Source organism: Colletes latitarsis, unplaced genomic scaffold (assembly GCF_051014445.1).
Source record: "Colletes latitarsis isolate SP2378_abdomen unplaced genomic scaffold, iyColLati1 scaffold0021, whole genome shotgun sequence".
Classification (NCBI taxonomy): domain Eukaryota; kingdom Metazoa; phylum Arthropoda; class Insecta; order Hymenoptera; family Colletidae; genus Colletes; species Colletes latitarsis.
In genome coordinates this window covers 10,631,564-11,208,279 of record NW_027488371.1, presented here as the reverse complement: position 1 = coordinate 11,208,279, position 576,716 = coordinate 10,631,564, and positions in this window count along the sequence as shown.

Here is a 576,716-nt window from a genome sequence, read left to right as displayed (position 1 = left end):
CCAAACCTAACCGGTGTTACCCACTAATATATAGATCGAATCCAGGATTAATTCACTGTTTCAGTGTGGCATCACACTACTACGTGATCCAACCACGAAAACGCCCAGGATATGGCCAAAAACTATGCGAAAATTGCGAAACTATGTGCCATATGATGGAAAATACCACACCTAACCCTGAGGTAACCTGTGTTATCCTCTATAATATAGATTGAATCCTGGTTTAACCCACTGTTTCAGTGTGGTACCACCTTACAACGTGATCCAACCCAGAAAACGCCCAGGATCTGGGCAAAAAGTATGCGAAAAATGCGAAAGTATGAGCCAGATGATGGCAAATACCAGACCTAACCCAGACCTAGCCGGTGTTATCCTCTAAAATATAGATTCAATCCAGGTTTAACTCACTGTTGCAGTGTGGTGCCCCATTAGTACGTGATCCAAACCAGAAAACGTCCAGGATCTGGCCAACAAGTATGCGAAAAATGCGAAACTATGAGCCAGATGATGGCAAATACCAGACCTAACCCTGACATAGTCGGTGTTATCCTCTAAAATATAGATTTAATCCAGGTTTAACTCACTGTTGCAGTGTGGTGCCCCATTAGTACGTGATCCAAACCAGAAAACGCCCTGGATCTGGCCAGCAAGTATGCGAAAAATGCGTAAGTATGAGGCAGACGATGGCAAGTACCAGTCCTAACCATGACCTTACCGGAGTTATCCTCTAAAATATAGATTGAATCCAGGATTAACACACTGTTTGAGTGTGGTGCCACATGCCTACGTGATCCAACCCAGAAAACGCCCAGGATCTGGCCAACAAGTAGGTGAAAAATGCGAAAGTACGAGACAGATAATGGCAAATACCAGACCTAACCCTGACCTAACCGGTGTTAACCTCTAAAATATAGATTGAATCCAGGATTAACTCACTGTTTCAGTGTGGTACCACATTACCTACGTGATCCAAACCAGAAAACGCCCAGGATCTGGCCAACAAGTATGCGAAAAATGCGAAAGTATGAGGCAGACGATGGGAAACACCAGACCTAACCCTGACCTAACCGGTGTTATCCTCTAAAATATAGATTGAATCCAGGTTTAACTCACAGTTTCAGAGTGGTTCTACATTAGTACGTGATCCAAACCAGAAAATGCCCAGGAACTGGCCAACAAGTATGCGAGAGATGCGAAAGTATGAGCCAGATGATGGAAAATACCAGGCCTAACCCTGACCTAACAGGTGTTATCCTCCAAAATATAGATTTAATCCAGGTTTAACTCACTGTTGCAGTGTGGTGCCCCATTAGTACGTGATCCAAACCAGAAAACGCCGTGAATCTGGCCAACAAGTATGCGAAAAATGCGTAAGTATGAGGCAGACTATGGCAAGTACCAGTCCTAACCGTGACCTAACCGGAGTTATCCTCTAAAATATAGATTGAATCCAGGTTTAACACACTGTTCGAGTGTGGTGCCACATCCCTACGTGATCCAACCCAGAAAACGTCCAGGATCTGGCCAACAAGTATGCGAAAAATGCGAAAGTATGAGGCAGATGATGGCAAACACCAGACCTAACCCTGACCTAACCGGTGTTATCCTCTAAAATATAGATTGAATCCAGGTTTATCTCACAGTTTCAGAGTGGTTCTACATTAGTACGTGATCCAAACCAGAAAATGCCCAGGATCTGGCCAACAAGTATGCGAAAAATGCGAAAGTATGAGCCAGATGATGCCAAATACCAGACCTAACCCAAACCTAACCAGTGTTACCTTGTAATACATAGATCGAATCCAGGATTAACTCACTGTTTCAGTGTGGTACCACATTACTACGTGATCCAAACCAGAAAACGTCCAGGTTCTGGCCAACAAGTATGCGAAAAATGCGAAAGTATGAGCCAGATGATGGCAAATACCAGACCTAACCAAACCTAACCGGTGTTACACTTTAAAATACTCATCGGACCCAGGTTTAACTCACTGTTTCAGTGTGGTACCACATTACTACATGATCTGAACCAGAAAACGCCCAGGATCTGGAAAACAAGTAGGCGAGAAATGCGAAAGTATGAGCCAGATGATGACAAATCCCAGAACTCACACCGACCTAACCGGTGTTATCCTCTAAAATATAGATCGGGCCCAGGTATAACTCACTGTTTCAGTGTGGTACCACATTACTACGTGGTCCAAACCAGAAAACGACCAGGATCTGGCCAACAAGTAGGCGAAAAATGCGAAAGCATGAGCCAGATGATGGCAAATACCAAACCTAACCCTGACCTAACCAGTGTTATCCTCTACAATATAGATTGTATCCAGGTTTAACTCACTGATGAAGTGTGGTACCACATTACTACGTGATCCAAGCCAGAAAATCCCCAGGATCTGACCAACAAGTATGCGAAAAATGCGAAAGTATGAGCCAGATGATGGCAAATACCAGACCTAATCCCGGCCTAACCGGTGTTATCCTTTAAAATATCGATCGGACCCAGGTTTAGCTCGCTGTTCCAGTGTGGTACCACATTACTACGTGATCGAAACCAGAAAACGCCCAGGATCTGGCCAATATTTATACGAAATATGCGAAAGTATTGGCGAGATACTATCAAATACCAGACCTAACCCAAACCTAACCGGTGTTACCCACTAATATATAGATCGAATCCAGGATTAATTCACTGTTTCAGTGTGGCATCACACTACTACGTGATCCAACCACGAAAACGCCCAGGATATGGCCAAAAACTATGCGAAAATTGCGAAAGTGTGTGCAATATGATGGAAAATACCACACCTAACCCTGACGTAACCTGTGTTATCCTCTATAATATAGATTGAATCCTGGTTTAACCCACTGTTTCAGTGTGGTACCACCTTACTACGTGATCCAACCCAGAAAACGCCCAGGATCTGGGCAAAAAGTATGCGAAAAATGCGAAAGTATGAGCCAGATGATGGCAAATACCAGACCTAACCCAGACCTAGCCGGTGTTATCCTCTAAAATATAGTTTTAATCCAGGTTTAACTCACTGTTGCAGTGTGGTGCCCCACTAGAACGAGATCCAAACCAGAAAACGCCCTGGATCTGGCCAACAAGTATGCGAAAAATGCGTAAGTATGAGGCAGACGATGGCAAGTACCAATCCTAACCGTGTCCTAACCGGAGTTGTCCTCTAAAATATAGATTGAATCCAGGTTTAACACACTGTTTGAGTGTGGTGCCACATCACTACATGATCCAACCCAGAAAACGCCCAGGATCTGGCCAACAAGTAGGTGAAAAATGCGAAAGTATGAGCCAGATGATGTAAAATTACCAAACATAACCCAGATCTAACCGGTGTAATCCTCTAAAATATCTATCGGATCGAGGTTTAATCCACTGATTCAGTGTGTTACCACATTACAACGTGATCCAAACTAGAAAAAGCCCGGGATCAAGCCAACAAGTATTGCGAGAAATGCGGCTGTATGAGCCAGATGATGGCAAATACCAGACCTAACCCTGACCTACCCGCTGCTATCCTCCAAAATATAGATCGAATCCAGGATTAACTCACTGTTTCAGTGTGGGACTTCATTGCTGCGTGATCCAAACCAGAAAACGCCTAGGATCTGGCCAACAAGTATGCGAAAAATGCGAAATTATGAGCCAGATGCTGGCAAATACCAGACCTAACCCTGACCTAAGCAGTTTTATCCTCGAAAATATCGATCGGATCGAGGTTCAATTCACTGTTTCAGTGTGGTATCACAATACAACGTGATCCAACCCAGAAAACGCCCAGGATCTGGCCAACAAGTAGGTGAATAATGCGAAAGTATGAGCCAGATGATGGCTAATACCAGACCTAACCTTGACCTAACCGGTGTTATCCACTAAAATATAGATCGGACCCAGGTTTAACTCACTGTTTCAGTGTGGTACCACTTTACAACGTGATCCAAACCAGAAAACGCCCTGGATCTGGCCAACAAGTGGCCGAAAAATGCGATAGTATGATCCTGATGATGGCAAATACCAGTCCTAACCCATACCAATCCGGGGATACGCTCTAATATATAGATCGAATCCAGGATTAATTCACTGTTTCGGTGCGGTACCGCACTACTACGTGATCCAACCCAGAAAAAGCCCAGGATCAAGCCAACAATTATTGGGAGAAATTCGAAAGTATGAGCCAGAGGATGGCAAATACCAGACCTAACCCTGTCCTACCCGCTGCTATCCTCCAAAATATAGATCGAATCCAGGATTAACTCACTGTTTCAGTGTGGTACCACATTACTGCGTGATCCAAACTAGAAAAAGCCCAGGATCAAGCCAACAAGTATTGGGAGAAATTCGAAAGTATGAGCCAGAGGATGGCAAATACCATACCTAACCGTGACCTACCCGCTGCTATCCTCCAAAATATAGATCGAATCCAGGATTAACTCACTGTTTCAGTGTGGTACTTCATTGCTGCGTGATCCAAACCAGAAAACGCCTAGGATCTGGCCAACAAGTATGCGAAAAATGCGAAATTATGAGCCAGATGCCGGCAAATACCAGACCTAACCCTGACCTAAGCAGTTTTATCCTCTAAAATATCGATCGGATCGAGGTTCAATTCACTGTTTCAGTGTGGTATCACAATACAACGTGATCCAACCCAGAAAACGCCCAGGATCTGGCCAACAAGTAGGTGAATAATACGAAAGTATGAGCCAGATGATGGCTAATACCAGTCCTAACCCAGGCCTAACCGGTGATATCCTCTAAAATATTGATCGGACCCAGGTTTAACTCACTGTTTCAATGTGGCACCACATTACTACGTGATCCAAACCAGAAAACGCCCAGGATCTGGACAACAAGTATGCGAATAATGCGAAAGTATGAGCTAGATGATGGCAAATACCAGACCTAACCCTGACCTAACCGGTGTCATCCCTTAAAATAAAGATTTAATCCAGGTTTAACTGACTGTTGCAGTGTGGTGCCCCATTAGTACGTGATCCAAACCAGAAAACGCCCAGGATCTGGCCTACAAGTAGGCGAAAAATGCGAAAGTATGAGCCAAATGATGGCAAATACCAGACCTAACCCCGGCCTAACCGGTGTTATCCTTTAAAATATCGATCGGACCCAGGTTTAACTCGCTGTTTCAATGTGGCACCACATTACTACGTGATCCAAACCAGAAAACGCCCAGGATCTGGCCAATATTTATACGAAATATGCGAAAGTATGGGCGAGATACTATCAAATACCAGACCTAACCCAAACCTAACCGGTGTTACCCACTAATATATAGATCGAATCCAGGATTAATTCACTGTTTCAGTGTGGCATCACACTACTAGGTGATCCAACCCCGAAAACGACCAGGATATGGCCAAAAACTATGCGAAAAATGCGAAAGTATGAGACAGATGATGGCAAATACCAGACCTAACCCTGACCTAGCCGGTGTTATCCTCTAAAATATTGATTGAATCCAGGTATAACTCACTGTTTCAGAGTGGTTCTACATTACTACGTGATCCAAACAAGAAAACGCCCAGGATCTGGCCAACAAGTAGGTGAAAAATGCGAAAGTATGAGACACATGATGGCAAATACCAGACCTAACCCTGACCTAACCGCTGTTATGTTCTAAAATATAGATTGAATCCAGGTTTAACTCACTGTTTGAGTGTGGTGCCACATTACTAGGTGATACAACCCAGAAAACGCCCAGGATCTGGCCAACAAGTATGCGAAAAATGCGAGAGTATGACTCAGACGATGGCAAATACCAGACCTAACCCTGTCCTACCCGCTGCTATCCTCCAAAATATAGATCGAATCCAGGATTAACTCACTGTTTCAGTGTGGTACCACATTACTGCGTGATCCAAACTAGAAAAAGCCCAGGATCAAGCCAACAATTATTGGGAGAAATTCGAAAGTATGAGCCAGAGGATGGCAAATACCATACCTAACCCTGACCTAACCGGTGTTATCCTCTAAAATTTAGATTGAATCCAGGTTTAACTCACTATTTTAGAGTGGTTCTACATTTCTACGTGATCCAAACCAGAAAACGCCGAGGATCTGGCTAACAAGTATGCGAAAAATGCGAAAGTATGAGCCACATGATGGCAAATACCAGACCCAACCCTGACCTAACCGGTGTTATCCTCGAAAATATAGATTGAATCCAGGTTTATCTCACTGTTTCAGTGTGGTACTACATTACTGCGTGATCCAACCCAGAAAACGCCCAGGATCTGGCCAACAAGTAGGTGAATAATGCGAAAGTATGAGCCAGATGATGGCTAATACCAGTCCTAACCCAGGCCTAACCGGTGATATCCTCTAAAATATTGATCGGACCCAGGTTTAACTCACTGTTTCAATGTGGCACCACATTACTACGTGATCCAACCCAGAAAACGCCCAGGATCTGGCCAACAAGTATGCGAAAAATGCGAGAGTATGACTCAGACGATGGCAAATACCAGACCTAACCCTGTCCTACCCGCTGCTATCCTCCAAAATATCGATCGGACCCAGGTTTAACTCGCTGTTTCAGTGTGGTACCACATTACTACGTGATCAAAACCAGAAAACGCCCAGGATCTGGCCAATATTTATACGAAATATGCGAAAGTATGGGCGAGATACTATCAAATACCAGACCTAACCCAAACCTAACCGGTGTTACCCACTAATATATAGATCGAATCCAGGATTAATTCACTGTTTCAGTGTGGCATCACACTACTAGGTGATCCAACCCCGAAAACGACCAGGATATGGCCAAAAACTATGCGAAAAATGCGAAAGTATGAGACAGATGATGGCAAATACCAGACCTAACCCTGACCTAAGCAGTTTTATCCTCTAAAATATCGATCGGATCGAGGTTCAATTCACTGTTTCAGTGTGGTATCACAATACAACGTGATCCAACCCAGAAAACGCCCAGGATCTGGCCAACAAGTAGGTGAATAATGCGAAAGTATGAGCCAGATGATGGCTAATACCAGACCTAACCTTGACCTAACCGGTGTTATCCACTAAAATATAGATCGGACCCAGGTTTAACTCACTGTTTCAGTGTGGTACCACTTTACAACGTGATCCAAACCAGAAAACGCCCTGGATCTGGCCAACAAGTGGCCGAAAAATGCGATAGTATGATCCTGATGATGGCAAATACCAGTCCTAACCCATACCAATCCGGGGATACGCTCTAATATATAGATCGAATCCAGGATTAATTCACTGTTTCGGTGCGGTACCGCACTACTACGTGATCCAACCCAGAAAAAGCCCAGGATCAAGCCAACAATTATTGGGAGAAATTCGAAAGTATGAGCCAGAGGATGGCAAATACCAGACCTAACCCTGTCCTACCCGCTGCTATCCTCCAAAATATAGATCGAATCCAGGATTAACTCACTGTTTCAGTGTGGTACCACATTACTGCGTGATCCAAACTAGAAAAAGCCCAGGATCAAGCCAACAAGTATTGGGAGAAATTCGAAAGTATGAGCCAGAGGATGGCAAATACCATACCTAACCGTGACCTACCCGCTGCTATCCTCCAAAATATAGATCGAATCCAGGATTAACTCACTGTTTCAGTGTGGTACTTCATTGCTGCGTGATCCAAACCAGAAAACGCCTAGGATCTGGCCAACAAGTATGCGAAAAATGCGAAATTATGAGCCAGATGCCGGCAAATACCAGACCTAACCCTGACCTAAGCAGTTTTATCCTCTAAAATACCGATCGGATCGAGGTTCAATTCACTGTTTCAGTGTGGTATCACAATACAACGTGATCCAACCCAGAAAACGCCCAGGATCTGGCCAACAAGTAGGTGAATAATACGAAAGTATGAGCCAGATGATGGCTAATACCAGTCCTAACCCAGGCCTAACCGGTGATATCCTCTAAAATATTGATCGGACCCAGGTTTAACTCACTGTTTCAATGTGGCACCACATTACTACGTGATCCAAACCAGAAAACGCCCAGGATCTGGACAACAAGTATGCGAATAATGCGAAAGTATGAGCTAGATGATGGCAAATACCAGACCTAACCCTGACCTAACCGGTGTCATCCCTTAAAATAAAGATTTAATCCAGGTTTAACTGACTGTTGCAGTGTGGTGCCCCATTAGTACGTGATCCAAACCAGAAAACGCCCAGGATCTGGCCTACAAGTAGGCGAAAAATGCGAAAGTATGAGCCAAATGATGGCAAATACCAGACCTAACCCCGGCCTAACCGGTGTTATCCTTTAAAATATCGATCGGACCCAGGTTTAACTCGCTGTTTCAATGTGGCACCACATTACTACGTGATCCAAACCAGAAAACGCCCAGGATCTGGCCAATATTTATACGAAATATGCGAAAGTATGGGCGAGATACTATCAAATACCAGACCTAACCCAAACCTAACCGGTGTTACCCACTAATATATAGATCGAATCCAGGATTAATTCACTGTTTCAGTGTGGCATCACACTACTAGGTGATCCAACCCCGAAAACGACCAGGATATGGCCAAAAACTATGCGAAAAATGCGAAAGTATGAGACAGATGATGGCAAATACCAGACCTAACCCTGACCTAGCCGGTGTTATCCTCTAAAATATTGATTGAATCCAGGTATAACTCACTGTTTCAGAGTGGTTCTACATTACTACGTGATCCAAACAAGAAAACGCCCAGGATCTGGCCAACAAGTAGGTGAAAAATGCGAAAGTATGAGACACATGATGGCAAATACCAGACCTAACCCTGACCTAACCGCTGTTATGTTCTAAAATATAGATTGAATCCAGGTTTAACTCACTGTTTGAGTGTGGTGCCACATTACTAGGTGATACAACCCAGAAAACGCCCAGGATCTGGCCAACAAGTATGCGAAAAATGCGAGAGTATGACTCAGACGATGGCAAATACCAGACCTAACCCTGTCCTACCCGCTGCTATCCTCCAAAATATAGATCGAATCCAGGATTAACTCACTGTTTCAGTGTGGTACCACATTACTGCGTGATCCAAACTAGAAAAAGCCCAGGATCAAGCCAACAATTATTGGGAGAAATTCGAAAGTATGAGCCAGAGGATGGCAAATACCATACCTAACCCTGACCTAACCGGTGTTATCCTCTAAAATTTAGATTGAATCCAGGTTTAACTCACTATTTTAGAGTGGTTCTACATTTCTACGTGATCCAAACCAGAAAACGCCGAGGATCTGGCTAACAAGTATGCGAAAAATGCGAAAGTATGAGCCACATGATGGCAAATACCAGACCCAACCCTGACCTAACCGGTGTTATCCTCGAAAATATAGATTGAATCCAGGTTTATCTCACTGTTTCAGTGTGGTACTACATTACTGCGTGATCAAACCCAGAAAACGCCCAGGATCTGGCCAACAAGTAGGTGAATAATGCGAAAGTATGAGCCAGATGATGGCTAATACCAGTCCTAACCCAGGCCTAACCGGTGATATCCTCTAAAATATTGATCGGACCCAGGTTTAACTCACTGTTTCAATGTGGCACCACATTACTACGTGATCCAACCCAGAAAACGCCCAGGATCTGGCCAACAAGTATGCGAAAAATGCGAGAGTATGACTCAGACGATGGCAAATACCAGACCTAACCCTGTCCTACCCGCTGCTATCCTCCAAAATATCGATCGGACCCAGGTTTAACTCGCTGTTTCAGTGTGGTACCACATTACTACGTGATCAAAACCAGAAAACGCCCAGGATCTGGCCAATATTTATACGAAATATGCGAAAGTATGGGCGAGATACTATCAAATACCAGACCTAACCCAAACCTAACCGGTGTTACCCACTAATATATAGATCGAATCCAGGATTAATTCACTGTTTCAGTGTGGCATCACACTACTAGGTGATCCAACCCCGAAAACGACCAGGATATGGCCAAAAACTATGCGAAAAATGCGAAAGTATGAGACAGATGATGGCAAATACCAGACCTAACCCTGACCTAACTGCTGTTATGTTCTAAAATATAGATTGAATCCAGGTATAACTCACTGTTTCAGAGTGGTTCTATACTACTACGTGATCCAAACAAGAAAACGCCCAGGATCTGGCCAACAAGTAGGTGAAAAATGCGAAAGTATGAGACAGATGATGGCAAATACCAGACCTAACCCTGACCTTACCGGTGTTATCCTCTAAAATATAGATTGAATCCTGGTTTAACTCACTGTTTCAGAGTGGTTCTACATTACTACGTGATCCAAACCAGAAAAGGCCCAGGATCTGGCCAACAAGTATGCGAAAAATGCGAAAGTATGAGCCAGATGATGGCAAATACCAGACCTAACCCTGACCTAACCGGTGTTATCCTCTAATATATAGATTCTATCCAGGTTTAACTCACTGTTTCAGTGTGGAACCACATTACTACGTGATCCAAACCAGAAAACGCCCGGGATATGGCCAACAAGTATGCGAAAAAATGCGAAAGTATGAGCCAGATGATGGCAAATACCAGACCTAACCCTGACCTAACCGCTGTTATCCTCTAAAATATAGATTGAATCCAGGTTTAACTCACTGTTTGAGTGTGGTGCCACATTACTAGGTGATACAACCCAGAAAGCGCCCAGTATCTGGCCAACAAGTAGGTGAAAAATGCGAAAGTATGAGACACATGATGGCAAATACCAGACCTAACCCTGACCTAACCGCTGTTATGTTCTAAAATATAGATTGAATCCAGGATTAACTCACTGTTGCGGTGTGGAACCACATTACTACGTGATCCAAACCAGAAAACGCCCTGGGTCTGGCCAACAGGTATGCGAAAAATTCGAAAGTATCAGCAAGATGATGGCAAATACCAGACCTAACCCTGACCTAACCGGTGTTATCCTCTAAAATATAGATTGAATCCAGGTTTAACTGTCTGTTTGAGTGTGGTGCCACATTACTAGGTGATACAACCCAGAAAACGCCCAGGATCTGGCCAACAAGTATGCGAAAAATGCGAGAGTATGACTCAGACGATGGCAAATACCAGACCTAACCCTGTCCTACCCGCTGCTATCCTCCAAAATATAGATCGAATCCAGGATTAACTCACTGTTTCAGTGTGGTACCACATTACTGCGTGATCCAAACTAGAAAAAGCCCAGGATCAAGCCAACAATTATTGGGAGAAATTCGAAAGTATGAGCCAGAGGATGGCAAATACCATACCTAACCCTGACCTAACCGGTGTTATCCTCTAAAATTTAGATTGAATCCAGGTTTAACTCACTGTTTTAGAGTGGTTCTACATTTCTACGTGATCCAAACCAGAAAACGCCGAGGATCTGGCTAACAAGTATGCGAAAAATGCGAAAGTATGAGCCACATGATGGCAAATACCAGACCCAACCCTGACCTAACCGGTGTTATCCTCGAAAATATAGATTGAATCCAGGTTTATCTCACTTTTTCAGTGTGGTACTACATTACTGCGTGATCCAACCCAGAAAACGCCCAGGATCTGGCCAACAAGTAGGTGAATAATGCGAAAGTTTGAGCCAGATGATGGCTAATACCAGTCCTAACCCAGGCCTAACCGGTGATATCCTCTAAAATATTGATCGGACCCAGGTTTAACTCTCTGTTTCAATGTGGCACCACATTACTACGTGATCCAAACCAGAAAACGCCCAGGATCTGGACAACAAGTATGCGAAAAATGCGAAAGTATGAGCTAGATGATGGCAAATACCAGACCTAACCCTGACCTAACCGGTGTTATCCCCTAAAATAAAGATTTAATCCAGGTTTAACTCACTGTTGCAGTGTGGTGCCCCATTAGTACGTGATCCAAACCAGAAAACGCCCAGGATCTGGCCTACAAGTAGGCGAAAAATGCGAAACTATGAGCCAGATGATGGCAAATACCAGACCTAACCGTGACCTAACCAGTGTTATCCTCTAAAATATAGATTGTATCCAGGTTTAACTCTCTGATGAAGTGTGGAACCACATTACTACGTGATCCAAACCAGAAAACGCCCAGTATCTGGCCAATAGGTATGCGAAAAATGCGAAACTATGAGCCAGATGATGGCAAAACCCAGGCCTCACGCCGACATAACCGGTGTTATCCTTTAAAATATAGATCGGACCCAGGTTTAACTCACTGTTGCAGTGTGGTACCACACTACTACGTGATCCAAACCTGAAAACGCCCAGGATCTGACCAACAAGTATGCGAAAAATGCGAAAGTATGAGCCAAATGATGGCAAATACCAGACCTAACCCCGGCCTAACCGGTGTTATCCTTTAAAATATCGATCGGACCCAGGTTTAACTCGCTGTTTCAGTGTCGTACCACATGACTACGTGATCAAAACCAGAAAACGCCCAGGATCTGGCCAATATTTATACGAAATATGCGAAAGTATGGGCGAGATACTATCAAATACCAGACCTAACCCAAACCTAACCGGTGTTACCCACTAATATATAGATCGAATCCAGGATTAATTCACTGTTTCAGTGTGGCATCACACTACTAGGTGATCCAACCCCGAAAACGACCAGGATATGGCCAAAAACTATGCGAAAAATGCGAAAGTATGAGACAGATGATGGCAAATACCAGACCTAACCCTGACCTAGCCGGTGTTATCCTCTAAAATATTGATTGAATCCAGGTATAACTCACTGTTGCGGCGTGGAACCACATTACTACGTGATCCAAACCAGAAAACGCCCTGGATCTGGCCAACAGGTATGCGAAAAATTCGAAAGTATCAGCCAGATGATGGCAAATACCAGACCTAACCCTGACCTAACCGGTGTTATCCTCTAAAATTTAGATTGAATCCAGGTTTAACTCACTGTTTTAGAGTGGTTCTACATTTCTACCTGATCCAAACCAGAAAACGCCGAGGATCTGGCTAACAAGTATGCGAAAAATGCGAAAGTATGAGCCACATGATGGCAAATACCAGACCCAACCCTGACCTAACCGGTGTTATCCTCGAAAATATAGATTGAATCCAGGTTTATCTCACTGTTTCAGTGTGGTACTACATTACTGCGTGATCCAAACCAGAAAACGCCTAGGATCTGGCCAACAAGTATGCGAAAAATGCGAAAGTGTAAGCCAGATCATGGCAAATACGAGTCCTAACCCAGGCCTAACCGGTGATATCCTCTAAAATATTGATCGGACCCAGGTTTAACTCACTGTTTCAGTGTGGTACCATATTCCTACGTGACGCAAACCAGAAAACACCCAGGATCTGACCAATAAGTATGCGAAAAATGCGAAAGTATGAGCCAGCTGATGGCAAATACCAGACCTAACCCTGACCTTACGGGTGTTATACTCTAAAATATAGATTGAATCCAGGTTTAACTCACTGTTTCAGAGTGGTTCTACATTACTACGTGATCCAAACCAGAAAACGCCCATGATCTGGCCAACAGGTATGCGAAAAATTCGATAGTATGAGCCAGATGATGGCAAATACCAGACCTAACCCTGACCTTACCGGTGTTATACTCTAAAATATAGATTGAATCCAGGTTTAACTCACTGTTTCAGAGTGGTTCTACATTACTACGTGATCCAAACCAGAAAACGCCCATGATCTGGCCAACAGGTATGCGAAAAATTCGATAGTATGAGCCAGATCATGGCAAATACCAGACCTAACCCTGACCTAACCGCTGTTATGCTCTAAAATATAGATTGAATCCAGGATTAACTCACTGTTGCGGTGTGGAACCACATTACTACGTGATCCAAACCAGAAAACGCACAGGATCTGGCCAACAGGGATGCGAAGAATTCGAAAGTATCAGCCACATGATGGCAAATACCAGACCTAACCCTGACCTAACCGCTGTTATCCTCTAAAATATAGATTGAATCCAGGTTTAACTCACTGTTTCAGAGAGGTTCTACATTACTACGTGATCCAAACCAGAAAAGGCCCAGGATCTGGCTAACAAGTATGCGAAAAATGCGAAAGTATGAGCCATATGATGGCAAATACCAGACCTAACCCTGACCTAACTGCTGTTATGTTCTAAAATATAGATTGAATCCAGGATTAACTCACTGTTGCGGCGTGGAACCACATTACTACGTGATCCAAACCAAAAAACGCCCAGGATCTGGCCAACAGGTATGCGAAAAATTCGAAAGTATCAGCCAGATGATGGCAAATACCAGACCTAACCCTGACCTAACCGCTGTTATGCTCTAAAATATAGATTGAATCCAGGATTAACTCACTGTTGCAGTGTGGAACCACATTACTACGTGATCCAAACCAGAAAACGCCCAGGATCTGGCCAACAGGTATGCGAAAAATTCGATAGTATGAGCCAGATGATGGCAAATACCAGACCTAACCCTGACCTAACCGGTGTTATCCTCTAATCTATAGATTGTATCCAGGTTAAACTCACTGTTGCAGTGTGGAACCACATTACTACGTGATCCAAATCAGAAAAAGCCCTGGATCGGGCCAGCAAGTATGCGAGAAATGCGAAAGTATGAGGCAGACTATGGCAAATTCCAGACCTAACCCTGACCTAACCGGTGTTATCCTCTAAAATATAGATTGAATCCAGGTTTATCTCACAGTTTCAGAGTGGTTCTACATTAGTACGTGATCCAAACCAGAAAACGCCCTGGATCTGGCCAACAAGTATGCGAAAAATGCGAAAGTATGAGCCAGATGATGGCTAATACCAGACCTAACCCTGACCTAACCCGTGTTATCCTCTAAAATATAGATTGTATCCAGGTTTAACTCTCTGTTGCAGTGTGGAACCACATTACTACGTGATCCAACCCAGAAAACGCCCAGGATCTTGCCAACAAGTATGCGAACAATTCGAAAGTATGAGCCAGATGATGGCAAATACCAGACCTAACCCTGACCTAACCGGTGTTATCCTCTAAAATATAGATTGAATCCAGGTTTAACTCACTGTTTCAGGCTGGTTCTACATACCTACGTGATCCAAACCAGAAAACGCCCAGGATCTGGCCAACAAGTATGCGAAAATTGCGAAAGTATGAGCCAGATGATGGCAAATACCAGACCTAACCCTGACCTAACCGATGTTATCCTCTAAAATATAGATTGAATCCATGATTAACTCACTGTTACAGTGTGGTACCATATTACTACGTGATCCAAACCAGAAAACGCCCAGGATCTGGCCAACGAGTATGCGAAAATTGCCAAAGCATGAGCCAGATGATGGCAAATACCAGACCTAACCCAAACCTAACCGGTGTTACCGTCTAATATATAGATCGAATCCAGGATTACTTCAGTGTTTCACTGCGGTACCACACAACTACCGGATCCGACCCAGAAAACGCTCAGGATCTGGCCAACAAGTATGCGAAAAATGCGAAAATATGAGCCAGATTATGGCAAATACCAGACCTATCCCTGACCTAACCGGTGTTACCCTCTAATATATAGATCGAATCCAGGATTAACTCACGGTTTCAGTGTGGTACCACATTACTACGTGATCCAAACCAGAAAACGCCCTGAATCTGGCCAACAAGTATGCGAAAAATGCGAAAGTATGAGCCAGATGATGGCAAATACCAGACCTAACCCTGACCTAACCGGTGTTATCCTCTAAAATATAGATTGAATCCAGGTTTAACTCACTGTTGCAGTGTGGAACCACATTACCACGTGATCCAAACCAGAAAACGCCCAGGATCTAGCCTATAAGTATGCGAAAAATGCGAAAATATGAGACAGATGATGGCAAATACCAGAACTAACGCTGACCTAGCCGGTGTTATCCTCTAAAATACAGATTGTATCCAAGTTTAGCTCACTGTTGCAGTGTGGAACCACATTACCACGTGATCCGACCCAGAATACGCCCAGGATCTGGCGAACAAGTGTGCGAAAAAAGCGAAAGTATGAGCCAGATGATGGCAAATACCAGACCTAACCCTGACCTAACCGGTGTTATCCTCTAAAATATAGATTGTATCCAGGTTTAACACACTGTTGCAGTGTGGAACCACATTACCACGTGATCCAAACCAGGAAACGCCCAGGATCTCACCAATAAGTATGCGAAAAATGCGAAACTATGAGCAAGATGAAGGCAAATACAAGACCTAACCCTGACCTAGCCGGTGTTATCCTCCAAAATATAGATTGAATCCAGGTTTAACTCACTGTTGCAGTGTGGAACCACATTACTACGTGATCCAAACCAGGAAACACCCAGGATCTGGCCAACAAGTATGCGAAAAATGCGAAAGCATGAGCCAGATGATGGCAAATACCAGACCTAACCCTGACCTAACCGGTGTTATCCTCTAAAATATAGATTGAGTCCAGGTTTAACTCACTGTTTCAGAGTGGTTTCTACATTACTACCTGATCCAAACCAGAAAACGCCCAGGATCTGGCTAACAAGTATGCGAAAAATGCGTAAGTATGAGCCAGATGATGGCAAATACCAGACCTAACCCTGACCTAACCGGTTTTATCCTCTAAAATATAGATTGAATCCAGGTTTATCTCACTGTTTGAGTGTGGTGCCACATTACTACGTGATCCAACCCAGAAAGCGCCCAGTATCTGGCCAGCAAGTAGGTGAAAAATGCGAAAGTATGAGACAGATGATGGCAAATACCAGAGCTAACCGTGACCTGACCGGTGTTATCCTCCAAAATATAGATTGAATCCAGGATTAACTCACTGTTGCAGTCTGGAACCAAATTACTACGTGATCCAAACCAGAAAACGCCCAGTATCTGGCCAACAGGTATGCGAAGAATACGAAAGTATGAGCCAGATGATGGCAAATACCAGACCTATCCCTGACCTAACCGGTGTTATCCTCTAAAATGTAGATTGAATCCAAGTTTAGCACAATGTTGCAGTGTGGAACCACATTACTACGTGATCCAAACCAGGAAACGCCCAGGATCTCGCCAATAAGTATGCGAAAAATGCGAAACTATGAGCCAGATGAAGGCAAATACCAGACCTAACCCTGACCTAGCCAGTGTTATCCTCTAAAATATAGATTGAATCCAGGTTTAACTCACAGTTTGAGTGTGGTGCCACATTACTACGTGATCCAAACAAGAAAACGCCCAGGATCTGGCCAACAGGTATGCGAAAAATGCGAAACTGTGAGCCAGATGATGGCAAATACCAGACCTAACCCAGACCTAGCCGGTGTTATCCTCTAAAATATAGATTGAATCCAGGTTTAACTCACAGTTTGAGTGTGGTGCCACATTACTACGTGATCCAAACCAGAAAACGCCCAAGATCTTGCCAACAAGTATGCGAACAATTCGAAAGTATGAGCCAGATGATGGCAAATACCAGACCTAACCCTGACCTAACCGGTGTTATCCTCTAAAATATAGATTGAATCCAGGTTTAACTCACTGTTTCAGACTGGTTCTACATACCTACGTGATCCAAACCAGAAAACGCCCAGGGTCTGGCCAATAAGTATGCGAAAAATGCGAGGCTATGAGCCAGATGATGGCAAATACCAGACCTAACCCTGACCTAACCGGTGTTACCCTCTAATATATAGATCGAATCCAGGATTAACTCACGGTTTCAGTGTGGTACCACATTACTACGTGATCCAAACCAGAAAACGCCCAGGATCTGGCCAACAAGTATTTGAAAAATGCGAAAGTATGAGCCAGATGATGGCAAATACCAGACCTAACCCTGACCTAACCGGCGTTACCTTCTAATATATAGATCGAATCCAGGATTAACTCACAGTTTCAGTGTGGTACCACATTACTACGTGATCCAAACCAGAAAACGCCGAGGATCTGGCCAACAAGTTTGCGAAAAATGCGAAAATATGAGCCAGATTATGGCAAATACCAGACCTATCCCTGCCCTAACCGGTGTTACCCTCTAATATATAGATCGAATCCAGGATTAACTCACGGTTTCAGTGTGGTACAACATTACTACGTGATCCAAACCAGAAAACGCCCTGAATCTGGCCAACAAGTATGCGAAAAATGCGAAAATATGAGGCAGACGATGGCAAATACCAGAGCTAACCCTGACCTAACCGGTGTTATCCTCTAAAATATAGATTGAATCCAGGCTCAACTCACTGTTTGAGTGTGGAACCACATTACTACGTGATCCAAACCAGAAAACGCCCAGGATCAGGCCAACAAGTATGCGAAAAATTCTAAAGTATGAGCCAGATGATAGCAAATACCAGACCTAACCCTGACCTAACCGGTGTTATCCTCTAAAATATAGATTGAATCCAGGTTTAACTCACTGTTGCAGTGTGGAACCACACTACCACGTGATCCAAACCAGAAAACGCCCGGGATCTAGCCTATAAGTGTGTGAAAAATGCGAAAATATGAGACAGATGATGGCAAATACCAGACCTAACCCTGACCTAGCCGGTGTTATCCTCTAAAATATAGATTGAATCCAGGTTTAACTCACTGTTGCAGTGTGGAACCACATTACCACGTGATCCAAACCAGAAAACGCCCGGGATCTAGCCTATAAGTGTGCGAAAAATGCGAAAATATGAGACAGATGATGGCAAATACCAGACCTAACCCTGACCTAGCCGGTGTTAGCCTCTAAAATATAGATTGAATCCAGGTTTAACTCACTGTTTCAGACAGGTTCTACATTCCTACCTAATCCGAACCAGAAAACGCCCAGGATCTGGCCAACAAGTATGCGTAAAATGCGAAAGTATGAGGCAGACGGTGGCAAATACCAGAGCTAACCCTGACCTAACCGGTGTTATCCTCTAAAATATAGATTGAATCCAGGTTCAACTCACTGTTTGAGTGTGGTGCCACATTACTACGTGATCCAAACCAGAAATCGCCCACGATCTGGCCAACAAGTATGCGTAAAATGCGAAAGTATGAGGCAGACGATGGCAAATACCAGAGCTAACCCTGACCTAACCGGTGTTAGCCTCTAAAATATAGATTGAATCCAGGTTTAACTCACTGTTTCAGACTGGTTCTACATTCCTACCTAATCCGAACCAGAGAACGCCCAGGATCTGGCCAACTAGTATGCGTAAAATGCGAAAGTATGAGGCAGACGGTGGCAAATACCAGAGCTAACCCTGACCTAACCGGTGTTATCCTCTAAAATATAGATTGAATCCAGGTCCAACTCACTGTTTGAGTGTGGTGCCACATTACTACGTGATCCAAACCAGAAAACGCCCAGGATCTAGCCAATAAGTATGCGAAAAATGCGAAACTATGAGCCAGATGATGGCAAATACCAGACCAAACCCTGACCTAGCCGGTGTTAGCCTCTAAAATATAGATTGAATCCAGGTTTAACTCACTGTTTCAGACTGGTTCTACATTCCTACCTAATCCGAACCAGAAAACGCCCAGGATCTGGCCAACAAGTATGCGTAAAATGCGAAAGTATGAGGCAGACGGTGGCAAATACCAGAGCTAACCCTGACCTAACCGGTGTTATCCTCTAAAATATAGATTGAATCCAGGTTCAACTCACTGTTTGAGTGTGGTGCCACATTACTACGTGATCCAAACCAGAAATCGCCCACGATCTGGCCAACAAGTATGCGTAAAATGCGAAAGTATGAGGCAGACGATGGCAAATACCAGAGTTAACCCTGACCTAACCGGTGTTATCCTCTAAAATATAGATTGAATCCAGGTTCAACTCACTGTTTGAGTGTGGTGCCACATTACTACGTGATCCAAACCAGAAATCGCCCACGATTTGGCCAACAAGTATGCGTAAAATGCGAAAGTATGAGGCAGACGATGGCAAATGCCAGAGCTAACTCTGACCTAACCGGTGTTATCCTCTAAAATATAGATTGAATCCAGGTTCAACTCACTGTTTGAGTGTGGTGCCACATTACTACGTGATCCAAACCAGAAATCGCCCACGATCTGGCCAACAAGTATGCGTAAAATGCGAAAGTATCAGGCAGACGATGGCAAATACCAGAGTTAACCCTGACCTAACCGTTGTTATCCTCTAAAATATAGTTTGTATCCAGGTTTAACACACTGTTGCAGTGTGGAACCACATTACTACGTGATCCAAACCAGGAAACGCCCAGGATCTCGCCAATAAGTATGCGAAAAATGCGAAACTATGAGCAAGATGAAGGCAAATACCAGACCTAACCCTGACCTAGCCGGTGTTATCCTCTAAAATATAGATTGAATCCAGGTTCAACTCACTGTTTAAGTGTGGTGCCACATTACTACGTGATCCAAACCAGAAATCGCCCAGGACCTGCCAACAAGTATGCGTAAAATGCGAAAGTATGAGGCAGACGATGGCAAATACCAGACCTAACCCTGACCTAACAGGTGTTATCCTCTAAAATATAGATTGAATCCAGGTTTAACTCACTGTTTGAGTGCGGTGCCACATTACTACGTGATCCAACCCAGAAAGCGCCCAGCATCTGGCCAACAAGTAGGTGAAAAATGCGAAAGTATCTGACAGATGACGGCAAATACCAGACCTAACCCTGACCTAACCGCTGTTATGCTCTAAAATATAGATTGAATCCAGGATTAACTCACTGTTGCAGTGTGGAACAACATTACTACGTGATCCAAACCAGGAAACGCCCAGGATCTGGCCAATAGGTATGCGAAAAATGCGAAACTGTGAGCCAGATGATGGCAAATACCAGACCTAACCCAGACCTAGCCGGTGTTGTCCTCTAAAATATAGATTGAATCCAGGTCTAACTCACTGTTTGAGTGTGGTGCCACATTACTACGTGATCCAAACCAGAAAACGCCCAAGATCTTGCCAACAAGTATGCGAACAATTCGTAAGTTTGAGCCAGATGATGGCAAATACCAGACCTAACCTTGACCTAACCGGTGTTATCCTCTAAAATATAGATTGAATCCAGGTTTAACTCATGTGGCAGTGTGGTACCACATTACTACGAGATCCAAACCAGAAAACGCCCTGGATCTGGCCAACAAGTATGCGAAAAATGCGAGGCTATGAGCCAGATGATGGCAAATACCAGACCTAACCCTGACCTAACCGGCGTTACCCTCTAGTATATAGATCGTATCCAGGATTAACTCACTGTTTCAGTGTGGTACCACATTACTACGTGATCCAAACCAGAAAACGCCCTGAATCTGGCCAGCAAGTATGCGAAAAATGCGAAAGTATGAGCCAAATGATGCCAAATACCAGACCTAACCCTGGCCTAACCGCTGTTATCCACAAAAATATAGATTGAATCCAGGATTAACTCACTGTTGCAGTGTGGAACCACATTACTACGTGATCCAAACCAGAAAACGCCCAGGATCTGGCCAACAGGTATGCGAAAAATGCGAAAGTATGAGACAGATGATGGCAAATACCAGACCTAACCCTGGCCTAACCGCTGTTATCCACCAAAATATAGATTGAATCCAGGATTAACTCACTGTTGCAGTGTGGAACCACATTACTACGTGATCCAAACCAGAAAACGCCCAGGATCTGGCCACAAGGTATGCGAAAAATACGAAAGTATGAGCCAGATGATGGCAAATACCAGACCTATCCCTGACCTAACCGGTGTTATCCTCTAAAACATAGATTGAATCCAGGGTTAACTTATGTGGCAGTGTGGTACCACATTACTACGTGATCCAAACCAGAAAACGCCCTGGATCTGGCCAACAAGTATGCGAAAAATGCGAAAGTATGAGCCAGATGATGGCAAATACCAGACCTAACCCTGACCTAACCGGTGTTATCCTCTAAAATATAGATTGAATCCAGGTTTAACTCACAGTTGCAGTGTGGAACCACATTACCACGTGATCCAAACCAGAAAACACCCGGGATCTAGCCTATAAGTATGCGAAAAATGCGAAAATATGAGACAGATGATGGCAAATACCAGACCTAACCCTGACCTGACCGGTGTTATCCGCTAAAATATAGATTGAATCCAGGTTTAACTCACTGTTTCAGACCGGTTCTACATTCCAACGTGATCCAAACCAGAAAACGCCCAGGATCTGGCCAACAAGTATTTGAAAAATGCGAAAATATGAGCCAGATTATGGCAAATACCAGACCTATCCCTGACCTAACCGGTGTTACCCTCTAATATATAGATCGAATCCAGGATTAACTCACGGTTTCAGTGTGGTACCACATTACTACGTGATCCAAACCAGAAAACGCCCTGGATCTGGCCAACAATTATGCGAAAAATGCGAATGTATGAGGCAGACGATGGCAAGTACCAGAGCTAACCCTGACCTAACCGGTGTTATCCTCTAAAATATAGATCGAATCCAGGTTCAACTCACTGTTTGGGTGTGGTGCCACATTACTACGTGATCCAACCCAGAAAACGCCCAGTATCTGGCCAACAAGTAGGTGAAAAATGCAATAGTATGAGACAGATGATGGCAAATACCAGACCTTACCCTGACCTAACCGATGTTATCCTCTAAAATATAGATTGAATCCAGGATTAACTCACTGTTTCAGTGTGGTACCATATTACTACGTGATCCAGACCAGAAAACGCCCAGGATCTGGCCAACTAGCATGCTAAAATTGCGAAAGTATGAGCCACATTATGGCAAATACCAGACCTAACCCAAACCTAACCGGTGTTACCTTCTAATATATAGATCGAATCCAGGATTACTTCACTGTTTCAGTGCAGCTCCACACTACTACCTGATCCAACCCAGAAAACGCCCAGGATCTGGCCAACAAGTATGCGAAAAATGCGAAAATATGAGCCAGATGATGGCAAATACCAGACCAAACCCTGACCTAGCCGATGTTAGCCTCTAAAATATAGATTGAATCCAGGTATAACTCACTGTTTCAGACTGGTTCTACATTCCTACGTGATCCAAACCAGAAAACGCCCAGGATCTGGCCAACAAATATGCGTAAAATGCGAAAGTATGAGGCAGAATATGGCAAATACCGGAGCTAAATCTGACCTAACCGGTGTTATCCTCTAAAATATAGATTGTATCCAGGTTTAACACACTGTTGCAGTGTGGAACCACATTACTACGTGATCCAAACCAGGAAACGCCCAGGATCTCGCCAATAAGTATGCGAAAAATGCGAAACTATGAGCCAGATGAAGGCAAATACCAGACCTAACCCTGACCTAGCCGGTGTTATCCTCTAAAATATAGATTGAATCCAGGTTCAACTCACTGTTTGAGTGTGGTGCCACATTACTACGTGATCCAAACCAGAAATCGCCCAGGATCTGGCCAACAAGTATGCGTAAAATGCGAAGGTATGAGGCAGACGATGGCAAATACCAGAGCTAACCCTGACCTAACCGGTGTTATCCTTTAAAATATAGATTGTATCCAGGTTTAACTCACAGTTTCAGTGTGGTACCACATTACTACGTGATCCAAACCAGAAAACGCCCAGGATCTGGCCAATAAGTATGCGTAAAATGCGAAAGTATGAGGCAGACGATGGCAAATACCGGAGCTAACTCTGACCTAACCGGTGTTATCCTCTAAAATATAGATTGAATCCAGGTTCAACTCACTGTTTGAGTGTGGTGCCACGTTACTACGTGATCCAAACCAGAAATCGCCCAGGATCTGGCCAACAAGTATGCGTAAAATGCGAAGGTATGAGGCAGACGATGGCAAATACCAGAGCTAACCCTGACCTAACCGGTGTTATCCTTTAAAATATAGATTGTATCCAGGTTTAACACACTGTTGCAGTGTTGAACCACATTACTACGTGATCCAAACCAGGAAACGCCCAGGATCTCGCCAATAAGTATGCGAAAAATGCGAAGCTATGAGCCAGATGATGGCAAATACCAGACCTAACCCTGACCTAGCCGGTGTTATCCTCTAAAATATAGATTGAATCCAGGTTTAACACACTGTTGCAGTGTGGAACCACATTACTACGTGATACAAACCAGAAAACGCCCTGGATCTGGCCAACAATTATGCGAAAAATGCGAATGTATGAGGCAGACGATGGCAAATACCAGAGCTAACCCTGACCTAACCGGTGTTATCCTCTAAAATATACATCGAATCCAGGTTCAACTCACTGTTTGGGTGTGGTGCCATATTACTACGTGATCCAACCAAGAAAACGCCCAGTATCTGGCCAACAAGTAGGTGAAAAATGCAATAGTATGAGACAGATGATGGCAAATACCAGACCTTACCCTGACCTAACCGATGTTATCCTCTAAAATATAGATTGAATCCAGGATTGACTCACTGTTTCAGTGTGGTACCATATTACTACGTGATCCAAACCAGAAAACGCCCAGGATCTGGCCAACTAGCATGCTAAAATTGCGAAAGTATGAGCCACATTATGGCAAATACCAGACCTAACCCTGACCCAACCAGAGTTATCCTCTAAAATATAGATTGTATCCAGTTTTAACTCACTGTTGCAGTGTGAAACCACATTACTACGAGATCCAAACCAGAAAACGCCCAGGGTCTGGCCAATAAGTATGCGAAAAATGCGAGGCTATGAGCCAGATGATGGCAAATACCAGACCTAACCCTGACCTAACCGGTGTTACCCTCTAATATATAGGTCGAATCCAGGATTAACTCACTGTTTCAGTGAGGTACCACATTACTACGTCATCCGAACCAGAAAAAGCCCAGGATCTGGCCATCAAGTATGCTAAAATTGCGAAAGTATGAGCCACATTATGGCAAATACCAGACCTAACCCAAACCTAACCGGTGTTACCTTCTAATATATAGATCGAATCCAGGATTACTTCACTGTTTCAGTGCAGCTCCACACTACTACCTGATCCAACCCAGAAAACGCCCAGGATCTGGCCAACAAGTATGCGAAAAATGCGAAAGTATGAGCCAGATGATGCAAATACCAGACCTAACCCTGACCTAACCGGTGTTACCTTCTAATATATAGTTCGAATCCAGGATTAACTCACAGTTTCAGTGTGGTACCACATTACTACGTGATCCAAACCAGAAAACGCCCAGGATCTGGCCAACAAGTATGCGTAAAATGCGAAAGTATGAGGCAGACGATGGCAAATACCGGAGCTAAATCTGACCTAACCGGTGTTATCCTCTAAAATATAGATTGAATCCAGGTTCAACTCACTGTTTGAGTGTGGTGCCACATTACTACGTGATCCAAACCAGAAATCGCCCAGGATCTGGCCAACAAGTAGGTGAAAAATGCGAAAGTATGAGCCAGATGATGGCAAATACCAGACCTAACCCTGACCTAACCGGTGTTATCCTCTAAAATATAGATTGAATCCAGGTTTAACTCATGTGGCAGTGTGGTACCACATTACTACGTGAACCAAACCAGAATACGCCCTGGATCTGGCCAACAAGTATGCGAAAAATGCGAAAGTATGTGCCAGATGATGGCAAATACCAGACCTAACCCTGACCCAACCGGAGTTATCCTCTAAAATATAGATTGTATCCAGTTTTAACTCACTGTTGCAGTGTGAAACCACATTACTACGAGATCCAAACCAGAAAACGCCCAGGGTCTGGCCAATAAGTATGCGAAAAATGCGAGGCTATGAGCCAGATGATGGCAAATACCAGACCTAACCCTGACCTAACCGGTGTTACCCTCTAGTATATAGATCGTATCCAGGATTAACTCAATGTTTCAGTGTGGTACCACATTACTACGTGATCCAAACCAGAAAACGCCCTGGATCTGGCCAACAAGTATGCGAAAAATGCGAAAGTATGAGCCAAATGATGCCAAATACCAGACCTAACCCTGACCTGACCGGTGTTATCCTCGAAAATATAGATTGAATCCAGGGTTAACTCATGTGGCAGTGAGGCACCACATTACTACGTAATCCAAACCAGAAAAAGCCCAGGATCTGGCCATCAAGTATGCGAAAAATGCGAAAGCATGAGCCAGATGATGGCAAATACCAGTCATAACCCAAACCTAACCGGTGTTACCCTCTAATATATAGGTCGAATCCAGGATTAACTCACGGTTTCAGTGTGGTACCACATTACTACGTGATCCAAACCAGAAAACGCCCAGGATCTGGCCAACAAGTATTTGAAAAATGCGAATGTATGAGCCAGATGATGGCAAATACCAGACCTAACCCTGACCTAACCGGCGTTACCTTCTAATATATCGATCGAATCCAGGATTAACTCACAGTTTCAGTGTGGTACCACATTACTACGTGATCCAAACCAGAAAACGCCGAGGATCTGGCCAACAAGTATGCGAAAAATGCGAAAATATGAGCCAGATGATGGCAAATACCAGACCTAACCCTGACCCAACCGGTGTTATCCTCTAAAATATAGATTGTATCCAGTTTTAACTCACTGTTGCAGTGTGAAACCGCATTACTACGAGATCCAAACCAGAAAACGCCCAGGGTCTGGCCAATAAGTATGCGAAAAATGCGAGGCTATGAGCCAGATGATGGCAAATACCAGACCTAACCCTGACCTAACCGGTGTTATCCTCTAAAATATAGATTGAATCCAGGTTTAACTCATGTGGCAGTGTGGTACCACATTACTACGTGATCCAAACCAGAAAACGCCCTGGATCTGGCCAACAAGTATGCGAAAAATGCGAAAGTATGAGCCAAATGATGCCAAATACCAGACCTAACCCTGACCTAACCGGTGTTATCCTCTAAAATATAGATTGAATCCAGGGTTAACTCATGTTGCAGTGAGGCACCACATTACAACGTAATCCAAACCAGAAAAAGCACAGTATCTGGCCATCAAGTATGCGAAAAATGCGAAAGCATGAGCCAGATGATGGCAAATACCAGACCTAACCCAAACCTAACCGGTGTTACCCTCTAATATATAGGTCGAATCCAGGACTAACTCACTGTTTCAGTGAGGTACCACATTACTACGTCATCCGAACCAGAAAGCGCCCAGTATCTGGCCAACAAGTAGGTGAAAAATGCGAAAGTATGAGACCGATGATGGCAAATACAAGACCTAACCCTGGCCTAACCGCTGTTATCCTCCAAAATATAGACTGAATCCAGGATTAACTCACTGTTGCAGTGTGGAACCACATTACTACGTGATCCAAACCAGAAAACGCCCAGGATCTGGCCAACAAGTATTTGAAAAATGCGAAAGTATGAGCCAGATGATGGCAAATACCAGACCTAACCCTGACCTAACCGGCGTTACCTTCTAATATATAGATCGAATCCAGGATTAACTCACAGTTTCAGTGTGGTACCACATTACTACGTGATCCAAACCAGAAAACGCCGAGGATCTGGCCAACAAGTATGCGAAAAATGCGAATGTATGAGCCAGATGATGGCTAATACCAGACCTAACCCTGACCTAACCCGTGTTATCCTCTAAAATATAGATTGTATCCAGGTTTAACTCTCTGTTGCAGTGTGGAACCACATTACTACGTGATCCAAACCAGAAAACGCCCAGGATCTTGCCAACAAGTATGCGAACAATTCGAAAGTATGAGCCAGATGATGGCAAATACCAGACCTAACCCTGACCTAACCGGTGTTACCCTCTAATATATCGATTGAATCCAGGATTAACTCACGGTTTCAGTGTGGTACCACATTACTACGTGATCCAAACCAGAAAACGCCCAGGATCTGGCCAACAAGTATTTGAAAAATGCGAAAGTATGAGCCAGACGATGGCAAATACCAGAGCTAACCCTGACCTAACCGGTGTTATCCTCTAAAATATAGATTGAATCCATGATTAACTCACTGTTTCAGTGTGGTACCATATTACTACGTGATCCAAAACAGAAAACGCCCAGGATCTGGCCAACGAGTATGCGAAAATTGCGAAAGCATGAGCCAGATGATGGCAAATACCAGACCTAACCCAAACCTAACCGGTGTTACCGTCTAATATATAGATCGAATCCAGGATTACTTCACTGTTTCAGTGCGGTACCACACTACTACCAGATCCAACCCAGAAAACGCCCAGGATCTAGCCTATAAGTATGCGAAAAATGCGAAAATATGAGAAAGATGATGGCAAATACCAGACCTAACCCTGACCTAGCCGGTGTTATCCTCTAAAATATAGATTGTACCCAAGTTTAGCTCACTGTTGCAGTGTGGAACCACATTACCACGTGATCCAAACCAGAAAACGCCCAGGATCTTGCCAACAAGTATGCGAACAATTCGAAAGTATGAGCCAGATGATGGCAAATACCAGACCTAACCCTGACCTAACCGGTGTTACCCTCTAATATATAGATTGAATCCAGGATTAACTCACGGTTTCAGTGTGGTACCACATTACTACGTGATCCAAACCAGAAAACGCCCAGGATCTGGCCAACAAGTATTTGAAAAATGCGAAAGTATGAGCCAGACGATGGCAAATACCAGAGCTAACCCTGACCTAACCGGTGTTATCCTCTAAAATATAGATTGAATCCATGATTAACTCACTGTTGCAGTGTGGAACCACATTACCACGTGATCCAAACCAGAAAACACCCAGGATCTGGCCAACAAGTATGCGTAAAATGCGAAAGTATGAGGCAGACGATGGCAAATACCAGAGCTAACCCTGACCTAACCGGTGTTATCCTCTAAAATATAGATTGAATCCAGGTTCAACTCACTGTTTGAGTGTGGTGCCACATTACTACGTCATCCGAACCAGAAAGCGCCCACGATCTGGCCAACTAGCATGCTAAAATTACGAAAGTATGAGCCACATTATGGCAAATACCAGACCTAACCCAAACCTAACCGATGTTACCTTCTAATATATAGATCGAATCCAGGATTACTTCACTGTTTCAGTGCAGCTCCACACTACTACCTGATCCAACCCAGAAAACGCCCAGGATCTGGCCAACAAGTATGCGAAAAATGCGAAAGTATGAGCCAGATGATGCAAATACCAGACCTAACCCTGACCTAACCGGTGTTACCTTCTAATATATAGTTCGAATCCAGGATTAACTCACAGTTTCAGTGTGGTCCCACATTACTACGTGATCCAAACCAGAAAACGCCCAGGATCTGGCCAACAAGTATGCGTAAAATGCGAAAGTATGAGGCAGACGATGGCAAATACCGGAGCTAAATCTGACCTAACCGGTGTTATCCTCCAAAATATAGATTGCATCCAGGTTTAACACACTGTTGCAGTGTGGAACCACATTACTACGTGATCCAAACCAGGAAACGCCCAGGATCTCGCCAATAAGTATGCGAAAAATGCGAAACTATGAGCCAGATGAAGGCAAATACCAGACCTAACCCTGACCTAGCCGGTGTTATCCTCTAGAATATAGATTGTATCCAGGTTTAACTCACAGTTTCAGTGTGGTACCACATTACTACGTGATCCAAACCAGAAAACGCCCTGGATCTGGTCAACAATTATGCGAAAAATGCGAATGTATGAGGCAGACGATGGCAAATACCAGAGCTAACCCTGACCTAACCGCTGTTATCCTCTAAAATATAGATCGAATCCAGGTTGAACTCACTGTTTGGGTGTGGTGCCACATTACTACGTGATCCAACCCAGAAAACGCCCAGTATCTGGCCAACAAGTAGGTGAAAAATGCGAAAGTATGAGCCAGATGATGGCAAATACCAGACCTAACCCTGACCTAACCGGTGTTATCCTCTAAAATATAGATTGAATCCAGGTTTAACTCATGTGGCAGTGTGGTACCACATTACTACGTGATCCAAACCAGAAAACGCCCTGGATCTGGCCAACAAGTATGCGAAAAATGCGAAAGTATGTGCCAGATGATGGCAAATACCAGACCTAACCCTGACCCAACCGGAGTTATCCTCTAAAATATAGATTGTATCCAGTTTTAACTCACTGTTGCAGTGTGAAACCACATTACTACGAGATCCAAACCAGAAAACGCCCAGGGTCTGGCCAATAAGTATGCGAAAAATACGAAACTATGAGCCAGATGATGGCAAATACCAGACCAAACCCTGACCTAGCCGGTGTTAGCCTTTAAAATATAGATTGAATCCAGGTTTAACTCACTGTTGCAGTGTGGAACCACATTACCACGTGATCCAAACCAGAAAACGCCCAGGATCTGGCCAACAAGTATGCGTAAAATGCGAAAGTATGAGGCAGACGATGGCAAATACCAGAGCTAACCCTGACCTAACCGGTGTTATCCTCTAAAATATAGATTGAATCCAGGTTCAACTCACTGTTTGAGTGTGGTGCCACATTACTACGTGATCCAAACCAGAAATCGCCCACGATCTGGCCAACAAGTATGCGTAAAATGCGAAAGTATGAGGCAGACGATGGCAAATGCCAGAGCTAACCCTGACCTAACCGGTGTTATCCTCTAAAATATAGATTGAATCCAGGTTCAACTCACTGTTTGAGTGTGGTGCCACATTACTGCGTGATCCAAACCAGAAATCGCCCACGATCTGGCCAACAAGTATGCGTAAAATGCGAAAGTATGAGGCAGACGATGGCAAATACCAGAGCTAACCCTGACCTAACCGGTGTTATCCTCTAAAATATAGTTTGTATCCAGGTTTAACACACTGTTGCAGTGTGGAACCACATTACTACGTGATCCAAACCAGGAAACGCCCAGGATCTCGCCAATAAGTATGCGAAAAATGCGAAACTATGAGCAAGATGAAGGCAAATACCAGACCTAACCCTGACCTAGCCGGTGTTATCCTCTAAAATATAGATTGAATCCAGGTTTAACTCACTGTTTGAGTGTGGTGCCACATTACTGCGTGATCCAAACCAGAAATCGCCCACGATCTGGCCAACAAGTATGCGTAAAATGCGAAAGTATGAGGCAGACGATGGCAAATACCAGAGCTAACCCTGACCTAACCGGTGTTATCCTCTAAAATATAGTTTGTATCCAGGTTTAACACACTGTTGCAGTGTGGAACCACATTACTACGTGATCCAAACCAGGAAACGCCCAGGATCTCGCCAATAAGTATGCGAAAAATGCGAAACTATGAGCAAGATGAAGGCAAATACCAGACCTAACCCTGACCTAGCCGGTGTTATCCTCTAAAATATAGATTGAATCCAGGTTCAACTCACTGTTTGAGTGTGGTGCCACATTACTGCGTGATCCAAACCAGAAATCGCCCACGATCTGGCCAACAAGTATGCGTAAAATGCGAAAGTATGAGGCAGACGATGGCAAATACCAGAGCTAACCCTGACCTAACCGGTGTTATCCTCTAAAATATAGTTTGTATCCAGGTTTAACACACTGTTGCAGTGTGGAACCACATTACTACGTGATCCAAACCAGGAAACGCCCAGGATCTCGCCAATGAGTATGCGAAAAATGCGAAACTGTGAGCCAGATGATGGCAAATACCAGACCTAACACTGACCCAGCCGGTGTTATCCTCTAAAATATAGATTGAATCCAGGTTTAACTCACTGTTTGAGTGCGGTGCCACATTACTACGTGATCCAACCCAGAAAGCGCCCAGTATCTGGCCAACAAGTAGGTGAAAAATGCGAAAGTATCTGACAAATGACGGCAAATACCAGAACTAACCCTGACCTAACCGCTGTTATGCTCTAAAATATAGATTGAATCCAGGTTTAACTCACTGTTTCAGACTGGTTCTACATACCTACGTGATCCAAACCAGAAAACGCCCAGGATCTGGCCAACAAGTATGCGAAAAATGCGAAAGTATGAGCCAGATGATGGCAAATACCAGACCTAACCCTGACCTAACCGGTGTTATCCTCTAAAATATAGATTGAATCCAGGATTAACTCACTGTTGCAGTGTGGAACGACATTACTACGTGATCCAAACCAGGAAACGCTCAGGATCTGGCCAATAGGTATGCGAAAAATGCGAAACTGTGAGCCAGATGATGGCAAATACCAGACCTAACCCAGACCTAGCCGGTGTTATCCTCTAAAATATAGATTGAATCCAGGTTTAACTCACTGTTTGAGTGTGGTGCCACATTACTACGTGATCCAAACCAGAAAACGTCCAAGATCTTGCCAACAAGTATGCGAACAATTCGAAAGTATGAGCCAGATGATGGCAAATACCAGACCTAACCTTGACCTAACCGGTGTTATCCTCTAAAATATAGATTGAATCCAGGTTTAACTCACTGTTTCAGACTGGTTCTACATACCTACGTGATCCAAACCAGAAAACGCCCAGGATCTGGCCAACAGGTATGCGAAAAATGCGAAAGTATGAGCCAGATGATGGCAAATACCAGACCTAACCCTGACCTAACCGGTGTTATCCTCTAAAATATAGATTGAATCCAGGTTTAACTCATGCGGCAGTGTGGTACCACATTACTACGTGATCCAAACCAGAAAACGCCCTGGATCTGGCCAACAAGTATGCGAAAAATGCGAAAGTATGAGCCAAATGATGCCAAATACCAGACCTAGCCCTGACCTAACCGGTGTTATCCTCTAAAATATAGATTGAATCCAGGGTTAACTCATGTGGCAGTGAGGCACCACATTACTACGTAATCCAAACCAGAAAAAGCCCAGGATCTGGCCATCAAGTATGCGAAAAATGCGAAAGCATGAGCCAGATGATGGCAAATACCAGACCTAACCCAAACCTAACCGGTGTGACCCTCTAATATATAGGTCGAATCCAGGATTAGCTCACTGTTTCAGTGAGGTACCACATTACTACGTCATCCGAATCAGAAAGCGCCCAGGATCTGGCCAACAGTTATGCGAAAAATTCGATAGTATGAGCCAGATGATGGCAAATACCAGACCTAACCCTGGCCTAACCGCTGTTATCCTCCAAAATATAGATTGAATCCAGGATTAACTCACTGTTGCAGTGTGGAACCACATTACTACGTGATCCAAACCAGAAAACGCCCAGGATCTGGCCAACAGGTATGCGAAAAATGCGAAAGTATGAGACAGATGATGTCAAATATCAGACCTAACCCTGACCTAACCGGTGTTATACTCTAAAATATAGATTGAATCCAGGCTTAACTCTCTGTTGTAGTGTGGAACCACATTACTACGTGATCCAAACCAGGAAACGCCCAGGATCTCGCCAATAAGTATGCGTAAAATGCGAAAGTATGAGGCAGACGATGGCAAATACCAGAGCTAACCCTGACCTAACCGGTGTGACCCTCTAATATATAGGTCGAATCCAGGATTAACTCACTGTTTCAGTGAGGTACCACATTACTACGTCATCCGAATCAGAAAGCGCCCTGGATCTGGCCAACAAGTATGCGAAAAATGCGAAAGTATGAGCCAGATGATGGCTAATACCAGACCTAACCCTGACCTAACCCGTGTTATCCTCTAAAACATAGATTGAATCCAGGTTTAACTCACTGTTTCAGACCGGTTCTACATTCCTACGTGATTCAAACCAGAAAACGCCCAGGATCTGGCCATCAAGTATTTGAAAAATGCGAAAATATGAGCCAGATTATGGCAAATACCAGACCTATCCCTGACCTAGCCGGTGTTACCCTCCAATATATAGATCGTATCCAGGATTAACTCACTGTTTCAGCGTGGTACCACATTACTACGTGATCCAAACCAGAAAACGCCCAGGATCTGGCCAATAGGTATGCGAAAAATGCGAAACTGTGAGCCAGATGATGGCAAATACCAGAACTAACCCAGACCTAGCCGGTGTTATCCTCTAAAATATAGATTGAATCCAGGTTTAACTCACTCTTTGAGTGTGGTGCCACATTACTACGTGATCCAAACCAGGAAACGCCCAAGATCTTGCCAACAAGTATGCGAACAATTCGAAAGTATGAGCCAGATGATGGCAAATACCAGACCTAACCCTGGCCTAACCGCTGTTATCCTCCAAAATATAGATTGAATCCAGGATTAACTCACTGTTGCAGTGTGGAACCACATTACTACGTGATCCAAACCAGAAAACGCCCTGGATCTGGCCAACAAGTATGCGAAAAATGCGAAAGTATGAGCCAGATGATGGCAAATACCAGACCTAACCCTGACCTAACCGGTGTTACCCTCTAGTATATAGATCGTATCCAGGATTAACTCGCTGTTTCAGTGTGGTACCACATTACTACGTGATCCAAACCAGAAAACGTCCTGGATCTGGCCAACAAGTATGCGAAAAATGCGAAAGTATGAGCCAGATGATGGCAAATACCAGACCTAACCCTGACCTAACCGGTGTTATCCTCTAAAATATAGATTGAATCCAGGTTTAACTCACTGTTTCAGACCGGTTCTACATTCCTACGTGATCCAAACCAGAAATCGCCCTGAATCTGGCCAACAAGTATGCGAAAAATGCGAAAATATGAGGCAGACGATGGCAAATACCAGAGTTAACCCTGACCTAACCGGTGTTATCCTCTAAAATATAGATTGAATCCAGGCTTAACTTATGTGGCAGTGTGGTACCACATTACTACGTGATCCAAACCAGAAAACGCCCTGGATCTGGCCAACAAGTTTGCGAAAAATGCGAAAGTATGATCCAGATGATGGCTAACACCAGACCTAACCCTGACCTAACCCGTGTTATCCTCTAAAATATAGATTGAATCCAGGTTCAACTCACTGTTTGAGTGTGGAACCACATTACTACGTGATCCAAACCAGAAAACGCCCAGGACCTGGCCAAAAAGTATGCGAAAAATTCTAAAGTATGAGCTAGATGATGGCAAATACCAGACCTAACCCTGACCTAACCGGTGTTATCCTCTAAAATCTAGATTGAATCCAGGTTTAACTCACTGTTGCAGTGTGGAACCACATTACCACGTGATCCAAACCAGAAAACGCCCGGGATCTAGCCTATAAGTACGCGAAAAATGCGAAAATATGAGACAGATGATGGCAAATACCAGACCTAACCCTGACCTAGCCGGTGTTATCCTCTAAAATATAGACTGTATCCAAGGTGAGCTCACTGTTGCAGTGCGGAACCACATTACCACGTGATCCAAACCAGAAAACGCCCAGGATCTAGCCAATAAGTATGCGAAAAATGCGAAACTATGAGCCAGATGATGGCAAATACCAGACCAAACCCTGACCTAGCCGATGTTAGCCTCTAAAATATAGATTGAATCCAGGTTTAACTCACTGTTTCAGACTGGTTCTACATTCCTACGTGATCCAAACCAGAAAACGCCCAGGATCTGGCCAACAAATATTCGTAAAATGCGAAAGTATGAGGCAGACTATGGCAAATACCGGAGCTAAATCTGACCTAACCGGTGTTATCCTCTAAAATATAGATTGAATCCAGGTTCAACTCACTGTTTGAGTGTGGTGCCACATTACTACGTGATCCAAACCAGAAATCGCCCAGGATCTGGCCAACAAGTATGCGTAAAATGCGAAAGTACGAGGCAGACGATGGCAAATACCAGAGCTAACCCTGACCTAACCGGTGTTATCCTCTAAAATATAGATTGTATCCAGGTATAACACACTGTTGCAGTGTGGAACCACATTACTACGTGATCCAAACCAGGAAACGCCCAGGATCTCGCCAATAAGTATGCGAAAAATGTGAAACTATGAGCCAGATGAAGGCAAATACCAGACCTAACCCTGACCTAGCCGGTGTTATCCTCTAAAATATAGATTGAATCCAGTTTCAACTCACTGTTTGAGTGTGGTGCCACATTACTACGTGATCCAAACCAGAAACCGCCCAGCATCTGGCCAACTAGTATGCGTAAAATGCGAAAGTATGAGCCAGATGATGCAAATACCAGACCTAACCCTGACCTAACCGGTGTTACCTTCTAATATATAGATCGAATCCAGGATTAACTCACAGTTTCAGTGTGGTACCACATTACTACGAGATCCAAACCAGAAAACGCCCAGGATCTGGCCAACAAGTATGCGTAAAATGCGAAAGAATGAGGCAGACGATGGCAAATACCGGAGCTAACTCTGACCTAACCGGTGTTATCCTCTAAAATATAGATTGAATCCAGGTTCAACTCACTGTTTGAGTGTGGTGCCACATTACTACGTGATCCAAACCAGAAATCGCCCAGGATCTGGCCAACAAGTATGCGTAAAATGCGAAGGTATGAGCCAGACGATGGCAAATACCAAAGCTAACCCTGACCTAACCGGTGTTATCCTCTAAAATATAGATTGTATCCAGGTTTAACACACTGTTGCAGTGTTGAACCACATTACTACGTGATCCATACCAGGAAACGCCCAGGATCTCGCCAATAAGTATGCGAAAAATGCGAAACTATGAGCCAGATGATGGCAAATACCAGACCTAACCCTGACCTAGCCGGTGTTATCCTCTAAAATATAGATTGAATCGAGGTTCAACTCACTGTTTGAGTGTGGTGCCACATTACTACGTGATCCAAACCAGAAAACGCCCAGGATCTGGCCAACAAGTATGCGTAAAATGCGAAAGTATGAGGCAGACGATGGCAAATACCAGAGCTAACCCTGACCTAACCGGTGTTATCCTCTAAAATATAGATTGAATCCAGGTTCAACTCACTGTTTGAGTGTGGTGCCACATTACTACGTGATCCAATCCAGAAAACGCCCAGTATTTGGCCAACAAGTATGCGAAATTGCGAAAGCAAGAGGCAGACGATGGCAAATACCAGAGCTAACCCTGACCTAACCGGTGTTATCCTCTAAAATATAGATTGTATCCAGGTTTAACACACAGTTTCAGTGTGGTACCACATTACTACGTGATCCAAACCAGAAAACGCCCTGGATCTGGCCAACAATTATGCGAAAAATGCGAATGTATGAGGCAGGCGATGGCAAATACCAGAGCTAACCCTGACCTAACCGGTGTTATACTCTAAAATATAGATTGTATCCAGGTTTAACACACTGTTGCAGTGTGGAACAACATTACTACGTGATCCAAACCAGGAAACACCCAGGATCTCGCGAATAAGTATGCGAAAAATGCGAAACTATGAGCCAGATGAAGGCAAATACCAGACCTAACCCTGACCTAGCCGGTGTTATCCTCTAAAATATAGATTGAATCCAGGTTCAACTCACTGTTTGAGTGTGGTGCCACATTACTACGTGATCCAAACCAGAAATCGCCCAGGATCTGGCCAACAAGTATGCGTAAAATGCGAAAGTATGAGGCAGACGATGGCAAATACCAGAGCTAACACTGACCTAACCGGTGTTATCCTCTAAACTATAGATTGTATCCAGGTTTAACTCACAGTTTCAGTGTGGTACCACATTACTACGTGATCCAATCCAGAAAACGCCCAGGATCTGGCCAACAAGTATGCGTAAAATGCGAAAGTATGAGGCAGACGATGGCAAATACCAGAGCTAACACTGACCTAACCGGTGTTATCCTCTAAACTATAGATTGTATCCAGGTTTAACTCACAGTTTCAGTGTGGTACCCCATTACTACGTGATCCAAACCAGAAAACGCCCTGGATCTGGCCAACAATTATGCGAAAAATGCGAATGTATGAGGCAGACGATGGCAAATACCAGAGCTAACCATGACCTAACCGGTGTTATCCTCTAAAACATAGATCGAATCCAGGATCAACTCACTGTTTGAGTGTGGTGCCACATTACTACGTCATCCGAACCAGAAAGCGCCCACGATCTGGCCAACTAGCATGCTAAAATTGCGAAAGCATGAGCCACATTATGGCAAATACCAGACCTAACCCAAACCTACCGGTGTTACCTTCTAATATATAGATCGAATCCAGGATTACTTCACTGTTTCAGTGCAGCTCCACACTACTACCTGATCCAACCCAGAAAACGCCCAGGATCTGGCCAACAAGTATGCGAAAAATGCGAAAGTATGAGCCAGATGATGCAAATACCAGACCTAACCCTGACCTAACCGGTGTTACCTTCTAATATATAGTTCGAATCCAGGATTAACTCACAGTTTCAGTGTGGTCCCACATTACTACGTGATCCAAACCAGAAAACGCCCAGGATCTGGCCAACAAGTATGCGTAAAATGCGAAAGTATGAGGCAGACGATGGCAAATACCGGAGCTAAATCTGACCTAACCGGTGTTATCCTCTAAAATATAGATTGAATCCAGGTTCAACTCACTGTTTGAGTGTGGTGCCACATTACTACGTGATCCAAACCAGAAATCGCCCAGGATCTGGCCAACAAGTATGCGTAAAATGCGAAAGTATGAGGCAGACGATGGCAAATACCAGAGCTAACCCTGACCTAGCCGGTGTTATCCTCTAGAATATAGATTGTATCCAGGTTTAACTCACAGTTTCAGTGTGGTACCACATTACTACGTGATCCAAACCAGGAAACGCCCTGGATCTGGTCAACAATTATGCGAAAAATGCGAATGTATGAGGCAGACGATGGCAAATACCAGAGCTAACCCTGACCTAACCGCTGTTATCCTCTAAAATATAGATCGAATCCAGGTTGAACTCACTGTTTGGGTGTGGTGCCACATTACTACGTGATCCAACCCAGAAAACGCCCAGTATCTGGCCAATAAGTAGGTGAAAAATGCGAAAGTATGAGCCAGATGATGGCAAATACCAGACCTAACCCTGACCTAACCGGTGTTATCCTCTAAAATATAGATTGAATCCAGGTTTAACTCATGTGGCAGTGTGGTACCACATTACTACGTGATCCAAACCAGAAAACGCCCTGGATCTGGCCAACAAGTATGCGAAAAATGCGAAAGTATGAGGCAGACGATGGCAAATGCCAGAGCCAACCCTGACCTAACCGGTGTTATCCTCTAAAATATAGATTGAATCCAGGTTCAACTCACTGTTTGAGTGTGGTGCCACATTACTACATGATCCAAACCAGAAATCGCACACGATCTGGCCAACAAGTATGCGTAAAATGCGAAAGTATGAGGCAGACGATGGCAAATACCAGAGCTAACCCTGACCTAACCGGTGTTATCCTCTAAAATATAGTTTGTATCCAGGTTTAACACACTGTTGCAGTGTGGAACCACATTACTACGTGATCCAAACCAGGAAACGCCCAGGATCTCGCCAATAAGTATGCGAAAAATGCGAAACTATGAGCAAGATGAAGGCAAATACCAGACCTAACCCTGACCTAGCCGGTGTTATCCTCTAAAATATAGATTGAATCCAGGTTTAACTCACTGTTGCAGTGTGGAACCACATTACTACGTGATCCAAACCAGAAAACGCCCTGGATCTGGCCAACAAGTATGCGAAAAATACGAAAGTATGAGGCAGACTATGGCAAATACCAGACCTAACCCTGACCTAACCGGTGTTATCCTCTAAAATATAGTTTGTATCCAGGTTTAACACACTGTTGCAGTGTGGAACCACATTACTACGTGATCCAAACCAGGAAACGCCCAGGATCTCGCCAATAAGTATGCGAAAAATGCGAAACTATGAGCAAGATGAAGGCAAATACCAGACCTAACCCTGACCTAGCCGGTGTTATCCTCTAAAACATAGATCGAATCCAGGATCAACTCACTGTTTGAGTGTGGTGCCACATTACTACGTCATCCGAACCAGAAAGCGCCCACGATCTGGCCAACTAGCATGCTAAAATTGCGAAAGCATGAGCCACATTATGGCAAATACCAGACCTAACCCAAACCTACCGGTGTTACCTTCTAATATATAGATCGAATCCAGGATTACTTCACTGTTTCAGTGCAGCTCCACACTACTACCTGATCCAACCCAGAAAACGCCCAGGATCTGGCCAACAAGTATGCGAAAAATGCGAAAGTATGAGCCAGATGATGCAAATACCAGACCTAACCCTGACCTAACCGGTGTTACCTTCTAATATATAGTTCGAATCCAGGATTAACTCACAGTTTCAGTGTGGTCCCACATTACTACGTGATCCAAACCAGAAAACGCCCAGGATCTGGCCAACAAGTATGCGTAAAATGCGAAAGTATGAGGCAGACGATGGCAAATACCGGAGCTAAATCTGACCTAACCGGTGTTATCCTCTAAAATATAGATTGAATCCAGGTTCAACTCACTGTTTGAGTGTGGTGCCACATTACTACGTGATCCAAACCAGAAATCGCCCAGGATCTGGCCAACAAGTATGCGTAAAATGCGAAAGTATGAGGCAGACGATGGCAAATACCAGAGCTAACCCTGACCTAGCCGGTGTTATCCTCTAGAATATAGATTGTATCCAGGTTTAACTCACAGTTTCAGTGTGGTACCACATTACTACGTGATCCAAACCAGGAAACGCCCTGGATCTGGTCAACAATTATGCGAAAAATGCGAATGTATGAGGCAGACGATGGCAAATACCAGAGCTAACCCTGACCTAACCGCTGTTATCCTCTAAAATATAGATCGAATCCAGGTTGAACTCACTGTTTGGGTGTGGTGCCACATTACTACGTGATCCAACCCAGAAAACGCCCAGTATCTGGCCAATAAGTAGGTGAAAAATGCGAAAGTATGAGCCAGATGATGGCAAATACCAGACCTAACCCTGACCTAACCGGTGTTATCCTCTAAAATATAGATTGAATCCAGGTTTAACTCATGTGGCAGTGTGGTACCACATTACTACGTGATCCAAACCAGAAAACGCCCTGGATCTGGCCAACAAGTATGCGAAAAATGCGAAAGTATGAGGCAGACGATGGCAAATGCCAGAGCCAACCCTGACCTAACCGGTGTTATCCTCTAAAATATAGATTGAATCCAGGTTCAACTCACTGTTTGAGTGTGGTGCCACATTACTACATGATCCAAACCAGAAATCGCACACGATCTGGCCAACAAGTATGCGTAAAATGCGAAAGTATGAGGCAGACGATGGCAAATACCAGAGCTAACCCTGACCTAACCGGTGTTATCCTCTAAAATATAGTTTGTATCCAGGTTTAACACACTGTTGCAGTGTGGAACCACATTACTACGTGATCCAAACCAGGAAACGCCCAGGATCTCGCCAATAAGTATGCGAAAAATGCGAAACTATGAGCAAGATGAAGGCAAATACCAGACCTAACCCTGACCTAGCCGGTGTTATCCTCTAAAATATAGATTGAATCCAGGTTTAACTCACTGTTGCAGTGTGGAACCACATTACTACGTGATCCAAACCAGAAAACGCCCTGGATCTGGCCAACAAGTATGCGAAAAATACGAAAGTATGAGGCAGACTATGGCAAATACCAGACCTAACCCTGACCTAACCGGTGTTATCCTCTAAAATATAGATTGTATCCAGGTTTAACACACTGTTGCAGTGTGGAACCACATTACTACGTGATCCAAACCAGGAAACGCCCAGGATCTCGCCAATGAGTATGCGAAAAATGCGAAACTGTGAGCCAGATGATGGCAAATACCAGACCTAACCCTGACCCAGCCGGTGTTATCCTCTAAAATATAGATTGAATCCAGGTTTAACTCACTGTTTGAGTGCGGTGCCACATTACTACGCGATCCAACCCAGAAAGCGCCCAGTATCTGGCCAACAAGTAGGTGAAAAATGCGAAAGTATCTGACAAATGACGGCAAATACCAGAACTAACCCTGACCTAACCGCTGTTATGCTCTAAAATATAGATTGAATCCAGGATTAACTCACTGTTGCAGTGTGGAACGACATTACTACGTGATCCAAACCAGGAAACGCTCAGGATCTGGCCAATAGGTATGCGAAAAATGCGAAACTGTGAGCCAGATGATGGCAAATACCAGACCTAACCCAGACCTAGCCGGTGTTATCCTCTAAAATATAGATTGAATCCAGGTTTAACTCACTGTTTGAGTGTGGTGCCACATTACTACGTGATCCAAACCAGAAAACGCCCAAGATCTTGCCTACATGTATGCGAACAATTCGAAAGTATGAGCCAGATGATGGCAAATACCAGACCTAACCTTGACCTAACCGGTGTTATCCTCTAAAATATAGATTGAATCCAGGTTTAACTCACTGTTTCAGACTGGTTCTACATACCTACGTGTTCCAAACCAGAAAACGCCCAGGATCTGGCCAACAAGTATGCGAAAAATGCGAAAGTATGAGCCAGATGATGGCAAATACCAGACCTAACCCTGACCTAACCGGTGTTATCCTCTAAAATATAGATTGAATCCAGGTTTAACTCATGTGGCAGTGTGGTACCACATTACTACGAGATCCAAACCAGAAAACGCCCAGGATCTCGCCAACAAGTATGCGAAAAATGCGAAAGTATGTGCCAGATGATGGCAAATACCAGACCTAACCCTGACCCAACCGGAGATATCCTCTAAAATATAGATTGTATCCAGTTTTAACTCACTGTTGCAGTGTGAAACCACATTACTACGAGATCCAAACCAGAAAACGCCCAGGGTCTGGCCAATAAGTATGCGAAAAATGCGAAACTATGAGCCAGATGATGGCAAATACCAGACCAAACCCTGACCTAGCCGGTGTTAGCCTTTAAAATATAGATTGAATCCAGGTTTAACTCACTGTTGCAGTGTGGAACCACATTACCACGTGATCCAAACCAGAGAACGCCCAGGATCTGGCCAACAAGTATGCGTAAAAAGCGAAAGTATGAGGCAGACGATGGCAAATACCAGAGCTAACCCTGACCTAACCGGTGTTATCCTCTAAAATATAGATTGAATCCAGGTTCAACTCACTGTCTGAGTGTGGTGCCACATTACTACGTGATCCAAACCAGAAATCGCCCACGATCTGGCCAACAAGTATGCGTAAAATGCGAAAGTATGAGGCAGACGATGGCAAATGCCAGAGCCAACCCTGACCTAACCGGTGTTATCCTCTAAAATATAGATTGAATCCAGGTTCAACTCACTGTTTGAGTGTGGTGCCACATTACTACGTGATCCAAACCAGAAATCGCCCACGATCTGGCCAACAAGTATGCGTAAAATGCGAAAGTATGAGGCAGACGATGGCAAATACCAGAGCTAACCCTGACCTAACCGGTGTTATCCTCTAAAATATAGTTTGTATCCAGGTTTAACACACTGTTGCAGTGTGGAACCACATTACTACGTGATCCAAACCAGGAATCGCCCAGGATCTCGCCAATAAGTATGCGAAAAATGCGAAACTATGAGCAAGATGAAGGCAAATACCAGACCTAACCCTGACCTAGCCGGTGTTATCCTCTAAAATATAGATTGAATCCAGGTTTAACTCACTGTTGCAGTGCGGAACCACATTACTACGTGATCCAAACCAGAAAACGCCCTGGATCTGGCCAACAAGTATGCGAAAAATACGAAAGTATGAGGCAGACTATGGCAAATACCAGACCTAACCCTGACCTAACCGGTGTTATCCTCTAAAATATAGATTGTATCCAGGTTTAACACACTGTTGCAGTGTGGAACCACATTACTACGTGATCCAAACCAGGAAACGCCCAGGATCTCGCCAATGAGTATGCGAAAAATGCGAAACTGTGAGCCAGATGATGGCAAATACCAGACCTAACCCTGACCCAGCCGGTGTTATCCTCTAAAATATAGATTGAATCCAGGTTTAACTCACTGTTTGAGTACGGTGCCACATTACTACGTGATCCAACCCAGAAAGCGCCCAGTATCTGGCCAACAAGTAGGTGAAAAATGCGAAAGTATCTGACAAATGACGGCAAATACCAGAACTAACCCTGACCTAACCGCTGTTATGCTCCAAAATATAGATTGAATCCAGGATTAACTCACTGTTGCAGTGTGGAACGACATTACTACGTGATCCAAACCAGGAAACGCTCAGGATCTGGCCAATAGGTATGCGAAAAATGCGAAACTGTGAGCCAGATGATGGCAAATACCAGACCTAACCCAGACCTAGCCGGTGTTATCCTCTAAAATATAGATTGAATCCAGGTTTAACTCACTGTTTGAGTGTGGTGCCACATTACTACGTGATCCAAACCAGAAAACGCCCAAGATCTTGCCTACATGTATGCGAACAATTCGAAAGTATGAGCCAGATGATGGCAAATACCAGACCTAACCTTGACCTAACCGGTGTTATCCTCTAAAATATAGATTGAATCCAGGTTTAACTCACTGTTTCAGACTGGTTCTACATACCTACGTGATCCAAACCAGAAAACGCCCAGGATCTGGCCAACAAGTATGCGAAAAATGCGAAAGTATGAGCCAGATGATGGCAAATACCAGACCTAACCCTGACCTAACCGGTGTTATCCTCTAAAATATAGATTGAATCCAGGTTTAACTCATGTGGCAGTGTGGTACCACATTACTACGAGATCCAAACCAGAAAACGCCCTGGATCTGGCCAACAAGTATGCGAAAAATGCGAAAGTATGAGCCAGATGATGGCAAATACCAGACCTAACCCTGACCTAACCGGTGTTATCCTCTAAAATACAGATTGTATCCAGGTTTAACTCACTGTTGCAGTGTGAAACCACATTACTACGTGATCCAAACCAGAAAACGCCCAGGATCTGGCCAATAAGTATGCGAAAAATGCGAGGCTATGAGCCAGATGATGGCAAATACCAGACCTAACCCTGACCTAACCGGTGTTACCCTCTAGTATATAGATCGTATCCAGGATTAACTCACTGTTTCAGTGTGGTACCACATTACTACGTGATCCAAACCAGAAAACGCCCTGGATCTGGCCAACAAGTATGCGAAAAATGCGAAAGTATGAGCCAAATGATGCCAAATACCAGACCCAGCCCTGACCTAACCGGTGTTATCCTCTAAAATATAGATTGAATCCAGGGTTAACTCATGTGGCAGTGAGGCACCACATTACTACGTAATCCAAACCAGAAAAAGCCCAGGATCTGGCCATCAAGTATGCGAAAAATGCGAAAGCATGAGCCAGATGATGGCAAATACCAGACCTAACCCAAACCTAACCGGTGTGACCCTCTAATATATAGGTCGAATCCAGGATTAACTCACTGTTTCAGTGAGGTACCACATTACTACGTCATCCGAATCAGAAAGCGCCCAGGATCTGGCCAACAGGTATGCGAAAAATGCGAAAGTATGAGACAGATGATGGCAAATACCAGACCTAACCCTGACCTAACCGGTGTTACCCTCCAATATATAGATCGTATCCAGGATTAACTCACTGTTTCAGTGTGGTACCACATTACTACGTGATCCAAACCAGAAAACGCCCAGGATCTGGCCAATAGGTATGCGAAAAATGCGAAAGTATGAGGCAGACGATGGCAAATACCAGAGCTAACCCTGACCTAACCGGTGTTATCCTCTAAAATATAGATTGAATCCAGGCTTAACTTATGTGACAGTGTGGTACCACATTACTACGTGATCCAAACCAGAAAACGCCCTGGATCTGGCCAACAAGTATGCGAAAAATGCGAAAGTATGAGCCAGATGATGGCTAATACCAGACCTAACCCTGACCTAACCCGTGTTATCCTCTAAAACATAGATTGAATCCAGGGTTAACTCATGTGGCAGTGAGGCACCACATTACTACGTAATCCAAACCAGAAAAAGCCCAGGATCTGGCCATCAAGTATGCGAAAAATGCGAAAGCATGAGCCAGATGATGGCAAATACCAGACCTAACCCAAACCTAACCGGTGTGACCCTCTAATATATAGATCGTATCCAGGATTAACTCACTGTTTCAGTGTGGTACCACATTACTACGTGATCCAAACCAGAAAACGCCCAGGATCTGGCCAATAGGTATGCGAAAAATGCGAAAGTATGAGGCAGACGATGGCAAATACCAGAGCTAACCCTGACCTAACCGGTGTTATCCTCTAAAATATAGATTGAATCCAGGCTTAACTTATGTGACAGTGTGGTACCACATTACTACGTGATCCAAACCAGAAAACGCCCTGGATCTGGCCAACAAGTATGCGAAAAATGCGAAAGTATGAGCCAGATGATGGCTAATACCAGACCTAACCCTGACCTAACCCGTGTTATCCTCTAAAACATAGATTGAATCCAGGGTTAACTCACTCTTTCAGAGAGGTTCTACATTACTAAGTGATCCAAACCAGAAATCGCCCAGGATCTGGCTAACAAGTATGCGAAAAATGCGAAAGTATGAGCCAGATGATGGCAAATACCAGACCTAACCCTGACCTAACCGGTGTTATCCTGTAAAATATAGATTGAATCCAGGTTTAACTCACTGTTTCAGACCGGTTCTACATTCCTACGTGATTCAACCAGAAAACGCCCAGGATCTGGCCAACAAGTATTTGAAAAATGCGAAAATATGAGCCAGATTATGGCAAATACCAGACCTATCCCTGACCTAACCGGTGTTACCCTCCAATATATAGATCGTATCCAGGATTAACTCACTGTTTCAGTGTGGTACCACATTACTACGTGATCCAAACCAGAAAACGCCCAGGATCTGGCCAATAGGTATGCGAAAAATGCGAAACTGTGAGCCAGATGATGGCAAATACCAGAACTAACCCAGACCTAGCCGGTGTTATCCTCTAAAATATAGATTGAATCCAGGTTTAACTCACTCTTTGAGTGTGGTGCCACATTACTACGTGATCCAAACCAGAAAACGCCCAAGATCTTGCCAACAAGTATGCGAACAATTCGAAAGTATGAGCCAGATGATGGCAAATACCAGACCTAACCCTGGCCTAACCGCTGTTATCCTCCAAAATATAGATTGAATCCAGGATTAACTCACTGTTGCAGTGTGGAACCACATTACTACGTGATCCAAACCAGAAAACGCCCTGGATCTGGCCAACAAGTATGCGAAAAATGCGAAAGTATGACCCAGATGATGGCAAATACCAGACCTAACCCTGACCTAACCGGTGTTACCCTCTAGTATATAGATCGTATCCAGGATTAACTCGCTGTTTCAGTGTGGTACCACATTACTACGTGATCCAAACCAGAAAACGCCCTGGATCTGGCCAACAAGTATGCGAAAAATGCGAAAGTATGAGCCAGATGATGGCAAATACCAGACCTAACCCTGACCTAACCGGTGTTATCCTCTAAAATATAGATTGAATCCAGGTTTAACTCACTGTTTCAGACCGGTTCTACATTCCTACGTGATCCAAACCAGAAATCGCCCTGAATCTGGCCAACAAGTATGCGAAAAATGCGAAAATATGAGGCAGACGATGGCAAATACCAGAGTTAACCCTGACCTAACCGGTGTTATCCTCTAAAATATAGATTGAATCCAGGCTTAACTTATGTGGCAGTGTGGTACCACATTACTACGTGATCCAAACCAGAAAACGCCCTGGATCTGGCCAACAAGTATGCGAAAAATGCGAAAGTATGAGCCAGATGATGGCTAATACCAGACCTAACCCTGACCTAACCCGTGTTATCCTCTAAAATATAGATTGAATCCAGGTTCAACTCACTGTTTGAGTGTGGAACCACATTACTACGTGATCCAAACCAGAAAACGCCCAGGACCTGGCCAAAAAGTATGCGAAAAATTCTAAAGTATGAGCTAGATGATGGCAAATACCAGACCTAACCCTGACCTAACCGGTGTTATCCTCTAAAATCTAGATTGAATCCAGGTTTAACTCACTGTTGCAGTGTGGAACCACATTACCACGTGATCCAAACCAGAAAACGCCCGGGATCTAGCCTATAAGTACGCGAAAAATGCGAAAATATGAGACAGATGATGGCAAATACCAGACCTAACCCTGACCTAGCCGGTGTTATCCTCTAAAATATAGACTGTATCCAAGGTTAGCTCACTGTTGCAGTGCGGAACCACATTACCACGTGATCCAAACCAGAAAACGCCCAGGATCTAGCCAATAAGTATGCGAAAAATTGCGAAAATATGAGCCAGATGATGGCAAATACCAGACCAAACCCTGACCTAGCCGATGTTAGCCTCTAAAATATAGATTGAATCCAGGTTTAACTCACTGTTTCAGACTGGTTCTACATTCCTACGTGATCCAAACCAGAAAACGCCCAGGATCTGGCCAACAAATATGCGTAAAATGCGAAAGTATGAGGCAGACTATGGCAAATACCGGAGCTAAATCTGACCTAACCGGTGTTATCCTCTAAAATATAGATTGAATCCAGGTTCAACTCACTGTTTGAGTGTGGTGCCACATTACTACGTGATCCAAACCAGAAATCGCCCAGGATCTGGCCAACAAGTATGCGTAAAATGCGAAAGTATGAGGCAGACGATGGCAAATACCAGAGCTAACCCTGACCTAACCGGTGTTATCCTCTAAAATATAGATTGTATCCAGGTATAACACACTGTTGCAGTGTGGAACCACATTACTACGTGATCCAAACCAGGAAACGCCCAGGATCTCGCCAATAAGTATGCGAAAAATGTGAAACTATGAGCCAGATGAAGGCAAATACCAGACCTAACCCTGACCTAGCCGGTGTTATCCTCTAAAATATAGATTGAATCCAGGTTCAACTCACAGTTTGAGTGTGGTGCCACATTACTACGTGATCCAAACCAGAAACCGCCCAGCATCTGGCCAACTAGTATGCGTAAAATGCGAAAGTATGAGCCAGATGATGCAAATACCAGACCTAACCCTGACCTAACCGGTGTTACCTTCTAATATATAGATCGAATCCAGGATTAACTCACAGTTTCAGTGTGGTACCACATTACTACGTGATCCAAACCAGAAAACGCCCAGGATGTGGCCAACAAGTATGCGTAAAATGCGAAAGTATGAGGCAGACGATGGCAAATACCGGAGCTAACTCTGACCTAACCGGTGTTATCCTCTAAAATATAGATTGAATCCAGGTTCAACTCACTGTTTGAGTGTGGTGCCACATTACTACGTGATCCAAACCAGAAATCGCCCAGGATCTGGCCAACAAGTATGCGTAAAATGCGAAGGTATGAGGCAGACGATGGCAAATACCAAAGCTAACCCTGACCTAACCGGTGTTATCCTCTAAAATATAGATTGTATCCAGGTTAACACACTGTTGCAGTGTTGAACCACATTACTACGTGATCCATACCAGGAAACGCCCAGGATCTCGCCAATAAGTATGCGAAAAATGCGAAACTATGAGCCAGATGATGGCAAATACCAGACCTAACCCTGACCTAACCGGTGTTATCCTCTAAAATATAGATTGAATCCAGGTTCAACTCACTGTTTGAGTGTGGTGCCACATTACTACGTGATCCAATCCAGAGAACGCCCAGTATTTGGCCAACGAGTATGCGAAATTGCGAAAGCAAGAGGCAGACGATGGCAAATACCAGAGCTAACCCTGACCTAACCGGTGTTATCCTCTAAAATATAGATTGTATCCAGGCTTAACACACTGTTGCAGTGTGGAACCACATTACTGCGTGATCCAAACCAGAAAACGCCCTGGATCTGGCCAACAATTATGCGAAAAATGCGAATGTATGAGGCAGACGATGGCAAATACCAGAGCTAGCCCTGACCTAACCGGTGTTATCCTCTAAAATATAGATCGAATCCAGGTTCAACTCACTGTTTGGGTGTGGTGCCACATTACTACTTGATCCAACCCAGAAAACGCCCAGTATCTGGCCAACAAGTAGGTGAAAAATGCAATAGTATGAGACAGATGATGGCAAATACCAGACCTTACCCTGACCTAACCGATGTTATCCTCTAAAATATAGATTGAATCCAGGATTAACTCACTGTTTGAGTGTGGTGCCACATTACTACGTGATCCAAACCAGAAATCGCCCAGGATCTGGCCAACAAGTATGCGTAAAATGCGAAAGTATGAGGCAGACGATGGCAAATACCAGAGCTAACCCTGACCTAACCGGTGTTATCCTCTAAAATATAGATTGTATCCAGGTTCAACTCACTGTTTGAGTGTGGTGCTACATTACTACGTGATCCAACCCAGAAAACGCCCAGGATCTGGCCAACAATCATGCGAAAAATGCGAATGTATGAGGCAGACGATGGCAAATACCAGAGCTAACCCTGACCTAACCGGTGCTATCCTCTAAAATATAGATCGAATCCAGGTTCAACTCACTGTTTGGGTGTGGTGCCACATTACTGCGTGATCCAGCCCAGAAAACGCCCAGTATCTGGCCAACAAGTAGGTGAAAAATGCAATAGTATGAGACAGATGATGGCAAATACCAGACCTTACCCTGACCTAACCGATGTTATCCTCTAAAATATAGATTGAATCCAGGATTAACTCACTGTTCCAGTGTGGTACCATATTACTACGTGATCCAAACCAGAAAACGCCCAGGATCTGGCCAACGAGCATGCGAAAATTGCGAAAGTATGAGCCACATTATGGCAAATACCAGACCTAACCCAAACCTAACCGGTGTTACTTTCTAATATATAGATCGAATCCAGGATTACTTCACTGTTTCAGTGCAGCTCCACACTACTACCAGATCCAACCCAGAAAACGCCCAGGATCTGGCCAACAAGTATGCGAAAAATGCGAAACTATGAGCCAGATGAAGGCAAATACCAGACCTAACCCTGACCTAGCCGGTGTTATCCTCTAAAATATAGATTGAATCCAGGTTCAACTCACTGTTTGAGTGTGGTGCCACATTACTACGTGATCCAAACCAGAAATCGCCCAGGATCTGGCCAACGAGTATGCGAAATTGCGAAAGCAAGAGGCAGACGATGGCAAATACCAGAGCTAACCCTGACCTAACCGGTGTTATCCACTACAATATAGATCGAATCCAGGTTCAACTTACTGTTTGGGTGTGGTGCCACATTACTACTTGATCCAACCCAGAAAACGCCCAGTATCTGGCCAACAAGTAGGTGAAAAATGCAATAGTATGAGACAGATGATGGCAAATACCAGACCTTACCCTGACCTAACCGATGTTATCCTCTAAAATATAGATTGAATCCAGGTTCAACTCACTGTTTGAGTGTGGTGCCACATTAGTACGTGATCCAATCCAGAAAACGCCCAGGATCTGGCCAACAAGTATGCGTAAAATGCGAAAGTATGAGGCAGACGATGGCAAATACCAGAGCTAACCCTGACCTAACCGGTGTTATCCTCTAAAATATAGATTGAATCCAGGTTCAACTCACTGTTTGAGTGTGGTGCCACATTACTACGTGATCCAATCCAGAAAACGCCCAGTATTTGGCCAACGAGTATGCGAAATTGCGAAAGCAAGAGGCAGACGATGGCAAATACCAGAGCTAAACCTGACCTAACCGGTGTTATCCACTAAAGTATAGATCGAATCCAGGTTCAACTCACTGTTTGGGTGTGGTGCCACATTACTACTTGATCCAACCCAGAAAACGCCCAGTATCTGGCCAACAAGTAGGTGAAAAATGCAATAGTATGAGACAGATGATGGCAAATACCAGACCTTACCCTGACCTAACAGATGTTATCCTCTAAAATATAGATTGAATCCAGGATTAACTCACTGTTTGAGTGTGGTGCCACATTACTACGTGATCCAAACCAGAAAACGCCCTGGATCTGGCCAACAATTATGCGAAAAATGCGAATGTATGAGGCAGACGATGGCAAATACCAGAGCTAACCCTGACCTAACCGGTGTTATCCTCTAAAACATAGATCGAATCCAGGATCAACTCACTGTTTGGGTGTGGTGCCACATTACTGCGTGATCCAACCCAGAAAACGCCCAGGATCTGGCCAACAAGTAGGTGAAAAATGCAATACTATGAGACAGATGATGACAAATACCAGACCTTACCCTGACCTAACCGATGTTATCCTCTAAAATATAGATTGTATCCAGGTTTAACACACTGTTGCAGTGTGGAACCACATTACTACGTGATCCAAACCAGAAAACGCCCTGGATCTGGCCAACAATTATGCGAAAAATGCGAATGTATGAGGCAGACGATGGCAAATACCAGAGCTAACCCTGACCTAACCGGTGTTATCCTCTAAAATATAGATCGAATCCAGGTTCAACTCACTGTTGGGTGTGGTGCCACATTACTACTTGATCCAACCCAGAAAACGCCCAGTATCTGGCCAACAAGTAGGTGAAAAATGCAATAGTATGAGACAGATGATGGCAAATACCAGACCTTACCCTGACCTAACCGATGTTATCCTCTAAAATATAGATTGAATCCAGGATTAACTCACTGTTTGAGTGTGGTGCCACATTACTACGTGATCCAAACCAGAAATCGCCCAGGATCTGGCCAACAAGTATGCGTAAAATGCGAAAGTATGAGGCAGACGATGGCAAATACCAGAGCTAACCCTGACCTAACCGGTGTTATCCTCTAAAATATAGATTGTATCCAGGTTCAACTCACTGTTTGAGTGTGGTGCTACATTACTACGTGATCCAACCCAGAAAACGCCCAGGATCTGGCCAACAAGTATGCGTAAATTGCGAAAGTATGAGGCAGACGATGGCAAATACCAGAGCTAACCTTGACCTAACCGGTGTTATCCTCTAAAATATAGATTGTATTCAGGTTTAACTCACAGTTTCAGTGTGGAACCACATTACTACGTGATCCAAACCAGAAAACGCCCTGGATCTGGCCAACAATTATGCGAAAAATGCGAATGTATGAGGCAGACGATGGCAAATACCAGAGCTAACCCTGACCTAACCGGTGCTATCCTCTAAAATATAGATCGAATCCAGGTTCAACTCACTGTTTGGGTGTGGTTCCACATTACTACGTGATCCAACCCAGAAAACGCCGTGTATCTGGCCAACAAGTAGGTGAAAAATGCAATAGTATGAGACAGATGATGGCAAATACCAGACCTTACCCTGACCTAACCGATGTTATCCTCTAAAATATAGATTGTATTCAGGTTTAACTCACAGTTTCAGTGTGGTACCACATTACTACGTGATCCAAACCAGAAAACGCCCTGGATCTGGCCAACAATTATGCGAAAAATGCGAATGTATGAGGCAGGCGATGGCAAATACCAGAGCTAACCCTGACCTAACCGGTGTTATCCTCTAAAATATAGATTGTATCCAGGTTTAACACACTGTTGCAGTGTGGAACAACATTGCTACGTGATCCAAACCAGGAAACACCCAGGATCTCGCGAATAAGTATGCGAAAAATGCGAAACTATGAGCCAGATGAAGGCAAATACCAGACCTAACCCTGACCTAGCCGGTGTTATCCTCTAAAATATAGATTGAATCCAGGTTCAACTCACTGTTTGAGTGTGGTGCCACATTACTACGTGATCCAAACCAGAAATCGCCCAGGATCTGGCCAACAAGTATGCGTAAAATGCGAAAGTATGAGGCAGACGATGGCAAATACCAGAGCTAACACTGAACTAACCGGTGTTATCCTCTAAACTATAGATTGTATCCAGGTTTAACTCACAGTTTCAGTGTGGTACCACATTACTACGTGATCCAAACCAGAAAACGCCCTGGATCTGGGCAACAATTATGCGAAAAATGCGAATGTATGAGGCAGACGATGGCAAATACCAGAGCTAACCATGACCTAACCGGTGTTATCCTCTAAAACATAGATCGAATCCAGGATCAGCTCACTGATTGGGTGTGGTGCCACATTACTGCGTGATCCAACCCAGAAAACGCCCAGGATCTGGCCAACAAGTAGGTGAAAAATGCAATAGTATGAGACAGATGATGACAAATACCAGACCTTACCCTGACCTAACCGATGTTATCCTCTAAAATATAGATTGTATCCAGGTTTAACACACTGTTGCAGTGTGGAACCACATTACTACGTGATCCAAACCAGAAAACGCCCTGGATCTGGCCAACAATTATGCGAAAAATGCGAATGTATGAGGCAGACGATGGCAAATACCAGAGCTAACCCTGACCTAACCGGTGTTATCCTCTAAAATATAGATCGAATCCAGGTTCAACTCACTGTTTGGGTGTGGTGCCACATTACTACTTGATCCAACCCAGAAAACGCCCAGTATCTGGCCAACAAGTAGGTGAAAAATGCAATAGTATGAGACAGATGATGGCAAATACCAGACCTTACCCTGACCTAACCGATGTTATCCTCTAAAATATAGATTGAATCCAGGATTAACTCACTGTTTGAGTGTGGTGCCACATTACTACTTGATCCAACCCAGAAAACGCCCAGTATCTGGCCAACAAGTAGGTGAAAAATGCAATAGTATGAGACAGATGATGGCAAATACCAGACCTTACCCTGACCTAACCGATGTTATCCTCTAAAATATAGATTGAATCCAGGATTAACTCACTGTTTGAGTGTGGTGCCACATTACTACGTGATCCAATCCAGAAAACGCCCAGGATCTGGCCAACGAGTATGCGAAAATTGCGAAAGAATGAGGCAGACGATGGCAAATACCAGAGCTAACCCTGACCTAACCGGTGTTATCCTCTAAAATATAGATTGTATCCAGGTTTAACACACTGTTGCAGTGTGGAGCCACATTACTACGTGATCCAACCCAGAAAACGCCCAGTATCTGGCCAACAAGTAGGTGAAAAATGCAATAGTATGAGACAGATGATGGCAAATACCAGACCATACCCTGACCTAACCGACGTTATCCTCTAAAATATAGATTGAATCCAGGATTAACTCACTGTTTCAGTGTGGTACCATATTACTACGTGATCCAAACCAGAAAACGCCCAGGATCTGGCCAACGAGCATGCGAAAATTGCGAAAGTATGAGCCACATTATGGCAAATACCAGACCTAACCCAAACCTAACCGGTGTTACCTTCTAATATATAGATCGAATCCAGGATTACTTCACTGTTTCAGTGCAGCTCCACACTACTACCAGATCCAACCCAGAAAACGCCCAGGATCTGGCCAACAAGTATGCGAAAAATGCGAAAGTATGAGCCAGATGAAGGCAAATACCAGACCTAACCCTGACCTAGCCGGTGGTATCCTCTAAAATATAGATTGAATCCAGGTTCAACTCACTGTTTGAGTGTGGTGCCACATTACTACGTGATCCAACCCAGAAAACGCCCAGGATCTGGCCAACAAGTATGCGTAAATTGCGAAAGTATGAGGCAGACGATGGCAAATACCAGAGCTAACCTTGACCTAACCGGTGTTATCCTCTAAAATACAGATTGTATTCAGGTTTAACTCACAGTTTCAGTGTGGTACCACATTACTACGTGATCCAAACCAGAAAACGCCCTGGATCTGGCCAACAATTATGCGAAAAATGCGAATGTATGAGGCAGGCGATGGCAAATACCAGAGCTAACCCTGACCTAACCGGTGTTATCCTCTAAAATATAGATTGTATCCAGGTTTAACACACTGTTGCAGTGTGCAACCACATTACTACGTGATCCAAACCAGGAAACGCCCAGGATCTCGCCAATAAGTATGCGAAAAATGCGAAACTATGACCCAGATGATGGCAAATACCAGACCTAACCCTGACCTAGCCGGTGTTATCCTCTAAAATATAGATTGAATCCAGGTTCAACTCACTGTTTGAGTGTGGTGCCACATTACTACGTGATCCAAACCAGAAAACGCCCAGGATCTGGCCAACAAGTATGCGTAATCTGCGAAAGTATGAGGCAGACGATGCCAAATACCAGAGCTAACCCTGACCTAACCGGTGTTATCCTCTAAAATATAGATTGAATCCAGGTTCAACTCACTGTTAGAGTGTGGTGCCACATTACTACGTGATCCAATCCAGAAAACGCCCAGTATTTGGCCAACGAGTATGCGAAATTGCGAAAACAAGAGGCAGACGATGGCAAATACCAGAGCTAACCCTGACCTAACCGGTGCTATCCTCTAAAATATAGATTGTATCCAGGTTTAACACACTGTTGCAGTGTGGAACCACATTACTACGTGATCCAAACCAGAAAACGCCCTGGATCTGGCCAACAATTATGCGAAAAATGCGAATGTATGAGGCAGACGATGGCAAATACCAGAGCTAACCCTGACCTAACCGGTGCTATCCTCTAAAATATAGATCGAATCCAGGTTCAACTCACAGTTTGGGTGTGGTGCCACATTACTACGTGATCCAACCCAGAAAACGCCCAGTATCTGGCCAACAAGTAGGTGAAAAATGCAATAGTATGAGACAGATGATGGCAAATACCAGACCTAACCCTGACCTAGCCGGTGTTATCCTCTAAAATATAGATTGAATCCAGGTTCAACTCACTGTTTGAGTGTGGTGCCACATTACTACGTGATCCAACCCAGAAAACGCCCAGTATCTGGCCAACAAGTAGGTGAAAAATGCAATAGTATGAGACAGATGATGGCAAATACCAGACCTTACCCTGACCTAACCGATGTTATCCTCTAAAATATAGATTGAATCCAGGGTTAACTCACTGTTTCAGTGTGGTACCATATTACTACGTGATCCAAACCAGAAAACGCCCAGGATCTGGCCAACGAGCATGCGAAAATTGCGAAAGTATGAGCCACATTATGGCAAATACCAGACCTAACCCTGACCTAACCGGTGTTACCTTCTAATATATAGATCGAATCCAGGATTACTTCACTGTTTCAGTGCAGCTCCACACTACTACCAGATCCAACCCTGAAAACGCCCAGGATCTGGCCAACAAGTATGCGAAAAATGCGAAAGTATGAGCCAGATGAAGGAAAATACCAGACCTAACCCTGACCTAGCCGGTGTTATACTCTAAAATATAGATTGAATCCAGGTTCAACTCACTGTTTGAGTGTGGTGCCACATAACTACGTGATCCAAACCAGAAATCGCACAGGATCTGGCCAACAAGTATGCGTAAAATGCGAAGGTATGAGGCAGACGATGGCAAATACCAGAGCTAACCCTGACCTAACCGGTGTTATCCTCTAAAATATAGATTGTATCCAGTTTCAACTCACTGTTTGAGTGTGGTGCCACATTACTACGTGATCCAACCCAGAAAACGCCCAGGATCTGGCCAACAAGTATGCGTAAAATGCGAATGTATGAGGCAGACGATGGCAAATACCGGAGCTAACCCTGAACTAACCGGTGTTATCCTCTAAAGTATAGATCGAATCCAGGTTCAACTCACTGTTTGGGTGTGGTGCCACATTACTACGTGATCCAACCCAGAAATCGCCCAGTATCTGGCCAACAAGTATGTGAAAAATGCGAAAGTATGAGACAGATGATGGCAAATACCAGACCTTACCCTGACCTAACCGGTGTTACCCTCTGATTTATGGATCGAATCCAGGATTACTTCACTGTTTCAGTGCGGTACACACTACTACCTGATCCAACCCAGAAAACGCCCAGGATCTGGCCAACAAGTATGCGAAAAATGCGAAAGTATGAGCCAGATGATGGCAAATACCAGACCTAACCCTGACCCAACCGGTGTTACCTTCTAATATATAGATCGAATCCAGGATTAACTCACAGTTACAGTGTGGTACCACATTACTACGTGATCCAAACCAGAAAACGCCCAGGATCTGGCCAACAAGTATGCGAAACATGCGAAAGTATGAGACAGATGATGGCAAATACCAGACCTTACCCTGACCTAACCGATGTTATCCTCTAAAATATAGATTGAATCCAGGACTAACTCACTGTTTCAGTGTGGTACCATATTGCTACGTGATCCAAACCAGAAGACGTCCAGGATCTGGCCAACGAGTATGCGAAAATTGCGAAAGTATGAGCCAGATGATGGCAAATACCAGACCTAACCCAAACCTAACCGGTGTTACCTTCTAATATATAGATGGAATCCAGGATTAACTCACAGTTTCAGTGTGGTACCACATAACTACGTGATCCAAACCATAAATCGCCCAGGATCTGGCCAACAAGTATGCGTAAAATGCGAAGGTATGAGGCAGACGATGGCAAATACCAGAGCTAACCCTGACCTAACCGGTGTTATCCTCTAAAATATAGATTGAATCCAGGTTCAACTCACTGTTTGAGTGTGGTGCCACATTACTACGTGATCCAATCCAGAAAACGCCCAGTATTTGGCCAACGAGTATGCGAAATTGCGAAAGTAAGAGGCAGACGATGGCAAATACCAGAGCTAACCCTGACCTAACCGGTGTCATCCTCTAAAATGTAGATTGTATCCAGGTTTAACACACTGTTGCAGTGTGGAACCACATTACTACGTGATCCAAACCAGGAGACGCCCAGGATCTCGCCAATAAGTATGCGAAAAATGCGAAACTATGAGCCAGATGAAGGCAAATACCAGACCTAACCCTGACCTAGCCGGTGTTATCCTCTAAAATATAGATTGAATCCAGGTTCAACTCACTGTTTGAGTGTGGTACCACATTACTACGTGATCCAAACCAGATATCGCCCAGGATCTGGCCAACAAGTATGCGTAAAATGCGAAAGTATGTGGCAGACGATGGCAAATACCAGAGCTAACACTGACCTAACCGGTGTTATCCTCTAATATATAGATTGTATCCAGGTTTAACTCACAGTTTCAGTGTGGTACCACATTACTACGTGATCCAAACCAGAAGACGCCCTGGATCTGGCCAACAATTATGCGAAAAATGCGAATGTATGAGGCAGACGATGGCAAATACCAGAGCTAACCCTGACCTAACCGGTGTTATCCTCTAAAATATAGATCGAATCCAGGTTCAACTCACTGTTTGGGTGTGGTGCCACATTACTACGTGATCCAACCCAGAAAACGCCCAGTATCTGGCCAACAAGTAGGTGAAAAATGCAATAGTATGAGACAGATGATGGCAAATACCAGACCTTACTCTGACCTAACCGGTGTTACCTTCTAATATATAGTTCGAATCCAGGATTAACTCACAGTTTCAGTGTGGTACCACATTACTACGTGATCCAAACCAGAAAACGCCCAGGATCTGGCCAACAAGTATGCGTAAAATGCGAAAGTATGAGGCAGACGATGGCAAATACCAGAGCTAACCCTGACCTAACCGGTGTTATCCTCTAAAATATACATTGAATCCAGGTTCAACTCACTGTTTGAGTGTGGTGCCACATTACTACGTGATCCAATCCAGAAAACGCCCAGTATTTGGCCAACGAGTATGCGAAATTGCGAAAGGAAGAGGCAGACGATGGCAAATACCAGAGCTAACACTGACCTAACCGGTGTTATCCTCTAAAATATAGATTGTATCCTGGTTTAACTCACAGTTTCAGTGTGGTACCACATTACTACGTGATCCAAACCAGAAAACGCCCTGGATCTGGCCAACAATTATGCGAAAAATGCGAATGTATGAGGCAATGGCAAATACCAGAGCTAACCCTGACCTAACCGGTGTTATCCTCTAAAATATAGATCGAATCCAGGTTGAACTCACTGTTTGGGTGTGGTGCCACATTACTACGTGATCCAACCCAGAAAACGCCCAGGATCTGGCCAACGAGCATGCGAAAATTGCGAAAGTATGAGCCAGATTATGGCAAATACCAGACCTAACCCAAACCTAACCGGTGTTACCTTCTAATATATAGATCGAATCCAGGATTACTTCACTGTTTCAGTGCAGCTCCACACTACTACCTGATCCAACCCAGAAAACGCCCAGGATCTGGCCAACAAGTATGCGAAAAATGCGAAAGTATGAGCCAGAGGATGCAAATACCAGACCTAACCCTGACCTAACCGGTGTTACCTTCTAATATATAGTTCGAATCCAGGATTAACTCACAGTTTCAGTGTGGTACCACATTACTACGTGATCCAAACCAGAAAACGCCCAGGATCTGGCCAACAAGTATGCGTAAAATGGGAAAGTATGAGGCAGACGATGGCATATACCGGAGCTAACTCTGACCTAACCGGTGTTATCCTCTAAAATATAGATTGAATCCAGGTTTAACTCACTGTTTGAGTGTGGTGCCACATTACTACGTGATCCAAACCAGAAATTGCCCAGGATCTGGCCAACAAGTATGCGTAAATGCGAAAGTATGAGGCAGACGATGGCAAATACCAGAGCTAACACTGACCTAACCGGTGTTATCCTCTAAAATATACATTGAATCCAGGTTCAACTCACTGTTTGAGTGTGGTGCCACATTACTACGTGATCCAATCCAGAAAACGCCCAGTATTTGGCCAACGAGTATGCGAAATTGCGAAAGTAAGAGGCAGACGATGGCAAATACCGGAGCTAACCCTGACCTAACCGGTGTTATCCTCTAAAATATAGATTGTATCCAGGTTTAACACACTGTTGCAGTCTGGAACCACATTACTACGTGATCCAAACCAGGAAACGCCCAGGATCTGGCCAACAAGTATGCGTAAAATGCGAAAGTATGAGGCAGACGATGGCAAATACGAGAGCTAACACTGACCTAACCGGTGTTATCCTCTAAAATATAGATTGTATCCAGGTTTAACTCACAGTTTCAGTGTGGTACCACATTACTACGTGATCCAAACCAGAAAACGCCCTGGATCTGGCCAACAATTATGCGAAAAATGCGAATGTATGAGGCAGACGATGGCAAATACCAGAGCTAACCCTGACCTAACCGGTGTTATCCTCTAAAATATAGATCGAATCCAGGTTCAACTCACTGTTTGGGTGTGGTGCCACATTACTACGTGATCCAACCCAGAAAACGCCCAGTATCTGGCCAACAAGTAGGTGAAAAATGCAATAGTATGAGACAGATGATGGCAAATACCAGACCTTACCCTGACCTAACCGATGTTATCCTCTAAAATATAGATTGAATCCAGGATTAACTCACTGTTTCAGTGTGGTACCATATTACTACGTGATCCAAACCAGAAGACGCCCAGGATCTGGCCAACGAGTATGCGAAAATTGCGAAAGTATGAGCCAGATGATGGCAAATACCAGACCTAACCCAAACCTAACCGGTGTTACCTTCTAATATATAGATCGAATCCAGGATTAACACACAGTTTCAGTGTGGTACCACATTACTACGTGATCCAAACCAGAAATCGCCCAGGATCTGGCCAACAAGTATGCGTACAATGCGAAGGTATGAGGCAGACGATGGCAAATACCGCAGCTATCCCTGACCTAACCGGTGTTATCCTCTAAAATATAGATTGAATCCAGGTTCAACTCACTGTTTGAGTGTGGTGCCACATTACTACGTGATCCATTCCAGAAAACGCCCAGTATCTGGCCAAGGAGTATGCCAAAAATGCGAAAATACGAGACAGATTATGGCAAATTCCAGACCTAACTCTGACCTAACCGGTGTTATCCTTTAAAATATAGATTGAATCCAGGTTTAACACACTGTTGCAGTGTGGAACCACATTACTACGTGATCCAAACCAGGAAACGCCCAGGATCTCGCCAATAAGTATGCGAAAAATGCGAAACTATGAGCCAGATGAAGGCAAATACCAGACCTAACCCTGACCTAGCCGGTGTTATCCTCTAAAATATAGATTGTATCCAGTTTCAACTCACTGTTTGAGTGTGGTGCCACATTACTACGTGATCCAACCCAGAAAACGCCCAGGATCTGGCCAACAAGTATGCGTAAAATGCGAATGTATGAGGCAGACGATGGCAAATACCGGAGCTAACCCTGAACTAACCAGTGTTATCCTCTAAAATATAGATCGAATCCAGGTTCAACTCACTGTTTGGGTGTGGTGCCACATTACTACGTGATCCAAACCAGAAATCGCCCAGGATCTGGCCAACAAGGATGCGTAAAATGCGAAAGTATGAGGCAGACGATGGCAAATACCAGAGCTAACCCTGACCTAACCGGTGTTATCCTCTAAAATATAGATTGTATCCAGTTTCAACTCACTGTTTGAGTGTGGTGCCACATTACTACGTGATCCAACCCAGAAAACGCCCAGGATCTGGCCAACAAGTATGCGTAAAATGCGAATGTATGAGGCAGACGATGGCAAATACCGGAGCTAACCCTGAACTAACCGGTGTTATCCTCTAAAATATAGATCGAATCCAGGTTCAACTCACTGTTTGGGTGTGGTGCCACATTACTACGTGATCCAACCCAGAAATCGCCCCGTATCTGGCCAACAAGTATGTGAAAAATGCGAAAGTATGAGACAGATGATGGCAAATACCAGACCTTACCCTGACCTAACCGGTGTTACCCTCTGATTTATGGATCGAATCCAGGATTACTTCACTGTTTCAGTGCGGTACACACTACTACCTGATCCAACCCAGAAAACGCCCAGGATCTGGCCAACAAGTATGCGAAAAATGCGAAAGTATGAGGCAGATGATGGCAAATACCAGACCTAACCCTGACCTAGCCGGTGTTATCCTCTAAAATATAGATTGAATCCAGGTTCAACTCACTGTTTGAGTGTGGTGCCACATTACTACGTGATCCAAACCAGATATCGCCCAGGATCTGGCCAACAAGTATGCGTAAAATGCGAAAGTATGAGGCAGACGATGGCAAATACGAGAGCTAACACTGACCTAACCGGTGTTATCCTCTAAAATATAGATTGTATCCAGGTTTAACTCACAGTTTCAGTGTGGTACCACATTACTACGTGATCCAAACCAGAAAACGCCCTGGATCTGGCCAAAAATTATGCGAAAAATGCGAATGTATGAGGCAGACGATGGCAAATACCAGAGCTAACCCTGACCTAACCGGTGTTATCCTCTAAAATATAGATCGAATCCAGGTTCAACTCACTGTTTGGGTGTGGTGCCACATTACTACGTGATCCAACCCAGAAAACGCCCAGTATCTGGCCAACAAGTAGGTGAAAAATGCAATAGTATGAGACAGATGATGGCAAATACCAGACCTTACTCTGACCTAACCGGTGTTACCTTCTAATATATAGTTCGAATCCAGGATTAACTCACAGTTTCAGTGTGGTACCACATTACTACGTGATCCAAACCAGAAAACGCCCAGGATCTGGCCAACAAGTATGCGTAAAATGCGAAAGTATGAGGCAGACGATGGCAAATACCAGAGCTAACCCTGACCTAACCGGTGTTATCCTCTAAAATATAGATTGAATCCAGGTTCAACTCACTGTTTGAGTGTGGTGCCACATTACTACGTGATCCAATCCAGAAAACGCCCAGTATTTGGCCAACGAGTATGCGAAATTGCGAAAGCAAGAGGCATACGATGGCAAATACCAGAGCTAACACTGACCTAACCGGTGTTATCCTCTAAAATATAGATTTAATCCAGGATTAACTCACTGTTTCAGTGTGGTACCATATTACTACGTGATCCAAACCAGAAAACGCCCAGGATCTGGCCAACGAGCATGCGAAAATTGCGAAAGTATGAGCCAGATTATGGCAAATACCAGACCTAACCCAAACCTAACCGGTGTTACCTTCTAATATATAGATCGAATCCAGGATTACTTCACTGTTTCAGTGCAGCTCCACACTACTACCTGATCCAACAAAGAAAACGCCCAGGATCTGGCCAACAAGTATGCGAAAAATGCGAAAGTATGAGCCAGAGGATGCAAATACCAGACCTAACCCTGACCTAACCGGTGATACCTTCTAATATATAGTTCGAATCCAGGATTAACTCACAGTTTCAGTGTGGTACCACATTACTACGTGATCCAAACCAGAAAACGCCCAGGATCTGGCCAACAAGTATGCGTAAAATGGGAAAGTATGAGGCAGACGATGGCATATACCGGAGCTAACTCTGACCTAACCGGTGTTATCCTCTAAAATATAGATGGAATCCAGGTTTAACTCACTGTTTGAGTGTGGTGCCACATTACTACGTGATCCAAACCAGAAATTGCCCAGGATCTGGCCAACAAGTATGCGTAAAATGCGAAAGTATGAGGCAGACGATGGCATATACCAGAGCTAACACTGACCTAACCGGTGTTATCCTCTAAAATATAGATTGAATCCAGGTTCAACTCACTGTTTGAGTGTGGTGCCACATTACTACGTGATCCAATGCAGAAAACGCCCAGTATTTGGCCAACGAGTATGCGAAATTGCGAAAGTAAGAGGCAGACGATGGCAAATACCGGAGCTAACCCTGACCTAACCGGTGTTATCCTCTAAAATATAGATTGTATCCAGGTTTAACACACTGTTGCAGTGTGGAACCACATTACTACGTGATCCAAACCAGGAAACGCCCAGGATCTGGCCAACAAGTATGCGTAAAATGCGAAAGTATGAGGCAGACGATGGCAAATACCGGAGCTAACTCTGACCTAACCGGTGTTATCCTCTAAAATATAGATTGAATCCAGGTTTAACTCACTGTTTGTGTGTGGTGCCACATTACTACGTGATCCAAACCAGAAATCGCCCAGGATCTGGCCAACAAGTATGCGTAAAATGCGAAAGCATGAGGCAGACGATGGCAAATACGAGAGCTAACACTGACCTAACCGGTGTTATCCTCTAAAATATAGATCGAATCCAGGTTCAGGTCACTGTTTGGGTGTGGTGCCACATTACTACGTGATCCAACCCAGAAAACGCCCAGTATCTGGCCAACAAGTAGGTGAAAAATGCAATAGTATGAGACAGATGATGGCAAATACCAGACCTTACTCCGACCTAACGGATGTTATCCTCTAAAATATAGATTGAGTCCAGGATTAACTCACTGTTTCAGTGTGGTACCATATTACTACGTGATCCAAACCAGAAAACGCCCAGGATCTGGCCAACGAGTATGCGAAAAATGCGAAAGTATGAGGCAGACGATGGCAAATACCGGAGCCAAATCTGACCTAACCGGTGTTATCCTCTAAAATATAGATTGAATCCAGGTTCAACGCACTGTTTGAGTGTGGTGCCACAATTACTACGTGATCCAAACCAGAAATCGCCCAGGATCTGGCCAACAAGTATGCGTAAAATGCGAAAGTATGAGACAGATGATGGCAAATACCAGACCTAACCCTGGCCTAACCGCTGTTATCCTCCAAAATATAGATGAATCCAGGATTAACTCACTATTGCAGTGTGGAACCACATTACTACGTGATCCAAACCAGAAATCGCCCAGGATCTGTCCAACAAGTACGCGTAAAATGCGAAAGTATGAGGCAGACGATGGCAAATACCAGAGCTAACCCTGACCTAACCGGTGTTATCCTCTAAAATATAGATTGTATCCAGGTTTAACACACTGTTGCAGTGTGGAACCACATTACTACGCGATCCAAACCAGGAAACGCCCAGAATCTCGCGAATAAGTATGCGAAAAATGCGAAACTATGAGCCAGATGAAGGCAAATACCAGACCTAACCCTGACCTAGCCGGTGTTATCCTCTAAAATATAGATTGAATCCAGGTTCAACTCACTGTTTGAGTGTGGTACCACATTACTACGTGATCCAAACCAGAAAACGCCCTGGATCTGGCCAACAATTATGCGAAAAATGCGAATGTATGAGGCAGACGATGGCAAATACCAGAGCTAACCCTGACCTAACCGGTGTTATCCTCTAAAATATAGATCGAATCCAGGTTCAACTCACTGTTTGGGTGTGGTGCCACATTACTACGTGATCCAACCCAGAAAACGCCCAGTATCTGGCCAACAAGTAGGTGAAAAATGCAATAGTATGAGACAGATGATGGCAAATACCAGACCTTACCCTGACCTAACCGATGTTATCCTCTAAAATATAGATTGAATCCAGGATTAACTCACTGTTTCAGTGTGGTACCATATTACTACGTGATCCAAACCAGAAGACGCCCAGGATCTGGCCAACGAGTATGCGAAAATTGCGAAAGTATGAGCCAGATGATGGCAAATACCAGACCTAACCCAAACCTAACCGGTGTTACCTTCTAATATATAGATCGAATCCAGGATTAACTCACAGTTTCAGTGTGGTACCACAACACTACGTGATCCAAACCAGAAATCGCCCAGGATCTGGCCAACAAGTATGCGTAAAATGCGAAGGTATGAGGCAGACGATGGCAAATACCAGATCTAACCCTGACCTAACCGGTGCTATCCTCTAAAATATAGATTGAATCCAGGTTCAACTCACTGTTTGAGTGTGGTGCCACATTACTACGTGATCCAATCCAGAAAACGCCCAGGATCTGGCCAACAAGTATGCGTAAAATGCGAAAGTATGAGGCAGACGATGGCAAATACCGGAGCTAACTCTGACCTAACCGGTGTTATCCTCTAAAATATAGATTGAATCCAGGTTCAACTCACTGTTTGAGTGTGGTGCCACATTACTACGTGATCCAAACCGGAAATCGCCCAGGATCTGGCCAACAAGTATGCGTAAAATGCGAAAGTATGAGGCAGACGATGGCAAATACCAGACCTAACCCAAACCTAACCGGTGTTACCTTCTAATATATAGATCGAATCCAGGATTAACACACAGTTTCAGTGTGGTACCACATTACTACGTGATCCAAACCAGAAATCGCCCAGGATCTGGCCAACAAGTATGCGTAAAATGCGAAGGTATGAGGCAGACGATGGCAAATACCAGAGCTAACCCTGACCTAACCGGTGTTATCCTCTAAAATATAGATTGAATCCAGGTTCAACTCACTGTTTGAGTGTGGTGCCACATTACTACGTGATCCAATCCAGAAAACGCCCAGTATCTGGCCAACGAGTATGCGAAATTGCGAAAGTAAGAGCCAGATGATGGCAAATACCAGACCTAACCCTAACCTAACCGGTGTTACCCTCTAATATATAGATCGCATCCAGGATTACTTCACTGTTTCAGTGCGGTACCACACTACTACCTGATCGAACCCAGAAAACGCCCAGGATCTGGCCAAGAAGTATGCCAAAAATGCGAAAATATGAGCCAGATTATGGCAAATTCCAGACCTAACCCTGACCTAACCGGTGTTACCCTCTAATATATAGATCGAATCCAGGATTAACTCACAGTTTCAGTGTGGTACCACATTACTACGTGATCCAAACCAGAAAACGCCCAGGATCTGGCCAACAAGTATGCTTAAAATGCGAAAGTATGAGGCAGACGATGGCAAATACCAGAGCTAACCCTGACCTAACCGGTGTTATCCTCTAAAATATAGATTGTATCCAGGTTTAACATACTGTTGCAGTGTGGAACCACATTACTACGTGATCCAAACCAGAAATCGCCCAGGATCTGGCCAACAAGTATGCGTAAAATGCGAAGGTATGAGGCAGACGATGGCAAATACCAGATCTAACCCTGACCTAACCGGTACTATCCTATAAAATATAGATTGAATCCAGGTTCAACTCACTGTTTGAGTGTGGTGCCACATTACTACGTGATCCAATCCAGAAAACGCCCAGGATCTGGCCAACAAGTATGCGTAAAATGCGAAAGTATGAGGCAGACGATGGCAAATACCGGAGCTAACTCTGACCTAACCGGTGTTATCCTCTAAAATATAGATTGAATCCAGGTTCAACTCACTGTTTGAGTGTGGTGCCACATTACTACGTGATCCAAACCAGAAAACGCCCAGGATCTGGCCAACAAGTATGCGTAAAATGGGAAAGTATGAGGCAGACGATGGCATATACCGGAGCTAACTCTGACCTAACCGGTGTTATCCTCTAAAATATAGATTGAATCCAGGTTTAACTCACTGTTTGAGTGTGGTGCCACATTACTACGTGATCCAATCCAGAAAACGCCCAGTATTTGGCCAACGAGTATGCGAAATTGCGAAAGTAAGAGGCAGACGATGGCAAATACCGGAGCTAACCCTGACCTAACCGGTGTTATCCTCTAAAATATAGATTGTATCCAGGTTTAACACACTGTTGCAGTCTGGAACCACATTACTACGTGATCCAAACCAGGAAACGCCCAGGATCTGGCCAACAAGTATGCGTAAAATGCGAAAGTATGAGGCAGACGATGGCAAATACCAGAGCTAACCCTGACCTAACCGGTGTTATCCTCTAAAATATAGATTGTATCCAGGTTTAACATACTGTTGCAGTGTGGAACCACATTACTACGTGATCCAAACCAGAAATCGCCCAGGATCTGGCCAACAAGTATGCGTAAAATGCGAAGGTATGAGGCAGACGATGGCAAATACCAGATCTAACCCTGACCTAACCGGTACTATCCTATAAAATATAGATTGAATCCAGGTTCAACTCACTGTTTGAGTGTGGTGCCACATTACTACGTGATCCAATCCAGAAAACGCCCAGGATCTGGCCAACAAGTATGCGTAAAATGCGAAAGTATGAGGCAGACGATGGCAAATACCGGAGCTAACTCTGACCTAACCGGTGTTATCCTCTAAAATATAGATTGAATCCAGGTTCAACTCACTGTTTGAGTGTGGTGCCACATTACTACGTGATCCAAACCAGAAAACGCCCAGGATCTGGCCAACAAGTATGCGTAAAATGGGAAAGTATGAGGCAGACGATGGCATATACCGGAGCTAACTCTGACCTAACCGGTGTTATCCTCTAAAATATAGATTGAATCCAGGTTTAACTCACTGTTTGAGTGTGGTGCCACATTACTACGTGATCCAATCCAGAAAACGCCCAGTATTTGGCCAACGAGTATGCGAAATTGCGAAAGTAAGAGGCAGACGATGGCAAATACCGGAGCTAACCCTGACCTAACCGGTGTTATCCTCTAAAATATAGATTGTATCCAGGTTTAACACACTGTTGCAGTCTGGAACCACATTACTACGTGATCCAAACCAGGAAACGCCCAGGATCTGGCCAACAAGTATGCGTAAAATGCGAAAGTATGAGGCAGACGATGGCAAATACGAGAGCTAACACTGACCTAACCGGTGTTATCCTCTAAAATATAGATTGTATCCAGGTTTAACTCACAGTTTCAGTGTGGTACCACATTACTACGTGATCCAAACCAGAAAACGCCCTGGATCTGGCCAACAATTATGCGAAAAATGCGAATGTATGAGGCAGACGATGGCAAATACCAGAGCTAACCCTGACCTAACCGGTGTTATCCTCTAAAATATAGATCGAATCCAGGTTCAACTCACTGTTTGGGTGTGGTGCCACATTACTACGTGATCCAACCCAGAAAACGCCCAGTATCTGGCCAACAAGTAGGTGAAAAATGCAATAGTATGAGACAGATGATGGCAAATACCAGACCTTACCCTGACCTAACCGATGTTATCCTCTAAAATATAGATTGAATCCAGGATTAACTCACTGTTTCAGTGTGGTACCATATTACTACGTGATCCAAACCAGAAGACGCCCAGGATCTGGCCAACGAGTATGCGAAAATTGCGAAAGTATGAGCCAGATGATGGCAAATACCAGACCTAACCCAAACCTAACCGGTGTTACCTTCTAATATATAGATCGAATCCAGGATTAACACACAGTTTCAGTGTGGTACCACATTACTACGTGATCCAAACCAGAAATCGCCCAGGATCTGGCCAACAAGTATGCGTACAATGCGAAGGTATGAGGCAGACGATGGCAAATACCGCAGCTATCCCTGACCTAACCGGTGTTATCCTCTAAAATATAGATTGAATCCAGGTTCAACTCACTGTTTGAGTGTGGTGCCACATTACTACGTGATCCATTCCAGAAAACGCCCAGTATCTGGCCAAGGAGTATGCCAAAAATGCGAAAATACGAGACAGATTATGGCAAATTCCAGACCTAACTCTGACCTAACCGGTGTTATCCTTTAAAATATAGATTGAATCCAGGTTTAACACACTGTTGCAGTGTGGAACCACATTACTACGTGATCCAAACCAGGAAACGCCCAGGATCTCGCCAATAAGTATGCGAAAAATGCGAAACTATGAGCCAGATGAAGGCAAATACCAGACCTAACCCTGACCTAGCCGGTGTTATCCTCTAAAATATAGATTGTATCCAGTTTCAACTCACTGTTTGAGTGTGGTGCCACATTACTACGTGATCCAACCCAGAAAACGCCCAGGATCTGGCCAACAAGTATGCGTAAAATGCGAATGTATGAGGCAGACGATGGCAAATACCGGAGCTAACCCTGAACTAACCGGTGTTATCCTCTAAAATATAGATCGAATCCAGGTTCAACTCACTGTTTGGGTGTGGTGCCACATTACTACGTGATCCAAACCAGAAATCGCCCAGGATCTGGCCAACAAGGATGCGTAAAATGCGAAAGTATGAGGCAGACGATGGCAAATACCAGAGCTAACCCTGACCTAACCGGTGTTATCCTCTAAAATATAGATTGTATCCAGTTTCAACTCACTGTTTGAGTGTGGTGCCACATTACTACGTGATCCAACCCAGAAAACGCCCAGGATCTGGCCAACAAGTATGCGTAAAATGCGAATGTATGAGGCAGACGATGGCAAATACCGGAGCTAACCCTGAACTAACCGGTGTTATCCTCTAAAATATAGATCGAATCCAGGTTCAACTCACTGTTTGGGTGTGGTGCCACATTACTACGTGATCCAACCCAGAAATCGCCCCGTATCTGGCCAACAAGTATGTGAAAAATGCGAAAGTATGAGACAGATGATGGCAAATACCAGACCTTACCCTGACCTAACCGGTGTTACCCTCTGATTTATGGATCGAATCCAGGATTACTTCACTGTTTCAGTGCGGTACACACTACTACCTGATCCAACCCAGAAAACGCCCAGGATCTGGCCAACAAGTATGCGAAAAATGCGAAAGTATGAGGCAGATGATGGCAAATACCAGACCTAACCCTGACCCAACCGGTGTTACCTTCTAATATATAGATCGAATCCAGGATTAACTCACAGTTACAGTGTGGTACCACATTACTACGTGATCCAAACCAGAAAACGCCCAGGATCTGGCCAACAAGTATGCGAAACATGCGAAAGTATGAGACAGATGATGGCAAATACCAGACCTTACCCTGACCGAACCGATGTTATCCTCTAAAATATAGATTGAATCCAGGTTCAACTCACTGTTTGAGTGTGGTGCCACATTACTACGTGATCCAATCCAGAAAACGCCCAGTATTTGGCCAACGAGTATGCGAAATTGCGAAAGTAAGAGGCAGACGATGGCAAATACCAGAGCTAACCCTGACCTAACCGGTGTTATCCTCTAAAATATAGATTGTATCCAGGTTTAACACACTGCTGCAGTGTGGAACCACATTACTACGAGATCCAAACCAGGAGACGCCCAGGATCTCGCCAATAAGTATGCGAAAAATGCGAAACTATGAGCCAGATGAAGGCAAATACCAGACCTAACCCTGACCTAGCCGGTGTTATCCTCTAAAATATAGATTGAATCCAGGTTCAACTCACTGTTTGAGTGTGGTGCCACATTACTACGTGATCCAAACCAGATATCGCCCAGGATCTGGCCAACAAGTATGCGTAAAATGCGAAAGTATGAGGCAGACGATGGCAAATACGAGAGCTAACACTGACCTAACCGGTGTTATCCTCTAAAATATAGATTGTATCCAGGTTTAACTCACAGTTTCAGTGTGGTACCACATTACTACGTGATCCAAACCAGAAAACGCCCTGGATCTGGCCAAAAATTATGCGAAAAATGCGAATGTATGAGGCAGACGATGGCAAATACCAGAGCTAACCCTGACCTAACCGGTGTTATCCTCTAAAATATAGATCGAATCCAGGTTCAACTCACTGTTTGGGTGTGGTGCCACATTACTACGTGATCCAAACCAGAAAACGCCCAGGATCTGGCCAACAAGTATGCGTAAAATGCGAAAGTATGAGGCAGACGATGGCAAATACCAGAGCTAACCCTGACCTAACCGGTGTTATCCTCTAAAATATAGATTGAATCCAGGTTCAACTCACTGTTTGAGTGTGGTGCCACATTACTACGTGATCCAATCCAGAAAACGCCCAGTATTTGGCCAACGAGTATGCGAAATTGCGAAAGCAAGAGGCATACGATGGCAAATACCAGAGCTAACACTGACCTAACCGGTGTTATCCTCTAAAATATAGATTGAATCCAGGATTAACTCACTGTTTCAGTGTGGTACCATATTACTACGTGATCCAAACCAGAAAACGCCCAGGATCTGGCCAACGAGCATGCGAAAATTGCGAAAGTATGAGCCAGATTATGGCAAATACCAGACCTAACCCAAACCTAACCGGTGTTACCTTCTAATATATAGATCGAATCCAGGATTACTCCACTGTTTCAGTGCAGCTCCACACTACTACCTGATCCAACAAAGAAAACGCCCAGGATCTGGCCAACAAGTATGCGAAAAATGCGAAAGTATGAGCCAGAGGATGCAAATACCAGACCTAACCCTGACCTAACCGGTGATACCTTCTAATATATAGTTCGAATCCAGGATTAACTCACAGTTTCAGTGTGGTACCACATTACTACGTGATCCAAACCAGAAAACGCCCAGGATCTGGCCAACAAGTATGCGTAAAATGGGAAAGTATGAGGCAGACGATGGCATATACCGGAGCTAACTCTGACCTAACCGGTGTTATCCTCTAAAATATAGATGGAATCCAGGTTTAACTCACTGTTTGAGTGTGGTGCCACATTACTACGTGATCCAAACCAGAAATTGCCCAGGATCTGGCCAACAAGTATGCGTAAAATGCGAAAGTATGAGGCAGACGATGGCAAATACCAGAGCTAACACTGACCTAACCGGTGTTATCCTCTAAAATATAGATTGAATCCAGGTTCAACTCACTGTTTGAGTGTGGTGCCACATTACTACGTGATCCAATGCAGAAAACGCCCAGTATTTGGCCAACGAGTATGCGAAATTGCGAAAGTAAGAGGCAGACGATGGCAAATACCGGAGCTAACCCTGACCTAACCGGTGTTATCCTCTAAAATATAGATTGTATCCAGGTTTAACACACTGTTGCAGTGTGGAACCACATTACTACGTGATCCAAACCAGGAAACGCCCAGGATCTGGCCAACAAGTATGCGTAAAATGCGAAAGTATGAGGCAGACGATGGCAAATACCGGAGCTAACTCTGACCTAACCGGTGTTATCCTCTAAAATATAGATTGAATCCAGGTTTAACTCACTGTTTGTGTGTGGTGCCACATTACTACGTGATCCAAACCAGAAATCGCCCAGGATCTGGCCAACAAGTATGCGTAAAATGCGAAAGCATGAGGCAGACGATGGCAAATACGAGAGCTAACACTGACCTAACCGGTGTTATCCTCTAAAATATAGATCGAATCCAGGTTCAGGTCACTGTTTGGGTGTGGTGCCACATTACTACGTGATCCAACCCAGAAAACGCCCAGTATCTGGCCAACAAGTAGGTGAAAAATGCAATAGTATGAGACAGATGATGGCAAATACCAGACCTTACTCCGACCTAACGGATGTTATCCTCTAAAATATAGATTGTGTCCAGGATTAACTCACTGTTTCAGTGTGGTACCATATTACTACGTGATCCAAACCAGAAAACGCCCAGGATCTGGCCAACGAGTATGCGAAAAATGCGAAAGTATGAGGCAGACGATGGCAAATACCGGAGCCAAATCTGACCTAACCGGTGTTATCCTCTAAAATATAGATTGAATCCAGGTTCAACGCACTGTTTGAGTGTGGTGCCACAATTACTACGTGATCCAAACCAGAAATCGCCCAGGATCTGGCCAACAAGTATGCGTAAAATGCGAAAGTATGAGACAGATGATGGCAAATACCAGACCTAACCCTGGCCTAACCGCTGTTATCCTCCAAAATATAGATTGAATCCAGGATTAACTCACTATTGCAGTGTGGAACCACATTACTACGTGATCCAAACCAGAAATCGCCCAGGATCTGTCCAACAAGTACGCGTAAAATGCGAAAGTATGAGGCAGACGATGGCAAATACCAGAGCTAACCCTGACCTAACCGGTGTTATCCTCTAAAATATAGATTGTATCCAGGTTTAACACACTGTTGCAGTGTGGAACCACATTACTACGCGATCCAAACCAGGAAACGCCCAGAATCTCGCGAATAAGTATGCGAAAAATGCGAAACTATGAGCCAGATGAAGGCAAATACCAGACCTAACCCTGACCTAGCCGGTGTTATCCTCTAAAATATAGATTGAATCCAGGTTCAACTCACTGTTTGAGTGTGGTACCACATTACTACGTGATCCAAACCAGAAAACGCCCTGGATCTGGCCAACAATTATGCGAAAAATGCGAATGTATGAGGCAGACGATGGCAAATACCAGAGCTAACCCTGACCTAACCGGTGTTATCCTCTAAAATATAGATCGAATCCAGGTTCAACTCACTGTTTGGGTGTGGTGCCACATTACTACGTGATCCAACCCAGAAAACGCCCAGTATCTGGCCAACAAGTAGGTGAAAAATGCAATAGTATGAGACAGATGATGGCAAATACCAGACCTTACCCTGACCTAACCGATGTTATCCTCTAAAATATAGATTGAATCCAGGATTAACTCACTGTTTCAGTGTGGTACCATATTACTACGTGATCCAAACCAGAAGACGCCCAGGATCTGGCCAACGAGTATGCGAAAATTGCGAAAGTATGAGCCAGATGATGGCAAATACCAGACCTAACCCAAACCTAACCGGTGTTACCTTCTAATATATAGATCGAATCCAGGATTAACTCACAGTTTCAGTGTGGTACCACATTACTACGTGATCCAAACCAGAAATCGCCCAGGATCTGGCCAACAAGTATGCGTAAAATGCGAAGGTATGAGGCAGACGATGGCAAATACCAGATCTAACCCTGACCTAACCGGTGCTATCCTCTAAAATATAGATTGAATCCAGGTTCAACTCACTGTTTGAGTGTGGTGCCACATTACTACGTGATCCAATCCAGAAAACGCCCAGGATCTGGCCAACAAGTATGCGTAAAATGCGAAAGTATGAGGCAGACGATGGCAAATACCGGAGCTAACTCTGACCTAACCGGTGTTATCCTCTAAAATATAGATTGAATCCAGGTTCAACTCACTGTTTGAGTGTGGTGCCACATTACTACGTGATCCAAACCGGAAATCGCCCAGGATCTGGCCAACAAGTATGCGTAAAATGCGAAAGTATGAGGCAGACGATGGCAAATACCAGACCTAACCCAAACCTAACCGGTGTTACCTTCTAATATATAGATCGAATCCAGGATTAACACACAGTTTCGGTGTGGTACCACATTACTACGTGATCCAAACCAGAAATCGCCCAGGATCTGGCCAACAAGTATGCGTAAAATGCGAAGGTATGAGGCAGACGATGGCAAATACCAGAGCTAACCCTGACCTAACCGGTGTTATCCTCTAAAATATAGATTGAATCCAGGTTCAACTCACTGTTTGAGTGTGGTGCCACATTACTACGTGATCCAATCCAGAAAACGCCCAGTATCTGGCCAACGAGTATGCGAAATTGCGAAAGTAAGAGCCAGATGATGGCAAATACCAGACCTAACCCTAACCTAACCGGTGTTACCCTCTAATATATAGATCGCATCCAGGATTACTTCACTGTTTCAGTGCGGTACCACACTACTACCTGATCGAACCCAGAAAACGCCCAGGATCTGGCCAAGAAGTATGCCAAAAATGCGAAAATATGAGCCAGATTATGGCAAATTCCAGACCTAACCCTGACCTAACCGGTGTTACCCTCTAATATATAGATCGAATCCAGGATTAACTCACAGTTTCAGTGTGGTACCACATTACTACGTGATCCAAACCAGAAAACGCCCAGGATCTGGCCAACAAGTATGCGTAAAATGCGAAAGTATGAGGCAGACAATGGCAAATACCGGAGCTAAATGTGACCTAACCGGTGTTATCCTCTAAAATATAGATTGTATCCAGGTTTAACACACTGTTGCAGTGTGGAACAACATTACTACGTGATCCAAACCAGGAAACGCCCAGGATCTCGCCAATAAGTATGCGAAAAATGCGAAGCTATGGGCCAGATGAAGGCAAATACCAGACCTAACCCTGACCTAGCCGGTGTTATCCTCTAAAATATAGATTGAATCCAGGTTCAACTCACTGTTTGAGTGTGGTGCCACATTACTACGTGTTCCAAACCAGAAATCGCCCAGGATCTGGCCAACAAGTATGCGTAAAATGCGAAAGTATGAGGCAGACGATGGCAAATACCGGAGCTAACTCTGACCTAACCGGTGTTATCCTCTAAAATATAGATTGAATCCAGGTTCAACTCACTGTTTGAGTGTGGTGCCACATTACTACGTGATCCAAACCGGAAATCGCCCAGGATCTGGCCAACAAGTATGCTTAAAATGCGAAAGTATGAGGCAGACGATGGCAAATACCAGAGCTAACCCTGACCTAACCGGTGTTATCCTCTAAAATATAGATTGTATCCAGGTTTAACACACTGTTGCAGTGTGGAACCACATTACTACGTGATCCAAACCAGAAATCGCCCAGGATCTGGCCAACAAGTATGCGTAAAATGCGAAGGTATGAGGCAGACGATGGCAAATACCAGATCTAACCCTGACCTAACCGGTACTATCCTATAAAATATAGATTGAATCCAGGTTCAACTCACTGTTTGAGTGTGGTGCCACATTACTACGTGATCCAATCCAGAAAACGCCCAGGATCTGGCCAACAAGTATGCGTAAAATGCGAAAGTATGAGGCAGACGATGGCAAATACCGGAGCTAACTCTGACCTAACCGGTGTTATCCTCTAAAATATAGATTGAATCCAGGTTCAACTCACTGTTTGAGTGTGGTGCCACATTACTACGTGATCCAAACCGGGAATCGCCCAGGATCTGGCCAACAAGTATGCTTAAAATGCGAAAGTATGAGGCAGACGATGGCAAATACCAGAGCTAACCCTGACCTAACCGATGTTATCCTCTGAAATATAGATTGAATCCAGGATTAACTCACTGTGTCAGTGTGGTACCATATTACTACGTGATCCAAACCCGAAGACGCCCAGGATCTGGCCAACGAGTATGCGAAAATTGCGAAAGTATGAGCCAGATGATGGCAAATACCAGACCTAACCCAAACCTAACCGGTGTTACCTTCTAATATATAGATCGAATCCAGGATTAACTAACAGTTTCAGTGTGGTACCACATTACTACGTGATCCAAACCAGAAATCGCCCAGGATCTCGCCAACAAGTATGCGTAAAATGCGAAAGTAAGAGGCAGACGATGGCAAATACCAGAGCTAACCCTGACCTAGCCGGTGTTATCCTCTAAAATATAGATTGAATCCAGGTTCAACTCACTGTTTGAGTGTGGTGCCACATTACTACGTGATCCAAACCAGAAATCGCCCAGGATCTGGCCAACAAGTATGCGTAAAATGCGAAAGTATGAGGCAGACGATGGCAAATACCAGAGCTAACCCTGACCTAACCGGTGTTATCCTTTAAAATATAGATTGTATCCAGGTTTAACTCACAGTTTCAGTGTGGTACCACATTACTACGTGATCCAAACCAGAAAACGTCCTGGATCTGGCCAACAATTATGCGAAAAATGCGAATGTATGAGGCAGACGATGGCAAATACCAGAGCTAACCCTGACCTAACCGGTGTTATCCTCTAAAATATAGATCGAATCCAGGTTCAACTCACTGTTTGGGTGTGGTGCCACATTACTACGTGATCCAACCCAGAAAACGCCCAGTATCTGGCCAACAAGTATGCGTAAAATGCGAAAGTATGAGACAGATGATGGCAAATACCAGACCTAACCCTGACCTAACCGATGTTATCCTCTAAAATATAGTATGAATCCAGGATTAACTCACTGTTTCAGTGTGGTACCATATTACTACGTGCTCCAAACCAGAAAACGCCCAGGATCTGGCCAACGAGTATGCGAAAATTGCGAAAGTATGAGCCAGATGATGGCAAATGCCAGACCTAACCCAAACCTAACCGGCGTTATCCTCTAAAATATAGTATGAATCCAGGATTAACTCACTGTTTCAGTGTGGTACCATATTACTACGTGATCCAAACCAGAAAACGCCCAGGATCTGGCCAACGAGTATGCGAAAATTGCGAAAGTATGAGCCAGATGATGGCAAATACCAGACCTATCCCAAACCTAACCGGTGTTACCCTCTAATATATAGATCGCATCCAGGATTACTTCACTGTTTCAGTGCGGTACCACACTACTACCTGATCCAACCCAGAAAACGCCCAGGATCTGGCCAAGAAGTATGCCAAAAATGCGAAAATATGAGCCAGATTATGGCAAATGCCAGATCTAACCCTGACCTAACCGGTGTTACCCTCTAATATTTAGATCGAATCCAGGATTAACTCACTGTTTGAGTGTGGTGCCACATTACTACGTGATCCAATCCAGAAAACGCCCAGGATCTGGCCAACAAGTATGCGTAAAATGCGAAAGTATGAGGCAGACGATGGCAAATACCGGAGCTAACTCTGACCTAACCGGTGTTATCCTCTAAAATATAGATTGAATCCAGGTTCAACTCACTGTTGCAGTGTGGAACCACATTACTACGTGATCCAAACCAGGAAACGCCCAGAATCTCGCGAATAAGTATGCGAAAAATGCGAAACTATGAGCCAGATGAAGGCAAATACCAGACCTAACCCTGACCTAGACGGTGTTATCCTCTAAAATATAGATTGAATCCAGGTTCAACTCACTGTTTGAGTGTGGTACCACATTACTACGTGATCCAAACCAGAAAACGCCCTGGATCTGGCCAACAATTATGCGAAAAATGCGAAAGTATGAGGCAGACGATGGCAAATACCAGAGCTAACCCTGACCTAACCGGTGTTATCCTCTAAAATATAGATTGTATCCAGGTTTAACACACTGTTGCAGTGTGGAACCACATTACTACGTGATCCAAACCAGGAAACGCCCAGGAGCTCGCCAATAAGTATGCGAAAAATGCGAAAGCATGAGTCGGATGATGACAAATACCAGACCTAACCCTAACCTAACCGGTGTTACCCTCTAATATATAGATCGAATCCAGGATTCACTCACATTTTCAGTGTGGTACCACATTACTACGTGATCCAAACCAGAAATCGCCCAGGATCTGGCCAACAAGTATGCGTAAAATGCCAAGGTGTGAGGCAGACGATGGCAAATACCAAATCTAACCCTGACCTAACCGGTGCTGTCCTCTAAAATATAGATTGAATCCAGGTTCAACTCACTGTTTGAGTGTGGTGCCACATTACTACGTGATCCAAACCAGAAATCGCCCAGGATCTGGCCAACAAGTATGCGTAAAATGCGAAAGTATGAGGCAAACGATGGCAAATACCAGAGCTAACCCTGACCTAACCGGTGTTATCCTCTAAAATATAGATTGTATCCAGGTTTAACACACTGTTGCAGTGTGGAACCACATTACTACGTGATCCAAACCAGGAAACGCCCAGGATCTCGCCAATAAGTATGCGAAAAATGCGAAAGCATGAGGCGGATGATGACAAATACCAGACCTAACCCTAACCTAACCGGTGTTACCCTCTAATATATAGATCGCATCCAGGATTACTTCACTGTTTCAGTGCGGTACCACACTACTACCTGATCCAACCCAGAAAACGCCCAGGATCTGGCCAACAAGTATGCGGAAAATGCGAAAATTTGAGCCAGATTATGGCAAATACCAGACCTAACCCTGACCCAACCGGTGTTACCTTCTAATATATAGATCGAATCCAGGATTAACTCACGGTTTCTGTGAAGTACCACATTACTACATGATCCAAACCAGAAAACGCCCTGGATCTGGCCAACAAGTATGCGAAAAATGCGAAAGTATGAGGCAGACGATGGCAAATACCAGAGCTAACCCTGACCTAACCGGTGTTATCCTCTAATATATAGATCGAATCCAGGATTACTTCACTGTTTCTGTTGCGGTACCACACTACTCCTTGATCCAACCCAGAAAACGCCCAGGATCTGGCCAACAAGTATGCGGAAAATGCGAAAATATGAGCCAGATTATGGCAAATACCAGACCTAACCCTGACCCAACCGGTGTTACCTTCTAATATATAGATCGAATCCAGGATTAACTCACGGTTTCTGTGAAGTACCACATTACAACGTGATCCAAACCAGAAAACGCCCAGGATCTGGCCAATAAGTATGCGAAAAATGCGAAACTATGAGCCAGATGAAGGCAAATACCAGCCCTAACCCTGACCTAGCCGGTGTTATCATCTAAAATATAGATTGAATCCAGGTTTAACTCACCGTTTCAGTGTGGTACCATATTACTTCGTGCTCCAAACCAGAAAACGCCCTGGATCTGGCCAACGAGTATGCGAAAATTGCGAAAGTATGAGCCAGATTATGGCAAATACCAGACCTAACACAAACCTAACGGGTGTTACCCTCTAATATATAGATCGCATCCAGGATTACTTTACTGTTTCAGTGCGGTACCACACTACTACCTGATCCAACCCAGAAAACGCCCAGGATCTGGCAAAGAAGTATGCCAAAAATACGAAAATATGAGCCAGATTATGGCAAATTCCAGACCTAACCCCGACCTAACCGGTGTTACTCTCTAATATATAGTTCGAATACAGGATTATCTCACGGTTTCAGTGTGGTTCCACATTACTACGTGATCCAAACCAGAAAACGCCATGGATCTGGCCAACAAGTAGGCGAAAAATGCAATAGTATGAGACAGATGATGGCAAATACCAGACCTAACCCTGACCTAACCGATGTTATCCTCTAAAATATAGATTGAATCCAGAATTAACTCACAGTTTCAGTGTGGTACCACATTACTACGTGATCCAAACCAGAAAACGTCCTGGATCTGGCCAACAATTATGCGAAAAATGCGAATGTATGAGGCAGACGATGGCAAATACCAGAGCTAACCCTGACCTAACCGGTGTTATCCTCTAAAATATAGATCGAATCCAGGTTCAACTCACTGTTTGGGTGTGGTGCCACATTACTACGTGATCCAACCCAGAAAACGCCCAGTATCTGGCCAACAAGTATGCGTAAAATGCGAAAGTATGAGACAGATGATGGCAAATACCAGACCTAACCCTGACCTAACCGATGTTATCCTCTAAAATATAGTATGAATCCAGGATTAACTCACTGTTTCAGTGTGGTACCATATTACTACGTGCTCCAAACCAGAAAACGCCCAGGATCTGGCCAACGAGTATGCGAAAATTGCGAAAGTATGAGCCAGATGATGGCAAATGCCAGACCTAACCCAAACCTAACCGGCGTTATCCTCTAAAATATAGTATGAATCCAGGATTAACTCACTGTTTCAGTGTGGTACCATATTACTACGTGATCGAAACCAGAAAACGCCCAGGATCTGGCCAACGAGTATGCGAATATTGCGAAAGTATGAGCCAGATGATGGCAAATACCAGACCTATCCCAAACCTAACCGGTGTTACCCTCTAATATATAGATCGCATCCGGGATTACTTCACTGTTTCAGTGCGGTACCACACTACTACCTGATCCAACCCAGAAAACGCCCAGGATCTGGCCAAGAAGTATGCCAAAAATGCGAAAATATGAGCCAGATTATGGCAAATGCCAGATCTAACCCTGACCTAACCGGTGTTACCCTCTAATATTTAGATCGAATCCAGGATTAACTCACTGTTTGAGTGTGGTGCCACATTACTACGTGATCCAATCCAGAAAACGCCCAGGATCTGGCCAACAAGTATGCGTAAAATGCGAAAGTATGAGGCAGACGATGGCAAATACCGGAGCTAACTCTGACCTAACCGGTGTTATCCTCTAAAATATAGATTGAATCCAGGTTCAACTCACTGTTGCAGTGTGGAACCACATTACTACGTGATCCAAACCAGGAAACGCCCAGAATCTCGCGAATAAGTATGCGAAAAATGCGAAACTATGAGCCAGATGAAGGCAAATACCAGACCTAACCCTGACCTAGACGGTGTTATCCTCTAAAATATAGATTGAATCCAGGTTCAACTCACTGTTTGAGTGTGGTACCACATTACTACGTGATCCAAACCAGAAAACGCCCTGGATCTGGCCAACAATTATGCGAAAAATGCGAAAGTATGAGGCAGACGATGGCAAATACCAGAGCTAACCCTGACCTAACCGGTGTTATCCTCTAAAATATAGATTGTATCCTGGTTTAACACACTGTTGCAGTGTGGAACCACATTACTACGTGATCCAAACCAGGAAACGCCCAGGAGCTCGCCAATAAGTATGCGAAAAATGCGAAAGCATGAGTCGGATGATGACAAATACCAGACCTAACCCTAACCTAACCGGTGTTACCCTCTAATATATAGATCGAATCCAGGATTCACTCACATTTTCAGTGTGGTACCACATTACTACGTGATCCAAACCAGAAATCGCCCAGGATCTGGCCAACAAGTATGCGTAAAATGCCAAGGTGTGAGGCAGACGATGGCAAATACCAAATCTAACCCTGACCTAACCGGTGCTGTCCTCTAAAATATAGATTGAATTCAGGTTCAACTCACTGTTTGAGTGTGGTGCCACATTACTACGTGATCCAAACCAGAAATCGCCCAGGATCTGGCCAACAAGTATGCGTAAAATGCGAAAGTATGAGGCAAACGATGGCAAATACCAGAGCTAACCCTGACCTAACCGGTGTTATCCTCTAAAATATAGATTGTATCCAGGTTTAACACACTGTTGCAGTGTGGAACCACATTACTACGTGATCCAAACCAGGAAACGCCCAGGATCTCGCCAATAAGTATGCGAAAAATGCGAAAGCATGAGGCGGATGATGACAAATACCAGACCTAACCCTAACCTAACCGGTGTTACCCTCTAATATATAGATCGCATCCAGGATTACTTCACTGTTTCAGTGCGGTACCACACTACTACCTGATCCAACCCAGAAAACGCCCAGGATCTGGCCAACAAGTATGCGGAAAATGCGAAAATATGAGCCAGATTATGGCAAATACCAGACCTAACCCTGACCCAACCGGTGTTACCTTCTAATATATAGATCGAATCCAGGATTAACTCACGGTTTCTGTGAAGTACCACATTACTACGTGATCCAAACCAGAAATCGCCCAGGATCTGGCCAACAAGTATGCGTAAAATGCGAAGGTATGAGGCAGACGATGGCAAATACCAGAGCTAACCCTGACCTAACCGGTGTTATCCTCTAAAATATAGATTGAATCCAGGTTCAACTCACTGTTTGAGTGTGGTGCCACATTACTACGTGATCCAATCCAGAAAACGCCCAGTATCTGGCCAACGAGTATCCGAAATTGCGAAAGTAAGAGCCAGATGATGGCAAATACCAGACCTAACCCTAACCTAACCGGTGTTACCCTCTAATATATAGATCGCATCCAGGATTACTTCACTGTTTCAGTGCGGTACCACACTACTACCTGATCGAACCCAGAAAACGCCCAGGATCTGGCCAAGAAGTATGCCAAAAATGCGAAAATATGAGCCAGATTATGGCAAATTCCAGACCTAACCCTGACCTAACCGGTGTTACCCTCTAATATATAGATCGAATCCAGGATTAACTCACAGTTTCAGTGTGGTACCACATTACTACGTGATCCAAACCAGAAAACGCCCAGGATCTGGCCAACAAGTATGCGTAAAATGCGAAAGTATGAGGCAGACAATGGCAAATACCGGAGCTAAATGTGACCTAACCGGTGTTATCCTCTAAAATATAGATTGTATCCAGGTTTAACACACTGTTGCAGTGTGGAACAACATTACTACGTGATCCAAACCAGGAAACGCCCAGGATCTCGCCAATAAGTATGCGAAAAATGCGAAGCTATGGGCCAGATGAAGGCAAATACCAGACCTAACCCTGACCTAGCCGGTGTTATCCTCTAAAATATAGATTGAATCCAGGTTCAACTCACTGTTTGAGTGTGGTGCCACATTACTACGTGTTCCAAACCAGAAATCGCCCAGGATCTGGCCAACAAGTATGCGTAAAATGCGAAAGTATGAGGCAGACGATGGCAAATACCGGAGCTAACTCTGACCTAACCGGTGTTATCCTCTAAAATATAGATTGAATCCAGGTTCAACTCACTGTTTGAGTGTGGTGCCACATTACTACGTGATCCAAACCAGAAGACGCCCAGGATCTGGTCAACGAGTATGTGAAAATTGCGAAAGTATGAGACAGATGATGGCAAATACCAGACCTAACCCTGACCTAACCGATGTTATCCTCTAAAATATAGTATGAGTCCAGGATTAACTCACTGTTTCAGTGTGGTACCATATTACTACGTGATCCAAACCAGAAAACGCCCAGGATCTGGCCAACGAGTATGCGAAAATTGCGAAAGTATGAGCCAGATGATGGCAAATACCAGACCTATCCCAAACCTAACCGGTGTTACCCTCTAATATATAGACCGCATCCAGGATTACTTCACTGTTTCAGTGCGGTACCACACTACTACCTGATCCAACCCAGAAAACGCCCAGGATCTGGCCAAGAAGTATGCCAAAAATGCGAAAATATGAGCCAGATTATGGCAAATGCCAGATCTAACCCTGACCTAACCGGTGTTACCCTCTAATATTTAGATCGAATCCAGGATTAACTCACTGTTTGAGTGTGGTGCCACATTACTACGTGATCCAATCCAGAAAACGCCCAGGATCTGGCCAACAAGTATGCGTAAAATGCGAAAGTATGAGGCAGACGATGGCAAATACCGGAGCTAACTCTGACCTAACCGGTGTTATCCTCTAAAATATAGATTGAATCCAGGTTCAACTCACTGTTGCAGTGTGGAACCACATTACTACGTGATCCAAACCAGGAAACGCCCAGAATCTCGCGAATAAGTATGCGAAAAATGCGAAACTATGAGCCAGATGAAGGCAAATACCAGACCTAACCCTGACCTAGACGGTGTTATCCTCTAAAATATAGATTGAATCCAGGTTCAACTCACTGTTTGAGTGTGGTACCACATTACTACGTGATCCAAACCAGAAAACGCCCTGGATCTGGCCAACAATTATGCGAAAAATGCGAAAGTATGAGGCAGACGATGGCAAATACCAGAGCTAACCCTGACCTAACCGGTGTTATCCTCTAAAATATAGATTGTATCCAGGTTTAACACACTGTTGCAGTGTGGAACCACATTACTACGTGATCCAAACCAGGAAACGCCCAGGAGCTCGCCAATAAGTATGCGAAAAATGCGAAAGCATGAGTCGGATGATGACAAATACCAGACCTAACCCTAACCTAACCGGTGTTACCCTCTAATATATAGATCGAATCCAGGATTCACTCACATTTTCAGTGTGGTACCACATTACTACGTGATCCAAACCAGAAATCGCCCAGGATCTGGCCAACAAGTATGCGTAAAATGCCAAGGTGTGAGGCAGACGATGGCAAATACCAAATCTAACCCTGACCTAACCGGTGCTGTCCTCTAAAATATAGATTGAATCCAGGTTCAACTCACTGTTTGAGTGTGGTGCCACATTACTACGTGATCCAAACCAGAAATCGCCCAGGATCTGGCCAACAAGTATGCGTAAAATGCGAAAGTATGAGGCAGACGATGGCAAATACCAGAGCTAACCCTGACCTAACCGGTGTTATCCTCTAAAATATAGATTGTATCCAGGTTTAACACACTGTTGCAGTGTGGAACCACATTACTACGTGATCCAAACCAGGAAACGCCCAGGATCTCGCCAATAAGAATGCGAAAAATGCGAAAGCATGAGGCGGATGATGACAAATACCAGACCTAACCCTAACCTAACCGGTGTTACCCTCTAATATATAGATCGCATCCAGGATTACTTCACTGTTTCAGTGCGGTACCACACTACTACCTGATCCAACCCAGAAAACGCCCAGGATCTGGCCAACAAGTATGCGGAAAATGCGAAAATATGAGCCAGATTATGGCAAATACCAGACCTGACCCTGACCCAACCGGTGTTACCTTCTAATATATAGATCGAATCCAGGATTAACTCACGGTTTCTGTGAAGTACCACATTACTACATGATCCAAACCAGAAAACGCCCTGGATCTGGCCAACAAGTATGCGAAAAATGCGAAAGTATGAGGCAGACGATGGCAAATACCAGAGCTAACCCTGACCTAACCGGTGTTATCCTCTAATATATAGATCGAATCCAGGATTACTTCACTGTTTCAGTTGCGGTACCACACTACTCCTTGATCCAACCCAGAAAACGCCCAGGATCTGGCCAACAAGTATGCGGAAAATGCGAAAATATGAGCCAGATTATGGCAAATACCAGACCTAACCCTGACCCAACCGGTGTTACCTTCTAATATATAGATCGAATCCAGGATTAACTCACGGTTTCTGTGAAGTACCACATTACAACGTGATCCAAACCAGAAAACGCCCAGGATCTGGCCAATAAGTATGCGAAAAATGCGAAACTATGAGCCAGATGAAGGCAAATACCAGCCCTAACCCTGACCTAGCCGGTGTTATCATCTAAAATATAGATTGAATCCAGGTTTAACTCACCGTTTCAGTGTGGTACCATATTACTTCGTGCTCCAAACCAGAAAACGCCCTGGATCTGGCCAACGAGTATGCGAAAATTGCGAAAGTATGAGCCAGATTATGGCAAATACCAGACCTAACACAAACCTAACGGGTGTTACCCTCTAATATATAGATCGCATCCAGGATTACTTTACTGTTTCAGTGCGGTACCACACTACTACCTGATCCAACCCAGAAAACGCCCAGGATCTGGCAAAGAAGTATGCCAAAAATGCGAAAATATGAGCCAGATTATGGCAAATTCCAGACCTAACCCCGACCTAACCGGTGTTAGCCTCTAATATATAGATCGAATACAGGATTATCTCACGGTTTCAGTGTGGTTCCACATTACTACGTGATCCAAACCAGAAAACGCCATGGATCTGGCCAACAAGTATGCGAAAAATGCCAAAGTATGAGGCAGACGATGGCAAATACCAGAGCTAACCGTGACCTAACCGGTGTTATCCTCTAAAATATAGATTGAATCCAGGTTCAACTCACTGCTTGAGTGTGGCGCCACATTACTACGTGATCCAACCCAGAAAACGCCCAGTATCTGGCCAACAAGTAGGTGAAAAATGCAATAGTATGAGACAGATGATGGCAAATACCAGACCTAACCCTGACCTAACCGATGTTATCCTCTAAAATATAGATTGAATCCAGAATTAACTCACTGTTTCAGTGTGGTACCATATTACTACGTGACCCAAACCAGAAGACGCCCAGGATCTGGTCAACGAGTATGTGAAAATTGCGAAAGTATGAGACAGATGATGGCAAATACCAGACCTAACCCTGACCTAACCGATGTTATCCTCTAAAATATAGTATGAGTCCAGGATTAACTCACTGTTTCAGTGTGGTACCATATTACTACGTGATCCAAACCAGAAAACGCCCAGGATCTGGCCAACGAGTATGCGAAAATTGCGAAAGTATGAGCCAGATGATGGCAAATACCAGACCTAACCCAAACCTAACCGGTGTTACCCTCTAATATATAGATCGCATCCAGGATTACTTCACTGTTTCAGTGCGGTACCACACTACTACCTGATCCAACCCAGAAAACGCCCAGGATCTGGCCAAGAAGTATGCCAAAAATGCGAAAATATGAGCCAGATTATGGCAAATGCCAGATCTAACCCTGACCTAACCGGTGTTACCCTCTAATATTTAGATCGAATCCAGGATTAACTCACGGTTTCAGTGTGGTACCACATTACTACGTGATCCAAACCAGAAAACGCCCTGGATCTGGCCAACAAGTATGCGAAAAATGCGAAAGTATGAGACAGTCGATGGCAAATACCAGACCTAACGCTGACCTAACCGGTGTTATCCTCTAAAATATAGATTGAATCCAGGTTTAACTCATGCGGCAGTGTGGTACCACATTACTACGTGATCCAAACCAGAAAACGCCCAGGACCTGGCCAACAAGTATGTGAACAATTCGAAAGTATGAGCCAGATGATGGCACATACCAGACCTAACCCTGACCTAACCGGTGTTATCCTCTAAAATATAGATTGAATCCAGGTTTAACTCACTGTTTCAGACTGGTTCTACATTCCTACCTGATCCAACCCAGAAAACGTCCAGGATCTGGCCAACAAGTATGCGAACAATTCGAATATATGAGCCAGATGATGGCAAATACCAGACCTAACCCTGACCTAACCGGTGTTATCCTCTAAAATATAGATTGAATCCTGGTTTAACCCAGTGTTTCAGTGTGGTACCACATCACTACGTGATACAACCCAGAAAACGCCCAGGATCAGGCCAACAATTAGGTGAAAAAGGCGAAAGTATGAGCCAGATAAAGGCAAATACCAGACCTAACCCTGACCTAACCGGTGTTATCCTCCAAAATATAGATTGAATCCAGGTTTAACTCAATGTTTGAGAGTGGCTCCACATTACTACGTGACCCAAACCAGAAAACGCCCAGGATCTGGCCAACAAGGGTGCGAAAAATGCGAAAGTATGAGCTGGATGATGGCAAATACCAGACCTAACCCTGATCTAACCGGTGTTATCCTCTGAAATATAGATTGCATCCAGGTTTAACTCACTGTTTGAGTGTGGTGCCACATTACTACGTGATCCAACCCAGAAAACGCCCAGTATCTGGCCAACAAGTATGCGAAAAATGCGAAAGTATGAGCCGGATGATGGCAAATACCAGACCTAACCCTGACCTAACCGGTGTTACCCTCTAATATATAGATCGAATCCAGGATGATCTCACTGTTTCAGTGTGGTGCCACATTACTACGTGATCCAAACCAGAAAAAGCCAGCATTTGGCCAACAACTATGCGAAAAATGCGAAAGTATGAACGAGATGATGGCGAATCCCAGACCTGACCCAGACCTAACAGGTATTATCCTCTAAAGAATTGATCGGATCCCGGTTTAACCCGCTGCTTCATTGTGGTACCACATTACTACGTGATACATACCAGAAAAAGCCCAGGATCTGGACAACATTTATTCGAAATATGCGAAAGTATGGGCCAGGTAATATCAAATACCAGACCTAACCTAATCCTAACCGGTGTTATCCTCTAACATATAGATCGAATCCAGGATTATCTCGCTGTTCCAGTGCGGTACCACATTACTACGTGATCCAAACCAGAAGAAGCCAGCATTTGGCCAACAATTATGCGAGAAAGGTGAAAGTTTGAGCGAGATGATGTCGAATCCCAGACCTGACCCAGGCCTAACCGGTGTTATCCTCTAAAGAATTGTTCGGACCCCGGTTTAACCCGCTGTTTCATTGTGGTACCACATTACCACGTGATCCATACCAGAAAAAGCCAAGGATCTGACCAACATTTATACGAAATATGCGAAATTACGGGCAAGGTAATATCAAATAGCAGACCTAACCCAAACCTAACCGGTGTTACCCTCTAATATATAGATCGAATCCAGCATTAATTCACTGTTTCAGTGTGGCATCACACTACTACGTGATCCAACCCAGAAAACGCCCAGGATCTGGCCAAAAAGTATGCGTAAAATGCGAAAGTATGAGCCAGATGATGGAAAATACCGGCCCTAACCCTGACCTAACCGGTGTTATCCTCTAAAATATAGATTGAATCCAGGTTTAACTCACAGTTGCAGTGTGGTGCCACATTACTACGTGATCCAAACCAGAAAACGCCCAAGATCTGGCCAACAAGTATGCGAAAAATGCGAAAGTATGAGCTGGATGATGGCAAATACCAGACCTAACCCAAACCTAACCGGTGTTACCCTCTAATTTATAGATCGAATCCACGATTAATTCACTGTTTCAGTGTGGCACCACACTACTACGTGATCCAACCCAGAAAACGTCCAGGATCTGGCCAACAAGTATGCGAAAAATGCGAAAGTATGAGACAGATGATGGCAAATGCCAGACCTAACCCTGACCTAACCGGTGTTATCCTCTAAAATATAGATTGAATCCAGGTTTAGCTCACTGTTTCAGAGTGGTTCTACATTACTACCTGATCCAACCAAGAAAAGGCCCAGGATCTGTCCAACAAGTATGCGAAAGATGCGAAAGTATGAGACAGATGATGGCAAATACCAGACCTAACCCTGACCTAACCGCTGTTATCCTCTAAAATATAGATTGAATCCAGGATTAACTCACTGTTTCAGGGTGGTACCATATTACTACTTGATCCAAACCAGAAAACGCTCAGGAGCTGGCCAACAACTATGCGAAAAATGCGAAAGTATGTGCCAGATGATGGCAAATACCAGACCTAACCCTGACCTAACCAGTGTTACCCTCCAATATATAGATCGAACTACAGGATTACTTCACTGTTTCAGTTCGGTACCACACTACTACCTGATGCATCCCAGAAAACGCTCAGGATCTGGCCAACAAGTATGTGAAAAATGCAAAAGTATGAGCCGGATGATGGCAAATACCAGACCTAACCCTGACCTAACAGGTGTTATCCTCTAAAATATAGATTGAATCCAGGTTTAACTCAATGTTTGAGTGTGGCACCATATTACTACGTGACCCAAACCAGAAAACGCTCATGATCTGGCCGACAAGTATGCGAAAAATGCGAAAGTATCAGCCAGATGATGGCAAATACCAGACCTAACCCTGACCTAACCGGTGTTACCCTCCAATATATAGATCGAATTACAGGATTACTTCACTGTTTCAGTTCGGTACCACACTACTACCTGATGCAACCCAGAAAACGCCCAGGATCTGGACAACAAGTATGCGAAAAATGCGAGAGTATGAACCAGATGATGGCAAATACCAGACCTAACCCAAACCTAACCGGTGTTAACCTCTAATATATAGATCGAATCCAGGATTATCTCGCTGTTTCAGTGCGGTACCACATTACTACGTGATCCAAACCAGAAAAAGCCAGCATTTGGCCAACAATTATGCGAAAAAGGTGAAAGTATGAGCGAGATGATGGCGAATCCCAGACCTGACCCAGACCTAATTGGTATTATCCTCTAAAGAATTGATCGGATCCCGGTTTAACCCGCTGTTTCATTGTGGTACCACATTATTACGTGATCCATACCAGAAAAAGCCCAGGATCTGGCCAACAAGTATGCGAAAAATGCGAAAGTATGAGCCGGATGATGGCAAATACCAGACCTAACCCAAACCTAACTGGTGTTATCCTCTAAAATATAGATTGAATCCTGGTTTAACCCACTGTTTCATTGTGGTACCACATTACTACGTGATCCAACCCAGAAAACGCCCAGGATCAGGCCAACAAGTATGCGAAAAATGCGAAAGTATGAGCCGGATGATGGCAAATACCAGACCTAACCCAAACCTAACCGGTGTTATCCTCTAAAATATAGATTGAATCCTGGTTTAACCCACTGTTTCATTGTGGTACCACATTACTACGTGATCCAACCCAGAAAACGCCCAGGATCAGGCCAACAAGTAGGTGAAAAAGGCGAAAGTATGAGCCAGATAAAGGCAAATACCAGACCTAACCCTGACCTAACCGGTGTTATCCTCCAAAATATAGATTGAATCCAGGTTTAACTCAATGTTTGAGAGTGGCTCCACATTACTACCTGACCCAAACCAGAAAACGCCCAGGATCTGGCCAACAAGGGTGCGAAAAATGCGAAAGTATGAGCTGGATGATGACAAATACCAGACCTAACCCTGACCTAACCGGTGTTACCCTCTAATATATACATCGAATCCAGGATTAATTCACTGTTTCAGTGTGGCATCACACTACTACGTGATCCAACCCAGAAAACGCCCAGGATCTGGCCAAAAAAGTATGCGATAAATGCGCAAGTATGAGACAGATGATGGAAAATACCAGACCTAACCCTGACCTAACCGGTGTTATCCTCTAAAATATAGATTGAATCCAGGATTACTACACTGCTTCAGTGCCGTACCACACTACTACCTGATCCAACCCAGAAAACGCCCTGGATCTGGCCAACAAATATGCGAAAAATGCGAAAGTATGAGCCACGTGATGGCAAATTCCAGACCTAACCCAAAGCTAACCGGTGTTACCCTCTAATATATAGATCGATTCCAGGATTACTTCACTCTTTCAGTGCGGTACCACACTACTACCTGATCCAACCCAGAAAACGCCCAGGATCTGGCCAACAAGTATGCGAAAAATGCGAAAGTATGAGCCGGATGATGGTAAATACCAGACCTAACCCTGACCTAACCGGTGTTATCCTCTAATATATAGATCGAATCCAGGTTCAACTCACTGTTTGAGTGTGGTGCCACATTACTACGTGTTCCAAACCAGAAATCGCCCAGGATCTGGCCAACAAGTATGCGTAAAATGCGAAAGTATGAGGCAGACGATGGCAAATACCGGAGCTAACTCTGACCTAACCGGTGTTATCCTCTAAAATATAGATTGAATCCAGGTTCAACTCACTGTTTGAGTGTGGTGCCACATTACTACGTGATCCAAACCAGAAGACGCCCAGGATCTGGTCAACGAGTATGTGAAAATTGCGAAAGTATGAGACAGATGATGGCAAATACCAGACCTAACCCTGACCTAACCGATGTTATCCTCTAAAATATAGTATGAGTCCAGGATTAACTCACTGTTTCAGTGTGGTACCATATTACTACGTGATCCAAACCAGAAAACGCCCAGGATCTGGCCAACGAGTATGCGAAAATTGCGAAAGTATGAGCCAGATGATGGCAAATACCAGACCTATCCCAAACCTAACCGGTGTTACCCTCTAATATATAGACCGCATCCAGGATTACTTCACTGTTTCAGTGCGGTACCACACTACTACCTGATCCAACCCAGAAAACGCCCAGGATCTGGCCAAGAAGTATGCCAAAAATGCGAAAATATGAGCCAGATTATGGCAAATGCCAGATCTAACCCTGACCTAACCGGTGTTACCCTCTAATATTTAGATCGAATCCAGGATTAACTCACTGTTTGAGTGTGGTGCCACATTACTACGTGATCCAATCCAGAAAACGCCCAGGATCTGGCCAACAAGTATGCGTAAAATGCGAAAGTATGAGGCAGACGATGGCAAATACCGGAGCTAACTCTGACCTAACCGGTGTTATCCTCTAAAATATAGATTGAATCCAGGTTCAACTCACTGTTGCAGTGTGGAACCACATTACTACGTGATCCAAACCAGGAAACGCCCAGAATCTCGCGAATAAGTATGCGAAAAATGCGAAACTATGAGCCAGATGAAGGCAAATACCAGACCTAACCCTGACCTAGACGGTGTTATCCTCTAAAATATAGATTGAATCCAGGTTCAACTCACTGTTTGAGTGTGGTACCACATTACTACGTGATCCAAACCAGAAAACGCCCTGGATCTGGCCAACAATTATGCGAAAAATGCGAAAGTATGAGGCAGACGATGGCAAATACCAGAGCTAACCCTGACCTAACCGGTGTTATCCTCTAAAATATAGATTGTATCCAGGTTTAACACACTGTTGCAGTGTGGAACCACATTACTACGTGATCCAAACCAGGAAACGCCCAGGAGCTCGCCAATAAGTATGCGAAAAATGCGAAAGCATGAGTCGGATGATGACAAATACCAGACCTAACCCTAACCTAACCGGTGTTACCCTCTAATATATAGATCGAATCCAGGATTCACTCACATTTTCAGTGTGGTACCACATTACTACGTGATCCAAACCAGAAATCGCCCAGGATCTGGCCAACAAGTATGCGTAAAATGCCAAGGTGTGAGGCAGACGATGGCAAATACCAAATCTAACCCTGACCTAACCGGTGCTGTCCTCTAAAATATAGATTGAATCCAGGTTCAACTCACTGTTTGAGTGTGGTGCCACATTACTACGTGATCCAAACCAGAAATCGCCCAGGATCTGGCCAACAAGTATGCGTAAAATGCGAAAGTATGAGGCAGACGATGGCAAATACCAGAGCTAACCCTGACCTAACCGGTGTTATCCTCTAAAATATAGATTGTATCCAGGTTTAACACACTGTTGCAGTGTGGAACCACATTACTACGTGATCCAAACCAGGAAACGCCCAGGATCTCGCCAATAAGAATGCGAAAAATGCGAAAGCATGAGGCGGATGATGACAAATACCAGACCTAACCCTAACCTAACCGGTGTTACCCTCTAATATATAGATCGCATCCAGGATTACTTCACTGTTTCAGTGCGGTACCACACTACTACCTGATCCAACCCAGAAAACGCCCAGGATCTGGCCAACAAGTATGCGGAAAATGCGAAAATATGAGCCAGATTATGGCAAATACCAGACCTGACCCTGACCCAACCGGTGTTACCTTCTAATATATAGATCGAATCCAGGATTAACTCACGGTTTCTGTGAAGTACCACATTACTACATGATCCAAACCAGAAAACGCCCTGGATCTGGCCAACAAGTATGCGAAAAATGCGAAAGTATGAGGCAGACGATGGCAAATACCAGAGCTAACCCTGACCTAACCGGTGTTATCCTCTAATATATAGATCGAATCCAGGATTACTTCACTGTTTCAGTTGCGGTACCACACTACTCCTTGATCCAACCCAGAAAACGCCCAGGATCTGGCCAACAAGTATGCGGAAAATGCGAAAATATGAGCCAGATTATGGCAAATACCAGACCTAACCCTGACCCAACCGGTGTTACCTTCTAATATATAGATCGAATCCAGGATTAACTCACGGTTTCTGTGAAGTACCACATTACAACGTGATCCAAACCAGAAAACGCCCAGGATCTGGCCAATAAGTATGCGAAAAATGCGAAACTATGAGCCAGATGAAGGCAAATACCAGCCCTAACCCTGACCTAGCCGGTGTTATCATCTAAAATATAGATTGAATCCAGGTTTAACTCACCGTTTCAGAGTGGTACCATATTACTTCGTGCTCCAAACCAGAAAACGCCCTGGATCTGGCCAACGAGTATGCGAAAATTGCGAAAGTATGAGCCAGATTATGGCAAATACCAGACCTAACACAAACCTAACGGGTGTTACCCTCTAATATATAGATCGCATCCAGGATTACTTTACTGTTTCAGTGCGGTACCACACTACTACCTGATCCAACCCAGAAAACGCCCAGGATCTGGCAAAGAAGTATGCCAAAAATGCGAAAATATGAGCCAGATTATGGCAAATTCCAGACCTAACCCCGACCTAACCGGTGTTAGCCTCTAATATATAGATCGAATACAGGATTATCTCACGGTTTCAGTGTGGTTCCACATTACTACGTGATCCAAACCAGAAAACGCCATGGATCTGGCCAACAAGTATGCGAAAAATGCCAAAGTATGAGGCAGACGATGGCAAATACCAGAGCTAACCGTGACCTAACCGGTGTTATCCTCTAAAATATAGATTGAATCCAGGTTCAACTCACTGCTTGAGTGTGGCGCCACATTACTACGTGATCCAACCCAGAAAACGCCCAGTATCTGGCCAACAAGTAGGTGAAAAATGCAATAGTATGAGACAGATGATGGCAAATACCAGACCTAACCCTGACCTAACCGATGTTATCCTCTAAAATATAGATTGAATCCAGAATTAACTCACTGTTTCAGTGTGGTACCATATTACTACGTGACCCAAACCAGAAGACGCCCAGGATCTGGTCAACGAGTATGTGAAAATTGCGAAAGTATGAGACAGATGATGGCAAATACCAGACCTAACCCTGACCTAACCGATGTTATCCTCTAAAATATAGTATGAGTCCAGGATTAACTCACTGTTTCAGTGTGGTACCATATTACTACGTGATCCAAACCAGAAAACGCCCAGGATCTGGCCAACGAGTATGCGAAAATTGCGAAAGTATGAGCCAGATGATGGCAAATACCAGACCTAACCCAAACCTAACCGGTGTTACCCTCTAATATATAGATCGCATCCAGGATTACTTCACTGTTTCAGTGCGGTACCACACTACTACCTGATCCAACCCAGAAAACGCCCAGGATCTGGCCAAGAAGTATGCCAAAAATGCGAAAATATGAGCCAGATTATGGCAAATGCCAGATCTAACCCTGACCTAACCGGTGTTACCCTCTAATATTTAGATCGAATCCAGGATTAACTCACGGTTTCAGTGTGGTACCACATTACTACGTGATCCAAACCAGAAAACGCCCTGGATCTGGCCAACAAGTATGCGAAAAATGCGAAAGTATGAGACAGTCGATGGCAAATACCAGACCTAACGCTGACCTAACCGGTGTTATCCTCTAAAATATAGATTGAATCCAGGTTTAACTCATGCGGCAGTGTGGTACCACATTACTACGTGATCCAAACCAGAAAACGCCCAGGACCTGGCCAACAAGTATGTGAACAATTCGAAAGTATGAGCCAGATGATGGCACATACCAGACCTAACCCTGACCTAACCGGTGTTATCCTCTAAAATATAGATTGAATCCAGGTTTAACTCACTGTTTCAGACTGGTTCTACATTCCTACCTGATCCAACCCAGAAAACGTCCAGGATCTGGCCAACAAGTATGCGAACAATTCGAATATATGAGCCAGATGATGGCAAATACCAGACCTAACCCTGACCTAACCGGTGTTATCCTCTAAAATATAGATTGAATCCTGGTTTAACCCAGTGTTTCAGTGTGGTACCACATCACTACGTGATACAACCCAGAAAACGCCCAGGATCAGGCCAACAATTAGGTGAAAAAGGCGAAAGTATGAGCCAGATAAAGGCAAATACCAGACCTAACCCTGACCTAACCGGTGTTATCCTCCAAAATATAGATTGAATCCAGGTTTAACTCAATGTTTGAGAGTGGCTCCACATTACTACGTGACCCAAACCAGAAAACGCCCAGGATCTGGCCAACAAGGGTGCGAAAAATGCGAAAGTATGAGCTGGATGATGGCAAATACCAGACCTAACCCTGATCTAACCGGTGTTATCCTCTGAAATATAGATTGCATCCAGGTTTAACTCACTGTTTGAGTGTGGTGCCACATTACTACGTGATCCAACCCAGAAAACGCCCAGTATCTGGCCAACAAGTATGCGAAAAATGCGAAAGTATGAGCCGGATGATGGCAAATACCAGACCTAACCCTGACCTAACCGGTGTTACCCTCTAATATATAGATCGAATCCAGGATGATCTCACTGTTTCAGTGTGGTGCCACATTACTACGTGATCCAAACCAGAAAAAGCCAGCATTTGGCCAACAACTATGCGAAAAATGCGAAAGTATGAACGAGATGATGGCGAATCCCAGACCTGACCCAGACCTAACAGGTATTATCCTCTAAAGAATTGATCGGATCCCGGTTTAACCCGCTGCTTCATTGTGGTACCACATTACTACGTGATACATACCAGAAAAAGCCCAGGATCTGGACAACATTTATTCGAAATATGCGAAAGTATGGGCCAGGTAATATCAAATACCAGACCTAACCTAATCCTAACCGGTGTTATCCTCTAACATATAGATCGAATCCAGGATTATCTCGCTGTTCCAGTGCGGTACCACATTACTACGTGATCCAAACCAGAAGAAGCCAGCATTTGGCCAACAATTATGCGAGAAAGGTGAAAGTTTGAGCGAGATGATGTCGAATCCCAGACCTGACCCAGGCCTAACCGGTGTTATCCTCTAAAGAATTGTTCGGACCCCGGTTTAACCCGCTGTTTCATTGTGGTACCACATTACCACGTGATCCATACCAGAAAAAGCCAAGGATCTGACCAACATTTATACGAAATATGCGAAATTACGGGCAAGGTAATATCAAATAGCAGACCTAACCCAAACCTAACCGGTGTTACCCTCTAATATATAGATCGAATCCAGCATTAATTCACTGTTTCAGTGTGGCATCACACTACTACGTGATCCAACCCAGAAAACGCCCAGGATCTGGCCAAAAAGTATGCGTAAAATGCAAAAGTATGAGCCAGATGATGGAAAATACCGGCCCTAACCCTGACCTAACCGGTGTTATCCTCTAAAATATAGATTGAATCCAGGTTTAACTCACAGTTGCAGTGTGGTGCCACATTACTACGTGATCCAAACCAGAAAACGCCCAAGATCTGGCCAACAAGTATGCGAAAAATGCGAAAGTATGAGCTGGATGATGGCAAATACCAGACCTAACCCAAACCTAACCGGTGTTACCCTCTAATTTATAGATCGAATCCACGATTAATTCACTGTTTCAGTGTGGCACCACACTACTACGTGATCCAACCCAGAAAACGTCCAGGATCTGGCCAACAAGTATGCGAAAAATGCGAAAGTATGAGACAGATGATGGCAAATGCCAGACCTAACCCTGACCTAACCGGTGTTATCCTCTAAAATATAGATTGAATCCAGGTTTAGCTCACTGTTTCAGAGTGGTTCTACATTACTACCTGATCCAACCAAGAAAAGGCCCAGGATCTGTCCAACAAGTATGCGAAAGATGCGAAAGTATGAGACAGATGATGGCAAATACCAGACCTAACCCTGACCTAACCGCTGTTATCCTCTAAAATATAGATTGAATCCAGGATTAACTCACTGTTTCAGGGTGGTACCATATTACTACTTGATCCAAACCAGAAAACGCTCAGGAGCTGGCCAACAACTATGCGAAAAATGCGAAAGTATGTGCCAGATGATGGCAAATACCAGACCTAACCCTGACCTAACCAGTGTTACCCTCCAATATATAGATCGAACTACAGGATTACTTCACTGTTTCAGTTCGGTACCACACTACTACCTGATGCATCCCAGAAAACGCTCAGGATCTGGCCAACAAGTATGTGAAAAATGCAAAAGTATGAGCCGGATGATGGCAAATACCAGACCTAACCCTGACCTAACAGGTGTTATCCTCTAAAATATAGATTGAATCCAGGTTTAACTCAATGTTTGAGTGTGGCACCATATTACTACGTGACCCAAACCAGAAAACGCTCATGATCTGGCCGACAAGTATGCGAAAAATGCGAAAGTATCAGCCAGATGATGGCAAATACCAGACCTAACCCTGACCTAACCGGTGTTACCCTCCAATATATAGATCGAATTACAGGATTACTTCACTGTTTCAGTTCGGTACCACACTACTACCTGATGCAACCCAGAAAACGCCCAGGATCTGGACAACAAGTATGCGAAAAATGCGAGAGTATGAACCAGATGATGGCAAATACCAGACCTAACCCAAACCTAACCGGTGTTAACCTCTAATATATAGATCGAATCCAGGATTATCTCGCTGTTTCAGTGCGGTACCACATTACTACGTGATCCAAACCAGAAAAAGCCAGCATTTGGCCAACAATTATGCGAAAAAGGTGAAAGTATGAGCGAGATGATGGCGAATCCCAGACCTGACCCAGACCTAATTGGTATTATCCTCTAAAGAATTGATCGGATCCCGGTTTAACCCGCTGTTTCATTGTGGTACCACATTATTACGTGATCCATACCAGAAAAAGCCCAGGATCTGGCCAACAAGTATGCGAAAAATGCGAAAGTATGAGCCGGATGATGGCAAATACCAGACCTAACCCAAACCTAACTGGTGTTATCCTCTAAAATATAGATTGAATCCTGGTTTAACCCACTGTTTCATTGTGGTACCACATTACTACGTGATCCAACCCAGAAAACGCCCAGGATCAGGCCAACAAGTATGCGAAAAATGCGAAAGTATGAGCCGGATGATGGCAAATACCAGACCTAACCCAAACCTAACCGGTGTTATCCTCTAAAATATAGATTGAATCCTGGTTTAACCCACTGTTTCATTGTGGTACCACATTACTACGTGATCCAACCCAGAAAACGCCCAGGATCAGGCCAACAAGTAGGTGAAAAAGGCGAAAGTATGAGCCAGATAAAGGCAAATACCAGACCTAACCCTGACCTAACCGGTGTTATCCTCCAAAATATAGATTGAATCCAGGTTTAACTCAATGTTTGAGAGTGGCTCCACATTACTACCTGACCCAAACCAGAAAACGCCCAGGATCTGGCCAACAAGGGTGCGAAAAATGCGAAAGTATGAGCTGGATGATGACAAATACCAGACCTAACCCTGACCTAACCGGTGTTACCCTCTAATATATACATCGAATCCAGGATTAATTCACTGTTTCAGTGTGGCATCACACTACTACGTGATCCAACCCAGAAAACGCCCAGGATCTGGCCAAAAAAGTATGCGATAAATGCGCAAGTATGAGACAGATGATGGAAAATACCAGACCTAACCCTGACCTAACCGGTGTTATCCTCTAAAATATAGATTGAATCCAGGATTACTACACTGCTTCAGTGCCGTACCACACTACTACCTGATCCAACCCAGAAAACGCCCTGGATCTGGCCAACAAATATGCGAAAAATGCGAAAGTATGAGCCACGTGATGGCAAATTCCAGACCTAACCCAAAGCTAACCGGTGTTACCCTCTAATATATAGATCGATTCCAGGATTACTTCACTCTTTCAGTGCGGTACCACACTACTACCTGATCCAACCCAGAAAACGCCCAGGATCTGGCCAACAAGTATGCGAAAAATGCGAAAGTATGAGCCGGATGATGGTAAATACCAGACCTAACCCTGACCTAACCGGTGTTATCCTCTAATATATAGATCGAATCCAGGATTACTTCACTCTTTCAGTGCGGTACCACACTACTACCTGATCCAACCCAGAAAACGCCCAGGATCTGGCCAACAAGTATGCGAACAATTCGAATATATGAGCCAGATGATGGCAAATACCAGACCTAACCCAGACCTAACCGGTGTTATCCTCTAAAATATAGATTGTATCCAGGTTTAGCTCACTGTTGCAGTGTGGAACCACATTACCACGTGATCCAAACCAGAAAACGCCCAGGATCTGGCCAACAAGTATGCGAAAAATGCGAAAGTATGAGCCGGATGATGGCAAATACCAGACCTAACCCGGACCTAGCCGGTGTTATCCTCTAAAATATAGATTGAATCCTGGTTTAACCCACTGTTTCAGTGTGGTACCACATTAGTACGTGATACAACCCAGAAAACGTCCAGGATCAGGCCAACAAGTAGGTGAAAAATACGAAAGTATGAGACAGATGATAGCAAATACCAGACCTAACCCTGACCTAACCGGTGTTATCCTCCAAAATATAGATTGCATCCAGGTTTAACTCACCGTTTGAGTGTGGTGCCACACTACTACGTGATCCAACCCAGAAAACGCCCTGGATCTGGCCAACAAGTATGCGAAAAATGCGAAAGTATGAGGCAGATGATGGCAAATACCAGACCTAACCCGGACCTAGCCGGTGTTATCCTCTAAAATATAGATTGAATCCAGGTTTAACTCACTGTTTGAGTGTGGTGCCACATTACCACGTGATCCAAACCAGAAAACGCCCAGGATCTGGCCAACAAGTATGCGAACAATTCGAATATATGAGCCAGATGATGGCAAATACCAGACCTAACCCAGACCTAACCGGTGTTATCCTCTAAAATATAGATTGAATCCAGGTTTAACTCACTGTTTCAGACTGGTTCTACATTCCTACGTGATCCAAACCAGAAAACGCCCAGGATCTGGCTAACAAGTATGCGAAAAATGCGAAAGTATGAGCCACATGATGGCAAATACCAGACCTAACCCTGACCTAACCGGTGTTATCCTCTAAAATATAGATTGTATCCAGGTTTAGCTCACTGTTGCAGTGTGGAACCACATTACCACGTGATCCAAACCAGAAAACGCCCAGGATCTGGCCAATAAGTTTGCGAAAAATGCGAAACTATGAGCCAGATGATGGCAAATACCAGACCTAACCCGGACCTAGCCGGTGTTATCCTCTAAAATATAGATTGAATCCAGGTTTAACTCACTGTTTGAGTGTGGTGCCACATTACTACGTGATCCGACCCAGAATACGCCCAGGATCTGGCCAACAAGTATGCGAACAATTCGAATATATGAGCCAGATGATGGCAAATACCAGACCTAACCCAGACCTAACCGGTGTTATCCTCTAAAATATAGATTGAATCCAGGTTTAACTCACTGTTTCAGACTGGTTCTACATTCCTACGTGATCCAAACCAGAAAACGCCCAGGATCTGGCCAACAAGTATGCGAAAACTGCGAAAGTATGAGACAGATGATGGCAAATGCCAGACCTAACCCTGACCTAACCGGTGTTATCCTCTAAAATATAGATTGAGTCCAGGTTTAGCTCACTGTTTCAGACTGGTTCTACATTCCTACGTGATCCAAACCAGAAAACGCCCAGGATCTGGCCAACAAGTATGCGAAAACTGCGAAAGTATGAGACAGATGATGGCAAATGCCAGACCTAACCCTGACCTAACCGGTGTTATCCTCTAATATATAGATCGGTTCCAGGATTACTTCACTCTTTCAGTGCGGTACCACACTACTACCTGATCCAACCCAGAAAACGCCCAGGATCTGGCCAACAAGTATGCGAAAAATGCGAAAGTATGAGCCGGATGATGGCAAATACCAGACCTAACCCTGACCTAACCGGTGTTATCCTGTAATATATAGATCGAATCCAGGATTACTTCACTCTTTCAGTGCGGTACCACACTACTACCTGATCCAACCCAGAAAACGCCCAGGATCTGGCCAACAAGTATGCGAAAAATACGCAAGTTTGAGTCGGATGATGGCAAATACCAGACCTAACCCAAACCTAACCGGTGTTATCCTCTAAAATATAGATTGAATCCTGGTTTTACCCACTGTTTCAGTGTGGTACCACATTACTACGTGACCCAAACCAGAAAACGCCCAGGATCTGGCCAACAAGGGTGCGAAAAATGCGGAAGTATGAGCTGGATGATGGCAAATACCAGACCTAACCCTGACCTAACCGGTGTTATCCTCTGAAATATAGATTGCATCCAGGTTTAAGTCACTGTTTAAGTGTGGTGCCACATTACTACGTGATCCAACCCAGAAAACGCCCAGTATCTGGCCAACAAGTATGCGAAAAATGCGGAAGTATGAGCTGGATGATGGCAAATACCAGACCTAACCCTGATCTAACCGGTGTTTTCCTCTGAAATATTGATTGCATCCAGGTTTAACTCACTGTTTGAGTGTGGTGCCACATTACTACGTGATCCAACCCAGAAAACGCCCAGTATCTGGCCAACAAGTAGGTGAAAAATGCGAAAGTATGAGACAGATGATGGCAAATACCAGACCTAACCCTGACCTAACCGGTGTTATTCTCTAAAATATAGATTGAATCCAGGATTACTTCACTGCTTCAGTGCGGTACCACACTACTACCTGATACAACCCAGAAAACGCCCAGTATCTGGCCAACAAGTAGGTGAAAAATGCAATAGTGTGAGACAGACGATGGCAAATACCAGACCCAACCCTGACCTAACCGGTGCTATCCTCTAAAATATACGTTGAATCCAGGATGAACTCACTGTTTCAGTGCGGTACCGCACTACTACCTGATCCAACCCAGAAAACGCCCAGGATCTGGTCAAGAAGTATGCCAAAAATGCGAAAATATGAGCCAGATTATGGCAAATTACAGACCTAACCCTGACCTAACCGGTGTTATCCTCTAATATATAGATCGAATCCAGGATTACTTCACTCTTTCAGTGCGGTACCACACTACTACCTGATCCAACCCAGAAAACGCCCAGGATCTGGCCAACAAGTATGCGAAAAATGCGAAAGTATGAGCCGGATGATGGCAAATACCAGACCTAACCCTGACCTAACCGGTGTTATCCTCTAATATATAGATCGAATCCAGGATTACTTCATTCTTTCAGTGCGGTACCACACTACTACCTGATCCAACCCAGAAAACGCCCAGGATCTGGCCAACAAGTATGCGAAAAATGCGAAAGTATGAGCCGGATGATGGCAAATACCAGACCTAACCCTGACCTAACCGGTGTTATCCTCTAATATATAGATCGAATCCAGGATTACTTCACTCTTTCAGTGCGGTACCACACTACTACCTGATCCAACCCAGGAAACGCCCAGGATCTGGCCAACAAGTATGCGAAAAATATGAAAGTATGAGCCGGATGATGGCAAATACCAGACCTAACCCAAACCTAACCGGTGTTATCCTCTAAAATATAGATTGAATCCTGGTTTTACCCACTGTTTCAGTGTGGTACCACATTACTACGTGACCCAAACCAGAAAACGCCCAGGATCTGGCCAACAAGGGTGCGAAAAATGCGGAAGTATGAGCTGGATGATGGCAAATACCAGACCTAACCCTGACCTAACCGGTGTTATCCTCTGAAATATAGATTGCATCCAGGTTTAAGTCACTGTTTAAGTGTGGTGCCACATTACTACGTGATCCAACCCAGAAAACGCCCAGTATCTGGCCAACAAGTATGCGAAAAATGCGGAAGTATGAGCTGGATGATGGCAAATACCAGACCTAACCCTGATCTAACCGGTGTTTTCCTCTGAAATATAGATTGCATCCAGGTTTAACTCACTGTTTGAGTGTGGTGCCACATTACTACGTGATCCAACCCAGAAAACGCCCAGTATCTGGCCAACAAGTATGCGAAAAATGCGAAAGTATGAGCAGGATGATGGCAAATACCAGACCTAACCCAAACCTAACCGGTGTTATCCTCTAAAATATAGATTGAATCCTGGTTTAACCCACTGTTTCATTGTGGTACCACATTACTACGTGATCCAACCCAGAAAACGCACAGGATCAGGCCAACAAGTAGGTGAAAAAGGCGAAAGTATGAGCCAGATAAAGGCAAATACCAGACCTAACCCTGACCTAACCGGTGTTATCCTCCAAAATATAGATTGAATCCAGGTTTAACTCAATGTTTGAGAGTGGCTCCACATTACTACCTACCCAAACCAGAAAACGCCCAGGATCTGGCCAACAAGTATACGAAAAATGCGAAAGTATGAGCTGGATGATGGCAAATACCAGACCTAACCCTGACCTAACCGGTGTTATCCTCTGAAATATAGATTGCATCCAGGTTTAACTCACTGTTTGAGTGTGGTGCCACACTACTACGTGATCCAACCCAGAAAACGCCCTGGATCTGGCCAACAAGTATGCGAAAAATGCGAAAGTATGAGCCGGATGATGGCAAATACCAGACCTAACCCAAACCTAACCGGTGTTATCCTCTAAAATATAGATTAAATCCTGGTTTAACCCACTGTTTCATTGTGGTACCACATTACTACGTGATCCAACCCAGAAAACGCCCAGGATCAGGCCAACAAGTATGCGAAAAATGCGAAAGTATGAGCCGGATGATGGCAAATACCAGACCTAACCCAAACCTAACCGGTGTTATCCTCTAAAATATAGATTGAATCCTGGTTTAACCCACTGTTTCATTGTGGTACCACATTACTACGTGATCCAACCCAGAAAACGCCCAGGATCAGGCCAACAAGTAGGTGAAAAAGGCGAAAGTATGAGCCAGATAAAGGCAAATACCAGACCTAACCCTGACCTAACCGGTGTTATCCTCCAAAATATAGATTGAATCCAGGTTTAACTCAATGTTTGAGAGTGGCTCCACATTACTACCTGACCCAAACCAGAAAACGCCCAGGATCTGGCCAACAAGGGTGCGAAAAATGCGAAAGTATGAGCTGGATGATGACAAATACCAGACCTAACCCTGACCTAACCGGTGTTACCCTCTAATATATACATCGAATCCAGGATTAATTCACTGTTTCAGTGTGGCATCACACTACTACGTGATCCAACCCAGAAAACGCCCAGGATCTGGCCAAAAAAGTATGCGATAAATGCGCAAGTATGAGACAGATGATGGAAAATACCAGACCTAACCCTGACCTAACCGGTGTTATCCTCTAAAATATAGATTGAATCCAGGATTACTACACTGCTTCAGTGCCGTACCACACTACTACCTGATCCAACCGAGAAAACGCCCTGGATCTGGCCAACATATATGCGAAAAATGCGAAAGTATGAGCCACGTGATGGCAAATTCCAGACCTAACCCAAAGCTAACCGGTGTTACCCTCTAATATATAGATCGATTCCAGGATTAGTTCACTCTTTCAGTGCGGTACCACACTACTACCTGATCCAACCCAGAAAACGCCCAGGATCTGGCCAACAAGTATGCGAAAAATGCGAAAGTATGAGCCGGATGATGGTAAATACCAGACCTAACCCTGACCTAACCGGTGTTATCCTCTAATATATAGATCGAATCCAGGATTACTTCACTCTTTCAGTGCGGTACCTCACTACTACCTGATCCAACCCAGAAAACGCCCAGGATCTGGCCAACAAGTATGCGAAAAATGCGAAAGTATGAGACGGATGATGGCAAATACCAGACCTAAACCCGGACCTAGCCGGTGTTATCCTCTAAAATATAGATTGAATCCAGGTTTAGCTCACTGTTTCAGAGTGGTTCTACATTACTACGTGATCCAAACCAGAAAACGCCCAGGATCTGGCCAACAAGTATGCGAAAAATGCGAAAGAATGAGGTCGACGATGGCAATCACCAGAGCAAACCCTGACCTAACCGGTGTTATCCTCTGAAATATAGATTGAATCCAGGTTCAACTCACTGTTTGAGTGTGGTGCCACATTACTACGTGATCCAACCCAGAAAACTCCCAGTATCTGGCCAACAAGTCGGTGAAAAATGCAATAGTGTGAGACAGACGATGGCAAATACCAGACCCAACCCTGACCTAACCGGTGTTATCCTCTAAAATATACGTTGAATCCAGGATTAACTCACTGTTTCAGTGCGGTACCGCACTACTACCTGATCCAACCCAGAAAACGCCCAGGATCTGGTCAAGAAGTATGCCAAAAATGCGAAAATATGAGCCAGATTATGGCAAATTACAGACCTAACCCTGACCTAACCGGTGTTATCCTCTAATATATAGATCGAATCCAGGATTACTTCACTCTTTCAGTGCGGTACCACACTACTACCTGATCCAACCCAGAAAACGCCCAGGATCTGGCCAACAAGTATGCGAAAAATGCGAAAGTATGAGCCGGATGATGGCAAATACCAGACCTAACCCTGACCTAACCGGTGTTATCCTCTAATATATAGATCGAATCCAGGATTACTTCACTCTTTCAGTGCGGTACCACACTACTACCTGATCCAACCCAGAAAACGCCCAGGATCTGGCCAACAAGTATGCGAAAAATGCGAAAGTATGAGCCGGATGATGGCAAATACCAGACCTAACCCTGACCTAACCGGTGTTATCCTCTAATATATAGATCGAATCCAGGATTACTTCACTCTTTCAGTGCGGTACCACACTACTACCTGATCCAACCCAGGAAACGCCCAGGATCTGGCCAACAAGTATGCGAAAAATATGAAAGTATGAGCCGGATGATGGCAAATACCAGACCTAACCCAAACCTAACCGGTGTTATCCTCTAAAATATAGATTGAATCCTGGTTTTACCCACTGTTTCAGTGTGGTACCACATTACTACGTGACCCAAACCAGAAAACGCCCAGGATCTGGCCAACAAGTGTGCGAAAAATGCGGAAGTATGAGCTGGATGATGGCAAATACCAGACCTAACCCTGACCTAACCGGTGTTATCCTCTGAAATATAGATTGCATCCAGGTTTAAGTCACTGTTTAAGTGTGGTGCCACATTACTACGTGATCCAACCCAGAAAACGCCCAGTATCTGGCCAACAAGTATGCGAAAAATGCGGAAGTATGAGCTGGATGATGGCAAATACCAGACCTAACCCTGATCTAACCGGTGTTTTCCTCTGAAATATAGATTGCATCCAGGTTTAACTCACTGTTTGAGTGTGGTGCCACATTACTACGTGATCCAACCCAGAAAACGCCCAGTATCTGGCCAACAAGTATGCGAAAAATGCAAAAGTATGAGCCGGATGATGGCAAATACCACACCTAACCCAAACCTAACCGGTGTTATCCTCTAAAATATAGATTGAATCCTGGTTTAACCCACTGTTTCATTGTGGTACCACATTACTACGTGATCCAACCCAGAAAGCGCACAGGATCAGGCCAACAAGTAGGTGAAAAAGGCGAAAGTATGAGCCAGATAAAGGCAAATACCAGACCTAACCCTGACCTAACCGGTGTTATCCTCCAAAATATAGATTGAATCCAGGTTTAACTCAATGTTTGAGAGTGGCTCCACATTACTACCTGACCCAAACCAGAAAACGCCCAGGATCTGGCCAACAAGTATACGAAAAATGCGAAAGTATGAGCTGGATGATGGCAAATACCAGACCTAACCCTGACCTAACCGGTGTTATCCTTTGAAATATAGATTGCATCCAGGTTTAACTCACTGTTTGAGTGTGGTGCCACACTACTACGTGATCCAACCCAGAAAACGCCCTGGATCTGGCCAACAAGTATGCGAAAAATGCGAAAGTATGAGCCGGATGATGGCAAATACCAGACCTAACCCAAACCTAACCGGTGTTATCCTCTAAAATATAGATTGAATCCTGGTTTAACCCACTGTTTCATTGTGGTACCACATTACTACGTGATCCAACCCAGAAAACGCCCAGGATCAGGCCAACAAGTATGCGAAAAATGCGAAAGTATGAGCCGGATGATGGCAAATACCAGACCTAACCCAAACCTAACCGGTGTTATCCTCTAAAATATAGATTGAATCCTGGTTTAACCCACTGTTTCATTGTGGTACCACATTACTACGTGATCCATCCCAGAAAACGCCCAGGATCAGGCCAACAAGTAGGTGAAAAAGGCGAAAGTATGAGCCAGATAAAGGCAAATACCAGACCTAACCCTGACCTAACCGGTGTTATCCTCCAAAATATAGATTGAATCCAGGTTTAACTCAACGTTTGAGAGTGGCTCCACATTACTACCTGACCCAAACCAGAAAACGCCCAGGATCTGGCCAACAAGGGTGCGAAAAATGCGAAAGTATGAGCTGGATGATGACAAATACCAGACCTAACCCTGACCTAACCGGTGTTACCCTCTAATATATACATCGAATCCAGGATTAATTCACTGTTTCAGTGTGGCATCACACTACTACGTGATCCAACCCAGAAAACGCCCAGGATCTGGCCAAAAAAGTATGCGATAAATGCGCAAGTATGAGACAGATGATGGAAAATACCAGACCTAACCCTGACCTAACCGGTGTTATCCTCTAAAATATAGATTGAATCCAGGATTACTACACTGCTTCAGTGCCGTACCACACTACTACCTGATCCAACCCAGAAAACGCCCTGGATCTGGCCAACAAATATGCGAAAAATGCGAAAGTATGAGCCACGTGATGGCAAATTCCAGACAAAACCCAAAGCTATCCGGTGTTACCCTCTAATATATAGATCGATTCCAGGATTACTTCACTCTTTCAGTGCGGTACCACACTACTACCTGATCCAACCCAGAAAACGCCCAGGATCTGGCCAACAAGTATGCGAAAAATGCGAAAGTATGAGCCGGATGATGGTAAATACCAGACCTAACCCTGACCTAACCGGTGTTATCCTCTAATATATAGATCGAATCCAGGATTACTTCACTCTTTCAGTACGGTACCACACTACTACCTGATCCAACCCAGAAAACGCCCAGGATCTGGCCAACAAGTATGCGAAAAATGCGAAAGTATGAGCCGGATGATGGCAAATACCAGACCTAACCCGGACCTAGCCGGTGTTATCCTCTAAAATATAGATTGAATCCAGGTTTAACTCACTGTTTGAGTGTGGTGCCACATTACTACGTGATCCGACCCAGAATACGCCCAGGATCTGGCCAACAAGTATGCGAACAATTCGAATATATGAGCCAGATGATGGCAAATACCAGACCTAACCCAGACCTAACCGGTGTTATCCTCTAAAATATAGATTGTATCCAGGTTTAGCTCACTGTTGCAGTGTGGAACCACATTACCACGTGATCCAAACCAGAAAACGCCCAGGATCTGGCCAACAAGTATGCGAAAAATGCGAAAGTATGAGCCGGATGATGGCAAATACCAGACCTAACCCGGACCTAGCCGGTGTTATCCTCTAAAATATAGATTGAATCCTGGTTTAACCCACTGTTTCAGTGTGGTACCACATTAGTACGTGATACAACCCAGAAAACGTCCAGGATCAGGCCAACAAGTAGGTGAAAAAGGCGAAAGTATGAGCCAGATAAAGGCAAATACCAGACCTAACCCTGACCTAACCGGTGTTATCCTCCAAAATATAGATTGCATCCAGGTTTAACTCACCGTTTGAGTGTGGTGACACACTACTACGTGATCCAACCCAGAAAACGCCCTGGATCTGGCCAACAAGTATGCGAAAAATGCGAAAGTATGAGGCAGATGATGGCAAATACCAGACCTAACCCGGACCTAGCCGGTGTTATCCTCTAAAATATAGATTGAATCCAGGTTTAACTCACTGTTTGAGTGTGGTGCCACATTACTACGTGATCCGGCCCAGAATACGACCAGGATCTGGCCAACAAGTATGCGAACAATTCGAATGTATGAGCCAGATGATGGCAAATACCAGACCTAACCCTGACCTAACCGGTGTTATCCTCTAAAATATAGATTGTATCCAGGTTTAACTCACTGTTTCAGACTGGTTCTACATTCCTACGTGATCCAAACCAGAAAACGCCCAGGATCTGGCTAACAAGTATGCGAAAAATGCGAAAGTATGAGTCACATGATGGCAAATACCAGACCTAACCCTGACCTAACCGGTGTTATCCTCCAAAATATAGATTGTATCCAGGTTTAGCTCACTGTTGCAGTGTGGAACCACATTACCACGTGATCCAAACCAGAAAACGCCCAGGATCTGGCCAATAAGTATGCGAAAAATGCGAAACTATGAGCCAGATGATGGCAAATACCAGACCTAACCCGGACCTAGCCGGTGTTATCCTCTAAAATATAGATTGAATCCAGCTTTAACTCACTGTTTGAGTGTGGTGCCACATTACTACGTGATCCGACCCAGAATACGCCCAGGATCTAGCCAACAAGTATGCGAACAATTCGAATATATGAGCCAGATGATGGCAAATACCAGACCTAACCCAGACCTAACCGGTGTTATCCTCTAAAATATAGATTGAATCCAGGTTTAACTCACTGTTTCAGACTGGTTCTACATTCCTACGTGATCCAAACCAGAAAACGCCCAGGATCTGGCCAACAAGTATGCGAAAACTGCGAAAGTATGAGACAGATGATGGCAAATGCCAGACCTAACCCTGACCTAACCGGTGTTATCCTCTAAAATATAGATTGAATCCAGGTTTAGCTCACTGTTTCAGAGTGGTTCTACATTACTACGTGATCCAAACCAGAAAACGCACAGGATCTGGCCAACAAGTATGCGAAAAATGCGAAAGAATGAGGTAGACGATGGCAATCACCAGAGCAAACCCTGACCTAACCGGTGTTATCCTCTGAAATATAGATTGAATCCAGGTTCATCTCACTGTTTGAGTGTGGTGCCACATTACTACGTGATCCAACCCAGAAAACGCCCAGTATCTGGCCAACAAGTAGGTGAAAAATGCAATAGTGTGAGACAGATGATGGCAAATACCAGACCCAACCCTGACCTAACCGGTGTTATCCTCTAAAATATACGTTGAATCCAGGATTAACTCACTGTTTCAGTGCGGTACCGCACTACTACCTGATCCAACCCAGAAAACGCCCAGGATCTGGTCAAGAAGTATGCCAAAAATGCGAAAATATGAGCCAGATTATGGCAAATTCCAGACCTAACCCTGACCTAACCGGTGTTATCCTCTAATATATAGATCGAATCCAGGATTACTTCACTCTTTCAGTGCGGTACCACACTACTACCTGATCCAAACCAGAAAACGCCCAGGATCTGGCCAACAAGTATGCGAAAAATGCGAAAGTATGAGACGGATGATGGCAAATACCAGACCTAACCCTGACCTAACCGGTGTTATCCTCTAATATATAGATCGAATCCAGGATTACTTCACTCTTTCAGTGCGGTACCACACTACTACCTGATCCAACCCAGAAAACACCCAGGATCTGGCCAACAAGTATGCGAAAAATGCGAAAGTATGAGCCGGATGATGGCAAATACAAGACCTAACCCTGACCTAACCGGTGTTATCCTCTAATATATAGATCGAATCCAGGATTACTTCACTCTTTCAGTGCGGTACCACACTACTACCTGATCCAACCCAGAAAACGCCCAGGATCTGGCCAACAAGTATGCGAAAAATACGAAAGTATGAGCCGGATGATGGCAAATACCAGACCTAACCCAAACCTAACCGGTGTTATCCTCTAAAATATAGATTGAATCCTGGTTTTACCCACTGTTTCAGTGTGGTACCACATTACTACGTGACCCAAACCAGAAAACGCCCAGGATCTGGCCATCAAGGGTGCGAAAAATGCGGAAGTATGAGCTGGATGATGGCAAATACCAGACCTAACCCTGACCTAACCGGTGTTATCCTCTGAAATATAGATTGCATCCAGGTTTAAGTCACTGTTTAAGTGTGGTGCCACATTACTACGTGATCCAACCCAGAAAACGCCCAGTATCTGGCCAACAAGTATGCGAAAAATGCGGAAGTATGAGCTGGATGATGGCAAATACCAGACCTAACCCTGATCTAACCGGTGTTTTCCTCTGAAATATAGATTGCATCCAGGTTTAACTCACTGTTTGAGTGTGGTGCCACATTACTACGTGATCCAACCCAGAAAACGCCCAGTATCTGGCCAACAAGTAGGTGAAAAATGCGAAAGTATGAGACAGATGATGGCAAATACCAGACCTAACCCTGACCTAACCGGTGTTATCCTCTAAAATATAGATTGAATCCAGGATTACTTCACTGCTTCAGTGCGGTACCACACTACTACCTGATACAACCCAGAAAACGCCCAGGATCTGGCTAACAAGTATGCGAAAAATGCGAAAGTATGAGCCGGATGATGGCAAATACCAGACCTAACCCAAACCTAACCGGTGTTATCCTCTAAAATATAGATTGAATCCTGGTTTAACCCACTGTTTCATTGTGGTACCACATTACTACGTGATCCAACCCAGAAAACGCACAGGATCAGGCCAACAAGTAGGTGAAAAAGGCGAAAGTATGAGCCAGATAAAGGCAAATACCAGACCTAACCCTGACCTAACCGGTGTTATCCTCCAAAATATAGATTGAATCCAGGTTTAACTCAATGTTTGAGAGTGGCTCCACATTACTACCTGACCCAAACCAGAAAACGCCCAGGATCTGGCCAACAAGTATACGAAAAATGCGAAAGTATGAGCTGGATGATGGCAAATACCAGACCTAACCCTGACCTAACCGGTGTTATCCTCTGAAATATAGATTGCATCCAGGTTTAACTCACTGTTTGAGTGTGGTGCCACACTACTACGTGATCCAACCCAGAAAACGCCCTGGATCTGGCCAACAAGTATGCGAAAAATGCGAAAGTATGAGCCGGATGATGGCAAATACCAGACCTAACCCAAACCTAACCGGTGTTATCCTCTAAAATATAGATCGAATCCTGGTTTAACCCACTGTTTCATTGTGGTACCACATTACTACGTGATCCAACCCAGAAAACGCCCAGGATCAGGCCAACAAGTATGCGAAAAATGCGAAAGTATGAGCCGGATGATGGCAAATACCAGACCTAACCCAAACCTAACCGGTGTTATCCTCTAAAATATAGATTGAATCCTGGTTTAACCCACTGTTTCATTGTGGTACCACATTACTACGTGATCCAACCCAGAAAACGCCCAGGATCAGGCCAACAAGTAGGTGAAAAAGGCGAAAGTATGAGCCAGATAAAGGCAAATACCAGACCCAACCCTGACCTAACCGGTGTTATCCTCCAAAATATAGATTGAATCCAGGTTTAACTCAATGTTTGAGAGTGGCTCCACATTACTACCTGAGCCAAACCAGAAAACGCCCAGGATCTGGCCAACAAGGGTGCGAAAAATGCGAAAGTATGAGCTGGATGATGACAAATACCAGACCTAACCCTGACCTAACCGGTGTTACCCTCTAATATATACATCGAATCCAGGATTAATTCACTGTTTCAGTGTGGCATCACACTACTACGTGATCCAACCCAGAAAACGCCCAGGATCTGGCCAAAAAAGTATGCGATAAATGCGCAAGTATGAGACAGATGATGGAAAATACCTGACCTAACCCTGACCTAACCGGTGTTATCCTCTAAAATATAGATTGAATCCAGGATTACTACACTGCTTCAGTGCCGTACCACACTACTACCTGATCCAACCCAGAAAACGCCCTGGATCTGGCCAACAAATATGCGAAAAATGCGAAAGTATGAGCCACGTGATGGCAAATTCCAGACCTAACCCAAAGCTAACCGGTGTTACCCTCTAATATATAGATCGATTCCAGGATTACTTCACTCTTTCAGTGCGGTACCACACTACTACCTGATCCAACCCAGAAAACGCCCAGGATCTGGCCAACAAGTATGCGAAAAATGCGAAAGTATGAGCCGGATGATGGTAAATACCAGACCTAACCCTGACCTAACCGGTGTTATCCTCTAATATATAGATCGAATCCAGGATTACTTCACTCTTTCAGTGCGGTACCACACTACTACCTGATCCAACCCAGAAAACGCCCAGGATCTGGCCAACAAGTATGCGAAAAATGCGAAAGTATGAGCCGGGTGATGGCAAATACCAGACCTAACCCGGACCTAGCCGGTGTTATCCTCTAATATATAGATTGAATCCAGGTTTAGCTCACTGTTTCAGAGTGGTTCTACATTACTACGTGATCCAAACCAGAAAACGCCCAGGATCTGGCCAACAAGTATGCGAAAAATGCGAAAGAATGAGGTAGACGATGGCAATCACCAGAGCAAACCCTGACCTAACCGGTGTTATCCTCTGAAATATAGATTGAATCCAGGTTCAACTCACTGTTTGAGTGTGGTGCCACATTACTACGTGATCCAACCCAGAAAACGCCCAGTATCTGGCCAACAAGTAGGTGAAAAATGGAATAGTGTGAGACAGATGATGGCAAATACCAGACCCAAGCCTGACCTAACCGGTGTTATCCTCTAAAATATACGTTGAATCCAGGATTAACTCACTGTTTCAGTGCGGTACCGCACTACTACCTGATCCAACCCAGAAAACGCCCAGGATCTGGTCAAGAAGTATGCCAAAAATGCGAAAATATGAGCCAGATTATGGCAAATTCCAGACCTAACCCTGACCTAACCGGTGTTATCCTCTAATATATAGATCGAATCCAGGATTACTTCACTCTTTCAGTGCGGTACCACACTACTACCTGATCCAACCCAGAAAACGCCCAGGATCTGGCCAACAAGTATGCGAAAAATGCGAAAGTATGAGCCGGATGATGGCAAATACCAGACCTAAACCTGACCTAACCGGTGTTATCCTCTAATATATAGATCGAATCCAGGATTACTTCACTCTTTCAGTGCGGTACCACAATACTACCTGATCCAACCCAGAAAACGCCCAGGATCTGGCCAACAAGTATGCGAAAAATGCGAAAGTATGAGCCGGATGATGGCAAATACCAAGCCTAACCCTGACCTAACCGGTGTTATCCTCTAATATATAGATCGAATCCAGGATTACTTCACTCTTTCAGTGCGGTACCACACTACTACCTGATCCAACCCAGAAAACGCCCAGGATCTGGCCAACAAGTATGCGAAAAATACGAAAGTATGAGCCGGATGATGGCAAATACCAGACCTAACACAAACCTGACCGGTGTTATCCTCTAAAATATAGATTGAATCCTGGTTTTACCCACTGTTTCAGTGTGGTACCACATTACTACGTGACGCAAACCAGAAAACGCCCAGGATCTGGCCAACAAAGTTGCGAAAAATGCGGAAGTATGAGCTGGATGATGGCAAATACCAGACCTAACCCTGACCTAACCGGTGTTATCCTCTGAAATATAGATTGCATCCAGGTTTAAGTCACTGTTTAAGTGTGGTGCCACATTACTACGTGATCCAACCCAGAAAACGCCCAGTATCTGGCCAACAAGTATGCGAAAAATGCGGAAGTATGAGCTGGATGATGGCAAATACCAGACCTAACCCTGATCTAACCGGTGTTTTCCTCTGAAATATAGATTGCATCCAGGTTTAACTCACTGATTGAGTGTGGTGCCACATTACTACGTGATCCAACCCAGAAAACGCCCAGTATCTGGCCAACAAGTAGGTGAAAAATGCGAAAGTATGAGACAGATGATGGCAAATACCAGACGTAACCCTGACCTAACCGGTGTTATCCTCTAAAATATAGATTGAATCCAGGATTACTTCACTGCTTCAGTGCGGTACCACACTACTACCTGATACAACCCAGAAAACGCCCAGGATCTGGCCAACAAGTATGCGAAAAATGCGAAAGTATGAGCCGGATGATGGCAAATACCAGACCTAACCAAAACCTAACCGGTGTTATCCTCTAAAATATAGATTGAATCCTGGTTTAACCCACTGTTTCATTGTGGTACCACATTACTACGTGATCCAACCCAGAAAACGCACAGGATCAGGCCAACAAGTAGGTGAAAAAGGCGGAAGTACCAGCCAGATAAAGGCAAATACCAGACCTAACCCTGACCTAACCGGTGTTATCCTCCAAAATATAGATTGAATCCAGGTTTAACTCAATGTTTGAGAGTGGCTCCACATTACTACCTGACCCAAACCAGAAAACGCCCAGGATCTGGCCAACAAGTATACGAAAAATGCGAAAGTATGAGCTGGATGATGGCAAATACCAGACCTAACCCTGACCTAACCGGTGTTATCCTCTGAAATATAGATTGCATCCAGGTTTAACTCACTGTTTGAGTGTGGTGCCACACTACTACGTGATCCAACCCAGAAAACGCCCTGGATCTGGCCAACAAGTATGCGAAAAATGCGAAAGTATGAGCCGGATGATGGCAAATACCAGACCTAACCCAAACCTAACCGGTGTTATCCTCTAAAATATAGATTGAATCCTGGTTTAACCCACTGTTTCATTGTGGTACCACATTACTACGTGATCCAACCCAGAAAACGCCCAGGATCAGGCCAACAAGTATGCGAAAAATGCGAAAGTATGAGCCGGATGATGGCAAATACCAGACCTAACCCAAACCTAACCGGTGTTATCCTCTAAAATATAGATTGAATCCTGGTTTAACCCACTGTTTCATTGTGGTACCACATTACTACGTGATCCAACCCAGAAAACGCCCAGGATCAGGCCAACAAGTAGGTGAAAAAGGCGAAAGTATGAGCCAGATAAAGGCAAATACCAGACCTAACCCTGACCTAACCGGTGTTATCCTCCAAAATATAGATTGAATCCAGGTTTAACTCAATGTTTGAGAGTGGCTCCACATTACTACCTGACCCAAACCAGAAAACGCCCAGGATCTGGCCAACAAGGGTGCGAAAAATGCGAAAGTATGAGCTGGATGATGACAAATACCAGACCTAACCCTGACCTAACCGGTGTTACCCTCTAATATATACGTCGAATCCAGGATTAATTCACTGTTTCAGTGTGGCATCACACTACTACGTGATCCAACCCAGAAAACGCCCAGGATCTGGCCAAAAAAGTATGCGATAAATGCGCAAGTATGAGACAGATGATGGAAAATACCAGACCTAACCCTGACCTAACCGGTGTTATCCTCTAAAATATAGATTGAATCCAGGATTACTACACTGCTTCAGTGCCGTACCACACTACTACCTGATCCAACCCAGAAAACCAGTAAACGCCCAGGATCTGGCCAATAAGTATGCGAAAAATGCGAAACTATGAGCCAGATGATGGCAAATACCAGACCTAACCCGGACCTAGCCGGTGTTATCCTCTAAAATATAGATTGAATCCAGGTTTAACTCACTGTTTGAGTGTGGTGCCACATTACTACGTGATCCGACCCAGAATACGCCCAGGATCTGGCCAACAAGTATGCGAACAATTCGAATATATGAGCCAGATGATGGCAAATACCAGACCTAACCCAGACCTAACCGGTGTTATCCTCCAAAATATAGATTGAATCCAGGTTTAACTCACTGTTTCAGACTGGTTCTACATTCCTACGTGATCCAAACCAGAAAACGCCCAGGATCTGGCCAACAAGTATGCGAAAACTGCGAAAGTATGAGACAGATAATGGCAAATGCCAGACCTAACCCTGACCTAACCGGTGTTATCCTCTAAAATATAGATTGAATCCAGGTTTAGCTCACTGTTTCAGAGTGGTTCTACATTACTACGTGATCCAAACCAGAAAACGCCCAGGATCTGGCCAACAAGTATGCGAAAAATGCGAAAGGATGAGGTAGACGATGGCAATCACCAGAGCAAACCCTGACCTAACCGGTGTTATCCTCTGAAATATCGATTGAATCCAGGTTCAACTCACTGTTTGAGTGTGGTGCCACATTACTACGTGATCCAACCCAGAAAACGCCCAGTATCTGGCCAACAAGTAGGTTAAAAATGCAATAGTGTGAGACAGATGATGGCAAATACCAGACCCAACCCTGACCTATCCGGTGTTATCCTCTAAAATATACGTTGAATCCAGGATTAACTCACTGTTTCAGTGCGGTACCGCACTACTACCTGATCCAACCCAGAAAACGCCCAGGATCTGGTCAAGAAGTATGCCAAAAATGCGAAAATATGAGGCAGATTATGGCAAGTTCCAGACCTAACCCTGACCTAACCGGTGTTATCCTCTAATATATAGATCGAATCCAGGATTACTTCACTCTTTCAGTGCGGTACCACACTACTACCTGATGCAACCCAGAAAACGCCCAGGATCTGGCAAACAAGTATGCGAAAAATGCGAAAGTATGAGCCGGATGATGGCAAATACCAGACCTAACCCTGACCTAACCGGTGTTATCCTCTAATATATAGATCGAATCCAGGATTACTTCACTCTTTCAGTGCGGTACCACACTACTACCTGATCCAACCCAGAAAACGCCCAGGATCTGGCCAACAAGTATGCGAAAAATGCGAAAGTACGAGCCGGATGATGGCAAATACCAGACCTAACCCTGACCTAACCGGTGTTATCCTCTAATATATAGATCGAATCCAGGATTACTTCACTCTTTCAGTGCGGAACCACACTACTACCTGATCCAACCCAGAAAACGCCCAGGATCTGGCCAACAAGTATGCGAAAAATACGAAAGTATGAGCCGGATGATGGCAAATACCAGACCTAACCCAAACCTAACCGGTGTTATCCTCTAAAATATAGATTGAATCCTGGTTTTACCCACTGTTTCAGTGTGGTACCACATTACTACGTGACCCAAACCAGAAAACGCCCAGGATCTGGCCAACGAGGGTGCCAAAAATTCGGAAGTATGAGCTGGATGATGGCAAATACCAGACCTAACCCTGACCTAACCGGTGTTATCCTCTGAAATATAGATTGCATCCAGGTTTAAGTCACTGTTTAAGTGTGGTGCCACATTACTACGTGATCCAACCCAGAAAACGCCCAGTATCTGGCCAACAAGTATGCGAAAAATGCGGAAGTATGAGCTGGATGATGGCAAATACCAGACCTAACCCTGATCTAACCGGTGTTATCCTCTGAAATATAGATTGCATCCAGGTTTAACTCACTGTTTGAGTGTGGTGCCACATTACTACGTGATCCAACCCAGAAAACGCCCAGTATCTGGCCAACAAGTAGGTGAAAAATGCGAAAGTATGAGACAGATGATGGCAAATACCAGACCTAACCCTGACCTAACCGGTGTTATCCTCTAAAATATAGATTGAATCCAGGATTACTTCACTGCTTCAGTGCGGTACCACACTACTACCTGATACAACCCAGAAAACGCCCAGGATCTGGCCAACAAGTATGCGAAAAATGCGGAAGTATGAGCCGGATCATGGCAAATACCAGACCTAACCCAAACCTAACCGGTGTTATCCTCTAAAATATAGATTGAATCCTGGTTTAACCCACTGTTTCATTGTGGTACCACATTACTACGTGATCCAACCCAGAAAACGCACAGGATCAGGCCAACAAGTAGGTGAAAAAGGCGAAACTATGAGCCAGATGATGGCAAATACCAGACCCAACCCTGACCTAACCGGTGTTATCCTCTAAAATATAGATTGTATCCAGGTTTAGCTCACTGTTGCAGTGTGGAACCACATTACCACCTGATCCAAACCAGAAAACGCCCAGGATCTGGCCAATAAGTATGCGAAAAATGCGAAACTATGAGCCAGATGATGGCAAATACCAGACCTAACCCGGACCTAGCCGGTGTTATCCTCGAAAATATAGATTGAATCCAGGTTTAACTCACTGTTTGAGTGTGGTGCCACATTACTACGTGATCCGACCCAGAATACGCCCAGGATCTGGCCAACAAGTATGCGAACAATTCGAATATATGAGCCAGATGATGGCAAATACCAGACCTAACCCAGACCTAACCGGTGTTATCCTCTAAAATATAGATTGAATCCAGGTTTAACTCACTGTTTCAGACTGGTTCTACATTCCTACGTGATCCAAACCAGAAAACGCCCAGGATCTGGCCAACATGTATGCGAAAACTGCGAAAGTATGAGACAGATGATGGCAAATGCCAGACCTAACCCTGACCTAACCGGTGTTATCCTCTAAAATATAGATTGAATCCAGGTTTAGCTCACTGTTTCAGAGTGGTTCTACATTACTACGTGATCCAAACCAGAAAACGCCCAGGATCTGGCCAACAAGTATGCGAAAAATGCGAAAGAATGAGGTAGACGATGGCAATCACCAGAGCTAACCCTGACCTAACCGGTGTTATCCTCTAAAATATAGATTGAATCCTGGTTTAACCCACTGTTTCAGTGTGGTACCACATTAGTACGTGATACAACCCAGAAAACGCACAGGATCAGGCCAACAAGTAGGTGAAAAAGGCGAAAGTATGAGACAGATGATGACAAATACCAGACCCAACCCTGACCTAACCGGTGTTATCCTCTAAAATATACGTTGAATCCAGGATTAACTCACTGTTTCAGTGCGGCACCACACTACTACCTGATCCAAACCAGAAAACGCCCAGGATCTGGCCAAGAAGTATGCCGAAAATGCGAAAATATGAGCCAGATTATGGCAAATTCCAGACCTAACCCTGACCTAACCGGTGTTATCCTCTAATATATAGATCGAATCCAGGATTACTTCACTCTTTCAGTGCGGTACCACACTACTACCTGATCCAACCCAGAAAACGCCCAGGATCTGGCCAACAAGTATGCGAAAAATGCGAAAGTATGAGCCGGATGATGGCAAATACCAGACCTAACCCTGACCTAACCGGTGTTATCCTCTAATATATAGATCGAATCCAGGATTACTTCACTCTTTCAGTGCGGTACCACACTACTACCTGATCCATCCCAGAAAACGCCCAGGATCTGGCCAACAAGTATGCGAAAAATGCGAAAGTATGAGCCGGATGATGGCAAATACCAGACCTAACCCTGACCTAACCGGTGTTATCCTCTAATATATAGATCGAATCCAGGATTACTTCACTCTTTCAGTGCGGTACCACACTACTACCTGATCCAACCCAGAAAACGCCCAGGATCTGGCCAACAAGTATGCGAAAAATGCGAAAGTATGAGCCGGATGATGGCAAATACCAGACCTAACCCAAACCTAACCGGTGCTATCCTCTAAAATATAGATTGAATCCTGGTTTAACCCACTGTTTCAGTGTGGTACAACATTACTACGAGACCCAAACCAGAAAACGCCCTGGATCTGGCCAACAAGGGTGCGAAAAATGCGGAAGTATGAGCTGGATGATGGCAAATACCAGACCTAACCCTGACCTAACCGGTGTTATCCTGTGAAATATAGATTGCATCCAGGTTTAAGTCACTGTTTGAGTGTGGTGCCACATTACTACGTGATCCAACCCAGAAAACGCCCAGTATCTGGCCAACAAGTATGCGAAAAATGCGAAAGTATGAGCCGGATGATGGCAAATACCAGACCTAACCCTGACCTAACCGGTGTAATCCTCCAAAATATAGATTGAATCCAGATTTAACTCAATGTTTGAGAGTGGCTCCACATTACTACGTGAACCAAACCAGAAAACGCCCAGGATCTGGCCAACAAGGTTGCGAAGAATGCGAAAGTATGAGCTGGATGATGGCAAATACCAGACCTAACCCTGACCTAACCGGTGTTATCCTCTGAAATATAGATTGCATCCAGGTTTAAGTCACGGTTTGAGTGTGGTGCCACATTACTACGTGATCCAACCCAGAAAACGCCCAGTATCTGGCCAACAAGTATGCGAAAAATGCGAAAGTATGAGCCAGATGATGGCAAATACCAGACCTAACCCTGACCTAACCGGTGTTGTCCTCTAAAATATAGATTGTATCCGGGTTTAACTCACTGTTGCAGTGTGGAACCACATTACCACGTGATCCAAACCAGAAAACGCCCAGGATCTGGCCAATAAGTATGCGAAAAATGCGAAACTATGAGCCAGATGATGGCAAATACCAGACCTAACCCGGACCTAGCCGGTGTTATCCTCTAAAATATAGATTGAATCCAGGTTTAACTCACTGTTTGAGTGTGGTGCCACATTACTACGTGATCGGACCCAGAATACGCCCAGGATCTGGCCAACAAGTATGCGAACAATTCGAATATATGAGCCAGATGATGGCAAATGCCAGACCTAACCCTGACCTAACCGGTGTTATCCTCTAAAATATAGATTGAATCCAGGTTTAACTCACAGTTTCAGACTGGTTCTACATTCCTACGTGATCCAAACCAGAAAACGCCCACGATCTGGCCAACAAGTATGCGAAAACTGCGAAAGTATGAGCCAGATTATGGCAAATTCCAGACCTAACCCTGACCGAACCGGTGTTACCCTCTAATATATAGATTGAATCCAGGATTAACTCACTGTTTGAGTGTGGTGCCACATTACTACGTGATCCAAACCAGAAAACGCCCAGTATCTGGCCAACAAGTAGGTGAAAAATGCTATAGTATGAGACAGATGATGGAAAATACCAGACCTAACCCTGACCTAACCGGTGTTATCCTCTAAAATATAGATTGAATCCAGGATTACTTCACTGCTTCAGTGCCGTACCACACTACTACCTGAACCAACCCAGAAAACGCCCTGGATCTGGCCAACAAATATGCGAAAAATGCGAAAGTATGAGCCACGTGACGGCAAATTCCAGACCTAACCCAAAGCTAACCGGTGTTACCCTCTAATATATAGATCGATTCCAGGATTACTTCACTCTTTCAGTGCGGTACCACACTACTACCTGATCCAACCCAGAAAACGCCCAGGATCTGGCCAACAAGTATGCGAAAAATGCGAAAGTATGAGCCGGATGATGGCAAATACCAGACCTAACCCTGACCTAACCGGTGTTATCCTCTAATATATAGATCGAATCCAGGATTACTTCAATCTTTCAGTGCGGTACCACACTACTACCTGATCCAACCCAGAAAACGCCCAGGATCTGGCCAACAAGTATGCGAAAAATGCGAAAGTATGAGCCGGATGATGGCAAATACCAGACCTAACCCAAACCTGACCGGTGTTATCCTCTAAAATATAGATTGAATCCTGGTTTAACCCACTGTTTCAGTGTGGTACCACATTACTACGAGATACAACCCAGAAAACGCCCAGGATCAGGCCAACAAGTAGGTGAAAAAGGCGAAAGTATGAGCCAGATAAAGGCAACTACCAGACCTAACCCTGACCTAACCGGTGTAATCCTCCAAAATAAAGATTGAATCCAGATTTAACTCAATGTTTGAGAGTGGCTCCACATTACTACGTGACCCAAGCCAGAAAACGCCCAGGATCTGGCCAACAAGGGTGCGAAGAATGCGAAAGTATGAGCTGGATGATGGCAAATACCAGACCTAACCCTGACCTAACCGGTGTTATCCTCCAAAATATAGATTGAATCCAGGTTTAACTCAATGTTTGAGAGTGGCTCCACATTACTACGTGACCCAAACCAGAAAACGCCCAGGATCTGGCCAACAAGGGTGCGAAAAATGCGAAAGTATGAGCTGGATGATGGCAAATACCAGACCTAACCCTGATCTAACCGGTGTTATCCTCTGAAATATAGATTGCATCCAGGATTACTTCACTGCTTCAGTGCGGTACCACACTACTACCTGATACAACCCAGAAAACGCCCAGGATCTGGCCAACAAGTATGCGAAAAATGCGAAAGTATGAGCCGCATGATGGCAAATACCAGACCTAACCCTGACCTAACCGGTGTTACCCTCTAATATATAGATCGAATCCAGGATGATCTCACTGTTTCAGTGTGGTACCACATTACTACGTGCTCCAAACCAGAAAACGCCCAGGATCTGGCCACCAAGTATGCGAAAAATGCGAAAGTATGAGCCGGATGATGGCAAATACCAGACCTAACCCAAACCTAACCGGTGTTATCCTCTAAAATATAGATTGAATCCTGGTTTAACCCACTGTTTCAGTGTGGTACCACATTAGTACGTGATACAACCCAGAAAACGCACAGGATCAGGCCAACAAGTAGGTGAAAAAGGCGAAAGTATGAGCCAGATAAAGGCAAATACCAGACCTAACCCTGACCTTACCGGTGTTATCCTCCAAAATATAGATTGCATCCAGGTTTAACTCACTGTTTGAGTGTGGTGCCACACTACTACGTGATCCAACCCAGAAAACGCCCTGGATCTGGCCAACAAGTATGCGAAAAATGCGAAAGTATGTGCCAGATGATGGCAAATACCAGACCTAACCCGGACCTAGCCGGTGTTATCCTCTAAAATATAGATTGAATCCAGGTTTAACTGAATGTTTGGGAGTGGCTCCACATTACTACGTGACGCAAACCAGAAAACGCCCAGGATCTGGCCAACAAGTATGCGAAAACTGCGAGAGTATGAGACAGATGATGGCAAATACCAGACCTAACCCTGACCTAACCGGTGTTATCCTCTAAAATATAGATTGTATCCAGGTTTAACTCGCTGTTTCAGACTGGTTCTACATTCCTACGTGATCCAAACCAGAAAACGCCCAGGATCTGGCCAACAAGTATGCGATCAATTCGAATATATGAGCCAGATGATGGCAAATACCAGACCTAACCCAGACCTAACCGGTGTTATCCTCTAAAATATAGATTGAATCCAGGTTTAACTCACTGTTGCAGTGTGGAACCACATTACCACCTGATCCAAACCAGAAAACGCCCAGGATCTGGCCAATAAGTATGCGAAAAATGCGAAACTATGAGCCAGATGATGGCAAATACCAGACCTAACCCGGACCTAGCCGGTGTTATCCTCTAAAATATAGATTGAATCCAGGTTTAACTGAATGTTTGAGAGTGGCTCCACATTACTACGTGACCCAAACCAGAAAACGCCCAGGATCTGGCCAATAAGTATGCGAAAAATGCGAAACTATGAGCCAGATGATGGCAAATACCAGACCTAACCCGGACCTAGCCGGTGTTATCCTCTAAAATATAGATTGAATCCAGGTTTAACTCACTGTTTGAGTGTGGTGCCACATTACTACGTGATCCGACCCAGAATACGCCCAGGATCTGGCCAACAAGTATGCGAACAATTCGAATATATGAGCCAGATGATGGCAAATACCAGACCTAACCCAGACCTAACCGGTGTTATCCTCTAAAATATAGATTGAATCCAGGTTTAACTCACTGTTTCAGACTGGTTCTACATTCCTACGTGATCCAAACCAGAAAACGCCCAGGATCTGGCCAACAAGGGTGCGAAAACTGCGAAAGTATGAGGTAGACGATGGCAGTCACCAGAGCTAACCCTGACCTAACCGGTGTTATCCTCTGAAATATAGATTGAATCCAGGTTCAACTCACTGTTTGAGTGTGGTGCCACATTACTACGTGATCCAACCCAGAAAACGCCCAGTATCTGGCCAACAAGTAGGTGAAAAATGCAATAGTGTGAGACAGATGATGGCAAATACCAGACCCAACCCTGACCTAACCGGTGTTATCCTCTAAAATATACGTTGAATCCAGGATTAACTCACTGTTTCAGTGCGGCACGACACTACTACCTGATCCAACCCAGAAAACGCCCAGGATCTGGCCAAGAAGTATGCCAAAAATGCGAAAATATGAGCCAGATTATGGCAAATTCCAGACCTAACCCTGACCTAACCGGTGTTATCCTCTAATATATAGATCGAATCCAGGATTACTTCACCCTTTCAGTGCGGTACCACACTACTACCTGATCCAACCCAGAAAACGCCCAGGATCTGGCCAACAAGTATGCGAAAAATGCGAAAGTATGAGCCGGATGATGGCAAATACCAGACCTAACCCTGACCTAACCGGTGTTATCCTCTAATATATAGATCGAATCCAGGATTACTTCACTCTTTCAGTGCGGTACCACACTACTACCTGATCCAACCCAGAAAACGCCCAGGATCTGGCCAACAAGTATGCGAAAAATGCGAAAGTATGAGCCGGATGATGGCAAATACCAGACCTAACCCTGACCTAACCGGTGTTATCCCCTAATATATAGATCGAATCCAGGATTACTTCACACTTTCAGTGCGGTACCACACTACTACCTGATCCAACCCAGAAAACGCCCAGGATCTGGTCAACAAGTATGCGAAAAATGCGAAAGTATGAGCCGGATGATGGCAAATACCAGACCTAACCCAAACCTAACCGGTGTTATCCTCTAAAATATAGATTGAATCCTGGTTTAACCCACTGTTTCAGTGTGGTACCACATTACTACGTGACCCAAACCAGAAAACGCCCAGGATCTGGCCAACAAGGGTGCGAAAAATGCGGAAGTATGAGCTGGATGATGGCAAATACCAGACCTAACCCTGACCTAACCGGTGTTATCCTCTGAAATATAGATTGCATCCAGGTTTAAGTCACTGTTTGAGTGTGGTGCCACATTACTACGTGATCCAACCCAGAAAACGCCCAGTATCTGGCCAACAAGTATGCGAAAAATGCGAAAGTATGAGCCGGATGATGGCAAATACCAGACCTAACCCTGACCTAACCGGTGTAATCCTCCAAAATATAGATTGAATCCAGATTTAACTCAATGTTTGAGAGTGGCTCCACATTACTACGTGACCCAAACCAGAAAACGCCCAGGATCTGGCCAACAAGGGTGCGAAGAATGCGAAGGTATGAGCTGGATGATGGCAAATACCAGACCTAACCCTGACCTAACCGGTGTTATCCTCTGAAATATAGATTGAATCCTGGTTTAACCCACTGTTTCAGTGTGGTACCACATTAGTACGTGATACAACCCAGAAAACGCACAGGATCAGGCCAACAAGTAGGTGAAAAAGGCGAAAGTATGAGCCAGATAAAGGCAAATACCAGACCTAACCCTGACCTAACCGGTGTTATCCTCTAAAATATAGATTGTATCCAGGTTTAGCTCACTGTTGCAGTGTGGAACCACATTACCACCTGATCCAAACCAGAAAACGCCCAGGATCTGGCCAATAAGTATGCGAAAAATGCGAAACTATGAGCCAGATGATGGCAAATACCAGACCTAACCCGGACCTAGCCGGTGTTATCCTCTAAAATATAGATTGAATCCTGGTTTAACTCACTGTTTGAGTGTGGTGCCACATTACTACGTGATCCGACCCAGAATACGCCCAGGATCTGGCCAACAAGTATGCGAACAATTCGAATATATGAGCCAGATGATGGCAAATACCAGACCTAACCCAGACCTAACCGGTGTTATCCTCTAAAATATAGATTGAATCCAGGTTTAACTCACTGTTTCAGACTGGTTCTACATTCCTACGTGATCCAAACCAGAAAACGCCCAGGATCTGGCCAACAAGGGTGCGAAGAATGCGAAAGTATGAGCTGGAAGATGGCAAATACCAGAACTAACCCTGACCTAACCGGTGTTATCCTCTGAAATATAGATTGCATCCAGGTTTAAGTCACTGTTTGAGTGTGGTGCCACATTACTACGTGATCCAACCCAGAAAACGCCCAGTATCTGGCCAACAAGTATGCGAAAAATGCGAAAGTATGAGCCGGATGATGGCAAATACCAGACCTAACCCTGACCTAACCGGTGTTATCCTCTGAAATATAGATTGCATCCAGGTTTAAGTCACTGTTTGAGTGTGGTGCCACATTACTACGTGATCCAACCCAGAAAACGCCCAGGATCTGGCCAACAAGGGTGCGAAAAATGCGAAAGTATGAGCTGGATGATGGCAAATACCAGACCTAACCCTGATCTAACCGGTGTTATCCTCTGAAATATAGATTGCATCCAGGATTACTTCACTGCTTCAGTGCGGTACCACACTACTACCTGATACAACCCAGAAAACGCCCAGGATCTGGCCAACAAGTATGCGAAAAATGCGAAAGTATGAGCCGCATGATGGCAAATACCAGACCTAACCCTGACCTAACCGGTGTTACCCTCTAATACATAGATCGAATCCAGGATGATCTCACTGTTTCAGTGTGGTACCACATTACTACGTGCTCCAAACCAGAAAACGCCCAGGATCTGGCCACCAAGTATGCGAAAAATGCGAAAGTATGAGCCGGATGATGGCAAATACCAGACCTAACCCAAACCTAACCGGTGTTATCCTCTAAAATATAGATTGAATCCTGGTTTAACCCACTGTTTCAGTGTGGTACCACATTAGTACGTGATACAACCCAGAAAACGCCCAGGATCAGGCCAACAAGTAGGTGAAAAAGGCGAAAGTATGAGCCAGATAAAGGCAAATACCAGACCTAACCCTGACCTTACCGGTGTTATCCTCCAAAATATAGATTGCATCCAGGTTTAACTCACTGTTTGAGTGTGGTGCCACACTACTACGTGATCCAACCCAGAAAACGCCCTGGATCTGGCCAACAAGTATGCGAAAAATGCGAAAGTATGAGCCAGATGATGGCAAATACCAGACCTAACCCGGACCTAGCCGGTGTTATCCTCTAAAATATAGATTGAATCCAGGTTTAACTGAATGTTTGAGAGTGGCTCCACATTACTACGTGACCCAAACCAGAAAACGTCCAGGATCTGGCCAACAAGTATGCGAAAAGTGCGAGAGTATGAGACAGATGATGGCAAATACCAGACCTAACCCTGACCTAACCGGTGTTATCCTCTAAAATATAGATTGTATCCAGGTTTAACTCGCTGTTTCAGACTGGTTCTACATTCCTACGTGATCCAAACCAGAAAACGCCCAGGATCTGGCTAACAAGTATGCGAAAAATGCGAAAGTATGAGCCACATGATGGCAAATACCAGACCTAAGCCTGACCTAACCGGTGTTATCCTCTAAAATATAGATTGTATCCAGGTTTAGCTCACTGTTGCAGTGTGGAACCACATTACCACCTGATCCAAACCAGAAAACGCCCAGGATCTGGCCAATAAGTATGCGAAAAATGCGAAACTATGAGCCAGATGATGGCAAATACCAGACCTAACCCGGACCTAGCCGGTGTTATCCTCTAAAATATAGATTGAATCCAGGTTTACCTCACTGTTTCAGACTGGTTCTACATTCCTACGTGACCCAAACCAGAAAACGCCCAGGATCTGGCCAATAAGTATGCGAAAAATGCGAAACTATGAGCCAGATGATGGCAAATACCAGACCTAACCCGGACCTAGCCGGTGTTATCCTCTAAAATATAGATTGAATCCAGGTTTAACGCACTGTTTCAGACTGGTTCTACATTCCTACGTGATCCAAACCAGAAAACGCCCAGGATCTGGCCAACAAGTATGCGAAAACTGCGAAAGTATGAGGTAGACGATGGCAATCACCAGAGCTAACCCTGACCTAACCGGTGTTATCCTCTGAAATATAGATTGAATCCAGGTTCAACTCACTGTTTGAGTGTGGTGCCACATTACTACGTGATCCAACCCAGAAAACGCCCAGTATCTGGCCAACAAGTAGGTGAAAAATGCAATAGTGTGAGCCAGATTATGGCAAATTCCAGACCTAACCCTGACCTAACCGGTGTTATCCTCTAATATATAGATCGAATCCAGGATTACTTCACTCTTTCAGTGCAGTACCACACTACTACCTGATCCAACCCAGAAAACGCCCAGGATCTGGCCAACAAGTATGCGAAAAATGCGAAAGTATGAGCCGGATGATGGCAAATACCAGACCTAACCCTGACCTAACCGGTGTTATCCTCTAATATATAGATCGAATCCAGGATTACTTCACTCTTTCAGTGCGGTACCACACTACTACCTGATCCAACCCAGAAGACGCCCAGGATCTGGCCAACAAGTATGCGAAAAATGCGAAAGTATGAGCCGGATGATGGCAAATACCAGACCTAACCCTGACCTAACCGGTGTTATCCCCTAATATATAGATCGAATCCAGGATTACTTCACTCTTTCAGTGCGGTACCACACTACTACCTGATCCAACCCAGAAAACGCCCAGGATCTGGTCAACAAGTATGCGAAAAATGCGAAAGTATGAGCCGGATGATGGCAAATACCAGACCTAACCCAAACCTAACCGGTGTTATCCTCTAAAATATAGATTGAATCCTGGTTTAACCCACTGTTTCAGTGTGGTACCACATTACTACGTGACCCAAACCAGAAAACGCCCAGGATCTGGCCAACAAGGGTGCGAAAAATGCGGAAGTATGAGCTGGATGATGGCAAATACCAGACCTAACCCTGACCTAACCGGTGTTATCCTCTGAAATATAGATTGCATCCAGGTTTAAGTCACTGTTTGAGTGTGGTGCCACATTACTACGTGATCCAACCCAGAAAACGCCCAGTATCTGGCCAACAAGTATGCGAAAAATGCGAAAGTATGAGCCGGATGATGGCAAATACCAGACCTAACCCTGACCTAACCGGTGTAATCCTCCAAAATATAGATTGAATCCAGATTTAACTCAATGTTTGAGAGTGGCTCCACATTACTACGTGACCCAAACCAGAAAACGCCCAGGATCTGGCCAACAAGGGTGCGAAGAATGCGAAAGTATGAGCTGGATGATGGCAAATACCAGACCTAACCCTGACCTAACCGGTGTTATCCTCTGAAATATAGATTGCATCCAGGTTTAAGTCACTGTTTGAGTGTGGTGCCACATTACTACGTGATCCAACCCAGAAAACGCCCAGTATCTGGCCAACAAGTATGCGAAAAATGCGAAAGTATGAGCCGGATGATGGCAAATACCAGACCTAACCCTGACCTAACCGGTGTTATCCTCTAATATATAGATCGAATCCAGGATTACTTCACTCTTTCAGTGCGGTACCACACTACTACCTGATCCAACCCAGAAAACGCCCAGGATCTGGCCAACAAGTATGCGAAAAATGCGAAAGTATGAGCCGGATGATGGTAAATACCTGACCTAACCCAAACCTAACCGGTGTTATCCTCTAAAATATAGATTGAATCCTGGTTTAACCCACCGTTTCAGTGTGGTACCACATTACTACGTGATACAACCCAGAAAACGCCCAGGATCAGGCCAACAGGTAGGTGAAAAAGGCGAAAGTATGAGCCAGATAAAGGCAAATACCAGACCTAACCCAAACCTAACCGGTGTTATCCTCTAAAATATAGATTGAATCCTGGTTTAACCCACTGTTTCAGTGTGGTACCACATTACTACGTGACCCAAACCAGAAAACGCCCAGGATCTGGCCAACAAGGGTGCGAAGAATGCGAAAGTATGAGCTGGATGATGGCAAATACCAGACCTAACCCTGACCTAACCGGTGTTATCCTCTAAAATATAGATTGAATCCTGGTTTAAACCACCGTTTCAGTGTGGTACCACATTACTACGTGATACAACCCAGAAAACGCCCAGGATCAGGCCAACAAGTAGGTGAAAAAGGCGAAAGTATGAGCCAGATAAAGGCAAATACCAGACCTAACCCTGACCTAACCGGTGTTATCCTCCAAAATATAGATTGAATCCAGGTTTAACACAATGTTTGAGAGTGGCTCCACATTACTACGTGACCCAAACCAGAAAACGCCCAGGATCTGGCCAACAAGGGTGCGAAAAATGCGGAAGTATGAGCTGGATGATGGCAAATACCAGACCTAACCCTGATCTAACCGGTGTTATCCTCTGAAATATAGATTGCATCCAGGTTTAACTCACTGTTTGAGTGTGGTGCCACATTTCTACGTGATCCAACCCAGAAAACGCCCAGTATCTGGCCAACAAGTAGGTGAAAAATGCGAAAGTATGAGACAGATGATGGCAAATACCAGACCTAACCCTGACCTAACCGGGGTTATCCTCTAAAATATGGATTGAATCCAGGATTACTTCACTGCTTCAGTGCGGTACCACACTACTACCTGATACAACCCAGAAAACGCCCAGGATCTGGCCAACAAGTATGCGAAAAATGCGAAAGTATGAGCCGGATGATGGCAAATACCAGACCTAACCCAAACCTAACTGGTGTTATCCTCTATAATATAGATTGAATCCTGGTTTAACCCACTGTTTCATTGTGGTACCACATTACTACGTGATCCAAACCAGAAAACGCCCAGAATCAGGCCAACAGGTAGGTGAAAAAGGCGAAAGTATGAGCCAGATAAAGGCAAATACCAGACCTAACCCTGACCTAACCGGTGTTATCCTCCAAAATATAGATTGAATCCAGGTTTAACTCAATGTTTGAGAGTGGCTCCACATTACTACCTGACCCAAACCAGAAAACGCCCAGGATCTGGCCAACAAGTATACGAAAAATGCGAAAGTATGAGCTGGATGATGGCAAATACCAGACCTAACCCTGACCTAACCGGTGTTATCCTCTGAAATATAGATTGCATCCAGGTTTAACTCACTGTTTGAGTGTGGTGCCACACTACTACGTGATCCAACCCAGAAAACGCCCTGGATCTGGCCAACAAGTATGCGAAAAATGCGAAAGTATGAGCCAGATGATGGCAAATACCAGACCTAACCCGGACCTAGCCGGTGTTATCCTCTAAAATATAGATTGAATCCAGGTTTAACTCACTGTTTGAGTGTGGTGCCACATTACTGCGTGATCCGGCCCAGAATACGCCCAGGATCTGGCCAACAAGTATGCGAACAATTCGAATGTATGAGCCAGATGATGGCAAATACCAGACCTAACCCTGACCTAACCGGTGTTATCCTCTAAAATATAGATTGTATCCAGGTTTAACTCACTGTTTCAGACTGGTTCTACATTCCTACGTGATCCAAACCAGAAAACGCCCAGGATCTGGCTAACAAGTATGCGAAAAATGCGAAAGTATGAGCCACATGATGGCAAATACCAGACCTAACCCGGACCTAGCCGGTGTTATCCTCTAAAATATAGATTGAATCCAGGTTTAACTCACTGTTTGAGTGTGGTGCCACATTACTACGTGATCCGACCCAGAATACGCCCAGGATCTGGCCAACAAGTATGCGAACAATTCGAATATATGAGCCAGATGATGGCAAATACCAGACCTAACCCAAACCTAACCGGTGTTATCCTCTAAAATATAGATTGAATCCTGGTTTAACCCACTGTTTCAGTGTGGTACCACATTACTACGAGATACAACCCAGAAAACGCCCAGGATCAGGCCAACAAGTAGGTGAAAAAGGCGAAAGTATGAGCCAGATGATGGCAAATACCAGACCTAACCCGGACCTAGCCGGTGTTATCCTCTAAAATATAGATTGAATCCAGGTTTAACTCACTGTTTGAGTGTGGTGCCACATTACTACGTGATTCGACCCAGAATACGCCCAGGATCTGGCCAACAAGTATGCGAACAATTCGAATATTTGAGCCAGATGATGGCAAATACCAGACCTAACCCAAACCTAACCGGTGTTATCCTCTAAAATATAGATTGTATCCAGGTTTAGCTCACTGTTGCAGTGTGGAACCACATTACCACGTGATCCGACCCAGAATACGCCCAGGATCTGGCCAACAAGTATGCGAACAATTCGAATATATGAGCCAGATGATGGCAAATACCAGACCTAACCCTGACCTAACCGGTGTTATCCTCTAAAATATAGATTGAATCCAGGTTTAACTCACAGTTTCAGACTGGTTCTACATTCCTACGTGATCCAAACCAGAAAACGCCCAGGATCTGGCCAACAAGTATGCGAAAACTGCGAAAGTATGAGCCAGATTATGGCAAATTCCAGACCTAACCCTGACCTAACCGGTGTTACCCTCTAATATATAGATTTAATCCAGGATTAACTCACTGTTTGAGTGTGGTGCCACATTACTACGTGATCCAAACCAGAAAACGCCCAGGATCTGGCCAATAGGTATGCGAAAAATGCGAAACTATGAGCCAGATGATGGCAAATACCAGACCTAACCCGGACCTAGCCGGTGTTATCCTCTAAAATATAGATTGAATCCAGGTTTAACTCACTGTTTGAGTGTGGTGCCACATTACTACGTGATCCGACCCAGAATACGCCCAGGATCTGGCCAACAAGTATGCGAACAATTCGAATATATGAGCCAGATGTTGGCAAATACCAGACCTAACCCAGACCTAACCCAGACCTAACCCAAAGCTAACCGGTGTTACCCTCTAATATATAGATCGATTCCAGGATTACTTCACTCTTTCAGTGCGGTACCACACTACTACCTGATCCAACCCAGAAAACGCCCAGGATCTGGCCAATAAGTATGCGAAAAATGCGAAAGTATGAGCCGGATGATGGCAAATACCAGACCTAACCCTGACCTAGCCGGTGTTATCCTCTAATATATAGATCGAATACAGGATTACTTCACTCTTTGAGTGCGGTACCACACTACTACCTGATCCAACCCAGAAAACGCCCAGGATCTGGCCAACAAGTATGCGAAAAATGCGAAAGTATGAGCCGGATGATGGCAAATACCAGACCTAACCCAAACCTAACCGGTGTTATCCTCTAAAATATAGATTGAATCCTGGTTTAGCCCACTGTTTCAGTGTGGTACCACATTACTACGAGATACAACCCAGAAAACGCCCAGGATCAGGCCAACAAGTAGGTGAAAAAGGCGAAAGTATGAGCCAGATAAAGGCAAATACCAGACCTAACCCTGACCTAACCGGTGTAATCCTCCAAAATATAGATGGCATCCAGGATTACTTCACTGCTTCAGTGCGGTACCACACTACTACCTCATACAACCCGGAAAACGCCCAGGATCTGGCAAACAAGTATGCGAAAAATGCGAAAGTATGAGCCGCATGATGGCAAATGCCAGACCTAACCCTGACCTAACCGGTGTTACCCTCTAATATATAGATCGAATCCAGGATGATCTCACTGTTTCAGTGTGGTACCACATTACTACGTGCTCCAAACCAGAAAACGCCCAGGATCTGGCCAACAAGTATGCGAAAAATGCGAAAGTATGAGCCGGATGATGGCAAATACCAGACCTAACCCAAACCTAACCGGTGTTATCCTCTAAAATATAGATTGAATCCTGGTTTAACCCACTGTTTCAGTGTGGTACCACATTAGTACGTGATACAACCCAGAAAACGCCCAGGATCAGGCCAACAAGTAGGTGAAAAAGGCGAAAGTATGAGCCAGATAAAGGCAAATACCAGACCTAACCCTGACCTAACCGGTGTTATCCTCCAAAATATAGATTGCATCCAGGTTTAACTCACTGTTTGAGTGTGGTGCCACACTACTACGTGATCCAACCCAGAAAACGCCCTGGATCTGGCCAACAAGTATGCGAAAAATGCGAAAGTATGAGCCAGATGATGGCAAATACCAGACCTAACCCGGACCTAGCCGGTGTTATCCTCTAAAATATAGATTGAATCCAGGTTTAACTCACTGTTTGAGTGTGGTGCCACATTACTACGTGATCCGACCCAGAATACGCCCAGGATCTGGCCAACAAGTATGCGAACAATTCGAATATATGAGCCAGATGATGGCAAATACCAGACCTAACCCAAACCTAACCGGTGTTATCCTCTAAAATATAGATTGAATCCTGGTTTAACCCACTGTTTCAGTGTGGTACCACATTACTACGAGATACAACCCAGAAAACGCCCAGGATCAGGCCAACAAGTAGGTGAAAAAGGTGAAAGTATGAGCCAGATGATGGCAAATACCAGACCTAACCCGGACCTAGCCGGTGTTATCCTCTAAAATATAGATTGAATCCAGGTTTAACTCACTGTTTGAGTGTGGTGCCACATTACTACGTGATCCGACCCAGAATACGCCCAGGATCTGGCCAACAAGTATGCGAACAATTCGAATATATGAGCCAGATGATGGCAAATACCAGACCTAACCCAAACCTAACCGGTGTTATCCTCTAAAATATAGATTGTATCCAGGTTTAGCTCACTGTTGCAGTGTGGAACCACATTACCACGTGATCCGACCCAGAATACGCCCAGGATCTGGCCAACAAGTATGCGAACAATTCGAATATATGAGCCAGATGATGGCAAATACCAGACCTAACCCTGACCTAACCGGTGTTATCCTCTAAAATATAGATTGAATCCAGGTTTAACTCACAGTTTCAGACTGGTTCTACATTCCTACGTGATCCAAACCAGAAAACGCCCAGGATCTGGCCAACAAGTATGCGAAAACTGCGAAAGTATGAGCCAGATTATGGCAAATTCCAGACCTAACCCTGACCTAGCCGGTGTTATCCTCTGAAATATAGATTGCATCCAGGTTTAAGTCACTGTTTGAGTGTGGTGCCACATTACTACCTGATCCAACCCAGAAAACGCCCAGGATCTGGCCAACAAGTATGCGAAAAATGCGAAAGTATGAGCCGGATGATGGCAAATACCAGACCTAACCCAAACCTGACCGGTGTTATCCTCTAAAATATAGATTGAATCCTGGTTTAACCCACTGTTTCAGTGTGGTACCACATTACTACGAGATACAACCCAGAAAACGCCCAGGATCAGGCCAACAAGTAGGTGAAAAAGGCGAAAGTATGAGCCAGATAAAGGCAACTACCAGACCTAACCCTGACCTAACCGGTGTAATCCTCCAAAATAAAGATTGAATCCAGATTTAACTCAATGTTTGAGAGTGGCTCCACATTACTACGTGACCCAAGCCAGAAAACGCCCAGGATCTGGCCAACAAGGGTGCGAAGAATGCGAAAGTATGAGCTGGATGATGGCAAATACCAGACCTAACCCTGACCTAACCGGTGTTATCCTCCAAAATATAGATTGAATCCAGGTTTAACTCAATGTTTGAGAGTGGCTCCACATTACTACGTGACCCAAACCAGAAAACGCCCAGGATCTGGCCAACAAGGGTGCGAAAAATGCGAAAGTATGAGCTGGATGATGGCAAATACCAGACCTAACCCTGATCTAACCGGTGTTATCCTCTGAAATATAGATTGCATCCAGGATTACTTCACTGCTTCAGTGCGGTACCACACTACTACCTGATACAACCCAGAAAACGCCCAGGATCTGGCCAACAAGTATGCGAAAAATGCGAAAGTATGAGCCGCATGATGGCAAATACCAGACCTAACCCTGACCTAACCGGTGTTACCCTCTAATATATAGATCGAATCCAGGATGATCTCACTGTTTCAGTGTGGTACCACATTACTACGTGCTCCAAACCAGAAAACGCCCAGGATCTGGCCACCAAGTATGCGAAAAATGCGAAAGTATGAGCCGGATGATGGCAAATACCAGACCTAACCCAAACCTAACCGGTGTTATCCTCTAAAATATAGATTGAATCCTGGTTTAACCCACTGTTTCAGTGTGGTACCACATTAGTACGTGATACAACCCAGAAAACGCACAGGATCAGGCCAACAAGTAGGTGAAAAAGGCGAAAGTATGAGCCAGATAAAGGCAAATACCAGACCTAACCCTGACCTTACCGGTGTTATCCTCCAAAATATAGATTGCATCCAGGTTTAACTCACTGTTTGAGTGTGGTGCCACACTACTACGTGATCCAACCCAGAAAACGCCCTGGATCTGGCCAACAAGTATGCGAAAAATGCGAAAGTATGTGCCAGATGATGGCAAATACCAGACCTAACCCGGACCTAGCCGGTGTTATCCTCTAAAATATAGATTGAATCCAGGTTTAACTGAATGTTTGGGAGTGGCTCCACATTACTACGTGACGCAAACCAGAAAACGCCCAGGATCTGGCCAACAAGTATGCGAAAACTGCGAGAGTATGAGACAGATGATGGCAAATACCAGACCTAACCCTGACCTAACCGGTGTTATCCTCTAAAATATAGATTGTATCCAGGTTTAACTCGCTGTTTCAGACTGGTTCTACATTCCTACGTGATCCAAACCAGAAAACGCCCAGGATCTGGCCAACAAGTATGCGATCAATTCGAATATATGAGCCAGATGATGGCAAATACCAGACCTAACCCAGACCTAACCGGTGTTATCCTCTAAAATATAGATTGAATCCAGGTTTAACTCACTGTTGCAGTGTGGAACCACATTACCACCTGATCCAAACCAGAAAACGCCCAGGATCTGGCCAATAAGTATGCGAAAAATGCGAAACTATGAGCCAGATGATGGCAAATACCAGACCTAACCCGGACCTAGCCGGTGTTATCCTCTAAAATATAGATTGAATCCAGGTTTAACTGAATGTTTGAGAGTGGCTCCACATTACTACGTGACCCAAACCAGAAAACGCCCAGGATCTGGCCAATAAGTATGCGAAAAATGCGAAACTATGAGCCAGATGATGGCAAATACCAGACCTAACCCGGACCTAGCCGGTGTTATCCTCTAAAATATAGATTGAATCCAGGTTTAACTCACTGTTTGAGTGTGGTGCCACATTACTACGTGATCCGACCCAGAATACGCCCAGGATCTGGCCAACAAGTATGCGAACAATTCGAATATATGAGCCAGATGATGGCAAATACCAGACCTAACCCAGACCTAACCGGTGTTATCCTCTAAAATATAGATTGAATCCAGGTTTAACTCACTGTTTCAGACTGGTTCTACATTCCTACGTGATCCAAACCAGAAAACGCCCAGGATCTGGCCAACAAGGGTGCGAAAACTGCGAAAGTATGAGGTAGACGATGGCAATCACCAGAGCTAACCCTGACCTAACCGGTGTTATCCTCTGAAATATAGATTGAATCCAGGTTCAACTCACTGTTTGAGTGTGGTGCCACATTACTACGTGATCCAACCCAGAAAACGCCCAGTATCTGGCCAACAAGTAGGTGAAAAATGCAATAGTGTGAGACAGATGATGGCAAATACCAGACCCAACCCTGACCTAACCGGTGTTATCCTCTAAAATATACGTTGAATCCAGGATTAACTCACTGTTTCAGTGCGGCACGACACTACTACCTGATCCAACCCAGAAAACGCCCAGGATCTGGCCAAGAAGTATGCCAAAAATGCGAAAATATGAGCCAGATTATGGCAAATTCCAGACCTAACCCTGACCTAACCGGTGTTATCCTCTAATATATAGATCGAATCCAGGATTACTTCACCCTTTCAGTGCGGTACCACACTACTACCTGATCCAACCCAGAAAACGCCCAGGATCTGGCCAACAAGTATGCGAAAAATGCGAAAGTATGAGCCGGATGATGGCAAATACCAGACCTAACCCTGACCTAACCGGTGTTATCCTCTAATATATAGATCGAATCCAGGATTACTTCACTCTTTCAGTGCGGTACCACACTACTACCTGATCCAACCCAGAAAACGCCCAGGATCTGGCCAACAAGTATGCGAAAAATGCGAAAGTATGAGCCGGATGATGGCAAATACCAGACCTAACCCTGACCTAACCGGTGTTATCCCCTAATATATAGATCGAATCCAGGATTACTTCACACTTTCAGTGCGGTACCACACTACTACCTGATCCAACCCAGAAAACGCCCAGGATCTGGTCAACAAGTATGCGAAAAATGCGAAAGTATGAGCCGGATGATGGCAAATACCAGACCTAACCCAAACCTAACCGGTGTTATCCTCTAAAATATAGATTGAATCCTGGTTTAACCCACTGTTTCAGTGTGGTACCACATTACTACGTGACCCAAACCAGAAAACGCCCAGGATCTGGCCAACAAGGGTGCGAAAAATGCGGAAGTATGAGCTGGATGATGGCAAATACCAGACCTAACCCTGACCTAACCGGTGTTATCCTCTGAAATATAGATTGCATCCAGGTTTAAGTCACTGTTTGAGTGTGGTGCCACATTACTACGTGATCCAACCCAGAAAACGCCCAGTATCTGGCCAACAAGTATGCGAAAAATGCGAAAGTATGAGCCGGATGATGGCAAATACCAGACCTAACCCTGACCTAACCGGTGTAATCCTCCAAAATATAGATTGAATCCAGATTTAACTCAATGTTTGAGAGTGGCTCCACATTACTACGTGACCCAAACCAGAAAACGCCCAGGATCTGGCCAACAAGGGTGCGAAGAATGCGAAGGTATGAGCTGGATGATGGCAAATACCAGACCTAACCCTGACCTAACCGGTGTTATCCTCTGAAATATAGATTGAATCCTGGTTTAACCCACTGTTTCAGTGTGGTACCACATTAGTACGTGATACAACCCAGAAAACGCACAGGATCAGGCCAACAAGTAGGTGAAAAAGGCGAAAGTATGAGCCAGATAAAGGCAAATACCAGACCTAACCCTGACCTAACCGGTGTTATCCTCTAAAATATAGATTGTATCCAGGTTTAGCTCACTGTTGCAGTGTGGAACCACATTACCACCTGATCCAAACCAGAAAACGCCCAGGATCTGGCCAATAAGTATGCGAAAAATGCGAAACTATGAGCCAGATGATGGCAAATACCAGACCTAACCCGGACCTAGCCGGTGTTATCCTCTAAAATATAGATTGAATCCTGGTTTAACTCACTGTTTGAGTGTGGTGCCACATTACTACGTGATCCGACCCAGAATACGCCCAGGATCTGGCCAACAAGTATGCGAACAATTCGAATATATGAGCCAGATGATGGCAAATACCAGACCTAACCCAGACCTAACCGGTGTTATCCTCTAAAATATAGATTGAATCCAGGTTTAACTCACTGTTTCAGACTGGTTCTACATTCCTACGTGATCCAAACCAGAAAACGCCCAGGATCTGGCCAACAAGGGTGCGAAGAATGCGAAAGTATGAGCTGGAAGATGGCAAATACCAGAACTAACCCTGACCTAACCGGTGTTATCCTCTGAAATATAGATTGCATCCAGGTTTAAGTCACTGTTTGAGTGTGGTGCCACATTACTACGTGATCCAACCCAGAAAACGCCCAGTATCTGGCCAACAAGTATGCGAAAAATGCGAAAGTATGAGCCGGATGATGGCAAATACCAGACCTAACCCTGACCTAACCGGTGTTATCCTCTGAAATATAGATTGCATCCAGGTTTAAGTCACTGTTTGAGTGTGGTGCCACATTACTACGTGATCCAACCCAGAAAACGCCCAGGATCTGGCCAACAAGGGTGCGAAAAATGCGAAAGTATGAGCTGGATGATGGCAAATACCAGACCTAACCCTGATCTAACCGGTGTTATCCTCTGAAATATAGATTGCATCCAGGATTACTTCACTGCTTCAGTGCGGTACCACACTACTACCTGATACAACCCAGAAAACGCCCAGGATCTGGCCAACAAGTATGCGAAAAATGCGAAAGTATGAGCCGCATGATGGCAAATACCAGACCTAACCCTGACCTAACCGGTGTTACCCTCTAATACATAGATCGAATCCAGGATGATCTCACTGTTTCAGTGTGGTACCACATTACTACGTGCTCCAAACCAGAAAACGCCCAGGATCTGGCCACCAAGTATGCGAAAAATGCGAAAGTATGAGCCGGATGATGGCAAATACCAGACCTAACCCAAACCTAACCGGTGTTATCCTCTAAAATATAGATTGAATCCTGGTTTAACCCACTGTTTCAGTGTGGTACCACATTAGTACGTGATACAACCCAGAAAACGCCCAGGATCAGGCCAACAAGTAGGTGAAAAAGGCGAAAGTATGAGCCAGATAAAGGCAAATACCAGACCTAACCCTGACCTTACCGGTGTTATCCTCCAAAATATAGATTGCATCCAGGTTTAACTCACTGTTTGAGTGTGGTGCCACACTACTACGTGATCCAACCCAGAAAACGCCCTGGATCTGGCCAACAAGTATGCGAAAAATGCGAAAGTATGAGCCAGATGATGGCAAATACCAGACCTAACCCGGACCTAGCCGGTGTTATCCTCTAAAATATAGATTGAATCCAGGTTTAACTGAATGTTTGAGAGTGGCTCCACATTACTACGTGACCCAAACCAGAAAACGTCCAGGATCTGGCCAACAAGTATGCGAAAAGTGCGAGAGTATGAGACAGATGATGGCAAATACCAGACCTAACCCTGACCTAACCGGTGTTATCCTCTAAAATATAGATTGTATCCAGGTTTAACTCGCTGTTTCAGACTGGTTCTACATTCCTACGTGATCCAAACCAGAAAACGCCCAGGATCTGGCTAACAAGTATGCGAAAAATGCGAAAGTATGAGCCACATGATGGCAAATACCAGACCTAAGCCTGACCTAACCGGTGTTATCCTCTAAAATATAGATTGTATCCAGGTTTAGCTCACTGTTGCAGTGTGGAACCACATTACCACCTGATCCAAACCAGAAAACGCCCAGGATCTGGCCAATAAGTATGCGAAAAATGCGAAACTATGAGCCAGATGATGGCAAATACCAGACCTAACCCGGACCTAGCCGGTGTTATCCTCTAAAATATAGATTGAATCCAGGTTTACCTCACTGTTTCAGACTGGTTCTACATTCCTACGTGACCCAAACCAGAAAACGCCCAGGATCTGGCCAATAAGTATGCGAAAAATGCGAAACTATGAGCCAGATGATGGCAAATACCAGACCTAACCCGGACCTAGCCGGTGTTATCCTCTAAAATATAGATTGAATCCAGGTTTAACGCACTGTTTCAGACTGGTTCTACATTCCTACGTGATCCAAACCAGAAAACGCCCAGGATCTGGCCAACAAGTATGCGAAAACTGCGAAAGTATGAGGTAGACGATGGCAATCACCAGAGCTAACCCTGACCTAACCGGTGTTATCCTCTGAAATATAGATTGAATCCAGGTTCAACTCACTGTTTGAGTGTGGTGCCACATTACTACGTGATCCAACCCAGAAAACGCCCAGTATCTGGCCAACAAGTAGGTGAAAAATGCAATAGTGTGAGCCAGATTATGGCAAATTCCAGACCTAACCCTGACCTAACCGGTGTTATCCTCTAATATATAGATCGAATCCAGGATTACTTCACTCTTTCAGTGCAGTACCACACTACTACCTGATCCAACCCAGAAAACGCCCAGGATCTGGCCAACAAGTATGCGAAAAATGCGAAAGTATGAGCCGGATGATGGCAAATACCAGACCTAACCCTGACCTAACCGGTGTTATCCTCTAATATATAGATCGAATCCAGGATTACTTCACTCTTTCAGTGCGGTACCACACTACTACCTGATCCAACCCAGAAGACGCCCAGGATCTGGCCAACAAGTATGCGAAAAATGCGAAAGTATGAGCCGGATGATGGCAAATACCAGACCTAACCCTGACCTAACCGGTGTTATCCCCTAATATATAGATCGAATCCAGGATTACTTCACTCTTTCAGTGCGGTACCACACTACTACCTGATCCAACCCAGAAAACGCCCAGGATCTGGTCAACAAGTATGCGAAAAATGCGAAAGTATGAGCCGGATGATGGCAAATACCAGACCTAACCCAAACCTAACCGGTGTTATCCTCTAAAATATAGATTGAATCCTGGTTTAACCCACTGTTTCAGTGTGGTACCACATTACTACGTGACCCAAACCAGAAAACGCCCAGGATCTGGCCAACAAGGGTGCGAAAAATGCGGAAGTATGAGCTGGATGATGGCAAATACCAGACCTAACCCTGACCTAACCGGTGTTATCCTCTGAAATATAGATTGCATCCAGGTTTAAGTCACTGTTTGAGTGTGGTGCCACATTACTACGTGATCCAACCCAGAAAACGCCCAGTATCTGGCCAACAAGTATGCGAAAAATGCGAAAGTATGAGCCGGATGATGGCAAATACCAGACCTAACCCTGACCTAACCGGTGTAATCCTCCAAAATATAGATTGAATCCAGATTTAACTCAATGTTTGAGAGTGGCTCCACATTACTACGTGACCCAAACCAGAAAACGCCCAGGATCTGGCCAACAAGGGTGCGAAGAATGCGAAAGTATGAGCTGGATGATGGCAAATACCAGACCTAACCCTGACCTAACCGGTGTTATCCTCTGAAATATAGATTGCATCCAGGTTTAAGTCACTGTTTGAGTGTGGTGCCACATTACTACGTGATCCAACCCAGAAAACGCCCAGTATCTGGCCAACAAGTATGCGAAAAATGCGAAAGTATGAGCCGGATGATGGCAAATACCAGACCTAACCCTGACCTAACCGGTGTTATCCTCTAATATATAGATCGAATCCAGGATTACTTCACTCTTTCAGTGCGGTACCACACTACTACCTGATCCAACCCAGAAAACGCCCAGGATCTGGCCAACAAGTATGCGAAAAATGCGAAAGTATGAGCCGGATGATGGTAAATACCTGACCTAACCCAAACCTAACTGGTGTTATCCTCTATAATATAGATTGAATCCTGGTTTAACCCACTGTTTCATTGTGGTACCACATTACTACGTGATCCAAACCAGAAAACGCCCAGAATCAGGCCAACAGGTAGGTGAAAAAGGCGAAAGTATGAGCCAGATAAAGGCAAATACCAGACCTAACCCTGACCTAACCGGTGTTATCCTCTAAAATATAGATTGAATCCTGGTTTAACCCACCGTTTCAGTGTGGTACCACATTACTACGTGATACAACCCAGAAAACGCCCAGGATCAGGCCAACAGGTAGGTGAAAAAGGCGAAAGTATGAGCCAGATAAAGGCAAATACCAGACCTAACCCAAACCTAACCGGTGTTATCCTCTAAAATATAGATTGAATCCTGGTTTAACCCACTGTTTCAGTGTGGTACCACATTACTACGTGACCCAAACCAGAAAACGCCCAGGATCTGGCCAACAAGGGTGCGAAGAATGCGAAAGTATGAGCTGGATGATGGCAAATACCAGACCTAACCCTGACCTAACCGGTGTTATCCTCTAAAATATAGATTGAATCCTGGTTTAAACCACCGTTTCAGTGTGGTACCACATTACTACGTGATACAACCCAGAAAACGCCCAGGATCAGGCCAACAAGTAGGTGAAAAAGGCGAAAGTATGAGCCAGATAAAGGCAAATACCAGACCTAACCCTGACCTAACCGGTGTTATCCTCCAAAATATAGATTGAATCCAGGTTTAACACAATGTTTGAGAGTGGCTCCACATTACTACGTGACCCAAACCAGAAAACGCCCAGGATCTGGCCAACAAGGGTGCGAAAAATGCGGAAGTATGAGCTGGATGATGGCAAATACCAGACCTAACCCTGATCTAACCGGTGTTATCCTCTGAAATATAGATTGCATCCAGGTTTAACTCACTGTTTGAGTGTGGTGCCACATTTCTACGTGATCCAACCCAGAAAACGCCCAGTATCTGGCCAACAAGTAGGTGAAAAATGCGAAAGTATGAGACAGATGATGGCAAATACCAGACCTAACCCTGACCTAACCGGGGTTATCCTCTAAAATATGGATTGAATCCAGGATTACTTCACTGCTTCAGTGCGGTACCACACTACTACCTGATACAACCCAGAAAACGCCCAGGATCTGGCCAACAAGTATGCGAAAAATGCGAAAGTATGAGCCGGATGATGGCAAATACCAGACCTAACCCAAACCTAACTGGTGTTATCCTCTATAATATAGATTGAATCCTGGTTTAACCCACTGTTTCATTGTGGTACCACATTACTACGTGATCCAAACCAGAAAACGCCCAGAATCAGGCCAACAGGTAGGTGAAAAAGGCGAAAGTATGAGCCAGATAAAGGCAAATACCAGACCTAACCCTGACCTAACCGGTGTTATCCTCCAAAATATAGATTGAATCCAGGTTTAACTCAATGTTTGAGAGTGGCTCCACATTACTACCTGACCCAAACCAGAAAACGCCCAGGATCTGGCCAACAAGTATACGAAAAATGCGAAAGTATGAGCTGGATGATGGCAAATACCAGACCTAACCCTGACCTAACCGGTGTTATCCTCTGAAATATAGATTGCATCCAGGTTTAACTCACTGTTTGAGTGTGGTGCCACACTACTACGTGATCCAACCCAGAAAACGCCCTGGATCTGGCCAACAAGTATGCGAAAAATGCGAAAGTATGAGCCAGATGATGGCAAATACCAGACCTAACCCGGACCTAGCCGGTGTTATCCTCTAAAATATAGATTGAATCCAGGTTTAACTCACTGTTTGAGTGTGGTGCCACATTACTGCGTGATCCGGCCCAGAATACGCCCAGGATCTGGCCAACAAGTATGCGAACAATTCGAATGTATGAGCCAGATGATGGCAAATACCAGACCTAACCCTGACCTAACCGGTGTTATCCTCTAAAATATAGATTGTATCCAGGTTTAACTCACTGTTTCAGACTGGTTCTACATTCCTACGTGATCCAAACCAGAAAACGCCCAGGATCTGGCTAACAAGTATGCGAAAAATGCGAAAGTATGAGCCACATGATGGCAAATACCAGACCTAACCCGGACCTAGCCGGTGTTATCCTCTAAAATATAGATTGAATCCAGGTTTAACTCACTGTTTGAGTGTGGTGCCACATTACTACGTGATCCGACCCAGAATACGCCCAGGATCTGGCCAACAAGTATGCGAACAATTCGAATATATGAGCCAGATGATGGCAAATACCAGACCTAACCCAAACCTAACCGGTGTTATCCTCTAAAATATAGATTGAATCCTGGTTTAACCCACTGTTTCAGTGTGGTACCACATTACTACGAGATACAACCCAGAAAACGCCCAGGATCAGGCCAACAAGTAGGTGAAAAAGGCGAAAGTATGAGCCAGATGATGGCAAATACCAGACCTAACCCGGACCTAGCCGGTGTTATCCTCTAAAATATAGATTGAATCCAGGTTTAACTCACTGTTTGAGTGTGGTGCCACATTACTACGTGATTCGACCCAGAATACGCCCAGGATCTGGCCAACAAGTATGCGAACAATTCGAATATTTGAGCCAGATGATGGCAAATACCAGACCTAACCCAAACCTAACCGGTGTTATCCTCTAAAATATAGATTGTATCCAGGTTTAGCTCACTGTTGCAGTGTGGAACCACATTACCACGTGATCCGACCCAGAATACGCCCAGGATCTGGCCAACAAGTATGCGAACAATTCGAATATATGAGCCAGATGATGGCAAATACCAGACCTAACCCTGACCTAACCGGTGTTATCCTCTAAAATATAGATTGAATCCAGGTTTAACTCACAGTTTCAGACTGGTTCTACATTCCTACGTGATCCAAACCAGAAAACGCCCAGGATCTGGCCAACAAGTATGCGAAAACTGCGAAAGTATGAGCCAGATTATGGCAAATTCCAGACCTAACCCTGACCTAACCGGTGTTACCCTCTAATATATAGATTTAATCCAGGATTAACTCACTGTTTGAGTGTGGTGCCACATTACTACGTGATCCAAACCAGAAAACGCCCAGGATCTGGCCAATAGGTATGCGAAAAATGCGAAACTATGAGCCAGATGATGGCAAATACCAGACCTAACCCGGACCTAGCCGGTGTTATCCTCTAAAATATAGATTGAATCCAGGTTTAACTCACTGTTTGAGTGTGGTGCCACATTACTACGTGATCCGACCCAGAATACGCCCAGGATCTGGCCAACAAGTATGCGAACAATTCGAATATATGAGCCAGATGTTGGCAAATACCAGACCTAACCCAGACCTAACCCAGACCTAACCCAAAGCTAACCGGTGTTACCCTCTAATATATAGATCGATTCCAGGATTACTTCACTCTTTCAGTGCGGTACCACACTACTACCTGATCCAACCCAGAAAACGCCCAGGATCTGGCCAATAAGTATGCGAAAAATGCGAAAGTATGAGCCGGATGATGGCAAATACCAGACCTAACCCTGACCTAGCCGGTGTTATCCTCTAATATATAGATCGAATACAGGATTACTTCACTCTTTGAGTGCGGTACCACACTACTACCTGATCCAACCCAGAAAACGCCCAGGATCTGGCCAACAAGTATGCGAAAAATGCGAAAGTATGAGCCGGATGATGGCAAATACCAGACCTAACCCAAACCTAACCGGTGTTATCCTCTAAAATATAGATTGAATCCTGGTTTAGCCCACTGTTTCAGTGTGGTACCACATTACTACGAGATACAACCCAGAAAACGCCCAGGATCAGGCCAACAAGTAGGTGAAAAAGGCGAAAGTATGAGCCAGATAAAGGCAAATACCAGACCTAACCCTGACCTAACCGGTGTAATCCTCCAAAATATAGATGGCATCCAGGATTACTTCACTGCTTCAGTGCGGTACCACACTACTACCTCATACAACCCGGAAAACGCCCAGGATCTGGCAAACAAGTATGCGAAAAATGCGAAAGTATGAGCCGCATGATGGCAAATGCCAGACCTAACCCTGACCTAACCGGTGTTACCCTCTAATATATAGATCGAATCCAGGATGATCTCACTGTTTCAGTGTGGTACCACATTACTACGTGCTCCAAACCAGAAAACGCCCAGGATCTGGCCAACAAGTATGCGAAAAATGCGAAAGTATGAGCCGGATGATGGCAAATACCAGACCTAACCCAAACCTAACCGGTGTTATCCTCTAAAATATAGATTGAATCCTGGTTTAACCCACTGTTTCAGTGTGGTACCACATTAGTACGTGATACAACCCAGAAAACGCCCAGGATCAGGCCAACAAGTAGGTGAAAAAGGCGAAAGTATGAGCCAGATAAAGGCAAATACCAGACCTAACCCTGACCTAACCGGTGTTATCCTCCAAAATATAGATTGCATCCAGGTTTAACTCACTGTTTGAGTGTGGTGCCACACTACTACGTGATCCAACCCAGAAAACGCCCTGGATCTGGCCAACAAGTATGCGAAAAATGCGAAAGTATGAGCCAGATGATGGCAAATACCAGACCTAACCCGGACCTAGCCGGTGTTATCCTCTAAAATATAGATTGAATCCAGGTTTAACTCACTGTTTGAGTGTGGTGCCACATTACTACGTGATCCGACCCAGAATACGCCCAGGATCTGGCCAACAAGTATGCGAACAATTCGAATATATGAGCCAGATGATGGCAAATACCAGACCTAACCCAAACCTAACCGGTGTTATCCTCTAAAATATAGATTGAATCCTGGTTTAACCCACTGTTTCAGTGTGGTACCACATTACTACGAGATACAACCCAGAAAACGCCCAGGATCAGGCCAACAAGTAGGTGAAAAAGGTGAAAGTATGAGCCAGATGATGGCAAATACCAGACCTAACCCGGACCTAGCCGGTGTTATCCTCTAAAATATAGATTGAATCCAGGTTTAACTCACTGTTTGAGTGTGGTGCCACATTACTACGTGATCCGACCCAGAATACGCCCAGGATCTGGCCAACAAGTATGCGAACAATTCGAATATATGAGCCAGATGATGGCAAATACCAGACCTAACCCAAACCTAACCGGTGTTATCCTCTAAAATATAGATTGTATCCAGGTTTAGCTCACTGTTGCAGTGTGGAACCACATTACCACGTGATCCGACCCAGAATACGCCCAGGATCTGGCCAACAAGTATGCGAACAATTCGAATATATGAGCCAGATGATGGCAAATACCAGACCTAACCCTGACCTAACCGGTGTTATCCTCTAAAATATAGATTGAATCCAGGTTTAACTCACAGTTTCAGACTGGTTCTACATTCCTACGTGATCCAAACCAGAAAACGCCCAGGATCTGGCCAACAAGTATGCGAAAACTGCGAAAGTATGAGCCAGATTATGGCAAATTCCAGACCTAACCCTGACCTAGCCGGTGTTACCCTCTAATATATAGATTGAATCCAGGATTAACTCACTGTTTGAGTGTGGTGCCACATTACTACGTGATCCAAACCAGAAATCGTCCAGGATCTGGCCAATAAGTATGCGAAAAATGCGAAACTATGAGCCAGATGATGGCAAATACCAGACCTAACCCGGACCTAGCCGGTGTTATCCTCTAAAATATAGATTGAATCCAGGTTTAACTCACTGTTTGAGTGTGGTGCCACATTACTACGTGATCCGACCCAGAATACGCCCAGGATCTGGCCAACAAGTATGCGAACAATTCGAATATATGAGCCAGATGATGGCAAATACCAGACCTAACCCAGACCTAACCCAGACCTAACCCAGACCTAACCCAAAGCTAACCGGTGTTACCCTCTAATATATAGATCGATTCCAGGATTACTTCACTCTTTCAGTGCGGTACCACACTACTACCTGATCCAACCCAGAAAACGCCCAGGATCTGGCCAACAAGTATGCGAAAAATGCGAAAGTATGAGCCGGATGATGGCAAATACCAGACCTAACCCTGACCTAGCCGGTGTTATCCTCTAATATATAGATCGAATACAGGATTACTTCACTCTTTGAGTGCGGTACCACACTACTACCTGATCCAACCCAGAAAACGCCCAGGATCTGGCCAACAAGTATGCGAAAAATGCGAAAGTATGAGCTGGATGATGGCAAATACCAGACCTAACCCAAACCTAACCGGTGTTATCCTCTAAAATATAGATTGAATCCTGGTTTAACCCACTGTTTCAGTGTGGTACCACATTAGTACGTGATACAACCCAGAAAACGCCCAGGATCAGGCCAACAAGTAGGTGAAAAAGGCGAAAGTATGAGCCAGATATAGGCAAATACCAGACCTAACCCTGACCTAACCGGTGTTATCCTCCAAAATATAGATTGCATCCAGGTTTAACTCACTGTTTGAGTGTGGTGCCACACTACTACGTGATCCAACCCAGAAAACGCCCTGGATCTGGCCAACAAGTATGCGAAAAATGCGAAAGTATGAGCCAGATGATGGCAAATACCAGACCTAACCCGGACCTAGCCGGGGTTATCCTCTAAAATATAGATTGAATCCAGGTTTAACTGAATGTTTGAGAGTGGCTCCACATTACTACGTGACCCAAACCAGAAAACGCCCAGGATCTGGCCAACAAGTATGCGAAAACTGCGAAAGTATGAGCGACATGATGGCAAATACCAGACCTAACCCTGACCTAACCGGTGTTATCCTCTAAAATGTAGATTGTATCCAGGTTTAGCTCACTGTTGCAGTGTGGAACCACATTACCACGTGATCCAAACCAGAAAACGCCCAGGATCTGGCCAATAAGTATGCGAAAAATGCGAAAGTATGAGCCAGATGATGGCAAATACCAGACCTAACCCGGACCTAGCCGGTGTTATCCTCTAAAATATAGATTGAATCCAGGTTTAACTCACTGTTTGAGTGTGGTGCCACATTACTACGTGATCCGACCCAGAATACGCCCAGGATCTGGCCAACAAGTATGCGAACAATTCGAATATATGAGCCAGATGATGGCAAATACCAGACCTAACCCAGACCTAACCGGTGTTATCCTCTAAAATATAGATTGAATCCAGGTTTAACTCACTGTTTCAGACTGGTTCTACATTCCTACGTGATCCAAACCAGAAAACGCCCACGATCTGGCCAACAAGTAGGTGAAAAATGCGAAAGTATGAGCCGGATGATGGCAAATACCTGACCTAACCCAAACCTAACCGGTGTTATCCTCTAAAATATAGATTGAATCCTGGTTTAACCCACTGTTTCAGTGTGGTACCACATTACTACGTGATACAACCCAGAAAACGCCCAGGATCACGCCAACAAGTAGGTGAAAAAGGCGAAAGTATGAGCCAGATAAAGGCAAATACCAGAACTAACCCTGACCTAACCGGTGTTATCCTCCAAAATATAGATTGAATCCAGGTTTAACTCAATGTTTGAGAGTGGCTCCACATTACTACGTGACCCAAACCAGAAAACGCCCAGGATCTGGCCAACAAGGGTGCGAAAAATGCGAAAGTATGAGGTAGACGATGGCAATCACCAGAGCTAACCCTGACCTAACCGGTGTTATCCTCTGAAATATAGATTGAATCCAGGTTCAACTCACGGTTTGAGTGTGGTGCCACATTACTACGTGATCCAACCCAGAAAACGCCCAGTATCTGGCCAACAAGTAGGTGAAAAATGCAATAGTGTGAGACAGATGATGGCAAATACCAGACCCAACCCTGACCTAACCGGTGTTATCCTCTAAAATATACGTTGAATCCAGGATTAACTCACTGTTTCAGTGCGGCACCACACTACTACCTGATCCAACCCAGAAAACGCCCAGGATCTGGCCAAGAAGTATGCCAAAAATGCGAAAATATGAGCCAGATTATGGCAAATTCCAGACCTAACCCTGACCTAACCGGTGTTATCCTCTAATATATAGATCGAATCCAGGATTACATCACTCTTTCAGTGCGGTACCACACTACTACCTGATCCAACCCAGAAAACGTCCAGGATCTGGCCAACAAGTATGCGAAAAATGCGAAAGTATGAGCCGGATGATGGCAAATACCAGACCTAACCCTGACCTAACCGGTGTTATCCTCTAATATATAGATCGAATCCAGGATTACTTCACTCTTTCAGTGCGGTACCACACTACTACCTGATCCAACCCAGAAAACGCCCAGGATCTGGCCAACAAGTATGCGAAAAATGCGAAAGTATGAGCCGGATGATGGCAAATACCAGACCTAACCCTGACCTAACCGGTGTTATCCTCTAATATATAGATCGAATCCAGGATTACTTCACTCTTTCAGTGCGGTACCACACTACTACCTGATCCAACCCAGAAAACGTCCAGGATCTGGCCAACAAGTATGCGAAAAATGCGAAAGTATGAGCCGGATGATGGCAAATACCAGACCTAACCCAAACCTAACCGGTGTTATCCTCTAAAATATAGATTGAATCCTGGTTTAACCCACTGTTTCAGAGTGGTACCACATTACTACGTGACCCAAACCAGAAAACGCCCAGGATCTGGCCAACAAGGGTGCGAAAAATACGGAAGTATGAGCTGGATGATGGCAAATACCAGACCTAACCCTGACCTAACCGGTGTTATCCTCTGAAATATAGATTGCATCCAGGTTTAAGTCACTGTTTGAGTGTGGTGCCACATTACTACGTGATCCAACCCAGAAAACGCCCAGTATCTGGCCAACAAGTATGCGAAAAATGCGAAAGTATGAGCCGGATGATGGCAAATACCAGACCTAACCCAAACCTAACCGGTGTTATCCTCCAAAATATAGATTGAATCCTGGTTTAACCCACTGTTTCAGTGTGGTACCACATTACTACGTGACCCAAACCAGAAAACGCCCAGGATCTGGCCAACAAGTATGCGAAAACTGCGAAAGTATGAGCCACATGATGGCAAATACCAGACCTAACCCTGACCTAACCGGTGTTATCCTCTAATATATAGATCGAATCCAGGATTACTTCACTCTTTCAGTGCGGTACCACACTACTACCTGATCCAACCCAGAAAACGCCCAGGATCTGGCCAACAAGTATGCGAAAAATGCGAAAGTATGAGCCGGATGATGGCAAATACCAGACCTAACCCTGACCTAACCGGTGTTATCCTCCAAAATATAGATTGCATCCAGGTTTAACTCACTGTTTGAGTGTGGTGCCACACTACTACGTGATCCAACCCAGAAAACGCCCTGGATCTGGCCAACAAGTATGCGAAAAATGCGAAAGTATGAGCCAGATGATGGCAAATACCAGACCTAACCCGGACCTAGCCGGTGTTATCCTCTAAAATATAGATTGAATCCTGGTTTAACTGAATGTTTGAGAGTGGCTCCACATTACTGTGTGACCCAAACCAGAAAACGCCCAGGATCTGGCCAACAAGTATGCGAAAACTGCGAAAGTATGAGCCACATGATGGCAAATACCAGACCTAACCCGGACCTAGCCGGTGTTATCCTCTAAAATATAGATTGAATCCAGGTTTAACTCACTGTTTGAGTGTGGTGCCACATTACTACGTGATCCGACCCAGAATACGCCCAGGATCTGGCCAACAAGTATGCGAACAATTCGAATATATGAGCCAGATGATGGCAAATACCAGACCTAACCCAGACCTAACCCAAAGCTAACCGGTGTTACCCTCTAATATATAGATGGATTCCAGGATTACTTCACTCTTTCAGTGCGGTACCACACTACTACCTGATCCAACCCAGAAAACGCCCAGGATCTGGCCAACAAGTATGCGAAAAATGCGAAAGTATGAGCCGGATGATGGCAAATACCAGACCTAACCCTGACCTAGCCAGTGTTATCCTCTAATATATAGATCGAATACAGGATTACTTCACTCTTTGAGTGCGGTACCACACTACTACCTGATCCAACCCAGAAAACGCCCAGGATCTGGCCAACAAGTATGCGAAAAATGCGAAAGTATGAGCCGGATGATGGCAAATACCAGACCTAACCCAAACCTAACCGGTGTTATCCTCTAAAATATAGATTGAATCCTGGTTTAACCCACTGTTTCAGTGTGGTACCACATTACTAGGAGATACAACCCAGAAAACGCCCAGGATCAGGCCAACAAGTAGGTGAAAAAGGCGAAAGTATGAGCCAGATAAAGGCAAATACCAGACCTAACCCTGACCTAACCGGTGTAATCCTCCAAAATATAGATTGAATCCAGATTTAACTCAATGTTTGAGAGTGGCTCCACATTACTACGGGACCCAAACCAGAAAACGCCCAGGATCTGGCCAACAAGGGTGCGAAGAATGCGAAAATATGAGCTGGATGATGGCAAATACCAGACCTAACCCTGACCTAACCGGTGTTATCCTCCAAAATATAGATTGAATCCAGGTTTAACTCAATGTTTGAGAGTGGCTCCACATTACTACGTGACCCAAACCAGAAAACGCCCAGGATCTGGCCAACAAGGGTGCGAAAAATGCGAAAGTATGAGCTGGATGATGGCAAATACCAGACCTAACACTGATCTAACCGGTGTTATCCTCTGAAATATAGATGGCATCCAGGATTACTTCACTGCTTCAGTGCGGTACCACACTACTACCTGATACAACCCAGAAAACGCCCAGGATCTGGCCAACAAGTATGCGAAAAATGCGAAAGTATGAGCCGCATGATGGCAAATACCAAACCTAACCCTGACCTAACCGGTGTTACCCTCTAATATATAGATCGAATCCAGGATGATCTCACTGTTTCAGTGTGGTACCACATTACTACGTGCTCCAAACCAGAAAACGCCCAGGATCTGGCCAACAAGTATGCGAAAAATGCGAAAGTATGAGCCGGATGATGGCAAATACCAGACCTAACCCAAACCTAACCGGTGTTATCCTCTAAAATATAGATTGAATCCTGGTTTAACCCACTGTTTCAGTGTGGTACCACATTAGTACGTGATACAACCCAGAAAACGCCCAGGATCAGGCCAACAAGTAGGTGAAAAAGGCGAAAGTATGAGCCAGATAAAGGCAAAAACCAGACCTAACCCTGACCTAACCGGTGTTATCCTCCAAAATATAGATTGCATCCAGGTTTAACTCACTGTTTGAGTGTGGTGCCACACTACTACGTGATCCAACCCAGAAAACGCCCTGGATCTGGCCAACAAGTATGCGAAAAATGCGAAAGTATGAGCCAGATGATGGCAAATACCAGACCTAACCCGGACCTAGCCGGTGTTATCCTCTAAAATATAGATTGAATCCAGGTTTAACTGAATGTTTGAGAGTGGCTCCACATTACTACGTGACCCAAACCAGAAAACGCCCAGGATCTGGCCAACAAGTATGCGAAAACTGCGAAAGTATGAGCCACATGATGGCAAATACCAGACCTAACCCTGACCTAACCGGTGTTATCCTCTAAAATATAGATTGTATCCAGGTTTAGCTCACTGTTGCAGTGTGGAACCACATTACCACGTGATCCAAACCAGAAAACGCCCAGGATCTGGCCAATAAGTATGCGAAAAATGCGAAAGTATGAGCCAGATGATGGCAAATACCAGACCTAACCCGGACCTAGCCGGTGTTATCCTCTAAAATATAGATTGAATCCAGGTTTAACTCACTGTTTGAGTGTGGTGCCACATTACTACGTGATCCGACCCAGAATACGCCCAGGATCTGGCCAACAAGTATGCGAACAATTCGAATATATGAGCCAGATGATGGCAAATACCAGACCTAACCCAGACCTAACCGGTGTTATCCTCTAAAATATAGATTGAATCCAGGTTTAACTCACTGTTTCAGACTGGTTCTACATTCCTACGTGATCCAAACCAGAAAACGCCCACGATCTGGCCAACAAGTAGGTGAAAAATGCGAAAGTATGAGCCGGATGATGGCAAATACCAGTCCTAACCCTGACCTAACCGGTGTTATCCTCTAAAATATAGATTGAATCCTGGTTTAACCCACTGTTTCAGTGTGGTACCACATTACTACGTGACCCAAACCAGAAAACGCCCAGGATCTGGCCAACAAGTATGCGAAAAATGCGAAAGTATGAGCCGGATGATGGCAAATACCAGACCTAACCCTGACCTAACCGGTGTTATCCTCTAAAATATACGTTGAATCCAGGATTAACTCACTGTTTCAGTGCGGCACCACACTACTACCTGATCCAACCCAGAAAACGCCCAGGATCAGGCCAAGAAGTATGCCAAAAATGCGAAAATATGAGCCAGATTATGGCAAATTCCAGACCTAACCCTGACCTAACCGGTGTTATCCTCTAATATATAGATCGAATCCAGGATTACATCACTCTTTCAGTGCGGTACCACACTACTACCTGATCCAACCCAGAAAACGTCCAGGATCTGGCCAACAAGTATGCGAAAAATGCGAAAGTATGAGCCGGATGATGGCAAATACCAGACCTAACCCTGACCTAACCGGTGTTATCCTCTAATATATAGATCGAATCCAGGATTACTTCACTCTTTCAGTGCGGTACCACACTACTACCTGATCCAACCCAGAAAACGCCCAGGATCTGGCCAACAAGTATGCGAAAAATGCGAAAGTATGAGCCGGATGATGGCAAATACCAGACCTAACCCTGACCTAACCGGTGTTATCCTCTAATATATAGATCGAATCCAGGATTACTTCACTCTTTCAGTGCGGTACCACACTACTACCTGATCCAACCCAGAAAACGTCCAGGATCTGGCCAACAAGTATGCGAAAAATGCGAAAGTATGAGCCGGATGATGGCAAATACCAGACCTAACCCTGACCTAGCCGGTGTAATCCTCCAAAATATAGATTGAATCCAGATTTCGCTCAATGTTTGAGAGTGGCTCCACATTACTACGTGACCCAAACCAGAAAACGCCCAGGATCTGGCCAACAAGGGTGCGAAGAATGCGAAAGTATGAGCTGGATGATGGCAAATACCAGACCTAACCCTGACCTAACCGGTGTTATCCTCTGAAATATAGATTGCATCCAGGTTTAAGTCACTGTTTGAGTGTGGTGCCTCATTACTACGTGATCCAACCCAGAAAACGCCCAGTATCTGGCAATCAAGTATGCGAAAAATGCGAAAGTATGAGCCGGATGATGGCAAATACCAGACCTAACCCTGACCTAACCGGTGTTATCCTCTAATATATAGATCGAATCCAGGATTACTTCACTCTTTCAGTGCGGTACCACACTACTACCTGATCCAACCCAGAAAACGCCCAGGATCTGGCCAACAAGTATGCGAAAAATGCGAAAGTATGAGCCGGATGATGGCAAATACCTGACCTAACCCAAACCTAACCGGTGTTATCCTCTAAAATATAGATTGAATCCTGGTTTAACCCACTGTTTCAGTGTGGTACCACATTACTACGTGATACAACCCAGAAAACGCCCAGGATCACGCCAACAAGTAGGTGAAAAAGGCGAAAGTATGAGCCAGATAAAGGCAAATACCAGAACTAACCCTGACCTAACCGGTGTTATCCTCCAGAATATAGATTGAATCCAGGTTTAACTCAATGTTTGAGAGTGGCTCCACATTACTACGTGACCCAAACCAGAAAACGCCCAGGATCTGGCCAACAAGGGTGCGAAAAATGCGGAAGTATGAGCTGGATGATGGCAAATACCAGACCTAACCCTGACCTAACCGGTGTTTTCCTCTGAAATATAGATTGCATCCAGGTTTAACTCACTGTTTGAGTGTGGTGCCACATTACTACGTGATCCAACCCAGAAAACGCCCAGTATCTGGCCAACAAGTAGGTGAAAAATGCGAAAGTATGAGACAGATGATTGCAAATACCAGACCTAACCCTGACCTAACCGGTGTTATCCTCTAAAATATAGATTGAATCCAGGATTACTTCACTGCTTCAGTGCGGTACCACACTACTACCTGATACAACCCAGAAAACGCCCAGGATCTGGCCAACAAGTATGCGAAAAATGCGAAAGTATGAGCCGGATGATGGCACATACCAGACCTAACCCAAACCTAACCGGTGTTATCCTCCAAAATATAGATTGAATCCAGGTTTAACTGAATGTTTGAGAGTGGCTCCACATTACTACCTGACCCAAACCAGAAAACGCCCAGGATCAGGCCAACAAGTATACGAAAAATGCGAAAGTATGAGCTGGATGATGGCAAATACCAGACCTAACCCAGACCTAACCCAGACCCAACCCAAAGCTAACCGGTGTTACCCTCTAATAGATAGATCGATTCCAGGATTACTTCACTCTTTCAGTGCGGTACCACACTACTACCTGATCCAACCCAGAAAACGCCCAGGATCTGGCCAACAAGTATGCGAAAAATGCGAAAGTATGAGCCGGATGATGGCAAATACCAGACCTAACCCAAACCTAACCGGTGTTATCCTCTAAAATATAGATTGAATCCTGGTTTAACCCACTGTTTCAGTGTGGTACCACATTACTACGAGATACAACCCAGAAAACGCCCAGGATCAGGCCAACAAGTAGGTGAAAAAGGCGAAAGTATGAGCCAGATAAAGGCAAATACCAGACCTAACCCTGACCTAACCGGTGTAATCCTCCAAAATATAGATTGAATCCAGATTTAACTCAATGTTTGAGAGTGGCTCCACATTACTACGTGACCCAAACCAGAAAACGCCCAGGATCTGGCCAACAAGGGTGCGAAGAATGCGAAAGTATGAGCTGGATGATGACAAATACCAGACCTAACCATGACCTAACCGGTGTTATCCTCCAAAATATAGATTAAATCCAGGTTTAACTCAATGTTTGAGAGTGGCTCCACATTACTACGTGACCCAAACCAGAAAACGCCCAGGATCTGGCCAACAAGGGTGCGAAAAATGCGAAAGTATGAGCTGGATGATGGCAAATACCAGACCTAACCCAAACCTAACCGGTGTTATCCTCTAAAATATAGATTGAATCCTGGTTTAACCCACTGTTTCAGTGTGGTACCACATTAGTACGTGATACAACCCAGAAAACGCCCAGGATCAGGCCAACAAGTAGGTGAAAAAGGCGAAAGTATGAGCCAGATAAAGGCAAATACCAGACCTAACCCTGACCTAACCGGTGTTATCCTCCAAAATATAGATTGCATCCAGGTTTAACTCACTGTTTGAGTGTGGTGCCACACTACTACGTGATCCAACCCAGAAAATGCCCTGGATCTGGCCAACAAGTATGCGAAAAATGCGAAAGTATGAGCCAGATGATGGCAAATACCAGACCTAACCCGGACCTAGCCGGTGTTATCCTCTAAAATATAGATTGAATCCAGGTTTAACTGAATGTTTGAGAGTGGCTCCACATTACTACGTGACCCAAACCAGAAAACGCCGAGGATCTGGCCAACAAGTATGCGAAAACTGCGAAAGTATGAGCCACGTGATGGCAAATACCAGACCTAACCGGTGTTATCCTCTAAAATATAGATTGTATCCAGGTTTTGCTCACTGTTGCAGTGTGGAACCACATTACCACGTGATCCAAACCAGAAAACGCCCAGGATCTGGCCAATAAATATGCGAAAAATGCGAAACTATGAGCCAGATGATGGCAAATACCAGACCTAACCCGGACCTAGCCGGTGTTATCCTCTAAAATATAGATTGAATCCAGGTTTAACTCACTGTTTGAGTGTGGTGCCACATTACTACGTGATCCGACCCAGAATACGCCCAGGATCTGGCCAACAAGTATGCGAACAATTCGAATATATGAGCCAGATGATGGCAAATACCAGACCTAACCCAGACCTAACCGGTGTTATCCTCTAAAATATAGATTGAATCCAGGTTTAACTCACTGTTTCAGACTGGTTCTACATTCCTACGTGATCCAAACCAGAAAACGCCCAGGATCTGGCCAACAAGTATGCGAAAACTGCGAAAGTATGAGACAGATGATGGCAAATGCCAGACCTAACCCTGACCTAACCGGTGTTATCCTCTAAAATATAGATTGAATCCAGGTTTAGCTCACTGTTTCAGAGTGGTTCTACATTACTACGTGATCCAAACCAGAAAACGCCCAGGATCTGGCCAACAAGTATGCGAAAAATGCGAAAGAATGAGGTAGACGATGGCAATCACCAGAGCTAACCCTGACCTAACCGGTGTTATCCTCTGAAATATAGATTGAATCCAGGTTCAACTCACTGTTTGAGTGTGGTGCCACATTACTACGTGATCCAACCCAGAAAACGCCCAGTATCTGGCTAACAAGTAGGTGAAAAATGCAATAGTGTGAGACAGATGATGGCAAATACCAGACCCATCCCTGACCTAACCGGTGTTATCCTCTAAAATATACGTTGAATCCAGGATTAACTCACAGTTTCAGTGCGGTACCACACTACTACCTGATCCAACCCAGAAAACGCCCAGGATCTGGCCAAGAAGTATGCCAAAAATGCGAAAATATGAGCCAGATTATGGCAAATTCCAGACCTAACCCTGACCTAGCCGGTGTTATCCTCTAATATATAGATCGAATCCAGGATTACTTCACTCTTTCAGTGCGGTACCACACTACTACCTGATCCAACCCAGAAAACGCCCAGGATCTGGCTAACAAGTAGGTGAAAAATGCAATAGTGTGATACAGATGATGGCAAATACCAGACCCATCCCTGACCTAACCGGTGTTATCCTCTAAAATATACGTTGAATCCAGGATTAACTCACTGTTTCAGTGCGGTACCACACTACTACCTGATCCAACCCAGAAAACGCCCAGGATCTGGCCAAGAAGTATGTCAAAAATGCGAAAATATGAGCCAGATTATGGCAAATTCCAGACCTAACCCTGACCTAGCCGGTGTTATCCTCTAATATATAGATCGAATCCAGGATTACTTCACTCTTTCAGTGCGGTACCACACTACTACCTGATCCAACCCAGAAAACGCCCAGGATCAGGCCAACAAGTATGCCAAAAATGCGGAAGTATGAGCCGGATGATGGCAAATACCAGACCTAACCCTGACCTAACCGGTGTTATCCTCTAATATATAGATCGAATCCAGGATTACTTCACTCTTTCAGTGCGGTACCACACTACTACCTGATCCAACCCAGAAAACGCCCAGGATCTGGCCAACAAGTATGCGAAAAATGCGAAAGTATGAGCCGGATGATGGCAAATACCAGACCTAACCCTGACCTAGCCGGTGTTATCCTCTAATATATAGATCGAATCCAGGATTACTTCACTCTTTCAGTGCGGTACCACACTACTACCTGATCCAACCCAGAAAACGCCCAGGATCTGGCCAACAAGTATGCGAAAAATGCGAAAGTATGAGCCGGATGATGGCAAATACCAGACCTAACCCAAACCTAACCGGTGTTATCCTCTAAAATATAGATTGAATCCTGTTTAACCCACTGTTTCAGTGTGGTACCACATTACTACGTGATCCAACCCAGAAAACGCCCAGTATCTGGCCAACAAGTATGCGAAAAATGCGAAAGTATGAGCCGGATGATGGCAAATACCAGACCTAACCCTGACCTAACCGGTCTAATCCTCCAAAATATAGATTGAATCCAGATTTAACTCAATGTTTGAGAGTGGCTCCACATTACTACGTGACCCAAACCAGAAAACGCCCAGGATCTGGCCAACAAGGGTGCGAAGAATGCGAAAGTATGAGCTGGATGATGGCGAATACCAGACCTAACCCTGACCTAACCGGTGTTATCCTCTGAAATATAGATTGCATCCAGGTTTAAGTCACTGTTTGAGTGCGGTACCACACTACTACCTGATCCAACCAAGAAAACGCCCAGGATCTGGCCAACAAGTATGCGAAAAATGCGAAAGTATGAGCCGGATGATGGCAAATACCTGACCTAACCCTGACCTAACCGGTGTTTTCCTCTGAAATATAGATTGCATCCAGGTTTAACTCACTGTTTGAGTGTGGTGCCACACTACTACGTGATCCAACCCAGAAAACGCCCTGGATCAGGCCAACAAGTAGGTGTAAAAGGCGAAAGTATGAGCCAGATAAAGGCAAATACCAGACCTAACCCTGACCTAACCGGTGATATCCTCCAAAATATAGATTGAATCCAGGTTTAACTCAATGTTTGAGAGTGGCTCCACATTACTACCTGACCCAAACCAGAAAACGCCCAGGATCTGGCCAACAAGTATACGAAAAATGCGAAAGTATGAGCTGGATGGTGGCAAATACCAGACCTAACCCTGACCTAACCGGTGTTTTCCTCTGAAATATAGATTGCATCCAGGTTTAACTCACTGTTTGAGTGTGGTGCCACACTACTACGTGATCCAACCCAGAAAACGCCCTGGATCTGGCCTACAAGTATGCTAAAAATGCGAAAGTATGAGCCAGATGATGGCAAATACCAGACCTAACCCGGACCTAGCCGGTGTTATCCTCTAAAATATAGATTGAATCCAGGTTTAACTCACTGTTTGAGTGTGGTGCCACATTACTACGTGATCCGGCCCAGAATACGCCCAGGATCTGGCCAACAAGTATGCGAACAATTCGAATGTTTGAGCCAGATGATGGCAAATACCAGACCTAACACTGACCTAACCGGTGTTATCCTCTAAAATATAGATTGTATCCAGGTTTAACTCACTGTTTCAGACTGGTTCTACATTCCTACGTGATCCAAACCAGAAAACGCCCAGGATCTGGCTAACAAGTATGCGAAAAATGCGAAAGTATGAGCCACATGATGGCAAATACCAGACCTAACCCTGACCTAACCGGTGTTATCCTCTAAAATATAGATTGAATCCAGGTTTAACTCACTGTTTGAGTGTGGTGCCACATTACTACGTGATCCGACCCAGAATACGCCCAGGATCTGGCCAACAAGTATGCGAACAATTCGAATATATGAGCCAGATGATGGCAAATACCAGACCTAACCCTGACCTAACCGGTGTTATCCTCTAAAATATAGATTGAATCCAGGTTTAACTCACAGTTTCAGACTGGTTCTACATTCCTACGTGATCCAAACCAGAAAACGCCCAGGATCTGGCCAACAAGTATGCGAAAACTGCGAAAGTATGAGCCAGATTATGGCAAATTCCAGACCTAACCCTGACCTAACCGGTGTTACCCTCTAACATATAGATTGAATCCAGGATTAACTCACTGTTTGAGTGTGGTGCCACATTACTACGTGATCCAAACCAGAAAACGCCCAGGATCTGGCCAATAAGTATGCGAAAAATGCGAAACTATGAGCCAGATGATGGCAAATACCAGACCTAACCCGGACCTAGCCGGTGTTATCCTCTAAAATATAGATTGAATCCTGGTTTAGCTCACTGTTTCAGAGTGGTTCTACATTACTACGCGATCCAAACCAGAAAACGCCCAGGATCTGGCCAACAAGTATGCGAAAAATGCGAAAGAATGAGGTAGACGATGGCAATCACCAGAGCTAACCCTGACCTAACCGGTGTTATCCTCTGAAATATAGATTGAATCCAGGTTCAACTCACTGTTTGAGTGTGGTGCCACATTACTAGGTGATCCAACCCAGAAAACGCCCAGTATCTGGCCAACAAGTAGGTGAAAAATGCAATAGTGTGAGACAGATGATGGCAAATACCAGACCCAACCCTGACGTAACCGGTGTTATCCTCTAAAATATACGTTGAATCCAGGATTAACTCACTGTTTCAGTGCGGTACCACACTACTACCTGATCCAACCCAGAAAACGCCCAGGATCTGGCCAACAAGTATGCGAAAAATGCGAAAGTATGAGCCGGATGATGGCAAATACCAGACCTAACCCTGACCTAACCGGTGTTATCCTCTAATATATAGATCGAATCCAGGATTACTTCACTCTTTCAGTGCGGTACCACACTACTACCTGATCCAACCCAGAAAACGCCCAGGATCTGGCCAACAAGTATGCGAACAATTCGATTATATGAGCCAGATGATGGCAAATACCAGACCTAACCCTGACCTAACCGGTGTTATCCTCTAAAATATAGATTGAATCCAGGTTTAACTCACAGTTTCAGACTGGTTCTACATACCTACGTGATCCAAACCAGAAAACGCCCAGGATCTGGCCAACAAGTATGCGAAAACTGCGAAAGTATGAGCCAGATTATGGCAAATTCCAGACCTAACCCTGACCTAACCGGTGTTACCCTCTAATATATAGATTGAATCCAGGATTAACTCACTGTTTGAGTGTGGTGCCACATTACTACGTGATCCAAACCAGAAAACGCCCAGGATCTGGCCAATACGTATGCGAAAAATGCGAAACTATGAGCCAGATGATGGCAAATACCAGACCTAACCCGGACCTAGCCGGTGTTATCCTCTAAGATATAGATTGAATCCAGGTTTAACTCACTGTTTGAGTGTGGTGCCACATTACTACGTGATCCGACCCAGAATACGCCCAGGATCTGGCCAACAAGTATGCGAACAATTCGATTATATGAGCCAGATGATGGCAAATACCAGACCTAACCCTGACCTAACCGGTGTTATCCTCTAAAATATAGATTGAATCCAGGTTTAACTCACAGTTTCAGACTGGTTCTACATTCCTACGTGATCCAAACCAGAAAACGCCCAGGATCTGGCCAACAAGTATGCGAAAACTGCGAAAGTATGAGCCAGATTATGGCAAATTCCAGACCTAACCCTGACCTAGCCGGTGTTATCCTCTGAAATATAGATTGCATCCGGGTTTAACTCACTGTTTGAGTGTGGTTCTACATTCCTACGTGATCCAAACCAGAAAACGCCCAGGATCTGGCTAAGAAGTATGCGAAAAATGCGAAAGTATGAGCCACATGATGGCAAATACCAGACCTAACCCTGACTTAACCGGTGTTATCCTCTAAAATATAGATTGTATCCAGGTTTAGCTCACTGTTGCAGTGTGGAACCACATTACCACGTGATCCAAACCAGAAAACGCCCAGGATCTGGCCAATAAGTATGCGAAAAATGCGAAACTATGAGCCAGATGATGGCAAAAACCAGACCTAACCCGGACCTAGCCGGTGTTATCCTCTAAAATATAGATTGAATCCAGGTTTAACTCACTGTTTGAGTGTGGTGCCACATTACTACGTGATCCAACCCAGAATACGCCCAGGATCTGGCCAACAAGTATGCGAACAATTCGAATATATGAGCCAGATGATGGCAAATACCAGACCTAACCCAGACCTAACCGGCGTTATCCTCTAAAATATAGATTGAATCCAGGTTTAACTCACTGTTTCAGACTGGTTCTACATTCCTACGTGATCCAAACCAGAAAACGCCCAGGATCTGGCCAACAAGTATGCGAAAACTGCGAAAGTATAAGACAGATGATGGCAAATGCCAGACCTAACCCTGACCTAACCGGTGTTATCCTCTAAAATATAGATTGAATCCAGGTTTAGCTCACTGTTTCAGAGTGGTTCTACATTACTACGTGATCCAAACCAGAAAACGCCCAGGATCTGGCCAACAAGTATGCGAAAAATGCGAAAGAATGAGGTAGACGATGGCAATCACCAGAGCTAACCCTGACCTAACCGGTGTTATCCTCTGAAATATAGATTGAATCCAGGTTCAACTCACTGTTTGAGTGTGGTGCCACATTACTACGTGATCCAACCCAGAAAACGCCCAGTATCTGGCCAACAAGTAGGTGAAAAATGCAATAGTGTGAGACAGATGATGGCAAATACCAGACCCAACCCTGACGTAACCGGTGTTATCCTCTAAAATATACGTTGAATCCAGGATTAACTCACTGTTTCAGTGCGGTACCACACTACTACCTGATCCAACCCAGAAAACGCCCAGGATCTGGCCAAGAACTATGCCAAAAATGCGAAAATATGAGCCAGATTATGGCAAATTCCAGACCTAACCCTGACCTAACCGGTGTTATCCTCTAATATATAGATCGAATCCAGGATTACTTCACTCTTTCAGTGCGGTACCACACTACTACCTGATCCAACCCAGAAAACGCCCAGGATCTGGCCAACAAGTATGCGAAAAATGCGAAAGTATGAGCCGGATGATGGCAAATACCAGACCTAACCCTGACCTAACCGGTGTTATCCTCTAATATATAGATCGAATCCAGGATTACTTCACACTTTCACTGCGGTACCACACTACTACCTGATCCAACCCAGAAAACGCCCAGGATCTGGCCAACAAGTATGCGAAAAATGCGAAAGTATGAGCCGGATGATGGCAAATACCAGACCTAACCCTGACCTAACCGGTGTTATCCTCTAATATATAGATCGAATCCAGGATTACTTCACTCTTTCAGTGCGGTACCACACTACTACCTGATCCAACCCAGAAAACGCCCAGGATCTGGCCAACTAGTATGCGAAAAATGCGAAAGTATGAGCCGGATGATGGCAAATACCAGACCTAACCCAAACCTAACCGGTGTTATCCTCTAAAATATAGATTGAATCCTGGTTTAACCCACTGTTTCAGTGTGGTACCACATTACTACGTGACCCAAACCAGAAAACGCCCAGGATCTGGCCAACAAGGGTGCGAAAAATGCGGAAGTATGAGCTGGATGATGGCAAATACCAGACCTAACCCTGACCTAACAGGCGTTATCCTCTGAAATATAGATTGCATCCAGGTTTAAGTCACTGTTTGATTGTGGTGCCACATTACTACGTGATCCAACCCAGAAAACGCCCAGTATCTGGCCAACAAGTATGCGAAAAATGCGAAAGTATGAGCCGGATGATGGCAAATACCAGACCTAACCCTGACCTAACCGGTGTAATCCTCCAAAATATAGATTGAATCCAGATTTAACTCAATGTTTGAGAGTGGCTCCACATTACTACGTGACCCAAACCAGAAAACGCCCAGGATCTGGCCAACAAGGGTGCGAAAAATGCGAAAGTATGAGCCGGATGATGGCAAATACCAGACCTAACCCTGACCTAACCGGTGTTATCCTCTAATATATAGATCGAATCCAGGATTACTTCACTCTTTCAGTGCGGTACCACACTACTACCTGATCCAACCCAGAAAACGCCCAGGATCTGGCCAACAAGTATGCGAAAAATGCGAAAGTATGAGCCGGATGATGGCAAATACCAGACCTAACCCTGACCTAACCAGTGTTATCCTCTAATATATAGATCGAATCCAGGATTACTTCACTCTTTCAGTGCGGTACCACACTACTACCTGATCCAACCCAGAAAACGCCCAGGATCTGGCCAACAAGTATGCGAAAAATGCGAAAGTATGAGCCGGATGATGGCAAATACCAGACCTAACCCAAACCTAACCGGTGTTATCCTCTAAAATATAGATTGAATCCTGGTTTAACCCACTGTTTCAGTGTGGTACCACATTACTACCTGACCCAAACCAGAAAACGCCCACGATCTGGCCAACAAGGGTGCGAAAAATGCGGAAGTATGAGCTGGATGATGGCAAATACCAGACCTAACCCTTACCTAACCGGTGTTATCATCTGAAATATAGATTGCATCCAGGTTTAAGTCACTGTTTGAGTGTGGTGCCACATTACTACGTGATCCAACCCAGAAAACGCTCAGTATCTGGCCAACAAGTATGCGAAAAATGCGAAAGTATGAGCCAGATGATGGCAAATACCAGACCTAACCCGGACCTAGCCGGTGTTATCCTCTAAAATATAGATTGAATCCAGGTTTAACTGAATGTTTGAGAGTGGCTCCACATTACTACGTGACCCAAACCAGAAAACGCCCAGGATCTGGCCAACAAGTATGCGAAAACTGCGAAAGTATGAGCCACATGATGGCAAATACCAGACCTAACCGGTGTTATCCTCTAAAATATAGATTGTATCCAGGTTTTGCTCACTGTTGCAGTGTGGAACCACATTACCACGTGATCCAAACCTGAAAACGCCCAGGATCTGGCCAATAAATATGCGAAAAATGCGAAACTATGAGCCAGATGATGGCAAATACCAGACCTAACCCGGACCTAGCCGGTGTTATCCTCTAAAATATAGATTGAATCCAGGTTTAACTCACTGTTTCAGACTGGTTCTACATTCCTACGTGATCCAAACCAGAAAACGCCCAGGATCTGGCCAACAAGTATGCGAAAACTGCGAAAGTATGAGACAGATGATGGCAAATGCCAGAGCTAACCCTGACCTAACCGGTGTTATCCTCTAATATATAGATCGAATCCAGGATTACTTCACACTTTCACTGCGGTACCACACTACTACCTGATCCAACCCAGAAAACGCCCAGGATCTGGCCAACAAGTATGCGAAAAATGCGAAAGTATGAGCCGGATGATGGCAAATACCAGACCTAACCCTGACCTAACCGGTGTTATCCTCTAATATATAGATCGAATCCAGGATTACTTCACTCTTTCAGTGCGGTACCACACTACTACCTGATCCAACCCAGAAAACGCCCAGGATCTGGCCAACTAGTATGCGAAAAATGCGAAAGTATGAGCCGGATGATGGCAAATACCAGACCTAACCCAAACCTAACCGGTGTTATCCTCTAAAATATAGATTGAATCCTGGTTTAACCCACTGTTTCAGTGTGGTACCACATTACTACGTGACCCAAACCAGAAAACGCCCAGGATCTGGCCAACAAGGGTGCGAAAAATGCGGAAGTATGAGCTGGATGATGGCAAATACCAGACCTAACCCTGACCTAACCGGCGTTATCCTCTGAAATATAGATTGCATCCAGGTTTAAGTCACTGTTTGATTGTGGTGCCACATTACTACGTGATCCAACCCAGAAAACGCCCAGTATCTGGCCAACAAGTATGCGAAAAATGCGAAAGTATGAGCCGGATGATGGCAAACACCAGACCTAACCCTGACCTAACCGGTGTAATCCTCCAAAATATAGATTGAATCCAGATTTAACTCAATGTTTGAGAGTGGCTCCACATTACTACGTGACCCAAACCAGAAAACGCCCAGGATCTGGCCAACAAAGGTGCGAAAAATGCGAAAGTATGAGCCGGATGATGGCAAATACCAGACCTAACCCTGACCTAACCGGTGTTATCCTCTAATATATAGATCGAATCCAGGATTACTTCACTCTTTCAGTGCGGTACCACATTACTACCTGATCCAACCCAGAAAACGCCCAGAATCTGGCCAACAAGTATGCGAAAAATGCGAAAGTATGAGCCGGATGATGGCAAATACCAGACCTAACCCTGACCTAACCGGTGTTATCCTCTAATATATAGATCGAATCCAGGATTACTTCACTCTTTCAGTGCGGTACCACACTACTACCTGATCCAAACCAGAAAACGCCCAGGATCTGGCCAACAAGTATGCGAAAAATGCGAAAGTATGAGCCGGATGATGGCAAATACCAGACCTAACCCAAACCTAACCGGTGTTATCCTCTAAAATATAGATTGAATCCTGGTTTAACCCACTGTTTCAGTGTGGTACCACATTACTACCTGACCCAAACCAGAAAACGCCCAGGATCTGGCCAACAAGGGTGCGAAAAATGCGGAAGTATGAGCTGGATGATGGCAAATACCAGACCTAACCCTGACCTAACCGGTGTTATCATCTGAAATATAGATTGCATCCAGGTTTAAGTCACTGTTTGAGTGTGGTGCCACATTACTACGTGATCCAACCCAGAAAACGCCCAGTATCTGGCCAACAAGTATGCGAAAAATGCGAAAGTATGAGCCAGATGATGGCAAATACCAGACCTAACCCGGACCTAGCCGGTGTTATCCTCTAAAATATAGATTGAATCCAGGTTTAACTGAATGTTTGAGAGTGGCTCCACATTACTACGTGACCCAAACCAGAAAACGCCCAGGATCTGGCCAACAAGTATGCGAAAACTGCGAAAGTATGAGCCACATGATGGCAAATACCAGACCTAACCGGTGTTATCCTCTAAAATATAGATTGTATCCAGGTTTTGCTCACTGTTGCAGTGTGGAACCACATTACCACGTGATCCAAACCAGAAAACGCCCAGGATCTGGCCAATAAATATGCGAAAAATGCGAAACTATGAGCCAGATGATGGCAAATACCAGACCTAACCCGGACCTAGCCGGTGTTATCCTCTAAAATATAGATTGAATCCAGGTTTAACTCACTGTTTGAGTGTGGTGCCACATTACTACGTGATCCGACCCAGAATACGCCCAGGATCTGGCCAACAAGTATGCGAACAATTCGAATATATGAGCCAGATGATGGCAAATACCAGACCTAACCCAGACCTAACCGGTGTTATCCTCTAAAATATAGATTGAATCCAGGTTTAACTCACTGTTTCAGACTGGTTCTACATTCCTACGTGATCCAAACCAGAAAACGCCCAGGATCTGGCCAACAAGTATGCGAAAACTGCGAAAGTATGAGACAGATGATGGCAAATGCCAGACCTAACCCTGACCTAACCGGTGTTATCCTCTAAAATATAGATTGAATCCAGGTTTAGCTCACTGTTTCAGAGTGGTTCTACATTACTACGTGATCCAAACCAGAAAACGCCCAGGATCTGGCCAACAAGTATGCGAAAAATGCGAAAGAATGAGGTAGACGATGGCAATCACCAGAGCTAACCCTGACCTAACCGGTGTTATCCTCTGAAATATAGATTGAATCCAGGTTCAACTCACTGTTTGAGTGTGGTGCCACATTACTACGTGATCCAACCCAGAAAACGCCCAGTATCTGGCTAACAAGTAGGTGAAAAATGCAATAGTGTGAGACAGGTGATGGCAAATACCAGACCCATCCCTGACCTAACCGGTGTTATCCTCTAAAATATACGTTGAATCCAGGATTAACTCACTGTTTCAGTGCGGTACCACACTACTACCTGATCCAACCCAGAAAACGCCCAGGATCTGGCCAAGAAGTATGCCAAAAATGCGAAAATATGAGCCAGATTATGGCAAATTCCAGACCTAACCCTGACCTAGCCGGTGTTATCCTCTAATATATAGATCGAATCCAGGATTACTTCACTCTTTCAGTGCGGTACCACACTACTACCTGATCCAACCCAGAAAACGCCCAGGATCAGGCCAACAAGTATGCCAAAAATGCGGAAGTATGAGCCGGATGATGGCAAATACCAGACCTAACCCTGACCTAACCGGTGTTATCCTCTAATATATAGATCGAATCCAGGATTACTTCACTCTTTCAGTGCGGTACCACACTACTACCTGATCCAACCCAGAAAACGCCCAGGATCTGGCCAACAAGTATGCGAAAAATGCGAAAGTATGAGCCGGATGATGGCAAATACCAGACCTAACCCTGACCTAACCGGTGTTATCCTCTAATATATAGATCGAATCCAGGATTACTTCACTCTTTCAGTGCGGTACCACACTACTACCTGATCCAACCCAGAAAACGCCCAGGATCTGGCCAACAAGTATGCGAAAAATGCGAAAGTATGAGCCGGATGATGGCAAATACCAGACCTAACCCAAACCTAACCGGTGTTATCCTCTAAAATATAGATTGAATCCTGTTTAACCCACTGTTTCAGTGTGGTACCACATTACTACGTGATCCAACCCAGAAAACGCCCAGTATCTGGCCAACAAGTATGCGAAAAATGCGAAAGTATGAGCCTGATGATGGCAAATACCAGACCTAACCCTGACTTAACCGGTCTAATCCTCCAAAATATAGATTGAATCCAGATTTAACTCAATGTTTGAGAGTGGCTCCACATTACTACGTGACCCAAACCAGAAAACGCCCAGGATCTGGCCAACAAGGGTGCGAAGAATGCGAAAGTATGAGCTGGATGATGGCGAATACCAGACCTAACCCTGACCTAACCGGTGTTATCCTCTCAAATATAGATTGCATCCAGGTTTAAGTCACTGTTTGAGTGCGGTACCACACTACTACCTGATCCAACCAAGAAAACGCCCAGGATCTGGCCAACAAGTATGCGAAAAATGCGAAAGTATGAGCCGGATGATGGCAAATACCTGACCTAACCCTGACCTAACCGGTGTTTTCCTCTGAAATATAGATTGCATCCAGGTTTAACTCACTGTTTGAGTGTGGTGCCACACTACTACGTGATCCAACCCAGAAAACGCCCTGGATCAGGCCAACAAGTAGGTGAAAAAGGCGAAAGTATGAGCCAGATAAAGGCAAATACCAGACCTAACCCTGACCTAACCGGTGATATCCTCCAAAATATAGATTGAATCCAGGTTTAACTCAATGTTTGAGAGTGGCTCCACATTACTACCTGACCCAAACCAGAAAACGCCCAGGATCTGGCCAACAAGTATACGAAAAATGCGAAAGTATGAGCTGGATGGTGGCAAATACCAGACCTAACCCTGACCTAACCGGTGTTTTCCTCTGAAATATAGATTGCATCCAGGTTTAACTCACTGTATGAGTGTGGTGCCACACTACTACGTGATCCAACCCAGAAAACGCCCTGGATCTGGCCTACAAGTATGCTAAAAATGCGAAAGTATGAGCCAGATGATGGCAAATACCAGACCTAACCCGGACCTAGCCGGTGTTATCCTCTAAAATATAGATTGAATCCAGGTTTAACTCACTGTTTGAGTGTGGTGCCACATTACTACGTGATCCGACCCAGAATACGCCCAGGATCTGGCCAACAAGTATGCGAAAAATGCGAAACTATGAGCCAGATGATGGCAAATACCAGACCTAACCCGGACCTAGCCGGTGTTATCCTCTAAAATATAGATTGAATCCTGGTTTAGCTCACTGTTTCAGAGTGGTTCTACACTACTACGCGATCCAAACCAGAAAACGCCCAGGATCTGGCCAACAAGTATGCGAAAAATGCGAAAGAATGAGGTAGACGATGGCAATCACCAGAGCTAACCCTGACCTAACCGGTGTTATCCTCTGAAATATAGATTGAATCCAGGTTCAACTCACTGTTTGAGTGTGGTGCCACATTACTAGGTGATCCAACCCAGAAAACGCCCAGTATCTGGCCAACAAGTAGGTGAAAAATGCAATAGTGTGAGACAGATGATGGCAAATACCAGACCCAACCCTGACGTAACCGGTGTTATCCTCTAAAATATACGTTGAATCCAGGATTAACTCACTGTTTCAGTGCGGTACCACACTACTACCTGATCCAACCCAGAAAACGCCCAGGATCTGGCCAAGAACTATGCCAAAAATGCGAAAATATGAGCCTGATTATGGCAAATTCCAGACCTAACCCTGACCTAACCGGTGTTATCCTCTAATATATAGATCGAATCCAGGATTACTTCACTCTTTCAGTGCGGTACCACACTACTACCTGGTCCAACCCAGAAAACGCCCAGGATCTGGCCAACAAGTATGCGAAAAATGCGAAAGTATGAGCCGGATGATGGCAAATACCAGACCTAACCCTGACCTAACCGGTGTTATCCTCTAATATATAGATCGAATCCAGGATTACTTCACTCTTTCAGTGCGGTACCACACTACTACCTGATCCAACCCAGAAAACGCCCAGGATCTGGCCAACAAGTATGCGAAAAATGCGAAAGTATGAGCCGGATGATGGCAAATACTAGACCTAACCCTGACCTAACCGGTGTTATCCTCTAAAATATAGATTGTATCCAGGTTTAGCTCACTGTTGCAGTGTGGAACCACATTACCACGTGATCCAAACCAGAAAACGCCCAGGATCTGGCCAACAAGTATGCGAAAAATGCGAAACTATGAGCCAGATGATGGCAAATACCAGACCTAACCCGGACCTAGCCGGTGTTATCCTCTAAGATATAGATTGAATCCAGGTTTAACTCACTGTTTGAGTGTGGTGCCACATTACTACGTGATCCGACCCAGAATACGCCCAGGATCTGGCCAACAAGTATGCGAACAATTCGAATATATGAGCCAGATGATGGCAAATACCAGACCTAACCCTGACCTAACCGGTGTTATCCTCTAAAATATAGATTGAATCCAGGTTTAACTCACAGTTTCAGACTGGTTCTACATTCCTACGTGATCCAAACCAGAAAACGCCCAGGATCTGGCCAACAAGTATGCGAAAACTGCGAAAGTATGAGCCAGATTATGGCAAATTCCAGACCTAACCCTGACCTAACCGGTGTTACCCTCTAATATATAGATTGAATCCAGGATTAACTCACTGTTTGAGTGTGGTGCCACATTACTACGTGATCCAAACCAGAAAACGCCCAGGATCTGGCCAATAGGTATGCGAAAAATGCGAAACTATGAGCCAGATGATGGCAAATACCAGACCTAACCCGGACCTAGCCGGTGTTATCCTCTAAGATATAGATTGAATCCAGGTTTAACTCACTGTTTGAGTGTGGTGCCACATTACTACGTGATCCGACCCAGAATACGCCCAGGATCTGGCCAACAAGTATGCGAACAATTCGATTATATGAGCCAGATGATGGCAAATACCAGACCTAACCCTGACCTAACCGGTGTTATCCTCTAAAATATAGATTGAATCCAGGTTTAACTCACAGTTTCAGACTGGTTCTACATTCCTACGTGATCCAAACCAGAAAACGCCCAGGATCTGGCCAACAGGTATGCGAAAGCTGCGAAAGTATGAGCCAGATTATGGCAAATTCCAGACCTAACCCTGACCTAACCGGTGTTATCCTCTGAAATATAGATTGCATCCGGGTTTAACTCACTGTTTGAGTGTGGTTCTACATTCCTACGTGATCCAAACCAGAAAACGCCCAGGATCTGGCTAAGAAGTATGCGAAAAATGCGAAAGTATGAGCCACATGATGGCAAATACCAGACCTAACCCTGACTTAACCGGTGTTATCCTCTAAAATATAGATTGTATCCAGGTTTAGCTCACTGTTGCAGTGTGGAACCACATTACCACGTGATCCAAACCAGAAAACGCCCAGGATCTGGCCAATAAGTATGCGAAAAATGCGAAACTATGAGCCAGATGATGGCAAAAACCAGACCTAACCCGGACCTAGCCGGTGTTATCCTCTAAAATATAGATTGAATCCAGGTTTAACTCACTGTTTGAGTGTGGTGCCACATTACTACGTGATCCAACCCAGAATACGCCCAGGATCTGGCCAACAAGTATGCGAACAATTCGAATATATGAGCCAGATGATGGCAAATACCAGACCTAACCCAGACCTAACCGGCGTTATCCTCTAAAATATAGATTGAATCCAGGTTTAACTCACTGTTTCAGACTGGTTCTACATTCCTACGTGATCCAAACCAGAAAACGCCCAGGATCTGGCCAACAAGTATGCGAAAACTGCGAAAGTATAAGACAGATGATGGCAAATGCCAGACCTAACCCTGACCTAACCGGTGTTATCCTCTAAAATATAGATTGAATCCAGGTTTAGCTCACTGTTTCAGAGTGGTTCTACATTACTACGTGATCCAAACCAGAAAACGCCCAGGATCTGGCCAACAAGTATGCGAAAAATGCGAAAGAATGAGGTAGACGATGGCAATCACCAGAGCTAACCCTGACCTAACCGGTGTTATCCTCTGAAATATAGATTGAATCCAGGTTCAACTCACTGTTTGAGTGTGGTGCCACATTACTACGTGATCCAACCCAGCAAACGCCCAGTATCTGGCCAACAAGTAGGTGAAAAATGCAATAGTGTGAGACAGATGATGGCAAATACCAGACCCAACCCTGACGTAACCGGTGTTATCCTCTAAAATATACGTTGAATCCAGGATTAACTCACTGTTTCAGTGCGGTACCACACTACTACCTGATCCAACCCAGAAAACGCCCAGGATCTGGCCAAGAACTATGCCAAAAATGCGAAAATATGAGCCAGATTATGGCAAATTCCAGACCTAACCCTGACCTAACCGGTGTTATCCTCTAATATATAGATCGAATCCAGGATTACTTCACTCTTTCAGTGCGGTACCACACTACTACCTGATCCAACCCAGAAAACGCCCAGGATCTGGCCAACAAGTATGCGAAAAATGCGAAAGTATGAGCCGGATGATGGCAAATACCAGACCTAACCCTGACCTAACCGGTGTTATCCTCTAATATATAGATCGAATCCAGGATTACTTCACACTTTCACTGCGGTACCACACTACTACCTGATCCAACCCAGAAAACGCCCAGGATCTGGCCAACAAGTATGCGAAAAATGCGAAAGTATGAGCCGGATGATGGCAAATACCAGACCTAACCCTGACCTAACCGGTGTCATCCTCTAATATATAGATCGAATCCAGGATTACTTCACTCTTTCAGTGCGGTACCACACTACTACCTGATCCAACCCAGAAAACGCCCAGGATCTGGCCAACAAGTATGCGAAAAATGCGAAAGTATGAGCCGGATGATGGCAAATACCAGACCTAACCCAAACCTAACCGGTGTTATCCTCTAAAATATAGATTGAATCCTGGTTTAACCCACTGTTTCAGTGTGGTACCACATTACTACGTGACCCAAACCAGAAAACGCCCAGGATCTGGCCAACAAGGGTGCGAAAAATGCGGAAGTATGAGCTGGATGATGGCAAATACCAGACCTAACCCTGACCTAACCGGCGTTATCCTCTGAAATATAGATTGCATCCAGGTTTAAGTCACTGTTTGATTGTGGTGCCACATTACTACGTGATCCAACCCAGAAAACGCCCAGTATCTGGCCAACAAGTATGCGAAAAATGCGAAAGTATGAGCCGGATGATGGCAAATACCAGACCTAACCCTGACCTAACCGGTGTAATCCTCCAAAATATAGATTGAATCCAGATTTAACTCAATGTTTGAGAGTGGCTCCACATTACTACGTGACCCAAACCAGAAAACGCCCAGGATCTGGCCAACAAGGGTGCGAAAAATGCGAAAGTATGAGCCGGATGATGGCAAATACCAGACCTAACCCTGACCTAACCGGTGTTATCCTCTAATATATAGATCGAATCCAGGATTACTTCACTCTTTCAGTGCGGTACCACATTACTACCTGATCCAACCCAGAAAACGCCCAGGATCTGGCCAACAAGTATGCGAAAAATGCGAAAGTATGAGCCGGATGATGGCAAATACCAGACCTAACCCTGACCTAACCGGTGTTATCCTCTAATATATAGATCGAATCCAGGATTACTTCACTCTTTCAGTGCGGTACCACACTACTACCTGATCCAACCCAGAAAACGCCCAGGATCTGGCCAACAAGTATGCGAAAAATGCGAAAGTATGAGCCGGATGATGGCAAATACCAGACCTAACCCAAACCTAACCGGTGTTATCCTCTAAAATATAGATTGAATCCTGGTTTAACCCACTGTTTCAGTGTGGTACCACATTACTACCTGACCCAAACCAGAAAACGCCCAGGATCTGGCCAACAAGGGTGCGAAAAATGCGGAAGTATGAGCTGGATGATGGCAAATACCAGACCTAACCCTGACCTAACCGGTGTTATCCTCTGAAATATAGATTGCATCCAGGTTTAAGTCACTGTTTGAGTGTGGTGCCACATTACTACGTGATCCAACCCAGAAAACGCCCAGTATCTGGCCAACAAGTATGCGAAAAATGCGAAAGTATGAGCCGGATGATGGCAAATACCAGACCTAACCCTGACCTAACCGGTGTTACCCTCTAATATATAGATTGAATCCAGGATTAACTCACTGTTTGAGTGTGGTGCCACATTACTACGTGATCCAAACCAGAAAACGCCCAGGATCTGGCCAATAAGTATGCGAAGAATGCGAAACTACGAGCCAGATGATGGCAAATACCAGACCTAACCCGGACCTAGCCGGTGTTATCCTCTAAAATACAGATTGAATCCAGGTTTAACTCACTGTTTGAGTGTGGTGCCACATTACTACGTGATCCGACCCAGAATACGCCCAGGATCTGGCCAAGAAGTATGCGAACAATTCGATTATATGAGCCAGATGATGGCAAATACCAGACCTAACCCTGACCTAACCGGTGTTATCCTCTAAAATATAGATTGAATCCAGGTTTAACTCACAGTTTCAGACTGGTTCTACATTCCTACGTGATCCAAACCAGAAAACGCCCAGGATCTGGCTAACAAGTATGCGAAAAATGCGAAAGTATGAGCCGGATGATGGCAAATACCAGACCTAACCCAAACCTAACCGGTGTTATCCTCTAAAATATAGATTGAATCCTGGTTTAACCCACTGTTTCAGTGTGGTACCACATTACTACGTGATACAACCCAGAAAACGCCCAGGATCAGGCCAACAAGTATGCGAACAATTCGATTATATGAGCCAGATGATGGCAAATACCAGACCTAACCCTGACCTAACCGGTGTTATCCTCTAAAATATAGATTGAATCCAGGTTTAACTCACAGTTTCAGACTGGTTCTACATTCCTACGTGATCCAAACCAGAAAACGCCCAGGATCTGGCCAACAAGTATGCGAAAACTGCGAAAGTATGAGCCAGATTATGGCAAATTCCAGACCTAACCCTGACCTAACCGCTGTTACCCTCTAATATATAGATTGAATCCAGGATTAACTCACTGTTTGAGTGTGGTGCCACATTACTACGTGATCCAAACCAGAAAACGCACAGGATCTGGCCAATAAGTATGCGAAAAATGCGAAACTATGAGCCAGATGATGGCAAATACCAGACCTAACCCGGACCTAGCCGGTGTTATCCTCTAAAATATAGATTGAATCCAGGTTTAACTCACTGTTTGAGTGTGGTGCCACATTACTACGTGATCCGACCCAGAATACGCCCAGGATCTGGCCAACAAGTATGCGAACAATTCGAATATATGAGCCAGATGATGGCAAATACCAGACCTAACCCTGACCTAACCGGTGTTATCCTCTAAAATATAGATTGTATCCAGGTTTAGCTCACTGTTGCAGTGTGGAACCACATTACCACGTGATCCAAACCAGAAAACGCCCAGGATCAGGCCAACAAGTATGCGAACAATTCGAATATATGAGCCAGATGATGGCAAATACCAGACCTAACCCAGACCTAACCGGTGTTATCCTCTAAAATATAGATTGAATCCAGGTTTAACTCACTGTTTCAGACTGGTTCTACATTCCTACGTGATCCAAACCAGAAAACGCCCAGGATCTGGCCAACAAGTATGCGAAAACTGCGAAAGTATGAGACAGATGATGGCAAATGCCAGACCTAACCCTGACCTAACCGGTGTTATCCTCTAAAGTATAGATTGAATCCAGGTTTAGCTTACTGTTTCAGAGTGGTTCTACATTACTACGTGACCCAAACCAGAAAACGCCCAGGATCTGGCCAACAAGTATGCGAAAAATGCGAAAGAATGAGGTAGACGATGGCAATCACCAGAGCTAACCCTGACCTAACCGGTGTTATCCTCTGAAATATAGATTGAATCCAGGTTCAACTCACTGTTTGAGTGTGGTGCCACATTATTACGTGATCCAACCCAGAAAACGCCCAGTAACTGGCCAACAAGTAGGTGAAAAATGCAATAGTGTGAGACAGATGATGGCAAATACCAGACCCAACCCTGACGTAACCGGTGTTATCCTCTAAAATATACGTTGAATCCAGGATTAACTCACTGTTTCAGTGCGGTACCACACTACTACCTGATCCAACCCAGAAAACGCCCAGGATCTGGCCAAGAACTATGCCAAAAATGCGAAAATATGAGCCAGATTATGGCAAATTCCAGACCTAACCCTGACCTAACCGGTGTTATCCTCTAATATATAGATCGAATCCAGGATTACTTCACTCTTTCAGTGCGGTACCACACTACTACCTGACCCAACCCAGAAAACGCCCAGGATCTGGCCAACAAGTATGCGAAAAATGCGATAGTATGAGCCGGATGATGGCAAATACCAGACCTAACCCTGACCTAACCGGTGTTATCCTCTAATATATAGATCGAATCCAGGATTACTTCACTCTTTCAGTGCGGTACCACACTACTACCTGATCCAACCCAGAAAACGCCCAGGATCTGGCCAACAAGTATGCGAAAAATGCGAAAGTATGAGCCGGATGATGGCAAATACCAGACCTAACCCTGACCCAACCGGTGTTATCCTCTAAAATATAGATTGAATCCAGGATTACTTCACTCTTTCAGTGCGGTACCACACTACTACCTGATCCAACCCAGAAAACGCCCAGGATCTGGCCAACAAGTATGCGAAAAATGCGAAAGTATGAGCCGGATGATGGCAAATACCAGACCTAACCCTGACCTAACCGGTGTTATCCTCTAAAATATAGATTGTATCCAGGTTTAGCTCACTGTTGCAATGAACCACATTACCACGTGATCCAAACCAGAAAACGCCCAGGATCTGGCCAATAAGTATGCGAAAAATGCGAAACTATGAGCCAGATGATGGCAAATACCAGACCTAACCCGGACCTAGCCGGTGTTATCCTCTAAAATATAGATTGAATCCAGGTTTAACTCACTGTTTGAGTGTGATGCCACATTACTACGTGATCCGACCCAGAATACGCCCAGGATCTGGCCCACAAGTATGCGAACAATTCGAATATATGAGCCAGATGATGGCAAATACCAGACCTAACCCTGACCTAACCGGTGTTATCCTCTAAAATATAGATTGAATCGAGGTTTAACTCACAGTTTCAGACTGGTTCTACATTCCTACGTGATCCAAACCAGAAAACGCCCAGGATCTGGCCAACAAGTATGCGAAAACTGCGAAAGTATGAGCCAGATTATGGCAAATTCCAGACCTAACCCTGACCTAACCGGTGTTACCCTCTAATATATAGATTGAATCCAGGATTAACTCACTGTTTGAGTGTGGTGCCACAATACTACGTGATCCAAACCAGAAAACGCCCAGGATCTGGCCAATAAGTATGCGAAGAATGCGAAACTACGAGCCAGATGATGGCAAATACCAGACCTAACCCGGACCTAGCCGGTGTTATCCTCTAAAATATAGATTGAATCCAGGTTTAACTCACTGTTTGAGTGTGGTGCCACATTACTACGTGATCCGACCCAGAATACGCCCAGGATCTGGCCAAGAAGTATGCGAACAATTCGATTATATGAGCCAGATGATGGCAAATACCAGACCTAACCCTGACCTAACCGGTGTTATCCTCTAAAATATAGATTGAATCCAGGTTTAACTCACAGTTTCAGACTGGTTCTACATTCCTACGTGATCCAAACCAGAAAACGCCCAGGATCTGGCTAACAAGTATGCGAAAAATGCGAAAGTATGAGCCGGATGATGGCAAATACCTGACCTAACCCAAACCTAACCGGTGTTATCCTCTAAAATATAGATTGAATCCTGGTTTAACCCACTGTTTCAGTGTGGTACCACATTACTACGTGATACAACCCAGAAAACGCCCAGGATCAGGCCAACAAGTATGCGAACAATTCGATTATATGAGCCAGATGATGGCAAATACCAGACCTAACCCTGACCTAATCGGTGTTATCCTCTAAAATATAGATTGAATCCAGGTTTAACTCACAGTTTCAGACTGGTTCTACATTCCTACGTGATCCAAACCAGAAAACGCCCAGGATCTGGCCAGCAAGTATGCGAAAACTGCGAAAGTATGAGCCAGATTATGGCAAATTCCAGACCTAACCCTGACCTAACCGCTGTTACCCTCTAATATATAGATTGAATCCAGGATTAACTCACTGTTTGAGTGTGGTGCCACATTACTACGTGATGCGACCCAGAATACGCCCAGGATCTGGCCCACAAGTATGCGAACAATTCGAATATATGAGCCAGATGATGGCAAATACCAGACCTAACCCGGACCTAGCCGGTGTTATCCTCTAAAATATAGATTGAAGCCAGGTTTAACTCACTGTTTGAGTGTGGTGCCACATTACTACGTGATCCGACCCAGAATACGCCCAGGATCTGGCCAACAAGTATGCGAACAATTCGAATATATGAGCCAGATGATGGCAAATACCAGACCTAACCCTGACCTAACCGGTGTTATCCTCTAAAATATAGATTGTATCCAGGTTTAGCTCACTGTTGCAGTGTGGAACCACATTACCACGTGATCCAAACCAGAAAACGCCCAGGATCTGGCCAACAAGTATGCGAAAAATGCGAAAGTATGAGCCGGATGATGGCAAATACCAGACCTAACCCAAACCTAACCGGTGTTATCCTCTAAAATATAGATTGAATCCTGGTTTAACCCACTGTTTCAGTGTGGTACCACATTACTACGAGATACAACCCAGAAAACGCCCAGGATCAGGCCAACAAGTAGGTGAAAAAGGCGAAAGTATGAGCCAGATAAAGGCAAATACCAGACCTAACCCGGACCTAGCCGGTGTTATCCTCTAAAATATAGATTGAATCCAGGTTTAACTCACTGTTTGAGTGTGGTGCCACATTACTACGTGATCCGACCCAGAATACGCCCAGGATCTGGCCAACAAGTATGCGAACAATTCGAATATATGAGCCAGATGATGGCAAATACCAGACCTAACCCTGACCTAACCGGTGTTATCCTCTAAAATATAGATTGTATCCAGGTTTAGCTCACTGTTGCAGTGTGGAACCACATTACCACGTGATCCAAACCAGAAAACTCCCAGGATCTGGCCAACAAGTATGCGAAAAATGCGAAAGTATGAGCCAGATTATGGCAAATTCCAGACCTAACCCTGACCTAACCGGTGTTACCCTCTAATATATAGATTGAATCCAGGATTAACTCACTGTTTGAGTGTGGTGCCACATTACTACGTGATCCAAACCAGAAAACGCCCAGTATCTGGCCAACAAGTAGGTGAAAAATGCAATAGTATGAGACAGATGATGGAAAATACCAGACCTAACCCTGACCTAACCGGTGTTATCCTCTAAAATATAGATTGAATCCAGGATTACTTCACTCTTTCAGTGCGGTACCACACTACTACCTGATCCAACCCAGAAAACGCCATGGATCTGGCCAACAAATATGCGAAAAATGCGAAAGTATGAGCCACTTGACGGCAAATTCCAGACCTAACCCAAAGCTAACCGGTGTTACCCTCTAATATATAGATCGATTCCAGGATTACTTCACTCTTTCAGTGCGGTACCACACTACTACCTGTTCCAACCCAGAAAACGCCCAGGATCTGGCCAACAAGTATGCGAAAAATGCGAAAGTATGAGCCGGATGATGGCAAATACCAGACCTAACCCTGACCTAACCGGTGTTATCCTCTAATATATAGATCGAATCCAGGATTACTTCACTCTTTCAGTGCGGTACCACACTACTACCTGATCCAACCCAGAAAACGCCCAGGATCTGGCCAACAAGTATGCGAAAAATGCGAAAGTATGAGCCGGATGATGGCAAATACCAGACCTAACCCAAACCTAACCGGTGTTATCCTCTAAAATATAGATTGAATCCTGGTTTAACCCACTGTTTCAGTGTGGTACCACATTACTACGAGATACAACCCAGAAAACGCCCAGGATCAGGCCAACAAGTAGGTGAAAAAGGCGAAAGTATGAGCCAGATAAAGGCAAATACCAGACCTAACCCTGACCTAACCGGTGTAATCCTCCAAAATATAGATTGAATCCAGATTTAACTCACTGTTTGAGTGTGATGCCACATTACTACGTGATCCGACCCAGAATACGCCCAGGATCTGGCCCACAAGTATGCGAACAATTCGAATATATGAGCCAGATGATGGCAAATACCAGACCTAACCCTGACCTAACCGGTGTTATCCTCTAAAATATAGATTGAATCGAGGTTTAACTCACAGTTTCAGACTGGTTCTACATTCCTACGTGATCCAAACCAGAAAACGCCCAGGATCTGGCCAACAAGTATGCGAAAACTGCGAAAGTATGAGCCAGATTATGGCAAATTCCAGACCTAACCCTGACCTAACCGGTGTTACCCTCTAATATATAGATTGAATCCAGGATTAACTCACTGTTTGAGTGTGGTGCCACATTACTACGTGATCCAAACCAGAAAACGCCCAGGATCTGGCCAATAAGTATGCGAAGAAAGCGAAACTACGAGCCAGATGATGGCAAATACCAGACCTAACCCGGACCTAGCCGGTGTTATCCTCTAAAATATAGATTGAATCCAGGTTTAACTCACTGTTTGAGTGTGGTGCCACATTACTACGTGATCCGACCCAGAATACGCCCAGGATCTGGCCAAGAAGTATGCGAACAATTCGATTATATGAGCCAGATGATGGCAAATACCAGACCAAACCCTGACCTAACCGGTGTTATCCTCTAAAATATAGATTGAATCCAGGTTTAACTCACAGTTTCAGACTGGTTCTACATTCCTACGTGATCCAAACCAGAAAACGCCCAGGATCTGGCTAACAAGTATGCGAAAAATGCGAAAGTATGAGCCGGATGATGGCAAATACCTGACCTAACCCAAACCTAACCGGTGTTATCCTCTAAAATATAGATTGAATCCTGGTTTAACCCACTGTTTCAGTGTGGTACCACATTACTACGTGATACAACCCAGAAAACGCCCAGGATCAGGCCAACAAGTATGCGAACAATTCGATTATATGAGCCAGATGATGGCAAATACCAGACCTAACCCTGACCTAATCGGTGTTATCCTCTAAAACATAGATTGAATCCAGGTTTAACTCACAGTTTCAGACTGGTTCTACATTCCTACGTGATCCAAACCAGAAAACGCCCAGGATCTGGCCAACAAGTATGCGAAAACTGCGAAAGTATGAGCCAGATTATGGCAAATTCCAGACCTAACCCTGACCTAACCGCTGTTACCCTCTAATATATAGTTTGAATCCAGGATTAACTCACTGTTTGAGTGTGGTGCCACATTACTACGTGATCCGACCCAGAATACGCCCAGGATCTGGCCCACAAGTATGCGAACAATTCGAATATATGAGCCAGATGATGGCAAATACCAGACCTAACCCGGACCTAGCCGGTGTTATCCTCTAAAATATAGATTGAATCCAGGTTTAACTCACTGTTTGAGTGTGGTGCCACATTACTACGTGATCCGACCCAGAATACGCCCAGGATCTGGCCAACAAGTATGCGAACAATTCGAATATATGAGCCAGATGATGGCAAATACCAGACCTAACCCTGACCTAACCGGTGTTATCCTCTAAAATATAGATTGTATCCAGGTTTAGCTCACTGTTGCAGTGTGGAACCACATTACCACGTGATCCAAACCAGAAAACGCCCAGGATCTGGCCAATAAGTATGCGAAAAATGCGAAACTATGAGCTAGATGATGGCAAATACCAGACCTAACCCGGACCTAGCCGGTGTTATCCTCTAAAATATAGATTGAATCCAGGTTTAACTCACTGTTTGAGTGTGGTGCCACATTACTACGTGATCCGACCCAGAATACGCCCAGGATCTGGCCAACAAGTATGCGAACAATTCGAATATATGAGCCAGATGATGGCAAATACCAGACCTAACCCTGACCTAACCGGTGTTATCCTCTAAAATATAGATTGTATCCAGGTTTAGCTCACTGTTGCAGTGTGGAACCACATTACCACGTGATCCAAACCAGAAAACGCCCAGGATCTGGCCAACAAGTATGCGAAAAATGCGAAAGTATGAGCCAGATTATGGCAAATTCCAGACCTAACCCTGACCTAACCGGTGTTACCCTCTAATATATAGATTGAATCCAGGATTAACTCACTGTTTGAGTGTGGTGCCACATTACTACGTGATCCAAACCAGAAAACGCCCAGTATCTGGCCAACAAGTAGGTGAAAAATGCAATAGTATGAGACAGATGATGGAAAATACCAGACCTAACCCTGACCTAACCGGTGTTATCCTCTAAAATATAGATTGAATCCAGGATTACTTCACTCTTTCAGTGCGGTACCACACTACTACCTGATCCAACCCAGAAAACGCCATGGATCTGGCCAACAAATATGCGAAAAATGCGAAAGTATGAGCCACTTGACGGCAAATTCCAGACCTAACCCAAAGCTAACCGGTGTTACCCTCTAATATATAGATCGATTCCAGGATTACTTCACTCTTTCAGTGCGGTACCACACTACTACCTGTTCCAACCCAGAAAACGCCCAGGATCTGGCCAACAAGTATGCGAAAAATGCGAAAGTATGAGCCGGATGATGGCAAATACCAGACCTAACCCTGACTTAACCGGTGTTATCCTCTAATATATAGATCGAATCCAGGATTACTTCACTCTTTCAGTGCGGTACCACACTACTACCTGATCCAACCCAGAAAACGCCCAGGATCTGGCCAACAAGTATGCGAAAAATGCGAAAGTATGAGCCGGATGATGGCAAATACCAGACCTAACCCAAACCTAACCGGTGTTATCCTCTAAAATATAGATTGAATCCTGGTTTAACCCACTGTTTCAGTGTGGTACCACATTACTACGAGATACAACCCAGAAAACGCCCAGGATCAGGCCAACAAGTAGGTGAAAAAGGCGAAAGTATGAGCCAGATAAAGGCAAATACCAGACCTAACCCTGACCTAACCGGTGTAATCCTCCAAAATATAGATTGAATCCAGATTTAACTCAATGTTTGAGAGTGGCTCCACATTACTACGTGACCCAAACCAGAAAACGCCCAGGATCTGGCCAACAAGGGTGCGAAGAATGCGAAAGTATGAGCTGGATGATGGCAAATACCAGACCTAACCCTGACCTAACCGGTGTTATCCTCCAAAATATAGATTGAATCCAGGTTTAACTCAATGTTTGAGAGTGGCTCCACATTACTACGTGACCCAAACCAGATAACGCCCAGTATCTGGCCAACAAGTAGGTGAAAAATGCGAAAGTATGAGACAGGTGATGGCAAATACCAGACCTAACCCTGACCTAACCGGTGTTATCCTCTGAAATATAGATTGCATCCAGGATTACTTCACTGCTTCAGTGCGGTACCACACTACTACCTGATACAACCCAGAAAACGCCCAGGCTCTGGCCAACAAGTATGCGAAAAATGCGAAAGTATGAGCCGCATGATGGCAAATACCAGACCTAACACTGACCTAACCGGTGTTACCCTCTAATAAATAGATCGAATCCAGGATGATCTCACTGTTTCAGTGTGGTACCACATTACTACGTGCTCCAAACCAGAAAAAGCCACCATTTGGCCAACAATTACGCGAAAAAGGTGAAAGTATGAGCGAGATGATGGCGAATCCCAGACCTGACACAGACCTAATCGGTATTATCCTCTAAAGAATTGATCGGATCCCGGTTTAACCCGCTGTTTCATTGTGGTACCACATTATTACGTGATCCATACCAGAAAAAGCCCAGGATCTGCCCAACATTTATACGAAATATGCGAAAGTATGGGCCAGGTAATATCAAATACCAGACCTAACCCTGACCTAACCGGTGTTACCCTCTAATATATAGATCGAATCCAGGATTAATTCACTGTTTCAGTGTGGCATCACACTACTACGTGATCCAACCCAGAAAACGCCCAGGATCTGGCCAAAAAAGTATGCGAAAAATGCGTAAGTATGAGACAGATGATGGAAAATACCAGACCTAACCCTGACCTAACCGGTGTTATCCTCTAAAATATAGATTGAATCCAGGATTACTACACTGCTTCAGTGCCGTACCACACTACTACCTGATCCAACCCAGAAAACGCCCTGGATCTGGCCAACAAATATGCGAAAAATGCGAAAGTATGAGCCACGTGCGCGCCGTCGTCAACGTACAGGCGACGGCGTGGCGCGAGCGAGGGCAGCTGATGACCTGTATGGAGCATACCGCGTGGCGCGGGTTGCTCTGCAGGTCGCCATCAAACGGGCCAAGACCCAGGCATGGAAGGAGCTCCTCCAGACCCTTGATGACGATCCATGGGGGCGCCCATATAAGGTGGTGCTGAATAAGCTCCGCCCGTGGGCGCCCCCCGTCACCGAGGGTCTTGACCCCCGGCTGCTGGAGGACGTGGTCAATACACTCTTCCCAATTGGGGAGAGGGGACCGCGTCCTCCGGCGGCGGCGGCTGTCCCAGTGGAGTGGACGGCCGTGCTGGGGGTCACGCAGGAGGAGCTGGCAGCGGCCATCAGACGGCTCGGGGTTCGTAACACGGCCCCGGGTCCGGATGGTGTGCCCGGCCGGGTTTGGGTCTTGACCCAGGGCGTCCTTGGGGCCGACCTCAGGCGGTTGTTCGACCGCTGCCTGAGGGACGGGCGATTCCCCCCCAGTTGGAAGGTGGCGAGGATGGTCCTCCTCCGGAAGGAGGGTCGGCCCGCGGAGTCTCCCTCCGCATACCGGCCCATTTGTCTCCTCGACGAGGTGGGCAAGCTCTTCGAGCGTGTGATTGCTGCCCGCCTCGTCGAGCACCTGTCGCGGGGTGATCCCGGTCTGGCCGACTGCCAGTTCGGTTTCCGGGGGGGCCGATCGACTATCGACGCGATAGGTCGTGTGAGGGCCCTCTCGGAGGCGGCCGTCTCCCGGGGAGGGGTGGCATTGGCAGTATCTTTGGATATTGCCAATGCCTTTAACACCCTCCCCTGGGAAGGGATAAGGAGGGGACTCGAATATCATCGAGTCCCCCCTTGTCTCAGGGCGGTCGTCGGGGATTATCTCCGCGGCAGGTGGATCGAGTATCCGGGCCGGGATGGTGATATGCGGAGGGAGGTGTACTGCGGTGTTCCGCAGGGGTCGGTCCTCGGGCCACTCCTGTGGAACATCGCGTACGACTCGGTGTTGCGGGCCGGCCTCCCCGACGGCGTCAGTACGGTGTGTTATGCGGATGACACACTGGTGCTGGCCGTCGGGGCGCACTGGGGGAGCGCCATGCGTCGCGCGGAGGAGGGGTCGCAACGCGTCGTCGACCGGATCAGGGGGATGGGGATGACGGTGGCGGTCCATAAGACCGAGGTGATTGCGTTTCATTCACCTCGGCAGGATCCGCCACCCCCTCTGATTCGGGTGGGTGGGGCTGACATCGAGATGAAGGCCCAGATCAGGTATCTAGGGCTGATCCTCGATAGCCACTGGCGTTTCGAGAAGCATTTCCGCTGCCTGGTCCCCCGGTTGGAAAGGATGGTTGCGGCTCTGGGCCGGATCCTGCCCAACCTGGGGGGCCCGGCGGGCCGAGTTCGTCGCCTCTATGTGGCAATGGTCCAGTCGGTGGCCCTATACGGGGCCCCCGTCTGGGCGAACGACCTGGCTGCCTCCCGGCGCAGCATGACTATGCTGCGTCGGGTGCAGAGGCGCATGGCGCTCAGGGTCGTCCGCGGGTATCGGACCATGTCACATGAGGCGGCGACGGTTCTAGCGGGGATGCCGCCCATGGACCTGCTCGCGCGGTCGCACGCGGTGATGTACCGGCACCGCGTCGACCGTCGCGCGGGGGTGGGGGCGGTCCCGGGCGGGCAGGAACCTGCTTGGGGCGATTTGAAGCGCCAGGCCCGGCAGTCCGTGTTGCTCGCGTGGCAGGAGCGGCTGGCTCTGCCAACCGCGGGGCACCGGACTGTCGGGGCCGTTCGGCCACTCCTGAAGGAGTGGCTGGACAGAGGCCATGGCAGCCTCACCTACCGGATGGCACAGGTATTTTCCGGGCATGGCAGCTTCGGAAGATACCTGTGCCGGATAGGGAAGGAGCCGACGGCGCGTTGCTGCCACTGCGACGCTGAGCAGGACACGGCGGATCATACCCTGGAGGTATGCCCCGCGTGGGAGGGGGAGCGCCGTGTCCTGGTCGGCGTCGTCGGGCGGGATGTCTCGCTGCCGGGCGTGGTGCGTGCCATGCTCGGCAGCGAGGAGAAGTGGAGGGCCGTGGCCTCCTCCTGCGAGAACGTAATGTTGCAGAAGGAGGCCGCGGGGAGGGAGCTCGCGCTCGTGCGGTGGCCCGAGGTCGTCGCCCGGTCGCGAGGCGTCGCGGGCGGCCGCCTCGGCGTGGCGGATGACCTAGGCTGGGAGGGGGGTCCTGAGGGGACCCTCCTCCCGCCAGGCGGCGCCGGGTCGGACCGGTTGGGGGTAGGAGTGCCTCCCCCTACCGGTCCGACGCAAGGGGAGGCACCCTCGGCGGTCTGGTGCGGCCATGAACGCCCGGCCGCCGAGGGGTGGAAACGGGGTCGCGGGCGGTTGCGAGTTGGGGCTCGCAGCCGCCATTAAACGCGGCCCCGGGACGGATAGCGGCGGGATGGAGTGGCCCCGTCCCGCCGCTATGAGGCAGTGTGTCTACTGGGGGGACCGATTGTCCCCCCGGGTGATGGGCGCGAAAGCGCGGGCACGGGGAGGATACCGGAAGAATGCTTCGAGCGATTCCCGGTATCCTCCCAAAGCGTGCCGAATGGTCACCGTGGGGTTTTTAGTGGGTAGGTCCCGCGCCTGTCGTTGTACGGGCGCGGGGAATCCCACACACCCCTCCCACCTCTCCCCAAGGAGGTGGGAGGGAGTCTTTCGAAGATTTTCCCCACGACAAAAAAAAAAAAAAAAAAAAGTATGAGCCACGTGATGGCAAATTCCAGACCTAACCCAAAGCTAACCGGTGTTACCCTCTAATATATAGATCGATTCCAGGATTACTTCACTCTTTCAGTGCGGTACTACACTACTACCTGATCCAACCCAGAAAACGCCCAGGATCTGGCCAACAAGTATGCGAAAAATGCGAAAGTATGAGCCGGATGATGGCAAATACCAGACCTAACCCTGACCTAACCGGTGTTATCCTCTAATATAAAGATCGAATCCAGGATTACTTCACTCTTTCAGTGCGGTACCCACTACTACCTGATCCAACCCAGAAAACGCCCAGGATCTGGCCAACAAGTATGCGAAAAATGCGAAAGTATGAGCCGGATGATGGCAAATACCAGACCTATCCCAAACCTAACCGGTGTTATCCTCTAAAATATAGATTGAATCCTGATTTAACCCACTGTTTCAGTGTGGTACCACATTAGTACGTGATACATCCCAGAAAACGCCCAGGATCTGGCCAACAAGGGTGCGAAAAATGCGAAAGTATGAGCTGGATGATGGCAAATACCAGACATAACCCTGATCTAACCGGTGTTATCCTCTGAAATATAGATTGCATCCAGGTTTAACTCACTGTTTGAGTGTGGTGCCACATTACAACGTGATCCAACCCAGAAAACGCCCAGTATCTGGCCAACAAGTAGGTGAAAAATGCGAAGGTATGAGACAGGTGATGGCAAATACCAGACCTAACCCTGACCTAACCGGTGTTATCCTCTAAAATATAGATTGAATCCAGGATTACTTCACTGCTTCAGTGCGGTACCACACTACTACCTGATACAACCCAGAAAACGCCCAGGATCTGGCCAACAAGTATGCGAAAAATGCGAAAGTATGAGCCGGATGATGGCAAATACCAGACCTAACCCTGACCTAACCGGTGTTACCTTCTAATATATAGATCGAATCCAGGATGATCTCACTGTTTCAGTGTGGTACCACATTACTACGTGATCCAAACCAGAAAAAGCCAGCATTTGGCCAACAATTACGCGAAAAAGGTGAAAGTATGAGCGAGATGATGGCGAATCCCAGACCTGACCCAGACCTAACAGGTATTATCCTCTAAAGAATTGATCGGATCCCGGTTTAACCCGCTGTTTCATTGTGGTACCACATTACTACCTGATCCAACCCAGAAAACGCCCAGTATCTGGCCAACAAGTATGCGAAAAATGCGAAAGTATGAGCCGGATATGGCAAATACCAGACCTAACCGTGACCTAACAGGTGTTACCCTCTAATATATAGATTGAAACCAGCATTAATTCACTGTTTCAGTGTGGCATCACACTACTACGTGATCTAACCCAGAAAACGCCCAGGATCTGGCCAAAAAGTATGCGAAAAATGCGAAAGTATGAGCCAGATGATGGAAAATACCAGACCTAACCCTGACCTAACCGGTGTTATCCTCTACAATATAGATTGAATCCAGGTTTAACTCACGGTTGCAGTGTGGTGCCACATTACTACGTGATCCAAACCAGAAAACGCCCAAGATCTGGCCAACAAGAATGCGAAAAATGCGAAAGTATGGGCAAGGTAATATCAAATACCAGACCTAACCCAAACCTAACCGGTGTTACCCTCTAATATATAGATCGAATCCAGCATTAATTCACTGTTTCAGTGTGGCATCACACTACTACGTGATCCATACCAGAAAAAGCCAGCATTTGGCCAACAATTATGCGAAAAAGGTGAAAGTATGAGCGAGATGATGGCGAATCCCAGACCTGACCCAGGCCTAACCGGTGTTATCCTCTAAAGAATTGATCGGACCCCGGTTTAACCCGCGGTTCAATGTGGTACCACATTACTACGTGATCCATACCAGAAAAAGCCAAGGATCTGACCAACATTTATACGAAATACGCGAAAGTACGGGCAAGGTAATATCAAATAGCAGACCTAACCCAAACCTAACCGGTGTTACCCTCTAATATATAGACCTAATCCAGCATTAATTCACTGTTTCAGTGTGGCATCACACTACTACGTGATACAACCCAGAAAACGCCCAGGATCTGGCCAAAAAGTATGCGAAAAATGCGAAAGTATGAGCCAGATGATGGAAAATACCAGACCTAACCCTGACCTAACCGGTGTTATCCTCTAAAATATAGATTGAATCCAGGTTTAACTCACGGTTGCAGTGTGGTGCCACATTACTACGTGATCCAAACCAGAAAACGCCCAAGATCTGGCCAACAAGAATGCGAAAAATGCGAAAGTATGAGCCAGATGATGGCAAATACCAGACCTAACCCAAACCTAACCGGTGTTTCCCTCTAATATATAGATCGAATCCAGGATTAACTCACTGTTTCAGTGTGGTACCACATTACTACGTGATCCAAACCAGAAAACGCCCAGGATCTGGCCAAGAATTTTGCGAAATATGCGACAGCATGAGCCAGATGGTGGCAAATACCAGACCTAACCCCAACCTAACCGGTGGTACCCTCTAATATATAGATCGAATCCAGGATTAACACACTGTTTCAGTGTGGTACCACATTACTACGTGATCCAAACCAGAAAAAGCCAGGATATGGCCAACAATTATGCGAAAAAGGTGAAAGTATGAGCGGGATGATGACGAATCCCAGACCTGACTCAGACCTAACCGGTGTTATCCTCTAAAGAATTGATCGGACCCCGGTTTAACCCGCTCTTTCATTGTGGTACCACATTACTACGTGATGCATACCAGAAAAAGCCCAGGATCTGGCCAACATTTATACGAAATATGCGAAAGTATGGGCCAGGTAATATCAAATACCAGACCTAACCCAAACCTAACCGGTGTTGCCCCCTAATATATAGATCGAATCCAGGATTAATTCACTGTTTCAGTGTGGTACCACATTACTACGTGATCCAAACCAGAAAAAGCCCTGGATCTGGCCAACAAGTATGCGAAAAATGCGAAAGTATGAGACAGATGATGGCAAATACCAGACCTAACCCAGACCTAACCGGTGTTATCCTCTATAATATAGATTGAATCCAGGTTTAGCTCACTGTTTCAGAGTGGTTCTACATTACTACCTGATCCAACCAAGAAAAGGCCCAGGATCTGGCCAACAAGTATGCGAAAGATGCGAAAGTATGAGACAGATGATGGCAAATACCAGACCTAACCCTGACCTAACCGCTGTTATCCTCTAAAATATAGATTGAATCCAGGATTAACTCACTGTTTCAGGGTGGTTCCATATTACTACGTGATCCAAACCAGTAAACGCTCAGGATCTGGCCAACAACTATGCGAAAAATGCGAAAGTATGTGCCAGATGATGGCAAATACCAGACCTAACCCTGACCTAACCAGTGTTACCCTCCAATATATAGATCGAATTACAGGATTACTTCACTGTTTCAGTTCGGTACCATACTACTACCTGATGCAACCCAGAAAACGCCCAGGATCTGGCCAACAAGTATGTGAAAAATGCGAAAGTATTAGCCGGATGATGGCAATACCAGACCTAACCCTGACCTAACAGGTGTTATCCTCTAAAATATAGATTGTATCCAGGTTTAACTCAATGTTTGAGTGTGGCACCATATTACTACGTAACCCAAACCAGAAAACGCTCAGGATCTGGCCAACAAGTATGCGAAAAATGCGAAAGTATGAGCCAGATAATGGCAAATACCAGACCTAACCCTGACCTAACCGGTGTTACCCTCTAATATATAGATCGAATCCATGATTATCTCACTGTTTCAGTGTGGTACCACATTACTAAGAGATCCAAACCAGAAAAAGCCAGCATTTCGCCAACAATTATGCGAAAAAGGTGAAAGTATGAGCGAGATGATAGCGAATCCCAGTCCTGACCCAGGCCTAACCGGCGTTATCCTCTAAAGAATTGATCGGACACCGGTTTAACCCGCTGTTTCATTGTGGTACCACATTACTACGTGATCCATACCAGAAAAAGCCCAGGATCTGGCCAACATTTATACGAAATATGCGAAAGTATGGGACAGGTAATATCAAATACCAGATCTAACCCAAACCCAACCGGTGTTACCCTCTAATATATAGATCGAATCCAGGATTAATTCACTGTTTCAGTGTGGTACCACATTACTACGTGATCCAAACCAGAAAAAGCCCTGGATCTGGCCAACAAGTATGCGAAAAATGCGAGAGTATGAGCCGGATGATGGCAAATACCAGACCTAACCCTGACCTAACCAGTGTTACCCTCCAATATATAGATCGAATTACAGGATTACTTCACTGTTTCAGTTCGGTACCATACTACTACCTGATGCAACCCAGAAAACGCCCAGGATCTGGCCAACAAGTATGTGAAAAATGCGAAAGTATGAGCCGGATGATGGCAAATACCAGACATAACCCTGACCTAACCGGTGTTACCCTCTAATATATAGATCGAATCCAGGATTATCTCGCTGTTTCAGTGCGGTACCACATTACTACGTGATCCAAACCAGAAAAAGCCAGCATTTGGCCAACAATTATGCGAAAAAGGTGAAAGTATGAGCGAGATGATGGCGAATCCCAGACCTGACCCAGACCTAATCGGTATTATCCTCTAAAGAATTGATCGGATCCCGGTTTAACCCGCTGTTTCATTGTGGTACCACATTATTACGTGATCCATACCAGAAAAAGCCCAGGATCTGGCCAACATTTATACGAAATATGCGAAAGTATGGGCCAGGTAATATCAAATACCAGACCTAACCCAAACCTAACCGGTGTTACCCTCTAATATATAGATCGAATCCAGGATTAATTCACTGTTTCAGTGTGGCATCACACTACTACGTGATCCAACCCAGAAAACGCCCAGGATCTGGCCAACAAGTATGCGAAAAATGCGAAAGTATGAGCCGGATGATGGCAAATACCAGACCTAACCCAAACCTAACCGGTGTTATCCTCTAAAATATAGATTGAATCCTGGTTTAACCCACTGTTTCATTGTGGTACCACATTACTACGTGATCCAACCCAGAAAACGCCCAGGATCAGGCCAACAAGTAGGTGAAAAAGGCGAAAGTATGAGCCAGATAAAGGCAAATACCAGACCTAACCCTGACCTAACCGGTGTTACCCTCTAATATATAGATCGAATCCAGGATGATCTCACTGTTTCAGTGTGGTACCACATTACTACGTGATCCAACCCAGAAAACGCCCAGGATCTGGCCAACAAGTATGCGAAAAATGCGAAAGTATGAGCCAGATGATGGCAAATTCCAGACCTAACCCAAACCTAACCGGTGTTACCCTCTAATATATAGATCGAATCCAGGATTACTTCACTCTTTCAGTGCGGTACCACACTACTACCTGATCCAACCCAGAAAACGCCCAGGATCTGGCCAACAAGTATGCGAAAAATGCGAATGTATGAGCCTGATGATGGCAAATACCAGACCTAACCCTGACCTAACCGGTGTTATCCTCTAATATATAGATTGAATCCAGGTTTAACTCACAGTTGCAGTTTGGTACTACATTACTACGTGACCCAAACCAGAAAACGCCGTGGAGCTGGCCAACAAGTATGCGAAAAATGCAAAAGTATGAGGCAGACGATGGGAAATACTAGACCTAACCCTGACCTAACCGGTGTTATCCTCTAAAATATAGATTGAATCCAGGTTTAACTCACGGCTGCAGTGTGGTGCGACATTACTACGTGATCCAACCCAGAAAACGCCAAGTATCTGGCCAACAAGTAGGTGAAAAATGCGAAAGTATGAGACAGATGATGGCAAATACCAGACCTAACCCTGACCAAACCGGTGTAATCCTCTAAAATATAGATTGAATCCAGGTTTAACTCACTGTTTCAGTGTGGTACCACATTACCACCTGATCCAACCCAGAAAACGCCCAGGATCTGGCCAACAAGTATGCGAAAAATGCGAAAGTATGAGCCGGATGTTGGCAAATTCCAGACCTAACCCTGACCTAACCGGTGTTATCCTCTAAAATATAGATTGAATCCTGGTTTAACTCACGGCTGCAGTGTGGTGCCACATTACTACGTGATCCAAACCAGAAAACGCCGAGGATCTGGCCAACAAGTATGCGAAAAATGCGAAAGTATTAGCCGGATGATGGCAAATAGAAGACCTACCTCTGACCTAACCGGTGTTATCCACTAAAATATGGATTGAATCCAGGTTTAACTCATGTGGCGGTGTGGTACCACATTACTACGTGATCCAGCTCAGAAAACGTCCAGGATCAGGCCAACAAGTAGGTGAAGAAGGCGAAAGTATGAGCCAGATAATGGCAAATACCAGACCTAACCCTGACCTAACCGGTGTTATCCTCTAAAATATAGATTGAATCCAGGTTTAACTCACTGTTTCAGTTTGATACCACATTACTACCTGATCCAACCCAGAAAACGCCCAAGATCTGGCCAACAAGTATGCGAAAAATGCGAAAGTATTAGCCGGATGATGGCAAATGGCAGACCTAACTCTGACCTAACCGGTGTTATCCATTAAAATATAGATTGAATCCAGGTTTAACTCATGTGGCGGTGTGGTACCACATTACTACGTGATCCAACCCGGAAAACGCTCAGGATCAGGCCAACAAGTAGGTGAAAAAGGCGAAAGTATGAGCCGGATATTGGCAAATACCAGACCTAACCCTGACCTAACCGGTGTTATCCTCTAAAATATAGATTGAATCCAGGTTTAACTCACTGTTTGAGTGTGCTACCACATTACTACGTGATTCAACCCAGAAAACGCCCAGGATCTGGCCAAAAAGTATGCGAAAAATGCGAAAGTATGAGCCAGATGATAGCAAATTCCAGACCTAACCCAAACCTAACCGGTGTTACCCTCTAATATATAGATCGAATCCAGGATTACTTCACTCTTTCAGTGCGGTACCACACTACTACCTGATCCAACCCAGAAAACGCCCAGGATCAGGCCAACAAGTAGGTAAAGAAGGCGAAAGTATGAGCCAGATAATGGCAAATACCAGACCTAACCCTGACCTAACCGGTGTTATCCTCTAAAATACAGATTGAATCCAGGTTTAACTCACTGTTGCAGTGTGGCGCCACATTACTACGTGACCCAAACGAGAAAACGCCCAGGATCTGGCCAACAAGAATGCGAAAAATGCTAAAGTATGGGCCAGATGATGGCAAATACCAGACCCAACCCTGACCTAACCGCTGTTATCCTCTAAAATATAGATTGAATCCAGGATTAACTCACTGTTTCAGTGTGGTACCACATTACTACGTGACCCAAACCAGAAAACGCCCAGGATCTGGCCAACAAGTATGCGAAAAATGCGAAAGTATGAGCCACGTGATGGCAAATTCCAGATCTAACCCAAACCTAACCGGGGTTACCCACTAATATATAGATCGAATCCAGGATTACTTCACTCTTTCAGTGCGGTACCACACTACTACCTGATCCAACCCAGAAAACGCCCAGGATCTGGCCAACAAGTATGCGAAAAATGCGAAAGTATGAGCCGGATGATGGCAAATACCAGACCTAACCCTGACCTAACCGCTGTTATCCTCTAAAATATAGATTGAATCCTGGTTTAACCCACTGTTTCCGTGTGGTACCACATTACTGCGTGATCCAACCCGGAAAACGCCGAGGATCAGGCCAACAAGTATGCGAAAAATGCGAATGTATGAGCCTGATGATGGCAAATACCAGACCTAACCCTGACCTAACCGGTGATATCCTCTAAAATATAGATTGAATGCAGGTTTAACTCAATGTTTGAGGGTGGCTCCACACTACTACCTGACCCAAACCAGAAAACGCCCAGGATCTGGCCAACAAGTATACGAAAAATGCGAAAGTATGAGCTGGATGATGGCAAATACCAGACCTAACCCTGACCTAACCGGTGTTATCCTCTGAAATATAGATTGCATCCAGGTTTAACTCACTGTTTGAGTGTGGTGCCACACTACTACGTGATCCAACCCAGAAAAGGCCCAGTATCTGGCCAACAAGTAGGTGAAAAATGCGAAAGTATGTGACAGATGATGGCAAATACCAGATCTTATCCTGACCTAACCGGTGTTACCCTCTAATATATAGATCGAATCCAGGATGATCTCACTGTTTCAGTGTGGTACCACATTACTACGTGATCCAACCCAGAAAACGCCCAGGATCTGGCCAACAAGTATGCGAAAAATGCGAAAGTATGAGCCACGTGATGGCAAATTCCAGACCTAACCCAAACCTAACCGGTGTTACCCTCTAATATATAGATCGAATCCAGGATTACTTCACTCTTTCAGTGCGGTACCACACTACTACCTGATCCAACCCAGAAAACGCCCAGGATCTGGCCAACAAGTATGCGAAAAATGCGAAAGTATGAGCCGGATGATGGCAAATACCAGACCTAACCCTGACCTAACCGGTGTTATCCTCTAATATATAGATCGAATCCAGGATTACTTCACTCTTTCAGTGCGGTACCACAATACTACCTGATCCAACCCAGAAAACGCCCAGGATCTGGCCAACTAGTATGCGAAAAATGCGTAAGTATGAGCCAGATGAAGGCAAATACCAGACCTAACCCTGACCTAACCGGTGTTACCCTCCAAAATATAGATTGAATCCAGGTTTAACTCAATGTTTGAGAGTGGCTCCACATTACTACGTGACACAAACCAGAAAACGCTCAGGATCTGGCCAACAAGTGTGCGAAAAATGCGAAAGTATGAGCTGGATGATGGCAAATACCAGACCTAACCCTGACCTAACCGGTGTTATCCTCTGAAATATAGATTGCATCCAGGTTTAACTCACTGTTTGAGTGTGGTGCCACACTACTACGTGACCCAAACCAGAAAACGCCCAGGATCTGGCCAACAAGTATACGAAAAATGCGAAAGTATGAGCTGGATGACGGCAAATACCAGACCTAACCCTGACCTAACCGGTGTTATCCTCTGAAATATAGATTGCATCCAGGTTTAACTCACTGTTTGAGTGTGGTACCACACTACTACCTGATCCAACCCAGAAAACGCCCAGGATCTGGCCAACAAGTATGCGAAAAATGCGAATGTATGAGCCTGATGATGGCAAATACCAGACCTAACCCAAACCTAACCGGTGTTACCCTCTAATATATAGATCGAATCCAGGATTACTTCACTCTTTCAGTGCGGTACCACACTACTACGTGATCCAACCCAGGAAACGCCCAGTATCTGGCCAACAAGTAGGTGAAAAATGCGAAAGTATGTGACAGATGATGGCAAATACCAGATCTAATCCTGACCTAACCGGTGTTACCCTCTAATATATAGATCGAATCCAGGATGATCTCGCTGTTTCAGTGTGGTACCACATTACTACGTGATCCAACCCAGAAAACGCCCAGGATCTGGCCAACAAGTATGCGAAAAATGCGAAAGTATGAGCCAGATGATGGCAAATTCCAGACCTAACCCAAACCTAACCGGTGTTACCCTCTAATATATAGATCGAATCCAGGATTACTTCACTCTTTCAGTGCGGTACCACACTACTACCTGATCCAACCCAGAAAACGCCCAGGATCTGGCCAACAATTATGCGAAAAATGCGAATGTATGAGCCTGATGGTGGCAAATACCAGACCTAACCCTGACCTAACCGGTGTTATCCTCTAAAGTATAGATTGAATCCAGGTTTAACTCACAGTTGCAGTTTGGTACTACATTACTACGTGACCCAAACCAGAAAACGCCCTGGAGCTGGCCAACAAGTATGCGAAAAATGCGAAAGTATGAGGCAGACGATGGCAAATACTAGACCTAACCCTGACCTAACCGGTGTTATCCTCTAAAATATAGATTGAATCCAGGTTTAACTCATGGCTGCAGTGTGGTGCCACATTACTACGTGATCCAACCCAGAAAACGCCCAGTATCTGGCCAACAAGTAGGTGAAAAATGCGAAAGTATGAGACAGATGATGGCAAATACCAGACCTAACCCTGACCTAACCGGTGTTATCCTCTAAAATATAGATTGAATCCTGGTTTAACTCACGGCTGCAGTGTGGTGCCACATTACTACGTGATCCAAACCAGAAAACGCCGAGGATCTGGCCAACAATTATGCGAAAAATGCGAAAGTATTAGCCGGATGATGGCAAATAGGAGACCTAACTCTGACCTAACCGGTGTTATCCACTAAAATATGGATTGAATCCAGGTTTAACTCATGTGGCGGTGTGGTACCACATTACTACGTGATCCAACCCAGAAAACGCCCAGGATCAGGCCAACAAGTAGGTGAAGAAGGCGAAAGTATGAGCCAGATAATGGGCAAATACCAGACCTAACCCTGACCTAACCGGTGTTATCCTCTAAAATACAGATTGAATCCAGGTTTAACTCACTGTTGCAGTGTGGCACCACATTACTACGTGACCCAAACGAGAAAACGCCCAGGATCTGGCCAACAAGTATGCGAAAAATGCGAAAGTATGAGACAGATGAAGGCAAATACCAGACCTAACCCTGACCTAACCGGTGTTATCCTCTAAAATATAGATCGAATCCAGGTTTAACTCACTGTTTCAGTTTGATACCACTTTACTACCTGATCCAACCCAGAAAACGCCCAAGATGTGGCCAACAAGTATGCGAAAAATGCGAAAGTATTAGCCGGATGATGGCAAATGGCAGACCTAACTCTGACCTAACCGGTGTTATCCACTAAAATATAGATTGAATCCAGGTTTAACTCATGTGGCGGTGTGGTACCACATTACTACGTGATCCAACCCGGAAAACGTCCAGGATCAGGCCAACAAGTAGGTGAAAAAGGCGAAAGTATGAGCCGGATATTGGCAAATACCAGACCTAACCCTGACCTAACCGGTGTTATCTTCTAAAATACAGATTGAATCCAGGTTTAACTCACTGTTGCAGTGTGGTACCACATTACTACGTGACCCAAACCAGAAAACGCCCAGGATCTGGCCAACAAGTATGCGAAAAATGCTAAAGTATGGGCCAGATGATGGCAAATACCAGACCTAACCCTGACCTAACCGCTGTTATCCTCTAAAATATAGATTGAATCCAGGATTAACTCACTGTTTCAGTGTGGTACCACATTACTACGTGACCCAAACCAGAAAACGCCCAGGATCTGGCCAACAAGTATGCGAAAAATGCGAAAGTATGAGCCACGTGATGGCAAATTCCAGATCTAAGCCAAACCTAACCGGTGTTACCCTCTAATATATAGATCGAATCCAGGATTACTTCACTCTTTCAGTGCGGTACCACACTACTACCTGATCCAACCCAGAAAACGCCCAGGATCTGGCCAACAAGTATGCGAAAAATGCGAAAGTATGAGCCGGATGATGGCAAATACCAGACCTAACCCTGACCTAACCGGTGTTATCCTCTAATATATAGATCGAATCCAGGATTACTTCACTCTTTCAGTGCGGTACCACAATACTACGTGATCCAACCCAGAAAACGCCCAGGATCTGGCCAACTAGTATGCGAAAAATGCGTAAGTATGAGCCGGATGATGGCAAATACCAGACCTAACCCAAACCTAACCGCTGTTATCCTCTAAAATATAGATTGAATCCTGGTTTAACCCACTGTTTCAGTGTGGTACCACATTACTGCGTGATCCAACCCAGAAAACGCCGAGGATCAGGCCAACAAGTAGGTGAAAAATGCGAATGTATGAGCCAGATGAAGGCAAATACCAGACCTAACCCTGACCTAACCGGTGTTATCCTCCAAAATATAGATTGAATCCAGGTTTAACTCAATGTTTGAGAGTGGCTCCACATTACTACGTGAGCCAAACCAGTTAACGCCCAGGATCTGGCCAACAAGTATGCGAAAAATGCGAATGTATGAGCCTGATGATGGCAAATACCAGACCTAACCCTGACCTAACCGGTGTTATCGTCTAAAATATAGATTGCATCCAGGTTTAACTCACTGTTTGAGTGTGGTGCCACACTACGTGATCCAACCCAGAAAACGCCCAGGATCTGGCCAACAATTATGCGAAAAATGCGAAAGTATGAGCCAGATGATGGCAAATTCCAGACCTAACCCAAACCTAACCGGTGTTACCCTCTAACATATAGATCGAATCCAGGATTACTTCACTCTTTCAGTGCAGTACCACACTACTACCTGATCCAACCCAGAAAACGCCCAGGATCTGGCCAACAAGTATGCGAAAAATGCGAATGTATGAGCCTGATGATGGCAAATACCAGACCTAACCCTGACCTAACCGGTGTTATCCTCTAAAATATAGATTGAATCCAGGTTTAACTCACAGTTGCAGTTTGGTACTACATTACTACGAGACCCAAACCAGAAAACGCCCTGGAGCTGGCCAACAAGTGTGCGAAAAATGCGAAAGTATGAGGCAGACGATGGCAAATACTAGACCTAACCCTGACCTAACCGGTGTTATCCTCTAAAATATAGATTGAATCCAGGTTTAACTCACGGCTGCAGTGTGGTGCCACATTACTACGTGATCCAACCCAGAAAACGCCCAGTATCTGGCCAACAAGTAGGTGAAAAATGCGAAAGTATGAGACAGATGATGGCAAATACCAGACCTAACCCTGACCAAACCGGTGTAATCCTCTAAAATATAGATTGAATCCAGGTTTAACTCACTGTTTCAGTGTGGTACCACATTACTACCTGATCCAACCCAGAAAACGCCCAGGATCTGGCCAACAAGTATGCGAAAAATGCGAAAGTATGAGCCGGATGTTGGCAAGTTCCAGACCTAACCCTGACCTAACCGATGTTATCCTCTAAAATATAGATTGAATCCTGGTTTAACTCACGGCTGCAGTGTGGTGTCACATTACTACGTGATCCAAACCAGAAATCGCCGAGGATCTGGCCAACTAGTATGCGAAAAATGCGAAAGTATTAGCCGGATGATGGCAAATAGGAGACCTAACTCAGACCTAACCGGTGTTATCCACTAAAATATAGATTGAATCCAGGTTTAACTCATGTGGCGGTGTGGTACCACATTACTACGTGATCCAACCCGGAAAACGCCCAGGATCAGGCCAACAAGTAGGTGAAAAAGGCGAAAGTATGAGCCGGATATTGGCAAATACCAGACCTAACCCTGACCTAACCGGTGTTATCTTCTAAAATACAGATTGAATCCAGGTTTAACTCACTGTTGCAGTGTGGTACCACATTACTACGTGACCCAAACCAGAAAACGCCCAGGATCTGGCCAACAAGTATGCGAAAAATGCGAAAGTATGGGCCAGATGATGGCAAATACCAGACCTAACCCTGACCTAACCGCTGTTATCCTCTAAAATACAGATTGTATCCAGGATTAACTCACTGTTTGAGAGTGGCACCACATTACTACGTGACCCAAACCAGAAAACACCCAGGATCTGGCCAACAAGTATGCGAAAAATGCGAATGTATGAGCCTGATGATGGCAAATACCAGACCTAACCCTGACCTAACCGGTGTTATCCTCTAAAATATAGATTGAATCCAGGTTTAACTCACAGTTGCAGTTTGGTACCACATTACTACGTGACCCAAACCAGAAAACGCCCTGGAGCTGGCCAACAAGTATGCGAAAAATCCGAATGTATGAGGCAGACGATGGCAAATACTAGACCTAACCCTGACCTAACCGGAGTTATCCTCTAAAATATAGATTGAATCCAGGTTTAACTCACTGTTTGAGTGTGCTACCACATTACTACGTGATTCAACCCAGAAAACGCCCAGGATCTGGCCAAAAAGTATGCGAAAAATGCGAAAGTATGAGCCAGATGATAGCAAATTCCAGACCTAACCCAAACCTAACCGGTGTTACCCTCTAATATATAGATCGAATCCAGGATTACTTAACTCTTTCAGTGCGGTACCACACTACTACCTGATCGAACCCAGGAAACGCCCAGGATCTGGCCAACAAATATGCGAAATTGCGAAAGTATGAGCCGGATGATGGCAAATACCAGACCTAACCCTGACCTAACCGGTGTTATCCTCTAAAATACAGATTGAATCCAGGTTTTACTCACTGTTGCAGTGTGGTACCACATTACTACGTGATCCAACCCAGAAAACGCCCAGGATCAGGCCAACAAGTAGGTAAAGAAGGCGAAAGTATGAGCCAGATAATGGCAAATACCAGACCTAACCCTGACCTAACCTGTGTTATCCTCTAAAATACAGATTGAATCCAGGTTTAACTCACTGTTGCAGTGTGGCACCACATTACTACGTGACCCAAACGAGAAAACGCCCAGGATCTGGCCAACAAGTATGCGAAAAATGCTAAAGTATGGGCCAGATGATGGCAAATACCAGACCTAACCCTGACCTAACCGCTGTTATCCTCTAAAATATAGATTGAATCCAGGATTAACTCACTGTTTCAGTGTGGTACCACATTACTACGTGACCCAAACCAGAAAACGCCCAGGATCTGGCCAACAAGTATGCGAAAAATGCGAAAGTATGGGCCAGATGATGGCAAATACCAGACCTAACCCTGACCTAACCGGGGTTATCCTCTAAAATACAGATTGAATCCAGGATTACTTCACTCTTTCAGTGCGGTACCACACTACTACCTGATCCAACCCAGAAAACGCCCAGGATCTGGCCAACTAGTATGCGAAAAATGCGTAAGTATGAGCCGGATGATGGCAAATACCAGACCTAACCCAAACCTAACCGGTGTTATCCTCTAAAATATAGATTGAATCCAGGTTTAACTCACTGTTTCAGTTTGGTACCACATTACTACCTGATCCAACCCAGAAAACGCCCAGGATCTGGCCAACAAGTATGCGAATAATGCGAAAGTATGAGCCGGATGTTGGCAAATTCCAGACCTAACCCTGACCTAACCGGTGTTATCCTCTAAAATATAGATTGAATCCAGGTTTAACTCACGGCTGGAGTGTGGTGCCACATTACTACGTGACCCAAACCAGAAAACACCCAGGATCTGGCCAACAAGTATGCGAAAAATGCGAATGTATGAGCCTGATGATGGCAAATACCAGACCTAACCCAAACCTAACCGGGGTTACCCTCTAATTTATAGATCGAATCCAGGATTAACTCACTGTTTCAGTGTGGTGCCACATTACTACCTGACCCAGGCCAGAAAACGCCCAGGATCTGGCCAACAAGTATGCGAAAAATGCGAAAGTATGAGCCTAATGATGGAAAATACCAGACCTAACCCTGACCTAACCGGTGTTATCCGCTACAATATAGATTGAATCCAGGTTTAACCCACTGTTTCAGTGTGGTACCACATTACTACGTGGTCCAACCCAGAAAACGCCCAGGATCAGGCCAACAAGTAGGTAAAAAAGACGACAGTAGGAGCCAGATAATGGCAAATACCAGACCTGACCCTGACCTAAACGGTGTTATCCTCTAAAATATAGATTGAATCCAGGTTTAACTCACTGATGCAGTGTGCCACCACATTACTACGTGACCCAAACCAGAAAACGCCCAGGATCTGGCCAACAAGTATGCGAAAAATGCGAAAGTATGGGCCAGATGATGGCAAATACCAGACCTAACCCTGACCTAACCGCTGGTATCCTCTAAAATATAGATTGAATCCTGGATTAATTGACTGTTTCAGTGTGGCATCACACTACTACGTCATCCAACCCAGAAAACGCCCAGGATCTGGCCAAAAAGTATGCGAAAAATGCGAAAGTATGAGCCAGATGATGGAAAATACCAGACCTAACCCTGACCTAACCGGTGTTGTCCTCTAAAATATAGATTGAATCCAGGTTTAACTCACAGTTGCAGTGTGGTACCACATTACTACGTGACCCAAACCAGAAAACGCCCAGGATATGGCCAACAAGTATGCGAAAAATGCGAAAGTATGAGCCAGATGATCGCAAATACCAGACCTAACCCTGACCTAACCGGTGTTATCTACTGAAATATAGATTGAATCCAGGTTTAGCTCACTGTTTCAGAGTGGTTCTACATTACTACGTGATCCAATCCAGAAAACGCCCAGGATCTCGCCAACAAGTATGCGAAAAATGCGAAACTATGAGCCAGATGATGGCAAATACCAGACCTAACCCTGACCTAACCGGTGTTATCCTCTAAAATATAGATTGAATACAGGTTTAACTCATGTGGCAGTGTGGTACCACATTACTACGTGATACAAACCAGAAAACGCCCAGGATTTGGCCAATAAGTATGCGAAAAATGCGAAACTATGAGCCAGATGATGGCAAATACCAGACCTAACCATGGCCTAGCCGGTGTTATCCTCTAAAATATAGATTGAATCCAGGTTTAACTCACGGCTGCAATGTGGTGCCACATTACTACGTGATCCAAACCAGAAAACGCCCAGGAGCTGGCCAACAAGTATGCGAAATATGCGAAAGTATGAGCCGGATGATGGCAAATACCAGACCTTTTTTTTTTTTTTTTTTTGTACGTGGGGAAATCCTCATGGACACCCCGAGGCCCATAAGTAGGGGAGGGCCTCAGAGTAGTGCCGGACTCCTACCGGCTAAAACCCCACGGTGACCGTCCTCGGGCGCTGCGGCGTGGGACCGGGAACTCTAGTGAGACATCACAGAGTCCCCCGCCGCGCCTTGCCTATCGAGGCTCATCCCGGGGGGATTGACAACGTGTCCCTCCCCCCCTGATTTCTGCGCCGCAGACGCCAGGTCACCCGACGCCCGCGGCACCGGAGCTGCCTTCGGTGCTCGGGTCCCTATCGCCGAGCACCTGCAGCCCACACCGGCGGCCCGTCCATCCCCCGGCCATCGACGTGGTGGCCGGAGTTGAAATTTGACTGGCCACCTACCCCTTCAGGAGCTATTGGAGTGGGCTAGGAGGCGAAGGTCGCCTCGCCCTGGCTCCTCTGGGAGCCCTCCCTCTTCGAGCGCGATGCGCGGCCTGCTCGCGCGCCCTCTCGGCGGCCTCCTTCTGTGACATAACTACCTCGCAGGAGGAGGCCACCACTTGCCATGTCCTCTCGCTGGCCACCATCTTGCCAACTACTGTGGCCAGCGAGAGGTTCCTCCCAACTTCCTGCAGCAGGACACGGCGCTCATCTGCCCACGCTGGGCAGGCTGCCAGCGTGTGCTGCGCCGTGTCCTGAGGATCCCCACAGTGGTGGCACACCGCCGTCGCCTCCTTCCCGATTCGACACAGGTACTCACCAAAGCAACCATGCCCGGTGAGCACCTGTGTCATCCTGTAGGACAGCCTACCCGGTTTGTCTTGCCACTCTTGCCAATGTGGCAGGACTGCACCAACGGACCGTTGTGTGGCTCCACCTGCCTGAATTAGTTGGTGGAACCACATAAACAAAACGGTCCGTTGGGCATGGCGCCTCGTTCCTTCGACCGCTTGCCTCCTCTCCTCTGGCGGCCTCCCAGCCTCCTGAAGCTCCCTGGAATGCCGGAAAACCAATTGGTTTCTCCAGGCTAGGAGCTCCAGGGGCGGGAGACACGCCAGGGTAGTCGCCGCCTCGTGGGAGATGGTGCGATACCCTCTTACTACCCGGATTGCCAGCCGACGGTTGACGCGGCGCAGCATCTCCGTGCTGCGCCGGCTGGCATCCAGTTGCGGGGCCCAAATAGGGGCCCCGTAGAGGGCAATTGAACGCACCACCTCCACATAGAGGCGGCGGACTCCAACATCAGGCCCCCCGATATTCGGAAGAAGGCGGCCTAACGCGGCAGCCGCCTTCTCCACGCGGGGGGCCAAGCGGTCGAAATGCTCTACGAAGCGCCACCGGCTGTCGAGGATCAGGCCCAGGTATTTCATATGGGCCTTCACCTCGACGTAAGCTGTCCCAACTCGGATCCGCAGGCCGGTCGGTGGCACCCCTCGGGGGCCAAGTCTCTGAAAGAACATGACCTCCGATTTCTGGGGCGCCACCTCTAGACCCAGCCTGCGAATTTCGGCCACGACGGTGGCCACCGCCACCTCCGCGGCGCGCGCAGTCGCTCTCCAGTCTGACCCGCTGACGAGCACCAGCGTGTCATCGGCATAACACGCCAGCGCTACGTCAGCGGGCAGCGGAACCCGCAGTACCGAGTCATAGCCGATGTTCCATAGCAGGGGTCCTAGAACCGACCCCTGCGGAACACCGCGTACGACTCCCCTCCGCTTGCATACTCCATCCCGGCCGGTGCAACTGATCCACCTGTCGCTTAGGTAGGACCCGACTATCCTCCTCAGGTATGGGGGCACACGATGAAAATCTAGCGCCCCCATAATCGCCTCCCAGGGCAGGGTGTTAAATGCATTGACGATATCTATTGATATCGCCAGAACCACTCTACCCTGGGAGGTGGCCCCCTGAGAGAGGGAGCGGACCAGCTCTATGGCATCGAGCGTGGACCGTCCCTCTCTAAAGCCGAATTGGCAGGGGGCCAAGTCGGGTCCTACTGTGGACAGGTGGTTGGAGAGGCGGGCAGCCACTATGCGTTCAAAGAGCTTGCCCGCCTCATCCAACAAACACACCGGCCGGTACGCGGAGGGCGTACCTGCGGGCCGTCCCGCCTTCTGGAGAAGGACCAGCCGCGCCGCCTTCCAGGGGGAGGGGAATACCCCTCGGCGGAGGCAACCGCTCAGCAGCCTCCCGAACCGCGGGCTCAAGACGCCAAGGGCACAGGCCAACACCTGGCCGGGCACGCCGTCGGGACCCGGAGCAACTCTCCGAGACCTCATCCGACGAACTGCCCGGCCCATCTCCTCGGGGGTGACCTCCAGTTCCTGGGACCAGATGGTAGGGTCCCAGGGTTCTCGAGAAGGTGGTACCCCGTCCCGGTTAGACCCCGGGAGCAGGGTTGATACCACCTCCTCTAAAAACTGGAGGTCGAGAGTCTCTGTCAGCGGGGGCGCCCATGGACGAAGCTTGTCCATTACTAACTTATACGGGCGCCCCCACGGATCTCTGTTCAGCTCCCCGAGGAGGCACTTCCATGCCTGTGCCTTGGCATCTCGGATGGCGCGCTGGAGGGTTCGCCGCTCCCTGGCGAACTCCTCGTATATGAGCGCCATCTGCTCCGCGGCCGGGCGTCGACGACGTGACCGTCGGGCGCGGGTGTATCTACGGCGGGCGCGCGCACACCGAGCGTTGCACTGCTCGATGTGCGGCGACCACCAATACGCCGCGCCCTGTCCTCTGGGAGGCCTGGTCCGGGGCATGGAGGCATCGCACACCTCCTTGAACGCGCCCCGGAACCACTCGGCCTCTCGCTCGACGTCCTCGACGGGTCCATCCTCTGGATGGGACCAGGCTGCCACCGTTGCGGCTGCCTCTGCCATCTCCCAACTCACCCTCTTGAGGGACCATCGCGGTTGGGCCCCGGCATCCGCCGCACGCCTCCGTCTCAGGGGCTCCCTTCGTGCCGGGGTGGCCCTCACCGACATGGTGATGTAGAGGTAGTCACTAAGTGTGGCCACCTCTACGGCCACTCGCCACCCCGACACGAGTCGCAGGGCCGCAGGGGTTGCCCACGTCAAATCGATGACGGACGTTCCCTGCGGCCCTACGAAAGTGGCTTCGGAGCCCTGGTTCACCAGCCGGAGGTCGTGCTCAGCCGCCCACCCCAACAGCGCTTCGCCACGGCGGTTGGTCCTGGGGTTGCCCCATGCAGCTGCATGAGCATTGAAATCCCCCAGGACCAGTACCGGGCGGGGTAGGCATCTCCTGATACAACCGCCCACCCCGTCCAGGTATGCCGCATATGTGGCGAGGTCGCAGTTGGGCGACACGTAGCAGCCCACTACCGCGATTGTCCCCCATTGGACCGCCAGAAACCCCCTCCCCCGATGCAGGATGGTAACGGGAGGGGAGTCTGGCGGCCACGCCCAGACCATCGCTACCAGTCCGCACAGGCTCCCAACCCAATTGGGCTGGTCGGGAACCATGTACGGCTCGGCGGCGATGGCCAGGCCTACCCTTTGGGCCCGCAGGGCGTGGACAAACATGTCCTGTGCCCTGCGAGCCCTCGCCAAATTGGCCTGAAGGAGCAGCGTGAATTTCAGGACTTCACGGCCTCCTCCAGGCCTTTACTCTTAGTTGGGGAGGGGTGCTCACACATCCCCTTCGACTCTGATGTCAGGAGGGGCCCATCCCCCCCGTCGACTTGATCTACCTCCATCGATGGAGAGGCCATAGCCCCCTGTTCTGCCTCCTTGCTCGTCGTAGTGGAAGAGGCATTACTGACCTTTCCCAACGGGAGAGCGTGAACGGCTGCCTACGGTCCCTTTACTACCTCCTTGGCCCGTGCTCGGCGGCCCTGCCTAGGAGGGGGGGCACAACCCGGCCCCCCCAACCGGTGCCTTGTGGGTCTCCCCGGTATGTCCACACATAATGGACACACCGGAGACGCCGCGCCACACTGTCTGGCGCGGTGGCCGGAGGAACCGCACTTGTAGCAGCGGTCACTCCGATCCACAGAAGCTGTGCACCGCTGCCTGACATGGCCTGTCTCGAGACAGCGGTAGCACTGCATAGGGCGCGGCGGAAGGACGTCCACTTTCGCGGAGGTCCAACTCACCTTGACTTTTCTAGCCGCCGCAATTTTAATGGCGGCTGTTAAGGGGCACCTAACCCACACGGTACCCAGGGTCCTGAGGGTCCTACGAATATCGCCCACTTGGACCCCCTCCTCTGGGCACTCTCCCAGGGCCGCTATGGCAAAGCGGACCTCTGCTGGAGTGGCGGCGTCGTCCAAGCCACTCACCCTCAGCTCGGCCCGCTTGGTTGGGCGGGCCACCCTAACGGCCATCCCGGTTAGGGTCTCCTTCAGCTTGGCGGCCAAGGCGTCTGCCTTGGCCTCCCCCTCGGGCCCGGGAATCTCGAGCAAGAGTCCCCCCGTAATAGCCCGCTTCGTCTTGACCTCAGCGATGCCGAGGTCCGCGAGCTTGATGTTCGCCCGCGCCCTCGACATTGCCTCGGCCAAGACGGCAGCCGAGCCCTCCACCGCATCGATGGCCACCGCCGCCGTTTTTGGCGGACGGCTGGCCATCGCGGTCGATCTAGTTGCCCCCCTAGTTTGGGGATGGGGGCCTTTTCCGCCCAACTGCACTAAAGAGGAGGAGGCCTGGGTGTTCGTTGGGCGGACCTGAGCGGCAGTTACGGCGGCCTGGACGGGATGATGCTTGGCCCGTCCACGCCTCACCGTGTCAGCCCACGTATGTCCAACCGCCCTCTTTCCCGGAACCATGGGTGTGGATGGTGGTAGTGACGAAGGATTGGTAGTTGGTTGGGTGAGGCGTCGATGATGGGGGCGGGTTTGCAGACCTTTACAGGTGCTCGTAGCCGCTCCAGATTCCGGGGGTTTGGACGAGGAAGAGGTAGGACAGAGGGCGGCCAGTCTTAGTCTCTGCCTGGCCCTCTGCTCCCTCCTCTTCCTCGTCCTCCTGTTGGCAGCGGTTCCACCCCTCGTTATCATCTGGGGCGACGTCGGCGCCCGATACTCGAGTCGGGGCATAGCTGCCGATCTAGTGTCCCGTGGCCGCGCCCTAGGAGCTGAAGAAGGGACGGCCGGGCGTGCAAGGGAGAGAATAATCTCCTCCCGCAGCGCCCGAAATCGCCCCTCTATCACCGCTTCCACGCCCCTCACCAGGGCTTCCACGTCTGCCGAGGAGGCAGACACAACAGACAAGGTAGGGGCTGCAATCTCCCCTCGCTTCTCCGCCAGCACTCCCACAACCTCGCCTGCATCGCCTGCTATGGGCGGGGAGGTTTCGGGATAAGGATCCGAATCCGGAATTGGGGGGTCTTCCGCGATGCCATCCGTTAAAACGGGCGCGGCCGATGTTCTCTGCATTTCCAAGGGTGGCGGGGGTTCATCTCCACCCTGACCCTTCAGAGCCGCCAGTTCCCGTCGCGCCTCCTGCAGCTCCACTTCCAGCTTCAGCTCTTGTGACTTTTGGGTGGAGACGACCGAAAGACGCGTCTGTAGCTCGGTCGCTGCCACCCGGATAAATTCTGCCGCGAACTTCAAGTCCCTCACCGCGGTTCCTTTAGGATTAGCAGACTTCTCGGCCACCTCGAGGACCTTCTCCGTCTCGTCGAGGATCTCCGTATGGAGCGCCTCCTCCTCCTTTCTCTTCATCTGGGCGCGGAGCTTCTCCCCAAAGACGTCCCTCCACTTCTTTTTTCGCTTCCCGGCCACCGCGTGCCACTCCTCTGACGATTCGGCCGAGTAGCAGGGTGAGACAATACCCGCCTCTACCGGGTCAGCCTGGCGCTTCCTCCTCGTCGAAGCCGCTACATGAGACTTCACACCACTCTCCTCACGCTGTGAGGCAGCAGCGGCCGCGATTCGCGATCCCGCGCTACCTCCCTTTTTCCTCCCACCTTCATTCCCCATACCCCCCATTTTGGTTTTATTGTTTGGATCCATTAGTCATCCCACGAGTAGGGTCGGAAAGAAGGTCACCCCAGGCAGAGCCGCCATACCTGGGGAAGCCTAATACTCCGGGGGTTCGGCAGGTGCCCCCGGAGGTGGTCGCTAGGGATTGGGCCTCCTCTCCCAACCATGCATCCCATCGCCACGCACCATAACTTAGGATTAGAGGGCGATTTTATAGAGTCACCATACTCGCGGCCCAGGCAGTTAAGCCAAGGCCCCCGGTCCTCCTGCCGTCACGTACCATTCACAAAACCAAAAATGGAGTTGCGAATGGGTCGTTGCGACGACCAACAGGAGGCTTACGGTGTGATTAGCATCAGGTACCTCGGGGTCGCTACGCCCCGTACTGCGCCGGACACCTGGCCGGACACAGCCCCTGAGGGAGGCAAATACCAGACCTAACCCTGACCTAACCGGTGTTATCCTCTAAAACATAGATTGAATCCAGGTTTAACTCATGTGGCAGTGTGGTACCACATAACTACGTGATCCAAACCAGATAACGCCCAGGATCTGGCCAACAAGTATGCGAAAAATGCGAAAGCATGAGGCAGGCGATGGCAAATACCAGACCTAACCCTGACCTAACCGGTGTTATCCTGTAAAATATAGATCGAATCCAGGATTAACTCACTGTTTCAGTGTGGTACCATATTACTACGTGATCCAAACCAGAAGACGCCCAGGATCTGGCCAACAAGTATGCGAAAAATGCGAAAGCATGAAGCAGATGATGGCAAATACCAGACCTAACCCAAACCTAACCGGTGTTACCCCCTAATATATAGATCGAATTCAGGATTACTTCACTGTTTCAGTGCGGTACCACACTACTACCTGATCCAACCCAGAAAACGCCCAGGATCTGGCCAACAAGTATTCGAAAATTGCGAAAGTATGAGCCAGATGATGGCAAATACCAGACCTAACCCAAACCTAACCGGTGTAACCCCCTAATATATAGATCGAATCCAGGTTTAACTCGCAGCTTCAGAATGGTTCTACATTACTACGTGATACAAACAAGAAAACGCCCAGGATCTGGCCAACAAGTATGCGAAATATGCGAAAGTATGAGCCAGATGATGGCAAATATCAGGCCCAACCCAAACCTAACCTGTGTTACCCTCTAATATATAGATCGAATCCAGGATTACTTCACTGTTTCAGTGCGGTACCACATTACCACGTGATCCAACCCAGAAAATGCCCAGTATCTGGCCAACAAGTAGGTGAAAAATGCGAAAGTATGAGCCAGATGATGGCAAATACCAGACCTAACCCTAACCTAACCGGTGTTATCCTCTAAAATATAGATTGAATCCAGGTTTAACTCATGTGGCTGTGTGGTACCACATTACTACGTTATCCAAACCAGAAAAGGCCCTGGATCTGGCCAACAAGTATGCGAAAAATGCGAAAGTATGAGCCAGATGATGGCAAATACCAGACCTAACCCAAACCTAACCGGTGTTACCCTCTGATATATAGATCGAATCCAGGATTACTTCACTGTTTCAGTGCGGTACCACACTACTACCTGATCCAACCCAGAAAACGCCCAGGATCTGGCCAACAAGTATTCGAAAATTGCGAAAGTATGAGCCAGATGATGGCAAATACCAGACCTTACCCAAACCTAACCGGTGTTACTCCCTAATATATAGATCGAATCCAGGATTAACTCACTGTTTCAGTGTGGTACCATATTACTACGTGATCCAAACCAGAAGATGCCCAGGATCTGGCCAACAAGTATGCGAAAAATGCGAAAGTATGGGCCAGATGATGGCAAATACCAGACCTAACCCTGACCTAACCGCTGTTATCCTCTAAAATATAGATTGAATCCAGGATTAATTGACTGTTTCAGTGTGGCATCACACTACTGCGTCGTCCAACCCAGAAAACGCCCAGGATCTGGCCAACAATTATGCGAAAAATGCGAAAGTATGAGCCAGATGATGGCAAATACCAGACCTAACCCTGACCTAACCGCTGTTATCCTCTAAAATATAGATTGAATCCAGGATTAATTGACTGTTTCAGTGTGGCATCACACTACTGCGTCGTCCAACCCAGAAAACGCCCAGGATCTGGCCAAAAAGTATGCGAAAAATGCAAAAGTATGAGCCGGATGATGGCAAATACCAGACCTAACTCAAACATAACCGGTGTTACCCTCTAATATATAGATCGAATCCAGGATTATCACACTGTTTCAGTGTGGTACCACATTACTACGTGATCCAAGCCTGAAAAAGCCAGCATTTGGTCAACAATTATGCGAAAAAGGTGAAAGTATGAGCGAGATGATGCCGAATCCCAGACCTGACCCAGACCTAACCGGTGTTATGCTCTAAAGAATTGATCGGACCCCGGTTTAACCCGCTGTTTCATTGTGGTACCACATTACTACGTGATCCATACCAGAAAAAGCCGAGGATCTGGCCAACATTTTTACGAAATATGCGAAAGTATGGGCCAGGTAATAGCAGATACCAGACCTAACCCAAACCTAACCGGTGTTACCCTTTAATATATTGATCGAATCCAGGATTAATTCACCGTTTCAGTGTGGCATCACACTACTACGTGATCCAACCCAGAAAACGCCCAGGATCTGGCCAAGAAGTATCCGAAAAATACGAAAGTATGAGCCATCTGATGGAAAATACCAGACCTAACCCTGACCTAACCGGTGTTATCCTCTAAAATATAGATTGAATCCTGATTTAACCCACTGTTTCAGTGTGGTACCACATTACTACGTGATCCAACCCAGAAAACGCCCAGGATCAGGCCAACAATTATGTGAAAAATGCGAATGTATGAGCCAGATGATGGCAAATACCAGACCAAACACAAGCCTAACCGGTGTTTTCCTCTAAAATATAGATTGAATCCAGGTTTAACTCACAGTTGCAGTGTGGTACCACATTACTACGTGATCCAATCCAAAAAACGCCCAGGATCTCGCCAACAAGTATGCGAAAAAGGTGAAAGTATGAGCGAGATGATGGCAAATACCAGACCTAACCCTGACCTAATCGGTGTTATCCTCTAAAATATAGATTGAATCCAGGTTTAACTCATGTGGCAGTGTGGTACCACATTACTACGTGATCCAAACCAGAAAACGCCCTGGATCTGGCCAACAAGTATGCGAAAAATGCGAAAGTATGAGCCAGATGATGGCAAATACCAGACCTAACCCAAACCTAACCGGTGTTACCCTCTAATATATAGATCGAATCCAGGATTAACTCACTGTTTCCGTGTGGTACCACATTACTGCGTGATCCAAACCAGAAAAAGCCAGCATTTGGCCAACAATTATGCGAAAAAGGTGAAAGTATGAGCGAGATGATGGCGAATACCAGACCTGACCCAGACCTAACCGGGGTTATCCTCTAAAGGATTGATCGGACCCCGGTTTAACCCATTGTTTCAGTGTGGTACCACATTACTACGTGATCCAACCCAGAAAACACCCAGGATCAGGCCAACAAGTAGGTGAAAAAGGCGAAAGTATGAGACAGACGATGGGAAATACCAGACCAAACCCTGACCTAAGCGGTGTTTTCCTCTAAAATATAGATTGAATCCAGGTTTAACTCACGGTTGCAGTGTGGTGCCACATTACTACGTGATGCAAACCAGAAAAAGCCAGCATTTGGCCAACAATTATGCAAAAAAGGTGAAAGTATGAGCGAGATGATGGCGAATCCCAGACCTGACCCTGACCTAACCGGTGTTATCCCCTAATATATAGATCGAATCCAGGATTACTTCACTGTTTCAGTGCGGTACCACACTACTAGCTGATCCAACCCAGAAAACGCCCAGGATCTGGACAACAAGTATGCGAAAAATGCGAAAGTATGAGCCACGTGATGGCAAATACCAGACCTAACCCTGACCTAACCGGTGTTACCCTCTAAAATATAGATTGAATCCAGGTTTAACTCATGTGGCAGTGTTGTACCACATTACTACGTGACCCAAACCAGAAGACGCCCAGGATCTGGCAAACAAGTATGCGAAAAATGCGAAAGTATGAGCCACGTGATGGCAAATACCAGACCTAACCCTGACCTAACCGGTGTTACCCTCTAAAATATAGATTGAATCCAGGTTGAACTCATGTGGCAGTGTGGTACCACATTACTACGTGATCCAAACCAGAAAACGCCCTGGATCTGGCCAACAAGTATGCGAAAAATGCGAAAGTATGAGCCAGATGATGGCAAATACCAGACCTAACCCAAACCTAACCGGTGTTACCCTCTAATATATAGATCGAATCCACGTTTAACTCACTGTTTCAGAGTGGCTCTACATTACTACGTGATCCAAACCAGAAAACGCCCAGGATCCGCCCAACAAGTATGCGAAAAATGCGAAAGTATGAGCCACGTGACGGCAAATACCAGACCTAACCCTGACCTAACCGGTGTTATCCTCTAAAATTTAGATTGAATCCAGGTTTAGCTCATTGTCTCAGTGCGGTACCATATTACAACGTGATCCAAACCAGAAAACGCCCAGGATCTGGCAAACAAGTATGCGAAAAATGCGAAAGTATGGGCCAGATGATGGCAAATACCAGACCTAACCCTGACCTAACCGGTGTTATCCTCTAAAATTTAGATTGAATCCAGGTTTAGCTCATTGTCTCAGTGTGGTACCATATTACAACGTGATCCAAACCAGAAAACGCCCAGGATCTGGCAAACAAGTATGCGAAAAATGCGAAAGTATGAGCCAGATGATGGCAAATACCAGACCTAACCCAAGCCTAACCGGTGTTACCCTCTAATATATAGATCGAATCCAGGATTAACTCACTGTTTCAGTGTGGTATCACATTACTACGGATCCAAACCAGAAAAAGCCAGCATTTGGGCAGCAATTATGCGAAAAAGGTGAAAGTATGAGTCAGATGATGGCAAATACCACACCTAACCCTGACCTAACCGGTGTTATCCTCTAAAATATAGATTGTATCCAGGTTTAACTCACTGTTTCAGTGTGGAATCACATTACTACGTGATCTAAGCCAGAAAACGCCCAGGATCTGGCCAATAAGTATGCGAAAAATGCGAAACTATGAGCCAGATGATGGCAAATACCAGACCTAACCCTGACCTAGCCGGTGTTATCCTCTAAAATATAGATTGTATCCAGGTTTAACTCATGTGGCAGTGTGGAATCACATTACTACGTGATCTAAACCAGAAAACGCCCAGGATCTGGCCAATAAGTATGCGAAAAATGCGAAACTATCAGCCAGATGATGGCAAATACCAGACGTAACCCTGACATAACCGGTGTTATCCTCTAAAATATAGATTGAATCCAGGTTTAACTCACTGTTTCAGAGTGGTTCTACATTACTACGTGATCCAAACCAGAAAACGCCCAGGATCTGACAAACAAGTATACGAAAATTGCGAAAGTATGGGCCAGATGATGGCAAATACCAGACCTAACCCAAGCCTAACCGGTGTTACCCTCTAATATATACATCGAATCCAGGATTACTTTACTTTTTCATTGCGGTGCCACACTACTACCTGATCCAACCCAGAAAACGCCCAGGATCTGGCCAACAAGTATGCGAAAAATGCGAAAGTATGAGCCAGATGATGGAAAATACCAGACCTGACCCTGACCTAACCGGTGTTATCATCTAAAATATAGATTGAATCCAGGTTTAGCTCACTGTTGCAGTGTGGCACCACATTACTACGTGACCCAAACCAGAAGACGCCCAGGATCTGGCCAACAAGTATGCGAAAAATGCGAAAGTATGGGCCAGATGATGGCAAATACCAGACCTAACCCAAGCCTAACCGGTGTTACCCTCTAATATATACATTGAATCCAGGATTACTTTACTTTTTCAGTGCGGTGCCACACTACTACCTGATTCAACCCAGAAAACGCCCAGGATCTGGCCAACAAGTATGCGAAAAATGCTAAAGTATGAGCCAGATGATGGAAAATACCAGACCTGACCCTGACCTAGCCGGTGTTATCATCTAAGATATAGATTGAATCCAGGTTTAGCTCACTGTTGCAGTGTGGCACCACATTACTACGTGACCCAAACCAGAAAACGCCCAGGATCTGGCCAACAAGTATGCGAAAAATGCGAAAGTATGGGCCAGATGATGACAAATGCCAGACCTAACCCTGACCTAACCGCTGTCATCCTTTAAAATACAGATTGAATCCAGGATTAACTCACTGTTTCAGTGTGGTACCATATTACTACGTGATCCAAACCAGAAAACGCCCAGGATCTGTCCAACAAGTATGCGAAAAATGCGAAAGTATGAGCCACGTGATGGCAAATACCAGACCTAACCCTGACCTAACCGGTGCTACCCTCTAAAATATAGATTGAATCCAGGTTTAACTCATGTGGCAGTGTGGTACTACATTACTACGTGATCCATACCAGAAAATGCCCTGGATCTGGCCAACAAGTATGCGAAAAATGCGATAGGATGAGCCTGATGATGGCAAATAGCAGACCTAGCCCTGACATAACCGGTGTTATCCTTTAAAATACAGATTGAGTCCAGAATTAACTCAGTGTTTCAGTGTGGTACCATATTACTACGTGATCCAAACCAGAAAACGCCCAGGATCTGGCTAACAAGTATGCGAAAAATGCTAAAGTATGAGCCACGTGACGGCAAATACCAGACCTAACCCTGACCTAACCGGTGTTATCCTCTAAAATTTAGATTGAATCCAGGTTTAGCTCATTGTTTCAGTGTGGTACCATATTACTACGTGATCCAAACCAGAAAACGCCCAGGATCTTGCCAACAAGTATGCGAAAAATGCGAAAGTATGGGCCAGATGATGGCAAATACCAGACCTAACCCTGACCTAACCGCTGTTATCCTCTGAAATATAGATTGTATCCAGGTTTAACTCACTGTTTCAGTGTGGTACCATATTACTACGTGATCCAAACCAGAAAACGCCCTGGATCTGGCCAACAAGTATGCGAAAAATGCGAAAGTATGAGCCCGATGATGGCAAATACCTGACCTAACCCAAGCCTAACCGGTGTTACCCTCAAATATATCGATCGAATCCAGGATTAACTCACTGTTTCAGTGTGGTATCACATTACTACGGATCCAAACCAGAAAAAGCCAGCATTTGGCCAGCAATTATGCGAAAAAGGTGAAAGTATGAGTCAGATGATGGCAAATACCACACCTAACCCTGACCTAACCGGTGTTATCCTCTAAAATATAGATTGTATCCAGGTTTAACTCACTGTTTCAGTGTGGAATCACATTACTACGTGATCTAAACCAGAAAACGCCCGGGATCTGGCCAATAAGTATGCGAAAAATGCGAAACTATGAGCCAGATGATGGCAAATACCAGACCTAACCCTGACCTAACCGGTGATACCCTCTAAAATATAGATTGAATCCAGGTTTAACTCATGTGGCAGTGTGGTACCACATTACTACGTGATCCATACCAGAAAACGCCCAGGATCTGGCCAACAAGTATGCGAAAAATGCGAAAGTATGAGCCGGATGATGGCAAATACCAGACCTGACCCTGACCTAACCGCTGTTATCCTCTATAATATAGATTGAATCCAGGTTTAGCTCATTGTTTCAGTGTGGTACCATATTACTACGTGACCCAAACCTGAAAACGCCCACGATCTGGCCAACAAGTATGCGAAAAATGCGAAAGTATGGGCCAGATGATGGCAAATACCAGACCTAACCCTGACCTAACCGCTGTCATCCTTTAAAATACAGATTGAATCCAGGATTGACTCACTGTTTCAGTGTGGTACCATATTACTACGTGATCCAAACCAGAAAACGCCCAGGATCTGGCCAACAAGTATGCGAAAAATGCGAAAGTATGAGCCACGTGATGGCAAATACCAGACCTAACCCTGACCTAACCGGTGATACCCTCTAAAATATAGATTGAATCCAGGTTTAACTCATGTGGCAGTGTGGTACCACATTACTACGTGGTCCATACCAGAAAACGCCCTGGATCTGGCCAACAAGTATGCGAAAAATGCGATAGGATGAGCCTGATGATGGCAAATAGCAGACCTAACCCTGACATAACCGGTGTTATCCTCTAAAATATAGATTGAATCCACGTTTAACTCACTGTTTCAGAGTGGCTCTACATTACTACGTGATCCAAACCAGAAAACGCCCAGGATCCGCCCAACAAGTATGCGAAAAATGCGAAAGTATGAGCCACGTGACGGCAAATACCAGACCTAACCCTGACCTAACCGGTGCTATCCTCTAAAATTTAGATTGAATCCAGGTTTAGCTCATCGTTTCAGTGTGGTACCATATTACTACGTGATCCAAACCAGAAAACGCCCAGGATCTGGCCAACAAGTATGCGAAAAATGCGAAAGTATGAGCCACGTGATGGCAAATACCAGACCTAACCCTGATCTAACCGGTGTTACCCTCTAAAATATAGATTGAATCCAGGTTTAGCTCATTGTTTCAGTGTGGTACCATATTACTACGTGATCCAAACCAGAAAACGCTCAGGATCTGGCCAACAAGTATGCGAAAAATGCGATAGGATGAGCCTGATGATGGCAAATAGCAGACCTAACCCTGACATAACCGGTGTTATCCTCTAAAATATAGATTGAATCCACGTTTAACTCACTGTTTCAGAGCGGCTCTACATCACTACGTGATCCAAACCAGAAAACGCCCAGGATCTGCCCAACAAGTGAGCGAAAAATGCGAAAGTATGAGCCACGTGACGGCAAATACCAGACCCAACCCTGACCTAACCGGTGTTATCCTCTAAAATTTAGATTGAATCCAGGTTTAGCTCATTGTTTCAGTGTGGTACCATATTACTACGTGATCCAAACCAGAAAACGCCCTGGATCTGGCCAACAAGTATGCGAAAAATGCGAAAGTATGAGCCCGATGATGGCAAATACCTGACCTAACCCAAGCCTAACCGGTGTTACCCTCAAATATATCGATCGAATCCAGGATTAACTCACTGTTTCAGTGTGGTATCACATTACTACGGATCCAAACCAGAAAAAGCCAGCATTTGGCCAGCAATTATGCGAAAAAGGTGAAAGTATGAGTCAGATGATGGCAAATACCACACCTAACCCTGACCTAACCGGTGTTATCCTCTAAAATATAGATTGTATCCAGGTTTAACTCACTGTTTCAGTGTGGAATCACATTACTACGTGATCTAAACCAGAAAACGCCCAGGATCTGGCCAATAAGTATGCGAAAAATGCGAAACTATGAGCCAGATGGTGGCAAATACCAGACCTAACCCTGACCTAGCCGGTGTTATCCTCTAAAATATAGATTGTATCCAGGTTTAACTCACTGTTTCAGTGTGGAATCACATTACTACGTGATCTAAACCAGAAAACGCCCAGGATCTGGCAAATAAGTATGCGAAAAATGCGAAACTATGAGCCAGATGATGGCAAATACCAGACGTAACCCTGACATAACCGGTGTTATCCTCTAAATTTTAGATTGAATCCAGGTTTAACTCATGTGGCAGTGTGGTACCAGATTATTACGTGATCCATACCAGAAAACGCCCAGGATCTGGCCAACAAGTATGCGAAAAATGCGAAAGTATGAGCCGGATGATGGCAAATACCAGACCTAACCCTGACCTAACCGCTGTTATCCTCTATAATATAGATTGAATCCAGGTTTAGCTCATTGTTTCAGTGTGGTACCATATTACTACGTGATACAAACCAGAAAACGCCCAGGATCCGGCCAACAAGTATGCGAAAAATGCGTTAGTGTGCACCAGATAATGGCAAATACCAGACCTAACCCTGACCTAACCGCTGTTATCCTCTAAAATATAGATTGAATCCAGGATTAACTCACTGTTTCAGTGTGGTACCATATTACTACGTGATCCAAACCAGAAAACGCCGTGGATCTAGCCAACAAGTATGCGAAAAATGCGAAAGTATAAGCCAGATGATGGCAAATACCAGACCTAACCCAAGCCTAACCGGTGTTACCCTCTAATATATACATCGAATCCAGGATTACTTTACTTTTTCATTGCGGTGCCACACTACTACCTGATCCAACCCAGAAAACGCCCAGGATCTGGCCAACAAGTATGCGAGAAATGCGAAAGTATGAGCCAGATGATGGAAAATACCAGACCTGACCCTGACCTAACCGGTGTTATCATCTAAAATATAGATTGAATCCAGGTTTAGCTCACTGTTGCAGTGTGGCACCACATTACTACGTGACCCAAACCAGAAAACGCCCACGATCTGGCCAACAAGTATGCGAAAAATGCGAAAGTATGGGCCAGATGATGGCAAATACCAGACCTAACCCTGACCTAACCGCTGTCATCCTTTAAAATACAGATTGAATCCAGGATTGACTCACTGTTTCAGTGTGGTACCATATTACTACGTGATCCAAACCAGAAAACGCCCAGGATCTGGCCAACAAGTATGCGAAAAATGCGAAAGTATGAGCCACGTGATGGCAAATACCAGACCTAACCCGGACCTAACCGGTGATACCCTCTAAAATATAGATTGAATCCAGGTTTAACTCATGTGGCAGTGTGGTACCACATTACTACGTGATCCATACCAGAAAACGCCCTGGATCTGGCCAACAAGTATGCGAAAAATGCGATAGGATGAGCCTGATGATGGCAAATAGCAGACCTAACCCTGACATAACCGGTGTTATCCTCTAAAATATAGATTGAATCCACGTTTAACTCACTGTTTCAGAGTGGCTCTACATTACTACGTGATCCAAACCAGAAAACGCCCAGGATCCGCCCAACAAGTATGCGAAAAATGCGAAAGTGTGAGCCACGTGACGGCAAATACCAGACCTAACCCTGACCTAACAGGTGTTATCCTCTAAAATATAGATTGAATCCACGTTTAACTCACTGTTTCAGAGTGGCTCTACATCACAACGTGATCCAAACCAGAAAACGCCCAGGATCTGCCCAACAAGTGAGCGAAAAATGCGAAAGTATGAGCCACGTGACGGCAAATACCAGACCCAACCCTGAACTAACCAGTGTTATCCTCTAAAATTTAGATTGAATCCAGGTTTAGCTCATTGTTTCAGTGTGGTACCATATTACTACGTGATCCAAACCAGAAAACGCCCAGGATCTGGCCAACAAGTATGCGAAAAATGCGAAAGGATGGGCCAGATGATGGCAAATACCAGACCTAACCCTGACCTAACCGCTGTTATCCTCTAAAATATAGATTGAATCCAGGACTAACTCACTGTTTCAGTGTGGTACCATATTACTACGTGATCCAAACCAGAAAACGCCCTGGATCTGGCCAACAAGTATGCGAAAAATGCGAAAGTATGAGCCAGATGATGGCAAATACCAGACCTAACCCAAGCCTAACCGGTGTTACCCTCTAATATATAGATCGAATCCAGGATTAACTCACTGTTTCAGTGTGTTATCACATTACTACGGATCCAAACCAGAAAAAGCCAGCATTTGGCCAGCTATTATGCGAAAAAGGTGAAAGTATGATTCAGATGATGGCAAATACCACACCTAACCCTGACCTAACCGGTGTTATCCTCTAAAATATAGATTGTATCCAGGTCTAACTCACTGTTTCAGTGTGGAATCACATTACTACGTGATCTAAACCAGAAAACGCCCGGGATCTGGCCAATAAGTATGCGAAAAATGAGAAACTATGAGCCAGATGATGGCAAATACCAGACCTAACCCTGACCTAGCCGGTGTTATCCTCTAAAATATAGATTGTATCCAGGTTTAACTCACTGTTTCAGTGTGGAATCACATTACTACGTGATCTAAACCAGAAAACGCCCAGGATCTGGCCAATAAGTATGCGAAAAATGCGAAACTATGAGCCAGATGATGGCAAATACCAGACGTAACCCTGACATAACCGGTGTTATCCTCTAAAATATAGATTGAATCCAGGTTTAACTCATGTGGCAGTGTGGTACCACATTACTACGTGGTCCATACCAGAAAACGCCCTGGATCTGGCCAACAAGTATGCGAAAAATGCGAAAGTATGAGCCGGATGATGGCAAATACCAGACCTAATCCTGACCTAACCGCTGTTATCCTCTAAAATATTGATTGAATCCAGGTTTAGCTCATTGTTTCAGTGTGGTACCATATTACTACGTGATCCAAACCAGAAAACGCCCACGATCTGGTCAACAAGTATGCGAAAAATGCGAAAGTGTGAGCCAGATAATGGCAAATACCAGACCTAACCCTGACATAACCGGTGTTATCCTCTAAAATATAGATTGAATCCAGGTTTAACTCACTGTTTCAGAGTGGTTCTACATCACTACGTGATCCAAACCAGAAAACGCCCACGATCTGGCCAACAAGTATGCGAAAAATGCGAAAGTATGGGCCAGATGATGGCAAATACCAGACCTAACCCTGACCTAGCCGGTGTTATCCTCTAAAATATAGATTGAATCCAGGTTTAACTCACTGTTTCAGAGTGGTTCTACATTACTACGTGATCCAAACCAGAAAACGCCCAGGATCTGGCCAACAAGTATGCGAAAAATGCGAAAGTATGGGCCAGATGATGGCAAATACCAGGCCTAACCCTGACCTAACCGCTGTTATCCTCTAAAATATAGATTGAATCCAGGATTAACTCACTGTTTCAGTGTGGTACCATATTACTACGAGATCCAAACCAGAGAACGCCCAGGATCTGGCCAACAAGTATGCGAAAAATGCGAAAGTATGAGCCGGATGATGGCAAATACCAGACCTAATCCTGACCTAACCGCTGTTATCCTCTAAAATATTGATTGAATCCAGGTTTAGCTCATTGTTTCAGTGTGGTACCATATTACTACGTGATCCAAACCAGAAAACGCCCAGGATCTGGCCAACAAGTATGCGAAAAATGCGAAAGTATGAGCCACGTGATGGCAAATACCAGACCTAACCCTGACCTTACCGGTGTTATCCTCTAAAATATAGATTGTATCCAGGTTTAACTCACTGTTTCAGTGTGGCACCACATTACTACGTGACCCAAACCAGAAAACGCCCATGATCTGGCCAACAAGTATTCGAAAAATGCGAAAGTATGGGCCAGATGATGGCAAATACCAGACCTAACCCTGACCTAACCGCTGTTATCCTCTAAAATATAGATTGAATCCAGGATTAACTCACTGTTTCAGTGTGGTACCATATTACTACGTGATCCAAACCAGAAAACGCCGTGGATCTGGCCAACAAGTATGCGAAAAATGCGAAAGTATGAGCCAGATGATGGCAAATACCAGACCTAACACAAGCCTAACCGGTGTTACCCTCCAATATATAGATCGAATCCAGGATTAGCTCACTGTTTCAGTGTGGTATCACATTACTACGTGATCCAAACCAGAAAAAGCCAGCATTAGGCCTACAATTTTGCGCAAAAGGTGAATGTATGAGTGAGATGATGGCGAATCCCAGGCCTGACCCCTACCTAACCGGTGTTATCCTCTAAAGTATTGATCGGACCCCGGTTTAACCCGCTGTTTCATTGTGGTACGACATTACTACGTGATCCATACAAGAAAAAGCCCAGGATCTGGCCAACATTTATACGAAATATGCGGAAGTATGGGCCAGGTACTATCAAATACCAGACCTAACCCTGACCTAACCGGTGTTATCCTCTAAAATATAGATTGAATCCAGGTTTAACTCACTGTTTCAGAGTGGTTCTACATTACTACGTGATCCAAACCAGAAAACGCCCAGGATCTGGCCAACAAGTATGCGAAAAATGCGAAAGTATGGGCCAGATGATGGCAAATACCAGACCTAACCCTGACTTAACCGCTGTTATCCTCTAAAGTATAGATTGAATCCAGGATTAACTCACTGCTTCAGTGTGGTACCATATTACTACGTGATCCAAACCAGAAAACGCCCAGGATCTGGCCAACAAGTATGCGAAAAATGCGAAAGTATGGGCCAGATGATGGCAAATACCAGACCTAACCCTGACGTAACCGCTGTTATCCTCTAAAGTATAGATTGAATCCAGGATTAACTCACTGTTTCAGTGTGGTACCATAATACTACGTGATCCAAACCAGAAAACGCCCAGGATCTGGCCAACAAGTATGCGAAAAATGCGAAAGTATGAGCCAGATGATGGCAAATACCAGACCTAACCCAAGCCTAACCGGTGTTACCCTCTAATATATAGATCGAATCCAGGATTAACTCACTGTTTCAGTGTGGTATCACATTACTACGGGTCCAAACCAGAAAAAGCCAGCATTTGGCCAACAATTATGCGAAAAAGTTGAAAGTATGTGTCAGATGATGGCAAATACCACACCTACCCCTGACCTAACCGCTGTTATCCTCTAAAATATAGATTGAATCCAGGATTAACTCACTGTTTCAGTGTGGTACCATATTACTACGTGATCCAAACCAGAAAACGCCCAGGATCTGGCCAACAAGTATGCGAAAAATGCGAAAGTATGAGCCAGATGATGGCAAATACCAGACCTAAAACAAGCCTAACCGTTGTTACCCTCTAATATATAGATCGAATCCAGGATTAGCTCACTGTTTCAGTGTGGTATCACATTACTACGTGATCCAAACCAGAAAAAGCCAGCATTAGGCCAACAATTTTGCGAAAAAGGTGAAGGTATGAGCGAGATGATGGCGAATCCCAGACCTGACCCCGACCTAACCGGTGTTATCCTCTAACGTATTGATCGGACCCCGGTTTAACCCGCTGTTTCATTGTGGTACGACATTACTACGTGATCCATACAAGAAAAAGCCCAGGATCTGGCCAACATTTATACGAAATATGCGAAAGTATGGGCCAGGTACTATCAAATACCAGACCTAACCCTGACCTAACCGGTGTTATCCTCTAAAATATAGATTGTATCCAGGTTTAACTCACTGTTGCAGTGCGGAACCCCATTACTACGTGATCAAAACCAGAAAACGCCCAGGATCTGGCCAATAAGTATGCGAAAAATGCGAAACTATGAGCCAGATGATGGCAAATACCAGACCTAACCCTGACCTAGCCGGTGTTATCCTCTAAAATATAGATTGTATCCAGGATTAACTCACTGTTTCAGTGTGGTACCATATTACTACGAGATCCAAACCAGAGAACGCCCAGGATCTGGCCAACAAGTATGCGAAAAATGCGAAAGTATGGGCCAGATGATGGCAAATACCAGACCTAACCCTGACCTAACCGCTGTTATCCTCTAAAGTATAGACTGAATCCAGGATTAACTCACTGTTTCAGTGTGGTACCATATTACTACGTGATCCAAACCAGAAAACGCCCAGGATCTGGCAAACAAGTATGCGAAAAATGCGAAAGTATGAGCCAGATGATGGCAAATACCACACGTAACCCTGACATAACCGGTGTTATCCTCTAAAATATAGATTCAATCCAGGTTTAACTCATGTGGCAGTGTGGTACCACATTACTACGTGATCCATACCAGAGAACTCCCTGGATCTGGCCAACAAGTATGCGAAAAATGCGAAAGTATGGGCCGGATGATGGCAAATACCAGACCTAACCCTGACCTAACCGCTGTTATCCTCTAAAATATAGATTGAATCCAGGTTTAGCTCATTGTTTCAGTGTGGTACCATATTACTACGTGATCCAAACCAGAAAACGCCCACGATCTGGTCAACAAGTATGCGAAAAATGCGAAAGTATGGGCCAGATGATGGCAAATACCAGACCTAACCCTGACCTAACCGGTGTTATCCTCTAAAATATACATTGAATCCAGGTTTAACTCACTGTTTCAGAGTGGTTCTACATTACTACGTGATCCAAACCAGAAAACGCCCAGGTTCTGGCCAACAAGTATGCGAAAAATGCGAAAGTATGGGCCAGATGATGGCAAATACCAGGCCTAACCCTGACCTAACCGCTGTTATCCTCTAAAATATACATTGAATCCAGGATTAACTCACTGTTTCAGTGTGGTACCAAATTACTACGTGATCCAAACCTGAAAACGCCCTGGATCTGGCCAACAAGTATGCGAAAAATGCGAAAGGATGAGCCAGATGATGGCAAATACCAGACCTAACCCAAGCCTAACAGGTGTTACCCTCTAATATATAGATCGAACCCAGGATTAACTCACTGTTTCAGTGTGGTATCACATTACTACGGGTCCACACCAGAAAAAGCCAGCATTTGGCCAACAATTATGGGAAAAAGGTGAAAGTATGAGTCAGATGATGGCAAATACAACACCTAACCCTGACTTCACCGCTGTTATCCTCTAAAATATAGATTGAATCCAGGATTAACTCACTGTTTCAGTGTGGTACCATATTACTACGTGATCCAAACCAGAAAACGCCCAGGATCTGGCCAACAAGTATGCGAAAAATGCGAAAGTATGGGCCAGATGATGGCAAATACCAGATCTAACCCTGACCTAGCCGCTGTTATCCTCTAAAGTATAGATTGAATCCAGGATTAACTCACTGTTTTAGTGTGGTACCATATTACTACGTGATCCAAACCAGAAAACGCCCAGGATCTGGCCAACAAGTTTGCGAAAAATGCGAAAGTATGAGCCAGATGATGGCAAATACCAGACGTAACCCTGACATAACCGGTGTTATCCTCTAAAATATAGATTGAATCCAGGTTTAACTCATGTGGCGGTGTGGTAACACATAACTACGTGATCCATACCAGAAAACGCCCTGGATCTGGCCAACAAGTATGCGAAAAATGCGAAAGTATGAGCCGGATGATGGCAAATACCAGACCTAACCCTGACCTAACCGCTGTTATCCTCTAAAATATAGATTGAATCCAGGTTTAGCTCATTGTTTCAGTGTGGTACCATATTACTACGTGATCCAAACCAGAAAACTCCCAGGATCTGGCCAACAAGTATGCGAAAAATGCGAAAGTATGAGCCAGATAATGGCAAATACCAGACCTAACCCTGACCTAACCGGTGTTATCCTCTAAAATATAGATTGTATCCAGGTTTAACTCACTGTTTCAGTGTGGTACCATATTACTACGTGATCCAAACCAGAAAACGCCCAGGATCTGGCCAACAAGTATGCGAAAAATGCGAAAGTATGAGCCAGATGATGGCAAATACCAGACCTAAACCTGACCTAACCGGTGTTATCCTCTAAAATATAGATTGAATCCAGGTTTAACACATGTGGCAGTGTGGTACCACATTACTACGTGATCCATACCAGAAAACGCCCTGGATCTGGCCAACAAGTATGCGAAAAATGCGAATGTATGAGCCGGATGATGGCAAATACCAGACCTAACCCTGACCTAACCGGTGTTATCCTCTAAAATATAGATTGAATCCAGGTTTAACTCATGTGGCAGTGTGGTACCACATTACTACGTGATCCAAACCAGAAAACGCCCTGGATCTGGCCAACAAGTATGCGAAAAATGCGAAAGTATGAGACAGATGATGGCAGATACCAGACCTAACCCAAACCTAGCCGGTGTTACCCTCTAATATATAGATCGAATCCAGGATTACTACACTGTTTCAGTGCGGTACCACGCTACTACCTGATCCAACCCAGAAGACGCACAGGATCTGGCCAACAAGAATGCGAATAATGCGAAGGTATGACCCGGATGATGACAAATACCAGAGCTAACCCTGACCTAGCCGGTTTTATCCACTAAAATATAGATTGAATCCAGGTTTAACTCACTGTTTCAGTGTAGTATCACATTACTACGTGATCCAACCCAGAAAAAGCCCAGGATCAGGCCAAAATGTATGCGAAAAATGTGAAAGTATGAGCCAGATGATGGCAAATACCAGTCCTAACCCTGACCTAAACGCTGTTATCCTCTAAAATATAGATTGGATCCAGGATTAACTCACTGTTTCAGTGTGGTACAATATTACTACGTGATCCAAACCAGAAAACGCCCAGGATCTGGCCAACAAGTATGCGAAAAATGCGAATGTATGAGCCGGATGATGGCAAATACCAGACCTAACCCTGACCTAACCGGTGTTATCCTGTAAAATGTAGATTGTATCCAGGTTTAACTCACTGTTGCAGTGTGGCACCACATTACTGCGTTATCCAAACCAGAAAAAGCCAGCATTTGGCCAACAATTATGCAAAAAAGGTGAAAGTATGAGCGAGATGATGGCGAATCCCAGACATGACCCAGTCCTAACCGGTGTTACCCTCTAATATATAGATCGCTTCCAGGACTAATTCACTGTTTCAGTGTGGCATCACACCACTACGTGATCCAACCCAGAGAACGCCCAGGATCTGGCCAAAAAGTATGCGAAAAATGCGAAAGTATGAGCCAGGTAATGGAAAATACCAGACCTAACACTGACCTAACCGGTGTTATCCTCTAAAATATAGATTGAATCCAGGTTTAACTCATGTGGCAGTGTGGTACCACATTACTACGTGACCCAAACCAGAAAAAGCCAGCATTTGGCCAACAATTATGCAAAAAAGGTGAAAGTATGAGCCACGTGATGGCAAATACAAGACCTAACCCAAACCTAACCGGTGTTACCCTCTAATGTATAGATCGAATCCAGGATTACTTCACTGTTTCAGTGCGTTACCACACTACTACCTGATCCAAACCAGAAAACACCCAGGATCTGGCCAACAAGTATGCGGAAAATGCGAAAGTATGAGCCAGGTTATGGCAAATACCAGACCTAACCCTGACCTAACCGGTGTTATTCTCTAAAATATAGATTGTATCCAGGTTTAACTCACTGTTGCAGTGCGGAACCGCATTACTACGTGATCGAAACCAGAAAACGCCAGCATTTGGCCAGCTATTATGCGAAAAAGGTGAAAGTATGATTCAGATGATGGCAAATACCACACCTAACCCTGACCTAACCGGTGTTATCCTCTAAAATATAGATTGTATCCAGGTCTAACTCACTGTTTCAGTGTGGAATCACATTACTACGTGATCTAAACCAGAAAACGCCCAGGATCTGGCCAATAAGTATGCGAAAAATGAGAAACTATGAGCCAGATGATGGCAAATACCAGACCTAACCCTGACCTAGCCGGTGTTATCCTCTAAAATATAGATTGTATCCAGGTTTAACTCACTGTTTCAGTGTGGAATCACATTACTACGTGATCTAAACCAGAAAACTCCCAGGATCTGGCCAATAAGTATGCGAAAAATGCGAAACTATGAGCCAGATGATGGCAAATACCAGACGTAACCCTGACATAACCGGTGTTATCCTCTAAAATATAGATTGAATCCAGGTTTAACTCATGTGGCAGTGTGGTACCACATTACTACGTGATCCATACCAGAAAACGCCCTGGATCTGGCCAACAAGTATGCGAAAAATGCGAAAGTATGAGCCGGATGATGGCAAATACCAGACCTAATCCTGACCTAACCGCTGTTATCCTCTAAAATATTGATTGAATCCAGGTTTAGCTCATTGTTTCAGTGTGGTACCATATTACTACGTGATCCAAACCAGAAAACGCCCAGGATCTGGCCAACAAGTATGCGAAAAATGCGAAAGTATGAGCCACGTGATGGCAAATACCAGACCTAACCCTGACCTTACCGGTGTTATCCTCTAAAATATAGATTGTATCCAGGTTTAACTCACTGTTTCAGTGTGGCACCACATTACTACGTGACCCAAACCAGAAAACGCCCATGATCTGGCCAACAAGTATTCGAAAAATGCGAAAGTATGGGCCAGATGATGGCAAATACCAGACCTAACCCTGACCTAACCGCTGTTATCCTCTAAAATATAGATTGAATCCAGGATTAACTCACTGTTTCAGTGTGGTACCATATTACTACGTGATCCAAACCAGAAAACGCCGTGGATCTGGCCAACAAGTATGCGAAAAATGCGAAAGTATGAGCCAGATGATGGCAAATACCAGACCTAACACAAGCCTAACCGGTGTTACCCTCTAATATATAGATCGAATCCAGGATTAGCTCACTGTTTCAGTGTGGTATCACATTACTACGTGATCCAAACCAGAAAAAGCCAGCATTAGGCCAACAATTTTGCGAAAAAGGTGAAAGTATGAGTGAGATGATGGCGAATCCCAGGCCTGACCCCGACCTAACCGGTGTTATCCTCTAAAGTATTGATCGGACCCCGGTTTAACCCGCTGTTTCATTGTGGTACGACATTACTACGTGATCCATACAAGAAAAAGCCCAGGATCTGGCCAACATTTATACGAAATATGCGGAAGTATGTGCCAGGTACTATCAAATACCAGACCTAACCCTGACCTAACCGGTGTTATCCTCTAAAATATAGATTGAATCCAGGTTTAACTCACTGTTTCAGAGTGGTTCTACATTACTACGTGATCCAAACCAGAAAACGCCCAGGATCTGGCCAACAAGTATGCGAAAAATGCGAAAGTATGGGCCAGATGATGGCAAATACCAGACCTAACCCTGACTTAACCGCTGTTATCCTCTAAGGTATAGATTGAATCCAGGATTAACTCACTGCTTCAGTGTGGTACCATATTACTACGTGATCCAAACCAGAAAACGCCCAGGATCTGGCCAACAAGTATGCGAAAAATGCGAAAGTATGGGCCAGATGATGGCAAATACCAGACCTAACCCTGACCTAACCGCTGTTATCCTCTAAAGTATAGATTGAATCCAGGATTAACTCACTGTTTCAGTGTGGTACCATAATACTACGTGATCCAAACCAGAAAACGCCCAGGATCTGGCCAACAAGTATGCGAAAAATGCGAAAGTATGAGCCAGATGATGGCAAATACCACACGTAACCCTGACATAACCGGTGTTATCCTCTAAAATATAGATTGAATCCAGGTTTAACTCATGTGTCAGTGTGGTACCACATTACTACGTGATCCATACCAGAAAACGCCCTGGATCTGGCCAACAAGTATGCGAAAAATGCGAAAGTATGAGCCGGATGATGGCAAATACCAGACCTAACCCTGACCTAACCGCTGTTATCCTCTAAAATATAGATTGAATCCAGGTTTAGCTCATTGTTTCAGTGTGGTACCATATTACTACGTGATCCAAACCAGAAAACGCCCACGATCTGGTCAACAAGTATGCGAAAAATGCGAAAGTGTGAGCCAGATAATGGCAAATACCAGACCTAACCCTGACATAACCGGTGTTATCCTCTAAAATATAGATTGAATCCAGGTTTAACTCACTGTTTCAGAGTGGTTCTACATCACTACGTGATCCAAACCGGAAAACGCCCACGATCTGGCCAACAAGTATGCGAAAAATGCGAAAGTATGGGCCAGATGATGGCAAATACCAGACCTAACCCTGACCTAGCCGGTGTTATCCTCTAAAATATAGATTGAATCCAGGTTTAACTCACTGTTTCAGAGTGGTTCTACATTACTACGTGATCCAAACCAGAAAACGCCCAGGATCTGGCCAACAAGTATGCGAAAAATGCGAAAGTATGGGCCAGATGATGGCAAATACCAGGCCTAACCCTGACCTAACCGCTGTTATCCTCTAAAATATAGATTGAATCCAGGATTAACTCACTGTTTCAGTGTGGTACCATATTACTACGAGATCCAAACCAGAGAACGCCCAGGATCTGGCCAACAAGTATGCGAAAAATGCGAAAGTATGAGCCGGATGATGGCAAATACCAGACCTAATCCTGACCTAACCGCTGTTATCCTCTAAAATATAGATTGAATCCAGGTTTAACTTATGTGGCAGTGTGGTACCACATTACTACGTGATGCATACCAGAAAACGCCCTGGATCTGGCCAACAAGTATGCGAAAAATGCGAAAGTATGAGCCGGATGATGTCAAATACCAGACCTAACCCTGACATAACCGGTGTTATCCTCTAAAATATAGATTGAATCCAGGTTTAACTCACTGTTTCAGAGTGGTTCTACATTACTACGTGATCCAAACCAGAAAACGACCATGATCTGGCCAACAAGTATTCGAAAAATGCGAAAGTATGGGCCAGATGATGGCAAATACCAGACCTAACCCTGACCTAACCGCTGTTATCCTCTAAAATATAGATTGAATCCAGGATTAACTCACTGTTTCAGTGTGGTACCATATTACTACGTGATCCAAACCAGAAAACGCCGTGGATCTGGCCAACAAGTATGCGAAAAATACGAAAGTATGAGCCAGATGATGGCAAATACCAGACCTAACACAAGCCTAACCGGTGTTACCCTCCAACATATAGATCGAATCCAGGATTAGCTCACTGTTTCAGTGTGGTATCACATTACTACGTGATCCAAACCAGAAAAAGCCAGCATTAGGCCTACAATTTTGCGCAAAAGGTGAAAGTATGAGTGAGATGATGGCGAATCCCAGGCCTGACCCCGACCTAACCGGTGTTATCCTCTAAAGTATTGATCGGACCCCGGTTTAACCCGCTGTTTCATTGTGGTACGACATTACTACGTGATCCATACAAGAAAAAGCCCAGGATCTGGCCAACATTTATACGAAATATGCGAAAGTATGGGCCAGGTACTATCAAATACCAGACCTAACCCTGACCTAACCGGTGTTATCCTCTAAAATATAGATTGTATCCAGGTTTAACTCACTGTTGCAGTGCGGAACCCCATTACTACGTGATCAAAACCAGAAAACGCCCAGGATCTGGCCAATAAGTATGCGAAAAATGCGAAACTATGAGCCAGATGATGGCAAATACCAGACCTAACCCTGACCTAGCCGGTGTTATCCTCTAAAATATAGATTGTATCCAGGATTAACTCACTGTTTCAGTGTGGTACCATATTACTACGAGATCCAAACCAGAGAACGCCCAGGATCTGGCCAACAAGTATGCGAAAAATGCGAAAGTATGGGCCAGATGATGGCAAATACCAGACCTAACCCTGACCTAACCGCTGTTATCCTCTAAAGTATAGACTGAATCCAGGATTAACTCACTGTTTCAGTGTGGTACCATATTACTACGTGATCCAAACCAGAAAACGCCCAGGATCTGGCAAACAAGTATGCGAAAAATGCGAAAGTATGAGCCAGATGATGGCAAATACCACACGTAACCCTGACATAACCGGTGTTATCCTCTAAAATATAGATTCAATCCAGGTTTAACTCATGTGGCAGTGTGGTACCACATTACTACGTGATCCATACCAGAGAACTCCCTGGATCTGGCCAACAAGTATGCGAAAAATGCGAAAGTATGGGCCGGATGATGGCAAATACCAGACCTAACCCTGACCTAACCGCTGTTATCCTCTAAAATATAGATTGAATCCAGGTTTAGCTCATTGTTTCAGTGTGGTACCATATTACTACGTGATCCAAACCAGAAAACGCCCACGATCTGGTCAACAAGTATGCGAAAAATGCGAAAGTATGGGCCAGATCATGGCAAATACCAGACCTAACCCTGACCTAACCGGTGTTATCCTCTAAAATATACATTGAATCCAGGTTTAACTCACTGTTTCAGAGTGGTTCTACATTACTACGTGATCCAAACTAGAAAACGCCCAGGATCTGGCCAACAAGTATGCGAAAAATGCGAAAGTATGGGCCAGATGATGGCAAATACCAGGCCTAACCCTGACCTAACCGCTGTTATCCTCTAAAATATACATTGAATCCAGGATTAACTCACTGTTTCAGTGTGGTATCAAATTACTACGTGATCCAAACCTGAAAACGCCCTGGATCTGGCCAACAAGTATGCGAAAAATGCGAAAGGATGAGCCAGATGATGGCAAATACCAGACCTAACCCAAGCCTAACCGGTGTTACCCTCTAATATATAGATCGAACCCAGGATTAACTCACTGTTTCAGTGTGGTATCACATTACTACGGGTCCACACCAGAAAAAGCCAGCATTTGGCCAACAATTATGCGAAAAAGGTGAAAGTATGAGTCAGATGATGGCAAATACCACACCTAACCCTGACCTCACCGCTGTTATCCTCTAAAATATAGATTGAATCCAGGATTAACTCACTGTTTCAGTGTGGTACCATATTACTACGTGATCCAAACCAGAAAACGCCCAGGATCTGGCCAACAAGTATGCGAAAAATGCGAAAGTATGGGCCAGATGATGGCAAATACCAGACCTAACCCTGACCTAGCCGCTGTTATCCTCTAAAGTATAGATTGAATCCAGGATTAACTCACTGTTTTAGTGTGGTACCATATTACTACGTGATCCAAACCAGAAAACGCCCAGGATCTGGCCAACAAGTTTGCGAAAAATGCGAAAGTATGAGCCAGATGATGGCAAATACCAGACGTAACCCTGACATAACCGGTGTTATCCTCTAAAATATAGATTGAATCCAGGTTTAACTCATGTGGCGGTGTGGTAACACATAACTACGTGATCCATACCAGAAAACGCCCTGGATCTGGCCAACAAGTATGCGAAAAATGCGAAAGTATGAGCCGGATGATGGCAAATACCAGACCTAACCCTGACCTAACCGCTGTTATCCTCTAAAATATAGATTGAATCCAGGTTTAGCTCATTGTTTCAGTGTGGTACCATATTACTACGTGATCCAAACCAGAAAACTCCCAGGATCTGGCCAACAAGTATGCGAAAAATGCGAAAGTATGAGCCAGATAATGGCAAATACCAGACCTAACCCTGACCTAACCGGTGTTATCCTCTAAAATATAGATTGTATCCAGGTTTAACTCACTGTTTCAGTGTGGTACCATATTACTACGTGATCCAAACCAGAAAACGCCCAGGATCTGGCCAACAAGCATGCGAAAAATGCGAAAGTATGAGCCAGATGATGGCAAATACCAGACCTAAACCTGACCTAACCGGTGTTATCCTCTAAAATATAGATTGAATCCAGGTTTAACTCATGTGGCAGTGTGGTACCACATTACTACGTGATCCATACCAGAAAACGCCCTGGATCTGGCCAACAAGTATGCGAAAAATGCGAATGTATGAGCCGGATGATGGCAAATACCAGACCTAACCCTGACCTAACCGGTGTTATCCTCTAAAATATAGATTGAATCCAGGTTTAACTCATGTGGCAGTGTGGTACCACATTACTACGTGATCCAAACCAGAAAACGCCCTGGATCTGGCCAACAAGTATGCGAAAAATGCGAAAGTATGAGACAGATGATGGCAGATACCAGACCTAACCCAAACCTAGCCGGTGTTACCCTCTAATATATAGATCGAATCCAGGATTACTACACTGTTTCAGTGCGGTACCACGCTACTACCTGATCCAACCCAGAAGACGCACAGGATCTGGCCAACAAGAATGCGAATAATGCGAAGGTATGACCCGGATGATGACAAATACCAGAGCTAACCCTGACCTAGCCGGTTTTATCCACTAAAATATAGATTGAATCCAGGTTTAACTCACTGTTTCAGTGTAGTATCACATTACTACGTGATCCAACTCAGAAAAAGCCCAGGATCAGGCCAAAATGTATGCGAAAAATGTGAAAGTATGAGCCAGATGATGGCAAATACCAGTCCTAACCCTGACCTAAACGCTGTTATCCTCTAAAATATAGATTGGATCCAGGATTAACTCACTGTTTCAGTGTGGTACAATATTACTACGTGATCCAAACCAGAAAACGCCCAGGATCTGGCCAACAAGTATGCGAAAAATGCGAATGTATGAGCCGGATGATGGCAAATACCAGACCTAACCCTGACCTAACCGGTGTTATCCTGTAAAATGTAGATTGTATCCAGGTTTAACTCACTGTTGCAGTGTGGCACCACATTACTGCGTTATCCAAACCAGAAAAAGCCAGCATTTGGCCAACAATTATGCAAAAAAGGTGAAAGTATGAGCGAGATGATGGCGAATCCCAGACATGACCCAGTCCTAACCGGTGTTACCCTCTAATATATAGATCGAATTCAGGACTAATTCACTGTTTCAGTGTGGCATCACACCACTACGTGATCCAACCCAGAGAACGCCCAGGATCTGGCCAAAAAGTATGCGAAAAATGCGAAAGTATGAGCCAGGTAATGGAAAATACCAGACCTAACCCTGACCTAACCGGTGTTATCCTCTAAAATATAGATTGAATCCAGGTTTAACTCATGTGGCAGTGTGGTACCACATTACTACGTGACCCAAACCAGAAGACGCCCTGGATCTGGCCAACAAGTATGCGAAAAATGCGACGGTATGAGCCAGATGATGGCAAATACCAGACCTAACCCTGACCTAACCGGTGATATCCTCTAAAATATAGATTGAATCCAGGTTTAACTTATGTGGCAGTGTGGTACCACATTACTACGTGATCCATACCAGAAAACGCCCTGGATCTGGCCAACAAGTATGCGAAAAATGCGAAAGTATGAGCCGGATGATGGCAAATACCAGACCTAACCCTGACATAACCGGTGTTATCCTCTAAAATATAGATTGAATCCAGGTTTAACTCACTGTTTCAGAGTGGTTCTACATTACTACGTGATCCAAACCAGAAAACGACCAGGATCTGGCCAACAAGTATGCGAAAAATGCGAAAGTTTGAGCCACGTGATGGCAAACACCAGACCTAACCCTGACCTAACCGGTGTTATCCTCTAAAATATAGATTGAATCCAGGTTTAACTAATGTGGCAGTGTGGCACCACATTACTACGTTATCCAAACCAGAAAAAGCCAGCATTTGGCCAACAATTATGCAAAAAAGGTGAAAGTATGAGCCACGTGATGGCAAATACAAGACCTAACCCAAACCTAACCGGTGTTACCCTCTAATGTATAGATCGAATCCAGGATTACTTCACTGTTTCAGTGCGTTACCACACTACTACCTGATCCAAACCAGAAAACACCCAGGATCTGGCCAACAAGTATGCGGAAAATGCGAAAGTATGAGCCAGGTTATGGCAAATACCAGACCTAACCCTGACCTAACCGGTGTTATTCTCTAAAATATAGATTGTATCCAGGTTTAACTCACTGTTGCAGTGCGGAACCGCATTACTACGTGATCGAAACCAGAAAACGCCCAGGATCTGGCCAATAAGTATGCGAGAAATGCGAAACTATGAGCCAGATGATGGCAAATACCAGACCTAACCCTGACCTAACCGGTGTTATCCTCTAAAATATAGATTGTATCCACGTTTAACTCACTGTTGCTGTGCGGAACCACATTACTACGTGATCGAAACCAGAAAACGCCCAGGATCTGGCCAATAAGTATGCGAAAAATGCGAAACTATGAGTCAGATGATGGCAAATACCACACCTAACCCTGACCTAACCGGTGTTATCCTCTAAAATATAGATTGTATGCAGGTTTAACTCACTGTTTCAGTGTGGAATCACATTACTACGTGATCTAAACCAGAAAACGCCCAGGATCTGGCCTATAAGTATGCGAAAAATGCGAAACTATGAGCCAGATGATGGCAAATACCAGACCTAACCCTGACCTAGCCGGTGTCATCCTCTAAAATATGGTTTGAATCCAGGTTTAACTCACGGTTGCTGTGTGGTGCCACATTACTACGTGATCCAAACCAGACAACGCCCAGGATCTGGCCAACAAGTATGCGAAAAATGCGAAACTATGAGTCAGATGATGGCAAATACCAGACCTAACCCTGACCTAACCGGTGTTACCCTCTAAAATATAGATTGTATCCAGGTTTAACTCACTGTTTCAGTGTGGTACCACATTACTACGTGACCCAAACCAGAAAACGCCCAGGATCTGGCCAATAAGTATGCGAAAAATGCGTAACTATGAGCCAGATGATGGCAAATACCAGACCTAACCCTGACCTAGCCGGTGTTATCCTCTAAAATATAGATTGAATCCAGGATTAACTCACACTTTCAGTGTGGTTCTACATCACTTCGTGATCCAAACCAGAATACGCCCACGATCTGGCCAAGAAGTATGCGAAAAATGCGAAAGTATGAGCCACGTGATGGCAAATACCAGACCTAACCCTGACCTAACCGGAGTTATCCTCTAAAATATAGATTGAATCCAGGTTTAACTCATGTGGCAGTGTGGTACCACATTACTACGTGATCGATACCAGAAAACGCCCTGGATCTGGCCAAGAAGTATGCGAAAAATGCGAAAGTATGAGCCGGATGATGGCAAATACCAGACCTAACCCTGACCTAACCGCTGTTATCCTCTAAAATATAGATTGAATCCAGGTTTAGCTCACTGTTTCAGCGTGGTACCATATTACTACGTGATCCAAACCAGAAAACGCTCAGGATCTGGCCAACAAGTATGCGAAAAATGCGAATGTATGAGCCAGATGATGGCAAATACCAGTCCTAACCTTGACCTAACCGCTGTTATCCTCTAAAATATAGATTGAATCCACGTTTAACTCACTGTTTCAGAGTGGTTCTACATTACTACGTGATCCAAACCAGAAAACGCCCAGGATCTGGCCAACAAGTATGCGAAAAATGCGAAAGTATGAGCCAGATGATGGCAAATACCAGTCCTAACCTTGACCTAACCGCTGTTATCCTCTAAAATATAGATTGAATCCAGGATTAACCCACTGTTTCAGTGTAGTACCATATTACTACGTGATCCAAACCAGAAAACGCCCAGGATCTGGCCAACAAGTATGCGAAAAATGCGAAAGTATGAGACAGATGATGGCAAATACAAGACCTAACCCAAACCTAGCCATTGTTACCCTGTAATATATAGATCGAATCCAGGATTACTTCACTGTTTCAGTGCGGTACCACGCTACTACCTGATCCAACCCAGAAGACGCACAGGATCTGGCCAACAAGTATGCGAAAAATGCGAATGTATGAGCCAGATGATGGCAAATACCAGTCCTAACCTTGACCTAACCGCTGTTATCCTCTAAAATATAGATTGAATCCAGGATTAACTCACTGTTTCAGTGTAGTACCATATTACTACGTGATCCAAACCAGAAAACGCCCAGGATCTGGCCAACAAGTATGCGAAAAATGCGAAAGTATGAGCCAGATGATGGCAAATACCAGACCTAACCCTGACCTAACCGGTGTTATCCTCTAAAATATAGATTGAATCCAGGTTTAACTCATGCGGCAGTGTGATACCACATTACTACGTGATCCAAACCAGAAAACGCCCTGGATCTGGCAAACAAGTATGCGAAAAATGCGATAGGATGAGCCTGATGATGGCAAATACCAGACCCAACCCTGATATAACCGGTATTATCCTCTAAAATATAGATTGAATCCAGGTTTAACTCACTGTTTCAGAGTGGTTCTACATCACTTCGTGATCCAAACCAGAAAACGCCCACGATCTGGCCAACAAGTATGCGAAAAATGCGAATGTATGAGCCAGATGATGGCAAATACCAGTCCTAACCTTGACCTAACCGCTGTTATCCTCTAAAATATAGATCGAATCCAGGATTACTTCACTGTTTCAGTGCGGTACCACGCTACTACCTGATCCAACCCAGAAGACGCACAGGATCTGGCCAACAAGTATGCGAAAAATGCGAATGTATGAGCCAGATGATGGCAAATACCAGTCCTAACCTTGACCTAACCGCTGTTATCCTCTAAAATATAGATTGAATCCAGGTTTAACTCATGTGGCAGTGTGGTACCACATTACTACGTGATCCATACCAGAAAACGCCCTGGATCTCGCCAACAAGTATGCGAAAAATGCGAATGTATGAGCCGGATGATGGCAAATACCAGACCTAACCCTGACCTAACCGGTGTTATCCACTAAACTATAGATTGAATCGAGGTTTAACTCATGCGGCAGTGTGATACCACATTACTACGTGATCCAAACCAGAAAACGCCCTGGATCTGGCCAACAAGTATGCGAAAAATGCGATAGGATGAGCCTGATGATGGCAAATACCAGACCCAACCCTGATATAACCGGTATTATCCTCTAAAATATAGATTGAATCCAGGTTTAACTCACTGTTTCAGAGTGGTTCTACATTACTACGTGATCCAAACCAGAAAACGCCCAGGATCTGGCCAATAAGTATGCGAAAAAGGTGAAAGTATGAGCGAGTTAATGGCAAATCCCAGACATGACCCAGACCTATCCGGTGTTATCCTCTAAAGAATTGATCGGAGCCCGGTTTAACACGCTGTTGCAGTTTGGTACCACAATACTACGTGATCCAAACCAGAAAACGCCCAGGATCTGGCCAACAAGTATGCGAAAAATGCGAAAGTATGGGCCTGGTACTATCAAATACCAGACCTAACCCAAACCTAACCGGTGTTACCCTCTAGTATATAGCTCGAATCCAGGATTAATTCACTGTTTCAGTGTGGCATCACACTACTACGTGATCCAACCCAGAAAACGCCCAGGATCTGGCCAAAAAGTATGCGAAAAATGCGAAAGTATGAGCCAGATTATGCCAAATACCAGACCTAACCCTGACCTAACCGGTATTATCCTCTAAAATATAGATTGTATCCAGGTTTAACTCACTGTTGCAGTGCGGAACCGCATTACTACGTGATCGAAACCAGAAAACGCCCAGGATCCGGCCAATAAGTATGCGAAAAATGCGAAACTATGAGCCAGATGATGGCAAATACCAGACCTAACACTGACCTAACTGGTGTTATCCTCTAAAGAATTGATCGGAGCCCGGTTTAACACGCTGTTGCAGTTTGGTACCACAATACTACGTGATCCAAACCAGAAAACGCCCAGGATCTGGCCAACAAGTATGCGAAAAATGCGAAAGTATGAGACAGATGATGGCAAATACCAGACCTAACCCAAACCTAACCGGTGTTACCCTCTAATATATAGATCGAATCCAGGATTACTTCACTGTTTCAGTGCGGTACCACACTACTACCTGATCCAAACCAGAAAACACCCAGGATCTGGCCAACAAGTATGCGAAAAATGCGAAAGTATGAGCCAGATTATGCCAAATACCAGACCTAACCCTGACCTAACCGGTGTTATCCTCTAAAATATAGATTGAATCCTGGTTTAACCCATAGTTTCAGTGTGGTACCACATTACTACGTGATCCAACCCAGAAAACGACCAGGATCAGGCCATCAAGTATGCGAAAAATGCGAAAGTATGAGCCGGATGATGGCAAATACCAGACCTAACCGGTGTTATCCTCTAAAATATAGATTGAATCCAGGTTTAACTCACTGTTTCAGTGTAGTATCACATTACTACGTGATCAAACCAGAAAAAGCCCAGGATCTGGCCAAAAAGTAAGCGAAAAATGTGAAAGTATGAGCCAGATGATGCTAAATACCAGACCTAACCCTGACCTAACCGCTGTTATCCTCTAAAATATAGATTGAATCCAGGATTAACTCACTGTTTCAGTGTGGCATCACACTACTACGTGATCCAACCCAGAAAACGCCCTGGATCTGGCCAACAAGTATGCGAAAAATGCGAAAGTATGAGACAGATGATGGCAAATACCAGACCTAACCCAAACCTAACCGGTGTTACCCTCTAATATATAGATCGAATCCAGGATTACTTCACTGTTTCAGTGCGGTACCACGCTACTACCTGATCCAACCCAGAAAACGCCCAGGATCTGGCCAACAAGTATGCGAAAAATGGGAAAGTATGAGCCAGATTATGGCAAATACCAGACCTAACCCTGACCTAACCGGTGTTATCCTCTAAAATATAGATTGAATCCTGGTTTAACCCATAGTTTCAGTGTGGTACCACATTACTACGTGATCCAACCCAGAAAACGACCAGGATCAGGCCATCAAGTATGCGAAAAATGCGAAAGTATGAGCCGGATGATGGCAAATACCAAACCTAACCGGTGTTATCCTCTAAAATATAGATTGAATCCAGGTTTAACTCATGTGGCAGTGTGGTACCACATTACTACGTGATCCAAACCAGAAAACGCACAGGATCTGGCCGACAAGTATGCGAAAAATGCGAAAGTATGAGCCAGATGATGGCAAATACCAGAACTAACCCTGACATAACCGGTGTTATCCTCTAAAATATAGATTGAATCCAGGTTTAACTCACTGTTTCAGAGTGGTTCTACATTACTACGTGATTCAAACCAGAAAACGACCAGGATCTGGCCAACAAGTATGCGAAAAATGCGAAAGTAGGAGCCACGTGATGGCAAATACCAGACCTAACCCTGACCTAACCGGTGTTATCCTCTAAAATATAGATTGAATCCAGGTTTAACTCACTGTTTCAGTGTAGTATCACATTACTACGTGATCCAAACCAGAAAAAGCCCAGGATCTGGCCAAAAAGTAAGCGAAAAATGTGAAAGTATGAGCCAGATGATGGCAAATACCAGACCTAACCCTGACCTAACCGCTGTTATCCTCTAAAATATAGATTGAATCCAGGATTAACTCACTGTTTCAGAGTGGCATCACACTACTACGTGATCCAACCCAGAAAACGCCCTGGATCTGGCCAACAAGTATGCGAAAAATGCGAAAGTATGAGACAGATGATGGCAAATACCAGACCTAACCCAAACCTAGCCGGTGTTACCCTCTAATATATAGATCGAATCCAGGATTACTACACTGTTTCAGTGCGGTACCACCCTACTACCTGATCCAACCCAGAAGACGCACAGGATCTGGCCAACAAGTATGCGAATAATGCGAAGGTATGACCCGGATGATGACAAATACCAGAGCTAACCCTGACCTAGCCGGTTTTATCCACTAAAATATAGATTGAATCCAGGTTTAACTCACTGTTTCAGTGTAGTATCACATTACTACGTGATCCAACCCAGAAAAAGCCCAGGATCAGGCCAAAATGTATGCGAAAAATGTGAAAGTATGAGCCAGATGATGGCAAATACCAGTCCTAACCCTGACCTAAACGCTGTTATCCTCTAAAATATAGATTGGATCCAGGATTAACTCACTGTTTCAGTGTGGTACAATATTACTACGTGATCCAAACCAGAAAACGCCCAGGATCTGGCCAACAAGTATGCGAAAAATGCGAATGTATGAGCCGGATGATGGCAAATACCAGACCTAACCCTGACCTAACCGGTGTTATCCTGTAAAATGTAGATTGTATCCAGGTTTAACTCACTGTTGCAGTGTGGCACCACATTACTGCGTTATCCAAACCAGAAAAAGCCAGCATTTGGCCAACAATTATGCAAAAATGGTGAAAGTATGAGCGAGATGATGGCGAATCCCAGACATGACCCAGTCCTAACCGGTGTTACCCTCTAATATATAGATCGAATCCAGGACTAATTCACTGTTTCAGTGTGGCATCACACCACTACGTGATCCAACCCAGAGAACGCCCAGGATCTGGCCAAAAAGTATGCGAAAAATGCGAAAGTATGAGCCAGGTAATGGAAAATACCAGACCTAACCCTGACCTAACCGGTGTTATCCTCTAAAATATAGATTGAATCCAGGTTTAACTCATGTGGCAGTGTGGTACCACATTACTACGTGACCCAAACCAGAAGACGCCCTGGATCTGGCCAACAAGTATGCGAAAAATGCGAAGGTATGAGCCAGATGATGGCAAATACCAGACCTAACCCTGACCTAACCGGTGATATCCTCTAAAATATAGATTGAATCCACGTTTAACTTATGTGGCAGTGTGGTACCACATTACTACGTGATCCATACCAGAAAACGCCCTGGATCTGGCCAACAAGTATGCGAAAAATGCGAAACTATGAGCCAGATGATGGCAAATACCAGACCTAACCCTGACCTAGCCGGTGTCATCCTCTAAAATATGGTTTGAATCCAGGTTTAACTAACGGTTGCTGTGTGGTGCCACATTACTACGTGATCCAAACCAGACAACGCCCAGGATCTGGCCAACAAGTATGCGAAAAATGCGAAACTATGAGTCAGATGATGGCAAATACCAGACCTAACCCTGACCTAACCGGTGTTATCCTCTAAAATATAGATTGAATCCAGGTTTAACTCATGTGGCAGTGTGGTACCACATTACTACGTGATCCATACCAGAAAACGCCCTGGATCTGGCCAACAAGTATGCGAAAAATGCGAAAGTATGAGCCGGATGATGGCAAATACCAGACCTAACCCTGACCTAACCGCTGTTATCCTCTAAAATATAGATTGAATCCAGGTTTAACTCATGTGGCAGTGTGGTACCACATTACTACGTGACCCAAACCAGAAAACGCCCAGGATCTGGCCAATAAGTATGCGAAAAATGCGTAACTATGAGCCAGATGATGGCAAATACCAGACCTAACCCTGACCTAGCCGGTGTTATCCTCTAAAATATAGATTGAATCCAGGATTAACTCACACTTTCAGTGTGGTTCTACATCACTTCGTGATCCAAACCAGAATACGCCCACGATCTGGCCAACAAGTATGCGAAAAATGCGAAAGTATGAGCCACGTGATGGCAAATACCAGACCTAACCCTGACCTAACCGGTGTTATCCTCTAAAATATAGATTGAATCCAGGTTTAACTCATGTGGCAGTGTGGTACCACATTACTACGTGATCCATACCAGAAAACGCCCTGGATCTGGCCAACAAGTATGCGAAAAATGCGAAAGTATGAGCCGGATGATGGCAAATACCAGACCTAACCCTGACCTAACCGCTGTTATCCTCTAAAATATAGATTGAATCCAGGTTTATCTCACTGTTTCAGCGTGGTACCATATTACTACGTGATCCAAACCAGAAAACGCTCAGGATCTGGCCAACAAGTATGCGAAAAATGCGAATGTATGAGCCAGATGATGGCAAATACCAGTCCTAACCTTGACCTAACCGCTGTTATCCTCTAAAATATAGATTGAATCCACGTTTAACTCACTGTTTCAGAGTGGTTCTACATTACTACGTGATCCAAACCAGAAAACGCCCAGGATCTGGCCAACAAGTATGCGAAAAATGCGAAAGTATGAGCCAGATGATGGCAAATACCAGTCCTAACCTTGACCTAACCGCTGTTATCCTCTAAAATATAGATTGAATCCAGGATTAACTCACTGTTTCAGTGTAGTACCATATTACTACGTGATCCAAACCAGAAAACGCCCAGGATCTGGCCAACAAGTATGCGAAAAATGCGAAAGTATGAGACAGATGATGGCAAATACAAGACCTAACCCAAACCTAGCCATTGTTACCCTGTAATATATAGATCGAATCCAGGATTACTTCACTGTTTCAGTGCGGTACTACGCTACTACCTGATCCAACCCAGAAGACGCACAGGATCTGGCCAACAAGTATGCGAAAAATGCGAATGTATGAGCCAGATGATGGCAAATACCAGTCCTAACCTTGACCTAACCGCTGTTATCCTCTAAAATATAGATTGAATCCAGGATTAACTCACTGTTTCAGTGTAGTACCATATTACTACGTGATCCAAACCAGAAAACGCCCAGGATCTGGCCAACAAGTATGCGAAAAATGCGAAAGTATGAGCCAGATGATGGCAAATACCAGACCTAACCCTGACCTAACCGGTGTTATCCTCTAAAATATAGATTGAATCCAGGTTTAACTCATGCGGTAGTGTGATACCACATTACTACGTGATCCAAACCAGAAAACGCCCTGGATCTGGCAAACAAGTATGCGAAAAATGCGATAGGATGAGCCTGATGATGGCAAATACCAGACCCAACCCTGATATAACCGGTATTATCCTCTAAAATATAGATTGAATCCAGGTTTAACTCACTGTTTCAGAGTGGTTCTACATCACTTCGTGATCCAAACCAGAAAACGCCCACGATCTGGCCAACAAGTATGCGAAAAATGCGAATGTTTGAGCCAGATGATGGCAAATACCAGTCCTAACCTTGACCTAACCGCTGTTATCCTCTAAAATATAGATCGAATCCAGGATTACTTCACTGTTTCAGTGCGGTACCACGCTACTACCTGATCCAACCCAGAAGACGCACAGGATCTGGCCAACAAGTATGCGAAAAATGCGAATGTATGAGCCAGATGATGGCAAATACCAGTCCTAACCTTGACCTTACCGCTGTTATCCTCTAAAATATAGATTGAATCCAGGTTTAGCTCATGTGGCAGTGTGGTACCACATTACTACGTGATCCATACCAGAAAACGCCCTGGAACTCGCCAACAAGTATGCGAAAAATGCGAATGTATGAGCCGGATGATGGCAAATACCAGACCTAACCCTGACCTAACCGGTGTTATCCACTAAACTATAGATTGAATCGAGGTTTAACTCATGCGGCAGTGTGATACCACATTACTACGTGATCCAAACCAGAAAACGCCCTGGATCTGGCCAACAAGTATGCGAAAAATGCGATAGGATGAGCCTGACGATGGCAAATACCAGACCCAACCCTGATATAACCGGTATTATCCTCTAAAATATAGATTGAATCCAGGTTTAACTCACTGTTTCAGAGTGGTTCTACATTACTACGTGATCCAAACCAGAAAACGCCCAGGATCTGGCCAATAAGTATGCGAAAAATGCGAAAGTATGGACCTGGTACTATCAAATACCAGACCTAACCCAAACCTAACCGGTGTTACCCTCTAGTATATAGCTCGAATCCAGGATTAATTCACTGTTTCAGTGTGGCATCACACTACTACGTGATCCAACCCAGAAAACGCCCAGGATCTGGCCAAAAAGTATGCGAAAAATGCGAAAGTATGAGCCAGATTATGCCAAATACCAGACCTAACCCTGACCTAACCGGTATTATCCTCTAAAATATAGATTGTATCCAGGTTTAACTCACTGTTGCAGTGCGGAACCGCATTACTACGTGATCGAAACCAGAAAACGCCCAGGATCCGGCCAATAAGTATGCGAAAAATGCGAAACTATGAGCCAGATGATGGCAAATACCAGACCTAACACTGACCTAACTGGTGTTATCCTCTAAAGAATTGATCGGAGCCCGGTTTAACACGCTGTTGCAGTTTGGTACCACAATACTACGTGATCCAAACCAGAAAACGCCCAGGATCTGGCCAACAAGTATGCGAAAAATGCGAAAGTATGAGACAGATGATGGCAAATACCAGACCTAACCCAAACCTAACCGGTGTTACCCTCTAATATATAGATCGAATCCAGGATTACTTCACTGTTTCAGTGCGGTACCACACTACTACCTGATCCAAACCAGAAAACACCCAGGATCTGGCCAACAAGTATGCGAAAAATGCGAAAGTATGAGCCAGATTATGCCAAATACCAGACCTAACCCTGACCTAACCGGTGTTATCCTCTAAAATATAGATTGAATCCTGGTTTAACCCACAGTTTCAGTGTGGTACCACATTACTACGTGATCCAACCCAGAAAACGACCAGGATCAGGCCATCAAGTATGCGAAAAATGCGAAAGTATGAGCCGGATGATGGCAAATACCAGACCTAACCGGTGTTATCCTCTAAAATATAGATTGAATCCAGGTTTAACTCACTGTTTCAGTGTAGTATCACATTACTACGTGATCCAAACCAGAAAAAGCCCAGGATCTGGCCAAAAAGTAAGCGAAAAATGTGAAAGTATGAGCCAGATGATGGCAAATACCAGACCTAACCCTGACCTAACCGCTGTTATCCTCTAAAATATAGATTGAATCCAGGATTAACTCACTGTTTCAGTGTGGCATCACACTACTACGTGATCCAACCCAGAAAACGCCCTGGATCTGGCCAACAAGTATGCGAAAAATGCGAAAGTATGAGACAGATGATGGCAAATACCAAACCTAACCCAAACCTAACCGGTGTTACCCTCTAATATATGGATCGAATCCAGGATTACTTCACTGTTTCAGTGCGGTACCACGCTACTACCTGATCCAACCCAGAAAACGCCCAGGATCTGGCCAACAAGTATGCGAAAAATGGGAAAGTATGAGCCAGATTATGGCAAATACCAGACCTAACCCTGACCTAACCGGTGTTATCCTCTAAAATATAGATTGAATCCTGGTTTAACCCATAGTTTCAGTGTGGTACCACATTACTACGTGATCCAACCCAGAAAACGACCAGGATCAGGCCATCAAGTATGCGAAAAATGCGAAAGTATGAGCCGGATGATGGCAAATACCAGACCTAACCGGTGTTATCCTCTAAAATATAGATTGAATCCAGGTTTAACTCATGTGGCAGTGTGGTACCACATTACTACGTGATCCAAACCAGAAAACGCACAGGATCTGGCCGACAAGTATGCGAAAAATGCGAAAGTATGAGCCAGATGATGGCAAATACCAGAACTAACCCTGACATAACCGGTGTTATCCTCTAAAATATAGATTGAATCCAGGTTTAACTCACTGTTTCAGAGTGGTTCTACATTACTACGTGATTCAAACCAGAAAACGACCAGGATCTGGCCAACAAGTATGCGAAAAATGCGAAAGTAGGAGCCACGTGATGGCAAATACCAGACCTAACCCTGACCTAACCGGTGTTATCCTCTAAAATATAGATTGAATCCAGGTTTAACTCACTGTTTCAGTGTAGTATCACATTACTACGTGATCCAAACCAGAAAAAGCCCAGGATCTGGCCAAAAAGTAAGCGAAAAATGTGAAAGTATGAGCCAGATGATGGCAAATACCAGACCTAACCCTGACCTAACCGCTGTTATCCTCTACAATATAGATTGAATCCAGGATTAACTCACTGTTTCAGTGTGGCATCACACTACTACGTGATCCAACCCAGAAAACGCCCTGGATCTGGCCAACAAGTATGCGAAAAATGCGAAAGTATGGGACAGATGATGGCAAATACCAGACCTAAACCAAACCTAACCGGTGTTACCCTCTAATATATAGATCGAATCCAGGATTACTTCACTGTTTCAGTGCGGTACCACGCTACTACCTGATCCAACCCAGAAAACGCCCAGGATCTGGCCAACAAGTATGCGAAAAATGGGAAAGTATGAGCCAGATTATGGCAAATACCAGACCTAACCCTGACCTAACCGGTGTTATCCTCTAAAATATAGATTGTATCCAGGTTTAACTCACTGTTGCAGTGTGGCACTACATTACTACGTGATCCAAACCAGAAAACGCCCAGGATCTGGCCAATAAGTATGCGAAAAATGCGAAACTAAGAGCCAGATGATGGCAAATACCATACCTAACCCTGACCTAACCGGTGTTATCCTCTAAAACATAGATTGTATCCAGGTTTAACTCACTGTTGCAGTGTGGCACCACATTACTACGCGATCCAAACCAGAAAACGCCCAGGATCTGGCCAATAAGTATGCGAAAAATGCGAAAGTATGAGCCGGATGATGGCAAATACCAGACCTAACCCTGACCTAACCGCTGTTATCCTCTAAAATATAGATTGAATCCAGGTTTAGCTCATTGTTTCAGTGTGGTACCATATTACTACGTGATCCAAACCAGAAAACTCCCAGGATCTGGCCAACAAGTATGCGAAAAATGCGAAAGTATGAGCCAGATAATGGCAAATACCAGACCTAACCCTGACCTAACCGGTGTTATCCTCTAAAATATAGATTGTATCCAGGTTTAACTCACTGTTTCAGTGTGGTACCATATTACTACGTGATCCAAACCAGAAAACGCCCAGGATCTGGCCAACAAGTATGCGAAAAATGCGAAAGTATGAGCCAGATGATGGCAAATACCAGACGTAACCCTGACATAACCGGTGTTATCCTCTAAAATATAGATTGAATCCAGGTTTAACTCACTGTTTCAGAGTGGTTCTACATCACTACGTGATCCAAACCAGAAAACGCCCAGGATCTGGCCAACAAGTATGCGAAAAATGCGAAAGTATGAGACAGATGATGGCAAATACCAGACCTAACACTGACCTAACTGGTGTTATCCTCTAAAGAATTGATCGGAGCCCGGTTTAACACGCTGTTGCAGTTTGGTACCACAATACTACGTGATCCAAACCAGAAAACGCCCAGGATCTGGCCAACAAGTATGCGAAAAATGCGAAAGTATGAGACAGATGATGGCAAATACCAGACCTAACCCAAACCTAACCGGTGTTACCCTCTAATATATAGATCGAATCCAGGATTACTTCACTGTTTCAGTGCGGTACCACACTACTACCTGATCCAAACCAGAAAACACCCAGGATCTGGCCAACAAGTATGCGAAAAATGCGAAAGTATGAGCCAGATTATGCCAAATACCAGACCTAACCCTGACCTAACCGGTGTTATCCTCTAAAATATAGATTGAATCGTGGTTTAACCCATAGTTTCAGTGTGGTACCACATTACTACGTGATCCAACCCAGAAAACGACCAGGATCAGGCCATCAAGTATGCGAAAAATGCGAAAGTATGAGCCGGATGATGGCAAATACCAGACCTAACCGGTGTTATCCTCTAAAATATAGATTGAATCCAGGTTTAACTCACTGTTTCAGTGTAGTATCACATTACTACGTGATCCAAACCAGAAAAAGCCCAGGATCTGGCCAAAAAGTAAGCGAAAAATGTGAAAGTATGAGCCAGATGATGGCAAATACCAGACCTAACCCTGACCTAACCGCTGTTATCCTCTAAAATATAGATTGAATCCAGGATTAACTCACTGTTTCAGTGTGGCATCACACTACTACGTGATCCAACCCAGAAAACGCCCTGGATCTGGCCAACAAGTATGCGAAAAATGCGAAAGTATGAGACAGATGATGGCAAATACCAGACCTAACCCAAACCTAACCGGTGTTACCCTCTAATATATAGATCGAATCCAGGATTACTTCACTGTTTCAGTGCGGTACCACGCTACTACCTGATCCAACCCAGAAAACGCCCAGGATCTGGCCAACAAGTATGCGAAAAATGGGAAAGTATGAGCCAGATTATGGCAAATACCAGACCTAACCCTGACCTAACCGGTGTTATCCTCTAAAATATAGATTGAATCCTGGTTTAACCCATAGTTTCAGTGTGGTACCACATTACTACGTGATCCAACCCAGAAAACGACCAGGATCAGGCCATCAAGTATGCGAAAAATGCGAAAGTATGAGCCGGATGATGGCAAATACCAGACCTAACCGGTGTTATCCTCTAAAATATAGATTGAATCCAGGTTTAACTCATGTGGCAGTGTGGTACCACATTACTACGTGATCCAAACCAGAAAACGCACAGGATCTGGCCGACAAGTATGCGAAAAATGCGAAAGTATGAGCCAGATGATGGCAAATACCAGAACTAACCCTGACATAACCGGTGTTATCCTCTAAAATATAGATTGAATCCAGGTTTAACTCACTGTTTCAGAGTGGTTCTACATTACTACGTGATTCAAACCAGAAAACGACCAGGATCTGGCCAACAAGTATGCGAAAAATGCGAAAGTAGGAGCCACGTGATGGCAAATACCAGACCTAACCCTGACCTAACCGGTGTTATCCTCTAAAATATAGATTGAATCCAGGTTTAACTCACTGTTTCAGTGTAGTATCACATTACTACGTGATCCAAACCAGAAAAAGCCCAGGATCTGGCCAAAAAGTAAGCGAAAAATGTGAAAGTATGAGCCAGATGATGGCAAATACCAGACCTAACCCTGACCTAACCGCTGTTATCCTCTAAAATATAGATTGAATCCAGGATTAACTCACTGTTTCAGTGTGGCATCACACTACTACGTGATCCAACCCAGAAAACGCCCTGGATCTGGCCAACAAGTATGCGAAAAATGCGAAAGTATGGGACAGATGATGGCAAATACCAGACCTAAACCAAACCTAACCGGTGTTACCCTCTAATATATAGATCGAATCCAGGATTACTTCACTGTTTCAGTGCGGTACCACGCTACTACCTGATCCAACCCAGAAAACGCCCAGGATCTGGCCAACAAGTATGCGAAAAATGGGAAAGTATGAGCCAGATTATGGCAAATACCAGACCTAACCCTGACCTAACCGGTGTTATCCTCTAAAATATAGATTGTATCCAGGTTTAACTCACTGTTGCAGTGTGGCACTACAATACTACGTGATCCAAACCAGAAAACGCCCAGGATCTGGCCAATAAGTATGCGAAAAATGCGAAACTAAGAGCCAGATGATGGCAAATACCATACCTAACCCTGACCTAACCGGTGTTATCCTCTAAAACATAGATTGTATCCAGGTTTAACTCACTGTTGCAGTGTGGCACCACATTACTACGCGATCCAAACCAGAAAACGCCCAGGATCTGGCCAATAAGTATGCGAAAAATGCGAAAGTATGAGCCGGATGATGGCAAATACCAGACCTAACCCTGACCTAACCGCTGTTATCCTCTAAAATATAGATTGAATCCAGGTTTAGCTCATTGTTTCAGTGTGGTACCATATTACTACGTGATCCAAACCAGAAAACTCCCAGGATCTGGCCAACAAGTATGCGAAAAATGCGAAAGTATGAGCCAGATAATGGCAAATACCAGACCTAACCCTGACCTAACCGGTGTTATCCTCTAAAATATAGATTGTATCCAGGTTTAACTCACTGTTTCAGTGTGGTACCATATTACTACGTGATCCAAACCAGAAAACGCCCAGGATCTGGCCAACAAGTATGCGAAAAATGCGAAAGTATGAGCCAGATGATGGCAAATACCAGACGTAACCCTGACATAACCGGTGTTATCCTCTAAAATATAGATTGAATCCAGGTTTAACTCACTGTTTCAGAGTGGTTCTACATCACTACGTGATCCAAACCAGAAAACGCCCAGGATCTGGCCAACAAGTATGCGAAAAATGCGAAAGTATGAGACAGATGATGGCAAATACCAGACCTAACACTGACCTAACTGGTGTTATCCTCTAAAGAATTGATCGGAGCCCGGTTTAACACGCTGTTGCAGTTTGGTACCACAATACTACGTGATCCAAACCAGAAAACGCCCAGGATCTGGCCAACAAGTATGCGAAAAATGCGAAAGTATGAGACAGATGATGGCAAATACCAGACCTAACCCAAACCTAACCGGTGTTACCCTCTAATATATAGATCGAATCCAGGATTACTTCACTGTCTCAGTGCGGTACCACACTACTACCTGATCCAAACCAGAAAACACCCAGGATCTGGCCAACAAGTATGCGAAAAATGCGAAAGTATGAGCCAGATTATGCCAAATACCAGACCTAACCCTGACCTAACCGGTGTTATCCTCTAAAATATAGATTGAATCCTGGTTTAACCCATAGTTTCAGTGTGGTACCACATTACTACGTGATCCAACCCAGAAAACGACCAGGATCAGGCCATCAAGTATGCGAAAAATGCGAAAGTATGAGCCGGATGATGGCAAATACCAGACCTAACCGGTGTTATCCTCTAAAATATAGATTGAATCCAGGTTTAACTCACTGTTTCAGTGTAGTATCACATTACTACGTGATCCAAACCAGAAAAAGCCCAGGATCTGGCCAAAAAGTAAGCGAAAAATGTGTAAGTATGAGCCAGATGATGGCAAATACCAGACCTAACCCTGACCTAACCGGTGTTATCCTCTAAAATATAGATTGAATCCAGGATTACTTCACTGTTTCAGTGCGGTACCACACTACTACCTGATCCAAACCAGAAAACACCCAGGATCAGGCCATCAAGTATGCGAAAAATGCGAAAGTATGAGCCGGATGATGGCAAATACCAGACCTAACCGGTGTTATCCTCTAAAATATAGATTGAATCCAGGTTTAACTCACTGTTTCAGTGTAGTATCACATTACTACGTGATCCAAACCAGAAAAAGCCCAGGATCTGGCCAAAAAGTAAGCGAAAAATGCGAAAGTATGAGCCAGATTATGGCAAATACCAGACCTAACCCTGACCTAACCGGTGTTATCCTCTAAAATATAGATTGAATCCTGGTTTAACCCATAGTTTCAGTGTGGTACCACATTACTACGTGATCCAACCCAGAAAACGACCAGGATCAGGCCATCAAGTATGCGAAAAATGCGAAAGTATGAGCCGGATGATGGCAAATACCAGACCTAACCGGTGTTATCCTCTAAAATATAGATTGAATCCAGGTTTAACTCATGTGGCAGTGTGGTACCACATTACTACGTGATCCAAACCAGAAAACGCACAGGATCTGGCCGACAAGTATGCGAAAAATGCGAAAGTATGAGCCAGATGATGGCAAATACCAGAACTAACCCTGACATAACCGGTGTTATCCTCTAAAATATAGATTGAATCCAGGTTTAACTCACTGTTTCAGAGTGGTTCTACATTACTACGTGATTCAAACCAGAAAACGACCAGGATCTGGCCAACAAGTATGCGAAAAATGCGAAAGTAGGAGCCACGTGATGGCAAATACCAGACCTAACCCTGACCTAACCGGTGTTATCCTCTAAAATATAGATTGAATCCAGGTTTAACTCACTGTTTCAGTGTAGTATCACATTACTACGTGATCCAAACCAGAAAAAGCCCAGGATCTGGCCAAAAAGTAAGCGAAAAATGTGAAAGTATGAGCCAGATGATGGCAAATACCAGACCTAACCCTGACCTAACCGCTGTTATCCTCTAAAATATAGATTGAATCCAGGATTAACTCACTGTTTCAGTGTGGCATCACACTACTACGTGATCCAACCCAGAAAACGCCCTGGATCTGGCCAACAAGTATGCGAAAAATGCGAAAGTATGGGACAGATTATGGCAAATACCAGACCTAACCCAAACCTAACCGGTGTTACCCTCTAATATATAGATCGAATCCAGGATTACTTCACTGTTTCAGTGCGGTACCACGCTACTACCTGATCCAACCCAGAAAACGCCCAGGATCTGGCCAACAAGTATGCGAAAAATGGGAAAGTATGAGCCAGATTATGGCAAATACCAGACCTAACCCTGACCTAACCGGTGTTATCCTCTAAAATATAGATTGTATCCAGGTTTAACTCACTGTTGCAGTGTGGCACTACATTACTACGTGATCCAAACCAGAAAACGCCCAGGATCTGGCCAATAAGTATGCGAAAAATGCGAAACTAAGAGCCAGATGATGGCAAATACCATACCTAACCCTGACCTAACCGTTGTTATCCTCTAAAACATAGATTGTATCCAGGTTTAACTCACTGTTGCAGTGTGGCACCACATTACTACGCGATCCAAACCAGAAAACGCCCAGGATCTGGCCAATAAGTATGCGAAAAATGCGAAAGTATGAGCCGGATGATGGCAAATACCAGACCTAACCCTGACCTAACCGCTGTTATCCTCTAAAATATAGATTGAATCCAGGTTTAGCTCATTGTTTCAGTGTGGTACCATATTACTACGTGATCCAAACCAGAAAACTCCCAGGATCTGGCCAACAAGTATGCGAAAAATGCGAAAGTATGAGCCAGATAATGGCAAATACCAGACCTAACCCTGACCTAACCGGTGTTATCCTCTAAAATATAGATTGTATCCAGGTTTAACTCACTGTTTCAGTGTGGTACCATATTACTACGTGATCCAAACCAGAAAACGCCCAGGATCTGGCCAACAAGTATGCGAAAAATGCGAAAGTATGAGCCAGATGATGGCAAATACCAGACGTAACCCTGACATAACCGGTGTTATCCTCTAAAATATAGATTGAATCCAGGTTTAACTCACTGTTTCAGAGTGGTTCTACATCACTACGTGATCCAAACCAGAAAACGCCCAGGATCTGGCCAACAAGTATGCGAAAAATGCGAAAGTATGAGACAGATGATGACAAATACCAGACCTAACCCAAACCTAGCCGGTGTTACCCTCTAATATATAGATCGAATCCAGGACTACTTCACTGTTTCAGTGCGGTACCACGCTACTACCTGATCCAACCCAGAAGACGCACAGGATCTGGGCAACAAGTATGCGAAAAATGCGATAGGATGAGCCGGATTATGGCAAATACCAGACCTAACCCCGACCTAACCGGTGTTATCCTCTAAAATATAGATTGGATCCAGGATTAACTCACTGTTTCAGTGTGGTGCAATATTACTACGTGATCCAAACCAGAAAACGCCCAGGATCTGGCCAACAAGTATGCGAAAAATGCGAAAGTATGAGCTAGATGATGGCAAATACCAGACCTAAACCTGACCTAACCGGTGTTATCCTCTAAAATATAGATTGAATCCAGGTTTAACTCATGTGGCAGTGTGGTACCACATTACTACGTGATCCATACCAGAAAACGCCCTGGATCTGGCCAACAAGTATGCGAAAAATGCGAATGTATGAGCCGGATGATAGCAAATACCAGACCTAACCCTGACCTAACCGGTGTTATCCTCTAAAATATAGATTGAATCCAGGTTTAACTCATGTGGCAGTGTGGTACCACATTACTACGTGATCCAAACCAGAAAACGCCCTGGATCTGGCCAACAAGTATGCGAAAAATGCGAAAGTATGAGACAGATGATGGCAAATACCAGACCTAACCCAAACCTAGCCGGTGTTACCCTCTAATATATAGATCGAATCCAGGATTACTACACTGTTTCAGTGCGGTACCACGCTACTACCTGATCCAACCCAGAAGACGCACAGGATCTGGCCAACAAGTATGCGAATAATGCGAAGGTATGACCCGGATGATGACAAATACCAGAGCTAACCCTGACCTAGCCGGTTTTATCCACTAAAATATAGATTGAATCCAGGTTTAACTCACTGTTTCAGTGTAGTATCACATTACTACGTGATCCAACCCAGAAAAAGCCCAGGATCAGGCCAAAATGTATGCGAAAAATGTGAAAGTATGAGCCAGATGATGGCAAATACCAGTCCTAACCCTGACCTAAACGCTGTTATCCTCTAAAATATAGATTGGATCCAGGATTAACTCACTGTTTCAGTGTGGTACAATATTACTACGTGATCCAAACCAGGACACGCCCAGGATCTGGCCAACAAGTATGCGAAAAATGCGAATGTATGAGCCGGATGATGGCAAATACCAGACCTAACCCTGACCTAACCGGTGTTATCCTGTAAAATGTAGATTGTATCCAGGTTTAACTCACTGTTGCAGTGTGGCACCACATTACTGCGTTATCCAAACCAGAAAAAGCCAGCATTTGGCCAACAATTATGCAAAAAAGGTGAAAGTATGAGCGAGATGATGGCGAATCCCAGACATGACCCAGTCCTAACCGGTGTTACCCTCTAATATATAGATCGAATCCAGGACTAATTCACTGTTTCAGTGTGGCATCACACCACTACGTGATCCAACCCAGAGAACGCCCAGGATCTGGCCAAAAAGTATGCGAAAAATGCGAAAGTATGAGCCAGGTAATGGAAAATACCAGACCTAACCCTGACCTAACCGGTGTTATCCTCTAAAATATAGATTGAATCCAGGTTTAACTCATGTGGCAGTGTGGTACCACATTACTACGTGACCCAAACCAGAAGACGCCCTGGATCTGGCCAACAAGTATGCGAAAAATGCGAAGGTATGAGCCAGATGATGGCAAATACCAGACCTAACCCTGACCTAACCGGTGATATCCTCTAAAATATAGATTGAATCCAGGTTTAACTTATGTGGCAGTGTGGTACCACATTACTACGTGATCCATACCAGAAAACGCCCTGGATCTGGCCAACAAGTATGCGAAAAATGCGAAAGTATGAGCCGGATGATGGCAAATACCAGACCTAACCCTGACCTAACCGGTGTTATCCTCTAAAATATAGATTGAATCCAGGTTTAACTAATGTGGCAGTGTGGCACCACATTACTACGTTATCCAAACCAGAAAAAGCCAGCATTTGGCCAACAATTATGCAAAAAAGGTGAAAGTATGAGCCACGTGATGGCAAATACAAGACCTAACCCAAACCAAACCGGTGTTACCCTCTAATGTATAGATCGAATCCAGGATTACTTCACTGTTTCAGTGCGGTACCACACTACTACCTGATCCAAACCAGAAAACACCCAGGATCTGGCCAACAAGTATGCGGAAAATGCGAAAGTATGAGCCAGGTTATGGCAAATACCAGACCTAACCCTGACCTAACCGGTGTTATTCTCTAAAATATAGATTGTATCCAGGTTTAACTCACTGTTGCAGTGCGGAACCGCATTACTACGTGATCGAACCAGAAAACGCCCAGGATCTGGCCAATAAGTATGCGAGAAATGCGAAACTATGAGCCAGATGATGGCAAATACCAGACCTAACCCTGACCTAACCGGTGTTATCCTCTAAAATATAGATTGTATCCACGTTTAACTCACTGTTGCTGTGCGGAACCACATTACTACGTGATCGAAACCAGAAAACGCCCAGGATCTGGCCAATAAGTATGCGAAAAATGCGAAACTATGAGTCAGATGATGGCAAATACCACACCTAACCCTGACCTAACCGGTGTCATCCTCTAAAATATGGTTTGAATCCAGGTTTAACTCACGGTTGCTGTGTGGTGCCACATTACTACGTGATCCAAACCAGACAACGCCCAGGATCTGGCCAACAAGTATGCGAAAAATGCGAAACTATGAGTCAGATGATGGCAAATACAAGACCTAACCCTGACCTAACCGGTGTTACCCTCTAAAATATAGATTGTATCCAGGTTTAACTCACTGTTTCAGTGTGGTACCACATTACTACGTGACCCAAACCAGAAAACGCCCAGGATCTGGCCAATAAGTATGCGAAAAATGCGTAACTATGAGCCAGATGATGGCAAATACCAGACCTAACCCTGACCTAGCCGGTGTTATCCTCTAAAATATAGATTGAATCCAGGATTAACTCACACTTTCAGTGTGGTTCTACATCACTTCGTGATCCAAACCAGAATACGCCCACGATCTGGCCAAGATGTATGCGAAAAATGCGAAAGTATGAGCCACGTGATGGCAAATACCAGACCTAACCCTGACCTAACCGGTGTTATCCTCTAAAATATAGATTGAATCCAGGTTTAACTCATGTGGCAGTGTGGTACCACATTACTACGTGATCCATACCAGAAAACGCCCTGGATCTGGCCAACAAGTATGCGAAAAATGCGAAAGTATGAGCCGGATGATGGCAAATACCAGACCTAACCCTGACCTAACCGCTGTTATCCTCTAAAATATAGATTGAATCCAGGTTTAGCTCACTGTTTCAGCGTGGTACCATATTACTACGTGATCCAAACCAGAAAACGCTCAGGATCTGGCCAACAAGTATGCGAAAAATGCGAATGTATGAGCCAGATGATGGCAAATACCAGTCCTAACCTTGACCTAACCGCTGTTATCCTCTAAAATATAGATTGAATCCACGTTTAACTCACTGTTTCAGAGTGGTTCTACATTACTACGTGCTCCAAACCAGAAAACGCCCAGGATCTGGCCAACAAGTATGCGAAAAATGCGAAAGTATGAGCCAGATGATGGCAAATACCAGTCCTAACCTTGACCTAACCGCTGTTATCCTCTAAAATATAGATTGAATCCAGGATTAACTCACTGTTTCAGTGTAGTACCATATTACTACGTGATCCAAACCAGAAAACGCCCAGGATCTGGCCAACAAGTATGCGAAAAATGCGAAAGTATGAGACAGATGATGGCAAATACAAGACCTAACCCAAACCTAGCCATTGTTACCCTGTAATATATAGATCGAATCCAGGATTACTTCACTGTTTCAGTGCGGTACCACGCTACTACCTGATCCAACCCAGAAGACGCACAGGATCTGGCCAACAAGTATGCGAAAAATGCGAATGTATGAGCCAGATGATGGCAAATACCAGTCCTAACCTTGACCTAACCGCTGTTATCCTCTAAAATATAGATTGAATCCAGGATTAACTCACTGTTTCAGTGTAGTACCATATTACTACGTGATCCAAACCAGAAAACGCCCAGTATCTGGCCAACAAGTATGCGAAAAATGCGAAAGTATGAGCCAGATGATGGCAAATACCAGACCTAACCCTGACCTAACCGGTGTTATCCTCTAAAATATAGATTGAATCCAGGTTTAACTCATGCGGCAGTGTGATACCACATTACTACGTGATCCAAACCAGAAAACGCCCTGGATCTGGCAAACAAGTATGCGAAAAATGCGATAGGATGAGCCTGATGATGGCAAATACCAGACCCAACCCTGATATAACCGTTATTATCCTCTAAAATATAGATTGAATCCAGGTTTAACTCACTGTTTCAGAGTGGTTCTACATCACTTCGTGATCCAAACCAGAAAACGCCCACGATCTGGCCAACAAGTATGCGAAAAATGCGAATGTATGAGCCAGATGATGGCAAATACCAGTCCTAACCTTGACCTAACCGCTGTTATCCTCTAAAATATAGATCGAATCCAGGATTACTTCACTGTTTCAGTGCGGTACCACGCTACTACCTGATCCAACCCAGAAGACGCACAGGATCTGGCCAACAAGTATGCGAAAAATGCGAATGTATGAGCCAGATGATGGCAAATACCAGTCCTAACCTTGACCTAACCGCTGTTATCCTCTAAAATATAGATTGAATCCAGGTTTAACTCATGTGGCAGTGTGGTACCACATTACTACGTGATCCATACCAGAAAACGCCCTGGATCTGGCCAACAAGTATGCGAAAAATGCGATAGGATGAGCCTGATGATGGCAAATACCAGACCCAACCCTGATATAACCGGTATTATCCTCTAAAATATAGATTGAATCCAGGTTTAACTCACTGTTTCAGAGTGGTTCTACATTACTACGTGATCCAAACCAGAAAACGCCCAGGATCTGGCCAACAAGTATGCGAAAAATGCGATAGGATGAGCCTGATGATGGCAAATACCAGACCCAACCCTGATATAACCGGTATTATCCTCTAAAATATAGATTGAATCCAGGTTTAACTCACTGTTTCAGAGTGGTTCTACATTACTACGTGATCCAAACCAGAAAACGCCCAGGATCTGGCCAATAAGTATGCGCAAAAGGTGAAAGTATGAGCGAGTTAATGGCAAATCCCAGACATGACCCAGACCTATCCGGTGTTATCCTCTAAAGAATTGATCGGAGCCCGGTTTAACACGCTGTTGCAGTTTGGTACCACAATACTACGTGGTCCAAACCAGAAAACGCCCAGGATCTGGCCAACAAGTATGCGAAAAATGCGAAAGTATGGACCTGGTACTATCAAATACCAGACCTAACCCAAACCTAACCGGTGTTACCCTCTAGTATATAGCTCGAATCCAGGATTAATTCACTGTTTCAGTGTGGCATCACACTACTACGTGATCCAACCCAGAAAACGCCCAGGATCTGGCCAAAAAGTATGCGAAAAATGCGAAAGTATGAGCCAGATTATGCCAAATACCAGACCTAACCCTGACCTAACCGGTATTATCCTCTAAAATATAGATTGTATCCAGGTTTAACTCACTGTTGCAGTGCGGAACCGCATTACTACGTGATCGAAACCAGAAAACGCCCAGGATCCGGCCAATAAGTATGCGAAAAATGCGAAACTATGAGCCAGATGATGGCAAATACCAGACCTAACCGGTGTTATCCTCTAAAATATAGATTGAATCCAGGTTTAACTCATGTGGCAGTGTGGTACCACATTACTACGTGATCCAAACCAGAAAACGACCAGGATCAGGCCATCAAGTATGCGAAAAATGCGAAAGTACGAGCCGGATGATGGCAAATACCAGACCTAACCGGTGTTATCCTCTAAAATATAGATTGAATCCAGGTTTAACTCACTGTTTCAGTGTAGTATCACATTACTACGTGATCCAAACCAGAAAAAGCCCAGGATCTGGCCAAAAAGTAAGCGAAAAATGTGAAAGTATGAGCCAGATGATGGCAAATACCAGACCTAACCCTGACCTAACCGCTGTTATCCTCTAAAATATAGATTGAATCCAGGATTAACTCACTGTTTCAGTGTGGCATCACACTACTACGTGATCCAACCCAGAAAACGCCCTGGATCTGGGCAACAAGTATGCGAAAAATGCGAAAGTATGAGCCAGATTATGCCAAATACCAGACCTAACCCTGACCTAACCGGTGTTATCCTCTAAAATATAGATTGAATCCTGGTTTAACCCATAGTTTCAGTGTGGTACCACATTACTACGTGATCCAACCCAGAAAACGACCAGGATCAGGCCATCAAGTATGCGAAAAATGCGAAAGTATGAGCCAGATTATGCCAAATACCAGACCTAACCCTGACCTAACCGGTGTTATCCTCTAAAATATAGATTGAATCCTGGTTTAACCCATAGTTTCAGTGTGGTACCACATTACTACGTGATCCAACCCAGAAAACGACCAGGATCAGGCCATCAAGTATGCGAAAAATGCGAAAGTATGAGACAGATGATGGCAAATACCAGACCTAACCCAAACCTAACCGGTGTTACCCTCTAATATATAGATCGAATCCAGGATTACTTCACTGTTTCAGTGCGGTACCACACTACTACCTGATCCAAACCAGAAAACACCCAGGATCTGGCCAACAAGTATGCGAAAAATGCGAAAGTATGAGCCAGATTATGCCAAATACCAGACCTAACCCTGACCTAACCGGTGTTATCCTCTAAAATATAGATTGAATCCTGGTTTAACCCATAGTTTCAGTGTGGTACCACATTACTACGTGATCCAACCCAGAAAACGACCAGGATCAGGCCATCAAGTATGCGAAAAATGCGAAAGTATGAGCCGGATGATGGCAAATACCAGACCTAACCGGTGTTATCCTCTAAAATATAGATTGAATCCAGGTTTAACTCACTGTTTCAGTGTAGTATCACATTACTACGTGATCCAAACCAGAAAAAGCCCAGGATCTGGCCAAAAAGTAAGCGAAAAATGTGAAAGTATGAGCCAGATGATGGCAAATACCAGACCTAACCCTGACCTAACCGCTGTTATCCTCTAAAATATAGATTGAATCCAGGATTAACTCACTGTTTCAGTGTGGCATCACACTACTACGTGATCCAACCCAGAAAACGCCCTGGATCTGGCCAACAAGTATGCGAAAAATGCGAAAGTATGAGACAGATGATGGCAAATACCAGACCTAACCCAAACCTAACCGGTGTTACCCTCTAATATATAGATCGAATCCAGGATTACTTCACTGTTTCAGTGCGGTACCACGCTACTACCTGATCCAACCCAGAAAACGCCCAGGATCTGGCCAACAAGTATGCGAAAAATGGGAAAGTATGAGCCAGATTATGGCAAATACCAGACCTAACCCTGACCTAACCTGTGTTATCCTCTAAAATATAGATTGAATCCTGGTTTAACCCATAGTTTCAGTGTGGTACCACATTACTACGTGATCCAACCCAGAAAACGACCAGGATCAGGCCATCAAGTATGCGAAAAATGCGAAAGTATGAGCCGGATGATGTGCAAATACCAGACCTAACCGGTGTTATCCTCTAAAATATAGATTGAATCCAGGTTTAACTCATGTGGCAGTGTGGTACCACATTACTACGTGATCCAAACCAGAAAACGCACAGGATCTGGCCGACAAGTATGCGAAAAATGCGAAAGTATGAGCCAGATGATGGCAAATACCAGACCTAACCCTGACCTAACCGGTGTTACCCTCTAATATATAGATCGAATCCAGGATTACTTCACTGTTTCAGTGCGGTACCACGCTACTACCTGATCCAACCCAGAAAACGCCCAGGATCTGGCCAACAAGTATGCGAAAAATGGGAAAGTATGAGCCAGATTATGGCAAATACCAGACGTAACCCTGACATAACCGCTGTTATCCTCTAAAATATAGATTGAATCCAGGTTTAACTCATGTGGCAGTGTGGTACCACATTACTACGTGATCCAAACCAGAAAACGCACAGGATCTGGCCGACAAGTATGCGAAAAATGCGAAAGTAGGAGCCACGTGATGGCAAATACCAGACCTAACCCTGACCTAACCGGTGTTATCCTCTAAAATATAGATTGAATCCAGGTTTAACTCACTGTTTCAGTGTAGTATCACATTACTACGTGATCCAAACCAGAAAAAGCCCAGGATCTGGCCAAAAAGTAAGCGAAAAATGTGAAAGTATGAGCCAGATGATGGCAAATACCAGACCTAACCCTGACCTAACCGCTGTTATCCTCTAAAATATAGATTGAATCCAGGATTAACTCACTGTTTCAGTGTGGCATCACACTACTACGTGATCCAACCCAGAAAACGCCCTGGATCTGGCCAACAAGTATGCGAAAAATGCGAAAGTATTGGACAGATGATGGCAAATACCAGACCTATCCCAAACCTAACCGGTGTTACCCTCTAATATATAGATCGAATCCAGGATTACTTCACTGTTTCAGTGCGGTACCACGCTACTACCTGATCCAACCCAGAAAACGCCCAGGATCTGGCCAACAAGTATGCGAAAAATGGGAAAGTATGAGCCAGATTATGGCAAATACCAGACCTAACCCTGACCTAACCGGTGTTATCCTCTAAAATATAGATTGTATCCAGGTTTAACTCACTGTTTCAGTGTGGTACCATATTACTACGTGATCCAAACCAGAAAACGCCCAGGATCTGGCCAACAAGTATGCGAAAAATGCGAAAGTATGAGCCAGATGATGGCAAATACCAGACCTAACCCTGACCTAACCGGTGTTATCCTCTAAAATATAGATTGTATCCAGGTTTAACTCACTGTTTCAGTGTGGTACCATATTACTACGTGATCCAAACCAGAAAACGCCCAGGATCTGGCCAACAAGTATGCGAAAAATGCGAAAGTATGAGCCAGATGATGGCAAATACCAGACGTAACCCTGACATAACCGGTGTTATCCTCTAAAATATAGATTGAATCCAGGTTTAACTCACTGTTTCAGAGTGGTTCTACATCACTACGTGATCCAAACCAGAAAACGCCCAGGATCTGGCCAACAAGTATGCGAAAAATGCGAAAGTATGAGACAGATGATGGCAAATACCAGACCTAACCCAAACCTAGCCGGTGTTACCCTCTAATATATAGATCGAATCCAGGACTACTTCACTGTTTCAGTGCGGTACCACGCTACTACCTGATCCAACCCAGAAGACGCACAGGATCTGGCCAACAAGTATGCGAAAAATGCGATAGGATGAGCCGGATTATGGCAAATACCAGACCTAACCCCGACCTAACCGGTGTTATCCTCTAAAATATAGATTGGATCCAGGATTAACTCACTGTTTCAGTGTGGTGCAATATTACTACGTGATCCAAACCAGAAAACGCCCAGGATCTGGCCAACAAGTATGCGAAAAATGCGAAAGTATGAGCCAGATGATGGCAAATACCAGACCTAAACCTGACCTAACCGGTGTTATCCTCTAAAATATAGATTGAATCCAGGTTTAACTCATGTGGCAGTGTGGTACCACATTACTACGTGATCCATACCAGAAAACGCCCTGGATCTGGCCAACAAGTATGCGAAAAATGCGAATGTATGAGCCGGATGATGGCAAATACCAGACCTAACCCTGACCTAACCGGTGTTATCCTCTAAAATATAGATTGAATCCAGGTTTAACTCATGTGGCAGTGTGGTACCACATTACTACGTGATCCAAACCAGAAAACGCCCTGGATCTGGCCAACAAGTATGCGAAAAATGCGAAAGTATGAGACAGATGATGGCAAATACCAGACCTAACCCAAACCTAGCCGGTGTTACCCTCTAATATATAGATCGAATCCAGGATTACTACACTGTTTCAGTGCGGTACCACGCTACTACCTGATCCAACCCAGAAGACGCACAGGATCTGGCCAACAAGTATGCGAATAATGCGAAGGTATGACCCGGATGATGACAAATACCAGAGCTAACCCTGACCTAGCCGGTTTTATCCACTAAAATATTGATTGAATCCAGGTTTAACTCACTGTTTCAGTGTAGTATCACATTACTACGTGATCCAACCCAGAAAAAGCCCAGGATCAGGCCAAAATGTATGCGAAAAATGTGAAAGTATGAGCCAGATGATGGCAAATACCAGTCCTAACCCTGACCTAAACGCTGTTATCCTCTAAAATATAGATTGGATCCAGGATTAACTCACTGTTTCAGTGTGGTACAATATTACTACGTGATCCAAACCAGGACACGCCTAGGATCTGGCCAACAAGTATGCGAAAAATGCGAATGTATGAGCCGGATGATGGCAAATACCAGACCTAACCCTGACCTAACCGGTGTTATCCTGTAAAATGTAGATTGTATCCAGGTTTAACTCACTGTTGCAGTGTGGCACCACATTACTGCGTTATCCAAACCAGAAAAAGCCAGCATTTGGCCAACAGTTATGCAAAAAAGGTGAAAGTATGAGCGAGATGATGGCGAATCCCAGACATGACCCAGTCCTAACCGGTGTTACCCTCTAATATATAGATCGAATCCAGGACTAATTCACTGTTTCAGTGTGGCATCACACCACTACGTGATCCAACCCAGAGAACGCCCAGGATCTGGCCAAAAAGTATGCGAAAAATGCGAAAGTATGAGCCAGGTAATGGAAAATACCAGACCTAACCCTGACCTAACCGGTGTTATCCTCTAAAATATAGATTGAATCCAGGTTTAACTCATGTGTCAGTGTGGTACCACATTACTACGTGACCGAAACCAGAAGACGCCCTGGATCTGGCCAACAAGTATGCGAAAAATGCGAAGGTATGAGCCAGATGATGGCAAATACCAGACCTAACCCTGACCTAACCGGTGATATCCTCTAAAATATAGATTGAATCCAGGTTTAACTTATGTGGCAGTGTGGTACCACATTACTACGTGATCCATACCAGAAAACGCCCTGGATCTGGCCAACAAGTATGCGAAAAATGCGAAAGTATGAGCCGGATGATGGCAAATACCAGACCTAACCCTGACATAACCGGTGTTATCCTCTAAAATATAGATTGAATCCAGGTTTAACTCACTGTTTCAGAGTGGTTCTACATTACTACGTGATCCAAACCAGAAAACGACCAGGATCTGGCCAACAAGTATGCGAAAAATGCGAAAGTTTGAGCCACGTGATGGCAAATACCAGACCTAACCCTGACCTAACCGGTGTTATCCTCTAAAATATAGATTGAATCCAGGTTTAACTAATGTGGCAGTGTGGCACCACATTACTACGTTATCCAAACCAGAAAAAGCCAGCATTTGGCCAACAATTATGCAAAAAAGGTGAAAGTATGAGCCACGTGATGGCAAATACAAGACCTAACCCAAACCAAACCGGTGTTACCCTCTAATGTATAGATCGAATCCAGGATTACTTCACTGTTTCAGTGCGGTACCACACTACTACCTGATCCAAACCAGAAAACACCCAGGATCTGGCCAACAAGTATGCGGAAAATGCGAAAGTATGAGCCAGGTTATGGCAAATACCAGACCTAACCCTGACCTAACCGGTGTTATTCTCTAAAATATAGATTGTATCCAGGTTTAACTCACTGTTGCAGTGCGGAACCGCATTACTACGTGATCGAAACCAGAAAACGCCCAGGATCTGGCCAATAAGTATGCGAGAAATGCGAAACTATGAGCCAGATGATGGCAAATACCAGACCTAACCCTGACCTAACCGGTGTTATCCTCTAAAATATAGATTGTATCCACGTTTAACTCACTGTTGCTGTGCGGAACCACATTACTACGTGATCGAAACCAGAAAACGCCCAGGATCTGGCCAATAAGTATGCGAAAAATGCGAAACTATGAGTCAGATGATGGCAAATACCACACCTAACCCTGACCTAACCGGTGTTATCCTCTAAAATATAGATTGTATGCAGGTTTAACTCACTGTTTCAGTGTGGAATCACATTACTACGTGATCTAAACCAGAAAACGCCCAGGATCTGGCCTATAAGTATGCGAAAAATGCGAAAGTATGAGCCAGATGATGGCAAATACCAGACCTAACCCTGACCTAGCCGGTGTCATCCTCTAAAATATGGTTTGAATCCAGGTTTAACTCACGGTTGCTGTGTGGTGCCACATTACTACGTGATCCAAACCAGACAACGCCCAGGATCTGGCCAACAAGTATGCGAAAAATGCCAAACTATGAGTCAGATGATGGCAAATACCAGACCTAACCCTGACCTAACCGGTGTTACCCTCTAAAATATAGATTGTATCCAGGTTTAACTCACTGTTTCAGTGTGGTACCACATTACTACGTGACCCAAACCAGAAAACGCCCAGGATCTGGCCAATAAGTATGCGAAAAATGCGTAACTATGAGCCAGATGATGGCAAATACCAGACCTGACCCTGACCTAGCCGGTGTTATCCTCTAAAATATAGATTGAATCCAGGATTAACTCACACTTTCAGTGTGGTTCTACATCACTTCGTGATCCAAACCAGAATACGCCCACGATCTGGCCAAGATGTATGCGAAAAATGCGAAAGTATGAGCCACGTGATGGCAAATACCAGACCTAACCCTGACCTAACCGGTGTTATCCTCTAAAATATAGATTGAATCCAGGTTTAACTCATGTGGCAGTGTGGTACCACATTACTACGTGATCCATACCAGAAAACGCCCTGGATCTGGCCAACAAGTATGCGAAAAATGCGAAAGTGTGAGCCGGATGATGGCAAATACCAGACCTAACCCTGACCTAACCGCTGTTATCCTCTAAAATATAGATTGAATCCAGGTTTAGCTCACTGTTTCAGCGTGGTACCATATTACTACGTGATCCAAACCAGAAAACGCTCAGGATCTGGCCAACAAGTATGCGAAAAATGCGAATGTATGAGCCAGATGATGGCAAATACCAGTCCTAACCTTGACCTAACCGCTGTTATCCTCTAAAATATAGATTGAATCCAGGATTAACTCACTGTTTCAGTGTAGTACCATATTACTACGTGATCCAAACCAGAAAACGCCCAGGATCTGGCCAACAAGTATGCGAAAAATGCGAAAGTATGAGACAGATGATGGCAAATACAAGACCTAACCCAAACCTAGCCATTGTTACCCTGTAATATATAGATCGAATCCAGGATTACTTCACTGTTTCAGTGCGGTACCACGCTACTACCTGATCCAACCCAGAAGACGCACAGGATCTGGCCAACAAGTATGCGAAAAATGCGAATGTATGAGCCAGATGATGGCAAATACCAGTCCTAACCTTGACCTAACCGCTGTTATCCTCTAAAATATAGATTGAATCCAGGATTAACTCACTGTTTCAGTGTAGTACCATATTACTACGTGATCCAAACCAGAAAACGCCCAGGATCTGGCCAACAAGTATGCGAAAAATGCGAAAGTATGAGCCAGATGATGGCAAATACCAGACCTAACCCTGACCTAACCGGTGTTATCCTCTAAAATATAGATTGAATCCAGGTTTAACTCATGCGGCAGTGCGATACCACATTACTACGTGATCCAAACCAGAAAACGCCCTGGATCTGGCAAACAAGTATGCGAAAAATGCGATAGGATGAGCCTGATGATGGCAAATACCAGACCCAACCCTGATATAACCGTTATTATCCTCTAAAATATAGATTGAATCCAGGTTTAACTCACTGTTTCAGAGTGGTTCTACATCACTTCGTGATCCAAACCAGAAAACGCCCACGATCTGGCCAACAAGTATGCGAAAAATGCGAATGTATGAGCCAGATGATGGCAAATACCAGTCCTAACCTTGACCTAACCGCTGTTATCCTCTAAAATATAGATCGAATCCAGGATTACTTCACTGTTTCAGTGCGGTACCACGCTACTACCTGATCCAACCCAGAAGACGCACAGGATCTGGCCAACAAGTATGCGAAAAATGCGAATGTATGAGCCAGATGATGGCAAATACCAGTCCTAACCTTGACCTAACCGCTGTTATTCTCTAAAATATAGATTGAATCCAGGTTTAACTCATGTGGCAGTGTGGTACCACATTACTACGTGATCCATACCAGAAAACGCCCTGGATCTGGCCAACAAGTATGCGAAAAATGCGATAGGATGAGCCTGATGATGGCAAATACCAGACCCAACCCTGATATAACCGGTATTATCCTCTAAAATATAGATTGAATCCAGGTTTAACTCACTGTTTCAGAGTGGTTCTACATTACTACGTGATCCAAACCAGAAAACGCCCAGGATCTGGCCAACAAGTATGCGAAAAATGCGATAGGATGAGCCTGATGATGGCAAATACCAGACCCAACCCAGATATAACCGGTATTATCCTCTAAAATATAGATTGAATCCAGGTTTAACTCACTGTTTCAGAGTGGTTCTACATTACTACGTGATCCAAACCAGAAAACGCCCAGGATCTGGCCAATAAGTATGCGAAAAAGGTGAAAGTATGAGCGAGTTAATGGCAAATCCCAGACATGACCCAGACCTATCCGGTGTTATCCTCTAAAGAATTGATCGGAGCCCGGTTTAACACGCTGTTGCAGTTTGGTACCACAATACTACGTGGTCCAAACCAGAAAACGCCCAGGATCTGGCCAACAAGTATGCGAAAAATGCGAAAGTATGGACCTGGTACTATCAAATACCAGACATAACCCAAACCTAACCGGTGTTACCCTCTAGTATATAGCTCGAATCCAGGATTAATTCACTGTTTCAGTGTGGCATCACACTACTACGTGATCCAACCCAGAAAACGCCCAGGATCTGGCCAAAAAGTATGCGAAAAATGCGAAAGTATGAGCCAGATTATGCCAAATACCAGACCTAACCCTGACCTAACCGGTATTATCCTCTAAAATATAGATTGTATCCAGGTTTAACTCACTGTTGCAGTGCGGAACCGCATTACTACGTGATCGAAACCAGAAAACGCCCAGGATCCGGCCAATAAGTATGCGAAAAATGCGAAACTATGAGCCAGATGATGGCAAATACCAGACCTAACACTGACCTAACTGGTGTTATCCTCTAAAGAATTGATCGGAGCCCGGTTTAACACGCTGTTGCAGTTTGGTACCACAATACTACGTGATCCAAACCATAAAACGCCCAGGATCTGGCCAACAAGTATGCGAAAAATGCGAAAGTATGAGACAGATGATGGCAAATACCAGACCTAACCCAAACCTAACCGGTGTTACCCTCTAATATATAGATCGAATCCAGGATTACTTCACTGTTTCAGTGCGGTACCACACTACTACCTGATCCAAACCAGAAAACACCCAGGATCTGGCCAACAAGTATGCGAAAAATGCGAAAGTATGAGCCAGATTATGCCAAATACCAGACCTAACCCTGACCTAACCGGTGTTATCCTCTAAAATATAGATTGAATCCTGGTTTAACCCATAGTTTCAGTGTGGTACCACATTACTACGTGATCCAACCCAGAAAACGACCAGGATCAGGCCATCAAGTATGCGAAAAATGCGAAAGTATGAGCCGGATGATGGCAAATACCAGACCTAACCGGTGTTATCCTCTAAAATATAGATTGAATCCAGGTTTAACTCACTGTTTCAGTGTAGTATCACATTACTACGTGATCCAAACCAGAAAAAGCCCAGGATCTGGCCAAAAAGTAAGCGAAAAATGTGAAAGTATGAGCCAGATGATGGCAAATACCAGACCTAACCCTGACCTAACCGCTGTTATCCTCTAAAATATAGATTGAATCCAGGATTAACTCACTGTTTCAGTGTGGCATCACACTACTACGTGATCCAACCCAGAAAACGCCCTGGATCTGGCCAACAAGTATGCGAAAAATGCGAAAGTATGAGACAGATGATGGCAAATACCAGACCTAACCCAAACCTAACCGGTGTTACCCTCTAATATATAGATCGAATCCAGGATTACTTCACTGTTTCAGTGCGGTACCACGCTACTACCTGATCCAACACAGAAAACGCCCAGGATCTGGCCAACAAGTATGCGAAAAATGGGAAAGTATGAGCCAGATTATGGCAAATACCAGACCTAACCCTGACCTAACCGGTGTTATCCTCTAAAATATAGATTGAATCCTGGTTTAACCCATAGTTTCAGTGTGGTACCACATTACTACGTGATCCAACCCAGAAAACGACCAGGATCAGGCCATCAAGTATGCGAAAAATGCGAAAGTATGAGCCGGATGATGGCAAATACCAGACCTAACCGGTGTTATCCTCTAAAATATAGATTGAATCCAGGTTTAACTCATGTGGCAGTGCGGTACCACATTACTACGTGATCCAAACCAGAAAACGCACAGGATCTGGCCGACAAGTATGCGAAAAATGCGAAAGTATGAGCCAGATGATGGCAAATACCAGAACTAACCCTGACATAACCGGTGTTATCCTCTAAAATATAGATTGAATCCAGGTTTAACTCACTGTTTCAGAGTGGTTCTACATTACTACGTGATTCAAACCAGAAAACGACCAGGATCTGACCAACAAGTATGCGAAAAATGCGAAAGTAGGAGGCACGTGATGGCAAATACCAGACCTAACCCTGACCTAACCGGTGTTATCCTCTAAAATATAGATTGAATCCAGGTTTAACTCACTGTTTCAGTGTAGTATCACATTACTACGTGATCCAAACCAGAAAAAGCCCAGGATCTGGCCAAAAAGTAAGCGAAAAATGTGAAAGTATGAGCCAGATGATGGCAAATACCAGACCTAACCCTGACCTAACCGCTGTTATCCTCTAAAATATAGATTGAATCCAGGATTAACTCACTGTTTCAGTGTGGCATCACACTACTACGTGATCCAACCCAGAAAACGCCCTGGATCTGGCCAACAAGTATGCAAAAAATGCGAAAGTATGGGACAGATGATGGCAAATACCAGACCTAACCCAAACCTAACCGGTGTTACCCTCTAATATATAGATCGAATCCAGGATTACTTCACTGTTTCAGTGCGGTACCACGCTACTACCTGATCCAACCCAGAAAACGCCCAGGATCTGGCCAACAAGTATGCGAAAAATGGGAAAGTATGAGCCAGATTATGGCAAATACCAGACCTAACTCTGACCTAACCGGTGTTATCCTCTAAAATATAGATTGTATCCAGGTTTAACTCACTGTTGCAGTGTGGCACTACATTACTACGTGATCCAAACCAGAAAACGCCCAGGATCTGGCCAATAAGTATGCGAAAAATGCGAAACTAAGAGCCAGATGATGGCAAATACCATACCTAACCCTGACCTAACCGGTGTTATCCTCTAAAACATAGATTGTATCCAGGTTTAACTCACTGTTGCAGTGTGGCACCACATTACTACGCGATCCAAACCAGAAAACGCCCTGGATCTGGCCAATAAGTATGCGAAAAATGCGAAACTATGAGCCAGATGATGGCAAATACCAGACCTAACCCTGACCTAACCGGTGTTATCCTCTAAAATATAGATTGAATCCTGGTTTAACCCACTGTTTCAGTGTGGTACCACATTACTACGTGATCCAACCCAGACAACGCCCAGGATCAGGCCAACAAGTATGCGAAAAATGCGAACGTATGAGCCGGATGATGGCAAATACCAGACCTAACCCTGACCTCACCGGTGTTATCCTCTAAAATATAGATTGAATCCAGGTTTACCTCATGTGGCAGTGTGGTACCACATTACTACGTGATCCAAACCAGAAAACGCCCTGGATCTGGCCAACAAGTATGCGAAAAATGCGAATGTATGAGCCGGATGATGGCAAATACCAGACCTAACCCTGACCTAACCGGTGTTATCCACTAAACTATAGATTGAATCCAGGTTTAACTCATGCGGCAGTGTGATACCACATTACTACGTGATACAAACCAGAAAACGCCCAGGATCTGGCCAACAAGTATGCGAAAAATGCGAAAGTATGAGGCAGACGATGGGAAATACAAGACCTAACCCAAACCTAACCGGTGTTACCCTCTAATATATAGATCGAATCCAGGATTACTTCACTGTTTCAGTGCGGTACCGCACTACTACCTGATCCAAACCAGAAAACACCCAGGATCTGGCCAATAAGTATACGAAAAATGCGAAAGTATGAGCCAAATGATGGCAAATACCAGACCTAACCCTGACCTAACCGGCGTTATCCTCTAAAATATAGATTGAATCCAGGTTTAACTCACTGTTTCAGAGTGGTTCTACATTACTACGGGATCCAAACCAGAAAACGCCCAGGATCTGGCCAACAAGTATGCGAAAAATGCGAAACTATGAGCCAGATGATGGCAAATACCAGACCTAACACTGACCTAACCGGTGTTATCCTCTAAAATATAGATTGTATCCAGGTTTAACTCACTGTTGCAGTGCGGAACCGCACTACTTCGTGATCGAAACCAGAAAACGCCCAGGATCTGGCCAACAAGTATGCGAAAAATGCGAAAGTATGAGACAGATGATGGCAAATACCAGACCTAACCCTGACCTAACCGGTGTTATCCTCTAAAATACAGATTGAATCCAGGTTTAACTCACTGCTTCAGAGTGGTTCTACATTACTACGTGATTCAAACCAGAAAACGACCAGGATCTGGCCAACAAGTATGCGAAAAATGCGAACGTATGAGCCACGTGATGGCAAATACCAGACCTAACCCTGACCTAACCGGTGTTATCCTCTAAAATATAGATTGAATCCAGGTTTAACTCATGTGGCAGTGTGGTACCACATTACTACGTGATCCAAACCAGAAGACGCCCTGGATCTGGCCAACAAGTATGCGAAAAATGCGAAAGTATGAGCCAGATGATGGCAAATACCAGACCTAACCCTGACCTAATCGGTGATATCCTCTAAAATATAGCTTGAATCCAGGTTTAACTCATGTGGCAGTGTGGTACCACATTACTACGTGATCCAACCCAGAAAACGCACAGGATCTGGCCAACAAGTATGCGAAAAATGCGAAACTATGAGCCAGATGATGGCAAATACCAGACCTAACACTGACCTAACCGGTGTTATCCTCTAAAATATAGATTGTATCCAGGTTTAACTCACTGTTGCAGTGCGGAACCGCATTACTTCGTGATCGAAACCAGAAAACGCCCAGGATCTGGCCAATAAGTATGCGAAAAATGCGAAACTATGAGCCAGATGATGGCAAATACCAGACCTAACCCTGACCTAACCGGTGTTATCCTCTAAAACATAGATTGTAACCAGGTTTAACTAACTGTTGTATTGTGGCACCACATTGCTACGTTATCTTAACCAGAAAAAGCCAGCATTTGGCCAACAATTATGCAAAAAAGGTGAAAGTATGAGCGAGATGATGGCGAATCCCAGACATGACCCAGACCTAACCGGTGTTATCCTCTAAAGAATTGATCGGACCCTGGTTTAACCTGCTGTTTCATTGTGGTACCACATTACTACGTGATCCATACCAGAAAAAGCCCATGATCTGGCCAACATTTATACGAAATATGCGAAAGTATGGGCCTAGTACTATCAAATACCAGACCTAACCCAAACCTAACCGGCGATACCCTCTAATATATAGCTCGAATCCAGGATTAATTCACTGTTTCAGTGTGGCATCACACTACTACGTGATCCAACCCAGAAAACGCCCAGGATCTGGCCAAAAAGTATGCGAAAAATGCGAAAGTATGAGCCAGATGATGGAAAATACCAGACCTAACCCTGACCTAACCGGTGTTATCCTCTAAAATATAGATTGAATCCTGGTTTAACCCACTGTTTCAGTGTGGTACCACATTACTACGTGATCCCACACAGAAAACGCCCAGGATCAGGCCATCAAGTATGCGAAAAATGCGAAAGTATGAGCCGGATGATGGCAAATACCAGACCTAACCGGTGTTATCCTCTAAAATATAGATTGAATCCAGGTTTAACTCATGTGGCAGTGTGGTACCACATTACTACGTGATCCAAACCACAAAACGCCCTGGATCTGGCCAACAAGTATGCGAAAAATGCGAAAGTATGAGCCAGATAATGGCAAATGCCAGAACTAACCCTGACCTAACCGGTGTTATCCTCTAAAATATAGATTGTATCCAGGTTTATCTCACTGTTGCAGTGTGGCACTACATTACTACGTGATCCAAACCAGAAAACGCCCAGGATCTGGCCAATAAGTATGCGAAAAATGCGAAACTATGAGCCAGACGATGGCAAATACCAGACCTATCCCAAACCTATCCGGTGTTACCCTCTAATATATAGATCGAATCCAGGATTACTTCACTGTTTCAGTGCGGTACCACACTACTACCTGATCCAACCCAGAAAACGCCCAGGATCTGGCCAACAAGTATGCGAAAAATGGGAAAGTATGTGCCAGATGATGGCAAATACAAGACCTAACCCAAACCTAACCGGTGTTACCCTCTAATATATAGATCGAATCCAGGATTACTTCACTGTTTCAGTGCGGTACCACACTACTACCTGATCCAAACCAGAAAACACACAGGATCTGGCCAACAAGTATGCGGAAAATGCGAAAGTATGAGCCAGATTATGGCAAATACCAGACCTAACCCTGACCTAACCGGTGTTATCCTCTAAAATATAGATTGTATCCAGGTTTAACTCGCTGTTGCAGTGCGGAACCGCATTACTACGTGATCGAAACCAGAAAACGCCCAGGATCTGGCCAATAAGTATGCGAAAAATGCGAAACTATGAGCCAGATGATGGCAAATACCAGACCTAACCCTGACCTAACCGGTGTTATCCTCTAAAATATAGATTGTATCCAGGTTTATCTCACTGTTGCAGTGTGGCACTACATTACTACGTGATCCAAACCTGAAAACGCCCAGGATCTGGCCAATAAGTATGCGAAAAATGCGAAACTATGAGCCAGATGATGGCAAATACCAGACCTAACCCTGACATAACCGGTGTTATCCTCTAAAATATAGATTGTATCCAGGTTTAACTGACTGTTGCAGTGCGGAACCGCATTACTACGTGATCGAAACCAGAAAACGCCCAGGATCTGGCCAATAAGTATGCGAAAAATGCGAAACTATGAGCCAGATGATGGCAAATGCCAGACCTAACCCTGACCTAACCGGTGTTATCCTCTAAAATATAGATTGTATCCAGGTTTAACTCACTGTTTCATTGCGGTACCACACTACTACCTGATCCAAACCAGAAAACACCCAGCATCTGGCCAATAAGTATGCGAAAAATGCGAAACTATGAGCCAGATGATGGCAAATACCAGACCTAACACTGACCTAACCGGTGTTATCCTCTAAAATATAGATTGTATCCAGGTTTAACTCACTGTTGCAGTGCGGAACTGCATTACTTCGTGGTCGAAACCAGAAAACGCCCAGGATCTGGCCAATAAGTATGCGAAAAATGCGAAACTATGAGCCAGATGATGGCAAATACCAGACCTAACCCTGACCTAACCGGTGTTATCCTCTAAAACATAGATTGTTTCCAGGTTTAACTCACTGTTGCAGTGTGGCACCACATTACTACGTTATCCAAACCAGAAAAAGCCAGCATTTGGCCAACTATTATGCAATAAAGGTGAAAGTATGAGCGAGATGATGGCGAATCCCAGACATGACCCAGACCTAACCGGTGTTATACTCTAATGAATTGATCGGACCCCGGTTTAACCCGCTGTTTCATTGTGGCATCACACTACTACGTGATCCAACCCAGAAAACGCCCAGGATCTGGCCAAAGAGTATGCGAAAAATGCGAATGTATGAGCCAGATGATGGAAAATACCAGACCTAACCCTGACCTAACCGGTGTTATCCACTAAACTATAGATTGAATCCAGGTTTATCTCATGTGGCAGTGTGGTACCACATTACTACGTGATCCAAACCAGAAAACGCCCTAGATCTGGCCAACAAGTATGCGAAACATGCGAAAGTATGAGACAGATGATAGCAAATACCAGACCTAACCCAAACCTAACCGGTGTTACCCCCTAATATATAGATTGTATCCAGGTTTAACTCACTGTTGCAGTGCGGAACCGCATTACTACGTGATCGAAACCAGAAAACGCCCAGGATCTGGCAAATAAGTATGCGAAAAATGCGAAACTATGAGCCAGATGATGGCAAATGCCAGACCTAACCCTGACCTAACCGGTGTTATCCTCTAAAATATAGATTGTATCCAGGTTTAACTCACTGTTTCATTGCGGTACCACACTACTACCTGATCCAAACCAGAAAACACCCAGGATCTGGCCAATAAGTATGCGAAAAATGCGAAACTATGAGCCAGATGATGGCAAATGCCAGACCTAACCCTGACCTAACCGGTGTTATCCTCTAAAATATAGATTGTATGCAGGTTTATCTCACTGTTGCAGTGTGGCACTACATTACTACGTGATCCAAACCAGAAAACGCCCAGAATCTGGCCAATAAGTATGCGAAAAATGCGAAACTATGAGCCAGATGATGGCAAATACCAGACCTAACCCTGACCTAACCGGTGTTATCCTCTAAAATATAGATTGTATCCAGGTTTAACTCACTGTTGCAGTGCGGAACCGCATTACTACGTGATCGAAACCAGAAAACGCCCAGGATCTGGCAAATAAGTATGCGAAAAATGCGAAACTATGAGCCAGATGATGGCAAATGCCAGACCTAACCCTGACCTAACCGGTGTTATCCTCTAAAATATAGATTGTATCCAGGTTTAACTCACTGTTTCATTGCGGTACCACACTACTACCTGATCCAAACCAGAAAACACCCAGGATCTGGCCAATAAGTATGCGAAAAATGCGAAACTATGAGCCAGATGATGGCAAATACCAGACCTAACACTGACCTAACCGGTGTTATCCTCTAAAATATAGATTGTATCCAGGTTTAACTCACTGTTGCAGTGCGGAACCGCATTACTTCGTGATCGAAACCAGAAAACGCCCAGGATCTGGCCAATAAGTATGCGAAAAATGCGAAACTATGAGCCAGATGATGGCAAATACCAGACCTAACCCTGACCTAACCGGTGTTATCCTCTAAAACATAGATTGTAACCAGGTTTAACTAACTGTTGTATTGTGGCACCACATTGCTACGTTATCTTAACCAGAAAAAGCCAGCATTTGGCCAACAATTATGCAAAAAAGGTGAAAGTATGAGCGAGATGATGGCGAATCCCAGACATGACCCAGACATAACCGGTGTTATCCTCTAAAGAATTGATCGGACCCTGGTTTAACCTGCTGTTTCATTGTGGTACCACATTACTACGTGATCCATACCAGAAAAAGCCCATGATCTGGCCAACATTTATACGAAATATGCGAAAGTATGGGCCTAGTACTATCAAATACCAGACCTAACCCAAACCTAACCGGCGATACCCTCTAATATATAGCTCGAATCCAGGATTAATTCACTGTTTCAGTGTGGCATCACACTACTACGTGATCCAACCCAGAAAACGCCCAGGATCTGGCCAAAAAGTATGCGAAAAATGCGAAAGTATGAGCCAGATGATGGAAAATACCAGACCTAACCCTGACCTAACCGGTGTTATCCTCTAAAATATAGATTGAATCCTGGTTTAACCCACTGTTTCAGTGTGGTACCACATTACTACGTGATCCCACACAGAAAACGCCCAGGATCAGGCCATCAAGTATGCGAAAAATGCGAAAGTATGAGCCGGATGATGGCAAATACCAGACCTAACCGGTGTTATCCTCTAAAATATAGATTGAATCCAGGTTTAACTCATGTGGCAGTGTGGTACCACATTACTACGTGATCCAAACCACAAAACGCCCTGGATCTGGCCAACAAGTATGCGAAAAATGCGAAAGTATGAGCCAGATAATGGCAAATGCCAGAACTAACCCTGACCTAACCGGTGTTATCCTCTAAAATATAGATTGTATCCAGGTTTATCTCACTGTTGCAGTGTGGCACTACATTACTACGTGATCCAAACCAGAAAACGCCCAGGATCTGGCCAATAAGTATGCGAAAAATGCGAAACTATGAGCCAGACGATGGCAAATACCAGACCTATCCCAAACCTATCCGGTGTTACCCTCTAATATATAGATCGAATCCAGGATTACTTCACTGTTTCAGTGCGGTACCACACTACTACCTGATCCAACCCAGAAAACGCCCAGGATCTGGCCAACAAGTATGCGAAAAATGGGAAAGTATGTGCCAGATGATGGCAAATACAAGACCTAACCCAAACCTAACCGGTGTTACCCTCTAATATATAGATCGAATCCAGGATTACTTCACTGTTTCAGTGCGGTACCACACTACTACCTGATCCAAACCAGAAAACACACAGGATCTGGCCAACAAGTATGCGGAAAATGCGAAAGTATGAGCCAGATTATGGCAAATACCAGACCTAACCCTGACCTAACCGGTGTTATCCTCTAAAATATAGATTGTATCCAGGTTTAACTCGCTGTTGCAGTGCGGAACCGCATTACTACGTGATCGAAACCAGAAAACGCCCAGGATCTGGCCAATAAGTATGCGAAAAATGCGAAACTATGAGCCAGATGATGGCAAATACCAGACCTAACCCTGACCTAACCGGTGTTATCCTCTAAAATATAGATTGTATCCAGGTTTATCTCACTGTTGCAGTGTGGCACTACATTACTACGTGATCCAAACCTGAAAACGCCCAGGATCTGGCCAATAAGTATGCGAAAAATGCGAAACTATGAGCCAGATGATGGCAAATACCAGACCTAACCCTGACATAACCGGTGTTATCCTCTAAAATATAGATTGTATCCAGGTTTAACTGACTGTTGCAGTGCGGAACCGCATTACTACGTGATCGAAACCAGAAAACGCCCAGGATCTGGCCAATAAGTATGCGAAAAATGCGAAACTATGAGCCAGATGATGGCAAATGCCAGACCTAACCCTGACCTAACCGGTGTTATCCTCTAAAATATAGATTGTATCCAGGTTTAACTCACTGTTTCATTGCGGTACCACACTACTACCTGATCCAAACCAGAAAACACCCAGCATCTGGCCAATAAGTATGCGAAAAATGCGAAACTATGAGCCAGATGATGGCAAATACCAGACCTAACACTGACCTAACCGGTGTTATCCTCTAAAATATAGATTGTATCCAGGTTTAACTCACTGTTGCAGTGCGGAACTGCATTACTTCGTGGTCGAAACCAGAAAACGCCCAGGATCTGGCCAATAAGTATGCGAAAAATGCGAAACTATGAGCCAGATGATGGCAAATACCAGACCTAACCCTGACCTAACCGGTGTTATCCTCTAAAACATAGATTGTTTCCAGGTTTAACTCACTGTTGCAGTGTGGCACCACATTACTACGTTATCCAAACCAGAAAAAGCCAGCATTTGGCCAACTATTATGCAATAAAGGTGAAAGTATGAGCGAGATGATGGCGAATCCCAGACATGACCCAGACCTAACCGGTGTTATACTCTAATGAATTGATCGGACCCCGGTTTAACCCGCTGTTTCATTGTGGCATCACACTACTACGTGATCCAACCCAGAAAACGCCCAGGATCTGGCCAAAGAGTATGCGAAAAATGCGAATGTATGAGCCAGATGATGGAAAATACCAGACCTAACCCTGACCTAACCGGTGTTATCCACTAAACTATAGATTGAATCCAGGTTTATCTCATGTGGCAGTGTGGTACCACATTACTACGTGATCCAAACCAGAAAACGCCCTAGATCTGGCCAACAAGTATGCGAAACATGCGAAAGTATGAGACAGATGATAGCAAATACCAGACCTAACCCAAACCTAACCGGTGTTACCCCCTAATATATAGATTGTATCCAGGTTTAACTCACTGTTGCAGTGCGGAACCGCATTACTACGTGATCGAAACCAGAAAACGCCCAGGATCTGGCAAATAAGTATGCGAAAAATGCGAAACTATGAGCCAGATGATGGCAAATGCCAGACCTAACCCTGACCTAACCGGTGTTATCCTCTAAAATATAGATTGTATCCAGGTTTAACTCACTGTTTCATTGCGGTACCACACTACTACCTGATCCAAACCAGAAAACACCCAGGATCTGGCCAATAAGTATGCGAAAAATGCGAAACTATGAGCCAGATGATGGCAAATGCCAGACCTAACCCTGACCTAACCGGTGTTATCCTCTAAAATATAGATTGTATGCAGGTTTATCTCACTGTTGCAGTGTGGCACTACATTACTACGTGATCCAAACCAGAAAACGCCCAGAATCTGGCCAATAAGTATGCGAAAAATGCGAAACTATGAGCCAGATGATGGCAAATACCAGACCTAACCCTGACCTAACCGGTGTTATCCTCTAAAATATAGATTGTATCCAGGTTTAACTCACTGTTGCAGTGCGGAACCGCATTACTACGTGATCGAAACCAGAAAACGCCCAGGATCTGGCAAATAAGTATGCGAAAAATGCGAAACTATGAGCCAGATGATGGCAAATGCCAGACCTAACCCTGACCTAACCGGTGTTATCCTCTAAAATATAGATTGTATCCAGGTTTAACTCACTGTTTCATTGCGGTACCACACTACTACCTGATCCAAACCAGAAAACACCCAGGATCTGGCCAATAAGTATGCGAAAAATGCGAAACTATGAGCCAGATGATGGCAAATACCAGACCTAACACTGACCTAACCGGTGTTATCCTCTAAAATATAGATTGTATCCAGGTTTAACTCACTGTTGCAGTGCGGAACCGCATTACTTCGTGATCGAAACCAGAAAACGCCCAGGATCTGGCCAATAAGTATGCGAAAAATGCGAAACTATGAGCCAGATGATGGCAAATACCAGACCTAACCCTGACCTAACCGGTGTTATCCTCTAAAACATAGATTGTAACCAGGTTTAACTAACTGTTGTATTGTGGCACCACATTACTACGTTATCTTAACCAGAAAAAGCCAGCATTTGGCCAACAATTATGCAAAAAAGGTGAAAGTATGAGCGAGATGATGGCGAATCCCAGACATGACCCAGACCTAACCGGTGTTATCCTCTAAAGAATTGATCGGACCCTGGCTTAACCTGCTGTTTCATTGTGGTACCACATTACTACGTGATCCATACCAGAAAAAGCCCATGATCTGGCCAACATTTATACGAAATATGCTAAAGTATGGGCCTGGTACTATCAAATACCAGACCTAACCCAAACCTAACCGGCGATACCCTCTAATATATAGCTCGAATCCAGGATTAATTCACTGTTATAGTGTGGCATCACACTACTACGTGATCCAACCCAGAAAACGCCCAGGATCTGGCCAAAAAGTATGCGAAAAATGCGAAAGTATGAGCCAGATGATGGAAAATACCAGACCTAACCCTGACCTAACCGGTGTTATCCTCTAAAATATAGATTGAATCCTGGTTTAACCCACTGTTTCAGTGTGGTACCACATTACTACGTGATCCCACACAGAAAACGCCCAGGATCAGGCCATCAAGTATGCGAAAAATGCGAAAGTATGAGCCGGATGATGGCAAATACCAGACCTAACCGGTGTTATCCTCTAAAATATAGATTGAATCCAGGTTTAACTCATGTGGCAGTGTGGTACCACATTACTACGTGATCCAAACCAGAAAACGCCCTGGATCTGGCCAACAAGTATGCGAAAAATGCGAAAGTATGAGACAGATGATAGCAAATACCAGACCTAACCCAAACCTAACCGGTGTTACCCCCTAATATATAGATCGAATCCAGGATTACTTCACTGTTTCAGTGGGGTACCACACTACTACCTGATCCAAACCAGAAAACACCTAGGATCTGGCCAACAAGTATGCGGAAAATGCGAAAGTATGAGCCAGATTATGGCAAATACCAGACCTAACCCTGACCTAACCGGTGTTATCCTCTAAAATATAGATTGTATCCAGGTTTAACTCACTGTTGCACTGCGGAACCGCATTACTACGTGATCGAAACCAGAAAACGCCCAGGATCTAGCCAATAAGTATGCGAGAAATGCGAAACTATGAGCCCGATGATGGCAAATACCAGACCTAACCCTGACCTAACCGGTGTTACCCTCTAAAATATAGATTGTATCCAGGTTTAACTCACTGTTGCAGTGTGGCACCACATTACTACGTGATCCAAGCCAGAAACCGCCCAGGATCTGGCCAATAAGTATGCGAAAAATGCGAAACTATGAGCCAGATGATGGCAAATACCAGACCTAACCCTGACCTAACCGGTGTTATCCTCTAAAATATAGATTGTATCCAGGTTTAACTCACTGTTGCAGTGTGGCACCACATTACTACGTGATCCAAACCAGAAAACGCCCAGGATCTGGCCAATAAGTATGCGAAAAATGCGAAACTATGAGCCAGATGTTGGCAAATACCAGACCTATCCCTGACCTAACCGGTGTTATCCTCTAAAATATAGATTGTAACCAGGTTTAACTAACTGTTGTATTGTGGCACCACATTACTACGTTATCTTAACCAGAAAAAGCCAGCATTTGGCCAACAATTATGCAAAAAAGGTGAAAGTATGAGCGAGATGATGGCGAATCCCAGACATGACCCAGACCTAACCGGTGTTATCCTCTAAAGAATTGATCGGACCCTGGTTTAACCTGCTGTTTCATTGTGGTACCACATTACTACGTGATCCATACCAGAAAAAGCCCATGATCTGGCCAACATTTATACGAAATATGCGAAAGTATGGGCCTGGTACTATCAAATACCAGACCTAACCCAAACCTAACCGGCGATACCCTCTAATATATAGCTCGAATCCAGGATTAATTCACTGTTTCAGTGTGGCATCACACTACTACGTGATCCAACCCAGAAAACGCCCAGGATCTGGCCAAAAAGTATGCGAAAAATGCGAAAGTATGAGCCAGATGATGGAAAATACCAGACCTAACCCTGACCTAACCGGTGTTATCCTCTAAAATATAGATTGAATCCAGGTTTAACTCATGTGGCAGTGTGGTACCACATTACTACGTGATCCAAACCAGAAAACGCCCTGGATCTGGCCAACAAGTATGCGAAAAATGCGAAAGTATGAGCCAGATGGTGGCAAATACCAGACCTAACCATGACCTAACCGGTGTTATCCACTAAACTATAGATTGAATCCAGGTTTAACTCATGTGGCAGTGTGGTACCACATTACTACGCGAACCAAACCAGAAAACGCCCTGGATCTGGCCTACAAGTATGCGAAAAATGCGAAAGTATGAGACAGATGATAGCAAATACCAGACCTAACCCAAACCTAACCGGTGTTACCCTCTAATTTATAGATCGAATCCAGGACTAATTCACTGTTTCAGTGTGGCATCACACTACTACGTGATCCAACCCAGAAAACGCCCAGGATCTGGCCAACAAGTATGCGAAAAATGCGAAAGTATGAGGCAGACGATGGCAAATACCAGACCTATCCCAAACCTAACCGGTGTTACCCTCTAATATATAGATCGAATCCAGGATTACTTCACTGTTTCAGTGCGGTACCACACTACTACCTGATCCAACCCAGAAAACGCCCTGTATCTGGCCAACAAGTATGCGAAAAATGGGAAAGTATGTGCCAGATGATGGCAAATACAAGACCTAACCCAAACCTAACCGGTGTTACCCTCTAATATATAGATCGAATCCAGGATTACTTCACTGTTTCAGTGCGGTACCACACTACTACCTGATCCAAACCAGAAAACACACAGGATCTGGCCAACAAGTATGCGGAAAATGCGAAAGTATGAGCCAGATTATGGCAAATACCAGACCTAACCCTGACCTAACCGGTGTTATCCTCTAAAATATAGATTGAATCCAGGATTAACTCATTGTTTCAGTGTGGTACCATATTCCTACGTGATCCAAACCAGAAAACGCCCAGGATCTGGCCAACAAGTAGGCGAAAAATGCGATTGGATGAGCCTGATGATGCCAAATACCAGACCTAACCCTGACCTAACCGGTGTTACCCTCTACTATATATATCGAATCCAAGATAAACTCACTGTTTCCGTGTGGTACCACATTACTGCGTGATCCAACCCAGAAAAAGCCAGCATTTGGCCAACAATTATGCGAAAAAGGTGAAAGTATGAGCGTGATGATGGCGAATACCAGACCTGACCCAGACCTAACCGGTGTTATCCTCTAATGAATTGATCGGACCCCGGTTTAACCCGCTGTTTCATTGTGGCATCACACTACTACGTGATCCAACCCAGAAAACGCCCAGGATCTGGCCAAAGAGTATGCGAAAAATGCGAATGTATGAGCCAGATGATGGAAAATACCAGACCTAACCCTGACCTAACCGGTGTTATCCACTAAACTATAGATTGAATCCAGGTTTAACTCATGTGGCAGTGTGGTACCACATTACTACGTGATCCAAACCAGAAAACGCCCTGGATCTGGCCAACAAGTATGCGAAAAATGCGAAAGTATGAGACAGATGATAGCAAATACCAGACCTAACCCAAACCTAACCGGTGTTACCCTCTAATATATAGATCGAATCCAGGATTACTTCACTGTTTCAGTGCGGTACCACACTACTACCTGATCCAAACCAGAAAACACCTAGGATCTGGCCAACAAGTATGCGAAAAATGCGAAGCTATGAGCCAGATGATGGCAAATACCAGACCTAAGCCTGACCTAACCGGTGTTATCCTCTAAAATATAGATTGTATCCAGGTTTAACTCACTGTTGCAGTGCGGAACCGCATTACTGCGTGATCGAAACCAGAAAACGCCCAGGATCTGGCCAATAAGTATGCGAAAAATGCGAAACTATGAGCCACCCCTCAGGGGCTGCCAGCCTTTCAGCTGCAGTACGGGCTTAACGTACCCGGGGTACCCGAGTCATACACACACCGTAAGCCTCCTGTTGGTCGTCACAACGACCCATTCACAATTCCCTATTGGTTTTGTGAATGGTACGTGACGGCAGGAGGAACGGGGGTCTTGGCTTAATCGCCTGGGCCACGAGTATGGCGACTCTATAAAATCGCCCTCCAATCCTAAGCTATGGTGCGCGGCGATGGGATGCATGGTTGGGGGAGAAGGCCCAATCCCAAGCGACCACCTCCGGGGAACCTGCCGAACCCCCGGAGTATATAGGCTTACCCGGGTAAGGCGGCTCTGCCCGGGCGGACCTTTTCTTCCGACCTGCTCGTGGGAATATTATGGAGTTCAATATTAAAACGGGGATGGGACGGGGTAAGTCAGAGGGGGAGGACGAAGGCGGTGTTGGGACTGGAGTGACGGCGCTCGCGCCGCCTCCAGTGCCTGGCCCGGCTTCGTGGAAGGTGGAGGAGGACGACGAGACTGCGTCAGTCTCGTCCTTCTCCTCCACAGGAGCCTCATAGGCTCTAAGAGGAAGAGGGCGGGGCAGGCCGTCGTCGAGGTGAGCGGGGCGATGAGCCCGTCGGTGAGGCTGAGTTGCCTCAGGGACGAGGTGACCGAGGAGATATCGGAGAGGATCTCCTCGTCCCTGAGGCGGGTGGAGAAAGTCGCCGCTGCCTGCGCCTTTAAGGGGCAGAAAAGCGGTGGCGCGGAGGCCCTGAAGGCCGCGGTGGAGGAAATGAGGGAGGCGGCGCGGGAGCTCAGAGGGCGGAACGCCCGTCTGCAGCTCCTGTTGGAGGAGGAGCGACAGGGCAGGAGGAGGGCAGAGGCACTGTGGAACAGCGCGGCCCTCCCTCCCATCCTCCCTCCTCATCCACCGCCGCGTCCCTCGGCGGAGGTAAATAAGCGGAGTGCGGCGGCAGTGGTGCGGGGCACCGCGGGCCCCTCCACCCGCACTCCGCCCGTGAAGAAGTCCCCGTCCTCCTCAGAAGACGATCTTCTGAGGAGGATTGGGGACATGATTGATGGCATGCTGGCCGCCTTCCGGGAGGAGCTCCTCGCCGGAAGAGCGGTCAGCAGGAAGGCGGTGCCTCCCCGACCTGTTCCGGTACAGTCGGGGAAGGCAAAGAAGGGCGGAGTGAAGGCTCCGCCCAGCGTTGCGGCACCAGGGCCCCGGGTCGCGACCCCCAAGGGGGGTGGTGTACCCGTGGTCGCGGTGGTCGCGTCCTCCACAGCACCTTCCCAAGGGGGGGTGGCGTGGAGTGAGGTGGTGGGGCGGAAGGCAAAGCGGGCGGCGAGGAAGGCCTCGCAACCGCAGCCTCCGCCTCCGCCGCCGGCGGCCAAGGTAAAGGCCGCGAAGGTCGGGAAGGCACGACCAGGTCGTCCCCCAAAAACGGCAGCGGTGACGCTGACCGTTGCGCAGGGGGCGACCTGACCCTCGCGGAGGCGATGCGGCTCGCCAGGGAGAATATCTCCCTGGAAGAGCTGGGCATCGCCTCCGTGAGGGCGAAGAGGGCCGTGACCGGGGGTCTCTTGCTGGAGATCCCCGGTGCAGAAGGCGGCGCGAAGGCGGATCGTCTCGCCCAGAGGCTCCGGGAGCAGCTGGACGAGCGAGGTGTCCGGGTCGCTCGGCCCACGAAGCGCACGGAGATGCGCGTTTGTGGGCTGGACGACTCGGTCAGCGCACAGGATGTGTCCCGTGCCCTTGCGAGGGCGGGGGACTGTCCTGTGGAGGACCTGCGGATCGGAGAGATCCGCAGGTCGCCCTCCGGCCTCGTGTCGGTGTGGGCCCGGTGCCCCCTCTCCGCCGCCCGTAAGGTGGCGGAATCCGGGAGGGTGTTGGTGGGGTGGGTTTCGGCGCGAGTGGAAATCCTCGCGCCGCGCCCGCTCCAGTGTCACCGCTGCCTCGAATTGGGGCACGTGAGGCAGTGGTGCACCTCGCCGGTGGACCGCAGCGGTCAGTGTTACCGCTGCGGTGCCAAAGAGCACCGTGCGAGCCAGTGCTCGGCGGCCCCCCACTGCCCGCTGTGTGCGGACATGGGGAGGCCAGCCGATCACAGGGTGGGGAGCAAGAAGTGCTCCCCCCCCTCCCGGAAGGAGAGGAAGAGGCGGGCTGCACCGGCTCCGGTGCCGAGGGCGGTGGCATCGTCCTCCATGGAGGTGGACGGTGCTACGGGGACGGACGGCCGGGAGGAGGCTGGCGCGGCCATTAATTAATGCCGCCCCGCCTCCTCCTCCAGGCCAACCTCAACCACTGCCGCGCGGCACAGGACTTGATGTCCCAAGTCCTCGCGGAGTGGGGGGTTGGCCTGGCGGTCGCCGCCGAGCCGTACCGCGTCCCTGATCACCCTCATTGGGTGGGCGACGCGGACGGCTTGGTGGCGACGGTATGGGGAGGGGGCGACGGGTCCCAACCGTTCTCCTTGTTGGAGCGCGGTCGGGGATTCGTCGCCGTGGACTGGGGGGGGGGGGTCGCTGTGGTGGGGTGCTACATTTCGCCCCGTAGCGGTCACGCTGCGTTCGAGCTGTACTTGGCCGAGGTCGCGGCATGCGTGCAGCGCTACGCGGCCCGGCCGGTGCTGGTCCTGGGGGATTTCAATGCCAAGTCGGTGGCTTGGGGATCCCCCAGGACCTCCGTTCGCGGCGGGATCCTGGGCGATTGGGCGGCGGGGCTCGACCTCCGGGTATTGAACCGGGGGTCTGAGCACACATGCGTGCGGCGATATGGGTGGTCCATCGTGGGTGTTGGATTCGCGACCCCCAACGCCGTGCGCATGGTGTCGGGTTGGCACGTGGTCGCGGGGGCAGAGACACTCTCCGATCACCGGTACATCCGGATGGAGGTCTCTGCCGCCGCGAGTGCATCCCGACACGGCCGCCTGCGTGGCACCCCACCACGCCGCTGGGCACTTCGGCGCCTGGACAAGGACGCCCTGATGGCAGCTGCCCTCGCTGCAACTTGGCCGCAGGGAGCGGCCGAGTTGCCGAGCATAGAGGAGGAGGTCGCCCGGCTCGGAGCATTGGTAGCGGGTATTTGCGACGCGGCGATGCCTCGGGTCGGGCGGGCTTCTCCTCGCCGGGCGGTGTACTGGTGGTCGGACGCGATCGCGGAGTTGCGAGTCGCGACTGTCCGCGCCCGACGCCAGTACACCCGCGCGCGCCGTCGTCAACGTACAGGCGACGGCGTGGCGCGAGCGAGGGCAGCTGATGACCTGTATGGAGCATACCGCGTGGCGCGGGTTGCTCTGCAGGTCGCCATCAAACGGGCCAAGACCCGGGCATGGAAGGAGCTCCTCCAGACCCTTGATGACGATCCATGGGGGCGCCCATATAAGGTGGTGCTGAATAAGCTCCGCCCGTGGGCGCCCCCCGTCACCGAGGGTCTTGACCCCCGGCTGCTGGAGGACGTGGTCAATACACTCTTCCCAATTGGGGAGAGGGGACCGCGTCCTCCGGCGGCGGCGGCTGTCCCAGTGGAGTGGACGGCCGAGCTGGGGGTCACGCAGGAGGAGCTGGCAGCGGCCATCAGACGGCTCGGGGTTCGTAACACGGCCCCGGGTCCGGATGGTGTGCCCGGCCGGGTTTGGGTCTTGACCCAGGGCGTTCTTGGGGCCGACCTCAGGCGGTTGTTCGACCGCTGCCTGAGGGACGGGCGATTCCCCCCCAGTTGGAAGGTGGCGAGGATGGTCCTCCTCCGGAAGAAGGGTCGGCCCGCGGAGTCTCCCTCCGCATACCGGCCCATTTGTCTCCTCGACGAGGTGGGCAAGCTCTTCGAGCGTGTGATTGCTGCCCGCCTCGTCGAGCACCTGTCGCGGGGTGATCCCGGTCTGGCCGACTGCCAGTTCGGTTTCCGGGGGGGCCGATCGACTATCGACGCGATAGGTCGTGTGAGGGCCCTCTCGGAGGCGGCCGTCTCCCGGGGAGGGGTGGCATTGGCAATATCCTTGGATATTGCCAATGCCTTTAACACCCTCCCCTGGGAAGAGATAAGGAGGGGACTCGAATATCATCGAGTCCCCCCTTGTCTCAGGGCGGTCGTCGGGGATTATCTCCGCGGCAGGTGGATCGAGTATCCGGGCCGGGATGGTGATATGCGGAGGGAGGTGTACTGCGGTGTTCCGCAGGGGTCGGTCCTCGGGCCACTCCTGTGGAACATCGCGTACGACTCGGTGTTGCGGGCCGGCCTCCCCGACGGCGTCAGCACGGTGTGTTATGCGGATGACACACTGGTGCTGGCCGTCGGGGCGCACTGGGGGAGGGCCATGCGTCGCGCGGAGGAGGGGTCGCAACGCGTCGTCGACCGGATCAGGGGGATGGGGATGACGGTGGCGGTCCATAAGACCGAGGTGATTGCGTTTCATTCACCTCGGCAGGATCCGCCACCCCCTCTGATCCGGGTGGGTGGGGCTGACATCGAGGTGAAGCCCCAGATCAGGTATCTAGGGCTGATCCTCGATAGCCACTGGCGTTTCGAGGAGCATTTCCGCTGCCTGGTCCCCCGGTTGGAAAGGATGGTTGCGGCTCTGGGCCGGATCCTGCCCAACCTGGGGGGCCCGGCGGGCCGAGTTCGTCGCCTCTATGTGGCAATGGTCCAGTCGGTGGCCCTATACGGGGCCCCCGTCTGGGCGGACGACCTGGCTGCCTCCCGGCGCAGCATGACTATGCTGCGTCGGGTGCAGAGGCGCATGGCGCTCAGGGTCGTCCGCGGGTATCGGACCATGTCACATGAGGCGGCGACGGTACTAGCGGGGATGCCGCCCATGGACCTGCTCGCGCGGTCGCACGCGGTGATGTACCGGCACCGCGTCGACCGTCGCGCGGGGGTGGGGGCGGTCCCGGGCGGGCAGGAACCTGCTTGGGGCGATTTGAAGCGCCAGGCCCGGCAGTCCGTGTTGCTCGCGTGGCAGGAGCGGCTGGCTCTGCCAACCGCGGGGCACCGGGCTGTCGGGGCGGTTCGGCCACTCCTGAAGGAGTGGCTGAACAGAGGCCATGGCAGCCTCACCTACCGGATGGCACAGGTATTTTCCGGGCATGGCAGCTTCGGAAGATACCTGTGCCGGATAGGGAAGGAGCCGACGGCGCGTTGCTGCCACTGCGACGCTGAGCAGGACACAGCGGATCATACCCTGGAGGTATGCCCCGCGTGGGAGGGGGAGCGCCGTGTCCTGGTCGGCGTCGTCGGGCGGGATGTCTCGCTGCCGGGCGTGGTGCACGCCATGCTCGGCAGCGAGGAGAAGTGGAGGGCCGTGGCCTCCTTCTGCGAGAACGTAATGTTGCAGAAGGAGGCCGCGGGGAGGGAGCGCGAGCTTCAGCGGCGCGCTGAAGCTCGCGCTCGTGCGGTGGCCCGAGGTCGTCGCCCGGTCGCGAGGCGTCGCGGGCGGCCGCCTCGGCGTGGCGGATGACCTAGGCTGGGAGGGGGGTCCTGAGGGGACCCTCCTCCCGCCAGGCGGCGCCGGGTCGGACCGGTTGGGGGTAGGAGTGCCTCCCCCTACCGGTCCGACGCAAGGGGTGGCACCCTCGGCGGTCTGGTGCGGCCATGAACGCCCGGCCGCCGAGGGGTGGAAACGGGGTCGCGGGCGGTTGCGAGTTGGGGCTCGCAGCCGCCACTAAACGCGGCCCCGGGACGGATAGCGGCAGGATGGAGTGGCCCCGTCTCGCCGCTATGAGGCAGTGTGTCTACTGGGGGGACCGATTGTCCCCCCGGGGGATGGGCGCGAAGGCGCGGGCACGGGGAGGATACCGGAAGAACGCTTCGAGCGATTCCCGGTATCCTCCCAAAGCGTGCCGAAGGGTCACCGTGGGGTTTTTAGTGGGTAGGTCCCGCGCCTGTCGTTGTACGGGCGCGGGGAATCCCACACACCCCTCCTACCTCTCCCCAAGGAGGTGGGACGGAGTCTTTCGAAGATTTTCCCCACGACAAAAAAAAAAAAAAAAAAAAAAAAAAAAAAAAACTATGAGCCAGATGATGGCAAATGCCAGACCTAACCCTGACCTAACCGGTGTTATCCTCTAAAATATAGATTGTATCCTGGTTTAACTCACTGTTTCAGTGTGGTACCACATTACTACGTGATCCAACCCAGAAAACGCCCAGGATCAGGCCAGCAAATATGCGAAAAATGCGAAAGTATGAGCTGGATGATGGCATATACCAGACCTAACCCTGACCTCACCGGTGTTATCCTCTAAAATATAGATTGAATCCAGGTTTACCTCATGTGGCAGTGTGGTACCACATTACTACGTGATCCAAACCAGAAAACGCCCTGGATCTGGCCAACAAGTATGCGAAAAATGCGAAAGTACGAGCCAGATGGTGGCAAATACCAGACCTAACCCTGACCTAACCGGTGTTATCCACTAAACTATAGATTGAATCCAGGTTTAACTCATGCGGCAGTGTGGTACCACATTACTACGTGATACAAACCAGAAAACGCCCAGGATCTGGCCAACAAGTATGCGGAAAATGCGAAAGTATGAGCCAGATTATGCCAAATACTAGACCTAACCCCGACCTAACCGGTGTTATCCTCTAAAATATAGATTGTATCCAGGTTTAACTCACTGTTGCAGTGCGGAACCGCATTACTACGTGATCGAAACCAGGAAACGCCCAGGATCTGGCCAATAAGTATGCGAAAAATGCGAAACTATGAGCCAGATGATGGCAAATACCAGACCAAACCCTGACCTAACCGGTGTTAACCTCTAAAATATAGATTGTATCCAGGTTTAACTCACTGTTGCAGTGTGGCACCACATTACTACGTGATCCAAACCAGAAAACGCCCAGGATCTGGCCAATAAGTATGCGAAAAATGCGAAACTATGAGCCAGATGATGGCAAATACCAGACCTAACCCTGACCTAACCGGTGTTATCTTCTAAAATATAGATTGTATCCAGGTTTAACTCACTGTTGCAGTGTGGCACCACATTACTAAGTTATCCAAACCAGAAAAAGCCAGCATTTGGCCAACAATTATGCAAAAAAGCTGAAAGTATGAGCGAGATGATGGCGAATCCCAGACATGACCCAGACCTAACCGGTGTTATCCTCTAAAGAATTGATCGGAGCCCGGTTTAACCCGCAGTTGCAGTTTGGTACCACATTACTACGTGATCCAAACCAGAAAACGCCCAGGATCTGGCCAACAAGTATGCGAAAAATGCGAAAGTATGAGCCAGATGATGGCAAATACCAGACCTAACCCTGACCTAACCGGCGTTATCCTCTAAAATATAGATTGAATCCAGGTTTAACTCACTGTTTCAGAGTGGTTCTACATTACTACGTGATCCAAACCAGAAAACGCCGAGGATCTGGCCAACAAGTATGCGAAAAATGCGAAAGTATGAGCCACGTGATGGCAAATACAAGACCTAACCCAAACCTAACCGGTGTTACCCTCTAATATATAGATCGAATCCAGGATTACTTCACTGTTTCAGTGCGGTACCACACTACTACCTGATCGAAACCAGAAAACACCCAGGATCTGGCCAACAAGTATGCGGAAAATGCGAAACTATGAGCCAGATGATGGCAAATAACAGACCTAACCCTGACCTAACCGGTGTTATCCTCTAAAATATAGATTGTATCCAGGTTTAACTCACCGTTGCAGTGCGGAACCGCATTACTACGTGATCGAAACCAGAAAAGCCAGCATTTGGCCAACAATTATGCAAAAAAGGTGAAAGTATGAGCGAGATGATGGCGAATCCCAGAAATGACCCAGACCTAACCGGTGTTATCCTCTAAAGAATTGATCGGAGCCCGGTTTAACCCGCTGTTGCAGTTTGGTACCTCATTACTACGTGATCCAAACCAGAAAACGCCCAGGATCTGGCCAACAAGTATGCGAAAAATGCGAAAGTATAAGCCAGATGATGGCAAATACCAGAACTAACCCTGACCTAACCGGTGTTATCCTCTAAAACATAGATTGTATCCAGGTTTAACTCACTGTTGCAGTGTGGTTCTACATTACTACGTGATCCAAACCAGAAAACGACCAGCATCTGGCCAACAAGTATGCGAAAAATGCGAAAGTATGAGACACGTGATGGCAAATACCAGACCTAACCCTGACCTAACCGGTGTTATCCTCTAAAATATAGATTGAATCCAGGTTTAACTCACTGTTGCAGTGTGGCACCACATTACTACTTGATCGAAACCAGAAAACGCCCAGGATCTGGCCAATAAGTATGCGAAAAATGCGAAACTATGAGCCAGATGATGGCTAATACCAGACCTAACCCTGACCTAACCGGTGTTATCCTCTAAAACATAGATTGTATCCAGGGTTAACTCACTGTTGCAGTGTGGCACCACATTACTACGTTATCCAAACCAGAAAAAGCCAGCATTTGGCCAACAATTATGCAAAAATGGTGAAAGTATGAGCGAGATGATGGCGAATCCCAGACATGACCCAGACCTATCCGGTGTTATACTCTAAAGAATTGATCGGACCCCGGTTTAACCCGCTGTTTCATTGTGGCATCACACTACTACGTGATCCAACCCATAAAACGCCCAGGATCTGGCCAAAAAGTATGCGAAAAATGCGAATGTATGAGCCAGATGATGGAAAAAACCAGACCTAACCCTGACCTAACCGGTGTTATCCTCTAAAATATAGATTGAATCCTGGTTTAACCCACTGTTTCAGTGTGGTACCACATTACTACGTGAACCAACCCAGAAAACGCCCAGGATCAGGCCAACAAGTATGCGAAAAATGCGAAAGTATGAGCTGGATGATGGCAAATACCAGACCTAACCCTGACCTAACCGGTGTTATCCTCTAAAATATAGATTGAATCCAGGTTTACCTCATGTGGCAGTGTGGTACCACATTACTACGTGATCCAAACCAGAAAACGGCCTGGATCTGGCCAACAAGTATGCGAAAAATGAGAAAGTATGAGCGAGATGATGGCGAATCCCAGACATGACCCAGACCTAACCGGTGTTATCCTCTAATATATTGATCGAATCCAGGATTACTTCACTGTTTCAGTGCGGTACCACGCTACTACCTGATCCAAACCAGAAAACACCCAGGATCTGGCCAACAAGAATGCGGAAAATGCGAAAGTATGAGCCAGATGATGGCAACTACCAGAACTAACCCTGACATAACCGGTGTTATCCTCTAAAATATAGATTGAATCCAGGTTTAACTCACTGTTTCAAAGTGGTTCTACATTACTACGTGATCCAAACCAGAAAACGACCAGGATCTGGCCAACAAGTATGCGAAAAATGCGAAAGTATGAGCCACGTGATGGCAAATACCAGACCTAACCCTGACCTAACCGGTGTTATCCTCTAAAATATAGATTGAATCCAGGTTTAACTCATGTGGCAGTGTGGTACCACATTACTACGTGACCCAAACCAGAAGACGCCCTGGATCTGGCCAACAAGTATGCGAAAAATGCGAAAGTATGAGCCAGATGATGGCAAATACCAGACCTAACCCTGACCTAACCGGTGATATCCTCTAAAATATAGATTCAATCAAGGTTTAACTCATGTGGCAGTGTGGTACCACATTACTAGGTGATCCATACCAGAAAACGCCCAGGATCTGGCCAACAAGTATGCGAAAAATGCGAAAGTATGAGCCGGATGATGGCAAATACCAGACCTAACCCTGACCTAACCGGTGTTATCCACTAAACTATAGATTGAATCCAGGTTTAACTCATGCGGCAGTGTGGTACCACATTACTACGTGATCCAAACCAGAAAACGCCCTGGATCTGGCCAACAAGTATGCGAAAAATGCGAAAGTATGAGACAGATGATGGCAAATACCAGACCTAACCCAAACCTGACCGGTGTTACCCTCTAATATATAGATCGAATCTAGGATTACTTCACTGTTTCAGTGCGGTACCACACTACTACCTGATCCAAGCCAGAAAACACCCAGGATCTGGCCAACAAGTATGCGAAAAATGCGAAAGTATGAGCCAGATTATGGCAAATACCAGACCTAACCCTGACCTAACCGGTATTATCCTCTAAAATATAGATTGTATCCAGGTTTAACTGACTGTTGCAGTGCGGAACCGCATTACTACGTGATCGAAACCAGAAAACGCCCAGGATCTGGCCAATAAGTATGCGAAGAATGCGAAAGTATGAGCCGGATGATGGCAAATACCAGACCTAACACTAACCTAACCGCTGTTATCCTCTAAAATATAGATTGAATCCAGGTCTAACTCTCTGTTTCAGAGTGGTACCACATTACTACGTGATCCAACCCAGAAAACGCCCAGGATCGGGACAACATTTATACGAAATATGCGAAAGTATGGGCAAGGTAATATCAAATACCAGACCTAACCCAAACGTAACCGGTGTTACCCTCTAATATATAGATTGAAACCAGCATTAATTCACTGTTTCAGTGTGGCATCACACTACTACGTGATCCAACCCAGAAAACGCCCAGGATCTGGCCAACAAGTATGCGAAAAATGCGAAAGTATTAGCCGGATGATGGCAAATACCAGACCTAACCCTGACCTAACCGGAGTTATCCTCTAAAATATAGATTGAATCCAGGTTTAACTCAATGTTTGAGTGTGGCACCATATTACTACGTGATCCAAACCAGAAAATGCTTAGGATCTGGCCAACAAGTATGCGAAAAATGCGAAAGTATGAGCCAGATGATGGCAAATACCAGACCTAACCCTGACCTAACCGGTGTTACCCTCCAATATATAGATCGAATTACAGGATTACTTCACTGTTTCAGTTCGGTGCCACACTACTACCTGATGCAACCCAGAAAACGCCCAGGATCTGGAAAACAAGTATGCGAAAAATGCGAAAGTATGAACCAGATGATGGCAAATACCAGACCTAACCCAAACCTAACCGGTGTTACCCTCTAATATATAGATCGAATCCAGGATTATCTCACTGTTTCAGTGTGGTACCACATTACTAAGAGATCCAAACCAGAAAAAGCCAACATTTCGCCAACAATTATGCGAAAAAGGTGAAAGTATGAGCGAGATCATGGCGAATCCAAGACCTGACCCAGGCCTAACCGGTGTTATCCTCTAAAGAATTGATCGGACACCGGTTTAACCCGCTTTTTCAGTGTGGTACCACATTACTACGTGATCCAAACCAGAAAAGGCCCTGGATCTGGCCAACAAGTATGCGAAAAATGCGAAAGTATGAGCTGGATGATGGCAAATACCTGACCTAACCCTGACCTAACCGATGTTATCCTCTAATATATAGATCGAATCCAGGATTACTTCACTCTTTCAGTGCGGTATCACACTACTACCTGATCCAACACAGAAAACGCCCGGGATCTGGCCAACAAGTATGCGAAAAATGCGAAAGTATGAGCCGGATGATGGCAAATACCAGACCTAACCCTGATCTAACCGGTGTTATCCTCTAAAATACAGATTGAATCCAGGTTTAACTCATGTGGCAGTGTGGGGCCACATTACTACGTGATCCAAACCAGAAAACGCGCTGGATCTGGCCAACAAGTATGCGAAAAATGCGAAAGTATGAGCCAGATGATGAGAAATGCCAGACCTAACCCTGACCTAACCGGTGTTACCCTCTAACATATAGATCGAATCTAGGATGATCTCACTGTTTCAGTGTGGTACCACATTACTACGTGATCCAAACCAGAAAAAGCCAGCATTTGGCCAACAATTATGCGAAAAAGGTGAAAGTATGAGCGAGATGATGACGAATCCCAGACCTGACACAGACCTAACCGGTGTTATCCTCTAAAGAATTGATCGGACCCCGGTTTAACCCGCTCTTTCAGTGTGGTACCACATTACTACGTGATCCATACCAGAAAAAGCCCAGGATCTGGCCAACATTTATACGAAATATGCGAAAGTATGGGCAGGTAATATCAAATACCAGACCTAACCCAAACCTAACCGGTGTTACCCTCTAATTTATAGATCGAATCCACGATTAATTAACTATTTCAGTGTGGCATCACACTACTACGTGATCCAACCCAGAAGACGTCCAGGATCTGGCCAACAAGTATGCGAAAAATGCGAAAGTATGAGACAGATGATGGCAAATACCAGACCTAACCCTGGCCTAACCGGTGTTATCCTCTAAAATATAGATTGAATCCAGGTTTAACTCACTGTTTCAGAGTGGTTCTACATTACTAACTGATCCAACCAAGAAAACGCCCAGGATCTGGCCAACAAGTATGCGAAAGATGCGAAAGTATGAGACAGATGATGGCAAATACCAGACCTAACCCTGACCTAACCGCTGTTATCCTCTAAAATATAGATTGAATCCAGGATTAACTCACTGTTTCAGTGTGGTACCATATTACTACGTGATCCAAACCAGAAAACGCTCAGGAGCTGGCCAACAACTATGCGAAAAATGCGAAAGTATGTGCCAGATGATGGCAAATACCAGACCAAACCCTGACCTAACCAGTGTTACCCTCCAATATATAGATCGAATTACAGGATTACTTAACTGTTTCAGTTCGGTACCATACCACTACCTGATGCAACACAGAAAACGCCCAGGATCTGGCCAACAAGTATGTGAAAAATGCGAAAGTATGAGCCGTATGATGGCAAATACCAGACCTAACCCTGACCTAACAGGTGTTATCCTCTAAAATATAGATTGAATCCAGGTTTAACTCAATGTTGGAGTGTGGCACCATATTACTACGTGACCCTAACCAGAAAACGCTCAGGATCTGACCAACAAGTATGCGAAAAATGCGAAAGTATGAGCCAGATGATGGCAAATACCAGACCTAACCCTGACCTAACCGGTGTTACCCTCCAATATATAGATCGAATTACAGGATTACTTCACTGTTTCAATTCGGTTCCACACTACTACCTGAACAACCCCGAAAACGCCCAGGATCTGGACAACAAGTATGCGAAAAATGGGCAGGTATGAGCCGGATGATGGCAAATACCAGACCTAACCCTGACCTAACCGGTGTTACCATCTAATATATAGATCGAATCCAGGATTATCTCGCTGTTTCAGTGTGGTACCACATTACTACGTGATCCAAACCAGAAAAAGCCAGCATTTGGCCAACAATTATGCGAAAAAGGTGAAAGTATGAGCTGGATGATGGCAATTACCAGACCTAACCCTGACCTAACCGGTGTTATCCTCTGAAATATAGATTGCATCCAGGTTTAACTCACTGTTTGAGTGTGGTGCCACATTACTACGTGATCCAACCCAGAAAACGCCCAGTATCTGGCCAACAAGTAGGTGAAAAATGCGAAAGTATGAGACAGATGATGGCAAATACCAGACCTAACCCTGACCTAACCGGTGTTATCCTCTAAAATATAGATTGAATCCAGGATTACTTCACTGCTTCAGTGCGGTACCACACTACTACCTGATCCAACCCAGAAAACGCCCAGGATCTGGCCAACAAGTATGCGAAAAATGCGAAAGTATGAGCCAGATGATGGAAAATACCAGACCTAACCCTGACCTAACCGGTGTCATCCACTAAAATATAGATTGAATCCAGGTTTAACTCACTGTTTCAGTGTGGTACCACATTACTACCTGATCCAACCCAGAAAACGCCCAGGATCTGGCCAACAAGTATGCGAAAAATGCGAAAGTATTAGCCGGATGATGGCAAATAGCAGACCTAACTCTGACCTAACCGGTGTTATCCACTAAAATATAGATTGACTCCAGGTTTATCTCATGTGGCGGTGTGGCACCACATTACTACGTGACCCAAACGAGAAAACACCCATGATCTGGCCAACAAGTATGCGAAAAATGCGAAAGTATGAGCCGGATGATGGCAAACACTAGACCTAACCGTGACCTAACAGGTGTTACCCTCTAATATATAGATTGAAACCAGCATTAATTCACTGTTTCAGTGTGGCATCACACTACTACGTGATCCAACCCAGAAAACGCCCAGGATCTGGCCAAAAAGTATGCAAAAAATGCGAAAGTATGAGCCAGATGATGGAAAATTCCAGACCTAACCCTGACCTAACCGGTGTTATCCTCTAAAGAATTGATCGGACCCCCGGTATAACCCGCTGTTTCATTGTGGTACCACATTACTACGTGATCCATACCAGAAAAAGCGAAGGATCTGACCAACATTTATACGAAATATGCGAAAGTATGGGCAAGGTAATATCAAATAGCAGGCCTAACCCAAACCTACCCGGTGTTACCCTCTAATATATAGATCGAATCCAGCATTAATTCACTGTTTCAGTGTGGCATCACACTGCTACGTGATCCAACCCAGAAAACGCCCAGGATCTGGCGAAAAAGTATGCGAAAAATGCGAAAGTATGAGCCAGATGATGGAAAATACCAGACCTAACCCTGACCTAACCGGTGTTATCTTCTAAAATATAGATTGAATCCAGGATTACTTCACTGCTTCAGTGCCGTACCACACTACTACCTGATCCAACCCAGAAAACGCCCAGGATCTGGCCAACAAGTATGCGAAAAATGCGAAAGTATGAGCCGGATGATGGCAAATACCAGACCTAACCCAAACCTAACCGGTGTTATCCTCTAAAATATAGATTGAATCCTGGTTTAACCCACTGTTTCATTGTGGTACCACATTACTACGTGATCCAACCCAGAAAACGCCCAGTATCTGGCCAACAAGTAGGTGAAAAATGCGAAAGTATGAGACAGATGATGGCAAATACCAGATCTAACCCTGATCTAACCGGTGTTATCCTCTGAAATATAGATTGCATCCAGGTTTAACTCACTGTTTGAGTGTGGTGCCACATTACTACGTGATCCAACCCAGAAAACGCCCAGTATCTGGCCAACAAGTAGGTGAAAAATGCGAAGGTATGAGACAGATGATGGCAAATACCAGACCTAACCCTGACCTAACCGGTGTTATCCTCTAAAATATAGATTGGATCCATGTTTAACTCACTGTTTCAGTGTGGTACCACATTACTGCCTGATCCAACCCAGAAAACGCCCAGGATCTGGCCAACAAGTATGCGAAAAATGCGAAAGTATGAGCCGGATGTTGGCAAATTCCAGACCTAACCCTGACCTAACCGGTGTTATCCCCTAAAATATAGATTGAATCCAGGTTTAACTCACTGTTGGAGTGTGGTGCCACATTACTACGTGATCCAAACCAGAAAACGCCCTGGATCTGGCCAACCAGTATGCGAAAAATGCGAAAGTATGAGCCGGATGTTGGCAAATTCCAGACCTAACCCTGACCTAACCGGTGTTATCCCCTAAAATATAGATTGAATCCAGGTTTAACTCACTGTTGGAGTGTGGTGCCACATTACTACGTGATCCAAACCAGAAAACGCCCTGGATCTGGCCAACCAGTATGCGAAAAATGCGAAAGTATGAGACAGATGATGGCAAATACCAGACCTAACCCTGACCTAACCGGTGTTATCCACTAAAATATAGATTGAATCCAGGTTTAACTCACTGTTTCAGTGTGGTACCACATTACTACCTGATCCAACCCAGAAAACGCCCAGGATCTGGCCAACAAGTATGCGAAAAATGCGAAAGTATTAGCCGGATGATGGCAAATAGCAGACCTAACTCTGACCTAACCGGTGTTATCCACTAAAATATAGATTGAATCCAGGTTTATCTCATGTGGCGGTGTGGCACCACATTACTACGTGACCCAAACGAGAAAACGCCCAGGATCTGGCCAACAAGTATGCGAAAAATGCTAAAGTATGGGCCAGATGATGGCAAATACCAGACCTAACCTTGACCTAACCGCTGTTATCCTCTAAAATATAGATGGTATCCAGGATTAACTCACTGTTTGAGAGTGGCACCACATTACTACGTGACCCAAACCAGAAAACACCCAGGATCTGGCCAACAATTATGCGAAAAATGCGAATATATGAGCCTGATGATGGCAAATACCAGACCTAACCCTGACCTAACCGGTGTTATACTCTAAAATATAGATTGAATCCAGGTTTAACTCACAGTTGCAGTTTGGTACCACATTACTACGTGATCCAACCCAGAAAACGCCCACGATCAGGCCAACAAGTAGGTGAAAAAGGCGAAAGTATGAGCCAGATGATGGCAAATACCAGACCTAACCCTGACCTAACCGCCGTTATCCTCTAAAATATAGATTGTATCCAGGATTAACTCACTGTTTGAGAGTGGCACCACATTACTACGTGGCCCAAACCAGAAAACACCCAGGATCTGGCCAACAAGTATGCGAAAAATGCGAAAGTATGAGCCTAATGATGGCAAATACCAGACCTAACCCTGACATAACCGGTGTTCTCCTCTAAAATATAGATTGAATCTAGGTTTAACTCACAGTTGCAGTTAGGTACCACATTACTACGTGATCCAAACCAGAAAGCGCCCTGGATCTGGCCAACAAGTATAAGAAAAATGCGAAAGTATGAGCCAGATGATGGCAAATACCAGACCTAACCCAAACCTAACCGATGTTACCCTCTAAAATATAGATTGAATCCAGGTTTAACTCACTGTTGCAGTGTGGCATCACACTACTACGTCATCCAACCCAGAAAACACCCAGGATCTGGCCAAAAAGTATGCGAAAAATGCGGAAGTATGTGCCAGATGATGGAAAATACCAGACCTAACCCTGACCTAACCGGTATTATCCTCTAAAATATAGATTGTATCCAGGTTTAACTGACTGTTGCAGTGCGGAACCGCATTGCTACGTGATCGAAACCAGAAAACGCCCAGGATCTGGCCAATAAGTATGCGAAGAATGCGAAAGTATGAGCCGGATGATGGCAAATACCAGACCTAACACTAACCTAACCGCTGTTATCCTCTAAAATATAGATTGAATCCAGGTTTAACTCTCTGTTTCAGAGTGGTACCACATTACTACGTGATCCAACCCAGAAAACGCCCAGGATCAGGACCACATTTATACGAAATATGCGAAAGTATGGGCAAGGTAATATCAAATACCAGACCTAACCCAAACCTAACCGGTGTTACCCTCTAATATATAGATTGAAACCAGCATTAATTCACTGTTTCAGTGTGGCATCACACTACTACGTGATCCAACCCAGAAAACGCCCAGGATCTGGCCAAAAAGTATGCGAAAAATGCGAAAGTATGAGCCAGATGATGGAAAATACCAGACCTAACCCTGACCTAACCGGTGTTATCCTCTAAAATATAGATTGAATCCAGGTTTAACTCACGGTTGCAGTGTGGTGCCACATTACTACGTGATCAACACCAGAAAACGCCCAGGATCTGGCCAACGAGTATGCGAAAAATGCGAAAGTATTAGCCGGATGATGGCAAATTCCAGTCCTAACCCTGACTTAACCGGAGTTATCCTCTAAAATATAGATTGAATCCAGGTTTAACTCAATGTTTGAGTGTGGCACCATATTACTACGTGATCCAAACCAGAAAACGCTTAGGATCTGGCCAACAAGTATGCGAAAAATGCGAAAGTATGAGCCAGATGATGGCAAATACCAGACCTAATCCTGACCTAACCGGTGTTACCCTCCAATATATAGATCGAATTACAGGATTACTTCACTGTTTCAGTTCGGTACCACACTACTACCTGATGCAACTCAGAAAACGCCCAGGATCTGGAAAACAAGTATGCGAAAAATGCGAAAGTATGAACCAGATGATGGCAAATACCAGACCTAACCCAAACCTAACCGGTGTTACCTTCTAATATATAGATCGAATCCAGGATTATCTCACTGTTTCAGTGTGGTACCACATTACTAAGAGATCCAAACCAGAAAAAGCCAACATTTCGCCAACAATTATGCGAAAAAGGTGAAAGTATGAGCGAGATGATGGCGAATCCAAGACCTGACCCAGGCCTAACCGGTGTTATCCTCTAAAGAATTGATCGGATCCCGGTTTAACCCGCTGTTTCATTGTGGTACCACATTACTACGTGATACATACCAGAAAAAGCCCAGGATCTGGACAACATTTATACGAAATATGCGAAAGTATGGGCCAGGTAATATCAAATACCAGACCTAACCCAAACCTAACCGGTGTTATCCTCCAAAATATAGATTGAATCCAGGTTTAACTCAATGTTTGAGAGTGGCCCCACATTACTACGTGACCCAAACCAGAAAACGCCCAGGATCTGGCCAACAAGGGTGCGAAAAATGCGAAAGTATGAGCAGGATGATGGCAATTACCAGACCTAACCCTGACCTAACCGGTGTTATCCTCTGAAATATAGATTGCATCCAGGTTTAACTCACTGTTTGAGTGTGGTGCCACATTACTACGTGATCCTAACAAGAAAAAGCCAGCATTTGGCCAACAATTATGCGAGAAAGGTGAAAGTATGAGCGAGATGATGGCGAATCCCAGACCTGACCCAGACCTAACAGGTATTATCCTCTAAAGAATTGGTCGGATCCCGGTTTAACCCGCTGTTTCATTGTGGTACCACATTACTACGTGATACATACCAGAAAAAGCCCAGGATCTGGACAACATTTATACGAAATATGCGAAAGTATGGGCCAGGTAATATCAAATACCAGAACTAACCCTGACCTAACCGGTGTTATCCTCTGAAATATAGATTGCATCCAGGTTTAACTCACTGTTTGAGTGTGGTGCCACATTACTACGTGATCCAACCCAGAAAACGCCCAGTATCTGGCCAACAAGTAGGTGAAAAATGCGAAAGTATGATACAGATGATGCCAAATACCAGACCTAACCCTGACCTAACCGGTGTTATCCTCTAAAATATAGATTGAAACCAGCATTAATTCACTGTTTCAGTGTGGCATCACACTACGACGTGATCCAACCCAGAAAACGCCCAGGATCTGGCCAAAAAGTATGCGAAAAATGCGAAAGTATGAGCCCGATGATGGAAAATACCAGATCTAACCCTGACCTAACCAGTGTTATCCTCTAAAATACAGATTGCATCCAGGTTTAACTCACTGTTTGAGTGTGGTGCCACATTACTACGTGATCCAACCCAGAAAACGCCCAGTATCTGGCCAACAAGTAGGTGAAAAATGCGAAAGTATGAGACGGATGATGGCAAATACCAGACCTGACCCTGACCTAACCGGTGTTATCCTCTAAAATATAGATTGCATCCAGGTTTAACTCACTGTTTGAGTGTGGTGTCACATTACTACGTGATCCAACCCAGAAAACGCCCAGTATCTGGCCAACAAGTATGCGAAAAATGCGAAAGTATGAGCCGGATGATGGCAAACACTAGACCTAACCGTGACCTAACAGGTGTTACCCTCTAATATATAGATTGAAACCAGCATTAATTCACTGTTTCAGTGTGGCATCACACTACTACGTGATCCAACCCAGAAAACGCCCAGGATCTGGCCAAAAAGTATGCAAAAAATGCGAAAGTATGAGCCAGATGATGGAAAATTCCAGACCTAACCCTGACCTAACCGGTGTTATCCTCTAAAGAATTGATCGGACACCGGTATAACCCGCTGTTTCATTGTGGTACCACATTACTACGTGATCCATACCAGAAAAAGCGAAGGATCTGACCAACACTTATACGAAATATGCGAAAGTATGGGCAAGGTAATATCAAATAGCAGGCCTAACCCAAACCTACCCGGTGTTACCCTCTAATATATAGATCGAATGCAGCATTAATTCACTGTTTCAGTGTGGCATCACACTACTACGTGATCCAACCCAGAAAACGCCCAGGATCTGGCGAAAAAGTATGCGAAAAATGCGAAAGTATGAGCCAGATGATGGAAAATACCAGACCTAACCCTGACCTAACCGGTGTTATCCTCTAAAATATAGATTGAATCCAGGTTTAACTCACGGTTGCAGTGTGGTGCCACATTACTACGTGATCCAAACCAGAAAACGCCCAAGATCTGGCCAACAAGTATGCGAAAAATGCGAAAGTATGAGCCAGATGATGGCCAATACCAGACCTAACCCAAACCTAACCGGCGTTTCCCTCTCATATATAGAACGAATCCAGGATTAACTCACTGTTTCAGTGTGGTACCACATTACTACGTGATCCAAACCAGAAAACGCCCAGGATCTGCCCAAGAATTTTGCGAAATATGCGCAAGTCTGAGACAGATGATGGAAAATACCAGACCTAACCCTGACCTAACCGGTGTTATCTTCTAAAATATAGATTGAATCCAGGATTACTTCACTGCTTCAGTGCCGTACCACACTACTACCTGATCCAACCCAGAAAACGCCCAGGATCTGGCCAACAAGTATGCGAAAAATGCGAAAGTATGAGCCGGATGATGGCAAATACCAGACCTAACCCAAACCTAACCGGTGTTATCCTCTAAAATATAGATTGAATCCTGGTTTAACCCACTGTTTCATTGTGGTACCACATTACTACGTGATCCAACCCAGAAAACGCCCAGTATCTGGCCAACAAGTAGGTGAAAAATGCGAAAGTATGAGACAGATGATGGCAAATACCAGACCTAACCCTGACCTAACCGGTGTTATCCTCTGAAATATAGATTGCATCCAGGTTTAACTCACTGTTTGAGTGTGGTGCCACATTACTACGTGATCCAACCCAGAAAACGCCCAGTATCTGGCCAACAAGTAGGTGAAAAATGCGAAAGTATGAGACAGATGATGGCAAATACCAGACCTAACCCTGACCTAACTGGTGTTATCCTCTAAAATATAGATTGGATCCATGTTTAACTCACTGTTTCAGTGTGGTACCACATTACTGCCTGATCCAACCCAGAAAACGCCCAGGATCTGGCCAACAAGTATGCGAAAAATGCGAAAGTATGAGCCGGATGTTGGCAAATTCCAGACCTAACCCTGACCTAACCGGTGTTATCCTCTAAAATATAGATTGAGTCCAGGTTTAACTCACTGTTGGAGTGTGGTGCCACATTACTACGTGATCCAAACCAGAAAACGCCCTGGATCTGGCCAACCAGTATGCGAAAAATGCGAAAGTATGAGCCGGATGATGGCAAATACCAGACCTAACCCTGACCTAACCGGTGTTATCCTTTATAATATAGATTGAATCCAGGTTTAACTCGTGTGGCAGTGTGGTACCACATTACTACGTGATCCAAACCAGAAAACGCCCAGGATCAGGCCAACAAGTAGGTGAAAAAGGCGAAAGTATGAGCCAGATGAAGGCAAATACCAGACCTATCCCTGACCTAACCGGTGTTATCCTCCAAAATATAGATTGAATCCAGGTTTAACTCAATGTTTGAGAGTGGCTCCACATTACTACGTGATCCATCCCAGAAAGCGCCCAGTATCTGGCCATCAAGTAGGTGAAAAATGCGAAAGTATGAGACAGATGAAGGCAAATACCAGATCTAACCCTGACCTAACCGGTGTTATCCACTAAAATATAGATTGAATCCAGGTTTAACTCACTGTTTCAGTGTGGTACCACATTACTACCTGATCCAACCCAGAAAACGCCCAGGATCTGGCCAACAAGTATGCGAAAAATGCGAAAGTATGGGCCAGATGATGGCAAATACCAGACCTAACCCAAACCTAACCTGTGTTACCCTCTAATATATAGATCGAATCCAGGATTACTTCACTGTTTCAGTGCGGTACCACACTACTACCTGACCCAACCCAGAAAACGCCCAGGATCTGGCCAACAAGTATGCGAAAAATGCGAAAGTATGAGCCAGATGATGGCAAATACCAGACCTAACCCAAACCTAACCGATGTTACCCTCTAATATATAGATCGAATCCAGGATTAATTCACTGTTTCAGTGTGGCATCACACTACTACGTCATCCAACCCAGAAAACGCCCAGGATCTGGCCAAAAAGTATGCGAAAAATGCGGAAGTATGTGCCAGATGATGGAAAATACCAGACCTAACCCTGACCTAACCGGTGTTATCCTCTAAAATATAGATTGAATCCAGATTTAACTCACAGTTGCAGTGTGGTACCACATTACTACGTGACCCAAACCAGAAAGCGCCCAGGATATGGCCAACAAGTATGCGAAAAATGCGAAAGTATGAGCCAGATGATCGCAAATACCAGACCTAACCCTGACCTAACCGGTGTTATCCACTGAAATATAGATTGAATCCAGGTTTAGCTCACTGTTTCAGAGTGGTTCTACATTACTACGTGATCCAATCCAGAAAACGCCCAGGATATCGCCAACAAGTATGCGAGAAATGCGAAACTATGAGCCAGATGATGGCAAATACCAGACCTAACCCTGACCTAACCGGTGTTATCCTCTAAAATATAGATTGAATCCAGGTTTAACTCGTGTGGCAGTGTGGTACCACATTACTACGTGATCCAAACCAGAAAACGCCCAGGATCAGGCCAACAAGTACGTGAAAAAGGCGAAAGTATGAGCCAGATGAAGGCAAATACCAGACCTATCCCTGACCTAACCGGTGTTATCCTCCAAAATATAGATTGAATCCAGATTTAACTCAATATTTGAGAGTGGCTCCACATTACTACGTGATCCATCCCAGAAAACGCCCAGTATCTGGCCAACAAGTAGGTGAAAAATGCGAAAGTATGAGCCGGATGATGGCAAATACCAGACCTAACCCAAACCTAACCGGTGTTATCCTCTAAAATATAGATTGAATCCTGGTTTAACCCACTGTTTCATTGTGGTACCACATTACTACGTGATCCAACCCAGAAAACGCCCAGTATCTGGCCAACAAGTAGGTGAAAAATGCGAAAGTATGAGACAGATGATGGCAAATACCAGACCTAACCCTGACCTAACCGGTGTTATCCTCTGAAATATAGATTGCATCCAGGTTTAACTCACTGTTTGAGTGTGGTGCCACATTACTACGTGATCCAACCCAGAAAACGCCCAGTATCTGGCCAACAAGTAGGTGAAAAATGCGAAAGTATGAGACAGATGATGGCAAATACCAGACCTAACCCTGACCTAACCGGTGTTATCCTCTAAAATATAGATTGGATCCATGTTTAACTCACTGTTTCAGTGTGGTACCACATTACTGCCTGATCGAACCCAGAAAACGCCCAGGATCTGGCCAACAAGTATGCGAAAAATGCGAAAGTATGAGCCGGATGTTGGCAAATTCCAGACCTAACCCTGACCTAACCGGTGTTATCCTCTAAAATATAGATTGAATCCAGGTTTAGCTCACTGTTTCAGAGTGGTTCTACATTACTACGTGATCCAATCCAGAAAACGCCCAGGATATCGCCAACAAGTATGCGAGAAATGCGAAACTATGAGCCAGATGATGGCAAATACCAGACCTAACCCTGACCTAACCGGTGTTATCCTCTAAAATATAGATTGAATCCAGGTTTAACTCGTGTGGCAGTGTGGTACCACATTACTACGTGATCCAAACCAGAAAACGCCCAGGATCAGGCCAACAAGTACGTGAAAAAGGCGAAAGTATGAGCCAGATGAAGGCAAATACCAGACCTATCCCTGACCTAACCGGTGTTATCCTCCAAAATATAGATTGAATCCAGATTTAACTCAATATTTGAGAGTGGCTCCACATTACTACGTGATCCATCCCAGAAAACGCCCAGTATCTGGCCAACAAGTAGGTGAAAAATGCGAAAGTATGAGCCGGATGATGGCAAATACCAGACCTAACCCAAACCTAACCGGTGTTATCCTCTAAAATATAGATTGAATCCTGGTTTAACCCACTGTTTCATTGTGGTACCACATTACTACGTGATCCAACCCAGAAAACGCCCAGTATCTGGCCAACAAGTAGGTGAAAAATGCGAAAGTATGAGACAGATGATGGCAAATACCAGACCTAACCCTGACCTAACCGGTGTTATCCTCTGAAATATAGATTGCATCCAGGTTTAACTCACTGTTTGAGTGTGGTGCCACATTACTACGTGATCCAACCCAGAAAACGCCCAGTATCTGGCCAACAAGTAGGTGAAAAATGCGAAAGTATGAGACAGATGATGGCAAATACCAGACCTAACCCTGACCTAACCGGTGTTATCCTCTAAAATATAGATTGGATCCATGTTTAACTCACTGTTTCAGTGTGGTACCACATTACTGCCTGATCGAACCCAGAAAACGCCCAGGATCTGGCCAACAAGTATGCGAAAAATGCGAAAGTATGAGCCGGATGTTGGCAAATTCCAGACCTAACCCTGACCTAACCGGTGTTATCCTCTAAAATATAGATTGAATCCAGGTTTAACTCACTGTTGGAGTGTGGTGCCACATTACTACGTGATCCAAACCAGAAAACGCCCTGGATCTGACCAACCAGTATGCGAAAAATGCGAAAGTATGAGCCGGATTCGGACCGGTTGGGGGTAGAAGTGCCTCCCCCTACCGGTCCGACGCAAGGGGAGGCACCCTCGGCGGTCTGGTGCGGCCATGAACGCCCGGCCGCCGAGGGGTGGAAACGGGGTCGCGGGCGGTTGCGAGTTGGGGCTCGCAGCCGCCACTAAACGCGGCCCCGGGACGGATAGCGGCAGGATGGAGTGGCCCCGTCTCGCCGCTATGAGGCAGTGTGTCTACTGGGGGGACCGATTGTCCCCCCGGGGGATGGGCGCGAAGGCGCGGGCACGGGGAGGATACCGGAAGAACGCTTCGAGCGATTCCCGGTATCCTCCCAAAGCGTGCCGAAGGGTCACCGTGGGGTTTTTAGTGGGTAGGTCCCGCGCCTGTCGTTGTACGGGCGCGGGGAATCCCACACACCCCTCCCACCTCTCCCCAAGGAGGTGGGACGGAGTCTTTCGAAGATTTTCCCCACGACAAAAAAAAAAAAAAAAAAGTATGAGCCGGATGATGGCAAATACCAGACCTAACCCTGACCTAACCGGTGTTATCCTCTATAATATAGATTGAATCCAGGTTTAACTCGTGTGGCAGTGTGGTACCACATTACTACGTGATCCAAACCAGAAAACGCCCAGGATCAGGCCAACAAGTAGGTGAAAAAGGCGAAAGTATGAGCCAGATGAAGGCACATACCAGACCTATCCCTGACCTAACCGGTGTTATCCTCCAAAATATAGATTGAATCCAGGTTTAACTCAATGTTTGAGAGTGGCTCCACGTTACTACGTGATCCATCCCAGAAAACGCCCAGTATCTGGCCAACAAGTAGGTGAAAAATGCGAAAGTATGAGACAGATGATGGCAAATACCAGACCTAACCCTGACCTAACCGGTGTTATCCACTAAAATATAGATTGAATCCAGGTTTAACTCACTGTTTCAGTGTGGTACCACATTACTACCTGATCCAACCCAGAAAACGCCCAGGATCTGGCCAACAAGTATGCGAAAAATGCGAAAGTATTAGCCGGATGATGGCAAATAGCAGACCTAACTCTGACCTAACCGGTGTTATCCACTAAAATATAGATTGAATCCAGGTTTATCTCATGTGGCGGTGTGGCACCACATTACTACGTGACCCAAACGAGAAAACGCCCAGGATCTGGCCAACAAGTATGCGAAAAATGCTAAAGTATGGGCCAGATGATGGCAAATACCAGACCTAACCTTGACCTAACCGCTGTTATCCTCTAAAATATAGATTGTATCCAGGATTAACTCACTGTTTGAGAGTGGCACCACATTACTACGTGACCCAAACCAGAAAACACCCAGGATCTGGCCAACAAGTATGCGAAAAATGCGAATATATGAGCCTGATGATGGCAAATACCAGACCTAACCCTGACCTAACCGGTGTTATACTCTAAAATATAGATTGAATCCAGGTTTAACTCACAGTTGCAGTTTGGTACCACATTACTACGTGATCCAACCCAGAAAACGCCCACGATCAGGCCAACAAGTAGGTGAAAAAGGCGAAAGTATGAGCCAGATGATGGCAAATACCAGACCTAACCCTGACCTAACCGCCGTTATCCTCTAAAATATAAATTGTATCCAGGATTAACTCACTGTTTGAGAGTGGCACCACATTACTACGTGACCCAAACCAGAAAACACCCAGGATCTGGCCAACAAGTATGCGAAAACTGCGAAAGTATGAGCCTAATGATGGCAAATACCAGACCTAACCCTGTCCTAACCGGTGTTCTCCTCTAAAATATAGATTGAATCCAGGATTAACTCACGGTTTCAGTGTGGTACCACATTACTACGTGACCCAAACCAGAAACCGCCCAGGATCATGCCAACAAGTATGCGAAAAATGCGAAAGTATGAGCCAGATGATCGCAAATACCAGACCTAACCCTGACCTAGCCGGTGTTATCCACTGAAATATAGATTGAATCCAGGTTTAGCTCACTGTTTCAGAGTGGTTCTACATTACTACTTGATCCAAACCAGAAAAAGCCAGCATTTGGCCAACAAGTATGCGAAAAATGCGAAAGTATGTGCCACATGATGGCAAATACCAGACCTAACCCAAACCTAACCTGTGTTACCCTCTAATATATAGATCGAATCCAGGATTACTTCACTGTTTCAGTGCGGTACCACACTACTACCTGACCCAACCCAGAAAACGCCCAGGATCTGGCCAACAAGTATGCGAAAAATGCGAAAGTATGTGCCAGATGATGGAAAATACCAGACCTAACCCTGACCTAACCGGTGTTATCCACTGAAATATAGATTGAATCCAGGTTTAACTCACGGCTGCAGTGTGGTGCCACATTACTACGTGATCCAAACCAGAAAACGCCCAGGATCAGGCCAAAAAGTATGCGAAAAATGCGGAAGTATGTGCCAGATGATGGAAAATACCAGACTTAACCCTGACCTAACCGGTGTTATCCTCTAAAATATAGATTGAATCCAGATTTAACTCACAGTTGCAGTGTGGTACCGCATTACTACGTGACCCAAACCAGAAAACGCCCAGGATATGGCCAACAAGTATGCGAAAAATGCGATAGTATGAGCCAGATGATCGCAAATACCAGACCTAACCCTGACCTAACCGGTGTTATCCACTGAAATATAGATTGAATCCAGGTTTAACTCACGGCTGCAGTGTGGTGCCACATTACTACGTGATCCAAACCAGAAAACGCCCTGGATCTGGCCAACAAGTATGCGAAAAATGCGAAAGTATGAGCCAGATGATCGCAAATACCAGACCTAACCCAAACCTAACCGATGTTACCCTCTAATATATAGATCGAATCCAGGATTACTTCACTGTTTCAGTGCGGTACCACACTACTACCTGACCCAACCCAGAAAACGCTCAGGATCTGGCCAACAAGTATGCGAACAATGCGGAAGTATGTGCCAGATGATGGAAAATACCAGACCTAACCCTGACCTAACCGGTGTTATCCTCTAAAATATAGATTGAATCCAGATTTAACTCACAGTTGCAGTGTGGTACCGCATTACTACGTGACCCAAACCAGAAAACGCCCAGGATATGGCCAACAAGTATGCGAAAAATGCGAAAGTATGAGCCAGATGATCGCAAATACCAGACCTAACCCAAACCTAACCGATGTTACCCTCTAATATATAGATCGAATCCAGGATTACTTCACTGTTTCAGTGCGGTACCACACTACTACCTGACCCAACCCAGAAAACGCCCAGGATCTGGCCAACAAGTATGCGAAAAATGCGAAAGTATGAGCCAGATGATGGCAAATACCAGACCTAACCCAAACCTAACCGATGTTACCCTCTAATATATAGATCGAATCCAGGTTTAGCTCACTGTTTCAGAGTGGTTCTACATTACTACGTGATCCAATCCAGAAAACGCCCAGGATCTCGCCAACAAGTATGCGAAAAATGCGAAACTATGAGCCAGATGATGGCAAATACCAGACCTAACCCTGACCTAACCGGTGTTATCCTCCAAAATATAGATTGAATCCAGGTTTAACTCACGGCTGCAGTGTGGTGCCACATTACTACGTGATCCAAACCAGAAAACGCCCAGGAGCTGGCCATCAAGTATGCGAAATATGCGAAAATATGAGCCGGATGATGGCAAATACCAGACCTAATCCTGACCTAACCGGTGTTACCCTCTAATATATAGATCGAATCCAGGATTAACTCACTGTTTCAGTGTGGTACCACATGACTACGTGATCCAAACCAGAAAACGCCCTGGATCTGGCCAACCAGTATGCGAAAAATGCGAAAGTATGAGCCGGATGATGGCAAATACCAGACCTAACCCTGACCTAACCGGGGTTATCCTCTAAAATATAGATTGAATCCAGGTTTAACTCGTGTGGCAGTGTGGTACCACATTACTACGTGATCCAAACCAGAAAACGCCCAGGATCAGGCCAACAAGTAGGTGAAAAAGGCGAAAGTATGAGCCAGATGAAGGCAAATACCAGACCTATCCCTGACCTAACCGGTGTTATCCTCCAAAATATAGATTGAATCCAGGTTTAACTCAATGTTTGAGAGTGGCTCCACATTACTACGTGATCCATCCCAGAAAACGCCCAGTATCTGGCCAACAAGTAGGTGAAAAATGCGAAAGTATTAGCCGGATGATGGCAAATAGCAGACCTAACTCTGACCTAACCGGTGTTATCCACTAAAATATAGATTGAATCCAGGTTTATCTCATGTGGCGGTGTGGCACCACATTACCACGTGACCCAAACGAGAAAACGCCCAGGATCTGGCCAACAAGTATGCGAAAAATGCTAAAGTATGGGCCAGATAATGGCAAATACCAGACCTAACCTTGACCTAACCGCTGTTATCCTCTAAAATATACATTGTATCCAGGATTAACTCACTGTTTGAGAGTGGCACCACATTACTACGTGACCCAAACCAGAAAACACCCAGGATCTGGCCAACAAGTATGCGAAAAATGCGAATGTATGAGCCTGATGATGGCAAATACCAGACCTAACCCTGACCTAACCGGTGTTATACTCTAAAATATAGATTGAATCCAGGTTTAACTCACAGTTGCAGTTTGGTACCACATTACTACGTGACCCAAACTAGAATACGCCCTGGAGCTGGCCAACAAGTATGCGAAAGATGCGAAAGTATGAGGCAGACAATGGCAAATACTAGACCTAACCCTGACCTAACCGGTGTTATCCTCTAAAACATAGATTGAATCCAGGTTTAACTCACTGTTTGAGTGTGCTACCACATTACTACGTGATCCAACCCAGAAAACGCCCGGGATCTGGCCAAAAAGTATGCGAAAAATGCGAAAGTATGAGCCAGATGATGGCAAATTCCAGACCTAACCCAAACCTAACCGGTGTTACCCTCTAATATATAGATCGAATCCAGGATTACTTCACTCTTTCAGTGCGGTACCACACTACTACCTGATCCAACCCAGAAAACGCTCAGGATCTGGCCAACAAGTATGCGAACAATGCGAAAGTATGAGCCGGATGATGGCAAATACCAGACCTAACCCTGACCTAACCGGTGTTATGCTCTAAAATATAGATTGAATCCAGGTTTAACTCACGGTTGCAGTGTGGTGCCACATTACTACGTGATCCAAACCAGAAAACGCCCAGGATCTGGCCAACAAGTATGCGAAATAAGCGAAAGTATGAGCCGGATGATGGCAAATACCAGACCTAACTCTGACCTAACCGGTGTTACCCTCTAATATATAGATCGAATCCGGGATTAACTCACTGTTTCAGTGTGGGGCCACATTACTACCTGACCCAAACCAGAAAACGACCAGGATCTGGCCAACAAGTATGCGAAAAGTGCGGAAGTATGGGCCAGGTAATATCAAATACCAGACCTAACCCTGACCTAACCGGTGTTACCCTCAAATTTATAGATCGAATCCAGGATTAATTCACTCTTTCAGTGTGGCATCACACTACTACGTGATCCAACCCAGAAAACGCCCAGGATCTGGCCAGCAAGTATGCGAAAAATGCGAAAGTATGAGCCGGATGATGGCAAATACCAGACCTAACCCTGACCTAACCTGTGTTATCCTCTAAAATATAGATTGAATCCAGGATTAACTCACTGTTGCAGTGTGGTACCACATTACTACGTGACCCAAACCAGAAAACGCCCAGGATCTGGCCAACAAGTATGCGAAAAATGCGAAAGTATGGGCCAGGTAATATCAAATACCAGACCTAACCCTGACCTAACCGGTGTTATCCACTAAACTATAGATTGAATCCAGGTTTAACTCATGTGGCAGTGTGGTACCATATTACTACGCGATCCAAACCAGAAAACGCCCTGGATCTGGCCTACAAGTATGCGAAAAATGCGTAAGTATGAGCCGGATGATGGCAAATACCAGACCTAACCCTGACCTAACCGGTGTTATCCTCCAAAATATAGATTGAATCCAGGTTTAACTGATTGTTTGAGAGTGGCTCCACATTACTACGTGACACAAACCAGAAAACGCCCAGGATCTGGCCAACAAGTATGCGAAAACTGCGAGAGTATGAGACAGATGATGGCAAATACCAGACCTAACCCTGACCTAACCAGTGTTATCCTCTAAAATATAGATTGAATCCAGGTTTAACTCACGGCTGCAGTGTGGTGCCACATTACTACGTGATCCAAACCAGAACACGCCCAGGATCTGGCCAAAAAGTAAGCGAAAAATGCGAAAGTATGGGCCAGATGATGGCAAATACCAGACCTAACCCTGACCTAACCGCTGTTATCCTCTAAAATATAGATTGTATCCTGGATTAACTCACTGTTTGAGAGTGGCACCACATTACTACGTGACCCAAACCAGAAAACACCCAGGATCTGGCCAACAAGTATGCGAAAAATGCGAATGCATGAGGCAGACGATGTCAAATACTAGACCTAACCCTGACCTAACCGGTGTTATCCTCTAAAATATAGATTGAATCCAGGTTTAACTCACTGTTTGAGTGTGCTACCACATTACTACGTGATCTAACCCAGAAAACGCCCAGGATCTGGCCAAAAAGTATGCGAAAAGTGCGAAAGTATGAGCCAGATGATGGCAAATTCCAGACCTAACCCAAACCTAACCGGTGCTACCCTCTAATATATAGATCGAATCCAGGATTACTTCACTCTTTCAGTGCGGTACCACACTACTACCTGATCCAACCCAGAAAACGCTGAGGATCTGGCCAACAAGTATGCGAAAAATGCGAAAGTATGAGCCGGATGATGGCAAATACCAGACCTAACCCTGACCTAACCGGTGTTACCCTCTAATATATAGATCGAATCCGGGATTAACTCACTGTTTCAGTGTGGGGCCACATTACTACCTGACCCAGACCAGAAAACGCCCAGGATCTGGCCAACAAGTATGCGAAAAATGCGAAAGTATGAGCCTAATGATGGCAAATACCAGACCTAACCCTGACCTAACCGGTGTTCTCCTCTAAAATATAGATTGAATCTAGGGTTAACTCACAGTTGCAGTTTGGTACCACATTACTACGTGACCCAAACCAGAAAACGCCCTGGATCTGGCCAGCAAGTATGCGAAAAATGCGAATGTAGGAGCCAGATGATGGCAAATACCAGACCTAACCCTGACCTAACCGGTGTTATCCTCTAAAATATAGATTGAATCCAGGTTTAACTCACTGTTGCAGTGTGGCACCACATTACTACGTGACCCAAACCAGAAAACGCCCAGGATCTGGCCAACAAGTATGCGAAAAGTGCGAAAGTATGGGCCAGGTAATATCAAATACCAGACCTAACCCATACCTACCCGGTGTTACCCTCTAATTTATAGATCGAATCCAGGATTAATTCACTGTTGCAGTGTGGCATCACACTACTACGTGATCCAACCCAGAAAACGCCCAGGATCTGGCCAAAAAGTAAGCGAAAATTGCGAAAGTATGAGCCGGATGATGGCAAATACCAGACCTAACCCTGACCTAACCGGTGTTATCCTCTAAAATATAGATTGAATCCAGGATTAACTCACGGTTTCAGTGTGGTACCACATTACTACGTGACCCAAACCAGAAAACGCCCAGGATCTGGCCAACAAGTATGCGAAAAATGCGAAAGTATGAGCCTAATGATGGCAAATACCAGACCTAACCCTGACCTAACCGGTGTTCTCCTCTAAAATATAGATTGAATCTAGGGTTAACTCACAGTTGCAGTTTGGTACCACATTACTACGTGACCCAAACCAGAAAACGCCCTGGATCTGGCCAGCAAGTATGCGAAAAATGCGAATGTAGGAGCCAGATGATGGCAAATACCAGACCTAACCCTGACCTAACCGGTGTTATCCTCTAAAATATACATTGAATCCAGGTTTAACTCACTGTTGCAGTGTGGCACCACATTACTACGTGACCCAAACCAGAAAACGCCCAGGATCTGGCCAACAAGTATGCGAAAAGTGCGAAAGTATGGGCCAGGTAATATCAAATACCAGACCTAACCCATACCTACCCGGTGTTACCCTCTAATTTATAGATCGAATCCAGGATTAATTCACTGTTGCAGTGTGGCATCACACTACTACGTGATCCAACCCAGAAAACGCCCAGGATCTGGCCAAAAAGTAAGCGAAAAATGCGAAAGTATGAGCCGGATGATGGCAAATACCAGACCTAATACTGACCTAACCGGTGTTATCCTCTAAAATATAGATTGAATCCAGGTTTAACTCATGTGGCAGTGTGGCACCACATTACTACGTGATACAAACCAGAAATCGCCCAGGATTTGGCCAATAAGTATGCGAAAAATGCGAAACTATGAGCCAGATGATGGTAAATACCAGACCTAACCATGACGTAGCCGGTGTTATCCTCTAAAATATAGATTGAATCCAGGTTTAACTCACGGCTGCAGTGTGGTGCCACATTACTACGTGATCCAAACCAGAAAACGCCCAGGAGCTGGCCAACAAGTATGCGAAATATGCGAAAGTATGAGCCGGATGATCGCAAATACCAGACCTAACCCTGACCTAACCGGTGTTATCCACTGAAATATAGATCGAATCCAGGATTAATTCGCTGTTTCAGTGTGGCATCACACTACTACGTCAACCAACCCTGAAAACGCCCAGGATCTGGCCAAAAACTATGCGAAAAATGCGAAAGTATGAGCCAGATGCTGGAAAATACCAGACCTAACCCTGACCTAACCGGTGTTATCCTCTAAAATATAGATTGAATGCAGGTTTAACTCACGGTTGCATTGTGGTACCACATTACTACGTGACCCAAACCAGAAAACGCCCAGGATATGGCCAACAAGTATGCGAAATATGCGAAAGTATGAGCCTGATGATCGCAAATACCAGACCTAACCCTGACCTAACCGGTGTTATCCACTGAAATATAGATTGAATCCAGGTTTAGCTCACTGTTTCAGAGTGGTTCTACATTACTACTTGATCCAAACCAGAAAAAGCCAGCATTTGGCCAACAAGTATGCGAAAAATGCGAAAGTATGAGCCAGATGATGGCAAATACCAGACCTAACCCAAACCTAACCGGTGTTACCCTCTAATATACAGATCGAATCCAGGATTAATTCACTGTTTCAGTGTGGAATCACACTACTACGTCATCCAACCCTGAAAATGCCCAGGATCTGGCCAAAGAGTATGCGAAAAATGCGAAAGTATGAGCCAGATGCTGGAAAATACCAGACCTAACCCTGACCTAACCGGTGTTATCCTCTAAAATATAGATTGAATCCAGGTTTAACTCGTGTGGCAGTGTGGTACCACATTACTACGTGACCCAAACCAGAAAACGCCCAGGATATGGCCAACAAGTATGCGAAATATGCGAAAGTATGAGCCTGATGATCGCAAATACCAGACCTAACCCTGACCTAACCGGTGTTATCCACTGAAATATAGATTGAATCCAGGTTTAGCTCACTGTTTCAGAGTGGTTCTACATAACTACGTGATCCAATCCAGAAAACGCCCAGGATTTGGCCAATAAGTATGCGAAAAATGCGAAACTATGAGCCAGATGGTGGGAAATACCAGACCTAACCCTGACCTAACCGGTGTTATCCTCTAAAATATAGATTGAATCCAGGTTTAACTCATGTGGCAGTGTGGTACCACATTACTACGTGATACAAACCAGAAAACGCCCAGGATTTGGCCAATAAGTATGCGAAAAATGCGAAACTATGAGCCAGATGATGGCAAATACCAGACCTAACCATGACGTAGCCGGTGTTATCATCTAAAATATAGATTGAATCCAGGTTTAACTCACGGCTGCAGTGTGGTGCCACATTACTGCGTGATCCAAACCAGAAAACGCCCAGGAGCTGGCCAACAAGTATGCGAAATATGCGAAAGTATGAGCCGGATGATGGCAAATACCAGACCTAATCCTGACCTAACCGGTGTTACCCTCTAATATATAGATCGAATCCAGGATTACTTCACTCTTTCAGTGCGGTACCACACTACTACCTGATCCAACCCAGAAAACGCCCAGGATCTGGCCAACAAGTATGCGAAAAATGCGAAAGTATGGGCCAGATGATGGCAAATACCAGACCTAACCCTGACCTAACCGCTGTTATCCTCTAAAATATAGATTGTATCCAGGATTAACTCACTGTTTGAGAGTGGCACCGCATTACTACGTGACCCAAACCAAAAAACACCCAGGATCTGGCCAACAAGTATGCGAAAAATGCGAATGTATGAGCCTGATGATGGCAAACACCAGACCTAACCCTGACCTAACCGGTGTTATCCTTTTAAATATAGATTGAATCCAGGTTTAACTCACAGTTGCAGTTTGGTACCACATTACTACGTGACCCAAACTAGAAAACGCCCTGGAGCTGGCCAACAAGTATGCGAAAGATGCGAAAGTATGAGGCAGACGAAGGCAAATACTAGACCTAACCCTGACCTAACCGGTGTTACCCTCTAATATATAGGTCGAATCCAGGATTAACTCACGGTTGCAGTGTGGAACCACATTACTACGTGATCCAAACCAGAAAACGCCCAGGATCTGGCCAAAAAGTATGCGACAAAAGCGAAAGTATGAGCCAGATGATGGCAAATTCCAGACCTAACCCAAACCTAACCGGTGTTACCCTCTAATATATAGATCGAATCCAGGATTACTTCACTCTTTCAGTGCGGTACCACACTACTACCTGATCCAACCCAGAAAACGCTCAGGATCTGGCCAACAAGTATGCGAAAAATGCGAAAGTATGAGCCGGATGATGGCAAATACCAGACCTAACCCTGACCTAACCGGTGTTATGCTCTAAAATATAGATTGAATCCAGGTTTAACTCACGGTTGCAGTGTGGAACCACATTACTACGTGATCCAAACCAGAAAACGCCCAGGATCTGGCCAATAAGTATGCGAAAAATGCGAGAGCATGAGTCGGATGATGGCAAATACCAGACCTAACCCATACCTAACCGTTGTTATCCTCTATAATATAGATTGAATCCAGGATTAACTCACTGTTTCAGTGTGGTACCACATTACTACGTGACCCAAACCAGAAAACGCCCAGGATCTGGCCAACAAGTATGCGAAAAATGCGAAAGTATGGGCCAGATGATGGCAAATACCAGACCTAACCCTGACCTAACCGCTGTTATCCTCTAAAATATAGATTGTATCCAGGATTAACTCACTGTTTGAGAGTGGCACCGCATTACTACGTGACCCAAACCAAAAAACCCCCAGGATCTGGCCAACAAGTATGCGAAAAATGCGAATGTATGAGCCTGATGATGGCAAATACCAGACCTAACCCTGACCTAACCGGTGTTATCCTTTTAAATATAGATTGAATCCAGGTTTAACTCACAGTTGCAGTTTGGTACCACATTACTACGTGACCCAAACTAGAAAACGCCCTGGAGCTGGCCAACAAGTATGCGAAAGATGCGAAAGTATGAGGCAGACGAAGGCAAATACTAGACCTAACCCTGACCTAACCGGTGTTACCCGCTAATATATAGATCGAATCCAGGATTAACTCACGGTTGCAGTGTGGAACCACATTACTACGTGATCCAAACCAGAAAACGCCCAGGATCTGGCCAAAAAGTATGCGAAAAATGCGAAAGTATGAGCCAGATGATGGCAAATTCCAGACCTAACCCAAACCTAACCGGTGTTACCCTCTAATATATAGATCGAATCCAGGATTACTTCACTCTTTCAGTGCGGTACCACACTACTACCTGATCCAACCCAGAAAACGCTCAGGATCTGGCCAACAAGTATGCGAAAAATGCGAAAGTATGAGCCGGATGATGGCAAATACCAGACCTAACCCTGACCTAACCGGTGTTATGCTCTAAAATATAGATTGAATCCAGGTTTAACTCACGGTTGCAGTGTGGAACCACATTACTACGTGATCCAAACCAGAAAACGCCCAGGATCTGGCCAATAAGTATGCGAAAAATGCGAGAGCATGAGTCGGATGATGGCAAATACCAGACCTAACCCATACCTAACCGTTGTTATCCTCTATAATATAGATTGAATCCAGGATTAACTCACTGTTTCAGTGTGGTACCACATTACTACGTGATCCAAACCAGAAAACGCGATGGATCTGGCCAACAAGTATGCGAAAGGTGCGAAAGTATGAGGCGGACGATGGCAAACACCAGACCTAACCCAGACCTAACACAAACCTAACCGGTGTTACACTCTAATATATAGATCGAATCCAGGATTAACTCAATGTTGCAGTGTGGTACCACATTACTACGTGATCCAAACCAGATAACGCCCAGGATCTGGCCAACAAGTATGCGAAAAATGCGAAAGCATGAGGCAGGCGATGGCAAATACCAGACCTAACCCTGACCTAACCGGTGTTATCATGTAACATGTAGATTGAATCCAGGTTTAACTCACTGTTTCAGTGTTGTACCACATTACCACGTGAACCAACCCAGAAAACGGCCAGTATCTGGCCAACAAGTAGGCGAAAAATGCGAAAGTATGAGCCAGATGATGGCAAATACCAGTTCTGACCCAAGCCGAACCGGTGTTACCCTCTAATATATGGATCGAATCCAGGATCAATTCACTGTTTCAGTGTGGTACCACATTACTACGTGATCCAACCCAGAATACGCCCAGTATCTGGCCAACAAGTAGGTGAAAAATGCGAAAGTATGAGCCAGATGATGGCAAATACCAGACCTAACCCAAACCTAACCGGTGTTACCCTCTAATATATAGATCGAATCCAGGATTGACTCACTGTTTCAGTGTGGTACCACATTACTACGTGATCCAAACCAGAAAACGCCCAGTATCTGGCCAACAAGTGAGCGAAAAATGCGAAAGTCTGAGGCAGACGATGGCAAATACCAGACCTAACCCAAACCTAACCGGTGTTACCCTCTAATAGATAGATCGAATCCAGGATTAACTCACTGTTTGAGTGTGGTGCCACATTACTACGTGTTGCGATCCAGACAACGCCCAGGATCTGGCCAACAAATAGGTGAAAAAAGCGAAAGCATGTAGCAGATGATGGCAAATACCAGACCTAACCCTGACCTAACCGGTGTTATCCTCTAAAATATAGATGGAATCCAGGTTTAACTCACAGCTTCAGAGTGGCTCTACATTAATACGTGATACAAACCAGAAAACGCCCAGGATCCGGCCAACAAGTATGCGAAATATGCGAAAGTATGAGCCGGATGATGACAAATACCAGACCTAACCCTGACCTAACCGGTGTTACCCTCTAATATATAGATCGAATACAGGATTAACTCACAGTTTCAGTGTGGTACCACATTACTACGTGATCCAGAACAGAGAACGTCCTGGATCTGGGCAACAAGTATGCGAAAAAAGCGAAAGTATGAGGCAGGCGATGACAAATAACAGACCCAACCCAGATCTCACCGCTGTTATCCTCTAAAATATAGCTTGAATCCAGGTTTAACTCATGTGGCTGTGTGGTACCACATTACTACGTGATCCAAACCAGGAAACGCCCAGGATCTGGCCAACAAGTATGCGAAAAATGCGAAAGTATGAGGCAGGCGATGGCAAATCCCAGACCTAACCCTGACCTAGCCGGTGTTATCCTCTAAAAGATAGATTGAATCCAGGTTTAACTCACTGTTTGAGTGTGGTGCCACATTACTACGTGATCTAACCAAGAAAACGCTCAGTATCTGGCCAACAAGTAGGTGAAAAATGCGAAAGCATGAGCCAGATGATGGCATATCCCAGACCTAACCCAAGCCTAACCGGTGTTATCCTAATAACATAATAAAATATAGATTGAATCCAGGTTTAACTCACGGTTGCATTGTGGTACCACATTGCTACGTGACCCAAACCAGAAAACGCCCAGGATCTGGCCAACAAGTATGCGAAAAATGCGAAAGTATGAGCCAGATGCTGGAAAATACCAGACCTAACCCTGACCTAACCGGTGTTATCCTCTAAAATATAGATTGAATCCAGGTTTAACTCACAGTTGCAGTGTGGTACCACATTACTACGTGACCCAAACCAGAAAACGCCCAGGATATGGCCAACAAGTATGCGAAATATGCGAAAGTATGAGCCTCATGATCGCAAATACCAGACCTAACCCTGACCTAACCGGTGTTATCCACTGAAATATAGATTGAATCCAGGTTTAGCTCACTGTTTCAGAGTGGTTCTACATAACTACGTGATCCAATCCAGAAAACGCCCAGGATCTCGCCAACAAGTATGCGAAAAATGCGAAACTATGAGCCAGATGATGGCAAATACCAGACCTAACCCTGACCTAACCGGTGTTATCCTCTAAAATATAGATTGAATCCAGGTTTAACTCATGTGGCAGTGTGGTACCACATTACTACGTGATACAAACCAGAAAACGCCCAGGATTTGGCCAATAAGTATGCGAAAAATGCGAAACTATGAGCCAGATGATGGCAAATACCAGACCTAACCATGACGTAGCCGGTGTTATCATCTAAAATATAGATTGAATCCAGGTTTAACTCACGGCTGCAGTGTGGTGCCACATTACTACGTGATCCAAACCAGAAAACGCCCAGGAGCTGGCCAACAAGTATGCGAAATATGCGAAAGTATGAGCCGGATGATGGCAAATACCAGACCTAATCCTGACCTAACCGGTGTTACCCTCTAATATATAGATCGAATCCAGGATTACTTCACTCTTTCAGTGCGGTACCACACTACTACCTGATCCAACCCAGAAAACGCCCAGGATCTGGCCAACTAGTATGCGAAAAATGCGTAACTATGAGCCGGATGATGGCAAATACCAGACCTAACCCAAACCTAACCGGCGTTATCCTCTAAAATATAGATTGAATCCTGGTTTAACCCATGGTTTCAGTGTGGTACCACTTTACTGCGTGATCCAACCCAGAAAACGCCCAGGATCTGGCCAACAAGTAGGTGAAAAAGGCGAAAGTATGAGCCAGATGAAGGCAAATACCAGATCTAACCCTGACGTAACCGGTGTTATCCTCCAAAATATAGATTGAATCCAGGTTTAACTCAATGTTTGAGTGTGGCTCCACATTACTACGTGACCCAAACCAGAAAACGCCCAGGATCTGGCCAACAAGTAGGTGAAAAATGCGAAAGTATGAGACAGATGATGGCAAATACCAGACCTAACCCTGACCTAACCGGTGTTATCCTCTAAAATATAGATTGAATCCAGGTTTAACTCACTGTTTCAGTGTGATACCACATTACTACCTGATCCAACCCAGAAAACGCGCAGGATCTGGCCAACAAATATGCGAAAAATGCGAAAGTATGAGCCGGATGTTGGCAAATTCCAGACCTAACCCTGACCTAACCGGTGTTATCCCCTAAAATATAGATTGAATCCAGGTTTAACTCACGGCTGCAGTGTGGTGCCACATTACTACGTGTTCCAAACCAGAACACGCCTAGGATCTGGCCAACAAGTATGCGAAAAATGCGAAAGTATTAGCCGGATGATGGCAAATAGCAGACCTAACTCTGACCTAACCGGTGTTATCCACTAAAATATAGATTGAATCCAGGTTTAACTCATGTGGCGGTGTGGTACCACATTACTACGTGATCCAACCCAGAAAACGCCCAGGATCAGGCCAACAAGTAGGTGAAAAAGGCGAAAGTATGAGCCAGATAATGGCAAATACCAGACCTAACCCTGACCTAACCGGTGTTATCCTCTAAAATACAGATTGAATCCAGGTATAACACACTGTTGCAGTGTGGTACCACATTACTACGTGACCCAAACCAGAAAACGCCCAGGATCTGGCCAACAAGTATGCGAAAAATGCGAAAGTATGGGCCAGATGATGGCAAATACCAGACCTAACCCTGACCTAACCGCTGTTATCCTCTAAAATATAGATTGTATCCAGGATTAACTCACTGTTTGAGAGTGGCACCGCATTACTACGTGACCCAAACCAAAAAACACCCAGGATCTGGCCATCAAGTATGCGAAAAATGCGAATGTATGAGCCTGATGATGGCAAATACCAGACCTAACCCTGACCTAACCGGTGTTACCCTCTAATATATAGATCGAATCCAGGATTAACTCACGGTTGCAGTGTGGAACCACATTACTACGTGATCCAAACCAGAAAACGCCCAGGATCTGGCCAAAAAGTATGAGAAAAATGCGAAAGTATGAGCCAGATGATGGCAAATTCCAGACCTAACCCAAACCTAACCGGTGTTACCCTCTAATATATAGATCGAATCCAGGATTACTTCACTCTTGCAGTGCGGTACCACACTACTACTTGATCCAACCCAGAAAACGCTCAGGATCTGGCCAACAAGTATGCGAAAAATGCGAGAGCATGAGTCGGATGATGGCAAATACCAGACCTAACCCATACCTAACCGTTGTTATCCTCTATAATATAGATTGAATCCAGGATTAACTCACCGTTTCAGTGTGGTACCACATTACTACGTGATCCAAACCAGGAAACGTAATGGATCTGGCCAACAAGTATGCGAAAGGTGCGAAAGTATGAGGCGGACGATGGCAAACACCAGACCTAACCCAGACCTAACACAAACCTAACCGGTGTTACACTCTAATATATAGATCGAATCCAGGATTGACTCACTGTTTCAGTGTGGTACCACATTACTACGTGATCCAAACCAGAAAACGCCCAGTATCTGGCCAACAAGTATGCGAAAAATGCGAAAGTATGAGCCAGATGATGGCAAATACCAGTTCTGACCCAAGCCGAACCGGTGTTACCCTCTAATATATAGATCGAATCCAGGATCAATTCACTGTTTCAGTGTGGTACCACATTACTACGTGATCCAACCCAGAATACGCCCAGTATCTGGCCAACAAGTAGGTGAAAAATGCGAAAGTATGAGGCAGACGATGGCAAATACCAGACCTAACCCAAACCTAACCGGTGTTACCCTCTAATAGATAGATCGAATCCAGGATTAACTCACTGTTTGAGTGTGGTGCCACATTACTACGTGTTGCGATCCAGACAACGCCCAGGATCTGGCCAACAAATAGGTGAAAAAAGCGAAAGCATGAGGCAGATGATGGCAAATACCAGACCTAACCCTGATCTAACCGGTGTTATCCTCTAAAATATAGATGGAATCCAGGTTTAACTCACAGCTTCAGAGTGGCTCTACATTAATACGTGATACAAACCAGAAAACGCCCAGGATCCGGCCAACAAGTATGCGAAATATGCGAAAGTATGAGCCGGATGATGACAAATACCAGACCTAACCCTGACCTAACCGGTGTTACCCTCTAATATATAGATCGAATACAGGATTAACTCACAGTTTCAGTGTGGTACCACATTACTACGTGATCCAGAACAGAGAACGTCCTGGATCTGGCCAACAAGTATGCGAAAAAAGCGAAAGTATGAGGCAGGCGATGACAAATACCAGACCCAACCCAGATCTCACCGCTGTTATCCTCTAAAATATAGTTTGAATCCAGGTTTAACTCATGTGGCTGTGTGGTACCACATTACTACGTGATCCAAACCAGGAAACGCCCAGGATCTGGCCAACAAGTATGCGAAAAATGCGAAAGTATGAGGCAGGCGATGGCAAATACCAGACCTAACCCTGACCTAACTGGTGTTATCCTCTAAAGTATAGATTGAATCCAGGTTTAACTCACTGTTTGAGTGTGGTGCCACATTACTACGTGTTCTAACCAAGAAAACGCTCAGTATCTGGCCAACAAGTAGGTGAAAAATGCGAAAGCATGAGCCAGATGATGGCATATACAAGACCTAACCCAAGCCTCACCGGTGTTATCCTCTAAAATATAGATTGAATCCAGGTTTAACTCACTGTTTGAGTGTGGTACCACATTACTACGTGATCCAAACCAGGAGACGCCCAGTATCTGGCCAACAAGTATGCGAAAAATGCGAATGCATGAGCCAGATGATGGCAAATACCAGACCTAACCCAAACCTAACCGGTGTTACCCTCTAATATATAGATCGAATCCAGGATTACTTCACTGTTTCAGTGCGGTACCACATTACCACGTGATCCCACCCAGAAAACGCCCAGTATCTGGCCAACAAGTAGGTGAAAAATGCGAAAGTATGGGGCAGACGATGGCTAATACCAGACCTAACCCTGACCTAACCGGTGTTATCCTCTAAAATATAGATTGAATCCAGGTTTGACTCATGTGGCAGTGTGGTACCACACTACTACGTGATCCAAACCAGAAGACGCCCTGGATCTGACCAACAAGTATGCGAAAGATGCGAAAGTATGAGCCAGATGATTGCAAATACCAGACCTAACCCAAACCTAACCGGTGTTACCCTCTAATATATAGATCGAATCCAGGATTAACTCACTGTTTCAGTGTGGTACCACATTACTACGTGATCCAATCCAGAAAACGCCCTGGATCTGGCCAACAAGTATGCGAAAAATGCGAAAGTATGAGGCAGACGAATGCAAATACTAGACCTAACCCTGACCTAACCGGTGTTACCCTCTAATATATAGATCGAATCCAGGATTAACTCACGGTTGCAGTGTGGAACCACATTACTACGTGATCCAAACCAGAAAACGCCCAGGATCTGGCCAAAAAGTATGCGAAAAATGCGAAAGTATGAGCCAGATGATGGCAAATTCCAGACCTAACCCAAACCTAACAGGTGTTACCCTCTAATATATAGATCGAATCCAGGATTACTTCACTCTTTCAGTGCGGTACCACACTACTACGTGATCCAACCCAGATAACGCTCAGGATCTGGCCAACAAGTATGCGAAAAATGCGAAAGTATGAGCCGGATGATGGCAAATACCAGACCTAACCCTGACCTAACCGGTGTTATGCTCTAAAATATAAATTGAATCCAGGTTTAACTCACGGTTGCAGTGTGGAACCACATTACTACGTGATCCAAACCAGAAAACGCCCAGGATCTGGCCAATAAGTATGCGAAAAATGCGAAAGCATGAGGCAGGCGATGGCAAATACCAGACCTAACCCTGACCTAACCGGTGTTATCATGTAACATGTAGATTGAATCCAGGTTTAACTCACTGTTTCAGTGTTGTACCACATTACCACGTGAACCAACCCAGAAAACGGCCAGTATCTGGCCAACAAGTAGGCGAAAAATGCGAAAGTATGAGCCAGATGATGGCAAATACCAGTTCTGACCCAAGCCGAACCGGTGTTACCCTCTAATATATGGATCGAATCCAGGATCAATTCACTGTTTCAGTGTGGTACCACATTACTACGTGATCCAACCCAGAATACGCCCAGTATCTGGCCAACAAGTAGGTGAAAAATGCGAAAGTATGAGCCAGATGATGGCAAATACCAGACCTAACCCAAACCTAACCGGTGTTACCCTCTAATATATAGATCGAATCCAGGATTGACTCACTGTTTCAGTGTGGTACCACATTACTACGTGATCCAAACCAGAAAACGCCCAGTATCTGGCCAACAAGTGAGCGAAAAATGCGAAAGTCTGAGGCAGACGATGGCAAATACCAGACCTAACCCAAACCTAACCGGTGTTACCCTCTAATAGATAGATCGAATCCAGGATTAACTCACTGTTTGAGTGTGGTGCCACATTACTACGTGTTGCGATCCAGACAACGCCCAGGATCTGGCCAACAAATAGGTGAAAAAAGCGAAAGCATGTAGCAGATGATGGCAAATACCAGACCTAACCCTGACCTAACCGGTGTTATCCTCTAAAATATAGATGGAATCCAGGTTTAACTCACAGCTTCAGAGTGGCTCTACATTAATACGTGATACAAACCAGAAAACGCCCAGGATCCGGCCAACAAGTATGCGAAATATGCGAAAGTATGAGCCGGATGATGACAAATACCAGACCTAACCCTGACCTAACCGGTGTTACCCTCTAATATATAGATCGAATACAGGATTAACTCACAGTTTCAGTGTGGTACCACATTACTACGTGATCCAGAACAGAGAACGTCCTGGATCTGGCCAACAAGTATGCGAAAAAAGCGAAAGTATGAGGCAGGCGATGACAAATAACAGACCCAACCCAGATCTCACCGCTGTTATCCTCTAAAATATAGCTTGAATCCAGGTTTAACTCATGTGGCTGTGTGGTACCACATTACTACGTGATCCAAACCAGGAAACGCCCAGGATCTGGCCAACAAGTATGCGAAAAATGCGAAAGTATGAGGCAGGCGATGGCAAATCCCAGACCTAACCCTGACCTAGCCGGTGTTATCCTCTAAAAGATAGATTGAATCCAGGTTTAACTCACTGTTTGAGTGTGGTGCCACATTACTACGTGATCTAACCAAGAAAACGCTCAGTATCTGGCCAACAAGTAGGTGAAAAATGCGAAAGCATGAGCCAGATGATGGCATATCCCAGACCTAACCCAAGCCTAACCGGTGTTATCCTAATAACATAATAAAATATAGATTGAATCCAGGTTTAACTCACGGTTGCATTGTGGTACCACATTGCTACGTGACCCAAACCAGAAAACGCCCAGGATCTGGCCAACAAGTATGCGAAAAATGCGAAAGTATGAGCCAGATGCTGGAAAATACCAGACCTAACCCTGACCTAACCGGTGTTATCCTCTAAAATATAGATTGAATCCAGGTTTAACTCACAGTTGCAGTGTGGTACCACATTACTACGTGACCCAAACCAGAAAACGCCCAGGATATGGCCAACAAGTATGCGAAATATGCGAAAGTATGAGCCTCATGATCGCAAATACCAGACCTAACCCTGACCTAACCGGTGTTATCCACTGAAATATAGATTGAATCCAGGTTTAGCTCACTGTTTCAGAGTGGTTCTACATAACTACGTGATCCAATCCAGAAAACGCCCAGGATCTCGCCAACAAGTATGCGAAAAATGCGAAACTATGAGCCAGATGATGGCAAATACCAGACCTAACCCTGACCTAACCGGTGTTATCCTCTAAAATATAGATTGAATCCAGGTTTAACTCATGTGGCAGTGTGGTACCACATTACTACGTGATACAAACCAGAAAACGCCCAGGATTTGGCCAATAAGTATGCGAAAAATGCGAAACTATGAGCCAGATGATGGCAAATACCAGACCTAACCATGACGTAGCCGGTGTTATCATCTAAAATATAGATTGAATCCAGGTTTAACTCACGGCTGCAGTGTGGTGCCACATTACTACGTGATCCAAACCAGAAAACGCCCAGGAGCTGGCCAACAAGTATGCGAAATATGCGAAAGTATGAGCCGGATGATGGCAAATACCAGACCTAATCCTGACCTAACCGGTGTTACCCTCTAATATATAGATCGAATCCAGGATTACTTCACTCTTTCAGTGCGGTACCACACTACTACCTGATCCAACCCAGAAAACGCCCAGGATCTGGCCAACTAGTATGCGAAAAATGCGTAAGTATGAGCCGGATGATGGCAAATACCAGACCTAACCCAAACCTAACCGGCGTTATCCTCTAAAATATAGATTGAATCCTGGTTTAACCCATGGTTTCAGTGTGGTACCACTTTACTGCGTGATCCAACCCAGAAAACGCCCAGGATCTGGCCAACAAGTAGGTGAAAAAGGCGAAAGTATGAGCCAGATGAAGGCAAATACCAGATCTAACCCTGACGTAACCGGTGTTATCCTCCAAAATATAGATTGAATCCAGGTTTAACTCAATGTTTGAGTGTGGCTCCACATTACTACGTGACCCAAACCAGAAAACGCCCAGGATCTGGCCAACAAGTAGGTGAAAAATGCGAAAGTATGAGACAGATGATGGCAAATACCAGACCTAACCCTGACCTAACCGGTGTTATCCTCTAAAATATAGATTGAATCCAGGTTTAACTCACTGTTTCAGTGTGATACCACATTACTACCTGATCCAACCCAGAAAACGCCCAGGATCTGGCCAAAAAGTATGCGAAAAATGCGAAAGTATGAGCCAGATGATGGCAAATTCCAGACCTAACCCAAACCTAACAGGTGTTACCCTCTAATATATAGATCGAATCCAGGATTACTTCACTCTTTCAGTGCGGTACCACACTACTACGTGATCCAACCCAGATAACGCTCAGGATCTGGCCAACAAGTATGCGAAAAATGCGAAAGTATGAGCCGGATGATGGCAAATACCAGACCTAACCCTGACCTAACCGGTGTTATGCTCTAAAATATAAATTGAATCCAGGTTTAACTCACGGTTGCAGTGTGGAACCACATTACTACGTGATCCAAACCAGAAAACGCCCAGGATCTGGCCAATAAGTATGCGAAAAATGCGAAAGCATGAGGCAGGCGATGGCAAATACCAGACCTAACCCTGACCTAACCGGTGTTATCATGTAACATGTAGATTGAATCCAGGTTTAACTCACTGTTTCAGTGTTGTACCACATTACCACGTGAACCAACCCAGAAAACGGCCAGTATCTGGCCAACAAGTAGGCGAAAAATGCGAAAGTATGAGCCAGATGATGGCAAATACCAGTTCTGACCCAAGCCGAACCGGTGTTACCCTCTAATATATGGATCGAATCCAGGATCAATTCACTGTTTCAGTGTGGTACCACATTACTACGTGATCCAACCCAGAATACGCCCAGTATCTGGCCAACAAGTAGGTGAAAAATGCGAAAGTATGAGCCAGATGATGGCAAATACCAGACCTAACCCAAACCTAACCGGTGTTACCCTCTAATATATAGATCGAATCCAGGATTGACTCACTGTTTCAGTGTGGTACCACATTACTACGTGATCCAAACCAGAAAACGCCCAGTATCTGGCCAACAAGTGAGCGAAAAATGCGAAAGTCTGAGGCAGACGATGGCAAATACCAGACCTAACCCAAACCTAACCGGTGTTACCCTCTAATAGATAGATCGAATCCAGGATTAACTCACTGTTTGAGTGTGGTGCCACATTACTACGTGTTGCGATCCAGACAACGCCCAGGATCTGGCCAACAAATAGGTGAAAAAAGCGAAAGCATGTAGCAGATGATGGCAAATACCAGACCTAACCCTGACCTAACCGGTGTTATCCTCTAAAATATAGATGGAATCCAGGTTTAACTCACAGCTTCAGAGTGGCTCTACATTAATACGTGATACAAACCAGAAAACGCCCAGGATCCGGCCAACAAGTATGCGAAATATGCGAAAGTATGAGCCGGATGATGACAAATACCAGACCTAACCCTGACCTAACCGGTGTTACCCTCTAATATATAGATCGAATACAGGATTAACTCACAGTTTCAGTGTGGTACCACATTACTACGTGATCCAGAACAGAGAACGTCCTGGATCTGGCCAACAAGTATGCGAAAAAAGCGAAAGTATGAGGCAGGCGATGACAAATAACAGACCCAACCCAGATCTCACCGCTGTTATCCTCTAAAATATAGCTTGAATCCAGGTTTAACTCATGTGGCTGTGTGGTACCACATTACTACGTGATCCAAACCAGGAAACGCCCAGGATCTGGCCAACAAGTATGCGAAAAATGCGAAAGTATGAGGCAGGCGATGGCAAATCCCAGACCTAACCCTGACCTAGCCGGTGTTATCCTCTAAAAGATAGATTGAATCCAGGTTTAACTCACTGTTTGAGTGTGGTGCCACATTACTACGTGATCTAACCAAGAAAACGCTCAGTATCTGGCCAACAAGTAGGTGAAAAATGCGAAAGCATGAGCCAGATGATGGCATATCCCAGACCTAACCCAAGCCTAACCGGTGTTATCCTAATAACATAATAAAATATAGATTGAATCCAGGTTTAACTCACGGTTGCATTGTGGTACCACATTGCTACGTGACCCAAACCAGAAAACGCCCAGGATCTGGCCAACAAGTATGCGAAAAATGCGAAAGTATGAGCCAGATGCTGGAAAATACCAGACCTAACCCTGACCTAACCGGTGTTATCCTCTAAAATATAGATTGAATCCAGGTTTAACTCACAGTTGCAGTGTGGTACCACATTACTACGTGACCCAAACCAGAAAACGCCCAGGATATGGCCAACAAGTATGCGAAATATGCGAAAGTATGAGCCTCATGATCGCAAATACCAGACCTAACCCTGACCTAACCGGTGTTATCCACTGAAATATAGATTGAATCCAGGTTTAGCTCACTGTTTCAGAGTGGTTCTACATAACTACGTGATCCAATCCAGAAAACGCCCAGGATCTCGCCAACAAGTATGCGAAAAATGCGAAACTATGAGCCAGATGATGGCAAATACCAGACCTAACCCTGACCTAACCGGTGTTATCCTCTAAAATATAGATTGAATCCAGGTTTAACTCATGTGGCAGTGTGGTACCACATTACTACGTGATACAAACCAGAAAACGCCCAGGATTTGGCCAATAAGTATGCGAAAAATGCGAAACTATGAGCCAGATGATGGCAAATACCAGACCTAACCATGACGTAGCCGGTGTTATCATCTAAAATATAGATTGAATCCAGGTTTAACTCACGGCTGCAGTGTGGTGCCACATTACTACGTGATCCAAACCAGAAAACGCCCAGGAGCTGGCCAACAAGTATGCGAAATATGCGAAAGTATGAGCCGGATGATGGCAAATACCAGACCTAATCCTGACCTAACCGGTGTTACCCTCTAATATATAGATCGAATCCAGGATTACTTCACTCTTTCAGTGCGGTACCACACTACTACCTGATCCAACCCAGAAAACGCCCAGGATCTGGCCAACTAGTATGCGAAAAATGCGTAAGTATGAGCCGGATGATGGCAAATACCAGACCTAACCCAAACCTAACCGGCGTTATCCTCTAAAATATAGATTGAATCCTGGTTTAACCCATGGTTTCAGTGTGGTACCACTTTACTGCGTGATCCAACCCAGAAAACGCCCAGGATCTGGCCAACAAGTAGGTGAAAAAGGCGAAAGTATGAGCCAGATGAAGGCAAATACCAGATCTAACCCTGACGTAACCGGTGTTATCCTCCAAAATATAGATTGAATCCAGGTTTAACTCAATGTTTGAGTGTGGCTCCACATTACTACGTGACCCAAACCAGAAAACGCCCAGGATCTGGCCAACAAGTAGGTGAAAAATGCGAAAGTATGAGACAGATGATGGCAAATACCAGACCTAACCCTGACCTAACCGGTGTTATCCTCTAAAATATAGATTGAATCCAGGTTTAACTCACTGTTTCAGTGTGATACCACATTACTACCTGATCCAACCCAGAAAACGCGCAGGATCTGGCCAACAAATATGCGAAAAATGCGAAAGTATGAGCCGGATGTTGGCAAATTCCAGACCTAACCCTGACCTAACCGGTGTTATCCCCTAAAATATAGATTGAATCCAGGTTTAACTCACGGCTGCAGTGTGGTGCCACATTACTACGTGTTCCAAACCAGAACACGCCTAGGATCTGGCCAACAAGTATGCGAAAAATGCGAAAGTATTAGCCGGATGATGGCAAATAGCAGACCTAACTCTGACCTAACCGGTGTTATCCACTAAAATATAGATTGAATCCAGGTTTAACTCATGTGGCGGTGTGGTACCACATTACTACGTGATCCAACCCAGAAAACGCCCAGGATCAGGCCAACAAGTAGGTGAAAAAGGCGAAAGTATGAGCCAGATAATGGCAAATACCAGACCTAACCCTGACCTAACCGGTGTTATCCTCTAAAATACAGATTGAATCCAGGTATAACACACTGTTGCAGTGTGGTACCACATTACTACGTGACCCAAACCAGAAAACGCCCAGGATCTGGCCAACAAGTATGCGAAAAATGCGAAAGTATGGGCCAGATGATGGCAAATACCAGACCTAACCCTGACCTAACCGCTGTTATCCTCTAAAATATAGATTGTATCCAGGATTAACTCACTGTTTGAGAGTGGCACCGCATTACTACGTGACCCAAACCAAAAAACACCCAGGATCTGGCCATCAAGTATGCGAAAAATGCGAATGTATGAGCCTGATGATGGCAAATACCAGACCTAACCCTGACCTAACCGGTGTTACCCTCTAATATATAGATCGAATCCAGGATTAACTCACGGTTGCAGTGTGGAACCACATTACTACGTGATCCAAACCAGAAAACGCCCAGGATCTGGCCAAAAAGTATGAGAAAAATGCGAAAGTATGAGCCAGATGATGGCAAATTCCAGACCTAACCCAAACCTAACCGGTGTTACCCTCTAATATATAGATCGAATCCAGGATTACTTCACTCTTTCAGTGCGGTACCACACTACTACTTGATCCAACCCAGAAAACGCTCAGGATCTGGCCAACAAGTATGCGAAAAATGCGAGAGCATGAGTCGGATGATGGCAAATACCAGACCTAACCCATACCTAACCGTTGTTATCCTCTATAATATAGATTGAATCCAGGATTAACTCACCGTTTCAGTGTGGTACCACATTACTACGTGATCCAAACCAGGAAACGTAATGGATCTGGCCAACAAGTATGCGAAAGGTGCGAAAGTATGAGGCGGACGATGGCAAACACCAGACCTAACCCAGACCTAACACAAACCTAACCGGTGTTACACTCTAATATATAGATCGAATCCAGGATTGACTCACTGTTTCAGTGTGGTACCACATTACTACGTGATCCAAACCAGAAAACGCCCAGTATCTGGCCAACAAGTATGCGAAAAATGCGAAAGTATGAGCCAGATGATGGCAAATACCAGTTCTGACCCAAGCCGAACCGGTGTTACCCTCTAATATATAGATCGAATCCAGGATCAATTCACTGTTTCAGTGTGGTACCACATTACTACGTGATCCAACCCAGAATACGCCCAGTATCTGGCCAACAAGTAGGTGAAAAATGCGAAAGTATGAGGCAGACGATGGCAAATACCAGACCTAACCCAAACCTAACCGGTGTTACCCTCTAATAGATAGATCGAATCCAGGATTAACTCACTGTTTGAGTGTGGTGCCACATTACTACGTGTTGCGATCCAGACAACGCCCAGGATCTGGCCAACAAATAGGTGAAAAAAGCGAAAGCATGAGGCAGATGATGGCAAATACCAGACCTAACCCTGATCTAACCGGTGTTATCCTCTAAAATATAGATGGAATCCAGGTTTAACTCACAGCTTCAGAGTGGCTCTACATTAATACGTGATACAAACCAGAAAACGCCCAGGATCCGGCCAACAAGTATGCGAAATATGCGAAAGTATGAGCCGGATGATGACAAATACCAGACCTAACCCTGACCTAACCGGTGTTACCCTCTAATATATAGATCGAATACAGGATTAACTCACAGTTTCAGTGTGGTACCACATTACTACGTGATCCAGAACAGAGAACGTCCTGGATCTGGCCAACAAGTATGCGAAAAAAGCGAAAGTATGAGGCAGGCGATGACAAATACCAGACCCAACCCAGATCTCACCGCTGTTATCCTCTAAAATATAGTTTGAATCCAGGTTTAACTCATGTGGCTGTGTGGTACCACATTACTACGTGATCCAAACCAGGAAACGCCCAGGATCTGGCCAACAAGTATGCGAAAAATGCGAAAGTATGAGGCAGGCGATGGCAAATACCAGACCTAACCCTGACCTAACTGGTGTTATCCTCTAAAGTATAGATTGAATCCAGGTTTAACTCACTGTTTGAGTGTGGTGCCACATTACTACGTGTTCTAACCAAGAAAACGCTCAGTATCTGGCCAACAAGTAGGTGAAAAATGCGAAAGCATGAGCCAGATGATGGCATATACAAGACCTAACCCAAGCCTCACCGGTGTTATCCTCTAAAATATAGATTGAATCCAGGTTTAACTCACTGTTTGAGTGTGGTACCACATTACTACGTGATCCAAACCAGGAGACGCCCAGTATCTGGCCAACAAGTATGCGAAAAATGCGAATGCATGAGCCAGATGATGGCAAATACCAGACCTAACCCAAACCTAACCGGTGTTACCCTCTAATATATAGATCGAATCCAGGATTACTTCACTGTTTCAGTGCGGTACCACATTACCACGTGATCCCACCCAGAAAACGCCCAGTATCTGGCCAACAAGTAGGTGAAAAATGCGAAAGTATGGGGCAGACGATGGCTAATACCAGACCTAACCCTGACCTAACCGGTGTTATCCTCTAAAATATAGATTGAATCCAGGTTTGACTCATGTGGCAGTGTGGTACCACACTACTACGTGATCCAAACCAGAAGACGCCCTGGATCTGACCAACAAGTATGCGAAAGATGCGAAAGTATGAGCCAGATGATTGCAAATACCAGACCTAACCCAAACCTAACCGGTGTTACCCTCTAATATATAGATCGAATCCAGGATTAACTCACTGTTTCAGTGTGGTACCACATTACTACGTGATCCAATCCAGAAAACGCCCTGGATCTGGCCAACAAGTATGCGAAAAATGCGAAAGTATGAGGCAGACGAATGCAAATACTAGACCTAACCCTGACCTAACCGGTGTTACCCTCTAATATATAGATCGAATCCAGGATTAACTCACGGTTGCAGTGTGGAACCACATTACTACGTGATCCAAACCAGAAAACGCCCAGGATCTGGCCAAAAAGTATGCGAAAAATGCGAAAGTATGAGCCAGATGATGGCAAATTCCAGACCTAACCCAAACCTAACAGGTGTTACCCTCTAATATATAGATCGAATCCAGGATTACTTCACTCTTTCAGTGCGGTACCACACTACTACGTGATCCAACCCAGATAACGCTCAGGATCTGGCCAACAAGTATGCGAAAAATGCGAAAGTATGAGCCGGATGATGGCAAATACCAGACCTAACCCTGACCTAACCGGTGTTATGCTCTAAAATATAAATTGAATCCAGGTTTAACTCACGGTTGCAGTGTGGAACCACATTACTACGTGATCCAAACCAGAAAACGCCCAGGATCTGGCCAATAAGTATGCGAAAAATGCGAAAGCATGAGGCAGGCGATGGCAAATACCAGACCTAACCCTGACCTAACCGGTGTTATCATGTAACATATAGATTGAATCCAGGTTTAACTCACTGTTTCAGTGTTGTACCACATTACCACGTGATCCAACCCAGAAAACGCCCAGTATCTGGCCAACAAGTAGGCGAAAAATGCGTAAGTATGAGCCAGATGATGGCAAATACCAGTTCTGACCCAAGCCGAACCGGTGTTACCCTCTAATATATAGATCGAATCCAGGATCAATTCACTGTTTCAGTGTGGTGCCACATTACTACGTGTTGCGATCCAGACAACGCCCAGGATCTGGCCAACAAATAGGTGAAAAAAGCGAAAGCATGAGTCGGATGATGGCAAATACCAGACCTAACCCATACCTAACCGTTGTTATCCTCTATAATATAGATTGAATCCAGGATTAACTCACTGTTTCAGTGTGGTACCACATTACTACGTGATCCAAACCAGAAAACGCGATGGATCTGGCCAACAAGTATGCGAAAGGTGCGAAAGTATGAGGCGGACGATGGCAAACACCAGACCTAACCCAGACCTAACACAAACCTAACCGGTGTTACACTCTAATATATAGATCGAATCCAGGATTAACTCAATGTTGCAGTGTGGTACCACACTACTACGTGATCCAAACCAGATAACGCCCAGGATCTGGCCAACAAGTATGCGAAAAATGCGAAAGCATGAGGCAGGCGATGGCAAATACCAGACCTAACCCTGACCTAACCGGTGTTATCATGTAACATATAGATTGAATCCAGGTTTAACTCACTGTTTCAGTGTTGTACCACATTACCACGTGATCCAACCCAGAAAACGCCCAGTATCTGGCCAACAAGTAGGCGAAAAATGCGTAAGTATGAGCCAGATGATGGCAAATACCAGTTCTGACCCAAGCCGAACCGGTGTTACCCTCTAATATATAGATCGAATCCAGGATCAATTCACTGTTTCAGTGTGGTACCACATTACTACGTGATCCAACCCAGAATACGCCCAGTATCTGGCCAACAAGTAGGTGAAAAATGCGAAAGTATGAGCCAGATGATGGCAAATACCAGACCTAACCCAAACCTAACCGGTGTTACCCTCTAATATATAGATCGAATCCAGGATTGACTCACTGTTTCAGTGTGGTACCACATTACTACGTGATCCAAACCAGAAAACGCCCAGTATCTGGCCAACAAGTATGCGAAAAATGCGAAAGTCTGAGGCAGACGATGGCAAATACCAGACCTAACCCAAACCTAACCGGTGTTACCCTCTAATAGATAGATCGAATCCAGGATTAACTCACTGTTTGAGTGCGGTGCCACATTACTACGTGTTGCGATCCAGACAACGCCCAGGATCTGGCCAACAAATAGGTGAAAAAAGCGAAAGCATGAGGCAGATGATGGCAAATACCAGACCTAACCCTGACCTAACCGGTGTTATCCTCTAAAATATAGATGGAATCCAGGTTTAACTCACAGCTTCAGAGTGGCTCTACATTAATACGTGATACAAACCAGAAAACGCCCAGGATCCGGCCAACAAGTATGGGAAATATGCGAAAGTATGAGCCGGATGATGACAAATACCAGACCTAACCCTGACCTAACCGGTGTTACCCTCTAATATATAGATCGAATACAGGATTAACTCACAGTTTCAGTGTGGCACCACATTACTACGTGATCCAGAACAGAGAACGTCCTGGATCTGGCCAACAAGTATGCGAAAAAAGCGAAAGTATGAGGCAGGCGATGACAAATACCAGACCCAACCCAGATCTCACCGCTGTTATCCTCTAAAATATAGTTTGAATCCAGGTTTAACTCATGTGGCTGTGTGGTACCACATTACTACGTGATCCAAACCAGGAAACGCCCAGGATCTGGCCAACAGGTATGCGAAAAATGCGAAAGTATGAGGCAGGCGATGGCAAATACCAGACCTAACCCTGACCTAACCGGTGTTATCCTCTAAAATATAGATTGAATCCAGGTTTAACTCACTGTTTGAGTGTGGTGCCACATTACTACGTGATCTAACCAAGAAAACGCTCAGTATCTGGCCAACAAGTAGGTGAAAAATGCGAAAGCATGAGCCAGATGATGGCATATACCAGACCTAACCCAAGCCTAACCGGTGTTATCCTCTAAAATATAGATTGAATCCAGGTTTAACTCACTGTTTGAGTGTGGTACCACATTACTACGTGATCCAACCCAGAGAACACCCAGTATCTGGCCAACAAGTAGGCGAAAAATGCGAAAGTATGTGGCAGGGGATGGCGAATACCAGACCTAACCATGACCTAACCGGTGTTATCCTCTAAAATATAGATTGAATCCAGGTTTAGCTCATGTGGCTGTGTGGTACCACATTACTACGTGATCCATACCAGAGAACGCCCTGGATCTGGCCAACAAGTATGCGAAAAATGCGAAAGCATGAGGCAGATGGTGGCAAATACCAGACCTAACCCTGACCTAACCGGTGTTATCCTCTAAAATATAGATTGACTTCAGGTTTAACTCACAGTTTCAGAGTGGTTCTACATTACTACGTGATCCAAACCAGAAAACGCCCAGGATCTGGCCAACAAGTATGCGAAATATGCGAAAGAATGAGCCAGATGATGGCAAATACCAGACCTAACCCAAACATAACCGGTGTTACCCTCTAATATATAGATCGAATCCAGGATTAACTCACTGTTTCAGTGTGGTACCACATTACTACGTGATCCAAACCAGAAAACGCCCTGGATCTGGCCAACAAGTATGTGAAAAATGCGAAAGTATGAGCCAGATGATGGCAAATACGAGACCTAACCCTGGCCTTACCGGTGTTATGCTCTAAAATATAGATTGGATCCAGGTTTAACTCATGTGGCTGTGTGGTAGCACATTACTACGTGGTCCAAACCAGAAAACGCCCTGGATCTGGCAAACAAGTATGCGAAAAATGCGAAAGTATGAGGCAGGCGATGGCAAATACCAGACCTAACACTGACCTAAACGGTGTTATCCTCTAAAATATAGATTGAATCCATGTTTAACTCACTGTTGCAGTGTGGAACCACATTACTGTGTGATCCAAACCAGAAAACGCCCAGGATCTGGCCAACAAGTATGCGAAAAATGCGAAAGTATGAGCCGGATGATGGCAAATACCAGACCTAACCCTGACATAACCGGTGTTATCCTCTAAAATATAGATTGAATCCAGGTTTAACTCACTGTTTGAGTGTGGTGCCACATTACTACGTGATCCGACCCAGAAAACGCACAGGATCTGGCCTACAGGTAGGAGAAAAATGCGAAGGAATGAGGCAGGTGATGGCAAATACCAGACCTAACCCAGACCTAACCGGTGTTATCCTCTAAAATATAGATTGGATCCAGGTTTAACTCACAGTTTCAGAGTGGTTCTACATTACTACGTGATCCAAACCAGAAAACGCCCAGGATCTGGCCAACAAGTATGCGAAAAATGCGAAAGTATGAGCCGCATGATGGCAAATTCCAGAACTAACCCTGACCTAACCGGTGTTACCCTGTAATATATAGATCGAATACTGGATTAACTCACAGTTTCAGTGCGGTACCACATTACTACGTGATCCAAACCAGAAAACGCCCTGGATCTGGCCAACAAGTATGCGAAAAATGCGAAAGTATGAGGCAGGCTATGGCAAATACCAGACCTAATACTGACCTAACCGGTGTTATCCTCTAAAATATAGATTGAATCCAGGTTTAACTCACTGTTTGAGTGTGGTGCCACATTACTACGTGATCTAACCAAGAAAACGCTCAGTATCTGGCCAACAAGTAGGTGAAAAATGCGAAAGTATGAGCCAGATTATGGCAAATACCAGACCTAACCCAAACCTAACCGGTGTTATCCTCTAAAATATAGATTGAATCCAGGTTTAACTCATGTGGCTGTGTGGTACCGCATTACTACGTGGTCCAAACCAGAAAACGCCCTGGATCTGGCCAACAAGTATGCGAAAAATGCGAAAGTATGAGGCAGGCTATGGCAAATACCAGACCTAATACTGACCTAACCGGTGTTATCCTGTAAAATATAGATTGAATCCAGGTTTAACTCACTGTTTGAGTGTGGTGCCACATTACTACGTGATCTAACCAAGAAAACGCTCAGTATCTGGCCAACAAGTAGGTGAAAAATGCGAAAGTATGAGCCAGATGATGGCAAATACCAGACCTAACCCAAACCTAACCCGTGTTACCCTCTAATATATAGATCGAATCCAGGATTACTTCACTGTGTCCGTGCGGTACCACATTACCACGTGATCCAACCCAGAAAACGCCCAGTATCTGGCCAACAAGTAGGTGAAAAATGCGAAAGTATGAGCCAGATCATGGCATATACCAGACCTAACCCTGACCTAACCGGTGTTATCCTCTAAAATATAGATTGAATCCAGGTTTAACTCATGTGGCTGTGTGGTACCACATTACTACGTGATCCAAACCAGGAAACGCCCAGGATCTGGCCAACAAGTATGCGAAAAATGCGAAAGTATGAGGCAGGCGATGGCAAATACCAGACCTAACCCTGACATAACCGGTGTTATCCTCTAAAATATAGATTGAATCCAGGTTTAACTCACTGTTTGAGTGTGGTGCCACATTACTACGTGATCCGACCCAGAAAACGCCCAGGATCTGGCCTACAGGTAGGAGAAAAATGCGAAGGAATGAGGCAGGTGATGGCAAATACCAGACCTAACCCAGACCTAACCGGTGTTATCCTCTAAAATATAGATTGGATCCAGGTTTAACTCACAGTTTCAGAGTGGTTCTACATTACTACGTGATCCAAACCAGAAAACGCCCAGGATCTGGCCAACAAGTATGTGAAAAATGCGAAAGTATGAGCCGCATGATGACAAATTCCAGAACTAACCCTGACCTAACCGGTGTTACCCTCTAATATATAGATCGAATACTGGATTAACTCACAGTTTCAGTGTGGTACCACATTACTACGTGATCCAAACCAGAAAACGCCCTGGATCTGGCCAACAACTATGCGAAAAATGCGAAAGTATGAGGCAGGCTATGGCAAATACCAGACCTAATACTGACCTAACCGTTGTTATCCTCTAAAATATAGATTGAATCCAGGTTTAACTCACTGTTTGAGTGTGGTGCCACATTACTACGTGATCTAACCAAGAAAACGCTCAGTATCTGGCCAACAAGTAGGTGAAAAATGCGAAAGTATGAGCCAGATGATGGCAAATACCAGACCTAACCCAAACCTAACCGGTGTTATCCTCTAAAATATAGATTGAATCCAGGTTTAACTCATGTGGCTGTGTGGTACCACATTACTACGTGATCCAAACCAGAAAACGCCCTGGATCTGGCCAACAAGTATGCGAAAAATGCGAAAGTATGAGGCAGGCTATGGCAAATACCAGACCTAATACTGACCTAACCGGTGTTATCCTCTAAAATATAGATTGAATCCAGGTTTAACTCACTGTTTGAGTGTGGTGCCACATTACTACGTGATCTAACCAAGAAAACGCTCAGTATCTGGCCAACAAGTAGGTGAAAAATGCGAAAGTATGAGCCAGATGATGGCAAATACCAGACCTAACCCAAACCTAACCCGTGTTACCCTCTAATATATAGATCGAATCCAGGATTACTTCACTGTGTCCGTGCGGTACCACATTACCACGTGATCCAACCCAGAAAACGCCCAGTATCTGGCCAACAAGTTGGTGAAAAATGCGAAAGTATGAGCCAGATCATGGCATATACCAGACCTAACCCTGACCTAACCGGTGTTATCCTCTAAAATATAGATTGAATCCAGGTTTAACTCACTGTTTGAGTGTGGTGCCACATTACTACGTGATCCGACCCAGAAAACGCCCAGGATCTGGCCTACAGGTAGGAGAAAAATGCGAAGGAATGAGGCAGGTGATGGCAAATACCAGACCTAACCCAGACCTAACCGGTGTTATCCTCTAAAATATAGATTGGATCCAGGTTTAACTCACAGTTTCAGAGTGGTTCTACATTACTACGTGATCCAAACCAGAAAACGCCCAGGATCTGGCCAACAAGTATGCGAAAAATGCGAAAGTATGAGCCGCATGATGGCAAATTCCAGAACTAACCCTGACCTAACCGGTGTTACCCTCTAATATATAGATCGAATACTGGATTAACTCACAGTTTCAGTGTGGTACCACATTACTACGTGATCCAAACCAGAAAACGCCCTGGATCTGGCCAACAAGTATGCGAAAAATGCGAAAGTATGAGGCAGGCTATGGCAAATACCAGACCTAATACTGACCTAACCGGTGTTATCCTCTAAAATATAGATTGAATCCAGGTTTAACTCATGTGGCTGTGTGGTACCACATTACTACGTGATCCAAACCAGGAAACGCCCAGGATCTGGCCAACAAGTATGCGAAAAACGCGAAAGTATGAGGCAGGCGATGGCAAATACCAGACCTAACCCTGACCTAACCGGTGTTATCCTCTAAAATATAGATTGAATCCAGGTTTAACTCACTGTTTGAGTGTGGTGCCACATTACTACGTGTTGCGATCCAGAAAACGCCCTGGATCTGGCCAACAAATAGGTGAAAAAAGCGAAAGCATGAGGCAGATGATGGCAAATACAAGACCTAACCCTGACCTAACCGGTGTTATCCTCTAAAATATAGATTGAATCCAGGTTTAACTCACTGTTTGAGTGTGGTACCACATTACTACGTGATCCAAACCAGAAAACGCCCTGGACCTGGCCAACAAGTATGCGAAAAATGCGAAAGTATGAGGCAGACGATGGCTAATACCAGACCTAAACCTGACCTAACCGGTTTTATCCTCCAAAATATAAATTGTATCCAGGTTTAGCTCACTGTTTCAGAGTGGTTCTACATTACTGCGTGATCCAAACCAGAAAACGCCAAGGATCTGGTGAACAAGTATGCGAAATATGCGAAAGAATGAGCCGGATGAAGACAAATACCAGGCCTAACCCTGACCTAACCAGTGTTACCCTCTAATATATAGATTGAATCCAGGTTTAACTCATGTGGCTGTGTGGTAGCACATTACTACGTGATCCAAACCAGAAAACACCCAGGATCTGGCCAACAAGTATGCGAAAAATGCGAATGTATGAGCCTGATGATGGCAAATACCAGACCTAACCCTGACCTAACAGGTGTTATCCTCTAAAATATAGATTGAATCCAGGTTTAACTCACAGTTGCAGTTTGGTACCACATTACTACGTGACCCAAACTAGAAAACGCCCTGGAGCTGGCCAACAAGTATGCGAAAAATGCGGAAGTATGAGCCGGATGATGGCAAATACCAGACCTAACCCTGACCTAACCGGTGTTATCCTCCAAAATATAGATTGTATCCAGGTTTAGCTCACTGTTTCAGAGTGGTTCTACATTACTGCGTGATCCAAACCAGAAAACGCCCAGGATCTGGCCAACAAGTATGCGAAAAATGCGAAAGTATGAGCCGGATGATGGCAAATACCAGGCCTAACCCTGACATAACCGGTGTTATCCTCTAAAATATAGATTGAATCCAGGTTTAACTCATGTGGCAGTGTGGTACCACATTACTACGTGATCCAAACCAGAAAACGCCCAGGATCTGGCCAACAAGTATGCGAGAAATGCGGAAGTATGAGCCGGATGATGGCAAATACCAGACCTAACCCTGACCTAACCGGTGTTATCCTCTAAAATATAGATTGAATCCAGGATTAACTCACTTTTGCAGTGTGGAACCACATTCCTACGTGATCCAAACCAGAAAATGCCCAGGATCTGGCCAACTAGAATGCGAAAAATGCAAAAGTATGAGTCGGATGATGGCAAATACCAGAACTAACCCTGACCTAACCGGTGTTATCCTCCAAAATATAGATTGTATCCAGGTTTAGCTCACTGTTTCAGAGTGGTTCTACATTACTGCGTGATCCAAACCAGAAAACGCCCAGGATCTGGCCAACAAGTATGCGAAAAATGCGAAAGTATGAGGCAGATGATGGCAAATACCAGGCCTAACCCTGACATAACCGGTGTTATCCTCTAAAATATAGATTGAATCCAGGTTTAACTCACTCTTTAAGTGTGATACCACATTGCTATGTGATCCAAACCAGAAAACGCCCAGGATCTGGCCAACATGTATGCGAAAATTGCGAAAGTATGAGCCAGATGATGGCAAATACCACACCTAACTCAAACCTAACCGGTGCTACCCTCTATTATACAGATCGAATCCAGGATTACTTCACTGTTTCCGTGCGGCACCACATTACTGCGTGATCCAAACCAGAAAACGCCCAGGATCTGGCCAACAAGTATGCGAAAAATGCGAAAGTATGAGCCGGATGATGGCAAATACCAGGCCTAACCCTGACATAACCGGTGTTATCCTCTAAAATATAGATTGAATCCAGGTTTAACTCACTGTTGGAGTGTGGGGCCACATTACTACGTGATCCAATCCAGAAAACGCCCTGGATCTGGCCAACAAGTATGCGAAAAATGCGAAAATATGAGCCAGATGATAGCAAATACCAGACCTAACTCAAACCTAACCGGTGCTACCCTCTAATATACAGATCGAATCCAGGATTACTTCACTGTTTCCGTGCGGTACCACATTACCACGTGATCCAACCCGGAAAACGCCCAGTATCTGGCCAACAAGTAGGTGAAAAATGCGAAAGTATGAGCCAGATGATGGCAAATACCAGACCTAACTCAAACATAACCGGTGTTACCCTCTAATATATAGATCGAATCCAGGATTAACTCACTGTTTCAGTGTGGTACCACATTACTACGTGATCCAAACCAGAAAACGCCCTGGATCTGGCCAACAAGTATGCGAAAAATGAGAAAGTATGAGGCAGGGGATGGCAAATACCAGACCTAACCCTGACCTAACCGGTGTTATCCTCTAAAATATAGATTGAATCCAGGTTTAACTCATGTGGCAGTGTGGTACCACATTACTACGTGATCCAAACCAGAAAACGCCCTGGATCTGGCCAACAAGTATGCGAAAAATGCGAAAGTATGAGCCAGATGATGGCAAATACCAGACCTAACTCAAACATAACCGGTGTTACCCTCTAATATATAGATCGAATCCAGGTTTAACTCACTGTTTCAGTGCGGTACCACATTACCACGTGATCCAACCCAGAAAACGCCCTGTATCTGACCAACAAGTAGGCGAAAAATGCGAAGGTATGAGACAGATGATGGCAAATACCAGACCTAGCCCAGACCTAACCGGTGTTATCCTCTAAAATATAGATTGAATCCAGGTTTAACTCACTGTTTGAGTGTGGGGCCACATTAATACGTGATCCAAACCAGAAAACGCCCAGGATCTGGCCAACAAGTATGCGAAAAATGCGAAAGTATGAGGCAGACGATGGCTAATACCAGACCTAACCCTGACCAAACCGGTGTTATCCTCTTAAATATAGATTGAATCCAGGTTTTACACACTGTTTCAGTGTGGTACCATATTACTACGTGTTCCAAACCAGAAGACGCCCAGTATCTGGCCATTAAGTATGCGAAAAATGCGAAAGTATGTGTCGGATGATGGCAAATACCAGACCTAACCCAGACCTAACCGGTGTTATCCTCTAAAATTTAGAATGAATCCAGGTTTAACTCACTGTTTAAGTGTGATACCACATTGCTATGTGATCCAAACCAGAAAACGCCCAGGATCTGGCCAACAAGTATGCGAAAATTGCGAAAGTATGAGCCAGATGATGGCAAATACCAGACCTAACCCAAACCTAACCGATGTTACCCTCTAATATATAGATCGAATCCAGGATTAACTCACCCTTTCAGTGTGGTACCACATTACTACGTGATCTAAACCGGAAAACGCGCTGGAACTGGCCACCAAGTATGCGAAAAATGCGAAAGTATGAGGCAGACGATGGCAAATACAAGACCTAACCCTGACCTAACCGGTGTTATCCTCTAAAATATAGATTGAATCCAGGTGTAACTCACTGTTGCAGTGTGGAACCACATTACTATGTGATCCAAACCAGAAAATGCCCAGGATCTGGCCAACAAGTATGCGAAAAATGCAAAAGTATGAGCCGGATGATGGCAAATACCAGACCTAACCCTGACCTAACCGGTGTTATCCTCCAAAATATACATTGTATCCAGGTTTAGCTCACTGTTTCAGAGTGGTTCTACATTACTCCGTGATCCAAACCAGAAAACGCCCAGGATCTGGCCAACAAGTATGCGAAAAATGCGAAAGTATGAGGCAGGCGGTGGCAAATACCAGACCTAACCCTGACCTCACCGCTGTTATCCTCTAAAATATAGATTGAATCCTGGATTAACTCACTGTTTCAGCGTGGTACCACATTACCACGTGATCCAAACCAGAAAACGCCCAGGATCTGGCCAACAAGTATGCGACAAATGCGAAAGTATGAGCCGGATGAAGGCAAATACCAGAACTAACCCTGACCTAACCGGTGTTATCCTCTAAAATATAGATTGAATCCAGGTTTAACTCATGTGGCAGTGTGCTACCACATTACTACGAGATCCAAACCAGAAAACGCCCTGGATCTGGCCAACAAGTATGCGAAAAATGCGAAAGTATGAGCCAGATGATGGCAAATACCAGACCTAACCCAAACCTAACCGGTGTTACCCTCTAATATATAGATCGAATCCAGGTTTAGCTCACTGTTTGAGTGTGGTACCACATTACTACGTGATCCAAACCAGAAAACGCCCAGGATCTGGCCAACAAGTATGCGAAAAATGCGAAAGTATGAGGCAGACGATGGCTAATACCAGACCTAACACTGACCTAACCGGTGTTATCCTCTACAATATAGATTGAATCCAGGCTAAACTCATGTGGCTGTGTGGTACCACATTACTACGAGATCCAAACCAGAAAACGCCCTGGATCTGGCCAACAAGTATGCGAAAAATGCGAAAGTATGAGCCAGATGATGGCAAATACCAGACCTAACCCAAACCTAACCGGTGTTACCCTCTAATATATAGATCGAATCCAGGTTTAGCTCACTGTTTGAGTGTGGTACCACATTACTACGTGATCCAAACCAGGAAACGCCCTGGATCTGGCCAACAAGTATGCGAAAAATGCGAAAGTATAAGCCAGATGATGGCAAATACCAGGCCTAACCCTGACCTAACCGGTATTACCCTCTAATATATAGATCGAATACAGGAGTAACTCACAGTTTCAGTGTGGTACCACTTTACTACGTGATCTAAACCAGAAAACGCCATGGATCTGGCCAACAAGTATGCGAAAAATTGGAAAGTATGAGCCAGATGATGGCAAATACCAGGCCTAGCCCTGACCTAACCGGTGTTACCCTCTAATATATAGATCGAATACAGGATTAGCTCACAGTTTCAGTGTGGTACCACATTACTACGTGATCCAAACCAGAAAAGGCCAGGATCTGGCTAACAAGTATTCGAAAAATGCGAAAGTATGAGCCAGATGATGGCAAATACCAGACCTAACCCTGACCTAACCGCTGTTATCCTCTAAAATATAGATTGAATCCAGGTTTAACTCATGTGGCTGTGTGGTACCACATTACTACGTGATCCAAACCAGGAAACGCCCAGTATCTGGCCAACAAGTATGCGAAAAATGCGAAAGTATGAGCCAGATGATGGCAAATACCAGGACTAACCCTGACCTAACCGGGGTTACCCTCTAATATATAGATCGTATACAGCATTAGCTCTCAGTTTCAGTGTGGTACCACATTGCTACGTGATCCAAACCAGAAAACGCCTTGGATCTGGCCAACAAGTATGCGAAAAATGCGAAAGTATGAGGCAGGCGATGGCAAATACCAGACCCAACCCTGACCTCACCGCTGTTATCCTCTAAAATATAGATTGAATCCAGGATTAACTCGCTGTTTCAGTGTTGTACCACATTACAACCTGATCCAAACCAGAAAAGGCCAGGATCTGGCTAACAAGTATGCGAAAAATGCGAAAGTATGAGCCAGATGATGGCAAGTACCAGACCTAACCCTGACCTAACCGGTGTTATCCTCTAAAATATAGATTGAATCCAGGTTTAACTCATGTGGCTGTGAGGTACCACATTACTACGTGATCCAAACCAGGAAACGCCCAGTATCTGGCCAACAAGTATGCGAAAAATGCGAAAGCATGAGCAATTTGATGGCAAATACCAGACCTAACCCAAACCTAACCGGTGTTACCCTCTAATATATAGATCGAATCCAGGATTAACTCGCTGTTTCAGTGTGGTACCACATTACTACGTGATCCAAACCAGAAAACGCCCTGGATCTGGCCAACAAGTATGCGAAAAATGCGAAAGTATGAGCCGGATGATGGCAAATACCAGACCTAACCCTGACCTCACCGCTGTTATCCTCTAAAATATAGATTGAATCCAGGATTAACTCACTGTTTCAGCGTGGTACCACATTACTACGTGATCCAAACCAGAAAACGCCTTGGATCTGGCCAACAAGTATGCGAAAAATGCGAAAGTATGAGCCAGATGATGGCAAATACCAGACCTAACCCAAACCTAACCGGTGTTACCCTCTATTATATTGATCGAATCCTGGATTAACTCACTGTTTCTGTGTGGTACCACATTACTACGTGATCCAATCCAGAAAACGCCCTGGATCTGGCCAACAAGTATGGGAAAAATGCGAAAGTATGAGGCAGACGATGGCAAATACCGTATCTAACCCTGACCTAACCGGTGTTATCCTCTAAAATATAGATTGAATCCAGGTTTAACTCACTGTTTGAGTGTGGTACCACATTACTACGTAATCTAACCCAGAAAACGCCCAGTATCTGGCCAACAAGTAGGTGAAAAATGCAAAAGTATGAGCCAGATGATGGCAAATACCAGACCTAACCCTAACCTAACCGGTGTTATCCTCTAAAATATAGATTGAATCCAGGTTAAACTCATGTGGCAGTGTGGTACCACACTACTGCGTGATCCAAACCAGAAAACGCCCAGGATCTGGCCAACAAGTATGCGAGAAATGCGGAAGTATGAGCCGGATGATGGCAAATAGCAGACCTAACCCTGACCTAACCGGTGTTGTCCTCTAAAATATAGATTGAATCCAGGTTAGCTCACTGTTGCAGTGTGGAACCACATTACTACGTGATCCAAATCAGAGAATGCCCAGGATCTGGCCAACTAGAATGGGAAAAATGCAAAAGTATGAGCCGGATGATGGCAAATACCAGACCTAACCCTGACCTAACCGGTGTTATCCTCCATAATATAGATTGTATCCAGGTTTAGCTCACTGTTTCAGAATGGTTCTACATTACAGCGTGATCCAAACCAGAAAACGCCCAGGATCTGGCCAACAAGTATGCGAAAAATGCGAAAGTATGTGCCGGATGATGGCAAATACCGTATCTAACCCTGACCTAACCGGTGTTATCCTCTAAAATATAGATTGAATCCAGGTTTAACTCACTGTTTGAGTGTGGTACCACATTACTACGTAATCTAACCCAGAAAACGCCCAGTATCTGGCCAACAAGTAGGTGAAAAATGCAAAAGTATGAGCCAGATGATGGCAAATACCAGACCTAACCCTAACCTAACCGGTGTTATCCTCTAAAATATAGATTGAATCCAGGTTAAACTCATGTGGCAGTGTGGTACCACACTACTGCGTGATCCAAACCAGAAAACGCCCAGGATCTGGCCAACAAGTATGCGAGAAATGCGGAAGTATGAGCCGGATGATGGCAAATACCAGACCTAACCCTGACCTAACCGGTGTTGTCCTCTAAAATATAGATTGAATCCAGGTTAGCTCACTGTTGCAGTGTGGAACCACATTACTACGTGATCCAAATCAGAGAATGCCCAGGATCTGGCCAACTAGAATGGGAAAAATGCAAAAGTATGAGCCGGATGATGGCAAATACCAGACCTAACCCTGACCTAACCGGTGTTATCCTCCATAATATAGATTGTATCCAGGTTTAGCTCACTGTTTCAGAATGGTTCTACATTACAGCGTGATCCAAACCAGAAAACGCCCAGGATCTGGCCAACAAGTATGCGAAAAATGCGAAAGTATGTGCCGGATGATGGCAAATACCAGGCCTAACCCTGACATAACCGGTGTTATCCTCTAAAATATAGATTGAATCCAGGTTTAACTCACTGTTGGAGTGTGGAGCCACATTACTACGTGATCCAACCCAGAAAACGACCTGGATCTGGCCAACTAGTATGCGAAAAAGCGAAAATATGAGCCAGTTGATGGCAAATACCAGACCTAACCCAAACCTAACCGGTGCTACACTCTAATATACAGATCGAATCCAGGATTACTTCACTGTTTCCCTGCGGTACCACATTACCACGTGATCCAACCCAGAAAACGCCCAGTATCTGGCCAACAAGTAGGTGAAAAATGCGAAAGTATGAGCCAGATGATGGCAAATACCAGACCTAACCCTGACCTAACCGGTGTTATCCTCTAAAATATAGATTGAATCCAGGTTTTACACACTGTTTCAGTGTGGTACCATATTACTACGTGTTCCAAACCAGGAGACGCCCAGTATCTGGCCAATAAGTATGCGAAAAATGCGAAAGTATGAGGCAGGCGATGGCAAATACCAGAACCAACCCTGACCTCACCGCTGTTATCCTCTAAAATATAGATTGAATCCAGGTTTAACTCACGTGGCTGGGTGGTACCACATTACTACGTGATCCAAACCAGGAAACGCCCAGTATCTGGCCAACAAGTAGGCGAAAAATGCGAAACATATGAGACAGATGATGGCAAATACCAGACCTAACCCTGACCTCACCGCTGTTATCCTCTAAAATATAGATTGAATCGAGGTTTAACTCACTGTTTAAGTGTGATACCACATTGCTATGTGATCCAAACCAGAAAACGCCCAGTATCTGGCCAACAAGTATGCGAAAAATGCGAAAGTATGAGACAGATGATGGCAAATACCAGACCTAACCCTGACCTCACCGCTGTTATCCTCTAAAATATAGATTGAATCGAGGTTTAACTCACTGTTTAAGTGTGATACCACATTGCTATGTGATCCAAACCAGGAAACACCCAGTATCTGGCCGACAAGAATGCGAAAAATGCGAAAGTATGAGGCGGATGATGCCAAATACCAGACCTAACCCTGACCTAACCGGTGTTATCCTATAAAATATAGATTGTATCCAGGTTTAACTCACTGTTGCAGTGCGGAACCACATTACTACGTGATCCAAACCAGAAAACTCGCTGGATCTGGCCAACAAGTATGCGAAAAGTGCGAAAGTATGACGCAGACGATGGCAAATACCAGACCTAACCCAAACCTAACCGGTGTTACCCTCTAATATATAGATCGAATCCAGGATTAACTCACTGTTTCAGTGTGGTACCACATTACTACGTGATCCGAACCAGAAAACGCGCTGGATCTGGCCAACAAGTATGCGAAAAGTGCGAAAGTATGAGGCAGACGATGGCAAATACCAGACCTAACCCTGACCTAACCTGTGTTATCCTCTAAAATATAGATTGAATCCAGGTTTAACACACTGTTTGAGTGTGGGGCCACATTACTACGTGATCCAACCCAGACAACGCCCAGTATCTGGCCAACAAGTAGGCGAAAAATGCGAAAGTATGAGACAGATGTTGGCAAATACCAGACCTAACCCTGACCTCACCGCTGTTATCCTCTAAAATATAGATTGAATCGAGGTTTAACTCACTGTTTAAGTGTGATACCACATTGCTATGTGATCCAAACCAGAAAACGCCCAGTATCTGGCCAACAAGTATGCGAAAAATGCGAAAGTATGAGACAGATGATGGCAAATACCAGACCTAACCCTGACCTAACCGGTGTTATCCTCTAAAATATAGATTGAATCCAGGTTTAACTCACTGTTTGAGTGTGGTGCCACATTACTACGTGATCCAATCCAGAAAACGCCCAGTATCTGGCCAACAAGTTGGCGAAAAATGCGAAAGTATGAGACAGATGATGGCAAATACCAGACCTAACCCTGACCTCACCGCTGTTATCCTCTAAAATATAGATTGAATCCAGGTTTAACTCACTGTTTAAGTGTGATACCACATTGCTATGTGTTCCAAACCAGAAAGCGCCCAGGATCTGGCCAACAAGTGTGCGAAAAATACGAACGTATGAGCCAGATGATGGCAAATACCAGTTCTAACCCAAACCTAACCGGTGTTACCCTCTAATATATAGACCGAATCCAGGATTGACTCACTGTTTCAGTGTGGTACCACATTACTACGTGATCCAAAGCAGAAAACTCCCTGGATCTGGCCAGGAAGTATGCGAAAAATTGCGAAAGTATGAGCCAGATGATGGCAAATACCATATCTAACCCAAACCTAACCGGTGTTAGCCTCTAATATATAGATCGAATCCATGTTTACTACACTGTTTCAGTGCGGTACCACATTACCACGTGATCCAACCCAGGAAACGCCCAGTATCTGGCCAACAAGTAGGCGAAAAATGCGAAAGTATGAGACAGATGATGGCAAATACCAGACCTAACCCTGACCTAACCGGTGTTATCCTCTAAAATATAGATTGAATCGAGGTTTAACTCACTGTTTGAGTGCGGTACAACATTACCACGTGATCCAACCCAGAAAACGCCCAGTATCTGGCCAACAAGTAGGCGAAAAATGCGAAAGTATGAGACAGATGATGGCAAATACCAGACCTAACCCAGACCTAACCAGTGTTATCCTCTAAAATATAGATTGAATCCAGGTGTAACTCATTGTTTAAGTGTGATACCACATTGCTATGTGTTCCAAACCAGAAAACGCCCAGGATCTGGCCAGCAAGTATGCGAAAATTGCGAAAGTATGAGCCAGATGATGGCAAATACCAGACCTAACCCAAACCTAACCGGTGTTACCCTCTAATATATAGATCGAATCCATGTTTACTACACTGTTTCAGTGCGGTACCACATTACCACGTGATCCAACCCAGGAAACGCCCAGTATCTGGCCAACAAGTAGGCGAAAAATGCGAAAGTATGAGACAGATGATGGCAAATACCAGACCTAACCCTGACCTAACCGGTGTTATCCTCTAAAATATAGATTGAATCCAGGTTTAACTCACTGTTTAAGTGTGATACCACATTGCTATGTGATCCAAACCAGAAAACGCCCAGGTTCTGGCCAGCAAGTATGCGAAAATTGCGAAAGTATGAGCCAGATAATGGAAAATACCAGACCTAACCCAAACCTAACCGGTGTTATCCTCTAAAATATAGATTGAATCCAGGTAACTCACTGTTTGAGTGTGGTGCCACATTACTACGTGATCCGACCCAGAAAACGCCCAGGATCTTGCCAACAAGTAGGTGAAAAAAGCGAAAGCATGAGGCAGATGATGGCAAATACCAAACCCAACCCTGACCTAACCGGTGTTACCCTCTAATATATAGATCGAATCCAGGATTACTACACTGTATCAGTGCGGTACCACATTACCACGAGATCCAACCCAGGAAACGCCCAGTACCTGGCCAACAAGTAGGCGAAAAATGCGAAAGTATGAGACAGATGATGGCAAATACCAGACCTAACCCTGACCTAACCGGTGTTATCCTCTAAAATATAGATTGAATCCAGGTTTAACTCACTGTTTGAGTGTGGTGCCACATTACTCCGTGATCCGACCCAGAAAACGCCCAGGATCTGGCCAACAAGTAGGTGAAAAAAGCGAAAGCGTGAGGCAGATGATGGCAAATACCAGACCTAACCCTGACCTAACCGGTGTTACCCTCTAATATATAGATCGAATCCAGGATTGCTACACTGTTTCAGTGCGGTACCACATTACCACGCGATCCAACCCAGAAAACGCCCAGTATCTGGCCAACAAGTAGGCGAAAAATGCGAAAGTATGAGACAGATGATGGCAAATACCAGTTCTAACCCAAACCTAACCGGTGTTACCCTCTAATATATAGATCGAATCCAGGATTAACTCACTGTTTCAGTGTGGTACCACATTACTACGTGATCCAAAGCAGAAAACGCCCTGGATCTGGCCAAGAAGGATGCGAAAAATTGCGAAAGTATGAGACAGATGATGGCAAATACCAGACCTAACCCTGACCTAACCGGTGTTATCCTCTAAAATATACATTGAATCCATGTTTAACTCACTGTTTGAGTGTGGGGCCACATTACTACGTGATACAACCCAGACAACGCCCAGTATCTGGCCAACAAGTGGGCGTTAAATGCGAAAGTATGAGACAGATGATGGCAAATACCAGACCTAACCCTGACCTCACCGCTGTTATCCTCTAAAATATAAATTGAATCCAGGTTTAACTCACTGTTTAAGTGTGATACCACATTGCTATGTGGTCCAAACCAGAAAACGCCCAGGATCTGGCCAACAAGTAGGTGAAAAAAGCGAAAGCGTGAGGCAGATGATGGCAAATACCAGACCTAACCCTGACCTAACCGGTGTTACCCTCTAATATATAGATCGAATCCAGGATTGCTACACTGTTTCAGTGCGGTACCACATTACCACGCGATCCAACCCAGAAAACGCCCAGTATCTGGCCAACAAGTAGGCGAAAAATGCGAAAGTATGAGACAGATGATGGCAAATACCAGTTCTAACCCAAACCTAACCGGTGTTACCCTCTAATATATAGATCGAATCCAGGATTACTACACTGTTTCAGTGCTGTACCACATTACCACGTGATCCAACCCAGGAAACGCCCAGTATCTGGCCAACAAGTAGGCGAAAAATGCGAAAGTATGAGACAGATGATGGCAAATACCAGACCTAACCCTGACCTAACCGGTGTTATCGTCTAAAATATAGATTGAATCCAGGTTTAACTCACTGTTTGAGTGTGGGGCCACATTACTACGTGATCCAATCCAGAAAACGCCCAGTATCTGGCCAACAAGTAGGCGAAAAATGCGAAACATATGAGACAGATGATGGCAAATACCAGACCTAACCCTGACCTCACCGCTGTTATCCTCTAAAATATAGATTGAGTCCAGGTTTAACTCACTGTTTAAGTGTGATACAACATTGCTATGTGATCCAAACCAGAAAACGCCCAGGATCTGGCCAACAAGTATGCGAAAATTACGAAAGTATGAGCCAGATGATGGCAAATACCAGACCTAACCCAAACCTAACCGGTGTTACCCTCTAATATATAGATCGAATCCAGGATTAACTCACTGTTTCAGTGTGGTACCACATTACTACGTGATCCGAACCAGAAAACGCCCAGGATCTGGCCAACAAGTATGTGACTAATGCGAAAGCATGAGCCAGATGATGGCAAATACCAGACCTACCCCTGACCTAACCGGTGTTACCCTCTAAAATATAGATTGAATCCAGGTTTACCTCATGTGGCTGTGTGGTACCACATTACTACGTGATCCAAACCAGAAAACGCCCTGGATCTGGCCAACAAGTATGCGAAAATTGCGAAAGTATGAGGCAGATGATGGCAAATACCAAACCCAACCCTGACCTAACCGGTGTTATCCTCTAAAATATAGATTGAATCCAGGTTTAATTCACAGCTTCCGAGTCGTTCTACATTACTACGTGATCCAAACCAGAAAACGCCCAGGATCTGGCCAACAAGTATGCGAAATATGCGAAAGTATGAGGCGGATGGTGACAAATACTAGAACTAACCCTGACCTAACCGGTGTTACCCTCTAATATATATATCGAATCCAGGATTAACTCACTGTTTCAGTGTGGTACCACATTACTACGTGATCCAAACCAGAAAACGCGCTGGATCTGGCCAACAAGTATGCGAAAAGTGCGAAAGTATGAGGCAGACGATGGCAAATACCAGACCTAACCCAAACCTAACCGGTGTTATCCTCTAAAATATAGATTGAATCCAGGTTTAACTCACTGTTTAAGTGTGATACCACATTGCTATGTGATCCAAACCAGAAAACGCCCAGGATCTGGCCAACAAGTATGCGAAAACTGCGAAAGTATGAGCCAGATGATGGCAAATACCAGACCTAACCCAAACCTAACCGGTGTTACCCTCTAATATATAGATCGAATCCAGGATTACTACACTGTTTCAGTGCTGTACCACATTACCACGAGATCCAACCCAGGAAACGGCCAGTATCTGGCCAACAAGTAGGCGAAAAATGCGAAAGTATGAGACAGATGATGGCAAATACCAGACCTAACCCTGACCTCACCGCTGTTATCCTCTAAAATATAAATTGAATCCAGGGTTAACTCACTGTATAAGTGTGATACCACATTGCTATGTGATCCAAACCAGAAAACGCCCAGGATCTGGCCAACAAGTATGCGAAAACTGCGAAAGTATGAGCCAGATAATGGCAAATACCAGACCTAACCCAAACCTAACCGGTGTTACCCTCTAATATATAGATCGAATCCAGGATTACTACACTGATTCAGTGCTGTACCACATTACCACGTGATCCAACCCAGGAAACGCCCAGTATCTGGCCAACAAGTAGGCGAAAAATGCGAAAGTATGAGACAGATGATGGCAAATACCAGAATTAACCCTGACCTAACCGGTGTTATCCTCTAAAATATAGATTGAATCCAGGTTTAACTCACTGTTTGAGTGTGGGGCCACATTACTACGTGATCCAATCCAGAAAACGCCCAGTATCTGGCCAACAAGTAGGCGAAAAATGCGAAAGTATGAGACAGATGATGGCAAATACCAGACCTAACCCAAACCTAACCGGTGTTATCCTCTAAAATATAGATTGAATCCAGGTTTAACTCACTGTTTAAGTGTGATACCACATTGCTATGTGTTCCAAACCAGAAAACGCCCAGGATGTGGCCAACAAGTGTGCGAAAAATACGATCGTATGAGCCAGATGATGGCAAATACCAGTTCTAACCCAAACCTAACCGGTGTTACCCTCTAATATACAGATCGAATCCAGGTTTAACTCACTGTTTGAGTGTGGTGCCACATTACTACGTGATCCGACCCAGAAAACGCCCAGGATCTTGCCAACAAGTAGGTGAAAAAAGCGAAAGCATGAGGCAGATGATGGCAAATACCAAACCCAACCCTGACCTAACCGGTGTTATCCTCTAAAATATAGATTGAATATAGGTTTAACTCACAGCTTCAGAGTGGTTCTACATTACTACGTGATCCAAACCACAAAACGCCCAGTATCTGGCCAACAAGTATGCGTAATATGCGAAAGTATGAGCCGGATGATGACAAATACCAGACCTAACCCTGACCTAACCGGTGTTACCCTCTAATATATAGATCGAATCCAGGATTACTACACTGTTTCAGTGCGGTACAACATTACCACGTGATCCAACCCAGAAAACGCCCAGTATCTGGCCAACAAGTAGGCGAAAAATGCGAAAGTATGAGACAGATGATGGCAAATACCAGACCCTGCCCAGACCTAACTGGTGTTATCCTCTAAAATATAGATTGAATCCAGGTTTAACTCATTGTTTAAGTGTGATACCACATTGCTATGTGATCCAAACCAGAAAACGCCCAGGATCTGGCCAGCAAGTATGCGAAAATTGCGAAAGTATGAGCCAGATGATGGCAAATACCAGACCTAACCCAAACCTAACCGGTGTTACCCTCTAATATATAGATCGAATCCAGGTTTAACTCACTGTTTCAGTGTGGTACCACATTACTACGTGATCCGAACCAGAAAACGCCCAGGATCTGGCCTACAAGTATGCGACAAATGCGAAAGCATGAGCCAGATGATGGCAAATACCAGACCTAACCCTGACCTAACCGGTGTTACCCTCTAAAATAAAGATTGAATCCAGGTTTAACTCATGTGGCTGTGTGGTACCACGTTACTACGTGATCCAAACCAGAAAACGCCCTGGATCTTTCCAACAAGTATGCGAAAATTACGCAAGTATGAGGCAGATGATGGCAAATACCAAACCCAACCCTGACCTAACCGGTGTTATCCTCTAAAATATAGATTGAATCCAGGTTTAACTCACTGTTTGAGTGTGGTGCCACATTACTACGTGATCCGACCCAGAGAACGCCCAGGATCTGGCCAAGAAGTATGCGAAAAATTGCGAAAGTATGAGCCAGATGATGGCAAATACCATATCTAACCCAAACCTAACCGGTGTTGCCCTCTAAAATATAGATCAAATGCAGGATTAACTCACTGTTTCAGTGTGGTACCACATTACTACGTGATACAATCCAGAAAACGCCCTGGATCTGGCCAACAAGTATGCGAAAAATGCGAAAGTATGAGGCAGGCGATGGCAAATACCAAACCTAACCCTGACCTAACCGGTGTTATCCTCTAAAATATAGATTGAATCCAGGTTTAACTCACTGTTTGAGTGTGGTGCCACATTACTACGTGATCCGACCCAGAGAACGCCCAGGATCTGGCCAACAAGTAGGTGAAAAAAGCGAAAGCATGAGGCAGATGATGGCAAATACCAACCCCAACCCTGACCTAACCGGTGTTATCCTCTAAAATATAGATTGAATATAGGTTTAACTCACAGCTTCAGAGTGGTTCTACATTACTACGTGATCCAAACCAGAAAACGCCCAGGATCTGGCCAACAAGTATGCGAAAAAATGCGAAAGTATGAGCCGGATGATGACAAATACCAGACCTAACCCAAACCTGACCGGTGTTACCCTCTAATATATATCTCGAACCGAGGATAAACTCACTGTTTCAGTGTGGTACCACATTACTACGTGATCCAAACAAGAAATCGCGCTGGATCTGGCCAACAAGTATGCGAAAAGTGCGAAACTATGAGGCAGACGATGGCAAATACCAGACCTAACCCTGACCTAACCGGTGTTATCCTCTAGAATATAGATTGAATATAGGTTTAACTCACAGCTTCAGAGTGGTTCTACATTACTACGTGATCCAAACCAGAAAACGCCCAGGATCAGGCCAACAAGTATGCGAAATATGCGAAAGTATGAGCCGGATGATGACAAATACCAGACCTAACCCTGACCTAACCGGTGTTACCCTCTAATATATAGATCGAATCCAGGATTACTACACTGTTTCAGTGCGGTACCACATTACCACGTGATCCAACCCAGAAAACGCCCAGTATCTGGCCAACAAGTAGGCGAAAAATGCGAAGGTATGAGACAGATGATGGCAAATACCAGACCTAGCCCAGACCTATCCGGTGTTATCCTCTAAAATATAGATTGAATTCAGGTTTAACTCATTGTTTAAGTGTGATGCCACATTGCTATGTGTTCCAAACCAGGAAACGCCCAGGATCTGGCCAGCAAGTATGCGAAAATTGCGAAAGTATGAGCCAGATGATGGCAAATACCAGACCTAATCCCGACCTCACCGCTGTTATCCTCAAAAATATAGATTGAATCCAGGTTTAACTCACTGCTTAAGTGTGATACCACATTGCTATGTGATCCAAACCAGAAAATGCCCAGGATGTGGCCAACAAGTATGCGAAAATTGCGAAAGTATGAGCCAGATGATGGCAAATACCAGACCTAACCCAAACCTAACCGGTGTTACCCTCTAATATATAGATCGAATCCAGGATTACTTCACTGTTTCAGTGCGGTACCACATTACCACGTGATCCAACTCAGAGAACACCCAGTATCTGGCCAACAAGTAGGCGAAAAATGCGAAAGTATGAGACAGATGATGGCAAATACCAGACCTAACCCAGACCTAACCGGTGTTATCCTCTAAAATATAGATTGAATATAGGTTTAACTCACAGATTCAGAGTGGTTCTACATTACTACGTGATCCAAACCAGAAAACGCCCAGGATCTGGCCAACAAGTATGCGAAATATGCGAAAGTATGAGCCGGATGATGACAAATACCAGACCTAACCCTGACCTAACCGGTGTTACCCTCTAATATATAGATCGAATCCAGGATTACTACACTGTTTCAGTGCGGTACCACATTACCACGTGATCCAACCCAGAAAACGCCCAGTATCTGACCAACAAGTAGGCGAAAAATGCGAAGGTATGAGACAGATGATGGCAAATACCAGACCTAGCCCAGACCTAACCGGTTTTATCCTCTAAAATATAGATCGAATCCAGGTTTAACTCACTGTTTGAGTGTGGGGCCACATTACTACGTGATCCAACCCAGAAAACGCCCAGTATCTGGCCAACAAGTAGGCGAAAAATGCGAAAGTATGAGACAGATGATGGCAAATACCAGACCTAACCCTGACCAAACCGGTGTTATCCTCTAAAATATAGATTGAATCCAGGTTTAACTCACTGTTTGAGTGTGGGGCCACATTACTACGTGATCCAACCCAGAAAATGCCCAGTATCTGGCCAACAAGTAGGCGAAAAATGCGAAAGTATGAGACAGATGATGGCAAATACCAGACCTAACCCAAACCTAACCGGTGTTACCCTCTAATATATAGATCGAATCCAGGATTACTTCACTGTTTCAGTGCGGTACCACATTACCACGTGATCCAACCCAGAGAACACCCAGTATCTGGCCAACAAGTAGGCGAAAAATGCGAAAGTATGAGACAGATGATGGCAAATACCAGACCTAACCCAGACCTAACCGGTGTTATCCTCTAAAATATAGATTGAATCCAGGTTTAACTCACTGTTTAAGTGTGGTGCCACATTACTACGTGATCCGACCAAGAAAACGCCCAGGATCTTGCCAACAAGTAGGTGAAAAAAGCGAAAGCATGAGGCAGATGATGGCAAATACCAAACCCAACCCTGACCTAACCGGTGTTATCCTCTAAAATATAGATTGAATATAGGTTTAACTCACAGCTTCAGAGTGGTTCTACATTACTACGTGATCCAAACCAGAAAACGCCCAGGATCTGGCCAACAAGTATGCGAAATATGCGAAAGTATGAGCCGGATGATGACAAATACCAGACCTAACCCTGACCTAACCGGTGTTACCCTCTAATATATAGATCGAATCCAGGATTACTACACTGTTTCAGTGCGGTACCACATTACCACGTGATCCAACCCAGAAAACGCCCAGTATCTGGCCAACAAGTAGGCGAAAAATGCGAAAGTATGAGACAGATGATGGCAAATACCAGACCTAGCCCAGACCTAACTGGTGTTATCCTCTAAAATATAGATTGAATCCAGGATTACTACACTGTTTCAGTGCGGTACAACATTACCACGTGATCCAAACCAGAAAACGCCCAGGATCTGGCCAACAAGTATGCGAAAATTGCGAAAGTATGAGCCAGATGATGGCAAATACCAGACCTAACCCAAACCTAACCGGTGTTGCCCTCTAATATATAGATCGAATCCAGGATTACTTCACTGTTTCAGTGCGGTACCACATTACCACGTGATCCAACCCAGAGAACACCCAGTATCTGGCCAACAAGTAGGCGAAAAATGCGAAAGTATGAGACAGATGATGGCAAATACCAGACCTAACCCTGACCTAACCGGTGTTATCCTCTAAAATATAGATTGAATCCAGGTTTAACTCACTGTTTAAGTGTGATACCACATTGCTATGTGTTCCAAACCAGAAAACGCCCAGGATCTGGCCAATAAGTGTGCGAAAAATACGAACGTATGAGCCAGATGATGGCAAATACCAGTTCTAACCCAAACCTAACCGGTGTTACCCTCTAATATATAGACCGAATCCAGGATTGACTCACTGTTTCAGTGTGGTACCACATTACTACGTGATCCAAAGCAGAAAACTCCCTGGATCTGGCCAGGAAGTATGCGAAAAATTGCGAAAGTATGAGCCAGATGATGGCAAATACCATATCTAACCCAAACCTAACCGGTGTTACCCTCTAATATATAGGTCAAATCCAGGATTAACACTGTTTCAGTGTGGTACCACATTACTACGTGATACAATCCAGAAAACGCCCTGGATCTGGCAACAAGTATGCGAAAAATGCGAAAGTATGAGGCAGGCGATGGCAAATACCAGACCTAACCCTGACCTAACCGGTGTTATCCTCTAAAATATAGATTGAATCGAGGTTTAACTCACTGTTTGAGTGCGGTACAACATTACCACGTGATCCAACCCAGAAAACGCCCAGTATCTGGCCAACAAGTAGGTGAAAAATGCGAAAGTATGAGACAGATGATGGCAAATACCAGACCTAACCCAGACCTAACCGGTGTTATCCTCTAAAATATAGATTGAATCCAGGTGTAACTCATTGTTTAAGTGTGATACTACATTGCTATGTGTTCCAAACCAGAAAACGCCCAGGATCTGGCCAGCAAGTATGCGAAAATTGCGAAAGTATGAGCCAGATGATGGCAAATACCAGACCTAACCCAAACCTAACCGGTGTTACCCTCTAATATATAGATCGAATCCATGATTACTACACTGTTTCAGTGCGGTACCACATTACCACGTGATCCAACCCAGGAAACGCCCAGTATCTGGCCAACAAGTAGGCGAAAAATGCGAAAGTATGAGACAGATGATGGCAAATACCAGACCTAACCCTGACCTAACCGGTGTTATCCTCTAAAATATAGATTGAATTTCAGGTTTAACTCACTGTTTAAGTGTGATACCACATTGCTATGTGATCCAAACCAGAAAACGCCCAGGTTCTGGCCAGCAAGTATGCGAAAATTGCGAAAGTATGAGCCAGATAATGGAAAATACCTGACCTAACCCAAACCTAACCGGTGTTATCCTCTAAAATATAGATTGAATCCAGGTTTAACTCACTGTTTGAGTGTGGTGCCACATTACTACGTGATCCGACCCAGAAAACGCCCAGGATCTTGCCAACAAGTAGGTGAAAAAAGCGAAAGCATGAGGCAGATGATGGCAAATACCAAACCCAACCCTGACATAGCCGGTGTTACCCTCTAATATATAGATCGAATCCAGGATTACTACACTGTATCAGTGCGGTACCACATTACCACGTGATCCAACCCAGGAAACGCCCAGTACCTGGCCAACAAGTAGGCGAAAAATGCGAAAGTATGAGGCAGATGATGGCAAATACCAGACCTAACCCTGACCTAACCGGTGTTATCCTCTAAAATATAGATTGAATCCAGGTTTAACTCACTGTTTGAGTGTGGTGCCACATTACTCCGTGATCCGACCCAGAAAACGCCCAGGATCTGGCCAACAAGTAGGTGAAAAAAGCGAAAGCGTGAGGCAGATGATGGCAAATACCAGACCTAACCCTGACCTAACCGGTGTTACCCTCTAATATATAGATCGAATCCAGGATTGCTACACTGTTTCAGTGCGGTACCACATTACCACGCGATCCAACCCAGAAAACGCCCAGTATCTGGCCAACAAGTAGGCGAAAAATGCGAAAGTATGAGACAGATGATGGCAAATACCAGTTCTAACCCAAACCTAACCGGTGTTACCCTCTAATATATAGATGGAATCCAGGTTTAACTCACTGTTTGAGTGTGGTGCCACATTACTCCGTGATCCGACCCAGAAAACGCCCAGGATCTGGCCAACAAGTAGGTGAAAAAAGCGAAAGCGTGAGACAGATGATGGCAAATACCAGACCTAACCCTGACCTAACCGGTGTTATCCTCTAAAATATACATTGAATCCAGGTTTAACTCACTGTTTGAGTGTGGGGCCACATTACTACATGATACAACCCAGACAACGCCCAGTATCTGGCCAACAAGTAGGCGTTAAATGCGAAAGTATGAGACAGATGATGGCAAATACCAGGCCTAACCCTGACCTCACCGCTGTTATCCTCTAAAATATAAATTGAATCCAGGTTTAACTCACTGTTTAAGTGTGATACCACATTGCTATGTGGTCCAAACCAGAAAACGCCCAGGATCTGGCCAACAAGTATGCGAAAACTGCGAAAGTATGAGCCAGATGATGGCAAATACCAGACCTAACCCAAACCTAGCCGGTGTTACCCTCTAATATATAGATCGAATCCAGGATTACTACACTGTTTCAGTGCTGTACCACATTACCACGTGATCCAACCCAGGAAACGCCCAGTATCTGGCCAACAAGTAGGCAAAAAATGCGAAAGTATGAGACAGATGATGGCAAATACCAGACCTAACCCTGACCTAACCGGTGTTATCCTCTAAAATATAGATTGAATCCAGGTTTAACTCACTGTTTGAGTGTGGGGCCACATTACTACGTGATCCAATCCAGAAAACGCCCAGTATCTGGCCAACAAGTAGGCGAAAAATGCGAAACATATGAGACAGATGATGGCAAATACCAGACCTAACCCTGACCTCACCGCTGTTATCCTCTAAAATATAGATTGAATCCAGGTTTAACTCACTGTTTAAGTGTGATACAACATTGCTATGTGATCCAAACCAGAAAACGCCCAGGATCTGGCCAACAAGTATGCGAAAATTACGAAAGTATGAGCCAGATGATGGCAAATACCAGACCTAACCCAAACCTAACCGGTGTTACCCTCTAATATATAGATCGAATCCAGGATTAACTCACTGTTTCAGTGTGGTACCACATTACTACGTGATCCGAACCAGAACACGCCCAGGATCTGGCCAACAAGTATGTGACTAATGCGAAAGCATGAGCCAGATGATGGCAAATACCAGACCTACTCCTGACCTAACCGGTGTTACCCTCTAAAATATAGATTGAATCCAGGTTTACCTCATGTGGCTGTGTGGTACCACATTACTACGTGATCCAAACCAGAAAACGCCCTGGATCTGGCCAACAAGTATGCGAAAATTGCGAAAGTATGAGGCAGATGATGGCAAATACCAAACCCAACCCTGACCTAACCGGTGTTATCCTCTAAAATATAGATTGAATCCAGGTTTAATTCACAGCTTCCGAGTCGTTCTACATTACTACGTGATCCAAACCAGAAAACGCCCAGGATCTGGCCAGCAAGTATGCGAAATATGCGAAAGTATGAGGCGGATGGTGACAAATACTAGAACTAACCCTGACCTAACCGGTGTTACCCTCTAATATATATATCGAATCCAGGATTAACTCACTGTTTCAGTGTGGTACCACATTACTACGTGATCCAAACCAGAAAACGCGCTGGATCTGGCCAACAAGTATGCGAAAAGTGCGAAAGTATGAGGCAGACGATGGCAAATACCAGACCTAACCCAAACCTAACCGGTGTTATCCTCTAAAATATAGATTGAATCCAGGTTTAACTCACTGTTTAAGTGTGATACCACATTGCTATGTGATCCAAACCAGAAAACGCCCAGGATCTGGCCAACAAGTATGCGAAAACTGCGAAAGTATGAGCCAGATGATGGCAAATACCAGACCTAACCCAAACCTAACCGGTGTTACCCTCTAATATATAGATCGAATCCAGGATTACTACACTGATTCAGTGCTGTACCACATTACCACGTGATCCAACCCAGGAAACGCCCAGTATCTGGCCAACAAGTAGGCGAAAAATGCGAAAGTATGAGACAGATGATGGCAAATACCAGACTTAACCCTGACCTAACCGGTGTTATCCTCTAAAATATAGATTGAATCCAGGTTTAACTCACTGTTTAAGTGTGATACCACATTGCTATGTGTTCCAAACCAGAAAACGCCCAGGATCTGGCCAACAAGTGTGCGAAAAATACGAACGTATGAGCCAGATGATGGCAAATACCAGTTCTAACCCAAACCTAACCGGTGTTACCCTCTAATATACAGATCGAATCCAGGTTTAACTCACTGTTTGAGTGTGGTGCCACATTACTACGTGATCCGACCCAGAAAACGCCCAGGATCTTGCCAACAAGTAGGTGAAAAAAGCGAAAGCATGAGGCAGATGATGGCAAATACCAAACCCAACCCTGACCTAACCGGTGTTATCCTCTAAAATATAGATTGAATATAGGTTTAACTCACATCTTCAGAGTGGTTCTACATTACTACGTGATCCAAACCAGAAAACGCCCAGGATCTGTCCAACAAGTATGCGAAAAAATGCGAAAGTATGAGCCAGATGATGGCAAATACCATATCTAACCCAAACCTAACCGGTGTTACCCTCTAATATATAGATCGAATCCAGGATTAACTCACTGTTTCAGTGTGGTACCACATTACTACGTGATCCGAACCAGAAAACGCCCAGGATCTGGCCTACAAGTATGCCGCAAATGCGAAAGCATGAGCCAGATGATGGCAAATACCAGACCTAACCCTGACCTAACCGGTGTTACCCTCTAAAATAAAGATTGAATCCAGGTTTAACTCATGTGGCTGTGTGGTACCACATTACTACGTGATCCAAAGCAGAAAACGCCCAGGATCTGGCCAAGAAGTATGCGAAAAATTGCGAAAGTATGAGCCAGATGATGGCAAATACCATATCTAACCCAAACCTAACCGGTGTTGCCCTCTAAAATATAGATCAAATGCAGGATTAACTCACTGTTTCAGTGTGGTACCACATTACTACGTGATACAATCCAGAAAACGCCCTGGATCTGGCCAACAAGTATGCGAAAAATGCGAAAGTATGAGGCAGGCGATGGCAAATACCAAACCTAACCCTGACCTAACCGGTGTTATCCTCTGAAATATAGATTGAATCCAGGTTTAACTCACTGTTTGAGTGTGGTGCCACATTACTACGTGATCCGACCCAGAAAACGCCCAGGATCTGGCCAGCAAGCAGGTGAAAAAAGCGAAAGCATGAGGCAGATGATGGCAAATACCAACCCCAACCCTGACCTAACCGGTGTTATCCTCTAAAATATAGATTGAATATAGGTTTAACTCACAGCTTCAGAGTGGTTCTACATTACTACGTGATCCAAACCAGAAAACGCCCAGGATCTGGCCAACAAGTATGCGAAAAAATGCGAAAGTATGAGCCGGATGATGACAAATGCCAGACCTAACCCAAACCTAACCGGTGTTATCCTCTAAAATATCGATTGACTCCTGGTTTAACACACTGTTTGAGTGTGGTGCCACATTACTAAGTGATCCGACCCAGAAAACGCCCAGGATCTGGCCAACAAGTAGGAGAAAAATGCGAAAGCATGAGGCAGATGATGGCAAATACCAGACCTAACCCAAACCTAACCGGTGTTACCCACTAATATATAGACCGAATCCAGGATTAACTCACTGTTTCAGTGTGGTACCACATTACTACGTGATCCAAACTGGAAAACGCCCTGGATCTGGCCAACAAGTATGCGAAATATGCGAAAGTATGAGCCGGATGATGACAAATACCAGACCTAACCCTGACCTAACCGGTGTTACCCTCTAATATATAGATCGAATCCAGGATTACTACACTGTATCAGTGCGGTACCACATTACCACGTGATCCAACCCAGAAAACGCCCAGTATCTGGCCAACAAGTAGGCGAAAAATGCGAAGGTATGAGACAGATGATGGCAAATACCAGACCTAGCCCAGACCTATCCGGTGTTATCCTCTAAAATGTAGATTGAATTCAGGTTTAACTCATTGTTTAAGTGTGATGCCACATTGCTATGTGTTCCAAACCAGAAAACGCCCAGGATCTGGCCAGCAAGTATGCGAAAATTGCGAAAGTATGAGCCAGATGATGGCAAATACCAGACCTAATCCTGACCTCACCGCTGTTATCCTCAAAAATATAGATTGAATCCAGGTTTAACTCACTGCTTAAGTGTGATACCACATTGCTATGTGATCCAAACCAGAAAATGCCCAGGATGTGGCCAACAAGTATGCGAAAATTGCGAATGTATGAGCCAGATGATGGCAAATACCAGACCTAACCCAAACCTAACCGGTGTTACCCTCTAATATATAGATCGAATCCAGGATTACTTCACTGTTTCAGTGCGGTACCACATTACCACGTGATCCAACCCAGAGAACACCCAGTATCTGGCCAACAAGTAGGCGAAAAATGCGAAAGTATGAGACAGATGATGGCAAATACCAGACCTAACCCAGACCTAACCGGTGTTATTCTCTAAAATATAGATTGAATCCAGGTTTAACTCACTGTTTAAGTGTGGTGCCACATTACTACGTGATCCGACCCAGAAAACGCCCAGGATCTGGCCAACAAGTAGGTGAAAAAAGCGAAAGCATGAGGCAGATGATGGCAAATACCAAACCCAACCCTGACCTAACCGGTGTTATCCTCTAAAATATAGATTGAATATAGGTTTAACTCACAGATTCAGAGTGGTTCTACATTACTACGTGATCCAAACCAGAAAACGCCCAGGATCTGGCCAACAAGTATGCGAAATATGCGAAAGTATGAGCCGGATGATGACAAATACCAGACCTAACCCTGACCTAACCGGTGTTACCCTCTAATATATAGATCGAATCCAGGATTACTACACTGTTTCAGTGCGGTACCACATTACCACGTGATCCAACCCAGAAAACGCCCAGTATCTGACCAACAAGTAGGCGAAAAATGCGAAGGTATGAGACAGATGATGGCAAATACCAGACCTAGCCCAGACCTAACCGGTGTTATCCTCTAAAATATAGATTGAATCCAGGTTTAACTCACTGTTTGAGTGTGGGGCCACATTACTACGTGATCCAACCCAGAAAACGCCCAGTATCTGGCCAACAAGTAGGCGAAAAATGCGAAAGTATGAGACAGCTGGTGGCAAATACCAGACCTAACCCAGATCTAACCGGTGTTATCCTCTAAAATATAGATTGAATCCAGGTTTAACTCACTGTTTAAGTGTGATACCACATTGCTATGTGTTCCAAACCAGAAAACGCCCAGGATCTGGCCAACAAGTGTGCGAAAAATACGAACGTATGAGCCAGATGATGGCAAATACCAGTTCTAACCCAAACCTAACCGGTGTTACCCTCTAATATACAGATCGAATCCAGGTTTAACTCACTGTTTGAGTGTGGTGCCACATTACTACGTGATCCGACCCAGAAAACGCCCAGGATCTTGCCAACAAGTAGGTGAAAAAAGCGAAAGCATGAGGCAGATGATGGCAAATACCAAACCCAACCCTGACCTAACCGGTGTTATCCTCTAAAATATAGATTGAATATAGGTTTAACTCACAGCTTCAGAGTGGTTCTACATTACTACGTGATCCAAACCAGAAAACGCCCAGGATCTGGCCAACAAGTATGCGAAATATGCGAAAGTATGAGCCGGATGATGACAAATACCAGACCTAACCCTGACCTAACCGGTGTTACCCTCTAATATATAGATCGAATCCAGGATTACTACACTGTTTCAGTGCGGTACAACATTACCACGTGATCCAACCCAGAAAACGCCCAGTATCTGGCCAACAAGTAGGCGAAAAATGCGAAAGTATGAGACAGATGATGGCAAATACCAGACCTAGCCCAGACCTAACTGGTGTTATCCTCTAAAATATAGATTGAATCCAGGTTTAACTCATTGTTTAAGTGTGATACCACATTGCTATGTGTTCCAAACCAGAAAACGCCCAGGATCTGGCCAGCAAGTATGCGAAAATTGCGAACGTATGAGCCAGATGATGGCAAATACCAGACCTAACCCAAACCTAACCGGTGTTACCCTCTAATATATAGATCGAATCCAGGATTAACTCACTGTATCAGTGTGGTACCACATTACTACGTGATCCGAACCAGAAAACGCCCAGGATCTGGCCAAGAAGTATGCGAAAAATTGCGAAAGTATGAGCCAGATGATGGCAAATACCATATCTAACACAAACTAACCGGTGTTACCCTCTAATATATAGATGAAATGCAGGATTAACTCACTGTTTCAGTGTGGTACCACATTACTACGTGATACAATCCAGAAAACGCCCTGGATCTGGCCAACAAGTATGCGAAAAATGCGAAAGTATGAGGCAGGCGATGGCATATACCAGACCTAACCCAAACCTAACCGGTGTTACCCACTAATATATAGATCGAATCCCGGATTAACTCACTGTTTCAGTGTGGTACCACATTACTACGTGATCCAAACTGGAAAACGCCCTGGATCTGGCCAACAAGTATGCGAAATATGCGGAAGTATGAGCCGGATGATGGCAAATACCAGACCTAACCCTGACCTAACCGGTGTTACCCTCTAAAATAAAGATTGAATCCAGGTTTAACTCATGTGGCTGTGTGGTACCACATTACTACGTGATTCAAACCAGAAAACGCCCTGGATCTTTCCAACAAGTATGCGAAAATTGCGCAAGTATGAGGCAGATGATGGCAAATACCAAACCCAACCCTGACCTAACCGGTGTTATCCTCTAAAATATAGATTGAATCCAGGTTTAACTCACAGCTTCAGAGTGGTTCTAGATTACTACGTGATCCAAACCAGAAAACGCCCAGGATCTGGCCAACAAGTATGCGAAATATGCGAAAGTATGAGGCAGGATGATGACAAATACCAGACCTAACCCTGACCTAACCGGTGTTACCCTCTAATATATAGATGGAATCCAGGATTAACTCACTGTTTCAGTGTGGTACCACATTACTACGTGATCCAAACCAGAAAACGCGCTGGATCTGGCCAACAAGTATGCGAAAAGTGCGAAAGTATGAGGCAGACGATGGCAAATACCAGACCTAACCCTGACCTAACCGGCGTTATCCTCTAAAATATCGATTGACTCCAGGTTTATCACACTGTTTGAGTGTGGTGCCACATTACTAAGTGATCCGACCCAGAAAACGCCCAGGATCTGGCCAACAAGTATGCGAAAATTGCGAAAGTATGAGCCAGATGATGGCAAATACCAGACCTAACCCAAACCTAACCGGTGTTACCCTCTAATATATAGATCGAAGCCAGGATTACTTCACTGTTTCAGTGCGGTACCACATTACCACGTGATCCAAGCCAGAGAACGCCCAGTATCTGGCCAACAAGTAGGCGAAAAATGCGAAAGTATGAGACAGATGATGGCAAATACCAGACCTAACCCAGACCTAACCGGTGTTATCCTCTAAAATATAGATTGAATCCAGGTTTAACTCACTGTTTAAGTGTGATACCACATTGCTATGTGTTCCAAACCAGAAAACGCCCAGGTTCTGGCCAACAAGTGTGCGAAAAATACGAAAGTATGAGCCAGATGATGGCAAATACCAGTTCTAACCCAAACCTAGCCGTTGTTACCCTCTAATATATAGATCGAATCCAGGATTAACTCACTGTTGCAGTGTGGTACCACATTACTACCTGATCCAAAGCAGAAAACGCCCAGGATCTGGCCAAGAAGTATGCGAAAAATTGCGAAAGTATGAGCCAGATGATGGCAAATACCATATCTAACACAAACCTAACCGGTGTTACCCTCTAATATATAGATGAAATGCAGGATTAACTCACTGTTTCAGTGTGGTACCACATTACTACGTGATACAATCCAGAAAACGCCCTGGATCTGGCCAACAAGTATGCGAAAAATGCGAAAGTATGAGGCAGGCGATGGCATATACCAGACCTAACCCTGACCTAACCGGCGTTATCCTCTGAAATATCGATTGACTCCTGGTTTAACACACTGTTTGAGTGTGGTGCCACATTACTAAGTGATCCGACCCAGAAAACGCCCAGGATCTGGCCAACAAGTAGGAGAATAATGCGAAAGCATGAGGCAGATGATGGCAAATACCAGACCTAACCCAAACCTAACCGGTGTTACCCACTAATATATAGATCGAATCCAGGATTAACTCACTGTTTCAGTGTGGTACCACATTACTACGTGATCCAAACTGGAAAACGCCCTGGATCTGGCCAACAAGTATGCGAAATATGCGAAAGTATGAGCCGGATGATGACAAATACCAGACCTAACCCTGACATAACCGGTGTTACCCTCTAATATATAGATCGAATACAGGTTTAACTCATGTGGCTGTGTGGTACCACACTATTACGCGAACCAAACCAGAAAACGCCCTGGATCTGGCCAACAAGTAGGAGAAAAATGCGAAAGCATGAGGCAGATGATGGCAAATACCAGCCCTAACCCAAACCTAACCGGTGTTACCCTCTAATATATAGCTCGAACCCAGGATTAACTCACTGTTTCAGTGTGGTACCACATTACTACGTGATCCAAACCAGAAAACGCGCTGGATCTGGCCAACAAGTATGCGAAAAGTGCGAAACTATGACGCAGACGATGGCAAATACCAGACCTAACCCTGACCTAACCGGCGTTATCCTCTAAAATATCGATTGACTCCTTGTTTAACACACTGTTTGAGTGTGGTGCCACATTACTAAGTGATCCGACCCAGAAAACGCCCAGGATCTGGCCAACAAGTAGGAGAAAAATGCGAAAGCATGAGGCAGATGATGGCAAATACCAGACCTAACCCAAACCTAACCGGTGTTACCCACTAATATATAGATCGAATCCCGGATTAACTCACTGTTTCAGTGTGGTACCACATTACTACGTGATCCAAACTGGAAAACGCCCTGGATCTGGCCAACAAGTATGCGAAATATGCGGAAGTATGAGCCGGATGATGACAAATACCAGACCTAACCCTGACATAACCGGTGTTACCCTCTAATATATAGATCGAATACAGGTTTAACTCATGTGGCTGTGTGGTACCACACTATTACGCGAACCAAACCAGAAAACGCCCTGGATCTGGCCAACAAGTATGCGAAAAATGCGAAAGTATGAGCGAGATGATGGCAAATACCAGACCTAACCCAAACCTAACCGGTGTTACCCTCTAATATATAGCTCAAATCCAGGATTAACTCACTGTTTCAGTGTGGTACCACATTACTACGTGATCCATACCAGAAATCGCGCTGGATCTGGCCAACAAGTATGCGACAAGTGCGAAAGTATGAGGCAGACGATGGCAAATACCAGACCTAACCCTGACCTAACCGGCGTTATCCTCTAAAATATCGATTGACTCCAGGTTTAACTCACTGTTTGAGTGTGGTGCCACATTACTAAGTGATCCGACCCAGAAAACGCCCAGGGTCTGGCCAACAAGTAGGAGAAAAATGCGAAAGCATGAGGCAGATGATGGCAAATACCAGACCTAACCCAAACCTAACCGGCGTTACCCTCTAATATATAGATCGAATCCAGGATTAACTCACTGTTTCAGTGTGGTACCACATTACTACGTGATCCAAACCAGAAAACGCGCTGGATCTGGCCAACAAGTATGCGAAAAGTGCGAAAGTATGAGGCAGACGATGGCAAATACCAGACCTAACCCAAACCTAACCGGTGCTACCCTCTAATATATAGATCGAATCCAGGATTAACTCACTGTTTCAGTGTGGTACCACATTACTACGTGATCCAAACCAGAAAACGCGCTGGATCTGGCCAACAAGTATGCGAAAAGTGCGAAAGTATGAGGCAGACGATGGCAGATACCAGATCTAACCCTGACCTAACCGCTGTTATCCTCTAAAATATAGATTGAATCCAGGTTTAACTCACTGTTTGAGTGTGGTGCCACATTACTACGTGATCCGACCCAGAAAACGCCCAGGATCTGGCCAACAAGTAGGTGAAAAAAGCGAAAGCATGAGGCAGATGATGGCAAATACCAACCCCAACCCTGACCTAACCGGTATTATCCTCTAAAATATAGATTGAATATAGGTTTAACTCACAGCTTCAGAATGGTTCTACATTACTACGTGATCCAAACCAGAAAACGCCCAGGATCTGGCCAACAAGTATGCGAAAAATTGCGAAAGTATGAGCCGGATGATGACAAATACCAGACCTAACCCAAACCTAACCGGTGTTACCCTCTAATATATAGCTCGAACCCAGGATAAACTCACTGTTTCAGTGTGGTACCACATTACTACGTGATCCAAACCAGAAAACGCGCTGGATCTGGCCAACAAGTATGCGAAAAGTGCGAAACTATGACGCAGACGATGGCAAATACCAGACCTAACCCTGACCTAACCGGCGTTATCCTCTAAAATATCGATTGACTCCTTGTTTAACACACTGTTTGAGTGTGGTGCCACATTACTAAGTGATCCGACCCAGAAAACGCCCAGGATCTGGCCAACAAGTAGGAGAAAAATGCGAAAGCATGAGGCAGATGATGGCAAATACCAGACCTAACCCAAACCTAACCGGTGTTACCCACTAATATATAGATCGAATCCCGGATTAACTCACTGTTTCAGTGTGGTACCACATTACTACGTGATCCAAACTGGAAAACGCCCTGGATCTGGCCAACAAGTATGCGAAATATGCGGAAGTATGAGCCGGATGATGACAAATACCAGACCTAACCCTGACATAACCGGTGTTACCCTCTAATATATAGATCGAATACAGGTTTAACTCATGTGGCTGTGTGGTACCACACTATTACGCGAACCAAACCAGAAAACGCCCTGGATCTGGCCAACAAGTATGCGAAAAATGCGAAAGTATGAGCGAGATGATGGCAAATACCAGACCTAACCCAAACCTAACCGGTGTTACCCTCTAATATATAGATCGAATCCAGGATTAACTCACTGTTTCAGTGTGGTACCACATTACTACGTGATCCATACCAGAAATCGCGCTGGATCTGGCCAACAAGTATGCGACAAGTGCGAAAGTATGAGGCAGACGATGGCAAATACCAGACCTAACCCCGACCTAACCGGCGTTATCCTCTAAAATATCGATTGACTCCAGGTTTAACTCACTGTTTGAGTGTGGTGCCACATTACTAAGTGATCCGACCCAGAGAACGCCCAGGGTCTGGCCAACAAGTAGGAGAAAAATGCGAAAGCATGAGGCAGATGATGGCAAATACCAGACCTAACCCAAACCTAACCGGCGTTACCCTCTAATATATAGATCGAATCCAGGATTAACTCACTGTTTCAGTGTGATACCACATTACTACGTGATCCAAACCAGAAAACGCGCTGGATCTGGCCAACAAGTATGCGAAAAGTGCGAAAGTATGAGGCAGACGATGGCAAATACCAGACCTAACCCAAACCTAACCGGTGCTACCCTCTAATATATAGATCGAATCCAGGATTAACTCACTGTTTCAGTGTGGTACCACATTACTACGTGATCCAAACCAGAAAACGCGCTGGATCTGGCCAACAAGTATGCGAAAAGTGCGAAAGTATGAGGCAGACGATGGCAGATACCAGATCTAACCCTGACCTAACCGCTGTTATCCTCTAAAATATAGATTGAATCCAGGTTTAACTCACTGTTTGAGTGTGGTGCCACATTACTACGTGATCCGACCCAGAAAACGCGCTGGATCGGGCCAACAAGTAGGAGAAAAATGCGAAAGCATGAGGCAGATGATGGCAAATAGCAGACCTAACCCAAACCTAACCGGCGTTACCCTCTAATATATAGATCGAATCCAGGATTAACTCACTGTTTCAGTGTGGTACCACATTACTACGTGATCCAAACCAGAAAACGCGCTGGATCTGTCCAACAAGTATGCGAAAAGTGCGAAAGTATGAGGCAGACGATGGCAAATACCAGACCTAACCCAAACCTAACCGGTGCTACCCTCTAATATATAGATCGAATCCAGGATTAACTCACTGTTTCAGTGTGGTACCACATTACTACGTGATCCAAACCAGAAAACGCGCTGGATCTGGCCAACAAGTATGCGAAAAGTGCGAAAGTATGAGGCAGACGATGGCAGATACCAGATCTAACCCTGACCTAACCGCTGTTATCCTCTAAAATATAGATTGAATCCAGGTTTAACACACTGTTTGAGTGTGGTGCCACATTACTACGTGATCCGACCCAGAAATCGGCCACGATCTGGCCAACAAGTAGGAGAAAAATTCGAAAGCATGAGGCAGACGATGGCAAATACCAGACCTAACCCAAACCTAACCGGTGCTACCCTCTAATATATAGATCGAATCCAGGATTAACTCACTGTTTCAGTGTGGTACCACATTACTACGTGATCCAAACCAGAAAACGCGCTGGATCTGGCCAACAAGTATGCGAAAAGTGCGAAAGTATGAGGCAGACGATGGCAGATACCAGATCTAACCCTGACCTAACCGCTGTTACCCTCTAAAATATAGATTGAATCCAGGTTTAACTCACTGTTTGAGTGTGGTGCCACATTACTACGTGATCCGACCCAGAAAACGCGCTGGATCGGGCCAACAAGTAGGAGAAAAATGCGAAAGCATGAGGCAGATGATGGCAAATAGCAGACCTAACCCAAACCTAACCGGCGTTACCCTCTAATATATAGATCGAATCCAGGATTAACTCACTGTTTCAGTGTGGTACCACATTACTACGTGATCCAAACCAGAAAACGCGCTGGATCTGTCCAACAAGTATGCGAAAAGTGCGAAAGTATGAGGCAGACGATGGCAAATACCAGACCTAACCCAAACCTAACCGGTGCTACCCTCTAATATATAGATCGAATCCAGGATTAACTCACTGTTTCAGTGTGGTACCACATTACTACGTGATCCAAACCAGAAAACGCGCTGGATCTGGCCAACAAGTATGCGAAAAGTGCGAAAGTATGAGGCAGACGATGGCAGATACCAGATCTAACCCTGACCTAACCGCTGTTATCCTCTAAAATATAGATTGAATCCAGGTTTAACACACTGTTTGAGTGTGGTGCCACATTACTACGTGATCCGACCCAGAAATCGGCCACGATCTGGCCAACAAGTAGGAGAAAAATTCGAAAGCATGAGGCAGATGATGGCAAATACCAGACCTAACCCTGACCTAAACGGTGTTATCCTCTAAAATATAGATTGAATCCAGGTTTAACTCACTGTTTGAGTGTGGGGCTACATTACTACGTGATCCAACCCAGTCAACGCCCAGTATCTGGCCAACAAGTAGGCGAAAAATGCGAAAGTATGAGCCAGATGATGGCAAATACCAGACCTAACCCAAACCTAACCGGTGTTACCCTCTAATATATAGATCGAATCCAGGATTACTACACTGTTTCAGTGCTGTACCACATTACCACGTGATCCAACCCAGGAAGCGCCCAGTATCTGACCAACAAGTAGGCGAAAAATGCGAAGGTATGAGTCAGATGATGGCAAATACCAGACCTAACCCAAACCTAACCGGTGTTACCCTCTAATATATAGATCGAATCCAGGATTACTACACTGTTTCAGTGCGGTACCACATTACCACATGATCCAAACCAGAAAACGCCCAGGATCTGGCCAACAAGTATGCGAAATATGCGAAAGTATGAGGCAGGATGATGACAAATACCAGACCTAACCCTGACCTAACCGGTGTTACCCTCTAATATATAGATCAAATCCAGGATTAACTCACTGTTTCAGTGTGGTACCACATTACTACGTGATACAATCCAGAAAACGCCCTGGATCTGGCCAACAAGTATGCGAAAAATGCGAAAGTATGAGGCAGGCGATGGCAAATACCAGACCTAACCCTGACCTAACCGGTGTTATCCTCTAAAATATAGATTGAATCCAGGTTTAACTCACTGTTTGAGTGTGGTGCCACATTACTACGTGATCCGACCCAGAAAACGCCCAGGATCTGGCCAACAAGTAGGTGAAAAAAGGGAAAGCATGAGGCAGATGATGACAAATACAAAACCCAACCCTGACCTAACCGGTGTTATCCTCTAAAATATAGATTGAATATAGGTTTAACTCACAGCTTCAGAGTGGTTCTACATTACTACGTGATCCAAACCAGAAAACGCCCAGGATCTGGCCAACAAGTATGCGAAATATGCGAAAGTATGAGCCGGATGATGACAAATACCAGACCTAACCCTGACCTAACCGGTGTTACCCTCTAATATATAGATCGAATCCAGGATTACTACACTGTTTCAGTGCGGTACAACATTACCACGTGATCCAACCCAGAAAACGCCCAGTATCTGGCCAACAAGTAGGCGAAAAATGCGAAAGTATGAGACAGATGATGGCAAATACCAGACCTAGCCCAGACCTAACTGGTGTTATCCTCTAAAATATAGATTGAATCCAGGATTACTACACTGTTTCAGTGCGGTACAACATTACCACGTGATCCAACCCAGAAAACGCCCAGTATCTGGCCAACAAGTAGGCGAAAAATGCGAAAGTATGAGACAGATGATGGCAAATACCAGACCTAACCCTGACCTAACCGGTGTTATCCTCTAAAATATAGATTGAATCCAGGTTTAACTCACTGTTTGAGTGTGGTGCCACATTACTACGTGATCCAATCCAGAAAACGCCCAGTATCTGGCCAACAAGTTGGCGAAAAATGCGAAAGTATGAGACAGATGATGGCAAATACCAGACCTAACCCTGACCTCACCGCTGTTATCCTCTAAAATATAGATTGAATCCATGTTTAACTTACTGTTTAAGTGTGATACCACATTGCTATGTGATCCAAACCAGAAAACGCCCAGGATCTGGCCAACAAGTATGCGAAAATTGCGAAAGTATGAGCCAGATGATGGCAAATACCAGACCTAACCCAAACCTAACCGGTGTTGCCCTCTAATATATAGATCGAATCCAGGATTACTTCACTGTTTCAGTGCGGTACCACATTACCACGTGATCCAACCCAGAGAACACCCAGTATCTGGCCAACAAGTAGGCGAAAAATGCGAAAGTATGAGACAGATGATGGCAAATACCAGACCTAACCCAGACCTAACCGGTGTTATCCTCTAAAATATAGATTGAATCCAGGTTTAACTCACTGTTTAAGTGTGATACCACATTGCTATGTGATCCAAACCACAAAACGCCCAGGATCTGGCCAGCAAGTATGCGAAAATTGCGAAAGTATGAGCCAGATGATGGCAAATGTCAGACCTAACCCTGACCTCACCGCTGTTATCCTCTAATATATAGATCGAATCCAGGATTACTACACTGTTTCAGTGCGGTACCACGTTACCACGTGATCCAACCCAGAAAACGCCCAGTATCTGGCCAACAAGTAGGCGAAAAATGCGAAAGTATGAGACAGATGATGGCAAATACCAGACCTAACCCAGACCTAACCGGTGTTATCCTCTAAAATATAGATTGAATCCAGGTTTAACTCACTGTTTAAGTGTGATACCACATTGCTATGTGTTCCAAACCAGAAAACGCCCAGGATCTGGCCAACAAGTGTGCGAAAAATACGAACGTATGAGCCAGATGATGGCAAATACCAGTTCTAACCCAAACCTAACCGGTGTTACCCTCTAATATATAGACCGAATCCAGGATTGACTCACTGTTTCAGTGTGGTACCACATTACTACGTGATCCAAAGCAGAAAACTCCCTGGATCTGGCCAGGAAGTATGCGAAAAATTGCGAAAGTATGAGCCAGATGATGGCAAATACCATATCGAACCCAAACCTAACCGGTGTTACCCTCTAATATATAGGTCAAATCCAGGATTAACACTGTTTCAGTGTGGTACCACATTACTACGTGATACAATCCAGAAAACGCCCTGGATCTGGCAACAAGTATGCGAAAAATGCGAAAGTATGAGGCAGGCGATGGCAAATACCAGACCTAACCCTGACCTAACCGGTGTTATCCTCTAAAATATAGATTGAATCGAGGTTTAACTCACTGTTTGAGTGCGGTACAACATTACCACGTGATCCAACCCAGAAAACGCCCAGTATCTGGCCAACAAGTAGGCGAAAAATGCGAAAGTATGAGACAGTTGATGGCAAATACCAGACCTAACCCAGACCTAACCGGTGTTATCCTCTAAAATATAGATTGAATCCAGGTGTAACTCATTGTTTAAGTGTGATACCACATTGCTATGTGTTCCAAACCAGAAAACGCCCAGGATCTGGCCAGCAAGTATGCGAAAATTGCGAAAGTATGAGCCAGATAATGGAAAATACCAGACCTAACCCAAACCTAACCGGTGTTATCCTCTAAAATATAGAATGAATCCAGGTTTAACTCACTGTTTGAGTGTGGTGCCACATTACTACGTGATCCGACCCAGAAAACGCCCAGGATCTTGCCAACAAGTAGGTGAAAAAAGCGAAAGCATGAGGCAGATGATGGCAAATACCAAACCCAACCCTGACCTAACCGGTGTTACCCTCTAATATATAGATCGAATCCAGGATTACTACACTGTATCAGTGCTGTACCACATTACCACGTGATCCAACCCAGGAAACGCCCAGTATCTGGCCAACAAGTAGGCGAAAAATGCGAAAGTATGAGACAGATGATGGCAAATACCAGACCTAGCCCAGACCTATCCGGTGTTATCCTCTAAAATATAGATTGAATTCAGGTTTAACTCATTGTTTAAGTGTGATGCCACATTGCTATGTGTTCCAAACCAGAAAACGCCCAGGATCTGGCCAGCAAGTATGCGAAAATTGCGAAAGTATGAGCCAGATGATGGCAAATACCAGACCTAATCCTGACCTCACCGCTGTTATCCTCAAAAATATAGATTGAATCCAGGTTTAACTCACTGCTTAAGTGTGATACCACATTGCTATGTGATCCAAACCAGAAAATGCCCAGGATGTGGCCAACAAGTATGCGAAAATTGCGAAAGTATGAGCCAGATGATGGCAAATACCAGACCTAATCCTGACCTCACCGCTGTTATCCTCAAAAATATAGATTGAATCCAGGTTTAACTCACTGCTTAAGTGTGATACCACATTGCTATGTGATCCAAACCAGAAAATGCCCAGGATGTGGCCAACAAGTATGCGAAAATTGCGAAAGTATGAGCCAGATGATGGCAAATACCAGACCTAACCCAAACCTAACCGGTGTTACCCTCTAATATATAGATCGAATCCATGATTACTACACTGTTTCAGTGCGGTACCACATTACCACGTGATCCAACCCAGGAAACGCCCAGTACCTGGCCAACAAGTAGGCGAAAAATGCGAAAGTATGAGACAGATGATGGCAAATACCAGACCTAACCCTGACCTAACCGGTGTTATCCTCTAAAATATAGATTGAATCCAGGTTTAACTCACTGTTTGAGTGTGGTGCCACATTACTCCGTGATCCGACCCAGAAAACGCCCAGGATCTGGCCAAGAAGTAGGTGAAAAAAGCGAATGCGTGAGGCAGATGATGGCAAATACCAGACCTAACCCTGACCTAACCGATGTTATCCTCTAAAATATAGATTGAATCCAGGTTTAACTCACTGTTTGAGTGTGGTGCCACATTACTCCGTGATCCGACCCAGAAAACGCCCAGGATCTGGCCAACAAGTAGGTGAAAAAAGCGAAAGCGTGAGGCAGATGATGGCAAATACCAGACCTAACCCTGACCTAACCGGTGTTACCCTCTAATATATAGATCGAATCCAGGATTGCTACACTGTTTCAGTGCGGTACCACATTACCACGCGATCCAACCCAGAAAACGCCCAGTATCTGGCCAACAAGTAGGCGAAAAATGCGAAAGTATGAGACAGATGATGGCAAATACCAGTTCTAACCCAAACCTAACCGGTGTTACCCTCTAATATATAGATCGAATCCAGGATTAACTCACTGTTTCAGTGTGGTACCACATTACTACGTGATCCAAAGCAGAAAACGCCCTGGATCTGGCCAAGAAGGATGCGAAAAATTGCGAAAGTATGAGACAGATGATGGCAAATACCAGACCTAACCCTGACCTAACCGGTGTTATCCTCTAAAATATACATTGAATCCAGGTTTAACTCATTGTTTAAGTGTGATGCCACATTGCTATGTGTTCCAAACCAGAAAACGCCCAGGATCTGGCCAGCAAGTATGCGAAAATTGCGAAAGTATGAGCCAGATGATGGCAAATACCAGACCTAATCCTGACCTCACCGCTGTTATCCTCAAAAATATAGATTGAAACCAGGTTTAACTCACTGCTTAAGTGTGATACCACATTGCTATGTGATCCAAACCAGAAAATGCCCAGGATGTGGCCAACAAGTATGCGAAAATTGCGAAAGTATGAGCCAGATGATGGCAAATACCAGACCTAACCCAAACCTAACCGGTGTTACCCTCTAATATATAGATCGAATCCAGGATTACTTCACTGTTTCAGTGCGGTACCACATTACCACGTGATCCAACCCAGAGAACACCCAGTATCTGGCCAACAAGTAGGCGAAAAATGCGAAAGTATGAGACAGATGATGGCAAATACCAGACCTAACCCAGACCTAACCGGTGTTATCCTCTAAAATATAGATTGAATCCAGGTTTAACTCACTGTTTAAGTGTGGTGCCACATTACTACGTGATCCGACCCAGAAAACGCCCAGGATCTGGCCAACAAGTAGGTGAAAAAAGCGAAAGCATGAGGCAGATGATGGCACATACCAAACCCAACCCTGACCTAAACGGTGTTATCCTCTAAAATATAGATTGAATATAGGTTTAACTCACAGATTCAGAGTGGTTCTACATTACTACGTGATCCAAACCAGAAAACGCCCAGGATCTGGCCAACAAGTATGCGAAATATGCGAAAGTATGAGCCGGATGATGACAAATACCAGACCTAACCCTGACCTAACCGGTGTTACCCTCTAATATATAGATCGAATCCAGGATTACTACATTGTTTCAGTGCGGTACCACATTACCACGTGATCCAACCCAGAAAACGCCCAGTATCTGACCAACAAGTAGGCGAAAAATGCGAAGGTATGAGACAGATGATGGCAAATACCAGACCTAGCCCAGACCTAACCGGTGTTATCCTCTAAAATATAGATTGAATCCAGGTTTAACTCACTGTTTGAGTGTGGGGCCACATTACTACGTGATCCAACCCAGAAAACGCCCAGTATCTGGCAAACAAGTAGGCGAAAAATGCGAAAGTATGAGACAGATGATGGCAAATACCAGACCTAACCCAGATCTAACCGGTGTTATCCTCTAAAATATAGATTGAATCCAGGTTTAACTCACTGTTTAAGTGTGATACCACATTGCTATGTGTTCCAAACCAGAAAACGCCCAGGATCTGGCCAACAAGTGTGCGAAAAATACGAACGTATGAGCCAGATGATGGCAAATACCAGTTCTAACCCAAACCTAACCGGTGTTACCCTCTAATATACAGATCGAATCCAGGTTTAACTCACTGTTTGAGTGTGGTGCCACATTACTACGTGATCCGACCCAGAAAACGCCCAGGATCTGGCCAGCAAGTATGCGAAAATTGCGAAAGTATGAGCCAGATGATGGCAAATACCAGACCTAATCCTGACCTCACCGCTGTTATCCTCAAAAATATAGATTGAATCCAGGTTTAACTCACTGCTTAAGTGTGATACCACATTGCTATGTGATCCAAACCAGAAAATGCCCAGGATGTGGCCAACAAGTATGCGAAAATTGCGAAAGTATGAGCCAGATGATGGCAAATACCAGACCTAACCCAAACCTAACCGGTGTTACCCTCTAATATATAGATCGAATCCAGGATTACTTCACTGATTCAGTGCGGTACCACATTACCACGTGATCCAACCCAGAGAACACCCAGTATCTGGCCAACAAGTAGGCGAAAAATGCGAAAGTATGAGACAGATGATGGCAAATACCAGACCTAACCCAGACCTAACCGGTGTTATCCTCTAAAATATAGATTGAATCCAGGTTTAACTCACTGTTTAAGTGTGGTGCCACATTACTACGTGATCCGACCCAGAAAACGCCCAGGATCTGGCCAACAAGTAGGTGAAAAAAGCGAAAGCATGAGGCAGATGATGGCACATACCAAACCCAACCCTGACCTAACCGGTGTTATCCTCTAAAATATAGATTGAATATAGGTTTAACTCACAGATTCAGAGTGGTTCTACATTACTACGTGATCCAAACCAGAAAACGCCCAGGATCTGGCCAACAAGTATGCGAAATATGCGAAAGTATGAGCCGGATGATGACAAATACCAGACCTAACCCTGACCTAACCGGTGTTACCCTCTAATATATAGATCGAATCCAGGATTACTACACTGTTTCAGTGCGGTACCACATTACCACGTGATGCAACCCAGAAAACGCCCAGTATCTGACCAACAAGTAGGCGAAAAATGCGAAGGTATGAGACAGATGATGGCAAATACCAGACCTAGCCCAGACCTAACCGGTGTTATCCTCTAAAATATAGATTGAATCCAGGTTTAACTCACTGTTTGAGTGTGGGGCCACATTACCACGTGATCCAACCCAGGAAACGCCCAGTACCTGGCCAACAAGTAGGCGAAAAATGCGAAAGTATGAGACAGATGATGGCAAATACCAGTTCTAACCCAAACCTAACCGGTGTTACCCTCTAATATATAGATCGAATCCAGGATTAACTCACTGTTTCAGTGTGGTACCACATTACTACGTGATCCAAAGCAGAAAACGCCCTGGATCTGGCCAAGAAGGATGCGAAAAATTGCGAAAGTATGAGACAGATGATGGCAAATACCAGACCTAACCCTGACCTAACCGGTGTTATCCTCTAAAATATACATTGAATCCAGGTTTAACTCATTGTTTAAGTGTGATGCCACATTGCTATGTGTTCCAAACCAGAAAACGCCCAGGATCTGGCCAACAAGTATGCGAAAATTGCGAACGTATGAGCCAGATGATGGCAAATACCAGACCTAACCCAAACCTAACCGGTGTTACTCTCTAATATATAGATCGAATCCAGGATTAACTCACTGTTTCAGTGTGGTACCACATTACTACGTGATCCGAACCAGAAAACGCCCAGGATCTGGCCTACAAGTATGCGACAAATGCGAAAGCATGAGCCAGATGATGGCAAATACCAGACCTAACCCTGACCTAACCGGTGTTACCCTCTAAAATAAAGATTGAATCCAGGTTTAACTCATGTGGCTGTGTGGTACCACATTACTACGTGATTCAAACCAGAAAACGCCCTGGATCTTTCCAACAAGTATGCGAAAATTGCGCAAGTATGAGGCAGATGATGGCAAATACCAAACCTAACCCTGACCTAACCGGTGTTATCCTCTAAAATATAGATTGAATCCAGGTTTAACTCACAGCTTCAGAGTGGTTCTAGATTACTACGTGATCCAAACCAGAGAACGCCCAGGATCTGGCCAACAAGTATGCGAAATATGCGAAAGTATGAGGCGGATGATGACAAATACCAGACCTAACCCTGACCTAACCGGTGTTACCCTCTAATATATAGATCGAATCCAGGATTAACTCACTGTTTCAGTGTGGTACCACATTACTACGTGATCCAAACCAGAAAACGCGCTGGATCTGGCCAACAAGTATGCGAAAAGTGCGAAAGTATGAGGCAGACGATGGCAAATACCAGACCTAACCCTGACCTAACCGGCGTTATCCTCTAAAATATCGATTGACTCCAGGTTTATCACACTGTTTGAGTGTGGTGCCACATTACTAAGTGATCCGACCCAGAAAACGCCCAGGATCTGGCCAACAAGTATGCGAAAATTGCGAAAGTATGAGCCAGATGATGGCAAATACCAGACCTAACCCAAGCCTAACCGGTGTTACCCTCTAATATATAGATCGAAGCCAGGATTACTTCACTGTTTCAGTGCGGTACCACATTACCACGTGATCCAAGCCAGAGAACGCCCAGTATCTGGCCAACAAGTAGGCGAAAAATGCGAAAGTATGAGACAGATGATGGCAAATACCAGACCTAACCCAGACCTAACCGGTGTTATCCTCTAAAATATAGATTGAATCCAGGTTTATCACACTGTTTAAGTGTGGTACCACATTACTACGTGATCCAAAGCTGAAAACGCCCAGGATCTGGCCAAGAAGTATGCGAAAAATGCGAAAGTATGAGACAGATGATGGCAAATACCAGACCTAACCCAGACCTAACCGGAGTTATCCTCTAAAATATAGATTGAATCCAGGTTTAACTCACTGTTTAAGTGTGGTGCCACATTACTACGTGATCCGACCCAGAAAAAGCCCAGGATCTGGCCAACAAGTAGGTGAAAAAAGCGAAAGCATGAGGCAGATGATGGCAAATACCAAACCCAACCCTGACCTAACCGGTGTTATCCTCTAAAATATAGATTGAATATAGGTTTAACTCACAGATTCAGAGCGGTTCTACATTACTACGTGATCCAAACCAGAAAACGCCCAGGATCTGGCCAACAAGTATGCGAAATATGCGAAAGTATGAGCCGGATGATGACAAATACCAGACCTAACCCTGACCTAACCGGTGTTACCCTCTAATATATAGATCGAATCCAGGATTACTACACTGTTTCAGTGCGGTACCACATTACCACGTGATCCAACCCAGAAAACGCCCAGTATCTGACCAACAAGTAGGCGAAAAATGCGAAGGTATGAGACAGATGATGGCAAATACCAGACCTAGCCCAGACCTAACCGGTGTTATCCTCTAAAATATAGATTGAATTCAGGTTTAACTCATTGTTTAAGTGTGATGCCACATTGCTATGTGTTCCAAACCAGAAAACGCCCAGGATCTGGCCAGCAAGTATGCGGAAATTGCGAAAGTATGAGCCAGATGATGGCAAATACCAGACCTAACCCAAACCTAACCGGTGTTACCCTCTATTATATAGATCGAATCCAGGATTACTACACTGTTTCAGTGCGGTACCACATTACCACGTGATCCAACCCAGGAAACGCCCAGTATCTGGCCAACAAGTAGGCGAAAAATGCGAAAGTATGAGACAGATGATGGCAAATACCAGACCTAACCCAGACCTAACCGGTGTTATCCTCTAAAATATAGATTGAATCCAGGTTTAACTCACTGTTTGAGTGTGGGGCCACATTACTACGTTATCCAACCCAGAAAACGCCCAGTATCTGGCCAACAAATAGGCGAAAAATGCGAAAGTATGAGACAGATGATGGCAAATACCAGACCTAACCCAGATCTAACCGGTGTTATCCTCTAAAATATAGATTGAATCCAGGTTTAACTCACTGTTTAAGTGTGATACCACATTGCTATGTGTTCCAAACCAGAAAACGCCCAGGATCTGGCCAACAAGTGTGCGAAAAATACGAACGTATGAGCCAGATGATGGCAAATACCAGTTCTAACCCAAACCTAACCGGTGTTACCCTCTAATACACAGATCGAATCCAGGTTTACCTCACTGTTTGAGTGTGGTGCCACATTACTACGTGATCCGATCCAGAAAACGCCCAGGATCTTGCCAACAAGTAGGTGAAAAAAGCGAAAGCATGAGGCAGATGATGGCAAATACCAAACCCAACCCTGACCTAACCGGTGTTATCCTCTAAAATATAGATTGAATCCAGGTTTAACTCACTGTTTGAGTGTGGTGCCACATTACTCCGTGATCCGACCCAGAAAACGCCCAGGATCTGGCCAACAAGTATGCGAAATATGCGAAAGTATGAGCCGGATGATGACAAATACCAGACCTAACCCTGACCTAACCGGTGTTACCCTCTAATATATAGATCGAATCCAGGATTACTACACTGTTTCAGTGCGGTACAACATTACCACGTGATCCAACCCAGAAAACGCCCAGTATCTGGCCAACAAGTAGGCGAAAAATGCGAAAGTATGAGACAGATGATGGCAAATACCAGACCTAGCCCAGACCTAACTGGTGTTATCCTCTAAAATATAGATTGAATCCAGGTTTAACTCATTGTTTAAGTGTGATACCACATTGCTATGTGTTCCAAACCAGAAAACGCCCAGGATCTGGCCAGCAAGTATGCGAAAATTGCGAAAGTATGAGCCAGATGATGGCAAATACCAGACCTAACCCAAACCTAACCGGTGTTACCCTCTAATATATAGATCGAATCCAGGATTAACTCACTGTTTCAGTGTGGTACCACATTACTACGTGATCCGAACCAGAAAACGCCCAGGATCTGGCCTACAAGTATGCGACAAATGCGAAAGCATGAGCCAGATGATGGCAAATACCAGACCTAACCCTGACCTAACCGGTGTTACCCTCTAAAATAATGATTGAATCCAGGTTTAACTCATGTGGCTGTGTGGTACCACATTACTACGTGATTCAAACCAGAGAACGCCCTGGATCTTTCCAACAAGTATGCGAAAATTGCGCAAGTATGAGGCAGATGATGGCAAATACCAAACCCAACCCTGACCTAACCGGTGTTATCCTCTAAAATATAGATTGAATCCAGGTTTAACTCACAGCTTCAGAGTGGTTCTAGATTACTACGTGATCCAAACCAGAAAACGCCCAGGATCTGGCCAACAAGTATGCGAAATATGCGAAAGTATGAGGCGGATGATGACAAATACCAGACCTAACCCTGACCTAACCGGTGTTACCCTCTAATATATAGATCGAATCCAGGATTAACTCACTGTTTCAGTGTGGTACCACATTACTACGTGATCCAAACCAGATAACGCGCTGGATCTGGCCAACAAGTATGCGAAAAGTGCGAAAGTATGAGGCAGACGATGGCAAATACCAGACCTAACCCTGACCTAACCGGCGTTATCCTCTAAAATATCGATTGACTCCAGGTTTATCACACTGTTTGAGTGTGGTGCCACATTACTAAGTGATCCGACCCAGAAAACGCCCAGGATCTGGCCAACAAGTATGCGAAAATTGCGAAAGTATGAGCCAGATGATGGCAAATACCAGACCTAACCCAAACCTAACCGGTGTTACCCTCTAATATATAGATCGAAGCCAGGATTACTTCACTGTTTCAGTGCGGGACCACATTACCACGCGATCCAAGCCAGAGAACGCCCAGTATCTGGCCAACAAGTAGGCGAAAAATGCGAAAGTATGAGACAGATGATGGCAAATACCAGACCTAACCCAGACCTAACCGGTGTTATCCTCTAAAATATAGATTGAATCCAGGTTTAACTCACTGTTTAAGTGTGATACCACATTGCTATGTGTTCCAAACCAGAAAACGCCCAGGTTCTGGCCAACAAGTGTGCGAAAAATACGAAAGTATGAGCCAGATGATGGCAAATACCAGTTCTAACCCAAACCTAGCCGGTGTTACCCTCTAATATATAGAGCGAATCCAGGATTAACTCACTGTTGCAGTGTGGTACCACATTACTACGTGATCCAAAGCAGAAAACGCCCAGGATCTGGCCAAGAAGTATGCGAAAAATTGCGAAATTATGAGCCAGATGATGGCAAATACCATATCTAACACAAACCTAACCGGTGTTACCCTCTAATATATAGATCAAATGCAGGATTAACTCACTGTTTCAGTGTGGTACCACATTACTACGTGATACAATCCAGAAAACGCCCTGGATCTGGCCAACAAGTAGGCGAAAAATGCGAAAGTATGAGACAGATGATGGCAAATACCAGACCTAACCCAGACCTAACCGGTGTTATCCTCTAAAATATAGATTGAATCCAGGTTTAACTCACTGTTTGAGTGTGGGGCCACATTACTACGTTATCCAACCCAGAAAACGCCCAGTATCTGGCCAACAAATAGGCGAAAAATGCGAAAGTATGAGACAGATGATGGCAAATACCAGACCTAACCCAGATCTAACCGGTGTTATCCTCTAAAATATAGATTGAATCCAGGTTTAACTCACTGTTTAAGTGTGATACCACATTGCTATGTGTTCCAAACCAGAAAACGCCCAGGATCTGGCCAACAAGTGTGCGAAAAATACGAACGTATGAGCCAGATGATGGCAAATACCAGTTCTAACCCAAACCTAACCGGTGTTACCCTCTAATACACAGATCGAATCCAGGTTTACCTCACTGTTTGAGTGTGGTGCCACATTACTACGTGATCCGATCCAGAAAACGCCCAGGATCTTGCCAACAAGTAGGTGAAAAAAGCGAAAGCATGAGGCAGATTATGGCAAATACCAAACCCAACCCTGACCTAACCGGTGTTATCCTCTAAAATATAGATTGAATCCAGGTTTAACTCACTGTTTGAGTGTGGTGCCACATTACTCCGTGATCCGACCCAGAAAACGCCCAGGATCTGGCCAACAAGTATGCGAAATATGCGAAAGTATGAGCCGGATGATGACAAATACCAGACCTAACCCTGACCTAACCGGTGTTACCCTCTAATATATAGATCGAATCCAGGATTACTACACTGTTTCAGTGCGGTACAACATTACCACGTGATCCAACCCAGAAAACGCCCAGTATCTGGCCAACAAGTAGGCGAAAAATGCGAAAGTATGAGACAGATGATGGCAAATACCAGACCTAGCCCAGACCTAACTGGTGTTATCCTCTAAAATATAGATTGAATCGAGGTTTAACTCATTGTTTAAGTGTGATACCACATTGCTATGTGTTCCAAACCAGAAAACGCCCAGGATCTGGCCAGCAAGTATGCGAAAATTGCGAAAGTATGAGCCAGATGATGGCAAATACCAGACCTAACCCAAACCTAACCGGTGTTACCCTCTAATATATAGATCGAATCCAGGATTAACTCACTGTTTCAGTGTGGTACCACATTACTACGTGATCCGAACCAGAAAACGCCCAGGATCTGGCCTACAAGTATGCGACAAATGCGAAAGCATGAGCCAGATGATGGCAAATACCAGACCTAACCCTGACCTAACCGGTGTTACCCTCTAAAATAATGATTGAATCCAGGTTTAACTCATGTGGCTGTGTGGTACCACATTACTACGTGATTCAAACCAGAGAACGCCCTGGATCTTTCCAACAAGTATGCGAAAATTGCGCAAGTATGAGGCAGATGATGGCAAATACCAAACCCAACCCTGACCTAACCGGTGTTATCCTCTAAAATATAGATTGAATCCAGGTTTAACTCACAGCTTCAGAGTGGTTCTAGATTACTACGTGATCCAAACCAGAAAACGCCCAGGATCTGGCCAACAAGTATGCGAAATATGCGAAAGTATGAGGCGGATGATGACAAATACCAGACCTAAACCTGACCTAACCGGTGTTACCCTCTAATATATAGATCGAATCCAGGATTAACTCACTGTTTCAGTGTGGTACCACATTACTACGTGATCCAAACCAGAAAACGCGCTGGATCTGGCCAACAAGTATGCGAAAAGTGCGAAAGTATGAGGCAGACGATGGCAAATACCAGACCTAACCCTGACCTAACCGGCGTTATCCTCTAAAATATCGATTGACTCCAGGTTTATCACACTGTTTGAGTGTGGTGCCACATTACTAAGTGATCCGACCCAGAAAACGCCCAGGATCTGGCCAACAAGTATGCGAAAATTGCGAAAGTATGAGCCAGATGATGGCAAATACCAGACCTAACCCAAACCTAACCGGTGTTACCCTCTAATATATAGATCGAAGCCAGGATTACTTCACTGTTTCAGTGCGGTACCACATTACCACGCGATCCAAGCCAGAGAATGCCCAGTATCTGGCCAACAAGTAGGCGAAAAATGCGAAAGTATGAGACAGATGATGGCAAATACCAGACCTAACCCAGACCTAACCGGTGTTATCCTCTAAAATATAGATTGAATCCAGGTATAACTCACTGTTTAAGTGTGATACCACATTGCTATGTGTTCCAAACCAGAAAACGCCCAGGTTCTGGCCAACAAGTGTGCGAAAAATACGAAAGTATGAGCCAGATGATGGCAAATACCAGTTCTAACCCAAACCTAGCCGGTGTTACCCTCTAATATATAGATCGAATCCAGGATTAACTCACTGTTGCAGTGTGGTACCACATTACTACGTGATCCAAAGCAGAAAACGCCCAGGATCTGGCCAAGAAGTATGCGAAAAATTGCGAAATTATGAGCCAGATGATGGCAAATACCATATCTAACACAAACCTAACCGGTGTTACCCTCTAATATATAGATCAAATGCAGGATTAAATCACTGTTTCAGTGTGGTACCACATTACTACGTGATACAATCCAGAAAACGCCCTGGATCTGGCCAACAAGTATGCGAAAAATGCGAAAGTATGAGGCAGGCGATGGCATATACCAGACCTAACTCTGACCTAACCGGTGTTATCCTCTAAAATATAGATTGAATCCAGGTTTAACTCACTGTTTGAGTGTGGTGCTACATTACTACGTGATCCGACCCAGAAAACGCCCAGGATCTGGCCAACAAGTAGGTGAAAAAAGCGAAAGCATGAGGCAGATGATGGCAAATACCAACCCCAACCCTGACCTAACCGGTGTTATCCTCTAAAATATAGATTGAATATAGGTTTAACTCACAGCTTCAGAGTGGTTCTACATTACTACGTGATCCAAACCAGAAAACGCCCAGGATCTGGCAAACAAGTATGCGAAAAATTGCGAAAGTATGAGCCGGATGATGACAAATACCAGACCTAACCCAAACCTAACCGGTGTTACCCTCTAATATATAGCTCGAACCCAGGATAAACTCACTGTTTCAGTGTGGTACCACATTACTACGTGATCCAAACCAGAAAACGCGCTGGATCTGGCCAACAAGTATGCGAAAAGTGCGAAACTATGAGGCAGACGATGGCAAATACCAGACCTAACCCTGACCTAACCGGCGTTATCCTCTAAAATATCGATTGACTCCTGGTTTAACACACTGTTTGAGTATGGTGCCACATTACTAAGTGATCCGACCCAGAAAACGCCCAGGATCTGGCCAACAAGTAGGAGAAAAATGCGAAAGCATGAGGCAGATGATGGCAAATACCAGACCTAACACAAACCTAACCGGTGTTACCCACTAATATATAGATCGAATCCAGGATTAACTCACTGTTTCAGTGTGGTACCACATTACTACGTGATCCAAACTGGAAAACGCCCTGGATCTGGCCAACAAGTATGCGAAATATGCGAAAGTATGAGCCGGATGATGACAAATACCAGACCTAACCCTGACATAACCGGTGTTACCCTTTAATATATAGATCGAATACAGGTTTAACTCATGTGGCTGTGTGGTACCACACTATTACGCGAACCAAACCAGAAAACGCCCTGGATCTGGCCAACAAGTAGGAGAAAAATGCGAAAGCATGAGGCAGATGATGGCAAATACCAGACCTAACCCAAACCTAACCGGTGTTACCCTCTAATATATAGCTCGAACCCAGGATTAACTCACTGTTTCAGTGTGGTACCACATTACTACGTGATCCAAACCAGAAAACGCGCTGGATCTGGCCAACAAGTATGCGAAAAGCGCGAAACTATGACGCAGACGATGGCAAATACCAGACCTAACCCTGACCTAACCGGCGTTATCCTCTAAAATATCGATTGACTCCAGGTTTAACTCACTGTTTGAGTGTGGTGCCACATTACTAAGTGATCCGACCCAGAAAACGCCCAGGATCTGGCCAACAAGTAGGAGAAAAATGCGAAAGCATGAGGCAGATGATGGCAAATACCAGACCTAACCCAAACCTAACCGGTGTTACCCACTAATATATAGATCGAATCCCGGATTAACTCACTGTTTCAGTGTGGTACCACATTACTACGTGATCCAAACTGGAAAACGCCCTGGATCTGGCCAACAACTATGCGAAATATGCGGAAGTATGAGCCGGATGATGACAAATACCAGACCTAACCCAAACCTAACCGGTGTTACCCTCTAATATATAGCTCAAATCCAGGATTAACTCACTGTTTCAGTGTGGTACCACATTACTACGTGATCCATACCAGAAATCGCGCTGGATCTGGCCAACAAGTATGCGACAAGTGCGAAAGTATGAGGCAGACGATGGCAAATACCAGACCTAACCCTGACCTAACCGGCGTTATCCTCTAAAATATCGATTGACTCCAGATTTAACTCACTGTTTGAGTGTGGTGCCACATTACTAAGTGATCCGACCCAGAAAACGCCCAGGCTCTGGCCAACAAGTAGGAGAAAAATGCGAAAGCATGAGGCAGATGATGGCAAATACCAGACCTAACCCAAACCTAACCGGCGTTACCCTCTAATATATAGACCGAATCCAGGAATAACTCACTGTTTCAGTGTGGTACCACATTACTAAGTGATCCAAACCAGAAAACGCGCTGGATCTGGCCAACAAGTATGCGAAAAGTGCGAAAGTATGAGGCAGACGATGGCAAATACCAGACCTAACCCAAACCTAACCGGTGCTACCCTCTAATATATAGATCGAATCCAGGATTAACTCACTGTTTCAGTGTGGTACCACATTACTACGTGATCCAAACCAGAAAACGCGCTGGATCTGGCCAACAAGTATGCGAAAAGTGCGAAAGTATGAGGCAGACGATGGCAGATACCAGATCTAACCCTGACCTAACCGCTGTTATCCTCTAAAATATAGATTGAATCCAGGTTTAACACACTGTTTGAGTGTGGTGCCACATTACTACGTGATCCGACCCAGAAAACGCCCAGGCTCTGGCCAACAAGTAGGAGAAAAATGCGAAAGCATGAGGCAGATGATGGCAAATACCAGACCTAACCCAAACCTAACCGGCGTTACCCTCTAATATATAGATCGAATCCAGGATTAACTCACTGTTTCAGTGTGGTACCACATTACTACGTGATCCAAACCAGAAAACGCGCTGGATCTGGCCAACAAGTATGCGAAAAGTGCGAAAGTATGAGGCAGACGATGGCAAATACCAGACCTAACCCAAACCTAACCGGTGCTACCCTCTAATATATAGATCGAATCCAGGATTAACTCACTGTTTCAGTGTGGTACCACATTACTACGTGATCCAAACCAGAAAACGCGCTGGATCTGGCCAACAAGTATGCGAAAAGTGCGAAAGTATGAGGCAGACGATGGCAGATACCAGATCTAACCCTGACCTAACCGCTGTTATCCTCTAAAATATAGATTGAATCCAGGTTTAACACACTGTTTGAGTGTGGTGCCACATTACTACGTGATCCGACCCAGAAATCAGCCACGATCTGGCCAACAAGTAGGAGAAAAATACGAAAGCATGAGGCAGATGATGGCAAATACCAGACCTAACCCTGACCTAAACGGTGTTATCCTCTAAAATATAGATTGAATCCAGGTTTAACTCACTGTTTGAGTGTGGGGCTACATTACTACGTGATCCAACCCAGACAACGCCCAGTATCTGGCCAACAAGTAGGCGAAAAATGCGAAAGTATGAGCCAGATGATGGCAAATACCAGACCTAACCCAAACCTAACCGGTGTTACCCTCTAATATATAGATCGAATCCAGGATTACTACACTGTTTCAGTGCTGTACCACATTACCACGTGATCCAACCCAGGAAGCGCCCAGTATCTGACCAACAAGTAGGCGAAAAAAGCGAAAGTATGAGTCAGATGATGGCAAATACCAGACCTAACCCAAACCTAACCGGTGTTACCCTCTAATATATAGATCGAATCCAGGATTACTACACTGTTTCAGTGCGGTACCACATTACCACATGATCCAACCCAGAAAACGCCCAGTATCTGGCCAACAAGTATGCGAAAAATTGCGAAAGTATGAGCCAGATAATGGCAAATACCATATCTAATCCAAACCTAACCGGTGTTACCCTCTAATATATAGATCAAATCCAGGATTAACTCACTGTTTCAGTGTGGTACCACATTACTACGTGATACAATCCAGAAAACGCCCTGGATCTGGCCAACAAGTATGCGAAAAATGCGAAAGTATGAGGCTGGCGATGGCAAATACCAGACCTAACCCTGACCTAACCGGTGTTATCCTCTAAAATATAGATTGAATCCAGGTTTAACTCACTGTTTGAGTGTGGTGCCACATTACTACGTGATCCGACCCAGAAAACGCCCAGGCTCTGGCCAACAAGTAGGAGAAAAATGCGAAAGCATGAGGCAGATGATGGCAAATACCAGACCTAACCCAAACCTAACCGGCGTTACCCTCTAATATATACATCGAATCCAGGATTAACTCACTGTTTCAGTGTGGTACCACATTACTACGTGATCCAAACCAGAAAACGCGCTGGATCTGGCCAACAAGTATGCGAAAAGTGCGAAAGTATGAGGCAGACGATGGCAAATACCAGACCTAACCCAAACCTAACCGGTGCTACCCTCTAATATATAGATCGAATCCAGGATTAACTCACTGTTTCAGTGTGGTACCACATTACTACGTGATCCAAACCAGAAAACGCGCTGGATCTGGCCAACAAGTATGCGAAAAGTGCGAAAGTATGAGGCAGACGATGGCAGATACCAGATCTAACCCTGACCTAACCGCTGTTATCCTCTAAAATATAGATTGAATCCAGGTTTAACACACTGTTTGAGTGTGGTGCCACATTACTACGTGATCCGACCCAGAAAACGCCCAGGCTCTGGCCAACAAGTAGGAGAAAAATGCGAAAGCATGAGGCAGATGATGGCAAATACCAGACCTAACCCAAACCTAACCGGCGTTACCCTCTAATATATAGATCGAATCCAGGATTAACTCACTGTTTCAGTGTGGTACCACATTACTACGTGATCCAAACCAGAAAACACGCTGGATCTGGCCAACAAGTATGCGAAAAGTGCGAAAGTATGAGGCAGACGATGGCAAATACCAGACCTAACCCAAACCTAACCGGTGCTACCCTCTAATATATAGATCGAATCCAGGATTAACTCACTGTTTCAGTGTGGTACCACATTACTACGTGATCCAAACCAGAAAACGCGCTGGATCTGGCCAACAAGTATGCGAAAAGTGCGAAAGTATGAGGCAGACGATGGCAGATACCAGATCTAACCCTGACCTAACCGCTGTTATCCTCTAAAATATAGATTGAATCCAGGTTTAACACACTGTTTGAGTGTGGTGCCACATTACTACGTGATCCGACCCAGAAATCGGCCACGATCTGGCCAACAAGTAGGAGAAAAATTCGAAAGCATGAGGCAGATGATGGCAAATACCAGACCTAACCCTGACCTAAACGGTGTTATCCTCTAAAATATACATTGAATCCAAGTTTAACTCACTGTTTGAGTGTGGGGCTACATTACTACGTGATCCAACCCAGACAACGCCCAGTATCTGGCCAACAAGTAGGCGAAAAATGCGAAAGTATGAGCCAGATGATGGCAAATACCAGACCTAACCCAAACCTAACCGGTGTTACCCTCTAATATATAGATCGAATCCAGGATTACTACACTGTTTCAGTGCTGTACCACATTACCACGTGATCCAACCCAGGAAGCGCCCAGTATCTGACCAACAAGTAGGCGAAAAATGCGAAAGTATGAGTCAGATGATGGCAAATACCTGACCTAACCCAAACCTAACCGGTGTTACCCTCTAATATATAGATCGAATCCAGGATTACTACACTGTTTCAGTGCGATACCACATTACCACATGATCCAACCCAGAAAACGCCCAGTATCTGGCCAACAAGTATGCGAAAAATTGCGAAAGTATGAGCCAGATAATGGCAAATACCATATCTAATCCAAACCTAACCGGTGTTACCCTCTAATATATAGATCAAATCCAGGATTAACTCACTGTTTCAGTGTGGTACCACATTACTACGTGATACAATCCAGAAAACGCCCTGGATCTGGCCAACAAGTATGCGAAAAATGCGAAAGTATGAGGCAGGCGATGGCAAATACCAGACCTAACCCTGACCTAACCGGTGTTATCCTCTAAAATATAGATTGAATCCAGGTTTAACTCACTGTTTGAGTGTGGTGCCACATTACTACGTGATCCGACCCAGAAAACGCCCAGGATCTGGCCAACAAGTAGGTGAAAAAAGGGAAAGCATGAGGCAGATGATGACAAATACCAAACCCAACCCTGACCTAACCGGTGTTATCCTCTAAAATATAGATTGAATATAGGTTTAACTCACAGCTTCAGAGTGGTTCTACATTACTACGTGATCCAAACCAGAAAACGCCCAGGATCTGGCCAACAAGTATGCGAAATATGCGAAAGTATGAGCCGGATGATGACAAATACCAGACCTAACCCTGACCTAACCGGTGTTACCCTCTAATATATAGATCGAATACAGGTTTAACTCACAGTTTCAGTGAGGTACCACATTACTACGTGATCCAAACCAGAAAACGCCCTGGATCTGGCCAACAAGTATGCGAAATAAGCGAAAGTATGAGGCAGGCGATGGGAAATACCAGACCTAACTCAAACCTAACCGTTGTTATCCTCTAAAATATAGATTGAATCCAGGTTTGACTCATGTGGCTGAGTGGTACCACATTACTGCGTGATCCAAACCAGAAAACGTCCTGGATCTGGCCAACAGGTATGCGAAAAATGCGAAAGAATGAGCCAGATTATAACAAATACCAGACCTAACCCAGACCTAACCAGTGTTATCCTCTAAAATATAGATTGAGTCCAGGTTTAACTCACAGTTTCGGAGTGGTTCAACATTACTACGTGAAACAAACCAGAAAACGCCCAGTATCTGGCCAACAAGTATGCGAAAAATGCGAAAGTATGAGGCAGGCGATGGCAAATACCAGACCCAACCCTGATCTCACTGCTGTTATCCTCTAAAATATAGATTGAATCTAGGATTAACTCACTGTTTCAGTGTGGTACCTTATTACTACGTGATCCAAACCAGAAGACGCCCAGGATCTGGCCAACAAGTATGCAAAAAATGCGAAAGTATGAGCCAGATGATGGCAAATACCAGACCTAACCCAGACCTAACCGGTGTTATCCTCTAAAATATAGATTGAATCCAGGTTTAACTCACAGTTTCGGAGTGGTTCTACGTTACTACGTGAAACAAACCAGAAAACGCCCAGTATCTGGCCAACAAGTATGCGAAAAATGCGAAAGTATGAGCCAGATGATGGCAAATACCAGACCTAGCCCTGACCTAACCGGTGTTATCCTCTAAAATATAGATTGAATCTGGGCTTAACACACTGCTTCAGAGTGGTTCTACATTACTACGTGATTCAAACCAGAAAACGCCCAGGATCTGGCCAACAAGTATGCGAAATATGCGAAAGTATGAGCCGGATGATGACAAATACCAGACCTAACCCTGACCTAACCGGTGTTACCCTCTAATATATAGATCGAATACAGGATTAACTCACAGTTTCAGTGAGGTACCACATTACTACGTGATCCAAACCAGAAAACGCCCTGGATCTGGCCAACAAGTATGCGAAAAAAGTGAAAGTATGGGGCAGGCGATGGCAAATACCAGACCCAACCCCGATCTCACTGGTGTTATCCTCTATAATATAGATTGAATCTAGGATTAACTCACTGTTTAAGTGTGATACCACATTGCTATGTGATCCAAACCAGAAAACGCCCAGGATCTGGCCAACAAGTATGCGAAAATTGCGAAAGTATGAGCCAGATGATGGCAAATACCAGACCTAACCCAAACCTAACCGTTGTTACCCACTAATATATAGATCGAATCCCGGATTAACTCACTGTTTCAGTGTGGTACCACATTACTACGTGATCCAAACTGGAAAACGCCCTGGATCTGGCCTACAAGTATGCGAAATATGCGAAAGTATGAGCCGGATGTTGACAAATACCAGACCTAACCCTGACATAACCGGTGTTACCCTCTAATATATAGATCGAATACAGGTTTAACTCATGTGGCTGTGTGGTACCACACTATTACGCGAACCAAACCAGAAAACGCCCTGGATCTGGCCAACAAGTATGCGAAAAATGCGAAAGTATGAGCGAGATGATGGCAAATACCAGACCTAACCCAAACCTAACCGGTGTTACCCTCTAATATATAGCTCAAATCCAGGATTAACTCACTGTTTCAGTGTGGTACCACATTACTACGTGATCCATACCAGAAATCGCGCTGGATCTGGCCAACAAGTATGTGAAAAGTGCGAAAGTATGAGGCAGACGATGGCAAATACCAGACCTAACCCTGACCTAACCGGCGTTATCCTCTAAAATATCGATTGACTCCAGGTTTAACTCACTGTTTGAGTGTGGTGCCACATTACTAAGTGATCCGACCCAGAAAACGCCCAGGGTTTGGCCAACAAGTAGGAGAAAAATGCGAAAGCATGAGGCAGATGATGGCAAATACCAGACCTAACCCAAACCTAACCGGCGTTACCCTCTAATATATAGATCGAATCCAGGATTAACTCACTGTTTCAGTGTGGTACCACATTACTACGTGATCCAAACCAGAAAACGCGCTGGATCTGGCCAACAAGTATGCGAAAAGTGCGAAAGTATGAGGCAGACGATGGCAAATACCAGACCTAACCCAAACCTAACCGGTGCTACCCTCTAATATATAGATCGAATCCAGGATTAACTCACTGTTTCAGTGTGGTACCACATTACTACGTGATCCAAACCAGAAAACGCGCTGGATCTGGCCAACAAGTATGCGAAAAGTGCGAAAGTATGAGGCAGACGATGGCAGATACCTGATCTAACCCTGACCTAACCGCTGTTATCCTCTAAAATATAGATTGAATCCAGGTTTAACACACTGTTTGAGTGTGGTGCCACATTACTACGTGATCCGACCCAGAAATCGGCCACGATCTGGCCAACAAGTAGGAGAAAAATTCGAAAGCATGAGGCAGATGATGGCAAATACCAGACCTAACCCTGACCTAACCGCTGTTATCCTCTAAAATATAGATTGAATCCAGGTTTAACACACTGTTTGAGTGTGGTGCCACATTACTACGTGATCCGACCCAGAAATCGGCCACGATCTGGCCAACAAGTAGGAGAAAAATTCGAAAGCATGAGGCAGATGATGGCAAATACCAGACCTAACCCTGACCTAAACGGTGTTATCCTCTAAAATATACATTGAATCCAAGTTTAACTCACTGTTTGAGTGTGGGGCTACATTACTACGTGATCCAACCCAGACAACGCCCAGTATCTGGCCAACAAGTAGGCGAAAAATGCGAAAGTATGAGCCAGATGATGGCAAATACCAGACCTAACCCAAACCTAACCGGTGTTACCCTCTAATATATAGATCGAATCCAGGATTACTACACTGTTTCAGTGCTGTACCACATTACCACGTGATCCAACCCAGGAAGCGCCCAGTATCTGACCAACAAGTAGGCGAAAAATGCGAAAGTATGAGTCAGATGATGGCAAATACCTGACCTAACCCAAACCTAACCGGTGTTACCCTCTAATATATAGATCGAATCCAGGATTACTACACTGTTTCAGTGCGATACCACATTACCACATGATCCAACCCAGAAAACGCCCAGTATCTGGCCAACAAGTATGCGAAAAATTGCGAAAGTATGAGCCAGATAATGGCAAATACCATATCTAATCCAAACCTAACCGGTGTTACCCTCTAATATATAGATCAAATCCAGGATTAACTCACTGTTTCAGTGTGGTACCACATTACTACGTGATACAATCCAGAAAACGCCCTGGATCTGGCCAACAAGTATGCGAAAAATGCGAAAGTATGAGGCAGGCGATGGCAAATACCAGACCTAACCCTGACCTAACCGGTGTTATCCTCTAAAATATAGATTGAATCCAGGTTTAACTCACTGTTTGAGTGTGGTGCCACATTACTACGTGATCCGACCCAGAAAACGCCCAGGATCTGGCCAACAAGTAGGTGAAAAAAGGGAAAGCATGAGGCAGATGATGACAAATACCAAACCCAACCCTGACCTAACCGGTGTTATCCTCTAAAATATAGATTGAATATAGGTTTAACTCACAGCTTCAGAGTGGTTCTACATTACTACGTGATCCAAACCAGAAAACGCCCAGGATCTGGCCAACAAGTATGCGAAATATGCGAAAGTATGAGCCGGATGATGACAAATACCAGACCTAACCCTGACCTAACCGGTGTTACCCTCTAATATATAGATCGAATACAGGTTTAACTCACAGTTTCAGTGAGGTACCACATTACTACGTGATCCAAACCAGAAAACGCCCTGGATCTGGCCAACAAGTATGCGAAATAAGCGAAAGTATGAGGCAGGCGATGGGAAATACCAGACCTAACTCAAACCTAACCGTTGTTATCCTCTAAAATATAGATTGAATCCAGGTTTGACTCATGTGGCTGAGTGGTACCACATTACTGCGTGATCCAAACCAGAAAACGTCCTGGATCTGGCCAACAGGTATGCGAAAAATGCGAAAGAATGAGCCAGATTATAACAAATACCAGACCTAACCCAGACCTAACCAGTGTTATCCTCTAAAATATAGATTGAGTCCAGGTTTAACTCACAGTTTCGGAGTGGTTCAACATTACTACGTGAAACAAACCAGAAAACGCCCAGTATCTGGCCAACAAGTATGCGAAAAATGCGAAAGTATGAGGCAGGCGATGGCAAATACCAGACCCAACCCTGATCTCACTGCTGTTATCCTCTAAAATATAGATTGAATCTAGGATTAACTCACTGTTTCAGTGTGGTACCTTATTACTACGTGATCCAAACCAGAAGACGCCCAGGATCTGGCCAACAAGTATGCAAAAAATGCGAAAGTATGAGCCAGATGATGGCAAATACCAGACCTAACCCAGACCTAACCGGTGTTATCCTCTAAAATATAGATTGAATCCAGGTTTAACTCACAGTTTCGGAGTGGTTCTACGTTACTACGTGAAACAAACCAGAAAACGCCCAGTATCTGGCCAACAAGTATGCGAAAAATGCGAAAGTATGAGCCAGATGATGGCAAATACCAGACCTAGCCCTGACCTAACCGGTGTTATCCTCTAAAATATAGATTGAATCTGGGCTTAACACACTGCTTCAGAGTGGTTCTACATTACTACGTGATTCAAACCAGAAAACGCCCAGGATCTGGCCAACAAGTATGCGAAATATGCGAAAGTATGAGCCGGATGATGACAAATACCAGACCTAACCCTGACCTAACCGGTGTTACCCTCTAATATATAGATCGAATACAGGATTAACTCACAGTTTCAGTGAGGTACCACATTACTACGTGATCCAAACCAGAAAACGCCCTGGATCTGGCCAACAAGTATGCGAAAAAAGTGAAAGTATGGGGCAGGCGATGGCAAATACCAGACCCAACCCCGATCTCACTGGTGTTATCCTCTATAATATAGATTGAATCTAGGATTAACTCACTGTTTAAGTGTGATACCACATTGCTATGTGATCCAAACCAGAAAACGCCCAGGATCTGGCCAACAAGTATGCGAAAATTGCGAAAGTATGAGCCAGATGATGGCAAATACCAGACCTAACCCAAACCTAACCGGTGTTACCCACTAATATATAGATCGAATCCCGGATTAACTCACTGTTTCAGTGTGGTACCACATTACTACGTGATCCAAACTGGAAAACGCCCTGGATCTGGCCTACAAGTATGCGAAATATGCGAAAGTATGAGCCGGATGTTGACAAATACCAGACCTAACCCTGACATAACCGGTGTTACCCTCTAATATATAGATCGAATACAGGTTTAACTCATGTGGCTGTGTGGTACCACACTATTACGCGAACCAAACCAGAAAACGCCCTGGATCTGGCCAACAAGTATGCGAAATATGCGAAAGTATGAGCCGGATGATGACAAATACCAGACCTAACCCTGACCTAACCGGTGTTACCCTCTAATATATAGATCGAATACAGGATTAACTCACAGTTTTAGTGAGGTACCACATTACTACGTGATCCAAACCAGAAAACGCCCTGGATCTGGCCAACAAGTATGCGAAAAAAGTGAAAGTATGGGGCAGGCGATGGCAAATACCAGACCCAACCCCGATCTCACTGGTGTTATCCTCTATAATATAGATTGAATCTAGGATTAACTCACTGTTTAAGTGTGATACCACATTGCTATGTGATCCAAACCAGAAAACGCCCAGGATCTGGCCAACAAGTATGCGAAAATTGCGAAAGTATGAGCCAGATGATGGCAAATACCAGACCTAACCCAAACCTAACCGGTGTTACCCACTAATATATAGATCGAATCCCGGATTAACTCACTGTTTCAGTGTGGTACCACATTACTACGTGATCCAAACTGGAAAACGCCCTGGATCTGGCCTACAAGTATGCGAAATATGCGAAAGTATGAGCCGGATGTTGACAAATACCAGACCTAACCCTGACATAACCGGTGTTACCCTCTAATATATAGATCGAATACAGGTTTAACTCATGTGGCTGTGTGGTACCACACTATTACGCGAACCAAACCAGAAAACGCCCTGGATCTGGCCAACAAGTATGCGAAAAATGCGAAAGTATGAGCGAGATGATGGCAAATACCAGACCTAACCCAAACCTAACCGGTGTTACCCTCTAATATATAGCTCAAATCCAGGATTAACTCACTGTTTCAGTGTGGTACCACATTACTACGTGATCCATACCAGAAATCGCGCTGGATCTGGCCAACAAGTATGTGAAAAGTGCGAAAGTATGAGGCAGACGATGGCAAATACCAGACCTAACCCTGACCTAACCGGCGTTATCCTCTAAAATATCGATTGACTCCAGGTTTAACTCACTGTTTGAGTGTGGTGCCACATTACTAAGTGATCCGACCCAGAAAACGCCCAGGGTCTGGCCAACAAGTAGGAGAAAAATGCGAAAGCATGAGGCAGATGATGGCAAATACCAGACCTAACCCAAACCTAACCGGCGTTACCCTCTAATATATAGATCGAATCCAGGATTAACTCACTGTTTCAGTGTGGTACCACATTACTACGTGATCCAAACCAGAAAACGCGCTGGATCTGGCCAACAAGTATGCGAAAAGTGCGAAAGTATGAGGCAGACGATGGCAAATACCAGACCTAACCCAAACCTAACCGGTGCTACCCTCTAATATATAGATCGAATCCAGGATTAACTCACTGTTTCAGTGTGGTACCACATTACTACGTGATCCAAACCAGAAAACGCGCTGGATCTGGCCAACAAGTATGCGAAAAGTGCGAAAGTATGAGGCAGACGATGGCAGATACCTGATCTAACCCTGACCTAACCGCTGTTATCCTCTAAAATATAGATTGAATCCAGGTTTAACACACTGTTTGAGTGTGGTGCCACATTACTACGTGATCCGACCCAGAAATCGGCCACGATCTGGCCAACAAGTAGGAGAAAAATTCGAAAGCATGAGGCAGATGATGGCAAATACCAGACCTAACCCTGACCTAAACGTTGTTATCCTCTAAAATATAGATTGAATCCAGGTTTAACTCACTGTTTGAGTGTGGGGCTACATTACTACGTGATCCAACCCAGACAACGCCCAGTATCTGGCCAACAAGTAGGCGAAAAATGCGAAAGTATGAGCCAGATGATGGCAAATACCAGACCTAACCCAAACCTAACCGGTGTTACCCTCTACTATATAGATCGAATCCAGGATTACTACACTGTTTCTGTGCTGTACCACATTACCACGTGATCCAACCCAGGAAGCGCCCAGTATCTGACCAACAAGTAGGCGAAAAATGCGAAAGTATGAGACAGATGATGGCAAATACCAGACCTAACCCAGACCTATCCGGTGTTATCCTCTAAAATATAGATTGAATCCAGGTTTAACTCACTGTTTAAGTGTGATACCACATTGCTATGTGATCCAAACCAGAAAACGCCCAGGATCTGGCCAGCAAGTATGCGAAAATTGCGAAAGTATGAGCCAGATGATGGCAAATACCAGACCTAACCCAAACCTCACCGGTGTTACCCTCTAATATATAGATCGAATCCAGGATTACTACACTGTTTCAGTGCGGTACCACATTACCACATGATCCAACCCAGAAAACGCCCAGTATCTGGCCAATAAGTATGCGAAAAATTGCGAAAGTATGAGCCAGATAATGGCAAATACCATATCTAACCCAAACCTAACCGGTGTTACCCTTTAATATATAGATCAAATCCAGGATTAACTCACTGTTTCAGTGTGGTACCACATTACTACGTGATACAATCCAGAAAACGCCCTGGATCTGGCCAACAAGTATGCGAAAAATGCGAAAGTATGAGGCCGGCGATGGCAAATACCAGACCTAACCCTGACCTAACCGGTGTTATCCTCTAAAATATAGATTGAATCCAGGTTTAACTCACTGTTTGAGTGTGGTGCCACATTACTACGTGATCCGACGCAGAAAACGCCCAGGATCTGGCCAACAAGTAGGTGAAAAAAGGGAAAGCATGAGGCAGATGATGACAAATACCAAACCCAACCCTGACCTAACCGGTGTTATCCTCTAAAATATAGATTGAATATAGGTTTAACTCACAGCTTCAGAGTGGTTCTACATTACTACGTGATCCAAACCAGAAGACGCCCAGGATCTGGCCAACAAGTATGAAAAAAATGCGAAAGTATGAGCCAGATGATGGCAAATACCAGACCTAACCCAGACCTAACCGGTGTTATCCTCTAAAATATAGATTGAATCCAGGTTTAACTCACAGTTTCGGAGTGGTTCTACGTTACTACGTGAAACATACCAGAAAACGCCCAGTATCTGGCCAACAAGTATGCGAAAAATGCGAAAGTATGAGCCAGATGATGGCAAATACCAGACCTAGCCCTGACCTAACCGGTGTTATCCTCTAAAATATAGATTGAATCTGGGCTTAACACACTGCTTCAGAGTGGTTCTACATTACTACGTGATTCAAACCAGAAAACGCCCAGGATCTGGCCAACAAGTATGCGAAAATTGCGAAAGTATGAGCCAGATGATGGCAAATACCAGATCTAACCCAAACCTAACCGGTGTTACCCTCTAATATATAGATCGAATCCAGGATTACTACACTGTTTCAGTGCGGTACCACATTACCACGTGGTCCAACCCAGAAAACGCCCAGTATCTGGCCAACAAGTAGGCGAAAAATGCGAAAGTATGAGCCAGATGATGGCAAATACCAGACCTAACCCAAACCTAACCGGCGTTATCCTCTAAAATATCGATTGACTCCTTGTTTAACACACTGTTTGAGTGTGGTGCCACATTACTAAGTGATCCGACCCAGAAAACGCACAGGATCTGGCCAACAAGTAGGAGAAAAATTCGAAAGCATGAGGCAGATGATGGCAAATACCAGACCTAACCCAAACCTAACCGGTGTTACCCACTAATATATAGATCGAATCCCGGTTTAACTCACTGTTTCAGTGTGGTACCACATTACTACGTGATCCAAACTGGAAAACGCCCTGGATCTGGCCTACAAGTATGCGAAATATGCGAAAGTATGAGCCGGATGATGACAAATACCAGACCTAACCCTGACATAACCGGTGTTACCCTCTAATATATAGATCGAATACAGGTTTAACTCATGTGGCTGTGTGGTACCACACTATTACGCGAACCAAACCAGAAAACGCCCTGGATCTGGCCAACAAGTATGCGAAAAATGCGAAAGTATGAGCCAGATGATGGCAAATACCAGACCTAGCCCTGACCTAACCGGTGTTATCCTCTAAAATATAGATTGAATCTGGGCTTAACACACTGCTTCAGAGTGGTTCTACATTACTACGTGATTCAAACCAGAAAACGCCCAGGATCTGGCCAACAAGTATGCGAAAAATGCGAAAGTATGAGCCAGATGATGGCAAATACCAGACCTAACCCTGACCTAACCGGCGTTATCCTCTAAAATATCGATTGACTCCAGGTTTAACTCACTGTTTGAGTGTGGTGCCACATTACTAAGTGATCCGACCCAGAAAACGCCCAGGGTCTGGCCAACAAGTAGGAGAAAAATGCGAAAGCATGAGGCAGACGATGGCAAATACCAGACCTAACCCTGACCTAACCGGCGTTATCCTCTAAAATATCGATTGACTCCAGGTTTAACTCACTGTTTGAGTGTGGTGCCACATTACTACGTGATCCAAACCAGAAAACGCGCTGGATCTGGCCAACAAGTATGCGAAAAGTGCGAAAGTATGAGGCAGACGATGGCAAATACCAGACCTAACCCAAACCTAACCGGTGCTACCCTCTAATATATAGATCGAATCCAGGATTAACTCACTGCTTCAGTGTGGTACCACATTACTACGTGATCCAAACCAGAAAACGCGCTGGATCTGGCCAACAAGTATGCGAAAAGAGCGAAAGTATGAGGCAGACGGTGGCAGATACCAGATCTAACCCTGACCTAACCGCTGTTATCCTCTAAAATATAGATTGAATCCAGGTTTAACACACTGTTTGAGTGTGGTGTCACATTACTACGTGATCCGACCCAGAAATCGGCCACGATCTGGCCAACAAGTCGGAGAAAAATTCGAAAGCATGAGGCAGATGATGGCAAATACCAGACCTAACCCTGACCTAAACGTTGTTATCCTCTAAAATATAGATTGAATCCAGGTTTAACTCACTGTTTGAGTGTGGGGCTACATTACTACGTGATCCAACCCAGACAACGCCCAGTATCTGGCCAACAAGTAGGCGAAAAATGCGAAAGTATGAGCCAGATGATGGCAAATACCAGACCTAACCCAAACCTAACCGGTGTTACCCTCTAATATATAGATCGAATCCAGGATTACTACACTGTTTCTGTGCTGTACCACATTACCACGTGATCCAACCCAGGAAGCGCCCAGTATCTGACCAACAAGTAGGCGAGAAATGCGAAAGTATGAGTCAGATGATGGCAAATACCAGACCTAACCCTGACCTAACCGGTGTTATCCTCTAAAATATAGATTGAATCCAGGTTTAACTCACTGTTTGAGTGTGGTGCCACATTACTACGTGATCCGACCCAGAAAACGCCCAGGATCTGGCCAACAAGTAGGTGAAAAAAGCGAAAGCATGAGGCAGATGATGACAAATACCAAACCCAACCCTGACCTAACCGGTGTTATCCTCTAAAATATAGATTGAATATAGGTTTAACTCACAGCTTCAGAGTGGTTCTACATTACTACGTGATCCAAACCAGAAAACGCCCAGGATCTGGCCAACAAGTATGCGAAATATGCGGAAGTATGAGCCGGATGATGACAAATACCAGACTTAACCCTGACCTAACCGGTGTTACCCTCTAATATATAGATCGAATACAGGATTAACTCACAGTTTCAGTGAGGTACCACATCACTACGTGATCCAAACCAGAAAACGCCCTGGATCTGGCCAACAAGTATGCGAAATAAGCGAAAGTATGAGGCTGGCGATGGCAAATACCAGACCTAACTCAAACCTAACCGTTGTTATCCTCTAAAATATAGATTGAATCCAGGTTTGACCATGTGGCTGAGTGGTACCACATTACTTCGTGATCCAAACCAGAAAACGTCCTGGATCTGGCCAACAGGTATGCGAAAAATGCGAAAGTATGAGCCAGATTATAGCAAATACCAGACCTAACCCAGACCTAACCAGTGTTATCCTCTAAAATATAGATTGAATCCATGTTTAACTCACAGTTTCGGAGTGGTTCAACATTACTACGTGAAACAAACCAGAAGACGCCCAGGATCTGGCCAACAAGTATGCAAAAAATGCGAAAGTATGAGCCAGATGATGGCAAATACCAGACCTAACCCAGACCTAACCGGTGTTATCCTCTAAAATATAGATTGAATCTAGGATTAACTCACAGTTTCGGAGTGGTTCTACGTTACTACGTGAAACAAACCAGAAAACGCCCAGTATCTGGCCAACAAGTATGCGAAAAATGCGAAAGTATGAGCCAGATGATGGCAAATACCAGACCTAGCCCTGACCTAACCGGTATATCCTCTAATATATAGATCGAATCCAGGATTACTTCACTGTTTCAGTGCCGTACCACATTACCACGTGATCCAACCCAGAGAACGCCCAGTATCTAGCCAACAAGTAGGCGAAAAATGCGAAAGTATGAGCCAGATGATGGCAAATACCACTTCTAACCCAAACCTAACCGGTGTTACCCTCTAATATATAGATCGAATCCAGGATTAACTCACTGTTTCAGTGTGGTACCACATTACTACGTGATACATTCCAGAAAACGCCCTGGATCTGGCCAACAAGTATGCGAAAAATGCGAAAGTATGAGGCAGGCGACGGCAAATACCAGACCTAACCCTGACCTAACCGGTGTTACCCTCTAAAATATAGATTGAATCCAGGTTTAACTCACTGTTTGAGTGTGGTGCCACATTACTACGTGATCCGACCCAGAAAACGCCCAGGATCTGGCCAACAAGTAGGTGAAAAAAGGGAAAGCATGAGGCAGATGATGACAAATACCAAACCCAACCCTGACCTAACCGGTGTTATCCCCTAAAATATAGATTGAATATAGGTTTAACTCACAGCTTCAGAGTGGTTCTATATTACTACGTGATCCAAACCAGAAAACGCCCAGGATCTGGCCAACAAGTATGCGAAATATGCGAAAGTATGAGGCAGGCGATGGCAAATACCAGTTCTAACCCAAACCTAACCGGTGTTACCCTCTAATATATAGATCGAATCCAGGATTAACTCACTGTTTCAGTGTGGTACCTTATTACTACGTGATCCAAACCAGAAGACGCCCAGTATCTGGCCAACAAGTAGGCGAAAAATGCGAAAGTATGAGCCAGATGATGGCAAATACCAGTTCTAACCCAAACCTAACCGGTGTTACCCTCTAATATATAGATCAAATCCAGGATTAACTCACTGTTTCAGTGTGGTACCACATTACTACGTGATCCAAAGCAGAAAATGCCCAGGATCTGGCCAACAAGTATTCGAAAATTGCGAAAGTATGAGCCAGATGATGGCAAATGCCAGACCTAACTCAAACCTAACCGTTGTTATCCTCTAAAATATGGATTGAATCCAGGTATAACTCATGTGGCTGAGTGGTACCACATTACTGCGTGATCCAAACCAGAAAACGTCCTGGATCTGGCCAACAAGTATGCGAAAAATTGCGAAAGTATGAGCCAGATGATGGCAAATACCAGACCTAACCCAAACCTAACCGGTGTTACCCTCTAATATATAGATCGAATCCAGGATTAACTCACTGTTTCAGTGTGGTACCACATTACTACGTGATCCAAACCTGAAAACGCCCAGGATCTGGCCAACAAGTATGCGAAAAATGCGAAAGTATGAGCCAGATGATGGCGAATACCAGACCTAGCCCTGACCTAACCGGTCTTATCCTCTAAAATATAGATTGAATCTGGGCTTAACACACTGCTTCAGAGTGGTTCAACATCACTACGTGATCCAAAGCAGAAAACGCCCACGATCTGGCCAGAAGTATGCGAAAAATGCGAAAGTATGAGCGAGATGATGGCAAATACCAGACCTAACTCAAACCTAACCGTTGTTATCCTCTTAAATATAGATTGAATCCAGGTATAACTCATGTGGCTGAGTGGTACCACATTCCCGCGTGATCCAAACCAGAAAACGCCCTGGATATGACCATCTAGTATGCGAAAAATGTGGAAGCATGAGCCAGATGATGGCAAATATCAGATCTAACCCAAACCTAAACGGTGTTACCCTCTAATATATAGATCGAATCCAGGATTACTTCACTGTTTCAGTGCGGTACCACACTGCTACCTGATCCAACCCAGAAAACGCCCAGGATCTGGCCAACAAGTATGCGAAAAATGCGGAAGCATGAGCCAGATGATGGCAAATACCAGACCTAACCCAAACCTATCCGGTGTTACCCTCTAATATATAGATCGAATCCAGGATTACTTCGCTGTTTTTGTAGGTTACCACACTACTACCTGATCCAACCCAGAAAACGCCCAGGATCTGGCCAACAAGTATTCGAAAATTGCGAAAGTATGAGCCAGATGATGGCAAATACCAGACCCAACCCTGATCTCACCGCTGTTATCCTCTAAAATATAGATTGAATCTGGGCTTAACACACTGCTTCAGAGTGGTTGTACATCCCTACGTGATCCAAACTAGAAAACGCCCACGATCTGGCCAACAAGTATGCGAAAAATGCGGAAGCATGAGCCAGATGATGGCAAATATCAGATCTAACCCAAACCTAAACGGTGTTACCCTCTAATATATAGATAGAATCCAGGATTACTTCACTGTTTCAGTGCGGTACCACACTACTACCTGATCCAACCCAGAAAACGCCCTGGATATGGCCATCTAGTATGCGAAAAATGCGGAAGCATGAGCCAGATGATGGCAAATATCAGATCTAACCCAAACCTAAACGGTGTTACCCTCTAATATATAGATCGAATCCAGGATTACTTCACTGTTTCAGTGCGGTACCACACTACTACCTGATCCAACCCCGAAAACGCCCAGGATCTGGCCAACAAGTATTCGAAAATTGCGAAAGTATGAGCCAGATGATGGCAAAAACCAGACCCAACCCTGATCTCACCGCTGTTATCCTCTAAAATATAGATTGAATCTAGAATTAACTCACTGTTTCGGTGTGGTACCTTATTACTACGCGATCCAAACCAGAAGACGCCCAGGATCTGGCCAACAAGTATGCGAAAAATGCGAAAGTATGAGCCAGATGATGGCAAATACCAGACCTAACGCAGACCTATCCGGTGTTATCCTCTAAAATATAGATTGAAACCAGGTTTAACTCACTGTTTAAGTGTGATACCACATTGCTATGTGATCCAAACCAGAAAACGCCCAGGATCTGGCCAGCAAGTATGCGAAAATTGCGAAAGTGTGAGCCAGATGATGGCAAATACCAGACCTAACTCAAACCTAACCGTTGTTATCCTCTAAAATATAGATTGAATCCAGGTTTAACTCATGTGGCTGAGTGGTACCACATTACTGCGTGATCCAAACCAGAAAACGCCCAGGATCTGGCCAACAAGTATGCGAAATATGCGAAAGTATGAGCCGGATGATGACAAATACCAGGCCTAACCCTGACCTAACCGGTGTTACCCTCTAATATATAGATTGAATCCAGGTTTAACTCACTGTTTGAGTGTGGTGCAACATTACTACGTGTTCCGACCCAGAGAACGCCCAGGATCTGGCCAACAAGTAGGTGAAAAAAGCGAAAGCATGAGCCAGATGAAGGCAAATACCAGACCTAACCCTGACCTAACCGGCGTTATCCTCTAAAATATCGATTGACTCCAGGTTTAACTCACTGTTTGAGTGTGGTGCCACATTACTAAGTGATCCGACCCAGAAAACGCCCAGGGTCTGGCCAACAAGTAGGAGAAAAATGCGAAAGCATGAGGCAGATGATGGCAAATACCAGACCTAACCCAAACCTAACCGGCGTTACCCTCTAATATATAGATCGAATCCAGGATTAACTCACTGTTTCAGTGTGGTACCACATTACTACGTGATCCAAACCAGAAAACGCGCTGGATCTGGCCAACAAGTATGCGAAAAGTGCGAAAGTATGAGGCAGACGATGGCAAATACCAGACCTAACCCAAACCTAACCGGTGCTACCCTCTAATATATAGATCGAATCCAGGATTAACTCACTGTTTCAGTGTGGTACCACATTACTACGTGATCCAAACCAGAAAACGCGCTGGATCTGGCCAACAAGTATGCGAAAAGTGCGAAAGTATGAGGCAGACGATGGCAGATACCTGATCTAACCCTGACCTAACCGCTGTTATCCTCTAAAATATAGATTGAATCCAGGTTTAACACACTGTTTGAGTGTGGTGCCACATTACTACGTGATCCGACCCAGAAATCGGCCACGATCTGGCCAACAAGTAGGAGAAAAATTCGAAAGCATGAGGCAGATGATGGCAAATACCAGACCTAACCCTGACCTAAACGTTGTTATCCTCTAAAATATAGATTGAATCCAGGTTTAACTCACTGTTTGAGTGTGGGGCTACATTACTACGTGATCCAACCCAGACAACGCCCAGTATCTGGCCAACAAGTAGGCGAAAAATGCGAAAGTATGAGCCAGATGATGGCAAATACCAGACCTAACCCAAACCTAACCGGTGTTACCCTCTACTATATAGATCGAATCCAGGATTACTACACTGTTTCTGTGCTGTACCACATTACCACGTGATCCAACCCAGGAAGCGCCCAGTATCTGACCAACAAGTAGGCGAAAAATGCGAAAGTATGAGACAGATGATGGCAAATACCAGACCTAACCCAGACCTATCCGGTGTTATCCTCTAAAATATAGATTGAATCCAGGTTTAACTCACTGTTTAAGTGTGATACCACATTGCTATGTGATCCAAACCAGAAAACGCCCAGGATCTGGCCAGCAAGTATGCGAAAATTGCGAAAGTATGAGCCAGATGATGGCAAATACCAGACCTAACCCAAACCTCACCGGTGTTACCCTCTAATATATAGATCGAATCCAGGATTACTACACTGTTTCAGTGCGGTACCACATTACCACATGATCCAACCCAGAAAACGCCCAGTATCTGGCCAATAAGTATGCGAAAAATTGCGAAAGTATGAGCCAGATAATGGCAAATACCATATCTAACCCAAACCTAACCGGTGTTACCCTTTAATATATAGATCAAATCCAGGATTAACTCACTGTTTCAGTGTGGTACCACATTACTACGTGATACAATCCAGAAAACGCCCTGGATCTGGCCAACAAGTATGCGAAAAATGCGAAAGTATGAGGCCGGCGATGGCAAATACCAGACCTAACCCTGACCTAACCGGTGTTATCCTCTAAAATATAGATTGAATCCAGGTTTAACTCACTGTTTGAGTGTGGTGCCACATTACTACGTGATCCGACGCAGAAAACGCCCAGGATCTGGCCAACAAGTAGGTGAAAAAAGGGAAAGCATGAGGCAGATAATGACAAATACCAAACCCAACCCTGACCTAACCGGTGTTATCCTCTAAAATATAGATTGAATATAGGTTTAACTCACAGCTTCAGAGTGGTTCTACATTACTACGTGATCCAAACCAGAAGACGCCCAGGATCTGGCCAACAAGTATGAAAAAAATGCGAAAGTATGAGCCAGATGATGGCAAATACCAGACCTAACCCAGACCTAACCGGTGTTATCCTCTAAAATATAGATTGAATCCAGGTTTAACTCACAGTTTCGGAGTGGTTCCACGTTACTACGTGAAACATACCAGAAAACGCCCAGTATCTGGCCAACAAGTATGCGAAAAATGCGAAAGTATGAGCCAGATGATGGCAAATACCAGACCTAGCCCTGACCTAACCGGTGTTATCCTCTAAAATATAGATTGAATCTGGGCTTAACACACTGCTTCAGAGTGGTTCTACATTACTACGTGATTCAAACCAGAAAACGCCCAGGATCTGGCCAACAAGTATGCGAAAATTGCGAAAGTATGAGCCAGATGATGGCAAATACCAGATCTAACCCAAACCTAACCGGTGTTACCCTCTAATATATAGATCGAATCCAGGATTACTACACTGTTTCAGTGCGGTACCACATTACCACGTGGTCCAACCCAGAAAACGCCCAGTATCTGGCCAACAAGTAGGCGAAAAATGCGAAAGTATGAGCCAGATGATGGCAAATACCAGACCTAACCCAAACCTAACCGGCGTTATCCTCTAAAATATCGATTGACTCCTTGTTTAACACACTGTTTGAGTGTGGTGCCACATTACTAAGTGATCCGACCCAGAAAACGCACAGGATCTGGCCAACAAGTAGGAGAAAAATTCGAAAGCATGAGGCAGATGATGGCAAATACCAGACCTAACCCAAACCTAACCGGTGTTACCCACTAATATATAGATCGAATCCCGGATTAACTCACTGTTTCAGTGTGGTACCACATTACTACGTGATCCAAACTGGAAAACGCCCTGGATCTGGCCTACAAGTATGCGAAATATGCGAAAGTATGAGCCGGATGATGACAAATACCAGACCTAACCCTGACATAACCGGTGTTACCCTCTAATATATAGATCGAATACAGGTTTAACTCATGTGGCTGTGTGGTACCACACTATTACGCGAACCAAACCAGAAAACGCCCTGGATCTGGCCAACAAGTATGCGAAAAATGCGAAAGTATGAGCCAGATGATGGCAAATACCAGACCTAGCCCTGACCTAACCGGTGTTATCCTCTAAAATATAGATTGAATCTGGGCTTAACACACTGCTTCAGAGTGGTTCTACATTACTACGTGATTCAAACCAGAAAACGCCCAGGATCTGGCCAACAAGTATGCGAAAAATGCGAAAGTATGAGCCAGATGATGGCAAATACCAGACCTAACCCTGACCTAACCGGCGTTATCCTCTAAAATATCGATTGACTCCAGGTTTAACTCACTGTTTGAGTGTGGTGCCACATTACTAAGTGATCCGACCCAGAAAACGCCCAGGGTCTGGCCAACAAGTAGGAGAAAAATGCGAAAGCATGAGGCAGACGATGGCAAATACCAGACCTAACCCTGACCTAACCGGCGTTATCCTCTAAAATATCGATTGACTCCAGGTTTAACTCACTGTTTGAGTGTGGTGCCACATTACTACGTGATCCAAACCAGAAAACGCGCTGGATCTGGCCAACAAGTATGCGAAAAGTGCGAAAGTATGAGGCAGACGATGGCAAATACCAGACCTAACCCAAACCTAACCGGTGCTACCCTCTAATATATAGATCGAATCCAGGATTAACTCACTGTTTCAGTGTGGTACCACATTACTACGTGATCCAAACCAGAAAACGCGCTGGATCTGGCCAACAAGTATGCGAAAAGTGCGAAAGTATGAGGCAGACGATGGCAGATACCTGATCTAACCCTGACCTAACCGCTGTTATCCTCTAAAATATAGATTGAATCCAGGTTTAACACACTGTTTGAGTGTGGTGCCACATTACTACGTGATCCGACCCAGAAATCGGCCACGATCTGGCCAACAAGTAGGAGAAAAATTCGAAAGCATGAGGCAGATGATGGCAAATACCAGACCTAACCCTGACCTAAACGTTGTTATCCTCTAAAATATAGATTGAATCCAGGTTTAACTCACTGTTTGAGTGTGGGGCTACATTACTACGTGATCCAACCCAGACAACGCCCAGTATCTGGCCAACAAGTAGGCGAAAAATGCGAAAGTATGAGCCAGATGATGGCAAATACCAGACCTAACCCAAACCTAACCGGTGTTACCCTCTACTATATAGATCGAATCCAGGATTACTACACTGTTTCTGTGCTGTACCACATTACCACGTGATCCAACCCAGGAAGCGCCCAGTATCTGACCAACAAGTAGGCGAAAAATGCGAAAGTATGAGACAGATGATGGCAAATACCAGACCTAACCCAGACCTATCCGGTGTTATCCTCTAAAATATAGATTGAATCCAGGTTTAACTCACTGTTTAAGTGTGATACCACATTGCTATGTGATCCAAACCAGAAAACGCCCAGGATCTGGCCAGCAAGTATGCGAAAATTGCGAAAGTATGAGCCAGATGATGGCAAATACCAGACCTAACCCAAACCTCACCGGTGTTACCCTCTAATATATAGATCGAATCCAGGATTACTACACTGTTTCAGTGCGGTACCACATTACCACATGATCCAACCCAGAAAACGCCCAGTATCTGGCCAATAAGTATGCGAAAAATTGCGAAAGTATGAGCCAGATAATGGCAAATACCATATCTAACCCAAACCTAACCGGTGTTACCCTTTAATATATAGATCAAATCCAGGATTAACTCACTGTTTCAGTGTGGTACCACATTACTACGTGATACAATCCAGAAAACGCCCTGGATCTGGCCAACAAGTATGCGAAAAATGCGAAAGTATGAGGCCGGCGATGGCAAATACCAGACCTAACCCTGACCTAACCGGTGTTATCCTCTAAAATATAGATTGAATCCAGGTTTAACTCACTGTTTGAGTGTGGTGCCACATTACTACGTGATCCGACGCAGAAAACGCCCAGGATCTGGCCAACAAGTAGGTGAAAAAAGGGAAAGCATGAGGCAGATAATGACAAATACCAAACCCAACCCTGACCTAACCGGTGTTATCCTCTAAAATATAGATTGAATATAGGTTTAACTCACAGCTTCAGAGTGGTTCTACATTACTACGTGATCCAAACCAGAAGACGCCCAGGATCTGGCCAACAAGTATGAAAAAAATGCGAAAGTATGAGCCAGATGATGGCAAATACCAGACCTAACCCAGACCTAACCGGTGTTATCCTCTAAAATATAGATTGAATCCAGGTTTAACTCACAGTTTCGGAGTGGTTCCACGTTACTACGTGAAACATACCAGAAAACGCCCAGTATCTGGCCAACAAGTATGCGAAAAATGCGAAAGTATGAGCCAGATGATGGCAAATACCAGACCTAGCCCTGACCTAACCGGTGTTATCCTCTAAAATATAGATTGAATCTGGGCTTAACACACTGCTTCAGAGTGGTTCTACATTACTACGTGATTCAAACCAGAAAACGCCCAGGATCTGGCCAACAAGTATGCGAAAATTGCGAAAGTATGAGCCAGATGATGGCAAATACCAGATCTAACCCAAACCTAACCGGTGTTACCCTCTAATATATAGATCGAATCCAGGATTACTACACTGTTTCAGTGCGGTACCACATTACCACGTGGTCCAACCCAGAAAACGCCCAGTATCTGGCCAACAAGTAGGCGAAAAATGCGAAAGTATGAGCCAGATGATGGCAAATACCAGACCTAACCCAAACCTAACCGGCGTTATCCTCTAAAATATCGATTGACTCCTTGTTTAACACACTGTTTGAGTGTGGTGCCACATTACTAAGTGATCCGACCCAGAAAACGCACAGGATCTGGCCAACAAGTAGGAGAAAAATTCGAAAGCATGAGGCAGATGATGGCAAATACCAGACCTAACCCAAACCTAACCGGTGTTACCCACTAATATATAGATCGAATCCCGGATTAACTCACTGTTTCAGTGTGGTACCACATTACTACGTGATCCAAACTGGAAAACGCCCTGGATCTGGCCTACAAGTATGCGAAATATGCGAAAGTATGAGCCGGATGATGACAAATACCAGACCTAACCCTGACATAACCGGTGTTACCCTCTAATATATAGATCGAATACAGGTTTAACTCATGTGGCTGTGTGGTACCACACTATTACGCGAACCAAACCAGAAAACGCCCTGGATCTGGCCAACAAGTATGCGAAAAATGCGAAAGTATGAGCCAGATGATGGCAAATACCAGACCTAGCCCTGACCTAACCGGTGTTATCCTCTAAAATATAGATTGAATCTGGGCTTAACACACTGCTTCAGAGTGGTTCTACATTACTACGTGATTCAAACCAGAAAACGCCCAGGATCTGGCCAACAAGTATGCGAAAAATGCGAAAGTATGAGCCAGATGATGGCAAATACCAGACCTAACCCTGACCTAACCGGCGTTATCCTCTAAAATATCGATTGACTCCAGGTTTAACTCACTGTTTGAGTGTGGTGCCACATTACTAAGTGATCCGACCCAGAAAACGCCCAGGGTCTGGCCAACAAGTAGGAGAAAAATGCGAAAGCATGAGGCAGACGATGGCAAATACCAGACCTAACCCTGACCTAACCGGCGTTATCCTCTAAAATATCGATTGACTCCAGGTTTAACTCACTGTTTGAGTGTGGTGCCACATTACTACGTGATCCAAACCAGAAAACGCGCTGGATCTGGCCAACAAGTATGCGAAAAGTGCGAAAGTATGAGGCAGACGATGGCAAATACCAGACCTAACCCAAACCTAACCGGTGCTACCCTCTAATATATAGATCGAATCCAGGATTAACTCACTGCTTCAGTGTGGTACCACATTACTACGTGATCCAAACCAGAAAACGCGCTGGATCTGGCCAACAAGTATGCGAAAAGAGCGAAAGTATGAGGCAGACGGTGGCAGATACCAGATCTAACCCTGACCTAACCGCTGTTATCCTCTAAAATATAGATTGAATCCAGGTTTAACACACTGTTTGAGTGTGGTGTCACATTACTACGTGATCCGACCCAGAAATCGGCCACGATCTGGCCAACAAGTCGGAGAAAAATTCGAAAGCATGAGGCAGATGATGGCAAATACCAGACCTAACCCTGACCTAAACGTTGTTATCCTCTAAAATATAGATTGAATCCAGGTTTAACTCACTGTTTGAGTGTGGGGCTACATTACTACGTGATCCAACCCAGACAACGCCCAGTATCTGGCCAACAAGTAGGCGAAAAATGCGAAAGTATGAGCCAGATGATGGCAAATACCAGACCTAACCCAAACCTAACCGGTGTTACCCTCTAATATATAGATCGAATCCAGGATTACTACACTGTTTCTGTGCTGTACCACATTACCACGTGATCCAACCCAGGAAGCGCCCAGTATCTGACCAACAAGTAGGCGAGAAATGTGAAAGTATGAGTCAGATGATGGCAAATACCAGACCTAACCCTGACCTAACCGGTGTTATCCTCTAAAATATAGATTGAATCCAGGTTTAACTCACTGTTTGAGTGTGGTGCCACATTACTACGTGATCCGACCCAGAAAACGCCCAGGATCTGGCCAACAAGTAGGTGAAAAAAGCGAAAGCATGAGGCAGATGATGACAAATACCAAACCCAACCCTGACCTAACCGGTGTTATCCTCTAAAATATAGATTGAATATAGGTTTAACTCACAGCTTCAGAGTGGTTCTACATTACTACGTGATCCAAACCAGAAAACGCCCAGGATCTGGCCAACAAGTATGCGAAATATGCGGAAGTATGAGCCGGATGATGACAAATACCAGACTTAACCCTGACCTAACCGGTGTTACCCTCTAATATATAGATCGAATACAGGATTAACTCACAGTTTCAGTGAGGTACCACATCACTACGTGATCCAAACCAGAAAACGCCCTGGATCTGGCCAACAAGTATGCGAAATAAGCGAAAGTATGAGGCTGGCGATGGCAAATACCAGACCTAACTCAAACCTAACCGTTGTTATCCTCTAAAATATAGATTGAATCCAGGTTTGACCATGTGGCTGAGTGGTACCACATTACTTCGTGATCCAAACCAGAAAACGTCCTGGATCTGGCCAACAGGTATGCGAAAAATGCGAAAGTATGAGCCAGATTATAGCAAATACCAGACCTAACCCAGACCTAACCAGTGTTATCCTCTAAAATATAGATTGAATCCATGTTTAACTCACAGTTTCGGAGTGGTTCAACATTACTACGTGAAACAAACCAGAAGACGCCCAGGATCTGGCCAACAAGTATGCAAAAAATGCGAAAGTATGAGCCAGATGATGGCAAATACCAGACCTAACCCAGACCTAACCGGTGTTATCCTCTAAAATATAGATTGAATCTAGGATTAACTCACAGTTTCGGAGTGGTTCTACGTTACTACGTGAAACAAACCAGAAAACGCCCAGTATCTGGCCAACAAGTATGCGAAAAATGCGAAAGTATGAGCCAGATGATGGCAAATACCAGACCTAGCCCTGACCTAACCGGTATATCCTCTAATATATAGATCGAATCCAGGATTACTTCACTGTTTCAGTGCCGTACCACATTACCACGTGATCCAACCCAGAGAACGCCCAGTATCTAGCCAACAAGTAGGCGAAAAATGCGAAAGTATGAGCCAGATGATGGCAAATACCACTTCTAACCCAAACCTAACCGGTGTTACCCTCTAATATATAGATCGAATCCAGGATTAACTCACTGTTTCAGTGTGGTACCACATTACTACGTGATACATTCCAGAAAACGCCCTGGATCTGGCCAACAAGTATGCGAAAAATGCGAAAGTATGAGGCAGGCGACGGCAAATACCAGACCTAACCCTGACCTAACCGGTGTTACCCTCTAAAATATAGATTGAATCCAGGTTTAACTCACTGTTTGAGTGTGGTGCCACATTACTACGTGATCCGACCCAGAAAACGCCCAGGATCTGGCCAACAAGTAGGTGAAAAAAGGGAAAGCATGAGGCAGATGATGACAAATACCAAACCCAACCCTGACCTAACCGGTGTTATCCCCTAAAATATAGATTGAATATAGGTTTAACTCACAGCTTCAGAGTGGTTCTATATTACTACGTGATCCAAACCAGAAAACGCCCAGGATCTGGCCAACAAGTATGCGAAATATGCGAAAGTATGAGGCAGGCGATGGCAAATACCAGTTCTAACCCAAACCTAACCGGTGTTACCCTCTAATATATAGATCGAATCCAGGATTAACTCACTGTTTCAGTGTGGTACCTTATTACTACGTGATCCAAACCAGAAGACGCCCAGTATCTGGCCAACAAGTAGGCGAAAAATGCGAAAGTATGAGCCAGATGATGGCAAATACCAGTTCTAACCCAAACCTAACCGGTGTTACCCTCTAATATATAGATCAAATCCAGGATTAACTCACTGTTTCAGTGTGGTACCACATTACTACGTGATCCAAAGCAGAAAATGCCCAGGATCTGGCCAACAAGTATTCGAAAATTGCGAAAGTATGAGCCAGATGATGGCAAATGCCAGACCTAACTCAAACCTAACCGTTGTTATCCTCTAAAATATGGATTGAATCCAGGTATAACTCATGTGGCTGAGTGGTACCACATTACTGCGTGATCCAAACCAGAAAACGTCCTGGATCTGGCCAACAAGTATGCGAAAAATTGCGAAAGTATGAGCCAGATGATGGCAAATACCAGACCTAACCCAAACCTAACCGGTCTTACCCTCTAATATATAGATCGAATCCAGGATTAACTCACTGTTTCAGTGTGGTACCACATTACTACGTGATCCAAACCTGAAAACGCCCAGGATCTGGCCAACAAGTATGCGAAAAATGCGAAAGTATGAGCCAGATGATGGCGAATACCAGACCTAGCCCTGACCTAACCGGTCTTATCCTCTAAAATATAGATTGAATCTGGGCTTAACACACTGCTTCAGAGTGGTTCAACATCACTACGTGATCCAAAGCAGAAAACGCCCACGATCTGGCCAGAAGTATGCGAAAAATGCGAAAGTATGAGCGAGATGATGGCAAATACCAGACCTAACTCAAACCTAACCGTTGTTATCCTCTTAAATATAGATTGAATCCAGGTATAACTCATGTGGCTGAGTGGTACCACATTCCCGCGTGATCCAAACCAGAAAACGCCCTGGATATGACCATCTAGTATGCGAAAAATGTGGAAGCATGAGCCAGATGATGGCAAATATCAGATCTAACCCAAACCTAAACGGTGTTACCCTCTAATATATAGATCGAATCCAGGATTACTTCACTGTTTCAGTGCGGTACCACACTGCTACCTGATCCAACCCAGAAAACGCCCAGGATCTGGCCAACAAGTATGCGAAAAATGCGGAAGCATGAGCCAGATGATGGCAAATACCAGACCTAACCCAAACCTATCCGGTGTTACCCTCTAATATATAGATCGAATCCAGGATTACTTCGCTGTTTTTGTAGGTTACCACACTACTACCTGATCCAACCCAGAAAACGCCCAGTATCTGGCCAACAAGTATTCGAAAATTGCGAAAGTATGAGCCAGATGATGGCAAATACCAGACCCAACCCTGATCTCACCGCTGTTATCCTCTAAAATATAGATTGAATCTGGGCTTAACACACTGCTTCAGAGTGGTTGTACATCCCTACGTGATCCAAACTAGAAAACGCCCACGATCTGGCCAACAAGTATGCGAAAAATGCGGAAGCATGAGCCAGATGATGGCAAATATCAGATCTAACCCAAACCTAAACGGTGTTACCCTCTAATATATAGATAGAATCCAGGATTACTTCACTGTTTCAGTGCGGTACCACACTACTACCTGATCCAACCCAGAAAACGCCCTGGATATGGCCATCTAGTATGCGAAAAATGCGGAAGCATGAGCCAGATGATGGCAAATATCAGATCTAACCCAAACCTAAACGGTGTTACCCTCTAATATATAGATCGAATCCAGGATTACTTCACTGTTTCAGTGCGGTACCACACTACTACCTGATCCAACCCCGAAAACGCCCAGGATCTGGCCAACAAGTATTCGAAAATTGCGAAAGTATGAGCCAGATGATGGCAAAAACCAGACCCAACCCTGATCTCACCGCTGTTATCCTCTAAAATATAGATTGAATCTAGAATTAACTCACTGTTTCGGTGTGGTACCTTATTACTACGTGATCCAAACCAGAAGACGCCCAGGATCTGGCCAACAAGTATGCGAAAAATGCGAAAGTATGAGCCAGATGATGGCAAATACCAGACCTAACGCAGACCTATCCGGTGTTATCCTCTAAAATATAGATTGAAACCAGGTTTAACTCACTGTTTAAGTGTGATACCACATTGCTATGTGATCCAAACCAGAAAACGCCCAGGATCTGGCCAGCAAGTATGCGAAAATTGCGAAAGTGTGAGCCAGATGATGGCAAATACCAGACCTAACTCAAACCTAACCGTTGTTATCCTCTAAAATATAGATTGAATCCAGGTTTAACTCATGTGGCTGAGTGGTACCACATTACTGCGTGATCCAAACCAGAAAACGCCCAGGATCTGGCCAACAAGTATGCGAAATATGCGAAAGTATGAGCCGGATGATGACAAATACCAGGCCTAACCCTGACCTAACCGGTGTTACCCTCTAATATATAGATTGAATCCAGGTTTAACTCACTGTTTGAGTGTGGTGCAACATTACTACGTGTTCCGACCCAGAGAACGCCCAGGATCTGGCCAACAAGTAGGTGAAAAAAGCGAAAGCATGAGGCAGATGATGGCAAATACCAAACCCAACCCTGACCTAACCGGTGTTATCCTCTAAAATATAGATTGAATATAGGTTTAACTCACAGCTTCAGAGTGGTTCTACATTACTACGTGATCCAAACCAGAAAACGCCCAGGATCTGGCCAACAAGTACGCGAAAAATGCGAAAGTATGAGCCGGATGATGACAAATGCCAGACCTAACCCTGACCTAACCGGTGTTACCCTCTAATATATAGATCGAATACAGGATAACCTCACAGTTTCAGTGAGGTACCACATTACTACGAGATCCAAACCAGAAAACGCCCTGGATCTGGCCAACATGTACGCGAAAAAAGCGAAAGTATGAGCCGGATGATGACAAATACCAGACCTAACCCTGACATAACCGGTGTTACCCTCTAATATATCGATCGAATACAGGTTTAACTCATGTGGCTGTGTGGTACCACACTACTACGCGAACCAAACCAGAAAACGCCCTGGATCTGGCCAACAAGTACGCGAAAAATGCGAAAGTATGAGCCAGATGATGGCAAATACCAGACCTAACCCAAACCTAACCGGTGTTACCCTGTAATATATAGCTCGAATCCAGGATTAACTCACTGTTTCAGTGTGGTACCACATTACTACGTGATCCAAGCCAGAAAACGCGCTGGATCTGGCCAACAAGTATGCGAAAAGTGCGAAAGTATGAGGCAGACGATGGCAAATACCAGACCTAACCCTGACCTAACCGGCGTTATCCTCTAAAATATCGATTGACTCCAGGATTAACTCACTGTTTCAGTGTGGTACCACATTACTACGTGATCCAAACCAGAAAACGCGCTGGATCTGGCCAACAAGTATGCGAAAAATGCGTAAGTATGAGGCAGGCGATGGCAAATACCAGACCTAACACTGACCTAACCGGTGTTATCCTCTAATATATAGATCGAATCCAGGATTAACTCACTGTTTCAGTGTGGTACCACATTACTTCGTGATCCAAACCAGAAAACGCGCTGGATCGGGCCAACAAGTATGCGAAAAGTGCGAAAGTATGAGGCAGACGATGGCAAATACCAGATCTAACCCTGACCTAACCGGTGTTATCCTCTAAAATATAGATTGAATCCAGGTTTAACACACTGTTTGAGTGTGGTGCCACATTACTACGTGATCCGACCCAGAAATCGGCCAGGATCTGGCCAACAAGTAGGAGAAAACTGCGAAAGTATGAGCCAGATGATGGGAAATACCAGACCTAATCCAAACCTAACCGGTGTTACCCTCTAATATATAGATCGAATCCAGGATTACTACACTGTTTCAGTGCTGTACCACATTACCACGTGATCCAACCCAGGAAACGCCCAGTATCTGACCAACAAATAGGCGAAAAATGCGAAAGTATGAGTCAGATGATGGCAAATACCAGACCTAAGCCTGACCTAACCGGTGTTATCCTCTAAAATATAGATTGAATCCAGATTTAACTCACCGTTTGAGTGTGGAGCCACATTACTACGTGATCCAACCCAGAAAACGCCCAGTATCTGGCCAACAAGTAGGCGAAAAATGCGAAAGTATGAGACAGATGATTGCAAATACCAGACCTAACCCAGACCTATCCGGTGTTATCCACTAAAATATAGATTGAATCCAGGTTTAACTCACTGTTTAAGTGTGATACCACATTGCTATGTGATCCAAACCAGAAAACGCCCAGGATCTGGCCAGCAAGTATGCGAAAATTGCGAAAGTATGAGCCAGATGATGGCAAATACCAGAACTAACCCAAACCTAACCGGTGTTACCCTCTAATATATAGACCGAATCCAGGATTACTACACTGTTTCAGTGCGGTACCACATTACCACGTGATCCAACCCAGAAAACGCCCAGTATCTGGCCAACAAGTAGGCGAAAAATGCGAAAGTATGAGCCAGATGATGGCAAATACCAGTTCTAACCCAAACCTAACCGGTGTTACCCTCTAATATATAGATCGAATCCAGGATTAACTCACTGTTTCAGTGTGGTACCACATTACTACGTGATCCAAAGCAGAAAACGCCCAGGATCTGACAAGAAGTATGCGAAAAATTGCGAAAGTATGAGCCAGATAATGGCAAATACCATATCTAACCCAAACCTAACCGGTGTTACCCTCTAATATATAGATCAAATCCAGGATTAACTCACTGTATCAGTGTGGTATCACATTACTACGTGATACAATCCAGAAAACGCCCTGGATCTGGCCAACAAGTATGCGAAAAATGCGAAAGTATGAGACAGGCGATGGCCAATACCAGACCTAACCCTGACCTAACCGGTGTTATCCTCTAAAATATAGATTGAATCCAGGTTTAACTCACTGTTTGAGTGTGGTGCCACATTACTACGTGATCCGACCCAGAAAACGCCCAGGATCTGGCCAACACGTAGGTGAAAAAAGCGAAAGCATGAGGCAGATGATGTCAAATACCAAACCCAACCCTGACCTAACCAGTGCTATCCTCTAAAATATAGATTGAATATAGGTTTTACTCACAGCTTCAGAGTGGTTCTACATTACTACGTGATCCAAACCAGAAAACGCACAGGATCTGGCCAACGAGTATGCGAAATATGCGAAAGTATGAGCCGGATGATGACAAATACCAGACCTAACCCTGACCTAACCGGTGTTACCCTCTAATATATAGATCGAATACAGAATTAACTCACAGTTTCAGTGAGGTACCACATTACTACGTGATCCAAACCAGAAAACGCCCTGGATCTGGCCAACAAGTATGCGAAAAATGCGAAGGTATGAGCCAGATGATGGCAAATACCAGACCTAACCCAAACCTAACCGGTGTTACCCTCTAATATATAGACCGAATCCAGGATTACTTCACTGTGTCAGTGCGGTACCACACTACTACCTGATCCAACCCAGAAAACGCCCAGGATCTGGCCAACAAGTATTCGAAAATTGCGAAAGTATGAGCCAGATGATGGCAAATACCAGACCTAACTCAAACCCAACCGTCGTTATCCTCTAAAATATAGATTGAATTCAGGTTTAACTCATGTGGCTGAGTGGTACCACATTACTGCGTGATCCAAACCAGAAAACGCACAGGATCTGGCCAACGAGTATGCGAAATATGCGAAAGTATGAGCCGGATGATGACAAATACCAGACCTAACCCTGACCTAACCGGTGTTACCCTCTAATATATAGATCGAATACAGAATTAACTCACAGTTTCAGTGAGGTACCACATTACTACGTGATCCAAACCAGAAAACGCCCTGGATCTGGCCAACAAGTATGCGAAAAATGCGAAGGTATGAGCCAGATGATGGCAAATACCAGACCTAACTCAAACCCAACCGTTGTTATCCTCTAAAATATAGATTGAATCCAGGTTTAACTCACTGTTTAAGTGTGATGCCACATTGCTATGTGATCCAAACCAGAAAACGCCCAGGATCTGGCCAGCAAGTATGCGAAAATTGCGAAAGTATGAGCCAGATGATGGCAAATACCAGTTCTAACCCAAACCTAACCGGTGTTACCCTCTAATATATAGATTGAATCCAGGATTAACTCACTGTTTCAGTGTGGTACCACATTACTACGTGATCCAAAGCAGAAAACGCCCAGGATCTGGCCAAGAAGTATGCGAAAAATGCGAAAGTATGAGCCAGATGATGGCAAATACCAGACCTAACCCAAACCTAACCGGTGTTACCCTCTAATATATAGATCGAATCCAGGATTACTACACTGTTTCAGTGTGGTACCACATTACTACGTGATCCAAAGCAGAAAACGCCCAGGATCTGGCCAAGAAGTATGCGAAGAAATGCGAAAGTATGAGGCAGATAATGGCAAATACCATATCTAACCCAAACCTAACCGGTATTACCCTCTAATATATAGATCAAATCCAGGATTAATTCACTGTTTCAGTGTGGTACCACATTACTACGTGATACATACCAGAAAACGCCCTGGATCTGGCCAACAAGTATGCGAAAAATGCGAAAGTATGAGGCAGGCGATGGCAAATACCATATCTACCCCTGACCTAACCGGTGTTATCCTCTAAAATATAGATTGAATCCATGTTTAACTCACTGTTTGAGTGTGGTGCAACATTACTACGTGATCCGACCCAGAAAACGCCCAGGATCTGGCAAACAAGTAGGTGAAAAAAGCGAAAGCATGAGGCAGATGATGGGAAATACCAAACCCAACCCTGACCTAACCGGTGCTTTCCTCTACAATATAGATTGAATACAGGTTTAACTCACAGCTTCAGAGTGGTTAACCATTACTACGTGATCCAAACCAGAAAACGCCCAGGATCTGGCCAACAAGTATGCGAAATATGCGAAAGTATGAGCCGGATGATGACAAATGCCAGACCTAACCCTGACCTAACCGGTGTTACCCTCTAATATATAGATTGAATACAGGATTAACTCACAGATTCAGTGAGGTACCACATTACTACGTGATCCAAACCAGAAAACGCCCTGGATCTGGCTAACAAGTATGCGAAAAAAGCGAAAGTATGAGGCAGGCGATGGCAAATACCAGACCTACCCCTGACCTAACCGGTGTTATCCTCTAAAATATAGATTGAATCCAGGTTTAACTCACTGTTTGAGTGTGGTACCTTATTACTACGTGATCCAAACCAGAAGACGCCCAGGATCTGGCCAACAAGTATGCGAAATATGCGAGAGTATGAGCCGGATGATGACAAATACCAGACCTAACCCTAACCTAACCGGTGTTACCCTCTAATATATAGAGCGAATCCAGGATTACTTCACTGTTTCAGAAAACGCCCAGTATCTGGCCAACAAGTAGGCGAAAAATGCGAAAGTATGAGACAGATGATGGCAAATACCAGACCTAACCCAAACCTATCCGGTGTTACCCTCTAATATATAGATCGAATCCAGGATTACTTAACTGTTTTAGTGGGTTACCACACTACTACCTGATCCAACCCAGAAAACGCCCAGGATCTGGCCAACAAGTATTCGAAAATTGCGAAAGTATGAGCCAGATGATGGCAAATACCAGACGCAACCCTGATCTCACCGCTGTTATCCTCTAAAATATAGATTGAATCTAGAATTGACTCACTGTTTCAGTGTGGTACCACATTACTACGTGATACATTCCAGAAAACGCCCTGGATCTGGCCAACAAGTATGCGAAAAATTGCGAAAGTATGAGGCAGGCGACGGCAAATACCAGACCTACCCCTGACCTAACCGGTGTTATCCTCTAAAATATAGATTGAATCCAGGTTTAACTCACTGTTTGAGTGTGGTGCAACATTACTACGTAATCCGACCCAGAAGACGCCCAGGATCTGGCCAACAAGTATGCGAAAAATGCGAAAGTACAAGCCAGATGATGGCAAACACCAGACCTAACCCAAACCTAACCGGTGTTACCCTCTAATATATAGCTCGAATCCAGGATTAACTCACTGTTTCAGTGTGGTACCACATTACTACGTGATCCAAACCAGAAAACGCGCTGGATCTGACCAACAAGTATGCGAAAAGTGCGAAAGTATGAGGCAGACGATGGCAAATACCAGACCTAACCCTGACCTAACCGGTGTTATCCTCTAAAATATCGATTGACTCCAGGTTTAACTCACTGTTTGAGTGTGGTGCCACATTACTAAGTGATCCGACCCAGAAAACGCCCAGGATCTGGCCAACAAGTAGGAGAAAAATGCGAAAGCATGAGGCAGATGATGGCAAATATCAGACCTAACCCAAACGTAACCGGTGTTACCCTCTAATATTTAGATCGAATCCAGGATTAACTCACTGTTTCAGTGTGGTACCACATTACTACGTGATCCAAACCAGAAAACGCGCTGGATCTGGCCAACAAGTATGCGAAAATTGCGAAAGTATGAGCCTGATGATGGCAAATACCAGACCTAACCCAGACCTAACCGGTGTTATCCTCTAAGATATAGATTGAATCCAGGTTTAACTCACTGTTTAAGTGTGATACTACATTGCTATGTGATCCAAACCAGAAGACGCCCAGGATCTGGCCAGCAAGTATGCGAAAATTGCGAAAGTATGAGCCAGATGATGGCAAATACCAGACCTAACCCAAACCTAACCGGTGTTACCCTCTAATATATAGATCGAATCCAGGATTACTACACTGTTTCAGTGCGGTACCACATTACCACGTGATCCAACCCAGAAAACGCCCAGTATCTGGCCAACAAGTAGGCGAAAAATGCGAAAGTATGAGACAGATGATGGCAAATACCAGACCTAACCCAGACCTAACCGGTGTTATCCTCTAAAATATAGATTGAATCCAGGTTTAGCTCACTGTTTAAGTGTGATACCACATTGCTATGTGATCCAAACCAGAAAACGCCCAGGATCTGGCCAACAAGTGTGCGAAAAATGCGAAAGTATGAGCCAGATGATGGCAAATACCAGACCTAACCCAAACCTATCCGGTGTTACCCTCTAATATATAGATCGAATCCAGGATTACTACACTGTTTCAGTGTGGTACCACATTACTACGTGATCCAAAGCAGAAAACGCCCAGGATCTGGCCAAGAAGTATGCGAAAAAAGCGAAAGTATGAGGCAGGCGATGGCAAATACCAGACCCAACCCTGATCTCACTGCTGTTATCCTCTAAAATATAGATTGAATCTAGGATAAACTCACTGTTTGAGTGCGGTACCACATTCCCACGTGATCCAACCCAGAGAACGCCCAGTATCTGGCCAACAAGTAGGCGAAAGATGCGAAAGTATGAGACAGATGATGGCAAATACTAGACCTAACCCAGACCTATCCGGTGTTATCCTCTAAAATATAGATTGAATCCAGGTTTAACCTACTGTTTAAGTGTGATACCACATTGCTATGTGATCCAAACCAGAAAACGCCCAGGATCTGGCCAGCAAGTATGCGAAAATTGCGAAAGTATGAGCCAGATGATGGCAAATACCAGACCTAACCCAAACATAACCGGTGTTACCCTCTAATATATAGATCGAATCCAGGATTACTACACTGTTTCAGTGTGGTACCACATTACCACGTGATCCAACCCAGAAAACGCCCAGTATCTGGCCAACAAGTAGGCGAAAAATGCGAAAGTATGAGCCAGATGATGGCAAATACCAGTTCTAACCCAAACCTAACCGGTGTTACCCTCTAATATATAGATCGAATCCAGGATTAACTCACTGTTTCAGTGTGGTACCACATAACTACGTGATCCAAAGCAGAAAACGCCCAGGATCTGGCCAAGAAGTATGCGAAAAATGCGAAAGTATGAGCCAGATGATGGCAAATACCAGACCTAACCCAAACCTAACCGGTGTTACCCTCTAATATATAGATCGAATCCAGGATTACTACACTGTTTCAGTGTGGTACCACATTACTACGTGATCCAAAGCAGAAAACGCCCAGGATCTGGCCAAGAAGTATGCGAAAAAATGCGAAAGTATGAGGGAGATAATGGCAAATACCATATCTAACCCATACGTAACCGGTGTTACCCTCTAATATATAGATCAAATCCAGGATTAATTCACTGTTTCAGTGTGGTACCACATTACTACGTGATACATTCCAGAAAACGCCCTGGATCTGGCCAACAAGAATACGAAAACTGCGAAAGTATGAGGCAGGCGATGGCAAATACCAGACCTAACCCTGACCTAACCGGTGTTATCCTCTAAAATATAGATTGAATCCAGGTTTAACTCACTGTTTGAGTGTGGTGCAACATTACTACGTGATCCGACCCAGAAAACGACCTGGATCTGGCCAACAAGTATGCGAAAAAAGCGAAAGTATGAGGCAGGCGATGGCAAATACCAGACCCAACCCTGATCTCACTGCTGTTATCCTCTAAAATATAGATTGAATCTAGGATTAACTCACGGTTTCAGTGTGGTACCTTATTACTACGTGATCCAAACCAGAAGACGCCCAGGATCTGGCCAACAAGTATGCGAAATATGCGAAAGTATGAGCCGGATGATGACAAATGCCAGACCTAACCCTGACCTAACCGGTGTTACCCTCTAATATATAGATTGAATACAGGATTAACTCACAGATTCAGTGAGGTACCACATTACTACGTGATCCAAACCAGAAAACGCCCTGGATCTGGCCAACAAGTATGCGAAAATAGCGAAAGTATGAGGCAGGCGATGGCAAATACCAGACCTACCCCTGACCTAACCGGTGTTATCCTCTAAAATATAGATTGAATCCAGGTTAAACTCACTGTTTGAGTGTGGTACCTTATTACTACGTGATCCAAACCAGAAGACGCCCAGGATCTGGCCAACAAGTATGCGAAATATGCGAGAGTATGAGCCGGATGATGACAAATACCAGACCTAACCCTAACCTAACCGGTGTTACCCTCTAATATATAGAGCGAATCCAGGATTACTTCACTGTTTCAGAAAACGCCCAGTATCTGGCCAACAAGTAGGCGAAAAATGCGAAAGTATGAGACAGATGATGGCAAATACCAGACCTAACCCAAACCTATCCGGTGTTACCCTCTAATATATGGATCGAATCCAGGATTACTTCACTGTTTTAGTGGGTTACCACACTACTACCTGATCCAACCCAGAAAACGCCCAGGATCTGGCCAACAAGTATGCGAAAAATGCGGAAGCATGAGCCAGATGATGGCAAATACCAGACCTAACCCAAACCTATCCGGTGTTACCCTCTAATATATAGATCGAATCCAGGATTACTTCGCTGTTTTTGTAGGTTACCACACTACTACCTGATCCAACCCAGAAAACGCCCAGGATCTGGCCAACAAGTATTCGAAAATTGCGAAAGTATGAGCCAGATGATGGCAAATACCAGACCCAACCCTGATCTCACCGCTGTTATCCTCTAAAATATAGATTGAATCTGGGCTTAACACACTGCTTCAGAGTGGTTGTACATCCCTACGTGATCCAAACTAGAAAACGCCCACGATCTGGCCAACAAGTATGCGAAAAATGCGGAAGCATGAGCCAGATGATGGCAAATATCAGATCTAACCCAAACCTAAACGGTGTTACCCTCTAATATATAGATAGAATCCAGGATTACTTCACTGTTTCAGTGCGGTACCACACTACTACCTGATCCAACCCAGAAAACGCCCTGGATATGGCCATCTAGTATGCGAAAAATGCGGAAGCATGAGCCAGATGATGGCAAATATCAGATCTAACCCAAACCTAAACGGTGTTACCCTCTAATATATAGATCGAATCCAGGATTACTTCACTGTTTCAGTGCGGTACCACACTACTACCTGATCCAACCCCGAAAACGCCCAGGATCTGGCCAACAAGTATTCGAAAATTGCGAAAGTATGAGCCAGATGATGGCAAAAACCAGACCCAACCCTGATCTCACCGCTGTTATCCTCTAAAATATAGATTGAATCTAGAATTAACTCACTGTTTCGGTGTGGTACCTTATTACTACGTGATCCAAACCAGAAGACGCCCAGGATCTGGCCAACAAGTATGCGAAAAATGCGAAAGTATGAGCCAGATGATGGCAAATACCAGACCTAACGCAGACCTATCCGGTGTTATCCTCTAAAATATAGATTGAAACCAGGTTTAACTCACTGTTTAAGTGTGATACCACATTGCTATGTGATCCAAACCAGAAAACGCCCAGGATCTGGCCAGCAAGTATGCGAAAATTGCGAAAGTGTGAGCCAGATGATGGCAAATACCAGACCTAACTCAAACCTAACCGTTGTTATCCTCTAAAATATAGATTGAATCCAGGTTTAACTCATGTGGCTGAGTGGTACCACATTACTGCGTGATCCAAACCAGAAAACGCCCAGGATCTGGCCAACAAGTATGCGAAATATGCGAAAGTATGAGCCGGATGATGACAAATACCAGGCCTAACCCTGACCTAACCGGTGTTACCCTCTAATATATAGATTGAATCCAGGTTTAACTCACTGTTTGAGTGTGGTGCAACATTACTACGTGTTCCGACCCAGAGAACGCCCAGGATCTGGCCAACAAGTAGGTGAAAAAAGCGAAAGCATGAGGCAGATGATGGCAAATACCAAACCCAACCCTGACCTAACCGGTGTTATCCTCTAAAATATAGATTGAATATAGGTTTAACTCACAGCTTCAGAGTGGTTCTACATTACTACGTGATCCAAACCAGAAAACGCCCAGGATCTGGCCAACAAGTATGCGAAATATGCGAAAGTATGAGCCGGATGATGACAAATACCAGACCTAACCCTGACCTAACCGGTGTTACCCTCTAATATATAGATCGAATACAGGATAACCTCACAGTTTCAGTGAGGTACCACATTACTACGAGATCCAAACCAGAAAACGCCCTGGATCTGGCCAACATGTACGCGAAAAAAGCGAAAGTATGAGCCGGATGATGACAAATACCAGACCTAACCCTGACATAACCGGTGTTACCCTCTAATATATCGATCGAATACAGGTTTAACTCATGTGGCTGTGTGGTACCACACTACTACGCGAACCAAACCAGAAAACGCCCTGGATCTGGCCAACAAGTACGCGAAAAATGCGAAAGTATGAGCCAGATGATGGCAAATACCAGACCTAACCCAAACCTAACCGGTGTTACCCTGTAATATATAGCTCGAATCCAGGATTAACTCACTGTTTCAGTGTGGTACCACATTACTACGTGATCCAAGCCAGAAAACGCGCTGGATCTGGCCAACAAGTATGCGAAAAGTGCGAAAGTATGAGGCAGACGATGGCAAATACCAGACCTAACCCTGACCTAACCGGCGTTATCCTCTAAAATATCGATTGACTCCAGGATTAACTCACTGTTTCAGTGTGGTACCACATTACTACGTGATCCAAACCAGAAAACGCGCTGGATCTGGCCAACAAGTATGCGAAAAATGCGTAAGTATGAGGCAGGCGATGGCAAATACCAGACCTAACACTGACCTAACCGGTGTTATCCTCTAATATATAGATCGAATCCAGGATTAACTCACTGTTTCAGTGTGGTACCACATTACTTCGTGATCCAAACCAGAAAACGCGCTGGATCGGGCCAACAAGTATGCGAAAAGTGCGAAAGTATGAGGCAGACGATGGCAAATACCAGATCTAACCCTGACCTAACCGGTGTTATCCTCTAAAATATAGATTGAATCCAGGTTTAACACACTGTTTGAGTGTGGTGCCACATTACTACGTGATCCGACCCAGAAATCGGCCAGGATCTGGCCAACAAGTAGGAGAAAACTGCGAAAGTATGAGCCAGATGATGGGAAATACCAGACCTAATCCAAACCTAACCGGTGTTACCCTCTAATATATAGATCGAATCCAGGATTACTACACTGTTTCAGTGCTGTACCACATTACCACGTGATCCAACCCAGGAAACGCCCAGTATCTGACCAACAAATAGGCGAAAAATGCGAAAGTATGAGTCAGATGATGGCAAATACCAGACCTAAGCCTGACCTAACCGGTGTTATCCTCTAAAATATAGATTGAATCCAGATTTAACTCACCGTTTGAGTGTGGAGCCACATTACTACGTGATCCAACCCAGAAAACGCCCAGTATCTGGCCAACAAGTAGGCGAAAAATGCGAAAGTATGAGACAGATGATTGCAAATACCAGACCTAACCCAGACCTATCCGGTGTTATCCACTAAAATATAGATTGAATCCAGGTTTAACTCACTGTTTAAGTGTGATACCACATTGCTATGTGATCCAAACCAGAAAACGCCCAGGATCTGGCCAGCAAGTATGCGAAAATTGCGAAAGTATGAGCCAGATGATGGCAAATACCAGACCTAACCCAAACCTAACCGGTGTTACCCTCTAATATATAGACCGAATCCAGGATTACTACACTGTTTCAGTGCGGTACCACATTACCACGTGATCCAACCCAGAAAACGCCCAGTATCTGGCCAACAAGTAGGCGAAAAATGCGAAAGTATGAGCCAGATGATGGCAAATACCAGTTCTAACCCAAACCTAACCGGTGTTACCCTCTAATATATAGATCGAATCCAGGATTAACTCACTGTTTCAGTGTGGTACCACATTACTACGTGATCCAAAGCAGAAAACGCCCAGGATCTGACAAGAAGTATGCGAAAAATTGCGAAAGTATGAGCCAGATAATGGCAAATACCATATCTAACCCAAACCTAACCGGTGTTACCCTCTAATATATAGATCAAATCCAGGATTAACTCACTGTATCAGTGTGGTATCACATTACTACGTGATACAATCCAGAAAACGCCCTGGATCTGGCCAACAAGTATGCGAAAAATGCGAAAGTATGAGACAGGCGATGGCCAATACCAGACCTAACCCTGACCTAACCGGTGTTATCCTCTAAAATATAGATTGAATCCAGGTTTAACTCACTGTTTGAGTGTGGTGCCACATTACTACGTGATCCGACCCAGAAAACGCCCAGGATCTGGCCAACACGTAGGTGAAAAAAGCGAAAGCATGAGGCAGATGATGTCAAATACCAAACCCAACCCTGACCTAACCAGTGCTATCCTCTAAAATATAGATTGAATATAGGTTTTACTCACAGCTTCAGAGTGGTTCTACATTACTACGTGATCCAAACCAGAAAACGCACAGGATCTGGCCAACGAGTATGCGAAATATGCGAAAGTATGAGCCGGATGATGACAAATACCAGACCTAACCCTGACCTAACCGGTGTTACCCTCTAATATATAGATCGAATACAGAATTAACTCACAGTTTCAGTGAGGTACCACATTACTACGTGATCCAAACCAGAAAACGCCCTGGATCTGGCCAACAAGTATGCGAAAAATGCGAAGGTATGAGCCAGATGATGGCAAATACCAGACCTAACCCAAACCTAACCGGTGTTACCCTCTAATATATAGACCGAATCCAGGATTACTTCACTGTGTCAGTGCGGTACCACACTACTACCTGATCCAACCCAGAAAACGCCCAGGATCTGGCCAACAAGTATTCGAAAATTGCGAAAGTATGAGCCAGATGATGGCAAATACCAGACCTAACTCAAACCCAACCGTCGTTATCCTCTAAAATATAGATTGAATTCAGGTTTAACTCATGTGGCTGAGTGGTACCACATTACTGCGTGATCCAAACCAGAAAACGCACAGGATCTGGCCAACGAGTATGCGAAATATGCGAAAGTATGAGCCGGATGATGACAAATACCAGACCTAACCCTGACCTAACCGGTGTTACCCTCTAATATATAGATCGAATACAGAATTAACTCACAGTTTCAGTGAGGTACCACATTACTACGTGATCCAAACCAGAAAACGCCCTGGATCTGGCCAACAAGTATGCGAAAAATGCGAAGGTATGAGCCAGATGATGGCAAATACCAGACCTAACTCAAACCCAACCGTTGTTATCCTCTAAAATATAGATTGAATCCAGGTTTAACTCACTGTTTAAGTGTGATGCCACATTGCTATGTGATCCAAACCAGAAAACGCCCAGGATCTGGCCAGCAAGTATGCGAAAATTGCGAAAGTATGAGCCAGATGATGGCAAATACCAGTTCTAACCCAAACCTAACCGGTGTTACCCTCTAATATATAGATTGAATCCAGGATTAACTCACTGTTTCAGTGTGGTACCACATTACTACGTGATCCAAAGCAGAAAACGCCCAGGATCTGGCCAAGAAGTATGCGAAAAATGCGAAAGTATGAGCCAGATGATGGCAAATACCAGACCTAACCCAAACCTAACCGGTGTTACCCTCTAATATATAGATCGAATCCAGGATTACTACACTGTTTCAGTGTGGTACCACATTACTACGTGATCCAAAGCAGAAAACGCCCAGGATCTGGCCAAGAAGTATGCGAAGAAATGCGAAAGTATGAGGCAGATAATGGCAAATACCATATCTAACCCAAACCTAACCGGTATTACCCTCTAATATATAGATCAAATCCAGGATTAATTCACTGTTTCAGTGTGGTACCACATTACTACGTGATACATACCAGAAAACGCCCTGGATCTGGCCAACAAGTATGCGAAAAATGCGAAAGTATGAGGCAGGCGATGGCAAATACCATATCTACCCCTGACCTAACCGGTGTTATCCTCTAAAATATAGATTGAATCCATGTTTAACTCACTGTTTGAGTGTGGTGCAACATTACTACGTGATCCGACCCAGAAAACGCCCAGGATCTGGCAAACAAGTAGGTGAAAAAAGCGAAAGCATGAGGCAGATGATGGGAAATACCAAACCCAACCCTGACCTAACCGGTGCTTTCCTCTACAATATAGATTGAATACAGGTTTAACTCACAGCTTCAGAGTGGTTAACCATTACTACGTGATCCAAACCAGAAAACGCCCAGGATCTGGCCAACAAGTATGCGAAATATGCGAAAGTATGAGCCGGATGATGACAAATGCCAGACCTAACCCTGACCTAACCGGTGTTACCCTCTAATATATAGATTGAATACAGGATTAACTCACAGATTCAGTGAGGTACCACATTACTACGTGATCCAAACCAGAAAACGCCCTGGATCTGGCTAACAAGTATGCGAAAAAAGCGAAAGTATGAGGCAGGCGATGGCAAATACCAGACCTACCCCTGACCTAACCGGTGTTATCCTCTAAAATATAGATTGAATCCAGGTTTAACTCACTGTTTGAGTGTGGTACCTTATTACTACGTGATCCAAACCAGAAGACGCCCAGGATCTGGCCAACACGTATGCGAAATATGCGAGAGTATGAGCCGGATGATGACAAATACCAGACCTAACCCTAACCTAACCGGTGTTACCCTCTAATATATAGAGCGAATCCAGGATTACTTCACTGTTTCAGAAAACGCCCAGTATCTGGCCAACAAGTAGGCGAAAAATGCGAAAGTATGAGACAGATGATGGCAAATACCAGACCTAACCCAAACCTATCCGGTGTTACCCTCTAATATATAGATCGAATCCAGGATTACTTCACTGTTTTAGTGGGTTACCACACTACTACCTGATCCAACCCAGAAAACGCCCAGGATCTGGCCAACAAGTATTCGAAAATTGCGAAAGTATGAGCCAGATGATGGCAAATACCAGACGCAACCCTGATCTCACCGCTGTTATCCTCTAAAATATAGATTGAATCTAGAATTGACTCACTGTTTCAGTGTGGTACCACATTACTACGTGATACATTCCAGAAAACGCCCTGGATCTGGCCAACAAGTATGCGAAAAATTGCGAAAGTATGAGGCAGGCGACGGCAAATACCAGACCTACCCCTGACCTAACCGGTGTTATCCTCTAAAATATAGATTGAATCCAGGTTTAACTCACTGTTTGAGTGTGGTGCAACATTACTACGTAATCCGACCCAGAAGACGCCCAGGATCTGGCCAACAAGTATGCGAAAAATGCGAAAGTACAAGCCAGATGATGGCAAACACCAGACCTAACCCAAACCTAACCGGTGTTACCCTCTAATATATAGCTCGAATCCAGGATTAACTCACTGTTTCAGTGTGGTACCACATTACTACGTGATCCAAACCAGAAAACGCGCTGGATCTGACCAACAAGTATGCGAAAAGTGCGAAAGTATGAGGCAGACGATGGCAAATACCAGACCTAACCCTGACCTAACCGGTGTTATCCTCTAAAATATCGATTGACTCCAGGTTTAACTCACTGTTTGAGTGTGGTGCCACATTACTAAGTGATCCGACCCAGAAAACGCCCAGGATCTGGCCAACAAGTAGGAGAAAAATGCGAAAGCATGAGGCAGATGATGGCAAATACCAGACCTAACCCAAACGTAACCGGTGTTACCCTCTAATATTTAGATCGAATCCAGGATTAACTCACTGTTTCAGTCTGGTACCACATTACTACGTGATCCAAACCAGAAAACGCGCTGGATCTGGCCAACAAGTATGCGAAAATTGCGAAAGTATGAGCCTGATGATGGCAAATACCAGACCTAACCCAGACCTAACCGGTGTTATCCTCTAAAATATAGATTGAATCCAGGTTTAACTCACTGTTTAAGTGTGATACTACATTGCTATGTGATCCAAACCAGAAGACGCCCAGGATCTGGCCAGCAAGTATGCGAAAATTGCGAAAGTATGAGCCAGATGATGGCAAATACCAGACCTAACCCAAACCTAACCGGTGTTACCCTCTAATATATAGATCGAATCCAGGATTACTACACTGTTTCAGTGCGGTACCACATTACCACGTGATCCAACCCAGAAAACGCCCAGTATCTGGCCAACAAGTAGGCGAAAAATGCGAAAGTATGAGACAGATGATGGCAAATACCAGACCTAACCCAGACCTAACCGGTGTTATCCTCTAAAATATAGATTGAATCCAGGTTTAGCTCACTGTTTAAGTGTGATACCACATTGCTATGTGATCCAAACCAGAAAACGCCCAGGATCTGGCCAACAAGTGTGCGAAAAATGCGAAAGTATGAGCCAGATGATGGCAAATACCAGACCTAACCCAAACCTATCCGGTGTTACCCTCTAATATATAGATCGAATCCAGGATTACTACACTGTTTCAGTGTGGTACCACATTACTACGTGATCCAAAGCAGAAAACGCCCAGGATCTGGCCAAGAAGTATGCGAAAAAAGCGAAAGTATGAGGCAGGCGATGGCAAATACCAGACCCAACCCTGATCTCACTGCTGTTATCCTCTAAAATATAGATTGAATCTAGGATAAACTCACTGTTTGAGTGCGGTACCACATTACCACGTGATCCAACCCAGAGAACGCCCAGTATCTGGCCAACAAGTAGGCGAAAGATGCGAAAGTATGAGACAGATGATGGCAAATACTAGACCTAACCCAGACCTATCCGGTGTTATCCTCTAAAATATAGATTGAATCCAGGTTTAACCTACTGTTTAAGTGTGATACCACATTGCTATGTGATCCAAACCAGAAAACGCCCAGGATCTGGCCAGCAAGTATGCGAAAATTGCGAAAGTATGAGCCAGATGATGGCAAATACCAGACCTAACCCAAACATAACCGGTGTTACCCTCTAATATATAGATCGAATCCAGGATTACTACACTGTTTCAGTGTGGTACCACATTACCACGTGATCCAACCCAGAAAACGCCCAGTATCTGGCCAACAAGTAGGCGAAAAATGCGAAAGTATGAGCCAGATGATGGCAAATACCAGTTCTAACCCAAACCTAACCGGTGTTACCCTCTAATATATAGATCGAATCCAGGATTAACTCACTGTTTCAGTGTGGTACCACATAACTACGTGATCCAAAGCAGAAAACGCCCAGGATCTGGCCAAGAAGTATGCGAAAAATGCGAAAGTATGAGCCAGATGATGGCAAATACCAGACCTAACCCAAACCTAACCGGTGTTACCCTCTAATATATAGATCGAATCCAGGATTACTACACTGTTTCAGTGTGGTACCACATTACTACGTGATCCAAAGCAGAAAACGCCCAGGATCTGGCCAAGAAGTATGCGAAAAAATGCGAAAGTATGAGGGAGATAATGGCAAATACCATATCTAACCCATACCTAACCGGTGTTACCCTCTAATATATAGATCAAATCCAGGATTAATTCACTGTTTCTGTGTGGTACCACATTACTACGTGATACATTCCAGAAAACGCCCTGGATCTGGCCAACAAGAATACGAAAACTGCGAAAGTATGAGGCAGGCGATGGCAAATACCAGACCTAACCCTGACCTAACCGGTGTTATCCTCTAAAATATAGATTGAATCCAGGTTTAACTCACTGTTTGAGTGTGGTGCAACATTACTACGTGATCCGACCCAGAAAACGCCCAGGATCTGGCCAACAAGTATGTGAAATATGCGAAAGTATGAGCCGGATGATGACAAATGCCAGACCTAACCCTGACCTAACCGGTGTTACCCTCTAATATATAGTTCGAATACAGGATTAACTCACAGTTTCAGTGAGGTACCACATTACTACGTGATCCAAACCAGAAAACGACCTGGATCTGGCCAACAAGTATGCGAAAAAAGCGAAAGTATGAGGCAGGCGATGGCAAATACCAGACCCAACCCTGATCTCACTGCTGTTATCCTCTAAAATATAGATTGAATCTAGGATTAACTCACGGTTTCAGTGTGGTACCTTATTACTACGTGATCCAAACCAGAAGACGCCCAGGATCTGGCCAACAAGTATGCGAAATATGCGAAAGTATGAGCCGGATGATGACAAATGCCAGACCTAACCCTGACCTAACCGGTGTTACCCTCTAATATATAGATTGAATACAGGATTAACTCACAGATTCAGTGAGGTACCACATTACTACGTGATCCAAACCAGAAAACGCCCTGGATCTGGCCAACAAGTATGCGAAAAAAGCGAAAGTATGAGGCAGGCGATGGCAAATACCAGACCTACCCCTGACCTAACCGGTGTTATCCTCTAAAATATAGATTGAATCCAGGTTTAACTCACTGTTTGAGTGTGGTACCTTATTACTACGTGATCCAAACCAGAAGACGCCCAGGATCTGGCCAACAAGTATGCGAAATATGCGAGAGTATGAGCCGGATGATGACAAATACCAGACCTAACCCTAACCTAACCGGTGTTACCCTCTAATATATAGAGCGAATCCAGGATTACTTCACTGTTTCAGAAAACGCCCAGTATCTGGCCAACAAGTAGGCGAAAAATGCGAAAGTATGAGACAGATGATGGCAAACACCAGACCTAACCCAAACCTAACCGGTGTTACCCTCTAATATATAGCTCGAATCCAGGATTAACTCACTGTTTCAGTGTGGTACCACATTACTACGTGATCCAAACCAGAAAACGCGCTGGATCTGACCAACAAGTATGCGAAAAGTGCGAAAGTATGAGGCAGACGATGGCAAATACCAGACCTAACCCTGACCTAACCGGTGTTATCCTCTAAAATATCGATTGACTCCAGGTTTAACTCACTGTTTGAGTGTGGTGCCACATTACTAAGTGATCCGACCCAGAAAACGCCCAGGATCTGGCCAACAAGTAGGAGAAAAATGCGAAAGCATGAGGCAGATGATGGCAAATACCAGACCTAACCCAAACGTAACCGGTGTTACCCTGTAATATTTAGATCGAATCCAGGATTAACTCACTGTTTCAGTGTGGTACCACATTACTACGTGATCCAAACCAGAAAACGCGCTGGATCTGGCCAACAAGTTTGCGAAAATTGCGAAAGTATGAGCCTGATGATGGCAAATACCAGACCTAACCCAGACCTAACCGGTGTTATCCTCTAAAATATAGATTGAATCCAGGTTTAACTCACTGTTTAAGTGTGATACTACATTGCTATGTGATCCAAACCAGAAGACGCCCAGGATCTGGCCGGCAAGTATGCGAAAATTGCGAAAGTATGAGCCAGATGATGGCAAATACCAGACCTAACCCAAACCTAACCGGTGTTACCCTCTAATATATAGATCGAATCCAGGATTACTACACTGTTTCAGTGCGTTACCACATTACCACGTGATCCAACCCAGAAAACGCCCAGTATCTGGCCAACAAGTAGGCGAAAAATGCGAAAGTATGAGACAGATGATGGCAAATACCAGACCTAACCCAGACCTAACCGGTGTTATCCTCTAAAATATAGATTGAATCCAGGTTTAGCTCACTGTTTAAGTGTGATACCACATTGCTATGTGATCCAAACCAGAAAACGCCCAGGATCTGGCCAACAAGTGTGCGAAAAATGCGAAAGTATGAGCCAGATGATGGCAAATACCAGACCTAACCCAAACCTATCCGGTGTTACCCTCTAATATATAGATCGAATCCAGGATTACTACACTGTTTCAGTGTGGTACCACATTACTACGTGATCCAAAGCAGAAAACGCCCAGGATCTGGCCAAGAAGTATGCGAAAAAAGCGAAAGTATGAGGCAGGCGATGGCAAATACCAGACCCAACCCTGATCTCACTGCTGTTATCCTCTAAAATATAGATTGAATCTAGGATAAACTCACTGTTTGAGTGCGGTACCACATTACCACGTGATCCAACCCAGAGAACGCCCAGTATCTGGCCAACAAGTAGGCGAAAGATGCGAAAGTATGAGACAGATGATGGCAAATACTAGACCTAACCCAGACCTATCCGGTGTTATCCTCTAAAATATAGATTGAATCCAGGTTTAACCTACTGTTTAAGTGTGATACCACATTGCTATGTGATCCAAACCAGAAAACGCCCAGGATCTGGCCAGCAAGTATGCGAAAATTGCGAAAGTATGAGCCAGATGATGGCAAATACCAGACCTAACCCAAACATAACCGGTGTTACCCTCTAATATATAGATCGAATCCAGGATTACTACACTGTTTCAGTGTGGTACCACATTACCACGTGATCCAACCCAGAAAACGCCCAGTATCTGGCCAACAAGTAGGCGAAAAATGCGAAAGTATGAGCCAGATGATGGCAAATACCAGTTCTAACCCAAACCTAACCGGTGTTACCCTCTAATATATAGATCGAATCCAGGATTAACTCACTGCTTCAGTGTGGTACCACATAACTACGTGATCCAAAGCAGAAAACGCCCAGGATCTGGCCAAGAAGTATGCGAAAAATGCGAAAGTATGAGCCAGATGATGGCAAATACCAGACCTAACCCAAACCTAACCGGTGTTACCCTCTAATATATAGATCGAATCCAGGATTACTACACTGTTTCAGTGTGGTACCACATTACTACGTGATCCAAAGCAGAAAACGCCCAGGATCTGGCCAAGAAGTATGCGAAAAAATGCGAAAGTATGAGGGAGATAATGGCAAATACCATATCTAACCCATACCTAACCGGTGTTACCCTCTAATATATAGATCAAATCCAGGATTAATTCACTGTTTCAGTGTGGTACCACATTACTACGTGATACATTCCAGAAAACGCCCTGGATCTGGCCAACAAGAATACGAAAACTGCGAAAGTATGAGGCAGGCGATGGCAAATACCAGACCTAACCCTGACCTAACCGGTGTTATCCTCTAAAATATAGATTGAATCCGGGTTTAACTCACTGTTTGAGTGTGGTGCAACATTACTACGTGATCCGACCCAGAAAACGCCCAGGATCTGGCCAACAAGTATGTGAAATATGCGAAAGTATGAGCCGGATGATGACAAATGCCAGACCTAACCCTGACCTAACCGGTGTTACCCTCTAATATATAGTTCGAATACAGGATTAACTCACAGTTTCAGTGAGGTACCACATTACTACGTGATCCAAACCAGAAAACGACCTGGATCTGGCCAACAAGTATGCGAAAAAAGCGAAAGTATGAGGCAGGCGATGGCAAATACCAGACCCAACCCTGATCTCACTGCTGTTATCCTCTAAAATATAGATTGAATCTAGGATTAACTCACGGTTTCAGTGTGGTACCTTATTACTACGTGATCCAAACCAGAAGACGCCCAGGATCTGGCCAACAAGTAGGCGAAAAATGCGAAAGTATGAGACAGATGATGGCAAATACCAGACCTAACCCTGACCTAACCGGTGTCATCCTCTAAAATATAGATTGAATCTGGGCTTAACATACTGCTTCAGAGTGGTTCTACATCACTACGTTATCTAAACCAGAAAGCGCCCACGATCTGGCGAGAAGTATGCGAAAAATGCGAAAGTATGAGCCAGATGATGGCAAATACCAGACCCAACCCTGATCTCACCGCTGTTATCCTCCAAAATATACATAGAATCTAGGATTAACTCACTGTTTCACTGTGGTACATTATTACTACGTGATCCAAACCAGAAGACGCCCAGGATATGGCCAATAAGTATGCGAAAAATGCGAAAGCATGAGTCGGATGATGGCAAATACCAGACCAAACCCAGATCCAACCGGTATTATCCTCCAAAATATAGATTGAATCCAAGATAAACTCACTGTTTCAGTGTGGTACCACATTACTGCGTGATCCAAACCAGAAAACGCCCTGGATCTGGCCATCACGTATGCGAAAAATGCGGAAGCATGAGCCAGATGATGGCAAATACCAGACCTAACCCAAACCTATCCGGTGTTACCCTCTAATATATAGATCGAATCCAGGATTACTTCACTGTTTTATTGGGTTACCACACTACTACCTGATCCAAACCAGAAAACGCCCTGGATCTGGCCAACAACTATGCGAAAAAAGCGAAAGTATGAGGCAGGCGATGGCAAATACCAGACCCAACCCTGATCTCACTGCTGTTATCATCTAAAATATAGATTGAATCTAGGATAAACTCACTGTTTGAGTGCGGTACCACATTACCACGTGATCCAACCCAGAGAACGCCCAGGATCTGTCCAACAAGTATTCGAAAATTGCGAAAGTATGAGCCAGATGATGGCAAATACCAGACCCAACCCTGATCTCACCGGTGTTATCCTCTAAAATATAGATTGAATCTAGAATTGACTCACTGTTTCAGTGTGGTACCTTATTACTACGTGATCCAAACCAGAAGACGCCCAGGATCTGGCCAACAAGTATGCGAAAAAAGCGAAAGTATGAGCCAGATGATGGCAAATACCAGACCTAACCCAAAACTAACAGGTGTTACCCTCTAATATATAGATCGAATCCAGGATTACTTTACTGTTTCAGTGCGGTACCACACTACTACCTGATCCAACCCAGAGAACGCCCTGGATCTGGCCAACGAGTATACGAAAATTGCGAAAGTACAAGCCAGATGATGGCAAATACCAGACCCAACCCAAACGTAACCGGTGTTACCCTCTAATATATAGATCGAATCCAGGATTAACTCACTGTTTCAGTGTGGTACCACATTACTACGTGATCCAAACCAGAAAACGCGCTGGATCTGGCCAACAAGTATGCGAAAAGTGCGAAATTATGAGGCAGACGATGGCAAATACCAGACCTAACCCAAACCTAACCGGTGTTACCCTCTAATATATAGATCGAATCCAGGATTAACTCACTGTTTCAGTGTGGTACCACATTACTACGTGATCCAAACCAGAAAACGCGCTGGATCTGGCCAACAAGTATGCGAAAAGTGCGAAAGTATGAGGCAGACGATGGCAAATACCAGATCTAACCCTGACCTAACCGGTGTTATCCTCTAGAATATAGATTGAATCCAGGTTTAACACACTGTTTGAGTGTGGTGCCACATTACTACGTGAGCCGACCCAGAAATCGGCCAGGATCTGGCCAACAAGTAGGAGAAAAATGCGAAAGCATGAGGCAGATGATGGCGAATACCAGACCTAACCCTGACCTCACCGCTGTTATCCTCTAAAATATAGATTGAATCTGGGCTTAACATACTGCTTCAGAGTGGTTCTACATCACTACGTTATCTAAACCAGAAAGCGCCCACGATCTGGCGAGAAGTATGCGAAAAATGCGAAAGCATGAGTCGGATGATGGCAAATACCAGACCAAACCCAGATCCAACCGGTATTATCCTCCAAAATATAGATTGAATCCAAGATAAACTCACTGTTTCAGTGTGGTACCACATTAATGCGTGATCCAAACCAGAAAACGCCCTGGATCTGGCCATCACGTATGCGAAAAATGCGGAAGCATGAGCCAGATGATGGCAAATACCAGATCTAACCCAAACCTAAACGGTGTTATCCTCTAAAATATAGATTGTATCCAGGTTTAACTCACTGTTGCTGCGTGGAACCACATTACTACGTGATCCAAACCAGAAAACGCCCAGGATCTGGCCAATAAGTATGCGGAAACTGCGAAAGCATGAGTCGGATGATGGCAAATACCTGACCAAACCCAGATCCAACCGGTATTATCCTCTAAAATATAGATTGAATCCAAGATAAACTCACTGTTTCAGTGTGGTACCACATTACTGCGTGATCCAAACCAGAAAACGCCCTGGATCTGGCCATCAAGTATGCGAAAAATGCGGAAGCATGAGCCAGATGATGGCAAATACCAGATCTAACCCAAACCTAAACGGTGTTACCCTCTAATATATAGATCGAATCCAGGATTACTTCACTGTTTCAGTGCGGTACCACACTACTACGTGATCCAACCCAGAATACGCCCAGTATCTGGCCAACAAGAAGGTGAAAAATGCGAAAGTATGAGCCAGGTGATGGCAAATACCAGACCTAACCCTGACCTAACCGGTGTTATCCTTTAAAATATAGATTGAATCCAGGTTTAACTCATGTGGCTGTGTGGTACCACATTACTACGTGAACCAAACCAGAAAACGCCCTGGATCTGGCCAACAAGTACGCGAAAAATGCGAACGTATGAGCCAGATGATGGCAAATACCAGACCTAACCCAGATCCAGCCGGTATTATCCGCTAAAATATAGATTGAATCCAGGTTTAACTCACTGTTTGAGTGTGGTGCCTCATTAATACGTGATCCGACTCAGAAAACGCCCAGGATCTGGCCAACAAGTAGGAGAAAAATGCGAAAGCATGAGGCAGATGATGGCAAATACCAGACCTAACCCAAACCTAACCGGTGTTACCCTCTAATACATAGATCGAATCCAGGATTAACTCACTGTTTCAGTGTGGTACCACATTACTACGTGATCCAAACCAGAAAACGCGCTGGATCTGGCCAACAAGTACGCGAAAAATGCGAAAGTATGAGGCAGACGATGGCAAATACCAGACCTAACCCTGACCTAACCGGTGTTATCCTCTAAAATATAGATTGAATCTAGGCTTAACACACTGTTTCAGAGTGGTTCTACATCACTACGTGATCCATACCAGAAAACGCCCACGATCTGGCCAAATAGTATGCGAAAAATGCGAAAGTATGAGCCAGATGATGGCAAATACCAGACCTAACCCTGACCTAACCGGTGTCATCCTCTAAAATATAGATTGAATCCAGGTTTAAATCACTGTTTCAGAGTGGTTCTACATTACTACGTAAAACAAACCAGGAAACGCCCAGTATCTGGCCAACAAGTATTCGAAAATTGCGAAAGTATGAGCCAGATGATGGCAAATACCAGACCCAACCCTGATCTCACCGGTGTTATCCTCTAAAATATAGATTGAATCTAGAATTGACTCACTGTTTCAGTGTGGTACCTTATTACTACGTGATCCAAACCAGAAGACGCCCAGGATCTGGCCAACAAGTATGCGAAAAAAGCGAAAGTATGAGCCAGATGATGGCAAATACCAGACCTAACCCAAAACTAACAGGTGTTACCCTCTAATATATAGATCGAATCCAGGATTACTTTACTGTTTCAGTGCGGTACCACACTACTATCTGATGCAACCCAGAGAACGCCCTGGATCTGGCCAACGAGTATACGAAAATTGCGAAAGTACAAGCCAGATGATGGCAAATACCAGACCCAACCCAAACGTAACCGGTGTTACCCTCTAATATATAGATCGAATCCAGGATTAACTCACTGTTTCAGTGTGGTACCACATTACTACGTGATCCAAACCAGAAAACGCGCTGGATCTGGCCAACAAGTATGCGAAAAGTGCGAAATTATGAGGCAGACGATGGCAAATACCAGATCTAACCCTGACCTAACCGCTGTTATCCTCTAAAATATAGATTGAATCTGGGCTTAACATACTGCTTCAGAGTGGTTCTACATCACTACGTTATCTAAACCAGAAAGCGCCCACGATCTGGCGAGAAGTATGCGAAAAATGCGAAAGCATGAGTCGGATGATGGCAAATACCAGACCAAACCCAGATCCAACCGGTATTATCCTCCAAAATATAGATTGAATCCAAGATAAACTCACTGCTTCAGTGTGGTACCACATTACTGCGTGATCCAAACCAGAAAACGCCCTGGATCTGGCCATCACGTATGCGAAAAATGCGGAAGGATGAGCCAGATGATGGCAAATACCAGATCTAACCCAAACCTAAACGGTGTTATCCTCTAAAATATAGATTGTATCCAGGTTTAACTCACTGTTGCTGTGTGGAACCACATTACTACGTGATCCAAACCAGAAAACGCCCAGGATCTGGCCAATAAGTATGCGGAAACTGCGAAAGCATGAGTCGGATGATGGCAAATACCTGACCAAACCCAGATCCAACCGGTATTATCCTCTAAAATATAGATTGAATCCAAGATAAACTCACTGTTTCAGTGTGGTACCACATTACTGCGTGATCCAAACCAGAAAACGCCCTGGATCTGGCCATCAAGTATGCGAAAAATGCGGAAGCATGAGCCAGATGATGGCAAATACCAGATCTAACCCAAACCTAAACGGTGTTACCCTCTAATATATAGATCGAATCCAGGATTACTTCACTGTTTCAGTGCGGTACCACACTACTACGTGATCCAACCCAGAATACGCCCAGTATCTGGCCAACAAGAAGGTGAAAAATGCGAAAGTATGAGCCAGGTGATGGCAAATACCAGACCTAACCCTGACCTAACCGGTGTTATCCTTTAAAATATAGATTGAATCCAGGTTTAACTCATGTGGCTGTGTGGTACCACATTACTACGTGAACCAAACCAGAAAACGCCCTGGATCTGGCCAACAAGTACGCGAAAAATGCGAACGTATGAGCCAGATGATGGCAAATACCAGACCTAACCCAGATCCAGCCGGTATTATCCGCTAAAATATAGATTGAATCCAGGTTTAACTCACTGTTTGAGTGTGGTGCCTCATTAATACGTGATCCGACTCAGAAAACGCCCAGGATCTGGCCAACAAGTAGGAGAAAAATGCGAAAGCATGAGGCAGATGATGGCAAATACCAGACCTAACCCAAACCTAACCGGTGTTACCCTCTAATACATAGATCGAATCCAGGATTAACTCACTGTTTCAGTGTGGTACCACATTACTACGTGATCCAAACCAGAAAACGCGCTGGATCTGGCTAACAAGTACGCGAAAAATGCGAAAGTATGAGGCAGACGATGGCAAATACCAGACCTAACCCTGACCTAACCGGTGTTATCCTCTAAAATATAGATTGAATCTAGGCTTAACACACTGTTTCAGAGTGGTTCTACATCACTACGTGATCCATACCAGAAAACGCCCACGATCTGGCCAAATAGTATGCGAAAAATGCGAAAGTATGAGCCAGATGATGGCAAATACCAGACCTAACCCTGACCTAACCGGTGTCATCCTCTAAAATATAGATTGAATCCAGGTTTAAATCACTGTTTCAGAGTGGTTCTACATTACTACGTGAAACAAACCAGGAAACGCCCAGTATCTGGCCAACAAGTATGCGAAAAATGCGAAAGCATGAGCCAGATGATGGCAAATACCAGATCTAACCCAAACCTAAACGGTGTTACCCTCTAATATATACATCGAATCCAGGATTACTTCACTGTTTCAGTGCGGTACCACACTACTACCTGATCCAACCCAGAAAACGCCCAGGATCTGGCCAACAAGTATGCGAAAAATGCGGAATCATGAGCCAGATGATGGCAAATACCAGACCTAACCCAAACCTAACCGGTGTTACCCTCTAATATATAGATCGAATCCAGGATTACTTCACTGTTTTAGTGGGTTACCACACTACTACCTGATCCAACCCAGAAAACGCCCAGGATCTGGCCAACAAGTATGCGAAAAATGCGAAAGTATGAGCCAGATGATGGCAAATACCAGACCTAACCCTGACCTAACCGGTGTTATCCTCTAAAATATAGATTCTATCCAGGTTTAACTCACTGTTGCTGTGTGGAACCACATTACTACGTGATCCAAACCAGAAAACGCCCAGGATCTGGCCAATAAGTATGCGGAAAATGCGAAAGCATGAGTGGGATGATGGCAAATACCAGACCTAACCCAGATCCAGCCGGTATTATCCTCTAAAATATAGATTGAATCCAGGTTTAACACACTGTTTAAGTGTGATACCACATTGCTATGTGAGCCAAACCAGAAAACGCCCAGGATCAGGCCGACAAGTATGCGAAAATTGCGAAAGAATGCGCCAGATGATGGCAAATACCAGACCTAACACAAACCTAACCGGTGTTACCCTCTAATATATAGATCGAATCCATGATTAACTCACTGTTTCAGTGTGGTACCACATTACTACGTGATCCAAACCAGATAACGCCCAGGATCTGGGCAACAAGTATGCGAAAAATGCGAAAGCATGAGACAGATGATGGCAAATAGCAGACCTAACCCTGACCTCTCCGCTGTTATCCTCTAAAATATAGATTGAATCCAGGTTTAACTCATGTGGCTGGGTGGTACAACATTACTACGTGAACCAAACCAGAAAACGCCCTGGATCTGGCCAACAAGTACGCGAAAAATGCGAAAGGATGAGCCAGATGATGGCAAATACCAGACCTAACCCAAACCTATCCGGTGCTACCTTCTAATATATCGATTGAATCCAGGTTTAACTCACTGTTTGAGTGTGGTGCCACATTACTACGTGATCCGACCCAGAAAACGCCCAGGATCAGGCCAACAAGTAGGAGAAAAATGCGAAAGCATGAGGCAGATGATGGCAAATACCAGACCTATCCCAAACCTAACCGGTGTTACCCTCTAATATATAGATCGAATCCAGGATTAACTCACTGTTTCAGTGTGGTACCACATTACTACGTGATCCAAACCAGAAAACGCGCTGGATCTGGCGAACAAGTATTGCGAAAAGTGCGAAAGTATGAGACAGACGATGGCAAATACCAGACCTAACCCAAACCTTACAGGTGTTACCCTCTAATATATAGATCGAATCCAGGATTAACTCACTGTTTCAGTGTGGTACCACATTACTACGTGAACCAAACCAGAAAACGCCCTGGATCTGGCCAACAAGTACGCGAAAAATGCGAACGTATGAGCCAGATGATGGCAAATACCAGACCTAACCCAGATCCAGCCGGTATTATCCGCTAAAATATAGATTGAATCCAGGTTTAACTCACTGTTTGAGTGTGGTGCCTCATTAATACGTGATCCGACTCAGAAAACGCCCAGGATCTGGCCAACAAGTAGGAGAAAAATGCGAAAGCATGAGGCAGATGATGGCAAATACCAGACCTAACCCAAACCTAACCGGTGTTACCCTCTAATACATAGATCGAATCCAGGATTAACTCACTGTTTCAGTGTGGTACCACATTACTACGTGATCCAAACCAGAAAACGCGCTGGATCTGGCTAACAAGTACGCGAAAAATGCGAAAGTATGAGGCAGACGATGGCAAATACCAGACCTAACCCTGACCTAACCGGTGTTATCCTCTAAAATATAGATTGAATCTAGGCTTAACACACTGTTTCAGAGTGGTTCTACATCACTACGTGATCGATACCAGAAAACGCCCACGATCTGGCCAAATAGTATGCGAAAAATGCGAAAGTATGAGCCAGATGATGGCAAATACCAGACCTAACCCTGACCTAACCGGTGTCATCCTCTAAAATATAGATTGAATCCAGGTTTAAATCACTGTTTCAGAGTGGTTCTACATTACTACGTGAAACAAACCAGGAAACGCCCAGTATCTGGCCAACAAGTATGCGAAAAATGCGAAAGCATGAGCCAGATGATGGCAAATACCAGATCTAACCCAAACCTAAACGGTGTTACCCTCTAATATATACATCGAATCCAGGATTACTTCACTGTTTCAGTGCGGTACCACACTACTACCTGATCCAACCCAGAAAACGCCCAGGATCTGGCCAACAAGTATGCGAAAAATGCGGAATCATGAGCCAGATGATGGCAAATACCAGACCTAACCCAAACCTAACCGGTGTTACCCTCTAATATATAGATCGAATCCAGGATTACTTCACTGTTTTAGTGGGTTACCACACTACTACCTGATCCAACCCAGAAAACGCCCAGGATCTGGCCAACAAGTATGCGAAAAATGCGAAAGTATGAGCCAGATGATGGCAAATACCAGACCTAACCCTGACCTAACCGGTGTTATCCTCTAAAATATAGATTCTATCCAGGTTTAACTCACTGTTGCTGTGTGGAACCACATTACTACGTGATCCAAACCAGAAAACGCCCAGGATCTGGCCAATAAGTATGCGGAAAATGCGAAAGCATGAGTGGGATGATGGCAAATACCAGACCTAACCCAGATCCAGCCGGTATTATCCTCTAAAATATAGATTGAATCCAGGTTTAACACACTGTTTAAGTGTGATACCACATTGCTATGTGAGCCAAACCAGAAAACGCCCAGGATCAGGCCGACAAGTATGCGAAAATTGCGAAAGAATGCGCCAGATGATGGCAAATACCAGACCTAACACAAACCTAACCGGTGTTACCCTCTAATATATAGATCGAATCCAGGATTAACTCACTGTTTCAGTGTGGTACCACATTACTACGTGATCCAAACCAGATAACGCCCAGGATCTGGGCAACAAGTATGCGAAAAATGCGAAAGCATGAGACAGATGATGGCAAATAGCAGACCTAACCCTGACCTCACCGCTGTTATCCTCTAAAATATAGATTGAATCCAGGTTTAACTCATGTGGCTGGGTGGTACAACATTACTACGTGAACCAAACCAGAAAACGCCCTGGATCTGGCCAACAAGTACGCGAAAAATGCGAAAGGATGAGCCAGATGATGGCAAATACCAGACCTAACCCAAACCTATCCGGTGCTACCTTCTAATATATCGATTGAATCCAGGTTTAACTCACTGTTTGAGTGTGGTGCCACATTACTACGTGATCCGACTCAGAAAACGCCCAGGATCTGGCCAACAAGTAGGAGAAAAATGCGAAAGCATGAGGCAGATGATGGCAAATACCAGACCTAACCCAAACCTAACCGGTGTCATCCTCCAAAATATAGATTGAATCCACGTTTAACTCACTGTTTCAGAGTGGTTCTACATTACTACGTGTTCCAACCCAGAAAACGCCCAGTACCTGGCCAACAAGTATGCGAAAAATGCGAAAGTATGAGCCAGATGATGGCAAATACCAGACCTAACCCTGACCTAACCGGTGTCATCCTCCAAAATAAAGATTGAAACCAAGATAAACTCACTGTTTCAGTGTGGTACCACATTACTGCGTGATCGAAACCAGAAAACGCCCTGGATCTGGCCATCAAGTATGCGAAAAATGCGGAAGCATGAGCCAGATGATGGCAAATACCAGATCTAACCCAGACCTAACCGGTGTCATCCTCCAAAGTATAGATTGAATCCAGGTTTAACTCACTGTTTCAGAGTGGTTCTACATTACTACGTGATCCAAACCAGAAAACGCCCAGGATCTGGCCAACTAGTATGCGAAAAATGCGAAAGTATGAGCCAGATGATGGCAAACACCAGACCTAACCCAAACCTAACCGGTGTTATCCTCTAAAATATAGATTCTATCCAGGTTTAACTCACTGTTGCTGTGTGGAACCACATTACTACGTGATCCAAACCAGAAAACGCCCAGGATCTGGCCAACAAGTAGGTGAAAAATGCGAAAGTATGAGCCAGATGATGGCAAATACCAGACCTAACCCAGACCTAACCGGTGTCATCCTCCAAAATATAGATTGAATCCAGGTTTAACTCACTGTTTCAGAGTGGTTCTACATCACTACGTGATCCAAACCAGAAAACGCCCAGGATCTGGCCAACTAGTATGCGAAAAATGCGAAAGTATGAGCCAGATGATGGCAAATACCAGACCTAACCCTGACCTAACCGGTGTCATCCTCCAAAATAAAGATTGAAACCAAGATAAACTCACAGTTTCAGTGTGGTACCACATTACTGCGTGCTCAAAACCAGAAAACGCCCTGGATCTGGCTATCAAGTATGCGAAAAATGCGGAAGCATGAGCCAGATGATGGCAAAGACCAGATCTAACCCAAACCTAAACGGTGTTACCCTCTAATATATACATCGAATCCAGGATTACTTCACTGTTTCAGTGCGGTACCACACTACTACACGATCCAACCCAGAAAACGCCCAGGATCTGGCCAACAAGTATGCGAAAAATGCGGAAGCATGAGCCAGATGATGGCAAATACCAGGCCTAACCCAAACCTAACCGGTGTTACCCTCTAATATATAGATCGAATCCAGGATTACTTCACTGTTTTAGTGGGTTACCACACTACTACCTGATCCAACCCAGAAAACGCCCAGGATCTTGCCAACAAGTATGCGAAAAATGCGAAAGTATGAGCCAGATGATGGCAAATACCAGACCTAACCCTGACCTAACCGGTGTTATCCTCTAAAATATAGATTCTATCCAGGTTTAACTCACTGTTGCTGTGTGGAACCACATTACTACGTGATCCAAACCAGAAAACGCCCAGGATCTGGCCAATAAGTATGCGAAAAATGCGAAAGCATGAGTGGGATGATGGCAAATACCAGACCTAACCCAGATCCAGCCGGTATTATCCTCTAAAATATAGATTGAATCCTGGTTTAACACACTGTTTAAGTGTGATACCACATTGCTATGTGAGCCAAACCAGAAAACGCCCAGGATCGGGCCGACAAGTATGCGAAAATTGCGAAAGAATGCGCCAGATGATGGCAAATACCAGACCTAACGCAAACCTAACCGGTGTTACCCTCTAATATATAGATCGAATCCAGGATTAACTCACTGTTTCAGTGTGGTACCACATTACTACGTGATCCAAACCAGATAACGCCTAGGATCTGGGAAACAAGTATGCGAAAAATGCGAAAGCATGAGGCAGGCGATGGCAAATACCAGACCCAACCCCGATCTCATTGCTGTTATCCTCTATAATATAGATTGAATCTAGGATTAACTCACTGTTTAAGTGTGATACCACATTGCTATGTGATCCAAACCAGAAAACGCCCAGGATCTGGCCAACAAGTAGGCGAAAAATGCGAAAGTATGAGACAGATGATGGCAAATACCAGACCTAACCCTGACCTCACCGCTGTTATCCTCTAAAATATAGATTGAATCCAGGTTTAACTCATGTGGCTGGGTGGTACCACATTACTACGCGAACCAAACCAGAAAACGCCCTGGATCTGGCCAACAAGTACGCGAAAAATGTGAAAGGATGCGCCAGATGATGGCAAATACCAGACCTAACCCAAACCTAACCGGTGCTACCTTCTAATATATCGATTGAATCCAGGTTTAACTCACTGTTTGAGTGTGGTGCCACATTACTACGTGATCCGACCCAGAAAACGCCCAGGATCTGGCCAACAAGTAGGAGAAAAATGCGAAAGCATGAGGCAGATGATGGCAAATACCAGACCTATCCCAAACCTAACCGGTGTTACCCTCTAATATATAGATCGAATCCAGGATTAACTCACTGTTTCAGTGTGGTACCACATTACTACGTGATCCAAACCAGAAAACGCGCTGGATCTGGCGAACAAGTATGCGAAAAGTGCGAAAGTATGAGACAGACGATGGCAAATACCAGACCTAACCCAAACCTTACAGGTGTTACCCTCTAATATATAGATCGAATCCAGGATTAACTCACTGTTTCAGTGTGGTACCACATTACTACGTGATCCAAACCAGAAAACGCGCTTGATCTGGCCAACAAGTATGCGAAAAGTGCGAAAGTATGTGGCAGACGATGGCAAATACCAGACCTAACCCTGACCTAACCGGTGTAATCCTCTAAAATATCGATTGAATCCAGGTTTAACTCACTGTTCGAGTGTGGTGCCACATTACTACGTGATCCGACCCAGAAAACGCCCAGGATCTGGCCAACAAGTAGGAGAAAAATGCGAAAGCGTGAGGCAGATGATGGCAAATACCAGACCTAACCCTGACCTCACCGCTGTTATCCTCTAAAATATAGATTGAATCCAGGTTTAACTCATGTGGCTGGGTGGTACCACATTACTACGCGAACCAAACCAAAAAACGCCCTGGATCTGGCCAACAAGTACGCGAAAAATGTGAAAGGATGAGCCAGATGATGGCAAATACCAGACCTAACCCAAACCTAACCGGTGCTACCTTCTAATATATCGATTGAATCCAGGTTTAACTCACTGTTTCAGTGTGGTACCATATTACTGCCTGATCCAAACCAGAAAACGCCCAGGTTCTGGCCAACAAGTATGCGAAATATGCGAAAGTATGAGCCTGATGATGGCAATTACCAGACCTAACCCTGACCTAACCGGTGTTATCCTCTAAAATATAGATTGAATCCAGGATTACTTCACTGTTTCAGTGCGGTACCACACTACTACGTGAACCAACCCAGAATATGCCCAGTATCTGGCCAACAAGTAGGTTAAAAATGCGAAAGTATGAGCCAGATGATGGCAAATCTCAGACCTAACACTGACCTAACCGGTGTTATCCTCTAATATATAGGTCGAATCCAGGATTAACTCGCTGTTTCAGTGTGGTACCACATTACTACGTGATCCAAACCAGAAAACGCCCAGGATCTGGCCGACAAGTATGCGAAAATTGCGAAAGAATGCGCCAGATGATGGCAAATACCAGACCTAACACAAACCTAACCGGTGTTACCCTCTAATATATAGATCGAATCCAGGATTAACTCACTGTTTCAGTGTGGTACCACATTACTACGTGATCCAACCCAGAATATGCCCAGTATCTGGCCAACAAGTAGGTTAAAAATGCGAAAGTATGAGCCAGATGATGGCAAATCCCAGACCTAACACTGACCTAACCGGTGTTATCCTCTAAAATATAGATTGAATCCAGGTTTAACTCATGTGGCTGTGTGGTACCACATTACTACGTGAACCAAACCAGAAAACGCCCTGGATCTGGCCAAAAAGTACGCGAAAAATGCGAAAGGATGTGCCAGATGATGGCAAATACCAGACCTAACCCAAACCTAACCGGTGCTACCCTCTAATATATAGATCGAATCCAGGATTAACTCACTGTTTCAGTGTGGTACCACATTGCTACGTGATCCAAACCAGAAAACGCGCTGGAGCTGTCCAACAAGTATGCGAAAAGTGCGAAAGTATGAGCCAGATGATGTCAAATACCAGACCTATCCCAAACCTAACCGGTGTCATCCTCCAAAATATAGATTGGATCAAAGATAAACTCACTGTTTCAGTGTGGTGCCACATTACTACGTGATCCGACCCAGAAAACGCCCAGGATCTGGCCAACAAGTAGGAGAAAAATGCGAAAGCATGAGGCAGATGATGGCAAATACCAGACCTATCCCAAACCTAACCGGTGTTACCCTCTAATATATAGATCGAATCCAGGATTAACTCACTGTTTCAGTGTGGTACCACATTACTACGTGATCCAAACCAGAAAACGCGCTGGATCTGGCGAACAAGTATGCGAGAAGTGCGAAAGTATGAGACAGACGATGGCAAATACCAGACCTAACCCAAACCTTACAGGTGTTACCCTCTAATATATAGATCGAATCCAGGATTAACTCACTGTTTCAGTGTGGTACCACATTACTACGTGATCCAAACCAGAAAACGCGCTTGATCTGGCCAACAAGTATGCGAAAAGTGCGAAAGTATGTGGCAGACGATGGCAAATACCAGACCTAACCCTGACCTAACCGGTGTAATCCTCTAAAATATCGATTGAATCCAGGTTTAACTCACTGTTCGAGTGTGGTGCCACATTACTACGTGATCCGACCCAGAAAACGCCCAGGATCTGGCCAACAAGTAGGAGAAAAATGCGAAAGCGTGAGGCAGATGATGGCAAATACCAGACCTAACCGAAACCTAACCGGTGTTACCCTCTAATATCTAGATCGAATCTAGGATTATCTCACTGTTTCAGTGTGGTACCACATTACTGCGTGATCCAAACCAGAAAACGCGCTGGATCTGGCCAACAAGTATGCGAAAAGTGCGAAAGTATGAGGCAGACGATGGCAAATACCAGACCTAACCCTGACCTAACCGGTGTTATCCTCTAAAATATAGATTGAATCCAGGTTTAACTCACTGTTTGAGTGTGGTGCCACATTACTACGTGATCCAACCCACAAAACGCCCAGGATCTGGCCAACAAGTAGGAGAAAAATGCGAAAGCATGAGGCAGATGATGGCAAATACCAGACCTAACCCTGACCTAACCGCTGTTATCCTCTAAAATATAGATTGAATCCAGGTTTAACTCACTGTTTAAGTGTGATACCACATTGCTATGTGAGCCAAACCAGAAAACGCCCAGGATCTGGCCGACAAGTATGCGAAAATTGCGATAGAATGCGCCAGATGATGGCAAATACCAGACCTAACACAAACCTAACCGGTGTTACCCTCTAATATATAGATCGAATCCAGGATTAACTCACCGTTTCAGTGTGGTACCACATTACTACGTGATCCAACCCAGAATATGCCCAGTATCTGGCCAACAAGTAGGTGAAAAATGCGAAAGTATGAGCCAGATGATGACAAATCCCAGACCTAACCCTGACCTAACCGGTGTTATCCTCTAAAATATAGATTGAATCCAGGTTTAACTCATGTGGCTGTGTGGTACCACATTACTACGTGAGCCAAACCAGAAAACGCCCTGGATCTGGCCAACAAGTACGCGAAAAATGCGAAAGCATGAGGCAGATGATGGCAAATACCAGACCTATCCCAAACCTAACCGGTGTTACCCTCTAATATATAGATCGAATCCAGGATTAACTCATGTGGCTGTGTGGTACCACATTACTACGTGATCCAAACCAGAAAACGCGCTGGATCTGGCGAACAAGTATGCGAAAAATGCGAAAGTATGAGACAGACGATGGCAAATACCAGACCTAACCCAAACCTTACAGGTGTTACCCTCTAATATATAGATCGAATCCAGGATTTACTCACTGTTTCAGTGTGGTACCACATTACTACGTGATCCAAACCAGAAAACGCGCTTGATCTGGCCAACAAGTATCCGAAAAGTGCGAAAGTATGTGGCAGACGATGGCAAATACCAGACCTAACCCTGACCTAACCGGTGTAATCCTCTAAAATATCGATTGAATCCAGGTTTAACTCACTGTTCGAGTGTGGTGCCACATTACTACGTGATCCAAACCAGAAAACGCGCTGGATCTGGCCAACAAGTATGCGAAAAGTGCGAAAGTATGAGGCAGACGATGGCAAATACCAGACCTAACCCTGACCTAACCGGTGTTACCCTCTAATATATAGATCGAATCCAGGATTACTTCACTGTTTCAGTGCGGTACCACATTAGCACGTGATCAACCCAAAGAACGCCCAGTATCTGGCCAACAAGTAGGCGAAAAATGCGAAAGCATGAGACAGATGATGGCAAATACCAGACCAAACCCAGACCTAACTGGTGTTATCCTCTAAAATATAGATAGAATCCAGGTTTAACTCACTGTTTAAGTGTGATACCACATTGCTATGTGATCCAAACCAGAAAACGCCCAGGATCTGGCCAACAAGTATGCGAAAAAAGCGAAAGTATGAGGCAGGCGATGGCAAATACCAGACCCAACCTTGATCTCACCGCTGTTATCCTCTAAAATATAGATCGAATCCAGGATTACTTCACTGTTTCAGTGCGGTACCACATTACCACGTGATCCAAACCAGAAAACGCCCAGGATCTGGCTAAGAAGTATGCGAAAAGTGCGAAAGCATGAGCAAGATGATGGCAATTACCAGACCTAACCCTGACCTAACCGGTGTTATCCTCTAAAATATAGATTGAATCCAGGTTTAACTCACAGCTTCAGAGTGGTTCTACATTACTACGCGATACAAACCAGAAAACGCCCAGGATCTGGCCAGCAAGTATGCGAAATATGCGAAAGTATGAGCCGGATGGTGACAAATACCAGACCTAACCCTGACCTAACCGGTGTTACCCTCTAATATATAGATCGAATACAGGATTAACTCACAGTTTCAGTGTGGTACCACATTACTACGTGATCCAAACCAGAAAACGCCCTGGATCTGGCCAACAAGTATGCGAAAAAAGCGAAAGTATGAGGCAGGCGATGGCAAATACCAGACCCAACCTTGATCTCACCGCTGTTATCCTCTAAAATATAGATCGAATCCAGGATTAACTCACTGTTTCAGTGTGGTACCACATTACTACGTGATCCAAACCAGAAAACGCGCTGGATCTGGCCAACAAGTATGCGAAAAATGCGAAAGTATGAGGCAGATGATGGCAAATACCAGACCTAACCCAAACCTAACCGGTGTTACCCTCTAATATATAGATCGAATCCAGGATTACTTCACTGTTTCAGTGCGGTACCACATTACCACGTGATCCAACCCAGAGAACGCCCAGTATCTGGCCAATAAGTAGGCGAAAAAAGCGAAAGTATGAGACAGATGATGGCTAATACCATACCTAACCCAGACCTAACCGGTGCTATCCTCTAAAATACAGATTGAATCCAGGTTTAACTCACTGTTTAAGTGTGATACCACATTGCTATGTGATCCAAACCAGAAAACGCCCAGGATCTGGCCAACAAGTATGCGAAAACTACGAAAGTATGAGCCAGATGATGGCAAATACCAGACCTAACCCAAACCTAACCGGTGTTACCCTCTGTCATATAGATCGAATCCAGGATTACTTCACTGTTTCAGTGCGGTACCACATTACCACGTGATCCAAACCAGAAAACGCCCACGATCTGGCTAAGAAGTATGCGAAAAATGCGAAAGCATGAGCAAGATGATGGCAAATACCAGACCTAACCCTGACCTAACCGGTGTTATCCTCTAAAATATAGATTGAATCCAGGTTTAACTCACAGCTTCAGAGTGGTTCTACATTACTACGTGATACAAACCAGAAAACGCCCAGGATCTGGCCAGCAAGTATGCGAAATATGCGAAAGTATGAGCCGGATGGTGACAAATACCAGACCTAACCCTGACCTAACCGGTGTTACCCTCTAATATATAGATCGAATACAGGATTAACTCACAGTTTCAGTGTGGTACCACATTACTACGTGATCCAAACCAGAAAACGCCCTGGATCTGGCCAACAAGTATGCGAAAAAAGCGAAAGTATGAGGCAGGCGATGGCAAATACCAGACCCAACCTTGATCTCACCGCTGTTATCCTCTAAAATATAGATCGAATCCAGGATTAACTCACTGTTTCAGTGTGGTACCACATTACTGCGTGATCCAAACCAGAAAACACGCTGGATCTGGCCAACAAGTATGCGAAAAATGCGAAAGTATGAGGCAGATGATGGCAAATACCAGACCTAACCCAAACCTAACCGGTGTTACCCTCTAATATATAGATCGAATCCATGATTACTTCACAGTTTCAGTGCGGTACCACATTACCACGTGATCCAACCCAGAGAACGCCCAGTATCTGGCCAATAAGTAGGCGAAAAAAGCGAAAGTATGAGACAGATGATGGCTAATACCATACCTAACCCAGACCTAACCGGTGCTATCCTCTAAAATACAGATTGATTCCAGGTTTAACTCACTGTTTAAGTGTGATACCACATTGCTATGTGATCCAAACCAGAAAACGCCCAGGATCTGGCCAACAAGTATGCGAAAACTACGAAAGTATGAGCCAGATGATGGCAAATACCAGACCTAACCCAAACCTAACCGGTGTTACCCTCTGTCATATAGATCGAATCCAGGATTACTTCACTGTTTCAGTGCGGTACCACATTACCACGTGATCCAAACCAGAAAACGCCCAGGATCTGGCCAAGAAGTATGCGAAAAATGCGAAAGCATGAGCAAGATGGTGGCAAATACCAGACCTAACCCAAACCTAACCGGTGTTACCCTCTAATATATAGATCGAATCCAGGATTACTTCACTGTTTCAGTGTGGTACCACATTACCACGTGATCTAACCCAGAAAACGCCCAGTATCTGACCAACAAGTAGGTGAAAAATGCGAAAGTATGATCCAGATGATGGCAAATAGCAGACCTAACCCTGACCTAACCGGTGTTATCCTCTAAAATATAGATTGAATCCAGGTTTAACTCATGTGGCTGAGTGGTACCACACTACTGCGTGATCCAAACCAGAGAACGTCCTGGATCTGGCCAACAAGTATGCGAAAAATTGCGAAAGTATGAGCCAGATGATGGCAAATACCAGACCTAACCCAATCCTAACCGGTGTTACACTCTAATATATAGATCAAATCCAGGATTACCTCACTGTTTCAGTGTGGTACCACATTACTACGTGATCCAATCCAGAAAACGCCCTGGATCTGGCCAACAAGTATGCGAAAAATGCAAAAGTATGAGGCAGGCGATGGCAAATTCCAGACCTAACCCAAACCTAACCGGTGTTACCCTCTAATATATAGATCGAATCCAGGATTTCTTCACTGTTTTAGTGGGTTACCACACTACTACCTGATCCAACCCAGAAAACGCCCAGGATCTGGCCAACAAGTATGCGAAAAATGCGAAAGTATGAGCCAGAAGATGGCAAATACGAGACCTAACCCTGACCTAACCGGTGTTATCCTCTAAAATATAGATTGAATCCAGGTTTAACTCACTGCTGGGGTGTGGGGCCACATTACTATGTGATCCAACCCAGAAAACGCGCAGTATCTGGCCAACAAGTATGCGTAAAATGCGAAAGTATGTGGCAGACGATGGCAAATACCAGACCTAACCCTGACCTAACCGGTGTAATCCTCTAAAATATCGATTGAATCCAGGTTTAACTCACTGTTCGAGTGTGGTGCCACATTACTACGTGATCCGACCCAGAAAACGCCCAGGATCTGGCCAACAAGTAGGAGAAAAATGCGAAAGCATGAGGCAGATGATGGCAAATACCAGACCTAACCCAAACCTAACCGGTGTTACCCTCTAATATCTAGATCGAATCTAGGATTATCTCACTGTTTCAGTGTGGTACCACATTACTGCGTGATCCAAACCAGAAAACGCGCTGGATCTGGCCAACAAGTATGCGAAAAGTGCGAAAGTATGAGGCAGACGATGGCAAATACCAGACCTAACCCTGACCTAACCGGTGTTATCCTCTAAAATATAGATTGAATCCAGGTTTAACTCACTGTTTGGGTGTGGGGCCACATTACTATGTGATCCAACCCAGAAAACGCGCTGTATCTGGCCAACAAGTAGGCGAAAAATGCGAAAGTATGAGACAGATGATGGCAAATACCAGACCAGAACCCTGCCCTCACCGCTGTTATCCTCTAAAATATAGATTGAATCCAGGTTTAACTCACTGTTTAAGTGTGATACCACATTGCTATGTGATCCAAACCAGAAAACGCCCAGGATCTGGCCAACAAGTATGCGAAAATTGCGAAAGTATGAGCCAGATTCCCTCAGGGGCTGCCAGCCTTTCAGCTGCAGTACGGGCTTAACGAACCCGGGGTACCCGAGTCATACACACACCGTAAGCCTCCTGTTGGTCGTCACAACGACCCATTCACAATTCCCTATTGGTTTTGTGAATGGTACGTGACGGCAGGAGGAACGGGGGTCTTGGCTTAACCGCCTGGGCCACGAGTATGGCGACTCTATAAAATCGCCCTCCAATCCTAAGCTATGGTGCGCGGCGATGGGATGCATGGTTGGGGGAGAAGGCCCAATCCCAAGCGACCACCTCCGGGGAACCTGCCGAACCCCCGGAGTATTAGGCTTACCCGGGTAAGGCGGCTCTGCCCGGGTGGACCTTTATTTCCGACCATCTCGTGGGATTCTTATGGACACAGAAAATAAAATGGGGATGGGGCGGGTTTTATCGGTTGGAGAGGACGGAGACGGGGTTGGGGTTAGGGTGGCGGCGCTCGCGCCCCACTCAGCGCCAGGTCCGGCTTCGTGGAGGGTGGAGGAGGACGACGAGACGGCGTCGGTCTCGTCCTTCTCCTCCAGCACGAGCCACATAGGCTCTAAGAGGAAGAGGACGGGGCAGGCCGTCGTCGAGGTGGGCGGGGCGATGAGCCCGTCGGTGAGGCTGAGTTGCCTCAGGGACGAGGTGACCGAGGAGATATCGGAGAGGATCTCCTCGTCCCTGAGGCGGGTGGAGAAAGTCGCCGCTGCCTGCGCCTTTAAGGGGCAGAAAAGCGGTGGCGCGGAGGCCCTGAAGGCCGCGGCGGCGGAAATGAGGGAGGCGGCGCGGTAGCTCAGAGGGCGGAACGCCCGTCTGCAGCTCCTGTTGGAGGAGGAGCGACAGGGGAGGAGGAGGGCAGAGGCGCTGTGGAACAGCGCGGCTCTCCCTCCCATCCTCCCTCCTCCTCCACCGCCGCGTCCCTCGGCGGAGGTAAATAAGCGGAGTGCGGCGGCAGTGGTGCGGGGCACCGCGGGCCCCTCCACCCGCACTCCGCCCGTGAAGAAGTCCCCGTCCTCCTCAGAAGACGATCTTCTGAGGAGGATTGGGGACATGATTGATGGCAAGCTGGCCGCCTTCCGGGAGGAGCTCCTCGCCGGAAGAGCGGTCAGCAGGAAGGCGGTGCCTCCCCGACCTGTTCCGGTACAGTCGGGGAAGGCAAAGAAGGGCGGAGTGAAGGCTCCGCCCAGCGTTGCGGCACCAGGGCCCCGGGTCGCGACCCCCAAGGGGGGTGGTGTACCCGTGGTCGCGGTGGTCGCGTCCTCCACGGCACCCTCCCAAGGGGGGGTGGCGTGGAGTGAGGTGGTGTGGCGGAAGGCGAAGCGGGCGGCGAGGAAGGCCTCGCAACCGCAGCCTCCGCCTCCGCCGCCGGCGGCCAAGGTAAACGCCGCGAAGGTCGGGAAGGCACGACCAGGTCGTCCCCCAAAAACGGCAGCGGTGACGCTGACCGTTGCGCAGGGGGGCGACCTGACCCTCGCGGAGGCGATGCGGCTCGCCAGGGAGAATATCTCCCTGGAAGAGCTGGGCATCGCCTCCGTGAGGGCGAAGAGGGCCGTGACCGGGGGTCTCTTGCTGGAGATCCCCGGTGCAGAAGGCGGCGCGAAGGCGAATCGTCTCGCCCAGAGGCTCCGGGAGCAGCTGGGCGAGCGAGGTGTCCGGGTCGCCCGGCCCACGAAGCGCACGGAGATGCGCGTTTGTGGGCTGGACGACTCGGTCAGCGCACAGGATGTGTCCCGTGCCCTTGCGAGGGCGGGGGACTGTCCTGTGCAGGACCTGCGGATCGGAGAGATCCGCAGGTCGCCCTCCGGCCTCGGGTCGGTGTGGGCCCGGTGCCCCCTCTCCGCCGCCCGTAAGGTGGCGGAATCCGGGAGGGTGTTGGTGGGGTGGGTTTCGGCGCGAGTGGAAATCCTCGCGCCGCGCCCGCTCCAGTGTCACCGCTGCCTCGAATTGGGGCACGTGAGGCAGTGGTGCACCTCGCCGGTGGACCGCAGCGGTCAGTGTTACCGCTGCGGTGCCAAAGAGCACCGTGCGAGCCAGTGCTCGGCGGCCCCCCACTGCCCGCTGTGTGCGGACATGGGGAGGCCAGCCGATCACAGGGTGGGGAGCAAGAAGTGCTCCCCCCCCTCCCGGAAGGAGAGGAAGAGGCGGGCTGCACCGGCTCCGGTGCCGAGGGCGGTGGCATCGTCCTCCATGGAGGTGGACGGTGCTACGGGGACGGACGGCCGGGAGGAGGCTGGCGCGGCCATTAATTAATGCCGCCCCGCCTCCTCCTCCAGGCCAACCTCAACCACTGCCGCGCGGCACAGGACTTGATGTCCCAAGTCCTCGCGGAGTGGGGGGTTGGCCTGGCGGTCGCCGCCGAGCCGTACCGCGTCCCTGATCACCCTCATTGGGTGGGCGACGCGGACGGCTTGGTGGCGACGGTATGGGGAGGGGGCGACGGGTCCCCACCGTTCTCCTTGTTGGAGCGCGGTCGGGGATTCGTCGCCGTGGACTGGGGGGGAGTCGCAGTGGTGGGGTGCTACATTTCGCCCCGTAGCGGTTACGCTGCGTTCGAGCTGAACTTGGCCGAGGTCGCGGCATGCGTGCAGCGCTACGCAGCCCGGCCGGTGCTGGTCCTGGGGGATTTTAATGCCAAGTCGGTGGCTTGGGGATCCCCCAGGACCTCCGTTCGCGGCGGGATCCTGGGCGATTGGGCGGCGGGGCTCGACCTCCGGGTATTGAACCGGGGGTCGGAGCACACATGCGTGCGGCGATATGGGGGGTCCATCGTGGATGTTGGATTCGCGACCCCCAACGCCGTGCGCATGGTGTCGGGTTGGCACGTGGTCGCGGGGGCAGAGACACTCTCCGATCACCGGTACATCCGGATGGAGGTCTCTGCCGCCGCGAGTGCATCCCGACACGGCCGCCTGCGTGGCACCCCACCACGCCGCTGGGCGCTTCGGCGCCTGGACAAGGACGCCCTGATGGCAGCTGCCCTCGCTGCAACTTGGCCGCAGGGAGCGGCCGAGTTGCCGAGCATAGAGGAGGAGGTCGCCCGGCTCGGAGCATTGGTCGCGGGTATTTGCGACGCGGCGATGCCTCGGGTCGGGCGGGCTTCTCCTCGCCGGGCGGTGTACTGGTGGTCGGACGCGATCGCGGAGTTGCGAGTCGCGACTGTCCGCGCCCGACGCCAGTACACCCGCGCGCGCCGTCGTCAACGTACAGGCGACGGCGTGGCGCGAGCGAGGGCAGCTGATGACCTGTATGGAGCATACCGCGTGGCGCGGGTTGCTCTGCAGGTCGCCATCAAACGGGCCAAGACCCAGGCATGGAAGGAGCTCCTCCAGACCCTTGATGACGATCCATGGGGGCGCCCATATAAGGTGGTGCTGAATAAGCTCCGCCCGTGGGCGCCCCCCGTCACCGAGGGTCTTGACCCCCGGCTGCTGGAGGACGTGGTCAATACACTCTTCCCAATTGGGGAGAGGGGACCGCGTCCTCCGGCGGCGGCGGCTGTCCCAGTGGAGTGGACGGCCGAGCTGGGGGTCACGCAGGAGGAGCTGGCAGCGGCCATCAGACGGCTCGGGGTTCGTAACACGGCCCCGGGTCCGGATGGTGTGCCCGGCCGGGTTTGGGTCTTGACACAGGGCGTCCTTGGGGCCGACCTCAGGCGGTTGTTCGACCGCTGCCTGAGGGACGGGCGATTCCCCCCCAGTTGGAAGGTGGCGAGGATGGTCCTCCTCCGGAAGGAGGGTCGGCCCGCGGAGTCTCCCTCCGCATACCGGCCCATTTGTCTCCTCGACGAGGTGGGCAAGCTCTTCGAGCGTGTGATTGCTGCCCGCCTCGTCGAGCACCTGTCGCGGGGTGATCCCGGTCTGGCCGACTGCCAGTTCGGTTTCCGGGGGGGCCGATCGACTATCGACGCGATAGGTCGTGTGAGGGCCCTCTCGGAGGCGGCCGTCTCCCGGGGAGGGGTGGCATTGGCAATATCCTTGGATATTGCCAATGCCTTTAACACCCTCCCCTGGGAAGAGATAAGGAGGGGGCTCGAATATCATCGAGTCCCCCCTTGTCTCAGGGCGGTCGTCGGGGATTATCTCCGCGGCAGGTGGATCGAGTATCCGGGCCGGGATGGTGATATGCGGAGGGAGGTGTACTGCGGTGTTCCGCAGGGGTCGGTCCTCGGGCCACTCCTGTGGAACATCGCGTACGACTCGGTGTTGCGGGCCGGCCTCCCCGACGGCGTCAGCACGGTGTGTTATGCGGATGACACACTGGTGCTGGCCGTCGGGGCGCACTGGGGGAGGGCCATGCGTCGCGCGGAGGAGGGGTCGCAACGCGTCGTCGACCGGATCAGGGGGATGGGGATGACGGTGGCGGTCCATAAGACCGAGGTGATTGCGTTTCATTCACCTCGGCAGGATCCGCCACCCCCTCTGATTCGGGTGGGTGGGGCTGACATCGAGGTGAAGCCCCAGATCAGGTATCTGGGGCTGATCCTCGATAGCCACTGGCGTTTCGAGAAGCATTTCCGCTGCCTGGTCCCCCGGTTGGAAAGGATGGTTGCGGCTCTGGGCCGGATCCTGCCCAACCTGGGGGGCCCGGCGGGCCGAGTTCGTCGCCTCTATGTGGCAATGGTCCAGTCGGTGGCCCTATACGGGGCCCCCGTCTGGGCGGACGACCTGGCTGCCTCCCGGCGCAGCATGACTATGCTGCGTCGGGTGCAGAGGCGCATGGCGCTCAGGGTCGTCCGCGGGTATCGGACCATGTCACATGAGGCGGCGACGGTTCTAGCGGGGATGCCGCCCATGGACCTGCTCGCGCGGTCGCACGCGGTGATGTACCGGCACCGCGTCGACCGTCGCGCGGGGGTGGGGGCGGTCCCGGGCGGGCAGGAACCTGCTTGGGGCGATTTGAAGCGCCAGGCCCGGCAGTCCGTGTTGCTCGCGTGGCAGGAGCGGCTGGCTCTGCCAACCGCGGGGCACCGGACTGTCGGGGCTGTTCGGCCACTCCTGAAGGAGTGGCTGGACAGAGGCCATGGCAGCCTCACCTACCGGCTGGCACAGGTATTTTCCGGGCATGGCAGCTTCGGAAGATACCTGTGCCTGATAGGGAAGGAGCCGACGGCGCGTTGCTGCCACTGCGACGCTGAGCAGGACACGGCGGATCATACCCTGGAGGTATGCCCCGCGTGGGAGGGGGAGCGCCGTGTCCTGGTCGGCGTCGTCGGGCGGGATGTCTCGCTGCCGGGCGTGGTGCGCGCCATGCTCGGCAGCGAGGAGAAGTGGAGGGCCGTGGCCTCCTTCTGCGAGAACGTAATGTTGCAGAAGGAGGCCGCGGGGAGGGAGCGCGCCGCTGAAGCTCGCGCTCGTGCGGTGGCCCGAGGTCGTCGCCCGGTCGCGAGGCGTCGCGGGCGGCCGCCTCGGCGTGGCGGATGACCTAGGCTGGGAGGGGGGTCCTGAGGGGACCCTCCTCCCGCCAGGCGGCGCCGGGTCGGACCGGTTGGGGGTAGGAGTGCCTCCCCCTACCGGTCCGACGCAAGGGGAGGCACCCTCGGCGGTCTGGTGCGGCCATGAACGCCCGGCCGCCGAGGGGTGGAAAGGGGGTCGCGGGCGGTTGCGAGTTGGGGCTCGCAGCCGCCACTAAACGCGGCCCCGGGACGGATAGCGGCGGGATGGAGTGGCCCCGTCCCGCCGCTATGAGGCAGTGTGTCTACTGGGGGGACCGATTGTCCCGCCGGGGGATGGGCGCGAAAGCGCGGGCACGGGGAGGATACCGGAAGAATGCTTCGAGCGATTCCCGGTATCCTCCCAAAGCGTGCCGATGGGTCACCGTGGGGTTTTTAGTGGGTAGGTCCCGCGCCTGTCGTTGTACGGGCGCGGGGAATCCCACACACCCCTCCCACCTCTCCCCAAGGAGGAGGGAGGGAGTCTTTCGAAGATTTTCCCCACGACAAAAAAAAAAAAAAAAAAAGTATGAGCCAGATGATGGCAAATACCAGACCTAACCCAAACCTAACCGGTGTTACCCTCTAATATATAGATCGAATCCAGGATTACTTCACTGTTTTAGTGGGTTACCACACTACTACCTGATCCAACCCAGAAAACGCCCAGGATCTGGCCAACAAGTATGCGAAAAATGCGTAAGTATGAGCCAGATGATGGCAAATACCAGACCTAACCCTGACCTAACCGGTGTTATCATCTAAAATATAGATTCTATCCAGGTTTAACTCACTGTTGCTGTGTGGAACCACATTACTACGTGATCCAAACCAGAAAACGCCCGGGATCTGGCCAATAAGTATGCGAAAAATGCGAAAGCATGAGTGGGATGATGGCAAATACCAGACCTAACCCAGATCCAGCCGGTATTATCCTCTAAAATATAGATTGAATCCAGGTTTAACTCACTGTTAAAGTGTGATACCACATTGCTATGTGAGCCAAACCAGAAAACGCCCAGGATCTGGCCGACAAGTATGCGAAAATTGCGAAAGAATGCGCCAGATGATGGCAAATACCAGACCTAACACAAACCTAACCGGTGTTACCCTCTAATATATAGATCGAATCCAGGATTAACTCACTGTTTCAGTGTGGTACCACATTACTACGTGATCCAACCCTGAATATGCCCAGTATCTGGCCAACAAGTAGGTTAAAAATGCGAAAGTATGAGCCAGATGATGGCAAATCCCAGACCTAACCCTGACCTAACCGGTGTTATCCTCTAAAATATAGATTGAATCCAGGTTTAACTCATGTGGCTGTGTGGTACCACATTACTACGTGAACCAAACCAGAAAACGCCCTGGATCTGGCCAACAAGTACGCGAAAAATGCGAAAGGATGAGCCAGATGATGGCAAATACCAGACCTAACCCAAACCTAACCGGTGCTACCCTCTAATATATAGATCGAATCCAGGATTAACTCACTGTTTCAGTGTCGTACCACATTACTACGTGATCCAAACCAGAAAACGTGCTGGAGCTGTCCAACAAGTATGCGAAAAGTGCGAAAGTATGAGGCAGACGATGGCAAATACCAGACCTAACCCTGACCTAACCGGTGTTATCCTCTAAAATATCGATTGAATCCAGGTTTAACTCACTGTTTGAGTGTGGTGCCACATTACTACGTGATCCGACCCAGAAAACGCCCAGGATCTGGCCAACAAGTAGGAGAAAAATGCGAAAGCATGAGGCAGATGATGGCAAATACCAGACCTATCCCAAACCTAACCGGTGTTACCCTCTAATATATAGATTGAATCCAGGTTTAACTCATGTGGCTGTGTGGTACCACATTACTACGTGAACCAAACCAGAAAACGCCCTGGATCTGGCCAACAAGTACGCGAAAAATGCGAAAGGATGAGCCAGATGATGGCAAATACCAGACCTAACCCAAACCTAACCGGTGCTACCCTCTAATATATAGATCGAATCCAGGATTAACTCACTGTTTCAGCGTGGTACCACATTACTACGTGATCCAAACCAGAAAACGGGCTGGATCTGTCCAACAAGTATGCGAAAAGTGCGAAAGTATGAGGCCGACGATGGCAAATACCAGACCTAACCCTGACCTAACCCGTGTTATCCTCTAAAATATCGATTGAATCCAGGTTTAGCTCACTGTTTAAGTGTGATACCACATTGCTATGTGATCCAAACCAGAAAACGCCCAGGATCTGGCCAACAAGTATGCGAAAATTGCGAAAGTATGAGCCAGATGATGGCAAATACCAGACATAACCCAAACCTAACCGGTGTTACCCTCTAATATATAGATCGAATCCAGGATTACTTCACTGTTTCAGTGCGGTACCACATTTCCACGTGATCCATCCTAGAAAACGCCCAGTATCTGGCCAACAAGTAGGCGAAAAATGCCAAAGTATGAGACAGATGATGGCAAATACCAGACCTAACCCAGACCTCACCGGTGTTATCCTCCAAAATATAGATTGAATCCAGGTTTAACTCACTGTCTAAGTGTGATACCACATTGCTATGTGATCCAAACCAGAAAGCGCCCAGGATCTGGACAACAAGTATGCGAAAATTGCGAAAGTATGAGCCAGATGATGGCAAATACCAGACATAACCCAAACCTAACTGGTGTTACCCTCTAATATATAGATCGAATCCAGGATTACTTCACTGTTTCAGTGCGGTACCACATTACCACGTGATCCAAACCAGAAAACGCCCACGATCTGGCTAAGAAGTATGCCAAAAATGCGAAAGCATGAGCAAGATGATGGCAAATACCAGACCTAACCCTGACCTAACCGGTGTTATCCTCTAAAATATAGATTGAATCCAGGTTTAACTCACAGCTTCAGAGTGGTTCTACATTACTACGTGATACAAACCAGAAAACGCCCAGGATCTGGCCAGCAAGTATGCGAAATATGCGAAAGTATGAGCCGGATGGTGACAAATACCAGACCTAACCCTGACCTAACCGGTGTTACCCTCTAATATATAGATCGAATACAGGATTACTTCACTGTTTCAGTGCGGTACCACATTACCACGTGATCTAACCCAGAAAACGCCCAGTATCTGACCAACAAGTAGGTGAAAAATGCGAAAGTATGAGCCAGATGATGGCAAATACCAGACCTAACCCAATCCTAACCGGTGTTACCCTCTAATATATAGATCAAATCCAGGATTACCTCACTGTTTCAGTGTGGTACCACATTACTACGTGATCCAATCCAGAAAACGCCCTGGATCTGGCCAACAAGTATGCGAAAAATGCAAAAGTATGAGGCAGGCGATGGCAAATACCAGACCTAACCCAAACCTAACCGGTGTTACCCTCTAATATATAGATCGAATCCAGGATTACTTCACTGTTTTAGTGGGTTACCACACTACTACCTGATCCAACCCAGAAAACGCCCAGGATCTGGCCAACAAGTATGCGAAAAATGCGAAAGTATGAGCCAGAAGATGGCAAATACCAGACCTAACCCTGACCTAACCGGTGTTATCTTCTAAAATATAGATTGAATCCAGGTTTAACTCACTGCTGGGGTGTGGGGCCACATTACTATGTGATCCAACCCAGAAAACGCGCAGTATCTGGCCAACAAGTATGCGTAAAATGCGAAAGTATGTGGCAGACGATGGCAAATACCAGACCTAACCCTGACCTAACCGGTGTAATCCTCTAAAATATCGATTGAATCCAGGTTTAACTCACTGTTCGAGTGTGGTGCCACATTACTACGTGATCCGACCCAGAAAACGCCCAGGATCTGGCCAACAAGTAGGAGAAAAATGCGAAAGCATGAGGCAGATGATGGCAAATACCAGACCTAACCCAAACCTAACCGGTGCTACCCTCTAATATATAGATCGAATCCAGGATTATCTCACTGTTTCAGTGTGGTACCACATTACTGCGTGATCCAAACCAGAAAACGCGCTGGATCTGGCCAACAAGTATGCGAAAAGTGCGAAAGTATGAGGCAGACGATGGCAAATACCAGACCTAACCCTGACCTAACCGGTGTTATCCTCTAAAATATAGATTGAATCCAGGTTTAGCTCACTGTTTGAGTGTGGTGCCACATTACTACGTGATCCGACCCAGAAAACGCCCAGGATCTGGCCAACAAGTAGGAGAAAAATGCGAAAGCATGAGGCAGATGATGGCAAATACCAGACCTATCCCAAACCTAACCGGTGTTACCCTCTAATATATAGATTGAATCCAGGTTTAACTCATGTGGCTGTGTGGTACCACATTACTACGTGAACCAAACCAGAAAACGCCCTGGATCTGGCCAACAAGTACGCGAAAAATGCGAAAGGATGAGCCAGATGATGGCAAATACCAGACCTAACCCAAACCTAACCGGTGCTACCCTCTAATATATAGATCGAATCCAGGATTAACTCACTGTTTCAGTGTGGTACCACATTACTACGTGATCCAAACCAGAAAGCGGGCTGGATCTGTCCAACAAGTATGCGAAAAGTGCGAAAGTATGAGGCCGACGATGGCAAATACCAGACCTAACCCTGACCTAACCCGTGTTATCCTCTAAAATATCGATTGAATCCAGGTTTAGCTCACTGTTTAAGTGTGATACCACATTGCTATGTGATCCAAACCAGAAAACGCCCAGGATCTGGCCAACAAGTATGCGAAAATTGCGAAAGTATGAGCCAGATGATGGCAAATACCAGACATAACCCAAACCTAACCGGTGTTACCCTCTAATATATAGATCGAATCCAGGATTACTTCACTGTTTCAGTGCGGTACCACATTTCCACGTGATCCATCCCAGAAAACGCCCAGTATCTGGCCAACAAGTAGGCGAAAAATGCCAAAGTATGAGACAGATGATGGCAAATACCAGACCTAACCCAGACCTCACCGGTGTTATCCTCCAAAATATAGATTGAATCCAGGTTTAACTCACTGTCTAAGTGTGATACCACATTGCTATGTGATCCAAACCAGAAAGCGCCCAGGATCTGGACAACAAGTATGCGAAAATTGCGAAAGTATGAGCCAGATGATGGCAAATACCAGACATAACCCAAACCTAACTGGTGTTACCCTCTAATATATAGATCGAATCCAGGATTACTTCACTGTTTCAGTGCGGTACCACATTACCACGTGATCCAAACCAGAAAACGCCCACGATCTGGCTAAGAAGTATGCCAAAAATGCGAAAGCATGAGCAAGATGATGGCAAATACCAGACCTAACCCTGACCTAACCGGTGTTATCCTCTAAAATATAGATTGAATCCAGGTTTAACTCACAGCTTCAGAGTGGTTCTACATTACTACGTGATACAAACCAGAAAACGCCCAGGATCTGGCCAGCAAGTATGCGAAATATGCGAAAGTATGAGCCGGATGGTGACAAATACCAGACCTAACCCTGACCTAACCGGTGTTACCCTCTAATATATAGATCGAATACAGGATTACTTCACTGTTTCAGTGCGGTACCACATTACCACGTGATCTAACCCAGAAAACGCCCAGTATCTGACCAACAAGTAGGTGAAAAATGCGAAAGTATGAGCCAGATGATGGCAAATACCAGACCTAACCCAATCCTAACCGGTGTTACACTCTAATATATAGATCAAATCCAGGATTACCTCACTGTTTCAGTGTGGTACCACATTACTACGTGATCCAATCCAGAAAACGCCCTGGATCTGGCCAACAAGAATGCGAAAAATGCAAAAGTATGAGGCAGGCGATGGCAAATACCAGACCTAACCCAAACCTAACCGGTGTTACCCTCTAATATATAGATCGAATCCAGGATTACTTCACTGTTTTAGTGGGTTACCACACTACTACCTGATCCAACCCAGAAAACGCCCAGTATCTGACCAACAAGTAGGTGAAAAATGCGAAAGTATGAGCCAGATGATGGCAAATACCAGACCTAACCCAATCCTAACCGGTGTTACCCTCTAATATATAGATCAAATCCAGGATTACCTCACTGTTTCAGTGTGGTACCACATTACTACGTGATCCAATCCAGAAAACGCCCTGGATCTGGCCAACAAGTATGCGAAAAATGCAAGAGTATGAGGCAGGCGATGGCAAATACCAGACCTAACCCAAACCTAACCGGTGTTACCCTCTAATATATAGATCGAATCCAGGATTACTTCACTGTTTTAGTGGGTTACCACACTACTACCTGATCCAACCCAGAAAACGCCCAGGATCTGGCCAACAAGTATGCGAAAAATGCGAAAGTATGAGCCAGAAGATGGCAAATACCAGACCTAACCCTGACCTAACCGGTGTTATCTTCTAAAATATAGATTGAATCCAGGTTTAACTCACTGCTGGGGTGTGGGGCCACATTACTATGTGATCCAACCCAGAAAACGCGCAGTATCTGGCCAACAAGTATGCGTAAAATGCGAAAGTATGTGGCAGACGATGGCAAATACCAGACCTAACCCTGACCTAACCGGTGTAATCCTCTAAAATATCGATTGAATCCAGGTTTAACTCACTGTTCGAGTGTGGTGCCACATTACTACGTGATCCGACCCAGAAAACGCCCAGGATCTGGCCAACAAGTAGGAGAAAAATGCGAAAGCATGAGGCAGATGATGGCAAATACCAGACCTAACCCAAACCTAACCGGTGTTACCCTCTAATATCTAGATCGAATCTAGGATTATCTCACTGTTTCAGTGTGGTACCACATTACTGCGTGATCCAAACCAGAAAACGCGCTGGATCTGGCCAACAAGTATGCGAAAAGTGCGAAAGTATGAGGCAGACGATGGCAAATACCAGACCTAACCCTGACCTAACCGGTGTTATCCTCTAAAATATAGATTGAATCCAGGTTTAGCTCACTGTTTGAGTGTGGTGCCACATTACTACGTGATCCGACCCAGAAAACGCCCAGGATCTGGCCAACAAGTAGGAGAAAAATGCGAAAGCATGAGGCAGATGATGGCAAATACCAGACCTATCCCAAACCTAACCGGTGTTACCCTCTAATATATAGATTGAATCCAGGTTTAACTCATGTGGCTGTGTGGTACCACATTACTACGTGAACCAAACCAGAAAACGCCCTGGATCTGGCCAACAAGTACGCGAAAAATGCGAAAGGATGAGCCAGATGATGGCAAATACCAGACCTAACCCAAACCTAACCGGTGCTACCCTCTAATATATAGATCGAATCCAGGATTAACTCACTGTTTCAGTGTGGTACCACATTACTACGTGATCCAAACCAGAAAACGGGCTGGATCTGTCCAACAAGTATGCGAAAAGTGCGAAAGTATGAGGCCGACGATGGCAAATACCAGACCTAACCCTGACCTAACCCGTGTTATCCTCTAAAATATCGATTGAATCCAGGTTTAGCTCACTGTTTAAGTGTGATACCACATTGCTATGTGATCCAAACCAGAAAACGCCCAGGATCTGGCCAACAAGTATGCGAAAATTGCGAAAGTATGAGCCAGATGATGGCAAATACCAGACATAACCCAAACCTAACCGGTGTTACCCTCTAATATATAGATCGAATCCAGGATTACTTCACTGTTTCAGTGCGGTACCACATTTCCACGTGATCCATCCCAGAAAACGCCCAGTATCTGGCCAACAAGTAGGCGAAAAATGCCAAAGTATGAGACAGATGATGGCAAATACCAGACCTAACCCAGACCTCACCGGTGTTATCCTCCAAAATATAGATTGAATCCAGGTTTAACTCACTGTCTAAGTGTGATACCACATTGCTATGTGATCCAAACCAGAAAGCGCCCAGGATCTGGACAACAAGTATGCGAAAATTGCGAAAGTATGAGCCAGATGATGGCAAATACCAGACATAACCCAAACCTAACTGGTGTTACCCTCTAATATATAGATCGAATCCAGGATTACTTCACTCTTTCAGTGCGGTACCACATTACCACGTGATCCAAACCAGAAAACGCCCACGATCTGGCTAAGAAGTATGCCAAAAATGCGAAAGCATGAGCAAGATGATGGCAAATACCAGACCTAACCCTGACCTAACCGGTGTTATCCTCTAAAATATAGATTGAATCCAGGTTTAACTCACAGCTTCAGAGTGGTTCTACATTACTACGTGATACAAACCAGAAAACGCCCAGGATCTGGCCAGCAAGTATGCGAAATATGCGAAAGTATGAGCCGGATGGTGACAAATACCAGACCTAACCCTGACCTAACCGGTGTTACCCTCTAATATATAGATCGAATACAGGATTACTTCACTGTTTCAGTGCGGTACCACATTACCACGTGATCTAACCCAGAAAACGCCCAGTATCTGACCAACAAGTAGGTGAAAAATGCGAAAGTATGAGCCAGATGATGGCAAATACCAGACCTAACCCAATCCTAACCGGTGTTACACTCTAATATATAGATCAAATCCAGGATTACCTCACTGTTTCAGTGTGGTACCACATTACTACGTGATCCAATCCAGAAAACGCCCTGGATCTGGCCAACGAGAATGCGAAAAATGCAAAAGTATGAGGCAGGCGATGGCAAATACCAGACCTAACCCAAACCTAACCGGTGTTACCCTCTAATATATAGATCGAATCCAGGATTACTTCACTGTTTTAGTGGGTTACCACACTACTACCTGATCCAACCCAGAAAACGCCCAGGATCTGGCCAACAAGTATGCGAAAAATGCGAAAGTATGAGCCAGAAGATGGCAAATACCAGACCTAACCCTGACCTAACCGGTGTTATCTTCTAAAATATAGATTGAATCCAGGTTTAACTCACTGCTGGGGTGTGGGGCCACATTACTATGTGATCCAACCCAGAAAACGCGCAGTATCTGGCCAACAAGTATGCGTAAAATGCGAAAGTATGTGGCAGACGATGGCAAATACCAGACCTAACCCTGACCTAACCGGTGTAATCCTCTAAAATATCGATTGAATCCAGGTTTAACTCACTGTTCGAGTGTGGTGCCACATTACTACGTGATCCGACCCAGAAAACGCCCAGGATCTGGCCAACAAGTAGGAGAAAAATGCGAAAGCATGAGGCAGATGATGGCAAATACCAGACCTAACCCAAACCTAACCGGTGTTACCCTCTAATATCTAGATCGAATCTAGGATTATCTCACTGTTTCAGTGTGGTACCACATTACTGCGTGATCCAAACCAGAAAACGCGCTGGATCTGGCCAACAAGTATGCGAAAAGTGCGAAAGTATGAGGCAGACGATGGCAAATACCAGACCTAACCCTGACCTAACTGGTGTTATCCTCTAAAATATAGATTGAATCCAGGTTTAGCTCACTGTTTGAGTGTGGTGCCACATTACTACGTGATCCAACCCACAAAACGCCCAGGAGCTGGCCAACAACTAGGAGAAAAATGCGAAAGCATGAGGCAGATGATGGCAAATACCAGAAATAACCCTGACCTAACCGGTGTTATCCTCTAAAATATAGATTGAATCCAGGTTTAACTCACTGTTTGGGTGTGGGCCCACATTACTATGTGATCCAACCCAGAAAACGCGCAGTATCTGGCCAACAAGTAGGCGAAAAATGCGAAAGTATGAGACAGATGATGGCAAATACCAGACCAGAACCCTGCCCTCACCGCTGTTATCCTCTAAAATATAGATTGAATCCAGGTTTAACTCACTGTTTAAGTGTGATACCACATTGCTATGTGATCCAAACCAGAAAACGCCCAGGATCTGGCCAACAAGTATGCGAAAATTGCGAAAGTATGAGCCAGATGATGCCAAATACCAGACCTAACCCAAACCTAACCGGTGTTACCCTCTAATATATAGATCGAATCCAGGATTACTTCACTGTTTTAGTGGGTTACCACACTACTACCTGATCCAACCCAGAAAACGCCCAGGATCTGGCCAACAAGTATGCGAAAAATGCGTAAGTATGAGCCAGATGATGGCAAATACCAGACCTAACCCTGACCTAACCGGTGTTATCATCTAAAATATAGATTCTATCCAGGTTTAACTCACTGTTGCTGTGTGGAACCACATTACTACGTGATCCAAACCAGAAAACGCCCGGGATCTGGCCAATAAGTATGTGAAAAATGCGAAAGCATGAGTGGAATGATGGCAAATACCAGACCTAACCCAGATCCAGCCGGTATTATCCTCTAAAATATAGATTGAATCCAGGTTTAACTCACTGTTAAAGTGTGATACCACATTGCTATGTGAGCCAAACCAGAAAACGCCCAGGATCTGGCCGACAAGTATGCGAAAATTGCGAAAGAATGCGCCAGATGATGGCAAATACCAGACCTAACACAAACCTAACCGGTGTTACCCTCTAATATATAGATCGAATCCAGGATTAACTCACTGTTTCAGTGTGGTACCACATTACTACGTGATCCAACCCTGAATATGCCCAGTATCTGGCCAACAAGTAGGTTAAAAATGCGAAAGTATGAGCCAGATGATGGCAAATCCCAGACCTAACCCTGACCTAACCGGTGTTATCCTCTAAAATATAGATTGAATCCAGGTTTAACTCATGTGGCTGTGTGGTACCACATTACTACGTGAACCAAACCAGAAAACGCCCTGGATCTGGCCAACAAGTACGCGAAAAATGCGAAAGGATGAGCCAGATGATGGCAAATACCAGACCTAACCCAAACCTAACCGGTGCTACCCTCTAATATATAGATCGAATCCAGGATTAACTCACTGTTTCAGTGTGGTACCACATTACTACGTGATCCAAACCAGAAAACGTGCTGGAGCTGTCCAACAAGTATGCGAAAAGTGCGAAAGTATGAGGCAGACGATGGCAAATACCAGATCTAACCCTGACCTAACCGGTGTTATCCTCTAAAATATCGATTGAATCCAGGTTTAACTCACTGTTTGAGTGTGGTGCCACATTACTACGTGATCCGACCCAGAAAACGCCCAGGATCTGGCCAACAAGTAGGAGAACAATGCGAAAGCATGAGGCAGATGATGGCAAATACCAGACCTATCCCAAACCTAACCGGTGTTACCCTCTAATATATAGATTGAATCCAGGTTTAACTCATGTGGCTGTGTGGTACCACATTACTACGTGAACCAAACCAGAAAACGCCCTGGATCTGGCCAACAAGTACGCGAAAAATGCGAAAGGATGAGCCAGATGATGGCAAATACCAGACCTAACCCAAACCTAACCGGTGCTACCCTCTAATATATAGATCGAATCCAGGATTAACTCACTGTTTCAGTGTGGTACCACATTACTACGTGATCCAAACCAGAAAACGGGCTGGATCTGTCCAACAAGTATGCGAAAAGTGCGAAAGTATGAGGCCGACGATGGCAAATACCAGACCTAACCCAGACCTAACCCGTGTTATCCTCTAAAATATCGATTGAATCCAGGTTTAGCTCACTGTTTAAGTGTGATACCACATTGCTATGTGATCCAAACCAGAAAACGCCCAGGATCTGGCCAACAAGTATGCGAAAATTGCGAAAGTATGAGCCAGATGATGGCAAATACCAGACATAACCCAAACCTAACCGGTGTTACCCTCTAATATATAGATCGAATCCAGGATTACTTCACTGTTTCAGTGCGGTACCACATTTCCACGTGATCCATCCCAGAAAACACCCAGTATCTGGCCAACAAGTAGGCGAAAAATGCCAAAGTATGAGACAGATGATGGCAAACACCAGACCTAACCCAGACCTCACCGGTGTTATCCTCCAAAATATAGATTGAATTCAGGTTTAACTCACTGTCTAAGTGTGATACCACATTGCTATGTGATCCAAACCAGAAAGCGCCCAGGATCTGGACAACAAGTATGCGAAAATTGCGAAAGTATGAGCCAGATGATGGCAAATACCAGACATAACCCAAACCTAACCGGTGTTACCCTCTAATATATAGATCGAATCCAGGATTACTTCACTGTTTCAGTGCGGTACCACATTACCACGTGATCCATCCCAGAAAACGCCCAGTATCTGGCCAACAAGTAGGCGAAAAATGCCAAAGTATGAGACAGATGATGGCAAATCCCAGACCTAACCCAGACCTCACCGGTGTTATCCTCTAAAATATAGATTGAATCCAGGTTTAACTCACTGTTTGGGTGTAGGGCCACATTACTATGTGATCCAACCCAGAAAACGCGCAGTATCTGGCCAACAAGTAGGCGAAAAATGCGAAAGTATGAGACAGATGATGGCAAATACCAGACCAGAACCCTGCCCTCACCGCTGTTATCCTCTAAAATATAGATTGAATCCAGGTTTAACTCACTGTTTAAGTGTGATACCACATTGCTATGTGATCCAAACCAGAAAACGCCCAGGATCTGGCCAACAAGTATGCGAAAAATGCGTAAGTATGAGCCAGATGATGGCAAATACCAGACCTAACCCTGACCTAACCGGTGTTATCATCTAAAATATAGATTCTATCCAGGTTTAACTCACTGTTGCTGTGTGGAACCACATTACTACGTGATCCAAACCAGAAAACGCCCGGGATCTGGCCAATAAGTATGCGAAAAATGCGAAAGCATGAGTGGGATGATGGCAAATACCAGACCTAACCCAGATCCAGCCGGTATTATCCTCTAAAATATAGATTGAATCCAGGTTTAACTCACTGTTAAAGTGTGATACCACATTGCTATGTGAGCCAAACCAGAAAACGCCCAGGATCTGGCCGACAAGTATGCGAAAATTGCGAAAGAATGCGCCAGATGATGGCAAATACCAGACCTAACACAAACCTAACCGGTGTTACCCTCTAATATATAGATCGAATCCAGGATTAACTCACTGTTTCAGTGTGGTACCACATTACTACGTGATCCAACCCTGAATATGCCCAGTATCTGGCCAACAAGTAGGTTAAAAATGCGAAAGTATGAGCCAGATGATGGCAAATCCCAGACCTAACCCTGACCTAACCGGTGTTATCCTCTAAAATATAGATTGAATCCAGGTTTAACTCATGTGGCTGTGTGGTACCACATTACTACGTGAACCAAACCAGAAAACGCCCTGGATCTGGCCAACAAGTACGCGAAAAATGCGAAAGGATGAGCCAGATGATGGCAAATACCAGACCTAACCCAAACCTAACCGGTGCTACCCTCTAATATATAGACCGAATCCAGGATTAACTCACTGTTTCAGTGTGGTACCACATTACTACGTGATCCAAACCAGAAAACGTGCTGGAGCTGTCCAACAAGTATGCGAAAAGTGCGAAAGTATGAGGCAGACGATGGCAAATACCAGACCTAACCCTGACCTAACCGGTGTTACCCTCTAATATATAGTTCGAATACAGGATTAACTCACAGTTTCAGTGAGTTACCACATTCCTACGTGATCCAAACCAGAAAACGCCCTGGATCTTGCCAACAAGTATGCGAAATATGCGAAAGTATGAGCCGGATGATGACAAATACCAGACCTAACCCAAACCTAACCGGTGTTACCCTCTAATATATAGATCGAATCCAGGTTTACCTCACTGTTTGTTTGTGGTGCCGCATTACTACGTGATCCGACACAGAATACGCCCAGGATCTGGCCAACAAGTAGGAGAAAAATGCGAAAGCATGAGGCAGATGATGGCCAATTCAAGACCTAACCCTGACCTAACCGGTGTTACCCCCTAATATATAGATCGAATCCAGGATTTACTCACTGTTTCAGTGTGGTACCACATTACTACGTGATCCAAACCTGAAAACGCCCAGGATCTGGCCAACAAGTATGCGAAAAATGCGAAAGTATGAGCCAGATTATAGCAAATACCGGACCTAACCCTGACCTAACCGGTGTTATCCTCTAAAATATAGATTGAATCCAGGTTTATCTCATTGTTTGTGTGTGTTGCCACATTACTACGTGATCCGACCCAGAAAACGCCCAGGATCTGGCCAACAAGTATGCGAAAAATGCGGAAGCATGAGCCAGATGATGGCAAATACCTGACCTAACCCAAACCTAACCGATGTTACCCTCTAATATATAGATCGAATCCAGGATTACTTCACTGTTTCAGTGCGGTACCACACTACTACCTGATCCAACCCAGAAAACGCCCAGGATCTGGCCAACAAGTAGGTGAAAAATGCGAAAGTATGAGCCAGATGATAGCAAATACCGGACCTAACCCTGACCTAACCGGTGTTATCCTCTAAAATATAGATTGAATCCAGGTTTATCTCATTGTTTGAGTGTGGTGCCACATTACTACGTGATCCGACCCACAAAACGCCCAGGATCTGGCCAACACGTATGCGAAAATTGCGAAAGTATGAGGCAGACGATGGCAAATACCAGACCTAAACCTGACCTAACCGGTGTTATCCTCTAAAATATAGATTGAATCCAGGTTAAACTCACTGTTTGAGTGTGGTGCCGCATTACTACGTGATCCAACACAGAAAACGCCCAGGATCTGGCCAACAAGTAGGAGAAAAAGCGAAAGCATGAGGCAGATTATAGCAAATACCAGACCTAACCCTGACCTAACCGGTGTCATCGTCCAAAATATAGATTGAATCCAAGATAAACTCACTGTTTCAGTGTGGTACCACATTACTGCGTGATCCAAACCAGAAAACGCCCTGGATCTGGCCATCAAGTATGCGAAAAATGCGATAGTATGAGCCAGATTATAGCAAATACCGGACCTAACCCTGACCTAACCGGTGTTATCCTCTAAAATATAGATTGAATCCAGGTTTATCTCATTGTTTGTGTGTGTTGCCACATTACTACGTGATCCGACCCAGAAAACGCCCAGGATCTGGCCAACAAGTATGCGAAAAATGCGGAAGCATGAGCCAGATGATGGCAAATACCTGACCTAACCCAAACCTAACCGATGTTACCCTCTAATATATAGATCGAATCCAGGATTACTTCACTGTTTCAGTGCGGTACCACACTACTACCTGATCCAACCCAGAAAACGCCCAGGATCTGGCCAACAAGTAGGTGAAAAATGCGAAAGTATGAGCCAGATGATAGCAAATACCGGACCTAACCCTGACCTAACCGGTGTTATCCTCTAAAATATAGATTGAATCCAGGTTTATCTCATTGTTTGAGTGTGGTGCCACATTACTACGTGATCCGACCCACAAAACGCCCAGGATCTGGCCAACACGTATGCGAAAATTGCGAAAGTATGAGGCAGACGATGGCAAATACCAGACCTAAACCTGACCTAACCGGTGTTATCCTCTAAAATATAGATTGAATCCAGGTTAAACTCACTGTTTGAGTGTGGTGCCGCATTACTACGTGATCCGACACAGAAAACGCCCAGGATCTGGCCAACAAGTAGGAGAAAAAAGCGAAAGCATGAGGCAGATTATAGCAAATACCAGACCTAACCCTGACCTAACCGGTGTCATCGTCCAATATATAGATTGAATCCAAGATAAACTCACTGTTTCAGTGTGGTACCACATTACTGCGTGATCCAAACCAGAAAACGCCCTGGATCTGGCCATCAAGTATGCGAAAAATGCGAAAGTATGAGCCAGATTATAGCAAATACCGGTCCTAACCCTGACCTAACCGGTGTTATCCTCTAAAATATAGATTGAATCCAGGTTTATCTCATTGTTTGAGTGTGGTGCCACATTACTACGTGATCCGACCCAGAAAACGCCCAGGATCTGGCCAACAGGTATGCGAAAAATGCGAAAGTATGAGCCAGATGATTGCAAATACCAGACCTAACCCTGACCTAACCGGTGTTACCCTCTAATATATAGATCGAATCCAGGATTACTTCACTGTTTCAGTGCGGTACCACACTACTACCTGATCCAACCCAGAAAACGCCCAGGATCTGGCCAACAAGTAGGTGAAAAATGCGAAAGTATGAGCCAGATGATTGCAAATACCAGACCTAACCCTGACCTAACCGGTGTTACCCTCTAATATATAGATCGAATCCAGGATTAAATCACTGTTTCAGTGTGGTACCACATTACTACGTGATCCAAACTTTAAAACGCCCAGGATCTGGCCAACAAGTATGCGAAAAATGCGAAAGTATGAGCCAGATGATGGCAAATACCAGACCTAACCCTGACCTAACCGGTGTTACCCTCTAATATATAGATCGAATCCAGGATTACTTCACTGTTTCAGTGCGGTACCACATTACCACGCGATACAACCCAGAAAACGCCCAGGATCTGGCCAACAAGTATGCGAAAAATGCGAAAGTATGAGCCAGATGATGGCAAATACCAGACCTAACCCAAACCTAACCGGTGTTACCCTCTAATATATAGATCGAATCCAGGATTACTTCACTGTTTCAGTGCGGTACCACACTACTACCTGATCCAACCCAGAAAACGCCCAGGATCTGGCCAACAAGTATGCGAAAAATGCGAAAGTATGAGCCGGATGATGGCAAATACCAGACCTAACCCTGACCTAACCGGTGTTATCCTCTAAAATATAGATTGAATCCTGGTTTAACTCATCTGGCAGTGTGGTACCACATTACTACGTGATCCAACCCAGAAAACTCCTAGGATCTGGCCAACAATTATGCGAAAAATGCGAAAGTATGAGCCAGATGATGGCAAATACCAGACCTAACCCAAACTTAACCGGTGTTACCCTGTAATATATAGATCGAATCCAGGATTACTTCACTGTTTCAGTGCGGTACCACAATACTACCAGATCCAACCCAGAAAATGCCCAGGATCTGGCCAACAAGTATGCGAAAAATGCGAAAGTATGAGCCAGATGATGGCAAATACCAGACCTAACCCAAACCTAACCGGTGTTACCCTCTAATATATAGATCGAATCCAGGATTACTTCACTCTTTCAGTGTGGTAACACATTACTACGTTATCCAAACCTGAGAAAGCCAGCATTTGGCCAACAATTATGCGAATAAGGCGAGAGTATTAGCGAGATGATGGCCAATCCCAGACCAGACCCAGAACTAACCGGTGTTATCCTCTAAAGAATTGATCGGACCCCGTTTAACCCGCTGTTTCATTGTGGTACCACATTACTACGTGATCCATACCAGAAAAAGCCCAGGATCTGGCCAACATTTATACGAAATATGCGAAGGTATGGGCAAGGTAATATCAAATACCAGACATAACCCAAACCTAACCGCTGTTATCCTCTAAAATATAGATTGAATCCAGGATTAACTCACTGTTGCAGTGCGGAACCACATTACTACGTGATCCAAACCAGAAAACGCCCAGGATCTGGCCAACAAGTATTCGGAAAATGCGAAAGTATGAGCCCGATGATGGCAAATACCATGACCTAACCCTGACCTAACGGGTGTTATCCTCTAGAATATAGATTGAATCTGGGCTTAACACACTGCTTCAGAGTGGTTCTACATTACTACGTGATCCAAACCAGAAAACGCCCAGTATTTGGCCAACAAGTATGCGAAAAATCGAAAGTATGAGCCAGGTGATGTCAAATACCAGACCTAACCCTGACCCAACCGGTGTCATCCTCCAAAATATAGATTGGATCCAAGATAAACTCACTGTTTCAGTGTGGTACCACATTACTGCGTGATCCAAACCAGAAAACGCCCTGGATATGGCCATCTAGTACGCGAAAAATGCGGAAGCATGATCCAGATGATGCCAAAAACCAGATCTAACCCAAACCTAAACGGTGTTATCCTCTAAAATATAGATTGAATCCAGGATTACTTCACTGTTTCAGTGCGGTACCACACTACTACCGGATCCAACCCAGAAAACGCCCAGGATCTGGCCAACAAGTATTCGGAAAATGCGAAAGTATGAGCCCGATGATGGCAAATACCAGACCTAACCCTGACCTAACGGGTGTTATCCTCTAGAATATAGATTGAATCTGGGCTTAACACACTGCTTCAGAGTGGTTCTACATTACTACGTGATCCAATCCAGAAAACGCCCAGTATTTGGCCAACAAGTATGCGAAAAATCGAAAGTATGAGCCAGATGATGGCAAATACCAGACCTAACCAAGATCTAACCGGTATTATCCTCTAAAATATAGATCGAATCCAGGATTAACTCACTGTTTCAGTGTGGTACCATGTTACTACGTGATCCAAACCAGAAGACGCCCAGGATCTGGCCAACAAGTATTCGGAAAATGCGAAAGTATGAGCCCGATGATGGCAAATACCAGACCTAACCCTGACCTAACGGGTGTTATCCTCTAGAATATAGATTGAATCTGGGCTTAACACACTGCTTCAGAGTGGTTCTACATTACTACGTGATCCAAACCAGAAAACGCCCAGGATCTGGCCAACAAGTATGCGAAATATGCGAAAGTATGAGCCGGATGATGGCAAATACCAGACCTAACCCAAACCTAACCTGTGTTGCCCTCTAATATATAGATCGAATCCAGGATTGCTTCACTGTTTCAGTGCGGTACCACATTACCACGTGATACAACCCTGAAAAGGCCCAGTATCTGGCCAACAAGTAGGTGAAAAATGCGAAAGTATGAGCCAGATGATGGCAAATACCAGACCTAACCCTGACCTAACCGGTGTTACCCTCTAATATATAGATCGAATCCAGGATTTACTCACTGTTTCAGTGTGGTACCACATTACTACGTGATCCAAACCTGAAAACGCCCAGGATCTGGCCAACAAGTATGCGAAAAATGCGAAAGAATGAGCCAGATTATAGCAAACACCAGACCTAACCCTGACCTAACCGGTGTCATCGTCCAAAATATAGATTGAATCCAAGATAAACTCACTGTTTCAGTGTGGTACCACATTACTGCGTGATCCAAACCAGAAAACGCCCTGGATCTGGCCATCAAGTATGCGAAAAATGCGAAAGTATGAGGCAGGCGATGGCAAATACCAGACCTAACCCTGACCTAACCGGTGTTATCCTCTAAAATATAGATTGAATCCTGGTTTAACTCACTGTTTGAGTGTGGTGCCACATTACTACGTGATCCAACCTAGAAAACGCCCTGGATCTGGCCAACAAGTAGGAGAAAAATGCGAAAGCATGAGGCAGATGATGGCCAATACCAGACCTAACCCTGACCTAACCGGTGTTACCCTCTAATATATAGATCGAATCCAGGATTTACTCACTGTTTCAGTGTGGTACCACATTACTACGTGATCCAAACCTGAAAACGCCCAGGATCTGGCCAACAAGTATGCGAAAAATGCGAAAGAATGAGCCAGATTATAGCAAACACCAGACCTAACCCTGACCTAACCGGTGTCATCGTCCAAAATATAGATTGAATCCAAGATAAACTCACTGTTTCAGTGTGGTACCACATTACTGCGTGATCCAAACCAGAAAACGCCCTGGATCTGGCCATCAAGTATGCGAAAAATGCGAAAGTATGAGCCAGATTATAGCAAATACCGGACATAACCCTGACCTAACCGGTGTTATCCTCTAAAATATAGATTGAATCCAGGTTTAACTCACTGTTTGAGTGTGGTGCCGCATTACTATGTGATCCAACACAGAAAACGCCCAGGATCTGGCCAACAAGTAGGAGAAAAATGCGAAAGCATGAGGCAGATGATGGCCAATACAAGACCTAACCCTGACCTAACCGGTGTTACCCTCTAATATATAGATCGAATCCAGGATTTACTCACTGTTTCAGTGTGGTACCACATTACTACGTGATCCAAACCTGAAAACGCCCAGGATCTGGCCAACAAGTATGCGAAAAATGCGAATGTATGAGCCAGATTATAGCAAATACCAGACCTAACCCTGACCTAACCGGTGTCATCGTCCAAAATATAGATTGAATCCAAGATAAACTCACTGTTTCAGTGTGGTACCACATTACTGCGTGATCCAAACCAGAAAACGCGCTGGATCTGGCCATCAAGTATGCGAAAAATGCGAAAGTATGAGCCAGATTGTAGCAAATACCGGACCTAACCCTGACCTAACCGGTGTTATCCTCTAAAATATAGATTGAATCCAGGTTTATCTCATTGTTTGAGTGTGTTGCCACATTACTACGTGATCCGACCCAGAAAACGCCCAGGATCTGGCCAACAAGTATGCGAAAAATGCGGAAGCATGAGCCAGATGATGGCAAATACCTGACCTAACCCAAACCTAACCGGTGTTTCCCTCTAATATATAGATCGAATCCAGGATTACTTCACTGTTTCAGTGCGGTACCACACTACTACCTGATCCAACCCAGAAAACGCCCAGGATCTGGCCAACAAGTAGGTGAAAAATGCGAAAGTATGAGCCAGATGATAGCAAATACCGGACCTAACCCTGACCTAACCGGTGTTATCCTCTAAAATATAGATTGAATCCAGGTTTATCTCATTGTTTGAGTGTGGTGCCACATTACTACGTGATCCGACCCACAAAACGCCCAGGATCTGGCCAACACGTATGCGAAAATTGCGAAAGTATGAGGCAGACGATGGCAAATACCAGACCTACACCTGACCTAACCGGTGTTATCCTCTAAAATATAGATTGTATCCAGGTTAAACTCACTGTTTGAGTGTGGTGCCGCATTACTACGTGATCCGACACAGAAAACGCCCAGGATCTGGCCAATAAGTAGGAGAAAAAAGCGAAAGCATGAGGCAGATTATAGCAAATACCAGACCTAACCCTGACCTAACCGGTGTCATCGTCCAAAATATAGATTGAATCCAAGATAAACTCACTGTTTCAGTGTGGTACCACATTACTGCGTGATACAAACCAGAAAACGCCCTGGATCTGGCCATCAAGTATGCGAAAAATGCGAAAGTATGAGCCAGATTATAGCAAATACCGGACCTAACCCTGACCTAACCGGTGTTATCCTCTAAAATATAGATTGAATCCAGGTTTATCTCATTGTTTGAGTGTGGTTCTACATTACTACGTGATCCAAACCAGAAAACGCCCAGGATCTGGCCAACAAGTATGCGAAATATGCGAAAGTATGAGCCGGATGATGGCAAATACCAGACCTAACCCAAACCTAACCTGTGTTGCCCTCTAATATATAGATCGAATCCAGGATTGCTTCACTGTTTCAGTGCGGTACCACATTACCACGTGATACAACCCAGAAAACGCCCCGGATCTGGCCAACAAGTATGCGAAAAATGCGAAAGTATGAGCCAGATGATGGCAAATACCAGACCTAACCCAAACCTAACCGGTGTTACCCTCTAATATATAGATCGAATCCAGGATTACTTCACTGTTTCAGTGCGGTACCACACTACTACCTGATCCAACCCAGAAAACGCCCAGGATCTGGCCAACAAGTATGCGAAAAATGCGAAAGTATGAGCCGGATGATGGCAAATACCAGACCTAACCCTGACCTATCCGGTGTTATCCTCTAAAATATAGATTGAATCTTGGTTTAACTCATCTGGCAGTGTGGTACCACAATACTACGTGATCCAACCCAGAAAACTCCTAGGATCTGGCCAACAATTATGCGAAAAATGCGAAAGTATGAGCCAGATGATGGCAAATACCAGACCTAACCCAAACTTAACCGGTGTTACCCTGTAATATATAGATCGAATCCAGGATTACTTCACTGTTTCAGTGCGGTACCACAATACTACCAGATCCAACCCAGAAAATGCCCAGGATCTGGCCAACAAGTATGCGAAAAATGCGAAAGTATGAGCCAGATGATGGCAAATACCAGACGTAACCCAGACCTAACCGGTGTTACCCTCTAATATATAGATCGAATCCAGGATTAACTCACTGTTTCAGTGTGGTACCACATTACTACGTGATCCAAACCAGAAAACGCCCTGGATCTGGCCAACAAGTATGCGAAAAATGCGAAACTATGAGCCAGATGATGGCAAATACCAGTCCTAACCCAGACCTAACCGGTGTTACCCTCTAATATATAGATCGAATCCAGGATTAACTCACTGTTTCAGTGTGGTACCACATTACTACGTGATCCAAACCAGAAAACGCCCTGGATCTGGCCAACAAGTATGCGAAAAATGCGAATGTATGAGGCAGACGATGGCAAATACTAGACTTAACCCTGACCTAACCGGAGTTATCCTGTAAAATATAGATTGAATCCAGGTTTAGCTCACTGTTTGAGTGTGGCACCACATTACTACGTGACCCAAACCAGAAAACGCCCAGGATCTGGCCAACAAGTATGCGAAAAATGCGAAAGTATGAGGCGGACGACTGCAAATACGAGACCTAACCCTGACCTAACCGGTGTTATCCACTAAAATATAGATTGAATCCAGGTTTAAGTCACTGTTTGAGTGTGGTACCATATTACTACGTGATCCAAACCAGAAAACGCCCTGGATCTGGCCAACAAGTATGCGAAAAATGCGAAAGTATGAGGCAGACGATGGCAAATACCAGAACTAACCCTGATCTAACCGGTTTTATCCTCTAAAATATAGATTGGTTCCAGGTTTAACTCACTGTTTGAGTGTGGCACAACATTACTACGTGACCCAAACCAGAAAACGCCTAGGATCTGGCCAACAAGTATGCGAAAAATGCGAAAGTATGAGCCGGATGATGGCAAATACCAGACCTAAGCCTGACCTAACCGGTGTTATCCTCTAAAATATAGATTGAATCCAGGATTAGCTCACTGTTTCAGTGTGGTACCATATTACTACGTGATCCAAACCAGAAAACGCCCAGGATCTGGCCAACAAGTATGCGAAAAATGCGAAAGTATGAGCCAGATGATGGCAAATACCAGACCTAACCCAAACCTAACCGGTGTTACCCCCTAATATATAGATCGATTCCAGGATTACTTCACTGTTTCAGTGCGGTACCACACTACTACCTGATCCAACCCAGAAAACGCCCAGGATCTGGCCAACACGTATGCGAAAAATGGGAAAGTATGAGCCAGATGATGGCATATGCCAGACCTAACCCTGACGTAACCGGTGTTACCCTCTAATATATAGATTGAATCCAGGTTTTACTCATGTGGCAGTGCGGTACCACACTACTACCTGATCCAACCCAGAAAACGCCCAGGATCTGGCCAACAAGTATGCGAAAAATGCGAAAGTATGAGCCGGATGATGGCAAATACCAGACCTAACCCTGACCTAACCGGTGTTATCCTCTAAAATATAGATTGAATCCAGGATTAGCTCACTGTCTCAGTGTGGTACCATATTACTACGTGATCCAAACCAGAAAACGCCCAGGATCTGTCCAACAAGTATGCGAAAAATGCGAAAGTATGAGCCAGATGATGGCAAATACCAGACCTAACCCTGACGTAACCGGTGTTACCCTCTAATATATAGATTGAATCCAGGTTTTACTCATGTGGCAGTGCGGTACCACACTACTACCTGATCCAACCCAGAAAACGCCCAGGATCTGGCCAACAAGTATGCGAAAAATGCGAAAGTATGAGCCGGATGATGGCAAATACCAGACCTAACCCTGACCTAACCGGTGTTATCCTCTAAAATATAGATTGAATCCAGGATTAGCTCACTGTCTCAGTGTGGTACCATATTACTACGTGATCCAAACCAGAAAACGCCCAGGATCTGTCCAACAAGTATGCGAAAAATGCGAAAGTATGAGCCAGATGATGGCAAATACCAGACCTAACCCTGACGTAACCGGTGTTACCCTCTAATATATAGATCGAATCCAGGATTACTTCACTGTTTCAGTGCGGTACCACACTACTACCTGATCCAACCCAGAAAACGCCCAGGATCTGGCCAACAAGTATGCGAAAAATGCGAAAGTATGAGCCGGAAGATGGCAAATACCAGACCTAACCCTGACGAAGCCGGTGTTACCCTCTAATATATAGATCGAATCCAGGATTAACTCACTGTTTCAGTGTGGTACCACATTACTGCGTGATCCAAACCAGAAAACGCGCTGGATCTGGCCATCAAGTATGCGAAAAATGCGAAAGTATGAGCCAGATTATAGCAAATACCGGACCTAACCCTGACCTAACCGGTGTTATCCTCTAAAATATAGATTGAATCCAGGTTTATCTCATTGTTTGAGTGTGTTGCCACATTACTACGTGATCCGACCCAGAAAACGCCCAGGATCTGGCCAACAAGTATGCGAAAAATGCGGAAGCATGTGCCAGATGATGGCAAATACCTGACCTAACCCAAACCTAACCGGTGTTACCCTCTAATATATAGATCGAATCCAGGATTACTTCACTGTTTCAGTGCGGTACCACACTACTACCTGATCCAACCCAGAAAACGCCCAGGATCTGGCCAACAAGTAGGTGAAAAATGAGAAAGTATGAGCCAGATGATAGCAAATACCGGACCTAACCCTGACCTAACCGGTGTTATCCTCTAAAATATAGATTGAATCCAGGTTTATCTCATTGTTTGAGTGTGGTGCCACATTACTACGTGATCCGACCCACAAAACGCCCAGGATCTGGCCAACACGTATGCGAAAATTGCGAAAGTATGAGGCAGACGATGGCAAATACCAGACCTAAACCTGACCTAACCGGTGTTATCCTCTAAAATATAGATTGAATCCAGGTTAAACTCACTGTTTGAGTGTGGTGCCGCATTACTACGTGATCCGACACAGAAAACGCCCAGGATCTGGCCAACAAGTAGGAGAAAAATGCGAAAGCATGAGGCAGATTATAGCAAATACCAGACCTAACCCTGACCTAACCGGTGTCATCGTCCAAGATATAGATTGAATCCAAGATAAGCTCACTGTTTCAGTGTGGTACCACATTACTGCGTGATCCAAACCAGAAAACGCCCTGGATCTGGCCATCAAGTATGCGAAAAATGCGAAAGTATGAGCCAGATTATAGCAAATACCGGACCTAACCCTGACCTAACCGGTGTTATCCTCTAAAATATAGATTGAATCCAGGTTTATCTCATTGTTTGAGTGTGGTGCCACATTACTACGTGATCCGACCCAGAAAACGCCCAGGATCTGGCCAACAAGTACGCGAAAAATGCGGAAGCATGACCCAGATGATGGCAAATACCTGACCTGACCCAAACCTAACCGGTGTTACCCTCTAATATATAGATCGAATCCAGGATTACTTCACTGTTTCAGTGCGGTACCACACTACTACCTGATCCAACCCAGAAAACGCCCAGGATCTGGCCACCAAGTAGGTGAAAAATGCGAAAGTATGAGCCAGATGATTGCAAATACCAGACCTAACCCTGACCTAACCGGTGTTACCCTCTAATATATAGATCGAATCCAGGATTAACTCACTGTTTCAGTGTGGTACCACATTACTACGTGATCCAAACTTTAAAACGCCCAGGATCTGGCCAACAAGTATGCGAAAAATGCGAAAGTATGAGCCAGATGATGGCAAATACCAGACCTAACCCTGACCTAACCGCTGTTATCCTCTAAAATATAGATTGAACCCAGGATTAGCACACTGTTTCAGTGTGGTACCATATTACTGCCTGATCCAAACCAGAAAACGCCCAGGATCTGGTCAACAAGTATGCGAAAAATGCGGAAGCAAGAGCCAGATGATGGCAAATACCTGACCTAACCCAAACCTAACCGGTGTTACCCTCTAATATATAGATCGAATCCAGGATTACTTCACTGTTTCAGTGCGGTACCACACTACTACCGGATCCAACCCAGAAAACGCCCAGGATCTGGCCAACAAGTATTCGGAAAATGCGAAAGTATGAGCCCGATGATGGCAAATACCAGACCTAACCCTGACCTAACGGGTGTTATCCTCTAGAATATAGATTGAATCTGGGCTTAACACACTGCTTCAGTGTGGTTCTACATTACTACGTGATCCAAACCAGAAAACGCCCAGTATTTGGCCAACAAGTATGCGAAAAATGCGGAAGCATGATCCAGGTGATGCCAAATACCAGATCTAACCCAAACCTAAACGGTGTTACCCTCTAATATATAGATCGAATCCAGGATTACTTCATTGTTTCAGTGCGGTACCACACTACTACCTGATCCAACCCAGAAAACGCCCAGGATCTGGCCAACAAGTATGCGAAAAATGCGAAAGTATGAGCCAGATGATGGCAAATACCAGACCTTACCAAGATCTAACCTGTATTATCCTCTAAAATATAGATCGAATCCAGGATTAACTCACTGTTTCAGTGTGGTACCATGTTACTACGTGATCCAAACCAGAAGACGCCCAGGATCTGGCCAATAAGTATGATAAAAATGCGAAAGTATGAGTCGGTTGATGGCAAATACCAGACCTAACCCAGACCTAACCGGTGTTATCCTCGAAAATATAGATTGAATCGAGGTTTAACTCATGTGGCTGTGTGGTACCACGTTACCACGTGATCCAAACCAGAAAACGCCCTGGATCTGGCCAACAAGTATGCGAAAATTGCGAATGTATGAGCCAGATGATGGCAAATACCAGACCTAACCCAAACCTAACCGGTGTTACCCTCTAATATATAGATCGAATCCAGGATTAACTCACTGTCTCAGTGTTGTACCACATTACTACGTGATCCGAACCAGAAAACGCCCAGGATCTGGCCAACAAGTATGCGACAAATGCGAAAGCATGAGCCAGATGATGGCAAATACCAGACCTAACCCTGACCTAACCGGTGTTATGCTCTAAAATATAAATTTAATCCAGGTTTAACTCATGTGGCTGTGTGGTACCACATAACTACGTGATCCAAACCTGAGAATGCCCTGGATCTGGCCAACAAGTATGCGAAAATTGCGAAAGTATGAGGCAGGTGATGGCAAATACCAGACCAAACCCAGACCTAACCGGTATTATCCTCTAAAATATAGATCGAATCCAGGTTTAACTCACAGCTTCAGAGTGGTTCTACATTACTACGTGATCCAAACCAGAAAACGCCCAGGATCTGGCCAACAAGTATGCGAAATATGCGAAAGTATGAGCCGGATGATGGCAAATACCAGACCTAACCCAAACCTAACCTGTGTTGCCCTCTAATATATAGATCGAATCCAGGATTGCTTCACTGTTTCAGTGCGGTACCACATTACCACGTGATACAACCCAGAAAACGCCCAGGATCTGGCCAACAAGTATGCGAAAAATGCGAAAGTATGAGCCAGATGATGGCAAATACCAGACCTAACCCAAACCTAACCGGTGTTACCCTCTAATATATAGATCGAATCCAGGATTACTTCACTGTTTCAGTGCGGTACCACACTACTACCTGATCCAACCCAGAAAACGCCCAGGATCTGGCCAACAAGTATGCGAAAAATGCGAAAGTATGAGCCGGATGATGGCAAATACCAGACCTAACCCTGACCTAACTGGTGTTATCCTCTAAAATATAGATTGAATCCTGGTTTAACTCATCTGGCAGTGTGGTACCACATTACTACGTGATCCAACCCAGAAAACTCCTAGGATCTGGCCAACAATTATGCGAAAAATGCGAAAGTATGAGCCAGATGATGGCAAATACCAGACCTACCCAAACTTAACCGGTGTTACCCTGTAATATATAGATCGAATCCAGGATTACTTCACTGTTTCAGTGCGGTACCACAATACTACCAGATCCAACCCAGAAAACGCCCAGGATCTGGCCAACAAGTATGCGAAAAATGCGAAAGTATGAGCCGGATGATGGCAAATACCAGACCTAACCCAAACCTAACCTGTGTTGCCCTCTAATATATAGATCGAATCCAGGATTGCTTCACTGTTTCAGTGCGGTACCACATTACCACGTGATACAACCCAGAAAACGCCCAGGATCTGGCCAACAAGTATGCGAAAAATGCGAAAGTATGAGCCAGATGATGGCAAATACCAGACCTAACCCAAACCTAACCGGTGTTACCCTCTAATATATAGATCGAATCCAGGATTACTTCACTGTTTCAGTGCGGTACCACATTACTACCTGATCCAACCCAGAAAACGCCCAGGATCTGGCCAACAAGTATGCGAAAAATGCGAAAGTATGAGCCAGATGATGGCAAATACCAGACCTAACCCAAACCTAACCGGTGTTACCCTCTAATATATAGATCGAATCCAGGATTACTTCACTGTTGCAGTGCGGTACCACACTACTACCTGATCCAACCCAGAAAACGCCCAGGATCTGGCCAACAAGTATGCGAAAAATGCGAAAGTATGAGCCGGATGATGGCAAATACCAGACCTAACCCTGACCTAACTGGTGTTATCCTCTAAAATATAGATTGAATCCAGGTTTAACTCATGTGGCTGTGTGGTACCACATTACTACGTGATCCAACCCAGAAAACTCCTAGGATCTGGCCAACAATTATGCGAAAAATGCGAAAGTATGAGCCGGATGATGGCAAATACCAGACCTAACCCTGACCTAACTGGTGTTATCCTCTAAAATATAGATTGAATCCTGGTTTAACTCATCTGGCAGTGTGGTACCACATTACTACGTGATCCAACCCAGAAAACTCCTAGGATCTGGCCAACAATTATGCGAAAAATGCGAAAGTATGAGCCAGATGATGGCAAATACCAGACCTAACCCAAACCTAACCGGTGTTACCCTGTAATATATAGATCGAATCCAGGATTACTTCACTGTTTCAGTGCGGTACCACACTACTACCTGATCCAACCCAGAAAACGCCCAGGATCTGGCCAACAAGTATGCGAAAAATGCGAAAGTATGAGCCGGATGATGGCAAATACCAGACCCAACCCTGACCTAACCGGTGTTATCCTCTAAAATATAGATTGTATCCAGGTTTAACTCACAGTTGCAGTGCGGAACCATATTACTACGAGATCCAAACCAGAAAACGCCCTGGATCTGGCCAACAAGTATGCGAAAAATGCGAATGTATGAAGCAGACGATGGCAAATACTAGACTTAACCCTGACCTAACCGGAGTTATCCTGTAAAATATAGATTGAATCCAGGTTTAGCTCACTGTTTGAGTGTGGCACCACATTACTACGTGACCCAAACCAGAAAACGCCCAGGATCTGGCCAACAAGTATGCGAAAAATGCGAAAGTATGAGCCAGATGATGGAAAATACCAGACCTAAGCCTGACCTAACCGGAGTTATCCTGGAAAATATAGATTGAATCCAGGTTTAGCTCACTGTTTGAGTGTGGCACCACATTACTACGTGACCCAAACCAGAAAACGCCCAGGATCTGGCCAACAAGTATGCGAAAAATGCGAAAGTATGAGGCAGACGACTGCAAATACGAGACCTAACCCTGACCTAACCGGTGTTATCCACTAAAATATAGATTGAATCCAGGTTTAAGTCACTGTTTGAGTGTGGTACCATATTACTACGTGATCCAAACCAGAAAACGCCCTGGATCTGGCCAACAAGTGTGCGAAAAATGCGAAAGTATGAGCCAGATGATGACAAATACCAGACCTAACCCTGACCTAACCGCTGTTATCCTCTAAAATATAGATTGAACCCAGGTTTAACTCACCTGGCAGTGTGGTACCACATTACTACGTGATCCAAACCAGAAAACGCCCTGGATCTGGCCAACAAGTATGCGAAAAATGCGAAAGTATGAGCCAGATGATGGAAAATACCAGACCTAACCCTGACCTAACCGCTGTTATCCTCTAAAATATAGATTGAACCCAGGATTAACTCACTGCTTCAGTGCGGAACCACATTACTACGTGATCCAAACCAGAAGACGCCCAGGACCTGGCCAACAAGTTTGCGAAAAACGCGAAGGTATGAGCCAGATGATGGCAAATACCAGACCCAACCCTGACCTAACCGGTGTTATCCTCTAAAATATAGATTGTATCCAGGTTTAACTCACAGTTGCAGTGCGGAACCATATTACTACGAGATCCAAACCAGAAAACGCCCTGGATCTGGCCAACAAGTATGCGAAAAATGCGAAAGTATGAGGCAGACGATGGCAAATACCAGAACTAACCCTGATCTAACCGGTTTTATCCTCTAAAATATAGATTGGTTCCAGGTTTAACTCACTGTTTGAGTGTGGCACAACATTACTACGTGACCCAAACAAGAAAACGCCTAGGATCTGGCCAACAAGTATGCGAAAAATGCGAAAGTATGCGCCGGATGATGGCAAATACCAGACCTAAGCCTGACCTAACCGGTGTTATCCTCTAAAATATAGATTGAATCCAGGATTAGCTCACTGTTTCAGTGTGGTACCATATTACTACGTGATCCAAACCAGAAAACGCCCAGGATCTGGCCAACAAGTATGCGAAAAATGCGAAAGTATGAGCCAGATGATGGCAAATACCAGACCTAACCCAAACCTAACCGGTGTTACCGTCTAATATATAGATCGATTCCAGGATTACTTCACTGTTTCAGTGCGGTACCACACTACTACCTGATCCAACCCAGAAAACGCCCAGGATCTGGCCAACACGTATGCGAAAAATGCGAAAGTATGAGCCAGATGATGGCAAATACCAGACCTAACCCAAACCTAACCGGAGTTACCCTCTAATATATAGATCGAATCCAGGATTACTTCACTGTTTCAGTGCGGTACCACACTACTACCTGATCCAACCCAGAAAACGGCCAGGTTCTGGCCAACAAGTATGCGAAAAATGCGAAAGTATGAGCCGGATGATGGCAAATACCAGACCTAACCCTGACCTAACCGGTGTTATCCTCTAAAATATAGATTGAATCCAGGTTTAACTCATCTGGCAGTGTGGTACCCCATTACTACGTGATCCAAACCAGAAATCGCCCTGGATCTGGCCAACAAGTATGCGAAAAATGGGAAAGTATGAGCCAGATGATGGCATATGCCAGACCTAACCCTGACGTAACCGGTGTTACCCTCTAATATATAGATTGAATCCAGGTTTTACTCATGTGGCAGTGCGGTACCACACTACTACCTGATCCAACCCAGAAAACGCCCAGGATCTGGCCAACAAGTATGCGAAAAATGCGAAAGTATGAGCCGGATGATGGCAAATACCAGACCTAACCCTGACCTAACCGGTGTTATCCTCTAAAATATAGATTGAATCCAGGATTAGCTCACTGTCTCAGTGTGGTACCATATTACTACGTGATCCAAACCAGAAAACGCCCAGGATCTGTCCAACAAGTATGCGAAAAATGCGAAAGTATGAGCCAGAGGATGGCAAATACCAGACCTAACCCTGACGTAACCGGTGTTACCCTCTAATATATAGATCGAATCCAGGATTACTTCACTGTTTCAGTGCGGTACCACACTACTACCTGATCCAACCCAGAAAACGCCCTGGATCTGGCCAACAAGTATGCAAAAATGCGAAAGTATGAGCCAGATGATGCCATATGCCAGACCTAACCCTGACGTAACCGGTGTTATCCTCTAAAATATAGATTGAATCCAGGTTTAACTCACTGTTTGAGTGTGGGACCACATTAATACGTGACCCAAACCAGAAAACGCCCAGGATCTGGCCAACAAGTATGCGAAAAATGCGAAAGTATGAGGCAGACGATGGCAAATACCAGACCTAACCGTGACCTAACCGGTGTTATCCTCTAAAATATAGATCGAATCCAGGATTAGCTCACTGTTTCAGTGTGGACCCATATTACTACGTGATCCAAACCAGAAAACGCCCTGGATCTGGCCAACAAGTATGCGAAAAATGCGAAAGTATGAGGCAGACGATGGCAAATACTAGACTTAACCCTGACCTAACCGATGTTATCCTCTAAAATATAGATTGAATCCAGGTTTAACTCACTGTTTGAGTGTAGCACCACATTACTACGTGACCCAAACCAGAAAACGCCCAGGATCTGGCCAACAAGTATGCGAAAAATGCGAAAGCATGAGCGAGATGATGGCGAATCCCAGACCTAACCCTGACCTAACCGGTGTTGTCCTCTAAAATATAGATTGAATCCAGGTCTAACTCACTGTTTCAGAGTGGTTCTACATTACTACGTGATCCAAACCAGAAAACGCCTAGGATCTGGCCAACAAGTATGCGAAAAATGCGAAAGTATGAGCCAGATGATGGCAAATACCAGACCTAACCCTGACCTAACCGGTGTTATCCTCTAAAATATAGATTGAATCCAGGCTTAACTCACGGTTGCAGTGTGGTACCATATTACTACGTGATCCAAACCAGAAAACGCCCCGGATCTGGCCAACAAGTATGCGAAAAATGCGAAAGTATGAGCCAGATGATGGCAAATACCAGACCTAACCCAAACCTAACCGGTGTTATCCTCTAAAATATAGATTGAATCCAGGTTTTACTCATGTGGCAGTGTGGTACCCCATTACTACGTGATCCAAACCAGAAAACGCCCTGGATCTGGCCAACAAGTATGCAAAAATGCGAAAGTATGAGCCAGATGATGCCATATGCCAGACCTAACCCTGACGTAACCGGTGTTATCCTCTAAAATATAGATTGAATCCAGGTATAACTCACTGTTTGAGTGTGGCACCACATTAATACGTGACCCAAACCAGAAAACGCCCAGGATCTGGCCAACAAGTATGCGAAAAATGCGAAAGTATGAGGCAGGCGATGGCAAATACGAGACCTAACCCTGACCTAACCGCTGTTATCCTCTAAAATATAGATTGAACCCAGGTTTAACTCACCTGGCAGTGTGGTACCACATTACTGCGTGATCCAAACCAGAAAACGCCCTGGATCTGGCCAACAAGTATGCGAAAAATGCGAAAGTATGAGCCAGATGATGGAAAATACCAGACCTAACACTGACCTAACCGGTGTTATCCTCTAAAAAATAGATTGAATCCTGGTTTAACCCACTGTTTCAGTGTGGTACCACATTACTACGTAATCCAACCCAGAAAACGCCCAGGATCAGGCCAACAAGTAGGTGAAAAATGCGAAAGTATGAGACAGATGATAGCAAATACCAGACCTAACCTCCGTTATCCTCTAAAATATAGATTGAATCCAGGATTAACTCACTGTTTCAGTGTGGTACCATATTACTACGTGATTCAAACCAGAAAACGCCCTGGATCTGTCCAACAAGTATGCGAAAAATGCGAAAGTATGAGGCAGGCGATGGCAAATACGAGACCTAACCCTGACCTAACCGGTGTTATCCTCTAAAATATAGATTGAATCCAGGTTTAACTCACTGCTTGAGTGTGGCACCACATTACTACGTGACCCAAACCAGAAAACGCCCTGGATCTGGCCAACAAGTATGCGAAAAATGCGAAAGTATGAGCCAGATGATGGCAAATACCAGACCTAACCCTGACCTAACCGCTGTTATCCTCTAAAATATAGATTGAACCCAGGTTTAACTCACCTGGCAGTGTGGTACCACATTACTACGTGATCCAAACCAGAAAACGCCCTGGATCTGGCCAACAAGTATGCGAAAAATGCGAAAGTATGAGCCAGATGATGGCAAATACCAGACCTAACACTGACCTAACCGCTGTTATCCTCTAAAATATAGATTGAACCCAGGTTTAACTCACCTGGCAGTGTGGTACCACATTACTACGTGATCCAAACCAGAAAACGCCCTGGATCTGGCCAACAAGTATGCGAAAAATGCGAAAGTATGAGCCAGATGATGGCATATGCCAGACCTAACCCTGACGTAACCGTTGTTACCCTCTAATATATAGATCGAATCCAGGATTACTTCACTGTTTCAGTGCGGTACCACACTACTACCTGATCCAACCCAGAAAACGCCCAGGATCTGGCCAACAAGTATGCGAAAAATGCGAAAGTATGAGCCGGATGATGGCAAATACCACACCTAACCCTGACCTAACCGGTGTTATCCTCTAAAATATAGATTGAATCCAGGATTAGCTCACTGTTTCAGTGTGGTACCATATTACTACGTGATCCAAACCAGAAAACGCCCAGGATCTGTCCAACAAGTATGCGAAAAATGCGAAAGTATGAGCCAGAGGATGGCAAATACCAGACCTAACCCTGACGTAACCGGTGTTACCCTCTAATATATAGATCGAATCCAGGATTACTTCACTGTTTCAGTGCGGTACCACACTACTACCTGATCCAACCCAGAAAACGCCCAGGATCTGGCCAACAAGTATGCGAAAAATGCGAAAGTATGAGCCGGATGATGGCAAATACCAGACCTAACCCTGACCTAACCGGTGTTATCCTCTAATATATAGATCGAATCCAGGATTACTTCACTGTTTCAGTGCGGTACCACACTACTACCTGATCCAACCCAGAAAACGGCCAGGATCTGGCCAGGAAGTATGCGAAAAATGCGAAAGTATGAGCCGGATGATGGCAAATACCAGACCTAACCCTGACCTAACCGGTGTTATCCTCTACAATATATATTGAATCCAGGTTTAACTCATCTGGCAGTGTGGTACCCCGTTACTACGTGATCCAAACCAGAAAACGCCCTGGATCTGGCCAACAAGTATGCGAAAAATGCGAAAGTATGAGCCAGATGATGGCATATGCCAGACCTAACCCTGACGAAGCCGGTGTTATCCTCTAAAATATAGATTGAATCCAGGTTTAACTCACTGTTTGAGTGTGGGACCACATTAATACGTGACCCAAACCAGAAAACGCCCAGGATCTGGCCAACAAGTATGCGAAAAATGCGAAAGTATGAGGCAGACGATGGCAAATACCAGACCTAACCGTGACCTAACCGGTGTTATCCTCTAAAATATAGATCGAATCCAGGATTAGCTCACTGTTTCAGTGTGGACCCATATTACTACGTGATCCAAACCAGAAAACGCCCTGGATCTGGCCAACAAGTATGCGAAAAATGCGAAAGTATGAGGCAGACGATGGCAAATACTAGACTTAACCCTGACCTAACCGGTGTTATCCTCTAAAATATAGATTGAATCCAGGTTTAACTCACTGTTTGAGTGTAGCACCACATTACTACGTGACCCAAACCAGAAAACGCCCAGGATCTGGCCAACAAGTATGCGAAAAATGCGAAAGCATGAGCGAGATGATGGCGAATCCCAGACCTAACCCTGACCTAACCGGTGTTGTCCTCTAAAATATAGATTGAATCCAGGTCTAACTCACTGTTTCAGAGTGGTTCTACATTACTACGTGATCCAAACCAGAAAACGCCCAGGATCTGGCCAACAAGTAAGCGAAAAATGCGAAAGTATGAGCCAGATGATGGCAAATACCAGACCTAACCCTGACCTAACCGGTGTTATCCTCTAAAATATAGATTGAATCCAGGCTTAACTCACGGTTGCAGTGTGGTACCATATTACCACGTGATCCAAACCAGAAAACGCCCCGGATCTGGCCAACAAGTATGCGAAAAATGCGAAAGTATGAGCCAGATGATGGCAAATACCAGACCTAACCCAAACCTAACCGGTGTTATCCTCTAAAATATAGATTGAATCCAGGTTTTACTCATGTGGCAGTGTGGTACCCCATTACTACGTGATCCAAACCAGAAAACGCCCTGGATCTGGCCAACAAGTATGCAAAAATGCGAAAGTATGAGCCGGATGATGCCATATGCCAGACCTAACCCTGACGTAACCGGTGTTATCCTCTAAAATATAGATTGAATCCAGGATTAGCTCACTGTTTCAGTGTGGTACCATATTACTACGTGATCCAAACCAGAAAACGCCCTGGATCTGTCCAACAAGTATGCGAAAAATGCGAAAGTATGAGCCAGATGATGGCAAATACCAGACCTAACCCAAACCTAACCGGTGTTACCCTCTAATATATAGATCGAATCCAGGATTACTTCACTGTTTCGGTGCGGTACCACACTACTACCTGATCCAACCCAGAAAACGGCCAGGATCTGGCCAGGAAGTATGCGAAAAATGCGAAAGTATGAGCCGGATGATGGCAAATACCAGACCTAACCCTGACCTAACTGGTGTTACCCTCTAATATATAGATCGAATCCAGGATTAATTCACTGTTTCAGTGTGGTACCACATTACTACGTGATCCAAACCAGAAAAAGCCAGCATTTGGCCAACAATTATGCGATAAAGTTGAAAGTATGAGCGAGATGATGGCGAATCCCAGACGTGACCCAGGCCTAACCGGTGTTATCCTCTAAAGAATTGATCGGACCCCGGTTTAACCCGCTGTTTCAGTGCGGTACCACACTACTACCTGATCCAACCCAGAAAACGCCCAGGATCTGGCCAACAAGTATGCGAAAAATGCGAAAGTATGAGCCGGATGATGGCAAATACCAGACCTAACCCTGACCTAACTGGTGTTATCCTCTAAAATATAGATTGAATCCAGGATTAGCTCACTGTTTCAGTGTGGTACCATATTACTACGTGATCCAAACCAGAAGACGCCCTGGATCTGTCCAACAAGTATGCGAAAAATGCGAAAGTATGAGCCAGATGATGGCAAATACCAGACCTAACCCTGACCTAACCGGTGTTGTCCTCTAAAATATAGATTGAATCCAGCTCTAACACACTGTTTCAGTGCGGTACCACACTACTACCTGATCCAACCCAGAAAACGCCCAGGATCTGGCCAACAAGTATGCGAAAAATGCGAAAGTATGAGCCGGATGATGGCAAATACCAGACCTAACCCTGACCTAACCGGTGTTATCCTCTAAAATATAGATTGAATCCAGGATTTGCTCACTGTTTCAGTGTGGTACCATATTACTACGTGATCCAAACCAGAAAACGCCCTGGATCTGTCCAACAAGTATGCGAAAAATGCGAAAGTATGAGCCAGATGATGGCAAATACCAGACCTAACCCTGACCTAACCGGTGTTGTCCTCTAAAATATAGATTGAATCCAGCTCTAACACACTGTTTCAGTGCGGTACCACACTACTACCTGATCCAACCCAGAAAACGCCCAGGATCTGGCCAACAAGTATGCGAAAAATGCGAAAGTATGAGCCGGATGATGGCAAATACCAGACCTAACCCTGACCTAACCGGTGTTATCCTCTAAAATATAGATTGTATCCAGGATTAGCTCACTGTTTCAGTGTGGTACCATATTACTACGTGATCCAAACCAGAAAACGCCCTGGATCTGTCCAACAAGTATGCGAAAAATGCGAAAGTATGAGCCAGATGATGGCAAATACCAGACCTAACCCAAACCTAACCGGTGTTACCCTCTAATATATAGATCGAATCCAGGATTACTTCACTGTTTCGGTGCGGTACCACACTACTACCTGATCCAACCCAGAAAACGGCCAGGATCTGGCCAGGAAGTATGCGAAAAATGCGAAAGTATGAGCCGGATGATGGCAAATACCAGACCTAACCCTGACCTAACTGGTGTTATCCTCTAAAATATAGATCGAATCCAGCATTAGCTCACTGTTTCAGTGTGGTACCACATTACTACGTGATCCAAACCAGAAAACGCCCTGGATCTGGCCAACAAGTATGCGAAAAATGCGAAAGTATGAGGCACACGATGGCAAACACTAGACTTAACCCTGACCTAACCGGTGTTATCCTCTAAAATATAGATTGAATCCAGGTTTAACTCACTGTTTGAGTGTAGCACCACATTACTACGTGACCCAAACCAGAAAACGCCCTGGATCTGGCCAACAAGTATGCGAAAAATGCGAAAGTATGAGCGAGATGATGGCGAATCCCAGAGCTAACCCTGACCTAACCGGTGTTATCCTCTAAAATATAGATTGAATCCAGGTTTAACTCACGGTTGCAGTGTGGTACCACATTACTACGTGACCCAAACCAGAAAACGCCCTGGATCTGGCCAACAAGTATGCGAAAAATGCGAAAGTATGAGCGAGATGATGGCGAATCCCAGACCTAACCCAGACCAAACCGGTGTTATCCTCTAAAATATAGATTGAATCCAGGTTTAACTCACTGCTTGAGTGTGGCACCACATTACTACGTGACCCAAACCAGAAAACGCCTTGGATCTGGCCAGCAAGTATGCGAAAAATGCGAAAGTATGAGCCGGATGACGGCAAATACCAGACCTAACCCTGACCTAACCGCTGTTATCCTCTAAAATATAGATTGAATCCAGGTTTAACTCACCTGGCAGTGTGGTACCACATTACTACGTGATCCAAACCAGAAAACGCCCTGGATCTGGCCAACAAGTATGCGAAAAATGCGAAAGTATGAGCCAGATGATGGAAAATACCAGACCTAACACTGACCTAACCGGTGTTATCCTCTAAAACATAGATTGAATCCTGGTTTAACCCACTGTTTCAGTGTGGTACCACATTACTACGTAATCCAACCCAGAAAACGCCCAGGATCAGGCCAACAAGTAGGTGAAAAATGCGAAAGTATGAGACAGATGATGGCAAATACCAGACCTAACCTCCGTTATCCTCTAAAATATAGATTGAATCCAGGATTAACTCACTGTTTCAGTGTGGTACCATATTACTACGTGATCCAAACCAGAAAACGCCCTGGATCTGGCCAACAAGTATGCGAAAAATGCGAAAGTATGAGCCAGATGATGGAAAATACCAGACCTAACACTGACCTAACCGGTGTTATCCTCTAAAACATAGATTGAATCCTGGTTTAACCCACTGTTTCAGTGTGGTACCACATTACTACCTGATCCAACCCAGAAAACGCCCAGGATCTGGCGTACACGTATGCGAAAAATGCGAAAGTATGATCCAGATGATGGCAAATACCAGACCTAACCCAAACCTAACCGGTGTTACCCTCTAATATATAGATTGAATCCAGGATTACTTCACTGTTTCAGTGCGGTACCACACTACTACCTGATCCAACCCAGAAAACGGCCAGGATCTGGCCAGGAAGTATGCGAAAAATGCGAAAGTATGAGCCGGATGATGGCAAATACCAGACCTAACCCTGACCTAACCGGTGTTATCCTCTACAATATATATTGAATCCAGGTTTAACTCATCTGGCAGTGTGGTACCCCATTACTACGTGATCCAAACCAGAAAACGCCTAGGATCTGGCCAACAAGTATGCGAAAAATGCGAAAGTATGAGCCAGATGATGGCAAATACCAGACCTAACCCAAACCTAACCGGTGTTACCCTCTAATATATAGATTGAATCCAGGTTTAACTCACTGTTGCAGTGTGGCACCACATTACTACGTGACCCAAACCAGAAAACGCCCTGGATCTGGCCTACATGTAGGTGAAAATGGCAAAAGTATGAGCCAGATAAAGGCAGATACCAGACCTAACCCTGACCTAACCGGTGTTATCCTCCAAAATATAGATTGAATCCAGGTTTAACTCACTGTTTGAGTGTAGCACCACATTGCTACGTGACCCAAACCAGAAAACGCCCTGGATCTGGCCAAGAAGTATGCGAAAAATGCGAAAGTATGAGCGAGATGATGGCGAATCCCAGACCTAACCCTGACCTAACCGGTGTTGTCCTCTAAAATATAGATTGAATCCAGGTTTAACTCACTGTTGCAGTGTGGCACCACATTACTACGTGACCCAAACCAGAAAACGCCCTGGATCTGGCCAACAAGTACGCGAAATATGCGAAAGTATGAGCTGGATGATGGCAAATACCAGACCTAACCCTGACCTAACCGGTGTTACCCTCTAATATATAGATCGAATCCAGGATTACTTCACTCTTTCAGTGCGGTACCACACCACTGCCTGAACCAACCCAGAAAACGCCCAGGATCTGGCCAACAAGTATGCGAAAAATGCGAAAGTATTAGCCAGATGATGGCAAATGCCAGTCCTAAAACTGACCTAACCGGTATTATCCTCTAAAATATAAATTGAATCCAGGTTTAACTCAAGGTTGCAGTGTGGTGCCACATTACTACGTGATCCAAACCAGAAAACGCCCAGCATCTGGACAACAAGTATGCGAAATATGCGAAAGTATGAGCCGGATGATGGCAAATACCAGACCTAACCCTGACCTAACCGGTGTTATCCTCTAAAATATAGATTGAATCCAGGTTTAACTCACAGTTGCAGTTTGGTACTACATTACTACGAGACCCAAACCAGAAAACGTCCTAGAACTGGCCAACAAGTATGCGAAAAATGCGAATGTATGAGCCAGATGGTGGCAAATACCAGACCTAACACAAACCTAATCGGTGTTACCCTCTAATATATAGATCGAATCCAGGATTAACTCATTGTGTCAGTGTGGTACCACATTACTACGTGATCCAAACCTGAAAACGCTATGGAGCTGGTCAACAAGTATGCGAAAAATGCGAAAGTATGAGCCTGATGATGGCAAATACCAGACCTAACCCTGACCTAACCGGTGTTATCCTCTAAAATATAGATTGAATCCAGGTTTAACTCACTGTTGCAGTGTGGCACCACATTACTACGTGACCCAAACCAGAAAACGCCCAGGATCTGGCCAAAAAGTATGCGAAAAATGCTAAAGTATGAGCCGGATGATGGCAAATACCAGACCTAACCCTGACCTAACCGGTGTTATCCTCTAATATATAGATCGATTCCAGGATTATCTCACTGTTTCAGTGTGGTACCACATTACTAAGAGATCCAAACCAGAAAAAGCCAGCATTTCGCCAACAATTATGCGAAAAAGGCGAAAGTATGAGCGAGATGATAGCGAATCCCAGACCTGACCCTGGCCTAACCGGTGTTATCCTCTAAAGAATTGATCGGACACCGGTTCAACCCGCTGTTTCATTGTGGTACCACATTACTACGTGATCCATACCAGAAAAAGCCCAGGATCTGGCCAACATTTATACGAAATATGCGAAAGTACGGGCCAGGTAATTTCAAATACCAGACCTAACCCAAACCTAACCGGTGTTACCCTCTGATATATAGATCGAATCCAGGATTATCTCACTGTTTCAGTGTGGTACCACATTACTAAGATATCCAAACCAGAAAAAGCCAGCATTTCGCCAACAATTACGCGAAAAAGGCGAAAGTATGAGCGAGATGATAGCGAATCCCAGACCTGACCCAGGCCTAACCGGTGTTATCCTCTAAAGAATTGATCGGACACCGGTTTAACCCGCTGTTTCATTGTGGTACCACATTACTACGTGATCCATACCAGAAAAAGCCCAGGATCTGGCCAACATTTATACGAAATATGCGAAAGTACGGCCCAGGTAATATCAAATACCAGACCTAACCCAAACCTAACCGGTGTTACCCTCTAATATATAGATCGAATCCAGGATTAATTCACTGTTTCAGTGTGGCATCACACTACTACGTGATCCAACCCAGAAAACGCCCAGGATCTGGCCAAAAAAGTATGCGAAAAATGCGCCAGTATGAGACAGATGATGGAAAATACCAGACCTAACCCTGACCTAACCGGTGTTATCCTCTAAAATATAGATTGAATCCAGGATTACTTCACTGCTTCAGTGCCGTACCACACTACTACCTGATCCAACCCAGAAAACGCCCAGGATCTGGCCAACAAGTATGCGAAAAATGCGAAAGTATGAGCCGGATGATGGCAAACACCAGACCTAACCCTGACCTAACCGGTGTTATCCTCTAATATATAGATCGAATCCGGGATTACCTCACTCTTTCAGTGCGGTACCACACTACTACCTGATCCAACCCAGAAAACGCCCAGGATCTGGCCAACAAGTATGCGAAAAATGCGAAAGTATGAGTCGGATGATGGCAAATACCAGACCTAACCCAAACCTAACCGGTGTTATCCTCCAAGATATAGATTGAATCCAGGTTTAACTCAATGTTTGAGAGTGGCTCCACATTACTACGTGACCCAAACCAGAAAACGCCCAGGATCTGGCCAACAAGGGTGCGAAAAATGCGAAAGTATGAGCTGGATGATGGCAAATACCAGACCTAACCCTGACCTAACCGGTGTTATCCTCTGAAATATAGATTGCATCCAGGTTTAACTCACTGTTTGAGTGTGGTGCCACATTACTACGTGATGCAGCCCAGAAAACGCCCAGTATCTGGCCAACAAGTAGGTCAAAAATGCGAAAGTATGAGACAGATGATGGCAAATACCAGACCTAACCCTGACCTAACCGGTGTTATCCTCTAAAATATAGATTGAATCCAGGATTACTTCACTGCTTCAGTGCGGTACCACACTACTACCAGATACAACCCAGAAAACGCACAGGATCTGGCCAACAAGTATGCGAAAAATGCGAAAGTATGGGCCAGATGATGGCAATTACCAGATCTAACCCTGACCTAACCGGTATTATCCTCTAAAATATAAATTGAATCCAGGTTTAACTCAAGGTTGCAGTGTGGTGGCACATTACGACGTGATCCAAACCAGAAAACGCCCAGGATCTGGCCAACAAGTATGCGAAATATGCGAAAGTATGAGCCGGATTATGGCAAGTACCAGACCTAACCCTGACCTAACCGGTGTTATCCTCTAAAATATAGATCGAATCCAGGTTTAACTCATCTGGCAGTGTGGTACCACATTACTACCTGATCCAAACCAGAAAACGCCCTGGATCTGGCCAATAAGTATGCGAAAAATGCGAAAGTATTAGCCAGATGATGGCAAATGCCAGTCCTAACACTGACCTAGCCGGTGTTATCCTCTAAAATATAGATTGATTCCAGGTTTAACTCACTGTTGCAGTGTGGTACCACATTACTACGTGATCCAAACGAGAAAAAGCCAGCATTTGGCCAACAATTATGCGAAAAAGGCGAAAGTATGAGCGAGATGATGGCGAATCCCAGACCAGACCCAGACCTAACCGGTGTTATCCTCTAAAGAATTCATCGGACCCCATTTACCCCGCTGTTTCATTGTGGTACCACATTACTACGTGATCCATACCAGAAAAAGCCCAGGATCTGGCCAACATTTATATGAAATATGCAAAAGTATGGGCCAGGTTATATCAAATACCAGACCTAACACATACCTAACCGGTGTTACCCTCTAATATATAGATCGAATCCAGGATTATCTCACTGTTTCAGTGTGGTACCACATTACTAAGAGATCCAAACCAGAAAAAGTCAGCATTTCGCCAACAATTATGCGAAAAAGGCGAAAGTATGAGCGAGATGATGACGATTCCCAGACCTGACCCAGACCTAACCGGTGTTATCCTCTAAAGAATTGATCGGACCCCGGTTTAACCCGCTCTTTCATTGTGGTACCACATTACTACGTGATCCATACCAGAAAAAGCCCAGGATCTGGCCAACATTTATACGAAATATGCGAAAGTAGGGGCCAGGTAATATCAAATACCAGACCTAACCCAAACCTAACCGGTGTTACCCTCTAATATATAGATCGAATCCAGGATTAATTCACTGTTTCAGTGTGGTACCACATTACTACGTGATCCAAACCAGAAAAAGCCCTGGATCTGGCCAACAAGTATGCGAAAAATGCGAAAGTACGAGCTGGATGATGGCAAATACCAGACCTAACCCAAACCTAACCGGTGTTACCCTCTAATTTATAGATCGAATCCACGATTAATTCACTGTTTCAGTGTGGCATCACACTAGTACGTGATCCAACCCAGAAAACGTCCAGGATCTGGCCAACAAGTATGCCAAAAATGCCAAAGTATGAGACAGATGATGGCAAATACCAGACCTAACCCTGACCTAACCGGTGTTATCCTCTAAAATATAGATTGAATCCAGGTTTAACTCACTGTTTCAGAGTGGTTCTACATTACTACCTGATCCAACCAAGAAAACGCCCAGGAACTGGCCAACAAGTATGCGAAAGATGCGAAAGTATGAGACGGATGATGGCAAATACCAGACCTAACCCTGACCTAACCGCTGTTATCCTCTAAAATATAGATTGAATCCAGGATTAACTCACTGTTTCAGGTTGGTACCATATTACTACGTGATCCAAACCAGAAAACGCTCAGGATCTGGCCAACAATTATGCGAAAAATGCGAAAGTATGTGCCAGATGATGGCAAATACCATACCTAACCCTGACCTAACCAGTGTTACCCTCCAATATATAGATCGAATTACAGGATTACTTCACTGTTTCAGTTTGGTACCATACTACTACCTGATGCAACCCAGAAAACGCCCAGGGTCTGGCCAACAAGTATGTGAAAAATGCGAAAGTATGAGCCGGATGATGGCAAATACCAGACCTAACCCTGACCTAACAGGTGTTATCCACTAAAATATAGATTGAATCCCGGTTTAACTCACGGTTGCAGTGTGGTGCCACATTAATACGTGATCCAAACCAGAAAACGCCCTGGATCTTGCCAACAAGTATGCGAAATATGCGAAAGTATGAGCTGGATGATGGCAAATACCAGACCTAACCCTGACCTAACCGGTGTTACCCTCTAATATATAGATCGAATCCAGGATTACTTCACTCTTTCAGTGCGGTACCACACCACTACCTGATCCAACCCAGAAAACGCCCAGGATCTGGCCAACAAGTATGCGAAAAATGCGAAAGTATGAGCCGGATGATGGCAAATACCAGACCTAACCCTGACCTAACCGGTGTTATCCACTAAGATATAGATTGAATCCAGGTTTAACTCACGGTTGCAGTGTGGTGCCACATTACTACGTGATCCAAACCAGAAAAAGCCCAGGATCTGGCCAACAAGTATGCGAAAAATGCGAAAGTATGAGGCGGATGGTGGCAAATACCAGACCTAACCCTGACCTAACCCGTGTTATCCTCTAAAATATGGATTGAATCCAGGTTTAACTCACTGTTGCAGTGTGGTACCACATTACTACGTGATCCAAACCAGAAAAAGCCAGCATTTGGCCAACAATTATGCGAAAAAGGCGAAAGTATGAGCGAAATGATGGCGAATCCCAGACCAGACCCAGACCTAACCGGTGTTATCCTCTAAAGAATTCATCGGACCCCGTTTACCCCGCTGTTTCATTGTGGTACCACATTACTACGTGATCCATACCAGAAAAAGCCCAGGGTCTGGCCAACATTTATATGAAATATGCGAAAGTATGGGCCAGGTTATATCAAATACCAGACCTAACACATACCTAACCGGTGTTACCCTCTAATTTATAGATTGAATCCAGGATTAATTCACTGTTTCAGTGAGGCATCATACTACTACGTGACCCAAACCAGAAAACGCCCAGGATCTGGCCAAAAAGTATGCGAAAAATGCGAAAGTATGTGCCAGATAATAGCAAATACCAGACCTAACCCTGACCTAACCGGTGTTATCCTCTAAAATATAGACTGAATCGAGGTTTAATTCACTGTTGCAGTGTGACACCATATTACTGCGTGACCCAAACCAGAAAACGCCCAGGATCTGGCCAACAAGTATGCGAAAAATGCGAAAGTATGGGCCAGATGATGGCAATTACCAGATCTAACCCTGACCTAACCGGTGTTACCCTCTAAAATATAGATTGAATCCAGGTTTAACTCACTGTTGCAGTGTGGCACCACATTACTACGTGACCCAACCCAGAAAACGCCTTGGATCTGGCCAACAAGTACGCGAAAATTGCGAATATATGAGCCGGATGATGGCAAATACCAGACCTAACCCTGACCTAACCGGTGTTATCCTCTAAAATATAGATTGAATCCAGGTTTAACTCATCTGGCAGTGTGGTACCACATTACTACGTGATCCATACCAGAAAAAGCCCAGGGTCTGGCCAACATTTATATGAAATATGCGAAAGTATGGGCCAGGTTATATCAAATACCAGACCTAACACATACCTAACCGGTGTTACCCTCTAATTTATAGATCGAATCCAGGATTAATTCACTGTTTCAGTGAGGCATCACACTACTACGTGACCCAAACCAGAAAACGCCCAGGATCTGGCCAAAAAGTATGCGAAAAATGCGAAAGTATGTGCCAGATAATAGCAAATACCAGACCTAACCCTGACCTAACCGGTGTTATCCTCTAAAATATAGACTGAATCTAGGTTTAATTCACTGTTGCAGTGTGACACCATATTACTGCGTGACCCAAACCAGAAAACGCTCATGATCTGGCCAACAAGTATGCGAAAATTGCGAATATATGAGCCGGATGATGGCAAATACCAGACCTAACCCTGACCTAACCGGTGTTATCCTCTAAAATATAGATTGAATCCAGGTTTAACTCATCTGGCAGTGTGGTACCACATTACTTCGTGATCCAAACCAGAAAACGCCCTGGATCTGGCCAACAAGTATGCGAAAAATGCGGAAGTATTAGCCAGATGATGGCAAATGCCAGTCCTAACACTGACTTAACCGGTGTTATCCTCTAAAATATAGATTGAATCCAGGTTTAACTCATGTGGCAGTGTGGTACCACATTACTACGTGATCCAAACCAGAAAAAGCCCAGGATCTGGCCAACATTTATACGAAATATGCGAAAGTATGGGCCAGGATATATCAAATACCAGACCTAACCCATACCTAACCGGTGTTACCCTCTAATTTATAGATCGAATCCAGGATTAATTCACTGTTTCAGTGTGGCATCACACTACTACGTGATCCAACCCAGAAAACGCCCAGGATCTGGCCAAAAAGTATGCGAAAAATGCGAAAGTATGAGCCGGATGATGGCAAATACCAGACCTAACCCTGACCTAACCGGTGTTATCCTCTAATATATAGATCGATTCCAGGATTATCTCATTGTTTCAGTGTGGTACCACATTACTAAGAGATCCAAACCAGAAAAAGCCAGCATTTCGCCAACAATTATGCGAAAAAGGCGAAAGTATGAGCGAGATGATAGCGAATCCCAGGCCTGACCCTGGCCTAACCGGTGTTATCCTCTAAAGAATTGATCGGACACCGGTTCAACCCGCTGTTTCATTGTGGTACGACATTACTACGTGATCCATACCAGAAAAAGCCCAGGATCTGGCCAACATTTATACGAAATATGCGAAAGTACGGCCCAGGTAATATCAAATACCAGACCTAACCCAAACCTAACCGGTGTTACCCTCTAATTTATAGATCGAATCCAGGATTAATTCACTGTTTCAGTGTGGCATCACACTACTACGTGATCCAACCCAGAAAACGCCCAGGATCTGGCCAAAAAAGTATGCGAAAAATGCGCCAGTATGAGACAGATGATGGAAAATACCAGACCTAACCCTGACCTAACCGGTGTTATCCTCTAAAATATAGATTGAATCCAGGATTACTTCACTGCTTCAGTGCCGTACCACACTACTACCTGATCCAACCCAGAAAACGCCCAGGATCTGGCCAACAAGTATGCGAAAAATGCGAAAGTATGAGCCGGATGATGGCAAATACCAGACCTAACCCTGACCTAACCGGTGTTATCCTCTAATATATAGATCGAATCCGGCATTACTTCACTCTTTCAGTGCGGTACCACACTACTACCTGATCCAACCCAGAAAACGCCCAGGATCTGGCCAACAAGTATGCGAAAAATGCGAAAGTATGAGTCGGATGATGGCAAATACCAGACCTAACCCAAACCTAACCGGTGTTATCCTCCAAGATATAGATTGAATCCAGGTTTAACTCAATGTTTGAGAGTGGCTCCACATTACTACGTGACCCAAACCAGAAAACGCCCAGGATCTGGCCAACAAGGGTGCGAAAAATGCGAAAGTATGAGCTGGATGATGGCAAATACCAGACCTAACCCTGACCTAACCGGTGTTATCCTCTGAAATATAGATTGCATCCAGGTTTAACTCACTGTTTGAGTGTGGTGCCACATTACTACGTGATCCAGCCCAGAAAACGCCCAGTATCTGGCCAACAAGTAGGTGAAAAATGCGAAAGTATGAGACAGATGATGGCAAATACCAGACCTAACCCTGACCTAACCGGTGTTATCCTCTAAAATATAGATTGAATCCAGGATTACTTCACTGTTTCAGTGCGGTACCACACTACTACCAGATACAACCCAGAAAACGCACAGGATCTGGCCAACAAGTATGCGAAAAATGCGAAAGTATGGGCCAGATGATGGCAATTACCAGATCTAACCCTGACCTAACCGGTATTATCCTCTAAAATATAAATTGAATCCAGGTTTAACTCAAGGTTGCAGTGTGGTGGCACATTACGACGTGATCCAAACCAGAAAACGCCCAGGATCTGGCCAACAAGTATGCGAAATATGCGAAAGTATGAGCCGGATTATGGCAAATACCAGACCTAACCCTGACCTAACCGGTGTTATCCTCTAAAATATAGATTGAATCCAGGTTTAACTCATCTGGCAGTGTGGTACCACATTACTATCTGATCCAAACCAGAAAACGCCCTGGATCTGGCCAACAAGTATGCGAAAAATGCGAAAGTATTAGCCAGATGATGGCAAATGCCAGTCCTAACACTGACCTAGCCGGTGTTATCCTCTAAAATATAGATTGATTCCAGGTTTAACTCACTGTTGCAGTGTGGTACCACATTACTACGTGATCCAAACGAGAAAAAGCCAGCATTTGGCCAACAATTATGCGAAAAAGGCGAAAGTATGAGCGAGATGATGGCGAATCCCAGACCAGACCCAGACCTAACCGGTGTTATCCTCTAAAGAATTCATCGGACCCCGTTTACCCCGCTGTTTCATTGTGGTACCACATTACTACGTGATCCATACCAGAAAAAGCCCAGGATCTGGCCAACATTTATATGAAATATGCAAAAGTATGGGCCAGGTTATATCAAATACCAGACCTAACACATACCTAACCGGTGTTACCCTCTAATATATAGATCGAATCCAGGATTATCTCACTGTTTCAGTGTGGTACCACATTACTAAGAGATCCAAACCAGAAAAAGCCAGCATTTCGCCAACAATTATGCGAAAAAGGCGAAAGTATGAGCGAGATGATAGCGAATCCCAGACCTGACCCAGGCCTAACCGGTGTTATCCTCTAAAGAATTGATCGGACACCGGTTTATCCCGCTGTTTCATTGTGGTACCACATTACTACGTGATCCATACCAGAAAAAGCCCAGGATCTAGCCAACATTTATACGAAATATGCGAAAGTATGGGCAGGTAATATCAAATACCAGACCTAACCCAATCCTAACCGGTGTTACTCTCTAATATATAGATCGAATCCAGGATTAATTCACTGTTTCAGTGTGGTACCACATTAATACGTGATCCAAACCAGAAAAAGCCCTGGATCTGGCCAACAAGTAGGCGAAAAATGCGAAAGTATGAGCTGGATGACGGCAAATACCAGACCTAACCCAAACCTAACCGGTGTTACCCTCTAATATATAGATCGAATCCAGGATTATCTCACTGTTTCAGTGTGGTACCACATTACTAAGAGATCCAAACCAGGAAAAGCCAGCATTTCGCCAACAATTATGCGAAAAAGGTGAAAGTATGAGCGAGATGATGGCGAATCCCAGACCTGATCCAGACCTAGCAGGTATTATCCTCTAAAGAATTGATCGGATCCCGGTTTAACCCGCTGTTTCATTGTGGTACCACATTACTACGTGCTACATACCAGAAAAAGCCTAGGATCTGGACAACATTTATACGAAATATGCGAAAGTATGGGCCAGGTAATATCAAATACCAGACCTAACCCAAACCTAACCGGTGTTACCCTCTAATATATAGATCGAATCCAGGATTAATTCACTGTTTCAGTATGGTATCACACTACAACGTGATCCAACCCAGAAAACGCCCAGGATCTGGCCAAAAAGTATGAGAAAAATGCGGAAGTATGAGCCCGATGATGGAAAATACCAGACCTAACCCTGACCTAACCGGTGTTATCCTCTAAAATATAGATTGCATCCAGGTTTAACTCACTGTTTGAGTGTGGTGCCACATTACTACGTGATCCAACCCAGAAAACGCCCAGTATCTGGCCAACAAGTATGCGAAAAATGCGAAAGTATGAGCCAGATGATGGAAAATACCAGACCTAACCCTGACCTAATCGGTGTTATCCTCTAAAATATAGATTGAATCCAGGTTTAACTCACGGTTGCAGAGTGGTGCCACATTACTACGTGATCCAAACCAGAAAACGCCCAATATCTGGCCAACAAGTATGCGAAAAATGCGAAAGTATGAGCCAGATGATGGCATATACCAGACCTAACCCAAACCTAACCGGTGTTTCGCTCTAATATATAGATCGAATCCAGGATTAACTCACTGTTTCAGTGTGGTACCACATTACTACGTGATCCAAACCAGAAAACGCCCAGGATCTGGCCATGAATTTTGCGAAATATGCGACAGCATGAGCCAGATGGTGGCAAATACCAGACCTAACCCCAACCTAACCGGTAGTACCCTCTAATATATAGATCGAATCCAGGATTAACTCACTGTTTCAGTGTGGTACCACATTACTACGTGATCCAAACCAGAAAAAGCCAGCATTTGGTCAACAATTATGCGAAAAAGGTGAAAGTATGAGCGAGATGATGACGATTCCCAGACCTGACCCAGACCTAACCGGTGTTATCCTCTAAAGAATTGATCGGACCCCGGTTTAACCCGCTCTTTCATTGTGGTACCACATTACTACGTGATCCATACCAGAAAAAGCCCAGGATCTGGCCAACATTTATACGAAATATGCGAAAGTAGGGGCCAGGTAATATCAAATACCAGACCTAACCCAAACCTAACCGGTGTTACCCTCTAATATATAGATCGAATCCAGGATTAATTCACTGTTTCAGTGTGGTACCACATTACTACGTGATCCAAACCAGAAAAAGCCCTGGATCTGGCCAACAAGTATGCGAAAAATGCGAAAGTACGAGCTGGATGATGGCAAATACCAGACCTAACCCAAACCTAACCGGTGTTACCCTCTAATTTATAGATCGAATCCACGATTAATTCACTGTTTCAGTGTGGCATCACACTAGTACGTGATCCAACCCAGAAAACGTCCAGGATCTGGCCAACAAGTATGCCAAAAATGCCAAAGTATGAGACAGATGATGGCAAATACCAGACCTAACCCTGACCTAACCGGTGTTATCCTCTAAAATATAGATTGAATCCAGGTTTAACTCACTGTTTCAGAGTGGTTCTACATTACTACCTGATCCAACCAAGAAAACGCCCAGGAACTGGCCAACAAGTATGCGAAAGATGCGAAAGTATGAGACGGATGATGGCAAATACCAGACCTAACCCTGACCTAACCGCTGTTATCCTCTAAAATATAGATTGAATCCAGGATTAACTCACTGTTTCAGGTTGGTACCATATTACTACGTGATCCAAACCAGAAAACGCTCAGGATCTGGCCAACAATTATGCGAAAAATGCGAAAGTATGTGCCAGATGATGGCAAATACCATACCTAACCCTGACCTAACCAGTGTTACCCTCCAATATATAGATCGAATTACAGGATTACTTCACTGTTTCAGTTCGGTACCATACTACTACCTGATGCAACCCAGAAAACGCCCAGGGTCTGGCCAACAAGTATGTGAAAAATGCGAAAGTATGAGCCGGATGATGGCAAATACCAGACCTAACCCTGACCTAACAGGTGTTATCCACTAAAATATAGATTGAATCCCGGTTTAACTCACGGTTGCAGTGTGGTGCCACATTAATACGTGATCCAAACCAGAAAACGCCCTGGATCTTGCCAACAAGTATGCGAAATATGCGAAAGTATGAGCTGGATGATGGCAAATACCAGACCTAACCCTGACCTAACCGGTGTTACCCTCTAATATATAGATCGAATCCAGGATTACTTCACTCTTTCAGTGCGGTACCACACCACTACCTGATCCAACCCAGAAAACGCCCAGGATCTGGCCAACAAGTATGCGAAAAATGCGAAAGTATGAGCCGGATGATGGCAAATACCAGACCTAACCCTGACCTAACCGGTGTTATCCACTAAGATATAGATTGAATCCAGGTTTAACTCACGGTTGCAGTGTGGTGCCACATTACTACGTGATCCAAACCAGAAAAAGCCCAGGATCTGGCCAACAAGTATGCGAAAAATGCGAAAGTATGAGGCGGATGGTGGCAAATACCAGACCTAACCCTGACCTAACCCGTGTTATCCTCTAAAATATGGATTGAATCCAGGTTTAACTCATCTGCCAGTGTGGTACCACATTACTACGTGATCCAAATCAGAAAACGCCTTGGATCTGGCCAACAAGTATGCGAAAAATGCGAAAGTATTAGCCAGATGATAGCAAATACCAGTCCTAACCCTGACCTAACCGGTGTTATCCTCTAAAATATAGAATGAATCCAGGTTTAACTCATCTGGCAGTGTGGTACCACATTACTACCTGATCCAAACCAGAAAACGCCCTGGATCTGGCCAACAATTATGCGAAAAAGGCGAAAGTATGAGCGAGATGATGGCGAATCCCAGACCAGACCCAGACCTAACCGGTGTTATCCTCTAAAGAATTGACCGGACCCCGTTTACCCCGCTGTTTCATTGTGGTACCACATTACTACGTGATCCATACCAGAAAAAGCCCAGGATCTGGCCAACATTTATATGAAATATGCGAAAGTATGTGCCAGATAATAGCAAATACCAGACCTAACCCTGACCTAACCGGTGTTATCCTCTAAAATATAGACTGAATCTAGGTTTAATTCACTGGTGCAGTGTGACACCATATTACTGCGTGACCCAAACCGGAAAACGCCCAGCATCTGGCCAACAAGTATGCGAAAAATGCGAAAGTATGGGCCAGATGATGGCAATTACCAGATCTAGCCCTGACCTAACCGGTGTTACCGTCTAATATATAGATCGAATCCAAGATTAACTCACTGTTTCAGTGTGGTACCACATTAGTACGTGATCCAAACCTGAAAACGCCCTGGAGCTGGCCAACAAGTATGCGAAAAATGCGAAAGTATGAGGCAGACGATGGCAAATACTAGACTTAACCCTGACCTAACCGGTGTTATCCTCTAAAATATAGATTGAATACAGGTTTAACTCATCTGGCAGTGTGGCACCGCATTACTTCGTGATCCAAACCAGAAAACGCCCTGGATCTGGCCAACAAGTATGCGAAAATGCGGAAGTATTAGCCAGATGATGGCAAATGCCAGTCCTAACACTGACCTAACCGGTGTTATCCTCTAAAATATAGATTGAATCCAGGTTTAACTCATGTGGCAGTGTGGTACCACATTACTACGTGATCCAAACCAGAAAACGCCCAGGATCTGGCCAACAAGTATGCGAAAAATGCGAAAGTATGCGCCAGGTAATATCAAATACCAGACCTAACCCAAACCTAACCGGTGTTACCCTCTAATATATAGATCGAATCCAGGATTAATTCACTGTTTCAGTGTGGTACCACATTAATACGTGATCCAAACCAGAAAAAGCCCTGGATCTGGCCAACAATTGGGGGAAAGTGCGAAAGTATGAGCTGGATGACGGCAAATACCAGACCTAACCCAAACCTAACCGGTGTTACCCTCTAATATATAGATCGAATCCAGGATTATCTCACTGTTTCAGTGTGGTACCACATTACTATGAGATCCAAACCAGAAAAAGACAGCATTTCGCCAACAATTATGCGAAAAAGGCGAAAGTATGAGCGAGATGATGGCGAATCCCAGACCTGACCCAGACCTAACAGGTATTATCCTCTAAAGAATTGATCGGATCCCGGTTTAACCCGCTGTTTCATTGTGGTACCACATTACTACGTGATACATACCAGAAAAAGCCCAGGATCTGGACAACATTTATACGAAATATGCGAATGTATGGGCCAGGTAATATCAAATACCAGACCTAACCCTGACCTAACCGGTGTTATCCTCTGAAATATAGATTGCATCCAGGTTTAACTCACTGTTTGAGTGTGGTGCCACATTACTACGTGATCCAACCCAGAAAACGCCCAGTATCTGGCCAACAAGTATGCGAAAAATGCGAATGTATGAGTCGGATGATGGCAAATACCAGACCTAACCGTGACCTAACAGGTGTTACCCTCTAATATATAGATTGAAACCAGCATTAATTCACTGTTTCAGTGTGGCATCACACTACTACGTGATCCAACCCAGAAAACGCCCAGGATCTGGCCAAAAAGTATGCAAAAAATGCGAAAGTATGAGCCAGATGATGGAAAATTCCAGACCTAACCCTGACCTAACCGGTGTTATCCTCTAAAGAATTGATCGGACCCCGGTTTAACCCGCTGTTTCATTGTGGTACCACATTACTACGTGATCCAACCCAGAAAACGCCCAGTATCTGGCCAACAAGTAGGTGAAAAATGCGAAAGTATGAGACAGATGATGGCAAATACCAGACCTAACCCTGACCTAACCGGTGTTATCCTCTAAAATATAGATTGCATCCAGGTTTAACTCACAGTTGCAGTTTGGTACTACATTACTACGTGACCCAAACCAGAAAACGCCCTGGATCTGGCCAACAAGTATGCGAAAAATGCGAAAGTATGAGCCGGATGATGGCAAATGCCAGACCTATCCCTGACCTAACCGGTGTTATCCTTTAATATATAGATCGAATCCGGGATTACTTCACTCTTTCAGTGCGGTACCACACTACTACCTGATCCAACCCAGAAAACGCCCAGGATCTGGCCAACAAGTATGCGAAAAATGCGAAAGTATGAGCCGGATGATGGCAAATACCAGACCTAACCCAAACCTAACCGGTGTTATCCTCCAAAATATAGATTGAATCCAGGTTTAACTCAATGTTTGAGAGTGGCTCCACATTACTACGTGACCCAAACCAGAAAACGCCCAGGATCTGGCCAACAAGTACGCGAAAAATGCGAATATATGAGCCGGATGATGGCAAATACCAGACCTAACCCTGACCTAACCGGTGTTATCCTCTAAAATATAGATTGAATCCAGGATTACTTCACTGCTCAGTGCGGTACCACACTACTACCAGATACAACCCAGAAAACGCCCAGGATCTGGCCAACAAGTATGCGAAAAATGCGAAAGTATGGGCCAGATGATGGCAATTACCAGATCTAACCCTGACCTAACCGGTATTATCCTCTAAAATATAAATTGAGTCCAGGTTTAACACAAGGTTGCAGTGTGGTGCCACATTACGACGTGATCCAAACCAGAAAACGCCCAGGATCTGGCCAACAAGTATGCGAAATATGCGAAAGTATGAGCCGGATGATGGCAAATACCAGACCTAACCGGTGTTACCCTCTAATATATAGATTGAATCCAGGTTTAACTCACTGTTGCAGTGTGGCACCACATTACTACGTGACCCAAACCAGAAAACGCCCAGGATCTGGCCAACAAGTATGCGAAAAATGCGAAAGTATGGGCCAGATGATGGCAATTACCAGATCTAACCCTGACCTAACCGGTATTATCCTCTAAAACATAAATTGAGTCCAGGTTTAACTCAAGGTTGCAGTGTGGTGCCACATTACGACGTGATCCAAACCAGAAAACGCCCAGGATCTGGCCAACAAGTATGCGAAATATGCGAAAGTATGAGCCGGATGATGGCAAATACCAGACCTAACCCTGACCTAACCGGTGTTACCCTCTAATATATAGATTGAATCCAGGTTTAACTCACTGTTGCAGTGTGGCACCACATTACTACGTGACCCAAATCAGAAAACGCCCTGGATCTGGCCAACAAGTACGCGAAAAATGCGAATATATGAGCCGGGTGATGGCAACTACCAGACCTAACCCTGACCTAACCGGTGTTATCCTCTAAAATATAGATCGAATCCAGGTTTAACTCATCTGGCAGTGTGGTACCACATTACTACCTGATCCAAACCAGAAAACGCCCTGGATCTGGCCAACAAGTATGCGAAAAATGCGAAAGTATTAGCCAGATGATGGCAAATGCCAGTCCTAACACTGACCTAGCCGGTGTTATCCTCTAAAATATAGATTGAATCCAGGTTTAACTCACTGTTGCAGTGTGGTACCACATTACTACGTGATCCAAACCAGAAAAAGCCAGCATTTGGCCAACAATTATGCGAAAAAGGCGAAAGTATGTGCGAGATGATGGCGAATCCCAGACCAGACCCAGACCTAACCGGTGTTATCCTCTAAAGAATTCATCGGACCCCGTTTACCCCGCTGTTTCATTGTGGTACCACATTACTACGTGATCCATACCGGAAAAAGCCCAGGATCTGGCCAACATTTATATGAAATATGCGAAAGTATGGGCCAGGCTATATCAAATACCAGACCTAACACATACCTAACCGGTGTTACCCTCTAATTTATAGATCGAATCCAGGATTAATTCACTGCTTCAGTGAGGCATCATACTACTACGTGACCCAAACCAGAAAACGCCCAGGATCTGGCCAAAAAGTATGCGACAAATGCGAAAGTATGTGCCAGATAATAGCAAATACCAGACCTAACCCTGACCTAACCGGTGTTATCCTCTAAAATATAGACTGAATCGAGGTTTAATTCACTGTTGCAGTGTGACACCATATTACTGCGTGACCCAAACCAGAAAACGCCCAGGATCTGGCCAACAAGTATGCGAAAAGTGCGAAAGTATGGGCCAGATGATGGCAATTACCAGATCTAACCCTGACCTAACCGGTGTTACCCTCTAAAATATAGATTGAATCCAGGTTTAACTCACTGTTGCAGTGTGGCACTACATTACTACGTGACCCAACCCAGAAAACGCCTTGGATCTGGCCAACAAGTACGCGAAAATTGCGAATATATGAGCCGGATGATGGCAAATACCAGACCTAACCCTGACCTAACCGGTGTTATCCTCTAAAATATAGATTGAATCCAGGTTTAACTCATCTGGCAGTGTGGTACCACATTACTTCGTGATCCAAACCAGAAAACGCCCTGGATCTGGCCAACAAGTATGCGAAAAATGCGGAAGTATTAGCCAGATGATGGCAAATGCCAGTCCTAACACTGACCTAACCGGTGTTATCCTCTAAAATATAGATTGAATCCAGGTTTAACTCATGTGGCAGTGTGGTACCACATTACTACGTGATCCAAACCAGAAAACGCCCTGGATCTGGCCAACAAGTATGCGAAAAATGCGAAAGTAGGAGCGAGATGATGGCGAATCCCAGACCTGACCCAGGCCTAACCGGTGTTATCCTCTAAAGAATTGATCGGACCCCGGTTTAACCCGCTGCTTCATTATGATACCACATTACTACGTGATCCATACCAGAAAAAGCCCTGGAGCTGGCCAACAAGTATGCGAAAAATGCGAATGTATGAGCCAGATGATGGCAAATACCAGACCTAACCCAAACCTAACCGGTGTTATCCTCTAAAATATAGATTGAATCCAGGTTTAACTCACAGTTGCAGTTCGGTACTACATTACTACGTGACCCAAACCAGAAAACGCCCTGGATCTGGCCAACAAGTATGCGAAAAATGCGAATGTATGAGCCAGAGGATGGCAAATACCAGACCTAACCCTGACCTAAACGGTGTTATCCTCTGAAATATAGATTGCATCCAGGTTTAACTCACTGTTTGAGTGTGGTGCCACATTACTAAGAGATCCAAACCAGAAAAAGCCAGCATTTGGCCAACAATTATGCGAAAAAGGTGAAAGTATGAGCGAGATGATGGCGAATCCCAGACCTGACCCAGACCTAACAGGTATTATCCTCTAAAGAATTGAACGGATCCCGGTTTAACCCGCTGTTTCATTGTGGTACCACATTACTACGTGATACATACCAGAAAAAGCCCAGGATCTGGACAACATTTATACGAAATATGCGAAAGTATGGGCCAGGTAATATCAAATACCAGACCTAACCCAAACCTAACCGGTGTTACCCTCTAATATATAGATTGAAACCAGCATTAATTCACTGTTTCAGTGTGGCATCACACTACTACGTGATCCAACCCAGAAAACGCCCAGGATCTGGCCAAAAAGTATGCGAAAAATGCGAAAGTATGAGCCCGATGATGGAAAATACCAGACCTAACCCTGACCTAACCAGTGCTATCCCCTAAAATATAGATTGCATCCAGGTTTAACTCACTGTTTGAGTGTGGTGCCACATTACTACGTGATCCAACCCAGAAAACGCCCAGTATCTGGCCAACAAGTAGGTGAAAAATGCGAAAGTATGAGACAGATGATGGCAAATACCAGACCTAACCCTGACCTAACCGGTGTTATCCTCTAAAATATAGATTGCATCCAGGTTTAACTCACTGTTTGAGTGTGGTGCCACATTACTACGTGATCCAACCCAGAAAACGCCCAGTATCTGGCCAACAAGTATGCGAAAAATGCGAAAGTATGAGCCAGATGATGGAAAATACCAGACCTAACCCTGACCTAACCGGTGTTATCCTCTAAAATATAGATTGAATCCAGGTTTAACTCACGGTTGCAGAGTGGTGCCACATTACTACGTGATCCAACCCAGAAAACGCCCAGGATCTGGCCAACAAGTATGCGAAAAATGCGAAAGTATGAGCCAGATGATGGCAAATACCAGACCTAACCCAAACCTAACCGGTGTTTCGCTCTAATATATAGATCGAATCCACGATTAACTCACTGTTTCAGTGTGGTACCACATTACTACGTGTTTCAAACCAGAAAACGCCCAGGATCTGGCCAAGAAATTAGCGAAATATGCGACATCATGAGCCAGATGGTGGCAAATACCAGACCTAACCCCAACCTAACCGGTGGTACCCTCTAATATATAGATCGAATCCAGGATTAACTCACTGTTTCAGTGTGGTACCACATTACTACGTGATCCAAACCAGAAAAAGCCAGCATTTGGTCAACAATTATGCGAAAAAGGTGAAAGTATGAGCGAGATGATGACGAATCCCAGACCTGACCCAGACCTAACCGGTGTTATCCTCTAAAGAATTGATCGGACCCCGGTTTAACCCGCTCTTTCATTGTGGTACCACATTACTACGTGATCCATACCAGAAAAAGCCCAGGATCTGGCCAACATTTATACGAAATATGCGAAAGTAGGGGCCAGGTAATATCAAATACCAGACCTAACCCAAACCTAACCGGTGTTACCCTCTAATATATAGATCGAATCCAGGATTAATTCACTGTTTCAGTGTGGTACCACATTACTACGTGATCCAAACCAGAAAAAGCCAGCATTTGGCCAACAATTATGCGATAAAGTTGAAAGTATGAGCGAGATGATGGCGAATCCCAGACGTGACCCAGGCCTAACCGGTGTTATCCTCTAAAGAATTGATCGGACCCCGGTTTAACCCGCTGTTTCATTGTGGTACCACATTACTACGTGATCCAACCCAGAAAACGCCCAGTATCTGGCCAACAAGTAGGTGAAAAATGCGAAAGTATGAGACAGATGATGGCAAATACCAGACCTAACCCTGACCTAACCGGTGTTATCCTCTAAAATATAGATTGCATCCAGGTTTAACTCACTGTTTGAGTGTGGTGCCACATTACTACGTGATCCAAACCAGAAAACGCCCAAGATCTGGCCAACAAGTATGCGAAAAATGCGAAAGTATGAGACAGATGATGGCAAATACCAGACCTAACCCTGACCTAACCGGTGTTATCCTCTAAAATATAGATTGAATCCAGGTTTAACTCACTGTTTCAGAGTGGTTCTACATTACTACCTGATCCAACCAAGAAAACGCCCAGGAACTGGCCAACAAGTATGCGAAAGATGCGAAAGTATGAGACGGATGATGGCAAATACCAGACCTAACCCTGACCTAACCGGTGTTATCCTCTATAATATAGATTGAATCCAGGTTTAACTCACAGTTGCAGTTTGGTACTACATTACTACGTGACCCAAACCAGAAAACGCCCTGGATCTGGCCAACAAGTATGCGAAAAATGCGAAAGTATGAGCCGGATGATGGCAAATACCAGACCTATCCCTGACCTAACCGGTGTTATCCTCTAATATATAGATCGAATCCGGGATTACTTCACTCTTTCAGTGCGGTACCACACTACTACCTGATCCAACCCAGAAAACGCCCAGGATCTGGCCAACAAGTATGCGAAAAATGCGAAAGTATGAGCCGGATGATGGCAAATACCAGACCTAACCCAAACCTAACCGGTGTTATCCTCCAAAATATAGAATGAATCCAGGTTTAACTCAATGTTTGAGAGTGGCTCCACATTACTACGTGACCCAAACCAGAAAACGCCCAGGATCTGGCCAACAAGGGTGCGAAAAATGCGAAAGTATGAGCTGGATGATGGCAAATACCAGACCTAACCCTGACCTAACCGGTGTTATCCTCCAAAATATAGATTGCATCCAGGTTTAACTCACTGTTTGAGTGTGGTGCCACATTACTACGTGATCCAGCCCAGAAAACGCCCAGTATCTGGCCAACAAGTAGGTGAAAAATGCGAAAGTATGAGACAGATGATGGCAAATACCAGACCTAACCCTGACCTAACCTGTGTTATCCTCTAAAATATAGATTGAATCCAGGATTACTTCACTGCTTCAGTGCGGTACCACACTACTACCAGATACAACCCAGAAAACGCCCAGGATCTGGCCAACAAGTATGCGAAAAATGCGAAAGTATGGGCCAGATGATGGCAATTACCAGATCTAACCCTGACCTAACCGGTATTATCCTCTAAAATATAAATTGAGTCCAGGTTTAACTCAAGGTTGCAGTGTGGTGCCACATTACGACGTGATCCAAACCAGAAAACGCCCAGGATCTGGCCAACAAGTATGCGAAATATGCGAAAGTATGAGCCGGATGTTGGCAAATACCAGACCTAACCCTGACCTAACCGGTGTTACCCACTAATATATAGATTGAATCCAGGTTTAACTCACTGTTGCAGTGTGGCACCACATTACTACGTGGCCCAAACAAGAAAACGCCCAGGATCTGGCCAACAAGTATGCGAAAAATGCGAAAGTATGGGCCCGATGATGGCAATTACCAGATCTAACCCTGACCTAACCGGTATTATCCTCTAAAATATAAATTGAGTCCAGGTTTAACTCAAGGTTGCAGTGTGGTGCCACATTACGACGTGATCCAAACCAGAAAACGCCCAGGATCTGGCCAACAAGTATGCGAAATATGCGAAAGTATGAGCCGGATGATGGCAAATACCAGACCTAACCCTGACCTAACCGGTGTTACCCTCTAATATATAGATTGAATCCAGGTTTAACTCACAGTTGCAGTGTGGCACCACATTACTACGTGACCCAAACCAGAAAACGCCCTGGATCTGGCCAACAAGTACGCGAAAAATGCGAATATATGAGCCGGATCATGGCAAATACCAGACCTAACCCTGACCTAACCGGTGTTATCCTCTAAAATATAGATCGAATCCAGGTTTAACTCATCTGGCAGTGTGGTACCACATTACCACCTGATCCAAACCAGAAAACGCCCTAGATCTGGCCAACAAGTATGCGAAAAATGCGAAAGTATTAGCCAGATGATGGCAAATGCCAGTCCTAACACTGACCTAGCCGGTGTTATCCTCTAAAATATAGATTGAATCCAGGTTTAACTCACTGTTGCAGTGTGGTAACACATTACTACGTGATCCAAACCAGAAAACGCCCAGGATCTGGCCAACATTTATATGAAATATGCGAAAGTATGGGCCAGGTTATATCAAATACCAGACCTAACCCATACCTAACCGGTGTTACCCTCTAATTCATAGATCGAATCCAGGATTAATTCACTGCTTCAGTGAGGCATCATACTACTACGTGACCCAAACCAGAAAACGCCCAGGATCTGGCCAAAAAGTATGCGAAAAAGGCGAAAGTATGAGCGAGATGATGGCGAATCCCAGACCAGACCCAGACCTAACCGGTGTTATCCTCTAAAGAATTCATCGGACCCCGTTTACCCCGCTGTTTCATTGTGGTACCACATTACTACGTGATCCATACCAGAAAAAGCCCAGGATCTGGCCAACATTTATATGAAATATGCGAAAGTATGGGCCAGGTTATATCAAATACCAGACCTAACCCATACCTAACCGGTGTTACCCTCTAATTCATAGATCGAATCCAGGATTAATTCACTGCTTCAGTGAGGCATCATACTACTACGTGACCCAAACCAGAAAACGCCCAGGATCTGGCCAAAAAGTATGCGAAAAATGCGAAAGTATGTGCCAGATAATAGCAAATACCAGACCTAACCCTGATCTAACCGGTGTTATCCTCTAAAATATAGACTGAATCGAGGTTTAGTTCACTGTTGCAGTGTGACACCATATTACTGCGTCACCCAAACCAGAAAACGCCCAGGATCTGGCCAACAAGTATGCGAAAAGTGCGAAAGTATGGGCCAGATGATGGCAATTACCAGATCTAACCCTGACCTAACCGGTGTTACCCTCTAAAATATAGATTGAATCCAGGTTTAACTCACTGTTGCAGTGTGGCACCACATTACTACGTGACCCAACCCAGAAAACGCCTTGGATCTGGCCAACAAGTACGCGAAAATTGCGAATATATGAGCCGGATGATGGCAAATACCAGACCTAACCCTGACCTAACCGGTGTTATCCTCTAAAATATAGATTGAATCCAGGTTTAACTCATCTGGCAGTGTGGTACCACATTACTTCGTGATCCAAACCAGAAAACGCCCTGGATCTGGCCAACAAGTATGCGAAAAATGCGAAAGTATGAGCGAGATGATGGCGAATCCCAGACCTGACCCAGGCCTAACCGGTGTTATCCTCTAAAGAATTCATCGGACCCCGTTTACCCCGCTGTTTCATTGTGGTACCACATTACTACGTGATCCATACCAGAAAAAGCCCAGGATCTGGACAACATTTATATGAAATATGCGAAAGTATGGGCCAGGTTATATCAAATACCAGACCTAACACATACCTAACCGGTGTTACCCTCTAATTTATAGATCGAATCCAGGATTAATTCACTGCTTCAGTGAGGCATCATACTACTACGTGACCCAAACCAGAAAACGCCCAGGATCTGGCCAAAAAGTATGCGAAAAATGCGAAAGTATGTGCCAGATAATAGCAAATACCAGACCTAACCCTGACCTAACCGGTGTTATCCTCTAAAATATAGATTGAATCCAGGTTTAACTCACTGTTGCAGTGTGGCACCACATTACTACGTGACCCAACCCAGAAAACGCCTTGGATCTGGCCAACAAGTACGCGAAAATTGCGAATATATGAGCCGGATGATGGCAAATACCAGACCTAACCCTGACCTAACCGGTGTTATCCTCTAAAATATAGATTGAATCCAGGTTTAACTCACCTGGCAGTGTGGTACCACATTACTTCGTGATCCAAACCAGAAAACGCCCTGGATCTGGCCAACAAGTATGCGAAAAATGCGGAAGTATTAGCCAGATGATGGCAAATGCCAGTCCTAACACTGACCTAACCGGTGTTATCCTCTAAAATATAGATTGAGTCCAGGTTTAACTCATGTGGCAGTGTGGTACCACATTACTACGTGATCCAAACCAGAAAACGCCCTGGATCTGGCCAACAAGTAAGCGAAAAATGCGAAAGTATGAGCGAGATGATGGCGAATCCCAGACCTGACCCAGGCCTAACCGGTGTTATCCTCTAAAGAATTGATCGGACCCCGGTTTAACCCGCTGCTTCATTATGATACCACATTACTACGTGATCCATACCAGAAAAAGCCCTGGAGCTGGCCAACAAGTATGCGAAAAATGCGAATGTATGAGCCAGATGATGGCAAATACCAGACCTAACCCAAACCTAACCGGTGTTATCCTCTAAAATATAGATTGAATCCAGGTTTAACTCACTGTTTGAGTGTGGTGCCACATTACTAAGAGATCCAAACCAGAAAAAGCCAGCATTTGGCCAACAATTATGCGAAAAAGGTGAAAGTATGAGCGAGGTGATGGCGAATCCCAGACCTGACCCAGACCTAACAGGAATTATCCTCTAAAGAATTGATCGGATCCCGGTTTAACCCGCTGTTTCATTGTGGTACCACATTACTACGTGATACATACCAGAAAAAGCCCAGGATCTGGACAACATTTATACGAAATATGCGAAAGTATGGGCCAGGTAATATCAAATACCAGACCTAACCCAAACCTAACCGGTGTTACCCTCTAATATATAGATCGAATCCAGGATTAATTCACTGTTTCAGTATGGTATTACACTACAACGTGATCCAACCCAGAAAACGCCCAGGATCTGGCCAAAAAGTATGCGAAAACTGCGAAAGTATGAGCCCGACGATGGAATATACCAGACCTAACCCTGACCTAACCGGTGTTATCCTCAAAAATATAGACTGAATCCTGGTTTTACCCACTGTTTCAGTGTTGTACCACATTACTACGTGATCCAAACCAGAAAACGCCCTGGATCTGGCCAACAAGTATGCGAAAAATGCGGAAGTATTAGCCAGATGATGGAAAATACCAGACCTAACCCTGACCTAACCGGTGTTATCCTCTAAAATATAGATTGAAACCAGCATTAATTCACTGTTTCAGTGTGGCATCACACTACTACGTGATCCAACCCAGAAAATGCCCAGGATCTGGCCAAAAAGTATGCGAAAAATGCGAAAGTATGAGCCCGACGATGGAATATACCAGACCTAACCCTGACCTAACCGGTGTTATCCTCAAAAATATAGACTGAATCCTGGTTTTACCCACTGTTTCAGTGTTGTACCACATTACTACGTGATCCAAACCAGAAAAAGCCCTGGATCTGGCCAACAAGTATGTGAAAAATGCGAAAGTATGAGCTGGATGATGGCAAATACCAGACCTAAACCTGACCTAACAGGTGTTACCCTCTAATATATAGATTGAAACCAGCATTAATTCACTGTTTCAGTGTGGCATCGCACTACTACGTGATCCAACCCAGAAAACGCCCAGTATCTGGCCAACAAGTATGCAAAAAATGCGAAAGTATGAGCCAGATGATGGAAAATACCAGACCTAACCCTGACCTAACCGGTGTTATCCTCTAAAATATAGATTGAATCCAGGTTTAACTCACGGTTGCAGAGTGGTGCCACATTACTACGTGATCCAACCCAGAAAACGCCCAGGATCTGGCCAACAAGTATGCGAAAAATGCGAAAGTATGAGCCAGATGATGGCAAATACCAGACCTAACCCAAACCTAACCGGTGTTTCGCTCTAATATATAGATCGAATCCACGATTAACTCACTGTTTCAGGTTGGTACCATATTACTACGTGATCCAAACCAGAAAACGCCCAGGATCTGGCCAACAAATATGCGAAAAATGCGAAAGTATGAGCCGGATGATGTCAAATACCAGACCTAACCCTGACCTAACCGGTGTTATCCACTAAAATATAGATTGAATCCAGGATTAATTCACTGTTGCAGTGTGACACCATATTACTGCGTGACCCAAACCAGAAAACGCCCAGCATCTGGCCAACAAGTATGCGAAAAATGCGAAAGTATGGGCCAGATGATGGCAATTACCAGATCTAGCCCTGACCTAACCGGTGTTACCCTCTAATATATAGATCGAATCCAAGATTAACTCACTGTTTCAGTGTGGTACCACATTAGTACGTGATCCAAACCTGAAAACGCCCTGGAGCTGGCCAACAAGTATGCGAAAAATGCGAATGTATGAGGCAGACGATGGCAAATACTAGACTTAACCCTGACCTAACCGGTGTTATCCTCTAAAATATAGATTGAATACAGGTTTAACTCATCTGGCAGTGTGGCACCGCATTACTACGTGACCCAAACCAGAAAACGCCAATGATCTGGCCAAGAAGTATGCGAAAAATGCGAAAGTATGAGCCTGATGAATGCAAATACCAGACCTAACCCTGACCTAACCGGTGTTATCCTCTAAAATATAGATTGAATCCAGGTTTAACTCACTGTTGCAGTGTGGCACCACATTACTACGTGACCCAACCCAGAAAACGCCCTGGATCTGGCCAACAAGTACGCGAAAATTGCGAATATATGAGCCGGATGATGGCAAATACCAGACCTAACCCTGACCTAACCGGTGTTATCCTCTAAAATATAGATTGAATCCAGGTTCAACTCATCTGGCAGTGTGGTACCACATTACTTCGTGATCCAAACCAGAAAACGCCCTGGATCTGGCCAACAAGTATGCGAAAAATGCGAAAGTATGAGCGAGATGATGGCGAATCCCAGACCTGACCCAGGCCTAACCGGTGTTATCCTCTAAAGAATTGATCGGACCCCGGTTTAGCCCGCTGCTTCATTATGATACCACATTACTACGTGATCCATACCAGAAAAAGCCCTGGAGCTGGCCAACAAGTATGCGAAAAATGCGAATGTATGAGCCAGATGATGGCAAATACCAGACCTAACCCAAACCTAACCGGTGTTATCCTCTAAAATATAGATTGAATCCAGGTTTAACTCACAGTTGCAGTTTGGTACTACATTACTACGTGACCCAAACCAGAAAACGCCCTGGATCTGGCCTACAAGTATGCGAAAAATGCGAATGTATGAGCCTGATGATGGCAAATACCAGACCTAACCCAAACCTACCCGGTGTTACCCTCTAATATATAAATCGAATCCAGGATTAACTCACTGTTTCAGTGTAGTACCACATTACTACGTGATCCAAACCAGAAAAAGCCAGCATTTGGCCAACCATTATGCGAAAAAGGCGAAAGTATGAGCGAGATGATGGCGATTCCCAGACCAGAGCCAGACCTAACCGGTGTTATCCCCTAAAGAATTGATCGGACCCCGTTTAACCCGCTGTTTCATTGTGGTACCACATTACTACGTGATCCAGACCAGAAAAAGCCCAGGATCTGGCCAACATTTATACGAAATATGCGAAAGTATGGGCCAGGATATATCAAATACCAGACCTAACCCATACCTAACCGGTGTTACCCTCTAATTTATAGATCGAATCCAGGATTAATTCACTGTTTCAGTGTGGCATCACACTACTACGTGATCCAACCCAGAAAACGCCCAGGATCTGGCCAAAAAGTATGCGAAAAATGCGAAAGCACGAGCCAGATGATGGAAAATACCAGACCTAACCCTGACCTAACCGGTGTTATCCTCTAAAATATAGATTGAATCCAGCTTTAACTCACTGTTGCAGTGTGGCACCATATTACTACGTGACCCAAACCAGAAAACGCCCAGGATCTGGCCAAAAAGTATGCGAAAAATGCGAAAGTATGGGCCAGATGATGGCAAATGCCAGGCCTAACCCTGACCTAACCGCTGTTATCCTCTAAAATATAGATTGAATACAGGATAAACTCACTGTTTCAGTGTGGTACCACATTACTAAGAGATCCAAACCAGAAAAAGCCAGCATTTGGCCAACAATTATGCGAAAAAGGTGAAAGTATGAGCGAGATGATGACGAATCCCAGACCTGACCCAAGCCTAACCGGTGTTATCCTCTAAAGAATTGATCGGACACCGGTTTAACCCGCTGTTTCATTGTGGTAGCACATTACTACGTGATCCATACCAGAAAAAGCCCAGGATCTGGCCAACATTTATACGAAATATGCGAAAGTATGGGCAGGTAATATCAAATACCAGACCTAACCCAAACCTAACCGGTGTTACCCTCTAATATATAGATCGAATCCAGGATTATCTCACTGTTTCAGTGTGGTACCACATTACTAAGAGATCCAAACCAGAGAAAGCCAGCATTTCGCCAACAATTATGCGAAAAAGGCGAAAGTATGAGCGAGATGATAGCGAATCCCAGACCTGACCCAGGCCTAACCGGTGTTATCCTCTAAAGAACTGATCGGACACCGGTTTAACCAGCTGTTTCATTGTGGTACCACATTACTACGTGATCCATACCAGAAAAAGCCCAGGATCTGGCCAACATTTATACGAAATATGCGAAAGTACGGGCCAGGGATATCAAATACCAGACCTAACCCGTGTTACCCTCTAATATATAGATCGAATCCAGGATTAATGCACTGTTTCAGTGTGGTACCACATTAATACGTGATCCAAACCAGAAAAAGCCCTGGATCTGGCCAACAAGTAGGCGAAAAATGCGAAAGTATGAGCTGGATGACGGCAAATACCAGACCTAACTCAAACCTAACCGGTGTTACCCTCTAATATATAGATCGAATCCAGGATTATCTCACTGTTTCAGTGTGGTACCACATTACTAAGAGATCCAAACCAGGAAAAGCCAGCATTTCGCCAACAATTATGCGAAAAAGGTGAAAGTATGAGCGAGATGATAGCGAATCCCAGACCTGACCCAGGCCTAACCGGTGTTATCCTCTAAAGAATTGATCGGACACCGGTTTAACTCTCTGTTTCATTGTGGTACCACATTATTACGTGATCCATACCAGAAAAAGCCCAGGATCTGGCCAACATTTATACGAAATATGCGAATGTATGGGCCAGGTAATATCAAATACCAGACCTAACCCAAACCTAACCGGTGTTACCCTCTAATTTATAGATCGAATCCAGGATTAATTCACTGTTTCAGTGTGGCATCACACTACTACGTGATCCAACCCAGAAAACGCCCAGGATCTGGCCAAAAAGTATGCGAAAAATGCGAAAGCACGAGCCAGATGATGGAAAATACCAGACCTAACCCTGACCTAACCGGTGTTATCCTCTAAAATATAGATTGAATCCAGCTTTAACTCACTGTTGCAGTGTGGCACCATATTACTACGTGACCCAAACCAGAAAACGCCCAGGATCTGGCCAAAAAGTATGCGAAAAATGCGAAAGTATGGGCCAGATGATGGCAAATGCCAGGCCTAACCCTGACCTAACCGCTGTTATCCTCTAAAATATAGATTGAATACAGGATAAACTCACTGTTTCAGTGTGGTACCACATTACTAAGAGATCCAAACCAGAAAAAGCCAGCATTTGGCCAACAATTATGCGAAAAAGGTGAAAGTATGAGCGAGATGATGACGAATCCCAGACCTGACCCAAGCCTAACCGGTGTTATCCTCTAAAGAATTGATCGGACACCGGTTTAACCCGCTGTTTCATTGTGGTAGCACATTACTACGTGATCCATACCAGAAAAAGCCCAGGATCTGGCCAACATTTATACGAAATATGCGAAAGTATGGGCAGGTAATATCAAATACCAGACCTAACCCAAACCTAACCGGTGTTACCCTCTAATATATAGATCGAATCCAGGATTATCTCACTGTTTCAGTGTGGTACCACATTACTAAGAGATCCAAACCAGAGAAAGCCAGCATTTCGCCAACAATTATGCGAAAAAGGCGAAAGTATGAGCGAGATGATAGCGAATCCCAGACCTGACCCAGGCCTAACCGGTGTTATCCTCTAAAGAACTGATCGGACACCGGTTTAACCAGCTGTTTCATTGTGGTACCACATTACTACGTGATCCATACCAGAAAAAGCCCAGGATCTGGCCAACATTTATACGAAATATGCGAAAGTACGGGCCAGGGATATCAAATACCAGACCTAACCCGTGTTACCCTCTAATATATAGATCGAATCCAGGATTACTTCACTCTTTCAGTGCGGTACCGCACTACTACCTGATCCAACCCAGAAAACGCCCAGGATCTGGCCAACAAGTATGCGAAAAATGCGAAAGTATGAGCCGGATGATGGCAAATACCAGACCTAACCCAAACCTAACCGGTGTTATCCTCTAAAATATAGATTGAGTCCTGGTTTAACCCACTGTTTCATTGTGGTACCACATTACTACGTGATCCAACCCAGAAAACGCCCAGGATCAGGCCAACAAGTAGGTGAAAAAGGCGAAAGTATGAGCCAGATAAAGGCAAATACCAGACCTAACCCTGACCTAACAGGTGTTATCCTCCAAAATATAGATTGAATCCAGGTTTAACTCAATGTTTGAGAGTGGCTCCACATTACTACCTGACCCAAACCAGAAAACGCCCAGGATCTGGCCAACAAGTATACGAAGCATGCGAAAGTATGAGCTGGATGATGGTAAATACCAGACCTAACCCTGACCTCACCGCTGTTATCCTCTAAAATATAGATTGAATCCAGGATTAACTCACTGTTTCAGCGTGGTACCACATTACTACGTGATCCAAACCAGAAAACGCCCAGGATCTGGCCAACAAGTATGCGACAAATGCGAAAGTATGAGCCGGATGATGGCAAATACCAGACCTAACCCAAACCTAACCGGTGTTATCCTCTAAAATATAGATTGAATCCTGGTTTAACCCACTGTTTCATTGTGGTACCACATTACTACGTGATCCAACCCAGAAAACGCCCAGGATCAGGCCAACAAGTAGGTGAAAAAGGCGAAAGTATGAGCGAGATAAAGGCAAATACCAGACCTAACCCTGACCTAACCGGTGTTACCCTCTAATATATAGATCGAATCCAAGATTACTTCACTCTTTCAGTGCGGTACCGCACTACTACCTGATCCAACCCAGAAAACGCCCAGGATCTGGCCAACAAGTATGCGAAAAATGCGAAAGTATGAGCCAGATGATGGCAAATACCAGACCTAACCCAAACCTAACCGGTGTTATCCTCCAAAATATAGATTGAATCCAGGTTTAACTCAATGTTTGAGAGTGGCTCCACATTACTACCTGACCCAAACCAGAAAACGCCCAGGATCTGGCCAACAAGTATACGAAGCATGCGAAAGTATGAGCTGGATGATGGTAAATACCAGACCTAACCCTGACCTCACCGCTGTTATCCTCTAAAATATAGATTGAATCCAGGATTAACTCACTGTTTCAGCGTGGTACCACATTACTACGTGATCCAACTCAGAAAACGCCCAGGATCTGGCCAACAAGTATGCGAAAAATGCGAAAGTATGAGCCAGATGATGGCAAATACCAGACCTAACCCAAACCTAACCGGTGTTACCCTCTAATATATAGATCGAATCCAGCATTAATTCACTGTTTCAGTGTGGCATCACACTACTACGTGATCCAAACCAGAAAAAGCCAGCATTTGGCCAAGAATTATGCGAAAAAGGTGAAAGTATGAGCGAGATGATGGCGAATACCAGACCTGACCCAGGCCTAACCGGTGTTATCCTCTAAATAATTGATCGGACCCCGGTTTAACCAGCTGTTCCATTGTGGTACCACATTACTACGTGACCCATACCAGAAAAAGCCAAGGATCTGACCAACCTTTATACGAAATATGCGAAAGTATGGGCAAGGTAATATCAAATAGCAGACCTAACCCAAACCTAACCGGTGTTACCCTCTAATATATAGATCGAATCCAGCATTAATTCACTGTTTCAGTGTGGCATCACACTACCACGTGATCCAACCCAGAAAACGCCCAGGATCTGGCCAAAAAGTATGCGAAAAATGCGAAAGTATGAGCTGGATGATGGCAAATACGAGACCTAACCCTGACCTAACCGGTGTTATCCTCTAAAATATAGATTGAATCCAGGTTTAACTCACGGTTGCAGTGTGGTGCCACATTACTACGTGATCCAAACCAGAAAACTCCCAAGATCTGGCCAATAAGTATGCGAAAAATGCGAAAGTATGAGCCAGATGATGGCAAATACCAGACCTAACCCAAACCTAACCGGTGTTTCCCTCGAATATATAGATCGAATCCAGGATTAACTCACTGTTTCAGTGTGGTACCACATTACTACGTGATCCAAACCAGAAAACGCCCAGGATCTGGCCAAGAATTTTGCGAAATATGCGAAAGTATGGGCCAGGTAATATCAAATACCAGACCTAACCCAAACCTAACCGGTGTTACCCTCTAATATATAGATCGAATCCAAGATTACTTCACTCTTTCAGTGCGGTACCGCACCACTACCTGATCCATCCCAGAAAACGCCCAGGATCTGGCCATCAAGTATGCGAAAAATGCGAAAGTATGAGCCGGATGATGGCAAATACCAGACCTAACCCAAACCTAACCGGTGTTATCCTCAAAAATATAGATTGAATCCTGGTTTAACCCACTGTTTCATTGTGGTACCACATTACTACGTGATCCAACCCAGAAAACGCCCAGGATCAGGCCAACAAGTAGGTGAAAAAGGCGAAAGTATGAGCCAGATAAAGGCAAATACCAGACCTAACCCTGACCTAACCGGTGTTATCCTCCAAAATATAGATTGAATCCAGGTTTAACTCAATGTTTGAGAGTGGCTCCACATTACTACCTGACCCAAACCAGAAAACGCCCAGGATCTGGCCAACAAGTATACGAAGAATGCGAAAGTATGAGCTGGATGACGGCAAATACCAGACCTAACCCTGACCTAACCGGTGTTATTCTCTGAAATATAGATTGCATCCAGGTTTAACTCACTGTTTGAGTGTGGTGCCACACTACTACGTGATCCAACCCAGAAAACGCCCAGTATCTGGCCAACAAGTAGGTGAAAAATGCGAAAGTATGTGACAGATGATGGCAAATACCAGACCTAACCCTGACCTAACCGGTGTTATCCTCTAAAATATAGATTGAATCCAGGATTACTTCACTGCTTCAGTGCGGTACCACACTACTATCTGATACAACCCAGAAAACGCCCCGGATCTGGCCAACAAGTATGCGAAAAATGCGAAAGTATGAGCCGGATGATGGCAAATACCAGATCTAATCCTGACCTAACCGGTGTTACCCTTTAATATATAGGTCGAATCCAGGATGATCTCAGTGTTTCAGTGTGGTACCACATTACTACGTGATCCAAACCAGAAAACGCCCAGGATCTGGCTAAGAATTTTGCGAAATATGCGACAGCATGAGCCAGATGGTGGCAAATACCAGACCTAACCCCAACCTAACCGGTGGTACCCTCTAATATATAGATCGAATCCAGGATTAACTCACTGTTTCAGTGTGGTACCACATTACTACGTGATCCAAACCAGAAAAAGCCAGCATTTGGCCAACAATTATGCGAAAAAGGTGAAAGTATGAGCGAGATGATGACGAATCCCAGACCTGACCCAGACCTAACCGGTGTTATCCTCTAAAGAATTGATCGGACCCCGGTTTAACCCGCTCTTTCATTGTGGTACCACATTACCACGTGATCCATACCAGAAAAAGCCCAGGATCTGGCCAACATTTATACGAAATATGCGAAAGTATGGGCCAGGTAATATCAAATACCAGACCTAACCCAAACCTAACCGGTGTTACCCTCTAATATATAGATCGAATCCAGGATTAATTCACTGTTTCAGTGTGGTACCACATTACTACGTGATCCAAACCAGAAAAAGCCCTGGATCTGGCCAACAAGTATGCGAAAAATGCGAAAGTATGAGCTGGATGATGGCAAATACCAGACCTAACCCTGACCTAACCGGTGTTATCCTCTGAAATATAGATTGCATCCAGGTTTAACTCACTGTTTGAGTGTGGTGCCACACTACTACGTGATCCAACCCAGGAAACGCCCAGTATCTGGCCAACAAGTAGATGGAAAATGCGAAAGTATGTGACAGATGATGGCAAATACCAGACCTAACCCTGACCTAACCGGTGTTATCCTCTAAAATATAGATTGAATCCAGGATTACTTCACTGCTTCAGTGCGGTACCACACTACTATCTGATACAACCCAGAAAACGCCCCGGATCTGGCCAACAAGTATGCGAAAAATGCGAAAGTATGAGCCGGATGATGGCAAATACCAGATCTAATCCTGACCTAACCGGTGTTACCCTCTAATATATAGGTCGAATCCAGGATGATCTCACTGTTTCAGTGTGGTACCACATTACTACGTGATCCAAACCAGAAAAAGCCCTGGATCTGGCCAACAAGTATGCGAAAAATGCGAAAGTATGAGCTGGATGATGGCAAATACCAGACCTAACCCTGACCTAACCGGTGTTATCCTCTGAAATATAGATTGCATCCAGGTTTAACTCACTGTTTGAGTGTGGTGCCACACTACTACGTGATCCAACCCAGAAAACGCCCAGTATCTGGCCAACAAGTAGGTGAAAAATGCGAAAGTATGTGACAGATGATGGCAAATACCAGACCTAACCCTGACCTAACCGGTGTTATCCTCTAAAATATAGATTGAATCCAGGATTACTTCACTGCTTCAGTGCGGTACCACACTACTACCTGATCCAACCCAGAAAACGCCCAGGATCTGGCCAACAAGTATGCGAAAAATGCGAAAGTATGAGCCGGATGATGGCAAATACCAGACCTAACCCAAACCTAACCGGTGTTATCCTCTAAAATATAGATTGAATCCTGGTTTAACCCACTGTTTCATTGTGGTACCACATTACTACGTGATCCAACCCAGAAAACGCCCAGGATCAGGCCAACAAGTAGGTGAAAAAGGCGAAAGTATGAGCCAGATAAAGGCAAATACCAGACCTAACCCTGACCTAACTGGTGTTATCCTCCAAAATATAGATTGAATCCAGGTTTAACTCAATGTTTGAGAGTGGCTCCACATTACTACCTGATCCAAACCAGAAAACGCCCAGGATCTGGCCAACAAGTATACGAAAAATGCGAAAGTATGAGCTGGATGATGGCAAATACCAGACCTAACCCTGACCTAACCGGTGTTATCCTCTGAAATATAGATTGCATCCAGGTTTAACTCACTGTTTGAGTGTGGTGCCACACTACTACGTGATCCAACCCAGAAAACGCCCAGTATCTGGCCAACAAGTAGGTGAAAAATGCGAAAGTATGTGACAGATGATGGCAAATACCAGACCTAACCCTGACCTAACCGGTGTTATCCTCTAAAATATAGATTGAATCCAGGATTACTTCACTGCTTCAGTGCGGTACCACACTACTATCTGATACAACCCAGAAAACGCCCCGGATCTGGCCAACAAGTATGCGAAAAATGCGAAAGTATGAGCCGGATGATGGCAAATACCAGATCTAATCCTGACCTAACCGGTGTTACCCTCTAATATATAGGTCGAATCCAGGATGATCTCACTGTTTCAGTGTGGTACCACATTAATACGTGATCCAAACCAGAAAAAGCCAGCATTTGGCCGTCAATTATGCGAAAAAGGTGAAAGTATGAGCGAGATGATGACGAATCCCTGACCTGACCCAGACCTAACCGGTGATATCCTCTAAAGAATTGATCGCACCCCGGTTTAACCCGCTCTTTCATTGTGGTACCACATTACCACGTGATCCATACCAGAAAAAGCCCAGGATCTGGCCAACATTTATACGAAATATGCGAAAGTATGGGCCAGGTAATATCAAATACCAGACCTAACCCAAACCTAACCGGTGTTACCCTCTAATATATAGATCGAATCCAAGATTACTTCACTCTTTCAGTGCGGTACCGCACCACTACCTGATCCATCCCAGAAAACGCCCAGGATCTGGCCATCAAGTATGCGAAAAATGCGAAAGTATGAGCCGGATGATGGCAAATACCAGACCTAACCCAAACCTAACCGGTGTTATCCTCAAAAATATAGATTGAATCCTGGTTTAACCCACTGTTTCATTGTGGTACCACATTACTACGTGATCCAACCCAGAAAACGCCCAGGATCAGGCCAACAAGTAGGTGAAAAAGGCGAAAGTATGAGCCAGATAAAGGCAAATACCAGACCTAACCCTGACCTAACCGGTGTTATCCTCCAAAATATAGATTGAATCCAGGTTTAACTCAATGTTTGAGAGTGGCTCCACATTACTACCTGACCCAAACCAGAAAACGCCCAGGATCTGGCCAACAAGTATACGAAGAATGCGAAAGTATGAGCTGGATGACGGCAAATACCAGACCTAACCCTGACCTAACCGGTGTTATTCTCTGAAATATAGATTGCATCCAGGTTTAACTCACTGTTTGAGTGTGGTGCCACACTACTACGTGATCCAACCCAGAAAACGCCCAGTATCTGGCCAACAAGTAGGTGAAAAATGCGAAAGTATGTGACAGATGATGGCAAATACCAGACCTAACCCTGACCTAACCGGTGTTATCCTCTAAAATATAGATTGAATCCAGGATTACTTCACTGCTTCAGTGCGGTACCACACTACTATCTGATACAACCCAGAAAACGCCCCGGATCTGGCCAACAAGTATGCGAAAAATGCGAAAGTATGAGCCGGATGATGGCAAATACCAGATCTAATCCTGACCTAACCGGTGTTACCCTTTAATATATAGGTCGAATCCAGGATGATCTCAGTGTTTCAGTGTGGTACCACATTACTACGTGATCCAAACCAGAAAACGCCCAGGATCTGGCCAAGAATTTTGCGAAATATGCGACAGCATGAGCCAGATGGTGGCAAATACCAGACCTAACCCCAACCTAACCGGTGGTACCCTCTAATATATAGATCGAATCCAGGATTAACTCACTGTTTCAGTGTGGTACCACATTACTACGTGATCCAAACCAGAAAAAGCCAGCATTTGGCCAACAATTATGCGAAAAAGGTGAAAGTATGAGCGAGATGATGACGAATCCCAGACCTGACCCAGACCTAACCGGTGTTATCCTCTAAAGAATTGATCGGACCCCGGTTTAACCCGCTCTTTCATTGTGGTACCACATTACCACGTGATCCATACCAGAAAAAGCCCAGGATCTGGCCAACATTTATACGAAATATGCGAAAGTATGGGCCAGGTAATATCAAATACCAGACCTAACCCAAACCTAACCGGTGTTACCCTCTAATATATAGATCGAATCCAGGATTAATTCACTGTTTCAGTGTGGTACCACATTACTACGTGATCCAAACCAGAAAAAGCCCTGGATCTGGCCAACAAGTATGCGAAAAATGCGAAAGTATGAGCTGGATGATGGCAAATACCAGACCTAACCCTGACCTAACCGGTGTTATCCTCTGAAATATAGATTGCATCCAGGTTTAACTCACTGTTTGAGTGTGGTGCCACACTACTACGTGATCCAACCCAGGAAACGCCCAGTATCTGGCCAACAAGTAGGTGAAAAATGCGAAAGTATGTGACAGATGATGGCAAATACCAGACCTAACCCTGACCTAACCGGTGTTATCCTCTAAAATATAGATTGAATCCAGGATTACTTCACTGCTTCAGTGCGGTACCACACTACTATCTGATACAACCCAGAAAACGCCCCGGATCTGGCCAACAAGTATGCGAAAAATGCGAAAGTATGAGCCGGATGATGGCAAATACCAGATCTAATCCTGACCTAACCGGTGTTACCCTCTAATATATAGGTCGAATCCAGGATGATCTCACTGTTTCAGTGTGGTACCACATTACTACGTGATCAAAACCAGAAAAAGTCAGCATTTGGCCAACAATTATGCGAAAAAGGTGAAAGTATGAGCGAGATGATGACGAATCCCAGACCTGACCCAGACCTAACCGGTGTTATCCTCTAAAGAATTGATCGGACCCCGGTTTAACCCGCTCTTTCATTGTGGTACCACATTACCACGTGATCCATACCAGAAAAAGCCCAGGATCTGGCCAACATTTATACGAAATATGCGAAAGTATGGGCCAGGTAATATCAAATACCAGACCTAACCCAAACCTAACCGGTGTTACCCTCTAATATATAGATCGAATCCAGGATTAATTCACTGTTTCAGTGTGGTACCACATTACTACGTGATCCAAACCAGAAAAAGCCCTGGATCTGGCCAACAAGTATGCGAAAAATACGAAAGTATGAGCTGGATGATGGCAAATACCAGACCTAACCCTGACCTAACCGGTGTTATCCTCTGAAATATAGATTGCATCCAGGTTTAACTCACTGTTTGAGTGTGGTGCCACACTACTACGTGATCCAACCCAGAAAACGCCCAGTATCTGGCCAACAAGTAGGTGAAAAATGCGAAAGTATGTGACAGATGATGGCAAATACCAGACCTAACCCTGACCTAACCGGTGTTATCCTCTAAAATATAGATTGAATCCAGGATTACTTCACTGCTTCAGTGCGGTACCACACTACTACCTGATCCAACCCAGAAAACGCCCAGGATCTGGCCAACAAGTATGCGAAAAATGCGAAAGTATGAGCCGGATGACGGCAAATACCAGACCTAACCCAAACCTAACCGGTGTTATCCTCTAAAATATAGATTGAATCCTGGTTTAACCCACTGTTTCATTGTGGTACCACATTACTACGTGATCCAACCCAGAAAACGCCCAGGATCAGGCCAACAAGTAGGTGAAAAAGGCGAAAGTATGAGCCAGATAAAGGCAAATACCAGACCTAACCCTGACCTAACTGGTGTTATCCTCCAAAATATAGATTGAATCCAGGTTTAACTCAATGTTTGAGAGTGGCTCCACATTACTACCTGATCCAAACCAGAAAACGCCCAGGATCTGGCCAACAAGTATACGAAAAATGCGAAAGTATGAGCTGGATGATGGCAAATACCAGACCTAACCCTGACCTAACCGGTGTTATCCTCTGAAATATAGATTGCATCCAGGTTTAACTCACTGTTTGAGTGTGGTGCCACACTACTACGTGATCCAACCCAGAAAACGCCCAGTATCTGGCCAACAAGTAGGTGAAAAATGCGAAAGTATGTGACAGATGATGGCAAATACCAGACCTAACCCTGACCTAACCGGTGTTATCCTCTAAAATATAGATTGAATCCAGGATTACTTCACTGCTTCAGTGCGGTACCACACTACTATCTGATACAACCCAGAAAACGCCCCGGATCTGGCCAACAAGTATGCGAAAAATGCGAAAGTATGAGCCGGATGATGGCAAATACCAGATCTAATCCTGACCTAACCGGTGTTACCCTCTAATATATAGGTCGAATCCAGGATGATCTCACTGTTTCAGTGTGGTACCACATTAATACGTGATCCAAACCAGAAAAAGCCAGCATTTGGCCGTCAATTATGCGAAAAAGGTGAAAGTATGAGCGAGATGATGACGAATCCCTGACCTGACCCAGACCTAACCGGTGTTATCCTCTAAAGAATTGATCGCACCCCGGTTTAACCCGCTCTTTCATTGTGGTACCACATTACCACGTGATCCATACCAGAAAAAGCCCAGGATCTGGCCAACATTTATACGAAATATGCGAAAGTATGGGCCAGGTAATATCAAATACCAGACCTAACCCAAACCTAACCGGTGTTACCCTCTAATATATAGATCGAATCCAGGATTAATTCACTGTTTCAGTGTGGTACCACATTACTACGTGATCCAAACCAGAAAAAGCCCTGGATCTGGCCAACAAGTATGCGAAAAATGCGAAAGTATGAGACAGATGATGGCAAATACCAGACCTAACCCTGTCCTAACCGGTGTTATCCTCTAAAATATAGATTGAATCCAGGTTTAACTCACTGTTTCAGAGTGGTTCTACATTACTACCTGATCCAACCAAGAAAAGGCCCAGGATCTGGCCAACAAGTATGGGAAAGATGCGAAAGTATGAGACAGATGATGGCAAATACCAGACCTAACCCTGACCTAACCGCTGTTATCCTCTAAAATATAGATTGAATCCAGGATTAACTCACTGTTTCAGGGTGGTACCATATTACTACGTGATCCAAACCAGAAAACGCTCAGGATCTGGCCAACAACTATGCGAAAAATGCGAAAGTATGTGCCAGATGATGGCAAATACCAGACCTAACCCTGACCTAACCAGTGTTACCCTCCAATATATAGATCGAATTACAGGATTACTTCAGTGTTTCAGTTCGGTACCATACTACTACCTGATGCAACCCAGAAAACGCCCAGGATCTGGCCAAGAAGTATGTGAAAAATGCGAAAGTATGAGCCGGATGATGGCAAATACCAGACCTAACCCTGACCTAACAGGTGTTATCCTCTAAAATATAGATTGAATCCAGGTTTAACTCAATGTTTGTGTGTGGCGCCATATTACTACGTGACCCAAACCAGAAAACGCTCAGGATGTGCCCAACAAGTATGCGAAAAATGCGAAAGTATGAGCCAGATGATGGCAAATACCAGACCTAACCCTGACCTAACCGGTGTTACCCTCCAATATATAGCTCGAATTACAGGATTGATTCACTGTTTCAGTTCGGTACCACACTACTACCTGATGCAACCCAGAAAACGCCCAGGATCTGGACAACAAGTATGCGAAAAATGCGAGAGTATGAACCAGATGATGGCAAATACCAGACCTAACCCAAACCTAACCGGTGTTACCCTCTAATATATAGATCGAATCCAGGATTATCTCACTGTTTCAGTGTGGTACCACATTACTAAGAGATCCAAACCAGGAAAAGCCAGCATTTCGCCAACAATTATGCGAAAAAGGTGAAAGTATGAGCGAGATGATGGCGAATCCCAGACCTGACCCAGGCCTAACCGGTGTTATCCTCTAAAGAATTGATCGGACACCGGTTTAACCCGCTGTTTCATTGTGGTACCACATTACTACGTGACCCAAACCAGAAAAAGCCCTGGATCTGGCCAACAAGTATGCGAAATATGCGAAAGTATGAGCCGGATGATGGCAAATACCAGACCTAACCCTGACCTAACCGGTGTTACCCTCTAATATATAGATCGAATCCAGGATTATCTCGCTGTTTCAGTGCGGTACCACATTACAACGTGATCCAAACCAGAAAAAGCCAGCATTTGGCCCACAATTATGCGAAAAAGGTGAAAGTATGAGCGAGATGATGGCGAATCCCCGACCTGACCCAGACCTAATCGGTATTATCCTCTAAAGAATTGATCGGATCCCGGTTTAACCCGCTGTTTCATTGTGGTACCACATTATTACGTGATCCATACCAGAAAAAGCCCAGGATCTGGCCAACATTTATACGAAATATGCGAAAGTATGGGCCAGGTAATATCAAATACCAGACCTAACCCAAACCTAACCGGTGTTACCCTCTAATATATAGATCGAATCCAGGATTAATTCACTGTTTCAGTGTGGCATCACACTACTACGTGATCCAACCCAGAAAACGCCCAGGATCTGGCCAAAAAAGTATGCGAAAAATGCGAAAGTATGAGCCACGTGATGGCAAATTCCAGACCTAACCCAAAGCTAACCGGTGTTACCCTCTAATATATAGATCGAATCCAGGATTAGTTCACACTTTCAGTACGGTACCACACTACTACCTGATCCAACCCAGAAAGCGCCCAGGATCTGGCCAACAAGTATGCGAAAAATGCGAAAGTATGAGCCGGATGATGGCAAATACCAGACCTAACCCTGACCTAACCGGTGTTATCCTCTAATATATAGATCGAATCCAAGATTACATCACTCTTTCAGTGCGGTACCGCGCTACTACCTGATCCAACCCAGAAAACGCCCAGGATCTGGCCAACAAGTATGCGAATAATGCGAAAGTATGAGCCGGATGATGGCAAATACCAGACCTAACCCAAACCTAACCGGTGTTATCCTCCAAAATATAGATTGAATCCAGGTTTAACTCAATGTTTGAGAGTGGCTCCACATTACTACCTGACCCAAACCAGAAAACGCCCAGGATCTGGCCAACAAGTATACGAAAAATGCGAAAGTATCAGCTGGATGATGGCAAATACCAGACCTAACCCTGACCTAACCGGTGTTATCCTCTGAAATATAGATTGCATCCAGGTTTAACTCACTGTTTGAGTGTGGTGCCACACTACTACGTGATCCAACCCAGAAAACGCCCAGGATCAGGCCAACAAGTAGGTGAAAAATGCGAAAGTATGTGACAGATGATGGCAAATACCAGACCTAACCCTGACCTAACCGGTGTTATCCTCTAAAATATAGATTGAATCCAGGATTACTTCACTGCTTCAGTGCGGTACCACACTACTATCTGATACAACCCAGAAAACGCCCAGGATCTGGCCAACAAGTATGTGAAAAATGCGAAAGTATGAGCCGGATGATGGCAAATACCAGACCTAACCCAAACCTAACCGGTGTTATCCTCCAGAATATAGATTGAATCCAGTTTTAACTCAATGTTTGAGAGTGGCTCCACATTACTACGTGACCCAAACCTGAAAACGCCCAGGATCTGGCCAACAAGTATGCAAAAAATGCGAAAGTATGAGACAGATGAAGGCAAATACCAGACCTAACCCTGACCTAACCGGTGTTATCCTCCAGAATATAGATTGAATCCAGGTTTAACTCAATGTTTGAGAGTGGCTCCACATTACTACGTGACCCAAACCAGAAAACGCCCAGGATCTGGCAAACAAGTATGCGAAAAATGCGAAAGTATTAGCCGGATGATGGCAAATAACAGACCTAACTCTGACCTAACCGGTGTTATCCACTAAAATATAGATTGAATCCAGGTTTAACTCATGTGGCGGTGTGGTACCACATTACTACGTGATCCAACCCAGAAAACGCCCAGGATCAGGCCAACAAGTAGGTGAAAAAGGCGAAAGTATGAGCCAGATAATGGCAAATACCAGACCTAACCCTGACCTAACCGGTGTTATCCTCTAAAATACAGATTGAATCCAGGTTTAACTCACTGTTGCAGTGTGGTACCACATTACTACGTGACCCAAACCGGAAAACGCCCAGGATCTGGCCAACAAGTATGCGAAAAATGCGAAAGTATGGGCCAGATGATGGCAAATACCAGACCTAACCCTGACCTAACCGCTGTTATCCTCTAAAATATAGATTGAATCCAGGATTAACTCACTGTTTGAGTGTGCTACCACATTACTACGTGATTCAACCCAGGAAACGCCCAGGATCTGGCCAAAAAGTATGCGAAAAATGCGAAGGTATGAGCCAGATGATGGCAAATTCCAGACCTAACCCAAACCTAACCGGTGCTACCCACAAATATATAGATCGAATCCAGGATTACTTCACTCTTTCAGTGCCGTACCACACTACTACCTGATCCAACCCAGAAAACGCCCAGGATCTGGCCCACAAGTATGCGAAAAATGCGAAGGTATGAGCCGGATGATGGCAAATACCAGACCTAACCCTAACCTAACCGGTGTTATGCTCTAAAATATAGATTGAATCCAGGTTTAACTCACGGTTGCAGTGTGGTGCCACATTACTACGTGATCCAAACCAGAAAACGCCCAGGATCTGGCCAACAAGTATGCGAAATATGCGAAAGTATGAGCCAGATGATGGCAAATACCAGACCTAACCCTGGCCTAACCGGTGTTATCCTCTAAAATTAGATCGAATCCAGGATTAACTCACTGTTTCAGTGTGGCATCGCACTACTACGTGATCCAACCCAGAAAAGGCCCAGGATCTGGCCAAAAAGTATGCGAAAAATGCGAAAGTATGAGCCAGATGATGGCAAATACCAGACCTAACCCTGGCCTAACCGGTGTTATCCTCTAAAATTAGATCGAATCCAGGATTAACTCACTGTTTCAGTGTGGTACCACATGACTACGTGATCCAAACCAGAAAACACCCTGGATCTGGCCAACCAGTATGCGAAAAATGCGAAAGTATGAGCCGGATGATGGCAAATACCAGACCTAACCCAAACCTAACCGGTGTTACCCTCTAAAATATAGATTGAATACAGGTTTAACTCACTGTTGCAGTGTGGCACCACATTACCACGTGACCCAAACCAGAAAACAGCCCAGGATCTGGCCAACAAGTATGCGAAAAATGCGAAACTATGAGGCAGACGATGGCAAATACCAGACCTAACCCTGACCTAACCGGTGTTATCCTCTAAAATATAGACTGAATCCAGGTTTACCTCACTGTATCAGAGTGGTTCTACATTACTACGTAATCCGAACCAGAAAACGCCCAGTATCTGGCCAACAAGTATGCGAAAAATGCGAAAGTATGGGCCAGATGATGGCTAATACCAGACCTAACCCTGACCTAACCGGTGTTATCCTCTAAAATATAGATTGAATCCAAGATTAACTCACTGTTTCAGTGTGGTACCACATTACTGCGTTATCCAAACCAGAAAACGCCCTGGATCTGGCCACCAAGTATGCGAAAAATGCGGAAGCATGAGCCAGATGATGGCAAATTCCACATCTAACCCAAACCTAAACGGTGTTACCCTCTAATATATAGATCCAATCCAGGATTACTTCACTGTTTCAGTGCGGCACCACATTACTACCTGATCCAACCCAGAACACGCCCAGGATCTGGCCAACAAGTATGCGAAAAATGCGGAAGCATGAGCCAGATGATGGCAAATACCAGACCTAACCCAAACCTAACCGGTGTTACCCTCTAATATATAGATCGAATCCAGGATTACTTCACTGTTTTAGTGGGTTACCACACTACTACCTGATCCAACCCAGAAAACGCCTAGGATCTGGCCAACAAGTATGCGAAAAATGCGAAAGTTTGAGCCAGATGATGGCAAATACCAGACCTATCCCTGGCCTAACCGGTGTTATCCTCTAAAATATAGATTGTATCCAGGTTTAACTCACTGTTAATGTGTGGAACCACATTACTACGTGATCCAAACCAGAAAACGCCCAGGATCTGGCCAATAAGTATGCGAAAAATGCGAGAGCATGAGTCGGATGATGGCAAATACCAGACCTAACCCATACCTAATCGTTGTTATCCTCTATAATATAGATTGAATCCAGGATTAACTCACTGTTTCAGTGTGGTACCACATTACTACGTGATCCAAACCAGAAAACGCGATGGATCTGGCCAACAAGTATGCGAAAAATGCGAATGCATGGGGCAGACGATGGCTGATACCAGACCTAACCCTGACCTAACCGGTGTTATCCTCTAAAATATAGATAGAATCCAGGTTTAACTCATGTGGCAGTGTGGTACCACATTACTACGTGATCCAAACCAGAAAACGCCCTGGATCTGGCCAACAAGTATGCGAAAAATGCGAAAGTATGAGCACAGATGATGGCAACCAGCAGACCTAACCCAAACCTAACCGGTGTTACACTCTAATACATAGATCGAATCCAGGATTAACTCACTGTTTCAGTGTGGTACCACATTACTACGTGATCCAAACCAGATAACGCCCAGGATCTGGCCAACAAGTATGCGAAAAATGCGAAAGCATGAGGCAGGCGATTGCAAATACCAGACCTAACCCTGACCTAACCGGTGTTATCATGTAACATATAGATTGAATAGAGGATTAATTCACTGTTTCAGTGTGGCATCACACTACTACGTGATCCAACCCAGAAAAGGCTCAGGATCTGGCCGAAAAGTATGCGAAAAATGCAAATTATGAGCCAGATGATGGCAAATACCAGACCTAACCCTGGCCTAACCGGTGTTATCCTCTAAAATTAGATCGAATCCAGGATTAACTCACTGTTTCAGTGTGGTACCACATGACTACGTGATCCAAACCACAAAACGCCCAGGATCTGGCCAATAAGTATGCGAAAAATGCGAAAGTATGAGCCAGATGATGGCAAATACCAGACCTAACCCTGACCTAACCGGTGTCATCCTCCAAAATATAGATTGAATGCAAGATAAACTCACTGCTTCAGTGTGGTACCACATTACTGCGTGATCCAAACCAGAAAACGCCCTGGATCTGGCCACCAAGTATGCGAAAAATGCGGAAGCATGAGCCAGATGATGGCAAATTCCACATCTAACCCAAACCTAAACGGTGTTAACCTCTAATATATAGATCCAATCCAGGATTACTTCACTGTTTCAGTGCGGTACCACACTACTACATGATCCATCCCAGAAAACGCCCAGGATCTGGCCAACAAGTATGCGAAAAATGCGGAAGCATGAGCCAGATGATGGCAAATACCAGACCTAACCCCAACCTAACCGGTGTTACCCTCTAATATATAGATCGAATCCAGGATTACTTCACTGTTTTAGTGGGTTACCACACTACTACCTGATCCAACCCAGAAAACGCCCAGGATCTGGCCAACAAGTATGCGAATTATGCGAAAGAATGAGCCGGATGATGACAAATACCAGGCCTAACCCTGACCTAACCGGTGTTACCCTCTAATATATAGATAGAATCCAGGATTAACTCACTGTTTCAGTGTGGTACCACATTATTACGTGATCCAAACCAGAAAACGCCCTGGATCTGGCCAACAAGTATGCGAAAAATGCGAAAGTATGAGGCAGGGGATGGCAAATACCAGACCTAACCCTGACCTAACCGGTGTTATCCTCTAAAATATAGATTGAATCCAGGATTAACTCACTCATTCAGTGTGGTACCACATTACTACGTGATCTAAACTAGAAAACGCGCTGGATCTGGCCAACAAGTATGCGAAAAATGCGAAAGTATGTGGCAGGGGATGGCGAATACCAGACCTAACCATGACCTAACCGGTGTTATCCTCTAAAATATAGATTGAATCCAGGTTTAACTCATGTGGCTGTGTGGTACCACATTACTACGTGATCCAAACCAGAGAACGCCCTGGATCTGGCCAACAAGTATGCGAAAAATGCGAAAGCATGAGGCAGATGATGGCAAATACCAGACCTTACCCTGACCTAACCGGTGTTATCCTCTAAAATATAGATTGAATCCAGGTTTAGCTCACTGTTTGAGTGTGGTGCCACATTACTACGTGATCCGACCCAGAAAACGCCCAGGATCTGGCCAACAAGTAGGTGAAAAATGCGAAAGCATGAGCCAGATGATGGCAAATACCAGACCTAAGCCAAACATAACCGGTGTTACCCTCTAATATATAGATCGAATCCAGGATTAACTCACTGTTTCAGTGTGGTACCACATTACTACGTGATCCAAACCTGAAAACGCCCTGGATCTGGCCAACAAGTATGCGAAAAATGTGAAAGTATGAGGCAGAGGATGGCAAATACCAGACCTAACCCTGACCTAACCGGTGTTATCCTCTAAAATATAGATTGAATCCAGGTTTAGCTCACTGTTTGAGTGTGGTGCCACATTACTACGTGATCCGACCCAGAAAACGCCCAGGATCTGGCCAACAAGTAGGTGAAAAATGCGAAAGCATGAGGCAGATGATGGCAAATACCAGACCTAACCCTGACCTAACCGGTGTTATCCTCTAAAATATAGATTGACTCAGGTTTAACTCACAGTTTCAGAGTGGTTCTACACTACTACGTGTCCAAACCAGGAAACGCCCAGGATCTGGCCAACAAGTATGCGAAATATGCGAAAGAATGAGCCGGATGATGGACAAATACCAGGCCTAACCCTGACCTAACCGGTGTTACCCTCTAATACATAGATCGAATACAGTATTAACTCACAGTTTCAGTGTGGTACCACATTACTACGTGATCCAAACCAGAAAACGCCCAGGATCTGGCCAACAAGTATGCGAGAAATGCGGAAGTATGAGGCAGGCGATGGCAAATACCAGACCCAACCCTGACCTCACCGCTGTGATCCTCTAAAATATAGATTGAATCCAGGATTAAATCGCTGTTTCAGTGTGGTACCACATTACTACGTGATCCAAACCAGAAAACGCCCAGGATCTGGCTAACAAGTATGCGAAGAATGCGAAAGCATGAGCCAAATGATGGCAAATACCAGACCTAACACAAACCTAACCGGTGTTACCCTCTAATATATAGATCGAATCCAGGATTACTTCACTGTATCAGTGCCGTACCACGCTACTACCTGATCCAACCCAGAAAACGCCCAGGATCTGGCCAACAAGTATGCGAAAAATGCGAAGGTATGAGCCAGATGAATGCAAATACCAGACCTAACCCAAACCTAACCGGTGTTACCCTCTAATATATAGTTCGAATCCAGGATTAACTCCCTGTTTCAGTGTGGTACCACAATACTACGTGATCCAAACCAGAAAACGCCCAGGATCTGGCCACCAAGTATGCGAAATATGCGAAAGAATGAGCCGGATGATGGCAAATACCAGACCTAACCCTGACCTAACCGGTGTTATCCTCTAAAATATAGGTTGAATCCAGGTTAAACTCATGTGGCATTGTGGTTCCACATTACAACGTGATCCAACCCAGAAAACGCCCAGTATCTGGCCAACAAGTAGGTGAAAAATGCGAAAGTATGAGCCAGATGATGGCAAATACCAGAACTAACCCTGGCCTTACCGGTGTTATGCTCTAAAATATAGATTGGATCCAGGTTTAACTCATGTGGCTGTGTGGTAGCACATTATTACGTGATCCAAACCAGAAAACACCCTGGATCTGGCCAACAAGTATGCGAAAAATGCGAAAGTATGAGCCAGATGATGGCAAATACCAGACCTAACCCAAGCCTAACCGGTGTTACCCTCTAATATATAGATCGAATCCAGGATTAACTCACTGTTTCAGTGTGGTTCCACATTACTACGTGATCCAAACCAGAAAACGCCCGTGGATCTGACAAACAAGTATGCGAAAAATGCGAAAGTATGAGGCAGGAGAAGGCAAATACCAGACCTAACACTGACCTAAGCGGTGTTATCCTCTAAAATATAGATTGAATCCAGGTTTAACTCACTGCTTGAGTGTCGTACCACATTACTACGTAATCTAACCCAGAAAACGCCCAGGATCTGGCCAACAAGTATGCGAAAAATGCGAAAGCATGAGGCAGATGATGGCAAATACCAGACCTAACCCTGACCTAACCGGTGTTATCCTCTAAAATATAGATTGAATCCAGGTTTAGCTCACAGTTTCAGAGTGGTACCACAACACTACGTGATCCAAACCAGAGAACGCCCTGGATCTGGCCAACAAGTATGCGAAAAATGCGAAAGCATGAGGCAGATGATGGCAAATACCAGACCTAACCCAAACCTAACCGGTGTTACCCTCTAATATATAGATCCAATCCAGGATTACTTCACTGTTTCAGTGCGGTACCACACTACTACCTGATCCATCCCAGAAAACGCCCAGGATCTGGCCAACAAGTATGCGAAAAATGCGGAAGCATGAGCCAGATGATGGCAAATACCAGACCTAACCCAAACCTAACCGGTGTTACCCTCTAATATATAGATCGAATCCAGGATTACTTCACTGTTTTAGTGGGTTACCACACTACTACCTGATCCAACCCAGAAAACGCCCAGGATCTGGCCAACAAGTATGCGAAAAATGCGAAAGTATGAGGCAGGGGATGGCAAATACCAGACCTAACCCTGACCTAACCGGTGTTATCCTCTAAAATATAGATTGAATCCAGGATTAACTCACTCATTCAGTGTGGTACCACATTACTACGTGATCTAAACTAGAAAACGCGCTGGATCTGGCCAACAAGTATGCGAAAAATGCGAAAGTATGTGGCAGGGGATGGCGAATACCAGACCTAACCATGACCTAACCGGTGTTATCCTCTAAAATATAGATTGAATCCAGGTTTAGCTCACAGTTTCAGAGTGGTACCACAACACTACGTGATCCAAACCAGAGAACGCCCTGGATCTGGCCAACAAGTATGCGAAAAATGCGGAAGCATGAGCCAGATGATGGCAAATACCAGACCTAACCCCAATCTAACCGGTGTTACCCTCTAATATATAGATCGAATCCAGGATTACTTCACTGTTTTAGTGGGTTACCACACTACTACCTGATCCAACCCAGAAAACGCCCAGGATCTGGCCAACAAGTATGCGAATTATGCGAAAGAATGAGCCGGATGATGACAAATACCAGGCCTAACCCTGACCTAACCGGTGTTACCCTCTAATATATAGATAGAATCCAGGATTAACTCACTGTTTCAGTGTGGTACCACATTATTACGTAATCTAACCCAGAAAACGCACAGGATCTTGCCAACAAGTATGCGAAAAATGCGAAAGCATGAGGCAGATGATGGCAAATACCAGACCTAACCCTGACCTAACCGGTGTTATCCTCTAAAATATAGATTGACTCAGGTTTAACTCACAGTTTCAGAGTGGTTCTACATTACTACGTGTCCAAACCAGGAAACGCCCAGGATCTGGCCAACAAGTATGCGAAATATGCGAAAGAATGAGCCGGATGATGGACAAATACCAGGCCTAACCCTGACCTAACCGGTGTTACCCTCTAATACATAGATCGAATACAGGATTAACTCACAGTTTCAGTGTGGTACCACATTACAACGTGATCCAAACCAGAAAACGCCATGGATCTGGCCAACAAGTATGCGAGAAATGCGGAAGTATGAGGCAGGCGATGGCAAATACCAGACCCAACCCTGACCTCACCGCTGTGATCCTCTAAAATATAGATTGAATCCAGGATTAAATCGCTGTTTCAGTGTGGTACCACATTACTACGTGATCCAAACCAGAAAACGCCCAGGATCTGGCTAACAAGTATGCGAAGAATGCGAAAGCATGAGCCAAATGATGGCAAATACCAGACCTAACACAAACCTAACCGGTGTTACCCTCTAATATATAGATCGAATCCAGGATTACTTCACTGTATCAGTGCCGTACCACGCTACTACCTGATCCAACCCAGAAAACGCCCAGGATCTGGCCAACAAGTATGCGAAAAATGCGAAGGTATGAGCCAGATGAATGCAAATACCAGACCTAACCCAAACCTAACCGGTGTTACCCTCTAATATATAGTTCGAATCCAGGATTAACTCCCTGTTTCAGTGTGGTACCACAATACTACGTGATCCAAACCAGAAAACGCCCAGGATCTGGCCACCAAGTATGCGAAATATGCGAGAGAATGAGCCGGATGATGGCAAATACCAGACCTAACCCTGACCTAACCGGTGTTATCCTCTAAAATATAGGTTGAATCCAGGTTAAACTCATGTGGCATTGTGGTTCCACATTACAACGTGATCCAACCCAGAAAACGCCCAGTATCTGGCCAACAAGTAGGTGAAAAATGCGAAAGTATGAGCCAGATGATGGCAAATACCAGAACTAACCCTGGCCTTACCGGTGTTATGCTCTAAAATATAGATTGGATCCAGGTTTAACTCATGTGGCTGTGTGGTAGCACATTATTACGTGATCCAAACCAGAAAACACCCTGGATCTGGCCAACAAGTATGCGAAAAATGCGAAAGTATGAGCCAGATGATGGCAAATACCAGACCTAACCCAAGCCTAACCGGTGTTACCCTCTAATATATAGATCGAATCCAGGATTAACTCACTGTTTCAGTGTGGTTCCACATTACTACGTGATCCAAACCAGAAAACGCCCGTGGATCTGACAAACAAGTATGCGAAAAATGCGAAAGTATGAGGCAGGAGAAGGCAAATACCAGACCTAACACTGACCTAAGCGGTGTTATCCTCTAAAATATAGATTGAATCCAGGTTTAACTCACTGCTTGAGTGTCGTACCACATTACTACGTAATCTAACCCAGAAAACGCCCAGGATCTGGCCAACAAGTATGCGAAAAATGCGAAAGCATGAGGCAGATGATGTCAAATACCAGACCTAACCCTGACCTAACCGGTGTTATCCTCTAAAATATAGATTGAATCCAGGTTTAGCTCACAGTTTCAGAGTGGTACCACAACACTACGTGATCCAAACCAGAGAACGCCCTGGATCTGGCCAACAAGTATGCGAAAAATGCGAAAGCATGAGGCAGATGATGGCAAATACCAGACCTAACCCAAACCTAACCGGTGTTACCCTCTAATATATAGATCCAATCCAGGATTACTTCACTGTTTCAGTGCGGTACCACACTACTACCTGATCCATCCCAGAAAACGCCCAGGATCTGGCCAACAAGTATGCGAAAAATGCGGAAGCATGAGCCAGATGATGGCAAATACCAGACCTAACCCAAACCTAACCGGTGTTACCCTCTAATATATAGATCGAATCCAGGATTACTTCACTGTTTTAGTGGGTTACCACACTACTACCTGATCCAACCCAGAAAACGCCCAGGATCTGGCCAACAAGTATGCGAAAAATGCGAAAGTATGAGGCAGGGGATGGCAAATACCAGACCTGACCCTGACCTAACCGGTGTTATCCTCTAAAATATAGATTGAATCCAGGTTTAGCTCACTGTTTGAGTGTGGTGCCACATTACTACGTGATCCGACCCAGAAAACGCCCAGGATCTGGCCAACAAGTAGGTGAAAAATGCGAAAGCATGAGCCGGATGATGACAAATACCAGGCCTAACCCTGACCTAACCGGTGTTACCCTCTAATATATAGATCGAATCCAGGATTAACTCACTGTTTCAGTGTGGTACCACATTATTACGTGATCCAAACCTGAAAACGCCCTGGATCTGACCAACAAGTATGCGAAAAATGTGAAAGTATGAGGCAGAGGATGGCAAATACCAGACCTAACCCTGACCTAACCGGTGTTATCCTCTAAAATATAGATTGAATCCAGGTTTAGCTCACTGTTTGAGTGTGGTGCCACATTACTACGTGTTCCGACCCAGAAAACGCCCAGGATCTGGCCAACAAGTAGGTGAAAAATGCGAAAGCATGAGGCAGATGATGGCAAATACCAGACCTAACCCTGACCTAACCGGTGTTATCCTCTAAAATATAGATTGACTCAGGTTTAACTCACAGTTTCAGAGTGGTTCTACATTACTACGTGTCCAAACCAGGAAACGCCCAGGATCTGGCCAACAAGTATGCGAAATATGCGAAAGAATGAGCTGGATGATGGACAAATACCAGGCCTAACCCTGACCTAACCGGTGTTACCCTCTAATACATAGATCGAATACAGGATTAACTCACAGTTTCAGTGTGGTACCACATTACTACGTGATCCAAACCAGAAAACGCCATGGATCTGGCCAACAAGTATGCGAGAAATGCGGAAGTATGAGGCAGGCGATGGCAAATACCAGACCCAACCCTGACCTCACCGCTGTGATCCTCTAAAATATAGATTGAATCCAGGATTAAATCGCTGTTTCAGTGTGGTACCACATTACTACGTGATCCAAACCAGAAAACGCCCAGGATCTGGCTAACAAGTATGCGAAGAATGCGAAAGCATGAGCCAAATGATGGCAAATACCAGACCTAACACAAACCTAACCGGTGTTACCCTCTAATATATAGATCGAATCCAGGATTACTTCACTGTATCAGTGCCGTACCACGCTACTACCTGATCCAACCCAGAAAACGCCCAGGATCTGGCCAACAAGTATGCGAAAAATGCGAAGGTATGAGCCAGATGAATGCAAATACCAGACCTAACCCAAACCTTACCGGTGTTACCCTCTAATATATAGTTCGAATCCAGGATTAACTCCCTGTTTCAGTGTGGTACCACATTACTACGTGATCCAAACCAGAAAACGCCCAGGATCTGCCACCAAGTATGCGAAATATGCGAAAGAATGAGCCGGATGATGGCAAATACCAGACCTAACCCTGACCTAACCGGTGTTATCCTCTAAAATATAGGTTGAATCCAGGTTAAACTCATGTGGCATTGTGGTTCCACATTACAACGTGATCCAACCCAGAAAACGCCCAGTATCTGGCCAACAAGTAGGTGAAAAATGCGAAAGTATGAGCCAGATGATGGCAAATACCAGAACTAACCCTGGCCTTACCGGTGTTATGCTCTAAAATATAGATTGGATCCAGGTTTAACTCATGTGGCTGTGTGGTAGCACATTATTACGTGATCCAAACCAGAAAACCCCCTGGATCTGGCCAACAAGTATGCGAAAAATGCGAAAGTATGTGCCAGATGATGGCAAATACCAGACCTAACCCAAGTCTAACCGGTGTTACCCTCTAATATATAGATCGAATCCAGGATTAACTCACTGTTTCAGTGTGGTTCCACATTACTACGTGATCCAAACCAGAAAACGCCCGTGGATCTGACAAACAAGTATGCGAAAAATGCGAAAGTATGAGGCAGGAGAAGGCAAATACCAGACCTAACACTGACCTAAGCGGTGTTATCCTCTAAAATATAGATTGAATCCAGGTTTAACTCACTGCTTGAGTGTCGTACCACATTACTACGCAATCTAACCCAGAAAACGCCCAGGATCTGGCCAACAAGTATGCGAAAAATGCGAAAGCATGAGGCAGATGATGGCAAATACCAGACCTAACCCTGACCTAACCGGTGTTATCCTCTAAAATATAGATTGAATCCAGGTTTAGCTCACAGTTTCAGAGTGGTACCACAACACTACGTGATCCAAACCAGAGAACGCCCTGGATCTGGCCAACAAGTATGCGAAAAATGCGAAAGCATGAGGCAGATGATGGCAAATACCAGACCTAACCCAAACCTAACCGGTGTTACCCTCTAATATATAGATCCAATCCAGGATTACTTCACTGTTTCAGTGCGGTACCACACTACTACCTGATCCATCCCAGAAAACGCCCAGGATCTGGCCAACAAGTATGCGAAAAATGCGGAAGCATGAGCCAGATGATGGCAAATACCAGACCTAACCCAAACCTAACCGGTGTTACCCTCTAATATATAGATCGAATCCAGGATTACTT